General features: G+C 37.2%; 3 protein-coding genes across 16 annotated transcripts; 1 reads left to right on the top strand and 2 right to left on the bottom strand.

Annotated features, from left to right (window-relative positions):
• Positions 1 to 97,145: 97,145 nt before the first annotated feature.
• LOC136793392 (uncharacterized) lies at positions 97,146 to 287,228 on the bottom strand. Its single transcript, XM_067023183.1, has 4 exons — positions 287,061 to 287,228; positions 286,350 to 286,756; positions 278,634 to 278,725; positions 97,146 to 99,588 (listed from the first exon to the last, which is right to left on the bottom strand). Coding segments are annotated over exons 1-4 (669 nt in total). The 3' UTR covers positions 97,146 to 99,586.
• CNKSR2 (connector enhancer of kinase suppressor of Ras 2) lies at positions 286,665 to 545,040 on the top strand. 14 transcript variants are annotated; one of them, XM_067023639.1, is made up of 23 exons: positions 286,691 to 287,290; positions 293,961 to 294,074; positions 340,667 to 340,830; positions 348,897 to 349,099; positions 361,819 to 361,906; positions 384,953 to 384,994; positions 400,540 to 400,659; positions 406,940 to 406,999; positions 410,618 to 410,686; positions 426,140 to 426,286; positions 436,802 to 436,935; positions 441,796 to 442,007; positions 458,358 to 458,447; positions 460,061 to 460,275; positions 485,252 to 485,300; positions 485,721 to 485,893; positions 487,921 to 487,994; positions 488,295 to 488,366; positions 495,175 to 495,242; positions 501,710 to 501,810; positions 504,154 to 504,700; positions 542,746 to 542,942; positions 544,538 to 544,843. In XM_067023639.1, exons 1-23 carry the CDS (start codon positions 287,227 to 287,229, stop codon positions 544,751 to 544,753), a joined length of 3,219 nt encoding a protein of 1,072 aa, XP_066879740.1. In that variant the 5' UTR covers positions 286,691 to 287,226; the 3' UTR covers positions 544,754 to 544,843. The 14 variants fall into 14 exon arrangements, with proteins under 14 accessions (XP_058907123.1, XP_058907131.1, XP_058907125.1 ...); XM_059051140.2 differs by lacking the exon at positions 293,961 to 294,074 and having other exon boundaries at positions 286,665 to 287,290; positions 544,538 to 545,040; XM_067023641.1 differs by lacking the exon at positions 426,140 to 426,286 and having other exon boundaries at positions 286,723 to 287,290.
• Positions 545,041 to 547,026: 1,986 nt separating this feature from the next.
• On the bottom strand, positions 547,027 to 553,192 carry KLHL34 (kelch like family member 34). Its single transcript, XM_059051150.2, has one exon. The coding sequence runs from the start codon at positions 550,081 to 550,083 to the stop codon at positions 548,134 to 548,136; it is 1,950 nt and encodes a 649-aa protein (XP_058907133.1). The 5' UTR covers positions 550,084 to 553,192; the 3' UTR covers positions 547,027 to 548,133.
• Positions 553,193 to 576,716: the final 23,524 nt, after the last annotated feature.

Genomic DNA, 576,716 nt, shown 5'->3' with positions numbered 1-576,716 from the left:
TGACTTGGCTTGGGGTCTCTAAAAAGCAGACCCAAAGACAAGGATTCTGGTGTACATGGCTTATTATTGGAGAGATGTGGGAAATACAGCCAGGGAAGTGGGGAAGTGAGAGAGGAAAAGGAAGCCAACAAAGGGCACCAGAGTAGCTGACCAAATCCCACTGAGGAAATACTAGGAACTGGTATAAAACACATGCTTCAGATAATCCTCTCAGGAATCAAGGCGGCCAGGGCGTTTATACACCCACTTCTGTCAGTCATTGGTTGAGGGCTGCTCCTGGGGTTGAGAATTCCCCAGCACTAAGGGCTTCCTGTGAGAGGGTAGAGTGGTCCTCTGGAGAAAGCCCTCAGGTGGAGATGGAAATACTGGCACATGAAAGCTGTCCAGAGCACACTGATATGTAAAGTCCAATGAGCTTGTGCAGTGTGTGGATAGCAACTGCTGCCGAAGTCCTCACCGACTGTTCATTCCTCTTTTTCCCCAGTGCCTAATACACATTGGTGCACCAAGCTCAATTTCCCTTCCTCTAGATTCTTAATTTTACTTTCTGATCAGAGAGACATTCCTGCCTCACAACCTAAAAGACAACAGTGACGAACATCCATTCACTGAACTTGGGTGTAGAAGCTACCATTATAGAGTCCTTTCCCCTCTTTCCCACTTCCCCAGTCCCAGAACTGTAAGCCAGAGGCAACTGAACTTCCATCTGAAGACTGACACCTATAACTTCCCACAGAGCACTGTTAAGGGAGAGTCCTGAAGAATGTCATTTACCTCGCCCCAAAGCTCCATTTTCAATGCCAAGGCTATGAAGTACACCATGCTTCTTCTACTGTCCACCTTAGCACCCCAATGCAAATCTCTCTGGCCCTCCATTCTCATTGTACTCCCTTAGGCACACTGTCTTCTCTTCCCCTCCTACTCTAGCTGCAACTCTCCTTCCGAATCACTTAGCTGTAGCCTGTAGAGGTGCCCAGTAGCCTCTAACTTGTCACCAGATATTCTCTCTACCTCCTTGTTTTACTAGAAACTTCACTCTTCTTGTCCTATAATTGGGAACATTGCAAAATTCCATTTCTGAATCTCTTCCTCAGAATCCTTTAAGCCTGAACTGCATCACTGAACTTGTCTTGAAACCATGCAGATTGGCACCGCTATAAATTCCCAGTCATCAATATTAAAATATCAAATAGACTCTCAGCTCAGGCCTTCTACCTTGCTGGGCTTTCCTGGTCCATTCTGCTCATACTCCTGACTTTCTCCTGGGCCACCATTCCCGACAAATGATTTTGTTTCCTACTTCACAGAGAAATTAGAGGCCATTAGTCAAGACTTCCTTTTATGCCCTGTCATCAAATCAGTCCTCATCCTTTAATCTTTCCCTGCTGTTACATGGGAGGAGGTTAATGCCTTTGTTTCCTGGTTGTCTGAATCCATCCCTTCCTACCTTCTCAAGAATCTTGCTGCCTTAAGTCTCCACTCTATCTCTAATCTTGAAGCTCTCAATTACTAATCTGCATTTAAACATGCCCAAGCCTAATTCATTCAAGCAAGACTAAATAAATACAAACCCCAAAATCCTTACTCAATTCCACTGTATAGCAAAGACTTTGGTCTTCTCAAAAAGAAGTATGGCCTTCATCCCTGGCTCCTGGGAAGAAAACTCTGAACTCTTGGAATTTCCCAAGTGATAAGAGTGTCTGAGTTATTTGTAATGAGGTGGATAGACCTGGAGTCTGTCATACAGAGTGAAGTCAGTCAGAAGGAGAAAAACAAATACCATATGCTAACACATATATATGGAATCTAAGAAAAAAATGTCATGAAGAGATTAGTGGTAGGACGGGAATAAAACACAGACCTACTAGAGCATGGACTTGAGGATATGGGGAGGGGGAAGGGTAAGCTGTGATGATGTGGGAGAGTGGCAGGGACGTATACACACTACCAAATGTAAATTAGATAGCTAGTGGGAAGCTGCCGCATAGCACAGGGAGATCAGCTCTGTGCTTTGTGACCACCTAGAGGGGTGGGATAGGGAGGGTGGGAGGGAGGGTGACACAAGAGGGAAGAGATATGGGAACATATGTATATGTATAACTGATTCACTTTGTTGTAAAGGAGAAACTAACACACTATTGTAAAACAGTTATACTCAAATAAAGATGTTAAAAAAAAAAAAAAAAAAACAAAGTGGGCCCCTAGGACCATGCGAAATCAGCTCAATATCCTGGGAGTGAGGAGCTGCAGACAGAGTTCAGCCACACGGACAACCAATCAATCAGTCATATCTACGGAGTGAAGCTCCAATAAAAATTCTGGGCACCACTGCTGGGTGAGCTTCACAGGTTGGCAATACTCTGTGCATATTTTTACACATTAATCCTGGGAAGGTAATGCATCCTAAGAACAATGGAAGCTTCACCTTTGACCCTCCCAAACTGTCCTGTATATCACTTACTTTATTTAGCTGGTTCTAATTTGTATCTTTTCCCTGTAATAAACCATAACTGTGAGTATAATAGGTTTCAATGAGTTCTGTGCATCCTTCTGGTAAATTATGGAAACCTAGGGTTATTTAGGGAAACCCCCAAAGTTATAGTTGGTGTCAGAAGTGAGGGTGATCTTGTGTGGACTCTACCCTCTAACTTTGTAGTTGAACCCCAACTCCTTGTAGTTGGGATCAGATGTCTTAGACAGACTTGAGAGTCTAAAGGACTGTGTCCCCCCACCAAAAAAAATGTTAAAAAGGGACTACCCTGGTGGTCCAGTGGTTAAGACTCCACACTTCCACCACAGGGGACGTGGGTTCAATCCCTGGTTGGGGAACTAAGATCCCACATGTCGAGTGGTGTGGCCAAAAAAAAAAGTTAAAGGACTGTGTCCTCAACATTGCAGTTTGCTGAACTCTGGGCACCCACATTCCTCTTCCAACTATTATTGATGTTACTTTCCCCTTTCATAGCCAAAATTTTTGAAAAAATTATCTACAAAGCCCATCTTCATTTCCTTTCCTATTCATTCCTAAATGCACAGCAGTTGGTTTCTGCCCATACCATTCCAATGATATTCCCACATAGCTCATCAATGAGTACCTTGTCACTAAATCCAATGGACAGTGACTTTCTCCTCTGAGCTGTCAGAAACATTCACCAGTCCATCCTTGAATGACTTTTATCTCTGGGCTACTGTGATACCACATTTCCTGATTTCCCTCCTATCTCTGGCTACTACTGCTCAGCTTTCTTTTTGGTAACTCTTCCTCAACCTGCCCCATATATTGACATTTTCTAGAGATTCCCCATATGATTTCATGCACTGGTGATTCCCAATCCTATAACTTAGCTTTAAACTCTGTCCTTAGCTTCATTCAAATATCAACATCTCTACTTGAATTTAAGCTAGACTGTATTAATTGCTCTAGTCCCAGAACAAAGCACAGTGCCTGGCATGTAGTGGGTACTTAGCAAATATTTGTTGATTGAATGAATAAATGAATTAGTGTACTATGCCTCACAGGAACTCAAGCTCAATTTGTCCATAGTTAAACCCATCAATAGAGTCCAAACATACTCATCTCCTGGAGTTTCCTGTCTCAAATAAATGATGCCACCATCCTCTCAGTTGCCTAAGCTAGAAACCTTGGGAGTTATTCTTTAATTTTCTCTCTCCTTCACTTCCACATCCCATCCATCAACAAGCCCTGTCAATTCTTACTTCCTAAAAATCTTTGAAATCCATCTACTTCTCTCCACCTCACAGGCAATACATTAATCCAGTCACTATCAACCATTACTAGGACTACTCCGGCAGCCTCCACATTTTTCTCCCTGTCTTAGGTCTAACCCCTCCTACCCATTCTTCATACTTTAGCCAGAGTGATGCTTCCAAACAAAATGCTTATCATGACGTTCCCTAAGCCCTTACAAATTTCCTTCTATCCTTGAAACAAAGCCGAAAGCCATTAATGTAGCTTACAAGGGACCACCCAGCTACCACCATGGCCTTATTTTTAACCCTTCCTCTTACTTCTCCCCTCAGTTTATGTTCCAGCCCTACTGAAGTTATTCAAACCCATCACACCCTCTCCACCTCTCACTCCAGGTCTTTGAATATAGTGTTCTCTCTCTGGAACACTGTGCATTTTTAGGAATGAACATCTTTATCTTCCTGACCCCACTGACTGGCTTACTTCTGATACATCTTTCCTTCTTCCCATCCAATTTTTGGTGATGAGAGTCTCCCTTTCCATTCCAAGTCAGTGTCTCCATACCTACTCTTGATTTTACTTCTTCTATTTACTTCAATATCTTGTTTAATCAGTTATTTCTTGTGTCCTATATCTTCAATTTCTCCCTCTCTACTAACTCTTTCTCTCCTACCTATATAGAAGCTTGGGTTCCTCCTAACCTAAAATATTCCATTGACCCTAGCTTCCCTCTGACAACAGTGTTAGTTCTTTCTGTCCTTTTGAGCTAAGCTTCTTGAAAGATCATTATACACTCACTGTGTACATTTCTTCACCTTCAACTAACTCCTTAACCTACTGCATCTTCACTGCTTCTCTGAAATGCTCATGCAAAAGCCATCAGTGACACCCATGTTGCCAAAATCAATAGACATTCCTCTACTGTGTTCCCCTGCACCTCTCTTCTACAGTTAACCTGTTGAGTACTGATTCTTTGCAATTCTTATTACCTTGATTTTTACACAGTATTTTCTCTCCGTTAGCCCCCACATTCAATCATTTATCAACTCCTGCTAAATTGACATCCAGCATAATTTTGAGACTTTCCTTTCCCCTCCATTCCTCCATACTGCCACTGCCCTGATTTAAGCTTTTAACATTCCTCAGTTGGATATCACAAAAGCCTCCTAACAGATCTCTTTGCTTCTGGCTTGCCTCATTAAAAATTTATTCATTCTTCCACCACAGTCAGAAATGTTATTTATCATGACATCTGACTGCATCACTCTCTCTAAAACCTCAAACATTTCTCCATTGCTTATAAAATAAAGTTTAAGCTTCTCAGTATGGCATATAAAGCCCTCTGTGACCTAGCTTCTGACTATCCTACAAGCTTACACCATCTCCCACTTAATACTTTATCCTTTAATAAAACTTAATGGCTTGTAGACACACACACACATAGAGCATATAATCCATGTTTTTCACTTCATACCTTTGATAATGGTGTTTCCTTTGTCTACAATGTTTTTACCACCTTTCTTTGCTTAAGGGCCGCTCTTCTGAGATCCCATAATACCCCGGAAATGTCTCAGGTATTATCATTTACCATTATATTGAAATTAACTATTTAATATCTATCACTCCACTACACTATAAGCTCTTTAAGGACAGGGACCGTATCCTTGGCAGCTAGCACTGTGCCTTAAGTGAGCTGAGATTCCAGTGACTCTTGTAGTTGGCAGGTACCTTTTGGGTCATTCAGTCCCATCTCCCCTCATAGGAGACTCCTGTACAATAGGGGTCAAGATAATTCAGTTAAATGTGATAGAGCATTTCAATCTCAGACAGCTCTTATTTCTATAATATGGTCCCTTCTGGTGAAAGTGAAAATTGATAACACTTTTTTAGGAAGCAATTAGTAGCACATATGAATGCTTATATATGTTTATATTTCTGTTATATGTTTGTTTATATTTTTATTCCTTAAATTTTTATATCTTTATTCCTAGTGTTGTCTCTTTCAGAAATCTCTTCTCAGAAAATTGTCCAAAAATATGGAGAAAATTTATCACATAATAATGTTCATCATGGATGAATGAATAAAGAAGATGTGGTTTACACACACACACACACACACACACACACACACACACACACACACACACTAGAATATTACTTGGCCATTAAAACGAATGAAATTTTGCCATTTGCAACAACATGGATGGACCTGGAGGGTATTATGCTAGGTGAAGTAAGTCAGACAGAGAAAGACAAATACTGTATGTTTTCAGTTATATGTAGAATAAAGAAATAAAATAAACAAATGAACATAACAAAAGGCTCACAGATACAGAGAAAAAGCTAGTGGTTACCAGTGGGGAGAGGGGTGGGAGGAGAGGCAAGATTGGGGAAGGGGATTAAGAGGTACAAACTACTAGATATAAAATAAATAAGATACAAGAATGTAATGTACAGCACAGGGAATATAGCCAATATTTTATAATAACTTTAAAGGGAGAATAATCTATAAAAAATATTGAATGCCTATGTTGTACACCTAAACCTAATATAATATTGTAAATCAACTATACTTCAATAAAATAAATAAATAATAACATTCATCATGGAAATACTCATAATAGAGAGAAATTATAAATAGGGGAAAGTGGGGGAATTGTTAAGTAAATTATAGCAGGGGTCCCCAACCCCTGAGCTGTGGACGGGTGCTGGTCCATGGCCTGTTAGGAATCAGGTCGCACAGCAGGAGCTGAGTGGCGGGTGAGCAAGCTAAGCTTCATCTACCACTCCCCATCGCTCTATTACTGCTTGAATTACTCCCTGAACCATCCCCCTGCCACCCCCCGCCCGTGGAAAAACTGTCTTCCACGAAACTGGTCCCTGGTGCCAAAAAGGCTGGAGACTACTGAATTATGGTATATTCATAAAGTAGAATTTAAATCATGTCATTTTAAGTGAAAAGTCAAGATATAAAATTGCTTACTCAATATAATATTAGGTATACAAAAGGATGCTCAGAAAAAAAAAAAACACTGAAAAGAAATAGTTGTTTACTATAGTTGATAGTCTCCTCATTTTACCTCCCAAATTTTCTACAGTACGCATGGATTATTTTTATAATGAGAAAAATTGCATGTTTTGTTTTGTTTTGGTTTTCGTTTTAGGTTTTGTTGTTATTGTTTTAAGGAACTATTACTCGTCTCTTAAGAAACAAGTCTCTGATCTCTAAATTCTCTGACTTCTGCTGACTCACCTCCCTCTTGCTACTGTGTTTCCACAACTTATCTCCTAAACACAGCCCAGCACACCCAAAACAATAGAGTACTTATTTGTGTTCCCTTCCTTATTCCTTTTTTGCTCATGCCCTTGTTGCTCTTGCCTAACAGCAATTCAGAGCACACCAGCCTCATCCCTTCTTCCATAAACACGGCTGTGGTTTTATGCTCTATGTCCCCAAGAGAGTTGAGTAAATTACAGTTCCTGAATGGAAGGGTCTCATATCCCTGGTAAGAGAGCCATGCATGATAAATAGAGAAATAAGGGTGTGCACAAGATTTTTTTAAAAAGGAAGAGATTGGTGCTCTCTGAAGGTATCAGAAAGGCTTCTCTGTTTAAATGGATGCAGGAAGCCTCTGGGATAAGATTTTCTCCCTTAGAATCACAGCTTTCCAGCTAAAACAGAGCTATTGAGAATTTAAGAGAATACTCTCCAGCCCAACATCTTATTTTACAGATGGGAATGCCGATGTACTCTGAATTCAAATTGAAGTGATGTGGTCAAGGTTTCATAATGAATTAGTAACAGACCCAGGACTGGAACTCAGGCCTTATGACTACCGTGACCATGCTTTCCAGTGTTCTACAACTCAGCTTGCTAAAGGGAGGACAGCTGCTTTCTCAAGCTTTTCAGGATAAGAGCCTGTAACCCAAAGCAAAACAAAAAAACAAAACAAACAAAAATAGCAACAAAAACAAAGTAGGATCTATAGAAACTAATGAAAACAGAAACACACTAGTTTCTGTTTTGGGGAAAGATTAGGGACTCTGAGAGCTACTTTGACCCTGAGGTTATTCCCAGAGGGCATATTAGAAAAACAAACAAGACTCAATTACTATTTTGACTCCAATTATCTGGGAAAAAATTTTGAAACTATTGCCTCTTTTCATCTCTTGAATGCTGTTGACTAAAGGAGTTGCTGATTAAAGCTGTTAGTCAGGAATGCTGAGCAGCTCTGGGCAAGGACCCTGCATTCCAGGCGGACCCTGCCCAACCAGGAACAACAGGGTGAAAAGCGGCACTGAGCACACATTCCCAACTCTTTGCTACCCTCTGGCAAACAGACTGTGCTTACTAAGATTGCTATAAAAGGTATTTATCTAATTAGAGAGTGTTTCCCCCCCCCTTTATTAGTAAGCAATTAGACCACACTTTAGTACATTAAGGAGGTTTTGTAAATCCAACTGCAAGCATATAAATTCTGTAATTGTGTAATTGTATATTGGGCACAAAACCACGGATTTTCTTCTATTTTGGCTTGACCATTTTTTTAAAGCAATTTAGGGTTTTCTAAGCTAATGCTTATGTGGTGAGTGTTTTTTAAAGCCTAGGCTAATACATGTAATTTAGCCATTCTTTGGTCTTAAACCCAAACCAGAAAATGACACAAATTCCACACAAACTTATATCAACTATTTGTCTTCCTTCTTCATCTTAAAGCTTGGGGATAATTGTGTCACAATGTTTCAAAGTACAATGGTAGCATAGTATCGTTCTTTAGCAAGGAAACCATAAAATTCTTATAGCCAAATCATTCCATGAATTCTCATTTAAACAACCTCTGTAGCTAATATGTATGTGATTGAATTTATCTTAATTAGATTATGTTTGTAAACCAGGAGTGGGAAAGAAAAGTGAATATCACATCAATCTGAATATTTGCTTTGCTGGTTAAATATATTAGGTTGAACTATATAATATTGCTAATACTTGGCCATTCTTTATTTACAGCAATGGTAATTTTCTATGTTTCAACTTCTATTATATATGTTGTCCCCAGTTTCCACAAGGACATCATAAATACCGAAAGTGAAAACCATCACTGGTTCATACCTTTAATAAACAATTCATCCACTTATGAAAGGTGTCAAAAGACTTTATAAGAAACATAGATAACATATACTACTACCATTTTACTACCAGAGGCCTGTGGGACCTTGGGCAAAATACTAGGCTTTTGGGACCCTCTGTTTCCTTCTCTGACAAATGAATGGATTATACTAGAACTCAAAAAACTTTTTAAAATTTCCATAAAAGGCATATCACTAATCAAAATTAGGACAAGCTGTAGATACGGCTATTATGTTAATCAAGTTGAGATCTATGTCATTATGGAAACAGATCACAGTACTGAATTTTTATATGCTCTAAGAAAACTTGTAGTGCACTGAATTAGACAATAATCAACAGATTCACTGATTGACTGAATGATAACAGTACTAATGAGAAAACTATCATTCATTAAGTACATCTTATGAGCCACATACTTAAGCACCTTTTATATATTATTTCATATTTATTCTTATATCACATACATGAGCAGTGGTGTGCAGGGAAATGCTTAAGAGACAACTATCCCAGGGGACAAGAAGCCTTGATTTGTAGTGTTTGCTGATTTCCATGGTGTAAATATTTCCACCTGGTTGATTTCCAGCTACCAACCTGACTCCACTAAACATGGGCTGGTGCAGAAAGAGATGTGCAGTAGCACACTATTTATACAGTACTTACACTATACTGATACAGTAGACAACTTGAAAAGCACAGATAATGATAAAATGTAGTAAGATAATTAGGAAGTGATGAGTTTTGAGTATTTATTATTTTTGCTTTAATATAACTTTTAAGCATAAATTTATATAATTTAATGTTTTAACGATAACTGGGTTTAACAACCAGCGCACAAAATTCTTGAACATTTAGCAGTTTTTGTGAATCAAGGGCACCACTGTATGTGAGGTTGATTTTACTACCCAATTTCATTGAGAATAGGAAACAGTAATATATAAAGGATTAAGTGCTAAGGTTATCCACTAGTAAGTTCAAATCCTGATTTGCCAGACTATAAACCTTAATTTCTTAATTCTGAGGAAGCTTATACAATGGATTTTAAGAACGTATAGCTTTTATATAATCCAAGAAATGTGGTTTTGGTAACAGATGAAGAGGCACTAAGCAAGGCAAAAGTGAAAGGAGAAAGCAAGATGAGAATTTAAAGGAATGTCTTCTAGAAGAGGGTCTGTTAAGAGAAAAGATGCAGGTTACTGGTGGCAAGTTTCTTTTTCATGACATTCTCTAAGGTTAGTCAGAAAGAACTAGTAATTGAAAAAAGGGAAGTCAGAACAGTGAACAAGCCAATCTATTCTAAGACATCACTAAGGGGTACTGAGGTGTGAAGTCCCCGTGGGAGCGGCTCACCAGTCTGAAATGCTTCAAAGACTGCTGTCTCCTTTATTTGCCTGCACTGCGGTCCCTATTGACTATGACAGACACTGCCACACTTTTCCCCAATTATCTGAGCCTATTTTCTCCAGATAAGAAAAGGAAAACGCTACATTCCTGTTGATAACTTTTCGATCCCTAAGTAATTTCCAGTATAGTTTATCAAATAATTTAAACAAATTGTGTTGCATATAGCATTCCATCTATTTAGAAGTTTTAAGTATTTTGATTAGGCAGTGCTTTGATGGTAGCATTGGCTAAGTACTGTGTGCTAAGTGTGAATGGGCCAAACTTTCATGCCTTTTATGACGACTCAGGCTTATGCTAACACCAGACACTAAGATCAGTGTCTGGCCCATAGTAAGTGCTATATAACCATTAGGTGTTATTATTACTATTTAGAATTGCTAGGTTTTTGGTGGATCCCAGGCTGTGGACAGGGTTTTCTCAGAATGTTGCCACCCAGATTGTAGAATTCTCTCCATAAGCAATATTATTAGCCATAGATTTGCTCTTTCCTAGGGCTGGTGTGGCCAATGTTTTACAGTTGGTCTTTGGTGCACTTGGATGTTTGTTTGGTGCTGGAAACATTTAATTTCATCAGTTTTGGGGGCCTTTTGTAAAAGCAACTTCTTCTCCCAAAAGAGGTTGAGCTCTGGTTGTCTTATGATGTGGGGTCATAAGGTGTTTGGGTTGATGTTGGCTGATATGCGCTGATGTGAAAACTGTGCTCTCGATAGTGCAGCCAGTGTGTCTTTTTGCCAGGGCTGAGATCAAAGTAACTTCTTCATGAGAGCTAGGAAGTGATTTCTTTGAGGACCAACTCCTGCTTTTCAGTGGGTTTCTAAAACTTATTAAAGGGCTATGTGCACTAATTCAAAGTAATACATCTTTTAGTGTTTACAGCAAATTGTAGGTTAAACTTACGGGCTTCATTACAGTCAATAAATGGAAATTGTTTTTTGTATAATGGACAGTGAGAACAGTGAGCAGTCTAAGAAAATTCTCCTTCTTAGCCTTTCTGCCTCAAAGCACGACCCTTCAGATTTATCTTTACTATTATGTCTTACTATTGTTCCCTGTGATAATATTGAATTCATGTTTGTTGCTAAATTTGTAACAGCCTTATCAAAAATGTCAGCCATCTTCATAACTTTATTTCTTTGAACATACATAATTTTTTCACCATCATAGCAGCTATTTCAAATCACATTCTTTGAGAGCTAGTAAAGGGCTTCAGGTTCATTTAGTGTAAACACCTTATTTTACAGTCGAAGAATCAAAGGTCCAGGGAGGTTAAATGCCTTGCCCTAAACCGAGCACATCAGTATCTTACTAGTTTTGAACTTACATTTTTAAAATAAATTATAAGTGATGTGTGGAATACCATCCATTTGTAAGATCAATAAACTTTTCTTTAGCAATTTTAACTTTCTGGAAGGAATTTTTCAAGAGGCCATAATTTGATATCATCAAAATCAATATATGGTTTTGATAGATAATAAAACCTTGGGTGGCGACCATTGAAAACACAGGATGAGAGAGACTGGCGGGGAGGAGGTGCCTAAATTGTGCTGTCCAACTCAGCAGCCACTAGCCACATGTGGATATTTTAAATTTTAAATTCATTAAAACTATGCAAAATTAAAAATTTATTTCCTCATTCCTACTAGTCAAAGTTCAAGTGTTTAAGAGCCACATGCAGCTATGGTATTGGACAGCACAGAATAGAACTTTTCTATCATCCCAGAAAGTCCTGTTGGACAGCACTGGAAGGTTGGTTTGGACCTCCACTGAGCTTTTAATTTTGCTGGGGGCTTCCCAACTGGGAAGGTCCTGCCTTCTTGAGGTAGATGTCAATCCCAGCTCCGGACCAAACTCTCAGGAAGCAGACAAAGGCTTTCTGGAGTGACAATCTACTCAGCCCCTAAACTGCAACACCACTCTCTAACAAAAGAATGAGACTCCATATGCCACACTCCTGGCCCATCTCAGCCTTGCCCTGTGTTGGGAATGAGGGTGCAGGGAAGAGCATGAGGAAGAAAGAGGTGACGTTTAGCATTTTGGAGGGATATCCCAAACTTTCTGAACCTTGTTTAATTTTAAACTTCCCTACCCTCTTTTTACCACTAACACCCAATTCCTCCATCCTCAGTAGATGACAGAAGTGTGGCTTTGATGAGATCCAGCTACTTTCTTCCCCTTCAGGGCTAGAGGAGGTGCTTAGAGAGATTCTGGGGAAAGAGATAAGTGAAGGCAGGAGCATCAATCAATCCCTCACTGAGTTTGCTGAGGCCCTCAGTATGCTCAGCCCAGTCAGCTCCACTGAGGATACAAAGATGGCAAAAATCACTTTATAAGGACTCATTTTCCCAGCTTTTCATTTTCAGCTCCCCCAGCCTGAAGGCCTGAGACTGGGCTTCACTGTCAAGATCCCTCCCTGCCCACCTTGGCAGTGCCTTGGTCCACAACAGACAGTAGATCATTCCCCTACCCTATACCAGAAATACCAGAGTAGTTAACAATAAGGGGTTAAGGACTAATTGGTCTGCCTACTCAGAAGAATTTACATTTCAGAATCTACCTCCACACTCTTCCTCCTCCCCTCCTGGCACTTCCTACATACTGCCCAATAAAATGGGGAGTTAGAACTAATTGATTTCTAAATCCCTTCTAAGCGGGGAAGTTGTCAGAGCTGCTGTTTCTGGGGATTCTCAGCCTTGGCCCAAATAACACTGGCCCCTGGGGCAAGAGATACTTTCTGGCAATGAAAGTGCCTTCTAACCTCCATCCACATTTTTCCTCAAACTGCACTTTTATTTATTCCCTCTTCTTCCATGTTAAGGTAGATTCCTAAGTCAGCAGAGGAAAAAGCCCCCCAAATACTCTCATGTTTTGGGTTGTTAAAACTGGGATCCTTAAAGTATGTGACAGAAGTCATAAAAGATAGAGAGGTTGTCTCCTTGGCCACTGCCACACCCAAAGTAAACCACAGTGTTGAACAATGCAATTCTTCAGAAACCCCCAGCACAGAGCTCCTTGGGGGGAGCAGAGGAGCAACAGTGCAAACTTAAGTGTTTCCCCTAGATAATAACAGTAGCTGCCATTTACTGAGCAACTATTATATGCCAAGCATGCCGACTTAGCTCTTTATAAGTAATATGTTGTTTACCCCAATTCTAGCTTCATCTCCATTCCACAGATGCAAAAAAAGTTCAGAGAGTTCTGGTAATTTGCAATGATTCATACAGCTTATATTTTGGAGCCAGAATTAGAATAAGACTTCATCAATTGCTTCAGTCCATCTGTTTTACACTCTGCCATTAATTTTCAAATTATGTTCCAAGAAATCCTAAGTATCCTCTCAAGATGTTCAAGACTGTCGAGGTGCTTGGTAATTGGTGGGGGAAGAGAAGAGAGAGAGGCCACAAGGTCACCTCTATCCCTGTCCATGTCTTCTCTGTCCCACTCATAACCCCCCTTACTCCCCACTCCCCCTGCCCCCGGCCCGAACATAAGCCCAGCAGACACTCTTAGCTGTTTTAAGTACTGGGATTCCACATACTATTTCTCGGCTTTATAAAAAAAGTTCAAAAACCATTGTGCTAGGGTCTGCTTTTTCCTCTGACACCACTCCAGCAATAGCCTCTGTCCATTTATAACTAATTGACATTTACATGTAATTTATCCCACAACTGAAGAATGATTAATTTAAAAAAAATCATTGTACATCTTTAACTACATTGTCTTACAGATTCAGAAATGCTCTGGCAGAAATGGATTATTTATAGGCATGTGAGGTCGATTCATCAGAAAGTGAAAGAAGGTGTCTGGGCCACTGCTGCTTACTTTCTCACAAAAAATGGATTAGGTTTTGACAAGATGATCATTTGATGATTTGATGATCATTTGATGGCCCTTGGCCAAACAAAATATATTCACTTTCACTTTCTTCCAAAAGGATCATTTTCTTAATCATAGGTAATAGGAATGACTTTAAAAGAAGGGTTTGTTCACTCTTTTTTCTAATTTTTTAACCACCCAGAGGATTTACAGCCTCATATTTTTTCTATTAGGTATAACTGCTTGGAAGCCTGAACAGAGATATGTTTCAATTCATTTTTTACTTCCCATAATGTTCATATATATATGTGGAAAATGTTCCCCCAAAGATTTCTTGTTTTACTCATGGTATTCTTGGAGGTTCACCTTTGTTTGTTTGTTTGTATATGCATTCATACTCACACACAGGCCAAGAGGTTCCTGTGCGTAAGGGAGTCACAGGGATAGTATTCTCCAGGTATCACAGACTGTAATACAGAGGAACAAAGAACAGTGCAAGTCACTTGGTACAAGAGGAAGCTGCCCTTGGACGACATATTAGTTCAGTCAGTCCACTCACCAAACAGCAATCGACAATATTAATCAAATGTCTCTTATGAGTAACCAGAGAAGGGAATAAGAGATGTTCAAATGGGGTTGAATAATCGCTTGGCAAAGAGATTATTGTGACTTATAGATCTGGATTCAAAGGAAAGATGAGGCATTTAGCTCACAGTGTGATTGGATGTCTCTGTTTGCCAGGAATGACTGGTTCTTGTATAGCGGAACGCATCTTTATCTAGAGTAAAAAGTTGCCATAGTGGTTGAGGGGGTCTGTGAGATGCTTGGTCATAAAATGAAACTGAGAAAATACACTCCGGGGGAGACAAGGATATAATTTTACTTTCCTGGAAGAAGTAGCATGTTTGTTCACAGTGAAGTGGGTATATTTTTTCACACTAATGAGGTATCTAGTGGGCACAGCACACAGGTTCTCTCCTTTCACCATGGACAGTCATACTGTCTCATTTGAGCCTTAATACAACCTCATGAGGAAAACGACATTAAGGTTCCTAGGGGTACAGTAACTTGCTCAAGGCCACACAAGTGGTGGTGCTACAACTGAACCCATATATGTCTGGGTTCAAACCTAATCCTCTTCAAATGTTTTCTCATTACCTCTCTGATAGGAAGTTAGGAAGATGTAGGAAAGTTTATGGTGATAACCAAATTCATGGTGGAAATAAAACTATGTTACAGGATTTCCTTCCCTTTGCTATTACAAAGATTTTTTTTCTAAGTTCTAAGAAAGCATTCTCTCATTTAGCCTGGGGAAAGGAAAATAGGTCATGTTCTTTGGTAATTTATTTAATTTATTTAAAAATTTATTTAAAAATAAGATCAATAAGCACAATTTATAATGAATATTTGACTTTCAGATAATTTTCCTTTGCTTAACCCTGAACAAAGAATCAATTTTTTCCCAGAGAAGAGGTGAAAAAAGTCAAATTAATCAAGAACCAACAGCAACTTAATTTAGTGTGGCTCCCTTAGAGTACAAAACAATCAAATTGCCCACATTTAACTTCAAGTGCAGAGAACAGAACATTTTTTCATAAGAACAAATAATATTAAACACTTCAGTTCCTTATGAAGGCTGGACAAGTATATAATGTGAAGGAAAAATATGTAAAGAAGGGCAGAGGTGTCTAAGAGACTGTCTTTGATGAGCTCTCAGTGGGCTGTGCTCTAATCTCAGTTCTGAACTGTTTAGCTGCATGAACCTAGGCAAACTATAGAGAGTTAGAAACCACAGAAAATAGAGGTTTTCTAATCTGAGAGTATCATATTATAGATCAGGACATGACATTTCATCCATAGTAAATGACTTGCCAATGATCAAACAAATAATGGAGAACTAGGACTGTACTGTGCTTCATTCATTTAACTTCTAGGTGTCTCAGTTTCCTACTTGGTAAAATAAAGGAATATGAAGCAACTTGATATCACAGAAGAGACACTTCACTTGGAGATGACAGCCTGGGTTTGAGCTTCCATCTCTAATGCCCACCCATTGATCTCAGGCAAGTTCATATCTCTTGTTCAGTTTTCACAAATTCTAAATTTAAAATTAAAATCCCTGCCCAGGCTATATCACAGAGATGTTGAAAGAAACTAAGATGATAATGTATAGGCAAGTACTTTGAAAACAGTGAAGCACTTCAGAGAAGCAAAGGAATTACAATAATGGTGATGATGATTAAGTCCTCTTGCTCTCAATTCTAGTTGGAAGGGAGAGCCTGCATTTGGAAAGAGTGAATTCTCTCGGTGGAATGGGGGCCAAATTATGGAGACTCATAAATGACAAGATGTGAGTTTAGATGGCTTTTAAAAAACAGAGTGCAATTGGTAGAATTGCCAAATAAAATACAGGATGTCCAGTCAAATTTGAATTTCAGATAAACAACAGATAATTTGTTAGTATAAATATGTCCCAAATACTGCACAAGACATACTTAAACTAACAAATTATCTGTTGTTTATGTGAAATTTAAATTTTATTGGGTATTTTTGATTTTTTTTTTCTTTTACTAAGTCAGGCAACCCTAATAATTGAGGGATTTCTGTGTAGGGTAGCAAGTGATGTCTGAAAGTAATGGTTCAAGACTATTGTGGATATATGGGGATCATGTAGGAGTGGAAGCAAGGAGAACACTCTGGTTTGGGTTCCCCTAAAAAGAGAGCTTAAAAGGAGATTTAGGGCTTCCCTGGTGGTGCAGTGGTTGGGAGTCCGCCTGCCGATGCGGGGGACACAGGTTCGTGCCCCAGTCCGGGAGGATCCCGCATGCCGTGGAGCAGCTGGGCCCGTGGGCCATGGCTGCTGAGCCTGTGCATCCAGAGCCTGTGCTCCGCAACAGGAGAGGCCACGGCAGTGAGAGGCCTATGTACCACACACACACACACACACACAAAGGAGATTTAAGGGCAGTAATTTATATGCGAGGTGAGGCCAGGAAATTTGGTGAGGAATAGAGGAAAGTGAGAGCCACTCTAAGGGTGCATAAGTCATTGTTGTAGGCAGTGGGGTCTGGATTTCACTGGTTTCAATGAAAAGCCTATATAATTCCTCTTAGGACGGAGGCTAGGGTATTTACTCACTAGCTCCCAGTACCCTATTGATTAAGGGTTTCCCCTGGAGGATGAGAGGGATCAGAATATATCACCCCAAAATATTCCACTTTGGCATAAAGATTATTTTGAGTGAAGGCAACTGAAAATCAGCAGACATAGAAAAAAGCTCTCTACCCTAAAAGCAGGGCATAAATTTCCCTTTGTGAAGGAGTTCCCCCCGCTTCTCTCATAACAAGAGGGGCAGAACTACTCTTAATCACTAGAGATGACTCGAGACTCTTATAATCTCAGAAACAACACCAAGAGGAATCTGTATAATAAACCTTACTAAATAACCCTTACCTTCCATTAGTTTCCTCCATATATTTATCTTCCCACAATTTACTACCCCTAGAAGTTCACACCCTCCCCCCTTTTTTTGTCTTACCACTTTTTCAAAAATATATTGCCTTTGTTAAAATGGTATATAAGCCTCCAGGGGCAAGTGCCTCTTTGGGGTTTTCACTTCATTTTCTGTGAGACCCCCATACTATGTTAAAATATTAACATCAAATAAAATTTATGTCTTTTCTCCTATCAATCTGTCTTTTGTCAATTTAGTTTGCAGGCCCCAGACACTAAACTAAGAGGGCAGAGGAAAAAGTTCTTTCTACCCCTACTGAGGTCTTAACTCCCCTACACATCTAGGATGCATACCCCCTTGGGATGAGCAGTTTCCAAAAGCTTCAGAGAAACTTGGATGTAGTAAGGCTTGGAGCAGTTTAGGGCACCTGTGGTGGGATGTGTCGGCAATAGTCTGATCCTACACTAATTGTCTAGAACAGCTGCAGCTGAAATAAGAGGAGAATGGAGGGGATGTGTTGTGGGACACCCAAAACATCTACAGAGACTACAAAGAGGCCACTAATGCAGAAATGATGAAGTCTTGGATGAGTTATACATTTGTTCCAAAAACACTTATTTAGTACCTATTATATGGTATTAGCCAAGAAGAAAAAAGAGCATGTTGTTCACCACCCAATTCTACAAGGATTAAGTCATTAGCCACTGCAGTTATTGACCAACGGGATGAAATTCAGGATGAAAAACAGGATGAGGCACTCTGTGCTTTAGAAGAATAGGCCCCTTAGTGAGTTAGATATATATATATATATCTCAAGAAGAATTTTAATGACCCCAGATTCTTGCATCTTCCAATGCATAGAAAACACTAAAATCATTAACTTGAGATACCTGTTCTTTGTGACTAGCAGTAATCTTTTACTGAGATGTATGCCTGACTGAACATATTCTGTGGCCAAATATCATTTATAAGCAGGTTTTGCCCCTACTTCTTTGGAGGAGTTCTCTCAGAGCAACTGAGAGGCTGTCTTCTAGACTATAGTCCTCAGGCCCCTGAATAAAACCTAAACTCACAGCTCTTATGTTGTGCATTTTTCTTTATATCAACAATGGTAAGCATGTTCTAAACACGGGGAATTCAAAGAATGATACAGTTCCTGCTTTCAAGGAACTTTCAATCTATTAGAGAAAGAAAGTAAAAAATAAATACAGTAATTAAAATGCAGTTTGCTAACTATTATCACAGAGGTAATACTTAGAATGTTATCAAAATAAAAGCAAGCGCCCAGAAAAAGAGAGCAAAAAACAAAAGCGATTTTAAAGACTAACCAATCAAATTAGGTGAATTAATATCTCTCCCATCCCTCACATTCAGCATCCAAATGTGACTCTAAAATTTTGAATGAGGGTGACTGAGAAATGATAGAATTTATAGACCCAGGAAGTTGGGAAGATGAGCTTGTTTCACGATGAATGAAAACTAGTTATTTCTAGATTATATTAAGTTGGAAGTGGTTAGGACCTGCAAAGGTGTCTAGGAGGTCTGTGAAGACAAAGGGCTGGTGTTTGGTCTAAAGACCAGGGCTGGAACTCATCTGAGAATTTGGAAGCCCTGGAGGAGAATGAGAGTCAGGAGCAGGGCAAATTCAATACGTAAAATATTGATGAAAGAATCAGGTTGGTGCCAAGAATGATGCCTCAGAGAGCATCTGAGGAGAAAAAGATGACATAGTAGGAATAAACCTACCTAAGGAGGCAAAAGACCTGTACTCCAAAAACTATAAGATGCTGATGAAAGAAATTAAAGATGACACAAATAGATGGAGAGATACACTGTGTTCTTGGGTTGGAAATATCAATTTTGTCAAAACGATTATACTACTCAAAGCAATCTACAGATTCAGTGCAAACCCTTTCATATTACCAATGGCATTTTTCACAGAACTAGAGCAAAAAATTTTTTAATTTGTATGGAAACACAAAAGACCAAGAATAGCCAAAACAAGCTTGAGAAAGAAAAATGGTGCTGGAGGAATCATGCACCCTGACTTTGGACTATACTACAAAGCTACAGTAATCAAGACAGTATGGTACTGGCAGAAAAACAGAAACATAGGTTAATGGAAAAGGATAGAAAGCCCAGAGATAAAGCCACGCACATATGGTCACCTTATCTTTGATAAAGGAGGTAAGAATATACAATGGAGAAAAGACAATCTCTTCAATAAGTGGTGCTAGGAAAACTGCATAACTACATGTAAAAGAATGAAATTAGAATGCTCTCTAACATCATATACAAAAATAAATTCAAAGTGGATTAAAGACCTAAATGTAAGACCAGATACTACAAAACTCCTAGAGTAAAACATAGGCAGAACACTCTTTGACATAAATTGCAGCAATATCTTTTTGGATCCATCTCCTAGAATAATGGAAACAAAAGTAAAAATAAACAAATGGGACCTAATCAAACTTATAAGCTTTTTCCCAGCAAAGGAACACATAAACAAAATGAAATGGGAGAAGATATTTGAAAATGATGAAAGTGACAAGGGATTAATCTCCAAAACATACAAACAGCTCATACAGCTCAATATCAAATAAACAAACAACCCAATTGAAAAATGGGCAGAAGATTTAAAAAGCCATTTCTCCAAAGAAAATATACAGAAGGCCAACAGGAACATAAAAAGATGCTCAACATTGCTAATTATTAGAGAAATGCAAAGCAAAACTACAATGAGGTACCACCTCACACTGGTCAGAATGGCCAACATTAAAAAGTCTACAAATAAGAAATGATGGAGAGGGTGTGGAGAAAAGGGAACCCTCCTACACTGTTGGTCGGAATGTAAATTGGTACAACCATTATGGAGAACAGTATGGAGGTTCCTTAAAAAACTAAAAATAGACTTACCATATGATCCAGCAATCCCACTCCCAGGCGTATATCTGGGAAAGACGAAAACTCTAATTCGAAAAGATACATGTACCCCAGTGTTCACTGCAGCACTATTTACAGTAGTGAAGCCATAGAAGCAACCTAAACGTCCATTGACAGATGAATGGATAAAGATGTGGCGTGTGTGTATGTGTATATACATATATATATATATATATATATAGAGAGAGAGAGAGACAGAGAGAGACAGAGAGAGACAGAGAGTGAGAGATAGGGAATGTTACTCAGCCAAAAAATAAAGGAATGAAATAATGCCATTTGCAGCAACATGGATGGACCTAGAGATTATCATTCTTCAATGAAGAATTTGTTGCCCCAGATGGTGAGAGTGCAACCCACCTTCAATTACCCCCTCAGGGATTGCCTTAGTTGCTGAGATTAGTTGCTAGGTCCCAGCTCCCAGTCTTCTGAGGAGGGATGCATTTCAATGACTAATGGAGATAGGGGTACAAAGCCTGGCTATCTAAGCCCAAGTAGAACCTCTCGATGAGGTCACCCATGGCTGTCATTGCCTACCTCACAGCTTCACGTTGCCTGACTAGTTCTGCTTTTTTTCACTCCCTTCCATAAGACACTGCTTAAGAAATCTCCTGCAAAGTAAACTCCATCTCAGAATCTGCTTCCAAGGGAAACCACTCTGTGGCATCATGTGATCTATCTTTATCAGTTAAGTGTCTGCAAGTAATAGACAACTCCATCTCAATTGGCTTAAACAATAAGGAAATAATGCTTTCTCACATTACCTGAAGTCCTGAGGTGGCGTTGTTCCAGGGTTAGTTAATCCAGTGGCTCACGAAAACCATCCAGTCCCCTAGGTTTCTTTCTTTCTGCTCTGCCATCCTCAGCATGGTAGCTTGGTACCTCAGCCTTGCATTCTTCACACTTACAAAATGGGTCACATTTTGAAAATGTGTGAAAATGTCCTGCAATAAGAAAAGAACTGCTATTTCCTGGGTGAATCTTTTTTAAGAGCAAGACACCCTTTCCTAGAAGCCCTCTGGCTGACCTCCCTTCAGTCACTGGCCAGAACTGGGGCTCACACCTCCCTCCAAACCAATCACTGGCAGGGGAATGGGAGGGCCTCAATTTGTAGAAAACACTCAAAATTGGCTCATGAATCTTTTCCAGGATGGACATACCCCTGAAAAAAAACAGGGTAACAACATTGCCACACCCTAGAATGAGTTTATTCAGCTTTTTTCTTCCAAGTAACTAATTTTTCATAATTTAAAATCTAGGTTAGGTACCTGGAGGGAACTGTTATTTTTATATAAATCACCTGGATGGGCCTTCTGTGAATCTTCTTGCAAGGACAATGAAATGACTTTTTTTTTTGCCAGGAGGTGAAATATGTGGTGATGTTTTCTAGCCATCAGTGAGCCTTCTATGCATTAGATATACATGTACCTTCACCAGAGTTTGAGTTCAGCGGAAATCAGCAGCACCTGACACCCTGCACCAATTTTACTGAATTTAGAAGGAAAAGTTAAGAAGCACATTTTCAAATAAGCCAGTTACAAAAAGACAAATACTGTATGATTCTACTTATATGAGGTACCTAGAATAGTCAAGCTCATAGAGACAGAAAGGAGAATGGTAGTTGCCAGGGGCTGGTGGAGGGTGATGGGCAGTTACTGCTTAATGGGTACAGAGTTTCTGTTTTGCAAGATGGAAAGAGTTTTTGGATGGATGGTGTTGATGGCTGCAAAACAGGGTGAATGTACTTAATGTCACTGAAGTATACACTTAAAAATGGTAAACTTTATCTTACATATATTTTACCATAATTTTTTTTCACTTTCCATTCTATTTATTTTTAACATCCCTATTGGAGTATAATCGCTTTACAATGGTGTGTTAGTTTCTGCTTTATAACAAAGTGAATCAGTTATACATATACATACACACGTGTCCCCATATGTCTTCCCTCTTGCGTCTCCCTCCCTCCAACCCTCCTTATCTCACCCCTCTAAATGGTAACAGAGAACCAAGCTGATCTCCCTGTGCTATGCGGCTGCTTCGCACTAGGTATCTATTTTACATTTGGTAGTATATGTATGTCCATGCCACTCTCTCACGTTGTCCCAGCTTGCCCTTAGCCCTCCCGTATGCTCAAGTCCATTCTCTAGTAGGTCTGTGTCTTTATTTCCGTATTGCCCCTAGGTTCATCATGACCTTTTTTATTTAGATTCCATATATATGTGTTAACATACGGTATTTGTTTTTCTCTTTCTGACTTACTTCACTCTGTATGACAGACTCTAGGTCCATACACCTCACTACAAGCAACTCAATTTCAGTTCTTTTTATGGCTGAATAACATTCCATTGTATATATGTGCCACATCTTCTTTATGCATTCATCTGTTGATGGACACTTAGGTTGCTTCCATGTCCGGGCTATTGTAAATAGAGCTGCAATGAACATTGTGGTACATGACTCTTATTGAATTATGGTTTTCTCAGGGTATATGTCCAGGAGTGGGATTGCTGAGTCATATGGCAGCTCTATTTGTAGTTTTTTAAGGAACCTCCATACTGTTCTCCATAGTGGTTGTATCAATGTACATTCCCACCAACAGTGCAAGAGGGTTCCCTTTTCACCACACCCCCTCCAGCATTTATTGTTTGTAGATTTTTTGATGATGGCCATTCTAACCAGTGTGAGATGATATTTCATGGTAGTTTTGATTTGCATTTCTCTAATGATTAATGATGTTGAGCATTCTTTCATGTGTTTGTTGGCAACCTGTATATCTTCTTTGCAGAAATGTCTACTTAGGTCTTCTGCCCATTTTTGGATTGGGTTGTTTGGTTTTTTGATATTGAGCTGCATGAGCTGCCTGCAAACTTTGGAGATTAATCCTTTGTCAGTTGCTTCATTTGCAAATATTTTCTCCCATTCTGAGAGTTGCTTTTCATCTTGTTTATGGTTTCCTTCGCTGTGCAAAACGTTTTAAGTTTCATTAGGTCCCGTTTATTTTTGTTTTTATTTCCATTTCTCTAGGAGGTGGGTCAAAAGGATCTTGCTGTGATTTATGTGATAGAGTGTTCTATCTATGTTTTCCTCTAAGAGTTTGATAGTGTCTGGCCTTACATTTAGGTGTTGAAGCCATTTTGAGTTTATTTTTGTGTATGGTGTTAGGGAGTGTTCTAAATTCATTCTTTCACATGTGGCTGTCCAGTTTTCCCAGCACCACTTATTGAAGAGGCTGTCTTTTCTCCACTGTATATTCTTGCCTCCTTTATCAAAGATAAGGTAAACATATGTGCGTGGGTTTATCTCTGGGCTTTCTATCCTGTTCCATTGATCTGTATTTCTGTTTCCGTGCCAGTACCATACTGTCTTGATTACTGTAGGTTTGTAATATAGTCTGAAGACAGGGAGCCTGATTCCTCCAGCTCCGTTTTTCTTTCTCAAAATCCCTTTGGCTATTCGGGGTTTTTTGTGTTTCCATACATATTGTGAAATTATTTGTTCTAGTTCTGTGGAAAATGCCACTGGTAGTTTAATAGGGATTGCAGTGAATCTGTAGATTGCTTTGGGTAGTAGAGTCATTTTCACAATGTTGATTCTTCCAATCCAAGAACATGGTATATCTTTCCATCTATTCGTATCACCTTTAATTTCTTTCATCAGTGTCTTATAATTTTCTGCATACAGGTCTTTGGTCTCCTTAGGTAGGTTTATTCCTAGATATTTTATTCTATTTTTTGCAATGGTAAATGGGAGTGTTTTCTTGATTTCTCTTTCAGATTTTTCATCATTAGTGTATAGGAATGCAAGAGATTTCTGTGCATTAATTTTGTATCCTGCTACTGTACCAAATTCATTGATTAGCTCTAGTAGTTTTCTTGTAGCATCTTTAGGATTCTCTATATATCATATCATGTCATCTGCAAACAGGGACAGCTTTACTTCTTCTTTTCCAATTTGGATTCCTTTTATTTCTTTTTCTTCTCCGATTTCTGTGGCTAAAACTTCCAAAATTATGTTGAATAATACTAGTGCGAGTGGGCAACCCTGCCTTGTTCCTGATCTTAGTGGAAATGGTTTCAGTTTTTCATCATTGATGACGATGTTGGCTGTGGGTTTGTCATATATGGCCTTTATTATGTTGAGGAAAGTTCCCTCTATGCCTATTTTCTGGAGGGTTTTTATCATAAATGGGTTTTGAATTTTTTCGAAAGCTTTCTCTGAACCTATTGAGATGATCATATGGTTTTTCACTTTTAATTTCTTAATATGGTGTATCACATTGATAGATCTGCCTATATTGAAGAATCCTTGCATTCCTGGGATAAACCCCACTTGATCATGGTGAATGATGCTTTTAATGTTCTGTTGGATTATGTTTGCTAATATTTTGTTGAGGATTTTTGCATGTATGTTCATCAGTGATATTGGCCTGTAGTTTTCTTTCTTTGTGACATCTTTGTCTGGTTTTGGTATCAGGGGGATGGTGGCCTCATAGAATGAGTTTGGGAGTGTCCCTCCCTCTGGTATATTTTGGAAGAGTTTGAGAAGGATAGGTGTTAGCTCTTCTCTAAATGTTTGATAGAATTCACCTGTGAAGCCATCTGGTCCTAGGCTTTTGTTTGCTGGAAGATTTTTAATCACAGTTTCAATTTCAATGCCTGTGATTGGTGTGTTTATATTTTCTATTTCTTCCTGGTTCAGTCTCGAAAGGTTGTGTTTTTTAAGAATTTGTCCATTTCTTCCAAGTTGTCCATTTTATTGGCATAGTGTTGCTTGTAGTAATCTCTCATTATCCTTTGTATTTCTGCAGTGTCAGTTGTTACTTCTCCTTTTTCACTTGTAATTGTATTAATTTGAGTCTTCTCCCTTTTTTTCTTGATGAGTCTGGCTAATGGTTTACCAATTTTGTTTATCTTCTCAAAGAACCAACTTTTAGTTTTATTGATCTTTGCTATCATTTCCTTCATTTCTTTTTCATTTATTTCTGATCTGATCTTTATGATTTCTTTCCTTCTGCTAAATTTGGGGGTTTCTTTGTTCTTCTTTCTCTAATTGATTTAGGTGTAAGGTTAGATTCTTTATTTGAGCTGTTTCTTGTTTCTTAAGTTAGGATTGTATTGCTATAAACTTCCCTCTTAGAACTGCTTTTGCTGCACCCCATAATTTTTGAGTGGTTGTGTTTTCATTGTCATTTGTTTCTTGGTATTTTTTTATTTCTTATTTGATTTCTTCAGTGATTTCTTGCTTATTAAGTAGCGTATTGTTTAGCCTCCATGTGTTTGTATTTTAAACAGATTTTTTTTCCTTTAATTGATATGTAGTCTCATAGCATTGTGGTCGGAAAAGATACTTGATACGATTTCAATTTTCTTAAATTTACCAAGGCTTGATTTGTGATGCAGATATGATCGATCTATCCTGGAGAATGTTCCATGAGCACTTGACAAGAAAGTGCATTCTGTTGTTTCTGGATGGAATGTCCTATAAATATCAATTAAGTCCATCCTGTTTAATGTATCATTTAAAGCTTGTGTTTCTTTATTTATTTTCATTTTGGATTATCTGTCCATTGGTGAAAGTGGGGTGTTAAAGTCCCCTACTATGATTGTGTTACTGTCGATTTCCCCTTTTATGGCTGTCAGTATTTGCCTTATGTATTGAGGTGCTCTTCTGTTGGGTGCATAAATATTTACTACTGTTATATCTTCTTCTTGGATTGATCCCTTGATCATTATGTAGTGTCCTTCTTTTCTCTTGTAATAGTCTTTGTTTTAAAGTCTATTTTGTCTGATATGAGAATTACTACTCCAACTTTCTTTTGATTTCCATTTGCATGGACTATCTTTTTCCATCCCCTCACTTTCAGTCTGTATGTGTCCCTAGGTCTGAAGTGGGTCTCCTGTAGACAGCATATATATGGGTCTTGTTTTTGTATCCATTCAGCCAGTCTATGTCTTTTGGTTGGAGCATTGAAACCATTTACATTTCAGGTAGTTATTGATATGTATGTTCCTATTACCATTTACTTAATTGTTTGGGGTTTGTTATTGTAGGTTTTTTCCTTCTCTTGTGTTTCTTCCCTCGAGAAGTTCCTTTAGCATTTGTTGTAAAGCTGGTTTGGTGGTGCTGAATTCTCTTAGCTTCTTCTTGTCTGTAAAGGTTTTAATTTCTCCATCAAATATGAATGACATCCTTGCTGGGTAGAGTGATCTTGGTTGTAGGTTTTTCTCCTTCAACACTTTAAATATGTCCTGCCACTTCCTTCTGGCTTGCAGAGTTTCTGTTGAAAGATCAGCTGTTAACCTTATGGGGATTCCCTTGTGCATTATTTGTTGGTTTTCCCTTGCTGCTTTTAACATTTTTTCTTTGTATTTAATTTTTGATAGTTGGATTAATATGTGTCTTGGTGTGCTTTCCTTGGATTTATCCTGTATGGGATTGCCTGTGCTTCCTGGACTTGATTAACTATTTCCTTTCCCATATTAGGGAGGTTTTCAACTATAATCTCTTCAAATATTTTCTCAGTCCCTTTCTTTTTCTCTTCTTCTACTGGGACCCCTATAATTCGAATGTTGGTGCATTTAATGTTGTCCCAGAGGTCTCTGAGACTGTCCTCAATTCTTTTCATTCTTTTTGCTTTATTCTGCTCTGCAGTAGTTATTTCCACTATTTTACCTTCCAGGTCACTTATTCATTCTTCTGCCTCAGTTACTGTGCTATTGATGCCTTCTAGAGAATTTTAAATTTCATTTAGTGTGTTGTTCATCATTGCCTGTTTTCTCTTTAGTTCTTCTAGGTCCTTGTTAAATGTTTCTTGCATTTTCTCTATTCTATTTCCAAGATTTTGGATCATCTTTACTCTCATTATTCTGAATTCTTTTTCAGGTAGACTGCCTATTACCTCTTCATTTGTCAGGTCTGGTGGGTTTCTGCCTTGCTCCTTCATCTGCTGTGTGTTTCTATGTCTTCTCATTTTTGTTAACTTACTGTGTTTGGGGTCTCCTTTTCACAGGCTGCAGGTTCGTAGTTCCCGTTGTTTTTGGTGTCTGTCCCCAGTGGCTAAGATTGGTTCAGTGGGGTGTGTAGGCTTCCTGGTGGAGGGGATTAGTGCCTGTGTTCTGGTGGATGAGGCTGGATCTTGTCTTTCTGGTGGTCAGGTCCACATCTGGTGGTGTGTTTTGAGGTGCCTGTGGCCTTATTATGATTTTAGGCAGCCTCTCTGCTAATGGATGGGGTTGTGTTCCTGTCTTGCTAGTTGTTTGGCATAGGGTGTCCAACACTGTAGCTTGCTGGTCATTGAGTGGAGCTGGGTCTTGGCGTTGAGATGGAGATCTCTGGGAGATTTTCGCCATTTGATATCACGTGGAGCTGGGAGGTGTCTTGTGGACCAGTGTCCTGAACTTGGTTCTCCCACCTCAGAGGCACAGCCCTGACGCCTGGCTGGAGCACCTAGAGCCTGTCATCCACACGGCTCAGAATAAAAGGGAGGAAGGAAGAAAGAAGAAGATAAAAAAAAGTAAAATAAAATAAAAAGTTATTAAAATAAAAAATAATTGTTAAAAAAATTTTTAAGTAATAAAAAAAAGAGAGCAAGCAAACCAACAAACAAAACCATCAATGATAACAAGTGCTAAAAACTATCCAAAAATTAAAAAACAGTAAACGGACAGATAGAACTCTAGGATAAATGGTAAAAGCTAAGCTATACAGACAAAATCACTCACAGAAGCATACACACACACACTCACAAAAAGAGAAAAAGGGAAAAAATATGTATATTTTTGCTCCCAAAGTCCACTTCCTCAATTTGGGATGATTCTTTGTCTATTCAGGTATTCCACAGATGCAGGGTACATGAAGTTGACTGGAGATTTAATCTGCTGCTCCTGAGGCTGCTGGGAGAGATTTCCCTTTCTCTTCTTTGTTTGCAACAGCTCCCGGGGTTCAGCTTTGGATTTGGCCCCACCTCTGCCTGTAGGTCACCTGAGGGCATCTGTTCTTTGCTCAGACAGGACGGGGTTAAAGGAGCAGCTGCTTCGGGGGCTCTGGCTCACTCAGGCCATGGGGGAGGGAGGGGTACGGAGTGCGGGGCGAGCCTGCAGCAGCAGAGGCCGGCATGACATTGCACCAGGCTGAGGTGCGCCATGTGTTTTCCCGGGGAAGCTGTCCCTGGATCACGGGACCCTTGCAGTGGAGGGCTGCACAGTCTCCCGGAAGGGGAGGTGTGGATAGTGTCCTGTGCTTGCACACAGGCTTCTTGGTGGTAGCAGCAGCAGCCTCAGCATCTCATGCCCATCTCTGCGGTCCGCGCTGATAGCCACGGCTCATGCCCATCTCTGGAGCTCCTTTAAGCAGCGCTCTTAATCCCCTCTCCTCGTGCAACAGGAAACAGAGGCAAGAAAAAGTCCCTTTTCTCTCCGGCAGCTCCAGACCTTTTCCCGGACTCCCTCCCAGCTAGCTGAGGTGCACTAACCCCTTCAGGCTGTGATCATGCCGCCAACCCCAGTCCTCTCCCTGGGATCCGACCGAAGCTCGAGCCTCAGCTCCCAGCCTCCGCCCGCCCCGGCAGGTGAGCAGACAAGCCTCTCGGGCTGGTGAGTGCTGGTCGGCACCGGTTCTCTGTGCGGGAATCTCTCTGTTTTGCCCTCTGCACCCCTGTTGCTGTGCTCTCCTCCGAAGCCCCAAAGTTTCCCTCCTCCGCCACCTGCAGTCTCCACCCGCGAAGGGGTTTCTAGTATGTGGAAACCATGCCTCCTTCAAAGCTCCCTCCCACTGGTGCAGGTCCCATCCCTATTCTTTTGTCTCTGTTTTTTCTTTTTTCTTTTGCCCTACCCAGGTACGTGGGGAGTTTCTTGCCTTTTGGGAGGTCTGAGGTCTTCTGCCAGTGTTCAGTAGGTGTTCTGTAGGAGTTGTTCCACATGTAGATGTATTTCTGATGTATTTGTGGGGAGGAAGGTGATATCCACGTCTTACTCTAGCACCATCTTGAAGCTCCTCTTACCATAATTTTTTTTAAAAGGGGAACCATATTTTCAGTGAACACCTGCGGGAAGAAAACCCAACAGCTGGGATTCAGGAAAATAGTTTTTTTTTTTTTTTCCTTGAAAAGCCTTAATCAGTCACTGGAACTGCTTTTGCTTATAAACACCTACTGCAAGCTTATTTTATTGTGTTATATTGGTAAAATGGCTATGTGTAGTTTAAATGGTTGTAGCTGTTGGCTCATCATGTAGCAAAATTAATTCTAAAAAGAGCTTTGATTTTAAATGGTTAATTATTCCTAAAATTCCATTATTTTAATAATAGATTTCAACCTCCCACTCAGAATACAAGTGGCTACTTATTTAAGTCATATTTATGTCCACATTCATGTCATTTCCTGAATTAGGTGAAAATAATAAACTATGTTGGGGCCAAAAAATGATCAAAATTGGATGAACATATTAATGCTTTTTAATAGCTTGACTTGGAGTTTCATAAATCTCATTCCCAACCAAAGTATGTCACTTGAAATAAATTCCAACTTATCTCCTGCTCAGAGAAGAATACTCCACTGAAATATTTTTAGCTACTTAAAGCCAAAAGGGGATGTCCATCTATTGATGTAAAACAAATTTTTGCACTAGGCAGAGGCTGCACTAGATAATTCCTAAGAGCTTTCTCAACTCCACGATTCTGTGATATGCTGAATTTTTGAAAAGACTCTTAGGGAGAGAGGGAGTGATGAATTTCTAGTGCATATCCCCTCCCAGAAACAACAATTAGAAAAACATCCAGATAGGAAAATACCTTCACAAGAGCTAAGGATTCCAGGTGAGTGTTTACATCACCTGGGTGAAACTAGAAATAAGAAAAGACACACTGAAGAAGAAAGGAGAGATATACTCACATTACCCCATCACCCCTCCCCCAAGCCCAGGCAGTCCAGCATGGAGAGAGACACCCTCCCCATGAGAGAAGGAAAGTCAAGTGAGTGCCCACTTTCACCATAGACGCCAGCACCAGCCTATCTCAGCAACAGGCCAATTCCCATGATGTTAGGTGGCTCCCTGTGAACTCCCAGGAACTTAGGTCCTTGACCCACTCAGGTGCCTGCTGGCTCCAGCAAACCCAGGAAGCTCCTATAATACCAGACTCCCAGAGGTCTCCCACAAACCCAGACTCCCAGTCCACCCTAGCACCAGCCATCTCTTATGGCACCAGGTTCCCAGAGAGCTCCCATGAACCAAGGCTCTGGGCACATCCCAGTGCCAGCTGCCTCCCAAGGCCCAGGTGGCTCCTGTGGCCCCAGACTCCCAATCAACCCCCATAAACACAGGCTCCAGGTGGATATCCACACACTAGGTCTCCCAGCTAGGCTCAGCATCAGGCTGACTACCACAGATCCAGGCTTTCATCCAACCCCAGCACCAGGCTGGACCCTGCACCAGTCCAGACTGTCTCCTGTGAACCCAGGTTCCCGGCTGGCCCCTGTGGTCCCAGCCTCCAGGCCAGCTACTGTGAAACCAGGCTCCAAGACCAATTCAGTATCAGACTGACCACCAGAGGCCAAGATTCTTGGCCTGCCCCAGTGGTCCTCAGTGCCTGGTTGGCCCCTGTAGACCCAGGATCCAGGTTCACCCACATCGACTCAAGTCCCAGGCTCATCCATCAGAGACTTAGGTGTCAGGCCCACACCAGTGAATCCAACTCCAGGCCCCTCTCCCACTGACCCAGGTACCAGGATGGCCTCTATGTATCCAAGCACTAGGTTTTCCCACCCAAGGCACCAGATCTACCCACCCAAGGACTCCAGCAGCAAGCCTGCCCATGGACACTACCAGAGAACCCATATAGAATCTCTGGACTGGCTAATGGGTGAAAGGCTTGCCTGCCGAAGCCAGTCTATAAAGATTGGAAGAAGTGACTACTTCAAATGTGTGGACACCAACACAAGGCCTCAGTGATCATGAATAATCACGGAAACATGACCCCACCAAAGGAAACTAATAAACTCCAATGACTAACCCTAAAAAACTGGAGGTTTATGAACTATCTGACAAAGAACTCAGAAAAATCCTCTTAAAGAAATTCAGTGAACTACAAAAATACACAGGTAAACAACTAAATGAAATTAGGAAAACAATGCATGAACAAAATGAGAAGTTTAACAAAGAAATAGAAATCTTAAAACAAATCAAACAGAAACCCTAGAGTTGAAGAATACAATGACCCCTATCTTATACCACTCACAAAAATTAAGTTGAAATGGAGTAAAGCAAGCATTAAATGTAAGACCTGAAACTGTAAAAGCACTAGAAAAAAACAGGGAAAAAGCTCCTTGACATTGATTGGCAATGATTTTTTTCTATATGACACCAAAAGTACAGGCAACTATAGCAAAAATCAATAAGTGGGACTACATCAAAATAAAAAGCTACTTCACAGTGAAAGAAACAATCAACAAAATGATAAGGCAACCTATGGAATGGGAGAAAATATTTGCAAACCATCTGTCTAATAAGGGGCTAATATCCAAAATATACAAGGAACTCAATAGCAAAAAACAAATAATCTGATTTAAAAATGAGAAGAGGACTTGAATAGACATTTTTCCAAAGAAGACATACAGATGGCTCACAGGTACACAAAAAGGTGTTCAACCTCACTCATCATCAGGGAAATGCAAATCAAAACCACAATGAGATATCACCTTATACCTGTTAGATGGCTATTATCCAAAAGTCAAGAGATAACAAGCACTGGAGAGAAAGAAGAGAAAAGGGAACCCTTGTGCACTCTTGGTAGGAATGTACATTGGTGCAGCCACTATGGAAAACAGTATGGAGGTTCCTCAACAAACTGAAAAAAAGAACTACGATATAATCCAGCAATCCCAATTCTGGGAATATATCTAAAGGAATTGAAAACATTATGTTGAAAAGATATCTGTACCCACATGTTCATAGCAGCGTTATCTACAATAGCCAAGACTTGGAAACAAATTAAGTGCACACTGACGAATGAATGGATAAAGAAGTTGTACTGTGTGTGTGTGTATACACACTACAATGGAATATTATTCAGCCAAAGCAAAAAAGGAAATCCTGCCATCTGCAATAATGTGGATATACCTTGAGGGCATTATGCTAAGTAAAATAAGATAAAGTCAAATACTCTATGATCTTACTTATACATGGAATCTAAAAAATTTTTTTTTAAATTTTTTTCTAACTCACAGAAAAAGAGATCAGATTTGGAGTTACCAGAGACAGAAAGTGGAGGGATGGGGAATTGGATGATGGTGGTGAAAATGTACAATCTTCCAGTTGTGAAATAAATGAGTACTAGGGATGTAACGTACAATATGATGACTATAGTTAATACTGCCACATGGTGTATTTGAAAGTTAAGAGGGTAAATCCCAAGAGTTCTCATCACAAGGAACAAACTTTTTTTTCTTTTTTTCTTCTTTTGTATCTATATGAAATGGTTGACATTAAGTAAATTTATTGTGGTAATCATTTCACAATATATGTAAGTCAAACCATTATGCTGTACACCTTAATTTTATATTGTGTTGCATGTCAGTTATATCTCAATAAAACTGGAAAAAATAGAGCTACCATATGATCCAGCAATCCCACTTTTGGATATATATTCAATGGAAATGAAATTACTATCCTGAAGAAATATCTGCACCTCTATATTCATTGCAGAATTATTCACAATAGATAAGACAGGGAAACAACCTAAGTTTCCACTGATGGATAAACGGATAAAGAAAATGTGGTTATACTGCTATATTTAAAATGGGTAACCAACAAGGACCTACTGTATAGCACAGGGAACTCTCCTCAATATTACATAACAACCTAAATGGGAAAAGAATTTGAAAAAGAATAGATACATGTATATGTATAACTGAATCACTTTGCTCTACACCTGAAACTATCACAACATTGTTAATCAACTATACTCCAATATAAAATAAAAAGGTTAAAAAAAAGAAAATGTGGTTATATGTACATACAATGGAATATTATTCAGCCATAAAAAAGAAGGAAATCCTGCCTTTTGTGACAATGTGTATGGATCTTGAGGGCATTATGCTAAATGAAATAAATCAGATAGAAAAAGACAAATACTGTATGTTCTCACTTATATGTGGAATCTAAAAAAGTGAAACTCTTAAAAACAGAGAGTAGAATGGTGGTTGCTAGGAGCTGGCCAAATGATATAAACTTTCAGCTAAGAGATGAGGAAGTTCTGGGGACCTAATGTGCAGTATGGTAACTACAGTCCACAATTCTTTATTATCTACTTGAATGTTATTAATAGAGTAGATCTTAAATGTTATCACTACAAAAGTGGTAATTATGTGAGATGATGGATGTGTTAACTAAGCTTATTGTGCTAATCATTTCACAATATATATGTGTAGCAAATAATGATATTGTACACCTTAAACTTACATAAGTTATATATGAATAATATCTGAACAAAGCTAGAGAAAAAAAAAGAAAAGGAAAGAGAAAGGAAAACCAGTGGTAGGCTGGTAAATTTTTAACCAGCCATTAGAAAAAAATGATGCCTGACTCATGGTGTTTTTCTAATTCCCATGGTGTAAATGCTCCCACTATGGTCAATTGCATGCTACTAACATGATGTTACTGAACACAGAGTGGGGGGAAGATGTGCAAAATTGGATCTCAAAGCAGTGGCTCCAGCACATTGCCAATAAACTCATGCATAGAGTTAACCATCTCTTGTTATACACCAAGATTTCTTCTAAGCCACGTTGGCAGATAGCAGGGTGGGAAGGTAGGTGGAACATTTCTATATAATAAAGTGTGCTATGGTCCAGTTGATTCTATAACAGTGAATGTTGTATAGAATTCCTGTTAACACTGATGAGGAAACCTGTTATGGTATATGCTAAAGAAAAATGAAAGGCTGAATAAAGGCAGGCCTCAATGATGGAAAAATTTTGCCATCTGACCCCAAGGGTGGAATTTAGTGGTCCAGTGTTAGGTTTGCAGCTTAACTGATCATAATCTGCCACCCCCGTTGTGGATCTAAATCTCCATTTTTTCTTAACATTATTTTAGTTACAAACAATAATGTAATGTAAGGTAGTCCATTTTCTACTATTATTTGTAGACAGATTTCACTGAGTGAGAAAAAACATTCTAGAATAGAATGTTTAAAAAAGAAAGAAAATTATTCTCATCAGCACTGAATAGAGATATATATTTAAAGGATAAACATCACTCTTGTTCATCCTAATAAATCAGTATTTTTCACATATTGTAGAAACTAAGAGGCCACTATTGTGGGGTCAAATATCCCTACAAAGTGATCTGTACTACTTATTTCCGTTATCCCAATTAAACTCATAAAATCTAACAGTATGGCAGATACTGCTCAGTTCCTATTTTGGAAGTACAAGAATAAAATAAATAAATGATTGGAGACTGTCTTTGGCAATTTCTGTAGTGATAAACAGAAACACATTCAGACTACCTGAAACACTGGTACTCAGTGTTCCCATTAATGGTTCTTATTTCAAGCATGTGGGATTATCTGCCTGAGAGTTTCCTCTGGCCACAGGAGCATGCCCAGCCCATGCAACAAGCACGTCAGAAGTGCCAAGGAATTACCATTCCTGGGAGTAGCCATCTACCAATGATGACTGAGTGTGGTGAATAAATATCTTTGCTTCATTTCCCCTTGAGTGAACAACAAATTGTCCTTTATGCTGTCTTCTGGGAGCCCCCAGCATGAATAAGTCCCAGTTGTCTACAGCAGTAATATGCTCGTGAAGATGCCTATATTGGCTTTCTTCCCTTCTCTGTCTCAGTTCTGCATCCCACTACCAGTGCTTCGTGGGACCACATCCCAAATAAATCACCTTCACTGAAATTCTTGTCCTAAGGTCTGCTTCCAGGGGAAACTTAAACTAAGATAATCAGTAAGGAAGAAATGACCTTCTAAGAATCCAAGAACTGGCACTGAAATGAGACTCAGTCTCATGGAAAATGGGTTTGGCATTGGGAACTCATGAGTATTCACTATAAGGTTCCATCATTACATAAAACATGTTGGTTTTCTTTGTGAGTCTCTTCTCCTCTCCCCTCCAAACTAATTTCTCACCCTGCCTTCTGTAGATCTTTCCTCAACTTCAGAGTTCCTACTTATTCATAAATTTGAATTACTCATAATGTTGACTCACTCATGGCCTATCATGACCCTCCCACTTCTCTCTACTTCATGAATTTTCAGTTTCAGGCTTCACTGTTAATCATAGGAATCTAATTTCATTTTTCAGTTCAAATGGTGGAGAGTGAAAATCTATTATACTCAATCTTTGAGCAGAGCTAATTACAATAGATTAGTTATGCACAGTTAGGCATCATCCAATCCAGGACACTTATATGAGAGTGAAAGAGGCATTGTTAATAATTAGGCCAAGACAACAGGTACTGTTCTGGGCAAATTAGGATGTATGGTCACCTTGTCATATGATACTAATCAATTAATACTGGTTGCCCAGTGATTGTTAAATTAGCCATGACTGTTATGTGTGTGCAAGGAGTCGGGGGGGTGGTAGCTGGCACATGACTGTCCCTTAAAGAGACCAATGATTTTCTAAGGAAATAAAAACATGGTCATTGTTAATTTATAGAACATTCATACTATAGGACTACAAGGACCATTATGGATCACCAGTGATCCCAATACCAAATTTGTGTAACTCCAAAACAATCCACTCTTTGATGCATTATCGGAACACATTCTAAGGCTGAAGATAACTTAGTCATGAATTCAACTATGGCCCATGGGAGACAATAAGAAAACCCAGGGAACTTCACCCCTGTGTCTTACTTGCAGCCCCAAGGTCCTTAGGCAGTCTGTCTTCTTTTTTCCACCTTTCAGTCTTCCTAAGCTTGTTTGTTATGTTACGTCCAGGGATTTTTAGGTATAAAAGAGAGGACCTGGGAGGAATGGGACTATTCCATCTTGACCGCAACCAGCAATCTATGATGAGCTTTTGATAAGGGTTCTCATACATGAAAAGTTGGGAGCCATTACTGTAGTATATTGTCAGATATTTTCCTGTATATAGATTTTTGTGTATTTTTCTTTTAAAATGGTTTGATTAGACTACATATATGACTTTTATAAGTCCTTTTCCTCTTAATAATATAACAAGTACTTTTCAATTCTATCATAATTTCCTCATAAGCATCATCTTAATGGTTGATTGAACTATCCTTCTAGTGTTAGTTACATAGGTTGTTTCTAGTTTTTCACCATTACAAATAATGTTATAACGAGTGTATATGAGCATAAAGCTTTTCTTTAGTTCAGGTTATTTTCTTGGTTTATATGCCTATAAATGAAATTATTATGTCAAGACATAAACATTAAAGTCAATTGGCATAATATATCCTAATTTTTATTGTATTATGACAAGGGAGGGCACCTTTTTCACCTAAAACCCAGCCTTATCTAAAGACCAATTGCAATGGTCCTGCTGAACTGAGAAAAAAAGTATTTTATATCAACTACATTGGAAAAGCTGATGTGAAATGTAGAAAATTGCCCTAATCCAAGGGAATCATTACGTAGTTCAAAAAAACCCAGAGTGTGGCTACTTTAAAATCCTCAGGAAATATGCCTGAGATGTTCTTTGAAGTAATCCAGAGCCTACAACATGTAAAATGATAGCTGGCTGTGTTATTCATGGTGGCTGATACCGAGGAAACAGAGGCAATGTCTTGTGAAATCTGTGTTTGCTAGGACAAAGGGGTTGCCTGGTGCCTTTTCAGAGTCTCCCTCTGTGTGTGTGTGTGTGTGTCTGTCTGTCTGTCTCTCTCTCTCTCTCACTCTCTCTAAGGTGGCATGACTTTCTAGAAAATCTTAGGCTTTAAAACCACACAAACCTAAGTTCAAACCCCTCAATTCCAATTCCTCTCAGGAAATTTGCTCATCTGTAAGGTTGTGATAATGATACCCATTTTATAAAGTCACCTTAATGATTTACTTAACTGAAACAGGTATGTAAGTATTACAGCATAGTATCCAGCATGTGTTACAAAGGAATATTTCAGAGCAAACCTCCTACACTGAATGCCAGTGAGAGCAGGTGTAAAACCAGCTAAAACCCAAGGATTGGCTGGATCATTCGACCTAATTATTGTGCTAGTATCTTCCATTTGCCTCTCCAAATCCCTTTTACCCCTTCTCCACCCAGCTCTGTGCCCCAAGGGAACAGAAACTGAAGCAATGCCCTGGAGAACAGCTAAAGACCTCTTGGGTTAGGGGTCATTCTGCCTTCTCTCATTGGTGTCTTCTCTCTTCTCATGCAGTAGAACCCATAACTCTATGGAAGACATCAACACTGAGGAAAAATTCTAGATTGAGATTCAAGGGACAGCTCCCCAAAGCCCCACAGGACTGGGCTACCAAAGGAGCTGCTGCAGAATCAGGAAATCAAAGCTGTCAGTTCCAGAATCCTATAGCCCATGTCACAATCCACAGGGATGCCTTACATGCTGCCTCTTTTCCCACTTAACTCATTTCCCAATTCAGGTTTCACACAAGAGTATTTAATTGGTGGAGCACAAATCACATTCAGAATCCTAGGTGCAAGGGAGTTTTACAGTCTTTGAAGTACAAAAAGGCACACTAGAAAAAGGTTGGAATAGAAGAGTGAGCCACTCCTTAGCATCTGCTACAGTATGCCATCAAGCTCAAGCAGTTGGTGATGGCCTTTCTTTGGCATCTGAAAAGTCTGGGAGAAGCACAACTACAGATTGAAGCTTATAATTAATGAAAGAGTCCATAAACTAAAGGAAAGGGGTAGATTGCAAACCTCAGAAGAAGTCACATGAAAATCAGCTTCTTAAAGATATCAAGTGTAAGGATCTTCATGAATGCAATCTTTCTAAACAGTGTAGTCTCTGCCTCCATTTCTGATGCTAGAAAGGATCCTAAAGCAAAATACCTTAGCACACCCGCTAACAGGGAGACAGTTTCAGGACCTGGATCTGGACTATGCACTCACGCAGGTCTGTGCAGCATAGGAGACAGACTGTTAACTACTTTGCATGAAGATGTCTCCCCCAGTTATGCTACATGTGACCAGCATAGCTCTGATTCTGCTGCTAATACTTTGGAAAAGAAAATAAGCACAATATTTTTTTTTTCAGTTTAAGACTTTTTTGTTCTTGGCTTACAAAAATAAGCGAGGAATTATTGGAGTTACCCCAGGAAAACACTGGCAATTAGTAAAGTAAGATAACTAAATTAAAGAACACTTGTAATTCCAATGAATGAGATCTAGGACCACAATATGATTATAAAATGAAATTAAACAATCACATGTATTGATATGTACTCTCTTGCAGGAATAGCTTTTTTAGGGGGGGAACAGTCACTCAGCCTAGAATGACATTTCCCAAAGTGGGTTTCCCGGAATTCCAGTAGTGTTTTTTGGTGTGGTCAGTTTTTTTAACGGTCACAAAATTCTCCCATTGCAGTATGACTGCCCCTTTGTGATGTGACTTTGCCCTTCCTCCTACACAGAGATTCGGTATATTTATCTACCCTTTTAAATCTGAGCTGGACTTGGGACTTGCTTTGACCAATGGAATGTGGCAGAAGTGATGTTTTTATGAGTTCTAAAGCCTCAGCTTTAAGAGGCCATACAACTTGCACCTTCCCCATCTTGAACACTGCCCTGAGGCTTCCGAAGGAAACCAGTTTAGCCTACTAGAGGATGAGAACCCACATGGACGGTAACAGGCCAGCACCAACTGCCAGGCATATGATTGATGCCATCTCAGACCTTCCTGTCCAGCCAACCTTACAACAGAATGCTACTTCAGAAGTGAGTCCAGCGGAACAGCCCAATCAACCCACAGAATCGTGAGAAATAATAGATCAATATTTTAAGCCAAAAATTTAAAAAAGACTTCCATTATTTGCCCTCTTACTGTTACTTTTAGGATAAGATCCAGTTTCATTAATTTGGTTACTAAGGTCCAGCATAACATGGTTCCTTATAATACAGACCCTGAAAATCTCCACTAAGAGCCTAGATTCTATGTATGATTCTATGTAACAGGAAATGCTCGCCCATTTTCCTTAAGGAAGAACTGGAAAACATGGGAAGCTGTTTGGGCTGCTGTCATCATTTGTATAATTACAAAATTCAACAACACAGCTGCCAATGTGCAGAGTCTGACAAAGGGAGCCTATCACACACAGAGTGTTTTCTGGAGAATTCACAGAGAGCCGTGCTGGGGGGTGTAGGGCAGTCTGCAGAGTTATATGCCACAACCTATTGCCAACAGCTGCCTCTGCTGGAATCTATGCCTGCTATCCCTCTCTCTTTCTCCCTCTCTCTCTGTCACCCACACACACACACACACACCCACACACACACCATGATTGGTAAAAGGTATGCAGGGGGGCTTATTTTAGAAACCATAAAGATGGTTTCTTTATCTTTCCACAGAGAGAGGTCTTCTCTTGAATTGATTTTTGTTTAAAGATTGTCTTACAAAATGTCCCCAAAGTAACTTCTTGAAAATTAGATAACAAGGTAGAAATTCTACAAACGCCACTCTCCACACCCATAAAACTCTGTTAGCACCCATTTGGACAATACATTTCCTTGCTGGGCTTTCCTTTTCTTACTATATAAAAATATGTCCCACCTGAAAAGGAAGAGGAGAGATGTCCCAGAGAACAGCTAAAGAACTCACGGGTTACTGGGTGATACTGCTTTCTCCTACCATTGGTTTCCTCTTCTCACATAGTTAAGCCCATAGCCACTTCTTGCTTTGGGACTATGGGTGGGGATAATTTATCGAATGATGAGGGAGTGGTAAATCCATCATCATAAAACTTGGGGGTTATCAAAAGACTGATTCATATGAAAAGTCTGGGGGATAAATAAAATGTTTTGTCTCCCTTGGAGGTATCTTTATCTCCCCAGCTTTATCTCTAGCCACTCCTTCTTTCCCAAATCACTAAACTTCTAGTCCAACTACTGCATTGCACTCTTGCTTCTTATGTGGCCTTAAGAGAAATAACACGAATTGGACCAGGACAGCTTATAGTCATAGACAAAACCTCAACTTTGGTTTAAATCCATCTTGCTGCCTATAGTGTGCCTGCACTTCAGTTTCTGAACATGACTGGTAAAAGGTATGCAGGGGGGCTCATTTTAGATTTATGACCATGAGCCACACATGGATCTTCAGTGCTTCTGGCAGTCTTATTATACTTACCAAAGGTCAAATCATTCTCCCATTATCTAAGATGCTATGTTATGCTATTGTCTCCTGCCTTAAAACTGCAATAACTTTTCCCCACTCCTCACTTTTAGCTGATGACTTTGTTTCCTGTTTCACTAAAAACTCAATCAGAAAGAGTTCTAACTTCCACATCCTTCACCACCGCATCTTCCAATCTTATTGTGTAAGCGGGCAGGGTAGGGGGTCCTGAGAGAAGAAGAACCAGGCATGGCTTTCTTGACAGGAGAGAAGCCATTTTTGGCTTAAGCCATTTTGGGATCTAAGCCAGGCCACAATGCTTGTCCTTAAACAGGTTTCAGTAATTAACGATCTTAAGGAGAAAAAAGAATGCAGAAACAAATGACAAACAAATGGTTGTAAGGCAAGAGCAGTAACAATAGGAAAGATCATATATCGGTTGTAAAAACCCCCAGTTCTGATTCAATGGTAAAGACTAGCCTGAAGCACTCAACCACCAGATCAACTGGAACCTAAGGGATGATGTTGTTGGCCTTTTCTGACACTCGTGACTTCAATCAACTAAAGCTTGGACTCTGTGAACCACACAAGCCCCTTCACGAATATGCATGTACCCTTAGCTTAAAACTTCCCCAGTTTTGCTGTTTGGGAGACACTGGCTTTGGGAAAGATCTCCAGTGTTCTCCTTACTTGCTGCAAGTAATAAATCCTTCCTCCTCCCACTCTTCGGCTTCGTTGTCTCTTTTGGCTCAACACCCACCAAGAGGCAAACCTAGTTTTCTGGGTAACAATTGCATTTGCACCCATATACTCTGCCTTCTCTCCAGTTATAACAGATGAACTGTCTAGCTCCTATCTTGATGTATTGTCACCCATATCCTTCTCACTACTTCAAGAACAATAGCTCTGTAACTGTCCCTCTTTTCTCCTGCAGCATCTATTCTTCTGTCATTTTCATCAGCATGCAAACATGCTGTAGTAAGTCCAGTCATAAAAATCTCCATTGTTTCACGATTAGGCACCACCTCACACCAGACAGAATGGCCATTATTAAAAAGTCTACAAATAACAAAGGCTGGAGAGGGTGGGGAGAAAAGGGAACCCTCTTACACTGTTGGTGGGAAAGTAAATCAGTGCAGCCACTATGGAGAACAGTATGGAGGTTCCTCAAAAAACTAAAAATAGAGTTGCCATATGATCCTGCAATCCCACTCTTGGGCATAGATCCAGACAAAACTCTAATTCGAAAAGATACATGCACCCCTATGTTCATAGCAGCACTATTTACAATAGCCAAGACATGGAAACAATCTAAATGCCCATCAATAGATGAATAGATAAAGAAGACCTGGTGTGTATATATATATATATAGTCCAATATAATGGACTATTACTCAGCCATTAAAAAGAATGGAATAATGCCATTTGCTGCATCATGAACGGACCTAGAGATTATCATACTAGGTTAATTACGTCAGAAAGAGAAAGACAAATAGCACATGATATCACTTATATGTGGAATCTAAAATATGACACAAATGAACATATCTACAAAGCAAAAACAGACTCACAGACATAGAGAACAGACTTGTGGTTGCCATGGGGTGGGGGGGTGGGTGAGGGAAGGATTGGGAGTTTGGGGTTAGCAGATGCAAACTATTATATATAGAATGGATAAACAACAAGGTCCTACTGTATAGCACAGAGAACTATATTTAATATCCTGTGATAAACCATAATGGAAAAGAATATTGAAAAGAATATATATATATATATATATATATATATGTATAACTGAGTCACTTTGCTATACACAAATGTTGTGTATAGCAACACAACATTGTTGTGTTGTGCTAAACACAACATTGTAAATCAACTATAATAAAATTTAAAAAAATCTCCATTGTTCCAACATTCCCTCACCATTTCATTACTCCATTTTACAGCCAAAATCTTTGAAAATGTTGCCCATACAGCCTTCACTTCTGTCTTCCAACTGTTCCTTGAATCCAGTACAACATGGTTTTTGTTATCAACACTTCAATGAAATCTGTCTCTTTAAGTCCATTCCACATTGCCAAATCCAATGTCAATCCTCAATTATCATGTTCCTTGAGCTCTTAGCATCATTTGTCAAAGTTGATTGTTCTCTCCTTCATGAAACACTTTCTTCACTTGGCTTCCAGAACTGATTTTGCTTCCCTGATGACTGCCTCTTCTGAGTCTCTTTATTATTTTCTTGTTCCATATTTCTATATATCATAATGCCCCAGACTTAACCCTCATAAACCTTGTCTCGATCTATGCACTCTCTCTAAATGATTTCATTGCTTTAAATACCAACTATAAACTGATACCTCCCAAATGTCTCCAGCTCCAACTTTCCCCTGAATTCCGGTCTCATATCTATTGTCTGCTCTTGGATTTCTACTAGAGATCTCAAAATTAACATGTTACAAAATGAACCGTAGATTTCCCCTCCCCCAAATCTGCCCCTTCTCCAGTGTTTCCCATCTCAGCAAAGGTTTCCCATCTCTGTAAATGGCACGGCTATAGGCTGAATATTTGTGTCTCCCCCAACACTCATATATTGAAATTCTAACCTCTAATATGGTGGTATTAGGAGATGGTGCCTTTGGGAGGTGATTAGGTCATGAGAGTGGAACCTTCATAAATGGGATTAGTATACTTATGAAAGAGATCAGGGAGAGGTCCCTCACCCCTTCTGTCATGTGAGGACACAGCAAGAAGACAGCTGTTTATGAACCAGGAAGTGGGCCCTCACCAGATACTGAATCTGCCAACACTTTGATCTTGGACTTCCTAGCCTCCAGAACTGTGAGAAATAAATTTTTGTTGTTTATAAACCACCAGTCTGTGGTATTCTGTTACAGCAGCCCAAACAAACTGAGACAGGCACCATTATTCATGCATTTGCTCAAGTCACAAAAGTTGCAGTCATCTTTGACTCTCTTTCTCTTATACACTACATCTAATCCACTAGCAAATCCTGTGGCTTCTACCACCATTCATCTCACCACTTCCACCAGTATACTCCAGGTCCCGGCCACCATGACTTCTCATCTAGATTACTGCAGTAGCCTTCCACCTTGTACTCTTATCTCTCTACATTTCATTCTCCTATAGTTTCCAGGATGACCCTTATAAAAATATATGTCAGTGTACGTCTTTCTCATGTTCAAAACCTTCCAGTGGTTTTCCAACACACTTAGAGTAAAATCTAAAGTCTTTATTGTAGCCTACAAAGCCTTTCACTTTACGGCCTCTGAATATTTCTCTGTCCTCATTTCCTGACACTAGCTCTCTTTTTCAATAAGCTCAAACCAGACACTGGCCTCCTGTTCTTCTTCTATCACAACAAACATGTTCCCAACTCAGGACCTTGACATTCTCGCCTCTCAGAGATTGTCTTTCTCAATATATTCACATGACTAACTCTCTCACTTCATTCAGGTCTCTGCTCAGATGTCACTCTATCTTAAATGGCATCACCCATAATTCTATTCCCATGCACTGATTAATTTCTTTTTCATAACACTTACCACTAACTAACATTAAACTACACAACTTTTTGTTCACTGCTGTATCTTCAGTGTCTAGAACAATGATTTAACCTAATAGGTCCTCACTAAATACTGTTGTATTGATTAATCAATAACTTCCTGAAAAACCTTGTGAAAGAAGATTGTCTGTTCTTGTCTTAATAGGGTCTGGTCAGTCTGTGGAGGGAGGATAGATGGGAACATCTATTTTCTTTCAGTAGTAGATTCATCTCAAGTCCTAATGGGAAGGTCTAGGCATCAGCAAGGCTTCATGTACAAGGATCTTTGTAAATTAATTAAAATATGTACACAACAAAATCTAGAATGCTTGGGCAGTCCTACTTTAAGGAGCAGTCTTTATGATTCCCACTTGATACAGATCACTATCTGAATGTGCTCTGTGCATATATCATTTCAAACTTAGGTCAGATGATGTGAGTATTTCAAACAGTTTCTGATTTGAATTTTAAAACAGTACTTCTAAATTTAAATGAAGGAATGTCTGACCTAGTATCTGATAATAAAGACTAATAAGCCAGAAACCTTTTAAAGAAAGATTTGTCATGTTGATTAAACTGATAGGAGTCTTTGAAGATGTTTTCATTCTGCTGGGTGGAGCCACTAGGCCTTCCTCTTCAATGTTCTGTTTGCTTTGCATCCCAGGGATTTTTTTCCCATAAGAATAATTAAAGGTTTTTCAACTAAACTCCAATACTGGTGCTCTTTCCTCAATGCATGGGGTGAGGTGGTGGGGGGCAGTTAGACTAACAGATGGGAATTTTTCAATCTTATAATTCCGTCCATAAATTTTCCTCATACTGGCTGCCAGGAGCACTAGCAGATGACAAAATTATTGATGTGGCAGCAAATGCAGACTAGTGCAGTAATTTAGAAACTTTGTATTTACATGTGTGGTTGTGGTCATATACTGCAAACATATGCCACGTTTACTTTGAGTAAAACTTCTCCTACTTCACAAGATTGAGTTATATATGTCAGAATTTCGTGGTGTTTCTCAAAGGGCACTATGATTTCCAGATGCTTCACTTTCTGAACCAGATTGACAATCTCCTCTTATAGAGAAACAAACTAAAATTTACTGAGAGCATAACTTATCTTCTTATTTTAAACTTTTTAGAAATTTTAAATTGCTTATGACAACCACATTTCATAGATGTGGAAAACTGAGGGTTTAGGAGTATCAATTACCTGCTTCAAGTCACATACGAGTAAAACATAGAGAATCCAGTGTGTAAATGCATAGATAGGAATCCATACCAAATTATTGATTATTGGTGTGAGGCTGGCTTATAGACACCAGTGCAATGCCAAAGTTGTGTACTCAGCACCCTTTTCCTAAACTTAACATTTCAAAAATACCAAAAAAAAAAAATGAGAAAAGAACATAATGAATACCTATATATCAACTACCTAGATTAAGAAATATTGTAAAATAATGTCCTTTCTCACATTTCCCCCACCCCCAAATTTGGGTTTATTATTCCCATGAATGTCTTCTGATTGGGATTGCACTGAATTCTCAGATTGATTTTGGGACAATTAACATATTTATGATTATGGAGTCTTCTCCATAAACATGGTATTTCTCACCATTTCCTTGGATTTTTCTTAAAGTCTCATAATAACAGTTTATAATTTTTCTCCATAGAGGTCATGTATATCCTTTGTTAGATCTGTTACTGGTTTTCTTTTTAAACTGCTGTTGAAAATGGCACCTTTTTAAAAAAATCACATTTCTGTCTAACTTTGTTACTAATGGATAGAAATAAAATCAATTTTCACATATTAAGCTTATCTTTAGTGAATTTGCTAAACTTTCTTATCAACTCTAATAATTTTTCTATAGGTTTTCTTGGATCTTCTGTATGGACAATTGCATATTCAATATATAGAGGTAGTTTTATTCCTTTCTTATTCTAATAAATTTTTTTCTCTTTTAAAAAAATTCTTGTCTTAACATGCTGGATAGAATCTCCAGTGAAATGTTGAAATGAAGTAAAGATAATGGTATCCTTGCCTTGATTCTTATTTTAAAAATAAGACTCCTAGCATTAAGCCATTAAGTATGGTGTTTACTATGGAAGTTTTTGATAGATACTCTTAATCAGGTTAAGAAATCCTTTTGGGGAATTCCCTGGTGGTCCAGTGGTTAGGACTCTGTGCTTCCAGTGCAGGGGGCATGGGTTCGATCCCTGGTTCAAGAACCAAGATCCTGCAAGCCACGCAGCCAAAAAAAAAAAAAAATTCTTTTGTATTGCTAGTTTGTAAGAGATTTCTAAGTCATAAATAAATACTAAATTCTATCAAATGATTCTTCTGCTTCTATTGAAATAATAATATATTTTTATCCTTTATTTGTTTATTGTGTTGAATTACATTAATGGATTTTCCTAATGGTATACCAACATTGTGAAACAAGATCTTAAAATGAAACAATTTCAGTCTCAGTTTTGGCTGAGGCCCCAACAATAAACAACACATTCCAATGTGAGGTGTGAGACCACCATGCTGGTCTTGTAAAGGAGGTAGTTGCAAACTGGTTTTGTGACCCTTAGCTGAGTGCCAATCCCCACATGTAAAAGAAGGTGGAGAGGCCAAGGAAGGGCTTGGAAATTAGGAGAGGAATCGGAAGAAAGCTGTAGACATTCTGTGCCTCTAAGGTTCTCCCAGGGGAAGGGTGTGGGAGCCGGGCTCACATTCACCTTAAGCCTAGGGAAAGGAGCTTCAATGGAACTACTTGAAGGTTTGATATATGTCAACCAGATCTGAGAAGATACAGTACACTTGTTATCAACTTCACTTGAGAAATATGAAGGATAGGAAGGTCTCAGAAAAGCCCATAGGAGTACCCCATAAGAAAATACATTGGTTTTAAACACCAGTTAGGCTCTAATAATATTGATCCTGGTTCGTGGCAGAATTAATCAAGAAAGAACTTATTCTTCTTCCTCTTCTCACCTATCTCCTATGGTACAGTTCTAGAAGGGTCACAAACCCACATAAGCAATATAGCAGAGAAAGGTTAGAAGCACTGTATGGAGAAACTAAGAAGGTACTGGCCACATCTCCTTTCTCATTTCAACTACCCAGCCCACAGTACTCCTAGGTGAGAGATGGAAGAAAATACAACTTTAAAGAAATACTGGGCTTCCCTGGTGGCACAGTGGTTGAGAGTCCGCCTGCCGATGCAGGGGACACGGGTTCGTGCCCCGGTCCGGGAAGATCCCACATGCCGCGGAGCGGCTGGGCCCGTGAGCCACGGTCCGGGAAGATCCCACATGCCGCGGAGTGGCTGGGCCCGTGAGCCATGGCCGCTGAGCCTGCGCGTCCGGAGCCTGTGCTCCGCAACGGGAGAGGCCACAACAGTGAGAGGCCCGCGTACCACAAAAAAAAAAAAAAAAAAAAAAAAAACAAGAAATACTAAGATACTAAGGCTTTAATTATAACCAATACATTAATGAAACTGAGACTCTTCTGTGATAAAACATGACCAAAATGCACAAGAATCATGGAACTGTCTTACTTTTGATCCAAGAGAAAAGATCTAATCCCACAGAGTAGACTTACTTTGGCAGTAGGGAAATCAAAGTTATTTTCTGATTATACTCCCATGAGTCCTACTTATTCAATTTACTAGTTACACTTTTATGCCTGAGTTAAACCCAACCTAGTTGTGTCGCATATTTTAAGACATTAAAATGCAAATATCCTAAGCAAGATTTTTTTTTTTTTTGCGGTATGCGGGCCTCTCACTGTTGTGGCCTCTCCCGTGGCTCACGGGCTTAGTTGCTCCGCGGCATGTGGGATCTTCCCGGACCAGGGCACGAACCCGTGTCTCCTGCATCGGCAGGCGGATTCTCAACCACTGCGCCACCAGGGAAGCCCTAATAGTTGTGGCTCGTGGGCTCTAGATCGCAGGCTCAGTAGTTGTGGTGCACGGGCTTAGTTGCTCCGCGGCACGTGGGATCTTCCCGGACCGGGGCACGAACCCGTGTCCCCTGCATTGGCAGGCGGACTCTCAACCACTGTGCCACCAGGGAGGCCCTAGCAAGATATTCTTGATAATATTTTATAATTAGTGAAATAGTATTGATAATATTTTATTTAGGATGTTTGCATTTGTATTAATTAGTGAGACTGGCCAGCAATTTCCCTTTCTTAAAATGCCCAGGTCTGTTTTTTGTATGAAGATTATATTAGCCTAAATAAAATAATTGAGTGTTCCCTCATTTTCTATTGCCTGGGGAGTCTACAGAAGATTGGAATTCTATGTTTCTTGAATGTTTGGTAGAATTCATCCATAAAATCAGTTAGGCCTAGTGTTTTGTGCTTGTGTGAGAGGGACTCTTTAGCTACTGACTCAGATTCTTTAATGACTGTTTATTCAAGTTTTCTGTTTTCTGTTTAGTCAGTTTTAATGCTATATTTCCTCGGGGATTATCTGTTTTATCTAAGTTTTCAAATATATGAGCATAAAGTTGATCATAAAATCTCTTACCATTTTTAATCTCTGATGTGTTTGATCTCTGATGTTTTGTCCCATTTTTGTTTCTAACATTGTTTAATCTACCCAATCTCTTCTTTATTTTTTAACATTTTGTTCAAATAAAGTTATAAGAAATAATATAGAAAGATTCCATATACTCTTCTCCCAGTTTCCCCCAATAGTAATGCCTTGCATAACTATAGTACCATATTACAACCAGGATCTTGATACTCATAGAATCTTTCTGTTTTATTAAGATTTTATTAGTTTTACATGCACTCATTTGTGAGTATATCTATATAGAGAGATATATATGTATATATTTACCTCTATGCAATATCACATGTGTAGAATCATGGGTTCATCACCACAGTCAAGATACATAATAGTTTGATAACCACAAGGATACCCTTTTATAACTGTACCTACTTCCCTCCCATTCTCTGCCCCAGTCTCTAACAGCTGGCAACCACTAATCTGTTCTTTATTCCTTTGTCATTTCAAGAATGTTACATAACTGGAATGATGCAGTATGCATGTAACCTTTTGAGACTGGCTTTTTTTCACTCAGCAGAACTGTCTGGAGATCCATCCAGGACGTATCAGTAGTTCATTCCTTTTTATTGTTGAGTAGTATTCCATGGTATGGGTGTACCACAGTTGGTTTAACCATTCACCCATTGAAGGACATCAAGGTTGTTTTCATTTTGGGGCTATTACAAATAAGGCTATTGTGAACACTTGTGTACAGGTTTTTGTGTAAAAACAAATTTCCATTTCTCTGGGATAAATGCCCAAAAGTACAATTGCTGGATATATGCAATATATATGTTTAGTTTTTCTATAGAACTGCTGAACTGTTTTCCAGATTGGCTGAACAATTTCATATTTCCACCAGCAATTTGTGACTGATCCAGTTTCTACTCATATCTGCCACCATTTGGTGTTGTCACTATTTTTTAATTTTAGCCATTCTAATATGATATAGTAATATCTCATTGTGGTTTTAATTTAAATTTCTCTAATGGCTAATGAAGTTGGACATCTTTCATACATTTATATGCTATCTATATATCTTCTTTGGTGAAATGTCTGTTCATGTCAGTTACTCATTTTCTAATTGGATGGTTTTTTACTATTGTGTTTTTGATAGTTCTTTATACATTCTGGATACAAGTCCTTTTCCAAATGTGTAGTTTTCAAAATTTTTCTCCCACTCCTTAGCATATCTTTTCATCCTCTTCACATGGTTTTTCACAGAGAAAAGTTTTTTATTTTGATTAGGTTCAATTTATCAATTTTTCCTTTCATGGGTCATATTTTTGGTGTCAAGTCTAAGAAGACTTTGCCTAGCCTTAGATGCCAAAGATTTTTTCCTATGTTTACTTCTAAAAGATATCTAGTTTTACATTTTACATTTAAGAAGTCTGTGATCTATTTGGAGTTCATTTCTGTGTAAAGTATGAAGTTTGGGTCAAGGTTCTTTCCCCTCCACCCATGGATGCCCAAATGTTCCAGCACTGTTTGTTGAAAAGGCTATTCTTCCTCCTTTGAATTGCTTTTGAACCTTTGTCAAAAATCCGTAGGGCATATATGTGGTGCTCTATTTCTGGGATCTGTATTCTGTTCCACTGACCTATATGTCTATCCCTCCACCAATACTACACTTCTTTATTACTCTAGCTATATAGTAAACCTTAAATTAGGTAGAGTGATTCTTTCCACTTAATTCTTCTTTTTCAAGACTGTTTTAGCTATTCGATAACTTGTCCTTTCCATATAAATTTTAAAATATGCTTGCTTATTTCTACAAAAATCCTCACTGTGAATTGCATTAAACCTACATATCAATTTAAGGAGAATTGACAGTTGCTGTGGTGAGTCTTTTGATAAATAAACACAGTATGTCTCTCCATTTATTTAGGTCTTCTTTGATTTCTTTCATAAACATTTTATAATTTTTCAGAATACATGTCCTTTACACCTTTTATGTAGTTTATACTTAAGTATTTCATTTTCACTGAGGAATTATAAATGGTATTTTGTTTTTAATTTTGGTTTCTACAAGTTTACTCTTCATCGATAGTAATGTGGTTGATTCTTATATCCTATAACATTACTGAATTAACTTATCAGTTCTCTGAGTGCTTTTGTAGATTCCTTGGGATATCCTACATAGAAAATCATCTGCAAGTAGAGATAGCTGTATTTCTTTCTGTCTAATCAGAATGGCTTTTATTTTTCTTTCTTGCCTAATTGCAGTGGCCAGAAGATCTAGTATTATGTTGAATGAGAATGGTGAGAGTGGTCATCTTTGCCACATTCCTGATGTTAGAGGGAAAGCAGCCATTCACTCACCATAAAGTATGAAGTTAGCTGTAGACTTTTTGTGGATTCTCTTTATCAATTTAAGGTAGTTCCCTTTTATTCCTAACTTGCTGAAAGGTTTCTTTTTCATGTATGGGTATTGGTTTTCTTCAAAAGCGTTTTATATGATAATATTTTTGTTCACTAGCCTTTTGATATGGTGGATTATACTGATTGATTTTCAGGCATTGAACCAGCTTTCCATACCTGGATTATTTTAGATACCTCATATAAGTGGAATTGTGCAGTATTTTTCCTTCTCTGACTGGAGTATTACACTTAGCACAATGTCCTCAAGGTCCATCCATGTTGTCACATATGACAAGATTTCCTTCTTTTTTAAGCCTGAATAATATTTCATTGTATGTATACACCACATTACCCATTCATCTGGTGATGGACATCTAGGTTGCTTCTACATTATGGCTATTGTGAATAATGCTGCAATGAACATAGAAGTCCAAATATCTCTGCAAGATTCTGTTTTCAATTCTTTTGGATAAATACCCAGATATGGGGTAACTGGATCATATGGTATTTCCATTTTTAATTTTTTAAGGAACCTCCATACTGTTTTTCACAGTGGCTGCACCATTTTTACATTCCCACCAACAGCGTACAACTGTTCCCACATTCTCGATGACACTTCTTACTTTTGGTTGTTATTTTATTTTGTTTTGTTTTAGATAATGGCCATCCTAAAAGTTATGAAGTGATATTTCATTGTGATTTTGATTTGCATTTCCCTGATGTTTAGTGATGTTGAGCATCTTTACATATACCTGTTAGCCATTTGTATCTCTTCTTTGGAGAAATGTCTAATCAAGTCCTTTGCTCATTTTTAATCAGGTTATTTGGTATTCTTTGCTATTGAGTTGTAGGAGTTCCTTATATTTTTTGGATATTAACCCTCTATCATATATATTTTGGTTTGCATCATTTTCTTCCATTCCATAGGTTGCCTTTTCACTTTGTTGATTATTTCCTTTGCTGCAAAGAAGCCTTTTAGTTTGATGTAGTCCCACTTGTCTATTTTTGCTTTTGTTGTCTGTGCTTTTGGTGTTGTATTCAAGAAATCATTGCCAATTCCAATTTCATGAAGCTAATTCCCTATGTTTTCTTCTATGGGTTTTACAGTTTCCGTTTCAGGTCTCACATTCAAGTCTTTAATTCATTTTAAGTTGATTTTCATGCATGGTGTAAGATAAGGGTCCAATTTCATTCTTTTCCATGTGGATATCTAGTTCCCCCAACACCATTTGTTGAACAGATGACCTTTTCCCCATTGTGTAGTCTTGGTACCCTTGTCAAAGATCAATTCACCTTATATGCACAGGTTTATTTCTGAGCTTTCTATTTTGTTGCATTGGTCTATATATGTCTGTCTTTATGCCAGTACCATATTGTTTGGATTACTGTAGCTTTATAATATGTTTTGAAATCAGAATGTGTGATGTCTCCAGCTTTGTTCTTTCCCAAGATTGTCTTGGCTATTTGGGATCCTTTGAGGTTCCATATGAATGTAAGGATTGTTTTGTTTGTTTGTTTGTTTTTTTCTATTTCTGTACAAAAATGCCATTGAGTTTTTGAAAAAGGTTGTATTTAATCTGTAGATAAGTTTAGGTGGTATGGACATTTAACAATATTAAGTCTTCCAATCCATGAACATGGGATGTCTTTCCATTTATTTGTGTCTTCTTTAATTTCTTTCAGCAATGTTTTATAGTTTTCATTGTAAAGTCTCTCAACTTATGGTTAAGTTTAATCTTAATTATTTTCTTTTTTTCTTCCATTTTGCTATTGTAAATACAATTGTTCTTTTCATTTCCTTTTCTGATTGTTCACTGTTAATATATAAAAATGCAATTGATTTTTGTATGTTGATTTTGTAAACTGTAACATTACTGAATTAGTTTATTACTTCTAACAGTTTTTGGTAGTGTTTTTAGAGTTTTATACATATAACATCACATCATCTGTGAACAGAGATAATTTTACTTCTTTTTTTCTAATTTGGACACAATTTATTTCTTTTCTTATACATTTGCTCTGGCTAGGACTTCCAGTACTATGTTGAATAGAAGAGGTAAGAGTGCATTGTTCCTTATCTTAGAGGATAACATTTTCAGTTTTCTACCAATGAGCATGATATTAGCTATGGGCTTTTCATATATGGCCTTTATTATGTTGAGGTAATTTCTATTCTTTTTTCTATTTTATTCCTACTTTGTTGGGAGTTTTTTTTTTAATCATGAAAGGGTGTTAAATTTTTCAAATGGTTTTTCTGCATCTATTGAGATATGTTATTTTTATTCTTCATTCTGTTCATGTGGGTTATCACATTGATTGATTTCAAATTTTTGAACTATCATTGAATTCAAGGGATAAAGCCCTCTTGGCGGAATTAATAGGAAAGGGGCGTATTGGGTTTTAATAGATAGGAGGCACATAATGGACTAGAAGAGATGTTTGAGTAAAGGTTTCTAAAAGAATAAAAAATGCTTAGAGATAGAAATAAGTTTTAGAGTTAAGAAAAAGCTGACTAAGTTCTTGTTTTTCCATCCTCACTGTGATGGTTAGTTTTATGTGTCACCTTGGCTAGGTATAGTACCCAGTTATTCAATCAAACACTAGTCTAGGTGCTGCTGTGCAGGTATTTTGTAGATATGGTTAACATCTACAATCCGTTGACTTTAAGTAAAGGAGATTACTTTTGATAATGTGGGTGGGCCTCATCTAACTGGTTAAAGGTCTTAGAGCAAAAACAAGTTTCTCAGAGAAGAAATTCTGTCTCAAGACTGGAGCATCAACCCCTGCCTGAGTTTCCAGCCTGCCAGCCTGCCTTACAGGTTTAGGACTTGCCAGACTCTACAAGCACATGAGACAATCCCCAAAAAAGAAATCTGGAGAACCCTAACTCTCTGTTCCCTCATTTTACAATTCATGTCATCATCTTTCTCCTTTCATAAAACCATCTCTTCCTCATCATCACTGCTAACAAGTGATTTTTTGAGTATAACTTCCCATATATTAAAGACTTTGACATCTGGCTCAGTCTTTCTTTCCCAAATCATATCATCCTCTTGGGTGGCCCCAGAGTCCTTGTGGATGATCCATTTAAAAGCCTATCCTATACACTTCTTGACATCTTCGATACTAGTGACTTCTGTACTTGACACCCACACCCACAGTCACAACCTGAACTATTAGTATCCTAACTTCAGGGAATCTGGGTCACCGTAGTAGCCAACTCCACTGCAGTATTGTCAAGTATGAATAGGGTGGAGATACCTGGCACAATGCCAGAGTCAGTATGGGAGGGAGCAGTAGCCTCCTTTAGCGTTTTGGTACGCTTCAACTAACATCATAGATGTGGATAGATGTTTACACCTGAGGAGGATCCTTTATACCAGGCATCTTGGAGACCCAACATTTTGGGTGGCATAAAACATTTATTTTATCTTCCTTCCCCATCTAAAAGATTTACTCCCTCTGTCACCTCTCTTCTGAAACTAATTCTTTTCATGTACACATTTTTCTCATTCTTTTCTTGTAGAGGCTTTCCCTTTCATCTAATTGTAAATTCCTAAGTGAGACCTCATTTCCTCCTTTCTGCAAGATTTGCAATTTACATGACAAAGTACCCAATTCAACATCATAAAATTACAAATATCACAAAAATTACATTGAAAATGGAAGAAAGTGCATTTTTAACGTAAGAAAATGCAAGGATATCAACCATTCAGGGAGATTATGTTGAAATTAATACTCTCTCTTCTATTATAGTTGACAACTAAGAAAGAAAAGGAGAAAATAATTTGCTTCTTAGAAGGATAGGAAGAAGCAGTGGAGCTTAGGGCTTGTGACAAATCCCAAAGGACAGGAAAAATAAAGAGATAGCACATCACTTCTAAAAAGGGTCTAGGATAGTGTGAGTAGTCGAATGAAACTAGGCAAATTCAAACTCATCTAGTTTTAAGCAGAGACAAATAAAAGTAACTACTTCTTCTCTTTTCCTCTCTGTCCTCAGAAAGTTATAGAATTGGCAAAGATAAACTAATTCCTCCTCTTTGTAAGAAGTGAAGGGGAACATATGGTTCTAGAAATTTCACAATGAGCATTCTTCTCATCACCACTTTCAGAAAGTGCAGTGAAATGGATTATAATTTGGACACCAAGGAATTTACCTCCTGAGATCGATCTATCATTCTCCAAATGTTCTAATCATTCAAAGCATTTTGTAAGAATACCCTGAATAGAAAAACCAGAGTACAGGTCTCTTGTGGCTGTAGACCAGGACATTGTGCATGCCTCCAAAGCGTGTTTACTTTAATGTTAGAATTCAGAAGAATTAAGTTTACTTGTCAATTTCTCCACCCATTAAAAAAACATCAAAATGGTAAGTTAACCTGTTAAGCTGTCACTCCTCAGGGTTGTTTTTGGGGAGAAAGGGGAAATGGAAGGATGGTTCCCCAGGCTCTAAACTTCAAAGCCATCTTTGATACCCTCCTCTCATCAGGCTCTCCCCAACAAGTCTTTTTACTAGTTCTTCCTTCACATTATCTCTTATATCTTGCCCCTCTTTTCCATGTTCACTACCAAGCTAGGAACATTGCAATTATACTTCAGCAGTGGTATTCCTACATTTATTCTCTTGTATCACTTCCGATTTATTGTTCCCACAGAACAGAGACTCACATTTCTAGAACCTATCATGGCAGTCCCATATTTATAAAACTTCAGTGACTGCCCTTTGGATATAAGATGAAGTTCAAAATAATTATAAATAGCTTCTTGGCCATGTAATTTACAGATAGTATCATATTTTAATTCTCCTTAGCCATGCCAGCAGTACTCTTTGATATCAGGTACTAAAAAGAAGGAGGGAGGACTATATATTGGATATGTAGACCAGATGGAAAAAGAGAAATGGCACCAAATACCAGAGCCCTGGTTCCAAGGTTGAAGATTCACTTAGGTTCTGGCATTGTTCCTCTTGGAGATGGATGTGGCTTATAGCTATCATGGTGATAGTAACATATATGCCCCCATCTTTCTCATCCTATGGAGAGCCAGAGGTTAGTTTTAAGACTCAAAGCACGAGCCTAAGTGAAAGGCTACAAAACTCACTATTGCACTCCAGTTTATGATAAGGACTCGGACCTCTTAGTGTACAGAACTGCCAAAACCCTGTTCATTAGTGCAAAGCTAGCTTTTCCCTGGTCCCTTTTCATATTGAAAACTAGGAAGACTCAAGTCTCTTAGCTCAGTTTATACTAAGACCCAGTAAGAGAAATGTGGGAAGAAGGGATCTCAACTGCTTACTCTATCTTACTTGGGGGCTACATTTAAGAAATCAAACATATTTTTCAAACTAAGCACTGATCAAAATTATCTTTGATGCATAACACATTTTTGAGCCAAAGCATATCTACCATCTAAAACATAAACATTAGTATGTCCTTTGCAGTAAATATTGGTATTACCCTTTGGTTGTAAGATAAAGTTCAAACATATTGCAAAATGGCTTCTTGGCTAACCTCAGTAATTTACAGGCAACCTATTATTTCAATTCTCCCTAGCCATACCAGCTACCTTTCAAAAGGAAAATAACTCTGATAACATTCTGCCAAGGAAAATTCTAATTCACACACAGATAATGGCATTATCTGATTTTCCAATTTTAGGAAACTCAGAAAACTGTTTTAAAAAAAATCTGTCTTCAAATATCCCTTTATTAATCTGGCCCTAACACACTTCAATTTTTTTTTTCATCCAGCTTTCCCTCAGTATAGTTTAAATGAGCTAACACATGCACAGAGCTTAGAACTGTGCCTAGCACACAGCAAGCCCTACTCAAATATTTACTATGATTACTATACAATTACTAATGGAAAGTGTGAAATCTCTGGATGAAGACAGACCTAGATCTGGGATTCTGTATCTGGACTAACTAGCTTGGTGATCATGGGTGATCTTCTGAGCCTTGGTTTCTTCTTTCTCAAAATAAGAGATAGCAATAACTACTATGAAGAAGTGTAGAATAAAAAATAATGAAGCCAAAATGCCTAGTACAAGACCTGGTGCATAGCAAGTGTTCCATAAGGGAAAGATTTTACTATTATTATTCATTGATGTACTTTGTTCTCTATGCTCCCCTGACTGCAGTACCCCCCCACCCTTACTTCTCTCTCCTCACTTGAAGCCCATTCATCTTTTACTGAGAAACCAGACAAAGGGAAATTCATCTTTCCTGTTTCCACCTTCTCATTTACCTGTACAGCTCATTTGGCTCATATATGGCAAGTATACTGTATAGTAAGGACTCGATTCCAAATTTGCCAGATATTTTCTCAAACAGTTTTAATGACATATAGTTCACATGCCACATAATTCATCCATTTAAAGTATGCAAGTCAATTGATTTTAACATATTCATAAAGTTGTCCATCCATTGCCACAACCTTTAGAACATTTTCATTTTACCCCTAAAAGAAACCCCACTCCCTAGAGTCATCAACCCCCAGATCACCCTTCCCCCCATAAAGTCCTAGGCAACAACTAACCTACTTTCTATCTGTACAGATTTCCTTATTGTGGACATTTCATGTAAATGAAATCATAATATGTGATCTTCTGTGACTGACTCCTTTCATTTAGCATAAGGTTTATCCAAGTTGTAGCATTATTTGTACATTTCTTTTCATTGCTGAGTAATATTCCAGTGTATGAAAATAACATTGAAGCCTTTTAAATTATGCTTTTCAATCCTGTGTGCTGCCTCTCAGAATACACTCTCCAGACCCAAAAGTTTCAATGTGAATGCCTAACAGCAGGTGGATGTTGAGTACATGCCACGTATATGAAGGTATTCAAATATTGCCACCCAGCAAAACATATCTTCAGGCAAAATTTATCCACAGCCAATTAGTTTGCTGCCTACCCCAATAGGCATGAAAGGTAGTATAAGAATATAATCATTAATTAATTTGAACATTTATTGAACACTTCCTATCTTAGTTTGGGTTCCCCTAGGAATAGCCCTTGAGACAAGAATTTGAGTACAAATAGTTTATTTGGGAGATGATCTTAGGAAACACTAATAGGGGAGTGAGGGATGGGAAGTGAACCATGGAAGGGAAGACAGCTAATACAAGATATGTGTTTCAAGCAAGTGGCACTGTGGGCAACTAGAGCTTAACTGCACTGAGGAACTCTGGGAGTTAGTATAGAACATGCATCTCAGAGTTATACGAACTAAGGGGGGAGCATGCTGGGGTTTTAATTCATCACCTCTGTCAATCAGCCAGTAGTTGAGGGCTACTCATAGAAATTGCTAATTCTCTGCCCTTCTGGCCTATCATGTGCTGCAGAGCAGAACAGGTTTTGATGACCAAAGAAATCCCTTAGGCAAAGAGATGATGCAAGTGCTGGTAGGTGGAGGTCAGGCTGGTGTGCTGGGAGGGGATGGGGGCCGAGGGCATGGGAGATGTGGACAGTGTCTGCTGCACCTCCTACCTGGACTTCCATAGAAAATGAAACAAATACAACAAAAGTGAATTGAATTTTTCCTATGTGCCAGATAGCGTTCCAGTTCCAGGCACTAAGGATAGAGTTGTGAACAAAACAGGAAAATCCCTATCCTCCCGTAATTTATATTCAGGTGAGAGAGAAACAGGAAACAACATAAATAAAGTATAGGGTCTACTGAAAGAGAATGAGTACTAGAGTAGAGCGTGAGAAAAGGAATCTGGGGAGTGCCCTGCTAAATAAAGTGATCACTGGAAAAGTGACATGTGAGCAGAGCTCAAGGGTCTTGTTTTACCCTCCAGTCTTCCCTTAAAGATGCTTTAAGATAATCACCAAGTTTGAAGGTTTTTGAAATCAATTCCAGATCCAACATTCCAGAAGAAGAGGCTTTTGTTAATGCTCAAGGACTCTCAGCAATGTTTCTCATGAATTAAGCTATGAGATGAAGAGAGCTAGGAAAATACTTGAAAGGGAAAAGGGAAGCCAATTGTGGCTGGAGTCGTAAGGCTAGGAAGCAACCCCCCTCCCCAATCCCTGCCATCTTCCTATATAGCTAAAAGTGCATCTTCACTGCAGCCTCCCTACAGATATGGCACTCATTCCAGAGTTTCTCCTGGCACCAGCAGCAGGCACCCACTGAGAAAATAGCAAGCAAGCTCCTCCAAGGAAAGCCTCAGTTAGTGGAGAAATCCTTACCGCGTGTAGAACCCATAGCAAAGCAGCGCCTCTTCCTCTCCAAGAATTCCTGCCAGCTAAGGTCACGTCAGGTTTCAAATGGTGCGTTTGTTCCTGGCCCTGGGAGACACATTCTCACGGTTCTTAAACCTACTGTGCTGCAATGTAGAAATGTGTACAAGGAAACAAACTCCAGGGTCCCCCTCCCGCCTCCAGCACCTAATGCAAATTCCTTAGCACTCTCTTCTGCCTAATTTTTCAGTCTCATCTCTTGCTGCCCCCCAAGCAACTGCTTTATTGGAGATGGGGATGGGGGTGGGGGAATGCTGCTGACAGACTGGACCATCCTCAGATTTTGGAACGTACCGCCTCTGTAAAATCTTCCATTATTATCCTCCCCTCCTCCTCTTGTATCTTCTCACACACTTCTCCAGCAGAATTAGCCTCTTCCATTCTTTGAAAGCAATTTATAATAGCATTTAGCTCATTGTGTTGAAATTAATTTTACACCTCTCCTACAGCAGCTAGGCTGTGAACATTCCCATCCATATTTTGGCAACCAAGGCCTTCTGCAGTCTACCCCTTCCTTCTTATCCCAGCTCATAACTTACTTTTTTCTGCCACAAGCCCTCTGGCTAGCCAGTCTTTTCATTGTCTCCCTCACTTCTATCCACCTTGAACTTGCTATGTTCATTACTGCCTTATACTGTGGTCCACAACTGGTAATTATTCATACTCTATCCTTCTGAATTTTGAACCAATTGATGAATGGATATAGGATTCTAATAGGGATCAAAATACGAGCTTTATTTCTACTAAAGCTGCCTTGGAAAATGAAGCTCAGGTCTGAAGCCCGAATGGACTTGCTACTTCTTTACCCCAAGTCCAGACCTTGCAACCCACACAAAGGGAACTGGATCTGCAGAGGAGACCCTTAGCTAGACACATAGGGGAACCTGGCCTTCCTCACAAATGGGCTAACAGAAAAATGCCAGTGATCTTTAGTCCATCAGTGTAGTACTGTAGATTAGAATGGGCTCAAGGGTGTCATAGTCTAACCATTCCACCACTCAGGTAAATAATTTCTCTTTCCACAGAGAACACTGTGTGACAGGAGTAAACAAGAATTGAAACCTTCTCTTCAACACTCGCAACAGAGTAGATGTTATCATTCTATAGGCTGAGGCAAGCATGTGAAGAGAGAGACAAAATGTTCCCCCCCTCAACTGTATATTTCCTTACCTGTTACTTCCCTTAACCAGAAAACCCCTCTTCTTGCCCCCCATTTTTACAAAACCTCTTCATCCCTCAAGTCCGAGTTCAAGGCCATCTTTTCCCTGAAGCCATCTCTGATCACCTGAGCCTCCATTTCCCTTCTCTTAAATACTGAAAGTGTGTTCACAGTAGGTCACTTAGTTGCATGTGGTTTTATGTGATTTACTATTCATTTCATATGTATGAGCTGGTCTCTCCAATGGGATTCTAAGTTGTTACAAAACCTAATTCACCTTCCATCTCAGAGCACCCAACAATTCTTTGCACAGAGTAGATATTCGTTGGTTGTGGAAAGTAGTGGAATGAAATGGGATTGGATGGAGTGAAAAGGAATAGAATATGATAGGATGGGATAGCATGGCATGAAGTCACACAAAGACTGGGGATGGGAAGCTGGATTAAAACATAGAAAGCCTAGAAGTCAATCAAGTACATATTGAGTGTTTTACTATGGCAATGTAATCACACAGTCATTGAAAACTGTGATTTCACAGAGTCCTTTAGGAGCCCAAACATCACTTCTTCACCAGCATTCATCCAGAGGTTGCAGAAGCAGAATGGCCACTTGAGGTTCACCAAGCCCATTTCCTTACATCTGGAGAAAGCTGTACCCTGTCCTCCTAGGACAAAAATCTCTTCATCCTGATGTCAAAGGTGTTTGGGTATTGAGAATCTCCTTCCTGTCCTATTGTGCTTTCTCTCCAGAGAACTCAAGACATCTCACAAACAATGCATTATTCTCCAAATAAGTTTAAAGGCAAGTTTTTATGTCCTTTCCTCACAATCCCTGAAAATGATTCCAGTCAAAATTGAAAAACTGAAAAATCTTATCTTTCTGGTGTCTCCATTCCTCCAAAAAAGGTTTCTTCCTTTCTCCCAAATACTATCTCCCCTTCAAGAACCCAGTTGATGAGATATTTCGGGTGAATGAGGCTTTTCTTGGTATCCTTCTTATCACACCACAAAGGCCTGAGTTAGAGCTTACAAGAAAATAGAAGTGAGTTGACTTAACTGAAGTAACAAGAGCTAGAGAGACAAGCCTAGAATATGATTCAAAGCATTACGTAAATGCCATCAGCCTCAACCTGACAAAACACACAATTTTGCTCTAAGATTATCATACCCACACAGTTTCTGTTTTTAAAAATACATATTGTTTTCAGGTCAGTAACTATTTTGCAGTTTCCTTCTGTTCTTACAAAATAAGTACAATGCAATTCCAAATAGCAAGTGTATAGCTCTAGATTTTAAAAAAAGTTCAGAACAAATTTATGGCTCAAGTGCTGTATTGGCAACATCAGAGTATCAGCAAAAGCTAGTATGATGTATAAAATAACAGTAATGGGAGACCTCCTAGGGAGAGAGAGGCAAACAACTATATTTATGACCCAGACAAACTCTGCTCTTTGGCTTTTCTGTAAAAGACACTGATTTCCTGAGCACAACATATATATATGGCTCCAATGCTGAATCTCTTTCCCAATTAGGAATTCGATTTTCAAGCTCTTTTCAAACTACATGTAAACAAAGTATGTTATAAAATGTTACCAGGTTAGATTTTTAATAAAGAAACAACCTAACGTTGCAACACTCACTTGAACCCTGTACATAATATTAAGAGGAAGTACCACAGGTAGCTTAGAATCCAAATTTTTGTCTGCAAAACAATGCTGGTCTTCATTGTGTAACTACTGTGAATTAATGGTGTGTGTCCTTCCAGGATTTTTCTCCACCAACAGAGTGGTAGTAAATAAAGAACTATCTTGTCACCTAACATGGACATCTGGATATATAGGCAGTAGCTACTTTTCATTGCCAGCTGTTGTGTGGCTCTGTTAATGTGCTGCTGCTTATTAAATGTCTCTGCTTCACTTCTTACTGCCTTTACCTGCTCATTCAACAGTGTCTACCAAAGCTGACTAAAAAAAAAAAAAATTAAAATGGCAGGAGCTGCATATACCGGCACATGCCCAGTCTACTATAGAGCAATTTTTTCATCATGTTTTCCCAGGAGCCCACTGTCCAATGAAAGTCAGTACTACCAATGTAAATCAAGGAACACCAAATGTATAAATAGTTCAGCAGGAGGAAAAGAACTAGGAAGGGGCTTAGGAATCATTCTTAACTAACTGTAGTGAAACAGAGACGCTGTGACTTGCTATTGGACCTAAAGAAATTATCTCCATTTAAGGTTTTTGCCAGTGTTTTTTCCTGAGTTATCCATGTGAACAGTGCTGCCTCCTCATGGCCAACAGTTGTTTAGTCAGTGGGCTATAGAAACCCAGGCCTGGAGGTATTCACCCCTACAACTTCCTGTCCCTCTACATGCAGTCTCCCTAAAAAATGCTGTAGTCTTCTACTCATTCAACAACATATAAAGTCCAGTTGGGGACAGCCATCCAGGCAGGGTTGTAGTGGGCATTAAAATACCTTTTTTGTTCCCATGGCTATGGTGAGAATTTCTCTTTTCTCTTCCTTACCTTTTACTCTAGACCAGGAATAGGCAAACTTTTTCTGAAAAAGGCTGTATAGTATGTATTTTAGGCTTTGCAGGCCCTAGAAGATCTTTTTGTTGCATATTCTTCTTATTTTTTTAACTACCTTTTAAAAATATAAAAATCATTCTTAGCTCATGAGCCATACAAAAATAGGCCATGGGCCAGAACTGCCCCACTGGCCATAGTTTGCCAACCTCTGCTCTAGACTATCAGCTACCTAGTGTATGAGCCAGTTATTGACACATAATGGTATATAACAAACCACCCCCAAATTCAGTGGTATACAACAAGAAGCATTTCTTTTCCTACTCACAGGTCTGTAGATCAACTAGAGTAGCTTTGCTCACTTCTCAGCCTGACATAATACATGTGCGCCTAATATTACTGTACCCATAGTTTCTGTTTTTAAATGGATTTTGACATGAGACAATATTGCTGTTTTGGAAAAATGTATCCTTATTTACAAAGGAAAGTCACTAAAGTTAAGAGTTTTCTGTATTGCAAAGGAAATACCAGCTAGTTGAATTTCTTCCATACTTGCCATCTGATTTCTTTTAAATGATAAAGTAGCTAAAATTTATTAGTACGTGCCAGACACTATGTATGGTAAGCCCAATAAACATATTAATTTATTTAATCCTCATAACTATTATTCCCAAAGGAGGGCCATTGCCCAAGGTCATACTTCAAGGAAATGTAAGAGTCTATGAATCACCAGATTGTACTGCCTCCCAAGATTTCATTAAGGCCTTTGATAATCTTCATTGCATTTCTGCTGTGTAGAATAATAAGATAAATAAAAACAGGAGTCTATATGCAGATTTTAAGAATTAAAATTCAAATTTTAAAATAAAACTAACCCTCCTGGGATGCAAGATAAAGTGTCCTTATGAATAAGACTTACTGTGTTCATAACATCCACATTGTGAGATCAACTAATAAAGGCTCTGAGCTACTTGAACAAAAGAATGACTGTATAATCACCAGCCATTTTTGTTATGCCAACCAATGAGGCATGCCAAAGGGTGTTATTTTAGACACACACGTGTTGAACATTGAAACATCTGGCCTTAGCCATTTGAATGTAAATAGCTTAAGGAAAATTGCTTCTATGTTTTTGTAACAGTCTATGTTGGAGTTAATTTTCTTTGAGATATAATATATATAGCATAAACTATGTAAATGTTCTAATCTTAAGTGTGCAGCTTGGTAATTTTTACTACATAAGTAAACCCTCCTCCCAACCTTCCTTCTCACCTTCCTGTAACCATCATTCACATAGATATAGAATATTTCCAGTACCTTCCAAAGCTCCCTCCTTCCTCATTCCACTCTGCAGTCCCATCCACACGCACCCTCAGGTAACCAGTATTCGGTCTCCTATCTTCCTCAGCTAGTTTGCCTCTTTTTAAATTTGATATAAATGGAACCATGCATATGTACTCCTTTGTGTCTGGCTTCTTTCACTCAACGTAATACATGTGGGAGGCATGCATGTTGTTATGTGCACCAGTAGCTTGTTCTTTTTATTGCTGTGTAGTTTTCCATTGTATGAGTATACTACCATTTGTTTCTCCATTTTCCTTTTGATAAGCATTTGGCTTATTTGCAGCATTGACTATTATGAATAAAGCTCTTATGAATATTCTTACGTATGTCTTTTTGTGGACGTATGCCCTCATTTTTCCTGGGTATGCTAAAGAGTGGAATTACTAGGTCATAGGATAGGTATGTGTTTAGCTTCAGTAGAGTTTCCCAAAGTGATTTTGTGGAGTTAAATGTTAAAATCCTTAAGCAAGATCTGTAACACTTCTTAATGGTAGTGCTCTGTTTAATGTTTCATTCGTAAATAAAGTTTTTACATTACATACACACACAATCATATTAAAATGCAATTTTTGATGCAATAAAATTTTGAGTTTTGGTGTGATTACTGTTTGGTGAACATGCTTCGTTATTCCATATAACATGTCTTTGTCTTTTAATTACATGCCTAATTTGAAATGAATCTCTCAAAAAATTTTATTGATTGACTGATTCGAGCTATAATTGCATAACAATCAGTTTTCTGAGCCCAAGAGCTAAATTCCACTGGAACTTTTCTATGTGGTCTATCAGTCAGAGAAGGCAAATCTCTGTGCTCTAGAGCCACTGTCGAAATGTAAGAGAGAAGACACCAGGAAGAGGGCGTTCCATTTAGATGGAGAGCAAAATGCCCTGCTCTTGCTGAGTTAGACCTGGAGATCCCCAACTGAGGTAAGTTGTAAGATCTTGGCTTTCGCCCTATTGTTCTTCAGGACAAGCTGTCTGGCTTTATGGCATACTAGCTTAGGAGATAACAAGAGGTGGGCAAAAGTCAAGACCTGGAAGGAGATTCATGCTAGGGAGGGAAGTGAAGGCTGTGGGTGGCAGAGCAACCAGGAAAGCCTAACATGGTATAAAAACTTGTGCCTAACTCAGTGGTAAGGACTGCTGTCATTTAGGCTGTCAGTCTCTACTGGACATCACCTTTACACATAAGTCATTTGGTTCAGCCTTGGTCCTAACTGTTCTCTCATCATCTTTCTGTGACTGAAGTCCCAGCCTGCTTTGGAGTTAATCCCACATAGGTCACTGGAAGCCACACATCAGTTCTTCCTGAGACAACCACATTCTAGGCTCAACTGACAGTCAGGATCCTTCAGAAACAATGTGGAATCCCAGTTCGCTTTCCTCTTTCAGGTCTGGCTTACTAGATGGCTTTAATCCAAGCTCTGTCACTACTATGACTATGACTTCTCCACTTGATGCTATGATTGACACTACCTGTATAACTAAAATTTGCTCAAAAATAGAATGTAATGATTATGGAGTTGCGGGGCACCAGATAATTCACTCTGAGAAGCTTGGGAAGGCTGAAGATGAAGAATAGAACAAATGATAACATTGAGGGTTATAGAGCAAAGGGATATATTCGTGGTCTACAAACTAGGAAAACATGCAGATCAGGTGAGGAAATATTTCAGGAGAGCAGCTATTAGGAGAAAACACCTTAGCTCATGCCAGACTGAAGCTCAATAAATCAGTGACCCTGTCCAGTTAAATGTGTAATAGTGAAAGCGAGGCTGGGAATTTCCACAAACAGTAATGCCTCCAAAAATATATTGTATAATGGCAAAGGGTACTAAAATGTCAATGCCAAAAGAAAGCAAGGCACTGCAGAAGTATCAGTGAAGTTGAAATAAATGTCAAAGCCAAATATTTAGCATGATAAATATTCATAGCAGGGAAGAACAATGACCAGTCTCTCTTGAATGTGTTTGTTTATACTTCCCTATGAATTACCTAAAAGCAATTCATGAAAAACCCAAGCTTCCTAGTGAGAAGTAAAGACTCATGCAAGAGAATACTACTTCCTAAATACAAACATTAAGTTTTTTGCCAAGAAGAAATGTTATTCAAACTAGGTAGAAACTAACACAACATCGTAAAGCAACTATACTCCAATAAAAAGTAATTTAAAAAATAGAGTAGGTAAATAATTAACTCTAGGAAATAGAATGTAAAAGTACACAAAGTTTATATATTTGCTGTTTGTTCTTTTCTTTAATTCAAAGGTGAGATATCTTTATCTGTCATATCTATATATCCTAGATCAGTGACCGTAGATCTCAACCCTGACTGCATATTAGAATTCTGGGTGGGTGAGCTTTCAAAAAATGATGCCTAGGCCCCAGTGTTGACCAAGTGAATCAAACTGGGGATGAAGCCTCATCAGAATCCAATCCAACTATAAGTTTACATATGGTCTGATTTTTTCCTTAAAGTGTTTGAAGTGCTTCACAATCCCTAGGATGGAATTTAGCCTAATATGAATTCACCTTACTTGGCTTAGTTACTATCACTATTTAGGCTATATATGGCAGGTACTAAAGTTGAAGCTTCAAAGTATCGATTGAATACAGTAAGGAATACAAAAATGATTTAGATCTTCTTCCTGTTCTCATGAACCTCATGATCTAGTAGAAGAAGGAGAAAAGTGCATAATAATCATAATATAATAGTGAATACAACCCACTACAGGATTTTAGGTCTACTCTCCTGGCTGCTTTATCAATCAGAGCTCTCTCTTCAGTCAGAGACCCACTTGCCTAGACCCCTGACAGCTGCAGCAAACATAGGCTGGCCAACATGAGTAGAGGTAGTGGCAGGAGCGGCTGCTGCAGGTGCTTTCCAGGAAATCTGACAAAGAATCAAGGTCGACTATTGGGAAAGTTGAAGGGACATTAAAGCATGACTCAGCCAAGGTTATATGTAACATCTGAGTTTTCTGTCTGAGGAAATCTTCTGTGCTAATAAAGTGTGCCTTTCAGAGGCTAAAATTTCAGTAAGAAATTATCAAGTGCAAACAGAACACAAGAGACTATTTGAGGCTTCCTGATTCTTTAAAACTTGTCCTTAGAGGAACAAGTCATTTGGTCAAGAAAGATATACAGTTTAGTAATTCCTTAACCTTAACAGATTTTTTCAATTCAACAAGCCTTCACTGAAAGCCTAGTTTGAGTTCAGCCCTGCGCTAGGCAGTTGGCATGAACGTACAAGAAAGAATAGTTCTCTGCTTTTAAGAAGCTCAAACTTGATCTTGAATCTAGCTAAGAATGACTAAATTGAGGTACAAATAGGATTCTTTGTGAGCAAAAAGGGTAGGGTTATTAATGCTGACTGGGGGACCAGGGGATATGTGACAAAGGAGGTAACATTTGAACTATATCATGTAGGATGAGTAAGATCAGTAGGGAAGAATGGAACCCAGATGGTTTGATTTGAGTGGTGCAAAAAGACATCCCTCGAATGACAACAGAACTGCAATTAGGCTATATGGTTTTTATGACTTCATCTTTGGAAGTTAGATAAACAATGAGACTCATTTCCCCATCTTCCTTTCCCTTGACTTCCCAGCTGTTAGGATTTCTCCCATCTTTGACTATTGTTCAGCTCCTCAGTCTAAGAGTTGCAATTTCAATCTTAATGTCTGCTCTTTTTGTGACAGTTCTTACATAAAATGCATTCTCAGTCCCTTCCACGGTACTTATTTTTGATGCAGGGAACAGTTGGCAAAAGCCAAAGTCATTCCTCTTTATGGACCATTCAAGATGTAAGTGAGGGACATAGATGCTGTGATATATGACCGCTATAGAACTTTTACACTGTTTTTACTTCAATCATTTGATGGTTTTTAAGAAGCACTTGGCCATTTTCCTCATATAGATTTGAAAAAGGAAATAGAAATGACCATCTATTCTCAGTCTTTTCCTAATCAGCTTTTACAGATTTTAAATATGATGGTATGATTGAACTTTTTACTACGTACTTAATGGCTGTACTGTATTGTTCTTTGGCATTTGCCCAGTCCCACCCCCACTTATCCTGGTCTCTTCAACATATAATATATACATTAGGCACTACTATTTGTTTGGCCTAGGAAATGCAAAAATGACTATATGGAGATATAGGCCATTAAACAAATACACCTGAGAAACATCATCATGATGAGCATTGGTCTAGATAAGACATAAGTTTGGGTTCAAATTTGAGATCCACTACTTGATAGCAGTGTGGTCTTGCATAAGTCATTGCAACTCTCTATACCTTAATATCATTATGTTTAAAACAGGGATATCCATACTTAGTTCCTAAAATTACTATACAGATTGCCTAAAATAATATATGTAAAGGACTTAGCACAGTGTGAAGCACATAATAAATGGTTACTATACTCATTATATACAGGGTGCTATGCTGGGAACATGGCCTGGGAAAGTCAAGAAAAGCCTCACAGAAGAGATATTAGCTGCATTCAGACTAGAAGAATAAATAGGGCTGCCTAGAGGACAGAGACATAAAGGGTCTTCTGGACAAAAGGAGCAGCATGTAAAAAGGTATGGGGACAAAAAAAATGACTTCAGGTCGTTTGAGGAACTGAAGGTATTTTGGTATAAACGAAACCCAGGGTGAATGTGAAAGAATAGGAGTCAGGACAGGGGAGTAGGTAGATGAGGCCAAAGAAATAGGTTGAGGCCAAAACACAAAAGCTTTTGTATGCTATTATAAGACATTCATACTTTAACCTGTGGCTGATCAAGACTAATAGAAGAGTTTTAAGTAGGAGAGTGATGTGGATCATATTTTCATTTGGGGTCAAGTTGGTAAATGTGGGTGTGTGGAGGTGATAATCAGAGAGGATGACACTAGAAACAGAGCAGCCATTAAGATCTCTCTCGCTATTGCAATAATCCAGTCAAGAAACTACAAGGGACTGAACTGAGGTAGTCAATGGGATCTACAAGAGGAGGGGGTGGTATCAGCAAGGTGATCAAAGGTAGAATCAGTAGGAGCTTATGACCAATAGCAAAGACCAGGAGTTGATAAGAACAGAGAAACATCTAGGATATCTGTCATCTTTCTAACTTGGAAAACTAGGTGGATTGAGAGGTCATTGACTTACCTTGTAAAAAGAGCTCAGTTTTGAACATGTTGAGCTTGAGGGCTCTGTCAGACATCCAGGTAGAAAGATCAATTTGGCAATTCTATAATTCAGAACAGACAAATGGACTGAAGTTGTGGATTGTGTAGTGGTCAAATCTAAATTAACTATGACTTAATTATGATGGAGATGTATACTAAAGAGTCTAACTCCATTTTTGATTTTTGACTGCTGATAGCTTTCAAGCTCTGCCACTCTGTCTTCCCCTGTATCTGCACAAGCTGATGAAAAGGCCTAGATGCTCCCTACTTTGGTGCCAGGGGGAGGCTCAAACTATGGAAGCCCTAGCCCATGCAAGGGAACCCTCACCCCAGCCCCACAACCTAGCCACAATAAAATCCAAGGCCATGTGCCCCTCCTCGCTCTCTCAATCCATTTTTCAACCTGTTTGGGAACTCACCCTTCTCTCTTCAGAAAGTCTCATTATATGAGTAATAAATCTCATTCCTACCCTCTTGCTGCATATGTGGTATCATCGGTCTCAATATCCAAACCAATTTTGAGGGAGGGTCCATTTCACCTCTTCTGTATGACAGCAATAGGGCCATTATGTAAAAGTCCAATGTTGTGAGTCTTTCTCATGATAATATGTAGCGTTTGAATACTTAAGTGATTAAGATAATAGCTACGGAATCACTGTACAGTATGTATGTATAGTCAAAAGGGAAGTGGTCAGGGTATGTAGAACCCTGAGAGAAAACCATCCTTTAAACATTAGATAGAAGAAGAGGAGTACATGAAGGAACCTGAAAAAGACTTGGCAGAAAACTAAAGAGAGAAGGAATTCAAGCAAGGAGAGCATTTTAAGAAATAAAAATAATTCATTAGGATCCAATGTTTAACAGTGTTCAAATTAGATTTGAAAAATGTTATTAGTTTAATAATTAGGAGGTGACTGGTATAAAGAAAGTACTGTTTAGATTTACAAAGCATCTCCACGTGGGAAGAAAACACTGTCCCTTGCAGTTTTGACCATTATTGCCCTTGGTCCACTTTCCTTCAGAGCATTAGGTAACTTTCACTGAGACTATCATGTGAGCTGCTCTCAGTTTAACACCCTAGATAAACATGGATTAAAAAATCATAGAATAATTGAAAAAGCTCTTTAAATCATATTTCACTTAAAGCTCAAGGATAACAAAGGACAAATAAACACAAAGAATAACTGGCTGAAAATGTATAGCCCATTGACCAGAAATCACAGAATTCTTTCCTGTCCTAAATTCTAGTCTTACTCCCAGTATTCGACACCAGCTTAGGATCCACCTAGATATCTGTACTCCTAAAATCCTAGAATCAATAAAGTCAGCACAGCCTTGCACCAGCATTAAGATTTGCTATATGATCAGAGTCTTATGGCCTATGTGGGTCCATGAGCTCCAGTTTGATATTATCTGCCAAACTCAATTAGTGTCAGTGTTTTAGGTTGAAGAGGATTCTAATGTCACAGTGGGGTTTTGGTGTGTTTCCTAACTTTGATTTTTCCACAGTGAATAGAGATTTGCTCTGTAGTCTGTTGATTGACCATGACCACATCTTACAGTACCTGTTGGCTCATATCTCTGCCTTTAGACCTCAAAAGCTAGTCTGTTCCTCCTCCATTTTCACAGCTACAGGATCTGTCTATCTCAGTTACATCCCAAAGCCAGTATGTGGTTTATGGTTTTTACACAAAGTTCTTTTTTATACATTCTTGAACTACCTAAGAGTAGGCCAAATTAGCAAGCACTCCCCACACTATGGATTAATTGTGATGTGGGTCAAAGTACAGGTTCAAAGTTACTGTCTTTCTTATTGCAACATATAGAGGTTGTTTGGTTTTATAGATTAGAATCATTGTCTATGGAATAAGACAGACTTTTGTTCAAACTGAAGACTGACTACACACAAGCCATGTGACCCTGAGTGAGATATATAACTTATCTGAGCCTCAGTCTCTACATCTATAAAATGGGAATTAAAATAACTATCTCATAGAGTTTTAAGGGTACGGGGTGTGTGTATGTGTGCACACGCACGTGTGTGTTATGTGTAGTGTAGCACATGGCACAGAGAAATACTTTTAAAATGACAAATATTATTACAACATGAAAAACTTAGGTGATAGTAGTTATCATTCTTTAGACACATTTTATATATCAGGAATCTAAGGTTTGGAGAAGATAAGTAAACATCCCAAGACCATACAGCTAGGAAGTAGTAGAATTGAGATTCCCAACTGGATCATTTGATTCCACGGCACTTCTGTGTGCTGCTGGCTCATTGCAACACACTGTTGCCTTCACTGTCTTCACAGACCTAAACTGAGCTAACAGCATTACAGAAATCATACATTCACTTTTTGTGGACATAACTGATCCATTATGAGTGAGGTATTCTGGTTTATTTACCAGATCCACTCATTCTTTCATCAATGTTGAAGGAGTGTTAAAAAAAACCCAAAAAGGTCAAACTCCCTCTTTTAATCATCAGGTTGAAAGAAAGGCCTGTATAGACTTAAGTCTGGCCTTTTATTTCAATTGCTTCAAAAGACATCTTGGCAAATTTTGGGGTTCTTGGGTTTTTTTTTTTTTTTTTTTTGATATTTACACTTTGAAATCCATCTTCTTAGGATGGTTGTGTATTGTCTCTCTTGGAAAGGCAACATTAACATTTCTTTATTTTTAGGTATAGCAACTAGTTTCTGAAATGTGTCCACTGAGAGTTATTCCTTTAGTAATGGGACAAAATAAAAAATATTAAAAATCACCAGTCAGTATAGTATTTTCAGAAATGCGGTATTTATCAAATAAATATTCATTTCTTTAAGAACACTGTGACTCCAATGGCTATATCTTATATCCATATATCATGTATATCAACTATTATATGAAGGTAATATTTGATTAAAGTTGAAATAAGCACCAGAAAATTTTAATAAAGACTGAAACTTTTAGAGGAGTTCCAAATTGTTTTACAAATCATTTCTCTCAATGAAATTGTTACATTCTAAAACCTCATGCTTGGGGTTTCCCAGTTACTTATTATTTTTTTTTTTAGTGATTCCTAATGAGGTTCCACATTCTGATTTTCCATTTTATTCCATATTATATACATGTCATTATTCTGCTTCTTTTCCACTTAGTATGAGAGCATTTATGTCATAAAATTATGTGAATGATGCATACTCTAGACACCAGGATTTATCTTGAGGTTTGCTGATGACCTTATATCATCTTTTAATTATTCACAAACCAATGAGTAGACGGATTGCTAGGAGCTTTGCCACTGGAATAATTTAAAATTCTGACCACCAAACAAACTTTCCTGAAAAGCTCCTCTTACTTTGGATTGGTTACTAAATAAATAAATCTCCAAAGGTGTAGGCCCCTGTGGAATCGTGGCTCAATCTTCAACTGCGGAGATGCTTGAGTGGTATTCACATCTGTGTAAATCAGGGCAATCTTGGTTGCAAATAGCAGAATACCCAAACCAAACTAATTTAGGCAAAAAAAGAATTAAAGGAATTTATTGATTTACATAAATGAAATCCAGAGGCAGCCTGATCCAGAGGCAGGGCTGGCTACAGGCACTGTTGCAGTCAATGCTCAAATGTGTCATCAGACTTTGTTTCTCTATAAATGGACCCACACTTATATGGGCAATTAATCTACATCAAAGGAGGCAATAATATACAATGAGGAAAAGACAGCCTCTTCAATAAGTGGTGCTGGGAAAACTAGACAGCTACATGTGAAAGAATGAAATTAGAACATTCCCTAACACCATACACAAAAATAAACTCAAAATGGATTAAAGACTTAAATGTGAGATGTAAAACCATAAAACTTCCAGGAGAAAACATAGGCAGTACACTCTTTGACACTGGTCTTAGCAATGTTTTTTTGGATATGTCTCCTCAGGCAAGGAAAACAGAAGCAAAAATAAATAAATGGGACTACATCTAACTAAAAAGCTTTTGTATACAGCAATGAAAACCATCAACAAAAAGGCCAGTTACTGAATGGGAGAGGATATTTGCAAACAATATATCCAATAAGGAGTTAATATCCAAAATATACAAAGAACTCGTACAACTCAACATCAAAAAACCCCAAACAACCTGATTTAAAAATGGGCAGAGGACCTGAATAGACATTTTCCCAAAGAAGATATACAGATGGCCAACAGGAACATGAAAAGATGCTCAGCATCACTAACCATCAGGGACTTGCAAATCAAAACCACAATGAGATATCACCTCCTACCTATCAGAATGGCTATTATCAAAATGACAACAAATAGCAAGTGTTGGTGAGGATGTGGAGAAAAGTGAAGCCTCATGCACTATTGCTGGGAATGTAAATTGGTGCAGCCATCATGGAAAATAGTATGGAGGTTCCTAAAAAATTAAAAATAGAACTACCAGGGCTTCCCTTGTGGCACAGTGGTTAAGAACCCGCCTGCCAATGGAGGGGACACGGGTTCGAGCCCTGGTCCGGGAAGATCCCACATGCCGTGGAGCAACTAAGCCTGTGTGCCACAACTACTGAGCGTGCACTCTAGAGCCCACGAGCCACAACTACTGAAGCCCACGTGCCCTAGAGCCCACGCTCCGCAACAAGAGAAGCAACCGCAATAAGAAGCCCGTACACTGCAAGGAAGACCCAATGCAGCCAAAAAAATAATAGAACTACCATAAGATCCAGCAATTCCACTTCTGGATATTTATCCGAAGAAAACCAAAACACTAACTTGAAAAGATATATGCACCCCTATGTTCACTGCAGCATTATTTATAATAGCCATGATATGGAAGCAACCTAAGTATCCATCAATAGATGAATACATATATACACAATGGAATATTACACAGCTATAACAAAGAATGAAATCTCACTATCTGCGACAACATGAATAGACGTAGAGGGTATTATGCTAAGTGAAATAACTCTGACAAAGAAAGACAAATGCTGTATGATTTCACTTATGTGTGGAATCTAAAAAGCAAAGCAAATGAACAAACATAACCAAACACAAACAGAGTCATAGATATAGAGAAAAAACAGGTGGTTGCCAGAGGGAGAAGAGTGGGAGAGTAGAGAAATAGGTGAGGGAGATTAAGAGGTAAAAACTTTCAGTTACAAAACAAATGAGTCATGGGTATGAAATGTACAGTGTGGGGAATATAGTCAATAATTATGTAATATCTTTGGTGACAGATGGTAAATAGACTTATCACGATGATCATTTTGAACTGTATATAAATATCAAATTACTATGTTACATACAAGGAACTAACATAGGATTGTAGGTCAATTATACTTCAAAAACAAACAAACAAACAAACTCATAAAAAAAAGAGATCAGATTGTGGTTACCAGAGGCAGGGGTAAGAGGGAATTGGATGAAGGTGGTTAAAAGGTACAAATTTCCCATTATAAGATAAATATGTACTAGGGGTGTAATGTACAACATGATAAATATAATTAACACTGTTGTATGTTATAACTGAAAGTTGTTAAGAGGGTAAATCCTAAGAGTTCTTATTGCAAGGGAAAACATTTTTTTCTATTTCTTTAATTTTGTACCTATGTGAGATGATGGATGTTCACTAAACTTACTGTGGTCATCATTTCATGTTGTATGTAGGTCAAATCATCATGCTATATGCCTTAAATTTACACAGTGCTGTATGTCAATTATATCTCAATAAAACTGGAAGGAAAAAAGAACGCATTTTCTCTCCATCTCATGATCTCTGACCCCCTCTTTTATTTTCTTCAGTCTCAGGCTCCATGTTGTAGCAGTATGAGAGCAGTAATACAGCCATTACAGCCCCTTATGTTCAAGTAAAGCAGGAAAGAATGTGTCTTTTTCCCAGAAGCCCTAGGAAAGCCTCAGTGTTCATAGACTCTTGTAGGATCATGGGACCATCACTGAACCAACCATTGCATCCTGAGAAATGCAATATGCTGATTGGCATTGTCTTAGTCAGCTCGGGCTGCTACAACAAAATGCCACAGACCGGGTAGCTTATAAACAGAAGACATTTATTTCTCACAGTTCTGGAGGCTGGGAAGTCTACGATCAAGGTACCAGCATGGTTGAGTTCTGGCAGGGGTTGGGGGAGGGGTTTATTCCTGGTTTACAGCCAGTGCCTTCTCACCGTGTCCTCACATGGTAGAAAGGGCAAGGGATCTCTATGGGGTCTCTCTTTAAGAACACTAATCCCACTCATGAGGCCTCCACCCTCATGATCTAAGGACCTTCCAAAGGCCTCACCTCCTAATACCATCACACTGGGCATTAGCACTTTAACACATGAATTTTGAGAGGACACAAACATTCAGACTCTAGAGGCTTAATCTTGGCCATATTTTGCATCCTGGTGTCCCACTCAAATTCATGGCCTATAAAAAGGAGACAAGTGAATCCCCTGGGCATGTATTCATCCTAACCCTGTACAGATAGGATGAATAGATGCCCAGCCACCAAAAAGTAACACCTGTACGCTCACTTCTTTATGCCTTCCCTTGAGTATCTCCAGTGCACCCCTCCCCCTATATGGAGGTCATGAGGTAAAGAATATTATTTCTATATTTAATTTCTGCTAACAGGTACTTTTTACGGGGAAAAAAATGCTAAAGTAGCAGCGCCCAGAATATATATTGTAGGAGTTGGCTAATAAGACTCTTCAGTATTCTTCTGCCACCTGTCATTTGGGATCTCTCACCATTCATTATCTGGTAGCAGGCCTGCAGTGTACAGATGGAAAAGTCACCCCAGAGGGAAGAGAGCTGTTACACTCTACCCCCCTTCTGGTTCCACTTCTGTGCAATGCTAATTTAATCGGGCACATGATTCACTCACTCACCTTAAGCTCAAGCCAGACCTCATTCTATTTTTAATGTTTTAATTTTATTATTCACCCACAAATGTATCCATCCCAGTTTAGGTATATTTTTGAATAGTCAGAAGTACAAGCTGAAAGGAAAGGTCTTCTCACTCCTATTCCAGTCCTCCCCAGATCATTCCAAATACTTTGTTCTAAGCCATATAGAGCATTAGAAGTTACCGTGAAGCCAGTATTGGAGTGAGTGAATAGCATACTGACTGGAAATCCAAGTCAACATCCCAAATGGCCCTTTCTAGCAACTCCACTGGAAACGAGGGCCAAACCAGTGGGGAAACCTGAGCCGATTCACATGGGGCCAGGTTGGCATGTTTGCATTATCATGCAGAAACTGAAAGCCTTTGGTCCCATTATCAGATTCGTTATGATCAATCTCAGAGTTTGCAAAGGGTAATTGTAGGTAGAGAAGAGGGAGGAAGAGAAAGGAAGGTGGTAAAATCCCAAGGAAGCCGTAATCACTACCTTTGGATAATAGAAGTTCCAAAGCAAGAACCTAGGAGAAGAGCTTTGAAAAATAAGAGAGCTGACTTGCAGGTGTATTTGACTAAGGTCTCACACAGCTAATTAAAATTCCTTTAGCCACAATAGTGACTGTGAGTGGGTAGGGGTTATAATGCACTGCTGCTAATTAACCATTAGAACTTGGTCAATAGCTCGTGAGTCACCCCATCTCATTTAATAATATCAAATTATATTTGATTCAGTTACAAAGAAATGCTTAGATGCACCAGTGAAATCCACACTATATAGATAAATGCTTCAATTTGATTTTCAACTTGAAGATAGAGATAATGGAAAAAAACTCATAATTTGCTGTCACATATATGCACGGTAAAATGTGTTCTGATTATCTTTCCAATATTCTGATTTATGGGAGGAAGGGAAGAAGGGAGGTGGTGAAATATACAAGATAATAGTCACATCTAGCAGCAAAATTTACATGAGACACTGCCATGTAAACAACATTCTGAAAAGATCACTCTTGAAGGATAGTCTCCTGCATGATAAATAGTTCTATGCTGAATCAGTAATTATTTGAAACACTAAAAATTATTTTAGACATATTCTAAAGTTCCATCAGAGCCTGTGAAATATCCAATAAATGAAAGTTGTATTTTAAAGTCTTTTAGTGTGTGCATTATAAATTAGCTAATTGAGAAAGTTATTTCAGGAAGAAAAATAGAACATTGTGGATTTTTAAGTAACTAATAATTTTTAAACGTCTCATTGTAAATTTTCACACCTGATAACAGCAGTTTTCAAATCTTGCTATTGGTTGGCAATGAAGATATTAAACTGTCCTTTCTGTGAAGTTTTTAATAGTCATGGAAAATATGACTGAAAAGTTTTAGCGTCTAAAGCTGCTTTCCATATATCTTCAATTTAATGAGAAACATTATCGTACAACATTTTTTTTTCTCATTCAATTACACCAACCGTTATTGAATGCCTACTATTTGGAAAGCAAATTACTAGTGGCTGTGGGAGATACAAGAGCATTTTGGATGCTTAGAAATTAGTGTGAGAAAATAGACAATTGCATAAATAACACTTAAAGCAAGGCAATGCTATAACAGAAATACCATTGTTTTAAAATTAAAGCAGAGCAAATAATATTTTTGTATTTGAAATAAAAATAATTTTAAATGTTTATTTTTCAAGTTGGTCACTAATACTGTCAGACATTTCTCTAGATGATGGATAATATTGATGGCCAACTAGAAAAATACTCTGGAAGCCCTTAAATGAAAGGTAGTACAGTATGGTGCAATGGTTCTCAAACGTGAGTATGAGTCAGCCAGAGAGGGCTTGTGAAAACACATTACCGGGCCCCACCTCAGAGTTTCTGATTTTGTAGGTCTGGGGTGAGGTCAATTAATGTGCATTTCTAACAAGTTCTCAGGTGATGCTGATGCTGCTGGCCTGGGAGCCACACATTAAGAGGCACTGGGAGAGCAGCAGTGCCAGATCACCCAAGTGTGAATCCTGGCTAACTATTTATACTGCATGATCTTTGGAGCATGCCAACCTCACCTCATCCAAAAACTGTGCATAATGAGAGCACTGTGGCAAGAACTGCTAGCCAATGACTAAACCTTTGTTTTCGTCTTCCTGGGCCTACAGCTAGGCAATTGTTGGTGTTAGATGTGGGGACCTCTGACTGAGATCTAGCGAAGGAATATGAGCCGAATTATTCCAGAATATGTGCATCACTTCCAGGCCTGAATCCTAACGACTCCCACACACATCCTTCATGCCCTTTCACTTCTGGCTTGCAGCAAATGAGCATGGGAAACTTGGAAGCATTAAGCTGAACACACCAGAGCCACAAGATGGAAGGAGGCTGGATCCATAAAACAAGACTTGGAAGAGAGCTGCCCGCAGAACAGCAACACCCATTTAGGCTTTACATGACAGAGAAGTTGATTTATTCTTCTTCTTGGTATTCTGACAGCTAGCATGCCACCTGAGACACAGTTGCTCAATAAATGATTGCTTAACTGACAGAGAAAAACTTAAGGAATAGATCAGTCTAAGAGCAGTCCTGATTAGAGATAAGCTCCACAACATTGGAGATACTTAAGCAAAACTAGAGGGATGCCAATGAAGCGTTCTATAGAAGGTAAACCTAGGGTAGGGGGAGAGGGAATAGGATGAAGGCAGTCAAAAGGTACAAACATCCAGTTTTAAGATAAATAAGTATCGGGGTTGGAATATACAACATGTTAAATATAATTAACATTGCTGTATGTTATGTATGAAAGTTGGAAAACATTTTTTTCTGTTTCTTTAATGTTGTAACTATATGAGATGATGGATGTTTACTAAACCTATTATGGTAATAATTTCACAACGTATGTAAGTCAAACCATTATGCTGTACACCTTAAACTTATACAGTGCTGTATGACAATTATATCTCAATAAAACTGGAAGAAAATAAAAGAAGATACTCCTCAGTAGGTAGAAGGTTAGGTAAGATCATCTCCGGGGACCCTTCCAAATATAATATTCTGTGATATTATGCCCTAAATTTAAATGACTAGGATGAAACTTTTGAGAGCAGTGTCTTTCTCCCCAGCTCCGTTATGTTCCACTCCTTTTTCCCCTTCTTTTCCAAAGGTTTTTCAACTTTCCTTGGTAATTATTCAATCAGCATTCACTGAGCACATAAAATATGCCCAGGCCTGTCCACAAGATACTTGGCACCTAGTTGGGGAAAGTGCTTGTGAAACAACAACACATTTGAAACAACTGATAAACAAGACCAAAGAGATCATTAACTGCTACTATAAAATGTGAGCAGGTTGCTTCAAATGTATTACTGTGCATGATAAAGCATATCAGCCCACTGGACAGGCAATCAAAAAGCTCAAATTCAACTTTCTTTTCTGTAGATAAGCTATGCAAATGTGGGTAAATCATTTAACCTCCCTTCTCCTGTCTATAAAATAAAAATAACAATTCTGTCCAATTTACTAAGGAGCAAAACAGGAAAAAAAAATTGATTCACGAGTTAGAGAGCATGATCCTTTGGAACAGACTGCTCTATTTTGGAACCTGTTGTTTCAATTCAGCCTTACTTGCATTGCTTGTTATTCTTTCTACATGTAATCTGAATTTTTGTTGTTAGTGATGGTTCATCTAACAGTCCTTCATTCCACCTGCCTGCAGTACCCAAAAACCTGCCTGTTTGTGATCATGCTGGAAAAGCACAATAGGCCTCTGGTCCTCCACAACAAGGAATGTGATCTCTTCATTTTGCACTTATGCCCCCTTCAGTAGCCAGTTGTCACCACTGCTGCTGACCTGCCACCTGCTTGAGTTCAGGGTGCAGGCAGGAGATTCAAATGTTTCAGCAGGACTGGTTAGGCCAGCAGCTGATGACCAACTTGGTGATTATATTTCGTGAGCATTATTTCATGTTCTGGTAGATATACTAAATGTCCTTTCATATCTAAAGAGACAGCAAAGAAAAGTTACAAAGAGGAACATTTAATGTTTTTCTAAATGAACATAATGTAATAATAGTTGATGTAAAATTGGGCCACTTTGCCCTGACTAGCTGAGCTTCTTCCCTGCCAGCTGTAAATGCTGCCTCCAGCTGTATTCTTTTCAAGGGGAAACAGTTCAAGTTTCTTACATTTTTATCAGAGTCGTTTTAAAACCATTTCGAAAATGTTTTCCTCTGGTTCTGTTTTAAAGATTTTTGCATCTGTAATATATTTCTTAGATATTTTCCCCCAGTTAAACCATTTGAAAAAGAAATGAATGAAAAGCTCTATTGCAGCTTTTTCAAAAGTTTGACTCCATTTCAGATGGCCCCTTGGATCTCTGTGAGCTGTATTTATGAAAGGTCTCTTGTCTGATAATTCTTTTGTATTATTCCAAACTTGTTACAGTGTTATTAAGAACAGTGAACAGAGACTCGGGAAAGAAAATTAAGTATTTCACTGTTCTGTGTTTTTAACTTAGCTATAGAGGAAGGACTTTTCCACAAATGCTGTAAATCAGTGCCTCCTAGGCTTTAACGTGCATAGGATTCACCTTAGGAGCTTGTTAAAATGCAGATTATGACTCAAGAGTTCTGGGGTAGGGCCTGAGAGTCTGCATTTCTAACAAGTTCCCAGATGATGCTGATGCTGCTGGTCCAAAACTCTAAGTCACCTTTCAGCTTCCACCTGTGTCTCAACAGATCTTGGGGTGAGAATCAGCTGAACCAGTTTTTCACAACTCTTTACAAAGGTAAGGAGATTTACTTTAAAATAACTTTTTAAATTCAATAAAAATAAAGTGGGGTAAACACCAAGTAGAAAGATGTCCTGGTAAGAATGGGTCAAAGATACATGAGATTCAATTAAAGAAAGAAAGCAAATTTATTCTGTATGGCATTCAGAAGTGGAGTAAATAAAATACTATTAGAGGCTGTTTTATAAAGACCTATTCTGTTTTGGTTGGTACAACCTCTGGGTGAAATCTTCTCCCTAGGATTCTAAGAAATATTCTTCACTCTAGATGTCTTGCTTCCTATTGAATTTAGTTGCTTGCTCAAGAATGTAAACATAAACAGACAATGGTGTCCTTAATCTCTTTAATCCAAGAAGCTGTCTGACCTCTGTCTTCCAATTTAGGAACCTCTTTCAGCAAAATTCTCAGATTGCTAAGGAGTACTTAGTCTTTCCAAGTTGTTATATCCACACTGAAAGAAGGGATATACTTTTCTCCAATCTCTGCTTCTCACGTCTTTAGATGACCATTTTCACAGTTATCCAGTGCATTAATAACCATTAGTCATTTTACAGGCAGATTTGAACTTATTAATTATGGAAGTTCGTTCCACAAACAATGGAAGAACCTCATGAAGTCTATTAACCCCAGAGAAGGACAGTCACCTAAAAAAGGTAACCAAAAAGACAGAAGGAATGTAATAAAGAATTGATTAAAAAAATGAAGTTGATCGTTGTGTTGCCAAAGTTGCTCCAGGTCTTTGCTCAAAACCCATCAACCTCCCACCACCACCACCTTTAGCAGGACTGCTTTGCTCTAAACCTGCCAACCCCTGAAACCTTTAGCAGGAGTTAATGTAAATCTTTAAGTTAAAGTGTCCAGAGATGAGAAAGGAAGCTACAAACAAACAAACAAACAAAGAAACCAGATGGAACCAGCTGGGACCAAGATGGCTATGAATCTGACCTCCTGCAGACCCTGAGTCTCATTATTCGCTGATTTTACTACATTAGCATATTAAATGACACACCCACCAGAAGCCATGACCAGATATTAAGGACCCAGAGAGAATACAAAGGGGGTGGCATCCCACTCCCTCAGAAAAAACCCTGCCCTTTCCCCCCCGGTAGAATAATGCATATGCCTTCCCATCATTAGCCTCACTCCTCCTCCCTTTGCCTTCACTCTTTAAAATCAAGTCCCTCTCGCCAGGTGGGGAAGAAGATGATCTGTGAACTTAGTTCCCCTTCTCCATTCTTTGGCCACTGAATACAGTGCTGCGCCGATCTCAGCTTTGGTTTCGTTATTTGCCTACTAGAACCTAATCGGAGGCAGAAGCCTTGGCCAGGCTAGGGCCCGAGCTGGGTACACACAACTTAATTTGTTAACGGTTGTTTTTCTCATTTACCCTTACCTGCTGAGACTGCTCATGCCCATCTCTTCTTTACCAAATGGCAGGTAGAAAAGGACAATTGGAAGAAGCAAACGCTTCTCCCTGCCTGTGTTTTCTACCCACCTCTATTCCTCCTGCGAGTTACTCTTTATTATTTCAGAGTTTGTCTGACATAGTTATTCAGTCAGGTTCTATGTTATTACTAATTTTACAGAGCCAATGGCTAGTGTGGTGCTGTGACATACAATGGATGCTCAATAAATATTTGCTAAATGAATGAATGAGTATATTACCCATATGGTAATTCATTATTTAAATCTTCTTGTACCTTTTCCTGACTCACTAAGAGAATGGAAAAAATACACATTGACATTTAAACACATGTACACTGTAAAACTGGAATGAGTAATCTGTTTGGTTTTTATTCAGAATAAGGGATAAAAATGCATTTCTTTTTATTAATTTTCTGAATACCAAGACCAGTGAAATGCCTTTTCATACTTAGGCAGAATCACTTATATATTGGGCTGGCCAAAAAGTTCGTTCGGGTTTTTCCATGTTACAGAAAAATCCGAACTAACTTTTTGGCCAACACAATATTTGCCCCAGGAAGTGGTTTATGACTCAGAAATCTTTTCTTAATTTAAAAGTAAAGATCAAATCTCACTTCTCTGACTTTGGAGCTCTTGGTACTTTGAAATCACTACCATCTGTGGTAGACACTGATGTGCTACCCTGATTTCCCTTCAGTGAAGGGTTTGTTGCCTCAGCTGCTGGCGGTGCTGTTGGCAGGCGGCCTTCAGCTGTCAGCCCCTTCATGGTTGCCTCAGCTGCAAACAGCCATCTGGCCCAATTCCCCTTACCCAATGACCTGCATCCAATGAACAATCAATGCAAGAGTAAAAAGATGTGGCCATCTTGACCCAACTTGGAACAACTCTGAAGAGCCATTCTAGTTTCAGAGCTCTCTGTAAGGTAGGCCATGGCTGTTGTCAGGCCTACCTTGTACCTCAACTTCTCCCTCTTTCCAAGCCCTGCTCCCTTCCCCTATGCCCCAAGGGCACTCCCTAATAAATATTTTGCATGTCAAACTTCATCTCAAAGTCGGCTTCCTGGGGAGCTCTACCTATGATAATATTATTTCCATGCTCTCCTTATACAAAATACTGAAAATGTAAGTATCCAGTGAAGACAAAGTGCTGCATTTTGTGGAGTCTACTCTCTGAGAGAACACTTGTTCTGGGTCAGAGCTGCTTGACAAAAATCCACATTGCCAAGGTTACTGTTCCCTAGTACATTTTGATTTCATCATTATGTTGATGACACAGGGGAGTGGACCAGGAGTCATATTGACATAGTGATTCCCTTGTAGTGGAAAGAGCCTCATTTGAGGTTCTTTCCTTGTACTACAGGGTTAGAGTTGGTACTAGTTTCTAAGTTGACCTTCCTCCAATCATCCCATGCTGACATGAACTAAGCTCTGGAAATTTCTCTTCTTCCCTGAAGAAACTACCTAGCACCCAGAAACACGTGACTATGGAAGACCAACCTTAGGAATTTTCTCTCGATTGTTAATTCACCCCATCACCAGTCCTTCTGGGGCTCTAGTCTGCTTGCTTTGTAGTCTTCCCTCCTAAATTTATTTATGATGTTTATATGATGCTGATAATTGCAGGCAGAGAGGGGTAGGGAGAGATCTCCATGGTGAGAGTTCTTTCGGTTGTCTCCATGGTGATCTCTGCATAGCTAATAAATCTACAACTTAATTTTATTTCTTATCTTGAAATCACCAATGGCTTCAGCTTTGGAATATGTGTGGGTGAAGCCATCAGGGCTCATAGTGCAACTTGCAAAGCAAGTAGTGCCAAGCTTCATTAGAGACTCAGTCTATCTTTTCCATTTCTTTTTTTCCCTTCTTTAGGAGCTGAAGGTCTCATATGTTTTGCACTTTGTTTCCTCCCTACACCTTCACTATAAAAAAGAGACTGAGGTATAAATAAATGATAAAGCAATGTATTACCTTCATCTAGGGGACTGCTTTTTAAACAGAAACAAGGGAATGAATCTCTAAGGAATTTCAGGAATCGAGAAAATATATGAATGGGGAAGAGCAAGAAGAGGCTGGGGAAAACAAAACCTATCCATTGATTACTCTGTACTCCATTTTCCCCATCTGTAAAAGGGGATAGTAATATTATCTACCTCTGAGGGTTGTTGAGTGAATTAAATAAGATATGACATGTAAAGTGCTTAGAACAATATTTGGCTTGTTCAGTTACTGCTATTTTTATATTAATATTTATTTTTATTCATAAGGACAAATTAGGAAAAGTTCCCTTCTTCACCTTTAACCTGAAGTATTAAATTACCAAAAGTCTGGTCTTTCCCTTTTTGGGGAAGTTGTGAAGCCTTGCTATTCAAACAGTGGTCCAAGGACCAGAAGTATCAACCACAGCAGGGCGCTTGTTAGAAGTCCAGAATATCAAGCCCCACTCCAGATGTACTAAAGCAAAATCTGCATTTTAACAAGATTCTCTGGTGATTCTTACACATAATAAAGTTCGAGGAGCCTTGAAGTAGGTATTGATGTCCCAAATTGGGGCTTTGGAATCAAAGAGACCCAAACTCAATTTACGAGCTGTGGGACCTTGGGCAAATTATTTAGTATCTCTTAGTCTTAGGTCCCTCATGTGTAAAATATGGGATAATCACATCTATTTAGTAGGGTTGTTGTGAGGATTAAATGTGAAACTATGTAAAGTACTTACTGATGTGAGTGCTGAGCAAATATCAAGTGCTTTATGAATTGTGGCTATAACTACTCTCAAAAGAATCTCCAGGCTTTTGAAACATGTAGTTTCAAGCTCCCAAGGGCAAAGAACTTGACTTCATCCAACGCAGGACTGTTCATACATTCATATGATTTTAAAGATACACAAGGAATGTTAGGGATCAGCTTAGATAAATCAAAAGAAAAAATGGTTAGGTCTATTTTGTATTGGAAAGCTTGGTTGGTGGGGGAAAGATTTTCCTTTGTATCTCTCTGAGTCTTCCACTGCCCTGCTGGGTAAGATACATTCAGGTTAGACACAGAGGTGATCAGCTGGCCATGACAGGTAGAGGAGTACCAACAGGTATAGCCAAGCATTTGAATCTTTTAGACATGATTCTCCCTGCCAGTGAAGATGACCAGCTTGCTCAGGTCTATGAACCGAAAATATAACACTCCCAGAAACTCTTTGAAGACTGGAACCAGAAGTTGTTGAACTCGGATTGGCAAGCACAGGTTCTACATTCTCAAATGTATTTCACTTTCATCTCATGGTTAAGAGCTGGGGCTCAGGCATCAAATCACTAGGGTTCAAATTTCATTATATGTAAAATAAGGATTGTTATAGCTCCTCTCTCTAAAGATGTCCGTGAGAATTCAGTGAGATCATCTATGTAAAGCTGTTAGCACAGTACCTGGTTTAGAGTGAGCTCTCAATGTTGTTTTAATTATCATACTTGCTGCTTCTGCTTTCTCTAGAATCCTACATTTGGTATGTCTGGGTCCAGCCTATTTTCTTGAACTCAACACTGATTTGGGGGTTACATCCAGACTCTAACTAGATCTGTCACAACAGTTTGGTTAGAAGAATTAGAGTTAAAATTATGACACACCAATGGAAAGGGGAGACTACTTAGGTAGGAGATTTCCACATAATGCTCAGTCATCTAGGAAGTGCCCTTGGGACAACAAATTTCATTGCTGGTAAAGTGCTAGTGCAGCCAGGCTCTCAGAGACTGTTAGCCATTTTCAGGCTTTTAATGAGTTCCCTAAGGAGAAAGAGAAGCTACCACGCCAGCAAGCCTTCCCTCACACCTGAACTGTTTATCATTCAGTTGCTGGTGCTCTGGAGTCTAACATACTGGTACCCTTTGCTACAGAATACTGAAACAACAAACTTGACATATTCTTGATCAACAAATGCTGGCAATGCAGACCCATTTAGAAATGGAATGGAGTGGATAACGTGAAAACTTGGACTATTTTCCATGGGACTTCTGGAAATAGAATATAGTAAGGATTTGGGATACTTCAGTTACCTGAACTAGTCAATCTACACTGGGACAAATGGCAAGGTTTTGAATGTACTTCCACAGCCTGATTGAAATATTACTTTGAGTGTAATCAGTACTAGATATCAAATGAACCTCATCACAGGATCTTCTGTGTTTAAGAAAGAAAGCTCCCCTGTTGCCCACATTGTAATTCATTAACATCCCACCATCTCTCCACAGAATGGTCTGTGTTTTCTACCCAACAAGAGAACCAACCTGCTCTCTGGGGTAGGATTGAGTCACAAAGAGAAGAAAAACAGGGGGTGTTGGGGGAGAAGGCAAAACATGGAGCAGAATTCTAACAAGCTTGCTCAGTCTGACAGGACTGGTTCTAATGAATTCTACAAGATTTTTAAAGTATTCATAAGTTTAATTTAAATAACATTTTTGGTGACAAAAATATATATGTTCCTTGCTGAAAACAGAAGAGTATTAAAAAAAATAAAACCACTCATAATTAAATCACCAGAAGTTAACATTTTGATATAGTAAATTCTGGGCAATTTTCTCTGTTTGTATTAGTTCTAATTAACATAACTGGGATTATTTATAAACATGATTATTAATGGCTATGTAATAATCCATAATGTGTCACAATTTCAACATCTTTGGGCATTTAAGATATTTCCCCAGTTTTTGCTATTATAAATAATATTGTGACAAATCTTTTTTTAAATTGAAGAATAGCTGATTTAAAATAATGTTTTAGTTTCAGATGTACAGCAAAGTAACTTGGTTATACAAGTATATGTATATACCTATATTCTTTTTAAATTCTTTTCCATTATAGTTTATTGCAAGATATTGAATATAGTTCCCAGTGTTATACAATAAATTCTTGTTGTTATCTATTTTATATATGGTATATGCATCTGTTAATCACATGCTCCCAATTTATCCCTCCTCCCCCCCTTCCCCTTTGGTAGCCATAAGTTTGTTTTCTAAGTCTGTAAGTCTGTTTCTGTTTTGTAAATAAATTCATTTGTACTATTTTTTAGATTCCACCTATAAGTGATATCATCTTTGTCTTTGTCTGACTTACTTCACTTAGTATGATAATCTCTAGGTTCATCCATGTTGCTACAAATGGCATTATTTCATTCTTTTTTATGGCTGAGTAATATTCCATTGTATATATACATACCACATCTTCTTTATCCATTCATCTGTTCATGTATACTTAGGTTGCTTCCATGTCTTGGCTATTGTAAATAATGGTTTGAACATTGGGGTGCGTATATCTTTTCAAATTAGAGCTTTCATCTTTTCCAGATATATGCCCAGGAGTGGGATTGCTGGATCATATGGTAACTCTATCTTTAGTTTTTTAAGGAACCTCCATACTGTTTTCCATAGTGGCTGTACCAATTTACATTCCCACCAACAGTGTAAGAGGGTTCCCTTTTCTCTACACCCTTTCCAGCACTTCTTATTTGTAGACTTTTTGATGATGGCCATTCTGACCAATGTGAGGTGATACCTCGTTGTAGTTTTGATTTGCATTTCTCTAATAATTGGTGATGTTCAGCATCTTTTCACATGCCTTTGGCCATCTGTATGTCTTCTTTAAAGAAATATCTACCTAGGTCTTTTGCCCATTTTTTGATTGTTTTTTGTTTGTTTTGTTTTGTTATCGAGTAGTATGAGCTGTTTGTATATTTTGGAAATTAAGCCCTTGTCAGTCACATCATTTGCAAATATTTTCTCCCAGTCCACAGGTTGTCTTTTTGTTGTTTTTTTTAAAAATTAATTAATTAATTAATTTTTGGCTGTGTTGGGTCTTTGTTGCTGCGCGTGGGCTTTCTCTAGTTGCGGCGAGTGGGCGCTATTCTTTGTTGTGGTGTGCAGGCTTCTCATTGCAGTGGCTTCCCTTGTTGCAGAGCACGAGCTCTAGGCACCTGGGCTTCAGTAGTTGTGGTTTGCAGGCTCTAGAGCACAGGCTCAGTAGCTGTGGCGCACGGGCTTATTTGCTCCACAGCATGTCGGAACATCCCAGGCTAGGGCTTGAACCCATGTCCTCTGCATTGCAAGGCGGATTCTTAACCACTGTGCCACCAGGGAAGCCCTGTCTTTTGGTTTTGTTTATGGTTTACTCTACTGTGCAAAAGCCTGTATGTTTGACTAGGTCCCATTTGTTTATTTTTGTTTTCATTTCTATCGCCTTGGGAGACTGACCTTAGAAAACATTGCTATGATTTACATCAGAATATTTTGCCTATGTTCTCTTCTAGGAGTTTTGTGGTGTCATGTCTTATATTTAAGTCTTTAAGCCATTTGGAGTTTATTTTTGTGTATGGTGTGAGGGAGTATTCTAACTTCATTGACTAACACGTGGCTGCCCAACTTTCCCAACACCACTTGCTGAAGAGACTGTCTTTTCTCCATTGTATATTCTTGCCTCCTTTGTTGAAGGAAAAATCTGGATAAATCTTCTTTTGTAAAACTTTGCCTGGCTATCCAATTGTTTCCTTAGGATAGATTCTTAGAAGTTACATGCCTCAATGAAAGGGTAGGAACATATTTAAGATTCTTAGTACAATTGCCAAGTTGTTTCACAAAACAATTGTCCCAATATATCTTCCCACGAGCAATGTATAAACATGCCCTTCCAAGAGCACTAGTGACTACATGGAGTGTTATCTTGGATCATTGTTTTCTAATTTCATGGCCAAAACCATTATCTCATTACCTTACCATTCTTTTTTTAAATGTAATTTATCATTTCACACATAAATATATTGACCATTTGTGGGTTATTTCTTTTTCTTTTGTGATTTGTTCATGACCATAGCCCATATCTTCTACTGGACAGTTAGTTTTTTCTCAATGTTTTATTAGCATCTCTATATATTAAAACATATTAGTTCTTTATTATATTTTTTGCACTTATATTTTACCATTAGTTTTAATTTATGGTGGATTTTCATTGTTATCATTGCACAGAAATTTGGAATTCTCATGCAGTCAAATCTGTTTACCTTTTCCTTTATGATTTTTTCACATTGCTTTTATTCTTGTAAATCTTCCCCCATTTGAAGAACAAGTGAATATTTACCCATACTTTCTTTTAACCAGAAAAACCAGTTTTATTAACTATAAAAATGCTTATTTGAAGGTAGAATATAGTCAGAATGATTTCACTTTACTCACTATAACTAAACTAGTCGTAAAGCACATGAATTTGGTGACACTCGTGAATTGACTATAGATATTACCATCTCAGGACTTCAGTGAAATTACCTTTAAGATGATTGTATAGAGTACTTGAGAAAAAAGGGATCAAAAACATGTCAGATATAAGTGAAAACATACCATATTTGTCTTTCTCTGTCTGACTTATTTCACTAAGTGTGGAATCTAAAATATAAAATGAACAAACATACCGAAACAGCAACAGACTCACAGATACAGAGAACAAACTAGTGGTTACCAGAGGGGTAGGGATAGGGGCAGAAAAGGCAAAGGTGATTAAGGGGTACAAACTACTAGATATTAAAAAAAAAAAGTTACAAGAATGTATTGTACAGCACAAGGAATATAGTCATACCTTGTATGGAGTGTAATCTGTAAAAATATTGAATTACTATGTTGTACATCTGAAACTAATAATATTGTAAGTCAACTTCAATTAAAAAAAAACATGTCAGAAAAGAATAGTAACTGATATAAAAGTGAAATTGAAACTAAACCTTTCAGAGAAGTTCCATACTTCTGATTCATTGAATGGAACAACTTTATATTATCCTTGTCTTCATTCAGTTAGCTTCATTTGCAATAAATATTTAACAAATATCAAGTACTCAGATACCATCATATTATATTACCAAAACTGTATAATCCTGATTGACTTTGCAAAGGCCTTTCTTGCAATGCAACAAACACACTTCAAAATAATTGAAGACACTACAATTGTAAATTTTTTAACAAATTTTAACCCAATAATCCATGTTTCCATAATGAATACACAAACAGAAAAATGTATGAACTCACATAAAGTAAACACACGAAAAGAAGACAGGGATGGAGAGAGGAGGGGTGGTAAAAAGACAGCTGAATTCATTAGTTCCTATAAAAGTCTAAAAATATTTCCACCCAGTCAAATTTATTCTCTGAAAAATGAAAGAGATGTGTAAGACTGTGCCCAAGTCAGAGAAAACAGAATCTACATTGAGAAGGAGGAAGGGAAAGCACTGGTTTTCAGGAAGTCACCACAGTCTCTGCCAACACCATTATCAGTGACAGCTGGTTTCCAAAAGGGTACCTTCAAGGAACCATTAAACAGAGAATAATGGGGACAACAAAAGGCAATGATTCTCAACTATTTAGCATACTGTTAGCAATAGATTCCCATGGCATATATACTATGTGCAAGAGTAGTGTGCTGGACCACATGTTCTCAATAAATATATGGTAGATTGGGGGAGACTGATTGCACTAATAGTCCCAGTTTTGAATGTATCCTTGTATCCATGCCCTTTTATAGTGCCCTCTCACACTGCCTTTGGGCCTGACCATGTGACATGCTTTGACCAAATGAATAGTTACAAACCTGATGCAAGCACAGGATTGAAAAGACACTCCTGTGGTTCTGATTTCAGTAGGCCTGGAATGGGCAGGGTGCAAGCATGTGCATTTTGAAAAAACTCCTTAGGTGATTCAGATATGCACTATTCTTTAAAAATCTCTGACTTAGAATGTTCCACAAGCCCTAAAGACTGTGAACACAGTATCTCAGGACTGTTATACAGTCCGAAGACATTAATACCTGAGAGAAGCTTTCATGGAAATGGATTTTCAGCTTCTGAAACCACTGAAAACACTTGATGTTATCTAGCCTGTAGCACTAAGAAATAATATAAATTGTTTAATAAAGTAATTTTAGAGCTGAAAATGTACTTAGAAATCTAACTCACTTATTTTGCGAAAGAAGAAACTAAGTCCACCTTAAGGAAGGGTGGTAGCACCAGTGCCAAATCCCACGCCTCTTGGTTTTCACTTCATCATAGAAAATCTAAAACGTATACTTTCAAATGTTAGTTTTAGTTTCCTGTACTATTACTTTTTCTCATCAGCCTTACTAATTTCACTAAAATGAATTAATTTAAGATTTATCTCCTTTTATTTTTTCCACTCAGTAGAAGAGATGCTAATAAATGTGAAACAGTAAAAAATAAGCTTCTTCTAGTGTCAGGAAGGAGGAACAACAACAGGAAATGGCAGGTGTAAAAGATCTGGGAGAAGAGGGTTCTAGACAGAAGAAATAGCAAGTATGTATGAGGAAGAATAAGAGGTTCATATGACTTGAGTGAGATAACAGAGGCAGAATATTGTAGGAGATGATGGCAGAAAGATTAGCAGTCCCTGTCCTATACTTACTTGGGTTCATCTCTGTCTCTCACTGCAATTATTTGCAAGATCTTTGACAACTACAATATATTTGAGCGAGATTTCTAATTTCCAGTAGTGGGAGACTCAGTTATTCTGACCAAATCTTCAGAGAAAAACAATTTAAAGTATTGAGGGAAGGACTTATGTTTTTTGTTTTGTTTGTTTGTTTTTCTTTTACAAATCTCTTACAAAGCAAAGGATCTAACAACAAAAGCAAAATAAATCAGGAATCCAAAAAGTGCACAAGGAAGCCACTTTTACCCTGAGGACATTGGATATGGCTTTTTAAAATACCTTTATTGGAGTATAATTGCTTTACAATGTTGTGTTAGTTTCTGCTGTATAACAAAGTGAATTAGCTATACATATACATATATTCCCATAGCCCCTCGCTCTTGTATCTCCCTCCACCCTCCCTATCCCACCCCTCTAGGTGGTCACAAAGCACCAAGCTGATCTCCCTGTGCTATGCGGCTGCTTCCCACTAGCTATCTATGTTACGTTTGGTAGTGTGTATATGTCCATGCCACTCTCTCACTTCATCCCAGCTTACCCTTCTCCCTCCCCATATCCTCAAGTCCATTCTCTAGTAGGTCTGTGTCTTTATTCCCGTCTTACCCCTAGGTTCTTCATGACCTTTTTTTTTTTTATTCCTTAGATTCCATATACATGTGTTAGCATACAGTATTTGTTTTTCTCCTTCTGACTTACTTCACTCTGTATGACAGACTCTAGGTCCATCCACCTCACTACAAATAACTCAATTTTGTTTCTTTTTATGGCTGAGTAATATTCCACTGTATATATGTGCCACATCTTCTTTATCCATTCATCTGTCGATGGACACTTAGGTTGCTACCATGTCCTGGCTATTGTAAATACTGCGGCAATAAACATTGTGGTACATGTCTCTTTTTGAATTATAGTTTTCTCAAGGTATATGCCCAGTAGTGGGATTGCTGGGTCATACAGTAGTTCTATTCTTAGTTTTTTAAGGAACCTCCATACTGTTCTCCGTAGTGGCCATATCAATTTACATTCCCAACAACAGGGCAAGAGGGTTTCCTTTTCTCCACACCCTCTCCAGCATTTATAGTTTGTAGATTTTTTGATGATGGCCATTCTGACCACTATGAGGTGATACCTCATTGTAGTTCTGATTTGCATTTCTCTAATGATTAGTGATACTGAGCATCCTTTCATGTGTTTGTTGGCAATCTGTATATCTTCTTTGGAGAAATGTCTATTTAGGTCTTCTGCCCATTTTTGGATTGGGTTGTTTGTTTTTTTGATATTGAGCTGCATGAGCTGCTTGTATACTTTGGATATTAATCCTTTGTCAGTTGCTTCATTTGCAAATATTTTCTCCCATTCTGAGGGTTGTCTTTTTGTATTGTTTATGGTTTCTTTGCTATACAAAAGCTTTTAAGTTTCATTAGGTCCCATATGTTTATTTTTGTTTTTATTTCCATTTCTCTAGGAGGTGGGTCAAAAAGGATCTTGCTGTGATTTTGGTCAAAGAGTGTTTTTCCTATGTTTGCCTCTAAGAGTTTTATAGTGTCTGGCCTTACATTTAGGTCTTTAATTCATTTTGAGTTTATTTTTGTGTATGGTTAAAGAGTGTTCTAATTTCATTCTTTTACATGTAGCTGTCCAGTTTTCCCAGCACCAGTTACTGAAGAGGCTGTCTTTTCTCCATTGTATTTTCTTCCTCCTTTATCAAAGATGAGGTGAAGATATGTGAGTGGGTTTATCGCTGGGCTTTCTATCCTGTTCCCTTGATCTATATTTCTGTTTTTGTGCCAGTACCATACTGTCTTGATTACTGTAGCTTTGTAGTATAGTCTGAAGTCTGGGAGCCTGATTCCTCCAGCTCTGTTTTTCTTTCTCAAGAAAAACTTTGGCTATTCGGGATCTTTTGTGTTTCCATACAAATTGTGAATTTTTTTGTTCTCGTCTGTGAAAAATGCCAGTGGTAGTTTGATAGGGATTGCATTGAATCTGTAGATTGCTTTGGGTAGTAGAGTCATTTTCACAATGTTGATTCTTCCAATCCAAGAACATGGTATTTCTCTCCATCTTTTTGTATCATCTTTAATTTCTTTCATCAGTGTCTTATAGTTTTCTGCATACAGGTCCTTTGTCTCCTTAGGGAGGTTTATTCGTAGGTATTTTGTTCTTTTTATTGCAGTGGTAAATGGGAGTGTTTTCTTAATTTCTCTTTCAGATTTCTCATCATTAGTGTATAGGAATGCAAGAGATTTCTGTGCATTAATTTTGTATCCTGCTACTGTACCAAATTCATTGATTTAGCTCTAGAGGTTTTCTGGTAGCACCTTAAGGATTCTCTATGTATAGTATCATGTCCTCTGCAAACAGGGACAGCTTTACTTCTTCTTTTCTGATTTGGATTCCTTTTATTTCTTTTTCTTCTCCGATTGCTGTGGCTAAAACTTCCAAAAGCATGTTCAATAATAGCAGTTAGAGAGGGCAACCTTGTCTTGTTCCTGATCTTAGAGGAAATGGTTCCAGCTTTCCACCATTGAGAATGATGTTGTCTGTGGGTTTGTCATATATGGCCTTTATTATGTTGAGGTAGGTTCCCTCTATCCCCACTTTCTGGAGACTTTTTATCATAAATGGGTGTTGAATTTTGTCAAAAGCTTTTTCTGCATCTGTTGAGATTATCATATGGTTTTTATCCTTCAGTTTGTCAATATGGTTTATCACATTGATTGATTTGCATATATTGAAGAATCCTTGCATTCCTGGGATAAACCCCACTTGATCATGGTGTATGATCCTTTTAATGTGCTGTTGGATTCTGCTTGCTAGTATTTTGTTGAGGATTTTTGCATCTATGTTCATCAGTGATATTGGTCTGTAGTATTCTTTTTTTGTGACATCTTTGTCTGGTTTTGGCATCAGGGTGATGGTGGCCTCATAAAATGAGTTTGGGAGTGTTCCTCCCTCTGCTATACTTTAGAAGAGTTTGAGAAGGATAGGTGTTAGCTCTTCTATAAATGTTTGACAGAATTTGCCTGTGAAGCCATCTAGTCCTGGGCTTTTGTTTGTTGGAAGATTTTTAATCACAGTTTCAATTTCAGTTCTTGTGATTGGCCTGTTCATATTTTCTATTTCTTCCTGGCTCAGTCTTGGAAGGCTGGACTTTTCTAAGAACTTGTCCATTTCTTCCAGGTTGTCCATTTTACTGGCATATAATTGCTTGTAGTAGTCTCTCATGATACTTTGTGTTTCTGCAGTGTCAGTTGTTACTTCTTCTTTCATTTCTAATTCTGTTGATTTGAGTCCTCTCCCTTTTTTTCTTGATGAGTCTGGCTAATGGTTTACCAATGTTGTTTATTTTCTCAAAGAACCACGTTTTAGTTTTATTGATCTTTACTATTGCTTCCTTCATTTCTTTTCATTTATTTCTGACCTGATCTTTATGATTTCTTTCCTTCTGCTAACTTTGGGGGATTTTTTGTTCTTCTTTCTCTAATTGCTTTAGGTGTAAGGTTAGGTTGTTTGAGATTTTTCTTATTTCTTGACGCAGGATTGTATAGCTATAAACTTCCCTCTTAGAACTGTTTTTACTGAATCCCATAGGTTTTGGGTCGTCATGTTTTCATTGTCATTTGTTTCTAGGTATTTTTTTATTTCCTCTGATTTCTTCAGTGATCTCTTGGTTATTTAGTAGCGTATTGCTTAGCCTCCATGTGTTTGTATTTTTTACAGTTTTTTCCCTGTAATTGATATCTAGTCTCATAGCATTGTGGTTGGAAAAGATACTTGATATGATTTCAATTTTCTTAAATTTACTGAGGATTGATGTATCCTGGAGAATGTCCCATGAGCACTTGAGAATAAATTTTATTATGTTGTTTTTGGATGGAATGTCCTATAAATATCAATTAAGTCAATCTGGTCTAATGGGTCTCTTAAAGCTTGTGTTTCCTTATTTATTTTCATTTTGGATGATCTGTCCTTTGGTGAAAGTGGGGTGTTAAAATCCCCTACTATTATTGTGTTACTGTCGATTTCCCCTTTGTTTGCTGTTAGCATTTGCCTTATGTATTGAGGTGCTCCTATGTTGGGTGCATAAATATTTAAAATTGTTACATCTTCTTCTTGGATTGATCCCTTGATCATTATGTAGTGTCCTTCCTTGTCTCTTGTAATAGTCTTTAAAGTCTATTTTGTCTGATAAGAGTATTGCTATTCCAGCTTCGTTTTGATTTCCATTAGCATGGAATACCTTTTTCCAACTGCATGGAATATCTTTTCCCATCCTCTCACTTTCAGTCTGTATGAGTCCCTAGGTCTGAAGTGGGACTCTTGTAGACAGCATATATATGGGTCTTGTTTTGCTATCCATTCAGCCAGTCTGTGTCTTTTGGTTGGATCATGTAATCCATTTACATTTAAGGTAATATCGATGTGCATGTTCCTATTACCATTTTCTTAATTGTTTTGGGTTTGTTATTGTAGGTATTTTCCTTCTCTTGTGTTTCCTGCCGATGGAAGTTTCTTTAGCATTTGTTGTAAAGCTGGTTTGGTGGTGCTGAATTCTCTTAGCTTTTGCTTGTCTGTAAAGGTTTTAATTTCTCTGTCGAATCTGAATGAAATTCTTGCTGGGTAGAGTAACCTAGGTTTTATGTTTATCCTTTTCATCACTTTAAATATGTCCTGGCACTCCCTTCTGGCTTGCAAAGTTTCTGCTGAAAGATCAGCTGTTAACCTTATGGGATTTCCCTTGTATGTTATTTGTTGGTTTTCCCTTGCTGGTTTTAATATTTTTTCTTTGTATTTAATTTTTGATAGTTGGATTAATATGTGTCTTGGTATGTTTCTCCTTGGATTTATCCTGTGTGGCACCTCTGCGCTTCCTGGACTTGACTGACTATTTCCTTTCCCATGTTAAGGAAGTTTTCAACTGTAATCTCTTTAACTATTTTCTCAAACCCTTTCTTTTTCTCTTCTTCTTCTGGGACCCCTAGAATTCAAATGTTGGTGCGTTTAATGTTGTCCCAGAGGTCTCTGAGACTGTCGTCAACTCTTTTCACTCTTTTTTCTTTATTCTGCTCTGTGGCTATTATTTCCACTATTTTATCTTTCAGGTCACTTATCTGTTCTTCTGCCTCAGTTATTCTGCTATTGATTCCTTCTAGAGTATTTTAATTTCATTTATTGTGTTGTTCATCATTGTTTGCTCTTTAGTTCTTCTATGTCCTTGTTAAATGTTAATTTTATTTTTTCCATTCTATTTCCAAGATTTTGGATCATCTTTACTATCATTACTCTAAATTCTTTTTCAGGTAGACTGCCTATTTCCTCTTCATTTGCTTGGTCCGGTGGGTTTTTACCTTGCTCTTTCATTTGCTGCATATTTCTCTGTCTTCTCATTCTGTTTAACTTACTATGTTTGGGGTCTTCTTTTCACAGGCTGCAGGTTGGTAGTTCCCATTATTTTTGGTGTCTTCCCCCAGTGGGTGACGTTTGTTCAGTGGCTTGTGTAGGCTTCCTGGTGGAGGGGACTGGTGCCTGTGTTCTGGTGGGTAGGCCTGTATCTTGTCCTTCTGGTGGGCAGTGCTGTGTCCATTGGTGTGTTTTGGAGTGTCTGTGAACTTAGTATGACTTTAGGCAGCCTCTCTGCTAATGGGTGGGGCTGTGTTCCTGTCTTGCTAGTTGCTTGGCATGGGGTGTCCAGCCCTGGAGCTTGCTGGCTGTTGCGTGGAGCTGGGTCTTAGTGTTGGTACGAAGATCTCTGGGAGAGCACTCACCGATTGATATTACATGTGGCTGGGAGGTTTCTGGTGGTCCAATGTCCTGGACTTGGCCCTCCCACCTTGGAGGCTCAGGCCCAACACCTGGCCGGAGTACCAAGACACTGCCAGCCACACGGCTGAGAAGAAAAGGAAGAAAGAAAAAAAAACAGACAGAACCCTAGGACAAATGGTAAAAAGCAAACCTATACAGACAAAATCACACCAAGAAGCATACACATACCCACTCACAAAAATAGAAAAAAGGAGACAAAAGAAAATATATATTTTTTTTAAAAAAGGAAGAGAGCACCCAAACCAATAAACAAATCCACCAGTGATAGTAAGCACTAAATACTAAACTAAGATAAACATAAAACCAGAAACAAACTGGACACAGAAAGCAAACCCCAAGTCTACAGTTGTTCCCAAAGTCCACCGCTTCAATTTTGGGAACATTCATTGTCTACTCAGGTACCTTCAGATGCAGGGTTTATCAAGTCGATTGTGGGGACTTAATCTGCTGCTTCTCGGGTTGCAGGGAGAAATTTCACTTTCTCTTCTTTGTTTGCACAGCTCCTGGGGTTCAGCTTTGGTTTTGGCCCCGCCTCTGTGTGTAGGCCACCCTCAGGCATCTTTTACCCACCCAGATAGGAGGGGCTTAAAACAGTAGCTGATTAGGGCTCTCCTGCTCACTCAGGCTGGGGGGAGGGAGGGGTATGGTAGTCATAACTGGAATGAGGAGTGAGCCTGAGGCGGCAGAGCCTGGCATGACATTGCAACAGCCTGAGGTTTGCCATGTGTTCTCTGGGGGAAGCTGTCCCTGGATCACAGGACCCTGGCAGTGGTGTCATGCACAGGCTCCCAGGTGGGTGTGGATAGTGACCTGTGCTTGCACATAGGATTCTGCGTAGCAGTGGCAGCAGCGTTAGTGGTTCATGCCCATTTCTGGGGTCTGAGCTGATAGCCGCGGCTCACGCCCATCTCTGGAGCTTGTTTAGGCAGTGCTCTGCCTTCTGTGGGCACACTGAGAAGGAAACCCCTCTCCTCAGGCACCCTGAAACAAAGGTCTTTTACCTCTCTGGCAGGTCCAGACTTTTTCCCGGACTCCCTCCCGGCTGGCACACTAGCCCCCTTCACACTGTCTTCATGCAGCCAAACCCAGTTCTGTCCCTGGGGTCTGAGTTCCAAAGCCCGAGCCTCAGCACCCAGCCCCCATTGGGACAGCAGACTAGCCTCTCGGGCTGGTGAGTGCTGGTCGGCACTGATTCTCTGTGCGGGAATCTCTCCGCTTTGCCCTCTGCATCTCTGTTGCTGCACTCTCTTCCATGGCTTTGAAGTTTCCCCCAGTGCCCACCCCCTGTCCCCGCCAGTGAAGGGGCTCCCTAGTGCATGAAATCTTTTCCTCCTTCACAGGTCCCTCCCAGAGGTGCGGGTCCCGTCCCTATTCTTTTGTCTCTGTTTTTTCTTTTTTCTTTTTCCCTACGCAGGTATATGGGGAGTTTCTTGCCTTTTCGGAAGTCTGAGGTCTTCTGCCAGCATTCAGTAGGTGTTCTGTAGGAGTTGTTCCACACGTAGATGCATTTCTGATATATTTGTGGGGAGGAAGTTGATCTCCACGTCTTACTCTTTCACCATCTTCCCTATTATTTCTCAGATATTTCTGTAAAATGAAAATGTTTATTGTGATGGTCTCACAGGATTAGGAGCATGGAGAACAAAGCCCAAGGCCCATAGAAGATGGGAAGTCTATTAGGAGACTGTCTGCATAAAAAGCTATGACCTCAAAGGGCTACACTCACAAGGAAGGGTAAGTGGTCTTTCAGTCTGGAATCATGTCATCTGTGTGGTCCAGGGAACTTAAAAACTGAACTTGGATTAAAGTGAACCTAGACCGGTAGTAACTTCAGGCATTTGGTAGAAACAAATCCAAGTTCTTTCTGAAGGAAGTTATTTTCATCCTATGACTTAAATTATTCTTACAGGTAATTTTCAGATACAATGAACAGCAAATACTCAAAGACAACAAGGAATACAAGGGGAAAAGAAAACATGCAGAATCAATATATGACAGAAATAGAACTATAATGACTTTATATATTGGAATTATTAAATACAGACTATAAATAAACCATACTTACTATAAATAAACCATACTTACTATAAAAATTTATATCGAATTTTTAAAAAGAAAATATTAAAAAAACAATTATTACATTTTACACATAAAAGGCATTAAATAAATATTTGTGGATTTAAGTTAATAAACATCTAGCCTTTTCCATGATGTCAACTACTCCTTCATTCACTCATTTTATCCAACAAACATTTTTGCCTATTCATGGTGTTCTGTGCATTGTTTTCAGTATGAAGGATACAATAGTAAACAATATGCACACAGGGTTCTTGCTCTCAAAAACTCTCACATCTATGGGGAAGACATATAGGTAGACAGCCAAAAATAACCTGGTAGGATTAGTACTCCCTCAAGGACTACAATAGGACCAGATAATTGAACATATTCACAAGACTCCCAAGAGCCTCCCAAGCTCAGCTCACCACGGTCCTTCTTATTCACCCAAGGAGGTGAAAGACTTGTGCAATGAGTCTTTGTTTAGGGAGAGCTCCCTAAAAGGTTCCAGCAGATTCTTCCATGACCTTCTGGTCACATAACCAAGCCGGACTGTTAAACTGGTTATACCAGCTGTAAAGCACCAATAAACTGGCCCTAGATCAGGAATAAGACAAGGGTACCCACTCTCACCATGCCTATGCCAGAGCAATCAAGCAAGAAAAAGCAATAAAAAGTATCAGAATCATAAAGGAAGAAGTAGAATTTTCTCCATTTGCAGATGACATGATTATATATAAATAAAGTCTTAAAGATTCTGCCAAAAAACTGTTAGATCTAATCAACAAATTGAGTAAAATTGCAGGATACAAAATCAACATACAAAAATCATTAGTGCTTCTCTACACTAATAAATGAATTATCTGAAAAAGAAATAAAGAACAATCCCATTTACAATAGCATCAGAAACAATAAAATACTTAGGAATAAATCTAACCAAGTTGGTGAAAGATCTCCACACTGAAAACGATAAGACACTGATGAAAGAAATTGAAGAAAACACAAATGGGATGATATCCTGTCTTCATGGACTGGAAGAATTCATATTGTTAAAGTGTTCATACTATGCAAAGCTATCTATAGATTGAATGCAATCCCTATCAAGAGTCCAATGGCATTTTTTTTTTTTACAGAAATAGAAAAAACAATCCTAAAATTCATTTGGAACAACAAAAGACTCTGAATAGCCAAAGCAATCCTGAGAAAGAAGAACAAAGCTGGAGGCATCACACTTCTTGATTTCAAACTACATTACAATGCTATAATAATCAAAATAGTATACTACTGGCGTAAAAAAAGATATATATCAATGGAACAGAATTGAGAGCCCAGAAATAAACCTTTGCATATGCAGATAACAAATATTTGACAGGGGAGCCAAGAATACTCAATGGAGGAAAGACAGTCTCTTCAATAAATAATGCTGGGAAAATTGGATATTCACATGCAAAAGAATGAACCTAGATCCCTACCTTACACCACTCACAAAAATTAAATGGAAATAGATTAAAGACTTAAATGTAAGACTGGAAACCATAAAACTCCTAGAAGAAAACACAGGGGAAAAGCTCCTTAACACCGGTCATTTCTTAGATATGCACAAGCACGCAAAATAAGAAATAAACAAGTGGGACCACATCAAATTAAAAAGCTTCTGCACAACAAAGGAAACAGTCAACAAAATGAAAAGGCAACTTACAGAATGGGAGAAAATATCTGCAAACCACACATGTGATAATGGGTTACTATCCAAAATATATAAGGAACTCATATAACTCAGTAGCAAAAACAAAATAATTCAATTAGAAATTGAGTGAAGGACCCACATATACATTTTTCCGAAGGAGACATACAGATGGCCAACATGCACAGGAAAACGTGCTCAACATTACTAATCATCAGAGAAATGCAATTTAAAACCACAATGAGATATCACCTCACATACATTAGACTGTCTATTATCAAAAAGATAAGAGATAACAAATGTTGGCAAGGAAGTGGAGGAATGAATGGGAACCCTTCCACACTGTTGGTAGAAATCTAAATTGATGCAGCGCTATGGAAAACAGTATAGAAGTTCCTCAAAAAATTAAAAATAGGACTACCAACATTTTCCAATAACTGACAAGGTGAAAGAAGTGGCACAAAAGAGGCAGACCTTCCATAAGTCCACCTACCTCAGGCATGGACCTCAACCAGCTGCTGGACAAGTCCTACAAGCCGCTCATGCAGTTGTACTGAGCCTGGCAGCAACCGCGGCTGAATCCAGCCTGCAGAGGAAGCAGCACTCGCTGCTTAAGTGCCTGAGCAAGGCCAAGAACAAGGCGCCACCCACGGAGAAGCCTAAGGTTGTTAAGATGCACCTGTGGGACATGATCATCATTCCCAAGATAGTGGGCGGCTACAAGGGCAACATCCTCAACCAGGTGGAAATCAAGCCTGGGATGATTGGCCACTGTATGGGCAAGTTCTCAATCACCTACAAGCCTGTGAAGCATGAGCTGCTCAGACATCAGGGTCACCCACTTCTCCAGCTTCATCCCCTTCATTAAGCCTGCTTGGCCAATAAAGGCACAGACTGCTCTAAAAAATAAATAACTTTTAAAAATAAATAAAAATAGGACTACCTTATGATCCAGCAATTCCACTTCTGGGTATATATCCAAAGGAAATAAAATCACTGTCTCAGAAAGATATCTGCACCCCTGTGTTCACTGCAGCATTATTTATAGGACAAGAAAAGGCCTAAGTGCCCATCCACATGAATGGATAAAGATGTCTTAAGGTATATGTGTATGAATATTATTCAGCCATTAAAGAAGGAAATCTTGCCATTTGGAACAGCAGGGATGAGGGCATTATGCTACGTAAAATAAGTCAAATAGAAAAAGACAAATACTGTATCATCTCACCTATACATAGAATCTAATAAAACCGATCTCATAGAAACAGAGAACAGATTGGTGGTTGCCAGAGGTGGGGAGTTGGGGAGGCGGAAGGGGGCCTGGGTGAAGGTGGTAAAAAGTACAAACTTTCACTTATAAAATAAATTTGTTCTGGGGATGTAATGTACAGCATGGTGATTATAGTTAAAAATACTGTATTGTATATTTTTAAACTGCTAAGAGAATAGATCTTAAAAGTTCTTACTACAAGAAAAAAACTGTAACTATGTGAGGTGATGGATATTAACTAAACTTATTGTGGTAATCATTTCACAATATATACACATATCAAATCATTATGTTATACATCTTAAACTTATACAACACTATATGTCAATTATATCTCAATAAAGCTAGAAGAAAAAAGTTAAAATAAACCAGTCCTAGGTGCTGCCAGGGGAGTTTCAAACTTTAAATAGCATGTTACACATCATTAGTTAACCCACCGCCCTTATCTAGGCCAAGAGTCAGTGTCAGTCAGTGTCCCAGTCCAGCTGTAAAATAATTTTATTCTTCGCAGCGAGAAAATGCTGCTTAAGCCAAGTCTTGAATAAATAGGCATTTATGCTCATTGTGAATTTAGTAGTACCAGATATTTACCTGATAGTCAATAAATATTAAATACTTGTTAGTTGCTATATGAAGAAAGAAAAATAATTTCTGACTAAATTCTATAGTAGTTTAAATTTTTCTTTCTTTAGCATTTGTATTACCTGTAAAGTCTTTTGGCAGCATGTAAGATTTTAATATCTTACTATTTGGGGAATGAGCTCATTTTAGATCTAAGAAGCAAGATTTATTCTTATAATAACAAAAGCTACCTTTTTTAGATCATTCTGTTAAGTGCTTTAAGTGTTATTTTACTGAATTTCGACAATCACCCTGTGTGGTATCTATGTCACCTCTGACTTGTTGATAAGGAATAGATCCAGAGAGGCTACATAAGTTGTCTGAAGTCATACAGCTAATAAGAAAGAGAGGTAAGCACCAAAACAAGATCAGCCTAACGCCATAGCCAATGCTCTACAACTACAGCAGATTCTGTCATACCCCAGTCACATCCCTTTGGCACTTGTCAGCTACTCCATGCTTGCCCACGGCATTCCACGGCAAGGACCCATGATTTTCCACCTGCACAGGGCAGACCAGGAGTACAGGGGATTTAATGTCCCAGAGAGCAGTGCCCAGCCAGGAGGGATGAAAATGGAGGACAGATGCCCCTGCTTACTTACCCCTTAAGTAGGACAATTCTGAAATGTGTTCCAGAAGTCCCCAGTTAGACTCACACCCCTACCCTCCTACTGATACTTCCCGGGATCACCTCCTCAACAAACCACTTGCATTCAAATCCTTCTCTGAGAGTCTACTTCTGGTGCAACCCAGCCTAAGATAATATCACATTCCCTTGTCTTCCCCTCCAGCTTTAGTTCAGAAGTAACCTGAAAGGTCCCCCAGTTCAGTCACCCACCCACTGTGCAGTTTTCTACAATATCACCGACAGACAATCATCAGACTCTGCTTATAGAATTCCAAGAAAATAGAGCTGACTATCAGCACGACAATCTATTCTACTTATTTCTTACTTGGATTGAGTAGAGCTACTCTTTTGTGTAACTTAAAACTTTTCTAGAGCTAGGGCAAAGTATTTCCTCTTCTACTTGCCAGCCTTTTGCATATCTGAAGACAGCTATCCAGTCCTCCCCAAGTCTTCCTTACTCCATTATTTTTCAATGTTTACTTATGTAAAGCACCTGATTAAGAGGGAACCAGAACTCTGGAAACAACTTCTAAGAGTTAACTGACATAGTCCCAGTTCCTGAAGCAAGACTAGATCTAAGTCATTGAAGACAGATGGCAAAACTATGTAAATCTGTGCTCAATATAATTATTTACACTTTTTTCCTGGCCACTGCCCACAATTATGCCCCCCTTCCCCCCATCCTCAGCTCTATTTCCTAATTATAAAGTAGAAAAAGGCTAACTGGAATTCATCTATGGCATGACAATTTGCAGTAAAATATTAAAATTCATTTGTATGGAATTTTCAATTTTAGGGTTTGGCAATGATGAAAAGCACCCAGATCTTGGGAAAAAAAGGAACATGATTGCTGTCTAATTCTGTGATCTTTCTAAGAGTAGAAAGTATGTCTTTTTCCTTTGAAAAAAACTGTCCAAATTTGAAGAACTCAAAATTAACATGAAACTACTTCTTTCATGAGTGCTGGCATTATCAGCTTTCAAAGAAATGAACTACTCTCCATCATTATGTACAAATTTACATCACTATGTAAATGTCATCTATCCATCTCTAAGCCTTTTTACAATGAATTCATCTTTTATTCATCTTGCGGTTGTGCGCTGGGCATTTGTGCCATAACCGAGATAGTCATTTTGGAGAGGGACATCTTAAGAATTTTGCTTTCCTGGCTTTCTGTTAAGGTCTTAGAAAATTGTTGGACTTAACTCACCTAACAGCAAAGTCCTTACTGTTAACGTTTCCATACTAGTATGTGTCCCTTAGGCTTATTCTAACATACCTCTTCTATTCAAAAATAGATAAACTTGGACTTCCCTGGTGGTGCAGTGGTTAAGAATCCGCCTGCCAATACAGGGAACACGGGTTCAAGCCCTGGTCCGGGAAGATCCCACATGCCGCGGAGCAACTAAGCCCATGCGCACAACTACTGAGCCTGCGCTCTAGAGCCCACGAGCCACAACTACTGAAGCCTGCACGCCTGGAGCCCATGCTCCGTAACAAGAGAAGCCACCTCAATGAGAAGCTCATGCACCGCACGAAGAGCAGCCCCTTGCTCGCTGCAATTAGAGAAAGCCTGAGTGCAGCAACAAAGACCCAACGCGGCCATAAACAAACAAACAAACAAACAAACAAATAAAATAATCTAATTTAAAAAATAAAAATAAAAATAAACTATTGGGTTTCACTTAAGCTCAACCCTTACCAAGGCTGTGACGAGTGTACCGAAATCTGCCCATTCCCTCTGTGAGATGATGCCCCCTTTCTCCATCATTGTATGTCAGGTGCCTTCTTACTCTCCCCCTACTCACCTGTTCTTATTAAATTATCTTGTATGAATCATTTACACCTTAGACATGTTAAAAGAAAAAAGAAAGAAATTTCTTTACCCTGATCTGAATTGAAAGGTCTCGTCCACTGCCAAATGCATTTTAAAAATCAACGCAAAGATATGTGAGATATTGGGAGGCAGGAGTGCTCTTCCCCTACTCTTAAAATCACCTATGATTACTCAGCAACCTACACATAAAGCAGGTCCTGTTTTGAAACCTCTAAGGTGTGCACAAAACCAGTGCTGGGCTGATGGCATCAGGATTACAGGAGTGTTTACAAAATCCAAATCCGTGGGATGTACCACTGGACATTCTGAATCTGTAGGTTTGAGGAAGGAATCAAGGGAGGGAGGGAAGAAGAAAGTGAACAAATAATTGTGATAAATGCCAGGTCCAATTTTTAGTAATGATATATGGTCCAAGCTTATGAGACTTCCTCCTCCAAAGCCTGCTCTGAAAGTTCATCTGCCTACATATAAGGCTGTGCAGAAATGCCTGAAGTCTCCTCAATGTAACAAGCATGCCTATTTGGGGGTCAAGGGAGGTAAAGGTAAGTAAGAGGGGATATGATAATCATCCTGCTTCATAGAAAGCAAAGTACAGTATTTCCCCAAGTCAGTTATCATTATGAGTCCAGTGGTTTCATATTTAAAACCTAGAATTCATAAAATTAACATAATATTTAATTAAGACCCTGAGCATAGTTTTTAATCTTCAATTCTCTCCCAAATGGACATTTGTTGAGGTTTCTCTGGAACCTCATATCAAGTGGATTAGTTACCGTACTCTTGTTCTAGTATTTCCCAGACACTCTTGGAAAATGGAGCAATATTTTAGAGGCTTGTCAAAAATTTTTCAATGGGGATCAAGAAAACTCTGCCAGGGCTTCCCTGGTGGCTCAGTGGATAAGAATCTGCCTGCCAATGCAGGGGACACAGGTTCTCTGGGAAAATCCCACATGCCGTGGAGTAACTAAGCCCGTGGGCCACAACTACTGAGCCTGCACTCTAGAGCGCGTGAGCCACAACTACTGAGCCCGTGGGCCACAACTAGTGAAGCCCGCGTGCCTAGAGCCTGTGCTCCATAACAAGAGAAGCCACTGCAATGAGAAGCCCGCGCACCGCCACAAAGAGTAGCCCCCGCTCTCCACAACTAGAGAAAGTCCGTGTGTAGCAATGAAGACCCAACGCAGCCAAAAATAAATAAATAAATGAAAATTTAAAAACCAAACAAACAAGCAAACTCTCCCATAACAGAGCTGAGGCTTCAGGCCTGGTGGTCTTCAGGTCCCTTCAGCTCCTTAGCTCATTCCAGCCCTGCCTGACAGTCCCATCCAGGTGTACATGGAGATATCCAACTAGAGCTTTCTAAGTAGAGACCTGCCGTGATCCAAGGCTTATTTGTGTGTGTGAAGGACATGCTACCTTGTCTCTGACCCCGCAGAGAATGTTCCCCTGTACTGATGATGAAAATGGCTTTATATTCACAACTTTAGTCTGTGGGTAAGTTTCATCATTACCTCCTCCTTCTACTCACCCACCTCTTCCCTTGGTGCTTTCCTCTTCACGCTTCTCTTTTTCTCTTCGCCCACTTGTGACTCCACCGTGTCTTGTTTTCCTGATGTTCCCACAGCCTAATACTGTCTCCTTGTTCTTCATAGACCTTTCATCCCCCACCCCCACAAACATAATCTCACATCTTCATATAACTCATTTTTTCCCCTTGGCCTTCCAAATTATCCAAAAGGAAGCACTTTCGCAGCTGGGTGTCTGGCTGTTCTCTAGTCTCCAGTTTTCTCTGTGAACATCTCACAGAGGAGTCTGTTGTAACAATTTTGTTCTGTGTTATTTAGTCGTACTGCATTTTCTTAGGAAAAAAAGCTCAAAACTACATTATTCTATCGTGTTTCCTTTCTTTTTCTCCCACTTCTTTCATTAAATCATAATGTATTTTAGAGCTTCTTTTCATTTTCTAATAGTACAAACACAGGGGCAAAAAAAAAATGCAGTGAGTTTCTTCCCTTCCTCCAAAAAGAACGCAGAGCTGATAGCATGAGAGATTCAGTCCAATTTAAGCTCTACTGAAAGTACAGTGTAGGCTTGTGGTGTTCTATAAATAACAACCACATTTCCCAAAGCTGTCTGTGGTTTATACAGAGGACCCCAATTAAACTCAAAACAGCTGAAGGAATAAACCTGTCAAAGAAAATGCATTTATAGTGTACCAGGCAGGTTAGACTACAGAATAAGTCAAATTCTAATTTCCTTAAAGTCATTGAGCTTCCATGTTTTGGTGAGATCAAATCCTAAATAATAAACTCATTTGATTTTATACACTCTCACAAACAAGCTTTTTATTTTACAGGTTCTTGGTAGCAATTTTTTGATGAGATCACATTTAGGGCAATCAAATGTAAACAAAACCTCATCTCTCTAACCGTGAAAGTAAGAATCCACCCTTTCTATCACCTCTTCTTTGGTAACTAATACATGGACCTCAACTCTGTAGGTAAACCTTTGTTTCTATGTTTCAAAACATTATATTAGGACCCAGGTCAAACATGGTGTGCTAACCCTAATCCCCTAGTATGTCTATGTTAGGGTGTGGCAAAGAGTGTGGGAGACGACAGTGATGAGCACACAGTGACTCTTGACTTTCATGAGCAGGTTTGTATCCCAATTTACCAAGAGTAGGTGGGCACAAATAATGGAGAAGAAACATGGTGGCAGTGACCAGTTTATCTGTCAATGTAATCCAGCAAAAGCCAACATTTGCCTTAGCAGGCTGGGGTATTTCTACCTGATGAAATGTTTTAATTTGACATGTTGATTTCCAAATTAGTAACCCATCTTTATTAAAATTGTCCCTTTCTCTAGTTCTGGTGTAAAGAGTTAAGAAATTATTTTGCCTCTCAGCAGGGATTGGATAAGAAAACTCTGTTTTCTAATAAACAGGACAAGTTCCCTGAGCAATGCCCTACACAATACACTACTTGAACCATTCTTAGACTTCTGAGTCCAGGCTTTACTATTAAGCATTCACGCAAGAACTTTCCCCTTCCCTTCCAATACAATCACGTCTTCCTCCATTTGCTTCCCCAGGTTTATCACCTAAGAATATTGGCAGTAAAGAGCTGGAAGTAGTAAAATCAAATCATTTTCTTCCCTATGTGTGTTAGCATCATGCCATCCAGACTGCCCCTATTTGTATGCCATCTTTTATTTATTTATTTATTTATTTATTTTTTTGCGGTATGCGGGCCTCTCACTGTTGTGGCCTCTCCCATTGCGGAGCACAGGCTCCGGACGCACAGGCCCAGCGGCCATGGCTCACGGGCTTAGTTGCTCCGCGGCATGTGGGATCTTCCCGGACCAGGGCACGAACCCGTGTCTCCTGCATCGGCAGGCGGATTCTCAACCACTGCGCCACCAGGGAAGCCCTGTATGCCATCTTTTAAACCAACACTATTCTTTCAGGGAAGGACGATGGACAACCTTCTACGTCTGGTCTTGGGTTTAAGAGCAAGTTTTCCAAAATGACCTCAGACATGAGGTTGCCAATTCTTCCTACCCATTAGTATTTGCGTTCAGCATCCTGAAAAAAATGTCCATTTTGCCAATTAGTTCACACTCATTTGGACACATATCAGGTGGGGAGAAAGATGTCTTCTGGTGCACTTGAACTGAAGGACGAAAAAGAAAATGGAGATGCAGTACCAAGTTGTGAATATTTTGGGACTCATTGTGCAAATTATTTCTAAGTATTCGCCATAGCAGTTTTCCCCAACATATTTAGTGGGCGAATAGTACAGTCAGTGACACCTGGCCCTCTACACTCATCCACATGATTTCATTAATTTGTTTCATCTAACTGTGCTTATTTCTTTCATTTTGCTTCTATTAGACTACTGAGGTTTTTCCTGCATTTTACCTAGCTTCCAAACAATCAGCATTAATCCTTCATTCATTCAATTACCTTACTAGGTACTGACACAGTACCTCTGCCTTCAACTTCCTTTTGAAATATTCATTACCTTTCTCGCTGTTTAAAATTGTGAAATATTCTTGATACGCACATTTATCCTGAGGTAGATGAATATAGTTCTATAAAATGAAACAACAGAATGTGACAGTTCTTCGAAAAAAAGAAAGTCCTTTGAAATTAGCTCTCCTAGGAGTCTATTAACCCCTTATTCACATCTTTTGAATATTCTATGTAAAACACACGGCTAATATAATCTCTGGACTATTTTATTCTTTAATGAACAAAAACTAAAACTGAAGGAGAAGAGAGATTATCCCACAGGGGCGATACTTGAGAGCATAGTTAATATTTTAATTTCTTTCTGAGCACTGACAAGTTGCCTGTATATGGGGCATGTGGTTTTTAATTCATTCATTTATTCAGATATTATTACGCCCCAATCCGAGCCAAGTACTGTGCTAGGTACTGAGGTATACAGTTATTAAAGACAACCCTTCACTCAAGTAGTATCTAAGCTACTGCACAGAGAGACAAAAAAATAATTATAAAACCGCATGTTGTTACAAGTTACGAACAAGCTAAGGACCAGGTGCCAGTTTAGGGGTTGAGGAAAGGCTTCCTCAAGACTGAAGGAGCAAGAGTAGGACAGGTTAGAAAGCGAGAGTGGTACTCCAGGCAAGGGGAACAGCATATGCAAAAGCACAGACACTGGAGGATAAACTGTACGTATGTGTGGGAATGTTAAATTTTAGGAAGGCCTCCATCCTCCAGGATGCTCAAAATTGCAACTGGTGTGCTTGCCTCAAGTTTCCCAAATAATTTATTTCTGATTACCTTCTTGTCTATTGAAGGTGAGACAAGAAGGTAAGTAAATTTGAAATTGGCAAGCCAATTTCAAATTATCAGTATGGGTGAGAAAAGATATATTCCTTAGGAAAACTACTCAGCTAAGACCATTGTCCTAGACCAGTAGTTCTCAAAGTTCAGCATTCATAAGAATCCCCTGGAAGCCTTGTTAAAACACAGATGGCCAGGCCCCATCTTCAGAGTTTTGATTCATCAGGTCTGGGTAGGGGTGAGAATTTGCATTTCTAACAAGTTCCCAGGTGATGCTTATGCTGCTGATCTGGGACCATACTTGGAGAAACTGGTCTACTGACTTCTTTCAAGTCATTGCAATCATAGAACTGAAAATATCAAGTCACATGGACTCTTACATGTTAACCATAAATAAGAGTTCAATACTCTCAAAATAACAGACTGCACCCAAGATGTTTTCTAACTGAAGTCTAGAGACCTTAAATCTCATTCACTCCCCAGGCCCCCACTTCCTCAGCTTTGTCCTCTGGGCTTCGAAAAGCAACGTGATTTAAATAATTTATTTTCATACTAAAAGCCTTGTTGTTGTTGGGGTTTTTTTGTTTTTTTTTTTTTAATTTTAACATCTTTATTGGAGTATAATTGGTTTACAATGGTGTGTTAGTTTCTGCTTTACAAGAAATTGAATCAGTTATACATATACATATGCTCCCATATCTCTTCCCTCCTGCATCTCCCTTCCTCCCACCCTCCCTATCCCACCCCTCTAGGTGGTCACAAAGCACCGAGCTGATCTCCTTGTGCTATGTGGCTGCTTCGCACTAGCTATCCACCCTACGTTTGGTAGTGTATATATGTCCATGCCACTCTCTCACTTTGTCACAACTTACCCTCCCCCCCCATATCCTCAGGTCCATGCTCTAGTAGGTCTGTGTTTTATTCCCGTCCTACCCCTAGGCTCTTCATGACTTTTTTTTCCTGAGATTCCATATATATGTGTTAGCATATGGTATTTGTTTTTCTCCTCCTGACTTACTTCACTCTGTATGACAGACTCCAGGTCCATCCACCTCACTACAAATAATTCGGTTTCATTTCTTTTTATGGCTGAGTAATATTCCATCATACATATGTGCCACATCTTCTTTATCCATTCATCTGTGGATGGACACTTAGGTTGTTTCCATGTCCTGGCTATTGTAAATAGAGCTGCAATGAACAATGTGGTACATGAACCTTGTTGAATTATGGTTTTCTCAGGGTATATGCCCAGTAGTGGGATTGCTGGGTCATATGGTAGTTCTATTTGTAGTTTTTTAAGGAACCTCCATACTGTTCTCCATAGTGGCTGTATCCATTTACATTCCCACCAACAGTGCAAGAGGGTTCCCTTTTCTCCTCACCCTCTCCAGCATTTGTTGTTTGTAGATTTTTTTGAAGATTGCCATTCTGACCGGTGTGAGATGATATCTCATTGTAGTTTTTTTTTCTTTTTTTTGAGGTACGCGGGCCTCTCACTGCTGTGGCCTCTCCCATTGCGGAGCACAGGCTGCGGACGCGCAGGCTCAGCGGCCACGGCTCACGGGCCCAGCCGCTCTGCGGCATGTGGGATCTTCCCGGACCGGGGCACAAACCCATGTCCCCTGCATCGGCAGGCGGACTCCCAACCACTGCGCCACCAGGGAAGCCCTCATTGTAGTTTTGATTTGCATCTCTCCAATGACCAATGATGTCGAGCACTCTCCCATGTGCCCGCCGGCAACCTGCACATCCTCCCCGGAGAAACGTCCACCCAGGTCCTCCGCCCATTTCCGGACCGGGCCGTCCGCCCCTTTGTTATCGAGCTGCATGAGCTGCCTACAAACCCCGGAGACCAATCCTCTGTCAGTTGTAAAAGCCTTGTTTTTGACAAGCACACTCTCTCCTGTACTCTGGTGCTTTCTGAAATATTGTTACGTAAGGAACAAATTACTCCCGAATTTAAACAGACTTCAACAGCTATTACCCTTGTGAAAGCTGCTGGTGAAAATGTGGACAGTGATCTTTAATGTTTTCTCTTTCCGGTGAAGGGGAAATCAGGCAAAAAAAAAATGTTAGTCTGAGGGTCCAGATACTTGAAGCTGAATTTAAATAATGAAATAAAATATCATAATTTTCAGGGAACATTTGTCTTTTAAAAAAAAAGGGCTTTCTCTGCTTTCCAAACATATATGGCATTTTGACGAAATGAGCTTTTGCTACTATTTCCACTGAGAACGTTCACAGAAACCTTCAAGCGAACCAAGCCTCAAAGTAGCCTCAGGTTTTTTAAAATGACAAAATGGCTGTGTTTAAACAAAACATAAGCAGGGAACCTTCATTTTCACCCAGAAGAGCTCCGCACTTGCCTTGTTACGGAACTCTGCTGGCTGAGGAAACCTCTGGTACTATGACTCGGCAGTTATTTTAAGTATCGCGTGGGAGGGATGGGGGATGGGATGGACCCAAGGTTGATAAATTCCCTTACCTACCCCTGGAGGAGAGGAACTCTGGGCACGACGCTGTCTTATTTACACAGCGAAAAGTGGAATCCATTAGATTTGGCCTTGGGGTTAGGAGGGAAGGAGGAAAAGGAAAAAGTATATTAAATTTAAAATACTTCCATTTGTCCATAATTTTTCAAGCAAAACCACTCAGCAAGCAGTAGGATATTTTTTTAAAACATTTAAATGAATATATCACCATTCATTCATCTCTTTCCTGTCCCAGTGCTCTTGATAAATTGAGCTGAAATACCTGTGTAGCTCTTATCATCTGTGTGCAATTGGGGCTGTCAGAGGCATGATGGAGAGCAACCTAAGCCAATCCAAGTTAGAAGCAACAGATTTCACTCTGGGCAACGTTTTCTTTTTACCTAAAAAACACTACATATACTCTTTGTGGATCTCTTGGTGAGGTGATTTCTCCTATGAAACTTGCCCACGCCAGAACTTCCCTGTGTCTAGCCACTTGTACAGAGACTCCCCTCCTCATGGCTGCCCACCCCCCATACCAGGTTGGGAGTCATAAGCCCTACGCTTTTCTCCCAAGGCCCTCCCAGAACATCAGATAAGAGAGAGCAAGAAGAAACAAAAACAAGTGAAAAGCCACCTTCTCAAACGTCAGGACTCTGACATCCAAATCATGTAATTTAAATGCAGCCCCATAAGTTTTAGACCCAAGCCATACACCTAAAGAACACCATAATACGGTAAATACCATAATACTTAAAGTAAATATCCCTGACAACAGAGAATACGTTTGTCAAATGCATAAGCATCAAAAATAAATGATGCATAAGTGGATTAGTGTAAGTATCTATGCTATGGGCTTCTGAGAGAGTGTAACCCAAAATATTATTTCTTTTTTTTAGTATACTGCAAATTATCCATAACTAATGGCTTTGTAGAATATATTAAACAACAATAACTACTGTATTTCATAAATTCTAAGGTGCATATTTTTTAACCCCATATTTGTTTATTTATTTATTTTTGGCTGTGTTGGGTCTTCACTCCTGTGTGAGGGCTTTCTCTAGTTGTGGCGAGCGGGGGCCACTCTTCATTGCGGTGCACGGGCCTCTCACTATCGCAGCCTCTCTTGTTGCGGAGCACAGGCTCCAGACGCGCAGGCTCAGTAGTTGTGGCTCACGGGCCTAGTTGCTCCACGGCATGTGGGATCTTCCCAGACCAGGGCTCGAACCCGTGTCCCCTGCATTAGCAGGCAGATTCTCAACCACTGTGCCACCAGGGAAGCACCGGTGCAAATTTTTTATACATTTTTACATCTAAAAATCAGGATGCATCTTACAGTCAATGATGTATCATATTGTGGTTTCACTGACAATTTTTAAAATTTAGTTATTTTATTTAGCAGATAAAACAACAATGTGGCTTACACTCAGTCATGTCTGATTTGGTGACATGCATAATTATCTACAACAAGAAAGAGCTTTAGCATGAAGATTTCAAGTAACAAATCACAATTTGAGTGACTTACTAAGTACAAGGCATTAGGTTTAGGTGATGGGGAGGCAAAGATAAATAGAATGTATCTCTGATTTCAGAGTTAACAGCATAGTAAGGTAGAGTCACATATAAGCAACTAAATAAGTGCAAAATTTAGTGCTGTGGGAACACAAAGGAAGGAGAAAGTCATCCTGATTAAAGGATCAGAGAAGGCCCAGGGAGGAGGTGATTTTTGAGATGAGTCTTAAGAAATGAGAAAGCTTCATCATGCACATTTGGTACAAGTAGATATAAATGTAGAAGGTTGAAGGAGTAGAATCTAACCTGAAGAAGAAGAAAAGCAAATCCACAGATTCTGAAAATTGCTCAAGAAATATCAGAGTTGTGATATCATTGACTGAATAAGAAAACCAATTGTCAAGCCCAGTTTGAGCAAGGGGTGGGAGGAGTGAAGGTGGAGTGGAATACAGATTGGCTGGGGTATGTTAAGTTTGAGGTATTTATAGGGCATTGTAATAGGCATTTGCCATTTTTGAGTGCCCATCCCACACCAAGGAATAACCCCACTGTGTAAGTCTTGTTAGAAGGTAGAGCCCACTTCCCACTACAGAAGTTTAAAAAGCCAAATATTTGCTTTCCAGCTCCTCTTGCAGCTAGGGTACAGCTGAAACTACCTTTCGCTAAACAGACATGCCCGTCTTGGGGTTTGAATGTGGAGTTAGTGATGCAAAAATGTAAGGCTAGGGGAGACTTCTTTTGGAGGTGAGGGCAGTGGCAGGATCCAGTGTCCATTAGAAGCTGCAGTATGCAGCATTCAGCAGTGCTGTCTTTACCACTCTGGCTCTGCTGAGTAATTTTGGCCAGAGTCCCAGGTATGAAACCTCTCTACAATCTTGCCTGTTTTCCACCCTGGTTTTCCAGCTTTCCCAGGGATGCTGGGAGATAGCCAACATCTTTTCAATAAGTTGTTTTTCTGCTTAAATCCATAAGAGTCAATTTCTATGGTTTGCAAAGTGAGAACCCTGGGTGCTAAAGACATATATCAGAAGATGCCTGACAAGGACATGGAAAAGGAGCATACAGCATAGGAGGACAGTTTACCTAGAGAACAAAATAGGGGAATCATTTGATTAGGACTGAAAATTAAAACAAAGAAAGAAAATACAGATAAAGATAAGAGAAAAGAGGGAGGAAGGAAATGGCATTGTTTTGGAGGGAGGATGGAACAAGAACACTCAGCACATCTGAGAGAAGGGAAGGAGGAATCAGAGAGCCACAAAAAGCACATGTCCTGAGGGCCTACGTGTGCCAAGTATCTTGCATAAGCTAACTCAGTTAATTTTTACAAATATTAAGTATTGCTATCCTAACTTTACAGTTGAGAAAAATGAGATGCATAAACATTAATTAAATAACTTTCTGAAAATTACATAAATAATAAGTGGTGTGACCAGGATTCAAAGTCAGATTTGTCTGATTCCAATATCACACTGCCTCCCTGCCACCAGCTTTAGGTAAGGATTTTGACACAGAAGCCAAAGATAAGGCTTGGTGCAGGAGTTCTCGACTCCAGCTGCACATTGGAAACATAAATGAAGATATGGAAACTTCTAATGCCTGGATCCCACCCCTAGAGTTTTCGATGTAATTGGTTTGAGGTGCAGCCTGGGGATCAGCACTTTTCAAAGCTTCCCAGGTGGTTCCAATATGCAGCCAAGGTTGAGAACCACTGCAGTAGGTGCTATTTCAGCAGAGGAGTGAAATGGTTTGAAGAAAGAGAGGAAAATTAGGCTACAGAGGCAGCAAGTGATGAAGTGAGGTATTGATAGGGGAACAGTGCAGTGAGGAGGAGCAGGTTTGAGTGACACGAATTTCAAGTGGGTCGAAAAGTAAACTGGAAGTGGACACAGGGAAAGTGAATGTAGACCATTCTTAACAGTAATAACCATGGAGGTGAAGGGAGGTCGATAGCCACTCTCAACTGTAAGTTGAGAAAGTGCTTTGGAAGGATAAAAACAATGAGAACATCTGTAAGCTGAGAGAAAGGGGGCCCTGACAAGTGAGAATTGCAGATAAACGTGAGAGGGTTGGGATCCTGGAAAAGATGGAGTCTGTATTCAAAAGGAGAGAAAGGTTAACTTTTCTGGTAAAGAAAAGGACATTTTTCCTTTAATAAAGGAAGAAAATATATATATTTTTTTGGTCAGAGAGGCTGAGATAGATAGTGGGAAAGTAATGGAGGGAACTTGAGGAAAGTGAAAGGGTGGGATTGGAAAAATGAATATAAGGAAGGGAATAAAGGCGTCAAAACAAAGGAATTAAATAGCTTTAACCTGATATCATATAAAAGGAATTTCAAGTGTAACTAATCATTAGGGTTACATGACTTTCTTAAACAATACCTGGGAGTTTTGAGAAGGTGAGAAAATGGATGAGGAAGTTTACCCAGAGCTGGGGATTGCCCAGACTGACTGGGTGGTAGGTCAAGGGAGTCAGGAACTTTGGGGTGCTACTGAGATCACATACAGATACACATTTGAAATCTAAGCAAGGCTATTTACTTTGGCATGAAATTTAATATATTAAAATTTACACTAGCCTCCATCCCTGACTTGGCACATAAAATATGTGCAATCCATACATTCATGTTGAAATCCAAATGCATTCAAAGATAGATAATGATGACTCGAATAGAGGAAGAAGTTGTGGTTTCACATCACGAAATGGTTAGAAGAGATTAGAATAGTGACCAGAGCCCTAAATAATTAATTTGGTAATTCATCTTTCCTGCTTTCAGACAGGCCACATTTCAGGTACTGGCTAAAACATATAGATTTAAATATAGATAAGCCCAATAAATACAGAGTGCTACTTCCATCGATTATGCCTTTTCTAATTTAACAGGCAAGGGAGTTTCTGAAATATTGCTCACGCTGATGCATCTGTTCTCTTCTCCTAATTCAGATCTCTGAAGGCTCAAACTTCCCAGTTTCTCAAGCCTCATTCTAGCCACAAACCAGTTCATATAAGTTTTATTTGTGACACAATTTTTAAGAAATGTTCCTCCAGACAACCATGGCATTGTGCTTGGTACTTTCTGTTCTTTGAAATGCTCTCTTTCAATTCTGAAATTTGGCACAAAAGGTCCCCTCTGCTTAGAATGCTCTCCTTCCACACTCATCCCTCACCCCCCACCCTGCCCACTTCCTTTGCTCTTTTGTTTAGACAACTCCTTCAGGACTCCAGTGAAGTATTCCGATAGGCTTTCTCTAGACATATGACCCCATAATACTGTGATCTTGTCCTATTTCATACCGTGCATCCCAGTTTTAATTATTTGTCTAGAGTCTGTCTGTCCTGCTAAACTGTAAGATTCACCAGGCAAGGACCATGCCTGGCACGTCATAAGTATTCAATAAATATTTGTTGAGTATTCAATGACTAAAAATTGTGCCTGGAAAATGGGTTGTATAGAAGAGAAACCAAGGCAGGAAGGCTCACTTGGGAAGCTATCACAGTCAACAGAGCAGACTCCACCTATACCCACTTCACTCTTTTACCATTTTCATGCACACTGGCCCCCAGTGTGCTTTCCCTCCCAACAGCCAGCACCTGCATCTCTCGGTCTGAGGACTGCCCCCAGGCTGCCAGAGCCCTCCTGTTGCCTGCTTCCAGAGCACGCAGGGCCTGGAAACTGATGTCCCTTAGGGGCAGCCCTTAAGTAATGACTGACAAATAGAAAACTATAAATACTACAGCCCATGCCTTTTTCAAAAATACGCAAAACTAAACAATAGATTGTTTAGGGATATATAGGTGGCCAAAAATAGAGAAATGCGAGGGAATGATCAGCAAACAATTCAGGATAGCAGTTATCTCTGTGAGGAGGAGAAGGAGGATGTGATTAGGGAGGAGCTCTAAGATACTACCAATATTTTATTTCTTGAGCTGGGTAATGGGTGTATAATGTTCTTTGTGTTATTTTTTGTTATATATATATATACATGTGAACAACAATAGCAACAACAATGGTCCAGTAGGTTGAAGAGAAAATAGAGTAACGGGAATATTTTTTTTCATACTGGAGGAGCATTGCAGTGATTGTGGACAGAAGGCAAGGAAGAATAAGGAGTATGGAGAGAAAGTGTTGAGAGAAGTGAAGCAGACTGTGCTAGCCTTGGGGAGATGTTGGACTATATGACCCAGCAATCCCATTCCTAGGTGGAACCCAACAGAAATAAATGCATGTGTCCATCAAAAGATGTGTACAAGAATGCTTAGGAATGGATTTCTGACACATTCTACCACATAGATGAACCTTTAAAAAGACCTAAGTGAAAGAACCCAGTCACAAAAGGACAAATATTATATGATTCCACTTATCTGAGGTACCTAGAGTAGGCAAATTCAGAGAGATGGAAAGTAGAGTAAAGGTTATAAGAGGCTGGGAGGAAGAAGGAATGGGGAGTTATTGTTTAATGAGTACAGGCATACCTCAGAGATACTGTGGGTTCATTTCCAATAAAGCAAATATCGTAATAACGTGAATCACATGAATTTTTTGATTTCCCAGTGCATATAAAAGTTATGTTTAAACTATAGTCTATTAAGTGTGCAATAGCATTATGTCTAAAAAAATGTACACACCTTAATTTAAAAATAATGCTGTTGGAAAAATGGCACCAATAGACTTGCCTAGCACAGAGTTGCTACAAACCTTTAATTTATAAAAATTTAAAAAAAGCCAATGTCTGCAAAGTGCAATAAAGTTAAGTGCAATAAAACAATGTATGCCTGTACAGTTTCTGTTTGGGATGATGAGAAATTTCTGGACATGGATAGTGGTGATACTTGTGCAACATTGTGAAGAAAATACATGTAAAAATGGCTAAAATGATAAATTTTATGTCTATTTTACCACAATTAGTTTAAAAAGAGAAAAAGTATGCTTATAACAACACTAGTCTTAATATCCTCAACTAGAAACAACCCTAATGTCCATCATCAGGATAATAGATAAATACATTCACACAGTGGGGTATATTCACACAATGAAATACTATACACAGCCACATGGATGACTCTCAACAACATAATACTGAGTGAAGGAAGCCAGAGGCAAAAGAGGACATACTGTATGATTACATGTATATAGTTTATAGACGGGTAAAACTAATTCATTATAGGTGAGAGGAAAAGGTTTTAACTGGAAGGGAGAAGGGCATTCTGTGGTGCACGTAACGTAATGCCTGTGTTCACCCTGAGAATTCATTCAACTGTACACTTATGGCCTTGTGATTTGTGCACATTTCTGTATGTAATTATACTTTAAAGTTTACTAAAAAATAAAATAAAAGCAACATAGGGATTCTTCTACCTCTGAGAGATATACAAAAGTGTGGGAGAAGTTTGACATCTATATAGCTATTCTTGAATTCCATTTATATTGTACTGTTGCGGAACTGGAAGTCTCTAATTGTTGAAAATATGTTAAAACTATTCTCATTCCTTAGTTCTCCTCAAAATTTTTAGTATTTCCCTCAAGATAATTTATGTGAACCTAAGTTTCCTTGATGTTTCAACTTCATTTTTCACTTTTTATTTTCAGCAATCTAAAAAATATGTTAAAATTTAGCTAATTTCATATTATGTTCTATGGAGATAAATGGATAGTAAAAAATTTAAGTAAAAAGTACAAATCAATCTTTTTGATATTGCTTTGAAAATAGTTTTTAATTGGCAAAAAAATCTATTCATTGTGAATTGGAGGGTGCTATGTGGCATTAAATGATTACAAGTCTCATTATGTAATATAATTAAATTATGATAAAAACTGTTGGAGTTGGAAGGAATCTTAGGGTCATCAAGTCCAACTCTCAAACTAGATGTAAAAGTCTTCTCTCCAACAGCTTGTGGTTCTCTGCCCAAATACTTCCAGAGACCCTCACCCAAGGTTCCCAAATTCACTGCTGAATCACTGTTATTGTTATAAAGTTCTTCCTTAGATGAATTAAAATCAGACTTCCTGTAACTTCCACCATTGATAACAGTTCCATCCTCCAAAATATAGTGGAATAAGTTAGACTGTTTTTCCATATGATGTGATAGTAGAAAATAGCATACAGTGGAACAGCCATGGGTTCAAGTTCTAGCTCTATCTCTTACTAACTAGCTGACCTTATTTTTCTCATACACAAAATGAAGTCAGAAGATCATCTTGCTAAGTTGTTGAGACAATTACACAGATTATACATTAAGCACCAGGAACAGATCCAGTTCCTCATAGTAGAAGACCAATAAATTGTACCTTTTAGAAGTTATATGTGAAGATAATATATTTCCCCTTTGTCATCTTTTCTCTAAAACCTTCCAATTACTTCCAACTATTCTTTATATGACATGCTCTCCAGGCTTTTCATAGTCTTGGATCTTGTCTTTTTGATACATACCACTTAGTTACCATGTCACATGATACAGAATACATTACACCAAATATTATCTTTTTTTAAAAAAACTTTTTTGAAATATAGTTGATTTACAATGCTGTGTTAGTTTCAGGTGTACAGTAAAGTGACTCAGTTATACATATATAAATAAATAAATATATATATTCTTTTTTTTTACATTCTCTTCCATTATAGGTTATTATAAGATACTGAGTATAGTTCCCTATGCTATACAGTACGTCCTTGTTGGTTATCTATTTTATATATAGTAGTGTGTAGGTTAATCTCTAACTTCTAATTTATCCCACTCCCTCTCTCCCCTTTGGTAACCATAAGTTTGTTTTCTATGTCTGTGAATCTATTTCAGTTTTGTAAATAAGTTCATGTGTATCATATCAGAGATTCCACTTATAAGCAATATCATATGATATTTGTCTCTCTCTGTCTGCCTTACTTCACTTAGTATGATAATCCCTAATTTCATCCATGTTGCTACAAATGGCATTATTTCATTCTTTTTTTAAGGCTGAGTAATATTCCATCACATATATATATACCACATCTCCTTTATCCATTCATCTGTTAATGGGTATGTAGGTTGCTTCCATGTCTTGGCTGTTGTAAACAGTGCTGCAATAAACATTGGGGTGCATGTATCTTTTCGAATTATGGTTTTCTCCAGATATATGCCCAGGAGTGGGATTGCTGGATCATATGGTAACTCTATTTTTAGTTTTTTAAGGAACCTCTATACTGTTCTCCATAGTGACTGTAGCAATTTACATTCCCACCAACACTGCAAGAGGGTTCCTTTTTCTCCACAGCCTCTCCAGCATTTCTTATTTGTAGACTTTTTAATGATGGCCATTCTGAGTGGTGTGAGGTGATACCTCATTGTAGTTTTGATTTGCATTTCTCTAATAATTAGCGATGTTGAGCATCTCCTCATGTGCCTTTTGCCCATCTGTATGTCTTCTTTGGAGAAATGTCTTTTTAGATCTTCTGCCCATTTTTTGACTGGGTTGTTTGTGTATTTGATATTGAGCTGTATGAGCTGTTTGTATATTTTGGGGATTAATCCCTTGTCAGCTGCATGGTTTGCAAATATTTTCTCCCATTCTATAGATTGTCTTTTTGTTTTGTTTATGGTTTCCTTTGCTGTGCAAAAGCTTTTAGGTTTAACTAGGTCCAATTTGTTTATTTTTGTTTTTTATTTCCATTACTAGGAGACATCCAAAAAGATATTGCTGTGGTTTATGTCAAAGAGTATTCTGCCTATGTTTTCCTCTAGGAGTTTTATACTATCCTATCTTACATTTAGGTCTTTAATCCATTTTGAGTTTATTTTTGTGTATGGTGTTAGAGAATGTTCTAATTTCATTCTTTTAAATGTAGCACAGCAAATATTATCTGAGTACTCCCTGGACAGTACTTTGATTTAATGCTGTCCAATAGAACTTTCTGTGATGAGAGAAATGTTCTATGCCTGCACTATCTAGTATGGTAGCCACTAGCCACATGTGGTTATTGAGCACTTGAAATGTGGCTGGTGTTTCTGAGGACCTGAAAGTTTAATTTAACTTATATTAATTTATTAGCCACATGAGGTTAGTGGCTACCATTTTTGGACAGTGTAGATCTAGACATTATACTGCCATTAACACAACCTAAACTTGGATAACTATCTTAGAGTCCATTTCATACCGAGAGTCTGTGATTAGCTATTTTAGTTTTTACTTCATAAAAACTAACTTTCACTTCATAACAACTACTCTTGATACTGATCCAGTTTTCCTGCACCCTGTAATTATGGAAACTGTTTTCTGATCTTCTGAATCACATTGGAACCTAACTTTAGGGAACCTCAATTTCCTCATCTGTATAATGATTGCTTGTACTACATACCTCACACAGTTGACTTAGTGTCAGAAAGTTAACGTATGTGAAAAAGTTTGGAATGCCAAAAAGTGCTTTACAAAGTCACAATTTCAGCATCATTACCACTGTTAAATGTTATCTTTCAGGCTATCAAGATATTTATTAATCTGGATGCTATCTTTTAAGATTACCTTTCTCACTCCATGCTTCAGCTACATTGAGCCATATGCCCTCTCTTGCCTCTAGGTCTTCACACATGCTCTCCCTCCCTCTGTGCTCCCTACCCCCTCCTCACCTGGGAGAATGATGTCGTTCTTCTACTCTTGGGGGACTGGCTCAGGGGCTGTATTAGTCTGCTAGGCCTACCATAAAAAAGTACCACAGTCTTTGTGTTTTAACAACAAAAAGTTATTTTTTCACAGTTCTGGAGGCTAGAAGTCTGAGATCAAGGCATCAGCAGGGTTGGTTTCTTCTAAGATCTCTCTCCATGCTTGTAGATGGCCATCTTCTCCCTGTGTCTTCACATGATTTTCTCTGTGTGTGTGTGTGTCCTAATCTCTTTAGGACACACACACACAGGGTACCAGACATGTTGGATTACGGCTCACCCATATCATTTCTTTTTACATTAATTACATCTTTAATAGCCCTACCTCCAAACACAGTTACATTCTGAGGTATTGGAGATGAGAATGCCAGCATATGAATTTGAAGGAGACAGAATTCAGCCCATAACAGGAGATTTTCTATCTACCGCCAAGCAACTAAAAATTTGAGATTACATCTGTACTGGTCAGTTGAGATGTGTGGATAAAATTCAGGGGTTTGGGGCTTCCCTGGTGGCACAGTGGTTGAGAGTCCGCCTGCCGATGCAGGGGACACGGGTTCATGCCCCGGTCCGGGAAGATCCCACATGCCGCGGAGCGGCTGGGCCCGTGAGCCATGGCCGCTGAGCCTGTGCGTCCGGAGCCTGCGCTCTGCAGCGGGAGAGGCTGCAACAGTGAGAGGCCCGCGTACCGCAAAAAAAAAAAAAAAAAAAAGCAGGGGTTTTGTGAACATAAATGGGAAAAAAATCACATCTTTATTTTCACAAACATCTAAATGAAATTTAGGATTTCCTTCAAATATAAGCAATAAACCACACTAGCCTTAGCTGTACCTGTGACTTAATCATCAATAAAAATCACAGATATTTTCATATCATATTACAATTGTTGGAGATGTCTCAAATATTGCTTATGCTCATCACTACATTGAAATTATGACAGTTTGCAGATTCACTACTGGATCTTGGTTTTTAATGGATTAGTAAAGAAATACTATTTCACTATATCACAGACTTGTTTCATAAGTATTTTGATGACAATATTTCAGCATAGTTGGTTTCCTTTGCAAGTCTCCATAATTTATTTTACACATTTAAGAACATTCTGAGAAGGGGGTTCAACTCATAGGTGTCATCATATGTCAAAGGGGCTCATGGCACAAAAAAAGGGTGAGAACTCCTGACTGATGGACCTGACCATAGATGGCAGCCCTGTCAGATGTGAAAACAAGGCAATTCAGCCAAGGCAAGATAGGTAACCCATCATGTTGGGTTTAAAGTCTTTAATACAATGTCTAATTTATTCATAATTTGAGATAACAGGTCCTTGTTCTGTGTATCGTGCCTGCCAAAACTTATAAACAGCAAGATCCATTTTCTTTTACATCAGCTCAATCTGGCCTCAACTGTGCACTCTCTATGAGGTCATCAGCTTAGGAAGTGCCTCCCTTCTACCCGGGTCCTGGGTCCTGATTTGATGCTTTGTATATATCAGCTAAGCTTTGTCCCTGAGAAGGCCAATGACCCAGGATTTTTCTGAAGAAAATGAGTCTGTTGCCTGAGAGAGGGGGTTACTGAGAGAGATGTGTGTGGGGCCCCTTAAAATCAGTTTCACATCCCACACTCTAGAAACAGTTTTCCCTCTCTAGCCCAAACTGGAAGTTTCTAACTACTTTCTCCTACCCCAGAACCCCTGGAAGCTATATTTATGCTCTTAGTGTCCTACTCTCTGTGCAGTAGGGGTGGATCCAGGTTCTGTGGATCCCTGAAGCTTATACACTTTGGGGGCCCTTTTTGAGAAAAAGGCTGCAAAACTACAAATAGAAAATTAAGTGCAGGGCCTTCAAAAGGACCTATGCAACTGAGCAGCCTGGAAGCTTAAGTTCTTTTCAGTACACCTGCCTTTGTAATAGGGACCTTGGTACAACAGAAAGAATAACAGAAAGAATACTATATTTGGAGTTAGATTTTGAGCCCCTAATCTATTTTTTAAATTTTATTGGGGTATAATTGATTTACAATGTTGTGTTAGTTTCAGGTGTACACCAAAGTGGATCTGTTATTCAAATACATATATCCACTCTTTTTAGGATTCTTTTCCCATACAGGCCATTACAGAGTATTGAGTAGACTTCCCTGTGCTATACAGTAGGTCCTTATTAGTTACCTGTTTTATATATATTAATAGTAGTGTGTATGTGTCAATCTCAATCTTCCAGTTTATCCCTCTTCCCATGCTTACCCCCCCATAACCATAAGTTTATTTTCTACATCTGTAACTCTATTTCAGTTTTGTAGATAAGTTCACTTGTAGCCTTTTTTAAGATTCCACATATAAGCGATATCATATGATATTTGTCTTTCTCTGTCTGACTTCACTCAGTATGAGAATCTCTAGGTCCATCCGTGTTGCTGCAAATGGCATTATTTTGTTCTTTTTTATGGCTGAGTAATCCTCCATTGTATATGTGTACCACATCTTCTTTATCCATTCCTCTGTTGATGGACATTTAGGTTGCTTCCATGTCCTGGCTATTGTGAATAGTGCTGCAATGAACATTGGGGTGCATGTGTCTTTTTGACTTATGGTTTTCTCTGGATATATGCCCAGGAGTGGGATTGCTGGATCATATGGTAGCTCTATTTTCAGTTTATTAAGGAACCTCCATACTGTTCTCCATAGTGGCTGTACCAGTTTGCATTCCCACCAACAGTGTAGGATGGTTCCCTTTTCTCACACCCTCTCCAGCATTTATTGTTTGTAGACTTTTTGATGATGGCTATCGAGCCCCTAATCTAATACTTCCAGCCTAGAATACTTCCATGGTCACAGAGGCTAGGAAAAATGGAGGACCCTAGCAACCCCGGAGCATAGGGACCCATGTATCTCCATAAGAACACCATCCTTAGAAGGGCTGTTTGAGAATCTATGACAATTGATGTGAAAGGACAATAAGCTGAAGAGTGTTAATAAAATGTGAATTGTGGTTTTATTACAAGAAGTCTTCCTACAGAAAGGTCTCTCTTTGCAGCTCCTTGGCCGCCAAACAAGAACTCAGAGAAGATGGCAGTGGAAGCCATGGGCACTGTCTTTCACCCATAGTTGGACCATGATAAGAGTCAAAGTCAGCACTCCTTCTACCCTTTTCTTCTTCATTTGCATCCAGAATGGTCTCTATACTAGCCAAGTTTTAATTAAAAGGAAGTGGAATAGTAAGATATAATTTTCCACCTATAAAATTAGCATATAGGTGGGAGTATTACAGCTTTCTTGGAAAGCAATCTGAGAGACTGTTAAGAACTTACTTAAAAGATGAACATGTATACCTATACTAAGGAAGTAATTAGAGACCAATGAATATTTCGATAGGGTTATTTATCATTCTGAATAATTGGAAACCTAAATGTACAATGTCCAATATTATGTGAACGAATAAATAAAATAGCATAATAAAATAATTACAGTGTATTCAGATAATTGGCTAATATGCATTCATTAAAATAATGCTTTGAAATACTCCTTTAAATGAATGTTTATGATATAATGTTATAAAAAATTATGTGCAGAGTAGAATCTCAAGTTTGAAAGAAAACATGTTTAAAGGTTAACACTGGTTATCTGCAGGTATTGGCTTTTGAGTAATGTTATTTCCTTCCCTATTCTCTTATGTATTTTCCAAACTTTCCACAATAGACACATGTCATGATTACAATCAGGTAAAAAATTAATCTAAAAAATGAAAGAATTTGATCTGAAAATGGAGATACCTATTGCTCATACGAAGCTTGGCTTCAGATGCACTTCATTACCAGTATCAGTTAACAAGACTAAGACTTTGCTGGCAAGTACCTGGGATCAGGTTTGCTAGAATTTTAAAAAGGCCTCTGTCTGTGAGCAGTAGACGGGAACAGCTTAGTTTTATAACATGGTAAAAGAATGGGCAAATGGAGCCTGATTCTACCAGCCTGTCTGGCTTTGAAATTGTGTGCTATTTGTGTAACTTCTTATGCTTGGTCGACAGATCAAGGGGCACCCTGCAGATCCTCATATGGCAAGAACTTAGATGGTAATTTCAGGCCACAACAGGCCACTCAAAATATTAGTTGCTTTATCTCTATAGAGCTATGAAGAGAGGGAAGAAGTTACAGACCTGCCATAGATAGTGCATTTGGTTCATTCCAGAACACTCCTATCAGTATGCTTGAAGGGCAGAGCACATACAAGGGCAGAATTTCAATTAAGTCATTCACCAAAGTCCATCGAGAACAAGGGCAGAGAATGGCAGCCTGGCCAAAAGACTGTCAATGACAGCGTGGCCAATAAACATTGAATTAGGGGTTTCCATACACATATAATGTCACAAGGCCCTACAAATACAAAACCTATTTTGGAAAAAAGCATGCTATACTGTTGTTCTACTTAGTAATTCAGAACCTTAAATGATTCAGAATGCAATTTAAATGAAAAAAAGTTTAAAATATTGGTAACATAATACTTAAAGTGGTCAAATTTGCCCCTGAAATGTTCTTTAGAGATGAATTTTCCTTTTTAGGACTGAGATGGTGCCAGTTTTTATAGGCAAAAAGAAAGTGTTTCAGTAGTGGAATTAAAGTATGAAAAATGTTTTTAAGATCTTAATAAGATGATTGAGTCTATGAATGGGATATTTAAAATGAGCAAAAAGTGATGAAGTCATGGGATGTGAATTAAATTTAGAATACATGAAGCCAAGTGGGCTTTGAGGATCATGGTTCATATTTTTTTCCCCTGCCTTTAGCTGGATTTAATGAAGACCTCTGAAATTTTCATACCTCCATCATTCAAAGGGCCTCTCAAAATATGCTTCATTATAGAAGGGTGACACCATCACAGACATATAATTAGATAAAGGAGAATAACAAGTGACATATAGAATTGAGATTTAAAAAGAAGCAAAAATAAACCATTTAAAAGATGCTTGCTTTTAATTTAGAATATATTTGAAGGAGTTATTAAAGAAAAATAGGCAAGCCTTTTATAAGTAAAAATGTTTATTTATTGTATTTTTTGAAACATTATGTCAGATGTCTTGACATCTGCTATTTGATCTTCTAAATGGACTTTTCGTAACTGATTCATAAGCTATTTCTATAATAGGCAAATTGTCAGAAGAGTGAAAACTTTATAGATTGAGAAATGATCAAACTAAATGATTTTATGCTTAAGCAAATGAGACTCTTCTTAAGCCTTAATGCAACTATATAGAAAATCTTGACTGTGGATACACTTTTAGGACTATACTTAACAAAGAATTTGAAAGTTGGAACTTACAAACTATATGGACCACTCCTTTGAAGAAAGTAAATGTAAAGCACTTGTAGACTTGGCATGGACTTTCTTATTCACTCAAGCAGTTTGTGACATTGTTTTGAGTGTGACACCAATGGAGAGGCTCTGTGTACATATGCTGTGAAGTTAGTAAGGAGATGGAGAATTTCTAAATACATTCCTTCTTTTTGAGTGTCTGTTCAATGTAGTAAACATTGGGTTAGGTGATTACCATGTGCTGGGAGACCATGATGAATAAGACAAAGTCTCTACCCAAGTTGTTCTACCCAAGTTGGGGGCCTGCCTCAGCCCCCAACCCACATATGTAAGCAAAATGATGTGTACTTTGCTAATCATTGCCGTACTTCTTAACTTCCTCAACTTAATATGCCCCATGACTCAAACCCCTGGCCACAGATGATTAGACCACAGATGGACACATGGCCAAGGCCAGGCCAACCAGTCAAATTCTCTTCTGGGCATGGGAATTAAGACTCTTGAGTGTTGAATTCAATTAGGGATGGTGGACACTTAAACAGAAAGAACATGTAAAGTCAGAATTAGAGTCAGCAGTTGGTAATTAAGCCTCTAGAATCAAGTCTAAAATTAATGACTTAACATTGCTTCCCACCAAGACATCCTGACTTCTCTAATCTGGCTACCACCAAGAACAGCTATATCCATTTATATCTATGGGTTTTTACTCATTTTTCTACCATTACCTTCTCCTTTCCACCGAAATCAAAATTTTCCCACCTTTCAAGGACAAACTCAAGCTCCACTTCTTTTTTAAAAAAATTTTAAAATTGAAGTATAGTTGATTTACAGTGTTGCCTTCGTTTCTGGCATACAACAAAGTGATTCACTTACACATATATATATATATTCTTTTTCATATTTTTTCCATTATGGTTTATTACAGGATATTGAATATAGTTCCTTGTGCTATACAGTAGGACCTTGTTGTTTACCTATTTTACATATAGTAGTTTGTATCTGCTAACCCCAAATTCCTAATTTATCCCTCTCAACCCCCTTTCCACTTTGGTAACCATATGTTTGTTTTCTTTGTCTGTAAGACTGTTTCCGTTTTGTAAATAAGTTCATTTGTATCATATTTTAGATACCACATATAAGTGATATCATATTATTTGTCTTTCTCTGTTTGAGTTACTTCACTTAGTATGATCATCTCTAGGTCTATCCATGTTGCTGCAAATGGTATTTCATTACTTTTTATGGCTGAGTAATATTCCATTGTATATATAGTACCACATCTTTATCCATTCATCTGTCAATGGACATGTAGTTTGCTTCCATGTCTTGGCTACTGTAAACAATGCTTCTATGAACACTGGGGTGCGTGTATCTTTTTGAATTACGGTTTTCTCTGGATACATGCCCAGGAGTGGGATTGCTAGATCATATTGTAACTCTATTTTTAGTTTTTTAAGTAACCTTCATACTGTTCTCCATAGTGGCTACATCCACTTTCCAACGAAAGTGTAGGAGGGTTTCCTTTTCTCCACACCCTCTCTAGCATTGTTATTCATAGACTTAAAAAAAAATCTTAATTGGAGTATAGTTGATTTACAATGTTGTGTTAGTTTCTGCTGTACAGCAAAGTGAATCAGTTATACATATACATATATCCACTCATTTTTAGATTCTTTTCCCATATAGGTCATTACAGAGTACTGAGTAGAGTTCTCTGTGCTATACAGTAGGTCTTTATTAGATTATTCACCCATTTTTTTTAAATTGGAGTATAGTTGCTTTGAAATGTTGTGTTAGTTTCTGTTGTACAGCAAACTGAATCAGCTGTGTGTGTGTGTGTGTGTGTGTGTGTGTGTGTGTGTATACATATATGGGAAATCCCTCCATTTTGGATTTCCTTCCCATTTAGGTCACCACAGAGCACTGAGTAGAGTTCCTTGTGCTATACAGTACGTTCTCACTAGTTATCTATTTTATACATAGTAGTGTATATATGTCAAGCCCAATCTCCCAATTCAGCCTACCTCCCCCCTTCCTCCCTTGGTGTCCATACGTTTGTTCTCTATGTCTGTGTCTCTATTTCTGCTTTGCAAATAGGTTCATCTGTACCATTCTTCTAGATTCCACATATATGCATTAATATATAATATTTGTTTTTCTCTTTCTGACTTACTTCACTCTGTATGACACATCTCTGCAAATGGCACAATTTCGATCCTTCTTACGGCTGAGTAATATTTCATTGTATGTATGTACCACATCTTCTTTATCTATTCATCTGTTGATGGACATTTAGGTTGCTTCCATGTCTTGGCTATTGTAAATAATGCTGCAATGACCACTTGCATGTATCTTTTGGAATTATGGTTTTCTCTGGGTATATGCCCAGGAGTGGGGTTGCTGGGTCATATGGTAGTTCTATTTTTAGGTTTTTAAGGAACCTCCATACTGTTCTCCATAGTGGCTGTATCAATTTACATTCCCACCAACAGTGCAATAGGGCTCCCTTTTCTCCACACCCTCTCCAGAATTTATTGTCTGTAGATTTTTTGATGATGGCCATTCTGACCAGTGTGAGGTGATACCTCATTATAGTTTTGATTTTCAATCCTTTAATAATTAGTGATGTTGAACATCTTTTCATGTGCCTGTTGGCCATCTGTATGTCTTCTTTGGAAAAATGTCTATTTAGGCCTCCTGCCCATTTTTTGATTGGGTTGGGTTTTGTTGTTGTTGTTGTTTCTGAGTTGTATGAGCTGTTTGTATATTTTGGAAATTAAGCCCTTGTTGGTTGCATCATGTTAAAATATTTTCTCCAATTCTGTAGGTTGTCTTTTTGTTTTGTTTATGGTTTCCTTTGCTGTGCAGAAGCTTGTAAGTTTGACTTGGTACCATTTGTTTATTTTTGCTTTTACTTCTATTGCCTTGGGAGACTGACCTAAGAAAACATTGCTACAATTTATGTCAGAGAATGTTTTGCTTATGTTCGCTTCTAGGAGTTTTATGGTGTCATGTCTTATATTTAAGTCTTTAAGCCATTTGGAGTTTATTATTGTCTATGGCATGAGGCAGTGTTCTAACTTCATTGATTTACATGTATCAAGTCCTACTTATTGATCATTTTGGACAACTTATTTCTCACAAACTCCAGTAGTACTGGTAATAATAATTATAGTAACAATGGCAGTAATTATAGCCAGCCCTTATTGAGCACATACTATGTTTGAGGCACTGTTTTTTTTAAAAAAAATTATTTATTTTATTTATTATTATTATTTATTTATTTATTAGTTTTGGCTGTGTTGGGTCTTCGTTGCTATGCGCGGGCTTTCTCTAGTTGCCGCGAGCAGGGGCTACTCTACTTTGTGGTGCGCGGGTTTCTCACTGTGGTGGCTTCTCTTGTTGCAGAGCACGGGCTCTAGAGTGCGCAGGCTTCAGTAGATGTGGCGCATGAGCTCAGTAGTTGTGGCTCACGGGCTCCAGAGAGCAGGCTCAGTAGTTGTGGCACACGGGCTTAGTTGCTCCACGGTATGTGGGATCTTCCCAGACCAGGGCTTGAACCTGTGTCCCCTGAATTGGCAGGTGGATTCTTAAACACTGCATCATCAGGGAAGCCCTGAGGCACTGTTTTAAGCACTATACATATATTACTTAATTTATAATAACCTTGTGTAGCTGGTACAATTATTATCATCATTTTATAGACAAGGAAACTGAAGCAGAAGAGGTGAAGTAATCTGCCAGCTAAGAGACGAAACAGTACCTAAAGGCCATTTTAGATTTCACATACTGTCTCATCTTTACATACACTACCTCCCTTAATCCTTATACCAACTCTATTAAGAAGGTATTATTATCCCCATGTTGAAGATGAGAAAACTGAAGCCCAGAGAAATAGAGGGCATTGTGCAAGGTTACACAGAGAGTATGTGGCATTTTAAGATTGAAACCTAAATTGTATGCCTACAGTGTCTTGATTCCTAAGCACTAGACTACTTGTAAGGTCCTGAGACACAGGGCTACATCTATCCTTTTGGATAAAAGAAAATAATTCAATAAACAGAAACTACGATACTCTAAAAACATGTGTTCTAATATGGGATATAAAAAGAAATATTGGAATAAGTTAGCCAAAATAATAACTCAATTTTTGCTTATGATGAAAATGAAAATTACACCTTCATCTGAAACCATAAAGCTCCTAAAACTTAATTAGCTTTGTGTTAATATTTTGATGCATCTCTGCACTTCTTAATCTAACTGCAAATTATTATTACATCAGCCATACTGTCTGTGGCAAAATTAGGCAGGATAACACAGCCCCCAAGGTTGCTTATCCTTGAAAGATTTTCAGCTTGATATTTTGCTCTTTGTCTCTTGGCTTATTTCAGCCAGGATAGCAAGAGAGGAATGATTATTGTGTGGGTGTTTCTGCTTCACTTCCTTAGAAGTAGAACCATATTTCATCTACCTATCAAGGGTTGAGAAACCTCAACTTACAAAAGGAAGTAAATACAACCTATTTTCAATAGAAAGGAAACAGATCAAGTTATACTGACATTCAAGGAGCCCAAGGGAGTATATTCTCCACCAATTAGAACAAAATTGAGTCTAGTTCTTTCTGCAGTTATTCTAAAGGAAGGTTTGGGGGTGAAGCTTTCTGAACCTTCTGTTCTGTTGATGAATGATGGAGAAGCCAATCTTGATATCAAGGGATTAGTGGAAATGAGAATAAAGCATTGACTCTCAGAGTTGGAAGAGAACTCGGAGGTCATTTATGTTTAAATATCTTCTGCAATGTTCCCACCAACTGGTCATTGCGTATACTTAAAAGCATTCCAGAGAATGCTTGGATTCCAAATTGATTCATTCCATCTTTGAGTGGCTCGTCATCATATTAGAGCGAAACATTTCTTCCTTTCCAGTCTCTTCATAGTAATAAAGTATTACTCTAAGATTGCCATAACTAGATTTTATCATTATATTTATTACTGTCTTATACAAAATAATACCACAGTGTGTATCTACTGTACTAACAAGATATTTGACAAGTATTTCCCCCACATATAAAATCATGATAATAGATACTGTTTATTGAGCCATTATAATAAGAGTTCATAAACATTAGTTATTTTATTATTATTGAGCACTTAGGGGATCTTTGAGGCATAATATTAAGTACATTACAGATACTTACTCATAAAATCCTCACAATCATATTATGAGGTAGATGTCATGATTTTTGTATTGCAGATCAGAAAACTAAGACTCAAAGAAATCCATAGTCATGTTCAGAGTCATACAGCTAAGTGGTAAAGCCAGGTTTCCCTAGGTCCTAAGTTGGTGCTCAAAAAAACTAGTCTGTACCACTTCCCGAATTAAGATAATAACTCTATGCAAACTCTATGTAAACATTTCCATTCACTGAGTCAGATAGGTCCACTCACAAGGCTTTACGTAGTATTACAAAGATTAGCTATGTGTGTGTTAGCTTTTGTGTGTATGTCTGTTTAAAAGTAGCAAAAAAAAACCAAAACAACAAAACAAAACCTAACTTCACAAAAGCATATATTTTGCCAACGTTACTAGAATCACTAGGGAAGAGTGTCCTCAGTTCTTGCCATATTGGCAGACAAGAAAATGTCACAACTTTTATGGCCCTAGTGACTATCCTTTGTTTAAGGTCAAGTATACCCTGAATCACTCTTTTCCACTTTCTCTGTGCCAGAAGGCAGATAAACATTGATTTGACATGCAGTCAACCCAATATATCCACCCAGGGTGGCATGCACTCTCAGCATGACAAACAGAGTGTAATATCTAAAGGTAAAAGAAAATAAGAGAAAGCTCACGTTCCACCTGATATCACACAAACGTACTTTAAATTATTTTGCTAGATTTTGGAACCCTATTAAATATGTAATGGATCATTTTGATGTTGTTTCAGATATTCTTCCAGGCACTATTATCATAAACTTGTCTCTATAGAAATTGTGTTTTAGGTGCCGATTCCACAAACCTCTAACTAGTGTCTTAAGTCAATTTTTAAAATTTGATTGCTTATTGTGTTACTATACTGGACCTCATCTGTAAAGCTTGTTTAATTGTCTGTTGTGATTGTTTGCCTGCAAATACATGTAACCTACCGAAAACCTTACAAATTAAGGCAACCTCTTGGCAATTAAATTACTCTCCAAGAATCTTGTAAACACAGGAAGACTGTCTTTTTTGTCTAGCGATTATAGTAAAATTATACCAACAGTCCCTTTAGAGCTAAGGATTGCGCACATTATCCAAAAAGTGTGGTCCATCACCATTATCTAGTATCTTGGTCACATATCAGATTCATGAGGAATCCTGGATTAGAAAGCTGCTGCTGAACCACTTCACACCCATGATGATGGCTATGATTTAAAAAAATAAAATAAAATAACAAGTGTGGGAGAAGTGGAGAAATTGGAACACTTGTGCATTGCTGGTAGAAATGTAAAATGATGCAGATGCTAGGAAAACAATTTGGTGGTTCCTCAAAAGCTAAACACAGAATTACCATATGACACAGCAATTATACTCCTAGGTATATATACCCAAAGGAATTGAAAGCAGAGACTCAAAGAGATACTTATATGATGATGTTCATTGCAGCATTATCAACAATAGCCAAAAGGTGAAACAACCTACATGTCCATCAACAGATGAATGAATACACAAAATGTAGTATATCCATACAATGGAATCTTATACAGTCTTTAAAAGGAATAAAGTACTTGGAATTAACAGATACACACTACTATATAAAATAGATAAACAACGAAGTCCTACTGTATAGCACAGGGAACTATATTCAATACCTTGTAATAACCTATAATGGAAAAGAATCTGAAAAAGAATACATATATATGTATAAGTGAATCACTTGGCTGTACACCAGAAACTAACACAACATTGCAAATCAACTATACTGCAATTAACAAAAAAGGAATGAAGTACTGACATACGCTACGACATGGATGAACCTTGAAAACGCTATGCTAAGTGAAATAAGCCAGATACAAAAAGACAAATACCGCATGATTTCACTTACACGAGGCATCTAGAATAGTAAAATTCATAGAGGCAGAGAGTAGATTAAGGTTAACAGGCTATGGGGGAGGGGGAGAACAGAGAGTTATTGCTTAATGGTTTCAGAGTTTCTGTTTGGAGTGATAAAAAAGTTTTGGAAACAGTGGCGAAGGTTGCAAAACATAGTAAATGTAATTAATTATACTGAATTCTGTACACTTAGAAATGAAAATGTAAAATTTTATGTTAAATATATTTTTACCACAGTTTAAAAATATTAATAATGGAAAATACCAAAACCATCGAATGGGTGAATTGTACAGTGTGTGAATTATATCTCAAAAAACCTGTTATAAAAGAAAAAAAGTTGCTGCTGAATTAGCAATGGTAACTGTGATGATGATGATGAAAGATGATAATTCTAACATGAGCAACAACTACCATTTGGCAAGCACCATCCTAGGAGCTTTACACAACTTTACCTCACAATAGTTTCTTAAGTTAAACACAACAGTATTGTCTCACTTTTCCATGAGGTGCAAGGAACTACAATTTGTGTAGGGTCACAGAGCTAATAAGTTGTGAAGCTGGAATTTAATTTGATGTCTGTCTGAATTGAAAACTCCTGCTCAAACTACCTCACCAGACCTACATCCCTTGAAATTTGGAGCATTTGCTGAAATATGGTCCTATAACTCCATTTGGGGAAGGGGAAAAAGAAGGAGTCCTACTCTTTCACTCTAATAAAGGAAGTCTAATGCCTTCATGTGGGCATCTCAAGTTCCAGAACGATGCTGGTCTTGAGCCACATACACCTCTGTGAGATAAAATCTGAGTTGGGATAAAAGATATGGGGATGACTACAAGTATGGCAGCCTGATAGGGACTAATTAGGGAGACAGAATGTTACTGAAGTTAAGAACTTGGGCTCTGTTGACAGATCGACTTGAAGTTCAATCAGCTGTCTGCCACTTTCTCTGTGTCATTTTGTGCAAGTCACTAAACCATTCTAAGACCCACTTATCTCACCTATAAGATGAAACTAATACCTTTACTAAATAAGGCTGATGTGAGGATTAAGGGCAATAATGCTTGTGAAGCATCTGGAACGGCTCCTGGCATAGAATCAACACAACACATGGCACCTCTTATTGCTACAGTGTAGGACAGGATGGTAACTATAGTAAAATGGAGTGAAGAAGCAGAAACTGCATTAGTGAGGTTAACACATAGAAATTACAAGATGAGGCAAGGTCAGTATCAGAGAAAAAAAACAACAACAACTGTGTTTGTCTTGTGTTTTGCTCTAAACAACAGAAAGAAATTAAAGTTCTTCTCCAGAGATATACAGGACTAGATGGATCTGAGGAGACTTGGGGGAGGAGAAAAGGGGCAGAAGCCATAAAAATAAGGGCAACTTTGTGTGGACTCTTAGGACTTTATGGAATCAGTACAAAATTATTTTAGCCCAACCACTATACTCAGTGTATATTGAAGATAATTGTATAACTTTCCCTCTCACTTTCTCTCTTTCATTTTTTATTTTTAGCAATGAACTGTGTGTGCATGCCATCCCAGACATTACACGTAACTAAGAGATAACTAAGGGGTTACAAATATTATTATCATTAATAGTAGGGAGCACCCAGATTCCACAGATGACTCAGAGTCAGAATTGAAGAACATATACTGGGTCCTCCTCAAGTGGTTCCTGTGTCTCCTAATAATCTGAGGATGAGATGAAGGGGTTCAGTAAAGATGCCCATCCTGCCTCACTTTTAAAAATTATAAATATAATATTTACATATGGGAAGAAAAATTTAAGCCATACAGAGGTAAATAAAAGGAAAGCTTAAAATGTTTCTCCTTCCCACCTTTGTGCCACCCCTAATCCGAATTCCAATTGTAACGGGCAGTTTTTATGTTTAATTTTTCTGGTGGTTACTTCCATTACTCTAAATTAGTGGTTCTCAAATTTCTGTGTACACAATAATTACCTGAAAAGCTTGTTGCTTGCTTAAAAAGGAGACTCCTGGGCATCACTCCAAAAGCATGTGGGGTGTAGCCAAGGAATCTGAATTTTTAAAAACTACTGTGGGTAATTTTGATTCAGGTAGTTTATGGGATGAACTCTGAAAAATGCTATTATAAATTATACATTTATATCTCTATATTTTAGCCAATCAACTTATTAGCAGTATTTTATAATGCAACCTTCACTTATTGATACTTTACATGGTATATATTGACTTTCACTGTATGGGGTAAGAAATTTAACCTCTGTTACTGTTGTCTACCTCTCATCCTTTCTCTACCTCCCAGCCCTGTGTCAGCTTTACCTTTACTATAATCAACTTTACTATGAAATGATTCTGCAACCAAAAGCCAATAAACATATCTATATTCTTATGATTAATGTAAATCTTATTTCCTTGTGACTCGAGGTGTATGACTGTACAATAAAGACATTTAAATATATGTCACAATACCTTCGGCACTGTAAGAACCTGTGCCACTGCTCCAATTGCTGAGATTAAATTGGTTTTCTTTTCTTACACTGTATGAATTGCTTAAAATCAAATCATGCATTAGTTTGCTCTATATTTGAGTTGTGACTTCCTTGTACACATTTTTCTTTCTGGAGAATTTATTTTACCTTAATGAGCAAAAAATATGTACCTTTATTACTATGTCACTAAGATCATACAATTTCCTAGTCATACTACTACTTTCTGGGTCTGCTGCATCCTGGGAGCTTCTTTTTAGTATAACCCTATATTATTCTATTGCTTCTTAGAAGCACCCTCTTCTCAACTTCATGTTACTTCAAAGCAAACTCAAATAAGTATTTCCAGAAGGGAAAATTATCTGAACCTTTGCAAATCTGAAAATGTCTTTATTTTGCCTTCATAAATGATTGCTATTTTAGGTGTATATAGAATTCTAGGTTGAAAATAATTTTCCAGGGCTACTTGAAAATTTAAAACTTCTGTGCATCGTAGGATACAATCAGCCAAGTGTAAAGGCAACCTACAGAATGGGAGAAAATACTTTCAAATCATATAATCTGACAGGGAGTTGATATCTAGATATATAAAAAGCTCCTACAACTCAACTACAACAACAAAATAACCCAATTAAAAGATGAGTGGGGAGTTCCCTGGTGGTCCTGTGGTTAGAATTTGGTACTTTCACTGCCGTGGCCCAGGTTCAATCCCTAGTCAGGGAACTGAGATCCCCCAAGTCGTGTGGTGTGGCCAAAATGAAAAAAACAAAAAAAAACAAAAAAGATGAGCAAAGAACTTGAATAGACATTTATCCAAAGAAGATACACAAATGGTCTTCAAGCATATGAAAAGATGTTCAACACCACTAGTCATTAGGGAAATACAAATCAAAACCACAATGAGAAATCACCATGTTCCTGTTAGAATGACTAATATAAAAAACAAGAAAGAAAGGAAATAAAAAGTGTTGGTGAGGATGTAGATAAATTGCAATCTTTGTACACTGTTGGTGGGAATGTAATAAAATGGTGCAACCACCATGGAAAACAGTATGGTGGTTCCTCAAAAAGTTAAAAATAAAACTACCATATGATCTAGTAATTTCATTTCTGGATATATCTCCAAAAGAATTGAAAGCAAGTTCTCAAAAACATATCTGTACACCCATGTTCACAACAGCATTACTCACAATAGCCAAAAGGTGAAAGCAACCCACCTGTTCATCAATGGACAAATGGGTAAACAAAATGGAGAACGTATGTACAATGGAATATTATTCGGCCTTTAAAAGGAAGGACATTCTGACACAGGCTTCAACATGGATGAAACTTGAGGACATTTTATTAAGTGAAATAATCCAGTCATAAAAAGATAAATGCTGTATGATTCCTTTTATATGCAGTGCCCAGATTAGTTGAATTCATAGAGACAGAAAGTAGAACGGTACTTGCCAGGAGCTGGGATAGGGGGAAATGGGGAGTTATTGTTTAATGGGTATAGAGTTTCCGGTTTTCAAGATTAAAAAGTCCCGGAATTTGGTTGGACAATAATGTGGATGTACTTAACATCACTGATCCATACACTTAAAAATGGTTATGATGGTAAATTTTGTATTATGTGCATTTTACACAATTAAAATTTTTTAATGCTAATAATAATAGTAATAATAATTTTCCATTAGAAATCTGAAGGTGTTTCTCTATTGCCTGATGAGTGAAAGCCTGTCTTAGTTTGCGTTCCCTCAGAAACAGAGTCTGAGTGGAGGATCTGAGTGCAGGTAGTTTATTTGAGAAGTGACTCCAGGAAGCTCCAGGGGAGACAGGAAAGGGAAGAAGGCCAATAAGGAGTACATTATTTATTCCCATTCTACCACTAATCTCTTCAAAACACAGACCTACTAGAGCATGGACTTGAGGATATGGGGAGGGGGAAGGGTGGGCTGTGACGAAGTGAGAGAGTGGCAGGGACATATACACACTACCAAATGTAAATTAGATAGCTAGTGGGAAGCTGCCGCATAGCACAGGGAGATCACCTCCGTGCTTTGTGACCACCTAGAGGGGTGGGATAGGGAGGGTGGGAGGGAGGGTGACACAAGAGGGAAGAGATATGGGAACATATGTATATGTGTAACTGATTCACTTTGTTGTAAAGGAGAAACTAACACACTATTGTAAAACAGTTATACTCAAATAAAGATGTTTAAAAAAAAAAAGAGTGCATTATTGAACAAATGACCACGGCGGGTAACTGGGACAGAATCCTGCTGGGAATTTCTGGGAGACCACGTCGGTTATCCTGTAGAGTTATATACTATATACTTTAGAGTGCCCACCCACCGGTTTTCCACTTCTTCATTTTTGATGTCTAAAGGTTTTCCTCACTTGCTCATAAGCTCAGCTATGACTCTAATAATGTTTATAATAGTTTGCCTGTATTTTCTAACTATTATGCTGTAGGAGAGTCTTCAGTTTAATTTACCATATTATCCAGTTCCCCACAAAAAAAATATTAGGATTAAAGGAAGACCAAAAACATCAATAAATATATATTATAAGATGTAAATGTCTTAGAAAAATGCCTAGCAAACTATGAGAGTTCATTAAATGTTGTCAATTGCTAATACTTAGATGGTAGTAATAGAAGCTATAGAGGTAGATGTAGTATCGGAAGAAAAAGAGTGAAAAATTGATGAGGCTGCTCTTGGTGTTCCTGAGAGGAAGAACAAGAGTGTTTGTCCCAAGTGTTCTATTTCTATTACTCCCACTAAAATCCCATTCTCTGAACACGTCTCAGTTTGCAACCTTGAACTTGAACGACATATATGAATTATGTGAGAAAACATTTCATTTTTTTAGCAGGTGGTATAAGAACATTTTGTAGGGAAAGAACTGTTTTATTAAAAGGGGCTTTGATAAGCTCACCATGGGGTAGAAATAATTCTCAGACTGATCAAGTTTCATCAGAAATGAGAGAGGGTCACTGCCTATTAAATAAGAACAAGTTTGGGAATTTCCTGGGGGAAGGATCAAGGAGACGAGGCCCCTGACTGCTAGAGTGCCTGAAGAAAGATTTGGAGCAAGAATCAAAGCATCGAATAAAGACTTATTTCAATGACTGCTGTGTGTTGTGAACTAAAACTTCTCTCCTATAAGTCCCCTTTGAAATACTTGATACAACTTTCATTATTCACTAATCATTTTATGTGAATGGAGTTTCAGTTTGGAGGAGCTCAAAAAGACCTGAGTGACGGAATTCCCTGGAATTCCGGTAGTTAGGACTCTGCTCTTTCACTGCTAAGGATGCAGGTTCAATCCCTGGTTGGGGAACTAAGATCCCACAATGCTCACGACGCAGCCAAATAAAAAAGACCTGAGTGACAATACTCCTCCTCCCTGGAAGTGGAAGCAGTGAGATATTCTATGACCTGCCCCTCCACACCAAAGGACTGAACAGAGAGAAGAAGGGCATTCAGAAGAGAAGGAGAAGAATAAGCATCTTCTTGGAACTGGAAGCAGATAAGTGAAGATAGGTCAAAGGGTACAGGGTGGTAATGAGGCAAGAGGTATGACCAGAAGAGAAGGCAGGGGACAGTGAAGAGCCTTCAGTGCTGAGCCAAGGGCATAGTATTTGTAATATAGATGATGAGGATGATTGAACAGTTTTCAATCTGGGACTGTATTCCCATTTAATAGGCAATTATTGACAGTTTGAGATAACGCTTTGTAGAGAAGTAAGGCCAAAGGCAGGCCAGGAAACTAATTCAGGACTATTGTAGAGTTGCAGTCTAAGGAGGGTGAGAACACAGGTAAAAGAAAGGACAGCTGGACTGGAGGTGATGGGAAGAATTCAAGAGCTATCTACAAGACAGTATTGACGAACTTAGGAATAGCAGCGTATTAGTTAGGAAGCCTAAGTTGCAGTAAAAAATAAATAGACCCAAATATATACAATGGTGCAAACGATATAAAAGTTTATTTCTTGCTAACTCTCTAAGAAAGATGTTCCTTCTCAGCTGGAGGCTCTCCTTCATTTGATGATTCAAGAATCCAGTCTCCTTCCATCTTATAGTTCCAATATCCATTAGAACTTGGTGATAGTCAGCAAAAGGCGAGGGAGAATGTGAAAGGGGCACACTCTCATTTGAAAAGCTTTGGCTAGGAAATGGCTCATAACACTTCCACACATATTCCACTCACAAGTACTTAGCACCATGGCCATATCTTACTGAAGTCTGGGAAATATAGTCTAACTCCATGCCCAGGAAGAAAAAGAAATGGATTTTGGAAAACACCTAGAAGTCTCAGCATAATCAGTGAGGGAAAGAAAAGATCTTAGAGTAATTCCCAATATTCAGATTAGCTAACTGGATGATTGGTGGTAGCATTAAGGAATATAGGTTTGCTTGGAGGGAGGTGGGGTGATGAGTTCAGTTTGAAATATGTTGAGTTAGAGATACTCATGAAATACCTGTGGGGAAATATCCACTATATCAGTCTATGCACATCTTTAAGGATTAGAGATATACAACTTTGGCCATATGCTAATTTACTAAGTCTTATATAAGCTTTAAATGTGTACCCAACTGTAGAAGACTTATGTGAATCAAATCTCTGAAAACTTTTCCATTGAATCCTTCATTGGTCTGTACTCACAGGCACAGATGGGAAAAACACAACTTAATATTATTCTAAAGCAGGAAGCAAACTGATTTCCCATGAAAGCTAAACGATATGTTCTATTCAGGACTGAATTATTACACAGTACACAGCCATCCTCAATGAAAAGAAAAGAGATTGGGAGCATTATCCTGGTATGGCTGTGATTGATTTCAAATCACGGGACTGGCAGGGGTGGGATTCTATGCTTGTTTATTTTTCAGAGGTCTCCTTTTAAAAATATGCTCTATGCACTTAAGGAAGGCGAAAAGGAGGTATTGAAGTATCTGATGCTTTGAGAGTAGGCTCACTTCAGTTCTGTTCTCTCAAAGTAAATAACCTCAACATGAAATCAACTCTCAGATTCTAAGGTACCATCTTCTCGCTGTCTGTAAATCAACCATTAAGACAAATCTGAGTGTTCTTCGGTTCACTTGGTAAATCACCAAGATTTCAGCGTCTTTGATGATTATCTTGTGGTCTGAAAGTGTCCTGTCACCTCTAAACAGAGGTTTTTCACTTAATGATCCAGGTGACTGGATGAATTTAAATATTTCCATCTTTTTTCACTTTTAAGAAAATAATAAAGTATGTATATTATTAATAAACTGGGATAACAATATTTAAATTAAGATTTTCTGTACCTTTTATATGTCAAACTTTGTTTCATTATTAATTGTGTGATAAGGGCACAGGATGGGGGTGAGATGGAGGCATTAAACGCCTCACTTGGTATCATCACAAAACAAGCAGTTTGGTGAGTCTCCATATTTCAACACATTCAGTCAAGGTCAGCTGGAATAATATAATTCAGTAAAACATGCTTAAGAATTGTCCATAATGTTGTCATGTGAAATAGAGAACAATAGGACAAAAAAAACTGAACTATAAAATAAAAAGACTATGGAAACCTGTATATTACAAATACACCCAAGCAGTTCAAGAGAGAGAGAGAAGGAGAGAGAGACAGAGACAGAGAGAATGTGTACACAATACTTTTTGCCCTTGGAGGAAAAAAAAACTCTAGCAGTATAATAGTTTGAGTGTTAGAAAAGACCTCAGAACAAAATGCCAAAATGATATAAACGAAAAAGGCTCTCTTGCTTTTCTTCACAGAACAAATATTTTTCTACTCATACCAATGAAAACCCCAGATACTACAGCCAGCCAATCTGTGTTTACTTCTCCCTGTTATGTAACCTGTCTTTCCCCTAACTCTCATGCTCTACAGGGAAGTCAGAGTTCTACAAACAGCCTGAGATGAAATCATCATTATTATGGCTTTTGCATGCCGAGTTATGGCTTGGTCCCATAATTCAAAGGGCTAAACCCATGGAGACGAAAAAGATTAGCAAAGGCTCTTTGCCACTCTAGCCGTGGGAGTCCACTTGGAGGGCTTCTCCACTGACTAACCCCCATGGAAACCCAGTGCCAGATTCTGTATCACTGCGAAACAAAAGGTTGCATTACATACCTCTTTACGTGGATGTCAAATGGAGCTGCCAGTAGGGTAAAATGACTAGGTCTTGAATCTACTTCTAGGGTTCCAGGAAAAAAGGAAAACCCATCGCATGTCAATTGATAGCATGCTCTCAGTCCTTGTCCTTCTCCCTCAATGGGAGTACATTGCTTCAATTAATTTCCACCTCAGTTAATATTCATCAAGTGTCCACAGTGAACTAGGTCCAGCTGGGGGTAGGGGACCAAATAAGGACAATCACTCTATCTGCCCATACTACTAGTGTGGAATGTATTCATCAATATGGAAATTTCCAGCACCCCCACTGACCTTGAATTGCTGGTCTGCCTGAACTCTTCAGAAGTAATTATTAAGCCATCTGCCTTATGTAGACATATATGACCCTAGAGGAATTCCAGTGCGAATAAGAGGTACATCTGTTTGATAGATCTGCCTTTGCCTGTGCCAAAGACCTTCTTACAGAGCTCTCTGCAATAAGATGTTTAGAGAATGTCAACAAACCACAATCCCCACTATAGAAAAAAATATGCACATTTAATTTTCCTCTGCAAAAAAATGAAGGGTAATAATGTTGACACTTAGAATGTATTCGGCAGTTTCAGATGAATCTGATTACAAAAAGGAAGGCATAAAGAGATAACCCAGTGTCCTCTCAGTTCTCTATGGAACAAAACTGAATTAAAGGATTTCCAAATGCAAAGTGATGACAATTTTCTAAGTTTCCTTTGCTCTGAAATTTATTGCTTAATATTTCTCAGTGGCAGGCACAGTCAGTGGTAGTCCCATGTACACTTTTCAGGATAAAAGAGCAAACCTGAATTAGCACTAGCCTATTAGCTTTAGAGCTACCTATATATGGAAATAAACTCTTACCTATATTTTCTACATTTGAAAACTTGCACATTGATAGGTAGACATGAATATTGCTATATAAGCCACACCAAGTTTGAGGTATTTTTAAGGCTATTCTGAACCATTCTAAATTATTAATTCTGGCTTAAGGGAAGTAATAAAAATTATTCAGTCTCCACAGGAAATTAATTTTGTTGCTTTTCTTAGTAATAAAGGCAAAGCTCTTTGGATCCAGTGTTTTGCTAGTACCTTCCAAAATGTCCATTGTTTATTCTGCTTGTTTCAAATTGAAGGTAAAATGTTTGCATTACTGACAGCTCTTCTTCACAATTAATGGGCACCTCAATGTGTCTTAAATGGCATGCAACAGTATTCTGCACTGCAGTAGTGCCAACCTTTGCATAATATCCCAGCTTTCATGGCTGGGCTTTAACTAATTCATTTACTGATATCTGGGGCTTAGAAAGTGAAATGTCCTTTTCTAGCAATTTAGCTTGTAGAGAGCATAATACAGTAAAAGGTCAATGATTTGACATAATCTTATAGTCCACTATGGTGTGGCGTCGCAGGTTCCTGAAGAAAGAGACAGCACACTCAAACTGGGTAATGGAGGAGAATTTAAGGACTGGACCATTTACAAAGGTGTGAGAATCTGAAGCCTGAAGAAACAAAGGGAGAGAGTCATTACTAGAAGCTGGGGAGAGTATCTATATGGAGACAGCTATGGCCTGCAGTTAGAGGGAAGCAGTGAGCTCCTGGTGACTAGTCAGAGAAGGAGCCAGGGGATAAATACACTCTTTTTTATTCCTCCCACTTTCCTATTTCTTGCAGGTGCCTCCTGTTGGCCAAATGGGAAGCCAAAGGGCAAGGGAGGCAGTCTGCGGAGGTCAGCCTCCCTGCAGGTAGAGTAATACAAGGATATGGGATATAAAAGGGCACAAGTAAGACATTCAGCCGAGAAGCCCTGCCTCACCATTGGATGTTTCTGGACATTACTCTAATGATAATGCCAAGATCTCGTCATGTCATAATGTGAAAGGCAAGATTAATACAGCATGTACTCTACCATGAATATAATAATTTAAGTAAACCGTATAATAAATAGTATACTGTATTGTAAATACGGTAGTCTACAGTTAGGATGCACTGCTAAACTATTATCAGAAAATTCAGCGTCCCAGAACTAAACTGGTTTAATAGATCACAGATATTTACCAACAACATATTAGAGATGCATGAAGTGAAATAATCTGTTTTAGGAGACAAATGTGCAGTTCAGAATCTACATTAACACATTTTGAAAAACTTAAATATATGTGTAACTTAATCTTTAATTTCTTATTATGTTTCCCAAAATGTTACTATGTAAATAGTAATTATAACTTTAATTTAATGCATTGTTCATATTAACACAACTGGTTTAGTCTTGACTACAAAAAGTCGATAATTTGACAAAAATGTTCACTTAACTCCAGATCATGAACTTACCTGAATAATCAAATAAATACTCCATCGGATACTATACATAGAGAATCCTAAAGATGTCACCAGAAAACTACTAGAGCTAATCAATGAATTTCGTAAAGTAGCAGGATACAAAATTAATGCACAGAAATCTCTTTCATTCCTATACACTACTGATGAAAAATCTGAAAGAGAACTTAAGGAAACACTCCCATTTACCATTGAAACAAAAAGAATAAAATACCTAGGAATAAACCTACCTAAGAAGACAAAAGACCTGTATGCAGAAAATGATAAGACACTGATGAAAGAAATTAAAGATGATACCAACAGATGGAGAGATATACCATGTTTTTGGATTGGAAGAATCAACATTGTGAAAATAACTATACTACCCAAAGCAATCTACAGATTCATTGCAATCCCTATCAAACTACCAATGGCATTTTCCACAGACCTAGAACAAAAAATTTCACAATTTGTATGGAAACACAAAAGACACCGAATAGCCAAAGCAATCTTGAGAAAGAAAAACAGAGCTGGTGGAATCAGGCTCCCAGACTTCAGACTATACTACAAAGCTACAGTAATCAAGACAGTATGGTACTGGCACAAAAACAGAAATATTGATCCATGGAACAGGATAGAAAGCCCAGAGATAAACCCCACGCACATACGGTCACCTTATCTTTGATAAAGGAGGCAAGGATATACAACGGAGAAAAGACAGCCTCTTCAATAAGTGCTGCTGGGAAAACTGGACAGCTACATGTAAAAGAATGAAACTAGAACACTCCCTAACACCATACACAAAAATAAACTCAAAATGGATTAAAGACCTAAATGTAAGGCCAGACACTATCAAACTCTTAGAGGAAAACACAGGCAGAACACTCTGTGACATAAATCACAGCAAGATCCTTTTTGACTCACCTCCTAGAGAAATGGAAATAAAAACAAAAATAAACAAATGGGACCTAATGAAACTTAAAAGCTTTTGCACAGCAAAGGAAACCATAAACAAGACGAAAAGACAACCCTAAGAATGGGAGAAAATATATGCAAATGAAGCAACTGACAAAGGATTAATCTCCAAAATTTACAAGCAGCTCATGCAGCTCAATACCAAAAAAAACAAACAGCCCAATCCAAAAATGGGCAGAAGATCAAAATAGACATTTCTCCAAAGAAGATATACAGATTGCCAACAAACACATGAAAGGATGCTCAACATTACTGATCACTAGAGAAATGGAGGTTCCTTAAAAATCTAAAAATAGAACTACCATATGACCCAGCAATCCCACTATTGGGCATATACTCTGAGAAAACCATAATTCAAAAAGAGTCATGTACCACAATGTTCATTGCAGCTCTATTTACAATAACCAGGACATGGAAGCAACCTAAGTGTCCATCGACAGATGAATGGATAAAGAAGATGTGGCACATATATACAATGCAATATTACTCAGCCATAAAAAGAAACGAAATCGAGTGCTTTGTAGTGAGGTGGTTGGACCTAGAGTCTGTCATACAGAGTGAAGTGAGTCAGAAAAAGAAAAACAAATACCATATGCTAACACATATATATGGAATCTAAAAAAAAAAAAAAAGGTTCTGATCAACCTAGGGGCAGGACAGGAATAAAGACACAGATGTACAGAATGGACCTGAGGACATGGGGAGGGAGAAGGGTTAGCTGGGATGATGTAAGAGATTGGCATGGACATATATACACTACCAAATGTAAAATAGATAGCTAGTGGGAAGCAGCCACATAGCACAGGGAGATCAGCTCGGTGCTTTGTGACCACCTAGAGGGCTGGGATAGGGAGGGTAGGAGGGAGACGCAAGAGGGAGGAAGGATTTCTGCTTCCTTCCACCTAGAGGAAGCAGAAACTAACACACCATTGTAAAGCAATTATACTCCAATAAAAATGTTTTAAAATAAAAAAAAAAATTAACTGGTGCATTTACAGAAAACAAAAAAAAGCAAAAAAAAAAAAAAATACGCCATTGGAGACTTTCAGATAGAAATGCTTCCAGACAGTATTCAGATGCATTATTTCTGCTGCATTAATGACTTTTGGACTCAACATATTCAACGAAGTCATGGTGTTTGGGTTAATTTACTTCTAGGCTTTTGTGTCTCTCTTCCATTTCTTGAAGCATCTCTGGATGAATAAAGTTTTCAATAACTCATTTACCAGTTGGCTATTCCACTACTCTAATGCTTCCAGTTGATTCCCATTTCCTCTTGTAGACATGAATTAGGGAACTCCATCTATAAAAGCCCAGCCATCCTTTGAAATCCTGTTCATTGTATTAAATCCTTCAGACTCCTCCAAAGAGTGCTAACTCTTCAAGTACTCCTCAAACAGAACACTTGGCTGCTTGGCTGCTAATGTGTTGCTGCCCAAGGAGTCTTTAATGGTCAGCCAGGGAGCGGGCCCTCCTGACTGACTCACTCTGCCAATCCACCAGTGAAACTCCTCATAGTAATCTGTTTGTGCACTGAGACAAAGCCTAGGTGCTAGGTGGTCAGGACTTTGTAGTGTCCTTAAAAGTGTTCCTCAGCCCTTTTTTGCTTATTACTCCCCACCTAAGGGGACTCTTTTAGACATATTTGCTCAAATAACCTCCCCACACCATGAAATTGTAACACTGGAGTCACTGTGCATCTGTTTATGTACTATGTGGCCTATTGGATGGCCACAAATCATTATAATATCTAAGATTTTTTTTGGCCCTACCAAGAACAAGTTTGTGCCCCCTTGGAGGTGATATCACCTCCATTGAGAAGGCATGGTTTGCTTGGAGGACTTGAAGGACTTGAAGGACTACTTGGAGGCCTCCAGATTAAAAGATACTGGTTCACTTGATTTCCATTTTATCTGGAGAAGGAAGAAGAGTAAGTGGTAATGGCAGAAAGGAGATGAAAATAAAACTACCATACTTTGAACTGAGGACCTAACCAATCAATCAATCAATTGGTCGATCAATCAATCAATCAATCAGTGACTTATTGAGTTCTGATCGTGCTGTGTAGGTATGCAGATACAAAAGATATAGGGTACAGTGCTTAAAATTAAAAAGGTTCTATTCTTTAAATATCCATTCCATATGCACAGGTCCTCTTCTGATGTGCCCCATATATTTGCCATAAATTTCAAACGTAATTACATTAAGACTTCATTCTGTGGAAGGCACTCCTGAAAAATACTTTCCTATGTACAGGTATGCTTACAAAGATGTGAAAAATCACAAAAATGCAGTGGAAACTCAGGCTTAGTCATTTTGCTACAGACTCAGGGGAAGGAATGCATGATCTGCTTTCTAAACAGGACCTTCTAGGTTTGATGCCAGCCCAGGAAAGAGTAATTGCTATGCCAGTGATGCAATTCCCTTCATTTCCAATTTAGTAATATAAATATTCCTATTAACGCCTGCTCTGTCACCATAGTAACAATGAAGTCTTCCTGGACCTGAATTTAAAATGAGTACCTAAGAGCCCTTGGGTACAGAGCTATGTCCTGGGAAAGTGATTCCCAGACACAGGTCAGTTGACCTCTCACATCAGAATCACCTGCGGAGCTTGTCAAAAGTACAAACCCAAAGGTTACAGCCAGACTTCATGGAGAAGAATTACCAGAAGTGAGGCCTAGGGATCAGCAATGTATCGAATATTTTTTCAAAGGCTTTTCAGTGATTCTGATTCACAGCCAGATTTGGAAGGCACTGTGGGATAGTCAAAGGCATTTGTTTGTTACAGAAACAGAAAGAAAAATGGCTAAATAGCATTCTGATTCAGATTTTGCTAGTCACTAAGTTTGTGACCTTGGGCCAAGCACTTAGAATTACATTGACTTCACTCTCTTCTCTGTATGTTTTCTAGTTCCTCCTTATTCCTACCTTCCTCTAATCCATGAGTCCCTCAAAGTCCAAGTTGCCTTGGGACCTCTCTTACCAGCCTTCTCTTTGTATTTCTTCCAGATTCTGCTGCCACTAACAATTTCCCTGTTCTTTCCTTTTGTTTCTTATTCCAAGAAGGAATAAGAAGCTGAGAAGTGGAATCTTCAAATGTAACTGAAGGAGATAAAATTGATTCAATCCATCACCATCATCCCTGATAGACAGTGTTCTCACAGGCCACTGGGACTATTAGCACCTCTAGGCCAGTAAACCACTAGATAGTCTATAGTTTGGCTGCTTTAGAGTTGGATGCTCTCCCCACTCCAGGCAGCTGAGGCCAGGCGTATGGGAATCACATGGTACACAACAAGGTCATCTGAGCATCTGAAACTGCCTAGGCCATTTTCCTTAATAAACCTTATGATGGTCATAGTTGTCTAAAATAGTCCATTTCTTCTTTAAAATTTTATAAATTTATTAATAACTAATATCCCAGCCAAGCAAATGGATAATGACAAGGGTATGCTTGATGCAGTATTACAATCCTAAATAAGTCACCTACTTCTTAAATGAGCTTAAGGAACCATGAGGCAGCCATATTGTTTCTTATTAGCTTAAGGCCGCCCTTGCTGTGTGGTAGTCTTTCTTACTTATTCCTTAATAAATAAGAGGTTATAGTGGTATCATTCATGAATATTTAAAACAATTATATTTCTCTCTTTTTATTTTGCTTCTGAAGAGGGGGATCACCATCCAAACCTAACTCCTACACGTGCGCCATGGATTCCATTGCCTCCTATCAGCTTCAGGACCAGAACTTATCGATTATCCTTAACTGTCTTTATCTTCAACTTTTCTTTTCCCCTAGCTCCTTCCTCTCAGTCTATACCCATGTTCACTTCATTCCCATTTTCAAAAGCAAACTTTCCTCAGACCAAAATCTCAATACAAGTGATGAGCCCATATTTTCTCTCTCCACAGTACTGAAAAAAAAAGTGATTTGCTCTCATATTTCTTCCCAATTTTACACTCACACTTTAATCCACTGCAGTCTGCCTTTTGCCCCAACCATTCATCTGAAATGATTTTGTCCAAAGTGACCACTATCAGCGTACTTTCTGAGCCCTTTCATTTGGGGGTGGGGGGAGGTTCTTACTTGAAATTTGATATTGCTGGACACACTTTCCTTCTTAAAACTATCTTTTACCTTGGCATAATTCTTCTGTGGTTCTCCTCTTCCAGTTCTAATGGATTTCCTTTACAGACCATTCATATACGAGGCACCACCCTTTGACTACCATCTCTACTCATCTCATGGTCTGAACACTGGTGTTTCCCTCAGATATCTCAAACTGTTTCCTCTAATACTTTTTCAACGTATAGCTATATCTTGAGAAGCATTTAAAGATTCCACTTTGAGAGAATGTAGTCAGGGGCAGCAACTGCTTTCCTTGCTTCCCCTTTCCTCCCAAGCACTTGTTCTCAGGCCAAATGCATCAACCACATTTGGCACAAGCCTGAAGATGTGTCCTCGGATTCATTCTGAGTATGGTAGATACTGTGTTGTGCCATCTAGATCCCTCTTCATTCCCTCAGCTTCTGGTAATGCAACCAAGGGACAGTCGTCAGCTGTCAGCCCTCTCCAAAAATTGTAGTTGGAAAGAGCTGCTCCGCTTAAGGTCATGTGTCTTTCCCGGGGCAACCTGCATCCCATGAGCATAATAGGGAAGTATAAACACATAGCCCCTTTATTGTAATGCGGGACAGCCCTTCAGGGTTCAGTACTCCCTGTGGTGTTGGTTGAAGTCTCTTTTAAGACTGTATTAACACCCAAATTCTCCCTCTGCCAGGTACACTTCCTTCCCTTACCCTCCAGGTTTTGATCTGTAGAACACTCCCCAATAAACCTCCTGCAAGCTAATGTCTCTCTTAGAGTCTTCTTCCCAGTGAGCCCAACATGTAACTCTGAGTCACATAGGCAGTCAACCTGATTGTTCACTATGTCCAGCTTATCACCACCACATGTATGCACACACTTTGTATTTCAACATTCTCTATGCTGCCAGGCCTCATAGAAGTCCACCTCTCACTTGGTTCCCAGCAATTAAAAAGGTGGCTAATAATATTCAGTGCAGGGGGTAATGCATGTGGAACACTTTGAACAGGCATAAAAGAAACTTGAAACTGCTCTTTTAAGTGAATCAGGAAAGCAAACACATCAAAGAGAAGAAAGGTATAGTGGCATAAAGCTCTGAATTAAGTGAAGTTTTAGAAAGAAATAGTCCTCTACAATGTCCTAGAATTAGGATAAGCACACAGTGAATTTCCTGAGACAGTTCCCCAGACTGACAAACCATGAGATGGAAAAGTGTGGACAGAAGAATCAACCTGATTACTCATTCTACCTCAAACAAACTTTTCAGTGTGTGAAATCTACCACTGGATGAACTCAAAGAAAGCCTAGCGTGGCTCTGGGAGCCAGGAGATCATGACTTGCCCTTTAAGAATTAATCCCTAGCCTTACAATAGACTTAGTGCAAAATTTAAGGATGAAGAGATGGACAAATGTTCAAGTAGTTTCCAAATTGCCCTTGTTTGTTTTCTCTCTGTAGTCTGTGACCCAACCTTATACACTCTCCAGATCTACTTTCCCAGCTCTCAGTTGTTGCCCTTGATTTCATAGACCCTGAGGCTCCTCCTTAGAGCCTACTGTCACTGAAGACTGGTATTCCTGTGACATACCCTTTGTGACCCAGTTTCCAGAATCTCCCTCATACTTGTATGATCCTTCAAGAACAGTTTTGCCTCATTTTAGTCTGTGATCTTTGTTTAACTGGTTAAAAAGAAAAAGTGTGGATAAAGTTATAAAGAGCACCATCCTACTAATGAAATATGTCTGATGGAATGTTATCATTCAAAGTATTGGTTTGAACTAATGATAGCTGTCTCCTCATGCTCATATGCATGAGCGTTGAAAAAAAATGACCATCATATGGCCAAAATCCAAATGTGAAATGGCTTTGATTTGCAGCTATGACCACTGTTTGCACAGTCACTTGGGTCTCTACCCTGCCTCTCAGAGACACTGCTGTCCTTGAGCTATCGTTCAAACTGGGCTCTCCTTCACCTTTCAGATTTTTGCCAGCCCTGTCCAGCAGCTGCTAGTGTTTTCCAGCCATGCCCAGCAATGTTGTCCTCTCTTGCAGCTGTGATTAACAGTGTTTTTTAAAAGGTCCCTTTGCCTTCTCAGTTTGTGGTTACTTCAGTTCTCCATTCGATAGGGGTTGGAGTGTCTGTTGCCTACCACTGTATAGTAGGACTGGATTAGCACAAGCATTTCATCAATGCAGGCAAACTGATAATGTTTTATAGCCCCCTTTTAAATTTATTTGTTTATGTAAGTTCTGGCTGTCCATTACTGCATAACAACCACTCCACACTTAGTGGTGTAAACCAGCAAGTATCATCTATTATTATTACTATTATCACTTCACATTTCTGAGGTTGACTGGACTCAGCTGGTCACTTCTTGCTCAGAGTTTCTTGTTCAGCTGCATGCAGGTAGTTGGATTCATCTCAAAGTCTTCCTCACTCACATGGCTGGTGGTGATGCTGGCAGTTGACTGGGACCTCAGCTGGAACTGTTGGCCAGAACGTGAACATATGACCCCTCTATATTGCCTAGAGTCCCTCACAGCATGACAGTTAGGTTCCAAGGGCAAGTATCCCAGAGAGAAAGAGCCAGATGAAAGCTCTAACACCTTTTATAACCTAGTCTTGGAAGTAATATGGCTTCACTTCTGCTATATTCTACTAGTCCATATAGCCATAGAAGTTCACCTGGCTTCAGGAGGAGGGAACATAGACTTCACCTCTCAATGAGGGAGTGGCAAAGTACATTTTAAGAAGAGAATGTAGAATGGGAGATATTGCTATGGCCATCATTGGAAAATACAGTCTCTGACAATATATAACTTTTAAAAATTATACAAATAATTATGTATTCATTGTAGAAAAAATTTAGATGCATATAGGTATTAATTACTTTTTAACATTAAACAGGACTTATAATCTGCGAAGGAAAATAGAAGCACAGTCAACTTTGGGCTGTTTCATGCCTATATGAAAATCATATTTTCTAATCCCCATGTTAAAATCCACTGGTGTTTGTGCTGCTTCCAGATGCAAACAGCAGTCTGAGAGATAGTTTGAGTGCTTAAATATTGAGAATTTTGGACATTTGATGGTTAGTGGGTGGTCAACAAGACAGAATATATAAAGCCAAAATCATCTCAGAAAATTCGGCGTATGCTTATTCCACTTACAGGATATTATAGAGAACTATTCCTTTTTAAAACTTCACTTGAGTCAGAGCTTTATTCCACTATGCCTTTCTTACCTTTGATATGTTTACTTTCCTGATTCACTTACAACATTTTCAGAATTGCTTTCATGCCTTTTCAGAGTGTTCCATGTGTATTACCCCCATTTGATCCTCTGTAGTACTGTCAATCATTTGTAATGCCAACTAGAACAATTAAGTAACTGTATTGTCATTTAAAATACTCATTTGCACAGCAGAATCTGAGAAAATAAAACATGGTAAGTCAATGTCAAGGCAAATCACAAGGCCACTAAAATGGTATCTAAGAATATGTATTACATATTAATTTTAAAAATCAAAACTCTATGTATATACAGTGTGATATCTTTTGTTTCAATTACATACATGTATGTAAATAAAATGACAAGAGGATATGGAGGTTATAGATGATTTCATTTGCTTCTTTGTGCTATTCTGTATTTTCCAAGTTTTCTACAGTGAACAGATATTAGAATTTTAACTCAAAAATAAAAGTTTATACATTTAAAAGCCAAGGTCAAAAGAAAATAGTTAAAGAAGAAATCCTCAACACTATCCATGATGAGGCTTGTACACATCCTTAATACGTAATTTTCATTATATTGCTGTGCATCCAACCATTTAACCAATCCTGAAAAGTAGAGCAACTTCCACTTCATATCTTTTTAGGGGTACATTTCAATTGACACAGATATACCACCTGGACAGATCTCATTGAAACATAATGATGTTTACAAGAGAAACACAAAGCGAAGTGTCACCAAAAATAAAAAAAATTCTACTTGTAAAATTATGATGGTGGAAATGTATTACCAGTCCAAACCACTAAGAGTTGTGAATTTACACTTCATTCTGCAGTTATATTTGTCATCAATATAAAAGAGTGGAATGCAGTTCTTTTTGAGATGGCTTAACCTGTTAAGTTCATATTCCCACTTCAAATGACTCATTTGATGAGAGCAACAATGTCACATGCCAATTTGAATGGAGAAGAGAGAGCAAATATAAGAATGGAGGAGATAGAAGCTGTACTTTGTATCAATACAGTATATGAAAGCTTACAATTAGTTTTTATTTTAAAAATAAGTACTGGAAGAATAAGTGGATGCTGTGAATATGTGGTTACTTGTGGCAACAGACAGTATAGGATGGGCACATGGACTGTAATGATGAAGCAACCATTTGAGCTGGGAGTCAAAGTGTAGCACATATACCGCTATGTGTGAGTAGAAAAACAACGCTTGTGTTTCATTCCTGTCTTGCACTGGACTCATTTAATATGTCTACCAAGTATTACAAAGGCAAATATATATATTTTTAACCAAATAAATGCAAATAATTATAAATTCCAGAGGATAATTTCCAAGGATTTATGGGGGACATTTATTCAGTCAACAGATGTATGCATTTGATATAACGCATAGAGAGAGCACCTCTTGGTGCTTCTACTTATCTGGCAACTCTTCAATCTCCTTTACGAGTACCTCCTCCTCTCCCCTCCCCTTTAGTTTTTGCTGTTGCCACAAATCCACACTCTGTCCTCTTCTCTTTTCACTCTGGATAATCTTTTGGGGAGGTTCTACCTTCAGCCATGGCTTCAACCTATACTAATGACTAACAACTATGTCACAAGCCCAGATATCTCTCCTGTGTTTCAGACCCATGAATCCAACAGCCTCTAGACATCTCATCTGAAAGTACCAGAAGGACTTCAAACTCACAGAGTCTAAAACTGATCTCATGATTTCCCAATCAAACATGCTGTTAACTTCAGCTTCAGGCCTTCATTTTTTCTTGCCCCAATTATAGAAAAAAACATCCAAACTACTCTCTCCACTTCCAATCTTTCAACTTTCAAATATTCAATTCAGCATTCGGGAATTTGGAGGGAAGCATTCCTTCATTTAAAATTCTTCATTATCTACCTATTATCTTCAAGATAGTTATTCTAACTGCTTAGGTCTCCAGTCATACGTCTTGCCTCTTATTTCAGCCCCTTACTGAACTACTTGCAATTCCTTGGACTCAGGTGATGTTAGACTCTTTAGATTACAGGAAACAGACACTAATTCTATCCATCTAAGGTATTCAGGGTTTATTGTAAACCTTTATGAGTTAATGTAGCATAAAAGAATCTCACACAAAACTAGGAATAGCTGCCACTCAGGACGTAAGGCATCAAGCCATTTGGTCAACCCTTAAGCAGCAAGATTCTATGGAAATTTACAATAGTGTTCCACCACTATTCTTTTCACTCCCTGCTTTCTTTATCTTTCTATATATCTTTTCTCTCTTTCTACTAGAAACTGTCTGATACCTTCCATTATTCCAGGTCAGATGCCAAAGGTACAGCCTATGACTGACCCACTTAATTGTCATTACTTTTCTAGGTACAGTTTTTGGCCACAAATCTCCTCATATATTACTAGCCAGCAAACCAGGGTTGGCAGCTCTTGAGCCATATGTTCATTTCCAGCCCAAGATGCTCTTCACCAAGATGCCTTCCCTCAGTCTGGAGATTTGAGTCAGGTGATTCTCCTCAAAAAGAGATAATAGGCTTGTCACTGACAACTAGCATGTATAGTGGATAAGATAGTTACAGACTACAAATTGAGGTAGGCTTTTTGACAAATAGAGAAATAACTTCTATTTCTCTATAACTGACTTCTTATTTTGAAACTTTATTCTGCTGATAGCAAAAAGTTAGGCTTTGTTAATTTAAGCTAAGTCACTCAATTCAGGGTTTTCTCAGTCAAATAAGAGTTCTTCCCTTACTGCTTTTCCACACGTCTTAGTTTGGGTGACCCTAAAAGCAGCATCTGAGATGAGGAATCGGATTCTGGTAGTTTATATGAGGTGTATCTTTGGAAACTAACAATGAGAGAGCAAAGAGAGTGAGACATGGGAGAAGAAAAAACAGGAAAGAGTTTGTTATTGAGCTGTTGGCAACTGGGTCTCTATCCCACTGCAACCCCTTAATCATTGGTTAGAATGCAATCCATAATTGCCTCTGAAAAATAGGGTGTTGGAACACTTATCTTTCAACTCTCACTCCACGTTGGTTGAGAATTTCCCCTGGAGGCATTCACTGCCCTGTACTTCTGCACTACCCTGCGTATGCAGGTTGAGAAAACCCCTACATCTTCAGAAAACATCCTAAGACAGTCAAGTGGGGTAGCCTGCTCACTGTATAAGAACCATCCACCGGAACTGCAGTTAATATCTGAGGATAGACAAGAGAATGCGGTATGGGACACCAAAATTTTCTACCCCACTCCAGGAGAAAACCCATAGGTGTACCACTGTGTGGGTGATATTCAGGTGTCATAATCTATCCAAGTTGGAATCTACTGAGACAATTAAGGCTCCACTTATCTAGTCTTTATCTTCTAGCTCTGCTAGTAGATTCTGAGGCATCCTCATTCCCCTCTAGTCTCCAATTGTCAAGGATATGCAGGGAAATCTGTGCCCTCCTTCCCATGACCACACAGCCCCACACATTCTTTACCTTCTCTCCACTCAGCTCCTTCTTCATTCCTCTCAGGGAGAGGCCTGGGATGGGGGTTTGAGGAGCAGTTCTCAGAAATGAGACCCGAGAACCCATTCTCAGGGACACACACCAAAATCTATCTCAATATTGCATCTCCTGATCCTCCACTCCTCTACACCAGTCTGTGAGAAACCTATCTAATTGAAGCAGGTGGGAAAAACTGACTTGACTCACTTTGTATTTTTTCATGTCTTCTATTTACATCATACACTTTTGTCTCCTGAATCCTTTGAGGCTCTGACTTTTGATACTATTCAATTCAAAATTTTTTACTCTCAACATTATCATCTCTTCTGGGAGCTGTTTTGAGCCTAAAAAGCTGAGCACTGACTCTTTCTTTCCCCTTTGTATTTCTTTTGAAGTAACTGTACCCTGATAGCAGTAAGTATAGAATATTCTCTCATGATGGGTTTCCAGAAGCAGACCTTGAGATGAGGATTTGTGTGAAAGTAATTTATTAGGACATGTTCCCCTAAAAAAAACAGTAGAGGAATAAGAAATTAGAATACAGAAAGGAAGGAGGTCAAGTAAGGGTGTGATATTAAGCTAAGTCCTGTAAGAGGGTATCTTTGGCTCTATCCCTGGAGACAATGGAGGTCACTCCTCATAGTCTTCCCCCTCAAGGGAGGGACAAGGGAGTTGGAATATTTATCCTCTCATGCCATCAGTCATTGGTTAAGAGCTGCCTACTGGGAGAGGAGGGAAGAAGGAGAGAATGTGGGGGCTGTGGCATAAAATCCCAGTCACTTCTGCAAATTATATTCTGTCAGCATCTGTTAGGAATACCTTTACCATTATCTGAATGAGTGATCGGTTTGAGCAGCAGGAAATAGTAGAGAAAGAAACACAGGATAATGTTTCAGAATATAATCTTGCCATGCATATCCAGTAGGTTTAACTCCCGTGCCCTCTTGAACCACCATGAATTTCATAGGAGGATATTAAGTTTTGTGTAGTCTCCTTTTCTTCCAGGTCAATTGCTCTTTCTGCAAAGCTCAGTCTCCCCAGTCACAAGCTCTTTTTCTCTCTGCTCTCATAATATCCTCAGAGAATAAGTCTATCAAAGTTGGGCTTCCCCTATTAGAACTGGGAGTCCGTAAGAGCAGAGACCAGCTTGCTCTTTTCAGTATACCCATGCCTAAGTGCTCTGTAATGCTTATGAAGGAATAGTTGCAGGTGTACAGTTCACTCAGGGACTTGGAAATGTGAAGGCAAACCCTGCCTTGTGCCTTCATGCATTTTTTGCTCTGATCAAATCAGTTTACAATGAACATTAAGGGAAATCATTAAGGGGACAACATGTCAAAAATGGTGACAAGTGGTTTCAGGGATGTGTATGAAAGGGGAAAAGCTGGTTTAGCCCACTTTGCTTTGATGATGAAAAGGCTGGCTGATTGAGGGTGGTTTGTTTATGAACACAAGGGTGGTTTTTAGCACTGACCTGGAAGGCCACCGCCTTAAGCTATCTTGACAAATGTAGGATTCACCCTAAAAGGGGCAGGTTGTTCTCCTAGATTTGCTACAGCCTGAGGATAGCTCTCCATGCTCTCTCATGTGCAAAGATTAATAATGATATAAATAGATGAGTTGAGGAGTAAATGGGTGGATGATGTGTAAATACATTTAATTAGACTACCAAACTCTAATAGAAATAAGGCATTATTAACTAGGAAGAGGGTTACTTGTAGGACAGGAACTTAAAATCATGTAAAAATAAGATTTTTAGAGCTTAAAAAGTACTCATAGATTATGATAAGGCACTTATAAGAGGAAAAATGAGAAAGCTGAGCATGAAGTGAGCAATCTGGTTTATTTAATAAATAGAGGGAAATTATTGGGACCAAATGATTTTCAAAGCAAACAAATCCTACAGTTGTCTCTACTAAACCAGACAAGAAGATAATAATATGTTGTTATTCTAGTGGACTGTAAATAAAACTACCTAGCTGGACCCTTCATCTAATACTTAGGATTGATGACATCTATGCCAACTTAATGGAGGAAGACATTCAGTGACTGTTTCCCACACACCAAAATGTAGAACTGATGGATTTTTTAAATATCCTGTAATCCACATAGAATTTTCCTGTCTGGTCAACTTTCTTTGAGGGAATTTACTGACCTGTGTCATATTCTGGACCACACAAAAAGAGATTTTTGTATAGGAATTTTGTTTGTAGACATGAAAGTTGAGATGCACTCCTCTCTACATGCATTCCTCCAGATCAGACTATATCTCTACATCTCAGTCCTTTCATTGCACTCTGTGCCTCTAGAACAGTAGGACTGCATCATATTACAGTTTACATCTATGTCTGTTTCTTTTGTTAGATTAAGACTTTCCCCAAAGTATCTAGAATTGTGTCTAGCACATAGTCTCTGTCTCTTCTTTTCTGTGTAGGGATCCCTTACTGATCTTTAAAGACTTAGCTCAAAAGTCAACCCTCATGCTCCTCCAGAACAGTTAGTTGCTCCCTATGCTGAGCTTCCACCACACTTCATTCATAATGCTGTTAAGGTGCTTATCTCATTATACTATCATTTATATAGATATATGACTCCCCTATTGAACCATGAACCTCCGAAGGGAAAAATGCTGCATTTTCACCATTTTTCCCTTAGTGCCTAACATATTGCCTGTCACGCAGTAGATACTAAATAAATATCTGTTGAATTAAAATGGAGTGAATAGTTTATCTAACAGTACATAACAAACTAAAAACAAAACTCCCTGAAATAGAATTCCAGTTCAAATTAGGAACTGTGAATAAATTCCAAGTCTTAGGATAATGATTAGGGCTGAAGGAGAAATGCTCTTGGGCTTGATAAAAGGTAAAGTAGGCAATTGCACTAGAAAGTTATTGTGTATGCTTTCATTTCTGGTCCTTTGCTAGGAGGTGGTCACTATGTTAGCATCATTTTGTAATATATATGTTGTAGGAATAAATTCTTAATCAGGGGTCTCCAGAAAATTAAATCACTTAGCACATGTAAAAATCTAAAAACTAAATCTAAAAAAAAAATCCATTTTGCTCCTCTTTATTCTCTAAAACTAACATGTCAATGAGAATAATTCAGGTAACCTAGGAGTACTCACTCTTGTTTAATTAGACATCTACAGCAGATTTGGATTTTTATATAATTCAAGAAGGAATTTAGAGGACCCTTTGTTAGAAATATTTCACACATAAAATTAAAAACTTGGAAGAAGAGAATTTAAAAAAGAAAGGAGCTAACTTTAATCTAATCATGATGAGATAGTTGGCAAATTCAAAGTAAGGAATAGTTTACAAACCAATTGACCTCTACTCTTCAAAAAAATCAACACCGTGAAGGTAAAATTCAGTCTGAAAAATTGTTCTTAATTAAAGGAGACTAAAAATACTTGACAAATAAATGCAACAAGTGTCCCTGGATCAGAAAAATAAAATGCATTAAAGGACATCGATAAAACAATTCAAGAAATTTGAACGACTATGGTATATAAGATAATGCTATTGTATCAATGATAAATGTCCCAAATTGGATAATTGTATCATGGTTAGGTGAAAGAATGTATTATTCCTGGGAGACACAGCTGAAGTATTTTTAGGTCAAGAGATATCACATCTATAATTTCTTTGCAAATGATTCTGTAAACAATAGCAATTATGAATATAGATTAATTTATTCTTGCAATTTCCCCATAGGTTTGAAATTTTTCAATGTAAAAAATTAAAAATTATAAAAGTAAATAAAGGGACTAATCTAGGGAAACTCTTGTACATGTGTACCAGGAGACATGTATAAGTTTATAGCAGCAAATGTGCTCTCATATCATCAAGAAGTTAAACAACCCAGAAGTTCTTCACTAATAAAATGGATAAATAAATTATGGTATATGTATACAATGGAATACTACAGAGCAGTAAAAATGAATCAGCTAGAGTTACACATTACAACATGGATGAATTTCTAAAACATAAAAATCACAGAATGAAGGAACTTGGAAAAGACACCATACCATATGATTCCATTTATTTAAAGTTCAGAAACAGGCAAAAGTAAACATAACTATAAGGTAAAACTCTAAGAAAAGCAAGGGTAAAAAGTTCATTCATATAAAACAATTATCTATCATCTGAAAAAAATAATAGCTTCATTTGGACTAAATACCTTGCTGCCCCTTACTAGTTGTTATCTTTCCCCCCCTCCCCTTCCCCTCCTCCTTCTGTTCTGGTTAACTCTTTATGGGACTGTGCTCAGGAAGCTTCAGAAATTATGGTCTCATCATCACCTGTTTTAGCTCAGTTGAGGGTTTTTGCTTATTTGTTTCATATTTACAGTCATTCTAATGAGCGTTATAATTCATGAAAGAGGCTGGTGACAGGAAGAAAAACCATAAACTATCCTGCTGGCATCCCTGCCATATACCTATATCTATATCTATATCTATATCTATATCTATCTATCTCTCTGTATATACACAAATCTAGATAGATACATACATACATAGATACATAGATAGATGTGTGTGTGTGTGTATATATATATATACATATACATATATATATATACATATATATGCATATATATATTTTTTGTGTGTTTGTTTGTTTTCAATCTCAGCACTGGAAATAGGATATACAAGGTTGTATTAGCAATTTGTTCCTAGGTTCCATAATTCTTTCTCCATTCACATTCTCCATTCAGTGCCACGGCCTTTTCTTCTAGCATTGTGAAGTTACACTGTTAAATATCTACATTCACTCTCAAAATAGCACCTCCCTCAGCAAAGGACAGAAATAGCAGCCTACTCACAGCCACAGCTAACACAGCCACTAATAAGTGCTTGGAGACACACTTTGAGCTTGGGGATAGAGATAAACAGACTGGAGGTTAAGATACCCAAAACCATATGACATGGTAAACATTTTAAAGAATTTGGCTGTTGAGCTTTGAAGAACGTGGGGGCAAGGGAAACACATTTGATAACACATATTTAACTGAATTCAAATATCTAAATAAGTGTCACACGGAAGCTGGATTTGACTTGTTCTTTATGACCCCAAGGGACAGAGCTTGGGCCAATGGGTGAAAGCTTCAGGAAGACAGATCTGAATCAACGTAAGGGAGAGCCACACAGAAATATAATAGCATCACTGGGAAGTGAACTGCATATTTCAAGAAGCACTGTAAAACAAGATAGCCAAACAATGGGATGGGACTGAAGGGTAAAATGATTGCTTTCTCAGGGTTCTAAGTGTCTGGATTCTGTGCAGGTTCTAGGTATGAAAGAGGATGCTGAGCTAGCAGTTAGGAGCCCTGAGTCATTGCCCTTGCTCACCGACTACCTAGCTGTATAACCACCATTTGGGGACTTAATTTCTTCTCGTCTAATGAGGTAAGAGTATGAGGAGACACTGATGCCACTGTCTTGAGAGACAACAACCCCATATCAGGTTAGTCTGACACTGATGTCAGCCTTATGACAGGAAATCTGTTTCATTGAGGCCAACCTAATTTACTAACACTGGGAATCTCATGTAGATCAACAAGTTTTAGAGGATTTCCTCTCTGAGGAAACAGGAGTGAAAGCATAATGTTCACATCACCACCATGGAGTTAAAAAACCGATTTAATCAAAGGGAAAGATTACATGGGAGCTATGCTTGATGCTCAAGAAGAATCAATTTGCCTTTCAGAGGAATTACCCTCCCAGAGTAGTTTTATCTTTGGCTTCTTTGAAATATCAGTATATTAACTGGAACAAAGTATTACAAACATTTTCTTTTTTATTACTTTATTGTGTTACTAAGTAGTACATAATGAGCAAAATTAATTGGTCACATATTGCTCACATTATAAATCTTGATAAGAGTATGCATGAATAGCTTACAGCATCCTTGATATCCCAGGAACCAGAAAGTCAGCTGTGTTTGTGTTATATTATAAATTTTACAGAGGAGAGAAAACTCTTTTTCTTGGCATTAAGATTCAGGACTATGGACAGGAAAGAAGCCTGATTTCCTGTCATACTGTTCCCATCCCTATATAAAGAATACAGTTATTCATATCTTTTCAACTGCATGGTAGTTTTAGCTACCATTTCTAATAAAAAAGTTTATCAGTCAGGGTTCTGGCAGGAAATAGAATTCTATTCAGGTGATTCAATGAGGAGATTTTCATAAAGGACTACTTTCAGATATGTGAGTGGAGTTAAGGGAAACACCAAGGAAGGTTGAGGTATCCAGAGATGGGTCACAGATGGAAGCCATTACCAACCCTAGGACTGAAGTGGAAAGGGGAGGAAACAGTATTGCAGAAACCACTGAGAGTTGGAACCATGGAGGAGGAGACACCCAGAAGAAGCTGTAGTCATGTAGAGACTCAACCACAACCAGAACCAAGGCACAAAGCTGGGTGGAACAGGGAAGAGATATCCCAACCTCTCTTACTCTTCATGTTCTGTGGTCTCATGCTGGTGCCTCCCTTTAGCTGAGTCAATGAAGCAAACTCAGAAACTCAGTACATGTTCATAATTGCTTGTTGAATGACTGTCTCCTATCTCCCATTTCAGGTTTCTTCCCATGGTGGCATATTCTCATGGGGACATGGTCTAGAAATATTTGGTGATGATACCCAACCTGTAATTCAGTCCATATGTCACTTGGAGAGAAAAATGATGCATGGGGTCACATTTATTGAAATTTCATCTTCATCTAAAAATTAATTCATTCTCTATTATATGGTGCTAGAGACAGAAATGATTTCAGACCTCATGGATCTTGTGCAAATATAAAAATATCTGGAGACATTCTCAGCAAAATGAAGAGGGGATATAGACACTATATGCAGATATAAAAGTTTGGCTATACAGATGTATGTATCTGGGATATGTGTGTATGGATGTGTGTGTGTGTGCCTTTAGTGAGTATGCATATATATGTACATGTATACTGGGTATCCTCCATTTCCCTTCTCCATATCCCTCCCTAGATCCGCTCTCCACTCTTCTCTACCTGCTTTGTATTATGGGAGACTGAACTATATAAATTATGTCAATAGGTTTCCTCACCCTCTGGCTTCCTGTTCAGGCCACAGAAGGAGCACCAGCAGAAGATCAGAGGGCAGTAAAAAAGAAAGGTCCGAACTCTTAGAGGAAAACATAGACAGAACACTTTATGACATAAATCACAGCAAGATCCTTTTTAACCCACCTCCTACAGAAATGGAAATAAAAACAAAAATAAACAAATGAGACGTTAAAACTTAAAAGCTTTTGCACAGCAAAGGAAACCAAAAACAAGGCAAAAAGACAACCCTCAGAATGGGAGAAAATATTTGCAAATGAAGCAACTGACAAAGGATTAATCTCCAAAATTTACAAGCAGCTCATGCAGCTCAATATTTAAAAAAACAAACAACCCAATCCAAAAATGGGCAGAAGACCTAAACAGACATTTCTCCAAAGAAGATATATAGATTGCCAACAAACACATGAAAGAATGCTCAACACCACTAATCATTAGAGAAATGCAAATCAAAACTACAATGAGATATTATCTCACACCAGTCAGAACGGCCATCATCAGAAAATCTAGAAACAATAAATGCTGGAGAGGGTGTGGAGAAAAGGGAACCCTCTTGCACTGTTGGTGGGAATGCGAACTGATACACCTGCTATGGAGAACAGTATGGAGGTTCCTTAAAAAACTAAAAATAGAACTACAATACAACCCAGCAATCCCACTACTGGGCATATACCCTGAGAAAACCATAATTCAAAATGAGTCATGTACCACAATGTTCAATGCAGCTCTATTTACAATAGCAAGGACATGGAAGCAACCTAAGTGTCCGTCGACAGATGAATGGATAAAGAAGAAGTGGCACATATATACAATGGAATATTACTCAGTCATAAAAAGAAACGAAATTGAGTTATTTGTAGTGAGGTGGTTGGTCTTAGAGTCTGTCATACAGAGTGAAGTGAGTCAGAAAGAGAAAAACAAATACCATATGCTAACACATACATATGGAATCTTAAAAACAACAACAAAAAAAAATTGGTTCTGACAAACCTAGGGGCAGGACAGGAATAAAGATGCAGATGTACAGAATGGACTTGAGGACACGGGGAGGGGGAAGGGTAAGCTGGGATGAAGTGAGAGAGTGGCATGGACATATATACACTACCAAATGTAAAATAGATAGCTAGTGGGAAGCAGCCGCATAGCACAGGGAGACCAGCTCGGCGCTTTGTGACCACCTAGAGGGGTGGGATAGGGAGGGTGGGAGGGAGGATCAAGAGGGAGGGGATGTGGGGATATATGTATACATATGGCTGATTCACTTTGTTATAAAGCAGAAGCTAACACACCATTGTGAACCAATTACACTCCAATAAAGAAGTTAAAACAAAAAATGTCTGGATATTTACTCCTCTGACTCTCCTTATTCTCTCCTTATTCCTCTCTCTTTATAGGGTTACTATGGCTGGCCACCTCCTCAACTGAAAATCACAATTTCTATCATGCAATCTATCTTTCTCTCCAGGTTCCCTTGTCTCTTCTTCCCTTGTCCCTTCAGTGTTGACGGTACCTTGCTGTGACCATCTCCTGTAACTCTGTGGTTTCCCTGTACCCTGCCCACATCTTGTAAATAGTACCTTTATTAAACTCTTCTCAGATTACCCAATTTGTGTGTTCCATCTGTTTTCAGCAGAGACCCTGACTGATACAACATGCTCTGACAACTCACAAGGGTTAATAGTGTTTTTCCAGTCTACTGCAACATTCCATGTTTTAAAAAATCATATTTGCTTGGTAACAATCTGGATTGTTAGACTGTAACATCTTCCAGAGCAGGGATCATATCATACACATGGTTGTAATATCTGCAGGTCTAAATAGCTCCTGCCCCATAGTTGGCACTCAGCAAATATTCTGAGGAATTGAATTGAACTAAAACACAACAGCTATTCCTAGGCTATGATCTTGAATGAACGAGATAAATATTAACTTAATCATGACATAAAAATCATGTGATCCTAAAGAATCTGGGGATGTTAACTTGTTGAACTTAATACCCATTTTAATGTCTTTTTCGTGCAGAAATAAATGGTGTTTAAGGGTATTATAGAGCTTGCTGTGTAATTACATTAATCAGAGAGTGCCTCTTCTGCTGGTTCCTTTGCTGTTGCCATGGTAGCAACTGCATGTTTGCAAGTAGAGAGCACATGTAGAACCCATTCTTAATTACACGTGTAGCACTACATTTCAGAGAACACAATAAATACGGAGGTCATGGAGTGCAAAGAAAAGAGATATGATGAAAAAAAGATTTGTTCTCCAGCTTTTCTATCTCTTGGTTATTCCCAAACCCTTTATGAATATGTTCTGATTCCCTATTACCCTTTTTCTTTCACTGCAGTAAAAAGGCCTCTGCAGCCACCACCAAATTATAGTCCTCAGTTCCTGAAATGATCTAGAACTGTTCCTGGAAAAAAAAAGTGTCAGTAGGAAATTAAGTCCTCTCATAACAAAAATACAGTAGGAAGAAATTGTCCAGTGACAATGTTCTAAGAAAACTGACACTACATTCCATCTTTTCTCATATCATGGCAAAGCATCAAGGCCTTCCTTTCTAAGTAGTCTTTGTATTACTAAGAGTTCTTATTTGTGTTTAAATACGTTGCTTGGTTGTGCAATGTGGGTAATAGCCCTTGCCATTCACAAGGATATCGCCAAGATTAGCTAATTGCTGCAAATTTAAAAAATAAATCAAAAGGCATAATAGCAAGGCTAAAAATAATTTTCCAAACAAAGGTTGTTCATTAAATCAAGGCTAAATAATACTTTTTCCTTCTTTCCCTCTACTTTTCAGATATTATTTAAGGAAGATAACACATTCTTTGGAAAAATCAAGAGATGGTCTTTCCTTAATTCTAATTAAGTTCTCCAAAGAAGAACTACAGGCCAACTCAATCTAGTTGAAAAACTTTCATTTATTTTACATAGTCTCACAGTTTAATCACATAATTTAGCATTCCTTTTTTCCAATAAAAAATAATCTTATATTTGCAATAAATTACTATGCAACAACACATTTGTTTTGCCTCTTTTTGGTCTTCAACTCATAAATGTTGATCATTTGTTTATCATTTCTATTAGCATTCTGCCAACTACTTATGTACCTGACCTTTTCCCAGACTCAGAGGATACTGAAATGAATAGTTCCAACTCTCCAAGAGCTCATATCTACTGATGAGATGGACATGAAGTCAACTTGCAAGCCAGCTAGTTATGGTCTATGAAAGTCTTAGTGGGAACCACTTAACTCTGCTCCCTGTGCTTGCTCATCCTCCAGCAGCCTAGCCCAAGACAGTTCTCATGGAAAGGGGCAGAGAAAAAAGGAAGTGCATAAGGGCTCCTGAGGCCTAAGCTTGAAACTGGACCACTGTCATTCCCACTGTATCCTTTTCACCAAGGACTTTCGCCAAGAAAGTCACAAGGCCAACCCAGATTTATGGGGTAATTATATGGGCTCTTACTCCTGATAGAAGAGGCAGCAAAGTGTCAGCGCAAAAAGAGTGGATGCAGGGAGGAGTGAAGGATTGGGGCCATTTTTGCAATCACTATAGAACCAAATGCATAGTAAGACAAGTCCAACCGAGTGGGAATCAGAAAAAGTGGAATATAGTCTTGAAAGATGAGTAGAATTTTCTATAATGAAATACATTAAAAGAAAAATAAATACTTAGATTGACAGTGTAAAAAAAAGAGTCCAAAACATAATTGAGGGCTTCCCTGGTGGCGCAGTGGTTGAGAATCCGCCTGCCGATGCAGGGGACACGGGTTCGTGCCCCGGTCTGGGAAGATCCCACATGCCGCGGAGCGGCTGGGCCCGTGAGCCATGGCCGCTGAGCCGGTGCGTCCGGAGCCTGCGCTCCGCAATGGGAGAGGCCACAACAGTGAGAGGCCCGCGTACCACCAAAAAAAAAAAAAAAAAACAAAAACATATAATTGAGTAATACCTTTGAGTCAAGCGTTCCCTTGTTACATTTCTCACTTAGCTATACCTCTGAAAAGTACAGTAAGACCTTTTTTTCTGAGCTTTAGCTAACTTTAAACTCTGATTAAATTTAATTAAGATCTTACATTCCCACAACGACTTCAAATGTGGGATTGTAATTCTTAAGAATTCTTACCTGTCAACAACTGGAGAATCACAAAAATTCCAGAGACTAGCCTATAATGAGTGCCCCATAAGTATTTCTTTACTGAATAAATGAATAAATGAATAAATGAAATGATGAGTAAAGTAACTTTAAAAGACTTTATTAGGCCAGCCAGGCAGTACGAAGAGAGACGCTGCCACAAAAAGCAGCCGATCTGGGAAGCCTCTTTATCCCCACAAGCTTGAGATAGAGTCTCCTTTCCCATCAAAAGAAACTGGACATCCCAACCTGGAGAAACTCTTTCCACCTCCTCAGGTACCACCAGATGAGACCAGTGGGAACCCCAGTGGCACCAGATAAACGGAGCAGACCAAATTACTGTAAAAGCTCTGAAAATTGAACTGTCATTGGAACTACAGCCCACAAACGTAGAACAAAGCCTTCTTGATAAACCTAAAGAGGGTGATAGCCTACTAAAATAAAAGATTTAAATAAGACTCTGAGTCTCCTAACATAATAGCAAAATATACAGTACACAATTTAAAAATCACCCATAATTCCAAGAAGCAAGAAAATCACAACTTGATGGAGAAAAAACAATCACCTGATACCAACAACAGGATGAGTCAGATGTTGGAATTATCAGAGAAGGATTTTAAAGCAGCCATCATAAAAAAAAAAATGTTTCAGCAATCAATTACAAATTCTCTTTTAACAAACAAAATAACAGAAAATCTCAGCAAAGAGCCAAAGTTATAACAGAACCAAATGAACCAAATGGAAATACAAAACTAAAAAATACAATAAGAGATTAACAAAATACCTTGCTGGATGGGCTCAATAGTAAAGTTGAGATGATATAAAATAGAATCAGTGAACTTGAGGACAGATCAATAGATTTACCTAATCTGAAAACCAGAGAGAAACACAGACTGAAAAGAAAAACAAACCGAACCTCAGAGACTTGTGAGACAATGGCAAAGGATTCAAGTTTCCTAACATCAAAGTTATAAAAAGGGAGGAAGAAAAGAATGGGGCTGAAAAGTGTAAGAAGAAATAATGGCTGAAAACTTCCCAAATTTGGCAAGACACAAACCTACAGACATCAGAAACTGAGTGATCTCAAGTAGGATAAATCCAAAGATATCCACACAAAGACACATCATATTTAAACTTCTGGAAACCAAAGACAAAGAAAATGTCTCTTGAAAACTCACCAAGGGAAACACCAAATTACCTACAGAGGAACACCAGTTAAAATGATATCTGAAACTATGAAGGCCAGAAGGAAGTGGAAAACTTTTTCAAGCACCAAAAGAAAAGAACTGTGAACTTCAAATTCTATATCTGGTGAAACTATCCTTCAAGAATGAAGGGGAAATAAAAATATTTTCAGATGAAAGAAAACTACAAGGATTTGTCACTAGCAAATATACCATTAAATATTGGTTCCTTTAACCAATCTGAATTTTATCTGAATTTCTTCAGATAAAAAGAAAATGATAAAAGAAGGAATCTCAGAGCATCAGGAAGAAAGAAAGAACAATGGAAAGAAAAACATATTGGTATATAAAATAGATTATCATCTGCATGAGTTTTATAAATAATACTTGATAATCAAAACAAAATTAGAATACTACCTGATACTCAACACAATGATATTTAAAGGGGGAGAGTGTAAATGAAATGATAAATGGAATAATAGTGGTAATAGAAAATGGTAAAGAGAAGTATGCTTTCATATTTCACTAGAAGTGGTAAAATTTTAACAGTAGATATCATATATATATAATGATTTAGATATCATATATAAAATGATACACAGAAAAATTGCTATAAAAACTATTACAGATATACATTCAAAAACACTATAAATAAATCAAGATAGAATCCTAAGAAATAGTCAAGTAGCACACAGGAAGACATAAAAGAGAAACAAATGAATGAGAACCAGTGAAAACAAACAGAAAATGAATAATAAAATGCCATACTTAAGCTCTAAAATATCAATAATTAATTTAAATGTAAGTGGGCTAAATAAAACAATCAAAAGACAGGGATTGGCAGAATCACTCCAAAAGCATGACCCAACTATATGCTGTCTACAAGAAACTTTCTCCAAATTCAACAATATACATGGGTTGAAAGCAAAAAGATGGAAAAAAATATACCATGAAAACATCAAAAACAGGCAGAAGTGGCTATATGAATATAAGACAAAGAAGACTTCAAAGCAAATAAAACCACAAAAGATAAAGAGGGAAATTACATAATGACAAAAGGATCACTATACCAGGGAGACAAAATGATACCAGGTATACATACCAAACCAAAGAGCCTCATAATATATAAAGCAAAAGCTGGTAGAGCTGAATGGAAAAATAAACAAACCCAAAATTATAGTTAGGTACATCAAAACACTCCTCTCACCAACAGATTAAACTAGTAGAGGGAATTCCCTGGCAGTCCAGTGGTTAGGACTCTGAGCTTTCACTGCTGAGGGTCCAGGTTCAATCCCTGGTTGGGGGACTAAGATCCCGCAAGCCAGCATGGCCAAAACAAACAAACAAACAAAAGTAATAGAAAATCAACAAGGATATAGAAAATCTGTACAACACATTCAACCAATAGGTTCTAATTGACATATATGGAACATTCCACCCAGAAACAGCAGAATACACAAATTTTTCAACATTCAACATTCACCAGCTAGACTATATCCTAGGCCATAAAACAACCCTCAACAAATTTAGAAGTGAAATCATACACACTGTGTTCTCCTACCATACCAGAATCAAATTAGGTATCAATAACTGAAAGACAATAGGAAAATACCTAAAGCACGTGGAAATTAAATAATGCACTTTTAAATAATCCATTGGTCCATGAAGAAGTCTAAAAGGAAATTTAAAGATAAACTAAAATACAACATGTAATGAAAAGATGCTTAACATCACTATTAGAGAAATGCAAATCACATCTACAATGATGGGCTTCCCTGGTGGCATAGTGGTTGAGAGTCCACCTGCCAATGCAGGGGACATGGGTTCGTGCCCCGGTCTGGGAAGATCCCATATGCCGCGGAGCGGCTGGGCACGTGAGCCATGGCCGCTGAGCCTGCGCGTCCGGAGACTGTGCTCCGCAAGGGGAGAGGCCACAACAGTGAGAGGCCCGTGTACTGCAAAAAAAAAAAAAAAAAAGTCTATAAATAACAAATGCTGCAGAGGGTGTGGGGAAAAGGGAACCCTCCTGCACTGTTGGTGGGAATGTAAGTTGGTGCAGCCACTATGGAGAACAGTGTGGAGATTCCTCAAAAACCTAAACATAGAGTTATCATATGACCCAGAAATCCCACTCCTGGGCATATACTCAGACAAAACTATAATTTAAAAAGATACATGGACCCCTATGTTCATAGCAGCACTATTCACTATAGCCAAGACATGGAAACAACCTAAATGCCCATTGACAGATGAACTGATAAAGGACATGTAGTACTTATATACAATAGAATACTACTCAGCCATAAAAAAGAATGAAATAATGCCATTTGCTGCAACATGGATGGGCTTAGAGATTATCATACTAAGTGAAGTAAGTCAGAAAGAGAAACACAAATACCATACAATATCACTTATATGTGGAATCTAAAATATGACACAAAAGAACCTATCTATGAAACAGAAACAGACTCACAGACATAGAGAACAGACCTGTGGTTGCTAGGGGGGAGGGGTGGATTGGGAGTTTGGCGTTAGCAGATACAAACCATTATATATAGAATGGATAAACAACAAGGTCCTACTGTATAGCACAGGGAATTATATTCAATAGCCTGTGATAAACCATAAAGCAAAAGAATTTTTAAAAGAATGTATACATAACTGCATCACTTTGCTGTACAGCAGAAATTAACACAACATTGTAAATCAACTATACTTCAATAAAAAAATAAAATACAACATGTCAAAATATGTGGGATACAGCTAAAGGTACTGAGAGGGAAATTTATAGTATGAAATGCTTATATTAGAAATGAGGAAAAGGGGCAAATCAATTAATCTAAGTTCCCACTGCAAGAAACAAGAAAAAGAAGAGCAAAGTAAACCCAATGCAAGCAGAAGAAAATAAATAATAAAGATAAGACCAGAAATTAATGACATTGAAAATTGGAAACAAAAGAAAATCAATGAAACAAAAAGGTGGTTCCTTGAAAAAAGTCAATAAAATTGACAAGCCTCTAGCAAGACTGACAAAAATTTAAGAGAGAGAGGACACAATCACCAATATCAGGAATGAAACAGAGGCTATCATGAGAGCTAATGAGCCACCAGAATGATAATAAGGGAATAATATTGTTATGATTGAATTATGCTCCCTCCCCCAAAAGATATGTTGAAGTCCTAAACCCTAGTACCTCAGAATGGGACCTTTTATGGAAATAGGATCTTCACAGAGGTAATCAAGTTTAAATGGGGTCATTAGGGTGGGCTCTAATCCAACGTCACTGGTATCTTTCTTAAAAGGAGAAATTTGGACACAGAGATAGACGTGTACAGAGGGAGAATGATGTGAAAAGATACAGGGAGAACACCATGGAAAGATGGAAGCAGAGATTGGAATTATGCCCCCACAAGCCAAGGAACAACTGGGATTACTAGATGCTGGAAGAGTCAAAGAAGGATCCTTCCCACACAGGTCTCAGAGGGAGCATGGCCCTGACAACATCTTGAGCCTCCAATAAGAGACAATACATTTCTATTGTTTGTGTTACTTTGTTATGGCAGCCCTTAGGAAATCAATACAAATATGAACAACTTTATGCTTATAAATATGACAACTTAAAAGAAACAGACCAATTCCTACCAAACTCAACCAATATGAAATAGATCATCCGAATTGCCCTATTCAGGAAATTGAATCTATAATTTAGAAGCTACTGAAAAAGAAATCTCCAGATAGTTGCATAAGAGAATTCTGCAAAATACTAAGGAAGAATTAACATCAATTTTACATAAACTCTTTGAGGTAAAAGAAGAGGAGGGAACACTTCCCAACTCATTCTGTGACAAACAGTATTACTCTTATAGCAAAACTGATCAAATATAGTACAGATACAGTTACAGAAAAACTTCTCTTATGAACTTATATACAAAATTCTCAAAAATAAATATTAGCAAACCAAATCCAAAAGTGTGGAAAACATGACCATGAGCAAGTACGATTTATTACAATTATGAAAGCCTGATTTAACATTTGAAAATCAATGTAATCCATCATATAAACAGACTAAAGAAGAAAGGTAATATAAGCATATCAAATGATATAGAAAAATCATTTGACAAAATAGAATATCTATTTATGATAAAAACTCTCAGCAACTTAGGAATAGAGGGGAATTACCTCAACTTGAAAAAGAGTATCTACACAATACCAAAAGCTAACATATTTTATGGAGAAAGATTGAATGTCTTCTCCCTATTATTGGTAACAAGGGAAGGATGACCACTCTCATCACTCTTTCAAAATAGTACTTGAAGTTAGAGCCACTGCAATAATGCAAGAAAAAGAAATAAAAGGGGACAGTTTGGAAAGAAGAAAATAAAACCATCCCTATTTGTGGAGGAAATGATTACCTATGTAGGAAATCCCAATGCATCTCCAAAAAAATCCTAGAACTAATAAGTGAGTGGGCAAGGTCATAAAATACAATATTAAGAAACAAAAATTGGGCTTCCCTGGTAGCGCAGTGGTTAAGAATCTGCCTGCCAATGCAGGGGACATGGGTTCGAGCCCTGGCCCAGGAAGATCCCACATGCTGCAGAGCAGCTAAGCCCACGTGTCACAACTGCTGAGCCTGCGCACTAGAGCCCACGAGCCATAACTACTGAGCCCACATGCTACAACTACTGAAGCCCGCGTGCCTAGAGCCCGTGCTCCACAACAAGAGAAGCCACTGCCAAGAAAAGCCTACGCACTGCAACGAAGAGTAGCCCCTGCTCGCCACAACTAGAGAAAGCATGCGTGCAGCAATGAAGACCCAATGCAGCCAAAAATAAATAAATAAAATAAATTTATTTTAAAAAGAAACAAAAATCAATTGCATTTTAAATACTAACAAATGCAGAATTAAAAACATGATATAATTTACAATCACTCCAAAGAAAAGTAAATAGTTATACATTTACCAAAATGCATACAGGTTTTATATGCTGAAGATTTCAAAATGCTGATGAAAAAAATGTCAAAGATGATCTAAATAAATGGAGAGACATATCATGTTTATGTATGAGAGGAGACAACAAAGATGTCAATTCTCCTAAAACTGATTTATGTATTTAATATAAGTTCTATCAGAATTCCATCAATACTTTTGTAGATATGAGATTATTCTAAAATTGACATGAAAAGGCACAGGCCCTAGAACACTTAAAATAATCTTGAAAAAGAAGAATAAAGTGGGAAGAATCAGTCTACCCAATATTAATACCATGTAGCTATATAATCAAAACTATATGATATCCACATTCAATATTCTGTAATAAACCATAATGGAAAAGAATATGAAAAGAATATATATATATAACTGAATATATTATATAATATATATTTTATATATATAACTGAGTCTATTATATAATATATATATTATATATATATAATTGAATCACTTTGCTGTACACCAGAAACTAACACATCGTAAATCAGCTATACTTCAACAACAACAAAAAACCCTGCACACCCCAAAAAACTGTGGTATGAGCAAAGGGAAAGACAAATAGATCAATGTAATTGAACAGAGAACCTAGAAGACCCAAATCAATATATCCAGTTAATTTTTGACAAAGGTACATAAACAAAGCAATTCAAAGGATAAAAGATAGCCTTTCCAACAAATGGTACTACAGCAACTGGATAGAAATGGGGAAAGAAAAATCTTGATTAACCCTCAGACATTATACAAAAATTAACTCAAAATGGATGATGTACTTAAATGCAAAATATAAAACTGTTAGGAAAAAACAGGAGAAAATCTTCAGGATCTAGAGCTAGGCAAACAGTTCTACACTTGACATCAAAAGCACAATCAATAAAAGAAGAAACTTGATAAATGTATCCCCAAAATCACATCACGTCAAGTACATGAAAAGATGTTCAACATCATAGACCATTAGGGAAATGCAAAATAAAACCATAATGAGATATCAATATATACCCATCAGAATGGCTAAACTAAAAAATAGCAACAATACCAAATGCTAGTGAGGATATGGAGAAAGTGAATTACTCACACATTGCTGGTGGGAATGTAAAATGGTACAACCACTCTGGAAAATAGTTTTGGAAGTTTCTTTAAAAACTAAACGTGATTACAGCACAAGCCAGCAATTTCACTCTTGGGTATTTATCTCAGAGAAATGAAAACTTTTGTTCACACAAAAACCTATACCCGAATGTTCATAGCAGTTTTATTTATAATAGCCAACAACTGGAAACAAGCCAGATGTCTTTCAACAGGTAAGAAACAAACTATTGTATATCCATACAATGGAATACTACTCAGCAATAAAAAGGAACAAACTATTGACACACAAAACAACTTGGATGAATTTTCAGGGAATTATGGTGGATCAAAAAAGCTAATCCTAAAAGGTTACGTGGTGAATAATTTCATTAACATAATATTTTGAAATGACAAAATTATAGAAATGGAGAACAGATTAGGTATCTGGATGCAGGCTGGGTAGGGGGAAATGGCTGCACAATACAAGGGATCCTTGTAGTGACAGAACTATTTTTTTATCCTTGACCATAATAATGAGCACAGGTGATAAAATTATATAGAACTAAATACACACACACACACACACACACACACACACACACACGAATAAAGGTAAAACTGTGGAAATCTGAATTAGATTGGTGGATTATATCAATGTCAATGTCCTCTGTGATACCAAACTATAGTTTTGCAAGATGTTACCATTTGGAGAAATTGGGATTTCTGGATATCCTGTGCTATCTCAAAGTTTTCAATTAAAAAAAAAAGGTTACACAGAATCACTGAGAACAAGTGCGATGTAATCTAGGCATTCTTTTTCTTCCCTTAAACAGAGACATACATTTTTGTTGGGATATGTCCTCAGGACTTTAAAAACCACTCATGTTGCCACCTGTTTTGCCAGCTCCTCCTCTCTGAAATGAAATTTACATAAGGCTTTGAAGTACTAGAATTTCCAAGTAACAGTAGCAGAAAGAAAAATGTCTTCAAATACCTTGTCAGAGTAGAAAGTAAAGCAGCTAAAGGTCTAAACCAATCACCCATACTCTGTCAGCATAATATCAAACCTTCAAGAAACAGATTAGGTAGCAGTTCTAAGAGAATTTTTTTCTTCTTCTCTTCATTTCCTAGGATAATTCGATTCTGTGATTAAAATTTAGAATAAACAAGACAAAGAAGGAAAGATGAAAAGAGGCAGTAGACTCAGGATCCCGGACTCTAGTGCCAAATTTGCTCCTCTCTGTGAGTTTAGGCAGAACTACTCAATTTTTTTGAAGCTCAATTTCCTGGTAAAAATAAAATCATGAGCCCAAACCCCAAGATGCCTTCCAGCTTGAAAATATTCTATGATCCCATGAAATTTAAAATGTTGATGAAAATATAGTTGATGATGTTTTACCCCATTCCATCATTAGACTTAATTTAATAAGGTTCTCCACAGTAACTTCAATTGGCAATCTAAGAATTCCCTTCAGCTGTGTAAATGATGCCCCTCATTCCAGCATAACTGTTCAGGTTTCATTACCAAGTCTCTAAGTGCTAATTAACTCTGAAGCAGCTCTCCAATATGGGCTCCATTACAATTCATACCAAACTGCTTTTCTCTGCTTCAGATTTTTCTGATCAAATTTTTTTCAGACACTTGGAGTGTCATTTTACTGCTATTCCTAACCACTTCCTTTGCAGTTCCTCTTTTTCATTCATTCCAGTGAATGAAATAATTTTAAAGTACGAAGAGGACATCAATTACATAGCAGCTTTGATATTTCTAATGCTTTGGGAGGAATCTTGCCCAATAGGCTTCTAGGACTCAGATATCACCATTCTCAAGATAAGAGCTACCCTTGATACAGTGCAAATTTTTCTTTTTTCATTTGACTATTGCTTTATTAGACCGCCCAGTCTCTCGAGAAAATCTAAGCTAGGAAAACTCTCAGTGGTACTCATCTCTTCTTACTACCTGATCCTCACTCCCTGCCAAAAACTTAAGTACCTTATTGAATCTCCAAGTCAGAGCCTCTTTTTCAAGGAGCAAACCTGGCTGTTGACCACAACAATGTGTGCTGTCTTCCTTCATGAAGTTGTGAGGGGCCTACTATGAAACTAGCCTGCTGTATTACTCAGGTTTTTTACATTAATGCTGCTTAACGAAGACTTCTCCTTACCCTCCCCTCTCCAATTCTCAGTGGCTTACAACCACAAATATGTATTTCTCTAGTACAGTTCTACAGTAAGGTTAGCTGTTAGTCAAATGGACTTGACTGAGCTTACCTGGCTTGGCTCCTGGCTAAGAATGACTGCCTGACTATTTTGCACATCTCTTCATTCTAGAACCAGCAGCTTTTCAAAAGTTCAAGTTCTTTTCATGATAAAGGATAGGTTTGCAAGGGGGCTGACAGAAACTTTCCATGTTTCTTTGAGGCCTGTAACTGAAAACTGTCATACTCTCAATTCTGCCCACATTAAATTGGCTAAAGCAAATCATATGACTAAGCCAAACATTAGTGGATTGAGGAAGTACAATCTATATGTGGAGAATCCATGGCAAGGCAGGGAGGGAAAGAATCATAAACAAATAATACCATCTATCACTTCTGCTTTCTACTATAAAGAGAAAAAAGGACATGCAACTAGCTCTACTCTGATATAAGTTGAAGGCATTTTACTTTTTCACCTTCCTATTTGAGGGTGAGAATCTGGGTTTTGGAAATGTGCTCTCAATTCTAACGATGTCTTCATTATTTCTCCCTGACTACACTCAGAGGGCCTGATCAAAGAGCCTGTGCTGACATCACAGTGCTTCCAAGGTGTAAGGTGGGAAACAGGCTCTGACTTGGAGGTCCAGTAAGAATTCTTAAGGTTTGGGGTAGGGTTTGGGAATCAGGTAGTATGAGGAGAGTACCAGTGAGAGTTTTCCTAGTCTTGATTTTCTCAAAAGACTGGGTGGTCTAATAAAGCAAGAGTCAACAACAACAATGAAAAATTTTAACTATATCAAGGGTAACTTTTATCTTGATAACAGTGAGGTCTAAACCAAAAGAATGTTGCACAAGATACCCCCCAAAGCACTAGCAGTTAAGAATCTTCAAACTGCTATATGGTTGGAGAGAGTCTCTCTCCACCTTAAAATGCAGAATAGCCTTTCTGCACCCCTAGTTTTATTCCCATCCTTTGCCCTGTTCTCTCAACTCACATTCAGAAAGAAGTACTGACTTGCCCAAAGTCTGAGAATGCTAGTGTCAGAGGTAAAACAAACCTTTGGCTGAAGTATATGGCTGATCTGCAACAATCATCAGGGCAAGAACTGCCAATAATGAGCATTTTGGTAACTTGAAGGGGAATTTTTAATTTTCCCAATGATCTGGGGATGGTACTGGCATTCAGTGGGCTAGGGATGATAGATATTGATTATCTTACAATGAGCACGACACTGACATATAACAAACAACTGTTCTAAACCCCACATGAGTTTCTAATGTCTCGTCAGATAGTCGTGTAGATGAAAATTCCATGTATAAGTATTTACACTTAGAACCTAACTCACACAAAGTGTTTTTTGCAAAGTGTTAATTTGCACTGAATTTTCTAGAAATGCAACCACTGCATAAATCAAAGGAAGACTGCATTTTGTTTCATGAGTTTTCTTTGGAACTTTACCAAAAGCTGTTTACATTTCAGAAAAATCATATCCCTAAGGCAATGCTGTGTATGTATTTGAGTTACCAGTACAACACACCTGGATCTGTCTACAGCTGTAGCTGTTGTATTCACACTGATTATAATAATAGATAGATGTAAGCAATGGACATTGTCTTAAAGTGCAGTCATGCCTAAACACATACTGAAATATATTATAAACTACATATTTCTGTGTAATGTATTATGTGTAATAAAATACATTGTTGAAACACATTACACATTATAAAACACATCATTGAAACACATTTATTATAAATTTCTTTTTATTTCTCTTTATATTACAATATGGATATCTTACTGCTTTTTAAAAACTTATTTCTGTGAAGACAGGATTAAGATAGCAGACTAGGAGGACAAGGGGTTCACCTCCTCCCCATGAACACATCAAAAAAATCTATACATGGAGCAATTCTCACTAAAAACAAACTGAATACTAGCTGAAAGACTCTTATGTCAATACAACAAAGGCTGTAGGAAAGATCCACGTAGGAGCAGGTAGGAAGGGAAGAGAAGCAATCAGGGAGAGACCTGTGCCCCCAGGAGGGGACACAGAAGAGGAGAGGGATTACACAGGCATAGAGATCCTCCCTGGGGAGTGAGCCCTGGGGTCTGACATCAGGAAGACATGCCCCCTTAGCTGGTTAGAAAACCACCGAGATTGACAGTGGGGCTGTAAAAAACCTAAACACCACTCATGAAGAGTGTACACATGCTGCTTGCTCCAGAAACCAGGTTGAGGAAGCAAACTAAAACTGCCTGAGACTCTGGCTGGTTTCCTGTGACTTCCCTGGAGCATGCCCCAGCCTGAACTCAGCAACCAACCCCAACTCCAACCTCGCTTGCTATGTTATACAGCTCGACACTAGAGTGAGTGCTGCCGTGGTTGAGGGGAAGGCATGGCTGTGACAGAGCCAGCTTGAACCTGGAACAGCATCCAGGCCTCTGACTATGCTGGGACTGCCACATTCTGCACCTCGATCCATCCTTAGTGCCTGTTCCAGCCCCTCTTGCTCCACCACCGCTCTGGGGTGAGGGTACCTGTGCTGAGAGGGAGGAGAGCACACACTTAGAGGGAATGGAGCCAACTCAGACCTGATCCTCAGGGATTCTGCTCCAGCAACTTGGGACCTGCCCTGACCCCAATAGGGTGGTGTTGGCCACTGAGCAGAGGAGAAGGCTAGGCTCACACTTGGCTGTGGCTCTAGCCCCTATTTCCAGCCCCATCTCCTACCAAGGTAATAGCTGCCAGCACACCCTAAGGGAAGATGTTACTTATGCTCATGTGAGATCCACCTCTCCAACCACAGCCACTGGGCACACGAAGAATGTATAGTAACACTCCTACACAAAGATGCTTTCAAGACCAGAATAGGTAACTGTTTCACCTATCTCACAGAGACAGAGAAAGTTAAGCAAAATGAGAACACGTGGGAATTTATTTCAAATGAAAGAATAAGAGAAAATCCCTTAAACAGCAATTAATGAAACAGAAATAAATAATTAACGAGATAAAGACTTCAAAGCATTAGTAATAAGAATGCTAACTAAATTAGGGAAAAAAATAGATGAACACAGTGAGAATCTTAACAAGGAAATAGAAAATATAAAAAGGAACCAGTCAGAGTAAAGAATACAATAACGGAAATGAAAAATACACTTAGGAGGAATTAACGGCAGACTAGATGATACGAAAAACACATAACTAATCTGGAAGATAGAAAGAATAATGGAAATCAAATGATCAGAACAGCAAACAGAAAAACAAATTTAAAAAAATGAGAACAGTTTAAGGGAACTCTGGGACAACATCAAGTGTACTAACATTTGCATTATAGGGGTCTCAGAAGGAGAGGACAGAGAGAAAGTGGTCAAAAACGTATTTGATGAAATTATGGCTGAAAACTTTCCAAACATGAGGAAGGAAACAGATATCCAAGTATAGGAAACAAAGGGAATCCCAAACAATATGAACCTAAACAGACCCATACCAAGACATATCACAATTAAAATGGCAAAAGTTAAACATAAAGAGAGAATTCTAAAGGCAGCAAGATAAAAACAAAGAGTCACATACAAGTGAACCCCCATAAAGCTATCAGCTGATTTTCCTGCAGAAATTCTGCAGGCAAGAAGGGAGCGGCATGTTATATTTAAAGGACTGAAAAACAAAAGCCTGCAATCTAGGATATGCTACCCAACAAGATCATAGTTTAGAACTGGAGAGATAAAGAACTTCTCAGACAAACAAAAACTAAAAGAGCTCATCAATACTAAACATACCCAGACAGAAATGTTAAAGGTTCTTCTCTAAATTGAAAATAAAAGAGTACAAAAGAAGTAAGAATCTATAAAAAAAGGAAAAATCCCACTAGTAAAGTCTGTGGATCAACCATTTAATTAAGCTAGGATAGAGATTAAAACACAAAAAATTGTAATATCAAGTATAACTATAATAAAAAGTGAAGGGACAAACATGAAAATGTAAAATATAACATCAAAACAAAAAATGACGGGGGGGAGTAAAAAATGTAGATCCTTTAGAATGTGTTTGAACTTAAATGACTACCAGATATAGTAAAGATCAACATATATAAACCCCATGGTAACCACAAATCAAAAACCTACAACAGATACACAAAAAAACTAGACAGAAAGGAACACAAGCATACCACTAAAGAAAATCATTAAACAAGGGAAGAAACTAAAACAAGAAGAAAAATACAGAGAAGTACCAAAAACAATCAAAAACAAGTAACAAAATGGCAATAAGTACATACCTATCAATAATGACTTTAAATGTGAATGAGGAGCTTCCAAGTTGGTGAACGTGTGCAGATGCTGGCCGTGTGGCTGATAGGGTCTTGGTACTCAGGCCGGGAGTAAGGCCTGTGCTTCTGAGGTGGGAGAGAAGAGTTCAGGACATTGGTCAATCAGAGACCTCCCAGCTCCATGTAATATCAAATGACGAAAGCTATCCCAGAGAGATCCATCTCAATGCAAAGACACGGCTCCACTCAAATCAGCAAGCTATAGTGCTGGACACCCTATGCCAAACAAATAGCAGGACAGGAACACAACCCCACTCATTAGCAGAGAGGCTGCCTAAAATCATAATAAGGTCACAGACACCCCAAAACACACCACTGGATGTGGTCCTGCCCACGAGAAAGACAAGATCCAGCCTCATCCACCAGAACACAGGCACCAGTACCCTCCACAAGGAAGCTACACAACCCAATGAACCAACCTCAGCCACTGGGGGCAGACACCAAAAACAATGGGAACTACGAACCTGCAGCCTGCAAAAAGGAGACCCCAAACACAGTAAGTTAAGCAAAATGAGAAGAGAGAGAAACACACAGAAGGTGAGGGGGCAAGGTAAAAACCCACCAGACCAAACAAATGAAGAGAAACAGGCAGTCTACCTGAAAAAGAATTCAGAGTAATGATAGTAAAGATGACCCAAAAGGTGGAAATACAATGGAGAAAATACAAGAAACATTTAATAAGGACCTAGAAAAACTAAAGAGCAAACAAACAATGATAAACAACACAATAAATGAAATTAAAAATTCTCTAGAAGGAATCAATAGCACAATAACTGAGGCAGAAGGACAGAGAAGTGACCTGGAAAATAAAATAGTGGAAATAACTACCACAGAGCAGAATAAAGAAAAAAGAATGAAAAGAATTGAGGACAGACTCAGAGACCTCTGGGAAAACATTAAATGCACCAATATTCGAAATATAGGGGTCCCAGTAGAAGAAGAGAAAAATAAAGGGACTGAGAAAATATTTGAAGAGATTATAGTTAAAAACTTCCCTTATATGGGAAAGGAAATAGTCAATCAAGTCCAGGAAGAACAGATAGTCCCATACAGGATAAATCCAAGGAGAAACACGCCAAGACACATATTAATCAAACTGTCAAAAATTAAATACAAAGAAAAAATATTAAAAGCAGCAAGGGAAAAGCAACAAATAACATACAAGGGAATCCCCATAAGGTTAACAGCTGATCCTTCAGCAGAAATTCTGCAAGCCAGAAGGGAGTGGCAGGACATATTTAAAGTGATGAAAGGGAAAAACCTACAACCAAGATTACTCTACCCAGCAAGGATCTCATTCAGATTCCATGGAGAAATTAAAACCTTAACAGACAAGCAAGCAAAAGCTAAGAGACTTTAGCACCACCAAACCAGCTTTACAAAAAATGATGAAGGAACTTCTCTAGGCAGGAAACACCTGAGAAGGAAAAGACCTACAATAACAAACCCAAAACAATTAAGAAAATGGTAATAGGAACATACATACCGATAACTACCTTAAATGTAAATGATTAAATGCTCTAATCAAAAGACATAGACTGGCTGAATGCATACAAAAACAAGACCCATATATATGCTGTTTCCAAGAGACCCACTTCAGACCTAGGGACACATACAGACTGAAAGTGAGGGGATGGAAAAATATATTCGATGCAGATGGAAAAAGATATTCCATGTTAATGGGAAAAGATATTCCATGCTACTGGAAATCAAAAGAAAGCTGGAGTAGTAATTCTCATATCAGATAAAACAGACTTTAAAACAAAGACAATTACAAGAGACAAAGAAGGACACTACATAATGATCAAGGGATCAATCCAAGAAGAAGATATAACAATTGTAAATATTTATGCACCCAACATAGGAGCACCTCAATACATAAGGCAAATACTAGCAGCCATAAAAGGGGAAACTGACAGTAACACAATCATAGTAGGGGACTTTGACACCTCACTTTCACCAATGGACAGATCATCCAAAATGAAAATAAATAAAGAAACACAAGCTTTAAATGATACCTTAAACAAGATGCACTTAATTGATATTTATAGGACATTCCATCCAAAAACAACAGAAAACACATTCTTCTCAAGTGCTCATGGAACATTCTCCAGGATAGATCATATCTTGCATCACAAATCTAGCCTTGGTAAATTTAATAAAATTGAAATCGTATCAAGTATCTTTTCCGACCACAATGCTATGAGACTACATATCAATTACAGGAAAGAATCTGTAAGAAATACAAACACTTGGAGGCTAAACAACACACTACTTAATAACCAAGATATCTCTGAAGAAATCAAAGAGGAAATCAAAAAATACCTAGAAACAAATGACAATGAAAACACGAGAACCCAAAACTTATGGGATGCAGGAAAAGCAGTTCTAAGAGGGAAGTTTACAGCAAAACAATCCTACCTTACAAAAAGAGAAACATCTCAAATAAACAAGCTACCCTTCCACCTAAAGCAATTAGAGAAAGAAGAACAAAAAACCCCGAATTCAGCAGATGGAAAGAAATCATAAAGATCACATCAGAAATAAATGAAAAAGAAATGAAGGAAAAGATAGCAAAGATCAATAAAAGTAAAAGCTGGTTCTTTGAGAAGATAAACAAAATTAATAAAACATTAGCCAGACGTATCAAGAAAAAAAAGGGAGAAGACTCAAATCAATAGAATTAGAAATGAAAAGGGAGAAGTAACAACTGACACTGCAGAAATACAAAGGATCATGAGAGATTACCACAAGCAACTATATGCCAATAAACGGACAACCTGGAAGAAATGGACAAATTCTTAGAAATACACAACCTTCCGAGACTGACAGGAAAAAATAGAAAATATGAACCGACCAATCACAAGCACTGAAATTGAAACTGTGATTAGAAATCTTCCACCAAACAAAAGCCCAGGACCAGATGGCTTCACAGGCAAATTCTATCAAACATTTAGAGAAGAGCTAACACCTATCCTTCCCAAACTCTTCTAAAATATAGCAGAGGGAGGAACATTCCCAAACTCATTCTACAAGGCCACCATCACTTTGATACCAAAACCAGACAAAGAAGTCACAAAGAGAGAAAACTACAGGCCAATATCACTGATGAACAGAGATGCAAAAATCCTTAACAAAATACTAGCAAACAGAATCCAACAGCACAGTAAAAGGATCATACACTATGATCAGGTGGGGTTTATCCCAGGAATGCAAGGCTTCAATATATGCAAATCAATCAATGTGATACACCATATTAACAAACTGAAGCAGAAAAACTATACGATCATCTCAATAAATGCAGAGAAAGCTTTCGACAAAATTCAACACCCATTTATGATAAAAACCCTGCAGAAAGTAGGCATAGAGGGAACTTCCTAAACATAATAAAGGCTATATATGAAAAACCCACAGCCAACATCGTCCTCAGTGGTGAAAAACTGAAACCATTTCCACTAAGATCAGGAACAAGACAAGGTTGCCCACTCTCACCACTCTTATTCAACATAGTTTTGGAAGTTTTAGTCGCAGCAATCACAGAAGAAAAAGAACTAAAAGGAATCCAAACTGGAAAAGAAGAAGTAAAGCTGTCACTGCTTGCAGAAGACATGATACTATACATAGAGAATCCTAAAGACGCTACCAGAAAACTACTAGAGCTAATCAATGAATTTGGTAAATTAGCAGGATACAAAATTAATGCACAGAAATGTCTTGCATTCCTATACACTAATGATGAAAAATCTAAAAGTGAAATTAAGAAAACACTCCCATTTACCACTGCAACAAAAAGAATAAAATATCTAGGAATAAACCTACCTAAGGAGACCAAAGACCTGTATGCAGAAAATTATAAGACACTGATGAAAGAAATTAAAGATGATACAAATAGATGGAGAGATATACCATGTTCTTGGATTGGAAGAATCAATATTGTGAAAATGACTCTACTACCCAAAGCAATCTACAGATTCAATGCAATCCCTACCAAACTACCACTGGCATTTTTCACAGAACTAGAACAAAAAAGTTTCACAATTTGTATAAAAACACAAAAGACCCCGAATAGCCAAAGCAATCTTGAGAAAGAAAAACGGAGCTGGAGGAATCAGACTCCCTAACTTCAGACTACACTACAAAGATACAGTAATCAAGACAGTATGCTACTGGCACAAAAACAGAAATATTGATCCATGGAACAGGATAGAAAGCCCCGAGATAAACCCATGCACATATGGTCACCTTATCTTTGATAAAGGAGGCAAGAATATACAATGGAGAAAAGACAGCCTCTTCAATAAGTGGTGCTGGGAAAACTGGACAGCTACATGTAAAAGTATGAAATTAGAACACTCCCTAACACCACACACTAGAATAAACTCAAAATGGATTAAAGATCTAAATATAAGGCCAGACACCATCAAACTCTTAGAGGAAAACATAGGCAGAACACTCTATGACATAAATCACAGGAAGATCTTTTTTGACCCACCTCCTAGAGAAATGGAAATAAAAACAAAAATAAATAAATGGGACCTAATGAAACTTAAAAGCTTTTGCACAGCATAGGAAACCACAAACAAGACGAAAAGACAGCCCTCAGAGTGGGAGAAAATATTTGCAAATGAAGCAACTGACAAAGGATTAATCTCCAAACTTTACAAGCAGCTCATGCAACTCAATATCCAAAAAACAAACAACCCAATCCAAAAATGGGCAGAAGACCTAAATAGACATTTCTCCGAAGAAGATACACAGATTGCCAACAAACATATGAAGGGATGCTCAACATCATTAATCATTAGCAAAATGCAAATCAAAACTACAATGAGATATCATCTCACACCAGTCTGAATGGCCATCATCAAAAAATCTACAAACAATAAATGCTGGAGAGGGTGTGGAGAAAAGGGAACCCTCTTGCACTGTCGGTGGGAATGCGAACTGATACACCTGCTGTGGAGAACAGTATGGAGGTTCCTTAAAAAACTAAAAATAGAACTACCATACAACCCAGCTATCCCACTCCTGGGCATATACCCTGAGAAAACCATAATTCAAAAAGAGTCATGTACCACTATGTTCATTGTGGCTGTATTTACAATAGCCAGGACATAGAAGCAACCTAAGTGTCCATCAACAGACGAATGGATAAAGAAGATGTGGCAACATATATACAATGGAATATTACTCAGCCATAAAAAGAAACGAAATTGAGTGTTTTGTAGTGAGGTGGTTGGACCTAGAGTCTGTCATACAGACTGAAGTGAGTCAGAAAGAGAAAAACAAACACCGTATGCTAACACGTATATATGGGATCTAAAAACGATTGGTTCTGAAGAACCTTGGGGCAGGACAGGAATAAAGATGCAGACCTACTAGAGAATGGACTTGAGGATACGTGGAGTGGGAAGGGTAAGCTGGGACAAAGTGAGAGAGTGGCATGGACATATATACACTACCAAACGTAAAATAGATAGCTAGTGGGAAGCAGCTGCATAGCACAGGGAGATCAGCTTGGTACTTTGTGACCACCTACAGGTGTGGGATAGGGAGGGTAGGAGGGAGGGAAATGCAAGAGGGAAGAGATATGGGGACATATGATATATGTATAGCTGATTCACTTTCTTATACAGCAGAAACTAACAGACCATTGTAAAGCAATTGTACTCCAATAAAGATGTTAAAAAACACACAAATAACAAATGTTGGTGAGGATGTGGAGAAAAGAGAACCCTCTTACACTGTTGGTAAGAATGTAAATTGGTGCAGCCACTGTGGATAATAGTATGGAGGTTTCTCAAAAAACTGAAAATAGAGCTACCATATGACCCAGCAATACCACTCCTGGGTATATATCCCTTGTTTCATTGCCCCTTTAAAATCCATGCCTTTAGGTACTCACCATTCACACACAAAGTAGGTTATCAAATTTTCTGTGAAACAAATAACTATCCAACTCCCCAGATAAATTATACCTATACAAGTCCCTTAGAGGCACTACTGTCTTAATTAGTGAAAGTTTTAAATATAAATTATTTTGCATTTTTATACACACATATTCCCCCCTTCCCCTTCCCAAATACTTCCCAGTTGTATCAGAACATCTGTAAGGAATGCTTACAAGCAGTTCATTTTAGTAAACCACTTATCACCTGTGCCAACTTACTCAACTCTAAACTACTGCTGTTCTGGCATTTTTGTAAACCTTCACAGCCTCTTAGCACTGGCCTGTTCTAGGCTGCTTTCTCTCCCCAGGCTTGTCTGCAAGAGAGAATACATTCTCCTTCAGAGTTACTGGTAGTATTTACTCTCAGGATTCATGGACAGTCAATGACATTATAGAGTCTCTGCAGGCAGACTCCTAAATGAACAAGAAAAGGGACAACTCAACCCACTTCACTGGGAGAATACTGAGACCTCAATATACACAGAAGTCACTCTCCTTTCTGATGTAGAATTTATATTCTTAAAAGAATACTTAGCATTACAGACTTAAGTATTTGGGTAACTTCAGTCATATCTCGACGCACCAAAGAAAAACGAGTGACTGCCTAAATGTGTCATTTGGGTTGTCATCCAATATGCTCTTAAGTCTCCACCATAGTAACCTGCCAGCACCTTTTAAATGTAATTTGATTATGAAAGATACCAGGAAAAAAAGTAAGTCACTTGAAGAACTTTAGGAATCATTGTTGGAATTAATAACCCTTTATGTCCAAGTGCTGCATAATCTGGAAAACACAATATAAGTAATATAAATAAACATCATCTTATCCTAGAAGGAGTATGGGCTTTGGAAGTAAATGTATCTCCATCTTAAAGCTACCTTTTTGTTTACTTTCTGTATGACCTTGAGGGGATTACTTAAATTTCTTAAATTTTATTTCATCATATAAAATGGGAAGAAAGATAACTGCTTTATATGGAGTTGTGCAAGGATTAAATGGGATTTGATATGATAAGTACATTGTATAACAAATCTATTTTAGCTTTCTAATGTAAGCTAACAAAATTAATATTTAAAAATTTTATAAAAGAAAAAAGAGATGAATGCATAAAGAAGATGTGGTGTGTGTGTGTATATATATGAAATGTATATATATAGTATTCCATTGTGTGTGTGTATGTATATATATATATATATATACATACACACACACAATGGAATACTCTTTAGCCATAAAAAAGAATGAAATGTTGCCATTTGCAACAACATGGATGGACCTAGAGGGTATTACAATTAGTGAAATAAGTCAGACAGAGAAAGACAAATACTATACGTTATCACTTATATGTGGAATCTAAAAAAATAAAACAAATTAATGAATATAACAAAACAGAAACAGACTCACAGACGTAGAAAACAAACCAATGGTTACTACAGGGGAAAGAAAGGGGGGAGTTCAAATTAGGGATATGGGATTAAGAGATACAAACTACTATGTATAAAAATATAAGCGACAAGGATATACTGTATAGCACAAGGGAATACAGTCAATATTTTATAATTACTTTAATTGGAGTATAATCTATAAAAATATTAAATCACTACGTTGTATACCTGAGACTAATATTATATTGTAGATCAACTATACTTCATTAAAAACAAAAAGAATCATATTCTTTCTCTGTCACAGCTGATTATTTATTGTAGTCTTCTGTCTGAATTAGTGTTAAAATAACTAATATAAACTTTTAATGCTTATAAAAAACTTATCTGCATAAGTGGGTTATACTATATATGAATTTTATCTCAGGGTAATAAAGAGAACCTACAAAACTATTTTATAAAAAGGGAACACTGGCTTTGATAAGTTTGATAGCCCCCTCTCTATGTCATCCTGCTGTTTCTTTTCCCCCTACCTCCTTAATTCTTGATAAATAATTTAGAATCGTGAATTAGTGAAATCAGATTCAATGAAGCAACCCTGATAAATGTCTAGTTTATCCTCAAATTCACAAATGCAAGTGTCAAGAATTTTTTCTTTTAAAAATGTTTTGTTTTTTTGCAGTACTAGGGGCTCTCACCTCTGTGGCCTCTCCCGTTGCACAGGCTCCGGACGCGCAGGCTCAGCGGCCATGGCTCACGGGCCCAGCTGCTCCGTGGCATATGGGATTTTCCCGGACTGGGGCACGAACCCGTGTCCCCTGCATCGGCAGGCAGACTCTCAACCACTGAGCCACCAGGGAAGCCCTAAAAATGTTTTTTACAAATGCTTTTTAGACCCCATTCCTTTCCTCCATGCTTTCCCTTCTCTATTCCATTCCATTATTATCTTACTCTCTTCTTAGCCCTATCATGTGTTAAAAGATCTTTCAGAAAAACCGAGAACTAACCTGTGTTTAAACCAATAAAGAACTCATTCGATAACAATATGAGTGTTTAACAGAGTCAGACTTTCTGAATTCTTATTTCATTCCTTCTTTTCATCTGTTACTGAACATTATATCTGATTTATTTTCCCTATCTCTGAAGAGATCCTATTCCTTTCTTACTAAATGTTTAAGTTTTGTGATCCTCTGAATTAAGATAATTGCTTTGGAAATAAAGCATTCTTATTCTATCTGATTCACCTATATGGGTCTCTTCCCAAATTATGTTCCTCTACACTAGTCAAATTTATGACTATGTGCTAGGTGAAATGGTAAGCCCTGGGTGAGAGGGGTGTGAAAAATTAATAATCTCCATTTGTGCTTTTAGGAGCTTATCCTCCAGGTTATACCAAACTGCTCCTCCATTTCTTAACCAGAAATAAAAAGAAGACAATATATGTACATATAGCAATGTCATTAAAAGTCCACATATCAACACATCAGCTTCTCACACAGTTTTTCAGTTCTTAATACCATGGTATGACATTTTCAGAAACTAAGTAGAACCTTTAAAAAATATATAAGACTAAATACTGTCTATAAGTGTCTAAGCCCAGCACTTATATTTTTATTTTTTTAACATCTTTATTGGAGTATAATTGCTTTACAATGTTGTGTTAGTTTCTGCTGTATAACAAAGTGAATCAGCTATATGTATACATATATCCCCATATCCCCTCCCTCTTGAGTCTCCCTCCCTCCCACCCTCCCTATCCCACCCCTCTAGGTGGACACAAAGCACCGAGCTGATCTCCCCTGTGCTATGTGCAAGCCCAACACTTTTAAATGGAACTACATGCCATAAAGATACTGTCAAATGGAATGAGTTGAACTGCTTTCATATGTCATTCAAATTACAATTGCTTTGTTTTTCTGCTTATTTGCTGTTCTATGATTATATGTGAACCCAGGCCAAAGACATACGGTTCAAATAATAATTATTTCCTAAAGGGCCTCAGTTCTGTCATACAATACACAATGGGTTTATAAAGATTACCCATGTATTTGTATGTCTTTGTCTGGAATTTCTGCCTTAGTCCAATTTTTGAGCAAGAATTATGCCATTTTAACAGATGGTCCTACATGTAAATAACCAAAAGAACAGGAAAAATTGGAGGAGTGTGATAATGGCTTGCTCAGAAAGAGAGAATAAGGAGCAACTAGGTAAATTCAGAGAATGAGAAAAGCAGCACTAGCCTTTCTGTACATTAGAATCACCTGTCTGTGTATTAGAATCATTTAAAAAATCTATACAGTGATTCAAGTTTAGCTAATCTGGGGAATGGCTTGAGTACTGGTATTTTTTGAAAGCTCCCCAGGTGATTCTAAGATATAGCCAAGGTTGAGACATACTGCACTAAACAAAACCTACAACTCAGCTCTATTACCAATTATATTTAATTGGATATTTAAAGTAATTATTTGAAAGAGTTTTCTCAAAGCAAAAAGCAATTCTGTCAGCATAATAAAATATTCTTCACAGCTGTAGATGATAATATATATATTTTCTTCTTGACCATCGATAATAATTCATTTCACCAAGATAATTTAGATCAAAAAACTATGATGTATAATATATTTCTTTCTATCCTGGTTTTCAAAATTTCTGAAATGGACACATTTAATTAAATGCAATAAAAACAGGTACTTAAAATTGTCAGTGAGTTGCTAAAACTCCATTATTATGCAATAACTCTATGCATGTTTCTAACTGCTAAAAATTTTATGGACATATTTCATGCTGAGAGCTTAGGAGAAATTAGACAGGATAGCAGATGGTATCATAGCTTTCCTCAAACTGTTTAGATTACTGACACAATAATAAAGCAATTTTTTGCTTTTCTCTTATTACCCAAATCTGCATCAGTTTAAAGGTTAGTCATGTTAATAGCTAAGCAAAATATTCTTCATACAGGAAATCTTAAACAAAGGTCAGTGCAATTGAGAGAGTGGAATAGGTGTGATGTATGCAATTCTAATTCAGTTCACCCAGTATCAACTCACTGAAGGCTAATTCCCTATAAATCTATGTTACATACAATGTGGTCTGAAGCAAGCAACATAGGCATCACTTGGGTGCTTGCTAGAAATGCAGACTCTCAGGCTCCACCCAGACCTACAAACTCAGAATCTGCTTTTTAAACAAGATCCCCAAATGATTCACACTAAGGTTCACATGACCACTGGCATGATCACCTCGCCGAATTTGCTAAATTTATCAAGTTACCAAAGCAAGTTTTAAGGAATAGGCTTGAATTTATCAGTTAATATATTCAGCAATTATATGCTTCTTAGTAGCATTTTAAGGAATGTTCAGTTGGTCAAAAGCTAAGGGTCATACGGACTTCCCTGGTGGCACAGTGGTTAAGAATCTGCCTGCCAATGCAAGCGACACAGGTTTGAGCCTTGGCCCAGGAAGCTCCCACATGCTGCGGAGCAACTAAGCCTGTGTGCCACAACTACTGAGCCTGTGCTCCAGAGCCCGCATGCCACAACTACTGAAGCCTGCAAGCCTAGAGCCCATGCTCCGCAACAAGAGAAGCCACCACAATAAGAAGCCCGCGCACCGCAACGAAGAGTAGGCCCCACTCGCCGCAACTAGAGAAAGCCCGTGCATAGCAACGAAGACCCAATGGAGCCAAAAAATAAATTAATTTTTTAAAAAAGCTAAGGGTCATAGAATAGCATAGTCTTCAATGAATCTATCCTTTTTAATCAACATATTTATAAGGAAGATAATTGTGAATAATATGGAGTAATTTTTTTAAATTCTCAAATGTAAATATATTAATGAAGGATATATTCGTACACTCATTTAATGTATATTCTTAGTCTGTGAATACAAATCACATTTTTTGTAAGTTTCTAAATTTGGCAAATTGGCCATTTGGGGAAATAGTCATTTAACAAATTAGCTTTTGGTCAAATGGCATTTGGTAAATTGATTCTCAGGGATCAGCCTGCTTCCAATGGGTAATACCCAGCATGGCAAATCTATCCACATTTTGGCTAGACTTCACTTTTTTCACTGTGGTTTTAAAACCTCAAAAGTAGGTTGATTAATATCCAGGCAATATTAAGTAGGATTAAAAGCAGACATGGGTTTGTGTACTAGACCCACTCCCTGTATGATCTTCACTAAATTATTTAACTCTCTAAGACTGTTTCCCTAGGTCACAGGGCTATTGTGATAATAATACACAAGTCCCTAGTACATATTAATTATGCACTAATCCTTGTTTTAGTCATTCTATCATGATTTTTGTTTTCAGATGAAGAAAATAAAATGAGCAAAAGTCATGCTGCTACTCTTCATTTTATTTCCCAACATGGAGAAATGATTTAATCCACTTCTTCAGAAAAAAAAAATACTGGCAAAGATGACTGATGACCTGTGTCTCTTATCTTGTTTTTAATTTCCTTGGTTTGTATCTATGAATCCCTGCTCCAGATACAACATCTTTTCAAGGAGATTGTCAGTCATTCTAGGATGCAGAAGACAGTGCTGTTTGCTTTCAGCACTCTCAGCACCCAATGACAAAATTTTCTACAGAATCTTAGCAAACAGGAGAATGGGCCAAGTGGATAAATGGGTTTAAGGCCAATGGTGTGACTTAGGATTGGAGTACCAAAAAAAATCTCAAAATTTCAAAGTGTCTAACCCTAATGAGGGACAACTTTGCCACCTCTCATGTATTTTAATAAGGAAGAATTCAAGTAGGTAAGACAACTCAAGTTATCCATAACAATCTATACTATAACCAATTCATTATCTGTATTTTCTTAGATGGTGTTGGGCTGCACCCGGAAGGCCTACAAGCCTTGTAACTGCCCAGCCTCAAGACCGAAGAAAGAGCCCACAGACAGTGACAAAGACATCAGTGGTTTATGGGATAGGAAATCTTACAAGTCTGAAACAAAAGGTCCTGGAGCAACACCCCACTGTGTAACACAGAAGGCAAGACATGGCAGCACTCTTTGCTCTGGGGAGAGGGGGGACAGTGAGAATTGATGTCAGGTTGGCTCATTAATTTCCAGGGAAACCAGCAGCTGGGGCAGGGAGCAAGCATGGAGGCAGTTACAGATTAAGCCCTATAATTAAGAGGATTGGATAGTCGTGCGGGTGAAGCAGCGACTAGTTGAGCAGATGTACAGAGAGCAAGAGAACAGCCATCTTGAATGGCCCGACCATACAGATGTGAAAACAGTGAAATGAAATTTTCTATCATGGAAAATAAAATTCTTACCTTCAGATAGCCAATGATGTGGTAAGATCAGCTCTGGTGTTAGTTTTAAATTAAAAGTAAATTATGTAGGCTCAGTGAACTGATACCCTCTGTTCACATAATTCTTTTACAACATGCTACATCGAAGACAGATGAGGGAATTACCAATTCATGTTTACTCTTTGCCAGCAAAGCATACATTACACAAGTCACATCATTTACAATGGCCCTGTGAGACAGATGTCATGACATTGATGAGAAATTAAGGTCAGGTTAAATGACTTGCCAAGGAATACACAGCTGGAAAATGCAAACTGAGCTCCAAACCCAGGTTTCTCTGCCTCTCAAGCCCATGCTCTTTGTAATGCCCTACACAGCTCTCAGGGCCTAAGGTATACGGGAGAAAGCCCATCTGATTTGTCATGGAAAGAAGGGAAATCATTAAGAGTTTTGGACCATCATCAACTAAAATTGTGATCAAGCAAATTATTCTACCTCTATTTCCTCACCTACAAAATTAAGAGCTAGATTATAACTTCTTTACGGTTTTCCGGTACTTCTAAAAGAGTGTTACATTATGTAACCTGGTACACGGAACACAGTTCAATATACGTGCCTTGTTCATTCATTTAATCACTGATTCATTCATTCATTTTAAAAGTCATCATTAATTTATTTAAAAATGAATTTAACAATTGTGTTTATCAAATACCCAGCTTTTTTTCCTTCACTGTGTACATACAGATAACATTTGTGCTCAAAGGATGTTTTTTAAACATTTAGGAAAATGCCAACATAGATGGAATCTGTCCTGACTTAGTCTCTAGCTACCAAGTACACAAAGAGCTAGTTATGGGAAGTTGGGTTGCTTATTAATCCTATGGTACTAATGAAGCTGAGATTTCTGCTCATAATAATAATAGTAATAATAATATCAATAACATTTATTCAAGGTCCCTTTGGGGAAAATGCTTTGTGTTCATCATGTCATTTTAATGGCTTACACATCAAATACTTTTTGTACTATTTCATAGATATTGGTTCAGCACAGGAATTTGAAAAAGGTAATAAGATACAGAAAGTATTAAATATTACAGTCTTAAAATGTGCAGCGAATTCTGTCTTGTTCAGTGCCAAGTCAAGGCAGAAGTATTAGCTGTATTATGATGACAAATGATATATCTATTCAGCAATGCTTTACCTCCATTGACAATTCTCTTCTGATTCAACTGTAAAATTTTCATGCATTTAATATATGCATTTTGCCCGTGATATATAAAAAACATTAATAATTGACTTAATCCCTGTTCAGCTGAACCCCCAAAATCATAGCCTTGAGTAAATTAATTTCTAAGGAACAGACAGCCTTGGAGTCTAGTAAAGAAAGTCACTCTTGGGCTTCCCTGGTGGCACGGTGGTTGAGAGTCCGCCTGCCGATGCAGGAGACACGGGTTCGTGCTCCGGTCCGGGAAGATCCCACATGCCGCGGAGCGGCTGGGCCCGTGAGCCGTGGCCGCTGAGCCTGCGTGTGCGGAGCCTGTGCTCCGCAAAGGGAGAGGCCACAACAGTGAGAGGCCCGCGTACCACAAAAAAAAAAAAAAAAGAAAAGAAAAGAAAAAGAAAAGAAAGAAAGTCACTCTTGTATTATGTCAAAATATTTTAAGCTTGAAGCTGCCACCACATTCCCTTGATGAAACAACAGTTAGCCAGTTCCTGCCAAAAAGGAAAAAAAGTAGTTGCAGACAGCAACCAACATAACATTAAACACCACACATTGTAGGACATAGATTTGCTACTCATGGAGTCTGCAGGATGAGCTGTGTACCTGGATTAAGAAATTTCAGGTTTTCATAGTAATGATTAGAGCTGACTGAGTGTAACAAAAATGGATACTTTGGTTGTGAAACTGAAGGCAGCTGGAACAGATTTTTCCTTTATTTCCATTGTAAAAAACAATTCTTGAAAAGGTAGACATAATGTAGAAAAGTTTCTTTTAACAAAACCATATATTTCTCTTCAACAGAAGATGTCCATAGTGTGCACTTTCGGATCTTAAACATGCTTATCCTTTGTTGTTTACCAAAATAATGGCCATATGTACAGGGCCAGCTTAATACCTAAACCAAGCAGGCAAGCTCTCCATTAAAGACCTTGGCCTCCCTCTCCAAAACATTGCTCCCACCAACCTAGTGAAGCGCTTGAAATTGCACCAGTTCTCCCTTTGAGTTAAAAAATTTCATCCTCCACAGAGTGTCTGTTAACATAACTCCAAGAGGTTAAAATATTAAATCATCAACAGTCTGTAGTCCATAAACTCAAATTAATGTCAAATCGTTACAGTAAGATATAGGACATAAAACAGGTAAATTTTGACAAGAGAATGGCAAACAAGGTATGAGGCTGAGTCTAAAGGCTATAAGCCAAAACAGTATACGTAATTTAATGGGGAGACTCTGGCAGACAAGGGAAAGCACGATGACCTATGTTCCCAATGGCAAAAGAGAGGCATGAAAAGGGAGAAAGAAGGAAGACGGAGATGAACTGTGCCTATATTTCAATTTTGCCTTAGGGAAGTACTGGCAATTCTGTTTGGAAGCAGCTATATCACTATATTCTGCTTTACATATTTTTTAACTTCCTCATTTGAAAACTCTGGCCTTTCAAAATTTTAAGTATGAGATGCAGAATGAATAACCCATCCTTATATTACAATATGGTTATGAAGGTACCTAGGGGAGCTGTTGGTTCAGAAGAGAGATGGCATGTAAAATGGCATATAGCTGTTGTTTTGGAAGAAGAGATGAGAATGTCCTTTGGCAGTAGGAGTCTATTTTCTGCTGTCATTCAAGGGCACAAATGTGAACGTTTCTTGCTCTTGAGAGAGCCTTGGGGCTCTCTGTAAGCAGCTTTTAGGGGTGCACCAATGGAAACCATGAAAGGGACATCAGATTCAGTCCTTGCCCTTAAAACGTTCTTCCTGCAGAGGACTTTGATACATCATTAAAGACAGAGTATTTGTCAGTTGATTACAGCTATTTAAAATTCATATAAAGGGTCATGTTTGATTCTTACAGAAAGCTTTGTTTTGTGTGCTTGGTTTGAGCGGTTTTCTACTATAAGTGAAACATAAATTGACCTGTTTTAGCCATGACTACTTTTACCAGGGCAAACTGGCAAAATAACACAAGAAGTTGTGCTGGGGAAAAGTATGTATTATGGGAAAAAGTATGAAGGGTGACAAGCTAGGGGCAGTCAGAAATGTACTAAGTTTAGATGTGACCCTCTTTTCTCAAAAACAAAAAATCTATAGGTCATGAAAATATGAGTTTTGCAGAATATCTCCTGAATTTGGGAGCAGGTCAACAATCGTTAAAGCATTAATTTAAAAGGCACCCACTGAAAGTGAGTGAGGACCTAGTAGCTCAACAGTCAGTAGCACAGAGCCTCTGGCCTCCAGAACAGAATGTCCTCCACAGTGACCACCTCCCATTTGATTTTCTTTCCAAAAATGTGGGTTTTATCAGGTGTATATGAACTAAGGGTAAAGAATTTGTGAAACATATGGAATTGGTAGCTCTATATTTTTTCTGTTAATTGTTTTTCAATCTTCTTGAACTAAGAATGCCAGTAAGAGATTTTGACCATTTCTTTGTTCCATGTAAAGTAGGAATTCAATATTTGCCTCTAAGGGGGATATTGGCCTAGAGAGCTTTGTGAGAAGGGCATTCCAAGTACACTTTTTACCATATACCATTTTTATCCATGTTTTAATTTAGATACCTTAAATCTTTTCTGGAGCAACCCAGAGAAGGAAGGGAAGGAGGATGGGAGTGAAGGAGGAAAGGAGAAAAAGAGGAAGGGAGGAAAGGGGGAAGGGAGAAAGGGAGGAAGGAAGGGAGGTTTGTTCAAAGGAAGGAGGAAGGCTAGGGTATTACAGGTTAACCATTTTACCTATTTTTCAATCCTATAATTTTAGATGGGAGGAAGAAGTTCCACACAAGGGGATAATTCCAATGATAAACAGCTACCTAAACCAAAAAAGGAAATTAGGATCTTACTCTCTAATGTTAAAAAGAACTGCCCTAGCGGAGTAAGTCACAAAGAGGAAAACAAATATCGTATATTAACCCATATATGTGGAACCTAGAAAAACGGTACAGATGAACCGGTTTGCAGGGCAGAAATAGAGACACAGATGTAGAGAACAAACGTATGGACACCAAGGGCGGAAATGGGGGGGTGACATGAATTGGGAGATTGGGATTGACATATATACACTATTGATACTATGTATAAAATAGATAACTAATGAGAACCTACTGTATAGCTCAGGGAACTCTACTCAGTGCTCTGTGATGACCTAAATGAGAAGGAAATCTAAAAAAGAGGAGATATATGTATAGGTATAGCTGATTCACTTTGCTGTACGGTAGAAACTAACACAACATTGTAAAGCAACTATACTGTAATAAAAATTTTTTTAAAGATGAATTAAAAACTCAATGAAAAGAAAAGAACTGCCCAGTCCCCCATTTGATTTCTAGTTGACCCATGTCTTAGATTACGTTCTCAGAAGCAGAGCCTGATATAGAAATTCTTGTGCAAGTGATTTATAGAGGGAGTGCTCTCAGAAGGATCCTGTAAAGGAGTGAAGGAATCAAGTTAGGACAGGGGAAGAGCTAACCAAAGATGTGGTGTCAGCAGATTAGCTTCATTTTTATCCCCTGGGCAGTTCTAAGGTTTGAATTTCACCTCAAGACAAGAATGGTCAGGCTTTTATACCTCACTTTCAGTCAGTCACTGCCCTCGGGTTGTCCCCTGCCACACAGGGAGGTGTGCTAGTCTCCCAGGCAAGGCAGTTCTCTTCTGCCAAGGTCAATTCCTTCCAGAGAAGGGTACAGCTGTGAGCCTTTAGCAGGCAACATTCACAGCAGCTGGCAAATGGATGCATCAGTTCAGTAAACAGGATCTGAGTGAGGCAGCATCTACTACAACCCCTTTAGCTCTAGAGCTCTAAAAACAGACAGCTGGATGGGGCTAAGGGTTTAGAGCAATAAGGACAGCCTCAGCACAGGAATGCTTTTGGACTAATGCTGTTACCTAATTTCCAGGACTCTTTTTTTTTTTTTTTTTTTGCGTTACGCGGGCCTCTCACTGCTGTGGCCTCTCCCGTTGCGGAGCACAGGCTCCGGACGCGCAGGCCCAGTGGCCGTGGCTCACGGGCCCAGCCGCTCCGCAGCATGTGGGATCTTCCTGGACCGGGGCACGAACCGTGTCCCCTGCATCGTCAGGCAGAGTCTCAACCACTGCGCCACCAGGGAAGCCCTCCAGGACTCTTATTTGAGTCCTTATATGGAAAAATTTCTGACCAAATTATAGGATCTATGGTATAATATGGCATTTTCCTGTTAACCATACCTCTGCAGCTCATGCTATAGAAGAGGTACCTAACTATAATCCCACAGGCGTAATCTTAAAAATTATAATATAGTTTTGAACCACTCTCCATAAGCCCTATCAGAGGAAAGCTCATACGGTTATGATATTATGCTTTGAGATCCCTTTTACACCAAATTGTAAAAGCAAAAGCTTTTTGGCTTTGTTTTTGTTTTTTTCTAACAGACTTTATTTCTGGAATGAGGGCTGTGTATTTACCATCCCTTCTTTGTATTGTTTCTTCAAAGTCTTTTAACAAGATGTTGAAACTAAGATTGTGATTTGATTTCTCACCCTCAGGCCCCATACTCCCAATTTTGTGTCTTTCAATGAGAGACCTATTTCCCCCATTCTTCTCAATGGGCAGCTGTCATTAACCTTGCATCATCTCTACCTTTGCTTTTTCTTATTTGCCATGTAAAATTTTTTTTTAAATTTTTGACCAGGATTTATTTTTTTTAACATCTTTATTTGAGTATAACTGTTTTACAATAGTGTGTTAGTTTCTCCTTTACAACAAAGTGAATCAGTTATACATATACATATGTTCCCATATCTCTTCCCTCTTGTGTCACCCTCCCTCCCACCCTCCCTATCCCACCCCTCTAGGTGGTCACAAAGCACAGAGGTGAACTCCCTGTGCTATGCGGCAGCTTCCCACCAGCTATCTAATTTACATTTGGTAGTGTGTATATGTCCCTGCCACTCTCTCACATCGTCACAGCTTACCCTTCCCCCTCCCCATATCCTCAAGTCCATGCTCTAGTAGGTCTGTGTTTTATTTTCGTCCTACCACTAATCTCTTCATGACATTTTTTTTTCTTAGAAAAAAAAGAAATGAAACTGAGTTATTTGTAATGAGGTGGATAGACCTGGAGTCTGTCATACAGAGTGAAGTAAGTCCGAAGGAGAAAAACAAATACCATATGCTAACACATATATATGGAATCTAAGAAAAAAAATGCCATGTAAAATTTTAAAAAGAAAATTTTACATAACTGTGAAGAAGGCATGAGGAAGACTATCTTTGTTTATTTAGTTGATCCCCCTTCTCAATTGTTAATAGTCTCAGACACGTGTTGCCATGTTTTACTTAATCTTTAATATATTTTAATAAAAAAATGTTAACAGTACATTTTGGCCTAAAGTGGTCTCTCTGCTGAAATGCCAGGTGCTATTCTTCTGGCTTTAAAAACAAAACCTTGAATATTTAATAAATCAAAACTAGAACCAGTTGCCATTCTACTCCAAACCAGCTAGCCTAGGGGAATAAGCCTTTCCATAAAAGAAGTGTAGTACGCAACTTCTAAGATGAGCCCAAATCATCCCTGCCTCCTCATATCCACAACTTTACGTAATTCTCTCCCCCTCTAGAGTGGGCTAGACCCAGTAAATCACTTCTAATGAACAGAATACAGCAAAAGCAATGGTATGTCACTTTTGAGATCAAATTTCATAAAGATTCTTGCTCTCCCTTTCTCATTCTCTCGCTTGCTTTGAAAGAAGACTGCTGCCATATTGTGAAATGCTCTATTGAAAAGCTCATGAGACTAGGAACTGAGGAAAGGCCCTGGCCAACAGCCAGTGAGGGACTAAGCCTTCAATCCAATAGCCAGTGAGAAACTGAATCCTGCCAACAACTAGAGTGAACTTAGAAACAGGTAATTCCCCCAGCTGAGACTTGCGATGACTGCAGCCCCTGCCAACACCTTGATTACAGCCTTATGAGAGGCCCTGAGCCAGAAAACCAAACTAAGTCATGTTTGGATTCCTGACCCATAGAAACTGTGATATAATAAATGGTGTATTAAGGCATCAATTTTTGGAGTAATTTGCTATGAAGCAAAATATAACTAATACTCAAGGCTTTGGTAATTTTTTTTTCTGTTTAAATTTGTCCTAAATCCCTCTTCTATTCTTAAAATGAAGAACATAGATACATCAGAAGTATTTTCGGCAGGTGGTGACAAATGCTGACAGTGATTGACTATCTGGATTTAAATTACCATCACTATTTTCATAGGAAATATAGGAGTTTTATGTAAATGTATGAAGAAAGAGCCTAAATTTGATATAGAAAATTTCTAAAACATGAATTGAAGCTCTTTTGCCTAAAATACAGATAAAAGCAGTGTTCTTTTATGCCACCTTAAATTTCAGTGACTTGTTTGTATTATTACAACTTTAGAGCATCAGTAATGATATATTCATTTTTTCTCAAAGACATCCAGATGAAGCACTAAGCATTTTCACAATGGCAAAGAAAAAAAAAATCAAATATTGCTGAAAAAAAAAGGAAACCAAAAGAAATATAAGGTTCTAAAAAGCAGACTAGTAAGTAGAATATTTGCAAGTCTTACATACCAACTATCTTTATGTTGTCTATCACCATTTGGCAAAAAGATATGAGTTCTTGTGATATTTTGAAAATTCTTTTTTGAAGGACTTTTAAATGCATGGTTCTTGAAAGTTAGCTTGATCCTTAACAATAATGAGAAAAGGCTTGTTGAATAACTTTGGAATTTCTCTAATCCTGGCTTCAGCCACTCAAGAGTCAGATGTGGATATAGTCACTAAAAGCCTCTAGCTACAGAACTCAGACCTGGCTACTAGATTATTTATTCCCATTCCTACACAGTCATTCCAAAATAGAACAAAAGAAAATGGTTAACCTTTAAGAAAAGGATTCCAGGAATGAAAGTGTTCATGCATAGGCTATTTCATCCTGGTTCCTTAGGCAATATATTCACTAGATGTCAACAAAGTAGAGGTAACTTAAAACTGTATGTATAATAGAAAGAAACAAAAGCATGAAAAATTATCCATGCATTCATTCATTCAACAAATACTTCTTGAGCTTTTCTATGTGTCGGCAGTGTATTCAGTGAAGATATAACATACAAAATGTATACACCACGGATTTCAAGATCCCAAGGAATTTACAGTGAGGACTAGGGGTAGGGCAAATAAATGTATAAATAAACATTAAAAAGGCAAAAAAGAGAGGCATATACCATTTTAGTGGTTTTCAAATGGCAAGAAATAAGTTTTATTTAGTAACTTTATGATTATTTCTGAAAAAGTGTTCTACCATAAAATGAAATGATTAAATAGGTCTAGTACCATGTTGGAAATTTTCTACAAATAAGGTGGGTGCATTCTGTTGAACACTATTATTTCTATGTACTAGAATTACAACGATAAAATAGATATTTAAACAGATACATACAATTTAAGTATGGACATGTATGCACAAGTACTTATACAACACTGAAGAGGAAGTCTTATTGAATAAGAAGTAATTATCCACGTAAATGTCTGTGTTGGTTAGGGTGGCAGTGTTGGGAGCCTTCCAGAAAGAGTTGACAGCATAAACAAAGGTTGAAAAGCAATAAGCCGTATGCTACGTTACAGGAATCTATGCCAGATCAAAAAAACACAAAATTCTCTAGTAACCCTGGCAAATGATTTTCACCAGTTAACAAAGAGGAGCTAAAATTTTATACTAAAACTTCCCATTTTAGCCCCATATAGCTGTTAGAGTTTATTGTTTATGTTTATGTTGAAATTTATTATAGTGAAGAACTATACTAAATTTCATGTAATTCTGAGGGGTTCAATCATTTTCAACAACTCTTTTGTTATATCCATAAGGTCTTGAATTACAAAACAACTCCAAAATTATAGATCACTATCTAGATTGGGTCAACCCTGTTTGCATCTTAGAGGAGGCAAACCAGGTAAACACCACCCACTGGAGAATACTTCTTCAGCAAGGGTTTTTAAAATTTCTGGATGTGTTGCAAGTTATCCAGGATTTCTGCAAGCATCTTCCTTATCCTATTCCAAAATATTGTGATTCTACTCTAGTGCTGTGCTTTTCTAAGGCAAAGACTGCCAATTCTACCCAAAATGTATTTCCTTAGCTGCTTGATTATTTCTCTGGCACGATTTATTATATCACGGCCTTTCAACTTTTACGTCACACTTGGCAATGCCGTGATGGGGATTGACTCTCCTTGGGCTTGCATTTGGCCCAGAGAATAATTTCATGCTGAGAAACAGAAGACATCAGTGAAAGATATAAATGGAGTATAATTAAAATCCCCCAAATTTAGTGTTTGTTTATAGAAATTTCCCTTATTGTTTATCTATTTATTTTTGTCACTGCTCAAAAACATTATATCTAACCAATTTAGTGAAAAAATGGTCGAACACATTTTTTTATTATTCATGAGCTTTCTAGTAATTCATTCTTCTGCTGTAGAAAGATTTCTTCGTTAGTTTAAAACATTTTACCTGCAGATGGCAACTCTGTAGTATTTCAAATGTACTTTCATTAAAAGTAGTGTTGTGGGGCTTCCCTGGTGGCGCAGTGGTTGAGAATCCGCCTGCCGATGCAGGGGACAAGGGTTCGTGCCCCGGTCCGGGAAGATCCCACATGCCGTGGAGCGGCTGGGCCCGTGAGCCATGGCTGCTGAGCCTGCGCGTCCGGAGCCTGTGCTCCGCAAAGGGATAGGCCACAGCAGTGAGAGGCCCGCGTACCGCAAAAAAAAAAAAAAAAAATTGTCCACATTTTTAATTAAAAAAAGGTCCATGTGTACTTTAATGAATTATGGCTAATTACTAGTATATTTTATGGAATAAAAAAATGAAATAAAAACAGTGCTGGGTTTCTTTTTCAAGACTCACAATATTTATTTCCCTTTAAACTGAAGGTACCATATGAATATTACTGATCTTTTCATTAATCTATGATGCTTAAGTTTGTAGAAAACAACCATTGCTAGCCCTACTTTTATTTTCCCTTTTGAGTCTCAAGAAATGTGGAATAGAAATTTTATGAAATTTATGGGAGTTCAATTTATGAAAGCTTTGGATCTAACCAGGTGGGAATCAAAGTAATAATAATAAAGGTAATGTATTTTAAATGGGATATATTTTTCCTTCCTGGGATGTAATACTAAAACTAGCATTAAAATGCTACAATAAACTATAGTAATATTTAATCAAGTATTACTCTTAGATTTAATTTTGCATTATAATCTCATTACTATTAGGTGGATGAGAATGAGAAGTAAAATTTTATTCTTTTTTCCATTTAAATTTTGTTTTAAAAGAAGACTTAACAGGGGCTTCCCCAGTGGCGCAGTGGTTGAGAGTCCGCCTGCCGACGCAGGGGACACCGGTTCGTGCCCCGGTCCGGGAGGATCCCACATGCCGTGGAGCAGCTGGGCCCGTGAGCCGTGGCCGCTGAGCCTGCACGTCCGGAGCCTGTGCTCTGCAACGGGAGTGGCCACAACAGTGAGAGGCCCGTGTACGGCAAAAAAAAGAAGACTTACAGATTTACTAGAAATCAGGGCAAAAAAAATGTTAACAAGATAAGAATGTTTTCTATTATATTTAATTGCAACTTATTTTACTATGTATATGACAGAGAGTAAACAGACCAAATATATCTTGGAACTAATTATGGCCTTAACACATAAAAAAGGTAAAACTAGCCCAAGATCTGTCCCCTGATATCAGTTTTATAAGGGGTTTCTACTGTATTTGATGGGGACTTTACTTGGAAGAGAAATTATAGTTCATCCTTAAGACAAGTAGCATTGATCTTATTAGTCTCAGGTGAAGGTTTTAACTTATACTATTTGTTTCTATGACTAAAACTTTCAAAGGAAGCAGAAATGACCATGTATTTCTTGGAAGGTCAACTACACTATTGAATTACTAGGGACTATAGCCAAATGATTGCACATTTGCATAATTCCTATCTCAAAAATCCATATAAAAGAATAAACTGAAAAAGAGAAGAAAATTCCATGCTAAGTAAAGCAATGGAAACCACCCCACGCCCATGCCACAGCACATGACAGATACTTGAAGAGATATCTATCATATACAATAAAATCTGTATCAAACTAAAGAAGAATTCCAAGACTGATGCACAGTGTAGGGTGACATTATCAGGTAATAAGTGAAAAACTATTGAAAAGTCATACCAAAATCCCTAAACCTGGAAATGAAGTTTGAGGAATATTGGCAGGCCATAGTGGAAGCATTCCAGTGGGAGCCAGTTTCTGCACAGCAGTATCACAGGGGAGACAGGGCTAAAGGAAAGTCCACCATGCAGTTACATGACTTTTACTTTTCCATATTCCGCCTTTGAGCCAATCAGAACAGCATGAAGATGAGGTGGGAGAGAAGAAGACTAGGAAATACCAATGTACCAAACAAGTGAAATACGGTTAAGGCAAAGGGAGACAACAATAACCTTGTAGTCAAAATATATAGCTGCTTAATAAAGTTCACTGAGCAGAGGTAAATAACACCAAACAAACAATGACAAAAGAAAGTCTTTGGGCATAAAGTCCTTACATAAAAATCAAGAGAAACAAAATTCTCTTTTCCATCCCTCCCCCTCCCAAATACTGAATAATCATCTGGAGCAGAGAGTAGAAGATTCCAAAAGTATGGTGAGGAGCCATTTAAATTACAGCAGCCAACTTTCTGTTGCCTCAGCTCACCAGCCCTGCTTTTCAAACAACTGAAAGACTATATAAAAAAAACACATACCTCCCAGTACAATTCTAACTGAACGATTCAAGTAGTGCCCAGGAAAAGATGGTAGGATTAAGCAGAATACTCTATATATTATTTAGTGGCTAAAAGAGCTTGGATACTATTGCACCATCATTAGAAACATATTCAAAAGTACTACAAAATACAAATCATACACTTACTAGAGGAAGAATTATTCAAGGAAACTGGGGAAAAAATAGCCAAAAAATAGTTTGAACTGTTATACAAATTTAAAAATTAATCCTTTGAAATAAGAAATCCAAAGGAATGTACAACTTAAGAAATTAAGACAATGAAACTTAATTTTTAAAAAGAAGTTGGTATACTTAAGGGAAAAAAGTGAAGAGAGAAATATAACCTTTAATGAATGAAAATCACATTACAAATAAATAATGTACAAAAAAGATAATGAATCATGGACAAATGAATTTATCACAGAAATGAAAGACTGGCTGACCATTAGAAAATTGATTAGGGGACTGAGAGATTTAAATATACATTTTCATCTTAATTGATGTAGAAAACATGCATGTTAATCCTCAATATCCATTCAGAACAAAATCGCTAAGCCAAAAGTTAAGACTTCTAAAAATAGCAAATTTAATATGATTTTTTTAAAACCCTGCTGCAAATATCATTCTAACTGGTAAAACAGTAAATCACTTCACACATAGGCAGAAAGTGAAGGGATAATATAAAAGAATATCAAAGTGAATTCAGACAAACAACTTTCACACATCAGATGACTCAAAACTAAAAATGTTAATTCTCTTTATATTGATGATCCATAAGCTCAATAAAAGTCTAATCAAAACTAAAATTAGGCAATTTTTTTTGCAGAACTTGACAAGTTCATTCCACAATTAATATGGGGAGACCTTCAAGATGGCGGAGGAGTAAGACGTGGAAATCACCTTCCTCCCCACAAATACATTGGAAATACATCTTCATGTGGAACAACTCCTACAGAACACTTACTGAATGCTAGCAGAAGACCTCAGACTTCCCAAAAGGCAAGAAACTCCCCACGTACCTGAGTAGGGCACAAGAGAAAAGAAAAAAACAGAGACAAAAGAAAAGGGACGGGACCTGCACCAGTGGGAGGGAGCCGTGAAGGAGGAAAGGTTTCCACACACTGGAAGCCCCTTCACGGGCGGAGACTGCGGGTGGCAGAGGGGGGGAAGCTTCGGAGCCACGGAGGAGAGCGCAGTAACAGGGGTGCGGAGGGCAAAGCGGAGAGATTCCCGCACAGACGATCGGTGCCGATCAGCACTCACCAGCCCGAGAGGCTTGTCTGCTCGCCCGCCGGGGTGGGCAGGGGCTGGGAGCTGAGGCTCGGGCTTCAGTGGGATTGCAGGGAGAGGACTGGCAGTGTGAACACAGCCTGAACAGGTTAGTGCACCACGGCAGGCCAGGAGGGAGTCCGGGAAAAAGTTTGGAACTGCCGAAGAGGCAAGAGACAATTGTTTTCAGGTAGCAAGGAGAGGGGATTCAGAGCACCACCTAAACGAGCTCCAGAGATGGGTGCGAGCTGTGGCTGTCAGCCCAGACTCCAGAGACAGGCATGAAATGCTAAGGCTGCTGCTGCAGCCACCAAGAAGCCTGTGTACAAGCACAGGTCACTAACCACCCCTTCCCTCCTGGGAGCCTGTGCAGCCCGCCACTGCCAGGGTCCTGTGATCCAGGGACAACTTACCCAGGAGTACACACAGTGCACCTTGGGCTGTTGCAATGTCATGCTGGCCTCTGCTGCCGCAGGCTCACCCCGCATTCCATACCCCCTCCCTCGCCCCGGCCTGAGTGAGCCAGAGCCCCCTAATCAGCTGCTACTTTAACACGGTCCTGTCTGGGTGGGAACAGATGCCCTCAGGCGACCTACACACAGAGGCAGGTCCAAATCCAAAGCTGAACCCCAGGAGCTGTGCAAACAAAGAAGAGAAAGGGAAATCTCTCCCAGCAGCCTCAGTAGCAGTGGATGAAATCGCCACAATTAACTTAATGTACCCTGCATCTGTGGAATACCTGAATAGACAATGAATCATCCCAAATTGAGGAGGTGGACTTTGGGAGCAACTGTAGACTTGGGGTTTGCTTTCTGCATCTAAGTTGTTTCTGGTTTTATGTTTATCTTAGTTTAGTGTTTAGAGTTTATTATCATTGAGATTTGTTTGATTTGATTGCTCTCTTCCTCCTGTTTTTTAAATATATATATATATTTTTTCCTTTTTCTCTTTTTGTGAGTGTGTATGTCTATGCTTCTTTGTGTGATTTTGTTTGTATAGCTTTGCTTTTACCACTTGTCCTAGGGTTCCATCTGTCTGGGTTTTTTTGTTTTGTTTTTTTGGGGTTTTTTTGTTTATTTTTTTAGTATAGTTTAGTGCTAATTATCACTAGTGGATTTGTTTTTTGGTTTGGTTGTTCTCTTCTTTCTTTTTTAAAATTTTTACTAATTATTTTTTATTTTAATACTTTATTTTATTTATTTATTTATATTTATTTCTTTTCTCTCCCTTTTCTTCTGAGCCATGTGGCTGACAGGGTCTTGGTGCTCCAGCCAGGTGCCAAGACTGTGCCTCTGAGGTGGGAGAGCTCAGTTCATGACACTGGTCCACCAGAGACCTCTCAGCTCCACGTAATATCAAACGGTGAAAGCTCTCCCAGAGATCTCCATCTCAATGGTAAGACCCAGCTCCACTCAACGACCAGCAAGCTACAGTGCTGGACACCCTATGCCAAACAACTAGCAAGACAGGAGCACAACCCCACCCATTAGCAGAGAGGCTGCCTAAAATCATAAGGTCCCAGACACCCCAAAACACACCACAGGACATGGTCCTGTTCACCAGAAAGACAAGATCCAGACTCATCCACCAGAACACAGGCACTAGTCCCCTCCACCAGGAAGCCTACACAACCCACTGAACCAAGCTTAGCCACCTATCCTTCTGAAACTCTTTCAAAATATAGCAGAGGGAGAAACACTCCCAAACTCATTCTATGAGGCCACCATCACCCTGATACCAAAACCAGACAAAGATGTCACAAAGAAAGAAACTTATACGCCAATAGCACTGATGAACATAAATACAAAAATTCTCAACAAAATAATAGCAAAGAGAATCCAACATCACATTAAAAGGATCATACACTGTGATCAAGTGGGGTTTATCCCAGGAATGCAAGGATTTGTCAATATACACAAACCAATCACTGCAATAAACCATACTAACAAATTGAAGGAGAAAGATGATATAATCATCTCAATAGATGCAAAAAAAGCTTCTGACAAAATTCAACACCCATTTATGATAAAACCCCTCCAGAAAGTAGACATAGAGGGAAGTTACCTCAACATAATAAAGGCTATATATGACAAACCCACAGCCAACATGATTCTCAATGGTGAAAAACTGAAACCATTTCCACTAAGATCAGGAATAAGACAAGGTTGTCCACTCTCAAAACTATTATTCAACATAGTTTTGAAAGCTTTAGCCATAGCAATCAGAGAAGAAAAAGAACCAAAAGGAATCCAAATCGGAAAAGAAGTAAAGCTGTCACTGTTTGCAGATGACATGATACTATACATAGAGAATCCTAAAGATGCTAGCAGAAAAGTACTAGAGCTAAACAATGAATTTGGTAAAGTAGCAGGATACAAAAATAATGCACAGAAATCTCTTGCATTCCTATACACTAATGATGAAAAACATGAAAGTGAAATTAAGGAAACACTCCCATTTACCATTGCCACAAAAAGAATAAAATACCTAGAAATAAACCTACCTAAGGAGACAAAAGACCTGTATGCAGAAAACTATAAGACACTGATGAAACAAATTAAAGATGATACAAATAGATGTAGAGATATACCATGTTCTTGGATTAAAAGAATCAACATTGTGAAAATGACTCTACTACCCAAAGAAATCTACAGATTCAATGCAATCCCTATCAAACTACCAATGGCAATTTTCAAAGAACTAAAGCAAAAAATTTCACAATTTGTATGGAAACACAAAAGACCCCAAATAGCCAAAGCAATCTTGAGAACGAAAAATGGAGCTGGAGGAATCAGGCTCCCTGACTTCAGACTATACTACAGCTACAGTAATCAAGACAGTCTGGTACTGGCACAAAAACAGAAATATAAGTCAATGGAACAGGATAGAAAGCCCAGAGATAAACCCACACACATATAGTCACCTTATTTTTGATAAAGGAGGCAAGAATATACAAAAGAGAAAAGACAGCCTCTTCAATAAGTGCTGCTGGGAAAACTGGACAGCTACATGTAAAAGAATTAAATTAGAACACTCCCTAACACCATATAAAAAATAAACTCAAAAATGGATTAAAGACCTAAATATAAGGCCAGACACTATAAAACTCTTAGAGCAAAACATAGGCAGAACACTCTATCACATAAATCACAGCAAGATCCTTTTTGACTCACCTCCTAGAAAAATGGAAATAAAAACAAAAATAAACAAACAGGACCTAATGAAACTTCAAAGCGTTTGCACAGCAAAGGAAACCATAAACAAGACGAAAAGACAACCCTCAGAATGGGAGAAAATATTTGCAAGTGAAGCAACTGACAAAGGATTAATCTCCAAAGTTTGCAGGCAGCTCATGCAGCTCAATATCAGAAAAACAACCCAGACCAATAATGGGTAGAAGACCTAAATAGACATTTATCCAAAGAAGATATACAGATGGCCAACAAACACATGAAAGAATGCTCAACATCACTAATTATTAGAGAAATGCAAATCAAAACTATAATGAGGTATCACCTCACACTGGTCAGAATGGCCGTCATCAAAAAATCTACAAACAATAAATGCTGGAGAGGGTGTGGAGAAAAGGGGACCCTCTTGCACTGTTGTTGGGAATGTAAATTGATACGGCCACTATGGAGAACAGTATAGAGGTTCCCTAAAAAACAAAAATAGAACTACCATACAACCCAGCAATCCCGCTACTGGGCATATACCCTGAGAAAACCATAATTCAAAACAAGTCATGTACCACAATGTTCACTGCAGCTCTATTTACAATAGCCAGAACATGGAAGCAACCTAAGCGTCCACTGACAGATGAATGGATAAAGAAGATGTGGCACATATATACTATGGAATATTACTCAGCCATAAAAAAGAAATGAAACTGAGTTATTTGTAGTGAGGTAGATGGACCTAGAGTCTGTCATACAGAGTGAATGAAGTAAGTCAGAAAGAGAAAAACAAATAACACATGCTAACACATATATATGGAATCTAAAAAAAAAAAGGTTATGAAGAATCTAGGGGCAGGACAGGAATAAAGACACAGCGTAGAGAATGGACTTGAGGATATGGGGAGGGGGAAGGGTAAGCTGGGACGAAGTGAGAGAGTGGCATGGACTTATATACACTACCAAACGTAAAATAGATAGCTTGTGGGAAGCAGCTGCATAGCACAGGGAGATCAGCTCGGTGCTTTCTGACCACCTAGAGGGGTGGGATAGGTAGGGTGGGATAGGGAGGGAGGGAGGGAGACGCAAGAGGGACGAGATATGGGGATATATGTATATGTATAGCTGTTTCACTCTATTATAGAGCAGAAACTAACTTACCATTGTAAAGCAATTATACTCCAATAAAGATGTTAAAATATTAAAAATTAAAAAACAACAACAAAAAAAAAACTCCTTGACATTGGTTTTGGCGATAACTTTTTGGATATGACACAACAGCACAGGCAACAAAAATTAAAATAAACAAGTGAGATTACATCCAACTAAAAATCTTCTGCACAAAAAAGGAAACTATTGGGCCTTCCCTGGTGGCTCAGTGGTTGAGAGTTCGCCTGCCAATGCAGTGGACACGGGTTCGTGCCACGATCCAGGAAGATCCCACATGCTGCAGAGTAGCTGGGCCCCTGAGCTATGGCCGCTGAGCCTGCGCGTCCAGAGCCTGTGCTCCGCAATGGGAGAGGCCACAACAATGAGAGGCCCGCATACCGGAAAAAAAGGGAAAAAAAAGGAAACTATTAACTACATGAAAAGGCAACCTATATAATGGGAGAAAATATTTCAAACTATATATCTGATAAGGGGTTAACATTCAAAATATATAAGGAACTCATACAACTCAATAACAAAATAACAAATAAGCTGATTAACAATGATCAAAGGACCTGAATAGACATTTCTCCAAAAAACACATACAAACAGCAAACAAGTATATTAAAAGGTGTTTAATATCACTAATCATCAGGAAAATGATGCAAATCAAAGCCACAATGAGATATTACCTCACATGTATTAGGATAGCTATTATTACAAAAACAAACAAGTATTGGCAAGAATGTGGAGAGAAGGGGACACTGGTATACTGTTGGTAGGAATGTAAATTGGTACAGCCTTTATGGAAAACAGCATGGAGGTTCCTCAAAATATTAAAAACAGAATTACCATATGATCTAGCAATCCCACCTCTAGGTATTTATCCAAAGGAATTGAAATCAGGTTCTTGTAGAAATAACTGCACTCCCCCATGTTCACTGACACGTTATTTACCATGGCCAAGATATGGAAACAACCTAAATGTCCATCAGCAGGTGAATGAATAAAGAAAATGTGGAATGTACACGCACTGGAATAGAATTCAGCCTTAAAAAATAAGGAAATCCTGCCATTTGTGACAACAAGGATGGACCTGGAGGACATTATGCTGACACAGAAAGACAAATACTGTACAATTTTATGTGGAATCTAAAACAGTCAAACTCATAGAAGCAGAGAGTAGAATGGTGATTGCCAGGGGTTGTGGGGAGGTGATGATTAAAGGGGTACAAAGTTTCAGCTATGTAAGATAAATAAGCTGTGTAGATCTACTAAAATGCGTAGCCCCTATAGCTAACAATACTGTATTGGACACTTCAAATTTGCTAAGAGGGTAGATCTTTTTTTAAAATTAATTAATTATTTTATTTTATTTATTTCGGGCTGCGTGGGGTCTTCGTTGCTGTGCGTGGGCTTTCTTTAGTTGTGGCGAGCAGGGGCTACTAGTCATTGTGGCGCACAGGCTTCTTATTGCAGTGGCTTCTCTTGTTGTGGCGCGCAGGCGCTGGAGTGGGCAGGCTCAGTAGTTGTGGCTCGCTGGCTCTAGAGCACAGGCTCAGTAGTTGTGGCGCACAGGCTTCATTGCTCTGTGGCATGCGGGATTGCCCTGGATCAGGGATCAAACCTGTGTCCCCTGCGTTGGCAGGCGGATTCTTAACCACTGTGCCACAAGGGAAATCCCTAGAGTAGATCTTATGTTAAGTGTTCTTAACAAGCACAAAAATATAATAACAATAATAATATTAATAAATGGAGTGGGAGGAGACTTTGGGAGAAGATGGATATGCCTACAGCCTTGATGGTGACAATGGTTTCACAAGTTTATATTTATCTACAATTTCATCAAGTTACATACATTAAATATGTACAGTTCTTAACACGTCAATTTTACCTCAATAGGTTAAAAAAATAGGCTATAAAAAAATACAGCCCCATCTCGTTTTATTGCGCTTCACTGTGTTGTGCTTTGCAGTTCTTACAAATTTAAGGTTTGTGGCAACCCTGCATCGAGCAAATCAGCACAATTTTTCCAACAGCATGTGCTCACCTTGTGTCTCTGTGTCACATTTCAGTAATTCTTACAATATTTCTAACTTTTTCATTATTATATTTGTTATGGTGACCTGTGATCACTGATCTTTGATGCTACCATTGTAATTGTTTTGGGGCGCCATTAACCTCACCCATATAAGACCACAAACTTAATCGATACATGTTGTGTGTGTTCCGACTGCTCCACTGAACAGCTGTTCCCCATCTCTCTCTCTCCCCTAAGGCCTCTCTATTCCCTGAGACACAATAATATTGAAATTAGGCCAATTAATAATCCTACAAGGCCTCTAAGCATTTAAGTGAAAGAAAGAGCTGTACACCTCTCACTTTAAATCAAAAGCTAGAAATGGTTAAGTTTAGTGAGGAAGGCATGTTGAAAGCTGAGATAAGCCAAAAGGTAGGCCTCTTGAGCCAGTTAGCCAAGTTGTGAATGCAAAGGAAAAGTTCTTGAAGGAAATTACAAGTGCTGTTCCAGTGAACATATGAGTAATAAGAAAGCAAAACCGCCTTACTGCTGATATGGAGAAAGTTGTAGTGGTCTGGTTAGAAGATCAAACCAGCCACAACATTCCTGTATAACGAAGCCTAATCCAGAACAAGTCCCTGATTCTCTTCAGTTCTATGAAGGCTGAGAGAGGTGAGGTGCCTGTAGAGGAAAAGTATGAAGCTAGCAGAGGCTGGTTCATGAGGTTTAAGGAAAAAAGCTGTCTCCATAACATAAAAGTGTAAGATGAAGCAGCAAGTGCTGATGAAGAAGCTGCAGCAAGTTATCCAGAAGGTCTAGCTAAGATAATTCATGAAGGTGGCTATGATAAACAACATATTTTCAATGTAGACAAAACAGTCTTATATTGGAAGCAGATACCATCTAGGACTTTAATAGCTAGAGAGAGGTCACTGCCTGGCTTCAAAGCTTCAAAGGACAGGCTGACTCTTTTCTTAGGGGCTAATGCAGTTGGTGACGTTAAACTGAAGCCAAAGCTCATTTACCATTCTGAAAATCCTAGGGCCCTTAAGAATTATGCTATATCTACTCTGCCTGTGCTCTTTAAATGAAACAACAAAGCCTGGATGACAGCATATCTGTTTACAACTTGGTTTACTAAATATTTTAAGCCCGCTGTTGAGATCTACTGCCCAGAAAAAGATTCCTTTCAAAATACTACTGCTCAGTGACAATGTACCTTGCCACCCAAGAGCTCTGATGGAGATGTACAATGAGATTAATGTTGTTTTCATGCCTGCTAACCCAATATTCATTCTGCCATCCATGGAACAGGAGGAATTTTGACTTTCAAGTCTTATTATTTAAGAAATACATTTCATGAGATTATAGCTGCCATTGATAGCAATGCTTCTGATGGATCTGGGCAAAGTAATGGAAAACATTCTGAAAAAGATCCACCATTCTAGATTCCATCAAGAACACTCGGGATTCATGGAAAGAGCTCAAAATATAAACATTAACAGGAGTTTGGAAGAAGTTGATTCCAGCCCTCATGGATGACTTTGAGGGGTTCAAGACTTTAGTGGAGGAAGTAATTGGAAATGTGGTGGAAATAGCAAAAGGACTAGAATTAGAAGTAGAGCCTTAAGATGTGACTGAATTGCTGCAATCTCATGATAAAACTTTTTTTTTTTTTTTGGTAGTATGCAGGCCTCTCACTGTTGTGGCCTCTCCCGTTGCGGAGCACAGGCTCCGGACGCGCAGGCCCAGCGGCCATGGCTCACGGGCCCAGCCGCTCCGCGGCATGTGGGATCTTCCCGGACCGGGGCACGAACCCGTGTCCCCTGCATCGGCAGGCGGACTCTCAACCACTGCGCCACCAGGGAAGCCCTCATGATAAAGCTTTAATGGTTGAGGAGTTGCTTCCTATGGATGAGTGAAGAAAGTGCTTTCTTGAAACTTAAACTACTCCTGGTGAAGATGCTGTGAAGACTGTTGAAATGACAACAAAGGATTTATAATATTATATAAATTTAGCTGATAGAGAAGTGGCAGGGTTTTACAGGATTGACTCCAATTCCGAAAGTTCTACCATGGGTAAAATGGAATCAAACAGCATTGCATGCTACAGGAAATAGTTCATGAAAGGAAGAGTCAATTGATGCAGCGTACCTCATTGTTGTATTATTTTAAGAAATTGCCATGGCCACCCCAACCTTCAGCAACAACCACTCTGCTCAGTCAGCAGCCATCAACATCAAGGCAAGACACTCCACCAGCAAAAAATTATGACTCGTTGAAGGCTCATATGATGGTTAGCATTTTTAGCAATAAAATATTTTTAAGTTATGTACATTGCTTTCTTAGACATAATGCTATTGCACACTTAACAGACTACAGTAAAGTGTAAACATATCTTTTATATGCACTGGGAAACAAAAAAATTTGCGTTACTCACTTTACTGTGATATTCACTTTATTGCAATGGTCCAGAAACACACCTGCAATATCTCTGAGGTACACCTGTATATCTAAATGACCCTTTAAAAATCAACAACCCAATATAAAAGGCAAAAGTCATAAGGAGACATTTCACCATAAGAATAAATATGAAAAACATGTGAAAAACAACTTCTCCTCAAGAAAATACAAATATAAGCTACATGTCATTGAATGAAGAAACGCAAGATGCAAAAGAACACAGTTATTATTTAATCAAAGTTCCAAAACCAGTAAAAGTAAACATATATTTTTCAGGAGTTCATAAACATATGGTAAAACTATAAAGAAAAGTAGAGGACTTAGAAACTCAAAATTTCTCGTAGTGATTACTTCTGGTTGGGGAGGTGGGGCAGATAGGGGTTGTGTTCAGAACAGGGCACAGATAGGGCTCTAAGTACTGGTAATGCTATTTCTTAAGTTGGGAGGTTAATACATTGGTATTCATTTTATTATAAGTCTTTAGGACATATATAAATTGTACATATTCTTTTATTATTATGTTTTATGATAAAGGTATATTTTTAAAATCTACTGAGTTATTTAGAAATAAATTTAGTAAGGACTGTGAAGGATCTATGTAAGAAAACTATAAAAGTGCAGAGGGACATAAGGACTCAACAAATAGAAAGTCAGACTTTGTCCTAGGTAGAAAGTTTCAATAATAAAAAATATTAATTCTGACCACAAAAATATAAGCATTTAATGAAACCCAGTCCCAAACCCCAAACCATTATAAAGTACATCTAGAAAAAGAAACTTGTGAAAATAACCAGGAATTTTCTAATATTTAAAATAATAATAAAATACATAATGATGCACTTATCCTGTCAAAATGTAAAATGTAATATATACCTTGGTAATTAAAATAGTAAGTTACTGATTTAGGAAGACACCAAGAGATAAAATGAATAAATTGGTGAAGTCTAATATCTATAAGAATTTAGCACGTAAGAATGGTGAAATTTCAAGCCTGGAGGGAAAACATGAATTGTTCAATAAATGGAGTTGGGAAATGGCCAGCCAAGTAGAAAAGAAAAATACATGTTAAAAACAGTGCTTACATTGAAAAAACTTAACATAAATGTCATATTTAGATGTAAAATATAAAACATAAAAATACTAGAAGAAATTATAGGAGAAGAGTTTTTTAATCTTGAGGTGATGCTAATTTGACACAAAAGCCAGAAACACTTTTAAAAAAACACTGATTGTGTGACTACACAAAAATGTGATTATGGATTTAAAAGAGAAATAAGAAACAGAGCAAAATATGTGTAACATGTATAAAGAAGAAGTACTTCTGCAAACAACAACAACAACAAACCAGGAATGACAGCCAATAATAAACTGGGCAAAAGATGTGAACAGGTAATTCACCAGAGAAAAATTGGAAATGGATAATAAAACCACCCCAACGATAAACAACAAACTAAAGTAAGAGTTTTCTTTCATTTACCAGAGTAGCCAAAATTAAAATGTGTAATAACACCCAGTGATGACAGTGTATAGAGAATCGGGCACTCTCAGACACTGTTGTTAGGGCTATAAATTGGTACAAGTGTTTGGGCAGCAATTCAGCATCTTCTATTAAACTATAAAATATGTATTGCTCATGACCCAGTAACTCCACTTTTAGAAATTTATTCTATAAAACTCTTGTGCCAGTGCACAAGAACATGTGTAATACATACTGCAGCACTGTTGTAATAGTGATTAATTATAATGTCCATTAACGGGAAGGAGTAAATAAGTTATGAAACTAATATACAATGAAATATTGTACCACCATTAAAAGAATGAGGGAGAGCATGTACTCTAGAGAGCGAGCTCCTACCTCTCCATTATTTGATCAAAGACTAAAGCTATCCTTACGGGGGGAAAAAGGAATGAGGACAGCTATATGTACTAATATGGAAAGCTGTCCATGAAATATTGCAAATTGCACCTATATATGCATTGTATGCACCAGTAAATGCTATATGCTATATACATGCATATGTATAAGTCATCAGGTTGTTCAGAACTGCAACAGCTATCTTGCCTCCATGGAGGGATGACAGAGAGAATCTCAGGAAAACCAAGTGAGACACAAATATGTCATTGAGCCACTGAAATATGGAAAAATCTCACCTTCAAACTTCTGGTTATGTTGCATAATAAACATCCTAATTGTTTAAGTCCCTTTCAGTTGGGTCTTTTGCTACTTAGCCAGAAAATTTCTAACCATCACAGTTGGGTTATCAGCACAACTTTAAACCAGTGACATGATGATTTAAAATAAATTTATGGGATATTCTGGTGTTACATACACAGCCTCAGAAGTTTTCCAGACCAAGCAACTCTAACGGAGAGAATGGAGAATGAATTTTACTTGCATTTTTCATTGTTTCTTTTCATTGGAATAAGATTAAATCAAGGGCTTCCCTGGTGGCGCAGTGGCTAAGAATTCGCCTGCCAATGCAGGGGACATGGGTTCGAGCCCTGATCCGGGAAGAGCCGACATGCCATGGAGCAACTGAGCCCACGTGCCACAACTACTGAGCCTGTGTTCTAGAGCCCGTGTTCCACAAGAGGAGAAGCCACCACAATGAGAAGCCTGCCGGCACCACAATGAAGAGTAGTCCCTGCTCACCGAAACTAGAGAAAGCCCGCGTGCAGCAACAAACACCCAATGCAGCCAAAAATAAATAAATAAATAATTTTTTAAAAAGAGTAAATCAAGACAAATCTCTGAGATTCAGATATCATGTAACATAATTCATATAAATATAAATTATAAAACGTGAAGTTATTACTTCTAAAATATGAGTAAAAATTACAGTATTATTTGGTAAAAGAGAAAATTTTTAGGAGCTATTTTTCCTTTAAAATTCATTTTGCTTAATACCACACATCAAACTTTATTTACATTAGTGATATTCTGAAAACTGTATATCCTAGCTTGGATTGCTCAAAAAAGCAGAGTCTGACACAGGGCTTATATGCAGGTGGTTTATTTGGGGGATATGGGAAGGCTGAAATATGGAAGGAATAAAAGCAAATCAGAGTGCCTTTTTGAGCAAGGTAGTGCTGTGGGTAATTGGGGCTCAAATCCAATGGGACCCCTGCCAAGAAACATGTAGAAAGCACCTCAGATTTGCATCCCCAGGGCTTTCTTGAGGCTTCACTTCCTTCAACTGAAAAGTAAGAATTTGTTCTTTTCATAAATTCTAAAATCAGATACAGCTCTAATATTTGTATTTATGTATAGGCACAAATGCTGCTTTGATTGACCAAAAACAATACAACAAAATTCATACTGTAAGCATGAGAAATTTAATTCATGTATTTGGAAATATATGCCAAACTCCCAGAATATTGTTGCATATAATAATGTACAATAGGAAATGCAGTAGGAAAAAAAATAACCAACTTACCAGGGGTTTTTTTTCTATTTTATTGTAAAGAATCTACTATGCCCAGGCATTACTGGAAATAAACCCAATGACTACAGTTATGGCTGAGAATAGCTGATCCTTCAGTTGAGAATGTTTGGGATACTTTCACTCTGCCAATAAATATCTCAATATATTTTAGCTATAAATTGATTCAGTCATAATAACTATGTGGAATCAAAAGAAAAGAGAGCACCAATTGCCAGATCATCCAAAATGAAAATAAATAAGGAAACACAAGCTTTAAATGATACATTACACAAGATGGATTTACTTGATATTTATAGGACATTCCATCCAAAAACAACAGAATACACATTTTTCTCAAGTGCTCATGGAACATTCTCCAGGATAGATCATATATTGGGTCACAAATATAGCCTTGGCAAATTTAAGAAAATTGAAATCATATCAAGTATCTTTTCTGACCACAACGCTATGAGACTAGATATCAATTACAGGAAAAGATCTGTAAAAAATACAAACACGGGCTTCCCTGGTGGCGCAGTGGTTGAGAGTCCGCCTGCCGATGCAGGAGACACGGGTTCGTGCCCTGGTCCGGGAAGATCCCACATGCCGCGGAGCAACTAAGCCCGTGAGCCATGGCCGCTGAGCCTGTGCGTCCGGAGCCTGTGCTCCGCAACGGGAGAGGCCACAACAGTGAGAGGCCCGCATACCGCAAAAAAAAAAAAAACAAAAAAAAAAAAAAAAAAAAAAAAAAAATACAAACACATGGAGGCCAAACAATACACTACTTAATAACGAAGTGATCACTGAAGAAATCAAAGAGGAAATCAAAAAGTACTTAGAAACAAATGACAATGGAGACACGATGACCCAAAACCTATGGGATACAGCAAAAGCAGTTCTAAGAGGGAAGTTTATAGCAATACAATCATACCTTAAGAAACAGGAAACATCTCCAATAAACAACCAAACTTTGCACCTAAAGCAATTAGAGAAAGAAGAACAAAAAAAACCCAAATTTAGCAGAAGAAAAGAAATCATAAAGATCAGATCAGAAATAAATGAAAAAGAAATGAAGGAAACAATAGCAAAGATCAATAAAAGTAAAAGCTGGTTCTTTGAGAAGATAAATAAAATTGATAAACCATTAGCCAGACTCATCAAGAAAAAAAGGGAGAAGACTCAAATCAATAGAATTAGAAATTTAAAAGGAGAAGTAACAACTGACACTGCAGAAATACAAAGGATCATGAGAGATTACTACAAGCAACAATATGCCAATAAAATGGACAAACTGGAAAAATGGACAGATTCTTAAAAAGGCACAACCTTCTCTGAGACTGAAACCAGGAAGAAATAGAAAATATAAACAGACAAATCAGAAGCAGTGAAATTGAGACTGTGATTAAGAATCTTCCAACAAACAAAAGCCCAGGACCAGGTGGCTTCACAGGTGAAAATTATCAAAAATTTAGAGAAGAGCTAACACGTAACCTTCTAATACTCTTCCAAAATATAACAGAGGGAGAAACATTACCAAATTAATTCTACGAGGCCACCATCACCTTGATACCAAAGCCAGACAACGATGTCACAAAGAAAACTACAGGCCAATATCACTGATGAACATAGATGCAAAAATCCTCAACAAAATACTAGCAAACAGAATCCAACAGCACATTAAAAGGATCATACACCATGACCAAGTGGGGTTTATTCCAGGAATGCAAGGATTCTTCAATATACGCAAATCAATCAACGTGATACACCATATCAACAAAACTGAAGGAGAAAAACCATATGATCATCTCAATAGATGCAGAGAAAGCTTTTGACAAAATTCAACACCTATTTATGACAAAAACCCTGCAGAAAGTAGGCATAGAGGGACCTTTCCTCAACATAATAAAGGCCATATATGACAAACCCACAGCCAGCATTGTTCTCAATGGTGAAAAACTGAAACCATTTCCACTAAGATCAGGAACAAGACAAGGTTGCCCATGCTCACCACTCTTATTCAACCTAGCTTTGGAAGTTCTAGCCACAGCAATTAGAGAAAATAAAGAAATAAAAGGAATCCAAATAGGAAAAGAAGAAGTAAAGCTGTCACTGTTTGCAGATGACATGATACTATACATAGAGAATCCTAAGGATGCTACCAGAAAACTACTAGAGCTAATCAATGAATTTGGTAAAGTAGCAGGATACAAAATAAATGCACAGAAATCTCTGGCATTCTTATACACTAATGATGAAAAATCTGAGAGTGAAATTAAGAAAACACTCCCATTTACCACTGCAATAAAAAGAATAAAATATCTAGGAATACACCTACCTAAGGAGACAAAAGACTTGTATGCAGAAAACTATAAGACACTGATGAAAGAAATTAAAGATGATACAAATAGGTGGAGAAATATACCATGTTCTTGGATTGGAAGAATCAACATTGTGAAAATGACTCTACTACCCAAAGCAATCTACAGATTCAATGCAATCCCTATCAAATTACCAGTGGCATTTTTTACAGAACTAGAACAAAAATTTCACAATTTGTATGGAAACACAAAAGACCCCGAATAGCCAAAGCAATCTTGAGAACGAAAAATGGAGCTGGAGGAATCAGGCTCCCTGACTTCAGACTATACTACAAGGCTACAGTAATCAAGACAGTACGGTACTGGCACAAAAACAGAAATATAGATCCATGGAACAGGATAGAAAGCCCAGAGATAAACCCACACACATATGGTCACCTTATCTTTTTTTTTTTTTTTTTTTTGCAGTATGTGGGCCTCTCACTGTTGTGGCCTCTCCCGTTGCAGAGCACAGGCTCCCGACGCACAGGCTCAGCGGCCATGGCTCACGGGCTCAGCCGCTCCACGGCATGTGGGATCTTCCCGGACCGGGGCACGAACCCACGTCCCCTGCATCGGCAGGCGGATTCTCAACCACTGCGCCACCAGGGAAGCCCGGTCACCTTATCTTTGATAAAGGAGGCAAGAATATACAATGGAGAAAAGACAGCCTCTTCAATAAGTGGTGCTGGGAAAACTGGACAGCTACATGTAAAAGTATGAAATTAGAACACTCCCTAACACCACACACAACAATAAACTCAAAATGGGTTAAAGACCTAAATGTAAGGCCAGACACTATCAAACTCTTAGAGGAAAACATAGGCAGAACACTCTATGACATAAATCACAGCAAGATCCTTTTTGACCCATCTCCTAGAGAAATGGAAATAAAAACAAAAATAAACAAATGGGATCTAATGAAACTTAAAAGCTTTTGCACAGCAAAGGATACCATAAACAACACCAAAAGACAACCCTCAGAATGGGAGATAATAGTTCAAAATGAAGCAACTGACAAAGGATTAATATCCAAAATTTATAAGCAACTCAGGCAGCTCAATAACAAAAAAACAAGCAACCCAATCCAAAAATGGGCAGAAGACCTAGATAGACATTTCTCCAAAGAAGATATACAGATTGCCAACAAACACATGAAAGAATGCTCAACATCATTAATCATTAGAGAAATGCAAATCAAAACTACAATGAGATATCATCTCACACTGGTCAGATTGGCCATCATCAAAATCTCTAGAAACAATAAATGCTGGAGAGGGTGTGGAGAAAAGGGAACACTCTTGCACTGCTGGTGGGAATGTAAATTGATACAGCCACTATGGAGAACAGTATGGAGGTTCCTTAAAAAACTACAATTAGAACTAACATATGACCCCACAATCCCACTACTAGGCATATACCCTGAGAAAACCATAATTCAAAAAGAGTCATGTACCAAAATGTTTATTGCAGCTCTATTTACGATAGCCAGGACATGGAAGCAACCTAAGTATCCATCAACAGATGAATGGATAAAGAAGATGTGGCACATATATACAATGGAATACTACTCAGCCATAAAAAGAAATGAAACTGAGTTATTTGTAATGAGGTGGATAGACCTGGAGTCTGTCATACAGGGTGAAGTAAGTCAGAAGGAGAAAAACAAATACCATATGCTAACACATATATATGGAATCTAAGAAAAAAATGTCATGAAGAGATTAGTGGTAGGATGGGAATAAAACACGGACCTACTGGAGCATGGACTTGAGGATATGGGGAGGGGGAAGGGTAAGCTGTGATGATGTGGGAGAGTGGCAGGGACGTATACACACTACCAAATGTAAATTAGATAGCTGGTGGGAAGCTGCCGCATAGCACAGGGAGATCACCTCTGTGCTTTGTGACCACCTAGAGGGGTGGGAGAGGGAGGGTGGGAGGGAGGGTGACGCAAGAGGGAAGAGATATGGGAACATATGTATATGTATAACTGATTCACTTTGTTGTAAAGGAGAAACTAACACACTATTGTAAAACAGTTATACTCAAATAAGGATGTTAAAAAAATTCCAGCAGGATATGTTTTTAGAAATCAAAAAGGTAATTATAAAATTTATGTAAAAATACAAAGGATCTAGAATAGCCAGAACTATTTTGAAAATGAAGACAAACATTCCATTTTTTTAATGGGCAATATATTTGAACAGACACTGCCAGAGAAGATATACAAATGTCCAATAAGTACAAAAAAAAAAAGATGTCACATCATTAGTCATCAGGAAAATATACAAATTAGATATGATTTCACATTCACTAGAATGACTAAAGGCAAAAAGACTGATAAAAGACAAAACTAATCCATAGTGCCAGAAAGCAAAATAGCTATTGCTTAGAGCTGGGGGTGAGGGATTGACATGTGTCAAGGGGCATGTGTTTTTAACTTCTTGGGGTGATAAAAATGCTCTGTATCTTTATTACGGTGGTGGTTACATGGCTGTATACATTTATGAAAACTCATCAAAACTATCCACCTAAATGGATGCATTTCATTGTATATAATGCAATAAAGTTGTATTAAAAAATACCAAATTGACTATTTAAAAAAAAGAAAAGAGAGGAAACAGAAACTGCTATATCTAAAACAAGGGTTTTCTAGAGAGATCCGAAAGAGTAGAATAACTTGAAAGAAGCTCTATCAAAACTAACATTAAAGTATCTGGAATTGTTTATTCCAGTTGTTTACAACTGCTTTCTTTATGTATACACACACACACACACGTCACATCATTATTTAATTATTTCAATCCAATGTTACGTGTTCATCTTAACTTATTTTACTACTTACCACAATAAATGGGCACCTATTATAATTTTATAGGTTAGAATAATACTATAATGCCTTCTAATTTATTAATTCTACTCTATATCTAAAAGTAGTAAAGCTTTTATATTAACATGCTTATGGAATTTCCCCTTTCTTAAGAAACATAAAATCATTGATATATTTTCCCTACATTTCAGCAATTACCTTTATAGTCATAATTAACAATGACAAGGGAAAATTTAAGAAACTTTAATTTTATTTTTATATTTGAATAATGGAAGAAACTTCACAATGCATATCATTTTTATAGTCAGAATTTATCATACTGACAGTTCTGAATTTATGTTTATATGTCTATGCTAAAATCTTAAAAAACATATTTCTGGGGAGAATCTTATTTTCTCTAATGATTTCAACTGTTCCTATATTTTAATTATTGAATGAAAATCTATAAGATAATATCTGTAAAACTAGGCAAGCAGGTTTTATGTACTCTATATATACTTACACTGTAACTACTCAACTTATCACTGATTGTAATCAATTCTTTTTCAAATTACCTTTGAACTTTAGTGGACATTTTGTGTATTATAGGTAAGGCCTGAGTTGAATGTCCTAAAAAGTATTTTATTCTAATACCAACAGTCTCTGCAGTGTTCATGGTTTGTTAATATCACATAAAATTCTCTAATGTGAACAGAGAATGTATACTAGTGTCTAGATACTTCAGTTTTGAAGATGGGTGTAAATCTTAAAACAATGGAATGAACAAAAGACTTATCTGTTCACTGTGGTGGGTCTCACAAGATTTTGCCCCTGTTAAAGTCCTTTCCCAGTGTTAATTCCTTTGTAATCCATTAGGCAACACAAAGTAGTCTGTATTTTCGTTACTGTTTAAAGGGCCTGGGCTTCCCTGGTGGCGCAGTGGTTGAGAGTCCGCCTGCCGATGCAGGGTACACGGGTTCGTGCCCCGGTCCGGGAAGATACCACATGCCGCCGAGCGGCTGGGCCCGTGAGCCATGGCTGCTGGGCCTGCGCGTCCGGAGCCTGTGCTCCGCAACGGGAGAGGCCACAACAGTGAGAGTCCCGCGTACCGAAAAAATAAATAAATAAATGAAAATAAATAAATAAAGGGCCTCATAACTGAATTCATAATTCTTTCATTTTTCTGTAGATCTGTCTGTGTTTTGGAGAAGTGTCACCCAGGGAATTTTGAAAAACGACGTTAAGTGTGAAACAAGAGTTTCCATCTCATCAAGAATTTGGGATTTTATATGAATTGTCTCTGACAAATGTTTGGCATACAAACATTTATATGTGAGGGTTAGGAGGGGGGGGTCATAGAAAGAAAACAGCTGTGTTAGAAACCTCTTAGTCACCTAACCACTGGGTAAATATAGACTTATTTAGACTTTTAGCAGCTCACCTCACAGCTTTGTAAAGATCAACACTTGTACAATCTAGGGTCTGAAAAGATAGAGACCCTTCCCCTTTGGAAGTTTCTCTTCTTATCACATAAAATTATCAAACAAAATAAATTTATGCAACCAAAATAAATTTTCTTTTTAATTCCTCTCCCTACCTCAACCAATCCTGAATTATCCAATAAACAAATTAAGTACAGTTGGCCCTTAAATAATATGTGTTTGAAATGTGTAGGTCCACTTATACCTGGATTTTTTTCAGTAAACAGGTACTACAGTACTATATGATCCACAGTTGGTTGAATCCGCAGATGCAGAACCATAGATACAGAGGGCTGACTGTAAAGTTTAAGGGGATTTTTCCACTGCACAGGTGTTAGCACCCCTAACCCCTGAGTTGTTCAAGGTCAACTGTATATGCTAGGAGACCAATACAACAGCAGTATCCAAAAACTCTTTATGTGTAAACATATTCCAATTTTTTTTGGTGAGCCATGTAACAGTAAGTTTAAGTTGTAGATATCATGACCCTCCATATTTCAGCATGTACCTCTTAAGAATAACAATATTCTCTTATATAACCATATTACAATGATCAGTTCAGGAAATGTAACACTGATACTGAAGGGGAGCAAAATATGCCACCCCAAAATATGCCACTTTGGCATATTGATTATTTTGAATTAAAATTACTTAAGAAACAGCTGGTACAAGAAGGACACTCTGATCCTCCTTATTCCCCCTGAAAGCAGAAAATAAATCTCCCATGTGAAAGGTACCCTTCCTGTACCAGGAGGATAGAAGGTACCCATATCACCAGAGATAGGGAATTTAGGGCCGAGAAGGCTGTATGAACAAACCTTGTTACTTCCTCAGACTTACTACTCCAAGCCCAAACTTGTCAATTCTTCACAAATTTATTGTTTCTTTGTCTAAGAGATATAAAAAGTTCTTGCTTTGGTCACTCCTTTGAGTCTCATGTTTTTTATGAGCTCACATACATATGAAATTATATGTTTTCTTCCGGTTAATTTGTTATATGTCAATTTAATTATTAGGCCAGTCAAAAAACTTAGAAGGGAAGAAAGGAAAAGTCTTCCTTCCCTACAATACAATACTACTGTTTAATACCTAGTCCACATTCAAATTTCTCCAGTGGTCCCAACAATGCCCTTTATAGTAAATATTTTCAATCTGGGATCCAATCCAGGATTGCATTTAGTTATCATATATCTTTAATCTCCTTTAATCTGAAATGATTCCTTAGTCTATTTTATTTTTTGTGATATTGACATTTTTGAAAAGTGTAGATCAAGTTGTCTGTGGAATATTCCTCAATTGTCTTAATATAGCCCTGATATCAACCATCTCTACCCCTATTCTGTAGGCCTTTGACTTCTTTTGTGGATGCCACAGAGATAGCTGAAGTTGTCTTCACTTAGAATCTCTCTTTGATTTAAGATAAATTAAATGTATTTGGATTTGTGGGGAAGCAGAAAAGCAATGTGGGGAAGGAAATAGGAGTGAACACTCTTAAGTATAGGTTTAAAGTCATTAAGATTCAAACACTTAATATTTTCTTTTTTTTTGTGTGTGTGTGTGTGTGTGTGTGTGTGTGTGTGTGTTACGCGGACTTCTCACTGTTGTGGTCCTCCCGTTGCGGAGCGCAGGCTCCGGACGCGCAGGCTCAGCGGCCCTGGCTCACGGGCCCAGCCGCTCCGCCGCACGTGGGATCCTCCCGGACCGGGGCACGAACCTGTGTCCCCTGCATTGGCAGGCGGGTTCTCAACCACTGCGCCACCAGGGAAGCCCTTAACATTTCCATTACAAGCTTTTTCAATTGTTTCTTTGTTACTATTTTTATAACTTCTCTTGACAAGTGCTCCAAGTAGAACATCTTAATATGCAAGCATGTGTATCTGATGAGATTTGGTGAGCAAGCTGAGACCGTTGCTGTAACATACTAGTTTGCTTTCTACTTGGCCTAGGCCCTCTCTTGGCCTCTTAAATCCATCCTCCCACTGCAGTCAGAGGAACCTATTTAAAAACACAACTCTGCCTATGCTATTCCCCTGCTGAAAAATCACCAATGAGATAAAGTTCAAGTTCCATAGCATGACACAAAAAGTCTTCCATGATTTGATATATCCGAGCTACTGCTCCAGTTTCTCATATTTCTTTCTGAGCTTCCCAAAGAGGAATATGTATGTGCTCAGAGGTATGGAACAGTATGCTGGGGGGATCAGTATAGTGCAGGTTAGAACTGGCTACGTATTTGCGGGGCCCAAAGCAAAAGGAAAACGTGGAGCCCCTTGTTCGAAAATTATTAGGCATTTTAAGAAAGCAAAAGCAGAGCATTAAACTAAGTGCAGGGTCCTTCTGAGTCCTTGGCCCTGTGCAACTGCACAGATCACATGCTCATGAAGCTGACCCTGCCTCAGGTCATGTATTTTCTCAGAGTTTCCAGGTGTTCTTAGTTCTTTCATATCCCTAGATAATTACTGTGAGGTGCTGAAAATTCCCCATCCTGATTTAGCACGATGATTATAAGTCTTTATAATTATAGTTCCTAAGTAAAGGCTCTGCTCTTTCATTAAGCTGCTAAAACCATATGTTTTCTTGAGTATTCTCTTGAGTCTCTTGTACCATCTCTGAATGGAGCATTCCTGGCCACAGCAGAGGAAGTTTTTACTGTCGCCTCAGAACAGATATATCTCATTCCCTTAGCATTCTTGATACTTGTTTGATTAAATTTGAATTAGAATGTTTTTCATATTGAGTAAGAGACAATGTTTTGATGATAATTATTTCTTCACACAATATAAGGCCTACGTGACCTAATGAATGTTAAAAGAAATGTGGAAGGCTGTCATTGTCGCTATTTCATTAAAATATAAAAAATACTAAGAAATGTGTCTTAATACCCTATGAGCTTTTGATTCAGTTTAAAATATCATTATTTTGCCAGAGAGCTGCTTAAGTATGATAAAAGGAAGGTGCTAATGTTTCTCCTGAATTTAAAAAAGTGAGTTTTTTTTATTAGCAGAATACGAAGAATTGGTCCTAATTAACTTTGGGCAAATAAATCAGAGTACTGATTTCACTACAATAATAAATATTGATCATTTTTGTTCATAAACTGAACTGCAAGAAAAGTATGCCTTCTGAAAGTAGAGGAAGTTTAAAACTATGCCCTTTATTGTGGAATATAATAGCAGCTAGCACATGGGAATAGGCATGGATGATGGAGGTGCAAATGTAGAGAAATGGAATGATTCAAAGATACAATAAGAGGGCACCATTTCACTGAACTGTCAGCTACCATAAATCCCATGACATGATTTCACGCCAATGACAAATAGTTTACTTTTAAATAACTTATGCCCTATACTATGCTTGCATTCATTTTAAACTTAGTTGGGTATGAGCTGAATACAAAATAAAATATAAACTTTTAAATCAAGGGATATAGACATCAAATCTGTGCTTGAAAACCAATAAAATATAGTATTAAACAACTTTCATGAAGCTATCTTGTATTCTTATAATAAGGCATTTATATAGCCAACACAAATTCCTAATATTATGTGTAGTCAATTAGAATATCAAAAGAGCAGAATCTACTTTTATAATGACATGTCACCGGGCAATTCAGTGTCAAAATTTATTTGCTTTGGGTCATCATCTGTCTACCCAAACATACAGAAAATAAATTAGCAGTAAATGCCCAAGCAAATTGTGTCCTTACTTTTATTAACCACTGATTGTCTAAGAACAAGACACTTGTTTCATCTCTTAAAAATAATCATAATGCCTGCCCTCTTAACTCACCAGCTAATGAGATACAAATGAGAGAATAAATATGAAAAAAGTTTAAAATCTACAAATCACTGTGTGACTACATCATATTTGTATATCTTATATTCTCAGGACTGATTTAGTTCTGGGCCTCACCTGGAGTCTCTTCTCAAGCAATTGCTTCTTCCTTGTAGTTTCGGGATTATTTTTTGAACTATGCTGCTCTGTCTTCCAACTGCTACCATAGCTAGATTCCTCACACTGTGAATAAGCATGTGGTGAGTAGGATATCCCTCACAGGCATAACACAAAGCAATTCAAATTATGTGGTGCTTCTTGGTTAACATGACTATTATTTACATAAAGCATTAGAAATAAGATTCATCCGCATATGTTGCCTAAGCAAACAATCCCACCTAGTCACTATAGTTGAACTTCCAACCTAAGGTGAGTTAAGTAAAAGAAGAATGGATCTTAGCAGGCTGCATTTTCTTTGGATAGATGACTCATTTCTCACATGGTGGTTGATTCCTTTGTGACACATGAAAGACAGCGGGTGAATGTGAATGAGAAAGGTCACTTTGTTCAAAGTAGGAAAAATTGCTGTGATGTGATTTTCCTAACAGTCACTCATATTTATCCACATAAATGTAGACAGTGACAAAGCCAATACCAAAATGAAACACTTCCTGTTGGATATCTAGGGGAAAAGGAAAAAGAACTTCTCCCTGAAGATCAATCCAGCCATCTCCAGTGGCCATTTAGTTCTCATTCCAATAAATGGGACATTATCCTTATTTTAGTTACATATTACAAATGTGGTAGTTATGCTTTTGGGGGAAAATCTGCTTATCCAAAGTTGTTCTATCATGATAGGTTGGATATGGTCAAGTAAGCCCTAGCTTGGGCCTGAGCTAATTACAGCACCCAAAGAATTGGTGCCTGCTACTTGTTAAGCACTGTAAAGAATGTGCACACAGTATTGCCTCTAACTTTTTTCTGAATACTCAGTTTCATTCTCAGTCTGACATTACAACTTCTTTTTCCAAAACAGAGTTTCAAGGGACAAATTTTTAAAAGGCAGAGATCACAGTCCACATATTATTACTTGGTCCGTATGATAAAATCACAAAATACTAAGCTAGAAGAGACCATAGTGATCATTTTATTTATTTTATTGTATATATATATATATATATATATATATATATATATATATATATATATATGTATGTATATAGACACTAAGGCCTAAAGATTTGAAATGATTAATAGAGTAAGTCAACAGCAGAGCAGAGCCTAAACTTGGGCTGCTGAGATCCTACATGTTCTTTTTCTATGAATTAAGTTGCTTTTATTACATTTCCAAAAAAAAGTTATTACCCTGTTTCTTTCTAGGATTTTGGTTAAATCGGGTAGAAACTTGATTAAATCCTAAATTCTGGATTTTTTCCAGTATGTTTTCTCCACCTTATACACTTGCACCATTGTAACAACAACAACAAAAAGCTAAGTAACAAAATATTTTATATCATCCAAACCTCACCCTGACTCCTTCTTCCCTGAAATTGCTCTACTCTAGGGTCCATTTCAGTTTAGATTTCCTAATATTATTCTCTCTGGAGCCCATTCTGAGAAGAGGTAAAGAAGAAAGCCCTGGTTAGAGAACAATGGGGACCTGTAAGTGCATGAAGGCACTCTCAGTCTTCTCAGCGGGGCTATCTTCCTGAGAAAAAGCCATCAAAAGTTGCAATTTCTCCTATGGCTTATACCAGAGCTACCCAGGTCATCCATTTAGATTGACTGTTTAGCTGTGTGGTTGTTATAAGTAGACTGCAGGGTTTCATTGACAATTGTAAACTCCACAATATACCATAGGACTTCTTTTGGCCCCTGCTTCTTGGTTCATACATCATTTCTACCCCTATCAGTCTCTTTCCAACAATAAGTATTTGGCAAGTATTTTGTATGCCAGGAACTGTGCTGGCAGTAAAGATACAGGGATAAATAAAATAAACCAGGTACCATCCCCATGGAGCTAATATCCTAATCTGGCATGAGAAGAAACGAAGATAATAACTGGTCTTGTCAAAGAGTCTGAGGGAGATTAAAATGTTAATATGATAATGCCTGAGTAACTTACATGAGGTGGCTTAAGTTAAATAAATGGGTTAAGGAAAATCTTTCTGAAAAGGTAATATTTGAGCTGATTCCCTAAAAGGATAGCAAGTTGATGTGGCCGGCTAATAGTGAGCACATGAGATGGAAGTAAGAAGATGGAGGCAGGGCTGATCATGCAAGGCCTTAGAGACCATGGAAAGAGGTTTTGATTTTATTGTTAGTGTAGTAGAAAGCCATTGAAGGACTGTGGAGGGACTGACCTTTTTATAATCTCAAAATATAAAACTGGAAGAGACCACAGTGATTATTTTGTTTAAATATTTTATTCTATTATAGCGATAAGGGCAGTAATGCCTAGACAGTCAAAGTGACTAAGAGAGTAAGTCAATAGCAAAGCAGAGCCTAAACTTGGGTCTCTGAGTCCTAGAGAAAGACAAAAAGAAGGTAAAGTTCAGGAATGAGTAAAGAGGAGATTTTTTTTAAGATCATTATATAAGAGTAATGAATAACCATGGGATAAATATTATTTGGGTCATTTCTTCTAGATGAAGAAAATGGTCAGGCCAAAATATAGCCAAAGGGCTCAGTTCCAAAGTCCAAAACCCTGTAGCACCTTTCCTCTGGCAGAGGCAACATGGGACATTTGGATGTTTTTAGGTCATCATTCTCAAAATGTAAGAAATATGTTCCCAAATAACCCTAGTTTCCCCCTATTAATCCACTATGATTGTAATTAATAAGCTTTGTGCTATTACATTTTCTGCCATTACCATCTCCTATAATTCCACTTCCAAAGTTTGCTACCTATTATATGTAACTCAAGAGTGATATTAAATAGGATTCTGAAAGTTTTCTTTAATTTCTTAAGCTTTGTTATTCTCAAACATGTTTCCAAATGCCACAACAAATGTATAACAATGACCATCAGTGCTCAATATTTGTTGAAGGCTACAATAACTAAGTAGTGAAGAAAAATATATATTTTAAATAATTGATTGTTTCACACATTTTAAAGAGAACAAAGTTTAATTAGCAGAAATGTATTATTTATTTATAAATTTATTTAGATTTCTATATCCCTTTATGCTATCAGCATTTTGGGCAATCATGTTCATTAGTTATTTCTCAATACCTATAAGTACTTTAATACTTTACACATATTTTAAAAATGGAAAAATAGGTTAGCAGGGACGGGAGTTCCCAGCATGAGTGTAGGATATTGTCTAGCTGAAAAGCACTGAGATAGACTAGGATCCTTTCTGTAATCAAGAACAACCTTTGGTCTGTGAGTGCTGCCTTAACACAATGGAAAAAGCAAACTTCCTACATATCTGCACAGAAATGATCCATAACTTCTGACACATCCTTCCTTGGGAGTAATCTGGGAAATAGGCAATTCCTACTCTCATTCTGTTGCCAAGTCATTATGTCTTATTTCTAGGCTGATGAAGCATCTAAGTGGGGATATGTACACTTCACATATTTGATAATAAAGTTTATGCCATTAGGATAATGAGCCGGTCATGCCATGGCTTATTTGGTCTGTCTTTACCTTTATTTATACACATTCTGCAGATTCTGCAATCGATTCATAACCAATTAAAATGGTAATTATTGTAACTGCTTGTTGTTTAGTAAGAAATCAGGAATAAGTACAATGCTGATTATAGAAAAAAAGGCAATTCTTGTGACACCTTCAATACCAATTAAAGCAGCAAAGTGACAAACTGTTATTAAATGTATGCTATAAACTTAAGAACTTTATCCACTGACCTCAGTTAAGGCAATTCTAGGAAATTATCCCACAGATGCAATCATACAAGTGTACAAAGATATATGTATATGGATTTTCACTGCAGAATTTTTGTATAAGCAAAAAAATTTACAAAAATCTCAAATAACCTTCAATAAAGGAATAGTTAAATAAATAATGGTACATCCATAAAATGGAATATTGTGCAGTCATTTTAAAAAGAGACTATGAAAATGTCCAAGCATATTGTTCTTGAGTTACAAAATAGTATCCATGGTATAACTACACACACATTAAAATTTTCATAGAAAACTACTAAAAGGGTTTCTTACTAAGTAATAGGATTATAGGAGATTCTCAGTTTCTACTATTTGTATACCTGGTATTCTTTGAGCTTTTGTTTTTGTTGTTGCTATTATTTTTAATCTAGCCTGTACTGCTTTTGTAATCAAGAAAGAGTAAAGATTAAAATACAAAGTATCTGATTAAGAGTTGCTATATCTTAACAATAAAATATAAGATTGAATATGTTGAAGGTTAACTTTGGAATTCATGGATAAAAATTCTATTTACTTAAGAAAAAAACATGAATAGAAGAATTAGAAAATAGAGTTGAGAAAATCTATGGGAAAAAGTATTAAAAAATAAAGAGAAAATAGAAAATACAAGAAAATTACACTCCATTCTACACGTCTATTAACTGAGAATTAGGAGATCCAAAAAGAGAGAGGAAAGAAAACAGAGGAGAAAAAAAATATGAAAGAAATAATACAAGAAAATTTGCCACAATTGAAAAACACAAGTTTCAGGACTTCCCTGGTGATCCAGTAGCTAAGATTCTGCACTCCTAATTCAGGGGGCCCGGGTTCCATCCCTGGTCATGGAACTAGATCCCACATGCCGCAAATAAGAGTTTGCATGCTACAACTAAAGATCCCGCATGCTGCAATGAAGATCCTGCAAACGGCAACGAAGGTCCTGCATGCTGCAACTAAGACGTGGTGCAGCTAATTAAATAAATAAATAAACAATTTTTTTAAGAAAAACAAACAAGTTTCTTCACGGACCAAACAAGTGTTCAACACAATGAATATGAAACCCATATCAAAGTGTGTTATAGTGAAACTTTAGAACACTGAGAATAAAAGGATGATTCCAAACCTTCCAGAGAGAAAATACAGTGCACTTATAAAAGATTGGAAATTAGAATGGCATTGCACTTCTTAAAACAATACTGGAAGCTAGAAGAAGACATTGCCTTCAAAATTCTGAGGGAAAGTTATTTCCAATCTAGATTTCTGTATATAGCCAATCTAATGTGACAGTTGTAAGAATTTTTAAAATGTATCTCTCATGTTCCCTTTTTCCAAAAACTACTAGAGGATGTGCACCACCAAAAGAGGAATAAACTAAGAAGAAGTCATGGATACCAAGAGAGAAATTACTTCATACAGGAAAGGGATGAAGGAAATTCCCAGGATGATGAAGGGAAGTTTCAAGAAAGGACTGGGCAGTAAACCTAAAAAGCAACCAATCAGGAAGAGGGGGACAGTGGTTTCCAGGAAGGAGATCTCCAAGGTGGAAAAAAAATGAAGCTGATGGTTATCTGATGTGTTTGAATAAAGAAAGAAGATGAACAGATCTATTAATTTTCTTAAATTTACTTTAGACCAAACTGACTATAAGTTTTGCCTAATAGATGAGTTACCTTGTCAGTCAAATGGAATTCACTTCACTGTCAATTGTATGTTCTTAGAATGTTGTATTCTATGGTGAGTGACCAGGGGATTGGAAATGAAAAGTAGTTTGTGCTTAGAGTTACCTTCTGCTTTGCTGATGTGAAACACTGAATCCTTCACTGCCAGAGTTGAGGATCTTCCTGTGGTACTGCTAATTCAATGCCTAGCACTGAAAAATTCAGAACTGGGTATTTTGTCTTGTCCTTTTAACTGAATGCTGATCATGCTCATTGTTTTCAAGTGTGGGGGGGGCAGTATTTGAAGAGTGGGGAGGGATGCTTGATAAACAGTTCTTTGTCCACCCAATGTCTATAAAGACTGTCCTTAAATTCTCAGCTGTAACAACTGAATTGTAAACATATAAATAAATATATGTATTTACATGTGTGTGTGTACTCAACATAGCAATGTGACAACTAGTGAGCTACAGAAGGAAACAATAGCCAAATGCTCTCCCCTCAAAGACTTTATAGTCTAATGGAAAAAGTGATAATACATTATTATAAGCTTGATGAGTATAGTAAAAGAAGAAGAGCACCTAACAAAAGGATTTAACCTAATCTAGCCACAAATGCAAAATCAATTGCTCTTCACAGCTCTGTCTCCTTAACCAACATGTCTACTTATGCAAAAAGCATGTCATGAATCAGCAAACAGGGCTACACACTTTCTTTACTTTAACTGCTTAGTTTAGCCATCAGTATGCCCCAAAGTAAACATACTGACCCCTCAGAAATACAATATTTGTACTCCTGGGCAATTGCATTTTTCACTGGATGTAGATATAGTCTAAGATCCACTGTTTTTCTTTTGCATATTCAAAATAATCAATTCTGCCTAGAATTCTATACCTAGCCAATCAAACAAGCAAGCAAGCAAGCAAAAACCTTTCTACATGTCTAATTGCTACAACCCAGATTGGTCTGTCTCTGTCAATATCTCGAATTTCACAGCTATGCTGCCTTATTATAATTTGTGACTGCATAGTTTGATATTCTATATGTTCAAATAATATGTAATAGAATAAACCTCAATATAACTGACTTTAGGTGGAACTAAGGTACATTGAGAGATGTGCCAATTTTGTGATGAGTAGTAGGTCATCTTACTTAGTGAAAACCATAAACCAAAAGAGTTTAAATAAACAGTAACTAATACAAAGAAAGATGATGATAGTACTGAGCATCTCTTCTGGCTCAGAAAATTTTCATTTTCTAAATCTTAGTTATGAAAACCAGACAGATGATTTAAGAATAAAGGCTTGGGTGGTCTTCCTAATTCTGAAAACTTAAAACAATAACTGAGATTTTTTTACCTCAAGGTTTTCCATTTCTACCGATGACACTGATACCTAAGCTAGAACTTCAGATAAGAACAATGCTAAGGTAGTTCCCCAACTTAAATAAATATATAGAATAGCTATTTCTCAGAAGAGTTAAAACTTCAATGCTGCAATCGTACTATGACACGTTGTTTTCATCCTAAAGCTATCATCTTGAATGAATCAATGAGTGAGTTTCCAGGATAGTCCGATGGCAGACTGACTATCCTGGAAACTAGTATAACTAGGGTAACTAGTTACCCTGATCCACCTCTCAACTAAAAAATAACATCTTTTTAAATGTATTGATGAGCTGATACAAAAGGAAGAATTCTGTAGAAGTAAAATGAAGTGAAACCTTGGATTTAAGTTAACATCAAAGTCAGCCTTATCCTGAGAGTTTCTACTGGATCCTAGAGACTTTAGCCTTTTGCCTTGACAGTTGCATCGACATGGAAGGAGGTCAGGAGATAAAGTCCAGATGCCAAGAAACCCCTCATAAAAATGGGACCCAAAGGTGTAAGGGTAAATTAAAAAGAAAAATTGATAAAAACTAAACTAAACTAAAAAAACATGCAGAAGGGACAGCAAAAAAAAAAAAAATGCTGGTCTTAACCTTGACATTGGGTGGAATGGAAAAAATATCTCCCTTGAGAACTCATTCATAATGACAAGTTAGTTAACCCAGGAATTTGTAGTCCAAATTCATATTACCTGCATGACCAAAAAATATCTTGAGCAAAGAATATGATATAAAGTATCAACAGTTCAAAGTTGAAACTGCCCCCAGTTTCAACTTCCTCACTATAGGAAGGCAACACCAACCTAGGCTCAAGAATTCTCACAGATTAAGTATCAAGGATAAAACCCACTATCAATCTCATCAATTCCAAAGCACATATTTTTTTTACACTTTACATCTCTGTAATTGAAGTGAATCTCATAATTGAGGTATTTTACAATTACTGTCAGCCAGGCAGCAACTGGAATGTAGCTGTGACTGCCTATTCATGCATGAACACAAAAAGCGTCAGCATCAAGTTTTATAGAAAGAGAGTAAGAGACTTGGAGAAAGTCCTGGAGACAATAGTGAAGCACTCTTTTAATCCCTCCCAAACAAATGGTTGTATGGAGGGGAAGTACTGAATAAGAGTGTTCAACATTCAAAAAGCAGGTATCAAAAGACTAGTTCTTCATGAAGTACTAGAGACCCAGTACTCTAAGGTGCTCTAAGGTACCAGTAATGCTATAGTATTTGCTGGTTAGTTTGTGAGATTCACTCATTTTGGGTGTAATAATAACTGGTTCATTCTTGTCGCTATATAGTATTTCAGTTATAAATGTACCAAAATTTATCTATCCTTTCTACTGTTGATAGACATTTGGAGAGAAATAACCTACTCACACTTAAGGGGGTAAAGACATATAAATATGTATCTTCCTGTTCTTTTGAAGGTTCCCATCACTGAGATTATCTGACAGTTAGAAATGCCTTAAAAATAACTATTGTGTAGAGAAAATAGAAGCAAACTCTGAGCTCTTCTGGGACCTGCATGAATTACAGTGTACTTTTAAGGTTTTTTTAAAGAGTGATTCAGCTCACAGGCATAGCAAAATCACCTCACCAGTGATGCAGAAAAATTTAAGACAAAGTAAAAGAAAATCTGCAAAACCTCAAGAGTACCATTCTTTCACTACTGGATTGGCAAATGGCTTTCCAAGTTTAATGTTCATTAAGTTTGGGAAGTAAATTCTCTCTAAACAAACTTCTTAAACCTTTAGAAGGAAATGCTCAAATCTGAAGAAGAGTGCATAAGAAATGTGGTAACTCTAAAGGAGTAAAAGTCAGCACAAAACTTAGTGCATCCACATAGGAAAAAGAATGCTTCACTTATTCAAGAATATAGTTATTTTGCTTCATAAAAGCACACTAAGGCCAGAGGAATTCATACTATTTTTTAAAGTAAAATTGACTTAATTATATGTCTCTTAAGTCATGCTGGTATAGAACACGAAGTTCTGTGCATTATTTTTTGTACATCTCAGCTGAAGTGTTTAATTTTTTGTCTGCTACCTATTCATTGAGTATGAAAAAAATTGAACTATAAATTATAAGAAAATATACTTTGCTGATGAGAGAAAATAATACTCTAGAAAAAATGCATTATATCTTCTCATATGATATTGGACCTTACCAACTTTTGTTTAGTGGAAATGTAAGTAGTTCAACTTGAAGCAAGTGGACACATGAGTTCTGGAGATAAAGCTGGAAAGGTAATTTGAAGTCAGATTGGAAGTAGCTTGCTGTACAAAAGTATTTGAACTTTACATTAATAGACAGTGGGAACTACTGGAACTTAGGAATAGGTTTATAAAGTGAGATGATTAAAGCTGTGGATTTAGGAGGATAACTTGGCATCAGTATACAGGGAATTTATGAGAGAGGTAGGGGATGGAGAGAAGAATGGAAGAAGGATGGAGAGAAGGTGGCCTGTTAGGATACATTACCAAAAGTAAGGGGTAATAAGGACCTGAAATAGGACAGCAGCAGTGGGAATAGAGACAAGGAAACAGATGCCAATTATGTAGGCAGTCTTGTAACATCATTACATCTACCATGGACTGGGCAAATATCTAGCCACTATCTTAAATAATTTGACCTCCTCGAACACTGGTGGACAATAAGTTGTTTTGTCTAAATTCTCCTAATGTGAGTTGAATAAATATTTCCTATAATGGCAAAAATATATGTTAAGTAACATTAAAGATAGATGAGTAAGGCTACTCCCTGAGGAGCTGATAGTTTAATGGAAGGAATGTTCTAAATGCAATTGAGTAATAGAAGACAGATGAGAAATGATGTTGTAGTATAATACTTATTATTCCTAAGGCTTATCTTTAAAATTCCGTGATGTATTTTTACACCTGTATGCTTGTACATGCATTTCTCTGGAAGGAAACAAATAACTAATAATGGTGATTATCTCAGGAAAAAAACTGACTGGTAGTGAAGGGTTGGAGAGAGACTTGCTTTTCACCATGTACTCTTTAGTACCATTCGAATTTTGTACCATCTGCATATATTATCTATTTTAAAATACTTTCAAAAATATATGATTCTCTAAATTCATTCTTGTCGGATATTATGAGCACTTGGAAAAATATAACACATTCTATAAATGAGAGTGGCTATTACATTTTTCTATTCTTTTAAACATTGAGAGTGTTTTCTTTCCATCTTCGCCATTCATACCTAAATTAATCTTTAGAGGCAGAGAAAGAAAGTCGATTTGCCCAGATTTTGAAGTTATTCTCAAGTCTAAGATACATTTTATCAAAAATTACCAAAGTAAGGAGAGTAGAGAAAAATTCTAATAATCACACTGTCTAAGAGTTAATCTAGGCTCCAACACTTATAGCCTTATGCCCATGGCATAGTCACTTACACACTCTGAGCTTCAGACTGACCTATCTATAAATTATATAAAATAGAGAAAATAACACCTACCCTGTGTATTTTATAATATCATGTGTGGTAATACCCATAATAATCCATAAAGTGTATAAAGTGGCTAAGAAATATACACAATCACAGAAATCAGGTAGGTGAACATGCAACTTAACTTACTTTTCTAAAACTAAACATAACCTAGATTTCTGGTTCTCTAGTTTCACTGATAGCATAAAACTTAATCTTGTTAATTCAATCACTTTCAGATTTTTTTCTTACCCTCTGTGTGTTAATCAGTCAATTCTTCATTCCCCCTCTTCCTCTTCTTCTTACATCTGGTTCCAGGTGATTGGAGAAGCTGGTGAAAGGTGTTGATCTAAGTTCTTAGATAGGGTTAAGGAAGAGTCATAAATATATCTTTGTATCAGGGAGGCATGGGATATCTGATTCCCAAACCATCCCATCTTCACTAGCCTCTGCTGAGGTATAATTCATGTCATTTGGTTTTCTTCAAGGATAGCCTGGCATCTAATGATGTCTGCTAGTTCGCCATGGCCCTTAACCACCAGGTCCATCCATGTATTCTATGTCAATTCTGACCTCAGATTCCTCTCAGTAATTTAGTGTCCCAACCACCCTGAAGTGCAGAGGAATGCTGGGCAGCTTTCCCACACCACACTGGGATGCTTGTGGCTCAGTGAGGCTGCCTATCCCTCCAAACTTAGCCAGTACTACCTTCCCCATCAGCATCAAGCTGGAGATTGATATTCTCCAGAAGAACTGTCAGAGAATCATGATTCAGGTTCCCTCTGTTCTGGGCTCAACCAAACTTATCTGGTGTTTTTATCAATCCTCTCAACTTAGAAGGGGCAGGATATAGCATTCCCACATTCAGGATATGTATCAATGATACACACCAAGGACTAGCTCTTTTATTTTCATCTCCTTATTCTAACTCAATATCAATTTCTCTCAGTGATAACCAGCTCTTATGCTAAAAGTTTCATGCTCTGGGTCCTCCTCAGTCTTTTAGACTTTTGACACTCAATCTCTCCTACTTTTTTTTTTCACAAAAAAACTCATGTACTCGCCTTGGCTTTCAAGATTATTACCGTGAGTCAAAAAAGAAAATATAAGTAATCATTAAGACTGTAAACAAATTACATTTCTCCTTTTAGAAACATGGTAGGATGAACTTTCCCACTTATTTTGAAGTTAGGCTTAGCATAAGATCTGCTTTGGCCAATGAAATGCAAGAGGATGGCACATATATACAATGGAATATAACTCAGCCATAAAAAAGAAGGAAATAATGTCATTTGCAGTGACATGGATGGACCTAAGAGACTGTCATACTAAGTGAAGTAAGTCAGACAGACCAAATATCATATAATCTCGTTTATATGTGGAATCTAAAAAAAGGGTACAAATGAACCTACTTACAAAACACAAATAGAGCCACAGATGTAGAAAACAAACATGTTTACCAAGAAGGAAAGGGAGGGGATGGATAAATTGGGAGATTGGGATTGACATATACACACTACTATATATAAAACAAATAACTAATAAGAACCTACTGTATAGCACAGGGAACTCTACTCAATACTCTGTAATGACCTATATGGGAGTAGATAAATGTATATGTATAACTGATTCACTTTGCTGTACAGCAGCAACGAACACAACATTGTAAATCAACTATACTCCAATAAAAATTAATTTTAAGAGAAAAGAAATGTAAGAGGAAGTAACATGTCACTTCTGGGCAGAAGTAAAAGCCAATGTGCATTTTACTGCAACCCATTTCAACAGCCTTTAATATAGAAGCATGTGTTGAAATGGAGCCTCCATCAACCTGGGTCGCTGATCGCAATAAACAGAGCTCCTTCTCCCCACCTGTTCATGTTTGACATCGAGCATGAACAAGAACTAAAGTTTTTCTGGATTAAGCCACTGAGATTTGAGGGGTTTTTTTTGCTACTGTACCATAATCTAGACTACCCTGAATGATAAATAAATCAATCTGGAACTTTAATTCAGCTGTATAAAAACCTCTACAGACAGTATAGAAATATCACTGATTTTATTTGGAGAGCCATGGAGCAAAAAGATATCTAGGGAAAAAAATCTTGAGTTATTTGGAAATATCACCCATTTGTATGTATGTATCACCCATTTGAATGTTGAATTATTTGGAAATATCACTCATTTGTAGTCACATCATTTTTTAGGTATGAATGCCACCTTATAGGAAGAAGGTGATCATTTATAAAGGAAAGGTGAAAACTGTTTACCAGGTTGAAGCCTTAGGGAGTAATTAGAGGAAAGTAGCAGAGGAGAATTTAAGCTGAGCCAGGAAGAAAGAATAAGAGCAGAAGCTTCAAAATAAAGTAACCTAGTAGATGGTATACAATGGTTGAGTGACGCTGGAGGGACATTATGCTGCATTATAAATCCTTGCTAGAAAATATGGAGAAGAATCTATGCTTTTGTTCCCTTATTAACAGGAGACATCCATATTCATGATGGCCATTTAACTATTGTCTTTCAGTCCCAAATTTATTCTTTTATACTTTGTTTTGTGATGGTGGGGCATGGAATCTGCAAACTACATTTCCCAGATTCACCATGCCAGCCGAGAACTAGCTCTGGGGCACCTGCCACCAGAAGTCCAAACACAATCCATAGGTTACCCCAACCAGAAGTCTGAACAACGGAAACTCCCAACATGGCACCAGTCCTCAGCTGGACCACCAAGCAGGTTGATTATATGATACACTTTCCATCATGAAAACAGCAACAATTTTCTCACTGGAATAGACATTCTGGATATGGATTTGCTTCTGTGGTAGGTAGAATTCTAGGATGAGCCCCAATATCTTCCAACTCCTGGTACATATACCCTGTATAATCTCCAGGATTGTGAATTTAGTGAATTTTACTCCTCTGATTAGGTTATGTTATATGGCACAGTTGGTTTTAAGAAAAAGAGACTATCAGAGTGGGCCTGACCTAATTACAAGAGCCCTTTAAAACACAGGATTTTCGGGACTTCCCTGGCAGTCCAGTGGTTAAGACTCCGAGCTTCCATTGCGGGGGCACAGGTTCGATCCTGGTGAGGAAACTAAGATCCCGCATGCTGCGCAGTGCGGCCAAAAAATAAAATAAATAAGAGGGTCTTCTACCACTGGTCACAAGACAGGAAGTCAGTCAGAGAGTCAAAGCATGAGAAGAATGCAACATGCTTGCTGACCTGAAGATGCAGGGAACCACGTCATAAGGAATGCAGGTGGCCTCTAGGAGCTGAGAACAGCCTCTGACTGATAGCCAGCAAGGAAACAGGGGTCTCCATCCTATAGCTGAAAATAAGTGAATTCTGCCAACAAGAATGGACTTGGAAGCTGAATTTCCCCCAGAGCCTCCAGATGAGAACTCAGTCCAGCAACACCTTGACTTCAGCTTGTGACACTATTAGCAGAGAACTCAGCCACATCATCCCAGCTTTCTGACCTACAAAACTGTGAGCTAACAGATGGGTGCTGTTTTAAGCCAGTAAGTATGTAATCATTTGTTATGCAGCAAAAGAAAACTAATAAACCTTACCTGTCGGCAAAGGCCAACTGAAGACTACAGCAGCAGTTGGAAGTTATAGTTGTAGTTAACAAAAAATACCTGGTGAGGTTACTATAGTATTCTACAGGATGTGGAATATGCTTTGAACCAACCACAAATACATGACACTCTTTCTCCCATAGATTCAGAATACAGGAATCCTGGAATTACAAGAGGGGGCAATGAGAGTGGTTCCTGATTCTCTTATGTCTAATAACACAATTTGGGGTTCTACGGTCTACCTGAGAGGACAATGTTTCCATTTAATTGGAAGCTGAGACCATCGCCTGGTCATTTGGGGCTCCTCATACCACTGAACCAGTAGGCAAATAAGGGCTAGGGGGATCAATCCGTATTACTAAAGGACATTTCTACAAAACATGGAACAATGTCTACAATTCAAGGATTCTCTGGGGTACCACTTTATATTTCCGTGTCCAATAGTAAAAGTTAATGGAGAACTAGAGCAATCTAATTAAGAAAGGACTAATAAGGACTCAGACCCTTCAGGAATGAAGTTTGGGATTACCTTACCATGTAAAGACCCAATTAACTGATTTTCTGTCTCACAGTAAAGCAAACATGGAAAGAGTAGTGGAACAAAGAAGTTATAAATACCAACTATGACCTTCTGACTAGTCACAGAAATAAAAATGTAGTAGCTATGCATATTACTTCCTTGGTTGTTATGAATATATTAACTATATTGTTTTTCTTTCCCCTATTATTTTAATTAAAAGAGTTACTATTATCTGAATGGTTATTTCAACTTCCCCTTGTGCTCTTTCAGCCTTCCAACATCTAGGTTACCATTTCACTATATTAAATCCCTCATTCAAACACCTAGCATGGTTTCTGTTTTCCCCATAGGACTCTGACTAACACATCATCCTCGCCTATCTTTCTCGGGCCTCAGTTGTTCTGACCATAGCTTTGCATTGTACTTTCCCCTCCTTCCAAGTTATGTATCAATTCTGTTAATTTCTTTAATAAACAATTCACTATACATATTGTATGTCAACCTTCATGTGGTAATGCCCAGAACTGAATCCTTCAAGAACTGTGAATGATGGTAGAAAGGTGGTAGATGAGTGGTGAGGAAACACAGTTGATTTGGAAGGTAGGTAAGGGGAAAATATGTCACACTCTGATATACTGGCATTGGTATTTGGACTTGGGCATCAATCAGGGATTTAAATGCTAACCTTTACACATAGGAGGTAGGGTTAGGGTTAGGGTGGTTACCGGAACTAAACTTTCTTCTTTTTCCTAAAAATACCCTTTTAAAAAGAGATTTCATAAAAATTTTATTATGCACAGCATATATAGAAAAGGGGTAGGTTTTTTAAAGAATCCTGGTAGTTTAATTTGGGACTAACTAAGGAGAAAGTCCAAGTTGGTTGCCTGACGTAAAAAAATAAAATCACATAGCAAATCAAGTTGCTTGTTTGATGAAGCCAGATTGCTTGACTTTGCATAAATGATATTGTTTAAAGAAATACTTTAAAATAGAAAACAACTGTCTGGTATATAATAATTTTGTTTTCTTCAAATTAAAACAAAGGAAAAGAAAATGAAAAGTTATGCAACCATTCTGCAAGCTTAGTGCCAAAATGAATAAACGTGTGTTTTGGCTGCTCTGCAGAGACGACTTGACCTAATTGAAAGAGAAATGTGATGTCTTGTGACAGAGCTGAATAATTGTCTTTCAGAAAAAGAGAGTGGAATAATTATCCATCTTTTGTATTTCTTTCACATAGAGTTTATGATGACTATTTCAACTCTGTGAAATAACTCATACCACAAAAAGTCCAAAGCAGAGACTCTAATATTAGTAGTTTAATTCAGGGCCTTTACTAGTAAAACAAGTGCTTCTTCACCACTACAATCACTGATGAATCAGGAACCGTCCTTCATCTAGAAAGGTGATGTAACTGACTCACTATCTGTAAGACATGAACTTTAAGATTGTTTGGGGGTTTGGTTATTTGTTTTTATTTTTGTCTGTGTTTTTGTTTTGCATTTTTTTTAGTGTGTTTGCTTTTGTTTTCCCAGTAGTGGTTTAAAGTTTTTTCTTACCCATGCACAATCCCTGGCAGTTTCCCTCTTGACCAATGCACTGATTTGTTATGGGGAGTCTGTAACTAGAAACAGATTAATGTGAAACAGACATACAGAAGGAAAAAAATCCATCAACTCTGCCTCCCTACGCCATAACCAAAATAAGCTGCTCCTCCCACTTATTTGCTCATTTCTCTTTAGTTCCCAGGAAAGTGTGAGCTCCTTTGGGAATTAATCTTGTTTATCTTTTTATTCTCAGTTCCTAGATAATGCACTCAATAAATTCTGGTGTTTATAGGGGATCGCCTACCCTTCAGAAGAGTGCCATTACCAATGAAACAATATCAGTTATTTGACCAGGCTGCTAAATGAAGTTCATGGAAAAATGTAGAAGGTGAAAATACATTCTTAATTTGCATTCTTGCCCTTATTGCCATTTGGAATGCTAGTTTTTCACAAGCTTAATTTCAAAACCAGAACTCCATGCTTTATGCTCCTTAATGTCCAAAAAATGAGAGCTTTTATAAATAATTAAAGTTGTTAAGGGGTCGGTTTCTTTGATGAGCTTGGCTGCACAAAAGTAAAATCAACAACCACTCATTCAATTCATCTGATAAACATTTATTGAATAGCAGGTTGTGTGCTAAACGTCATGGATACAAAGATGAACAAAAGATAAATCCAAGTGTTTAAATACTACACAATCTTGTTGACCAAATAGATTTCTACAATGAAAGATAGAGTTATACTACAGGATATTATGGAACAGCAGGGTGAGGGCACCTATTCCAGCCCAGAGGGTTCAGGGAAGGTTTCCTAAACTGTGCCTTAAAGAATGAGTAGGAAACGGTCAGGCAGAAAGGATGGTTTGAGCAAAGACATAAAGAATAGAAAGAACATGGCATGTCGGAGGAAATGTAAACATTTAGATGTCACTGAAGCACAGTGAAGAAAGGAGTGGCAGAAGATGGCAGAAAAGGCAAGCAGTATCTAGATAACAGAGGGCCAACTTTTCCATATTATGGAATTTGGAAGTAAAGGGAGTCCTTGAGGTGTTTTAAGAAAAGCAATGACAGGGCTAGATTTGCATTTTAGAAAGATGATCTGAATTGGAATGAAGATGGATTTGAGGAGCACACTATTGAAGACAGGGAAAACAGTATTACAATAACCTAGGTGAAAGACTGTGAGGCCTTGAACTTGGAAAATAGGGGATGAGTTCCAAAAATATTTAGCAGGGTTTCGTGATTGACAGAATGTGAGCTGTGAGGAAGAGACTCCCAGGTTCCTAACTGGGACAGATAAGTGATTGTACTGCTTGCAAAGGAGTTACAGAATGAAAAAAAGGGGGAGGTGGTTTGGAGAAAGGATAAGAAGAATGTAAACAGACATGCTGAATCTGAGATAATGCTGGGGTAAATGACTGGAATTGTATATCAGAGAGTTAGATATGTAAGTATCCCTCCATCACATTATGGCAGTTGAAACCATGAGAGTAGACCTGAGGGGAGAACAGAGAAACTGCTAAGAGGAATAGTATCAACAATAAGAAATGAATTTCAAGGAGGGAATTATCAACATATCAAATACAGCAAAGAAGCCCAATTGGATAAGAACTGAAAATGTCCACTCATGTTTGATAATTAGTAGGTTTTGTAGAACACAATGAGAGAATTTTCAGTAGGGAATAAAGGCAGAAAGATGACTGCATTCGTTTCACTGATAAATGATAGATGAAGAAGTAAAGACGAGTTCAGACTTTTTAGGAGTTTATATGACAAGAGAGAGATGATGGTGGCTCAATTTGTTCTTTTATGAATTGCTCTTTTGGTGTCATATCTAAGTACTCTTTGTTTAATCCAAAGTCACAAAGACATTTTTCTTATGTTTTCTTCTAGAGATTGATTGTATAGCTCTAAGTTTCACCTTCAGGCTTATGATCCAGTTTGAGTTACTTTTTCCATATGGTGTGAGGATTAGGTAAAGGTTTATTTTTTAGCTTATTGATGTCGAATTGTTCCAACACCATTGGCTGAAAGAACTGTCTATCCTCAATTGAATGCTTTTGCAACTTTGCAAAAATCAGTTGGTTGCACCTGTGAGGGTCAATTTCTGGACTCTGTTCTATTGATTTTTTTAAGATTTATTTTATATTGGAGTATAGTTGATTTACAATGTTGTGTTAGTTTCAGGTGCACAGCAAAGTGATTTAGTTATACATATACATATATCTATCCTTTTTCAGATTCTTTTCCTGTATAGATTATTACAGAGTATTGAGTAGAGTTCCCTGTGCTATACAGTAGGTCCTTGTTGATTATCTATTTTATATATAGTAGTGTGTATATGTTAATCCCAACCTCCTAATTTATCCCTCCCCGCTATCCTTCCCCTTTGGTAACCATAAGTTTGTTTTCTAAGTCTGTGAATCTGTTTCTGTTTTGTAAATAAGTTCATTTGTATTTTTTTTTCAGATTCCACATATAAGTGATATATTTGTTTTTCTCTGTCTGACTTACTGCACTTAGTATGATTATCTCTAGATCCATCCATGTTGCTGCAAATGGCAATATTTCATTCTTTTTAATGGAATATTAATTCCATTGTATGTATGTACCACATTTTCTTTATCCATCCATTGATGGACATTTAGGTTGCTTTTCTGTCTTGGCTATTTTAGTGCTGCAATGAACACTGGGGTACATTTATCTTTTTGAAGTATGGTTTTCTCCAGATATATGCCCAGGAGTGGGATTGCTGGATCATATGGTAGATTTATTTATAGTTTTTTAAGGAACCTCCATACTGTTCTCCACAGTGGTTGCACCAATTTACATTCCCACCAACAGTGTAGGAGGGTTCCCTTTTCTCCACACCCTCTCCAGCATTTATCATTTGTAGACTGTGTCTAATCTTTCACCAATACCATACTATCTTGATTAGTTTTTATATTAAATCTTGAAATCAGGTAGTAGAGTCCTCTAACATTGTTGGGGATTTTTTTCCCCAAAACTGTTTTGGCTATTCTAGTTAATTTGCCTTTCAGTATAAATTTTAGAACCAGCTTGTTGATGTCTACAAAATAACTGCTGGTGTTTTGATTGGAATTTTGTTGAATTTTTAGATGAAATGGGAGAGAACTGACATTTAACACTATCAAATCTTCCAATTCGTAAACATGGTGAACATCTCCATTTATTTAGGTGTGATATTTTGATTTACCATAAAAAAATATATACTTGGTCTTCATCCCCCATTTCTGGCACAGAGCTCCTAAAACCCTTGTAATTTCTTAAATAATGAGAGTGATAAAGGAGTTTCTTTTCAGGTTAAGGAGGTGACTTTTGGAATGCCCCTAGGTCACATAAGGATGAGGGCTGGTCACCAGAGGGACCAACCATGTGATGGAAGCTTTCAGTTCCACCCTCCCCTCACCCCACCCCCAACTCCAGGGTGGGGAGACGGGCTGGAAATTGAGTTCAATCACCAATGGCCAACAATCCTGCCTATGTAATGAAGCCTCCATAAGATCGCAAAAGTACAGAGTTCAGAGAGCTTCTGGGTTGGTGAACATGTGGAGATTTTGGGAAAGTGGCATGCTCAGAAAGGGCATGGAAGTTCCACAGTCCCTCTCCATACCCTGCCTTATGCATCTCTCCATCTGGTTGTTCCTGAATTATATTCTTTTCATAATAAACTGGTAATCTAGTAAGTAAAATGGGTTCTGTGAAATGCTCTAGCAAATTAACTGAACCCATGCAGGAGGTTGTTGGAACCGAAGATCTATAGCTGGTTGGTCAGAAGCACAGGTGACAGACTGGCATCTTAACTGGGGGAGGGGGGAGGGCAAACTTATGGGACCAAACCCTTAACCTGTGGGATCTGATGCTATCTCTGGGTAGGTAGTGTCAGGATTGAGTTGAATTGTAGGACAATCAGCTGGTGTCCCAAGAATTGTTTGATGGTGGGAAGGTAACCCCCCTCTACGCATTGGAATTGGGTTCAGACCTTAGTTATTAGGTGTTCTTGATTTCTTTCATCAGTGTTTTAATTTTCACCATACAGATTCTGCACACATTTTGTTAGATTTGAAGCTAAGTATTTCAACATTGTGGTACCATTTCATCAATTTTGTTCTCTAATTGTTCATTGCTAGTATACAGAAATACAAGTGACTTTTTATATTGACTTTGTACCCTGCAACCTTGGTAAACTCACTTATTAGGTCTAAGAGCTTCTTTGTAAAGTCCCTGAGGCTTTCTATATAGACACCGTATCATTTGAGCACAGAGATAGTTTTTTTTTCTTTCCTTATAATCTGGGGATCTTTTATTTCTTTTTCTCGATTTACTACACTTAATAGTAAATTTCCAGTATGCTGAATTTCCAGAATTTCCAGTATGCTGTTGAATAAGAGTAGAAAGAACAAATACCCTTGTCTTGATCCATCTGATGGAGAAGCATTAGTCTTTCATCACTAAGTATTATATAATGCTGGCTGTAGTGTGGGTAACTCCCTCAAATAAAGGGAGTTGCCTTTTATTCCCTGTGTGCTGAGAAAATTTTTTTAATCATTAATACAGTAGTCCCCCCTTATCTGTGGTTTCGCTTTCTGAGGTTTCAGTTACTCTTGGTCTACCACAGTCTAAAAATAATAAATGGAAAATTCCAGAAATAAACAATTCATAAGTTTTAAACTGCATGCCATTCTGAGTAGCATGATGAAATCTTGGACCATCCAGCTCCATCCCTTTGGTACATGAATCATCCCTTTGTCCAGCATATTCATGTTGTATATGCTACCCACCCATTAGTACAGGAAAAATATAGAATATACAGGGTTTGGTACTGTCTGTGGTTTCAGTCATCCACTGGGGGTCTTGGAATATATCCCTTGTAGATGTTAAATTTTGTCAAATGCTTCTGGATCTATTGAGATGATATGTTATTTTTCTTCTTTAGTCTATTAATATGGTTAATTACATTGATTTTTTTCCAGCTTTATTGAGATATAATTGACATATAACATTGTGTAAGTTTAAGGTGTATAGCATGATGATTTGATACTCGTGTATATTGTATATTGTGAAATGATTACCACAATAAGGTTACTTAACATTCCATCACCTCACGTAATTACCATTTTGTTGTGGTGGTGGTAGTGGTGAGAACATTTAAAATTTAACGTTAACCACAGTTGCCATGCTGTACATTAGATTCCCAGAACTTATTCATTTTATAACTGGAAGTTTGTAGTTTTTGACGTATATCTCCTCCCCATCACTCCCACCCTAGCCCCTGGCTTCCACCAATATACTGTTTCTGAGTTTGGCTTTTTAAAATTCCACGTGAGATCATACAGTATTTGTCTTTCTCTGACATTTCGCTTAGCATAATGGCCTCAAGTTTCATATATGTTGTCACAAATGGCAGGATTTCCTTCTTTACTATGGCTGAATAATATTCCACTATAAATATATACCACATTTAAATATACACACACATATAAATCCATTCATCCATTGATGGACACTTAGGCTATTTCCATGTCTTGGCTATTGTGAATAATGCTGCAAAGAACATGGGGGTACAGATATCTCTTTGAGGTAGTGATTTCATTTTCTTTGGCCCAGAAGTGGGATTGCTGGATCATATGGTAGCTCTAATTTTAATTTTTTGAGGAACCTGCATACTGTCTTCCACAGTGGGTGTACCAATTTGCATTCTCACCAAAGTGCAAAAGCAAAGCTTCCTGAATGTTGAACCAGTCTTACATTCCTGGGTAAACCCCATTTGGCCATGATAGATTATCCTTTTTATATATTGCTAACATTTAGAAGAGGATTTTTGCATCTATTTTCATAAGGGATATTGGTATGTGGTTTTCTTTTCCTGTAATACCTTTGTGTTTGATATCAGGATAACGCTGGCTTCATAAAGTGAATTGGAATGTGTAACCTCCTCTTCTATTTTCTGGAATAATTGTAGCATTGGTGTTATTACTTTCTCAAATATTTGGTAAAATTCAACAGTGAAACCATTTAAGCTTGGAGTTTTCTTCAGTGGAACATTGATACCTATAAATTCAATTTTTAAAAACAGATATAGAGCTGTAACAGGTTACCCATTTTGTATTTTATGAATGAGTTTTGTGTCTTTCTAGGAATTTGTTCATTAAATCTAATTTGTCAAATTTATGGACATAAAGTTTTTTGTAGTATTCCCTTATTATCCTTTTAATGTCTGTAAGGTCTGTAATCATGCTCCTTCTTTTATTCCTGATGGTAATTCCTGATTGCCTTTCCTTTCTTGTTCAGTCTGGCTGGAGGATTATCAATTTTATTGATCTTTTCAATGAGTCAGTATTGCTTTCATTGTGTTTTTTCTATTATTTTGATATTTCAATTTCATTCATTTTTTCTCTTTATTCTTTTCTGCTGTCTGCTGGCTTTGGGCTTAATTTTCTGATTTTTTGTGTTTTTTATTTTGGAAGCTTAAATTTTTTGAGACCTTTCATTTAATGCCAAACATCTCTTTCTATGCACTATTACCCACAAACTTTGAAGTGTTATATTTTCATTCAGTTGAAAATAATTTCTTGATTTACATTGAAAATTACTCTTGAATCCATGGGTTATTTAGAAGTCTATTTTAAATTTTTTAGTTCTTTCTTTAAATTAATTTTTATTGGAGTATAGTTGATTTACAATGTTGTGTTAGTTTCTGCTGTATAGCAAAGTGAATCAGTTATACATATACATATATCCACCCATTTTTAAGATTCTATTCCCATATAGGTCATTACAGAGGACTGAATAGAGCTCCCTGTGCTATACAGTAGGTTCTTATTAGTTATCTATTTTATACATAGTAGTGTGTATATGTCAATCCTAATCTCCAAATTTATCCCTCCCCCACTTCCCCCTTGGTAACCATAAATTTGTTTTCTATTTGTTTTCTATTTCTGTGACTCTATTTCTGTTTTGTAAATAGGTTCATTTGTTTACCATTTTTAATTTTTAGAGAGTTTGATTCTTTAGAGAGTTATTGATGCCTAGTTTAATTTCATTATGGTTAGAGAATATATTTTGTACATTTTTTTAAACACCTTTATTGAAGTATAATTGCTGTATCTTTTTTTTTCCTTTTTTTTTTTTTTTTTTTTTTTTTTTTTTTTGTGGTACGCGGGCCTCTCACTGTTGTGGGCTCTCCCGTTGCGGAGCACAGGCTCTGGACGCACAGGCTCAGTGGTCATGGCTTACAGGCCCAGCTGCTCCGCGGCATGTGGGATCTTCCCGGACCAGGGCACAAACCCGTGTCCCCTGCATCGGCAGGTGGATTCTCAACCACTGCACCACCAGGGAAGCCCTGCTGTAACATTTTTAATCTTTTAAATTGGTTAAGGTGTTTTTATTGTCCAGAATAATGTCTATCTGAATGAATGTTCATGTACATTTATAAAGAATTTCTATTCTGCTGTTGTATATAGTAATGTATAAATGTAAATTAGGTGAAGTTCATTGATACTGTCATTCAAATCTTCTATATCTTTGCTGATTTCCTCTCTACTTGTTCTACTGATCACTGAGAGAGGTATATTGAAGACCTCAAGTATAATTGTAGATTTTTCTGTTTCTCCTTTCTCTCATTTTTTGCTTCATGTATTTTTAAGTTCTGTGGTTAGCTGCATACATGTTTAGGATTGTTATGACTTTGGGGTAACTAAAGCCTTTCATTATTAAATAATGTCCCTCTTTTGTGCCTGGTAATTTTCCTTTTTCTAAAGTCTATTTTGTCAGATATTAATATAACCACTCCAGTATTCTTTTTACTAATGTTTACATGGTATACCTTTTTCCATCCTTTCACCTTTCTTTTGTAGATTTTTTTACATATAGTATATTTATATTTGGTATCTGATATATTTATATTTTTTTCCAGTAGAAATAGTGTATTTATATTTGGCGTTTTTTCCAGCTTTTGCTATCATAAAAATGTTGCTATGAACATTCATGTACGGAATTCTGTGTGAACGTTAAGTTTTTATTTTTCTGGGATAAATGCCCAAGAGGACAATTGCTGAGTTACATGGTAGTTTCATGTTTAATTTTGTAAGAAACTGCAAAGCAGTTTTACAGAGTGGCTGTACCATTTTACATTCCCACCAGTAATCTGTGAATAATCCAGTTTCTCCACATCCTTGCCAGCATTTGGTGTCATTCTTAATTTTAGCAATTCTGATAGGTGTGCAATATCTCGTTGTGGTTTTAATTTGCATTTCCCTAATGGTTAAGGATTTTGAACACCTTCTCATGTGTTTTTTGCTATCTGTATATCCTCTTCAGTGAAATGTCTGTTTCTGCCTTTTGCCCTTTCTCTAATTTTTTATTGTTGATTTTTGAGAGTTCTTAATATATTCTGTATACTAGTTCTTTGTCAGATATGTGGTTTGCAATGTTTTCTCCTAGTTAGTAGCCTGTATTTTCATCTGTTTTTTTAAACATCTTTATTGGAGTATAATTGCTTTACAATATTGTATTAGTTTCTACTGTATAACAAAGTGAATCAGCTATATGTATACATATATCCCCATATCCCCTCCCTCTTGTGTCTCCCTCCCACCCTCCCTATCCTGCCCCTTTAGGTAGTGACAAAGCACCGAGCTGATCTCCCTGTGCTATGCGGCAGCTTCCCACTAGCTATCTATTTTACATTTGGTAGTGTATGTATGTCCATGCCACTCTCTCACTTCATCCCAGCTTCCATCTTAATATAGTGTTTCACAGAGCAAATGATTTTAATGAGGTAAATTTTTCCTTTCATGAGCCTATTGGGATCATGTCTAAGAAATCTTTGCCTCAGCTTAGATTCTGAAGATTTTCCCTTATTTCTTCCTGAAAATTTTATAGTTTTACATTTAAGTCTTTCATTCTTTTTGAGTTGAATTTTGTATAAAGTGTGTGGTTTAGGTCAAGTTTCATTTTGGGGTGGGGTCTACATATGTCCATTTGCTCTAGGCACTATGTGTTATTTTATTAGTGCATTCCTAAGTATTTAATTTTCTTTGGAGTGATTATAAATGATATCATGTTTTTAAGTGAATTTTTTATTAAGATAATTGTAGATTCACATAGAGTTGTATGAAGTAATACAGAGAGCTCCCGTGTACTCTTTAGTTTCATGCAATGGCAACATTTTACATAACTATAGTACAATATTACAACCAGTACGTTGACCTTAATATAACACACTGATATTATTAAGATTTAGAGTTTTATGTGTACTTATCTGTATGCATGTGTATTTAGGGGTATGCAGTTTTATCACATGCATAAGTTTATGTATCCACCACCACAATCAAGACACTGAACAGTCTGATTAACAGAAGGACTGTTGTGTTGCCCTTTTATAAATATACCCATCTACCCTCACTGTCCCCTAACACCTGGCAAACACTAATCCATTCTCCATTTCTAATATTGTCACTTCAAAAATGTTATATAAATGGAATCATACAGTATGTAAACTTTTAGAACTGGATTTTTTCACTCAGTATAATCACCTGGAAATTCATCCAGTTGTCACATGTATTAATAATTCTTTCTTTTTTATTGCTGCCTAGTACTCTGTGGCATGTATGTACCACAGTTTGTTCAATCATTCAGTTATGAAAAACAACTGGGCTGTTTCCAATTTCTGGCTATTATAAATGAAGCTGCTATGAATATTTAAGTACAGGTTTTTGTGTGAACACAAGTTTTAATATCTCTAGGGTAAATGACCAAGAGGGAATTTGCTGGATTGTAAGGTAATTGAATGTTTAGTTTTATGAGCGACTGAAAAACTGTTTTCCGGAGTGGCCATACTATTTTATACTCCCACCATCAATAGATGTAAGTGATCAGTTTCTCTGTAACCTCTCCAGCACTTGGTGCTGTCACTATTTTTTATTGTAGCCATTCTGATAAGTGTGTAGTGGTATGTCATTGTGGTTTAACTTGCCCTTCTCTGATGACTAATGATATTGAGCATCCTTTTATTCCTTGTCTTCTGTGTATTTTCCTTGGTCTCTTCATGTCTTTGCTCATATTCTAATTCTATTGTTTTTTTTTCTTACTTTTGACTTTTGCGAATTCTTTCTACATTCTAGATATTAGTCCTTTGTTGGATATGTGCTTTACAGATACATTCTCAGTCTGTAGCTTTGTCTTTTCATCCTTTTCACATCGTCTTTCACAGATGAAAAGTTTTGAATATTGATGAGGTCCAACTTATCAATTTTACCTTTTATGTATCATGCTTTTGGTATCTAGTCCAAGAGCTCCTTGCTCACCCTAGATTCCAAAGATTTTCTTTCAAGATTTTTCTTAAAAGATTAATACTTATAAAACTTATATTTAAGTTCATCACATATTTTGAGTTCACTTTTGCATAGGTGTGAACTTAAGATTGAGGGTTTTTTTCCTCTTGGTGTATGGATTTCCAATTGCTCCAGCACCATTTGTTGAAAGACTATCTTTCCTCCATTGGATTGCTTTTGGATCTTTGTCAAAAATCAGTAGGGCTTATTAGTGTGGGTCTATTTGTTGGTTCTCTATTCTGTTCCATTGTCCTATTTGCCTACCCCTCCATCAATACCATGTTGTCTTTATTACTGCAGCTATATGGTGAGTTTTAATATTGAGTAGAGTGATTCCTCCCAATTTATTTTTTCTTGTCAAGATTGTTTTAGGTATTCCAGGGTCTATTCCTATCCATATCAATTTTAGAGTAAGCTTGTCTATATCTACATATAAATTTGCAGGAATTTGATAGGAGTCACACTAAATCGATATATAAATTCAGGGAGAACTGAAATCCTTATTATGTTGAGTTTTCCAATACATGTATATGGTATATCCCTCCATTTATTTTGGTCTTTTTTTAATTTCTGGCAGCAGCATTTTATAATTATCAGTACACAGATCCTGTACATGTTTTGTCAAGTGTATTCCTAAGTATTTCATTTTCTTTGGAGCAATTTCAAATGGTACATTTTTAATGTTGTTTTCCACATGTTAATATAGAGAAATGAGATTGATTATTTATCTAGATCTTGTGGCCTGTGAACTTATACCTTGCTGAACTTACTTATTAGCCCTAAGAGATGTTTTGTAGATTCCTTGGGATTGCCTTTTATTTCTTGATTTTATGCCTGCCAAATCTGTCCATTTCTGATAGAGGAGTGTTGAAATATCCAACTATAATAGTGGATTCATCTATTTCTCCTTGCAGTTCTATCAGTTTTTGCCACACATTTTTTTTTGTGTGTGTGTGTGTGTATATGTGGTACGCGGGCGTCTCACTGTTGTGGCCTCTCCCGTTGCAGAGCACAGGCTCGGGACGCGCAGGCTCATTGGCCATGGCTCACGGGCCCAGCCGTTCCGCGGCATGTGGGGTCTTCCCAGACCGGGACACGAACCCGTGTCCCCTGCATCGGCAGGCGGACTCTCAACCACTGTGCCACCAGGGAAGCCCTGCCACATATTTTGATACTCTACTGTTAGAGAGAGTTAGGCGCATACAAGTTAAGGATCATTGTGTCTTCTTGGAAATTGGACCCTTTTATCATTATGTAATGTCCCTCTTTATCCCGGATACCTTTCCTTACTCTGAAGTCTACTCTGAAATTAATGTCTACTCCTGCTTTCTTTAGATTAGTATTAGCATGGTACATCTTTGTACACCCACTTACTTAGATTAATCTATATGTGTCTTTATATTTCAAGTGGGTTTTTTATAGACAACATATAGTTTGGTCTTGTTTTTTGATCCACTCTGACAATCTTTGTCATTTAATTGATGCATTTAGACGGTTGATGTTCAAAGTGATTACTGAGATAGTTGGAGTAATAGCTAGCATATTTGTTACTGTTTTCTATTTGTTGCCCTTGTTCTTTCTTTCTACTTTCATCTTCCACTCTTTTTCTGCCTTTTGTGCTATAGCTAGGTCTTACTATTTTAACCACTTTGACAGTCTCAGCCTTTAAGTGTTAGTGGTTGTCTTAGAGTTTGAAATATACATTTACAATTAATCCAAGTACACTTTCAAATAACACTATACACTTCTTAGGTAGTGTGGGTACCTTATATTACCAATTCCTCCCTCTTGTCCCTTATGACATCCCTTATCACATCACTTATCCATAAGCTATAATCACCCATTATATTCATTTGGGAAGTTTCTATTAACATATGTTCAAGCTCACTAATTCTTTTCTCAGCTATGTCTAGTCTACTGATGAATCCACGAAAGGCATTCTTCATTTTTGGTACAGTGTTTGTGATTTCTAGCATTTCCTTCTGAGTCTTAGAGTTTCCATCTCTCTGCTTACATTACCTATTTGTTTCTGCATTTATCCAATCTTCTATTATAGTCCTTAGGATGTTAATGATCATTATTTTAAATTATCACTGTGATAATTCCAAAATCTCTGCCATATGTGAGTCTGGTTCTGATGCTCGGACTGATTCTTCAGATGGCTTTTTTGTTTTGGTTTGGTTTGGCTTTTGTTTTGTTTTGCCTTTTAGTATGCCTTGTAATTTTCTTGTTGTTGTTGAAAGCCAGACATGATGCATCAGGAAAGGAAATGAGATAAACAGGCCTTTAGTGTGAGGTTTTATATTTATCTGGCTAGGAGTTAGGCTGTGTTTATTGTTTGCTATAACTATAGGTATGGGAAGCTAAGATTTCTTCTAGTGTCCTTGTCTTTGTCTTCTGTTATCTCTGGGTTTCCCTAGAAGCTCTTTCTTAACTTCAGCCTGAGACTTGCAGTTCTTTCAGCTGTAATTCCCTATTATTATACAGAAGCCCTGTTGATATTGTGGAAAGACGTGGAAGAAGGAGAAGCATTACATATTCTTATCAAGGGAGCTTCATCTTTCACTTGTCCTGGGCCCCTGGGCTGTAACCTTTGTGAGTGCTTCTCAGCTTTTTTCCTTTCCTTAGATGAGACAGGAAGGCTAAAGGAGGATGGAGATGGGTATTTCCCTTCTTCCACATTGGTTAGTCTCTGGTAAAATCCATGTGGGTTAGTATCTGGTAAAATAGTTTCTCTTGAGAACAGGTCTTTGTTAATAAGAACAGAATGCCCTGGGCATATTTCAAAATAATTACTTCTCCCCTTCCCCTGCCAAAAGCAAGAGGGGATTTTTCTCCAACCTTCACACTGAGAATCTGGTGGTGCTCCTGGAGATTTAACTCAGAAGTATGGGTGTCCCCCTAAGGCCGAGTCTCTAGGAGTTTTTAATCTCTCAGGCTAGTCCATGCTCAGTCTCCAGCAATGTGTTCCTACCAGGCTCCAGCTACAGCTTCTGATCCTGGTAAGGTGCAAGTCTCTGTACTCAATTGTCTCTCCAGTTTAGGGAGCTGTGATTTTCCCAATGACTTCAATTTGCTGACAGATCTAAGAAGAGTTGTTAATTTTCAGTTTCTTCAGCTTTTTTCTTGTAAGGATGAGAATGACAACTTCCAAGCTCTTTACATGTTGGACCAGAAACTGTAAGTGAATTGTGGGGATTATTTTTAGCCATCCTGCCAATCTCTTTTTTAATTGGTATATATAGACAATTTACATTTGTTATTTATTGATATGTTTTGGCTTAACTTGGCCATTTGATTATTTGTTTTCTGTTTATTTTCTCTGTTTCTCATTCTGCTTCTTATCTTTTCTTATTTCTCAGTGGCGTATTTGAACATTTTTAAGAATTCTCTCCTGTTAAATGTATAGTGTTTTTGAGTACATTTCTTTGTGTAGTTTTCTTAGCAGTGTTCTACATATACACAATATACACATATATGTATATAACATAACAATGAACTGGTTTCAACATTTTACCACTTTGAGTTAAGTATAGAAAAATGACTTCCATTTAGGTCCCTTTATGCTCACCATTTAAAAAGCATATTTTTAAAAAGTGTGTCCTCTACTTATGTTAAGCACCGAGCAGCTGGTGTTATAATTTTTGCTTTGGCCTTCAAATATGCTTTAAGAAACTCATGAGAAGTAGGATAATCTGTTACATGTACCCCTATATTTACACATTCCAATTTCCTTTCCTTTCTGAAATTCCACGCCTCCTTCTGTTATCACTACTTTTCTGATTAGACAAGTTACTTCAGCCATTCTTTAATGGGAGGTTTGCTAGAAAATAGTTATCTTAGTTTTCCTTTGTCCCAGATGTCTTTATTGACCCTTCATTGCAGAAGGATGTTTTTGTCAGATATAGAACTTGCTGTTGACAATTCTGTTTAGTTCAGTGCTTGAAAAATGTTCTGCCACTTACTCCTGATCTCCATATTTTCAGATGAGAAATCTGCTGTCATACCAATTGGTGTTTCCCTGTAAGTAATGCAGCATTTCTCTCTGGCTGCTTTCAAGATTTATTTTTTTGTCTTTAGTGTTCAGAAGTTTAATTATGATGTGTCATGGCAAGGACTTCTTTGGGTTTATCTTATTTGGGACTTGTTCAGCTTCTTGGACTTGTAGGTTTATTTCTTTTTCCAAATTTGCATCATTTTCAGCCATTATTCCTTGGAATAATATTTCAGTCCCACTGTCTCTCTCCTTTCCTTTTGGAAGTCTGATGATACAAATGTTCTTTTTTGCTATTGTCCCATAGGTCCCTGAGACTCTGTTCAATTTTTTTCCAATCTATTTTCTCTTTGATTTTCAGATTGGGTAAATTCTACTGATTTGTACCCTGGTTCATTTATTCTATCTCTATTTTCTCTACTCTATATTGAGCCACTGAGTGAGTTTTTCATTTTGATTATTGTGTTTTTAGTTCTGTCCTCACCATTTATTCTTTGTTATAGATTCTTTTCCTTTGGTGAGATTTTTACTTTTTCAAGAAAATTCATAATTTTTCATTAAGTCATCTTTGTGATAGCTGCTTTTAAAATTTTGTCAGATAATTCCAACATCTGAGTCCTCTTGATGTTGACATCTATTAATTGTCTTTTCTCATTCATGTTTGATGTTTCTGGTTCTTACTGTGCTGAGTGACTTTTTATTATATCCTCAACATTTTAGAAATGTATTATGAGACTATGGATCCTATTTAATCTTTATTTGATCAGGCAGTCCACCTGTTGAGGTGTAGCTCCCACATCAGGTGGAGTGTGTGTTATGTTTCCTGCTGGTTCCTGCCAACACTACCTCGGCAAAAGCGGGGAAATGACTCACACTGTCTCATTGCAGATAGGTGGGGTGGAAGGTCAGCTCTTCCTTCAGTCCTACTGATCCCTTCTTGGTGAAACTAGGATGCTGTCACGTGGGTGTAGAGGCTCAGCTTCCTACTAGGTCCCTTTGACAACATCAGTGAGGGGACAGAAGTGTTGTCTAGACTTGCTTAGCACCACATCATTCAGTCTCATTGTTACTGGGTGAGTTTGGAAGTTCAACTTGGCACTGGCCTTGTTGACACCAGAGGTAGTTGGAAAGCAGGGTGCTTACTAGGCTTCACTTGCACCACTTATTTAGTCTCATTGATCCCAGAAGAGGTGGAGGCTTAGTTTCCCACTGAGTCCTTTGACATTGGAGAGGGGGTATAGCCCCATCTCCCACCACCTCGTTAAACCTTACTGCTGCTAGCTACAACTGAAGCCTCAGCTCACCTCTGAACCCCACTGAAACTACCCTGTTGGAGGAGTCTGAACACTGCCTGATTCTGCCAGGTGGAGAATGAAAGATCTACTCCCTGCTCAGCCCCACTAATAGTACCTTGGTAGGGGAATCAGAGCACCATCTGCTTCCATCAGGCAGGGGATGGACAATCAACTGCCCATGTGGTCCAATCATTACTACCTCTACAGGAGAATCAGATAATTGTTGTCTGCTTCAGATCCCCACTTAGCTTGCTAACACCACCTAGTGGAGAAATCAGAGTGCCACTTACTTGCGCCAAGAGGACTATCACTGAGACATACTTTTCCCCATGTTGTTTCTCTGGTATAGCATGGGTCTTGCCAAGGTTTTCTGTTATTAGGCCACGCTTTTCCTGGTACTTTGGCTAGAGAGTGGGAATTGGTTTTTTTGCAACTTTGTTTTGTCTTTGCCTCTTGGTAGTTCTGGGTGGGAGGCTTCTGCCATACCCTGTCTCAGCCTGGATGGGAGGGGAGTTTGGGGGAGAATGGATACACGTATATGTATAGCTGAGTCGCTTTGCTGTACACCTGAAAATATCACAACATTGTTATTTGGCCATACCCCAATATAAAATTAAAAGTTAAAAAAAAAAAGAATATCTGGGAGACAACAAGGAAACCCAGGGAACTCATCACTGTGTCTTTCCTCAAGTCAAAAGTTACCTAGACTGGGGCTTCCTTGGTGGTGCAGTGGTTAGGAATCGACTTGCCAATGCATGTTACATGGGTTCAAGCCCTGGTCCAGGAAGACCCCACATGCCGCAAAGCAACTAAGCCCATGTGCCACAACTACTGAGCCTGCACTCTAGAGCCCACGTGCCACAACTACTGAAGCCTGCGTGCCTAGAGCCCGTGCTCCGCAACAAGAGAAGCCACCACAATGAGATGCCCGTGCACTGCAATGAAGAGTAGCCCCTGCTCACCACAACTATGTTCCTGCGTGCAGCAACAAAGACCCAACGCAGCCAAAAATAAAATAATTTTTTTTAAAAAAGCTACCTAGACTGTCAGCCTTCTTTTTACCTTTCAGAGTCTATGATTGTTTGTTATGTTATGTCCAGGATTTTTTACTTGTAAGAGGGAGAACCTGGAAGGAATGGGGCTAGAACCAGAGGTCTCCCCAATGGTTATTTAAAGAAGATAATGTTTTCTGTTTGTACCTTACTAGAACTTTTTTTTAAATAGGGATTGAATATTTAATTTTACCAAAATTTTTTCCCATATATATCTGGAGGTTGATTTGTGTTTTGACCTTTAATCTACTAATTAGGGTTAGGATGGACATTTAGGAAAACTTCACATAATGGCCTGAACTTTTTTTTTCTATGAAGGAGGCAAGACAGTTTATTGACCATCAATTTTTAAAATTTAAAAATAGGCTTTAAAATTCGCCAGTTTTGTGAAGAACCTGAAATGTATACTAAAGGCTTTGATATTTAATGTTATTAGGATACATAAGTGAAGGCTAGAAGGTACCAAAGAATCTAGTAAACCTAGAGTCTTCCAGTGAAGCTGCAATCTTCTCAAATAGAAGTATGTAAAACTTTACTGGTAACCATGTTAATACTTATATGTGGGATTTATTAGTATGAGAGCAGCTGCTCAGCCAAGTGGCTCCCAATATTTTGCTTCAGCTGACATCAACATGCTACTCCTGTATATGTCATCTGACAACTGCTTAAAGCCTTCTTAATTTCTCAATGTTCCAGAAATATGTAAAGGTTATGATGAAGGCAATATTCAGTCTTTAATTGGTTCCTAGACAATGGTCACATGTTGAACCATCAGAAGTCCATCCTAATTTCCTGTATGTACAAAATTACAGGGTAGAATTTAATTCTTAGATTTAAATTACTTACCACAAACAGACCAAAATTGACCAGCTAAATACATAGGGTAAAACTATGCCTTTAAAATCATGTATTAAGTGATTAAAATTAAACAGAATGTATAAAAACTTGACTCCTAATATTTCTTTTCAGGGATTTTTCGGAAACAAAAAAGAATGAACTATAGATCCATGTGTCAATATGGATGAATCTCAAAAACATTACACTGAGTAAAAAGAAGCAAGACACAAAATGTATACATTGCATAATTTCATTTACATGAAATTCTAGAATGGACAAAACTAATAACCTATGATGACAGAAATCAGATTATGGTTGTTGTGGGGGACATTCACTGAGGTGGGGCATAAGGGAACTGTGATGAGAATGTTCTGGGTCTTAGTAATGGTATGGGTTATAAAGTTTATGCATTTGTCAAAACTGAACAGTACACACAGAGTATTTAGCTGTATTTAAATTGTACTTCAAAAAAACTCAAGATCTATATATAAGACTAAAAGACTTAGGAAGTGTACTGGCTAAATAAGTTTTCCACTCCCCCAGATTAAATAAAAGCCTTAGCGATGTAGGGCAAAGCAGGGAGGAAAATCTGAAGAGAGAAAACAAGAGAGCCAGATGTAGTGGAGGAAGGGAGGGCTGCTCTAAGTGTGAGTATGTGAGACGGTATAAAAAATCCTGGGTAAAGACCAAGGAGATGGTAAACCTTTAAGAAAAGTCCTTCAAACTATTAAAAGTGCAATAGCTATTGTTTGCCCATATTGGAAAGGGCCAGTGGAAACCCAATGAATTTCCAGTGGGGTGGCATCTGAAAGTCCTGGAGTTAGAGTAGCTATGAAGGGAAATAGTTAATGAGCCTATGAGAGATATACAGGTGTTACTAATGACCACTAAACTAGAAGAATGTACAGCTGGCATCAAGACAGGTATATAGTTTGACTATAGCAGATGTCAGCATGCCAGGGATAGGCCCAAGGATTAGATAGGAGAAGTCACATTACAGAGGACGTCAGTTTAGGACACAACCAAATCAAACATAACAAGTACATGTGCCTACTTTATGGAAACTTTTAAATATTTGTTTAAGCTTCCTTCCAGCTTTACATCTACCTTGGGGAAGGGGAGAAGGCAAAACCCATGAATTTCTTTAAGAAAAATGTTAAAGGTGACCAACTTTACCTGGTTGTGACCAAATAAAACTTTCTGAGACATAGATAATTTTTCTGTCACTAGATGAAATTTTCTGGGCACTTGAGTTAGAGATTACATTTAGTTACATAAAAAGTAAAGCTTCTCTTTCTGTATGTGCCTGTGTTAAACTTACAGAAAAGTTGCAAAAGTAGTACAGGGAGAGTTCTCTTATATTCCTTATCCCTCACCCTGCTTCCCCTAATGTTATAACCATAGTTTGATTATCAAGAACAGGAAATTAACATTGATACAATATTATTAACTAAACTACAGACTTTATTCTAAATTCACCAATTTTTTTCCACTAATGTCTTTTTTCTGTTCCAGGATCCTATTCAGGATCCCACATTGCCATCACAACTGAATTTGCAGTCTGAGAAATATATACTCATTAGATAACTGCAGACATTCTTCATTTCTCCAACACCTTTAAACTGAATTGAAAATTTGGGTTGGCTGTTATGAACATTTTCACTGATCATTATATGTGTACAAACGCCTCCCCAAAAGTCTATTTGTGATAAATACTGGGGGAGGAGCAGATTGCATGGTGATTTCTTCTATTTTAATGAAACCTTGCATTTGGTTTCATCGTAGCAAACAACTTTCTAGGAGGCTTGCCTTCTACTTCAATGATTTTGCTTACTTTCTCTTGAAAAGTCTTCTATGTATCTCTATAGGTGGTTACAAATTTTTCTTGAATGCTGATGCTATGGCAATAAGTTTTTCTTCTGAAACAATCAAACCTTCTTTTGCTCATGATTCTGATATGTCACTATACTAACTCATTTCTCTTGAACAGCAAAATGTTTTGGCCACATATGCTGCTTAGATCTGAGGCATGAGAATTCACCGCATTTGATCACAAATCTATGCAACCAAAAGTGTTTTGACGTGCTAAATCAGCCCATTCCTATTCAAATTACCACTGATCATATTGGTCCTCCTTCCAAACTATTTGATGATAGAGCTTAGCCGATGTCTATGTCTTAGGAAGTCATTAGGTACTGGTGAATTTTGGAAACAGGTTTTGACTACACTCATTTGGGAAAAGAAAGATCATTAAAGTAGAACATCAAAGTCAAATTGTCATAAATTTCCTTGCTTGAGAAAATTTTTCTAACAGTTTATGGAGAAAGTGACACAAGTTCCACTTACCTTTAGCTTTTGATTCTCTCTACCAATCTTAATATATTTCTTCCAGGCCTTGACTGTAGGATAATACGTAAGGTAATGAAAGGTAGAAAAATATGCCACCCCAAAATATGCTGCTTGGTATATTGATTATTTTGAGCTTAAGTCACTTGAAAACAGCAAATGCAGGGAGAGGCTTTCTCTGAACTCCCCTTATCTGCCTAAAGATAAATCCTCCTAAAGGAATTCAGTTATCATAAATCCCCTCCCTAGGAGCTTCATCAACCAAAGAGGGTTGACTCCTATCACAGGAGAGTCTAGAAGTACACATCACACCCAGACGAACTTTGTCACAAACTATCATACCTCCCATCTCTTCTTTTAAAGCCCCCATTCATCTTCCCTAAAAATCATTTTATCTCCCCTAAGAGACCTACTACCCACCTCCCCTTTCCCTATTAAGGTGGTGTTTAATCCTGAATTCTAAAGCCACCTCTCTTGTTAACCCATCTTTGATTATTGAGGTCTTAGCTAAGAACTCAGAAGGGTAGAGGGAAAATTATTTTGTCTCCCCTACAGTGATAATGGCAGATATGTTAATCTGCAGAAACTGATTTCTAAGAAGCACAACCAAAGTGTTAGCAAATTATTTAATTCTTTGATCTATTCAAAGTGAATACAAAATACAATTGTATAAGTGGCAGGTATCAGTTGGAGTCATCTTTATCAAATGCATACAGGAAATCTTTGTATCAATGGTTGCTTTAGGTTGCTTCTTTTGTGTGATTTACTAAAACAGGTAAATTAGTATTAACAGATTTTTCATTTTTACATGGCTGTCGAATCAAACCTCCATAAGATCCCATCAGACCCCAGGTATATTTTTCATACTAAAAATGAGGTACACTGCATGTTAACAGAACACTTCTGATTATACTAACAGTTTTTGAAAAAGACTTAATAGCCTGCTATTTTTACACATTTATGTTCTAATGGACCAAGAAAAATTGAGTAATCAATACAATATTAAAAAGCCATGATACAAGAGAAACTCACTGCATATAGGAAAATAACATCCCTACCCCCAAAGCAAGATCACATTGGGTACCTAATATAATTTCTGAATAGTGTTTTTAAACTAAATGTTGGATTTAGTTATTAATTCCGTCATCTTTCTAATCTCCCTCCCAGTTAGCTACAACTTCATCTTCCTGATCAGGTATAAATTTTGCACGTTATCAGTCTTTCTTTTTCTATGAGATTATGCATACCTGAAGTTGTGCCATTAAGGAAATGAGGTTCTATATTTTCTAAGCATGGCACAGTTTTTGTTTTTGTTTTGTTTTGTTGTTTGTTTGTTTTGGCTGTATTGAGAGGCTTGCGGGATCTTAGTTCCCTGAAGAGGGATGGAACCCATGCCCTCTGCAGTGGAAGCGTGGAGTCCTAACCACTGGACTGCCAGGAAATTCCCCATGGCACAGTATTTTTTTTTGAGAAAAATACATATAATAATTCTATGACCTTTGCTTCCCCCTGCCATGTGAGGATTCTGACAATGCTATGTAGGAACTACAGGTACCTAGGTTGGGAGGGAGAACACTGAACCACAGTTTACCTTCATCTAGCCTGCAGAAAGGGTATTTCCACAAATGGAAAACAAAGGCAAGGTTTAATTTTTTAAGCCAATTTTGTTTTATTCAGGTATCAATAATTATGTTGATAGTGAAGTGGTACTTTGGTAGTGCAAACATTTTTCTCCCTACTCCCCTCCCTTCCCCTTCTTATCTTTACTCACAATCCTGACAAAAGGAATAGTTTATAGGAGCTAACCTTTTATTTACCTTTCCATAGCCACACAAGAATAACTGAATATTTCATGTCTCATTTTACAAACATAAATTTACTTAATTATCTTGTGCTCTACTTTAAACTTTTGTAGAGTAGTATCTTAAACCAAACATGTAGACTTAAGATAGAATAACCTAGGAGCTTATATGGAAACAGTATTAGAAAGCAGATAAACATATTCTTTTAAGAAACATAACCAAAGAAATGCAATCAATTAGTGTTAAGGCTTCAAACTAGTCATCTTTGGGATGTTGATGAAATTCAAAACATTTTGGGAACTTTTAAAACATTACTTTCAGTAATTTTATGTGACTGCTTTTAAAAATATCTATTTTATAGCTCTTTTTTTTTCTTAACCAAAAACAGTATTAGCTACTTGGAGCATCAAATTTACTGACCAGACATGGCTTCAGATGAATTTTGACTATCAAAGTTATCCCTAAAGAAAAAAAGGTTGCCAGTTTTGAAGATATTTAGAAGACTGTACTACAAATTCTTTGCAATTTGAATAATAACACTATCTTATATTTGTAAGTTTACAGTGATTATGAATACATTTTTTTCATTTGAGCCTCATGACAAATCTAAGAATGGGAATTCCCATATTGCAGATGAAAATACTGAGGATTAGTGGGGTTATATGATTTGCCCAATATTGCAGAGCCTTGAATTTGAAGTTTAGACAGGAGGCCCAACTCTTCTCACTCCTAATTTAGCTCTCTTTCTAAGTACACCATATCACTTTGCAATTCTACATGTTCTGGCAAGTTTATTTTTCTTATAATTTTTTTAAACATCTTTATTGGAGTATAATTGCTTCACAATGGTGTGTTAGTTTCTGCTTTATAACAAAGTGAATCAGTTATACATATACATATGTTCCCATATCTCTTTCCTCTTGCATCTCCTTCCCTCCCACCCTCCCTATCCCACCCCTCTAGGTGGTCACAAAGCACCGAGCTGATCTCCCTGTGCTATGTGGCTGCTTCCCACTAGCTATCTATTTTACGTTTGGTAGTGTGTATATGTCCACGCCACTCTCTCACTTTGTCACAGCTTACCCTTCTCCCTCCCCATATCCTCAAGTCCATTCTCTAGTAGGTCTGTGTCTTTATTCCCATCTTACCCCTAGGTTCTTCATGACCTTTTTTCTTTTTCCTTAGATTCCATATATATGTGTTAGCATACGGTATTTGTTTTTCTCTTTCTGACTTACTTCACTCTGTATGACAGACTCTAGGTCCATCCACCTCACTACAAATAACTCAATTTCCTTTCTTTTTATGGATGAGTAATTTTATATGAAATATATTTTCATATAAGTTGTAATAATATAATTATGTAGTTGCTCTATAATTTTGATGAGGACATATACTTCAGTGAAAACTAAGGTTTGCTACTGAAAACATCCTTAACTTTGTCTTTTGAATTTACACATTCAGATTAATAACTAAGCATATGTAAATCCTCAAATCATTGTTTCAAAATTTCCGGACATATGGTACCATAAGAGCCATTGCATCAGAACAACCAGTCCTTGGTAACAATTTTAAAATCTGGACACATTCAAAGGAAAATAAATAATAATGTACCCTTTCACTGAATGGCCATAATCTGCCATGAAAAAAACACAAAATAAGACTGTTTTCATAGAATATTAGAAGTAGCCACAGGCCATTGGAAAAAAGCTTCGTAATTATGCCTTCAAACAGGACTTTTGCAGAAAGTTATTTGCTTGGGAAGCAAGCAAATGCTGTCAGATTCTCATTATCAACTGATTCCTGTTTCTTCTATCACATTCCAAATCCCATTAAAATTGGGTTAACATAATTATTTGACATTGGAAACAGTATATCTCCTCTAAGTAGAAAAGATGTGTGGCTTGAAGTCAAGCTTAGAAATAATATATTGCTCTAAAAATAAGGTTTCTGACTTACAAGACATATGGTGAATCTTCATGAAGTCAGGGAGAGAAGAGGAGTTGTCATGAAATGTGCTCCATTAGAATTGCCAGGGGGACAGACTGTACTTTCCCACTAACAAATGTTCCTTTTTTAATGTGGTTGCCCCTATATTTTCTTATTACATGCACAATCCTTTCACTTTTTCCCTGTGAATATGTGAAATACTTCCTATTTTGAATTTCCAGAATTTATGTTTCTGTTTACTCATTAGAACTCAAAAGGTATATTGTATACTCATTGCATATAAAAATGGAATTAAAAACAAACATGCTGGAAAGGAGAAAATAATTCTACCCTTGGGGGTGGAGCCTGCTTGGATTTGAGAAAGGCTCCACAGAGGAATTTACATTTCCGTAGGGTCTTGATGAGTGAGAAGTGTACTTGAAGAGCTAACAAGAGAATTAAGACTTTGTTTTCTGATGTGGCTAAAGCAAAGTGTTCTAGGGAATGGATAGAAATAGAGGTAAAACTAGGCTGGGGTCAGCCTGTAAATGATTTCAAACACAATGCAAGGGATTTCAGTCATTATGCTCCTGTCAGTCACAGTAGACACTTCTGGTTTTAACTAAAATATTTTTAAATGTTTACTAGAGTAATACACGCACAAGACTTAATAATCTAATGGTATAGAAGAATTTATATGAGCAAACCATAGTCATTTTCCCCAATCTTAAGAACTCCCATTTTAACTCATTTAAGCCGATTGTCACTATTAATAAATTTGTTAATTTAGGACACTATCCATGGACTTTCTGCCAAGGCAGAAAAGGATTTAGCTAATTCATACCAAATCTACTGCTTCATTAATTCTCCCCAATGTGATTATTTTCAGCTCCTATATTTCTTACCATTGTAACTTTAAGGAATATATTTACTGTTTATTTCCTTTTCAACAACTCTATAAAGTAACTCTTGACTCTTTGCCATGCAAAAGGAGTGTCCCAGCACTTCTATTTCTCCCCCTTAGTTTTCTTCCCTCCTTGAAGTCTACTTTATCTGACATTAATATAGGTACTTCTGCTTATTTTTAATTAATATTTGCTCAATATATCTTTTTCCATCCTTTTACTTTCAACTTGCCTATATTGTCATATTTGGAGTTTCTTGTAGACAGCATATAGTTGCATCGTGATTTTTTTCCCACAAATTTTTATTTCTTCAACAGGAGTATGTAGAATATTAGGTAGAATAATATGCTTTATGACATTAATTGAGAATCAGGTTGTGATATATCTTATTTTATCGTGCTAATGAGGGTTCAGTGGAAAGGATAATGAATAGGATTTTTTAATTGAAGTATAGTTGAATTACAACGTGTTAATTACTGCTGTCCAGCAAAGTGACCCAGTTATACATATATATATATACACATACTTTTTCATATTCTCTTCCATTTTGGTTTATCACAGGATATTGAATATAGTTCCCTGTGCTATACCATAGGACCTTCTTGTTAGCTGCAGCATGTTTTTTCAAATTCACTCTGCTAATCTGTCTTTTAATTGGTGAACTTAGATCCTTTACATTTAAGGTAATTATCATTATTTTGGAGCTTAAGTTCTGCCATTTTAATTCTTGTTTTCTGTTTGTTCTCTGTTTTTCACTTCTTTTTTCTTGTTCCTATCTTCCTGTAGGTTACTTGAATATTTTTAGAATTTCATTTTATAGATAGTTTTTGAGTGTAACTCATATAGCTTTTTAGTGATCGTTCTAGGTATTACATTATATATACAGAACTTATTACAGTCTAGTGGTGTCATCATTTTACCAGTTCAGTTGAAGTTTAGAAACCTTACCTTTCTTTATATGACTTTACTTTCCCTCATTTGTACTATAATAGTCTTATATATATCCTCTATGCCCTATATCAGACAGTGTTAAAATTTTTGCTTCAATCATCAGCCATAATTTAGAAAACCCAAAGGAAAGTCTATATTATACTGTATTTACCCATATTTTTGCATACCATGTTCTTTCTTCCTTCTGGATGTTCTATTGTTCCTTCTTTTATCATTTCCTTTCTGTTTAGAGAACTTCTTTTAGCCATTCTTTTAAGGTAGATCTGCTGGCAAAATTTCTTAGTTTTCTTACATCTGAGAATATCTTGATTTACCCTTCATTCTTGGAGGATAATTTTGCTGAATATAAAATTCTGGGTTGACAGTTCTTTTCTTTCAATGCTTGAAAGATGCTGTGCCACTTCTTTCTGGACTCTATGGTTTTCCTCTTTTTTTTAGTATTTTTTTATTGTGATAAAATACATGTAACATAAAATTTACCATTTAAGCATTTTAACTGTAAAATTCAGTGGCATTAAGTACATTCACAATGTTGTATAACCAACACCACTATCCATTTCCAAAACTTACCAATTAGAGAATAACTCCCCATTCTCCCCTGCCCCAGCCCCTAGTAATCACTACTCTCCTTTCTGTCTCTGTGAATCTGCATATTCTAGGTACTTCATATAAGTGGAATTATACAATAGTCATCCTTTTGTGTCTGGTTTATTTCACTTAGCATAGTGTTTTCAAGGTTCATCCATGTGGTAGCAGGTATCAGAGCTCCAATCCTTTTTAAGGATAAATAACATTTCGTTGTATGTATATACCACATTTGTTTATAAATTCATCTGTTGATCAACATTTGGGGTATTTACACCTCTTAGCTATTGTGAATAATGTTGCTATGAACATTGCTGTACAAGTATCTGATTGAGTCGCTGCTTTTAAATTCATTTGGATATATACCTAGAAGTAGAATTGCTAAATCATATGGTGATTCTTTTCAATTTTTTGAGGAACTGCCAAACCATTTTCCACAGTAGCTACACCATTTTACATTCCCAGAAGCAATGTACAAGAGTTCCAATTTCTCCATATCCTCCCCAACACTTATTATTTTCTGGTTTTTTTATAGTAGCCAACTAAATGAGTGTGAAGTACTACCTCACTGTAGTTTTCATTTGCATTTCCTTAATGATTAGTGATGGTGAATGTTTTTTTCATGTCCTTTTTGGCCATTTGTATATCTTCTTGGGAGAAATGTCTATTCAAGTCCTTTGCCCATTTTTTTAGATGGCTTGCTTATTTTTTTGTTCTTAGGTTGTAGGAACTCTTTAATACTCTGGATGTTAATTCTTGATTGGATATATGCTTTGTAAATATTTTCTTCCATTCTGTGGGTTGTCTTTTTACTTTCTTGATAATCTCCTTTAACACAAAAAATTTTTAATTTTGACTGAGCTCAATTTAACTATTTTTTCTCTCATTGCCTGTGCATTTTTGGTCATATATAAGAAATCATTGCCAGATTCAATGTCATGGAGATTGTCTCCAGTGTTTTCTTCAAAGAGTTTTATAGTTTTAGCTCTTACATTTATGTCTTGGATCCATTTGAGTTAGTTTTTGTGTATGGTGTAAGGCAAGGGCCCAAATTCATTTTCTTGCATGTAAATTTGTTTTTGTTTTTGTTTTTTTGCTTCTTTTTTAATGTTTCTGTTGGGGAACAAGAACTTGAAGCTTCCTAGTTTGCAATCTTGCTGACGTGCTTCTGGATTCCATGGTTTCTGATGAGAAATAAACTGTCATTCAAATTATTTTTCCCTGTAGGTAAGGTCTTGTTTTTGTCTGACTGCTTTCAAGATTTTTGTTTTCTTTTGTTTTGCTTTAGTTTTCAGAAATTTGAGCATGACATGCCTTGGTTTGAATGTTTGGTTATCTTGTTTGGAATTCATTCACCCTCTTGAATCTGTAGGTTTATGTCTTTTGTCACTTTGGGGAAGTTTTCAGCCATTATTTCTCTGAGTCCTTTTTCAGTACTGCCCTTTTTCTCCTTTCCTACAGGACTCCAATGACATGAATGTTAGATCTTTTGGTTTTGTGCCACAGGTCCCTGAGGCTCTGTTCTTTATTTGTTTTAAGTCTATTTCCTCTTTGTTGTTCAGATTTGGTAATTTCTATTATACTATCTTTCTTTTTATTTTGATTATTATTTTTGCCTGTGTTGGATCTTTGTTGTTCCATGCAGGCTTTCTCTAGTTGTGGTGAGCAGGGGCTACTCTTCGTTGTGGTGCGTGGGCTTCTCATTGTGGTGGCTTCTCTTGTTTCGGAGCACAGGCTCTAGGTGCACGGGCTTCAGTAGTTGCAGTGCATGGGCTCAGTAGTTGTGGCTCACGGGCTCTGGAGCGCAGGCTCAGTAGTTGTGGTGCACAGGTTTAGTTGCTCTGCGGCATGTGGGATCTTCCCAGACCAGGAACCAAACCCATGTCCCCTGCATTGGCAGGCAAATTCTTAACCACTGCGCCACCAGGGAAGTCCCTATACTATCTTTCAATTCATTGATTTTTCCTGAGTCACCTCCATTCTGCTGTTTCACCTCTACATTGAATTTTTATTCCAGTTATTGTATTCTTGAGTTCTTAAATTTCATTTGCTTCTTTTTTGTCTTCTATTTCTTTGCTGAGCTGCTCTATTTTTTCATATATTTCAAGTGTGTTTTTAATTGTTTATTGAAGCTTTTTAATGATGGCTGCTTTAAAATCTTTGTCAGATAACTCTAACATTTCTGTTATCTTGTTGTTGCCATTTATTGATTGTCTTTTTCCATTCACTTGGAGATTTTAATGGGTCTTAGTACGACAGGTGAATTTCAATTGAAATCTGGACATTTTGGGTATTATGTTATGGGCCTCTGGATCTTATATAAACCTTTGTTTTTAGTTGTGACACCACTCCAAAAGAGGAAACAGGGGTGTGGCCCTCTTTCAGCCAGGTGTCGTAGAAGTCCAGGTTCCCAACTCAGCCTTCATTGACACCTGAAAGTGGGGCTTCTCATTACTGTTGGGCCATGGTTGGAGTTCTGACTTTCCTACAGACTTCCACGAATACCTCCCAGGCTGGGAGGGGTAGAAGTGTCTCATTACTTAAGCTCACCATTTGGACTCTGCTGACATCATGGGATGCGAGGTGGTATCATTACTGCTGGGCAGTGATCAAAGTCTTTACTCTGTACAAGAACTCCTCCAGCAGCACTACAGCAGAGAAGGGGATACTCTGATACTGCTGGGTGGAAGAAGCAATTCATGTTCCTCTGACACTGCAAGTGGGGTGGGGGAGATCATTACTGCCTGGCAAGGACAAAAGACCCAGTTCCACTTTGGCATTCTCTGAAACCACCATGGCAGGGGTGTTGGAGTGCCTTGCTATACCCTGGCAAATTTAAAGAAGTCTAGGTGCCCTACTTTGCCTTTGCGGGCAAAGGTGGGGGTGGGGTTCAGTTTTCCGTGTGGCGTTTGGCTGGAGTAGAGTGGTTACTGTCTCAGTGTTTTCTGCCTTCCTAGGCTGCCCCTTTCCTGGTCATTTAACTAGAGAACTCAGGCTTTTCTTGGGACTCTTTTGTCTGTGCCTTTGGTGTTTCCAGGTTGCTAGCTTCTTCAGCTCTAAGTCTGTGATGAACAAAAAATAAACAACCTGGGGAACTCACCACTGAGTCATTCCTTGGGTCTGAGTTCCCTTGCTTGTCTTCTTTCTTCTCTTTACATTTCAAAGTCTTCTTATGTTTGTTTTATATATACTGTCCAGGGTTTTTAGTTGTATTTAGTGGGAAGACTAGGGAAATGTACCTCTCCTTGGTCTTTCTGTAAGTGGAAGTGCCCCTCCTTAAATTATAAACATAAATCAGATCATATTACTGACCTGCTTACAAGTCTTAAAGGTTTTTCACTGCACTCCAAGCTAGTTACCACATGGACTTAGAAGACCCTGGTTTTTCCAACTCCAGCCTATTTCTCTAGCCTCTTTCATGCCCTATCCCATTCACTTTGATTCATGCTGACTTCCTTTCTGTTCCTCAATCACATCAAACTCTCTATTGTCCCAGGGACTTTACAAATGCTTTTACTTCTCTGTTGAATGAGTTATTTCTGATCTTGGCCTGACTGTATTTTTTGTATATCTCAACACTGTGCCTAAAAGTCACCTACTCAGAGAAGTCTTCTCTGATCACTGTAAGGAGTTTCCTCTCTCCCTCACTGCAGTTGTTCTCTATCACTACACTTTGTACATTTCATGCCAGTATTTTTCATGATTTGCATTTATATATACATATTTTGTTTGCTTACTAGTGTATTGTATGTTTTCCACTATATTGTAAACTTCACAGGCTCAGCAGCCATATTCATTATATTCACTAGTTTATCCATGGTGCTTAGCGAAGTCCCTGGTACACAGTAACCATTTAATAAATGTCTGCTGAATGAATGAATGGAGACAAAACATTATACAATGTACAAATTACATTGCCATTTTATAATCTAGAAAGATGCTTATTTATTTATTTGGTATGCATTCATAATTTCATATTGTGAAATACACTAAAAATACTTTTGTTTGTCTCTATCATTTTGCTTGCTACTTACGTCAAAACTATCTATTTGTATGCTTTCTTTTGTTTATAGGATTCGAGGACAGCTACCATGTTTTACTCATTTTTGTATCTATATTCCTTAGCACATGGCCTATACCGAGTAGATGCTCATGATGAAGAATCAATAAATGATAGCTTCTGCAATGTGCTACAAAGTTATGTGAAATAGTTCCTAAGAGACACTAAACAAACCAAAATATTTTCATTACTTAGATGACCCAAATAACTAAGTTTCCTTTCAAAATCAAGAAAATGTCAAAAGCAGTGACAAACTTACATGCCTCTCTCTCTTTCTGGATACAGTTCTTGGTCAGTGGGAATAAATGATTTTTTCCACTTGGTATGAGCATCCTTAATTTTCCAATCTTCCTAGAAGTAAATAAGACCCATTTGAGAAAAAATGACAGTATCTATGGAGAAAGAAAGAAATCTTCTTTTCCCACTCCCCATCTTTATTCCTCTGTAGTCTGTCAATTATTACTAGCCAAGGATCAAACAATTTGTCTCCTACCTTAAGTACTTTTTATGTTTAAAATTGTTGATTTATAGATCTGTATTAATTTATAAATAGAACCTCTGAACTTATCTAGCACCAATTTTGCCAGTTCACATTTGCAACTACAAATAAGACTGCTAAACGTTCAGATGAAAATGGACCTAACATCTTGAATATGAGGGAATTCCCTAAGAGCTACATGTTTTGTAAATAAATAATGTTAGGGCTTCCCTGGTGGCGCAGTGGTTGAGAGTCCACCTGCCGGTGCAGGGGACACGGGTTCGTGCCCCAGTCTGGGAAGATTCCACGTGCCGCGGAGCGGCTGGGCCCGTGAGCCATGGCCGCTGAGCCTGCGCATCCGGAGCCTGTGCTCCGCAACAGGAGAGGCCTCAACAGTGAGGCCCGCATACCACACACAAAAAACAATAAATAATGTTAAAGCTCAGAAGACAGAGTTTAGATCAGGGTTTTGTTTTTATCCTGCAATATTAACACAGGGTTTTTCTTTCATTAGTTATGGGGTTATCTTAGGGAGCCCCAATGATTGAAGCAAATGCAGTCTTTTCAAATTTGAAATCCAGCTCCTGCTATTGCTGTTGCTGCTGATTTACTAGGCCAGGGCTGGACTGGCCTAGTTTATCCAGGCAGAGGTTCAGCAGAACTCACTCCTTTTGGGAGTATTTATGGACTTCCGAGATCAGATCTGTGCCAAGTGGTCAAGCAGTACCTAAGCAGCAGCGTGGTGGCAGCTGCTAGATTGGTTTATCACACCTCCATAGATTCAACCTGTAAGGCAAAAATGACCCCAAATGAATTTGGAAAGTTTATTATTTACACAGACAGCAACACAATATCAGCATGGTGTCAACTCCCCATGTCCCTAGTCCCACAGGATGATACCAAACTGAAGGGGCCAGATGATAGATGATACAAGTGGTGGGTCACTCTGTCACTGAGGAGCCAACTCTAAACTACAGCTGAACGGTTCTTTAGTCTGAAGCCACTGTGAGATGGCAAGTCCGACGCCTCACTGGAACCAGGGTGGCAGATAAGAAATGGACCTGGGATAGCTTCTCACAGCATCATCTTGCCATGTTCCAGGAAAGATCACAGGGCATTTTGCCATGACAGACTGTGGTTGAGCCTTGCATACACAGCATATGCAGAGATGTGCAAGATGACCAGAGTGCCATGGTAAAGCTGTTCTCCTATAATCTGATGAGGAGGTGAGGATTTCAAAGTCAGTCTAGTTAAAAGGGCCATCATTCTGTAAGCAGTGAAAGTATAATCAGATAAGAGTAGGGATCATCAATAGCTCCTGGGATTTCATCAGAAAATAGTATTGCAAGTGGTAGTGGTAAACTGAAGAATTGTTACCATTCATCATGGAGCCATCTGAATAAGATATACACCTAGCTGGGTTATGAGGAAGAAGAAAAACCAACTTGTGAAAAAGTTGATGGCGTATATACCAAGCCTTCCCATTTTGACATCCAGTTCTTCCACAGATATCAATAAGGCCACAAAGGATATCTAAACTGACAAAAACACCAGATTTTTCTTCTCAGTTCTTACTGGAACATCATTTTTGCATTTCACACAATTTTGCACTCTTTTCTATCTGAAACTCTTTTTTTCATTGGGTTTCCACAACATTGCATTCTCTTGGTTCTCCTTATAATTTTTTTAATTTTCTCTTTCTCTTCTGTGGGCTTCCTCCGTGGGCGTCTCACGCTCTCCTGGTCCTCATTCATATTCTTGTTTTAGTAGTGACTTTCAAGTCTGTATCTTCAGCCCTTATATGTGAATGCAGAAACTGCCTACTGGTAAATCCTTCTCAGCTGTCCCATGGGTATCTCATGTTTAGAGTGTCCACAACAGAATATCTCAGATCACTTCCCTCTTCCAAATCCACCTTATTTTTTATTTTAGATGGAGAAGAAATAATTTACCCATTCATCAAAGCTAGAATCATGCAAATCATTCTTGATATTGCTCTTTTCCTAATCTTTCATATCCAATCAGCCACCAAGTTCTCCTGAATATTTATTAAATTCATCCCCTTCTCTCCATCCTCACCTCCACTTATCTATTTCTGACCCAGGCCATCTCTTCATTGGTCTATTGCCACATCCTTCAAACTGTCTTCTCCCTCCATCCTGTCCCTCTCAAATCTATGCTCTCCATGGCTGCCAGTCAATATAAAACATAAATATATAAATATGACCAAGTCACCTTATTGCTTAAAACCCTTATAGGGCTCTTTTAAGGTTACCTTTTAGTTTGAATTTTTCCCCCTGATCTGGCTATTGCCCACCCCTCCCACCTCATCTCCCATTACCTCTTGCTTTGCTTTTCAACTCCAGCCATCCAGGCACCTCTACATAGTGCTCTATTAACTGCTCACACATACAGTCTTCCTCCCAGTTAGGTACCCTTCTGTGCATAGTATGGGGCACATCTATCATTGCACTTATCACATTATCCAATTAAATTAATTGTGATTGTTTCTGTTTCCCCTACCAGTCTATGAGCATCTTGGTCATCTTTGCAGTCACAAAATCAAGCTCATTTTTCTGATTAAAGGATACAACTTGGGCCACCACATTGGTAGTGTTCAAAAAATGTTTATTTAACAATAAGTTTATATGCTTTTCATTAATGGCTGCTAAGTGCACCAGAAACTTCCCTGATGGGCTAGGGCTAGTTAAGAAAACTAGGTTTCTTAATCTTAGGTGGGCTCTGGGATTTTTATTAGATTGTGATTAATAAAAATCTAACAGCAGGGAATACCTGGAAAGAGCCCTAAAAAAAAACCCTATTGAGATAAGTTCAACTTCAGTCAATTTTTCTTCACTCAGAGATGACTGCTGTGAATCTTGGTCTGGAAAGGACATGGCTTGATTTAATACAATTTACCCTTGAGGCAGAACAGCAAAGAAAGGATTCTACTAATTTAATTATAGTCTCAGGGTGCTTCTCCCTGATAATCTAAAGGGAGATTTGGCCCAGAGAAGCACACTTGAAGGCCCATTTACATTTAAAGATCTCTTCCTACTTGCTTCTCTGACTACTGGAGGCATAGACAGATTGCTATTAGGCTTTAGTTCTTTACTCATAGCTATTAGTTGAATTATACTACAAGAAAATAAAAACATTGTTCCAGAAATTTTGCTTAACTTTCCCTGGAGCAAGTTTTATATATTGTTCCTGAGAATAACTTGTATCCTGTTTAATCACTACTAGTCTTATCAGAATTGCCTAGCTAATTTTTCTGATCAAGGCATACAACTGGGCCAGCACAGAACACCTGCTTTTAGAGTTATATGAAAGGTTTGGGCAAAACTAAGTGGAAAAAAGAGGGCTCCCATCCCTTCCTCTCTTTTAGGACAGGGACGACCCACACAGCTGTTCTGTGTTGTCACTTCTCACTAATCATTCAAAAATGAAAGATAAAAGAGAAAAAAATTTCTGATAATATATTAACCATTAAAAAAGCAAGAAATTTAAACATTAAACAGAGAGCTATAGCACAAACACAATCTAAGCAAACTGGGAAAATCGCCAGAAAGGGCTCTGCAAGACATTTTGTCTAAATGTTAAATAACTAAAAAACATTGAAATATGTCTTGCCTGGCAAGTCTGAGGTCTGATGCAGAGCAAGCTTCTTAGCAGGAGAAATAGGAAGTGAAGATTAAGGCCCCTATAAAAATAACCTAAGTTAGAAATGTGGAGGTTAGAAATCTTTAACTTGCAGCTCCAGAAGAAACATTCACACTATTTACTCCTGTCTTTGGCCCCAAAGAGACAAAGGCTTTAGGCTCCTCCCCCATCTGCCCTCATCCCTAAGAGTCAGATCCATTGAGCACCTAGATTCTAGTCAGAGAACCTTTGTAAATTTCATATCTCAAGTACTTAGACTCATTACATATACTACAAAATCTTAACTGAAAATATTTTGGTCAAGATATTTTAATTTTTTATTGAACTCTAGAGGGTCTAAAAGACAAAAAAGACAAAACTATAACAATTGGATTAAACGATGATTTACAGTGGTTTATTTTTTTTTAATTAATTAATTTATTTATTTATTGGCTGCGTTGGGTCTTCTTTGCTGCGGGTGGGCTTTCTCTAGCTGCAGCGAGCGTGGGCTACTCTTCGTCGCGGTACACAGGCTTCTCATTGCTGTGGCTTCTCTTGCTACGGAGCACGGGCTCTAGGCACGTGGGCTTCAGTAGTTGTGGCATGCAGGCTCAGTAGTTGTGGCTCATTAAAGTGGTTTATTTTGATATGGTTGCAAACATCTCACAAGTTCTATGTCTCCAATTAATTTAATCAGTTTAATATTTCTCCTTTGCCTGCTTCCAAAAAGAATCCAAGTCTCCTTCCAAAGAATCAGTTTGGCATTTATATCTAGACTGTTGAAGTATGTGTCACATATCAATTAGTGCAATGTTTTGATATGTAGTTTATGATAACATACCTTTTCCTCTAATCTTTGAGAACTGTTCATTAAGAGAAGGCAAAACTAAGAGGTTGACGTTTGTATGTAATAATGTTATACTAACAAAAATGGGGCATTAACACTGTGAATAATAGGCAAAAAAATATAAAAGCTAGTTTATTTGAAAAGTTGTGGTAAGAAAAATGCAGGAAAGATTTAGCTGAGTCATTTGGAGTTAAGAATAAAAGAGTGAAGGCAAAGATGATTTAATCATTTTATTTTTCTTCTCCCCAAATCAAGACTATCTGAGTGAAGTCAGTTGTGTTCTTAACATACTAAGTGAAATAATTAATGCCTATTATACTGTCAAAATCTAAGGCAAATTTTTGATGTTTTGTAGGGGAAACCTCAGGGAGGAGGACTTGGGAAAAATACCTAAGGCCTTGGTGAACACTATTAGATAGTATAACCCCACACTCACATTTTGGCTCAGTCATTCCTAGTTTTTACAATTACTTTTCTAATAGTTATCTCAGGTGATTATATTAAATAATTTCCTTACTGTAACATATATAGGAGAAGAACATGTACAACTTAATTCTGTGACATAATTCTCAAAATCCTCTTTCTCTAGGACCTTTTATTCCATCTTCTTCGGTACTGGTCTTTCATGAAATACGTATCTTTTATTTTTACTGCATCCTGGTGTTTGGCATTTGTTTTGATACTCCATTCATTATGCAAACAATATCTCACTTTAAGCTTGCTTGCAATATGATGTAGTCTGGTTGCTTGTCATACAAGCACAGTCAGGATATACTGTTTGGTGTTTCAGCCAAATTTCTTCACTTCCTATATTCTCACAGTTGGTACCACGCAGGAACACTCATGGTGACTCTTAGCCTCCTTTGTAGTTAACTTTCTGATGAGACATATTCAGTAAACATTCAACAGACCTTCCCCTTCCAAAGTACTGTTCATTTTGGGACACTGATACAAACCGTTTTACTAGTTTTAAAAGTCATATTCTGGAATCACCTTAACTTGGTACTACAATCATGCATAATAACCTCAGACAAATTACTTAACCTCTTTAATCTTTATTCATTAATTTATTCAACATTTATTGAACTATGTGTAATAGGCTCTGGGGATAGGAAGTGAATGTGATAGCCAAGAGTTTCTCATCTGTAAAACGTGGCTAATGATAGAGCTGTTTTGAGGATAAAATATATGTAAAGTACTTAGCACAGTGCTCAATAAATGTTCGTTATTATTAGCAGTATTATTTTGTTTGTTTTTTTGTTTGTTTTGCAGTACGCGGGCCTCTCACTGCTGTGGCCCCTCCCGTTGCGGAGCACAGGCTCTGGACGCGCAGGCTCAGTGGCCATGGCTCACGGGCCCAGCCGCTCCGCGGCATGTGGGATCTTCCCGGACCCGGGCACGAACCCGTGTCGGCTGCATTGGTAGGCGGACTCTCAACCACTGCGCCACCAGGGAACCCCAGCAGTATTATTTTGATCAAATTACTTTTAACATCTCCCTGTGACTGTAACCTCTAATGATTCACAATGCATCCATTCCATTACGTTTCTGAACATAAAGCTACTCCATAAAGTACTGATGCTGGAAATGATCTTTTCTAGAAATACTGATGCAGTGTTCCGAGAACAGTGGAATGTAGGCACTCCAAAATACAATACCTTTCACACCTGGTCAGCCAAGAAAATAACTAAATCACAACCACGATCTGGATTATGAAAGGAAAGTGCTATACCTGTACCGTCTGAGTGTAGACTTGTCTAGATAATCTTCTACAATTCTTTCCAAAATCTCTCATATACTTTTAAGTTTGTATTCTTAGAAAAATAAATAACAAGCCTACAGACAGGCCATCTTAAGTTTTACTTGTTGTGTATCACTAGCCTGAAAAGATCAAAAATATTTTTACTGTGGTTTCAGCTCTTTGTTGGGGAGGCAGGGGCAGGTGGAGGTGATGTCAACTCATGTTAGTTGAGAAAAGTGGCAGTTCTGCATCTCATGCAATTGAACTAGAGAAAATGGGTTACTGCAAGAACTGGCAAAACCTATTGCCAATATTGCAATGGTTACAGAAATAAAATGAGTTTCTCTTTTACTCAGTGGAGCTATTTAAGAATGACAAAGGGCTTCCCTGGTGGCACAGTGGTTGAGAGTCCACCTGCCAGTGCAGGGGACACGGGTTCGTGCCCCGGTCCGGGAAGATCCCACAGGCCGCGGCGCGGCTGGGCCCGTGAGCCATGGCCGCTGAGCCTGCGCGTCCGGAGCCTGTGCTCCGCAACGGGAGGGGCCACAACAGTGAGAGGCCCAAGTACCGCAAAAAAATTTTTTTTTAATTAAAAAAAAAAGAATGACAAAGAGAAAACATCTACAACGGTGGCAGAGACTTTGTGTCCAAACATTATAGGATGAATTATTTGTCGTTTAAATGGAGCCTCATTAGGCAAACTGTCTGTTTTACTAAGGACTGCACAGGAGTCTGTGTAAGACTTCGGAAGAACAGGAGTTTTGAAGAACCATGTTGTTTACACTTTGTCACTCATTTTCAAGCCCAGTGTTACCGTTCAGTTCTTATACAAGAATATCTGAAAACAAAAGGACATCCATCCTCTAAAATGGACACTGGGTGCTCTGAGCGTCGGAGGAGTTGGCCGAAAACCCGACACCAAGCCCTTCAAAAGGCACGTGGGGCCGAACCTCCCTCGGAATCGCCACGGCCGGCGCTCGAAGGCTCCAGGCTCCGCGCCTGACTTCCCAGGGCCGGTGCAGCACCAGGGGCGGTCCGACAGCACCGGCCCTCCTGCCTCGTCATCGCTGCGTTTCTGGCTGGCGGAGCCCGGTCCCCGTCCGCGGCATTCCACGCCTCCGTCTCCGCGGGCGTACGCGGGGCTCGGGAATCACCTCGGGAGCCCACTCAGCAGCGGGGAGGGCGGGAGCGAGGAAAGCCCGGGCTCCCGCTGTAACCCCCGCACTCAGCGGCGTCCCCCACCCCTCGGCGGCGGGGCCGCAGGTACCTCCTCAGCCGCCTCAGCAGTCGGCGCTCAACTGGTGGGCAGCCCGTCCCGCCGCCGCCACGTCCGCTCAGAGGCCCTTCGGAGCCGCGCTCCCGCCGCTGGCACCTGACTTGACTGACTGGCTGACCGACCGACTCGAGGCTGGAACCCGCGTCGCCGCCGCGACCGCCGCCGCCGCCGCGCACGCGCTCCTCGTTCGCCTCCGTTCCAGGGCGGCCCGCGGGGCGGGAACGCGACGCTACGAGCCGCCCGCACCTGCCTGACTGACAGGCGGACCCCGGGATCGGGCCTCGTGCCGGCGCGCGCACGCGCACGCGCCTGGCGCGGCTGCCGTCGGCCCCGGGGGTGGGACCGCGCGGCAGCGAGCGGGCGGGGGGCTCGTGGTGCGCGCGCCCCGCACCCGAGGGCTGCGGAGAGATATTTTGGGTGGCAGGAGGCCCCTCGTCATTTCCGCCGGGCTGCTGGTCGTGCCGGGGGCTTCACTCTCGCGCACGAGGCGAACGGGCAAGTTGGCTGCGGGCGTGTGGCGGCAGCTCCTTCCCTTAGCGCTGGGACCCTCGGCAGTGCAAGCCATGAACTGAAGCCCCGGAGGGACGGAGACCCGAGCGGAGTTGCGGAGCCACGGCAGCAGCCGCCGCCTCAGCGGGGAGTGAGCAGACCCGGCGCGGACCCGCGACCCCGGAGCCTTTCCCTCCCAGTCGCCGCTCCCACCGCTGCAGCCGCGAGACTCGACACACAAAAGCCGCCTTCTCCGCGCCGCCCGCCCAGCGAGGCAGCGGCCAGCGAGGGACCCCACCTGAGGGCGGCTCGGGCTGTTGAGTTCGTTTTGTGTCTGAGCTCCGAGCTCCGCGCCCCGCGCGGAACCGACCCTGTGCTCATGGCTCTGATCATGGAACCGGTGAGCAAATGGTCTCCGAGTCAAGTAGTGGACTGGATGAAAGGTAATGACCGCTGTGCGGAGGGCGAGGCGGCCCTGGGGCTCGGGGTCCCGGCGCGCGGGAGGGAAGGGGCGCCCGCCCCGGCCGAGCCCGCCATCGGGGCTGCAACCGGCTGATCGTGGGGCGCCGAGGGCGGCGGGGGACCTCCAGGGCTGACTGGGGCTCGGGATCCCGGTCTCCTATTGTCTCCAGCCAGTGGCTTCCCAGCCGGAGAGGGGCGCGGAGAGCGCGAGGGTGGCCGGGGCGACCCGATGGAAGGCTGGGAGCCGGACGGCGGAATCCCTGTCAGTCTTTCCGGCTCCTAGCTCCCCTTGGTGCCCCCAGGCCGGGAGGACGTGTCGACCCTGCCTTCTCCCCTCAGGGAGGAGCCCCCAGGGACGGTCGCCCGTTCCCCGGCCCCTTTGTTCCTGGGAATCCTGACGCCCCCTTGGCGGCCGCCCCTGCCAAGTGCCTTTTCTTGCGCCAACTCTCCCTGCAACTTTTAAGCCCACATAATGGTGTCAGGACGCGGCCGCCGGGGTTTGGATCCGGAGAGCTCCCCCTCTTCCCCACGTTGGGCTGAGGATGCTCGGGGGATGAGCCGCTTTGGGGGAGAGGAAAACATGCTTCCCCTGGGACAGCATCTGCGCTGGTATCAGTGGCTCCCTCCTGTGCATCTCCCCCGCGTCCTTTGCATCCTCCTCTTCTGGCCGCTTGAGGCTTTGAATCTTAAGGCTTTTTACTGGGGGCTCGACCCCAGGTGTAAAGTGATGCACATTCAAGTGCCCCCTCATTTATTCCATCTTGAAGACTCTCCCCTTTTTTCCCCTGGGCAATTTCTAATAACCATACTTAAAGACATTCGCCCTCTTAATCTCAAATGTGGGCTTTTTCTCTGTCCCTGGGCTTTCCTGCCTCACTATCTCCCTCTGTTGTCTGTTGTCTGAGTTAGAGGACCCTCTCCTCACGACCACTGCGCCCCCTCCCATCCCCAAGATTCCTAAGATTTGGGGAATGCTGACAGGGGATGGACAAAAAAAGGATTCCTCGCCACACTTGGGAGATGTTAAGAGTTTTGCTCGTGGCTATTCCTAGTCACAAACTCTGGGTAGATTAGTCAGGGACCGAAGGCTTATTTGCAAATGCCGTTCCAAAGATGAGGGAGCCCCTTCTTAGGGCTTGCTTAGCAGTCAGACTTTCTAAGCTCCAGGTACTTTAGAACGAAAGTAGGGTGATTGGAAGTGATTGAGAACGACAGAGGGAAGCTCAATTTTTTTTTTCTTTTTCCCCCGAGCCTTTTCAGCCTCTTGCTTGTCTTGTGGATTTTCCTTTATCCATTTGCTTTCCGTTTATTCCCTTACTTGCCCCTTTATTCTTCATTTATTTCGTTTTTTTCCTAATATGTGGAAAGTGCTTTGTAACTGCAAAGCGCAGTACAAATGAGAGTGTACTGAATTAAATCGAATTCATTATTTATCGACTGCCCCCCTGTGTGCGGTGCATTGTGCTAAGGTGCCATGGGTGCCATGACTAAGACAAAGTCCTGCGGTGGCTCTTTTTTTTTTTTCTGTTTTCATATTGCTATTGAAATTCCGCTCTCCTAGATTCCCACCAATTTCCCCCCCCTTCGGATTGTCAGATGCAGGCAAACATCTAACTTCTGTGTTTCTCAGTCATGGAAGAAAGAGCCAGAGCACATGCGAAAAGCAAGAATGCTTAATTAAAACCCTTTCTTTGAATTTGCCTAAAAGATTACTTCAATTTGAGTCTTGTTACTGAAATACTCAAAGAAAAGCTATCTTGGCTCCATGGGAGTCAGATTACCTTCAGAGACTACCTCTCACAAATTCCCATGATGCTTGTAGTGAGTGCTGCATACTCCATCTTCTTCACCTCCCACCCTCCCAGTACATTCTTGCACTTTCCCCACTCTCTACACTTTAGGTCCACTGAAGCACGTAGAACATATGATGTACATATTCTGACACACATTTTTAGTTTCTCAGTACACTAATCCTCTAAAAATCTCTCCAGCCTAAAATGCAGCTTCTTTGGAGTTGGGCTAACATCATTAGCTGTGATTTTAAGTGATTGTTATATTTAAGTTGAATAACTTATTTTCATACCTGTTGGTGATGCATCTTAGAGCTATTTGAAAAGACAGAATTTGTGTATCTTTGTATACATTAGACTGGAAGAGAATAACTCATGTCATTTTCTGTATATTTCCCAAACTGCTTACTGCTGAAATTTCCATAATCTTCATATAAATTTGATTTAACATATGATCAGAAAATAAGGTTTAAAAAAATACTAAGATGAAACAAACATTTCCTCAAATTAATTAACTTAATTAAGGTAAGTACACTATTAGCTTAATTAATCCCCCCATCCTTTTCCCCAAATAAACTTTACAAAATACACTTAAAAAATACTTTTCACCCTTTTTTCAGAGGCACTAATGTTTAAAAGTCAATTAATTTAGGCTGTAGCTTTGGAATGGCCAAACCTCATTTAGCGTTGTATAATGTATAGTGTTATAAAGGCAGTACCAAAGGATGAACAGGACTTTTGAACAACTGCAGCATTGTGGGAGTTCTTTAAAACATGCTCCTAATGAGACAGTTTCATCATCCTTAACATTTAAAGCATATACATGGCATATGCTTTCACCTAGTCATAATCGTAGATGGTTATAACTGTCTTTAGTAAGGTATATACTTTATGCTCTTTCTAGGGTATTTTTTTCTTCACTAAACAGAAAAGGAACCATTAAGCATATAAGAATAGCATGGCCATATGTTTAATGCTTCCAGACAATTTATAGAAGTGCAATAGAAACTCAGTCAGCAGAGAGGGAAATGAAGGGGAAAACCCCTGGCTGACAAGATTATTAAGCTTTGGTAAACTATATTCAAGATTAATTATGAAGGACCATATATACACTGCAATTCACTTTAATTTATTACTTTTTATTAAAATGTATTTGAGGGACACATAAGTATTAAATTTATGTTATTATTATTTTAAAATCACTATGAGGAAATACTTCCTTTTTTTTTTTTGCTCACCCCCAACTCCACTATTTGTGAAATCCAGTACTCATTGAATTTTCTCCTGACAATAAAAATTTGATGTGACACAGTGTCAATGTTAGTTCTAGTAAATATATGAACTCCTCCTGAGTCAGTAGAATAAGCATTTATACCCCACATTATCCTGATAGTACTTCAGGCTATTTGGAAATGTCTCGTAGCCTTCAAAATTAATTTTAAAAATTAATTTTATAAAAATATTTTTGACAAAATCAAATACTCATCATTTAGTGCTTGGAACTAACCTTTTTCAGTTGGAAATTACATTCAGTCCTCCTATAGTTTTGACAAAATTTTAAAACATAAACCTTTTTACAGTGAATAAAAGCAAAGCAGGTATTGTGAAAAGCTATAGGTAGAAAAGTAGGCCAATAACTGTTTCTAATTTTTGCTCAGTCTGTTACTCTAAAATACATTATTTCTCAGCTCCTGTCTGTTCACTTGCAGGGCCTGGAAATATTTCATAACCTGCAGTGCTTGAGTCTACATTTTTTGCCTTCTGAAATATAACAAAAACCTTTGAACACGTTTGGGCCCCTATTATTAATTTTATCATTAATTTTCCTTGTCCATGTCAGAGCCAATAATTCCAGGTTTTTTTCTCACACCTTTTCTGCCTTTTGAAATTCTTTCAAAATATCCATATGACTAAGATAAAGTTATTTTCCGGGGCCAGCTCCCTTTCTGACATTTTTTCCAGTGATCTTTAATCCCTTTCTGGATCACATAAAATGGATTATTGTTTTCAGAGTCAACTGACAGGCCCCGCTTTGCTGATCTTCTCTTATGGTCTCTGTGACTTAGCTCCATGCACTCGTATGTTATTATGATTCCTAAAATCATCTAAATTTTTAAGATAGCTTCTGAAGCCATCCCACAATTAACTGCTCTGGTTTTTCCTGTTTACTATAAACCATTTTCTTTAAGAAGCATTCGCTGACTTCTAATTTCTGTCCTGATGACTCAGCCTTCTTGAGGACAGAAAATGAAATACGTTATTTTAGGTATTAAAAAATAAAGATAAGGCCAGCGTTTTGCATACAACCCTAAAAAGAGGAAAATGCAGTGATGAAATAAGGTCTATTTAGTTTAACAGTTTACATGCTCTAAAGGAAAATGTGTCCGATAATGGAAAGCAGTTTTGACAGGCACAATGCCCTTTAGTAATTTTTTTCCCCCTCATAGGACGCAGAGCTGAAGTTGAAATTTATCTTAATCAGTTGAAGGAAAATGTCAAAATTTTGAGTTAAACTGTTTTGAGAGACAGATCAGAAATAATTTTGTGGCAGGAACTTGAGAAGTATACACCATAAGGGGAAAAAATATATGCTAAATGTTTAAATTGGTGCTATTACGTCTTTTTGAAAAATTAGGTTTTTTCTCAATTGCAGCATGACTAGATAGTAACCAACAATCACCTGCTTTGGATTTGACATTTTTGGAACATGAATTCTTGTCATTTTATACAAAGAGGAAATTTACCTTTTTGATATGTAGAGTTTAGTTCACAAGAAACGTTTTGTTTGTAGTGTCATTAACATTTGCTCCTTAAGGTAACACGCATGATGTAGTGCATAGTAGGAAAAAAAAAAGAGTATATTTATGTAGATGTATTCTAGTTCTTAGATATTTACTTAGTACTTCAGCATGGAAGGTGCTTTGATGGATGAATTTAAATAATTCCCTGCTGGAGAAATTAGTCTCTGTAAGGGATGGCAGTGACATTGGCAAACCTATGCCAAGACAGAGACAGGTACCAACTAGTACATTTGGTAAATTTTAAGAGTTTGCATATGTATACAAGCACCAATGGAAAGAGAAGATGATGATTTTAGTAAGTCAGGAAGGAATCCATGGGGAAGGTTTGAGCAACTGTTTAAGCAATTTATTTAATTAAAGTATATTCTAAGAGGGATGTATTCTAAATGTAGAAGCACAGCAAGAGACTCTAGAGTTGAGATGGGGTGATTAACCAGAGGGGTTGAGTCTACGTTTGTCTGGTTGAAAGAGAAAGGTGGGCAGTACAGGGAAAGTGAGGGAGGAGCATGAGTAGGTGGCCCAAAGTACAAGAACAAAGACAATAAAACCCTCATCATGTCCTGAGTTTAAATAAATACCACATTATAAAACTTTGGCTGCCAAAAATAAGCCCATTTCTGTTTCTCAGGAATAATTTGGAAATAATGTTAAAATGAGTTATTTTGAAGATTAATTACATCATTAACATTATGTTGTTGGGTATTTAGAATTTTACTGATCCAAATTCTTACATGAAGAATGCAGATTGGCTTTTAAATGTTGATGTTGTTCTTAAAGCAATGATAAATTATCATTTTCATTCATAGCAGAGTGACCTCAGATTAGGACCTAACATTTTCTTCATGATTTTTAGCTTTCTATGTGACTTCCCTCACACACAAGGCTTATTGTGAAAGTTGAAGCATTAGCTTCTATAAAGAGTCCTAGAAGGATGGATCATCAGTACTAATTTAAAGATGGGAGAAAGGGAGGGTAAGTAATTTGAAAAACAAAATGGAGTCTAAAACTTTATATTTATGAGTTTGTCATGGATTAGTGTCTAGCTGAAGAATAGGCTCATTGTTTTGAATAGCATTCAGTGAGTGAATTCAGTTTTCATGCATAGCATAGGCCTGTGCTACCCAAAGTGGTACATTTCTGTCGTTGTGAGCCAAATGATCAAAAGCCAAAAAGTTGATTTCTGCTAAGTATTTTAAAATATTATTTTTATATTAAAATAAACATAGATATTATATTCATGGTATAGAAAGCAAAATTGGCATGATTTTAAAGATGAGACCGGAGGCTTAACAGGAATTTTAGACTTGCAGCAGGCTGTTTAAAGCTGCATTTCCCAGACCTCCCAGGGTTATGAGTACACTCTGTTCAGCAATTATGGATACATCAGTGGAAAAGTTTGAGAAGTGATGGTTGGGTTTAGAAAAGGTAAAATTTATGTACTCTGCTTCCTCTTTTTCTCTTCTTGCAAAGGATAAAATATCTTTTCAGTCAAGGTCATGATAATTACAGCATCCTACTTTGTTTGATCCATAAACCTGTAGTCAGGATGAACTTCTTGAGAACGATTCCTATCTAATCCTATCTTCCCCATCAGCTTAAAAAATTTACTGGTTTCTCACTGTTTTTAGGATAAAGTCCTGAAAATGGCCTATAAGACCCTGGAAGGTTTGGCTGTTGCCTGTGAGGTAAACCTCATTGCTAGCACTAGCTACTCGGGCCTTCTTTCAGTCCTGTTTACCCAGCCCTTGAGCCTTTGCACTTTTTCTTCACCCAGTTAAATCCTGCTCATCCTTCAGATCTCAAGCCTTCCCTCCTCTGCCTCAGAAAAGCCTTCCTGAATCCCCAAATCGCATCAAATCCTCAGTTATGCACTCTCTTGGTACCATGTATATCTTCTTTGTTCCATCTGCCAGTTTTATTTTTTACCTTAATTTGTATGATTATTTGATGAGGGCAGGGAACCCATCTTTTTGCATAACAGTGCATAAGAAAGTATCTGGTGAAAAGTAGGCACTTAGGAAATATTTGTTGAGTAAAGGAATAAATAAATTTATTCACAGATTACTGGTCTGTCGACAAATCTGCTTTCCTAAATGACGATGCACGTAAAGTCCCTTATAATGCCCTAATGGATACTTCAGAGACAAGTTGTATACTGTGTGCCAGAATACAGTGTAAGTAGGGTTGCTTTGTCCATTTTTCATAGTTGTGTTGCTGTCTAGCCAATTCAATGATCTAAATCATGGTGTAGATTAATTTCGTTAAGAAATGTTAATAATTTCACTGAATCTATAACACTTCTGTGTTTATGCTATAAATATTATTTGCTGATGTCATTTCATAGGCCAACACAATAGGCAAACTTCTACTTAAAAAATTAAAACATACCCCTTTTCTTAAGTATTTTCTTTCATACAAATTTTCTAATTGTTTCTTCATTTTGGTGTTTTTAAAAGAACACCATATATTTTGGAATGCATGGTAGAATGAAATTGAAAAAAAATGCCTTACGTTTTTCCTCTTAAAAAAGTAAAGAAAATAAAGTTCATATAAGAAATTTAAATGTATTTTTCTGTTGTGAGAAGAAAATGCCCTTTATTTGTTCATATAGAGGATAAAATGAAAAAAAAAACCTGTTAGCTTAATGAGAACCATTATCTTAATGAGAACCAATATCTTCTCATATTTAATGTTGAATTTACATTTTTGTTAATAGGAATAAAATTAAGATATTTAAAGATGCATCTTAAATCAGCATTTCTTATATAACTTCATCTCACTCTGATTTTGAAAAATAAATTTTAATTTTTTAAACCAAATATAAATTTATTTGGACTAATTTTTGAAGAGCACTCATTAAGAACCTATGTAGAGAGTTACTGTAAAGCATAACTTGTTGAATACAGGTGCCTCGTGTGGATTTTTTGTGAATTACATGCTACTGGATAATCACTAGTAGGCACGTTATAGAGATTTTTCTAATAAAGTGTGCCACTCCCCCTATATTTAGAATTGTTAAAACATAAATCAGAATAAGTGAAAATTTTTAAGACTTTAACATAACTTTGCCTGTCTGTTAACTCTTAATAAAACAACACCTTCAGGCTTAAATGTTCTAGCTAGTACTGCAAATCAGTAGATTGCAATTGTGCCCTGGTTTGAATTACAAATAACCATTAAACATGCTAGTATTTTTTTAACTTGAAAGATGTATTTAGTTTCTTATTCAATTTCAATTTAAATTACAATCATTAATTCTATTAGAAGTTTTCATTATCTTAATCTTATTCTTGCAATTTCAGAAAAGAAAGGGTTGTGGATATTTGCATAAATTCATTGAATTTTAAATTTTACTAAAGTACAGTAACTGCTGTTTTAGTTTTTTGTGTTCATCTATTGAATATTTTGTCACAACATAAAATTGTTTTAAAAACAAAGATTCATTAAATAAACCAAAACTTGCAATGGCATTAATGTATTCTAGTTTGCCACAGTAAAAACACTGTTACTTACATAACTAATATCAAATGTAGCATACTTGTCTGTTTTATATTTACTTGACATTAACGTTCTTGGAAATTAGTCTTATTAGGTCGGTTGGATAGTCTTCTGATAAGATGATAGTTAGGAAGAAACTGCGTTGTTACTTGCTTTTAGTGTTACCTGATATCCTCACATTTGTTTGTTTAACTTTTTATTTTGTTTCAGCCATATCTGCTATTTTTTAAAAAAATTTATTTATTTATTTATTTATTTTTGGCTGTGTTGGGTCTTCGTTTCTGTGCGAGGGCTTTCTCTAGTTGTGGCGAGCAGGGGCCACTCTTCATCGCGGTGCGCGGGCCTCTCACTGTCGCAGCCTCTCTTGTTGCGGAGCACAGGCTCCAGACATGCAGGCTCAGTAGTTGTGGCTCACGGGCCTAGTTGCTCCGCGGCATGTGGGATCTTCCCAGACCAGGGCTCGAACCCGTGTCCCCTGCATTGGCAGGCAGATTCTCAACCACTGTGCCACCAGGGAAGCCCCATATCTGCTATTTTTTAAATGGGCTTGCAATATGGTTTCTGAAGTAATATCTACAAGAAATCAATGGAAGGCTGACTTAGATCCTGGATTTTGCTTTTTCCAACTTGTTTACACAAAGATTACGAAAGAATCTATTTTTTAGCAAGATGTTAGACTTCTAAGTAATTTATTAATAAAAAACCTTTGAAATACTGGTTTTAAGTAATTATGCTGAATGAGTAATTTCAACAGCATTAGTTGAATTCTTGTTATAATTTTGGTATGTTTTATATGTGTATGTGGGAATTTATTTCAGCTATGCATATTATTTTCAAAATGTTTGATTGTCCTGGCAACTTGTGATTTTTTTTCACCTGGCTGAGCAGAAAATTCATATTTTAATTTTGTGTAATTCACTTATATTTTGGCTGTGTAAACAAGGTACTGGGCTATTAAAAATATATATAAGAGAGAAAGAGTTGTAGACTTGTTGCTACTGGTGCTCAAAATAGACATTATAGTCCAGTTGCTAGTTTTCCTCCCTGCCTGCCAGAGCCTGTGTGGAAACCAAGTTCAGTGTGGTGGGAGCCAGCATATGGATGGCAAGGCAGGTGCTCCTTCCCCATTTCCCTCTGCATTGGTGACATGGTGAGTTTTGCGACAGTCTCTGTTGGCACCAACGTTGCATTAAATTAATGACAGGTTTGCTTATCTAGAAGGCTGCTACCTTGCCTTCCAGCTGTCAGACCAGAGGCTTTCAATTTGATGTTGAATTGTGACAAGCAGAGAGCAGCTCATTGTATGGAATGTTTAGATCTAGATAATTTTTCTTTCTAATCTGTCCCTAGACATAATGTTTTAAGTCTATTTATGGTAAAAACATGCTAATTCAGATTCTGTTTATTTGGGATTTGTGATAATTTGAGTAGGTTCCTATTGAACTTTTGATATGTGAAGAAAGGGCTTGCTGATCAATCTAATAATGTAATTAAGATTGGAAAGAAATTGTTTGACCCTGGAGGATGCGGTGTTTTCAAGTATCGTACTTTGCCAGGAGCCATTTCCATAGTGAAAATATGCAAGCTAGAAATGAGTTATATTTTTAGTTAGAATTTCTGCATACTTGGTTGGAATCAGTTTTTTGACTTTTTGGAATATTTTTGCAAACATCCTATAGTACAGCTTGGTTCTTCCCTGCATTGGCCCATGTTATAAAGGTCTCATGCATTTCACATCTATTATTAGTAGTAGTACTTAAAAGTGAAATAAGGGACAGATGTTAACACCCTTTAACAGGTAAGTTACAGAAGTTAGGCAGCTCAACAGAGATGTACACCTGTTCAGTGATAGAATTAGGTTGAATATTAACTCTTTTTCTTTTCTGCCTACTGGATTGGATTTACACTTTCGTGGATGAAGAACATAGTTCAAGTTTATACGTAATTATCTTCAGACTTGACTTTTTAAAAGTTTCTGAATTCTCTACCTTTTAAAAATTGGCACCATTTAGTATATAATAAAGAATACTTTGAAATCAGATGCCTGTGTTAGTTATATCCAGGCTCCATTACTTCCTAGCTGTGTGATCTTAGTGAGGGAGAGTTGAAATAACTTGCCAGGTTTTCTCATTTTTGTAAAATAGGGGTGATAATATTACCTACCTCATAGGGTTATGGTATGCTTAAAACGATGCCTAGCACACAGTAAGTGCATGATAAATGTCAGCTTTTTTTTAATTAAGGAAGAAGTTTCATTCTATTGGTAATCTTCAGAGGCAGAACTGTCAATAGATAATATTTATTGACTGCTTACTATATACCATGTACTGTGCTAGGTGCTTTCCCTGCATCATCTTATACTTATCCTAGCCCTGAAAGGTTGGAATTATCCCTGTTTTACAGATGAAGAAACTTTTTCTTAGAAACATTGAATCATTTGTCCTGTATACCCAAATATTTATCAAGCAGGTGTTCAATAAATATTTTGAAGAATGAATAAATATTAAGTGGAAGAAGCAGAATTTGAATGAATTTCTAACTGGTTCTAAAACATAATATGCTTACCTTGCCTTTCTACCAGAGGTAGATGTGACATGAGAGGAATCCTGGGGACATTTGCAAAGATGTTGATGTCCTCTCCGTCAGACCTACTTTCTTTAGTGTGTGGTACGGTGGGGTGTGGTCATTGGGTTCTTTTGACCTCTATAGGGGTGTGGGTGTGTGTGTGTGTGTGTGTGTGTGTGTGTGTGTGTGTGTGTGTGTGTGTGGTGTGGTGTTTGTTGGTGGTAAAGCGTTTCCCCTCAAAATAGGACTTTGGCCAGTGACAAAAATGCCACATACAACTATAGTATTGGTGACATTTTTTTTTTTACCATGCTGCATGGCATGGGGATCTTAGTTCCCCGACCAGGGGTCGAACCCGTGCTCTCTGCAGTGGAAGCATGGGCCCCCAGGGAAGCCCCTCATCTTTCTTATTTTGAAGTGAACTCCAGGAGTTTGACGCTCTCCTCTTCTGAGTCTAGACCTAGGCAAAAGATCTGCTTTAGGCTACTACTACTACCAGCCCAGTTCTGAGATGTTTTGTTCTCAAAGGATTGCTAATAAAAGTACATGGTGCCTCATGAAAAGATGCTCAACATCACTAAGCTTCAGGGAAATGCAAATCAAAACCCCAATGAGATATCACCTCACACTGTCAGAATGGCTGTCATCAAAAAATACCACAAATAATAAATGTTGGCAAGGATGTGGAGAAAAGGCAACCTTAGTTAATTCGTGATGGGAATGTAAATTGGCACAGGCACTATGTAAAACAGTATGGAGATTCCTCAAAAAATTAAATAGATAGAACTCCCATATGATCCAGCAATTCCATTCTTGGGTATATATCTGAAGAAAATGAAAACACTAATTAGAAAAGACACATGCACCCCAGCATCCATAGCAGCATTGTTTACAGTAGCCAAGATATGGAAGCATGCTAAGGGTCTGTCAACAGATGAATAGATAAAGAAGATGTGATGTGTACACACACACACACACACACACACACACACACACACACACACACACACAGAGAAATGGAATATTACTCAGCCATAAAAAAGAATGAAATTTTCCCATTTGCAACAGTATGAATGGAACTAGAGGGTATTATGCTTAGTGAAGTAAGTCAGACAGAGAACGACTTACTTGAAAGTGTATGTTTTCACTTATATGTGGAATTTAAAAACTACATGAATGAGAATAACAAAACAGAAACAATCTCATAGATACAGAGAACAAACTAGTGGTTACCAGTGGGGAGAGGGGTGGGGGAAGGTACCGATAGGGAAGGGGAAGGGGATTAAGAAATACAAACTACTATGTATAAGTTAAAATAAGCTACAAGGATGTAATGTACAGCACAGAGAACATAACCATTATTTTATAATTCCTCTTAATGGAGTATAATCTGTAAAAATATTGAATCACTGTGTTGTACACCTGAAACTAATATAGCATTGTAAATCAACTATACTTCAATAAAAATAATTTAAAAATTTGTAAAAAAGAACTGATACTTCCAGTAAGTATGAATAAACACCTAGAGTATTTTAAAATATATTTAATATGTACTTATACATTTAAAAATCCCCTCCCCTTAAAAAGTAATGGTGCCTGATAAAGAGATGTTCCTAAGGAGCGTTACATTTTACTACAAATACAGGCATACCTTGGAGATATTGTGGGTTTTGTTCCAGGCCACGGGAGTAAAGCAAATATTGCAATAAAGTGAGTCACATGAATTTTTTGGTTTCCCAGTGCATATAAAAGTTGCGTTTACACTCTAGTCTATTAAGTATACGATACCATTGTGTCTAAAAAAGTGTGTATATCTTAATTTAAAAATACTTTATTGCTAAAAATTGCGAACTATCATCTAAGCCTTCAGCAAGCTGCAGTAGTAACATCAGAGATCACTGATCACAGATTATATTGCAAATATAATAATGAAAAGGTTTGAAATACTACGGAAGTTACCAAAAAGTGACACAGAGACATGAAGTGAACAAACGCTTTTGGAAAAATGTCACGATAGACTTGCTCAATGCAGGGTTACCACACACCTTCTATTTGTACAAAACAAAATGTGTGCGAAGCATAGTAAAGTGAAGTGCAATTAAACGAGGCCTTGGTTCTATTCTGTTATTTACATTTACCTTGTAGTGGTTAGCATTGCTATCTATTGCAATACATTTCATTAGTGTTTCTTTGAACAGCAGACTTTATTCAGTACATTTCTGTAGCTTGGAAACCCTTACCTACCTAGTAAATGGTAATTGTTCTCCCCAAGTTATTTTGTTTTGTTTGGAAATTATTTTATCGTAGACCAAATTGTGATATGAAATGATAGCATAGTGAATCACACAAAAAAACATATATGCTGGAGAAAATTTAATCATGATCTGTCAAAAAACTATTGTGAAATCATAAGATACAGAGTGGTCAAGTTGAGCTAGAGATGTTTGATCAGTTGAGTACTTGTAAAATGGTAATGATAGGTACAGTTACATCCACATTATGTTTTAAAATGATACACGTTTTTTTCTGTGTATGTAAAATATATATTCTGGCATGTATTTTTGAAACTTAAAGTAAGATTTGTTCAGAGTAAAAACACAGGTGATATTTTCTGTTTCTCCTTATTTTCCTTTAATAGACTTGAAGTGAGTTTGCTTTAGGCTGGAAGTTTTAAAATAAGTGAAAACAACTTAATTGTTCTTTCGTTGTGGAGAGAATGATTTGAAATCTCTCACTTTTTATGAAAGCTACAATAGCCAGGACAATAGACATTTAAAAAATAACATCAGCTGTGAGCTGTGGTAATTACCAACTATTTTGAAGTTGCCTTAGCATTGTCCATTTGATTCTGTAAAGCACTTTTCTCTCCTAATGTGCTCATTATCTTTCAAAATCCATACAAATTAAAATTAATTTTGTTTGGGCATGTTTTTGAGAATTTCGTCACTTTTTTAGAAAAAGTTGTTGACATCCTGTGTTGATAAGTAAGTGGTCTGGTAAGAGATAGACTTTTAAATATGGTAACATAATGAATCTCCATCTACATTAATTTTAAGATGTGTCTAATTTAATATTTAAACAAAATGGTTTCTAATTTTGAGGGTTTTTTTTTTCAGATGAGACTGTTCTGCCAGCTTGTTTTTACAGTTGTGACCAACACACACAGAGAAAATAAATACCGGTTTGTAGGGCAAAAATAGAGACACAGATGTAGAGAAAAAAATGTATGGACACCAAGGGGGGAAAGTGGCAGGGGTGGTGGGATGAACTGGGAGATTGGGAGTGACATGTATACACTAACATGTATAAAATAGACAACTAATAAGAACCTGCTATGGAAAAAATAAATTTTTTTAAAAAAGAAAAGAAATACAGCAAAATAACACCTAGGGATCTACTAACATTTTTCTTCCTACTGATGTACCAGTAATGAGATCACAAAAAATTGAGGCTGGTCATGTGTCTCTAAAAAATAAGAACTTAAAAATATATACATCATACATACTCACCGCTACAACACTATTATTACACCAAAATTCATTTCTTAATATTAAATATCTAGTTAAAATTTTTAGTTTCATAAATGTCATAAACATTTTTACAGTTTCTTTTTTCCTTAAATCAGGATCCAAATAAAGCCCACACATTGTAGTCTACCTTATTTTTTTTCCTGCATCAATCCTTTTGGACTCAGTACTCGCTTTACATGACAGACATTATTTAATGTCTCTTGAAATAAAATTCATAGATAATAAAACCTACCTCATATTATTAAAAAATTCACTGTAATGCCTTTATTGTAATAAAAAGGGAAAATAATTTAAAAATAAGATAGGTTTTTATTGTATGTAGGTGCTTAAAATGACTATACTATAAAAAACTATAATTGATATGTTTGCCTACTTCTAATGAGCATACCTGGATTTAAGACAAGCAAGCAGTAAGTTCAGAAGTCATTCTGTAAGTACAAGAAAATGGAAGAGCAGATGAATTGACGGACACTGGAATAAAAATGAGTATTAGAACAGGTAACAGGCTAGACTCATTTGATATGTCACTCTAATAATTCCTGTTGAACATTTAAAAGTCATATTAAAAGGAACCTCAGCTTTTTGGAGAAATGGCAGATTCTAGAGCTGAGAAGGGAAAATTTAAGATGAGTCTGGAGCATCTTGTGCCAGAAAGTAAGGAAGTGCTCAGAAAACACAATGATGAGGGCACGTCACAGACTTAGAAGCCATTCTGAAAGAGCTCTCAATGGCTGAAGCTGGAACAATTTGAGCAACAAAAATAGTATTGGATTTTAATTCAGTGCATAAAATAAATATCTGTGAGTCCATACTGATGTAAATAAATGTCTGAATAAAGAAAGAAATGAGGGAGGAGAGAAAAATCTCCCATAAAGATAATTCCAAATAATTTATGTAGATACTCTCCTCTCAAGGAAGTGTCACTTAACTCCCCACTTTTTGATTGTGGGCTGCACTTAGTGACCTGTTTCCAAAGAGTAGAGTGTGGGAAGGGGAAATATAACTTCTTTGGAGGAACCTAGTGAACACTACGTTGGCCAGGTGATCAAGGTTTGCATCATCAGTGATAAGTCATGTTGATCGCATGTACCCTTGATATGATGTGGTGAGAATGGCACTTCACCTCTGTGGTCTTCCTCCCCCAAACCCATAATTCCAATCTAACCAGGAGAAAAACATACAAATCCAAGTTCATGGACATTTTACTAAATACCTGACCAGTACTCCTTCCAAACTGTCAAGGTCATCAGAAACAAGGAAAATGTGAGAAACACAGACCATAGGAGGCTAAGGAGACATGAGGATTATTTGTATTATGGTGTCCTGGATAGGATTCTGGGACAGAAAAAGCCTGATAGGAAAAAACTAGTGAAATCAAAATGAGGTGTGGAGTTTAGTTAATAGTGATATACCAGTGCTATTCCTTAGGTGTGACAAATGTGTCGCAGTAATGTGAGCTGTTAATAATAGAATATGGATGACAGGTATGCAAGAACTTTGTACTATTTTTGCAACTTTTCTGTAGACCTAAAACTATTCTGAAATAGTTTATTTAAATAAAATAGAGTTAAATTTATTTTCAAATTTAGTTATACCAAAATGTAAGCAATATCTCATGTGAAATAACTTAGGTTTGCCCTTTTGTAAGTGTTAATAATAAACTCTTTCAAATGTAAACAAAAAAAGTTATGTGGGATACAGGCAGTTCTTAAGTGTGAGACTGTTGCATTCATTGGTATAGCAATCATTCAGTAACCCGCTCATAGTGATAACCTGAAACTCCTCACAATACTCAAAATGCCCCCAAGGGACAACATTGGCCCTGGCCTGGCAGCAAGAACCTCTGCCTTACCTCTTCGCTCCTGTGTAAACCTCATGCTCTTCCACATGTGAAAAAATAATTTTTTGAAATAATGTCATACCTGGTTTCCCTTCAACTGAAATTAATCTTTAACTTGATTAGCTTTTGTTTTTTAACTTTTTGCTAATCAGGAAATGTGTTTAAGAAAAGGAAACTGAATGTACATGGGATAGGGTGGAGACCACCAAAATTTAGCTCCATCTCCTTATGTATTTTACTTCACTGCTAACAGAATTTGCAGTTAAACTCTTGGACAGAAGAGTGTGCTATTCTAAACCTTGTTAACAAAGCCTGATTCCCAGCACTTTTTCTAATTGTAGTTTCTGTTTCCTGCAGACACTGTGTAGGAATGTTAAACAAGGCATGAACATTTTTGAGCAAATAAATGTGGTTTATAATAATTGATTTTAGGCTGAACATATAAACGTGTATATAAATATGCATGCCTATTTACATAGGCAAGATATTTGCCTAGGGCAGATATGTTGAAATGGAATATAACCAAATGAACTTTTCTCATTGCTTTTCTACGAGAAAGTCAGCGTTTTTCTTTCTGTCACTAAATGTAACACCTTATTTTCATTGTATTATGGGATCATGTAGTGTGTTTAATAGTTGAGTTCTGGGTATGAGAGTGGCTGTAACTTAACACCACCTTTGGTCACTTCTCTAAGAAATTATATTTGATTTCAAAACAGAACTACTTTAATATTTGCACTTTATTCCTGTGTCTTTTTTATTATTATCTTCCTTGTTTTCTAGTTTACTGGCATGAAAATTCTAAAAGGAACAGACTCTGGTAATAAGCAGATAAAGTTGTGACGGGGAATTTAAAGCATTAACCTGGTACCAGGGTTTTTTTCTTGCCACAATAAACTGAAATGTTATATGGATCACAATTTCATCTTATTTTATTCTTTGTTATTAATCCACTTCTATGAAAGTGTGAAATTCTGCTGATATTGATGTGAATGTCTTAGAATTGCCTCCCTGGCTTGTCCTGACTTCATGCTCTGCATATCAGCCTGGATATGCATTAACGTGTTCTCTGTGAAATACTTCTGTTTTTTGTACAAGGCATTTCTTAAGGTATGCTCACAAGAATGAAGGAGAGTTTATTTTGTTTTTTTCTGCTTTGATTTGTTTTAGTAAGGTAAGAATGTTTTACATTTAAAGAAATCTCTAAAAAAAAGTCTGTGTAGATTGTACATTAAATGTCAAGGATTTGAAGCTGTCTTTGAATATATGACTGGAAAAGATGGGTTGACTTTCCAAGAGTCTCTCATATCTATCCCAGGATAGAATCTATCCCAGGGTAGGTGGGCAACATTTAGATTGAAATTGTTTTCACAACTTTCCAATGATACTTTTCATAACAGGAGTACACAGATTTAGGATGACTAGCTATTATGGTAATACAGTCTCATAATAATTAAAAACAGAATGTTAGAAGCAAATTGTGTGATTTGCATGACTTATGAAATACAGATGGCAAGAAGTAGACTTGGAAGCTTTTTCAGAGTGCAGATGGACATGAGTTCTTCAGAGAAGTTAATTAAGAGTAATCGTTGTATAGTAACCACTGTCTTGTAGGCTGCCATGAATTTAATATTCTACTTTCCCCAATAAAAATGCCAAATGATGCCTTTCAAGGCTGCTGAAAACATCTTTATTACCTGTAGTCATGCCAAAGGACTCACTCCCCTACTGTACCCCTCTCTTCCCGCATCTCTACATTTCATACAGATGAATTTAAAAAAAAGATTAAAGGGACAAATATCTAGTAGGAAGCACTGTATGTAGAAGACAATACAAATTATTTGTAGTACTGAGTTGGAACTGGAAATCTCTGTAGTTGTGACCCAACCTAAATTCTGTCCCGTCGTGTGTGTTTAACTCGCCTCTTCATTTCTCAAGCCCTCCATTTCTTTGTCTGAAAATGAGGGTAAGGAAAATATGCTTTATAGGGAATTCTGAAGAATAGTCAACATGTAGTCCGAGTAGAAATGGAGTAACTTTTTTTTTTTTTTTTTTTTGCGGTACGCGGGCCTCTCACTGTTGTGACCTCTCCCGTTGCGGAGCACAGGCTCCGGACGCGCAGGCTCAGCGGCCACGGCTCACGGGCCCAGCCGCTCCGCGGCACGTGGGATCTTCCCGGACCGGGGCACGAACCCCTGCATCGGCAGGCGGGCTCTCAACCACTGCGCCACCAGGGAAACCCTGGAGTAACATTTTGACACTGGCAAAAATAGTTTATTAATTACTGAACAGGATTTTTTTTTTTTTTTTTTTTTTTTTTTTTTGTGGTATGCGGGCCTCTCACTGCTGTGGCCTCTCCCGTTGCGGAGCACAGGCTCCGGACGCGCAGGCTCAGCAGCCATGGCTCACGGGCTTAGTTGCTCCGCGGCATGTGGGATCTTCCCGGACCAGGGCACGAACCCGTGACCCCTGCATCGGCAGGCGGATTCTCAACCACTGCGCCACCAGGGAAGCCCTGAACAGGATTTTTAAATGATGTTTATGGAAAAGAATTTTTAAGTATTCCAATTTAGAAATAAATTGCTGGATATAGCTCACATATGTTTGCCTTAAGACAAAGATTATACTGATTTTAAAATATATTTGGAGTATGGATTTCAGGTGGCTGGCTCTCTCTTGGAAACGCTTTTCCTCTTACTAGCTTCTTTGTCTTGTGTGTAGCCACTTCTCTAACAGCTTTACTAGAGCCTTTCTCTCCAATTTTTTCCTTATGTGAGTCAAATGATCACTTAAGTAATTCAGCCTAATTATTAGAATGGTATATCTCACTCTTCCTGGCAGGAAACCCAATACAAAAGTCCTAAAGGCATTGTTGTTGATGCTCCACCATCCCTGGCTAAGTCTCAACCAGTATGAGCCTCATCTCAGTAGTAGACCTTGCATATCATGGTTCCTCATACTTCTCATCTTTATTTTACCAAAAGGTTCATGACTATTGAAATTTCATTTTTCAGCCATTGTCAGAAGATAGGAATATAAGAGTTTTATCAACACAGGCATATACAAGGTGATCAAAATTATTAAATACTGAATCTGTGCAATGAAAATAACAGGCACTTATGAGCACTAGAGCTCCATTTAAGTGGTAAGAATGTATTGACTTTTCATAGGAGAAACAATCAGTTGTAAGAAACAAATGAACCAATTCATTTGAGCTTGGATCACTGAAAACAAGGGGGAATCACTGGCAAAACAATGCCTTTTCTCATTCTTGTGTCACAAGTGGTATTTGGTTTGAGGACAATTGAGAAGCATTAAGACTACAAATTAGTTCCTGTATTTTATATTATGGAATGGTTGTTGGAAAGTGTACTTTCCCAGTGCTAGTATGCTAGATTTTTTTTTTAATTACAAGCAGTTTTGTTTTTCTCCTTATGTTTCACATCTGCACTTGTGTTTTCCTTGGAAAAATGCTCCATATATCTAGCATTGGTGCACTCATGTAAATGATGTCAACTCACATATAAAATTTGATTTAGAAGAATTTTTAAAATACAGAAGTTGATTAAGAGCCTCCTTTTAATCAGTGTAATAACAATGTAACAATGTTGATGTTAAAGCTTTTGAGAAATATTTTTCTCCATGATTTTATTACTACTTTTCCTCCATCTTTTTGATTTTGTATGATAAATGACAGAGGACAATAATATGCCATATTTTATTCTTTCATTCAAACTTTGAAGATAATTTGGATTTTTTTTTGGTCACCCCTGAGCCATTTATAACTCATTTTATAAAACCATGTAAATTTTAAATTAAATGAATGTCTTTTTAAAAATGAGATCATGTGGTTGAGACAGCTAAACTTCTATCAGAGTTATCTAGGGTAAATAATTTGGACTTCCGGTTTTCTTTAAAAAAAATTGGGTGACACGTTCTCCTTTAAAACTCTAAGATTCTCTGATTCTAAATTTTTAATTCCTTCTCATATTTGGTTTAGAAGCAATGTATGACGAGCATTCTTGATTTTCTTTGTATCTACTTTAGTGACAGTTGGAACTTATGAATTTTTAGAAGGTTTAATTTTTTTCTATTCTATAAATTGAATGTCATGCGTAAAACTTCATGTACTTTACATAAAGACTTGTTATGTAACAAAAGCAGAAGGTGTATTTTTGATGTTGTAGGTGGATCTGAATCCTTCAAGTCTGCCATCAGTGCCAGATTACTTTGACAAATTCTGGTTAGCAAATTCCTAAGATACTAGGTAACAAATCTCTCTCCTTTTTCCCCTTTTCTGTAAAACTGAAAACTGTAACTCACAAGTTTAGCAAGGAGCAGATACCTCCTGGTCCCTTGGATAGTCTAACTCCTCACATTCTTTCTCTGCCTACTTGGTAATATTAAAAAAATTTAAAGGTAGCTGACAAGTCCTATTATATAAAAATAAAAGTATGAATTACAAATGCACTCACAAGACCAAGGAAAAAATAAATTAGAATATGTGGTATGTGCAAGTTGACATGGAATATCTGGAAAAAACAACAATGCTTTTTGTTCTTGGTGTTCATTTTTAAATCACCCCCTTTAAAATCAGGGTCTGTGTAATGTTCTATTAAGTTATTTCTAGATATGTGCAAATGCATCAAACAGATTTGTATTAATGAATGTAGTACAAGTACGTCCCTTAAATTCTTAGCAAAATTTACAGGTAGTTTTATAAACCTTTAACATTTATGGTTTTAATTATATCTGATAGGCAAATTCAAAATAAACTCAAATACAGTACTTATGTCCCTTTATTGAAACACATCATTAGTTAAAACAGTTTGTAACATTATTTTTATAAAAGAACATGCTTAGTTTGTGTACACTGACACTCTTGTTCTCTGTGAGATGAGCTGATAGATGAACTGATAAGAAGGAACTTACAGAAATCTCTTGGTTCTCTGCCATCATCATGTTACATGTAACCAACTGAGCTTAGGTTGGTTAAAGGACTTGTCTAGATTCACATATCTTTCTAGTACCAAAATTACAAAAAGACAGCTCAGAAAGAGTATGACGCATAGATCTTTTCATTGTTATAAGGACATCTCTGTTAGGAACAAAAGAGAATGAATTCTTTTGATCACTGCTGTCAAAGCTAGAACACGTCTTGATTAACACATGCAACAAGCCTACTTCATAGAATAATCCCCTCATTAAGAATGTTTAGTTTAGATTTCATTTTATCATAATCGAATGTAAGATTCATAGAATGCCAAACCCCATTTACAGGGAGTTAAAATGCTATTAACTGCTAGAAAAACTTCTCCTGATGGTCTTCTAATCTCTGTGTGCTATGACTCAGTGATTTTAAATGTCATTTTCTAAGGCTTTACAGTTTGTTAGTATAGTCAAGTGCAACAGGATTAAATCCAAATCTGGACACAGTAGATTTTGTGGTCTGTTTAGAGCTGTAAATGGTTTGCTATGCTGAATAGTCTATTACAGTTCACTGTGTGTTTTTAATAATTTTCCATTTTAATTATGAACGGTATACATGTACCTAAAACTCTAAATGTGGAATAATTTTTGTCCCTGTATTTTTTAACTATATAACTTAAGTAACCTCATTCATACTACTAGAATTAGTGTATTAAAATAAATTGGTCCCAGCCAAATACAAATAGCTGTCTTTGATATATCAAAAAAGTATATTTGAATGATCAAGGCCACTGAGTTATTTTAAGATTTGTTCATAGTTTATTTATTGTGATGTCCTCCTTGATGCCTATTTTAAACATTGCTTCCTTCTTCTATGTAGTAGATATTGCATCATTTATACTGTTCTCATTCCTCCTTTCTCCTTCCAACATTCCTATATCTGTGTTAAAGCCTCCACAAGTTGGAGTCCCTGATTTCAAATAATATTTACTTAGTTAAAATCTAGAGTAACTTCACAGTGTGACATCTGTATTTATCAGTGGTTTGATAAGGTAAGTAAATTTCATGACCATAGTGAGATTTCGGTAATTATTTTTTAATAAATATATGAATGCCAAGTAGGGAGAAGTGACTAAAAGTATTTAACAAAATGGAAACAAACATATTAATGGATTTTTTTCAAGTTTAAAATGTGTGTAGGTCTCTTGTATTAGGTGTGCTGTTGCATATTCAATAACTAGATGAAAATGTAAGGTACTTTTTCTTTCACCACTGAAATGCCATTGTGTTTTCTCTTCTAAGTTTCTAGTGGTGTTTACTGTCCTTTAGGAATTACTTTCTTTTACATGTTAATTTTTAAGTATTCTATTTTTTTCAAGCTTTGTCATCTTTTTAAGAAAGGCAAAATTATGTAACTTAATCACTTGAGAATGAACTGTGGCGTTATGCACATTTTCTGATAACTGCTGTCAAAGATGGGATAATAACACTTTTCCTGCCACTGTAAGAAGTGTGGTCACCTCAGGACAAGCACTGAGTCATACTTCTGGGGCCAGTCGGAAAAGTTCGCATCATTGGCAGCCACCTGGGTTCTTCATGTTCCATGACAAATGGCAAACTGGCACATGGTGTAACTGAAATGTTTCTCAAATGTCTAAGTCCTAGGAAAAATTAATGTTAAGGAGTGTAAAAGCTGAAGTCTGTGACTTATTTTGAACCAACAGCTTTGAATTCTTAATTTAGTTATGCTTGTTCAACAAATTTGTAATTGTGTTTTAACAAAATTTATATTATAACTTGAAATGGTAAAACCAAAGCACCTTGTATAGTGAAGAGCTAAAGAATTGGGTCTTGTTCCTATATATTTTTTTTAGTGTGTTAACCCATCTCAACAGCCCAGATAACACTGGAATATGACCTTAATGTTTTTTCCTATATGTCTGTCATAGATACACAGCTGTTAATTTAGCCTAGACATTTGCTGGACTTCTAATTTATATGTATATCTAAAGTATTTATGCAATTATGCAGAACAGTAATACAATAGTAGAAAACTTGGTTGATTACCTTCATAAATACCAATAAAGTTTGGAACCATAACCTGCTCACTTCCACCTACTCAAATAGACAACCTTAAAGCATAAATGCTATTTTAGAGTATTTTACTAATAGCATTATCAGTGTCAGCATGACTAAAATAAGTACCTTATAAAAACAAACAAAACCTTTAACTGAATGCCTTCTTTCTTTTTTAATGTACATCCTCAAGTTGCACCTTATATTTTTTATATGGAAGTTAATTGTACGTATATCCTTCAAATAAAAGGAAATTTCTTTTAGAGACATTTTTCTCTCTCTCTTTTTTGTTTTGTTTGTTTGTTTGTTTTGTGGTACACAGGCCTCTCACTGTTGTGGCCTCTCCCGTTGCGGAGCACAGGCTCAGCGGCCATGGCTCACGAGCCCAGCCGCTCCGGGGCATGTGGGATCTTCCCGGACTGGGGCACGAACCCGTGTCCCCTGCATCGGCAGGCGGATTCTCAATCACTGCGCCACCAGGGAAGCCCCTCTCTCTCTTTTTGTAGTCTTACTTGAAACATGTAATTTGCTAATTATATCAGAACTAATTCTGTGGTTTGGGTAATATTTTTATTTATATGTGGGTTGTTGAGTTTTTTAATAGTAAAATATAACATGTGTTGCTACATAATTACGTATTTTTAAAAGTTGCTCTGAACATTGGAGTCTAACATGAAAACCTTTTGGGATAGTTGTTATTTTTTTCCTTACGTGATCAGAATGCCCCCATTCTAATTTTAAGTGTTGTTAGAATGTTTTTTACTCCCATCAGGCCTGTCCACCATCACCATCGTATAACCACCTCCAGTAATCTGCTCCAGTGGTCACTGTATTATACAGTCTACTCTGGTAGTCACTATATTACAGTGGCAAAAATGTAGGCTTTGAGGCTAAATATACCTAGATTCAAATCCTAGTTTTGCTACTTATCGGTTGTATGGATCTGGGCACATAATAACCTCTTTCTCGTTTTTAAAATGAGGAAATAACACCACCTACCTTAAAGAGCATTGAGATTTAAATGAAGTAATCTATGCAAATGATATACCCCAGTCATTGGTACTTAGTAAGTTCTAAATAAACATTGGCTATTATTATTTCCACCACTAACACCACCTATAAAAAAGGGTTGTAGTCAGGGGGTGTTAATGTATGCAAAGATCATAGTAGAAGCTGGAAAAGGATTGGTTATTATTGTTACCACTAGCAATACAAAGTCATGACGCTAGCCTACAAATAATTAATTACTGTAATTGATGCTGAACGTAAATAGGTATTTTTTGAGCCACTCCAGTTTAACTCTACTGAAATTATAAATGAATTATAAGTATAATGAAACTGGAGAAAAAGTAAAGATTACTGAGAAAATAAAAATAGACTTAAGGATTCCATAAGCACTTAGTTTACATTGGAGTCAGAATCAAGACGCTTTGCCAGGAATGGACCATTCAACTCAACATGGCCTATTCATACAAAAATTTCTGATTATGTGGCTCATGCCTTAATATAGTTGAATAATCCTGTTCTAACCATGAAAAACATCATACTTCTGAAATGTAGAACTCTACATATTTTCATTTGGTTATATATAATATTTTAATCAGACTTAGCAATGTCTGAGTTTCAGAAGACTTTAAGAGTTGTATCTGGCACATTCGTACAATAAGTATTTGTGAATGAACTAATGAGTAAAATCACCCAAGCTATTAAAACCTGATCTAAGATAACTACTGCTCTTAAACTTCTGTTTAATATTTAAATTTAGCTACAGAGCCAGGAATATTTTTCTTCCTCTTCTTTTAAGACTTAAGAAAGATAAATTTTATTTAATTTCAGGAGCAGAGACTTTCTTTTTATCTGTTTGTATAAATTAAACATTTTATTGAAAGCCTTCCTTTTATGAACTGAAAGTTCAAAGGTTGTTGCCTGAATAAAAACCCAGATCAAGGGACTTCCCTGATGGCGCAGTGGTTAAGAATCCACCTGCCAGTGCAGGGGACACGGGTTCGAGTCCCGGTCCGGGAAGATTCCACATGCCACAGAGCAGCTAAGCTCGTGAGCCACAACTACTGAGCCCACATGCCACAACTACTGAAGCCTGCGCACCTGGAGCCCATGCTCTGCAACAAGAGAAGCCACTGCAATGAGAAGCCCGCGAACCACAACAAAGAGTAGCCGCTGCTCGCCGCAACTAGAGAAAACTCGCACGTAGCAACAAAGACCCAATGCAGCCCAAAATAAATACATTTATTTAAAAAAAACATCAAAATATATAAAGAAAATACTTTAACATGAATACATTTTCTTAATTATTTTGGGGCAAACTAGCCTGGATTTGAAGGATTCATTATGAATGAGAAGAAAGAGTGGATGAAAGAACATTTAAAAACTTTTATGTGTTTTAGTCACTCCTTTCTTCCTTAGTTCTTTACAAGTGTTTTGCAGTGGTAGAAGTATGCAAATACATTTTAAAATCTTTTAGTCCTTCTTTTTAAGAACACTCTGGTATTTAATCGTACAGCTATACCTTGTTCAAGCTTGTTCCTTTTGGCCAAGTTGTATCTTTTCTGAGCAGTGATTTGCTAAATTAGGAGTTCTATTATAAGTGAGGATGTTTGCGATACTAATAGTATTAGAATGAATGAGCTTAAAAAACTGGGTTAAGAAATGATCAGGAAAAAGTAAGAAGGTTGGATAGTCCACTAAAAGGTTAGTCCAATAAAATTTTAAGTATAGACAGCGACCTTTTGACTTCCTACATTATGTGGTTAAAAATAGAGGGTTTTAAAATTGGAAATAATATATGTTCCTATTTTTTGATATTTATCTGACTCTGCAAACACTTAACCAAAATGGTGATGGCATGAACTACTAAGATCTGGCTCAGAGATAATTCATTTTGGCCTTTTTCAAAGCCAGAAAAATATTGCTTGTGGGTTCAGAGAGTGTGATATATAATAAGAAATATATATTTCCTCTTCCTTAGTTTCTGTCCCAGAGCTCCTAAAAGTCTTGGAATTTCCTAAGTGAAGAGATTAATAAAGGTGTCTTATGTTAATGAGGTGGCTTTTGGACTACAACTAAGGATGTGGGCTCCTTGCCAGTGGAGCCAACCTTATGTAGAGGGTTGGAATTTTCAGTCCTACCCTGCAACCCCTGGGGAAGATAAAGGGTTTTGAGAGTTCAGTCATCAATGGCCAGTGTTTTAATCAGTCATGCTATGTAGTGAAGCCTCTGTAAAACCCCAAAAGTACAGGGTTCAGAGAACTTTCAGGTTGGTGAATACTTGGAGATCTGGGGAGAATGGCCTACCCAGAGAAAGCTTGGAAGCTCCTCGCCCTTCCCCCATATCTTGCTCTATGCATCTCTTCAATTTGGCTGTTCTTGAGTTATATCCTTTTATAGTAATGGTAGTCTGGTAGGTGAAATGTTTCTCTGAGTTATGTGAGCTGTTCTAGCGAATTAATGGAACCTGAGGAGGGGGTTATGGGAACTTTTGATTCATAGCCATTTGATCAGAAGTAGAGGTAATGTTACCAAAAGGAACCTGGGTCCACTCTCCCACCACACAGCAAAGCCAATCTACTGACACTGAGTTGTGGTGAAGGAAAGTACAGCATTTATTGAAAGGGCGCTAAGCAAGAAGAATGAACAGCTCATGCTCAGAAGACCTGAACTCCCTGATGGCTTTCAGGGAAGGGTTTTTAAAGGCAACATTTAGGTTGAGGGTTGTAGGGTGTATGACTTTCTTCTGATGGGTTAGTGGTGAGGTAACAGGGTGATGTTTCAGGAATCTTAATCATCAACCTTCTAGTTCCAACCAGTCTGAGGCCTATGTGTTTGTGGTTAGCATGTAGTCACCATCTTCTACCTGGTGTGGGGTGGGGGTGGGAGAGTGTCTTAGTTTCTGCAAAACAACTCAAAGATTTGTGTCTGATTTTTATGTATATCCCTTGAGGAGGAACTAGGACCCTGTTATATCTCTGAACTATTGTTTAAGCTATTATTATCTTATTGCTTGACAGCTTTTTCTGTGTTTCTGCATTCCCTCACGTCCTTAATTAGTAACTTTTTGAGCCTGCTCTTTGGAATTCAGGGAAGGTCCATGAGACTAAAGCCTTTTTCTACAAGCAAGAAACGGGAGACAAAGAGGGGCTTTTGTGCCTAGGAGGGCCCTGCAGGGTCTTACTCTATTTCAGTAACAATCTGGACTTGTGGTTGGCATCCTGAGTTAGAGGGGATTGTTCAACACTCCTAATTTGTAGCTGGTCGGCCAGAAGCACAAGTAACAACCTGGGCTTGCTATTAGCCTCTAATAGCAAGTCAGAATTGAGTTGAATTGAATTCTCAGATACCCTGCTGATTTTGAAGGAGTGATTTTCTACTCTGATAGCAATAAGCACAAAAACAGTGCTGCCAGATTCACTTGTGTAGCTTTTTACTATTATATATATGGTTGTGCAAGCATACAGTGCACAACCTGCACAACTGTATGTGGTGTCCTTGGATAAGTAAGGACATGCAGTTGAAACCTAGAGCAAGTAAGGGGAAGCTTCATAAAATTCCTGGTTTTGCTTATCTTAAAAAAATGAGAATATTAGAATAAATCATTAATATTTTAGAATGATTTAGTTTATGTTCATTTTTGGTTTAGGTAATGTAAATGCTTATGCCAACAGCTATGTTTGGATTTATGATGATACATAACAGGTTTAATAATTTTAAAGAAATTTAGGTTTATGATTTTTCCATTTCTAATCTAGCAACTAATCTGAAATTTAAATGGAAAATTATTATATAGATTATACTACATCTTACAAATGAAAATACATTTTTTAGTATTCTGGAACATGAAAATAGTTGACATTTAGTTAGCTCTTTAATATTTATGCAAAATAAAAGATCATGTTAAAATAGTAGGCAGTGAGATTTTTATATTTATTAGACATAATTTAATTTTTTGTGCTTGGTTTACCATCCTAATTATGTTTAGGGCATAATTCTTAAACTAATCTGTTGACTCCTTCAGCTCATGATTGAGTATATCAATCATCAAACCTATAAACGTATTAAAAAAAAGAAGAGCTGGGAAAACGCAGAAAAAGCAAAACTATAAAGTGGGATTAGCTTTACGAGATATTAAAACATTACAAAGCTTCTATAATAAAAACAGCATGGTGCTGGCCCATAGACAGGCAAATATACCAGTGGAATAGAATGGAAAGCTCAGAATTAGACCCCAGCACATACAGAAATTTATTATGTGATAAAGGTAAAATTAGAGCCATAACTTCTACCATACACAAAATATCCTCCAAATGGTTTACAGAGCTAAATGTAAAAAATGAAACTACAAGAGTACTAGAAAAACCGGATTTTAACCATGGCCTACGTTTTTAAAGAAAATTTCCATACAGTAGAAAAATTTCCTTTTAAAATGGAACATTCTTTCCCTCATTTTGCAAATATGGTCATTTGCAGATAACAGGCATAGGGGAAATCAGTTTTCCTGTACTCTCAATCTTACCTCCCAGTATATGTATTCTCTTTTTAAAAACATCACTGTCAAAACTATGAATTCATACTGGTATTATTTAAGAATAGATTCACTCCCAATGACCATGATATGTTTATATACATTAGCAATTCTGCCCTCAATTTTTTTACCATGAACTTTCGTATGAACTTATCTAACTATAAAATATCAGTGACAACTCAGATTCCAAGACGGTGAGACAGGGAAAGAATGTTAAATTCTACTTGTGACTATGACTGATGAGTGTAAAGTTCAGTTATAGAGAAAAATAAGTTAACTGGTGATAGTTCACTAAATAAAGATTTTAGAAGGAGTAAATCTCATAAAAGTTTAAAAAAACCTCACAAAACTAACTTTAAATCTGTTGAATTTTAAAATAAAGGAAAAGATATTTATTATGCAAACATATATTAAATACCTTCTGTTCTGGAAATACGAAAATAGCATATAGTCCCATAGCTGGTCTTACTAAGTATGCGGAGTTATATGTATAATCTTAATCCTACATAAGGATTATTATATTGACTCCAGTATAAAAGTTTCCATTCTTTATACAGCTGCTATATATTTCACTTACTTAGACCACATGCTACTTGTCAGAACAAAGGGTAAACTGGAGCATTTTTTAAAAAACCTGCTTCCAGAAAATAGCATTATGTAACATACTATTCCACATTGGATCTTCCATTGCAACTTCTATATTCATAAATAGAAACATGCAGCAATATGTACATAAAGTAAACTAGATTTCAAGAATAGCTTAATTAGTTGAAAGAAACAATTGGTAAACCTCAATCATGTAAACTGAAATTCACATGGATAGGTTTGTTTCTGGATTCTCCTTTTGGGGTTCATTTATCTATTTTCTATTCAGTGCAGTTTTGAGTTAATGTTGCTTTACAGAATGTTTACTATCTGAATGACAAGGCCTCCCCCCACCACCATGTTATGCTGTTTCAAATATTTCTTGGTTATTGCTGATTTTTCTTTTTATATGAAAATTTGGGTTCAGTTTGTCAAGTCAAACAAAAAAAAACATCGCATTAGGATTTTGATTGAGATTGCATTGAATTTATAAGTTAATTTGCAGAAAATTGATATCCATCCACTATTGGGTCTTTTTATCCAGGAATGTGTGTGTGTCTTCTTTATTTACTTGAATCTTCTTTTATATCCTTCAGTGAAATTTGAAAGCTTTTTAAAAAATAAGTGTCTGCCACATTTTTTGTTAGTTTTTTTCGTGGTAGTTTGTTTTTATTCCTATTGTGAATGGAATTTCTTTCATTACATTTTCTAATTGGTTTTGCTGTGTATAGGGAAGTTATTATATACTGCTCTTGTTTTTGGCCACTTTAATCAACTTGCTTATTCTAATAGTTTTTCAGTTGATTTTCGTGAATTTTCTAAGTAGACAATCATATTATGCATATGTATGTTGATAGTTTTTTCTCATAATATCCGTAACTTCTACTTTTTCTTACCTTTTTGTGTTGGCTGGAGTTACTGCTCAGTGTTGAATATTCTTGACCTTGCTGAGAATGCTTCTTAAGTTTAACTTATATTAATCATATGATTCTGAATTGTTTAAATGTGTCTCTGCATTTAGTAAGGTCTGGTAAATTGATATATTAACCTTTAAATTTATAATTAAAATTTGTCATTAAAAATAAATATCCCATATTTATATAAGTCATAGCAATTGGTTTAGAAAAGTTAGTTTAAGGAAATGATCATTACTGGTCTCTGAGGCTTAAGGACTTAGCTTCCTATCTTCTAAGAAGCAAATTTATGTTGAGGATGATTTTTACATATTTTCACTTAGTAACTTAGTTTATCAAGTAACTTGTTTTCATATGTTATAAAAATATGGTTTTAGCTGTAAAAATTAATTCTCTTTTGAGTTTATTTCAGTTTATTTATATGTACTGATGATACCATTGACATTTTAATTATTGAACCATTAGGGCCTCTGCACCCATTATTATGTAGACATTTCCTGAAAACTTTTTTGTATTCCTCTGGAAATGCATAAAGCAAGCCTCTGAGAATAAAGTGGAGAGGTGAGACTATTGGACCACTCCCTGTTGGGCCAAAGAGTATTACATTGTTTCTGATTTTCACCTTCATTCCTTCCTGTCAAAACTAGAAGAAATGGGAGTAGGAGAGTCAGTGTCATGTCTCTCTTCAGTTTGTAGAGATAGCGATTTGAAATACAAGTGTACAGTCTTCTTGAGGTCTTCCACATATGCAAGGAATATTAATCTGTTGCTAATGTAAGGCCTATTTTTTAAAAACAGAAGGTAAGTGTTGTTTGTGTTCTGCTCTTTTTCTTTCTTAAAGATCAAAACGTATAAGAACCATAAATTGAAAAGTTTCATTGGTTCTGCTCCTCATTGTAATACTTTTGATTTTGTGGCTTTATTAGGTCTTAGTCGCAGAGTAACACTACTGTTCCTATTTGACATACTCTGCCAGAGCTTTTAATTGTGGAACATTGTTAGAACTTTATTATTTTTATTTTATTTATTTATTTATTTTTTTCGGTACGCGGGCCTCTCACTGCTGTGGTCTCTCCCGTTGCGGAGCACAGGCTCCGGACGCGCAGGCTCAGCGGCCATGGCTCACGGGCCCAGCCGCTCTGCGGCATGTGGGATCCTCCCAGACCGGGGCACGAACCCGTGACCCCTGCATCGGCAGGCGGACTCTCAACCACTGCGCCACCAGGGAAGCCCAGAACTTTATTATTTTTAAAATAAACCTAAGAGCTGTAAGATATTTTGAAGCAAATGTAAACCTGTAGTTAATGTTGTACTCTTAAAATTATTTAAAGGTGGAAGTGAAGGATAAAGAAATAAATCTTATTCCAGGGGCTTTCCCTGGTGGCACAGTGGTTGAGAATCCGCCTGCCAATGCAGGGGACATGGGTTCGAGCCCTGCTCCGGGAAGATCCCACATGCTGCGGAGCAACTAGGCCCGTGCGCCACAATTACTGAGCCCGTGCACCACAACTACTGAGCCTGCGCTCTAGAGCTCGCGTGCCACAACTACTGAGCCTGTGTGCCACAACTACTGAAGCCCGTGCACCTAGAGCCTGTGCTCCGCAACAAGAGAAGCCACTGCAATGAGAAGCCCGCACACTGCAACGAAGAGTAGCCCCCACTCACCACAACCAGAGGAAGCCCGTGCACAGCAACGAAGACCTAATGCAGCCAAAAATTAAAAAAATAAATTTATAATTTAAAAAATGAAATAAATCTTATTCCAGAAGAAATGCCCCTAATTTAGGTATTCATTAGTTGCCCAAGGTTAAACTAGTTAAAGTTAACCTCGAGGCTGGAATGCACTGTATGTGTCGAAGAGAAGATGTCATACATAGTAAAGCACCTGGGCCGTGTTTCCTTCCAGAGCGGACCAGTTTCTCCAGATTAGCTCTATTCTGTTTCCTATGGTAGTCTTTTTTTCCTTTTTCTTGTTGTATCCTTACAAGATAATCACCAACTGCATGTCTCTCCTATTCAAGCAGAAATAATTTTGGTTGTTTTTCTCCTCCTGTTTGACAAGGTTTGGGATTGCTATGAAAAGTAATGAAATCAGCTTTTGACATGACTCAGTTTGGGATAGAAGTGCAAGGTTTTATTTTGAATTCTTTACCTTTTTTTGGTTTAATAACACTGGGAGGTCAGGATCAGAGGGCTTTGTTCATAACTAGAAGCGTCCAAAACTTTAACAAGAACTTAAAGTTGCCTTTATCATTATCGAATGAATCACACTTTTTCTAAATGACTTTTAATCTCTGATGCTATAACCAAAGAACATGTTTCCTGGGCGGCTGCTGACAATAAAAAGTAATTGTAGCTTTTCATGCATTGTTACGTATTTTAGTACAACTCGTATTTTCTTTCTTGAAATGAAAAATTCATATTCACCCTAGGATCCTTCCAATTTTTTTCCATTTCTGGAAAAATACCTTGAATTCCACAGTCTGCCGTTACAAGTTTTGAGTAGTGAACTATTGCCTTCAAGAAAGGAGCAGTTTTGACTCAACTATAAAATTAAAATAAAGACAATATTAATTTTTCTCATATACATTTAGAAATGTCTGCCAGTATTTCTGTAGCTTTCACCGGGGTTGTTTGTAATGCTTATCACAGTTGGTTTTACTTTTTATATTTATAGCATTTGCAAAAGAGTGCAGGAAAATAGCTTAGTTTGTGGCTGCTCAAGATGATTCTTGGTAAGCACTTGGTTCATTTCACAGGTTGATTTATAGCTGTCTTGAGTATAGGCCTGTGCTGCAGTCAATGGTAGCATATTTATATGTATGCAAAGCTTGCATCCCTCAGGGTCTTTTTATTGAAATTAACTAATGTAGAGATTTGGGATTGAATTGAAATAAAAGCTTGCTAAAAGATTGTTTGCACAGCTGCTTTCAGGCAGTGACCGAAGTCTCATAGGAGAGTGTGAATACGCTCTTGTTGGACCAAGCTCAGAAGTTTTTGGGTAGTGCTTTGCATAATATAAAGTCATTACATGCGGTGGGTCTTTGACCTTGCCCTAACCTCTCCCAGCCCTCACATTCGTTTTTTTTCCCCTTCTTCCTTAGTCTCCTTTCCCTGGAAGAGCTGATTGGTTATTCTTTGTATCTTGTGGAGGTAATTTTTAAAAAATTATGTTCTCATATGACATCAGTATCTAGTGATCTTAAGTTAAATTTCTTGTTAGACAGCTTTTAAATTGTGAGAACTGAGTGAAATGATGTCCATGTATCTTTCTCTTATAAACTGCTGTCTATGAAACTAGGCTTGTGAGCAGTAATTTTAATCAAAAGAATCATGAGACCATTAAGCTCCATTAACTGTTGGGTTGCCAACAATATGAATCTAGGATTAAATTTTGACTCGGAACTTTGCAAATGTCATCTAAAAGTTAATTCTTAAATTCCTGGCAAGTACTTGCCATCTCCATCTGCTAAGAAACAGATGTGATGGAGGTTAATTTGTGACTAGAGAAGCAGTGTTGTCTCTGCGGTAAGGAATGTGGGCAAGATTAAGCCAAAAAAATAGCGGGTCTATCAAATCGTTTCTTTGACACAGTATTTAGCCAAGTCTCTGATGTCCTCCCTCTGTCTCTCCCTCCTCCCCTGTCTCCCAGCTCTCTTCTCTGCCTTCCTCTCTCCTTGCTCCCCTCTCTCCTTTCATTCATATACATCTCTGTAGAACTTTTTCCTCCTTCCTTTCTAATTTCTTGGTATTTCTGACTCTGGTCCCTGGGTAGGAATTTGGCATCTGGAAGGAACGAAGTGCTCACTGACACCGTTTTCCAGTTTGGAGAAAGGAGGAAGCCCACTTGCCTAACTGATGGTGATTGCAGTAGAATGCTATCATGGTGAAAGAGAATTTTACTGAGCAAAGAGGAATTATGAGAAATATTACAAGATTCTCATATTCTAGGAGCTCTTTGAGAAATGCTTAATGATAATGAAACCCAGCAGGACCCTGTGGGGCCCTCCCAAGTACAAATCCTTTCCATGTCCCTCATTTCTTGTTTGTAGGAAATAGGCTTCATTCAGCCTCCTAAGACCTTCCCTGAGTTCCAAAGGGCAGATTCAAATGTTTGTTAATCAGGGAAGTGAGGGAATGCAGAAACAAAGGAGGAGCAGTCAAGAAACTATAGTGCAGCAATGAAAGCTGGGTCCTGGTTCCTCCTCAAGGGATACACATAGCCAGCCATATATCTCTGAGTTCTCCAGGAACTAAGGCCCCCACCCAGGTGGAGGATGGTAAATTCGGGCTGAGCACAAGATTCTTGGAGCACCGCCCTGTTAACTTCAACACCAACCAATCAGAAGAAAGTTACACACCCTACAGCCCTCACCCCAAATTTTGCCTATAAATACTTCTCCCTGAAAACCATCTGGGAGTTTGGGTTTTTGAGCACAAGCCGCCTGTTCTCCTTGCTCGGCCCTGCAATAAACCTTTCTCTGCTCCAAACTCCGACACACAAATTTGGGTTTGGTAGCAATAAGGAACATAAGTTTGTATTGTTTGTGGTTTCTTTTCGTCTTTTTGAAGAACTTCCACTTCACTCTTTTATGATCGATGATAGTATTATGAAGGATGAGACTAATGTGCTCATTTAGGCTGTGAGTTTCTCCATAGACTTCATGTTTTGGAAAATTAGGACATTTTCTAAATACCTATCCTTCAAACATGCAATTAGGGATCTATTCAAATAAGCATAATTACAATTAGTTTTGAATAGCCTTTTTTCTTTCCACTTGGTTAAAATAATTTGCGTAAGTTACAGTATGAGAAATGTGTTCCCTTGTGGTTTATAAATTTATGGAAAATATTTGTTGATCCCTGGGTATCATTATAAATATATTTCCTAATTAGGACTGGTAAACCTGTAAATGACATGGCTAGATATTTAGCAACATAAGCCTACTTGTGTCTGTTTATGTGTGTTACCGGTCATTGTTATTGTCCTATTTGATAATACCTCATCACTTGTTGAAAAAAATCATCTCTTTTTGCCACTGACAAGCTTTGCTGTAGTAATGGCCATTGTTACTTGGGAGCTAGTTAGAAATACAAAATCTCAGGCCCCATCCTATACGAACTGAATCAGAATCTATAGTTTAATCAGATATCTAGATCTTCTGTGTGCACATGAAGCTTGAGAAGCAATGGAAAACTGACATTGTTTTGAGTTATAATTATTAGAATTATTTTGAGGAGGTCTTATGAATTTTAGGGAAAAAAATCAGCCCCTCCAAATAGCCCGTTTTCCTAGGCAAAGTAAAAGTTACATCATAGGCTAATAAAAATAATTTGGCTTTTAATATAATTGTATGATATTATGTATTGATTCTGATACATGAAGGAAAACAAATATAAAATTCAGTATCAGCACTTAACGTTTTTATTAGATACCCCAGAAATGACTGTGAGATAAATGTAGGATTCTTTTTATCTTGAAAATAAATCCTTATGAATACACTTTAACTTTGTGTTAAAAGACCAAAGGTCATAGCTTTATTTTCATTTTAATAGTCAGTAAAACTAAGTGATATAAGCATTAGATGGAAGGTAAAGGTTGACTGAAAATTAAACTGGGTCTAATACTTTAGAACTTGTTTTAGGAGTCATAAAAATTTTAAAACACCCAAGGTTTCATTTTGGCTTGGCCTTGTCAAATTATTGAATAGTTAATAATGCTGACATTAGTTTATCGTGGAGAAACGTGTGTGTGTGTGTGTGTGTGTGTGTGTGTGTGTGTGTGTGTGTGTGTTTACCAGAGGATGAGGCTCCAAACAGTGGATTTGGAATGCTGAATAAGATTTGTTTTGTAATTAGGGAAGGATCATAGGAGATGTATTGAGATTAGGTTTACCAGTGGATGGTACCTTTTGCTTCTGCAGTAACTTTTATTCTAGAGTTTTCTTTTGTGGAAGTTATTTCAGTCAGAATTAATGAGCTGCATATTTCTGGATTAAAATGATCAGCTGTAACTTCTAAAGGCAGTTTTTTACTTCCCTGTTACCATACTGTTTTTCTCGAATCACCAGTTTAAAAGATGTTTCTACCTTTTATCTTATTTTTTTCCATTGATTTTGATTTGTTATTCAGGAGACCATAGATATAAATAACATGGAATAGGTTCTACTTGTAGGCTTTTTCCTCACCTTCTGTTACCAGGAGACTAGGTGGTAGTGGGGGGATGTAGATAGCACGGAGGAATAAAACAGCCAAAGAAAGGACATGTTTGGGAAAGCTGTATTAGACGCATCGCTGGAATAACCAATGAAGTGAAGGTACTGAGCAGGAAAATGAGTTCCTGCCAAAGGTGATCTTTTCTTGGCAAAAGGCGAACTGGCCACAAGTCACTGTGCTACACGTTGAAGCCAGAGGGAGCTTTTGAGAACAGAAGTCTGAATGCAACTTTTAGTCATGCTGGCCTTCTTTCAGTGCTTCATACTCTCCATCCTGTCTCCCACCCCTGGGTCTTTGCTGTTTCCAGAGTCTAATGCTCTTCCCTCGCCCTTTGCCTAACTGACTCACACTCCTCTAGACCTCACTTCTTGCCACACTTCTCCCAGAAAGCCTACCTTGAGTGTCAAATTTGGTCATATCCCCCTATTACAGGCTTTTGGAGCACCATGCAGATACCTTTCCTTCCCTTTGATTTACTTGTCAAGGTTGCTGTGTGATTCTTTACATAATGTGCTTCCTTCCCATTAAACGGTTAGCTCCATGAAGGAAGAGACCATGTCTGTTTCTGCTTACCTTTTATTCATGCTCCCTAGAATAATAGCTAGATCATAACTAGGCATTTGATAAATATTCAATAAATATTGTTCAATAAATAAATGAAAGTTGGTATCAGGAATTGGAAAAGCACTTGGGAAGGATCCTGATATTGGGGACAGGAAGGGAGATACTCCTAGTTCAGCAAGCTATTTGGTCAGAGGAAGATCATATAGAGGTCTGTGCTATGGTGGAAGTATAAGGAACAGTTACTGATTTAGGAACCTGATTTAAATCTGAAGAAGTCAAGAGTATTAAGGGAAGCCTGGGGCTGAGAGAAACCAAGATTAGATGTCTCTCCAGAAGTAAAGTTGTATCAACAAGATTTGCCCTTTTCAATGGCATGACTCAGGGTTGTCCCCACCTCAACACTGAGCAACCCCTCCAACACACACACACACACACACACACACACACACACACACACACCTGCCCATGGACATGTCCTCCCTGGAGAAGGAAGTCTCTCCCAGCACTCAAAGATGACTGATTAATCCTTTGTGCTACCATTCCTTCAACATTTATCTGGATGGCATTTGGATACAAAATTCATTTCCCCCCTTGGTAGCTAACATACAGTTTTTTATAAAGTTCAAAATCCACACATTGCTGAAACTTTGTGGCATGTCTTCACATTCAACAATATTGTTTAGACATTAAATGAAAATAGTAAAAAAATGATAGCAGCTATAGTAAATCCCATTGTGATTAGGCTAAATATTTTTTCACGATTAATTAGCTTGGTTGAGATATATTGAGGACTTCCATGTAAGATTCACTGAATTTAGTAAATCATTGCCTTTGATGGTTTCTTTGTAGTCAACGAAAAGAAAAATTGTGTTTCTGTTAGAGAAATCTGATTACACAGGGATATACCATTAGTAATCAGATATAAAATAGTAACTTACAGGTGTGGCTTTCATAAACCCATATGCCTCCCCAAATGCTTAGGTCTAATTAAAATTTGAAACTAGCAAATTTAAGCTAAGATTAATTTGTTAGTTGACTTGTACTTTTTTATATATATATAATGTAAAATTTACCATTTTTATCATTAAAATTTTTTAAATTATAGAATACATATGGCATCAAATTTACTACCTTAGCCATATTTAAATGTACATTTCGGTGATGTTATTATGTTCATTCACGTTGTTGTGCTACCATCACTACTGTCTATCCACAGAACTCTTCATCTTGCAAAACTGAAAATCTGTACCCATTAAACACTAACTCCTTCTCTCAGCCCCTGGCAACCATCATTCTACTTTCTGTCTTTATGAATTCCACTACTCTAGGTACCTCATATAAGTGGAATTATATAGTATTTGTCCTTTTGTGACTGGTTTATTTCACGTAGCATAATGTCCTCAGTGGTCATCCATGTTGTAGCATGTGTCAGTATTTCCTCCCTTTTTTAAAATTAATTTTTAAATTTTTTTTGGCCATGCCAAAAAAAAGATCCCGCAGCATGCAGGATCTTAGTTCCCCGACCAGGGATTGAACCTGCGCCCCCTGCATTGGAAGTATGGAGTCTTCACCACTGCACTGCCAGGGAAGTCCTATTTTCCTTCCTTTTTTTTAAAGACTGAAAAATATTCTGTAGTTTGTCTGTTCATCTCTTGATGGACACTTGTGGTGCTTCCACCTTTCGACTATTATGAATAATGCTGCTATGAATATGAGTATACAGATATCTCTTTGAGACCTTGCTTTCAATTCTTTTGGATATATATCCAGAAGTGGAATTGTTGGATCATATGGTAGTTCTTTTTTTCATTTTTTGAGTAACTATTGTACTGTTTTCCATAGTGGTTGCACCATTTTACATTCCCATCAACGGTGTAGAAGGGTTCCAGTTTATCCACATCCTTGCCAACACTTGTTATTTTGTATTTTTTTGTTTTGGTTTGGTTTTTTGGATCATAGCCATCCTAATGGGTGTGAGGTGGTATCTCATTATGATTTTGACTCGCATTTCCCTAGTGATTAGTGATTTTGAACATCTCTTAGTGTGCTTATTGGACATCTATGTATATATCTTCTTGGGAGAAATGTCTTTTAAGCCTTTTGCCGTTCTTTAATCAAGTTGTTCTTTTGTTGCTGAGTTACAGGGGCATTCTTTTTCTATTCTGGATATTAATCCATTGTCAGATTTGTGATTTGCAAATATTTTCTCCCATTCCGTGGTTGCCTTTTCACTCTTGTTTATAGTGTCCTTTAATGGACAAAAGTTTTTAATTTTGATGAAGTCCAATTTATTTGTTTTTTCTTTTGTTGCCTGTGACTTGTACTTTTTTAAGTCAAAATCTGTAAACATGCTTTTCAAGATAAGAAGTCTGACAGTAGGAGTTTTTCCTTTTCAGTTGTCATTAAAAGAATATATAGTATGTATCCCAAAACATTTTAGGCACCTGTGGACAAACTATCAATTTTCTTAAGTTGATTCAACTCCAACTCACCTATTCATTTTTTACCATTTTAAAAGAGAAACCCTGCTAGCTATTTTCTCCTTAGAATTAGAAGTTCTGTTGAGAAGTTGTAACATCTTTAAAGCCAGTAAATATAAATATTTTTCTGTCTTCATGATAATCAGTTACTGTTGAGTGTACAATACAATATAATTTTTGGAAAAATGTATTTCAACATTGCTGTAAGAGACTCCAGTTGGAACCTGTAGTTGTATTTATTTATTTATTTATTTATTATTATTATTTTTTTTTTGCAGTACGCGGGCCTCTCATGTTGTGGCCTCTCCCTTTGCGGAGCACAGGCTCCAGACGCGCAGGCTCAGCGGCCATGGCTCACAGGCCCAGCCGCTCCGCTGCATGTGGGATCTTCCCAGACCGGGGCACGAACCCGTGTCCCCTGCATCGGCAGGCGGACTCTCAACCACTGCGCCACCAGGGAAGCCCCATGTAGTTGTATTTATTGAAGGGGTTTATTGAAGGGGGTATTCATTACATCACACAAGGATTTCTTCCAGTGGGAAATCTTTTTATGGCTTTAGTATCAGGAATAGACGTACTTCCCTGAGAAATTGGCTTGCTTTTATCTAATGAATATTTTTATTCATTAGATAGTGTACCTGATCCTGTTTTCCTCTTTATTAGCTTCTAGACAATATACAGGCAGTGTTCTAGCTCCTCCCACACTTTAGCAAGTCTAATATTTTTCATTGGTATGAAGTTTTTATATTACCATTATTTCTGGCTTCCATTTTGTGACTAATCATATTTTCCCTCGACCATATTTTTCTCATCTACTTTTATTTTTTAACATCTTTATTGGAGTATAATTGCTTAACAATGGTGTGTTAGTTTCTGCTTTATAACAAAGTGAATCAGTTATACATATACATATGTTCCCATATCTCTTCCCTCTTGATTCTCCCTCCCTCCCACCCTCCCTATCCCACCCCTCTAGGTGGTCACAAAGCATCAAGCTGATCTCCCTGTGCTATGCGGCTGCTTCCCACTAGCTGTCTATTTTACGTTTGGTAGCATATATATGTCCATGCCACTCTCTCACTTTGTCACAGCTTACCCTTCCCCCAACCCCATATCCTCAAGTCCATGCTCTAGTAGGTCTGTGTCTTTATTCCCGTCTTACCCCTAGGTTCTTCGTGACCTTTTTTTTTTTTTCCTTAGATTCCATATATATGTGTTAGCATACGGTATTTGTTTTTCTCCTTCTGACTCACTTCACTCTGTAGGACAGACTCTAGGTCCATCCACCTCACTACAAATAACTCAGTTTCATTTCTTTTATGGCTGAGTAATATTCCATCGTATATATGTGCCACATCTTCTTTATCCATTCGTCTGTTGATGGACACTTAGGTTGCTTCCATGTCCTTGCTGTTGTAAATAGAGCTGCAGTGAACATGTTGGTACATGACTCTTTTTGAATTATGGTTTTCTCAGGGTATGTGCCCAGTAGTGGGATTGCTGGGTCATATGGTAGTTCTATTTTTAGTTTTTTAAGGAACCTCCATACTGTTCTCCATAGTGGCTGTATCAATTTACATTCCCACCAACAGTGCAAGAGTGTTCCCTTTTCTCCACACCCTCTCCAGCATTTATTGTTTGTAGATTTTTTGATGATGGCCATTCTGACCAGTGTGAGATGATATCTCATTGTAGTTTTGATTTGCATTTCTCTAATGATTAATGATGTTGAGCATTCTTTCATGTGTTTGTTGGCAATCTGTATATTATCTTCTTTGGAGAAACGTCTATCATCTACTTTTAACTTGTGTTATCCTGCTGTATTTTGTGCGTGCGTGTGTGTGTGTGTGTGTGTGTGTGTGTGTAAACGACATACTTAAACCCCTTTTAATACAAAGTAAAATTTAAATAAATGAATTTTAAAACAATGTCTTTAAAGTTTTAAATGGAAAATGGAAAAAATATTTTTGGCATAATGTCTTTCTGGTATGGTACAGACGATCACTTTGAGAACAATCCCAATTTCTTCTAATTTAGCATAGGCTTTAAAGGTAGAGATTTGGTGTCAGATGGACTTGGTTTTAGACTTAACCTTACTGTTTATTAAGCTGTGGGATCCAGGGCATGATCTCTAAATCTCAGTTTTCTTATCTGTAAAATCAAGATAATGATATGTAATTCATAATATTGTCCTACAGATTAAATGAGAAAATGTTTGTGAAGTCCTTAAAACAGTGCTTGGCACACAGCACAGAAAATAAATGGAAGGTATTACTGTTAATCAGCATCAACTCTTCCATTTGGAAATAATGGAAAACTATTGCCAGCTTAGCATTTTCTAAAAGAAATTAGGACAGAGTAAATGAGAACAGACCCAGAAGAAAATTGACCTTCCTTTTTCTATTTTATTTGGTTTTCCTGGGAATCCTTGTGAAAAGAAATCATATACTATTTGTAGTAGAGGAACTGCTTGTTTGTAGAAGGGGGGTGACTGAAGGATGACATTGCAGAATATAAGGAAGAGGAATTCTCAAGTCAGCATGTATTGTATTGGTTTCAGTGATATCTAAAAACTTGGCAGTGTTTCTCCTTTCATTCATTTGAATGCAGCTTCAGATCAAGTGGTAACCAGGTACCCTACGCTGTTCAATTCATCAGAGTATACTTACATGGAATTCATTCCTTGGTAGTTTTAAATAATTTTTTCATGTACTTCTGGAAGAGTATATTTTATTAGCCACTGTCCTGTGTTATCCTTTCTTCATTTTAATAACTGTATGTTTCTGTCTAGCTCCATTTACCTCTTTCTTTGTGCAAGCATACGGATTATTGTTGAGCTCTGTTTTTCTCAATCTTGAAATGGTCTGATGTAGTCAAAACAGACTGGACTTCAGAATTCTCTGGGACTAGGTTTTAATCCTTGCTTTGCTGGTCAGTTACTGTGTATACTTAGGGAGTTACCTAATCTTCCAAATGGATAAATGGTAACATTATTCACCTTTAGGTCCTTTCACCATATATCCTTTAGTTCTTTCATGACTAAACTTGTTATAACAATAGCCCCTTTGCCCGACATGGTACCTCCTTATCAACTCTCCATCCTCACCAGTACCATATACTCTCCTAAAGGAATATTCTATATGCAAGGCCTCTACTTTCTCACCCCTCAACTCTGTGCTCTGTCTGGTTTCTGTTTTTACTATTTTGATATTCTGGTTAAAGTCCCTGATAATCTCCTTATTGTCAAATTCAGAGTGGGCTTTGAATTCTGGCCACCTGACCCAGAGTTTTCTTTTTTTTTTTCTTTTTTTTTTTTTTTTTTTTTTTGTGGTACGTGGGCCTCTCACTGTTGTGGCCTCTCCCATTGCGGAGCACAGGCTCCGGACGCGCAGGCTCAGCGGCCATGGCTCATAGGCCCAGCCGCTCCGCGGCATATGGGATCTTCCTGGACCTGGGCACGAACCCGTGTCCCCTGCATCGGCAGGCGGATTCTCAATCACTGCGCCACCAGGGAAGCCCCAGAGTTTTCTTTTTTATTAATATATTTCTTTATTTTTGGCTGCGTTGGGTCTTCGTTACTGTGCGCTGGCTTTCTCTAGTTGCGGCAAGCGTGGGCTACTCTTCGTTGTGGTGTGCGGGCTTCTCATCGCAGTGGCTTCTCTCGTTGTGGAGCACGGGCTCTAGGCGCCTGGGCTTCAGTAGTTGTGGCACATGTGACCCAGAGTTTTCTGTTACCACAGTCCTGTAACTGCTAGTCTTGAAACATTTTTTTTCTTCCGTTTGCCTTCATGACACCACTGTACTTCTGGCTGTACTTCTTCAGGTTTTTTTTTTTGCCTTTACATTTAGTTTTGTTCTAAATCTTCATTTCACTCTATTCATTTTCCCTAGTTAGCCGATTTTCTACCTATATACCAATGACTTTCAAATATATATCTCCAGATATATATCTCCAGAGCAGACCTTTATTTCTGACTGACTACTCAGCATCGCTACCTGGCTGTCTCAAAGGAGCTGTAATCCCAACACATCCAGAGGAGAGCCAGCTACTCTAAATGGCTTCTCCTTTGGTGTTTCTATTGTCTGTGAATAATGTCACCATTTATCCATTTCTGTAATCCAGAAATGTAGACATCATCTTACTTCTTGTGGCCTGCTCTACCTCACACATCCAATCCAGCACCAAGTCCTGAACATTTTATCTTCTTTCCAATCTGTCTCTTCCTTTCTTGCCATCATCCTAGGACAAATTACTAGCATTTCATACTTAGATTATTTCAAATGTCACCCAACCTGCCTCCCTCTTGGCAGCCTCCAATTTGTTTATCATACTACAGCTGCAGTAATGTTCACAAAACACAAAACACTTTTAATGCTACCTATTTCAGACCCTTCAGTACCTTCTCATTGCTCTTAGAGTCATGATCAGGATTCTGAATGTGGCCCACAGGACCCTGCATTGTCTTGCTCTGGCCCATCTCTTCAACCCCATGCTGCTGCGTTCTCCTCCTTGTCTCTGAATTTTAGTCACACAAACCTCTTCCAGTTTTTTTAATATACGTGTTCCTTTTGTAGCACAGAGTCTTTGCATATGTCTTTCTTTTGCCTACACCATCCCCTCTCTTCCTCCCCTTTGCCTAGTTAACAGTGTTTAAGCTTATAGATTATAGTACAGTCATTGATTCCTCAAGGAAGCCATTCCTGATTTCCACCTCAGCCTAGGGTAAGTCTCCATTTTTGTTTCTCACAGTACGGTGTATTTTTTCTCTCATAATAGTTATCACAGCTTGTATTTATACATCTATTTTGGCAATTAAATGATTAATGTTTGTCTTCAGTATTATACTATAAACTTCATAAAGTCAATAGCCGTGTCGGTTTTTGCCTGGCATTGATTTCCCAGTGCCTAGCACATAGTAATCGCTTTGGTAAATATTGATTAAATGAAGGAATGACTGAATATATATCAGTTGCCCACTGTGCTCAATGTTGTGTGAAGTCGGTGATGCTGCCCTTCAGGGCTCTATAATCTATTGGGAGAATAAGACACTAATAAGGAGGTTATAAAAAAACAGCATGGCTAATAAGTACCATACTGTAAAATCCAAAGATATTAAGAGAAGAGGGATCCAATCTGATTCGATGATCAAGACCTGACAGGATCTCAGCAACTAAATATGTAGAAGAGGATATTCTGGGTAACCGGGATCCCGTGAAGGAAGCAGTTGAGTTGTTCAAGTTGTCTGCAATGTAGGATATATGAATGTATGAGAGATAATGTTAGAAAGATAGGCTGGGGCCTGAATTTGGAGGTCATTGAATGCCAGAATAAAAGATGAAAGGCTTAGATGTCCTTAAGCTTCCTTAAATAAGCAACAAATGTTTACCTATAAGGTTATAAAATGAAAGACGTTACTAATCCCTAGGTTTGCAACTAATTTTGTATGCTGTGTCTTCCTGTGATTCATATTAAAGTTGTTTTCTGTTAATAAAATATTTTTAGTAAGGACTATGAAGACTTGAAAAGAGAAAAACAGTTTCAGTTTTAGCTAAAACTGTCTCTGAAACTGCCTATTAATTTGGGGGACTAAGTGTGATCCTTGAAAAATATTGTATATGAATTCCTAAGTATGTAATAGCTTTAAGCTCCATGACAGTAGCAGGCAGTCTTTGTTTATTGAACATGTCTTTAAAATCATTTTAGACTTTGTTTTAAAAATTAAAACATGGAAGTGCAGAATAATTGTATAATACTCTAACAGTTTATTTCATCTTTACTTAAGAGCATTTAAAAGTTTGTGTAAGCTGTCTTAAAGATCACTTTGAGAAAAACTGCTTGTCCAGCTGATTTACCACGTTCTGAATCAAAAACTTTAAAAATTACAAAATTATGAAACCATTCAAACATTGCTTTGTGTAATGTGCATTTTAAGGTTGCTATCTCAGATTACCATATCTCAGTATTTTAAAATTGAGCAGTTTTAAGCAACTTGATAACATGTCTGTGGCTTTCTTTGCCCTCTTTAGTTGGCCTTGATGTAATAGATCACTGGAGATATTTTAAGTACTTCTTTTGTGAATGTTCTGGTTTGATATGTCATAACAAAAACCTAATTTTTGTATACTCATATCTATGTCATGTTCTTTACTGTTTCTGGCTTTGGTCTGATACAGAACCCAGTTTTCTTCTAGTACCTAGTTTTTACTTTTTTAATATTAAATCTTTATTCTGTCTATTATATTTGGCACTGTCTCCTAGTTTCAGTGCTGACGAAGTTTTCTTTCTTACTTTTGCTTTCTTTTGGTCGTTTTCTAGGAGAGGGGAGTTTTTTTGTTTTCTGGTTTTTTTTTTTTTTTTTTTTTTTGCTGCGTTGGGTCTTCATCACTGCACACGGACTTTCTCTAGTTGCGGCGAGTAGGGGCTACTCTTCGTTGCGGTGTGCGGCTTCTCATTGCGGTGGCTTCTCTTGTTATGGAGCACAGGCTCTAGGAGCGCAGGCTTCAGTAGTTGCAGCGTGGGGGCTCAATAGTTGCGGCATGCGGGCTTAGTTGCTCCGTGGCATGTGGCATCTTCCCAGACCAGGGATCAAACTCCTGTCCCCTGCATTGGCAGGCGGATTTTTAACCACTGCGCCACCAGGGAAGTCCCTAGAGGGGAGTTTTAAAGTAGATATTTCTCTGAAATTCCTTTTAAAGTTGCCTGGCATTTAAAACCTTCTCTGGTTTAAAATGAAGAACCAGAAACAGATTGTAAAAAGGCTGAATTGTTTTGCAAAATGGAACAATTGACATATTACCACCCAGTCACCCAGTCAAGTTTTGTTTTTTAGTCTCTGTCTTAAAGACAGCATTAAGTTTTTCGAGAAAAATGTTAGGTTTGAGGAGAAGAGTAGAAATGGTGATGATCAGTATAGTGGGGCTTGGTCATCTAAGAAGTCTTCTAAAGATCACAGGCACTGATTGATTTTCTACTGCATCAGTCTGCACACCCTACATCATATACAGCTTCTTAGAGAGAATTCTGTTTATAGTTTCTCAGCTCTGCCAATTAGCAGTGTGAGGGAGTCTTTTCAAAGGCAGTTAAATACATGAATGCACACTGCCCCAAAGTTAGTAGCAGGTGCTTAATAAATAGTTGCTGAATGGATTGCTGGAAACATTATTCTCTGGTCTGGGTCTTTTATATCAGACACTACGATAAAACAATATTAGAAGGGAAATTTATTCAACTAAAATTTTAGTTTAATAGTGTTCTCCAAATGTTATATAGCCTGTAGTTCATTTATAATTTTTTTAATTTTTATTTTTTTAATTAGCAGAGTAAAATTGACTTTTGGAGCATTACAGTTGTATGAGTGTTAATATGTGTATATTTACGTTACCAACATCATAGTTGAGACACAAAGCTGTTTCTTCACCCCAGAAAACTCCCTCCTTGCTGCTTTATAGTCACAACCTCTTCATATTCCCAATCCCTGGCAACTACTGATCTGTTTTCTGCTGAAATTGTTTTGTCTTTTTCACTGTGTAATATAAATTGGATCATTCAGTAACCTCTTTCAGATTGGTCATTTTCACTCAGCATAATACTCTGAGCTCCATCCAAATTATTGTGTATGTCAATAGTTCCTTTTTAATTGCTAAGCGGTATTCCATGGTATGGTTGCTCCACAGTTTGTTATTCTTGTTCACATTATTTCCCATTTGTTAAAGCAGATATTGCATAATTTTTGTTGGAATTTAGAATTATCTAGTGTCATAAGTGCTTTTGAAGAAAAGTTTTTCTTTTTTTTTTTTGGTTGAACAAAATATAAATTTGAATATAGTAAAAAGCAGAGCAAAGAGTAAATACACTTTTACTTACTAAGTAGGAGTGATGGCCAGCTTATTGCTGAATTAGATCAAGAATTTACATGGCTATATCATCCCAGAACTATATGGGAATTGTTAAAACAAATTTTAACTGCATGGGTTCTAGAGCAACATCTCATGTTTCTAGAATGCTCCGGGAATTTGATTTATTAGATATGCTAGGTATCTGTTAAGTAGCCTATATATTGTTGTAGTTTGGTCAGTTTTCCACTAATTAGAATACAGTAAAATTCTCTTAGTGCTCAAATACTACTGAATGTAATTTCATCCTTTTTAGATGATTTAGGAGGTACCACAAGATCTTAAATGTGAATTATCTTTTGCTAGATCATTTATCATTTTATACTATCCTATGTATAGAAGAAAAAGATGATCATATGAGCTTTCTGGCTGTTTATATTATAAAAAATGCTTGTATTGTCTATAGTAGATGTAGCAATTAACAAAATAACATTCAGGACCAAAAAAAAAGTTTTAATAATTAAAAATTTTTTAAAGATTGAATTTTAACCTTTTGGCAGGGGGAGTTCTTGAAGTTTTTGAATCGGGAAATGGCTTGATCGAAGAGTGTTTTTAGAGATCTGACTGTGATAGGCTGGACAGACTGATGCCGGGGGAGCAACTGGGAATCCGGGCAGGCTATATACAGCATGAGTAAGCTGATGACCGTGTGATCAGAAATGAAAGGACAGAGCAAGAGCTATTTTGAATGAATAAATTATGTTTCTCACTAAATGACAAGTTAAGAGATTAAACTGGGAAGTCATCATAAATGGCTCTGAGACTGGAAAAATGGTGGTAGAAATAAAGAACTAAGTTGCTTATAGGAAGATTGAGATTGGAAATGGGGCAATTGAATCAGGTGTTACCCATCATTGTCGATCTTAGCAAAAAGCAGTGTCAGTGAAACGAGGGGACCGAAAACTAGATTAAAAGTAAGATATTCTGCCTTGAATTATCATTCATGTGTTAGAGTAAGCAGAAGGATATTGGACTGATGCATGTTTGTTTCAATAACTTCCTAACCTTATTTTGCAGAAGTGGGACGAAGGTCCTCACAAACCTTCATATGTCAATCTTTGGTCTTCACAGTGAATCATGAGTGGCAATAGAACTCAAAAGAATTTACCTTTCTTTTTTTTTTTGCTATAAACATCAGAGAGTGTTGTGTTTTTAGATGAGAGCACGTGTTGTGTATAAAATGATGTAGAAAGTAAAATTTCCTGGAGTAGGGATAGAGTCATCCTCTAACATCAATTTTAAGTGGGTTTTTAAGATTTTGAATATTAAATATAATAATTTTAATATTCTACTCTACTTCCACATTATAATGGATTTATGTATTTATTTTACTCCATCTTCTGTAATATCATTGATTTACTGAAAATTTATACATCTTTAGGATATCTCTCAGATATCATCATCATTTTGTAAATGTTTCATTATTTTTGGAACCTCTTTCTAGAGCTTTGATTATGTTCATTCCTTTCCCTGCAGATGGCAGAAAGCAGTCTAATTTACTGAGAAAGTCAGAGACATGTCATAGCAATGATTCCAAGCCTTCGTTTTGATTGTTTTAGTGTATAGTTTGTTTCATATTTCAATTGACAAAAGTGCATGATTGTCTTCAAGGTAAATTTGTGTGGTTTAAAGTATGGATCAACACATTTTCTGTATGTTTTCTTAAGAACAATAGGTAGGAATTTGTATGTGGATGTTATAAATTTTACTTATAATTATTTAGAACATCAACAAGAGAGGGTAAAATTTGGTGGTACCTAAGGAAAGAATTCATGCAACATTAAAGCTTAAAATCTTAGGAAAATGGGATGGATATTAATATTTTTAAAATCTGGTTTATATTAGTTCTCATTTTATCTACTTAATAAATGTTAGTGTTGCGGACTAGACACATAATCACTAAAGAACTTCTCCTTCTTGAAAATGGTATAGTTCTACTTTAAATAAAACAGTGTATGAGTGAGGGGAGTTTAAATGATCACATATGTGCTGCATAGATCCTAGAATCATGAGGTTCAGACCTTTAGCCCAATTTTGTAATGTATTCATTTTTGTGATTTTTGTAGGTAACTCCTTCTGGACCATATTTTCTCCATACACAGATGTGAGGTGTTGCTTTCGACCTTTCAGTTAAAACAACAACTCTAAAATATTATAAGGTCATTGATTACTTATAATTCAGTTGAGAATAAAATATATATATGGTTCAGATGGTTCATAAATACATATATTGACATAAAGTGGCATTATTGTGATTGTATTATAATACCCTAGCTGCATATTTACCATATATTTTACATTTTAAATAGAGGAGCCAAGATACTTCCTATATTATGGGCTAATATTCCTTGATAATTAAATTAGGCAGCAATTAATGTGATACAGGATAAGTCTCTCTTCCTTATTTCTACCTGGCCAGTTAGTATGTGACTTGGTCTGTAACCTTAATAATGATGGTGTCTTTGATGCTCTAGGAAATCCTTTATCATTCCTTTACATAGAGGAATTCTAAGAAAAATCAACTCAAAATAATAACAGTCTATCTCATATTATTCTGCAGTGTATCAAGACATGAGTGCTTCAAAATGCCATGTACCAAACGTTTTTTTTGTCCCTCTTAATTTTAGATTTAGTTCTTATTTAAAATGTTCCTTTTTTTCTGAAACTAGCACAGCATTGTAAATCAACTATACTCCAATAAAATTTTCTAAAAAAAGAAAAAAAGTTCCCTTTTTGCTCTGACCAGGTTATATAGCATAAAATTAAATGTCTATTAATTTATTCAGTTTACACTTATTGAGCATTAGTCTGTGTCATCACTGTGCTATAAGCCCTGGGTCTCCAAATTTAGAAGACATGGTGCCCAACTTCAAGGAATTTCCAGTCTATTTATTGGGCACACAGACATGGGAACAAAGAATTAAAATGTGGGCATTGTTGTGATGGAGGTCTGTAGATTGGTAGATTGGGAAGTGTGGAGGGTGTCTGAGATGAGTCTGTATAGGAAGGCAAGATCCAGGTCAGGAAGGGCCTTGAACACTATATAAAGTAGTTCAAATTTTGTTCTGTCATAAATATGAGGAAACAATGAACATTTTTTAACATCTTTATTGGCGTATAATTGCTTTACAATGGTTAGTTTCTGCTTTATAACAAAGTGAATCAGCTATACATATACATATATCCCCATATCTCCTCCCTCTTGGGTCTCCCTCCCACCCTATCCCACCCCTTTGGGTGGTTACAAAGCACCGAGCTGATCTCCCTGTGCTATGTGGCTGCTTCTCACTAGCTATCTATTTTACATTTGGTAGTGTGTATATGTCCATGCCACTCTCTCACTTTGCCCCAGCTTACCCTTTCCCCTCCCCGTATCCTCAAGTCCATTCTCTAGTAGGTCTGTGTCTTTATTCCTGTCCTGCCCCTAGGTTCTTCAGAACCATTTTTTTTTAGATTCCATATATATGTGTTAGCATACTGTATTTGTTTTTCTCTTTCTGACTTACTTCACTCTGTATGACAGACTCTAGGTCCATCCACCTCAGTACAAATAACTCAATTTCGTTTCTTTTTATGGCTGAGTAATATTCCATTGTATATATGTGCCACATCTTCTTTATCCATTCATCTGTCGATGGACACTTAGGTTGCTTCCATGTCCTGGCTATCATAAATAGAGCTGCAATAAACATTTTGGTACATGACTCTTTTTGAATTATGGTTTTCTCAGGGTATATGCCCAGTAGTGGGATTGCTGGATCATATGATAGTTCTGTTTGTAGTTTTTTAAGGAACCTCCATACTGTTCTCCATAGTGGTTGTACCAATTTACATTCCCACCAACAGTGCAAGAGGGTTCCCTTTTCTCCACACCCTCTCCAGCATTTATTGTTTGTAGATTTTTTGATGATGGCCATTCTGACCAGTGTGACATGATATCTCATTGTAGTTTTGATTTGCATTTCTCTAATAATGACGTTGAGCATCCTTTCATGTGTTCGTTGGCAATATGTATATCTTCTTTGGACGAATGTCTATTTAGGTCTTCTGCCCATTTTTGGATTGGGTTGTTTGTTTTTTTGATATTGAGCTGCATCAGCTGCTTGTAAATTTTGAAGATTAATCCTTTGTCAGTTGCTTCATTTGCAAATATTTTCTCCCATTCTGAGGCTTGTCTTTTGGTCTTGTTTATGGTTTCCTTTGCTGTGCAAAAGCTTTTAAGTTTCATTAGGTCCCATTTGTTTATTTTTGTTTTTATTTCTATTTCTCTAGGAGGTGGGTCAAAAAGGATCTTGCTGTGTGAACATTTTTGAGATAGAGAATGATATCAGAATTTTTATGTTGGGGAAGATGGAGAGGACAATGACTAGCAGCAGGAAAACTGTAAAACTGTTTTAGGCCAACTGTTTGTGGCCTGATTTAGAAAGATGGAAGTGGAGAACGAGAGGAAAGGATATATATATATATATATATATATATATATATATATATATATATATATATATATAAATGATGTTTCGGAGGACCAATTGTTCGGACATGGAGATTGGTTGGATGCAGGGATATAAGGAAGGTAGATAAATCTAAGATGGCTCCCATGTATTTAATCTTTATACTGGGATAGATGGTAGTGCCATTCATTGAGACAGTGAATGCAGCAGAGACTCCTCTGGAGGGGAAAATGTGTTGTGTTGTGGCATGTTACGATGTGTAGATTTGTAGGTCTGGCATTCATGAGAGAGATCTGACATGGAGGTATGAGGTATTCGATCGCAGTTGAAGACATGGGCATGGGTGAGACTGATCAGTTAGAATGTAAAGAGGAGAGGTAAGGGGGCCATGAATGGGTCCCTGGAGTGGAGAGCAACAGTATTTTAGGGACAGTTGGAGAAAACATCCTGAAAGGGTACAGAGAACGAATGGACAGAGAGAACCAGGAAAGAGTGATGTGCATATACCAATGGAAGGTGAAAGAAAGGTAGTATAGAGAGACTGCAGGGTAATTCAAGTTACTTCACGAAAGTTTGAAAAGACAATAAGGACATGTGTGGCCTGGTACTAAACTATCCTATCAGTAACCAGGTGGCTTTTAGGAGTGTCTCTTTTCTTCTCTCAGTGGCGACATAATTTCTGTTATGGGACTTTGCTTCCCTTTGCACAATTGTTGTAACCTCGTCTCTGCTTTCTCTACTTGCTTATAATTTCTGCTCTGTCATAATTTCAACTGGGTTGTTGCCCATTATGGCCTTTCGTCTCCCTCCTTGACATATAATCAAGACCTTTTAGATTTCGTGATTGCCTCATTTTCTTGGTATTCCTTACTTAAAAATCTGGAGAAGAGTAGTCTTGTTAGTCCAGTTCATAATTTATATCAGGTCATTTCATAGGTGATTGAAGCCATCCAATCTGTAGCCTGGCCAATCACTTAAAAAGTGCCCTAAGTAATCTTGAAAAACGTATCCACTGTGGATTTCCATTTTTGGATCTGGGTAAATTCCAAATGATGGTGGATTAAGGAGTGCATTATAGGTGAGGAAATAAAGGTGTAAGGGGTTTGGCTCTGAAGGGAGTAACAGACTGGTGGCGAACACAGGATCAAGGAAATCAAGGAAAGGTTTTGGTTTTGTTTTATTTTGTTTTTTAAGATGGCAGAGGTTTGAACAAAGGAGTCAATAAAAAAGAAATGGTTGAAATAGAGCATTTAATTTTTTAATTGTTGAAGTAGTGTTAAGGTGGCAGAAGATTCCAGAGCAGAGGAAGATTGATTAGCCTTGTATAGAAAGAAGGATACCTCTCCCTCTGAAAGAAGAAAGGAGGAGTGGGGTGCAGATAAATTTGGAAGTAGGGGAACCTGCCCATTAGCACATATTGAGAAACAGGCAACAAAGAAAACTGAGAAGAGAGGTAAAGACTTCCAGTAGTTGCTGAGGAAAATTCAAATAGGAACCTAACAGCTGGGATATGAGGAAGTGATTTTTTTTTCCCCAGTGAAGCCCATATATAGGTTGAGGAAAGGTGGATGATTGAACTAGTCCAGAACTGAAATGGACTTAACTTGTGACTGGGTTATTTTTTAAAATTTGTCTGGTTCAACTCTCTTTTTTTCCTTCATTCTGGTCTTCCGTATTTTTCTTTTGCAGGTCTTGATGACTGTTTGCAGCAGTATATTAAGAACTTTGAGAGGGAGAAGATCAGTGGAGACCAGCTGCTGCGCATTACACATCAGGAGCTAGAGGATCTGGGGGTCAGCCGCATCGGCCATCAGGAACTGATCTTGGAAGCGGTTGACCTTCTGTGTGCACTGGTAAGCACATCATAAAACTGGTGGAAAGGGAAACTTTGCTTTTCTTTCCTGTTTTCTTTCCTTTAACATTTTTTTCCTTAAAATTTTTTTGTTCTCCTTCAAGCAGAAAAAAAATCCCCTAATTATCAGCCAACTGGATGTGGTGATATTTTCCTCCTTCACTGAATTTGGTGTACTATGCAGTACCAAATTACAAATTAAAGGGGCTTATTAACTCAATTGGTGACATTTTATTTAGCTACTTGAAAATTCACCAAGGGAGTTTTCACAGAAGCATTTGGGATGTATGATTGCATACAATCAGTTATAAAGTTCATTTCCTTCTAAAAGTTTTGCTTTAGTATCCCGAATATTAAGTAATCCTATTTTAGAAAAACCATCCTTAAAATAATTAAATTATTTTAGTGTTCTTGTGTATACATCAATGAAAATTGAATATTGTACATTATATGTCTACTTTTGTGTGTTAAAAGAGCAGTGCCTAGTCAGACGAGAGAAATCAATGTGAAAAGAATCCTGCAAGATTCTGATAATACATTAGATATTCTGAGAGGAACATAGACTTTTTTTCCCCACATTAGGTAAGATGACACTAACATGACTGGGGCTAGAGCTACAGTGAAAAAGAACATGAGTCTTATAATAATATAGGATTGAAATTTGACTCAGTCAGTTACTGACATTTGTGTGCAAGTCATTTCACCATAGCCTTAGTTCTTTTTTAAAAAATAGAGATAATATCAACTACCTCTTGGTATTGGTGTGAAAAGCAAAGGAGATAGTGTTTGAATAGCACCTAATTCTGTGCCTGGCACACAGTAGGCATTCACTAAGTAGTCACTATTATTAAGATGATGATGATTAATAATAAATGTGTAGATAATTAAACGTAATTCAGGAATCAGTACAGCCAGCACTGTATGTGTCAGATGTAAGATCTAGTTCCTGCCATCTTGAAAAGCCTAGTGGGGGGAGAGTGACATATAAATAATCACAGTATTATAGTATAATTACTAAAATAAAAGTATGAGCTGAGTATTAGGGGCACAGAAGTTTTGACTAAGATAAATGGGTTCATATTGCAAAAGAGGTTATCTTTAACAGCCTAGTGGAGGACAAGCATGTGTTCTAAGAGGTAGAGGAACAGAGGGAAGGAATTTCCAGGTAGATAAAACAGCACATACACAGGCACACAGAATAAGGAGCATGCCTGGTGTGTATGAAAAATGATAAGCTATTTTCCCACCAAAAATAAGTGGGAAATAGTGGCCTAAAATTAGGCTTTGAAAGATAGAATAGGGCCAGACTGTAAAGTACCTTAATATCCTGATAAGAGATTAGTACTTCTTCATCTGGGCACTGGAGGACTATGCAAGAATGATCAAACACTTGCTTTAAAAAGGTAACTGAAAAAAAAAAAAGGTAACTGATGGTAGTGAAAAGGGTGGAGTGGACTGGACATAGAGTGAAGACAGGGGAACACTTAGGAGATGTTTAAAATAATCTACTTAAGCTATGAGTAGGGCTCAAACTAAGGATGTGCAACAGGAATACAGAAGATCTGGTGACTAGGAGTGGTGAGTGAGATAAAGGAAGTTGAGGAAGATTCCATCTTACTAGCTGCAGAAATAGAGTAGATCTTCCATTAATGAAGATAAGCAAGAGCAGCAAGAATAGATTTAGGTGGGAATATAAATTGAGTTTTGGATTTGTTGAATTTGAGGCATCTCTGGGTTATCCAGAAAGAAATACTCCTCAGGCAATTGAATTTATGAATTTAGAGCTGAGAAGTGGCTGAAGATAGAGATTTGGCAGTCTCAAGTATATAGGGATTGAATCCATAGATAGAGAGATCACCCAGGAAGGGCCTGTAGAATATAAAGAACAAAGGACACAACTTGACACTCCAGCTGGGAAGGAAGAAGGGTAGCATGCAGAGGAGACTTATGGAGTAGTCAGAGAAGCATGAAGACAACTATGAAAGAGTTGTCACAAAAGCAATGGGAACTGTTATTTTCATTAAGGAACACCAATAATGTCATCAAATTTCACTAAAAGCCAATAGAATAAGCAAGGGGAAAAGAACTGATTGAAAATAGTTTTTTAAAGAATCTGAAACCAGATTGGTTGAATAGTACCTCCCACTTACACATTTCAGTCTTACCTTAATTGTCCTTTCCTCAGAGATATTCCCTGATCACTCCCTCCCTCACCCTGGCCTGGTCTAAAATTGGCCCCCCACTCTTCCTTTCTTTCTTAACCCTCATCTCATTTCGTAATTATATACTTATGTCTGTATTTATTAGTTTAATGTCTGTTTCTTCTGCTAGACTACAAGCTATGTGGGAAAAGTGACATTGCTTATTGAACACCTAGTGTGTAGCACAAATGCCTGGCAATAGTAGATGCTGAGTAAACATTTTTTGAAAGTGGTGGTGAAAGAGACTTGACATATTTTTCACATGATAATTTGGGGATCTTCTTGTTTCCTTATTCCTGAGATAAAAGAAATTAATTCAGACCAGAGCATGCACTTGCACTCTCCCTTATCTGAATCAGATTGCAGAAATCCTGCCTGAAATAAAAGCTAGTACTCAGGGTAAGGTAAGAATCCACAGTGTTTTTGCATACTGGTCTCCAAATCTGAGTTAGAATGGCTATGAAGGTACAGTATAAGTGGCTTGGAGATGGGTATCTGACCTAGCAGTCCCCTATTTGCCACATCTTCTATTATAGTAAAGTTGAGTGTGTCACAGCTTGAAGTCTAGAGTGTATGTGTCATAAGCAGGGCTTCTCTTAGATGAACCACTCACATGCTGAGCTCCACTCTGCCACTTTGAAGAAAGAAATAAGATTGGTGATTACGGTACTACCTACAGATAGTCTAGACCTGTAGGCTTTGGAGTTTGGCTTGGGATAAGCTCTGCTGACCTAGACTTACTTTAAAGGATGGTATCAGAGATACAGACCACTGCCATGCAGTTCTGGGTTTAAACAGCATAGTGTTGCATAATTTTCTTGGGAAAAAAAATAAATCAAACCATTAAATTCATTCTTTCTATGTTTATTCCCCAAGGAGGTCACATATTAAACTTCCTTTTCACTTCTTCCTAATGGCTATACATCAACATGTTAAAAGTGCACATATCTTACAGTTTATGCATCAGATATTTTCCAGTGAATGTAAAGCAAATTTCTGAGCAGTGAATTCTGATTTACTTCTACATGCCATTATGAAATCAGGAGGAGACATCCCTCTTCAGCAAACTGAGTTGACTGCATCAGGAGTTGTGCTGTTGGCAATGGGGAACTATGTTTGGTCTCTTCAAAACTGTAATGTCTCTACTGACTCTTCTACTTTTTCCTACATCTACTGTATTTATTTCTTCTTTTAAAAATTATATATTCATGCTCATACAGTGCTACCACAGGGAATACAAAGATTAAAAAGGCATAGTCTGTGCTCTTAAGATGTATACAGTCCAGTAAAGACAACAGTCATTAAAAGGTAATATAGATTTTTTTTTTAAAATCCCAGGGGAGTGCAGAAGGAGATGAAGAACACTACTGAGGGATCCAGGAACTGTAAGTGGGAAAAGTTGGAGAAAAGTTATCTAGGCAGAAAAAAATATGTGTAAAGACAGAATTGTGAGAGAGTATGCAGTGATCAGAGAAAAATAAGAATTTTGATTTAGCTGCTGCAGAGTGGGAAGTGATGGGAAGAACGTCACCTTACACTTTGTATCACATTATAATTCTTTGCTTAGGTTTTTTGGTCCTTGATATGCTTTCTGCCTAGTGATTAGCAAGTAGAGGATATTAAATTAATGTTATCTTACTGAATGAAGTTCTCTGCCTTTCTCCAGAGAACTGTAATTTTTTTCTCTTGCTGACACAGCCTCAGACTCTGAAGTTTCTGTTCCTAAAATAAGGAAGACACAGAAAAATTACCAAATTCCTTTGTTTTTTTTGAGCAATGGAATATTTTCGTCTGCCTTGTCTTGAAATTAGTCCTGATGGGGAATAAATGTTATGGCAGCTGTTGAAAATCAAAGGTTTATTTAGTAACTTGTTCATTCATGCAACATATACTTATTCAGCACCAACTATACTGTGTGTACCATGTTATCCTAGAAACAAATAAGCTTTTCATGATTTGGAGTTATATTAACTCTTTCAAGCTATTATGCTATCATTTGGTGTGCTTCAATAGAGAGCACCTTGTATTAACTAAAATAGTAAAGCATAAATAAAATGCATATAGTTTAATGTATAGCCCTTAATTTATGTTTTGACAATGCACCTTTTATTGAGAAGTACAAGTGAATCATTTATGACAGGATAAGAACAGTTTTCATTTCATTCTTCATATACTTTTCATGTAATAGGTATTTTGCAGGAAAAATTTGATGCCTGCCATTGCTAGGATTTGTTTCTTTGCAGCATAATTGCTTGGTTCATTCATCTCAAAATAATTCATTTCTAAAAAAAATTCATTAAAGCAGTCTTTTTAGGACTCACATATTTATTAAGTAAAGTATTATAAAACCTAAACACCTGCTACATGATGCATTCAAATTAAGAGCTCTGAATAAAATAACATTGACATTGTAAAATACATGGTGCCAATATTTCCAGTTAAGTGTTTAGTGAGAATTTGCCACTAGTGAGGGAGCCAGCTCGATTTTCTAAAATGTTGTTTCTTTCTTTCGTGTGCTTTTGCATGTGTATAACTGAGAGAAGAACAGTAGGAACTTAGCATCAGTTCCTTAAGATTAGACTGGCTATGTTGAATCAGTGTGGAGTCGCACCTGGTTCCTGGCATGAATGTTACTGGCCACGTAGGTAACATATAGGATAAAGAAAATCGCTAAGTACATTTCATGTCCAAGCTTTTGTTTACTTGATGTAGTCTTTTCTGTACCAATAGTAATGCCTAGTTGTCCCATGCATATCCAGTAAAAAGCAAGTCTGTAGTGAATAAACCTGCATTTTTTAAAAGTTGAGACAGTACTTCTCATCTGCATACCTTTGGCCAAAAGAAAAGGGGCGCTTCATATACTTGTTGCTTCTTTACATGGTAGGCAGGGGAGTGTGATTTACTGATGACTTAGTGAGTCACAACAAAGCGTCCACTCTCATGAAGGAAAAAGCAAAAAGATATCTGTGTTGTCAGTAATTGATTTTGAGCTACTTAGAACTGAGAACTGTGATGATGAAAATTAACTTGAGAGATCAACTAATCCATCTCTTTTGTTCATATAGTATCACACAGACACTGTTACATACAGAGAAGCTTCTAACCTATTTTTGTACTCTTCTAAAAATTTTAAATGCTTTTGAATTATTGATTTAACTAGTTGTATTTGTTAACTAGAATAAGTTTTAAGAATTTCCTTCTCCATCCTCTACTATGCATTTTTTGTCTCTTCTAGCTATTGGATTCCTCTGTGGCCTGTATTTTTTTACCTCAAATTGCTCCATATAGGATATTTCTTTAGTAAGCTTCCAAGTTAGGAGACCTCAGGGTATCTTACCAGGTTTTGTCCGGAAGATTTTTCTATTCTCTAATTCTTTTTTTTTTTTTTTTTTTTTTTTAACGTTATGCGGGCTTCTCACTGTTGTGGTCTCTCCCGTTGCGGAGCGCAGGCTCAGCGGCCCTGGCTCATAGGCCCATCCGCTCGGTGGCATGTGGGATCTTCCCGGACCGGGGCACGAACCCGTGTCCCCTGCATCGGCAGGCGGGTTCTCAACCACTGCGCCACCAGGGAAGCCCTCTCTAATTCTTGAGTTGTATTTTTTTTAATGTAATGCTATCTTAAATTTTGGACTCTTCAAAGTATTTTTACTTTGCCTTCAGATTTTTATTTATGAGAAGATCTGTATTCTTTTAAAATCATTTTTACCTTTTCTATAAAATATTTGAGATGGTAATATAAGAAGAGATAATTTAAATGAATCTTTTGTCAGGGCTAATGGCTACAGAGTGCAAGTTATGTTACCAGGTTGATTGATTAGGTTCCTCACTAATAAACTATTTAAATTTGAGTTTCTCTGAGAAATTTTTATAATTTGTTTGTAAACAAATATTTTCTCATCAAAATCATTAATACACAAAAATGAAAAAGGCAGACATTGTTATACTTAAGGGAAAATGCTTTAACACAGGGAAAAACTTCTGAAAATACTTTCAAGTACTTCAGAAGTATCATTTTCAGTTTAGTTGATATAAGTTATCTAGTCATTATCTAGTCATTAGAGAATATCTCTTATAAAAGGATACATGCTGGATAAAGTCTCCCAAATGTTTCACAAATAATTCATGTTCAGATGCAATAGAATTTGAATAGAATGTTGTTTTATTTGTGTAAACCAAACCTTTTAACTTGAGAGACTATTGTAATTCAAATTTAGCGGTGAATATATAATATACTATGTTTTTTAAAAAACAAATCCATGGCTCCAAAACAGTGTTCTTTTAGTAAAAATGTAAATTCTCAGCAAAGAACAATCAGATTTTTATCACTATTAAATCTTTAGTGGTAACATACATAACTTGCTATTAATGTTTATGCATCCAAATCTTCCTCTACGCCCTCCTTTTTTCTCCTCTAAGTTATTTCTTTTCTTAAATGGAAAAAATAAACCTAAATTTCGTATAAACTAGCTACCCAGTGTTTGTTGACTTGATATAATAGCTAAATTCATTGTGCCATTTTCTTCCCTTTTTCATTTCCCCCAGTATTTTCTTCCATTTTGTTTCACTTGTTTCTACTACCCTGCTTGAACGGCAATAGATTATTGGTGCTAAGGAGTGGGGGTAGAGGTATTTCCTCACAGGTGGCCTGGGGACTTACAGTTCCATTCTGATTGCTGTCTACTCTAAGCTCTGAGCTCTAAGCAAATCAAAAAATCTCCCTGTGTGTCTCACTTTACTTAACTGTAAAACGAGGGGATAAATCAAACTTAGAATTTATTTGGGCCTCAGAGGCTATCTAACATTCTTTGGGTTTTATGATTTTCTGTAAGTTAATAATACTTTTAATTTTACACATGACAGTAACGTACATGCTGCTAAGTACTTTGATCAAGGTAATTCTCTGATCAGGTTAACAACTCACAATTATCTGTCTTAAAATTAATTGTGACTTGTGAAATCTTTCCCTAAAGTTTATTTGAGGGGATCCAACAATATTTTCCTATTGAATATGGTTTTTAAAAGTTGATTTGTATTTATTCATATAAATCCTTTTTGCAATAATTTATAGACAAAACATTTAGGGTGAAATTATATATATTAATAGAAATTGAAAAGTGAGACCGAGGAAAAGAAGAACAATTATACTTACCAAAAAGTCATTGTGATTTCTTTAGATGTGCTTCATATTTGACTGTGAGCTAATGCAATCATTAACAAAATTATAAATAAGTTTAGTTTTATAATTTGTATTATAAAAAGGAGAAAGCGTATTGGTTTCCCTGAGGATGCAGAGGTTTTCCTGGTATACCATATCATAAAAGAAACTTCTTATGTGAGTCATTATGAAGAGGACACAGAAGGAAAGTTATATTGTATATGATTTATTTTTTGCTATTTCATTTTATTGTTGGATTGTACTTACTTTCTCATTTTGGGGAAGCAGAATTTTTCCTAGTGCCTACATTCATGACTACGCATATGCTAATAGAATAGATACTCAAAAATAATTGTTGATAGTAATGAATTTCACAAGTAAATGAACTTAGGTTTGGGTTAAAAAAGAAACTGCTTTTGAGTCCTTATAATCTTTCTGTCTTGGGTGGCATAATTCCAAGATATAATGCCCTCATCTTTCCATGTTCATATTAGCACTTACACATTTTCTTGTAATTTGTTTATCTGACGTTTCCCCAAATCCTCATTTGACTATGGGTTCTGCTAGGCCAGGAGTCCTATCTTATTTATGTGTAACTCTTAATACTTGTTCCACTGCCTGTACATATAGTAAAGTACTCAGTAAATGTTTTAACGAATGAATAAAATATTGACTTTAAGTATATTTGTTCTCTGTCTTTTTATAATTCAGAATTATGGCTTGGAAACAGAAAATCTAAAAACCCTTTCTCACAAGTTGAATGCATCTGCCAAAAATCTACAGAATTTTATAACAGGGAGGAGAAGGAGTGGCCATTATGATGGGAGAACCAGCCGAAAATTGCCAAATGATTTTCTGACTTCGGTTGTGGATCTGATTGGAGCAGCCAAGAGTCTGCTTGCCTGGTTGGACAGGTAAAATCTTTCACATGTTTCATAAGTTATCCTCCTCAGGCATCAGTGTGAATATAACGTTATTTCATTCTTTTCTTTTGAAAGGATTAGTTAAGTACGAGGAATATTAACAAATGCCTAATTATGATTTACCACAATATAAGCATATCATCAAAGAGATACTGTTTGCAAAATTTTATATCCAAGTAGCTAATCAATAATTAGTCCCTGACAGTTTCAAAATACATTTGCTGCTCTATAAGGAAAATCATTTTTAACTGTCATAACAAGATTTATAATACTGCCTTGTCTCCTGATTTTCTGTATTTTTTTCATTCATTGGTCATATTTAAGGCAGTGACCATCAGTATTCTATTTATTGTTTTAAATGGGTAATTAGACACTGACACTTTCATAGCATGCATTGTATGTCTCATTACCTTTGCTTTATTCATTCTTTATTTTAATTCACATTGCACAGTCAATTTTGGATATTATGAAAACAGTTTTGGTCCTTTTTTGCTAATTTAGTTAAGTTTCATTTGTCTTGGTACACATAAAAGTTTTCATAATATAAAATGAAAAAGTTAGATTAAAATTGTATATGTGATTAAACATTTTAATGGTAAACCATTACAGCTATTTTTAAAAAACTAAATAAGCTCTTTCATTTTTGAAAATTTTTTTGTAGGGGACATGTACTGCATTATGATGGTTAAATAATCAAATCTTAAAAAACATTTCGTCTCTTATAAGAAATTCTGATATGTAGAATTTTACTAGAATTCTTTCTTGAATAAATGTCAGTAGAATTTACATACATATACATATATATACACAGTGACCCTTGAACAACATGGGTTTGAACTGCATGGGTCCGCTTATATACAGAGTATTTTCAATAAATATACACTACATTACTATATGAACATAATCATCCATTGGTTGAATCTCTGGATATGGAGGGCTGACTATAAAGTTACACATTAATTTTTGACTGTGTGGGGTTGGCACCCCTAACCCTCTCTTTGTTTGAAGTTCAACTGTATTATATATTAGCTTTTTAAAAATATGAGACTTTATATTAAAAACAAAGTATTTGTATGTCTAAGGTAAAAGTTAAGGTAATTTTACTTAATTCTATATTGTCTAAATTTATATATATTACTAATAACATATAACATGACAATACTAAATCCAAATCGGAACACTAAGCTGTAATTATTAGCTTTTTGATAATTAATCGGTGGACAGCATATTTCTCTTATATTATGACATCATGAAAATTCTCATAATTGTTTAAACCACATTTATCCATTGTATGAAGTAATTGCCATTTAAACATGTAAATTGTACAAGTTGTATAATGGTCAATAAGTAAATATATTTAAAATATGGCTTATCCTTAAGTAACGTAATATACTTGTTTCAGGAGGCTTCTCAGTAATCAAGAAACTTATAGAAAATATATTTGATTTTAGTTATATCTTCTTATAACTATCACCTGTCCTATAATTGTAAATTAGCTCAGCCTTGATATTTATATTTGGTCAATTTCATTATTTTCTTTTTACACTAGTACTTGTTAAATAAATAAATAAATAGAATGATTAGAGAATGTTTTTACTTCTTAATGGCAGGTATGGCTGTTTATAAAATCACATAATGGTTTCTAGAACACTATATAGTAGTTTCTGAGATTTTATTGTATTATATAATTTTTTATGGTGGCATTATTTTTATCATCTAATAAGATGTCCTTAGTAAATGCCAGTTCATCTACAAACATACATGAGCGTACACACACATACATAGTAATCCATTAAGTCAATCAATGGTATTTTGTGTTTGTTTCATAGAGAAAATGTGACAAAAAGTCTGAAGGAAAGAATTTAAATCATCCGTTTGGCTTCCATTGCTGCAAAGGTTCTCACAATGCTTATTTTGTATGATATCATACTACCTATGGTGATCATTAAATCAAAGGCCATTTAACATTTTGATCATAAAAATAAAATGTATACTTAGAAGGAAAAGAGACAACTTTGTGATAACTTTAAAATCTTCTGCTGAGACTGTAAGTTTAAAAAAGAAACTGAAGTTTATATTTTGAAGATTTTTCTCAGGAAAGTTCAGCTCCAGGCTGGCTTGTCTATAATGATTATGCTTTAACAGCTTTAGTTTTAAAAAGGAAAGAAGAAGGAGAAAAAGAATTCTTTGTCATTTTAAGGCATTTGGACTTTATGCTGAAGGCAATGGGGAGCTGTTTAGGGTCACTGCTGTGTTCAGACCTTTGAATTTTGAAGATTACTTGGGCTATAATGTTGGGAAAGATTAGGGAAAGAATAAGGCTGGAAGAAGGGAAGCCAGTTAAGAGGTTGTTTCAGGAATATTTGTCCCTTGTTACCTGTCCAGGACCCCCTCAGATACCAGAACCTGAGGATTCTCAAGTCCCTTATATAAAATGACGGTATTTGCATGTAACCTACGCACATCCTCCTTTATATTTTAAATCGTCTGTAGATTACTTATAATACCTAATACAGTGTAAATGCTATGTAAATAATTGCCTTGTACAACAAGTTCAAATTTTGCTGTTCTGAACTCTCTGGAATTTTTTTTCAAATATTTCGATTCGAGGTTGGTTGAATCCATGGATATGGAACCTGCCAGTATGGCGTGCCAGCTGTTATCATGCTGCTGCTACTATTGGTGATTCTGATGCTGCCAGCCACACTCAAAGCAAACCTAGGAGAGTTGTCTTCATTTTACAGATGATAGGAAAACTAGCACATACAGAGGCAGAAGTTAAGTTCAAAACCAAATAGGAAGTAAGTGGTGGAGCCAGGATTCATTCCAGGCACCTGACTACAGAGTTGATTCTCTCCATTGCTATTTACTGAGATCTTTAATTAGAGAAGCAGCAGTGAGGGTAGAAGACTGTTAAACAGAGAGGCTAAGGAAAAGGAGACACCTAGGGTGAATAAGAGGTATCTGACTTGGCCGACCCAATGGATGGTGATGCCATTACCAAAACAGGAGGAACGGGTTATGGTGGAGGACAGGTGTTGAGTGTTGGCCATGATAGATTGTGAAAAGGTCTTTAGAGTGTTGCTGCTCAGAAAAGATATATGGTGGATAGAGATTTGGGAATAGTTAAAATATAGGTGGTAGTTGGAGTCCTGAATACATTAATATGGTGGTGTAAGGAGATTTTTAGAATGGATTCCTCTTATCCTGCTCTATTTGTTTTCCCTAACACAAACCCTTCTAACACAGTACGTAATTTACTTATGTGTTATTATTGTTTTTGTCTGACTGCTCTGTGTATAATGTATGCTTCTGGAGAGCATGGATTTTCATCTGCTTTGTTCACTGCTATCACAATTATCTAGAAGAGTTCCTGTCCTATAGTGGGTGCTCAATAAATTTTTTTGAGTGAATGAAGAGAACTGAGAAAAGGAATGACCTCTGCAGACCACCACGAACCGAAGGATGATTAGAAGTTCAGCTTATGGAAAAAAATAAGAAAACATAACCAGACTCCATAGGATAGAACTAGTTGAGAGTGGTGTCATGGTAGCAAAGGGAGTAAAGAGTTTTTTGGTGGGTGGGGGGTGGGGTGGGGAGGGGAGTGTTGATATTTTAGTATTATTTTATTTTTTCTAACTTTATTGAGATATGAGTGATATATAACACTGTGTAAGTTTAAAGTGTACAATGTGATGATTTGATACACATATACATTACAAAATGATTGCCATGATAAGGTTAGTTAATGTAATCTATCACTTCGCATAATTACCTTTTTTGTGTATGTGATGAGAACGTTTAAGATGGGAATAAGGAATTTTAGGGAAAAAAAGGAGGTGGTCAGTAGAGTCAAATGCTGCTGACAGATTAGGCAGGGTAAGGCTGAAAGTGTGTGGTAAATTAGGGGATCAGGATATATGTGATCTTACCAACAACAGTTTATAGTGTTTTTACTTAGAATTAATGAAAACTGGAATTCTTGGGTTGGTTGTGAGTTAAAGGTAAGTGATAACTCCTCTTTGAAGAAATTTTTCTGTGAAATGGTTTGTAGTTCAGGATTGTTTTGTATAATATTAACTTCTGCTTTTCATAGACTCCATCTTTTAGAGGTGTTGGAAAAGAGGAAAGGCAAATGATGAGGGCTACTTCTATATCTGGGAAGTTACTTTGCTTCCTTCTCTTCCATGGATTGTATGAATATCTGAAGTGCTCCTTGGCTAATATAAATTTCAAAAGGTCCCCAAATCAATTTAAATGTAATAGGATTTTATCTGTAACTGTGCCAAGTGAAATGTTTACGCTGTTTGTTTTCCTAACAAGTACCCCAGACTTTTATTAGAGATTGTTAGTGGCTGTGTATTTAAGTTATATTTTTATTCCTTTCAAAGAAAAAATGTTTTCTAGGTAGCAGCAAGAGCACAAGACAGCATTCCACATGCCCTCTTGTTTCAGTGTGTTCTGCAAACTACACAGGAAGCAAAACACATTAATCAATGCTAGAAAAGCCAAAAGAGCAGTGTTCTCCATGACCGCTCTTGTGAATCCCTGCCGAAATACATCGTGAAATAGTATAAAAGAACAAAGGGCTAAGTAAGAGAGTTTCAGCTCTGCCTCTGGCCCTGGGTAACCTTGAACCTTAACCTCTGTTTTTATTTTCTTTTTAGAATAAGGATGTAAGACCTGCAGAATTTGAAGTTCTCTTCTAAGCACTAATATTCTATAAATCATTGACCTTGTTCACCAAAGACATACGAGGAATATATTCGTCTTATTTCCCTTTACATAATTTCAAAGAAAATAAACACTAACAAAGTTCGTTGGTGACTTGTAGAATCATGATTTAGCTCCCTACCTCATCTCTGACTAAATTTAGTTAATGTTAAGTTCTAGACCAAAACTAATCTGTTTTTGTGCTTTATATACGGTAAGAATGTATCTTGTCTTTTTTATTTTTGTTTTGAAGAACTGAGAACTTAAGTACTCAATTATAAAAGTTCCATCGAAATTATGTTGACCATAATTTTTTAATATCTTGATTTGTCATGGTAGATTGCCTTTAATTTGGAGGGTTTAAAATGGTCACTGCAATCGAATATTGCCAGGCATTGGATCTTTAACCTTAGTTTATTCCTTTAGTGTACAATATAGTATAATTCTTTAGTTGAAAAATGAAAAATTCTGTCAGTTAACTATGGTTATTTTGATGCCAAACAACTGGCTTAACTTTTTAAAAATCTGACTTTTTTGGCATTAAATTTTTTTTACATTTTGGGGAGAACTTGCATGCACAACAATATGATGAGTTTATTGCAATTTTTATTTTATGTCACTTGAAGGGGGAGAAAGGAAAAGGGAGAATAGGAAAAAATCTTTAATTAGTTCCATACTGAACTAGATACTTTACATGTATTGACCCATTGAATTCTCACGAAGCAGGTATCATCATCCCCATTTTACATATGAAACATGAAGTAATTTGCCTGAAGTTATTCACTAGTGTGAAAATTATAATTTGAATATGTTTTTGTTGTGATACCAAAGCCCTTCTTGTTTCTCTTTTATCATGTTCCTTTGTCATACTACATCTCGTTTTGAATGTGGACTAGTTCTTAAGGATTTTGAGGAAGCGATTCTTAGGAATGCGGCATATATAAACATTTATTTGTACTTTGGTGTTTCTCCTCAAATGCTAAACAAGAATACCACTTTGCTTTTTCTGGCCTTGATACTTCAAATTGCTATATAGAATTTTTTTATAGAAAGTTTATTTCTCATTTTACTTTGAAAACATCAATGAGATATCTCTTAATATCATTGAAAACCTTTTGAATGTTTAAGGCAAAAGCATTAGGGTGCTAGGGAAAATGTTTACAAATCACAAAAACTGCAATTTCAGTGGAGCTTCCATTTAAGTAACATTTATTTTCAAAAATTAGCTCCTTACATTTCTTAAATAAAATAAAATCTAAGGCTAACAGAAATCCCCTTTTTCTTCTTATTTTAAATATTGACTTGAGTGCAACAACAGACTTTCCCAGAGGAAAAGCCTCAGAGGTGAATCACAGTTGGTAGCTTTACTGTTTATTTTCAATTCATGGTTTACTTGTCTATTTTTAACCTACATCCTGCTGTTTTTCACACCTCATCTTTCTTGCAGTTTTATATGGCTTTGCCAAATCAACCTATACTTGGAGGTTTCCAGATCGCTGTATGTACCATGTTGTACAGTAACATCATTAAAAAATATTCGAAAGTATTATATATAGAAAAAGTTTATTTTGCTATTTATAATGAAAATTTATTCTTTTCTCTCATTTTTAGCATTAATACCTATTTCTAATTGTTTCTGAAGTACATTTTAAGATCATTCTGTTTTAAAAGGATCAATGAGATGTCTTTTTATATCACTGAAAACCTTTTAAATGTTTAAGGCATAAGGGTTAGAATGTCAAGGGAAAACATGTATTCTTTGAAATCTTTTGCTTTATCTACGAAAGTGGTTGAACTAATTTCTTCTTCCATGATATGAAACTATAGGAGAAAAAATATTTCTATACCAGGGGAAAATTACAGAGACAAAGAAAACTATCCCAAACACTACCAAATGCTGTGGCTTGTTGCTGTTTGGTCTTATTTCCTCTTGTGTGCTCAGTGCTCCCACTTGGCACCTCTTGTTCCAGAAATGAGCAGTGATGTTAGCAAGGCTGTTGTTCATAGAATGCCCCTCAGGCTCAGCAGTACCAACCTGAGAAACAGTAAAGCCTTCCAGATTTCCTAATTAACTCCTTAGCTTTTCTTGTTAGCTTCTAATTTTTTTAGGATTTCTGAACCATTAATAACCTTTCCATAAATGCTTTTGTTTGAAAAGAGTGTACAACAGATAATTTTTATAGGGTCAGTTACTTTTGCACTAGAAAGAAGTATAAGGATTTTATTATCCACATGATGATTTGAGGATAGTTGTGTAACTTTTAAGATCTAAGTAGGATGGTTCCTGTAATGGCCATTTATTAATGAGCCAAGGATTTTATCTTTTTTTTTAACTTTCTGGCATCAAAAAGTTTTCCTGCCATGAATTTTCTTTACCTTGAGTCAGCCACGTGTTTTTTTCTAAGTAGCCTGAGCTCTAACTTGGGGTTACTTTAGACTGAGGAACAAATTCCTCTCTTAATTTTGTTTTGTTTTCAATTTGATCATATTCAGCTATTCTATAGAGATCCATTTCTTTATCTCATTAAGTCATGATTGAGTGTTCCTCTTTGGTAACTGACAAAGATTGGAACCTGTCAGCCTTCTTTTATTTATGTATGTGTATAGCCAAAATCATCATTCCAAGCATTAATATTTGCTGGCTAAGAATGGTTCTTAGTGTGGTTGTATGTGATTTGCCTTTAAAATGAAAACTTTAGGGGAATTCACTACAAGATAAAATGCATGTTTTCCTAGGTATATCTTAGATTTTTTTTCCAGTTTTTTTTGACATTTAATCTTGAGCGAGAAGCTTGTCCCACTTGAAATATGAGTGCTCAGGAAAGTGGAAAACACGCCTTAGAATTCATTTTGCTACAGGCATTCAGTTATCAAATAGATTTTTCTTGTGGTACATTTTCAAGATCAAATGAGTCTTTTTTTAAGATTTTATGGGGAAAATCATGCTGTACTTCATCTTATCACTTTTGAATGAAGCTTTTAGATTTTATTAACAGACTTTGACCTTTGCAAGGCTAGGAACCCAAGCTCTTTCTAATCATGCCAGAAGCATTTTTGAATTCTTAATTAAAATGCCAATTTTTATGCTTCAATGCAGCAAAAATGGTCTTGGGGTGGTTTTTTTAAATGATGTTTTCCTAGAAGTGCTTATATCTTAACATCTTTTTAAAAATAGTTTTATTGAAGCCTAATTTACATTGTATAAAATTTATCCATTTTAAGTTTAATGAGTTTTAATAAATTTAGATAAAGCTATGCAAAGACTTCAGATTAATTAATTACATACATTTTGTTCTAATTATCATTATTTGAATTCTTAATGACTCCTTCTGTTTTAGTAAACTATGTTGAAAAATATACCATTTCGGAATAGGAATAAACAGTAGTGGAAGACAGTGCATAATAGACTGCGGTATATAGAATCATTTAGAAAACAGTATGTTCAAACCCCTGGAAAAAGAAAGGGTCATTTAATAAGTGCAATTGGGGCACTTGATGAAGCCTTTGGAGAATAAATAATGATAGAACACTACCTGTTCACTAAAGTAATTTTAGGCATATCATTTATTTAAGAGGGAAAAATAAATCCATAAGAAAACTGGAGAAAATATAGACAAAAAATGATTTTTAGATGTAGAGTTATTATTAAGTATTTTAAAACATGGAATAAAATGCAAAGGAATATGCTGTTTGACTTTGACTACATAAAATTGAAAAACATGACTAAGTATAAGACAGATGACAAACTGGGGAAAATACTTGCAACAAACAGTTATGAGAAGCAGAGGGTTAATGTGTACTATGTGAATATTACGTTTAAATTAAAAACAAAGAACGCCAAGATGCAATAGATGAGCCTATAAATAGACAATTCAAAAAACAAGAAACAAACTGCTAAGATGTATATACCACACAATAATTTCAAAGTACTTGAAGCAAAAAATGACAGAACTAAAAGAAGAAATAGACAGATCCACAATTACAATTGGATACCTCATCTCCTCTCTCAAGACAGAAAGTAAGGATTAGAAGAGCTGAACAACACCAGATAACAAGATATAATTGACATTTTGAGAGCATTTCATCCAACAATAGTAGAATACAAATTCTTTTCAAGTGCCCATGGAACGTTCATGAAGGTACTCCATATCTGCATCATAAAACAAGCTTCAACACATTTAAAATAATTTAAATCAGTTAGAATCTCTTCTTTAACCATAATGGAGTCAAACTAGAAATCAAACAACACACTTATAACTAATCCATGGATAAAAGAGGAAATCTCAAGGGAAATGAAAAGAAATACATTGAACAGAATGAAAATTAGAACAAGTCATAATTTTTGAGGCACGCAGGTAAAGCAATTCTGTAAGGAAAATTTGTAAGCACTGAATGCTTATATCAGAAAAAAAGAAAGATCTCAAATCAGTTTTCTAAGTTCTCATCTCAAGAAAATAGAAAAATAATTGCTAATCAACAAGCATGGGTGTAAAGTTTTAGTTAAGCAAGATGAAAAAGTTCTAGAGATCTGCTGTAGAACAGTGTACCTATAATTAATAGTATTGTCTTCTACAGTTAAATTTTTGTTAAGAGGTTAGATCTCATGCTAAGTATTATTAAAAAAATAAAGTTAAAGAAAAAAGAAAGTGGAAAATAAGCCCAAAGCAGCAAAAGGGAGCAAATAATAATGATAAATGAATGGAAATCAATGAAACTGAAAATGGAACCACACTATGTTGAGAAGTCAATCACAATTAAACAGATAATAAAGGAATACTATAAATAACTCTTTATACATACATTTGACAGCTTAGATGAAATGAACCAATTCCTTCAAAAACACAAAAACTACCAAAACTTACCCAAGATGAAATAGATTATCTGAATGATCCTGTAACTATTAAAGAAATTGAATTGTACTTAGAAACTCTTTGGAGTAGGGGAAAAAAGGTCCAGGCCTAGATGATGTCACTGGTGAATTCTATGTTTAAAGAAAAAATAATACCAATTCTACACAGTCTATTTCAGAAAATAGACATAGAGGTAATCCATCCCGTCTCATTTTATGGTACAGTCATTATCCTGATTCCAATACCCAGCAAAGATAGTACAAACTTACATGTTATAATCCTCCACAAAATATTGGCAATCCAACCGAGTCCAACCACATATAAATAGAACTGTGCAACTTGACTAAGTGGGATTCATTCTAGGTAAGGAAGGCTGCTTCAGTACTTGAAAATAAATCAGTGTAGTCTACCATGTTAATGTGCTATAGAATAAAAGTCATATAATTATATCAGTTAATGTTAGAAAAAAAGCATTCAGTAGAATCCTATACCCGTTCATGAGAAAAATTATCAGCAAAGCAGGAATAGAGTAGTAATATCTCAACTTGATATAAAGCATATATAAAAAGCAACAGCTGACCTTATACTGTGAAAGACAATGCTTTCCTCCTAAGATTGGGAATAAGGCAAGGCTGTCCACTCTCATCCCTCCTGTTATATCCAGTACAGTAGGCCAGAAGAGGAAGTAAAAGGCTTAGAGATTAGAAAGGAAAAAATAAAACTTTTCCTATTTGCAGATAATATATGTCTGTGTATAGAATATTCCAAGATAGCTACAAAACATCTTTTTGAACTAGTAAGTGAATTTGGCAAGGTTGTAGAATATGAAGTCTACACAGAAAACTTTATCACATTCTTGTATACTAGCAATGTACAGTTGGAAACAAAAAGTAAAAACATGGTATAATTTACAGATGCTCTAGAATTAATGAGATGCCTACATATAAATTTAGCAAAATATCTACAGGATTTGTATGTGAAAACTATAAAACACTGATGTATAAAATCAAACAAGACCTAAATAAATGGAGAGATACTGTGTTCATGGATTGGAAGACTCAACTTAGTAAAGATGTCAATTCTCAAATCTTCCTGTAGGTTTAATAAAATTCACATAAAAATTAAAGCAGGATTTTTTTTTACAGCTACAGACAGTGTGATTCTAAAATTGTATTAAAAAGTAAAGGGACCATAATACTTCATCAATTTTGAAGTTTTTTAATACTATTTTAAATATTATATAACTTCAATACTCAAAACTGGTATTGGTGGCAAGATAGACACAGAGAGTCCAGAACTTTATGCATATGGTTAGCCAGTTTTTGACAAAGGAGCAAAAGCAATTCAGTGGAGAATGGTTAGTTTTTCAACAAATGGTGTTGGAACACTTGCATAGGCAGAGGGAAAAAAGTGAACCTCGACCCAAACCTCACACCTTATACAAAAATTGACTTAACAATGGGTCATAGATCTAAAAGTAAAATAAAAAACTTTTAGAAGAAAACTTGAGTTAGAGTCAGGTGAAGATTTCTTAGATATAATGCTAAAGGTACAATCCAGAAAAGAAATTATCGATAAGTTTGACCTCATTAAAATAAAAAACTTTTGACCTGCTAAAGATCCTGTTAAAGGATGGAAATAGAAGCCATAGACTGAGAAGAAATTTTACAGGTTACCTATTCAACAAAGCACTTGCATACAGAAAATACTGAGAAGTCTCTAAACTCAATAGTAATACCAAAAATCTAAATAAAGAATGGGCAAAGGGCTTGAGCAGACATTTCACTAAAGAGTATATATGGATAGCAAATATATGCACAAGTCAGCATAACCAGTTAGAAAATTATTAGGGAAATATAGTTAACGATTAAATATAGATAATATATAAATAGAGCAAATACATATAACTTTGGGGAAATGCAAGTTAAATCTGTGATAAGCCTCTACATAGCTATTAGAATGGCCAAAATACATAAGTGAAAAATACATTTTTAAAAAATGTAACCAATAAAGGGCCTCTCATATGGACCCCTGTGACAATGGGAGGTGCTTGAGTTGTAGAGTTTTCTAGAAGAGAGACAAATTCAGTTTGTAACCAGGAAGCAGTATTATATAATCATTTATAGTAAATTGCCTTAAGAGTTATCAGTAGAGAGATCCAAAGCACTAAAGTTCTAGTAATCTAACTAAAATTTTACCCCCATACCTTCTTTTCTATTTGTGATTTTGTTTTCTTTAAACTGGGCCTCCCAAATCTCATAAGCTTTGGCCCCACAAAAACCTGATTGGCATTCATAGACAAGAGAGAGGATAAGGACTAATGGAAAGCCACTGAATTCATTTGGTGGCAAAACACTTACTTGGGAAGACTGCTGCTGTCTATAACATTCTTGAAAATATAAACCCCGTACCAATATGTATTATTTACATGCCAAGTTGTTTGAAGACGGATGTGAAGTGATGTAAGTAATTGGCTTAGTACAAATGAAAACCTACTTAAGTTCATAGAGGTGGTATATTAGTGTTTAACTCTGGGCTGTGGAGTCTGGAGTCAGACTTCCTGGGTTTGAATACTAGCTCCACCACTTACTAGTTTTCACTTAACCTTTCTCTACCTCACATTTCTTATATGTAAAATGGGAATAATAATAGTGCCTATCTTGTAAGAGTTGTGAAAATTATTTGGTACGTGTAAAGCATTTAGAAAAGTAACTGGCATATAGTAAGTCCTCAGTAGGTGATAGCTGTCAGACTAGCTCTGAATTGTGACTATTTCAAGAAGATACTGGACTCAAAAACTTACCTTCATTTGAAAAGAAAACTAAAATGTCTTTGCTAAAGCATGCCTTTTTGGTGTTGTTTTATTTTAGATGTAGTGAAGAGACCTCGTAAGAAGTACAAAAGAACCTTTAAATATTAAGCACTAAAAAAAGAGAAATTTGATGGAAAGCAAACATTTTTCTTGAATTCTCTTCCAAGCATTTCCCTCGATTTTCTTCCTTAAATATGTTCCGAATATTGTCTATCCCTATGTAAACTTCAGAACAATTCATTTCATATTATTCAAAATCTTATTTTAGGCTCTTGTATTTGGGGAACTTTCAATAGCTGTTCCTATTAATCACAGTTTTCCTTTTTCCTTTATAGATCACCATTTGCTGCTGTCACAGACTATTCAGTTACAAGGAATAATGTCATACAGCTCTGCTTGGAATTAACAACAATCGTGCAACAGGTATTAGCTGGAAAATTTTTCTTCAGTTAATTTATTAGCTATCTCATATTCTAACAATGAGAAGTACTTGTATTTACCAAGAGTTTATAAAATACTGGTTTGGGATTTTTCTCTTTCAAAGACAAATGGTTCAAAAGAAACCAAATACATAATTCATTGGAGAACTATGCATATAGCCCAGTAAACAAGAGTTTTATTTATCAGCAGATGTAAAAGAAATCTGAACCTCCAGAGACAGCTTTATAATAAATAAGTCAGTTACTGTCACACTTTTAGTGGGGATGACTAAACTGTATGGCCTTTCACATACAGACCTTTCACATTTAATTTTAAATTAAATTTAAATTAACCCATTTGAATAACAATCTGAGACTTTTGCTCTAAGACACCATTAGTTCCTTATTAGTACGACTCTACTTTCATTTATATAGGTATACATACAAACAAATACACATAATAGCCTTTAATTATCACCTTAATCATTTAAACGATCTATTTACATGACCCAGTTTTTTTACTTTGAATAGTATTTAAGCCAGGGACTCCAAATCAAACGTGTTCAGTAGTGCAGCAGCTGATATAAATGTCCTGGCATAACATATGGAGAAATGGTAGAGGAGTGAATTGACTAGTACATATCCTGCAAAAATGTGTTTAAATGTAATAACAAAACACATCTGAGAGGTGGGAGGCTAGCGACCACCACTCTGTGTAAGCCTCAGGTCAACCTGTTGCTGCTACTGCTGCTACTTTCTCAGGGTGCCATTTCTTGTTAAACTATCCAGTGATGCAGAAATAGGGAAAGCAGAGGATAAAATGTGATGATACAGAAGATTATTGGGGAAATTCATGATTTAATTTATCCTTCTACTCCCTGTCCTTTATGACGAGGGGTAATTAAGTTTCTTATATTGCCTGTATTTTCGCAAATAATAATTTTTTAATACAGACTTAAATGTTTCAATATATTCAATATATTCAATATATTTTCTGCTGTAAGTAAGTTTGTGACTTTTAATTGTGGAATACAGCAGACATTCATCAGGATTATATCATAGCAGTAAGAAAGTCAGTAACTCACTGCTGTTAGTCACAAACATGGATGAAGATGATAAGCATTTTATCAGCCTTGAAATGCTGTTGTCTCACTACATGTTTTCATATCTGTTATCAGTAAATTTTATTTCTGAATGTCAAAGATTTCAACGATATTAGGGAGAAGAGTGGCATTTTAGGGCAAAGGTCAGTCAGCAAACGTTTTCTGTGAAAGGCCACATTTTAAGTATGTAAGGTTTTGTAGGCTTTAATGATATAGGCTATATGGTGTTTGATCCAACTATTCAACTGCAAAAGCAGCCGCAGACAATGTGTAAGTAAAATGAATAGACATGGTGATGTGCCAGTAAAACTTGGTTTGCAAAAACAAACAGCAGGTTGAATTTAGCCCTGGGCCACAGTTTGCTGATTCATGTTCTAGGGCTATGCTAGTCCAGTGTGGTTCTTGGGCCAGTAGCATTATTATCACACAGAAACTTGTTAGAAATTCAGATTTTTGGCACACACTCCAAATGTACTATGGGGAATGCCCAGGAATCTGCATGTTTCCTGGTTTTCCAGGTGATTCTGGTTCTCATACACTGTTCTAGGGCATAGGAATGAAAGAACAATAATATAATCTATGGGTAATTTTTCTTGTAGATCTGTATTGTCAGTGACATTTCTTCAAAAATATGTTTTTTAAAGCTGTTTTTTTTTAAGCCATTAAACTTGACCAGAGATTTGAGATGTGGATAATAGACTATTAGTTCTTTCCCTTTTACCATGAGAGAAAGAAATTTTCTCTGCTTTAAGGGTACCTACTGCACAGTATTTGTATGATAATCATTCATAGTATGTTGGATATGTGTTCAGTAGCAATCTATATGCCAACAGTCATAATAATACAATAATTATTATTATCCGCTACATGACAAGATCTGTGATAACTATTATATGTATTACTTAAGATTTTCATTTATACATGAGACCCAAGATAATTGAAATACTGTGGAATTAAATGGGAGAATTGAGTTTATTTTTCAACTTTTTAAACATGAGAAACTCATACGTAATGTCCATTCTATGAGAATACAATCCATCTGATGTCACTTTCTAAAATAAGGTCATTTCCATGCATAATTATGACAGAAAGTGGGTGTTTTTAACTTCTTGTGTCTCCTTTAAACATCTGCATCTGCATGGCCAGTTTAAGGTTAACTTTTGAGTAATTGGCCCACTCTTTGTTGCCTTGTAAACAAAGACTGCAATTCTAAATGGCAACTCTGATAAGTTTTCTTGAAAATCTTGAAGGAGAATCAGGTGTATTCATTTTCACTGAATTCATTCATACTTAATGTTTTCCCATATCAAAAGTAGATAAACAAAGAGATCTTTTTAAAGAAAAAAAACCTTTCTTTTAACTTTTACCATAGAGTGAAGTCAAAAATGGAAAGCTTTCTATGTTTAGAACTCACAGGTTCCAGAACATACCTCTGTCACGCTAACCTTCAAATGTTACATTATGAATGGCTGAAGTGATTTTCAGTGACTTAAAATTTCCTGTAGAGGCATGTGCAGGGGTGGAAGTGCAGTTTGCGTAAGATAGGACTAACCCACCCATTCTGCTATTTTAAGAACCTACCATCTAAGTAACAAGTGATGCAGTTTTTGTTTCCAGAATGTATGAACACCTGCTATAGACATCTACTTCATAGAAAACATATGCCATTCTGATATTGCCCTCAGAGGCTTGTTCATGCTCACAACAGGACCTTTTAACAGCTGCACTGTTTGGCTCAACATTCTCTTTAGGAATCTTACGTCAAGGCATAATGGGTTTACGTTTTGCTATTTGCAGATCAGGAAACATTAGGTAGAATAGAGAGAGAGATACTTTTACAGATTGAACTCTAAGTACATTCTGTCTTGACCAAATAATTGAAATACTCCAAGTATACTGAGGACGTAGAAGGACTTTCTGTACCCTCGACAACTGTACACTCTGTTTTGAAGAGGATGCCTTGCCCTTCTTCTTGCCCTTCTTTTGAAGAGAATGCCTTGCCCTTCTTGGGTAACAGAAACATTACCCATTTCTGTTTTTTTAAAGTTCAGTAGCTCATAACATTTCTCACAGTTCCTTCTACCTCACTTTCATTTTCCCATCACACGTCCTGTTCCATGTGTCACCTTTAAGACGCTTCCAAACAGAAACTTCTCTGTATATGGGTGTTCTTGGTTCTTGCCTTGCCTACCCCCTCCCAACATGTTACCTGACTTGATATCTTAATTCACTTACTTTAACCAGGTCTTTTATGTGGTACCTTAAAGGAAATATTAGATGTAAATGTCTCTCAATAAAATACATCTTCATGACATTCTGATTTAATCTACTTGTAAGTATAGAATGGATCACTTTCAGACTAGTCATCCCAAAGCCCAGCTCCAATTCTGTCGCTTTCAGCAGTTTTCCCCTAATTTCCAAATTGATTACAAATTCCTCTCTTTGGAATTCAAGGGACTCCAAGTAAGGTTCTAACATAATTTAAATTTTATCTTCTAGTACTCCTTTGTATCTTAATTGTACTCCAGTTCATATGGATGAGTTATTGTTGGTAAAATAGATCTTGCAGTTTCATCTTTTTATGTTGTGAGGCCTCCTCAGAACACGTCCCATATATCTTTTTATCGCTGCCTGTCAAAATTATGTCCCATCCTTTAAGGCCTCTAGGAAATGCCACCCCACTCATGAAACTTTTACTATTTCTCATAATTGTTTGTATACCCCCTACTTTGACCATTTACATTTAATCAACCATGGTTGATGTTGTTGGGATTAAATTAAATATACCACCTTGTTCTTTGTCTTCTATGTCTCCAATCTGGTCTTTGTTCTTTTTTCTGTATTAATTATTTTTGATGATTCCAGTTTGTCCCCTTTGTTGACTTATCAGCTACAATTGTCTGTTGTATGAGCAAAGGTAGAAATCCCTAAAACTTACTTTATATGCGTTTTACATCTTGTCAGTTATATTCTGCTGTGAATCATAATTATCTGACTTCCATTAGACTGTTATCTCCTTGAAAACAGGAACAATGTTGTGCTCATTACTTGTTAAAATAAGTTGACCTGAGCCCCAGTTATCCCATGTGGTTAGCACATACTCATTTTATACTCTTCCAGAAAAATCTAGAATTAAATGCTTAAATCGTTATTTTTATTTCAACTCCTGTGTAAAAGCTGCAGTTCTGTCTCTGCTACTCATATAAAGAACCCCAGAGATATCCAGATACCCATCACTTTACATCTCAGTTTATTCATCAATTAAAATAAAAATATTGATCCTCATAACCATTTTCCAGTGCTAGAATGAAAGTGAACAAAACTTCTGAAACACTATGCTGTTATATAACACTAACAAAATATATTTTTTAGAGGAAACTTAATTGTAGGCATGATATGAATGTTTGTAAATCATCTCTTAAATAATCTATTATTTTTTACTGTTGTGTGATGTCATATCTTTGATACCAAGTCTTTCTGGGCTCTGTGGTCTGTTGCTACCTATCTTGGCAATAGGAATGAGGATGGTAATTAAAATGATGAAATGAAACAGTTAAGTGTTTGCTTCTTGATGATGAAACTACAGGTGATTTTAGTTTATTTAGACTCTACGTTTCTGTATTTTTCAGATGTTCTAAAATGAATTTGAGTTATCAGAAAAACATAAAATGAACGCTATGTACATTGAAGAAATACTACTTTCAGTTGGATGAAAGAGCACAGCATAGATGAATACTTATTATATTTTAAAATAAATTACGTAGTTTACAAACAGTCAGTGTCCATCTAATGGTCTCATTCAGCCATTAAATACACACTAATCATCTCATTCACTTGGAATTGTATGCAGTATCTAAAGACAGAATTAAACTGAAGCTGCCAGTAAAAGAGGCCAACTTGAATAAGCAAAGTGTAGATTTTAAAAAAAATATCTAGGGCATGCATTTATTACCAGGCTTTCAAGAAATCTCATCTGAACAGTTATGATGGTAGTTATGCTTTGAAATATGCTGTACTTCAAATTATTTTCACTCAACTTTAATTATTTTTATTCCCTTTGAGCAAGATGAGATGATCAATATCTAAAAATAAACTGTCACAAATAGCTTTTTTTCCCTTCTTAACACAAAGGAGTGGTACTATGAAGTAAGTGGAAAGTGCTTCTTGATATTGGCTACTTATATTTAAAGTAATGCAAACGTTAGAGGAGAAAGAGAAATTTCTTTTTAACAAGCTCTGTTTGGAAGAATTTATTTAATCTTACTGTATCTGTTTTTCTTATTTCCAGATGTGATGGGTTTAGACAGTTATAGTTGAAGTCTTTTAAACAGGTTCTTTCCCCCCAACACTTCTTCCCCACGTAAGATATAGTAACACATTTGAGAAAACAGGGAAACTGGTTTTAAAATCTTAAATGGGAAGAATTCTCACAAAGAACTGAAGCTTCAGATATTTAGAACACTGTCAGCACCTGAAACAGAAAAATGAGACAGGTACCCACGCACTTCTTGTCAGCATTGAAATAATTGCCATGATGCCTATCCTAATGAGTATCAGCTTAACCTAAAATTATTCTACTGCACCCTTTAAAATGTTTTCCAGTTCAAACACAAAAAATGATTAATTAGATTGTCACTCGTTAAGAAATGGGTGCAAAAGTATCGGTTTTCAAGGTAAAACTTTGGTGGAACTTAGAATACTTGGGGCAAGGGACAGAGGGTGGGGATAGTGAGTATTGGGAGATTTGAGGCTTAGCCCTGTTGTTTCATGAGCATTTCACCTTGGACAAACCATCTATAAACAGAAATAATTCTATTATTGTGAGAATCAAATTAGATGTATTAAAAATGGTTCACAAATGTGAAGTGAAAAACAAAAGTAAAGTAATATTAATTATAAAATGGATGAGAAAAAGACTCGATACAAAGAACTAGAATAACAAGTTTGTTTTAAATAATAAATGTACACAGATTTTTTTCTCCGTTTGGTGTGTTAGTTTTCTTCAGCTGCATATACAGTGAAGGAGATAACTGAGAGAAAAATGTCAACATGTGAAACATTTTAAATCAGATTTTGAACTGTTAAATGCAGAGTGAAAACTTCCTTTTTTGTTTATTTAAAAATTTTTAAAATTTAATTTGTAAGTAAACTTTTTATTTTGAGATAGTTGTAGATTCACATGCAATTGTAAAATGAAGACTTCCTTTTAAAATTCGTTCTGCTGATATACTCTTACATGAAATGATCCCTTCTAAATTATATGTTATAAAATGTTTTCTCATGGGCTTGCTCGTTTTTCATCCTTTTAAGACTCATTTTTCCATATCCTTGAATATCACTGATTTTCTGGATAGTGTTCGAAACATAGTTCTTTCCCTTACCATTCCAAGCTGAAAGTTAGAAAAAAAAAAAGATCAATAGTCTTTCACCTAAGATGGTTATAAATAATTTTTGAGAAGAAAAAATACAAAGAAAAGAGAAATTTTAGAAACCTTTCTAAAAACATCAATCTATTTTAAATACGTGATTTTTACCTACTGCATGGTCTGTAGTTTCCTTTTCCACCCTCTAAAATTTGAAGAAACAGCATGTACTGTTCAAAAACTCTTAACTGAGAGAATCTTCACTGAGAACTGGAAGTTTTTTTAGATGTTGAAAGAGAGCTTTTATGGTCCTAGCTTGTATTCGTTCCGTTGATCTTATATGCCATCTGTGTAAAGGTTTGTATGTAGCACACTCTATACTCCTCTAATTACTTTCTATATTTTTTAAAATTATAAAAGCAGTGTAATATGCTTTATAGAAAAATTTAGAGTAATGAAAAGAAGAAAAACATTGCTTGTAATCTTTCCACCCAAAGAAAACGCCTGTTATCATTTTGCTTGTTTTACTTGCCATTTTGCCTGTTTTCATCTACATACACATATATATTTTCAAAATGGTCTTTTTCATTTATTATTGTGCCATAATTTTTAAAAAATTTTACCACATAGTTATTAGGTCTTTTGTCCTTTAAAAAAGTTTATAAAATAATAATACTTGTTAATTTTAAAAATACAGAAAACCATAAAGAAGAATAGTTACTGTCATCCCAACTTAAGCACCAGAAACAACTGTGCCACTGCTTGGTCTTTCCTCTAATAAATGTCTTTACTTCAGTTGTTATTCTGACTTTATGACAGTTCATTTCTTTGATTTTTTTTCCATATTTACCTGTCTGATGTATTTTGTTCCTTTCTAACTCTGTTCAAGAAAATGGAAAAAATAGTCTTCAAAGGTCAATAGTGGAAGTGTTTCTTTTTGATGGACATCTTCCTCTAAATTATGTGTGTGTGTGCTTTCTAATCACTTTTGTTACCTTTACACCATTTTAAATACATATCAGTAAAAGTAAACTATGTATGAGTTATTCTTTAAATATACATTTTTAGATAAAAATGTAAGTGAACGTATTGAGTATATAACCCTTTTTAAAAAATATTCCTGCTTGAATTTAATCTAACCTGTTTTATCTTAATCGGGTTGTTATTTACTCAAGGTAAATACCCAAGAGAAAATAAGAGCTTTTTTAGGACTTAATTGAACTGGTATTTGTGGTTTAAATTGTTAGGGCATGTATTTATAAATAGTAAAAAATTAAAAGATTACAGAATTTTGTAAAAATAGCCTTAGAAATGAGTTTTTAGGTTTTATTAAGGATTTAAGCAAGAAAATTTGGCCTATGAGTTTATTGACAATAGCTATCATATTTTACTTTATTATATTTTATCTGTATGAATATTACATCCTTTACCTTTCTAGTTGACACTTTATATTATTTACTCTTAAATTTTATGGCAAAATAGGTTAGTGGGCTTTGACATAAAGTAGATCTGAATTCATTATGGCTCTGCTTTTTACAAACTGTATGAACTTGGACAGATTACTTCATATATCTGATAACTCTGTTTTTATTTGTAAAGTGGATTACCAACCACCTTGTTGGATTACTGTAGGTGAATTTATGTGAATATTGGAAATTGATCTAGTTCGTGATCTGGCATTTTAGTGGGAGCTTAATAAATGGCAATTTTAGTTACCTTGTATAGCAAAAGAGCCTTGGAAACTCTAAGCTCAGTTAGTTTGTTCTTTCACACAAAATTTAAAGGAGTGATTCTCTGCTTACTTTTGGTGCTGAGTGGCAATGAAGAAAGACCTGTTTCTACAATGAGTGATTTTTTAAAAAAGAATTTTGGTTTAATTTTGGATTTTTTAGAATTTATGGCAAATTGGTAACTATATATGCTTCATATTCTGGATGATATTTTGAAATGTCCATGTTCAAATGGAATTCAAAAATTAATTTTGGTTACTTGTGAATTTGCCGTCCCTATCCACATATTCAAGCAACCTAGAGTTGAAATGGAAAACTCAAAACGTGTAAAGGTAAAAGCCTAGTGTATAATAAAGAGTCCGTCATACAGAATGTGTGTTGTAAAAGGGATATTAAGATTCAAGTAGTAGTGAAGTGCATGTAAAGTTCTAAAATGGGGATATAAATTATCCTGGGGTAGGCAGGCTATATTCTGTGGTTCATGTAGTAAGTATTAAACCATATGAAAGCTCAGCCAGGATAGTCTATCATTCATCTCAAACACAGCTTTAAATATTATTTTTGCTATATTTTCAGGGTTAGTGTTTAAGCCTTCCTGAATTAGACATTCTAGGTGACCTGAAAAATGGACTTGGGCTTTTGGGATTTGAAACTGGTACATTTCAGACCAAAAACGAGGACAAACTTTATATGTAATTTTTAAACAATACGAATTACATTACTTACCATACCTGTTGAATGCAATATGAAAGATACTGGTTTTCTTATTTTATATTTAAGCAATATATTTTAGTTCAATACTCAGTCCTTAAAGTTTTCTTCAGTTGTTTCGGTTGATGATGAATAAGCAAAGCCATTATCTTTTTAAACTTTTCTTTATAATCCTAATGTAATGAATCAGGAGTTAGATATAGAACTATTAGGCAGAGTACCCAGATAGCTTGAGGACTTTTTTTCTGAAGACAAATATAAAACTAAAAACATAGAATTTGCAAAGCTGAGATTATGCTGTGTATATATGCCTGTATCCCTTTGAAGGCCTAGAATATACCATTATAATCAGAATAGATATAAATACACAAACAGAGAGAAAGAGAAATCCTTATTCTTGATGTTAAAAAAGATACATGATTATTGGTAGCTGCAAATTTTCTGAAGGCTCAGACTGAAAGGTAAAAAAGTGATGAAATTATTACATGATGATAAGACCTTAGGAAAGCATCTTTCTGACACTTTTTTTTGAAAAAAAAAATTTTAAACTTACTATATATTATACGAAAATGAAATAGGCTGTTTTTATAGGTTTATTCTTTTACAAACCTAAACTATATTACTGCATGTTATCTGAGCATCTTACCAAAACACTTTTAAAGATATAGATAGTATCACCATTAATAATAACAGAACTAGATGTGTGGTTTAATATACTAATCAAATTCTTTTAGATAGCAAATGACAGGATACTGTTTCTCAGACATCTGTTTTCTCACTATTACATTTCTAAATTTATGTAGTATTATATATACACACAAAAGAATTCATGTCATATATATGTTATGAAGCATAAGAATAATCAGATACTCATAAATTGGCCATTTAATTTAATAACTAGAACATTACCAACATTGTCTTAGTTACAACTGTGCTCCTCCCCATCTCATTACCCTGCCTCTTCTCAGGGTGGTTTTTTTTTTTTTTTTTTTTTCGTAAAATAGTTTGAAAACATCTCATTTAGTTGTGCTTGTCTTTGAGCTTTATAAAAATAGTATCACTCTGCACATTACTTTCTTCCCTTGATGTATTTCTGAATTCATTCATGTTTTGTTTAGTCACTGTAGTTCATTCACTTTCACTTCATATAATACTTAATTGTGTGTATATACTCCAATGTGTATCCATTCTCCTGACCATGAATATTTGGATGTATACTTACATTTAATTATGTATGTAGGAGGGTAATTGCTGGCTTATACAGTATACACATGCTCATCTTTACAAAGGTACCACATCCTGTTCTCAAAGTTTTATTGCTTATTTATGTAATGTACTTTCATTGTCTTCCTACCTTCTGAATTACTATATTTTATCTTATTATGCAGTTCATCTTTTGAGCGGCTTTTAAAATTTTCTCACAAAGACTCCAAGAAGATAGAACTTTTACTATTATTGCTATATTATATATAAGGAAACAGATGTAGAAAGATGGATTAGGTGATTCTTAACCCTTGTAGGTGGTCAGTTTTTCAGAAGAGAATCCCTGATATGCTCCCATTTGTAATGTACTGTGATGATTCTTTTTAAAGAATCAAGCCAAAAGTAATACTAATCCATTTAAGAAAAGATTTGCAGTGGTGAATGCAAGTTGTCTGCCTTTTGCACCTCTGTGTCTCCAGTGCCTGGCAAATAAATGTCTGTTGAAAGAATGAAAGGATTAATTTTCCCCTTAAAATTTCACCTAAAAAAGGGTTATAGGATTTTAAATGTAGCTGCTGTAACTCATTCTGATGCTGATGAAAACCTGAGAGAGAACTAAACAGAAAATACTGTTTTTTCAAAGTTGATAAAATCCAGGTATATCATGATTATTACAGGTACAAAATTAGTCCTTAAAATTTTAAGGCTGCTTTTTCCTATTTCTTCTCCTTTTAATGCTTGTAACTCCAGGAAGATGAGTTGGGAGAGACAGTGGTGATGGCACCAGTCTCCTTGTGAAACTGGTAATGAGCTAGTGAATTGGGGAGGGGAGGGGAAAGGAATTATTGTGGAGAGGATCAGAAGCTTGGAGGGGAGGGCTGGTTTTGGAGCTAAAAAAGGTTCCTATGACTGTCCAGTCTGCTTCCCACCCTCCCCAAATAAATCCATGTGTGCGTTTCCGAGTATCATTTAGAATGCTTTTGTAGCTCAAAAATTCCAATTTTGATCTGATAGCAAATTTAGAAACCTGAGCCCTAAAGGAATATAGAACATGATGTTACTGGACTATGCAATGCCATAGCAGGAGTTATCACAGTACCTAAAGAGAAAAATCAAAAGGTTTGATTAGGTAACTTTATTGGTTCTGGTTCTGCAAATATTTTCTTGTGTATCTTGCTCTTATTTAAGTGCTGTCTGCAAAGTTTTTAATGCCTTTTGACATGTCTACCCTAGCACTATTCAGCAGTTATTAATACCATAACTATTAATTTCCTTCTCAATGTCTCACTGTTTTCCACAGCCCTCCTCACGCCACTAAATATCTCACTAGGCCTCCTGTTTCCTCCCATTTAAACTGTCTGCACAAATGTTCTCCTGCCCTGTCTCCCCACAAAGATTCTGAACTGCCTTTTAAAATTGAAATGTATTCGGCCCTTGGCTCTTCTGTTCATCTCTTTAACCCCTCCCTAAAACCATACCATCTGGATAAATCCTATTCCTTATGACATTCAAAAAGTATTAGCAAGAAAAAAAGGGTTATATAAAGTGTAATAGGCAGGCAATGGTATCATTACTATTTTGAGGTTGGCAAAGTGCTTTTACAACATGTTATCAGATTTGTTCCTCCCAATAATCAGGTGAAGTAGGTAGACCAGATGTCATCCCAATTTTGTAAATGAGTAAATGGAATTTTAGAGAGAGACAGTGACATAGTCAGTTAGTGACATGGCCAGGACTTAGATCCAGGTGCTTTGTAATACTTCTTGCTCACTGTTTCTCAAGTTTGGCCTCATCTTAGAATCAAGTAAAGAACTCTTTATTTAAAAACACTGATATCTGGGTCCCATCCAAGGCCTATTAAATCAGACTCTCTGTGGTGGGGTTGTAATCAGTATTTTTTAAATGATACCTCAGTTGATTCTAATGTGGAGCCAAATTTGATAACCACTGTGATATAGTCACACTTTACTGGTTTACTCTAAGATGAACGTGAGGTGGGAAGAAAATGTATGGGATCAAGAACAGTGTTTACCAATGGTTGGTCCATGGACCATGATTCACCCAGGGAAGCTTGCTAAACATGCACATTCCCTGGACTTCACCACAGCACAGTATGAATGACTGGGAACTATGGATCAGGAGGTTCAACTATTAATAGGTGATATCAGCCCAGAGCCCACACTTTTATAAAAGAGACTAGTTAAAGTTTTGAATTTACTACTGTGGTTATCAATTCATAGTCTATCTGTGCCATACATGCATATCCAAAAGGATTAGACTTGTCCTTTGAAACATCAAATATAAGTTACTAACAAAAATGGTCATTGTGCATTTGTAATAAGGGGAGAACCAGTTCTAGAAACTAATGTGGTGTCAACAGACAGAGGCAGGAACTAGAGTTACTAAAACAAGAAGGAATAATAATAACATTTTTAGCATTTATTATGAATCATATTATGCCTTACATGGATTATATCATTGAATCATTACACAAAATATATGACATAGATTTTCATTCTTACATAAGATGAACGCAGCAAATCAAAGAAAATATAGAGCTACTCTACTAGTTATAGGCACTGATTTTCTGAGGCATTTTGCCCTTCTGCCGAAGTAGTTTTTAATAACCCAGGCCTCTTGGGTTGGGTCAGAATAACCACCAATATCAGATAGGTAATTCAGATGAAATTAGGCCCTAACACAAGCGAAATAATGGATTGAAATTGTAATTGATATTGGCAGGTTGAAGAACTGGTCAGAATTAAGTAATTAGGACAAGTGAGCATGAATCAAACTTAAAAAAATGAGGCAAAAATTCTCTAAAATACAAGATGGGAAAAGACTAGATTTGCATGAAGGTAGCAGAATGTAATCTGAGGTTAATTGTGAATTACATTGTGTGAGGAGTGATATAGCACCTCATATTTCCTGAAACGAAGAGGTACAGTATGTAAAATTCATAGAATAGTTACTGCATTAAACTCTGCGTTGGTTAGATCTTTATTTGCCTGAGTGTTCTATTTTTCCCTCTTTTCTTTTATGGAGGATTGTATCAGTCAAAGTAAGCTAGATTATGCTGTACTAACAACCTAAAAATGTTAGTGGCTTTTAATAATACTCATGTCCAGTGCTCATGTTCCATGTCTATCCTGGGTTGCTATAGCTGTTCTCCACATCCTCTTCACTTCACAGCTCAGAGCAGCCCCTTCTTGAACACTGCTGGCAGAGGGAAAAAAGAGCATGGTGAACTATGTACTGGTTCTTAAAGTTTCTGCATGGAAATAAGACATAGCACTTTGGCTCACATTTTGTTGAACAAAGTAAGTCATAGATCCATGGCCAACATCAGTGGCTCCAGGAAAGTTTACTTTTCCCTTAGAAAAAGAAAGTATATATTTAGAAATCGTAATACAAATCTGCTACAGTAATGAATCTCTAAACAATTCCAGTATAGCATTATACTAGAATTTTAAGGACAACAATGTTCATTTGAATATAAGGAAAGAGACAATAAAATTAGGTGCTGACATTTTAAATATCAAGAAAACAGCTTGGTAAAGGATGAATTTGAAGAATTTCTTCTTTTCCCTCAATGGTGTGTTTGTATGCATGTGTGTGTCTCTTGGTATTTTAATTATAATCTATTGGAATATGGGGTGGGAGGTTTGGTGGGAGGGGGGACTTCTCGAATTTTTTCAAAGCCTAAAATTCTGCCTTATAATCATGCAGTGTTATGACTAGGAAACACTAAATGGATACTGATTCTGTGTAATATCTATTTTGAAGGTGTACCACATTAAGCCTAGATTTGAGCTAGTAGTATTACTCAGACAATTTAGTATTTGCTAGGATTTAAATATCTTATCATCATCAGTGATCTATAAATATTTATTGAGTGCCCAGGTAAGTGGCACTTTTTCATATGTTGGAAACAGTTACTGAAAAGAAATGGTTTCATTTTGTCCAAGAAAGTGCATTCTAAGTAGATAAAAAGGACAAAGATACATGACCTTAAGGAATTTTTTAAACTAATACTTAGAATTTGTTTCACATATACTATAACTTCCATTTATTTTCTGGCAACCAAGTGTATGATCTTGAATTGAAGAATTAATGTTTAATTTATATGTTTATTTGTAATGGGGTGTGGTATTTATCTTTGCTTGAACTCTTTAGTTGAATTTGTCACAAGGGAAAAATTGTCTCCCAATTTTAGATCCTATAGATTTTCTTTTCATTGTGATATATTAGATGCTCATTACAGTAAGTAACTTGAACGTGTGGAAGCTAGAGAGACTTACAAAGAAATTTTAGCTTCATTGAATGAATATAAAATTCTTGATATCTTTTGCATAATATGAATCTTCATGCAGAAAATGGCCCAATTATTTTTGTTGAAAATATCTGCTGAGATCATGCAGATTAAAATTTAAAACGAAACTCATGTTGAAAGTTATTTTAAAACTGTGAAATTCTATTTTTGTACAAAATAGGAGTATGAAGAGACTAAGTGTACTGTACTAGTTTGTATAGCAGTTAGTTTTGTTTTAAAACTATGGCTTTAAAAGTTTCATTTTTTTACACCTCACCTGTAAAACCAGTGTTAAATATTTACCGTGGAATATGGAAATAGAGAATCAATGGAAAAAAATAATCATAACTGATAAATTCATATTTTATTTATAGAGTGTACAGAGCACCTTGAGAAATTAAAGAGACAGTGCAGTTGAATATAAGATTCCTTCTTTGAAAATATTGACAATCTAATGGGAAAGACTAAGACCAACAAAGAGATTACTGATGGAAACATAAAAATATGTACAGTTAGTAGTTATCTGATTGGCCATTCAAAATCATTCAGGTCTTGACTCAAGACATGCAGAATAAACAAACTTGGTTCATAATGGGGATTAGCTCATTCACTGCCCCTTCAAGTTGTCAAAATAAAGCTATTAAAGTTACAGGATCACAATCTCACTCTAATGAGTTTTCTAGTCAATGGTACATTGACTTGACATTTTTACTTTGTATGCCTTTTGACAGTTCAATCTTGAAAAGCCTCAGTGGTTTTTGGATTTGTTGGAGAGCCATTTAGATGCTGAAAAAACAATCAGACTCACTTCTGCTTGTACCCCCAAGTGTATATGCTAAAAGATTAGTTTCCACACCCATTCAACTGTTGGAACATTAGTCTTTCATTGTCAAGTGGAAGGCGAGAGTGATTAGAGTCAAATGGGGTTTCATTTTAGATGACCTCCTTGGGGAGAACTGGAGCAGAATTTTGAAGAGGACTATGATCCAAGATGCAGAAGAATATGGTTAATGTTCACCAACAGAAAGACTAAGATGGCCTCTAAGGTCGTGCACACCCACACATTCTCCTCCCATTCTTTGTTAATTGCACTTTTTATGTTACAACTTGTAACCTTATTTAACCTAATGAAAATCTTAGCCAATTATTTTAAAAACTGGTCATTTTAAAATTTCAACAGATACCATCCTTCAGGAACATTCTTCTTCTCATTCCAAAATAACATCAGAAAGACTAACAATATGTGGTCATTGAGTCAGTCACAATGGTGAAGGGATTGCCAAGGAGGTAATTGTGGAGTTATTGTACCTCTGCCTTGTTTGCCAAGAACATTTATCTGAAATTAGAATTAAACTATGGCGTTTTGATAATATGTTCAGGAAGGATGTCGATGCCCGTCTATTCACCGTGGACATTCTTCTTTGCACTCGGGACACTCAGTCAGCTTTCTGTCTCTGATGAATCTTAATTTAGTTTGGACTTTTATCTTTCATCCATTGCCAATCTTTTATCACTGGCCCTGCTTTCTCTGTGCCCACAAAGCTATGTGATGGGTACTTTGGATTCATTTTCATGCTCTTCCATATATTATCTTACAGAGAGAATTGGTGTCATTGTACTGTGTGGCTACTGTAGATGTCATAGTAGACTGGAATCTGCCCTTTGCTGAAGGAAAAAAAACCCTGAAGGATCTGGTTAATGACTGGGAATTAAATCCCTTTATGTTTTCTTCCCAGATATTGCTTTTACTGTTATTTGTTTCTTGGTAAATGGCTTCTCCAACTGTTGGATGGACTATAGTATATCTCTCTAGACCCTGCACTGCTGTCTAACATGGTAACCATTAGCTGCATGTGGCAATTTTGGGGTTTTTTGTGGCCGCACCTCGCGTCTTGCCGGGTCTTAGTTCCCTGACCAGGGATTGAACCTGGGCCACGGCAGTGAAAGTGCAGAGTCCTAACCACTGTACTGCCTGGGAATTCCCTGCATGTAGCAGTTGAAATGTAAATTTAATTAAAATTAAGTAGAATTATAAATTCAGTTCCTCATTTGCACTAGCCACATTTCAAGTGCTTAATAGCCACACATGTCTAATGACTATTGAATTAGATAGCACAGATATAGAATATATTATTATAACTCTATTATCACTGGAATTTGTATTAGATATGTCTCTGTAACACCACTTTCTCCATTTACTCCTGGCCACATAACTAACTCTTCCTCCATCTGGCTCTTAAACATAAGCATTGTCTGATCTTGTCCTTAGCTATCTTCTCACTACACATATTCTTTTTTGATGAATTCATTGTTGTTTGTTTTTCTTGTACCTTTAATTGTCTCTTTAATGTAAATATTTCCCAGATCTGGTTGTATTCTAGATCCACTTCCACTTTTTCAGCTACTTGCTGGACAGCTTTGTATATGTCCTCTCAGCAACTTCTAATTTTATATGCCCAAAATAGAATTATTTTATTCTCCCTAAATTCTCTCCTCCTATCATCTCTACAGTGTTATTCATCCATTAGCCCTGGGGTAATGTTTAACTTTCCTCTCCCCATTATTCTCTGTATCTAATGAATCAGTCGCCCAATTCACTCATTCCTGGCTACATGTATGTCATCCACCTCTTCTCATCTCCCCTTCCACCATCATAACCTCAGTTCAAGTCCTAATTACATATCACATTTTCTATTGAAAAAGTATTCCGACTGACCTGCCTGCCTCCAGCTTTTCTCCCTTCCAAATCCATGCCTTCTTCCTCATCATTTTCGTAAAACATACGTTTGATCACTCACTTCCCATACTCACACATCTGTGAGCACTCCCTTGTAGCAGAGTAAAGAGCATACTTATCCTCCCTAGAGCTGAAATGTCTACTTGGTATGTCTAGAAAGGTACACAACTTTCCAGGTCTCTTCCATCTGAGACCAGGCACCAAAGTTACTCCTGTAACTAAAGGAAAGGAACAAGAGGAAAGGAACTATGAGAAAAGGAACAAGAGATGTCTATTTGAGTTGTTAAGCTAGACCAGAGAGTTTGAACTCAGCTCCCACCCCACCCCACCTCACCCCTGTAACCCCCCAGCACACACACACACACGCACACGCACACGCACACACACACGCTTATCATTCACATTGCTGTTTAACACCAACCATGGCACTGGTAAGCTACCCTGACTTCAACCTCGCCCAAATGAAAGTAACAAGAAGTTGTCAATCGACTGAGTTAAGTCTTTGCTACCCTAATAGAATGGGTCTTCAAAATACATTGTTATACAAAACTAAAGCTTTTATTCCCTTTAAAACAACAAAATTCTTCCAGCCTATCATTAGTAGCTCTCCACAATATGACATTTTTTTCTAAACTTTCTTTCTTACTGCACTCACCCCACATACCTTACACTTCAGCCAAATTGGTTTGCTTACTCCTCATTGTGCCTTTGTTCAGTGTGTTCACATAATTTGGAACGATCTTTCCTCATGAACCCCCAATTTCCAGATTTAAAAGCTATTTAAGGCCAGCTAAAATATCTTCTCCTGCAGAAGGTCAGTCCAGAGTTAACAAGTAAGGGTTTATCTCCTTTTTTATGGGATCTTCTGCTAGCATTTATCTTGTTTACCTTGTATTATTATTTGAATAGTTTCACCTACTTCTCTACTAAATAATGAAATAATGGCCAAGGACCAAGTTTAATTTATCTTTGATCACCCAATAGTCCCTGACAGTGAATTGCATTTAGAAGATGCAAAAAAAAAAAAAAAAAAAAAACAAACAAACACCTTTTTGGTGAATAGTATTGTTGTGACTTGAGTGAATGAATGAATGAATAAGAGTATAACACTAACTCATTACATGAATTAATCACTGAAGCAGCATACGAAGAAATTTTGATACCTTAATAATAGAATATGTGAAGTATTCATTATGCAAGTACCATTATCAAAGGATTGCATAGATGAATTATTTAAATATTACTTGTAAGCAAAGCAATATTTTTATATTATTTGTATAAATCTACTATAATATATGTACTAAAAAGATACAGATGAAAATTTATAGAATTTATAGTTATAAAGTTCCATGGAATGGTATATAACATTAGAGACATACACTATTTCTCTTCACTCTCTTTATGTATTCAATATTAATAACTTATGTACTGTTCTTGTGACTATCTATAATACACGGTTGATGAGAAATATTACTTGTACTGAGCATCCTAATCCCTAGGTGACAAAGTATTCAACATTTATGGTAAAATATATAATGGAATTTTTTAATGTATTCTGCTCAGTATAGCAACTGGATCATTGTTTCACAGAAAAGGTAACTGATTATGATCCTGTGTGGGTGATCTTATTTTGCTAAGAAAAAAAGGGATCAAAATTGAAGACACACTCCTCTTTTTTATAAATATTGTCATATTAGGAATTTGGGGCATTTAAATGTGCATCACATGGTTTGTATAAGCATTATATGTAAAAAGGATAAAGAAGAAATGCAAGTGTTATTTTGCATGTACAGTAAAAGACAGCATGAGCTACTGAAGAAAATTCCTGGGAGTATATAGTGGCATAGCTCTAAATCCAATTTTAAAAATCTAAATTTAATCCTAACCTAAAAATAACTAGAACGTCAGAGGTGTGCCTTTCCATAGTATGAATAAGTTCATAAAACGGAAATTTCTCCATATGCAGTGCAATTTTATTTTTAAAACTTGGGGGTATGACCTTTTGGGAAAAGAGTTGGCCCTAAGTGGTAACAAAACCCACACTTCAGAAGCAAATACTTTAAAATCACAATTTGATGGAAATAAAATTACTTACTGATAAGATGACTCCCTCAAAGTACCTAGGGCTGTTTAAATATTTAGCACAATAAAATGAACTCCAAGAAATTATAGCTTAACTAAGTAGAATATAGTCATTTAGTTTCTATTCTTCTCCCTAATATAAAGCAGCAGGTTAATATGTGCTTTTTGTGTTGTTCTGCTTTATTGTTTTGTTTTTATTATGCTGTGTCTCAACCTTTGTGAAAGCCTTTGGTTTTCAATGATGAAGAGGCATTCTGGCTGAAAGAAGGTAGAGATACAGACAAGTAGAAGCAGTATTCAAAGTAGTAAGCTATTTAAAGAGAAGTAAGTTTACTAGCAGGAAAGAAAAAACAATCAATAAATTGGGGGAACGTGTAACCAAAACACAAAGCTCTGAGAAGCTGAGAACTGTTTAGAGTGAGCTAGCAGATACTGTTTTTAAAGCAGTTTACTGTTTTATGGATTCTGTATATTTGATCAGTTTTGGTTTGATTTGGTTTGGTATTCTTCTAACACATGATATCCTATAAAATAGAATACGTGTTTCTCAAAATATTATCTTTATCAAAATCATCTTGAGGACCCGTACTCCGGATCTACTGAATCTCTATTTCTGGGGATGGACCTCAGGATCAGCATTTTAACCCACTCCCCAAGTGATTCTCACATATATACAGAAGTAAAATCTGAAAAATCACTGCAGTAGCTTAACTGTGTTTGGGTGTAGTTTCATTGCTTTTGCAGTAATGCCTTTATTTTCTTTGCCTAAAAGACCTACTTTTTCTAAGACCCAATTAAAAGCCACCTTTCCTGATATTTTTTTTAAGGCAAAGTTAAAGTTGTTTCCTCCTCTGCTTCCCCAGCCCCATGATCCTGCCTTTATTATAGTAATTATTGGTGTCCCAAAAGTCTTAGTGCATATTTAAGCTTTAATAACTTCACATGTATAAATATGGTATAAACATCTTTTGAATTTTAATTATTTCAATTTCTTTTACAATCATTTAGTTTTATTTCAAATGGTAAGTTTTTAATTTTAATATTTGTGTGACAGTTTTTTAGACCCATGGAAATACTCGGCCACCTTAGTCACCTGATGTAGCTCCCTTAGACTTTATCTTGTGGGGTCATCTCAAAATTGTCAAGTATGCATCAGTACTTCATTCTTTGAATAATACTAAGGCCAGGATCACAAATGTAATCCTTTTAGTCACTGAGGAGGAGCAGCTGATGAAAGTTTTTACAAAGTTTGAAATTTGACTTGCACAATGTATAGCCCAACACAGTGGTTCCGTTGAATTTTAATAAGAAATATATTAATATTTTTAAATTTTAAATAATTGACCTTTCATATGTTGATTTGTGTAACTTCATGGCATTTATACTTCTAAAGTTATTGAAATTTAAAACCACATGAAGACTGTAGAATTCTACATATTTTAACTTCTTTGTGTGAATGCCTATCTCCTTAAACTGCACTTCTCTAAGCCATGTTTTACTCATCCTTACATCCTTAACACAGATGATTAATATTTGCTGAATCAAGAGGAAAAGTACATCTATTATACATTATCCAATTGGTTTAGTATAGTCAATATTATTAAACTGTTACTAAATATATTTAGATACATTTAGTATATTTAAAATTTGGCTTCAAACATTAATATACTTAATATTTAGTAATATTTACTGTTTCCATCCATTACAGTTATCCTTTTAGATGCTCAAATTGCTTCATCTCTGACCAGTGAGAATCTCTTCATGTTGGCTTCTGAGTCCTACTGACACAATACTCATAGTCTTTAATAGCTTCTTTCTATCCTGTGTCACAATATAATCCATGCTCCTCTTGTACAGTTCCTATCCCAGATCTGGTATTAGCCTTTTTTCCAAGAAGGTTTGGAAAATGGTATTTGAAGACCACCAATTGTGGGGAGTTCATTTATTACTAAATTGGTCATTGTTTCTATGCTTTTTCAGTGGACAGAGCTAAGAGAAGCATACATACATACATACATAATACAGCAAGAGACTCTAAGGTTTTTACTTCATTTCTTATATATGTATCTGCTTCCTCCCATGCTAAAATTGCTTACCAATGTCACCAAGAGTGATAGAATGATACTGTCATATAACTGTTCAATTGCTTCATCCTATAAAACACACACAACAGTTTCAACAAAACAGTAACAGAATAACAACACTACTACCAACAATATGGTTACTGAAAATAGTATAAGATTTTGGTTAACAGTTCTTTTTCTTATATCATACTAGGGATGTACAAGTAGAGTATATTTTAAAGAGACTTGAAATAGTTACTCTGTGTGATTATTCTATCAGTAGCAGAATATTCATTTAGATCATATTTACTTTTTTCCTTGAGAAGAATCCCTCTGAAGTTTGAACATTTAATCATATCCTCTGATTCTAGGAAGGTAGGTAATTAATGAAACTTGCATCCATTACAGCTGAAGCTAGCTGTAGAGGCAGCATGGGGAAACTGGGCAACTTCCCAGCTTTTTCCAAATCGTCTTCCCAGTGTAATTGTGTTTGAAGTTAATTCTGTAAAATTGGACTCTTCCAAATTCAGATGTAAGTACAAATGCACTTTCCAAATATAAATGTTTTATCTACACCTTAGCTCCTCTGTACACATAATTCATAGTTAATTATTAGGAGTTGACTTTATATGAGTATATAGACACAGATATGATGGTGTTTGTAACAAACTTCTCCTTTGGCACAGAATGGCAAGGCCCAATCCTTAAGTATTTCTATTAGTTTGTGAAATGAATTAGGCCAAATTTAACTTTAAAAATTTTGGCCTGATAAGAATATGTACTTCTTCTGACAAGGTATTGTGGTGAAGTGGCATTACCAAAAGCTATGTTGAGTAAGATTCCTTTGTGTCAAAATTAAATTAAGGGGAAAAAATGACGTGGATTCTCATTCCTCAAAATATGCAGTATTGTGGAATATGGATTTTTTTTTCAAAGTTAGATAGCCAAATAATAATTAGTTAACTTTATATTTTAACATAAAAGTAATTAGTTTAAAATTTTTAAATGATACAGAGCAACAATAATTCATAGTTAAAATTATTTGTCATTTACTGTATGCTAGATTGTGCTAAGCCATTTATTTCATTTGCTTATTTGATTCTCACACATCCTTATTGGTTTACTTAAAATATCGTGCCCATTTTATAAATTCCTTGAGTAAACTGAACCATAGAAACACGAAGTTTCTAAGCAAAGATCATTTTGCTATATTACTGCTTATTGTAAGTCTAGCAATTGCAGATAAAAAGACAATGGTGAATTTTTTTTAATAATTTTTTTGTAATTTCAGGAACTCAAATTTAGGCAAGAACTATAAACTTGATATTCATTAGTAGCATATATCAATGTTAAGTGCATAATAAAAGTGTATTTAATATCTTGCAATAAAGTATTTTTGAGATTTTTGATATGACTATTGAAATAAGTACTAGTGTTTATCTTAATGTTCCAATCTATAGTAGATCAGTATTTGAAATGTTGGAAATATTTCAACAAAATACATTTATCACATGTAAAAGTTTAGACAGGAAATGATTATAGTAATTTTTCCAATATTTGTTTTTATATCTATTCAATGTATATTATCCTCTATTATGTATGTTTAAAATTAGTAGAATTAGAAAACACAGTTAAGCAAAAATTAAAATATCCCTGTAACTGACCATCAGAGCTAACCAATGTGAATATATTAGTTAGAAGGAATGCTTGATTTTTTAAATTAATGTATATGTTTCTTATTTTTAGGATTGTACTGTATATGAAACAGAGAATAAAATTCTTCATGTGGTAAGTATACTTGGATTTATTTTCACCTTCATTACAAAATATGTATTCCTTTGTTTAACTAGCTATTAAAAAGCTACAGCCTATAAAAAAGTGAGCCCTGTATATTTTATAGGAAAAGTACCAAAAAATCAAAACATAACAGGTTATATTGGTTATAACCATTCTATTGTAACTTAATAGAAAAATATGACACAGTACTTTAAGATTGTAGTATGTGGCAAGGTTAAAGTGCAATAAAAATAAAGAATCTAAAGAAAAGGAAATTTGAAATAAGAATTTTTCACTCTTGACCTGTGACAAAAAGAGATCAGAGAAAAGTATTTGGTTGTATAACAGAGATAATTTACCTCTGTTGTCATTTGGATGAAGTACTTCATAAAATAATCAAACTGCCTTTACTCTGATTCTGTGTTCACCAAACGTCTAAATTTTAACTTGGCCATATGTATTGAATCAATTCATGACTTTGCATGTATTTTATTTTATTACTAGAACTACTGAGTATGAGTACATTATACTTTGTAGAAAGGCATCTTCTTTCTTCTTAATGAAGTTTGCTGGTTTTCTTTTTTTTAATAAATTTATTTATTGTATTTATTTACTTTTGGCTGCACTGGGTCTTCATTGCTGCGCACGGGCTTTCTCTAGTTGTGATGAGCAGGGGCTACTCTTCGTTGAGGTACACGGGCTTCTCGTTGCAGTGTCTTCTCTTGTTGCGGAGCACGGGCTCTAGGCGCACGGGCTTCAGTAGTTGTGGCATGTGGGCTCAATAGTTGTGGCTCACAGGCCCTAGAGCACAGGCTCAGTAGTGGCACACAGGCTTAGTTGCTCCGCAGCATATGGGATCTTTCCGGACCAGGGCTCAAACCCGTATCCCCTGCATTGGCAGGCAGATTCTTAACCACTGCGCCACTAGGGAAGCCCTTGCTGCTGCTTTTCTTTGTTAATCCATTTCTTGGTTGATGCTCATCTGCCCTAATAACTTCACCTCTATTAGAGATGAGTGACAACATAAATAACATTGAAGATGTTTCAAAATAAATGCAATATATTTACTTCGGCAATTTTGCATGTCAGCTAGTGAGAATTTAAAGATCTTGTCTAATAATGATTGAGACAGTGGATGGCATTAACCAATCAATTCAGCTCAGAAAGCACGTGTATTTTCATGTTATTACTCCACTGCCCTTCCTGGCCTTTTTATGCAAGGATGGCCCAGCCTTCACTAGAAGATTGTATACTTGTGTATTACTTTTCTCACAGTAAGAATTATTTTTTTAAAATAATAAAATAGTATAGTATTCCACTTGGTATGTAATGCTGGGATACTTTATTTTTATTTATTTATCTGTTTATTTTTGAAGCATAGTTTACAATGGAATACTTTCTTTAAAACAAAATTTTCAGAAACGTCTCTTTGTAGGTTTCCTGTAATATAGAAGAAATCACTTGGAGTCTAAAAATCTGTGTCTGAAACCTAGTTCTATCACTTTCTGTCTCAGTGACCTTAGTCAAGTGATTTAACATTTTTTGAGCTTTTGCTCTTTTTTAAAGTAAATTTTAACAATTAAAAAAATTTACTGAGATAAAATTATGTTAGTTCCAGGTATACAACATAATGATTCAATATTTGTAAGAGACTTTGTTCTTAATATGTAAGGTGAGTATGTGTACTCATATAACCTAGTAGAGATTACAGTAGCTTGAGATATGCACTAGAACATAAACCGCCTCAGACCAGACCCAATATCTTTATTTTGTCTGGAGGGTAGGGAGGCATTTGTCAAGAGGAAGGAGAACTTATCACGTATGAAAACCTGCTCTATCCTAGGAATTCCAGAGGCAATACAAGCATCAGAGTGTTCTTCAATACCTGGGCAAACAGAGATAGCTCAGGAACGTTGTGAGGTGTGTCTTTTCCTGACATAGATCTCTATTTAAAGATGAGTAAAGAAAAAGAATGGGAAAGAGAAGAGGAGGTATCCTCTCATATATTAGAAGAAAATCTTTCCCCATGAAGTAAGTTTATTAAGAACATCTTTTTAATGTTCTCAATAAGAACTAAAAGAACATTGTTTTATTAAAATAGAATACCATACTATAAAGAAGGTAAGGCCACTATAAACTGAGCATAATATGGACTAAGAAAACAGTCTCTAAAACTCAGAGCATGGAAAAAGAAATTAAACCATGCTGAAAGCAGCAAAAAGCAGACTGGGTATTGAAGAAAATTGAAACAGTGAGACACAAGATAAACTTTAATGATGCTCAGATATTTAGTAAATTAATGAAAACACCAAAAATGAGAGAAGATAATAGCTATAGAGTATAGATTATGGTTAACCCACCTTCAATTAATTGTTAGTTTCTAAGAAAGAAAGTAATAGGAAACAAAGATATAATAGAATAATTTATAAATAGAAATAGGGAAATTTGGATTACTCAACAAAGTCAGAAAATGTGTTGGAAAGATAACAGTTTCAACACAAATGAACTTATATACAAAACAGAAATAGAACCACAGACATAGAAAACAAACTTACGGTTACCAGAGGGGAAAGGTGGGGGGAAGGATAAATTAGGAGTTTGGGATGAACAGATACACACTACTGTATATAAAATGGATAACCAACAAGGACCTCCTGCATAGCACAGGGAACTATAATAACCTATAAGGGAAAAGAATCTGAAAAAATAGATATAAATGTGTGTATAGCTGAATCACTTTGCTGTACACCTGAAACTAACACATCATTGTAAATCAACTATACTTCAATTTATAAAAAGAGCAATTTCAAGATATCTTCTGTAACATTTTACAATTTCTATGGCAAGAAGCAACTTTACATTCATTCAACCAGTGGCAAGAGAGACATGTGAGGTTTTGACTTCAGAGAAACAAATTTTAGAGTGTATTCACATATTTACTCTGAAACCCTAACTGCCAGAAGACAATGGAACAAAATCCATAAGCCTTTGAAGCAAAACTGTTTATATGTAACGAAATTATCATTCATAAGTGAAAGCAATAAAAAGATATTTTTAAATCAGCAAGATCACTAAAGGACCATTTTGAAAAGTATACTTGAATATGTTTACCAAATAAATGAAACAAAAGTTGAATTCCAGGATAGGAAGGTTATGGTAGCAAAGGCTTGAAGGTGAACAACAAAACCAGATGAGATGGTGTCTTAGTTTGTTGCCTCTGCTTAAACAAAAATACAATAGACTGGGTGGCTTAAACAACAAACGTTTTTCACTCTTCTGGAGGCTAGGCAGTCCAAGATCAGGGCACCAGTAGATTTGGTGTCTAGTGAGGGCCTGTTCCCTGATTCATAGAGGTTCTTCACATGGTGGAAGAGGCAAGGGGAGCTCTGTGGGGTTTCTTTTATAACGACTCTAATCCCATTCAAGAAGGCTCCAAACTCATGACCCAATTACCTCTCAAAGGCTCCACTTCCAGATACCATCACACTGGGGATTAGGTTTCAGCATATGAATTTGTGGGGGGGATACAAACTTTGAGTCTATAACAGATGGAGAGGAATAAAAAAGTATATGAGTTCTAACTACTGTTTTTTAGATGAGGGTTTTTAATGATAAATCAATAATATATTGCAAATATCATTGAATTTATATATTTTTTAAAGAGACAAGCTCTGTATTTCTAAATTAAACCACGAAGACTACCATTACTTTCCAGTGGCAGTTATCCTCAGAAAACAAGGATTTCCTATAAAACTAATGAAATGCAAATTTTCACCTATTGATTCATAAATGCAAATACACACACACTAACACACACTAAAAATATCCAAATGCTGGTGAGAATCTGTTGAAATTAGAATGGACACACCGTATTGCTAGGCACATACGTTCATAAAACCTTTTTAAGTTTTAGTCAATTTCAAGGCTCAAAAACATTAATACTGTACTAACATTTATGTAGTGTTTAACATATGCCTTAGGCACTATTTTAAATGCTCGGTATCAACTAACTCATTTGGTCCTCATAACAACCTTATGAGGTAGGTATTATTACTATCATCTCCATTTTACAGATGAGGAAACCGAAGCATAAAGAGGTTAGATGACTTTTGCCAAGTGACACAGTTTGTCTGGCCCCAGAGTCCATATTCCTGTACTATCTTGGGAATCTAGTCTAAAAATAAATTCTAAAACGCAGTAACATTTTCTGTAGAAAGAGTTTATAGCAGAATTATATGTAATAATCAAAAATAGGCAATAACAGGTTAATGCTTCAGTAAACTATGGTGCATTCACAGGATTAAATATTCATACTATTTGAAGTTGTATTTGTGAATATATGATTTATGAATAAATTATCCATAAATAAATTTATGAATATACCAAAAATATTTTGTGACAATATTAATGGAAACATTCTAAATGATAATGTTAAGTGAAAACCAGATTCAAAGCATTATAAACATAGAATAAATCACCACTGAAAATTGAAAAAGAAAATATTCTATATTAATATTTACTGTGTTTATTTGGTAAGATGATAGCTGATTTTTTTTGTTTGTTCATTTCAAATGTCCTCCCAAGTTTCTTCAGTTAGTTTATGTTACTTTTATAATTTTTCATTATAAAAGTAAATATTTATTATGTTTATAATCCTGATGGCCTTGAATGGATAGTTTTATTTTCTACATAGTGAAATAGTCAAAAGAAACTTGGACAATCCATAGGTTACATTTCCTGTTCAGCTTTTTTATCTTTAAAATTGGAGAGAGTTGTTTATGAGAAAGTAGTAGACTCTGAGGACCAAAAAGCTGGGTAGAAAAGAGAGTTGGTTGGTTTCAGTGGTAGACAGAGATGTCTACTAATATGAAACGTGAGAATGAATAAAAGGAGACTGGGCAGCTTGGGTTTCCTTGGAATTTGCCATTAAATATAATAGAACAGATGGCAGAGAGTGACCGTGAAGGACAAAAGGAAATGCAGATATCAATGTACTATATATCTGAGTGCTTGTCACCTGATGATAAAGAGGAATATATATTCACCTCTCTTGATTTGATATTTCCCTCTCACTTAGGCTTTGTCGCTAATTACATACATGTTCCCTGGCATGCTGGAGCCCATCTGTTTTTGCTCTACACACATCCCTGTTTTATACAGGAAATCAGATGCAGGGAATCTGGAGTTCTCTTCAGTTCTGTACCCTACTTTCCCCTTACTCCCACCTTTCACTACGATCTTTGAATCTGGAGAGAGAAACATTCCTGAGAAGCCATTTCAGACCTTGTGCTTTAGCAGACTTTTTCTGCTTGTCACAGCTCTGGTGCTTTCGCTGGTGAACCGCGAACACTTGTCAGCTTTGATAAGCTCATGGAAATCCCAGGCCAGGCATTGATCATTAAAGTCGCATTGTTTTAATCAGATTGTACTGAACTCAAATACACCTTTTACATTAACCAACAGTATGATCTTGTATATGGTACTTGCTTTGTGCTAGCATTTTACCCTTATCGTTTTTATAAAGATAATGAGAGGAATAAATAAAGTAAATGCCTATTGTATTATTTTAATGTTAACACTATCTTTTCGTTGTATAGTACTTTACAGTTTACAGGGTATTTTCATGAATGCTCTCTCTTCTCTCCCCTCTCTTTCCTCTCCAAGCTATTTTTTTTCATTACTTATTTAGGTTTGATCATGAATTAGGCTTATTTTGGCTTGTCAACTATTTGTTTTATTTCATGAAAGTTTTGTGTATACTTTTTTCCTTCCTTTAAGTGTATGCGTTCTTTACTCCTAAGCTCCATTTGGGCTGAGATTATTGTTCCTTCTCTGCTATCTAGACTAGAAATGGCTAAAACCACATACAACCAACAGTTAGGTTAAGAGAAGAGCCTGGAGGAGAAAATTAAAAGGCCATTTTAGACTTTGCCCCACCATCTATATCGTATCATTCATGTAAGCATAGTTTCCCTCTTCTAATCTCCCAAAACCTTGCGGATGTACGTACTAGGACAGCAGCATGCCCATAATAAAATAAAAGTCATCATATTAATATTTTATCTTCAGAGATTGCTTGAAAACAGTGGTGGTCTAATTACTTTATTAAAATAATCTTATATTGGTCCCTGAAGCTGTGAAATGGCAGCTTTGCCAATTATAGACTCTTCTCTTAAAGCTGTGATCTTGGGCCATTGCAAACTGAATGTTTTTGTATGGTTGACATTTTCGTTGTAAACTGTAGCATTTGAACATACAAATTATGGTCAGTCTCATTAAAACATGAAGTCTAATACTGAGTTTTATAGATAGAAAGCATTAGGATGCTTCTTTATTTTGAAAGTTAATGTGACCCTTCTATTTTGGCCCCCTTCACTGTCTATGTGGTCAATCTAAAGAAGCACGCTAACTCTATTACTGAAATAGGCATTGATTTCTTGAGTGTCGTATTAGATTATCTTCAGGTTTTGGCAGTTTGGTGCTTTATTGCTTTATAAATTTTTTAACTGTAAATTAAGTTCTCCACAACTGATGTCTTGTGCAGGAATGAAGACATCCAGATAGAATATGATGGAGTTAGAAGATGTTTGTCTTTTATGGGACAAAAAAAAATGTGCATATACTAATGGGAATGTAAACACACATAAAAAAAATCAAAATAATCTGTTTTCACTGTGTCTTTTTAGTGTGTCTTTATGATTTGGATAGACAGTATGTAAGTTGGTATATTATGGATGTTTTTGCTAATATCACATTTGCTGAAAACATTATGCATTGTAAAATGCTTTCATATTCCGATTGACTCTGAGTATACAATCCTCGCTCTCAGAGTATTCATTTTAGTTGTTGAGTCAAGTGAGGCTGAGTAATGTAATAGAAAGAGCAGCAATTTGAGTGTTAAAAAGGTTTTGTGTCCTGACCCCATTCTGGCACTTAACTAGCTGTGAACAAACTAAATTAGCCTTTCTGATTACTCTGGGGGATTGGAGTGTCTGTGATTTCAAAGGTCTAAATGCCATAAATCTTTGGTGACTAACTCACAAGATCAGTAGAAAACAGTATGATCACATAAAAGAGAGAAATTGAAGGACTATCTTAATCTAAGACCATTCTTTATGTGATCGAAGACACTATGGATTTTTTAAAACTATAGTTATTGTCACTGTAAATGTAAAGATTTCTTCAGAAAGGTAATTGAATCATTCTGGAGGTGGATATCACATGGTAACTTAAGCAAGGGAAGTTTAATCTAAATAATTACTAAACTGTGATAGAAGAGTACCGATACAGATGCAAAGAGACTCTAAAGCATGCCCTAGGACTGGGGGAGAGTACCCAAGGAAGGACAGCTTGAGGTGGACACCTTACCCCACACTGAGAGTCAGAAATCATTAGAACAGTCAGGTTGCAGCTTCACTGAGTTGCCTAAACCAGAGCTGGTCCAGATAAGAAGGAAACAACCTTCCAGGACACAGGCAAGTGATGCTGGTAGGAGAGCTCACAGAGAGAGTGGGGTGCTGCCGTGGGTATGAGGCTGAGAGGGCCACAGGATGGTGGCCACTGAGCCCAGACTGAGGCTGTGAGGTCACTGAGGGACTGTATAGTCTGGGCATCATGGATATCCCCACACACATGTGTTCACTGATGGGCGTTGTAGCAGATGCAAGAAAAAGCAAAACACTGCCCAAAGGGAAGAGAAGCCTCCTTCTCCCTGCAGTATCCCTCCAACACCCTCTACTGGCACAAACTTAACATTGTCCGTACTGTGAAGTAGAAATATTTGAAGTGACCTGCCTGTCATCATAGAGCAAACACTGAAGGGTGAATTTGGAGCTGAGAACCAGTAAACTAAGAACTGGTACAATGCAATGAGCTCTTTTCTCCATAAAATCATATATGTGAACTTTGAATTTCTCTACTATATGTAAAGACATTGCTCCCAGGTCTCTGCTCTTTGTTCCCTATTTGCCCATAAGCTGTATATATAGTGCCTGGATTTTCCAGAAGCTCATCCAATCATAATGAACAGCTTCACTCTTGCTGTTTGAATCTAAAGTAAAATTAAATTCTCTCCATAATAACCTACATCTTATTCGAGCCACTAATATGTCCAGGCCCTTGTTAATCTTGAGCCTGGAAACTAGTGTGCCCACAAATGAGTACTCCTCTCATCTGTCTGGGGACTCCCTGCAAGCCTGCCTGGCTCTGCTTCCTGCCCCTGAGAGAGAAGGCAAGTGGGGTGGAGATTTTCCCAGATCCAGTTCTGGTTTCCAGCTGACTGTTTGCCTATCAGAAATCAGAGAAGCAATGGAGGCTCTTGACCCAGCTTTAATTCAGACCAGGATGTCTCAGGAAAGTAGTTGTAAGTTGCAAGTGTCATGGGTCCACTTCTTGCTCATCAATGTAGGTGCACATTTGGGACTGAGTTCTCTCACTGTTTGGTACTGACTTCATCATTCTTAGATGATTATTATTTTAAAGGTGTTATTGCTTCTTTTCCGTGATCAGGAACACAAGGACAGCATGGTTAATGTAAGTGATGTTAAGGACAAAGCCAAATACATCAGCGGAAACACTGTCCCAGGTTGAGAAATCCTTGAGCATAGCAGTGGCGTTTGAATCATGGAGCAGATACTCAGTGATTGGTGAATGAATGAATGGCCTAATGAAGCAGTGGTGGTGGTGATTTCTTTCCATTTTGCTAATTGTTTTGTTGTGTTTTTTCCCCACCATCAGAGTTTGAAACCTAAAGGGATTGCAGAGTTTTCCAGGCCTTGTTGGAACAAAGTTCATATGACCTTTATTATTTATTTGCAAATACAGTTGCTTTCTGAAGCTATTTGAAACTCTTTAATCTTTGCTGTATACAAATATAATTTTTACATGGGTTTAAAGTTGAAATTTTATTCTGTTGTATTAGTTTTTTAAGTTTAAAAAATTGTTTCTATTTAATTTTCTTTACTCATATGAGCAAGAAATTCTTCCTGTGTTGGGGAATATGTATGCAGATTAATACTTTTTAATATCAATTTAAATTCTCTTTATCAATTTTACTCTTTCAAATTTACCTGTGATTGTTCACTCCTGTGTCTTTTTTGTAATTTTTATTTTATGTTGCAGTACAGTTGATTTACAATGTTGCGTTAGTTTCAGATGTACAGCAAAGTGATTCAGTTATACATTTATCTATTCTTTTTCCCATTTAGGTCATAATAGAACATTGAGTGGAGCTCCCTGTGCTATACAGTAGGTTTAGGGTACCATTATAATTAGAAATGCAAAATTGCTAGCTCAACAGAGATCTGGCAAGTACTTCAAATACTGTATTTCTGAATGAGGCTTATATAATTTAGAGTTCTCACTATTTAATATGGAATAGATTTGCGCTATTTTATAAAAACAAAGCCTCTCTTGTTCACCAAATATGATGCAAATATCATGCTCAGTTGGCACAGAGTTGTATGATTTATAATACTGAATTATACTAATATATAAACCAAACAATAAAATAAAAATATGCTCTGTCCTCTAGACTATTTTAATTGAACTATTATTTATATCAATAACTATTTTAATATGTATACACTATTTATCAAAATTAAACTTTTGTTACTGTTTTCCATGTTACTGATCAGAAACCTGGATTATTTAAGCTATACTTAAATTGTAGCTTTCACATCATTCTTGCCATCTTAAAATGCATATTCATCTGTTTATTGTTTCCTCAGTTCATCTTGGTTTTATACTCTTGTCCCTTTTATGTATGTGTATATCTGAAAGTAGAAATTTCCTTTTGTAAAACCTTTTGTTAAGCTTATGAACCTGAGGTTCTTTCCTACGTCACATGAATGTCTGATTTTTAAATCTAAAGATATTTCCATTCATTTCCTCCAATATACTCAGAAGAATAGCCAGTACTCTACTTATTTAGAAAAACATAACTAAAAATACTTTAAGTAACTCACTCATGTCTGGCTGAGTGTCCTCTGAGGCTAAGAGGCTAACTTAAGACTTCTTACCTACTCCTTAGCTTTTCACTATTGTTTGTTCTTAGAATGCTTTCTACATTTCCCTTTTAAAATACAAAAGCTAAAACTTTACATATTAATCTAAAAAGTGTCTGATAAATTCAGTGATAATGAAAGAATGCTGTTCAGAGATAATGAAATAATGCTATCTGCTAATTGGCTAGTATATTAATGTAAGGTTGCTGTTTTTCGAATCTTCACAGTGACTAAAATGTTGCTTTTACGACTTTTTAAAAACTGCTGTTTATACTAAACGTGCTATGTTCAGATCTATTTTCCCTTAAAGAACTTTTAGATTTGGGTGAACCAGCCACACACTATATGCAAACCTATATGAAATATAGTATGTATACAGAACAGAGTATGAAAACGTCCCATTTCTTCCTGAGAATATGCTCTGTAATTATATTAATTCGTATTTGAAATTAATATAAACAACTGGAGATAAAAAAAGAACAATACCATTAAATCCAGCCCATGACACTCTTCTGTTTTAAAAGTTTCTTAAGTCACAGCTAGCCCTCTCTGTTAACTGCTATTCAGTCACAAATCCTTTGTCACCATTTTGGGTAGTATAAACAGAATCCAGAGGATCAGTTATAATACTCATTGCCACTTTATGTTCCCTTTAACTTTACTAAAGACATATTATTTACTAGGCTTTAATTTAAAATTTAAAAGTTTCCTTCTGCTTTTAGAACTAAAGATAAATAGAATTTAACATCCTTTGGTATTTATATTGCAAAAATAGCAGAAGAATCCCCTTTATACAAGTGGTTACCAGTTATCTTCTCGCTAGAAAAGAGTTGTCCTTTTGCTGCTAAAATTTCAAGTTTTCCCAGACAGCTGTGTCTTTCATAGTCTCAGATCTACTAGTCCTTATCTAAACTGCATTTTAAATTGCAAGAACCCTTGCAGGCTCACCTTATATTTCATTATACTGTGTAGTTTAAACATGTTATACAACATTCATTTAATACTGACATAGCTTTTAAACAATACAAAAATGAAATTAATCAGAAACAAATGGAGATTTAAGGATTGAAGTAAGAGATGGTAAGCATAATGATTAAGGATTCAAGTTGTTGTTTGTTTTTTTTTTTTTTTTTTTACCAAGGCAGTGACCTTTGTCTATTTATTTAGCCTTGCTTTCTCATCTGCTAAACTGGCTATAATACTGCCTACCTCAGGAAGTTGTTAAAAGGATACATGAAATAATGAAGTATTTAGCGTTGTGCGGGACACATGGTAGGTGCTCTATATTTTTCTTGCTATATTACAGTTAATTTCTTTTTCTGGACTATTAGGTAGCAATAGATAATACTGTGTTTTAAAACAACATAATATCACAAATTTACTGAAGGAAAATATTGACTTTTTACAAGGATGTGGAAGGCATTGTGCTGAATGAAATAAGTTGGACAGAGAAAGACAAATACTGTACGATGTCACTTATATGTGGAATCTAAAAAATACAACAAACTAGTGTCAGCTGAAAAAAAATGCACAATCTAAAAGCTGAGAATTACGTTTTATTTGGCGGACTTTCTGAGGACTCAAGCCCTAGAGGCAGCCTCTCATATCTCTGAGGGACTGCTCCGAAGAGGTAAGGGAGGGGCCAGGATATGCATGGGTTTTTGCAACAAAGACCAGGTAGTGGGAACATCAAAGTATCATGTTCACTAAGAAAACCAGACATCTCAAGTTAATGAATTTAGTACTTTTCTATGTACGGGAAGATGCAAGAGCCTGGGCTCATTGAAATCATTCCTTTGATATGCACCTTAGCTCTCTAAGGCGAGTTATCCTGTTCTTTCCTATCCCAAGTCACCTCAGGGTGCACCTTTGAGGACAGCTGCAGTGGCTGAGGGCTTGATAGTGGGCAGCCCATTTGTCTCCATTCTGAGTTCCCTCAGGGGTCACTCTTGGGGGGCAGCAGTAGTGGCTGTTAGCTTGGTGGCCTCAGTATCCTTTTTTTGCTGATATGGCAGGCAACATTTTTTATTCACTAGTGAATATAACAAAAAAGAAGCCAACTCACAGATATATAGAACAAAGTAGTGGTTACCAGTGGAGGAGGGAGGGGCAGTATAGGGGTAGGGGAGTGGGAGGTACAAACTACTGGGTGTAAGATAGACTTAAGGATGTATTGTACAGCAAGGGGAATATAGCCATTGTTCTATAATAACTGTAAGTGGAAAGTAACCCTTAAAAATTGTATAAAAAAAGAAAAAGTTCTAAACCCTACTTCAAGTTCAATAAATAAGTAAATAAATAAATAAAAATAAATAACTTCCCTGGAACTTTGCTGTAGTACCCTTAGTGTGGTTTCCTGCAGTGGCTTGATGTATGATACAGTAATGAGTATAGAATTAGCATTTAAAGCCAGGCCATTTTATACCCCTTCTAATGGGCTTATTTAGCCAAGTGCCAAATTGCTACAGTATAAAGGTTCTAGTACATTATCTCTAAAACAGGCAGCAAGGTTCTAATGGAGTTTCTTTTCTAAGTCTTTCTATTATTTTTTCCAAAATCTTTAATCTATTAAATCCTGATAGCTTTGCTGGTAAAGTCAGTGTTTTGCTCATCTTTCGTATTCCTGGCAGACTTAGAACATAGCAGGTATTTGGCAAACAAAATTACTCAAGAAGAGAAATCTGGAAAAATGATTTGCAACTTAATACAGTAGATTTAATTGGTTTTTTTTTGTAAAGACACCTACAATGTAGTATTTCTGCCTTTCTTCCTTCTACTCCACTTTTAAGTGCTTCCAGTGCTTAAATAGGAGAGCTAGTATTGCTCATTACCAGCGTGTTATATGAGGCCCTGAATGTTGCAATGGACACATGTTCAGCCATTTTTATATATCCATTACCTTCCTATTTATTTATATGTTGGACTCTTTTGAAATATGCTTCAGTTTGTAGAAACCACAAAGTGTTCTTTTTAGCATACTAATTTTCAGATTATCATGCAATGTAAGTACCCTATATAGAAACCCTTCACATTAGCATTGTTTTCTACACCCTTGAGATAAAGAGAAAATAAGAATGAAAATGAAACCACATATGGAAGGAAAGGAATAGTTAAAAGATTTAAATCTGCCCCAAATTGTTTTTCTTCCTGCCAAACAGTAGCAATTTGAACTGTAGCCAGTTTTTGTAAAGTGCTGCCATTCTGTCTTTTCCCCTGTGGCTGCTGATGAATATTTTCAAGAGAAATAACACACACACACACACACACACACACACACACACACACACACACACACAGACTGGGGTCCCAGGATGGGCTATATAATATGGGAGTGCAAAATGAAAATATGGAGCCTCTTGTTCAAAAACAATTAAGAATTCCAAAATGGCACCAGCAAATCATAATGCTAAATGCAGGCCCTTGTGCACAGGTCACATGCCCATGAGGCTGGCCCTGTAAGATTCCCTATTTCTGAGAGGTGGTCTTCCTGTTGGCACTTTGGTTAGCAGCTCTTCAGGGTAAATACCTTCATTGTATCTCTTGAGAGCACTGAAACTTGAATATCAAAGAGAGTAAAGAGATGTGAACTCTCCATCATGACCGTGCAGTGTGATTACTGTTCATTGTAAGATGGTCAGCAAGGCCACGGCATTAAGAATATGACATAATTCATCCCATGAGTAAGAGCTGAGCCCTTTGAGCTTATGGAAAGCAACAGGGGAGAATAAGCATTTATTTGGTGTCTTCTTTGGATAGGAGCCATATCAGACTTTTTTTTAATATACATTATCCTGATGAGTCATGTAAACCATATAAAGTAATCTTTATTACCCCATTTTCTACATGTGTGAACTGAACCTCAAGGATATAAAATAACTTGCTCACAGACACACAGCAAGTAACTGGCAGTGTGGTGATTGCCTACATCTCTTCATACCAAGCCTGTATGCTTTGCATGCTGTCCACTGTACTTCCTTAGGAGCTGATAGCCACAATAAAAGTGCAGCCGTGAGGGGCAAAGAGCAGGACTGCAAGAAGGGGGAGAAATTTAGCCTGGCAGTTTCTGTGGGGTGAGGAAGCTGAGCCCAGCAAAGACTGAGGCCACGGATCATGTACAGAATGCAGCAAATAAAGAGTCCTGACCAGAAGGAGGGGACTGTCTCCCTTACAGTAGAGTAATGCAGTGGTCAAAGAACAAATGTAACATGGCGAAGATGAATACAAGGTGACACCTTGAGTGCTGCAAAATTGTAGCTCCTCCTACAGTAAAGGCAAGAAAACAAAAACAAAATAAAACAACCTCCAATGTTGGACAACCAGGCTTCAGTAAGTAAATGAGAGTCTGTGAAGCATCCGAGGGCCAGAACATTTTAGAACAGTATATTCCAAGCTTCATTCACTTATGTTCTACTTTCTTCATGATTTTACCATGTCTCAGCCTTAACCATACAATTATGGATGTAACATACATTAAATCTATTACTCTCTATCAGCATATGAATAGATTTATACTAACTAAAGCACTAGCTTTCTGTCCTCAATCAAGCGAGTCTACTAATTGTTAAAGCACCTTTGCTCTTCAGTTTATTCAACTCATATTAATTGCCTTATATGTTCTAGGATCTGTCTACCAGGGCTAGGGGAGGAAGAGAAGTCAGAGATGAGTAGGACATGGTCCCTGCCTTAGAGAGCTTCAGAATGAAGTTATCATACAATTTCAGACTGTTCATAGAACATTGAGAAAAACAGGATTGAGGGAGTACCAAACTTTGTCTAGAGTAAGGGGGAGCTTGGAAAGATAACCTTGAGCCGGAGAGTCTAGACAAATGAGTGGGAGGAGTTCACCAAGCGGGTTTGAAAGATTCATCTTCCGTGGATTTTGGCTGGATTTTTTTCTAAACTTTTCTGATCATGAAGTAAAAACCATCAACATTTTTTTTTTTTTTTTTTTTTTTTTTTTTTTGCGGTTCGCAGGCCTCTCACTGTTGTGGCCTCTCCCGCTGCGGAGCACAGGCCCTGGATGCGCAGGCCCAGTGGCCATGGCTCACGGGCCCAGCCGCTCCGCGGCACGCGGGATCCTCCCGGACCGGGGCACGAACCCGCGTCCCCCGCATCGGCAGGCGGACTCCCAACCACTGCGCCGCCAGGGAAGCCCCCATCAACATTTCTGAACTTATTGAATTCATTTCCATCTAACGGTTGGCATCAAGAAGTTTTCAGATTATTAAGATTGTTTAGAAATAATCATTTTATTTTAGGTCTGATGAATCAAATAATAGAAACAAAACATAACCATAGCTTTCTTGAATATTTTGATGTATAGTTCTTATATCCATAATTTAGAATATAGGTGTGTTTTATGTGTGGGTATTTCTTAACCTGATTACCTTTTTCATACAGACTTTATAGAATAAAATGCAAACTACTTTCTTCTACTGTTTTTTATTTTTCGTTGTAAAAAATGTTATAATAAAAAGTGATTTATATGTTACTTACAACATGTATTTACCGTAATGTTTTTTTGCTTTTTGTTTTTTGTTTTTTTGCTTTCAGTGTAAAACTCTTTCTGGAGTCTGTGACCACATCATATCCCTGTCATCAGATCCTCTAGTTTCGCAGTCTGCCCACCTTGAAGTGATTCAGCTGGCAAACATCAAGCCAAGTGAAGGGCTGGTAAGAGATACCATGTTTATCAAAGCCACCACCCATCAACAGACAGCTAATGGTATGGGCAGAGCAGCCCCCAAACATGAGAATCCATGAATTTTAACAAACTTTGAGTGGTTTGGGGTTTTTTTTCCCTAGAGGAACTGAGGTAGTGAGAGTCAGTCATGATAAAAAGTTTTATAAAGGTAAATGAAAATGAAAGAATTTTAAATGGTGATTTCTGAATTATCCTGTTTACTTTGCTAAATAAATTAGCTTTAGTTACATTTTCACCCCCTACCAAAGTTCCTTAGGTTTAAAGGAAGTTTAAGTTAAGCGTTTTAAAATAAGAACCACAGTGTTACCTGCCCATGCAAATGAGTGTTTTGTTTATTTTGCTTTTGTTTGTACCAGTTTTAATAGGTCTCTCTTCCCTTAGGTTGTGTAAGCTAAACAAACCCGATATTCTTAATAATTCTACTCTTTCTTTTAAGGGTGAGTAAGCAGGTGGATATTGCTAAAACTAGGCTAACATCTATGAGATGTATTTTTTATTATGTCATAATAAAGATAATCATCTTCTATATTTTGTTCACCTGATTAAAAATTGTATTGGTTCTAAATTTAACCCAAGGGAGAGCTTTTCCTTTAATGAGCCTCTAGAAAGAAAGCATATAATATTAATATTAATGAGGGAGAGACAAAAAACAAGAAACTGGCTATAGAATATCTTACCTACTACACAACTATTACATGTTAGTTTGGTGCTACAGCGTTTCTACTTTCTCCCTAGAGGTGAATTTTCCAAGGATACTATTAATGATGTTTTAGAAAGTAGACATCTTGAAAACTAGTGTTAACACCTTAATTCAGACAATATATTCTTAAAGATCTCTATGCAGGTTTAACTTTTTACATGGCCTTTCTTCTTCAGCCCTGTGTGTGTGTGTGTGTGTGTGTGTGTGTGTGTGTGTGCAAAGCCTTCGTTGGTCACCAGTCAGTTTTGGGTTTGAAGCCCTCTATTCTATAGAGTGACTTTTCTCCTGTTACTTAACAAATTACTTTTGGGTAACTGTAGCTCCTTGTCTTTTTGTGGCTTTTATCTGTATTTTCCTGGAAAGATGGAACTCAGCATCTCAGACATAGCCAAAGTATGTCATCATTGTAACCTATAAGTGTTATATCTATGTTATATCTTTGATTAGTTTAAAATTTTTATTTTAATGTTTATAAACTTATTTGAAGTAATATTTATGATTTAAATTCTTACTATTCTTTTTGGTCACATTTACAACATCCAGTTTTGTTTAAAGCATCTTTCCACCCACAGGATTAAAGACTTTCCTTTCACTACCTCCCCTTTCAGTAGTTTTGAAGGAAAGAAAGCTCTCTAAGCATGATTTGCAGAGTAGGAAATTATGAACTAATTAGATTAGGAGACAGAAAACCTGGATACAAATCACTTACATAAAATAGAGCTGTGAGTGTGATCTGGGGCAGGTGAGGGAGTAAATTTAACTTCCTTGGCCTTGATATTTCCATCTGTAGAATGTTGGGGGTAGGAAGGGATGGACTAGATCCTCTTTAAAGCTCCCTCTAGCTCTGTGAGTTTGCAGTTCTGAGGATGGTATTGTTCTAAGAAAAGAGCCTGGTTTTTTCCCTCTAATTAGCCCTGAAATAATGTGGGGAAAATAACCATGTGAGGTGAGTCAACACATTGCTCATTAATGGACTTGATGAAATCTTGATTTCCATTTTCAATGAAGGTATAGCCCTGGACAGGTCTTTTATTTTTTTAATTTCAAGTACATAGAGCTGGGCCTGCTCTTTGAAATAGTCATGAATGTAAAATGCTAAGAACCAGATTCAGTTAGTCTGGAAGACAGCTGGTAGAGAAAAGAGAACAAGTGAGTGCCTACCATTTTCCAGGTATCATCCTCACAACTGTATAGAGTAGGTATCCTTACCTACTCACAGATCCTTACCAGTTTGCCGTGTACGACATAGAGGTAATATACAGTAGAGGCAGGGTTTAAATCCAGGTAAATCTAAATGAGGTACGGCTTAACAAAGTTTGTTCCATTATCCCACATTTAAACTTGGGATTGCTGAAGAGAGGTATGAGACGTTTAGGAGGATGACTTTAAAACTAGAACTACTCAGAGAAATCCATTTTAAAGGACAATCAGCAACACTTCATTGGGAAAATAATTACAAGGGAGGAAAAGAAAAAGCTAACATGTTGACTATTAATAAAAAGAGTTAAGTGTAAAACCATTTCTTGTGATTCATGTTAAAGGGGAGATGACTAAATGGAAATTTTATATGAGTTACTCAAGGCATCATTTTAAAAATCAGCCACCTTCGCAGTGGTTGAGAGTCCGCTTGCCGATGCAGGGGACACGGGTTCGTGCCCCGGTCCGGGAGGATCCCACATGCCACGGAGCGGCTGGGCCCGTGAGCCATGACCGCTGAGCCTGCGCGTCCGGAGCCTGTGCTCCGCAGCGGGAGAGGCCACAGCAGTGAGAGGCCCGCGTACCACAAAAAAAAAAAAAAAAAAAAAAATCAGCCACCTTTAAGTAAGTTTAGTCAGTCACATTTGAAATAGATTTGAGGATTTTGGTAGTATTTAGCATGTGCTTAGCCATAGGAAGTGTTTAAATGAAGGAAAGAAATAGACGTGGGAGAATACCAAGCTTTAATGAAGTTTAATCAGCTTAAAACATCTGCAGATGGTCTTCTGGCTCTTTCAAAACAGAACATCTCGCATAGGTAGAAGGTAACTGCTTTGTTCTTGCACTGATAAACTGGATAGATTGTTCATCAGCTTTCTACCTAATTAGTCAAATCTCCTAGGGTTTCTTAGTTTTGAGAGTCCTGAGCATTATAAGGAATGGTGGGAAATGTGCTTATACTGTTTAAAATATATCAAACTAGCTTTTAAAAATGCTTTTAAACAACAATAATTAGCAGAAAGTTAAAGGAAGGAAAATGAGAGCTATTGAAACATATCAAAACTAGATCAGAGCCAAGAGATAGGTTGAATAGAGAGGAAAGGGCTTGGGGAGCATCCTTGGGGAAGCCTCTTTGCCTCAGAGAGTTCTTTTGCTGTTTAGGCACTTGGACTATCTCCAAATATGCCTTCTTCCATTGACTTGACTGTGAGGTGGCTTTGGCTCCCGTTGGTTAACCGACATTTGGAGACGGTGAAGCAAATGTCATTTTGGCAAGCTGAACAGAAGAGAGGGAGCTGTTGGAGTCAGCTCCAGAATTAATTAATTGGTTAAAAAAATGCAAGAAGGAAGAATGAAGATTTTGATGAAATGGAAGACCAGATTTATCTCAGTTCCAGAAAAAGAGCCATTTGAATTACATGTCCTCCTGCTGTTTGACCCTTTCTCAGAGGTGACCAAGTGATCAGATGTATTTCTGTGGACTCTTCATTATTCAGAAGATGATTAGTTTGAAACTCATCTAAGCAACTTGTTTCTTCTCTTACTTTCTTTTGGTTCCTGACTTTTGGCCATTTTTCTCATTAGAGGGAGATAAAAAAGCTGAAGAAGTCAGTCTTGATTATTAAAAGCAGTTACAACTAATGGTTTATTGAGGTTAGAAATGAAAATACTGCGTAAAACAAAATATCTTCATTCTTTGTGGCATTTTTAAAATGTGCTTTATTTCTATTTTATTGCTCATAACTATGAAGTTGCTATAATTGAACTCTGTATACATAGCTCTATCCTTTATTTAAGCATTTAAAAAAATTTTTGTTCATCTGAAAAAAATAGCTTTAATATAAATTACATAACATTTAGTTATATATAAATAATGATGAAATCCTCTTTCTATAACTAATAGATACTTGCTTTATCTTACAATTGCCATTTTAAAAGTTCCTGGTATGTGCAGTAATTACATAGGAATTTTATTTCATTAGTCATAACTAGATTATCTCCATGAGTTCTTATGATCCCAATGAATATAATGACTTTTCTAAACATTTATCTTAGGAGACTAGACTTTCTCTATGACCGAATCATTTAAGAAATTATATAGCGCTCTTGTCCAACACCTTAATTCATAATCAATAATGCACAGTGTTGAAAGAAGTGTGGAGAAAAATATAGTAAGCTTTTGCTTATAATTGTCAGAAGAGATGGGTGATTTTAATAAATTTGTAAAATGTCAAACCCAGTTAACTCTTTATAACCACTTTGCACGTAGTATATGTGTGCTAGAGAGGTCTTAGTCTTTTTAGAATAGGTGTTAAACAGTGAGTGTTTGACTCAATATCTAGTTTCCAAATATTACGTTCTAATAAGAAAAGTGAAGGTGTACAACTCTCTTGTTAATAAATCTGTAAATTAGGTGGAGAGTGCGGTTTAGGAGTCAGATTGCCTGGGCTTGAAACCTGGCTTCACCTCCTTTGGCAGACTCCTCAGTTTCCTTATTTCTGAAACAGAGATAATGACAGTTTGTACCACACACGCTATTGTGAAATAAATGTCAAACACTTAAAACAGTCCTTAGCACAATAGAATTCACAGATAAATTAACATCTTTTAAAATTACATTCATTTTGTTTCACATCAGACATCCAGGCTTCAGCCATTTTTCTAATTGGCACCAACATCTTAGACATATGACATTACTGAAATGACTTATCAGAATTAAAACCTACTCAATGACTTCTTAGTAGTTCCATATCATGAACTTACTACTTCTTGTTTTTATTTGTTACTTATTTTCAGTGAAAACACATGTATATTCAGGTATAGATATATATAATTGACATAAAGTTATAGGAAATTAACATAGTAATTGTCTACTTAACATAATTGTTAATATATATGCTTTTTCTGAAATGATTGCTGTTAGTTATTAAGTCCCTTACGTTTCAGACTTCAACTTTATTAAAATTAGTACTTTTTAATTTTTGAAGTCAATATTTTGAGATGCAAAGCACTTTTGACATAAAACTCAGTTAATTTTTACCCAAAGAGAATTTAAAGTAAGAGAATCGTCCTTAGACAGGAAAAAAAGCCATTCACAGAATCACCTATTTTTTTTCTGATTTACTTAAGTGAAAATATTTCAATATTTAAAATGTGAACACTTTCTTGTGATATTTTTTCTTTTAAGGTCCTGTCACTGTGCATAATTTAAAGCTTTCATTTGCTCTTAATGCTTGCCCAATTTGAAGGTTTCTGGATAATCTTTAAACTTTAATGAAGCTTTTTCTAAAATTGCTTTATTGAAATGGAAATGGAATCTCACCCTCTTTGTTGGGAGGAGGGGTTGCCACACATTACCTCCGAATTATTTTTTTTAATTTTTGTTTAGAATTTAAAAAATTTTGTGGGGGCCACACTGTGAGGCTTTTGGGATCTTAGTTCCCCGACCAGGGATCAAGCCTGGGCCCTCAGCAGTGAGAGCACAGAGCCCTAACCACTGGACCACCAAGGAATTCCACCTCTTAATGATTGATATAGAGATGATTGGATGTAATTATTAAAACTTCATCAAGGGCTTCCCTGGTGGCGCAGTGGTTGAGAGTCCGCCTGCCGATGCAGGAGACACGGGTTCATGCCCCGGTCCGGGGGGATCCCACGTGCCGCGGAGCGGCTGGGCCCGTGAGCCATGGCCGCTGAGCCTGCGCGTCCGGAGCCTGTGCTCTGCAACAGGAGAGGCCACAGCAGTGAGAGTCCCGCATACCGAAAAAAAAGAAAAGAAAAAAAAAAAAAAACTTCATCAATAAGAAATTAAGGCAGAAAATGTAGGATACCACAAAAGAGGAACGGAAAAAAATTTTATATAAACAATATTTTATAATTCTTCTGTCTCCAGTAGTTCTGTAGTGGCTTTGGAGAAACCTACTTTTTATTGTGTAATATGAATCAAGTATAATAAGCTAATAACATCCCAATATTTGAGTTTCCCATTGTAACTTTTATTTTGCCACAGAACATGTTAGTATGGATTTTGAGGGGAGTGAGGTGTGTTCTTCCTTCAGGATATTGAATTATCATGCTGCGTTTCGTAAGTTTCATAGGTAATTCACTTTTCAAGAAATCATTTGATTAAGCTGAGTACAGGCTTCTTCGGGCAAACTTTAGAAGCCAGAACATTCAGAGAGGAATTTCTTACCAGTTTAAAGACAACCTTATTGGATCATGGATTCATCCCAGGGACAATGGCATTTCTAATTTGACAGGGCTTTTTTTTTTTTTTTGTAAATGAGGTTATATAATATACTTGAAAATATTTCAGTTGCTTCACTTATTTTTCTGTGCTGTCTTTTTCTTAGGGTATGTATATTAAATCAACATATGATGGCCTCCATGTAATTACTGGAACTACAGAAAATGTAAGTATTCTAACATTTCATATTTTGGTGTGTGTTTTTCCTTTTATTGTTAAACAACTTATATAACTCACATAATTGAGGTTGACTTCTGAGCACATGAACAGATGAGGATATAAAATTAAAAAGACATATTGAGTTAGTAAGTGCTTTTTTGGGGAGAATTTCAGTCATTTTAGTTCGTTTAGAAAAGCTGTTTACCTGAAGTAAATCGGATGTTTTTTGTTCACAGCCAGAGATTTGTCTTTGTTAAGTATTTTCTGATTCGTGACAAGTTATTGTGACATCTGAAAGAATCCACTTCCATCTGTCAGACAGTTTAGTTTTATTAGGAAACTTAACTCATGTAAGAAAGAAACATCAGATAAGTCAGGCTTTCTGAATACTTGAAGTGTAATTGAACTTAATTCAGTGGAGGGGCAGCATGGTATCGATCTGTGTGTTTTCACAGTGAGGTCTGTCCCTGGACCAGAAGCATCAGCTTCCCTTGGGAATGCCCCACCCCAAACCCACTGAATTAGTTCTGAAGACCAGCCTGTTTCTTAATAAGAGATTCTGTTTTAACAGGTGGTTCTGAGACATGCTCCAGTTTGAGAACCACTGCAAGCAGTGGGTCAGAGTCCCTAGGCCTAGGCCCTACACCCAATTCTGCATTTTAATGGCAGTGTAATATTTGGCAAGTCATTTACCCTATCATTGCTTTAATTTCCTCAACTGTAAATTGGAAATAATATATCAAATAATATATCCTCTGCACTACATACCTCACTAGGTTGTTGTGAAAATCAAATAAGCTAATAAATATGAAATAGTATGCTATAAAGAAAGAGCTACAGAAATGTGAGGTGATTGTGTTGGACATTAACACGATCAGTGTAATAGATTTGAATTGCATAGTAAGTCATTTTTCCTGCATTTGGTTGTCCCAGATTTCCATCCCACTCTCTTAAGCAGGTTCTGAGCTTTGAAATTTTTTCTTTTAGAAATTCTGACAAGTTGCATGTTTATACCATGTTCCTTCAAAGAAGACTGAGGTGGAATTAGTTAATCTCAAGTTATTATTGTTCTCAACATTTTACCAGCATTTTCTGTTAAAAAAGACAACATTCTTTTCACCTGATTCACCTATTACTTTAATCGTTTATTGATTTTTCCCTCTCCACTTCACTTAGTTTCTTGTGAATGGTGAAACATAATATACATTGCAGTTGGGTTGTTTTACTGGCTTCACATTGATATTAAATATGAGAGTTATATGGGATCAAGAATATCAGTTATATGCATATTGTCAACTATTTAAAATTTTTAAATGCAGTGAGATGCTGTATAAAGTATGCTCTTGTCACTGATTGATCATTCTCATTGGTGTGTACTTTGTTTATTCATTTGTTCATTTAACAAACCTCTGCCTCATGTCTGCTGTGTTCCAGGCTTAGGACTAGGTATTGAAACAATTTTTAAGTTAAAGTAGCTTGCTGCCCCTAAGTAGTAAAAGTAGGGGTTTATCTGTGTAAACAGGTAGTGCAATTTGCATAGATAGACAAAAGAAAAAATAGTAAATGTTGCCACGTGAAATCAGGGAAGAAATCACAGAAATGGTCATTTTGAACTAACTGTATCTTGAATAATTGATCGGAACATATCTCTCTATATCGTATGGAGTCTGTAAAAAAAAACTTGAGCGCTATATGCATTGCTTATATTACTTAGTAATATTTGATAAATGGATGAGTGACCAAAGAAAGATTGATTCTATGAGTAGTTCAGAAATAAACCATATATTAAGAGTTACCATTTAATTCTTTTTTCTTGAAAATATTTTATTATTTTTGGTACCCTCAGTCATTTATCATTAGATCTGTCCTGAGTCTTAGTAGAGCTGCTCACTAAGTGGGTAAGTTATTTTGCTTTGCTGTGCCCTAGTTTCTTAGTTTTCTCCTATGTAAAATGAGGGGTTTGAATAAAATAGCTCTTTTAACACTGAAAGTCTATAGTTTGTATGAATTATTTCCTTTTTCACTCATCTGTGCAAAAAGTTGTTTCAGTTTCTTTGAAGTTTATGTACCAACTATCATTTTCTTTTACATCATGACTTAGAGCCATTAGCTTGATTTTTTTTTTCATACTCTCCTTTTAAAAGATCAATTGTGAGCCAAAACCACAGAAACTGACTCTATAGTTACAGCTCGGTTTATGAACTTTTCAGAAATGTTATATGGTATTTGTTTGATTTGGTAGGTGCTGTAAAATAAATACTTGTTTTTTCTTGTTATGACACTACTCTTAGGGTTGGGTTCACATCCTAGATGAACTACCCTCTTAATCGTATGGTTGTGTTATTACTTCAGTAACTGGAATTCCCTGAGATACCATCTAATCTCGGTTTCCAGCCTCTGGCAAATAATTTTATTGTGAATTTTTGAATTCGTTACATTGATTGTTTTAAGACTTATTTATTTTGGAAATAATTGGAAATTGGAAATGAATAAAAACTAAAGGAACTGGAAATCACTTTTAAAGAAAATCCTATTCCAGTGTCTCAAAAGTAGCATTTTACTTTGCAGATTGCATCACCGTATCATTCTTCTTTAGCTTTCAGTAGATACAAATGAGTAATATTACAGTATTTATAGTTGTGTTTGATTACACACTTATGAATACACAAATATATTTTTTCATAAAAACACATTTTCTGTATATTCAAAATTCCATATGCATATTATCATTAAAATGTCTAATAATATGCATAATCAATAATCGATAGTCACTAGAGGGAAAATAAAGAATAGAATTTTAAATTCATTATCCATACCTACAATATTACAAAATTTGTCTTAAATCTCATTTTAATTTCCTAAAGACTTCATAAAACTTGTCAACATTAGCTTACCAAAGTTGTTTTTTGCTTGTTTTTGTTTTTAATGTCTTTGGGGAGTAAAGGAAAAAAATGCTGGCATTTTAGTTTATTTAATGTGATTTTATTTGCCTATATGTTACACTGTATGAAACATAAGAAATAGGATTCTCTTGTAGTGAGATACTTAGAGAGAGAATTTTATATAATGTAACTTTGAACAAATAGCAATCCATCTTTTAATTTGCTTTTCTCATTTATTCAGGATTGATGGTATTAATGATGAAATAAATTAGCAATGTCATCATTAGTTGACAAAGCTTTGATGCTGATCATAAGCATGTACTTGAAAATATTTGTTTGCTGACGTTAGTGTGAATTATTTGTATTAAATGAAAAAGATCAACGTTTAAAAAATAAAGTTTTGACATATATATTTTTGAACCATTTGCCCAATAGAGCCTCAAAGGGTTGTCTGTTTAAAGCGTGCAGTTATCATTTTCCATTAATGCTGTCAGAAACATATTGGTCTTTCACAACATAAATACCTGTATATTGTTTTATATTCCTGCTTTCTGTCATTAGTTATATGTAGAATACAAATGGTATATCAAATATTAGTAACTATTTTTGCTAGTTTATTTTCTTGAAGATTATAATTAACTCTTGATCTAATTTAAAAGGGTGAACTTAGTGTAGTGTTTCCATAGAGAAGAAATGACTGATAAAATTTATGCTCTTTATCATTTCCTTTATGTTAAATTTAGTCACCTGCAGATCGGTGCAAGAAAATCCATGCTGGTGATGAAGTGATTCAAGTTAATCATCAGACTGTGGTATGTATAATTACCTTACAAGTCAGTGGGAGGAGCTAATATAAAGATTGCCTAAAGCTTTGAAAGAATACCAGTGGAATGAAAGGCCTGTTTGTGTACAAAATAATTGAATAGCCTTTTAAAAAATAACTGACTATTTTTCTCAATTATCTGAAGAAATGTAAGGCATAGTTTTAAATGAACATGAGGAAATATTGGTGGTGGCTGAGTGTAGATGTACATTTCTATATGGACAGGTGCAGGATAATATTACCCTATGAACTGGGGTGATCATTTTGGAATAGAAATTAAAGTGACAGTGCATACAAATTCAACCTTTTCTTGATATAACTTTTAAGTTTCATTTTATAAATTATCAAATTACCTAGTAGATATGTTTTGTAACAGCATACGTTCATTCATCTCCTTTAACATTGATTTGTTCATTAAAGTGTCTGGCAGATTGGTTTATTTTAATGTCAGTTTTTAAATTTTAAATTGGAATAGCTGAATTGGCTTTTCATTTCCCAAAAGAGGACTCTAGTTTAAGTTTTAAAACTATTGCACTTAACTAAATAAGTTCATAAAATTTTTTTGCTCTGTGAACCTCACGACTCCCTTTCTAGCTAAGAATGACAGTGGCATTCTGTGCCTATGGTAGATTTTCAAGGGCAGTTTTTCTTAATCTTAGATTTAGAAAAGGAATATCATCTGATTTTCATTTTGGACTGTTTTCTGTCTCAGTTGATCTATCTCTGCCAAAATAAAGTATAAAGTTTTGTTTAAAATGAAGTTAAAATTAAAATAATCTGATTATTGATTAATAATCCTCACTTTAAAAGAAAGTGGTTTTTTTCCTGGTAAATATTCTACTTATGGCTCACTAACTGTTCAGAGTGAGTAATTATTTCCTGTTGTACCTTTTAACTAAATTTGGTTTTGCATGTTCTAGTCATAGAAGAAAGGCTGTATTTTGGGGGTAAGAAGACTCATGTGAAAAGTCTGATCTTTCTCAGTGATCCTGATATTAAGGCAGACGCTATTTCGATTTTGGTTTTGGATAAACTGAGAAGTTTGTGATATTTTGGAGAGGCTCCTGAACACTGATAATTAAAGTTATGATGTTTCTTCAATGAGTTCATTGTCTAAGTGAATAAAAGTTAATGAAAGTTTGAAAAATTAAATGTGTGGGTGTAAAGTTAATACTAATTATTGTTAGTTAATACTAATTAATAGCGAATATTGGTAATCAACAGAGCCTATCTACACTTTGACAGTTTTGATGATAAGTTCTCATTACTAGAAACTCTACAAAGTGATTGTCTTGAGTAAAGTTTCTTGTCCCCTAGGATGAGGATTTGGGGCAGTGGGGTAAAGCAGCTGCTTCTCCTCTAATGTTCATGCCGCCTCCATTTCTACAATGTGACCTTAACAAATATGACACTTGTTGGATAGTTGGGCCTATTTCCAGTTGGTCAATTCTAAGAGGATAGAGATTAGTCTCTAATGAAAAATAAAATTGTTAAAATGATACTCTTTGTGGAGCAAAGATTCTCATGTCTATTGTATATGAAAGTCTTTAAAAGACTTCAAGTGAAGTAATAAAATCTCTGTGGATTGGTGATATTTATATACTGTGAGAATGTGTCAACACATCTTTGTATCACAGGAATATTCTAAAATATTAAAAACTACACAGAATGATGGTTGGGGGAACTTGCTTTCAGTTTTTGCTCTGAAACTGACTTACAGTTTTAAGTGAGTCATGGTAACTATTTAACTTTATCTTCTTAATAATAATAACCATAGCCAACACTTACTGTGTTCTTACAGTGTGCCAAGCATCATGTTAAGTAGTTTACATATTTTATGTCATTTACTCCTCACAATAATCCTGTGAAGAAGGTGTAAGTGGAGATGAATGATTATTTAACCCACCCACAGCTCAAAGCTCACTGACTACAAGGCCCATGCTCTTACTTCAGTTTTATTATACTCCCTCCCCAAAGTCAAATTATAAAATTATCAAACCAAAGGGGAGGAATTCTAATAATCCTGTAAGTAAACCCCAGGATTCAGGGAGAGATTACATGGAGCCAAGGGTAGAGAAGAAGAGAGGAAGTGAGAATTTACATAACTGGGGGAATGGTTCAGCTGAACTGAAATTAGAAATGGGGTTGAAATTTAACTTGACTGCCACTTCTTCACTCACTCCTTTCCTTCAGATAGACAAGATATGTAAAACACAATGCCAGGCACACATTAGGAATTCAACAGAAACTAACTTTCCAACCTCCCTTCCTCCCTTTTACCTACTACAACAGTTGGGCCAATTGGAGCCCAGTTCCTTGACAGACTACTACTACAACCTACAAATTGATTTTGGATGGTAATAGAGACATTCTCTGTCAGGAAATTATGTTGAATTCCATGAAAGTAGCCTTCCTTAATAATGTGATCAATTACCAGATTGTCTTCTTTGTGTTCAAGTAGAGACATAGTTGTGTAAGAATGGTACCTTTCATTAAATGCACCCTACTGTGTCCTCTCTTTCTTGCTATTGCCTGCATTGTGGTCTGTGCAGTGCTTTTAACTTCTTACCAGACAATATACAGAGGTGGGGAAATGGACATTATCTGAGTTTTATTACTACGAAAGGTTTGATAGGTTGTTAAATTAGTTGAAACAAGTGTAAGTTATTTGCAATCTGCAATTACCCCTTCTGTCCCTGCATTCATAACCAGGGACATTAGGGGTTGGTTATGATATAATAATTACATTAAAGTATGGCCTAATACATTTGAAGTACATATTTAATGATGTTTTAATCCAGTAATTAACTGACCAAAATAGAGAGATTTTGCCAATATTATTCTATACCAATTTAGATTCAATAATGAAAAGAGTAATGTTCAATTTTATATTTTGAATGTTATTAGCCCAGTTAGTAGTTTTCTGTAATTCTAAAATTTCCTACTGCTACAGGTAGTAATGTACAATATAAAATTTGATAACGTTTCTTATTATAAAATACCTAGAAAAGCAATGTGCAATTTTTCCCTAAGAGTCTGAGAAAGTTAAATAATCACAGATGAATTCAAATACTATTTTTTGAAATTGCTAGTATGGTATATCTTCAAGATGTCCAAGTAGATGTGTGTGTTTGTGTGTTTCTAGTTTGCTCTTTTTTTAAAAAAGTACTTTTTCTTATTTGAAATGAAACTGGAAGTTTTATGTCCTTTTTCACGTTGCTATATTCTTTATTATAAGTGGCTTTTAAGCTTTTCTAATCAACATACTTCTGTGGCTGAGAAACTGTGGCTGCCAGGTAGGAAGAAGAAAAAATCATGAACATCCAAGCAAAGCAGATGAGTCCTATTGCATGTCTTCCCTGCCAGTGAAGATCCAACTCCTCAAAGGCTGCTGGAATCTCCCAAGATTTTTTCCACTTCATCTGCCACTACATTCCTCTCTGGGAGATACCTCGGCATAGTTTGAAACAACAACTCTGCCCTCATGATGCACTTTTAACATTTTTTTTTAAGCTGATGAGACTACTTATAGTTATTAAATCTATCTGGGCATATTCCTAATGAATCTGTTAAAATTTCATGTCAATGCTGTTTTTGGTGTGTAAGTGTTATAAAGATTCTATCCATACTAAAAACAGATATTTTCTTCTTAGGAATATCAGTTGCAAAGAGTGGGGTATGTGATGGTTGAATCCAGCATTTGGAAAATTTTCCTTTTATTTTGTGTATATACTAAAACATATTCACTATTATTTTGGAAGGTCTTCTGGAACCTGGTGACTACATTATGGCAAGAAATGGTTCGATAGATGGGGCTATAAATCCTACTGGGAAATAACTGGGTTGGGATAGTCAAGAAGAATATAGACTACAACAAATAGGGTGTTAGGCATTGATCAGTGAGAGATGGAAGATGAACACTGTAAACTAGTGTGTTTTGTTGCCCCCACATGGTAAACGTTGCTGAACAAGAGTGCAGGTGATGGCAGAGGGAGTGGGGAGAAGGGAACAAGTTAAAGGACTATTGAGTTATCTCGAAAGGTCATTGTAACTTCATTTATGTAACTCTCAATGGTGTCTCCCTTATTCTCTCTTATTCTCACTCTAGTCTCTCATTTTTTACTCTTTTTTCACCCTCTTGTTCCTTCAACCCTAGAGCAACAGGCAAGTATTGTTTGAAAGGGAAACCAACATAATCAGAATGGATGGAGAGTGTGGTGACCTATTAAAACCCAGCTCTCCCTCCTTTTCCCTCCCTCTCACCCTACCGCCCTGCCCCTGGACTTCAGCAGGAAGGAAGGAGTGGCTCATTGAGTGCAATCAGTACCACAGTATTGCCTAACACTGATGTGCTTTTTCTCTCTCTTTTTTAGTTTGTTTAATTGTTGTCTTTATTTTTTTAGGTTTTTCTTCTAATTCAGTTTTCTTCTCCTTTCCTTTAACATCCTCATCTCTTCTCACTTGACTATTTCTCCTCCATTCTTCACCTCTTTCAGGTTTTTTTAAAGTTCTTGCCTATTTTCTTCTGTTCTCCTTTCTCAAAAGAGAAAGTATTTATCTTATAATTCCTTATAACCAAAATATTGAAAACTGAGACCTCAAGTGGCAGTATTTGCGGTGCACCTCCTTTCTTATTCCTGTAAACACAAGATGTTGCTGGAATACAGAGATTAAATATGTTAGCATGGTGTTTAACATATTGCTTAATAAATGGTTATGATAATACCCTAAAATAACTCCGTTAGGATTCTAAGAAATTGCACGTAAATTGTTCTCTTTTGGAAGGGAAAAATATCATGAAGAGACACTTAGCAAAAATTGAAAGAAATAATGCATCATAGTTTTCAGTTACTCATAGTAATATTTTATTTCAGGTTCTACATTATATAATATGTCATTTATGAGATGGTGGTAGATTTTTTTTCTTTTATTTTACCTTGAGTATCGTGGATTTGATGAGATGTGTGGAAACTGGTTTTGAATTGCCACATATTGATATAAGTTATATATTTTATTTTCCCTAGAGAAATCAATTCATTACTTTATTATCCAATATAATATTTTATTATTTTTCTGTTATCAAACTAAAATTATCTTAAGTCTTAAAATAAAAGAGTTAAGTTGTATGATACCTTAATATTGGTAACTTCCTGTGAACCAATTTATTTTTTCTGCAGATCTCTGTATCCTGATTTCTTTCTTATTTATGCAGTTCTTACTAGCTTCACCAGGAAAAGACTAATTGGTTTTAAACATGATTAACGCTAATTTATTTTTATCATTAGAAACATCTTTCAGTGTCAACATATAGTTAATATGGTTTAGTTATTTTACATGGAATTTTAGAAGGTTTCCATATTAAGTGATTATTTTGTATGTTTCAAATGTATCTGTTGGCTGATGTTCTTACCTACTCTGGCTTATTAAGTGTGCAACTCATTTGCAAATCAGTGTCAATAACTATATCCCTTTTCCTACATCTATAAGAAAGGCAAAAGTTGGCCAGTCACAATTCCCTGATTTACTTTACGTCTGTAGTAGGGGTGGGCAATTAGTAGATAACAGTTAACTGCCTAATGAAGATAAAAAATTATTGCATGAAAGGGAAACACATTAGAACATCATAAAATAGGAAATTCAAGAGATAATTATAAAAGTCTCACATTCTTTTCAGGTTATTTAGCCCTAGGATTTAAATATAGGTTTCATCCACTAAATTAATATTCTGATCAGCTTGGTGGCTGAAATTTTAGGTAATGTAACCACTGATCACTTTCACATTCCCTCTCATCTTATTACTCTAATACTGGGCAATAAGGGGAATTTAAAATTGAGACAGATGGCAGAGAGAGTTCACTGTGGTCCCATTTAGAGCTGACACTGAGTTACCTTTTTTGTCTGAGTCGTTGCATTTCTGATAAAATGATTTCTAAAGATAACTTCTACAGTGAAAGTATTTATAACCATTATGGAAGTTCTTAAACTAAAACTTTTTATTAATAAAGATGTAGAATGCTGTTTATTTAGCTATATAAATGCATATATACACATTCTTTGGTTTTGTTTTGTTAAATATAGTCATCTATTGCAATATTTGCTAGTATTTTCAAATACACATATCTGTTAAATGTCTACCAGTAAATGACATTATAAAAATTATTCATAGAAAAACTGTAGATTTTTAAACATGTTACTTTTTGAATACTAGGGCTTTGGTTCTTTTTAATTATGTTTTTCGTTTGGATTCCTAAATTAAAATTAAGCTGAATTTTTTCATAGGTATAGACTTTTTGTTATTCTTTCTCAGAATTCTTATAAATAGAATCTATAGATTTTTAGATAACAATGCTTTGTTTCATCCCTTAGCTTTGGTGACTAAGACTCTTTATTTTAAAATACACATATTTCCAATGTCTTTGCAAGAAGAACAGAAATGAAACATAGGAAGGAATGGCTGAAATGTAATAATTTCCATATATATGCAAGTACAAAATGGTGTTAAAATTTAACCTATGCAAATATCTTTATAAAAATTTTATTGAAAAACCTGTATTATTGTGGTTCTTTTAAATAGCTTACTGATTTGGGGGGGAATGAGGTTCTGTGATATGACCAACGATGCATCCCCACAGTCTTTCACTGTGATGTGATTGTCTTCCTTCTCCACGTCTCCCTAGCAGAGTCTCTCAGACTCACTCAATTTTATGTTTTGGAGAAGTTAAAGAATACCATGAATGATAATGAAATAAAAATAAAATGGGCTTCAATTTAGTTTTCTATAGCATATACGAATGGAAACCATGAAGCCCCCAAAATAAACTTTTGGCCTTCAGAGGCCAAAATATTACCAAATAGTGTATTGAGCTGGAAGAAGGGGGAGAGAGCAGTAGGTTCAAGATGCTAAAGTATACCCATAGTTTTTAAATCAGCTTGCCACAGAAGCAGAGATACCAGCGATACAAAGGCTGCAGTTAGTTAAGTAACAGGAGATAATGCAAGTACTAGGATATGGAAATGTATCACCTTTGGTGAAAACATTGTGGGTGATTTGTAGAACTTAACGGAAAAAATTATGATTATTATTTTCTTCCTCCCATGAGCTTCCTCATGAGCCAATTAAGAAATTCTGATTTAACCCTCAGAACTTCTTGGTTGCAGAGAAAGACTCCAGGAAGGTGGTTGTACAATAGGTGAGAAACAAAGTACTAGCTTCTTGTAGTCGCCAAGTTGGCTTTCTCTCTTGGACTCCCTGTCCATCTTCAGAAGTGAGAAACTGTGTTCTCTATGCTTTCTCTTTAAATATAACACACACATACACACACACACACACACACATTATATATGTGACTGTCTGTGAAATGCACATGAAAATATTAACTACCAGAACATATGTGTAAATTCAAATTGTAAGCAGCTTAACACGGTTCAACTTTTACAGTAAATAGCCACATAAAAAAACAAATGCTTTGATGTATGCAGTCTTATTTCACTGGATAAGTGCCTTTTAAAGTTAAGGAGACTGTGAGGTGAAGATTGGCTCAGTGAATAAAGACATAAAATTGTGGAGTTTTTCCCTCTAATGAAAATAAAACTTTTTAATTCCCATATTCCTTCTTTTCAAATGTTTGTTCCTTTGATGTTGTCCCAAGATTATCTCTTCTAATCATGTTTGTAAAAATATCAGTATTAAGGTTTTATGACCTTGGGTCATTTCTGAATACTCTGAATTACCTATTTAAATTACTCCATGTTGGAATTTAAGGTCACTTTTTTTTTGCATTTAGTTACTTAACCAAATGCATACCTTTCAGCTTATATTTCTTTATATTTGAACCGTAGGTAATTCTGTGTTTCTTTCTATTCAGTAAATGAACGATTGTGGAAGAGCAAAATTAGGATATCTCCAAATATACTATAGTTTAATACTGTAAGACTTTATCATCAGTATTATGTGAAAAAAATAAATTCAGGTGAAGGTGAAGTTTGTAGATTGGTACTCAAATTTAGTAGTTCTAGGATCTTGAAAGATATTGTGTATCAAAATTCATTACTTCGGAAATGTTTTTAAATGTTTTAGTAATGCAGGGGAACAGAGCACTATAATAAATATCTCAGCACCAAAAAATTTGGCAAAAACAGTGTCATTAGCCTCAGGGTGATGGGTTGTATATGGAATTAAGTCTCTTCAGTGCTTTTAAAAAGAGCAGAAGAACGTTTGGGTATAGTGCGACATATCATCAGACATTCATATAGGCACACTTCACGTCTCTGAAATTTCCTTTATGAAGAGGTATCATTTATACATTACAAACTGTTAGTAAGAGCCAGTGTATACACAGGAGCGTGTGTAATTGTTAATGAATGAATCTGTTACTTTGTCTTCTGAAGGATAATAACTTTGAAAATCTTTTAAGAATGTCCTATCTTCCTGCTTGTATGTGTAGAGATGTTTTCTTGTAACTCCAAATACAGTTGTGACAAAGGTAAAGAAGGTCTAATTTGATAGGCTTACATTCTTACCTTTATGTTTATTTTTTAACTTTGCCTACTTGGGACCATAGAGTAGAGATTCTTTTCATATGTTGGTCAAATAATTCACCAGCTATTGTTTCGAAATCAGATAGGCTAGACAAAGTCCTAAAGGGGTCAGAGACAACTTCTTCCCTCTATGTACAAAGAGGAAAGGAAGAGTGTCACCTCTTCAGCACCAACCCCGAAGTCTTTTGTGCATCTAATCTGGGCAACCCATTATCCAAGGGCCTGCCCACTTATGTTGTGTTAACCCAAGAACCCCTGGTATCCTCTTCAGCCTGATCAAAGCAATTACAAGCCCCATCTACAAGAAAGCAGAGCCTCTGGCTTTTAACTCTTGGGATACCTTAAAAACTTTCTTGGACAATTTTAATCCTGTTTGTCTTGGACAGTTTTAATCCTGTTTGTGTTGTATATAAAATGCATTTCAGTGTCCAAGTTGGGGATTACATTTAACTAGTAAGACTTGCCATTGCTTAGGGACACTGACTTTTGCTACCTGGACAATCAGGAAGGTTATATTAGTAGTTCAGCATATGTGAAAAGCAGATTATCTTTAATAATAAGGCATATTTTGTGTAAGATGTATAAGTGGGTTTTTAAAGGTTCATTCCAATCCATGAGCTTAATGTGAATGAAATATTCTATTAAAATATTGAGAAAGAGAAACTTGGACTATGTACAACCACTACAAAATATTTTTCTAGAAGAAAACTTTCCCAACAGTGTTTATATAATAATAAAGCAGAATCTTTCTATGACAAATAGCAACTATATCCACCGTTATATTCCTTGTCATAAATCACTGTGACTTTAGGTCTTAAGTATCCAGTATATAAATACTGGTTTTTTTTCAAATATTCATTTATAAGAAAGTTTATTTGGTAATTTGAGGGAAACAATGTCTATTATAGCTTTAGTATCAAGTATATTACATTTACAGAAAAATTTAAAACTACATCTTGGTTTTACATACAAAAGTAAACTCCCTTTGGAGTTTTAAGGCACTTTTTTGTTTCTGAAACATTTACATTTTCATGTCACCATATCGTTTCACTAGTTGAGTTATCAACAAATACTGATTAAGTCTCTGCCATTTGTAAGGTATTGATTGCAGGTATATCCAGTCAAATAAGACTCAGTTTTTATCCTTAAAAAAAAAAAACCCTCAAAAAGTTTTGTGAGGGTAGATGAAGGGGGGGGTGAGGAAAAATATATAACTTTAATAAGAGGCAGTGCATGAAAAAAATGCCACTGGAGAGATACAAACAGTGTATCATGAGATCACATGAGGAAAATAAGGTTCTAGCTGTAAGAGGCTTTATGATGGTGCTGCATTTAATAAGTGCCATTATGGATACATAAGATTTTGTAGGTGGGAGAAAAATTGCAAGTAGAAGGAAGAACGCTTTTGCAAGGATATAGCTGAGGAGAAAAGCACAGTGTTCGAGGGGAACATGATGCTAACTTCACCAACTCTTCCACCCATACTGAGCTACCGAAAGTTGCTCAAACTGGTTTTACCTTGTCTCACGGCTTCCTTCACTCCCTCAATCTCCACATCACCTTCACGTATCCAATTCCTAAGAAATTCAGCTTAGACTAATAGGAAACCTTCCCTGAACCCTCAAGAATGGGTTAGATGCCCCTTTGGGAGGCTCCCATTTCACCCTGTATCCATTCTATTGACGCACTTATCTTAATTTATTGTAAATGTTCATTGACCTGCTCATCTCTTGCCTGTTCATTATGCTTTTTAATGAGTCACAGGTTGCACTGCAAGTACCATTGTATCCATAATACATAGAAGGCACACAATAAATACTTAGTGATTCTATAAGTTATAATATCTAATCTTAAAAACATATTAAAATATTCTAGACATGAGCAAGTCACTGCCTTCAAGACAGTCATTGTCTTGTACAGCTGTTCTTAAAATGTGGTTCCCAGACCTGTAGCATCAGCATCATTTGGGAACTTGTGAAAAAAAAATGTAAATTCTAGGGCCCCACCTCAGACCTACTGGATCAAAAACTCTGGGGTTTCCAGGAGATTCTAACACATTCTGAAGTTTAAGAACCACATTAAAGAAAAATAATATGAGACAGCTATGGCCATATTGGCAAAGGACCTATTTGAGGAACTGATTGTTTAGTTAGGCCTTTGGAGAGCTTTTCAAAGGTTTTGAGGGGAAGAACACTTCTATACTGTAGCAGTATTTTGGAGCTGCAAAAGATCAGAGTAGAAAGAGCCGTTGGGACTCTGTTTTAAGTCTAACAGTCGGGTATCCAAGCCAGAAGTGAGGCAGTGAGAGGAAGTATTAATTGCTAGAATCTATTCTTTAGGATACATGTGGATTAAAAAGAGGGGGAACTGTCAAAGGTGACTCCATACTCAAAACTTGAGAGGATGATAGGGGACTTTTTGTTATTGCTGTTGAATGAGAACAGGGAGCTAAGTTTGGTTTTTAAAGTGTTGCATTCATTTGAACTACCACTACTACAATGTTTGTAATCTTGGCCAAGAAAACTTAATCTCTTTTTGCTTCAGTTTCTTCACATGTAAAATGGGTTTAATAGTTTACTTCCTAGGGCTGTCCTAAGAATGAAAATATAAGTAAAAGGAATGTAATACAGATCGGAAGAATCTAGCATAGTGAATTACTGGTGCTTGATTATTCAGTAGCTATTAGTATGGATGAACTGAACTGTTGGAAATATGTCACGAGTTCTTGATAGGGAGCAGGGATGGTTAGAAAGATTTGGGATTCATGCAGCAAGTTGTTAGTGGAAGCTCTGGGAAGAGAAGAAATTATTGTAAGAAGACAGCATGAAATATTAGGGGTAGAACACTTAGCCTAGAGGAAATACCTGCATTTATTGGTTGTAAGGAGGAAGAAAAGATGGAGGACAAGTAATCAGAGATGTACCAGGACCACATCCTTTTACTAAAGCTCATCTGTTGTCGTCTATTTGCAATTTCCTACCCATTCTGCGTATTAGAGTTGTAATGTATTGTGATTTTGGAAGTCTAATCTAATCCTTTAGCCTGTGCAAGAATATTTAAATGTCTCTTTTGGTGTTGAGTTCACTTTTTCACAAGTCAGCCAATTCCTTTCTGGATGTCTTTGATTATTAAAATGTTTTTCTTCATATGTATCCCAAACCCATTATCTCTTAAAGTTTTGTACCTTATTTAATTCCTTCCTATGTTAGGATCCCATTAGGCTCCCTTCTTCCTTCTTTCAAAGCTCCCTGTATCTCCTTGTACAGGAAGACTTTCATTGCACCCAATGTAAAGAATACTTTACAGTCATTTTTCATATTACTGTTGTATCTTCACATGGCTTTTAATTCAGGTCTATCACACTTAATACTTTAAAATCATAGCCAGAAACTCAAATGAGGAAATGGAAAACTAATCTTGAAAATGGTTAACATGCATTGATATATTTTAACCTATTTTGACGTGTATGTACCGTTACATTTAGCTCCGAACACGGGGCTCCCAAATTTCTTGAAGTTGTAACCCGTGTACTTGCCTCGTTTCATCATACCATCTACTCATGTCCCCCTATAATCTGTCAACCATAAATATCTCAATAACAGTTAAAGAGAAATAAATTTATTTCAATAATTCATTACACTTAATTATATGTTCGAAGATATGTGAAGGTATCACAGAACCAGAGCTGAGAATTATTTTTCCTGGATCTCTAAGACCATGCCATGTTTGCCCTTGAATAGAACGTGGTACAACCCAATAAATGGGGACAGTTGTTAAGAATAATATGCAGTAGAAAAGATAGAAAGTAATGAAGAAATGATCCAAGTCAGGCAGCTTGAGAAAGGACTAAGGAAAAAAGGATTATTCGCATGAGAGGCATGTTGTCTGGTTTCTGTTTATATGTATACAAGTACTGGGATGAGACTGATATAGCTAAAACCTACCTGTTATTAAGGAAAATGTTAGACATAGGCTCGGATTACTCAGCCAGATTCATTCCTATTCAATAATTTCCACATGAACCTGAGTTAACACTTAAGTGAGGTATCTACTGAAATCATTCATTGAATAAAAAAAACAACAGATAATGTAGTTCTTGACTTATTGTGCACAGTTGAATAATAATTTTGTTTTTCTTTTGATAATTATATAAAAGTATAATGCACAGAGCAGATGTCATTTCCCCCTCACCACCTTTTACTGTTTTAAATAGTGTTATCTTTCTGGTTCTGTTCTTTTTTGTGGGAATTTTCCATCCATAACAAACAGTCCTACCTAGATACTTCATAAAATTCATGATTTTCTAACTGGAATATTACTATTCATACACTAGGTCCATTTATTTTATTGATTTTATTGTTTATAAAAATAACATGTTTATTGCCAAAAGTTCAGGAAATAAAATAAAGAAGAATATATATTGTAGTCTGTACTCCCCTTTAATGTAACCATTGTTAATGGTGTTGTATAGCTTTCTGTGTTTTCTATATTTATATAAAATTTTTTACAAAAGTAGAATTGAAGTACATTAGCTATTTTTAAACTTTTTTCTACACAATTTTTATACCCCATGCTAATGGGCATTTATATAATGTACAGTTTTTCATTGGTTTAAACAGTACTGCAACACACATGTTGCACATTTATCTCTGTGCTCTTATCCAATCATTTTCTTTTGGCAGTGAAAGTAGAATTTGGGAGTCAAAGATAAATACTTCATATGGGTCACTTTTTTAAAGACATTGCTAATCTTATGTTAGTGAGTGTGGGAAGGCTGATTAAAAAGTAGTAAAGTTATATAATTTTCTGCCATTAAGTAACATTCAGCTATAAAATTTAAGAGTAACCAAATTATTACTTTCTCTTCAAAAAACAATTTCACTTTCTCATGGAGAAACAATTCTGGTTTTTGGAATTGTGTATTCAAAAAGAGCATAGAGAAACTGTGAAAAAGCAGGATGAATCAAATTACACCGCACGTTACACTAGAAAACACCATCTAGCCCTAAAATTTTCAACTAGTCACAATGATTATGTCATACAAGAAAATGGAAAGAAATTGGTGGGTAGAAATCAATGTGTAATTCGTTGTCAAGAGTAGAAGGGCTAAAAGAAGGGTACAGTCATCATATTGACTGCTTTAGTATAGTTAGCAATTATTTGAATAAATAAAGTAAATGATAAAAAGTGGTTATACTCTTTGTATAAACAGTATGTTTTCTCCCTCCAAACCTGGAACTCAGAAATCTGCTCGCATATTTTTTGGCGAGCAAAATGAATACTTGGATGTGAACTACCTTTGCTTTGACTCTTGGCTCTTAGAAATGGCTGTAGGGACACTACTTAGCTATCAGAAGAATCAGAATCAAAGTCATGTACCTTTGGGGACATAATAATCTCCACTTACATAGAATGGGAGACATTTGACCAGTTCCATTACTGTAGCTGATCCACATTAATGTGATTTTTCAAAAAACTGGCAGCCTCTTATTCGTGGTAGGCAAGTATCATAATGATCATTTTGATTCATATCTGAGACCCCTGAGGTTTTAAGTATTATAAAGTCTTGCTTCTTTTTTGTCCTAACTCTTTCTCTTCACCATCACTCAATTCAGCTATAGTAGAGGTTATAGTTTACATGAATGGTCACTCATATAAACTAAAGTCTCCCATTATCCTACAGTGGCTGTAGTCCAGAGTACCTCTGCATCATAGTCTCTGGGTTCTGTGCTGCTTTTGATGGAAGTGCTCATTCTTTACAGTTTGAGCATTATTTTCCAGGCAAAAACATGAATAATAGGCAAAGGCACCCATTCCCTTTCATTTAGGTACCTAGGAAGAAACTAGATCACTGTTCAGACCATTTGCTAAGTCCTGCTTGCAATCCAGGATAAATTTTGACCCAATGTATTTATATAAAACACCCTGGAAAATTCTAATCCATTAGTGTTGGAATAAAAGGTTATTCTCTCTTTTAAATGTGAAGTGTATTTTTTAAACCTTGGAATAATAGATATTTTTATGTGTTTCTTTAAAGCATACTTCTAGGATTTCAGATAACTGCATAACCAGCATGTCTTAAAAGCGAAGTAACAAAAATTATTCTGCGTTCAAAAATTTAAAAGGATGATAAGTAATTTAACATGGATAACAGTAGAGCCAGGTTTCAGGACATTTATCAAGTATTTCTGTTTAATTATACAATATGTTTTGAGGTGATATTCAAATAGAATGGCTTCATTAAATTTAGCACATTATATTTTAAGTTTATAGGGTCTTTTGGAACACATTTCCAATAGCTGCTGCATTAGAGTAGCATTACCTTGTCGTTTCTTAATCTATCTTTATATCGTGGTTAAAGGTTTATTTTATTGATGCTGTCTTCCCCACTCAGAATGTTTCCTTGGTGTGTCACTACCAGCTACTGGTAGTATAATGTCAGTCTAACTTAGGGACACTTATCTCTAAAAGATGGTGATGAGAAAGCATGTGGTGTAGTTCTTAAGCTCAGGACATTGCCAAATCCTTGTTTCAGGCATGCAGTTTTTTAAATTGTACTTGTGAACAAAGCTTGGATCTAGACCTTGTGCAGCATTAATGATGACATAATTTCTTTAAATTCTAAATTACTCCATTGGTAGGATACCATTTTAGTCTCTGCTTTGACTGGTAAATGTCCATTATGTTATCTCATAATGATATGGACTCTAAATGCAATAACATGGTTAATCAACTCAAAAGTAAAATTTCTTTCTTGAGTTTATATCTCCTGAAAATTGATAGGATGGTACACCAATTATGTGATTTTCTCTTTTTTTTCTTACTAATCTTATTAAAGGGGGAGAACATTAAATCTTTGAATACTGTACCTCAATTTTATTGTAATGATTTTGCTGGTTACCAGGTGGGGTGGCAGTTGAAAAATTTGGTGAATGCACTACGAGAGGACCCGAGTGGTGTTATCTTAACTTTGAAAAAGCGACCTCAGAGCATGCTTACCTCAGCACCAGCTTTACTGAAAAATATGAGATGGAAGCCCCTTGCTCTGCAGGTAATGAAGCTTAATCATAAGTCATACACCATCATTTTAGCCATAGATTATCTCAGTAATGCTTCTTTATTGTGCCTCATCTCAGCAGCATATGGATAAATCTTGTATGCTTTTGAAAATTTGTTCATGAAATGATCTCTTCACAGCTTATCCTAATAGGCTTAATTGTGATGTAATCTCAAAGTTACTATAATTAAAACCCAAATGATAAAGAACTCTGCCTTAATTTGTAAACATTTAAAGCATAATTCCAAAAAACCACAAGTTCTTTGAAGCCAAAATGTGGATAGAAATGAAAGTGAGAGGTTTCACTTTGTGATACAATCTTCTATTTAAAAGTTTTACCCGCATATAATTCTTGAGGAAACTAGATGATAGTTTATAGAATTTTTTTAAAACAGGTCATGAGATAAAAATAGTTGTTTATAAACAGTAGGTAAAGGAACTTTTAGATAGTAATTAAAATGTATCTATTACATTCTTCCTGACAGATCATTTTTCTCTTTTCTACCACGTACAGAGGCAAAAATAGGGAAATTGATGCATTAGAATTTCTGCATTTTTCTTCAATGTGAAACATCACTCCAAAACATTACTCTGGATGTCAGTAAATTACATTCATTAAGAACCAGAGGTATCTAGGAAGTTATAAAAATATTATTCTGATTGATAAAGACAAGGAAGTAAGACATTTTCTTCCATTTCAGTCAGGCTATACTCTTTAAACGTATCATAGAAGAAATTCTTGTTCTTCACAAGACCTGCACTTTTAAAATAGAAGACCATCACCTTCCATAGAAGGTTAATTTTTAAAAATTAAATTTGCCCATTGAAATAGAACATTGCCTGTTGTTCAGATTAAAAAGAAAAGCAATAAATGAAAATGCCATTGTTATCACTGCTATGTAAATTGTTGTTCTGTATTAGTACCTACACCATTCTTAGACTTTTTTCCCTAAAATCCTAAATTCTTCATTACATATGAATGGCCTTATAGATTATAATGATTTCTCATTGTTTAAAACTTTCCTACTTCTTGGCCTCAAAGTTACATTATACTTAAATAACATAAAAACATATAAAATATACTGACATTAAGGTCTTTAAATTTTTAATGTGAATCTTTCTATTTTTCAAATATACGTAAAACTATATTTTAAAACTATATTAATATGTCCAAATGCATTTGACTTGCAGTATATGTGTATTATCAAAGATTTTTGATGATCATTAAAGTTGAGAGATCAGTGTTTGACTCATTAATTCGTAGATTAGCAGATCAGACCTTCCCATCACATCATTTTATTTTCTCGCTGCATTATAAGTTGCTTTGTTGTTCCACTCTGTAGTTTTCTATTGACATGTCTTCCCCAAAGATCCTTCTTCAGAGTCCGAGAGGTGGGAACCCTGAAGAAGAGACCCCTTTCAGCCATTAGGTTTCCTTCTCTATATGTGTGGTTAAATTTAACAACTTCTCTCTAGTACCTTCTGTTTCATGGTGAACACCCAAAAGACACTAGTTTCTTTTTGATCCGTGAACTCTATTTGAGGGAATATCTCTAGAAAATAAATTGGTGATTTGGTCCTCTTTTAGATTCCCTTCCACAAGCACAAACTGGAGAATTAAGGTAATGACAATATCTAGTTAAGAATCACTTTTATAGAAAATGCTGAAATAATTGAAAGACCTACATTTTTTTTGGCTACACCTACATTTGGTGTGTGTATTCAAAGCTAGAGAACAAAGACTTTAATTTTTTAAATTACTCTACATCATTCCTTAATTATAATTATAATAGATGTTTAAGGCACTGTTTCTAGTTTCATTCCTAAATGCCAAGAAATGTGCCTCATCAGATCACTAATTATATTTATTCCTCATTGCCTATTCAGTTACTCTGAGTATATTTGTAAATTTACTTTTTCGGAATGCTGAAATCAGAAAAAAAGAAAATCAGCATTTACGTAAGTGCTTATATGTATTGACATTTTTGTAAATTTGTTATTTCAACTGAATTTAGTTCACCTAAACTGTATTGTCCAAGTTCAACGCCTTATAGATAAACAATACTATTAGTGGGGGTAGGGGAGGACCCTGCTTTCAACTTCTTTGAAAATTGACTTTTTACAGAGCAGAAGGAAGAGTATTAGTTTTAATTAAATACTTTCAAGTGGTGGTAAAACAAAGTCTTAGGAGTAAAGACAATAGATAAGTGCTCTAGCATACCACACCACCAGCACCAAATCTCCCTGGAATCTATTTTGAAGACCTGAAATTGTACCATTACAGAGTTTGTTTTTTATCTTAAGCCTTGGCTTGTGCTAAAATGCAAAAAGGAACCAGAAGCATAATGGAAACTATGTGGTCAGAATTTTTAGAGGATGTATACAACCAAAGATGGACAAAACTTGAGGGTTCGCTTCCAGAAAATCAAAAAATAGAAATAGTGGGATGAGAAGGTCTTGCAGGCAATTCTGGATTCTTTGTGACCTTGCCTGAAGCCACATATTTTTCCTAGTGGCTAAGAAAGGACCTGGGAGGTGAAACATGAGTGCTTAATGTAGCAACAGTCCTCTGTGCAGACATAAGTACCATTCTTACTGTATTCCTGCTTCTGGTATGTGTATGAATACGTTGGAGCTAAAATGCCCATTAACTCACCTAAATATGAATTTTCAGTGTTCGAACCTGAAGAATTGGACATTAGAATATTCCTTTTTTCATAGGCTATACCAATAGTCTACTAAGAATTATTTAAAATAGAGTTTACAAAAAGAAACAATCTGTGGCATTTATTTAACCTCAATATGTCTATTTTATCTTTTTCTTATACAATACCAGGCTTAGCATTTTCAGATAAAATATGGCAAAGTTTGTATAATGGGGAGGTAGATGCTAACACATGCCGCTAAAAAAAAAGAACAACTTCATTCTAACAAAGGAATAATTATTTTTTAAATTAATAAGGAAATAATTTGTACCTATACAACTAAAACATAACCTTATCTACCCTAAGGTAGAAGATTTTTGAGGAATATCACATGTTTTAATGGAAGTTCTAGAGTGAATAGTAGCTTCTATTATTAACTGCAATGGTAAATTTTAATTTGGATTTTCTTTTGAAAATCATTCATGGAATTATAGCCAAATAAGCAAAAGCATACAATTCAACTTCACGCTCACAGAGCAATTTCATTAGTACATTTCATGAAATTTAGCAGCTCTTTTGTTTAATTCCTGACTTCTCAGACATTTTGCAATAGAACTGAAAGTCTTAAAGCTACTTTAGTCAAATACTACAAGCAGATTTAATCTGGATTTGAATTCTGTTGTCATCGGCACCCATTCATATATAGTAGAGATGTTTTACCTGAGGTAGAATCTTTATTCTAAGAAAGCAAACTAGCAATTCCTTGCTTTCTGAGAACTGTTTTTAAAACACGTCCGTAGTAGCACCCTCTACTAATGTCCTGGATTTTGGTAAGCATGGTGATTGCTTATGGTCAAGTTCTTCCAATTCGATGACACAAATCCCGGGGAATTATGGATAGACCTCAATGTATATTTTTTTGATGTTTGTGGTTTTAAATTAGTGTGCATAGGTCACCAGCTTGCACAGGTGGTGTCATTTTCTTCTTACAAGAGATGTATGGGAGAATTAGCTGGACACTGGCAAGAATGTTGATTGAAATCATCACTGGAAATCAACAATTTTTAAAAACATTTAGGAACCCAGCTTTTTTTTTTTTTTGGTGAGAATGCATCTCAAAAATAATCACTAAAATCAATGCTGGAATTCGATATACTGATATAGGCTTCATTAAACACATTTTTAACATAAAATGATATAAAGCTGTATCACTAGAATTGCTCCTAAACTGTTCTAATCCATAAGTCTCTTAAATCGATGTGATAGTTTCTTGTGTGGTTTTTGTTCTTTTCACTTTAAATTTTATTGCTTAGCATTACTTTGATGCCATTTTTACAGGATATTTAAATTAAATAAATTTGAGCAGAAAAAGAAATGGAAAGCAAATAGTCATAGGAGTCAATTTTGTCTTTCAACTGGTGTAACGACTGAAGAACATTAATTGATTGTTACATTTCAACTACATACAGATATGAATGGTTAAAGTCATTCTGTAAAAATAAAAATGTAAGCAATAATAAAATTTATTTTAATATCAAAGTTATAGGTTGGGGTGACTGAAAAAAACATTGGTAGCAAAGTTTATATGTTTCTGAGAGTTTTGTTTTAAAAGCATGTTTTGAAGAGGAAGACAACTAATATTAGATATGACACGAGAAGAAAATAAGTTTTAACTAAAAATGTAACGTGCTGACTGGGAGGCAGAAACAATTATATGTTTTACATGCTCAAATTAGTAAATAGCTGCAAGCAATTGTCACATAACATTTTTGTTCACCAGTGTTTAAGCAAATTAATTGAAGGATCTAAATCACATTTGTGTTTTTCAACCAAATGCTTTCAAAATGTTAACACTGAAAAAAAAAATGTTAACACTGACTACAAATAATCACCTAAAATGAAAAATTATTTTTAGTTTCTTTATTCTTTTTTTTTTTTTTTTTTTTTTTTTTTTTTTTTTTTTTTTTTTTTTTTTTTTTTTTGCGGTATGCGGGCCTCTCACTGCTGTGGCCTCTCCCGCCGCGGAGCACAGGCTCCGGACGCGCAGGCCTAGCGGCCATGGCTCACGGGCTTAGTTGCTCCGCGGCATGTGGGATCTTCCCGGACCAGGGCACGAACCCGTGACCCCTGCATCGGCAGGCGGACTCTCAACCACTGCGCCACCAGGGAAGCCCAGTTTCTTTATTCTTTAGCTCCCTATTCTTTCTTTAGTTAATTTCCTAAAAATGATGCTTACTGTAAATTGAAAAAATTGCAAGTCCAGTTTTAATGTTGCAGTATCAACTATGCCAATAAGAGTGGACAGCAATAAATATACTAGTGGTAGTTTCAGTACAATGTGCAAATTTTGATGATTAATTGGAAAAAGCCATTTTGTAGTGTGACTCTAAAGTCTATATTAGTTGTACATTGTGTAACTACATACTTACTTTTAGGCCCATATATCTATTTTTAGCTTATATAGATATAGCTTCCTGATCAAATATATGCTTGGAAAAAATGTTTATTTTCTTTGTAGTCTGATAGGAAAGGGAAGATTACATGCTTAAAAAAGAAGACTCAAATCTTTTGTATGTATAACTTTGGATTCTAGAAAAAGCTGTGAAAAAACTGAGTGGGAGAATTTTGAATACAAGTGTTTCTCTTGCTTAAGCTCTTTTCAAATAATTTACTACTTAAGAAAAGCTTGCCCAGGAAAAATTATGCCCAATAATTTTCCAAATTAGATCTAACATTCTTTACATGATCAAGAAATTTACAAGATTATATGCAACTTCTTGCCTCCCAAAATCCAGAATACATTTTCTCTGGAGCATTTGTTTAGATGACTCAGAGTTGCTAACATAAAACAATATTTTGGTACTTGTATTGGGAATTATAATAAAAACGTGTTTGAACTGAATAAGGACTTGTGTGAATGTTCTGTGCTAGAATAATGGGATATTGTGATCCATTTGAGTCTGTGCTTATTCCCAAGAGTGAATAAAATAAATGGCCAGGTTTTATACTTGATGTAATCATTCATATTTCAATGAGTATTTTCCCCCTGGAGGACAAAGCAAACTCTTTGTGATATTTGCATTAGTGAATTTTAGAGATAACTACATAATGTGTAATGCACTGTTTTAATCTTCAACATGGGGGCTGTCTTTATGTCATTGGTTTCATTCAAGACTTTATATAGCTCTATGAAAGCTGGGTCACTTACCAGATAGAGGGACAACTAAATTAAGATACACTTGCCAAGAGTTGTTAAAATGCAAAATGTTTAAAATAAAACCTTTAACATCAGATGTAGTTTTTAAAGTATAGACGTTCTTTTCTCATAGTCTTTAAAACCGTAGTGTTTTCAGAGGTACATTAATACCTTCCAGGTGTGCTCAGTTACCTTAAAGATGTTAGAATCGGGGACACAAGGAAAAGACCTGAGCCATCAGAGGATTTAACGTGAGATTTCAGTGATCCCTTTCCAAAGCTGAAAATTTTATTTTATAATAATCACCGTCTCCCAATGATGTTTAAACTGGATGAGTAGGATATTATCACTATAGTGAGTCATCACTCATGATTCAGAGGAAGGTTTGTGCCTTACCATATTGTGGGATATAATTTGAAGGTATTTATATAGTTTAAACGGACAATATGAAAAATGTATGTGTACGTAACCTAATAAATTTCTGAGTCCTGTTCACAGTAGTAAGTTATCATTAATTGACGTAAGGTTATAAATGTATATTTGAAGAGATGCATATGATCATTTTATTTAGGATTTGGATATTTTAAGAGATGCATGCCAGTGCCCCTAAAATCTATCATAGATTTATTTTAGAAGAGTAACAACATATGTGCAAAACATGTCCTCCCTTTTGGAGCCTCATTGAATCTGAAAGGAAAACTTTATGTCAGTAGGACCATTTAGATATGAAAAATAAATTTTATGGCAAGGTCTTTCCAGGAAATAAATCCTCTTGGGTAGAATCCCAAATGGATCCATATCATACTTGATTGCATACCGTAGTGGATCAAGTTATACTGAAGCTTCATGCTTACTTGAGTAAGAAGATGCAGTCTTAAAATACCCTTGTATTTTATCCATAAGTGATGATAGCTCTTAATTCTCTTCCTGTGCAGATTTTACCAGTTAAGAGAAAGAATCAAAAGGCAAAGTGGTAAAATAAAAAAATATTACCCTTTAATTCTATTTTTTGTCCTTATATTGGAACTTCTTTATAGTACAACAGTAACTACTTTTTTTATACTATGTTATGAAGAAATGCTTAAAACTAAATGTTACCAAGGTAGGAAGAACTATTCTTCTGCACTATTATACTTACATATTTAGGTATTTTTTCCGAAACGAAGGCATATGTCTATTAAATTTTGAATTAAACGCTGAGAGAACTTTTTTGATTTGAGGGAGGCTGTATTTGTCACTTTTTGTGTATTTTCACATACTTGTTGGTTATCGGTAATAGGTGTAATTTTAATGGCACTTGTTACAACTAGGAATTTCTCACTGATAATTTCAGCTAATAACATCATTTATTCTGTGCTTGATTTAGTCACAGTTTGCCTGTCTTTCTAATATTCTTTAATGCCTTCTTCATTCTTGTAGTCATTTAATTTTGTACCCTTTCAATTCTTGTCCAAAGTTAGAACATTTTTAAGACATTATAATTTTAAATTATCACAAATTTCCTTTGGGGTTAAATAGCTATTTCCATTTTCCCATGAAGCTTCTATTTAACCATATTTTATTTTTCCATTGCTTAATGTCTTTTTTTAGATGAGATTCTCAAGAATAATGTTTACTTTTTAGCTTGGATTAGCTTGACAAAAATAGTACAATTAGTAGACAAAAATACAATGAATATTAGTATTTACCGTGTGTTTTACTTAGTACAAGGCATACTTGATTAGCCAGATGATATCTGCATGATAAACCAGTTTAAATGTTTTCTATGATTTACCAGTTAATAAAATAACTAGCCAGTAAGAATTAAACAACAGGATTGACTAATTTCTTCTTTCTCTGAAAGAAGTTGTTTTTTTCAACCGCTTCAATTAATTGAACCAGCTGGCACAATCAAACCTGTTATCTGTTTAAGCCTAAGAGTCTTTTTCTTCTACGTTTTTGCTAATTTAACTAACTGTGTTAACTGAGGACATTAATAGCAGCTCCGTGTTGAAAACAGAAACCTAGAGAAAATATCAATTTGAAGGAAGTTGACAAAGCTAATATTTAAATTTCCTGGAAGGGGAAGGAACAAGTACCCTAAATAGACAATCCTGGTAATAGTCTAGGCAGAATAAAATATTTTGTTGGTCCTTACCTCACACTTCAGAGGTATTTAAAATATACTTGTAATCATTGACTACTACTTCTCCTTTTTTCCTTTTTTCCTTCCTTCCTTCCTTCCTTCCTTCCTTCCTTCCTTCCTTCCTTCCTTCCTTCCTCTTTGTTTGGGGAGGACAGGGATAGGTACTAACCAGGAGAAATTACCTGTAGTCCTCCAGGTGGTAAAATAAAAGGAGAGAAGTCTTCAAAACAGAAATAGTGACCTTAGAAAAGAAGAAAGAGAATAAAAATTTGTTAGATTATTTTTTTTAATGCTTGTGTTTTTAGAACTTGTTTTTAAGTTCACTTGTAATGTTAGGATATTTTAAAATAAGTGCATATTAGAACATTTTAAAAGCATACTGAGTATAAGGTTTTCTCTCACAGTGCATCTGTTATAGAAAGTTTTGGCAAGTAATGTACTGTGTAATGAATGTTTTCTTTACATTTCTATAATGATTAAATTTTGGTTAGACTTGTTCTTTAATGTCATTTGTATTTAATACCAAGATGTCCTGACAGAGAGGAAACAATGATAAACAGAGTCACATCACAGATCACACTTGATCTAAAGGTCCTATCAAACCTCATAAATACACTACCATGTGTAAAATAGATAGCTAGTGGGAACCTGCTGTATAGTACAGGGAGCTCAGCTCGGTGCTCCGTGACGACCTAGATGGGTGAGATGGAGGGGGAGTGGGAGGGAGGCCCAAGAGGGAGGAGATATAGGTATACATATAGCTGATTGACTTCAATGTACAACAGAAACTAACACAACATTGTAAAGCAATTTTACTCCAGTTAAAAAAAAAAGGTCCTATCATTCAAAGATCTGTTGTAGAGGCATGAAATACATCCTTAGAAAGCATATAATTCTTTATTTCCTCAGGCTTCATGGTGTTCATCTGTACAGGTAACTCCCGATTACCTATATAAATTTCAGGATTTCCCATTGCCAAACTTTTTGTTTCTAAAAGACACGCATGGTTTAACTGGATGCTATTCCAAATCAGCATAGTTAAACATAATAGTCCTTACTGTGTACTTTCAAAATATATCAAAATTCCTCAACATGTAGACTTCCTGACTATTTTTTTTACATCATAGAAGATAAAATATTGTAGAGTCCCAAAATAAATTATCAATTATTTTTCCCTTCTCTCTCTCTTTCTTTAATTTCTATTTCACATAGATTAAAACTTAACCGTCATTTTGGCAGGATGTGTGATTTCAAGCTATTAAGGTGAGCTGTGTAAAAAGGAAGGTCAAAAACCATGAACTGAGTCATAAACTATGTAGCCTACCCCAGTGACCTACATTGTACATTGTATTTATGCTTGGATTTTTGAACAAATTTTGTTTATCTGTACAAAAGTATTGTCACAATATATAATAGTTGTACTATGCCATTTTTTGAGTGTCCAGCAATACGTGTTAAAGTAATAGAACTATGGGTCTATATAGATATGATAAAAAGTGTTTTCATACTGGCTAAAATGGCAGCATCTTGTCATGTGAAGATACAGTTCATTTTGTGATCGTTATTTTTGTTTGCGATTGCATTAAAGTTCTTATTTTTTAATATGTTATTGTATATGTAGCTAAGCAGTAAGATCTGTAAGATAAACATGAAAATTTGTGAATTTTAGTTTCACTTTAGAATAATTTCTTGAACCACAATATCATTTCCAAATGCTGTGACGTTTAGAATTGGCAGTGCTCGTAAGTTAATGCATCCTGATGTATTGCTTAATTCAGTATATAGAGAATCTTAATTTTTTAAAAAACTTATTTAATACATAAATACAGGCATGAAAATGAGATCTATAGGTATGCAACTAAAAATTATTTTAAACAATGGTAAATGTGTGTGCCTCTGAAAAATGAAATGATTGTGTCACACTAATCACCATACTTTTGAAGATGTACCATAAAATGACTTTGAGAAGACAGTATTGTTTATATTTATGAAAAAAGTACATTTTCCTAGAAAATATTCTCTCGTATTGGCCTTTCATATTCCATTTTTGTAAACTTTTTTGAGAATCTGTCACATTTTACTGACTTAGGAGTGTAATGTATCTTTTTTGGGAAACGATCTGAATTATCTTTCTTGTATACCAGTCAGGATGTGAGTGAACTAATTTTTTTGGAAGTTACTCTTTATTATCTCTCTTTCAAAAGTGGGATTCTAACAAAGCAAATTTAAATACGTTTCTGACTGTGAGATAAATCTCCCCATTATGAAACACTGCATGATAGATTTACCTTATAAATAGCTTTTACGCGGTTATGCCGTACAATAAGGTGAGTTAGGAACTAAGTGAAAACCTCTAAAGCGATAAATTTTTTGTTTTTGGAGACTCAGAGGAATATCCATGTGCTAAATAACATGCTTCTTGATTGCAGCCAAGTTCAAACACTTTGTAGAAATAGATCATTTAAAAATGATAACTATGTGTCGTTGTTGTTGTTTTGTGTGTTGTTTGTGTGCGTATGTATTTTCTTTTTCATTTTAACCAGCCTCTTATACCTAGAAGTCCCACAAGCAGCGTTGCCACGCCTTCCAGCACCATCAGTACACCCACCAAAAGAGACAGTTCCGCCCTCCAGGATCTCTACATTCCCCCTCCTCCTGCAGAACCGTATATTCCCAGGTATAAAACTAACCATCATGTTGTTCTGCGTAGCTTCTAGCTAAAAACTAACAAGTGCATGTAAACTGTGAAGTAAATTCTCACGAAACACCTTGAATATTTTCTCAGTTAAGAATCCTGAGCACATTCTGGAAAATGATTGCCTTATAGAGACTGTACTCTAGTTAATAATAACAATAACAATAACTAATTTGTATTAAACACTCTACATTAAATATCTTATAAGCATTATCTCACATAATAGGAAACTAATATAAAATAACAGCTAGGATTATTTTAGTAAGTAAAAAATAAGTGAGGCTCTTTGGTAAGAAGCCACAGGAAATCTCAAGTTACTTTGAAGCATTTCATACTTTATTTCTAAAAGAGAAAGTTAGAGATAACTTCTATGCTTTCTTAAATGTATGTAATGAGGAAGAATTTTTTTTCTTAGATGATGATGAGGGAGAGTGTTTCTTCCCCCAATACCTCTCTATCTACAGTTTCCACTTGGTTAGTTCATTAGTGTTTCTTTCAGAAAGTAGAGAGAGTTTGCAAGAGAATGAGTTGCCTTTAAAGTCTATTTTCAGATTTCTGGAGGCTGTATCTCCATTTCATGTTCCAAATTCCTATTTGAAATTCTTGGCAGGTGGAAGACTATAACTTTGTGCCATCATGCATTTTGTCCAAAAGCATTATGATTTCCAGCCTTGTGGAATACAAAAATTATGGAAAAGGGCCAGCACTAAATGGGGATAATTAATACCAATCACAAAGTATTTGATTCCGTTTTTAAATTAGTTGTGCAGTCATTCAAAAACAATAATTTAAGGTCTCTTGTTTTCAAGCTATACTTAATATTAAAATTCTTTAATAAATAAAAGTACTGAAATTCCTTGTTTTAATTAATTTGCACTATTCTTTACTTTAGTACACCTAATGTTTCATTCTGTTGGATATGATGGTACTGACGTTTTACCATCTAAATGCTTCATGACAACATGGCATGTCTGCAAATACTGTGTTGTCATCTAGTAATAAAGCTGCAGTCAATTTTATTGACATTTTAGGTCTTATTTTTGAGAATTAAATGGGGTTGTGAGAAGATACAATTTACTAAGCTGGCGTTTCAAAAATCGTTCTAATATATAATTTGCAGTCTTATGTTAAATTTACAATCAGATGTACAAATTCATCTGATATCCTAGTCAAATTCAAGTTGAATTTTAATTCTATTAAGATAGTGTCAGACTTTTTGAATACTCTTGTAAGAGGAGCAATAAAAGCATGTGTGTTTCAAATAGGAAATGACTCTTTGGGATTGTTTTTCATTTTAATGGGAAAGATTTTTATTTCAGTGCAAATGATTATTTAAAAGACCTTATTCTTCAGAGGGCTACATGTACAGATAATAATCAGAAAATTATTTTTAGCAAGTCTCTGCGGTTTTTTGATGTTCTTTCCTTGTCTCTTGGATAGGGAGGAACTTGTAATAGAGTGTTTCCTAGACAGAATGCATTTAAAATGTACTTCAGAAGACAAAGGAGTTAAAGAATCCAGTTCTGTCCTCTTAAGTGTGGTGCAGATACGATGAAGGCAATATACTGAAGTCAATAAAAAGCTTTAGGGCTTCCCTGGTGGCGCAGTGGTTGAGTCCGCCTGCCGATGCAGGGGACACGGGTTCGTGCCCCGGTCCGGGAGGATCCCACAGGCCGCGGAGCGGCTGGGCCCGTGAGCCGTGGCCGCTGAGCCTGCGCGTCCGGAGCCTGTGCTCCGCAATGAGAGAGGCCACAACAGTGAGAGGCCCGCGTACCACAAAAAAAAAAAAAAAAAAAAAAGCCTTAAACATGCTGTTTACAAAAACAGGAGAATGCAAGAGATTGAACTATCAGCATAGTGGTACTTGTTTTGGTAGTGTTGCTTGAATGTTCCATACTTTTCAGTAAAATTCATAATTCGGGTATTATCTGTCGCCTTAATTGATTCTTAGTCTAGTGTGTAATTTAACAGAATGTTCTAAATGTTTTTGAGTCAAATTATTAGTTACCTAGTCACACAATCGTTTGATATAGCCCAGTTAGAAAATATGTGCATGAGACTCCCTTTGTACCACAGCCTCATGTAAATTATCTGCATTTTCTGGTTTGACTTGAAGTTATAATAGTCATAAAACTTTTTGCATTTGTCATTCTTTTATAGATACAGCTGTGGCTTTTTTTTCTCATTTTGAGGATGAATGAGGCTCACCTAATTTAACTCATCTGAATGTTTATTTTTTCCTGCATTAAAAACTTTTGTTTATGTAGGATAGGCATTTTGGTGATAATTTGAATTGTAAATAATAAAAGCTTTCTCATCTTAAAACCAAAAAACTTAAAAATGGTAGGACTAGTTGTCAAGTTAGGTAGACTTTTTTTCATGTGATTATAATTCTTTGAACACATTTATTCCAGAAAAAAAATGTGATTGCAAAAGTGACTTTTTCTCTAAAAGAGAAAACACTCATGTATGTGAAGTGAGTGAAATTTGGTCAGTTTTTTATTTTATGACTGTATACACTTTCATTATCATAGTATACAGTGAACTTTTATACCTAACCAAATTTCTTTTTCTATCATGAAAACCAAGAATTTGTAGGTCTTGCACAACTATGAAGTTTAAATACTAATTTCTCTTATTAATTTTACTGTGAGCCATTAAATATAAAGATAGTCCAGTGAAGGAGTGCTCTAACTTTCCATATGTTCCCTTGAATCCTTTTTAGAGCAAAAGTGTAGATTTATTATATATATGTATAGATGTATAACATTAAGAAAATTTTTATAGCAGTACAAATTAATATGTTGAGTTATTCAGGGTCTCATAATGTGAGTACATATACACAGGCACACCCACTTATATACGCAATACATGTATCAATTCATTCTACTGCAAAGTTTGATTTTGACCTGCACTTTTCTTAATTCAACTTTATTGAATGCATTCCATACAGACAGGTCTAATAAATCTTCTTTGCTGGTAGAAGGCCTCTCTTTCATATCATTATAGAGTAAGGAATACCAGCCCGTCCCATTTTCTACCACAGGGTATGTCCTTATAAGTAGAGCACGGTGAATTAACTAGGGCTGAATCACCCTCTGATCTCAGCTGCATTAACATTCATGTCACAGGCCTGACAGAAACGTCTGCCCATTTATGGATAGGCATAACCTTCCCCAGTGCCCCAAGTTCACTAGGGCTGTTTCTAAGCTAATTGCAGTGTCAGTTTATTTTTGCTAGAGGACTGACTAACAAAAAGCGCCAGGCAATTTGTTCAGGAAAAGTTTTTAGCTAGCCGAAAATAAAATTGTGTCTGGATTTTATATTTATTTTCTTTGTGTTGCCTAAGAACTAGCTTTCATAGTTACAATTTGGTAATAAGCAATACTTTTATTTAAAAAAATAAAAGAGTGACAGCTTGCTGATTCAGTCCGTCTTGAGAATATTATTTACTACTTTCTACATAGTTCAAATAATAGGAATATAGTTCTCTTAATTTGGACAAACCCAACCTAGACATTTGTATACTGAGAGAGATGTATAGCATACTGTAGTATAAACGTATAATATTTTTGGTGAACTGAAACTCATATTTTAGAATTGACATTAGATTTATAAGCTCATCACCATGTCGTAAGACTTAATAGGTCACTTAAAAATTTGGTTTTTTTATCCGTCTTGTTATAATTCAGTTTATTTTGTGGATTTAAGATTTCCGTCTTGGCACTTACAATTAAATTTTATCTGGTTTGATAGTATTCATGGCATTGTTTGGGGTAGAACTGGAAACAATTAAGAACTAGGAAGAAATAAAATTAGTGATCAACAAGGAAAGAAACATTGCATTTACATCCATAGTCATGTGCTAGAATATGAGCTTTTCTAACAGAAATTTTATAGCTAGTCAGTGAAATTATCATAAAATAAGCAGGGTTCATTTTAACTAATCCTAAATGGAATATTTCTACCAAAATACCACTCATTATTGTCCCAATCACCTGGGCTGTGTGATTAATATTTACTATGTGTGAGTAACAGTTTTAGGGATCCCATAAATTTAAATTAGAGATCTTTCACTTCAGAATCCTATAGAAAAAAAAAAAATCAACTTGCCATCATCTTAAGTCCCATTCTTAAACTCTATATATGGTGAGGTTTCTCCACCCTCTCTCCACAAGAAATGTTGCTGATGTGTAATTAAATTTTGATATATCCATTTAGAATGAGTTCCATGAACATATCTTTTTTTACTATTAAATGAGATAATATAGTTTAAATACAGAGAATAATTCTTTTCATTAACATTTATTTTAAATTAATAACAAGCTGTTTGAAATTCTTACAACACCAGTTTATATAGTGCTAACTTAGTTCTTAAGGTCACAGTACCCTCACAGAAGTGGCAGTTCTTAAATACATCTTTGTTTTAATTTTTAAGCAGTGCAAATATTACCATGAATCAATTAGATAAACTGGCAGAAGAAAGCTACATTGTTGGCATTGTTAACATTATATCTATTTTCTTAAGCACTAAAAGCAATTTATGAGCTAAGATGATTTCTTTTATGTGCCATAGTATTGAACATGGACTAGAGCAGGAGTTGGAAGATCCATGGCCTATGTCTAGCTGTGTAACCTTTAGGCTAGTCATTTAACCTCTCTGAGCCTTGGCATTTTTTTTCCTGCAAAACAGGAATAATTTAAAGTTTCCCTATAAACCTCAAAGAAAGTTTGGAAAGATCAGAAAATATATAGGAAGGATATTATTACTACTTTAGACTGTCTCTGTCATTTTACCACTGTAACACTTTTCTACGTCCTTCTCCTTTACCCTTTCTTTAGGGATGAAAAAGGAAACCTTCCTTGTGAAGACCTCAGAGGACACATGGTGGGCAAGCCAGTGCACAAGGGATCTGAATCACCAAATTCATTTCTGGATCAGGAATATCGAAAGAGGTTTAATATTGTGGAGGAAGATACTGTCTTGTATTGTTATGAATATGAAAAGGGAAGATCAAGTAGTCAAGGAAGACGAGAAAGCACCCCAACTTATGGTAAGAGTTCTTCTCTTACATTGATGAAAGAGCTTATGTCTGGTATGGAAATCTCAATTTCTTTTCCTAGGCTTTTGGGTTGTGAAAATTACTTGATAGCTTTTGAATATTTATAATTGATCTGTGTCTGTCATGTGCTTCCAAGTGGAATCTCAACAATATGAGGCATGACATTAAAAATTATTCTAAGTTTTCCAAAAATAAGTAAGTATAGTAGGTAGCATTTTAACTCATTAATGATTTATGGAAACCTTTTTGACTCACATGTAATTTTTGTAGATCAGGTGTTGCCAAATTGGACTACTTCAGGGGGTTTTTTCCCCTTTTTTAAATGAATATTTACTGTTAACATGACTTATTTAAAATAAAATTTCCTTATTTCTCAGGTATTAAAAAATCTTTAGATGGACTTTTCTGGGTAAAATTTCATCTCAATTTTTGTTTTTTATAAGAAGCTGTAAATTTTGAGTGGATTTTAAATAGGAAGGACATAATGTATTTAAAGCAAAGATGGGCCTAGAGTTACCATGTCCCAGGATTTTTTATCTGACTCCTGTTTTCCATGCATGACCAAGAAAGTAACCCAGTCAAAAATACTTAAAACTGATATAGTGTAGCTGAAAGACTTGCAGATAAAGTTGCCTAAAGTTACAGTAGTAACACCTGTGGTCCTATTGCAAGAATGAGTGTATTGAACTGGAATTCTGTGCTCCTTCCTTTTCAGTTTTGGGGGAAGGGCAGGATCCTTCTTACTTTTTCACTATGGCCATATACCTCCCTCCTGTGGTTCCGAAAGATTAAATACCTTATTACCCACGCCCTATTTCCTTACAGCTCTTTGGTAATAATTATGTATGAAAAGTTTTGGCCAAAACGATCCTAAATAATAGGAACCATACCTATCTTGCTTTGTGTTATTTTCTGTACATGTGCTGTTTTATCATGTGCTCCTCATCAGTTATACTACTGTGGTGGCACTTATTTTGAACTGTCATAAATTGAAGGTATGTGCACCTTTGCTTTTCTCCACTATTATATTGTAAGCCTCTGCAGTATAGAGGCCTGCCATCTTTTTACCCCTGCCCCTGCCCCATCACATGAGATTTTTATTTTTGTTCATTTGTTCCACAAGTACTTATTGACTACCTATTATTGGATAGGCATTAATGTATATCAACTCTTCTTTTGTTATGTCCCAGAATTTTCTGGCTGTTTTCTACTTGTGTTGAAGTAGATACGAATGTTTAATTTAAGGGGAACTTATAGTCACCAGATGAAGTTGATTATTGACAGCTTTATTAAAAAAATAGCTTACTAAGTTCTTACTTAAATGGCTATGAATCGTTAGTTCCTTCAGACTATGGTTTAAAGCACCTAGTGCTATCATGTTCCACAGATCATATCTCTTCCAATAAAATAGAATACCATTTAAATTTTAGAAAAAGTAGATATCCTAGAGATACTTGATATACTTTTATAAACCGCTTAGGAGAAAAGAAATGTATATATGCTTAAAAGAGGGATAAGGAAGTAAAAGCAAAAGTTCTTTTACTTTTGGTCATATAGTCTGAACTTTCACTAGAGATACTTATAGATACTTCAGTAGAGATTCCCTGGCACAACTTGAAAGTTGTTCCAGGTAATTAGCAGTTTAATGTATATTTACCTTTTTAAAATCAGCTCTTAAATAGTAAAACTTACCTTTCACATATGTGAATTTTGGGCCATAGTATTCCCAAAGATTAATTCATTGGGATGAATTAACTCATTAATTAACTCATTCAGCTAATATTAGTTGTGTACATCAGGTCAGCCAGGCACTTGGGATGCACAGATGAATAAAACATAAACCTTCCCTGGAAGGCAGTCACAATGCAGAGGGAAAAAACAAAAAGATGCAGTGCAGCCACTTTAGGTAAGTAGGAAGGTGTGAACAGAGTTCTGCAGTAGCCTGGGAGCTGAAGCCCCAGAGTCTTCCTGGGAAGTCACATAAATAAAAGTGACATTTATGCTGAGTTTTAAATGATGAATAGTCGTCATCCAGGGTTTCTAAATGCTAGTAATCCCCACTAAATACCTGACACCTTCTCAAACCTAGATCTGAGATCTGAGGGTTTATATAAATCTCCCAGCCCAGACCCTAAAGGCCCCAAGTAACTTCAAACCTTAATAAGCAATAATTGATGACAACTTCTTTATTTAACCTATAAAATGGTCCCATTACATGGACCCCCCAAGTGTGACAATATTCTCTTGGATTTAAAAACAGTGATAATGAAATACTTGATCCTGCTGAAGTATATTAAAAAAAAAAAACTGAAGTTACAAAAAAAAGTCCACATTTTATATTTTCTGAAAATGACAGTAATTTAACCTGTTAGCACTTGTGTAATACCTTAAAAGGCATTGTATAAGTCCTTTAGCCTCACAGTGTTCAACTTAGTTCTTAGTTACAAATACCCTTATCTTCAAGTATGTGGACTTAGTCACCATGATTGCCTATTTACTTGCCAGCTTATCTGTTTACTCAAAGAGGTTTAGAGTTATAAGAGTCTAAATAGGATTTTGAGAAGCAAAGGAGAAACATGATACAGTTTTTAATGTGTGCTTTTGGTTTCATTCACATGATAGATAAATAAGACAAAAAATATTTAAGGAAGTTCTGTTATTAGACACTGTGACAAAGAAACAGATGGAAAGAAAAATACTTGAAAATATCCTAATTGTGAGCTTTAAAATGTATTGATTAAGCAAGGTTCTCATTTTATATCATGAACCCACTCTTTGTGGCTAAGAGTGAATTAAAAGATCAGTTATTTGCCCTAAGCTGTAAGATAAATACAGTATGGATAGACAGTGGATGGCCTGTCTAGAAAATAAGTAAATAATACATGTTGAGATTTATGTATGCCAGGCACTCTTCTAAGCATTTAAAAGTCATTAACCCATTTAATCCTCACAACAACCCTGTGGGGTAGATACTAATAGAATCCTCACTTTACAGATGGGTTAAATAACTTACCCAACTAGTAAGTGGTAGAGCTGGGATTAAATACCCATGGATATTTGTTGACTCTACCAGTGGTACCAGATAACTAACTATTATGAAAATAATTTGCAAAAGTGTAGGAAAATAATTTCCAAAAATTTCTTTACCCCTTCCAAATTCAAGCATTTGATTTCAGGCAAGCAGAACTAGATCTGATTGTGTATGTTTTTCTATATGTTTTGTATTTCCTGACACTATAATAAACATGCATTTACATAGACATGGCCTTAACAAACCTTAGGAAAAGATAGCTAAATTGAGGGGTACATTTAGCAACAATGTGTATGCCCTTTTTAAATGAGAGAGCATATAATAGGTTTTACTTTCTAAAACAATAAACAAGAATGATTTCTGGGGCTTCCCTGGTGGCGCAGTGGTTGAGAATCCGCCTGCAGATGCAGGGGACGCGGGTTCGTGCCCTGGTCCGGGAGGATCCCACATGCCGCGGAGCGGCTGGGCCCATGAGCCATGGCCGCTGAGCCTGCGCGTCCGGAGCCTGTGCTCCGCAATGAGAGAGGCCACAACAGTGAGAGGCCCGCGTACCACAAAAAAAAAAAAAAAAAAAAAAAAAGAATGATTTCTGGAAATACAGATATAGTAGGTGAGGCAGCCTAGGTGATTGCTTGCATTGGCTTTATCATCAGCCATACTTGGTAATCCTGACTGCCATCTAATTCCTCCAGTGTGACCTTAGGAATGTTACTCAAGGCCTCAGTTTTCTCATTTGTTAAATGAAGATGATAATATCTGCCTCATAGACTTTTTGTGAGAATTTAATGACAACACACTGTAAATTGCCTAGAAAGTGCCCAGTATGTGCTAGATATTTCTTTTCACTGTTGTCATTATTACATAGAGACTTTAATGTTGCTGAGAAAATAGATCTTGAGTGTTTCTACCACAAAAAAAGGATAACTATTTGAGATGAGAGATGTGTTAAGTAGTTTGATTGTGGTAATCATTTCACAGTGTTTACATATGATATCAAATCATCATGTTAATATATGCAATTTTTATTTGTCAATTATACCTCAATAAACCAAGGGAAAAAAAACAGCTGCTGAAATATCTCAACAGGTAAATAATAATAATATGAGCCATTTAAAAGTCTTTGAAGAATAAGATGGAGTGAAAAAAGAGAAAGTTCAGGGAAAAAAAAAGAAACTTTAATGTGAAAGTAAAAGGGTGAAAAAGGATAGCATTAAATCACTTTAACTATTTGGTCTCATCTGCTCATGCTTCAAAGACAAAGGTTCAAATTTGATGAGATCAGTTGCTTGGCAACTTTTCAGAATGGTGATATTTCCCATCAGCTTTCCCTTTTCACTGTTCACAGACTCCTTGCCCTTGCTGTTCCATCACAGCACATTTCTGTGCATAGAAACCTGCTAAAAGGTAGACACAGTTGGCTGAGTCCCTTTGTGGTTGTGAGTGGTCATATTTTATAAGAATAGGATAAAAACATATTTTTTACAATAATATTATAGAATAGTATTGGTTTGAAGGAATTCAGACCTTTTCTGATTTATTGAAAATCCAGGACCTCACAAAAAGCACATGAACGAATGCAAGGTTGGTATTTTACAAGTGCTCCTCAGAAATGTTATTTGTACACACTGTGCATTGAGGAAAATTAATTTCTATAATATTATACCTGAACATTTTCCACCAGAGTAGTTGGGACAAGAGAAAACCGAATACCATGTCCCTTTTATCCACATGAATAGCAAATGGCTTGAAGTGATTTAACAGTAGCATGGTGAAGGACTTATGGGCAGTGATACTGTGAACTGAGTTTTATCAGTGTGAGGTAGGGATATGGTCTGAAGGTTCCAGGGTCTCTCATACTTCACAATCACCTTTCTCTGTCTTACAACTTCATTCTATCTTTTGGGCAGTTAAATTATAATTAATAGCATTATTTCAAACATTTCTTAAAGGTACACATAATACATTCACATTTCTTTATTTCCAAATAAAAGCTTGTTCCCTTTCCTGTGATTTTTGAATATAAATTATCTTCCTTATCAAATAAAAGTTCAGCTGTCATTCATCAGCTTTGCTAGAGAGAAAAGAAAATGGGATTCTAACCACAAGAAATTTCTGTGCTCAAGTAAAACGCACTACTTCCAAAGCAGAACTAAACACAGAAATAGAAATTAGTGAATCAAAAATTCAGAAATATGAGATATGTACTATACTCACAGGAATTCTTATTCCTTTGGACTTATTTAATACACTTCACAAAGACTGCATGTTAGTTAGCTTCACAAAATAACTTTGAATAACAAGCTGATGGTGATAAGGGACCATGTAACTGATGGAAATGTAGTTCAGCAATATTTTGGCATAGAAATAGAAAATAGTCTGTTCCTAATGTAAAAATTAGAGTAATCACGTAGGGAAGGCACTCTTCTTTAATTTGTATAATTTTACTGATAGAAATAGAGCATGAGTTTTGAGGTCAGATAGACCTGAATTTGGTGCCAAGGCTTGGCCTTTAATAACAGATTGACCTTGTAGTTGAGCCTTAGCCTCACTGTGTTTTTGTTTCCTTATCTGTAAAATGGGATAGCAATACTACTTTTAGTGTTTTTATGAGCATTAAATGAGATACTGTATCTCAAGTACTTAGCACTGGTCTTGCCTCATAGAAACTACTCAAGAAGTGGTGCCTAGGGACTTCCCTGGTGGTCCAGTGGTTAAGATTTTGCCTTCCAATGCAGGGGGTATGGGTTCGATCCCTGGATCCGGGAGCTAAGATCCCACGTGCCTTGCGGCCAAAAAACCATAAAACAGAAGCAATATTGTAACAAATTCAATAAAGACTTTTAAAAAAAAGAAACCATGCTTACAAGAAATGGTGCCTAAATGGCATAATAAATTACTGCTGCTCATAAATAAAAGTGTCTCAAAGCTTCTGAAGTGCTCATGGATCAAATTAACACTTCCTCCTTTCCTGTGGAGGGACTTAATAAAGAACAAAAGGAATGGAAGTATTCCCTCGGTTTGGTCCCTCTAGCTACCCAATAAATAACCAGCCGTTTAAATCATACCAATTAAAAGAAATATAGAGTTTGCTTGTTTCTTTTGGTTTGGTTTTGAAAAGTAGAAGGGAGAGCATCAGGTAGCTCATAACACTAGAAACCTTCGTGATCCAAGTCTTCTTTTAAGTTCTGTTATTGAAATCACTACTTCATATGCTAGGCAGAAGGGCCTAGTTATAACCTCTCAGCATCAAAATTTTGAAAACAATTCAAACCCCACACCTTTTTAACGTTTAAGATTAGTTGCTTTTAAAAAAGGAAAGTGAAAATACTATGTGAAATAAGTTAAATAGTTGGAGACTTTCAAAGAAATGAAACCTGGCAAGATCAGAGTGCCCTGAAATAATTGAAGGTACTAGGTAATAGATAAAACAGTAAGCTTAAGGAAAAAAAAAAAACTTTTAATAAAGTTCCAGAATATTAATATGTGGATAAAAAGGAAGGATTAGCAAACCAAATCAACAAAGCTGATGCAACTATGAAAGGAAAAGAAAAACTCTTCAAATGAATTAACACAAAGATATTAGTGCTTCCCTTAAAGACAAAATGGGAAAGCCAAGAATAGAAAACAGTCCAACTCAGAGATTCTCAACTGGGGTCAGTATTGCCCCCTAGGGGCATTTGGCAGTTTCTGGGGACATTGGTAGTTGTCATAAATGGGAGTGGAGGTGCTACTGGTATCTAGTGAATAGAGGCCCAAGATGCTACTAAACATCCTACAATGAATAGGACAGCCCCCAACAATAAAGAATGATCCAGTCCAAAACATCAAGAGTGCTGCTGTTGAGAAACCCTAGCTAAATTAAGAAGAATCAGTTGCAGACAAATTGAATACAGAAGCAGATGTATATGACTAGAAAATCAAAGAGCCCTTGTATGACATAGGGCCAATTGCCTTTTTTTAATTCAAAGAATCTGGGAACTTATTGCTCTGGAAAGATAGACCTGCATCTACTCAAACTTAGCATATTCTCTGAGCAGAAGTAGTATAAGGTTGTGAGTATCTGAGATGACTTACCCCGCTCTAAAGTAGAAAACCTAATCATGACATCCCCTGGAACAGGAGGGAGGGAACTCACTGTCGGAATGCATTTTCCCTCAGTGGGAAAAAACATAATAAATGGCAGCAAGGTGAAATTTAAATAGAGTGGTTAGTGTCTGCTTTCAGATCACCATGTGGCTTAAGTAATCCAGCATTTTCCCATGTATGTTCTTCAGATCACTAGTTCTGAAAGAGAATCTTTGTAAATGAAAGAGGTTACATGGTTAAATAAGATTGGGAAGCTCTGCATATTTTAATCCCCCTCTTGGAGATTAATAATTGCACATTAGCATACTAAAGGCTTTGAAAATCTTGTTGAGTTGGGGTTAGCTTATTGTTTCCCACATGTATTTGTACATTGCATCTTTTTTGGTTTTGGTCACAAAATACTTATTAACCTCCCAATGGAACTAATGTTTGATGGAATATATTTTGGAAAGGCCGAAATAGTGTTGCAGCTCCTCTTAAAGACCAACATACCAATGATAAAATTTCTTTGTTTTAAGTTGCAAACAGCTGACCTAACAGATAAGCATTTGGAAAAGCCTCTATTCTTAACTTGAAGTCTGCCCCAGCAGACAGCTTGTTGAATGTCATCTTCATTTTTATTGTGCAGAAAAGCCATTTTCTAAAGTAAATCTTATTTGTGATGAAAGTCCAAACTAAAGTAATAAATATTAACTTGAAAGTTCAGTGCATGGCTCCTCAGAATCACTGGTATCACTGCAAAACAATTTGCTAGAATCATGATGGAAATAGAACCCTGGGGATAGAAAATGTCAAGTGTTATATCCAATCTTGTTAAAAAGAGAGATGACTAAAAATTATACACTGATTATCTTAATGACTGGAGACATTAGAGGAAATAATTAAAACAATATACAGCCATTTAAAAGTATGACAATCTAGCATCACTTTATAAATAACACATCATGTCAAACCAGTCTATTTTCCATCATTGGTAAGTGATAGACAACAAATACAGTTACATCTACAGTTTATGTTCTAATCCTCCATTAGTTCTTTACCTAGCCTTTAAGAACTTTTTGCAAGAGTTGCAAACTGGCTGGGAGTATACTTTTTTAAAAAGCAGTAATCATACATGTCAGTGAATTATTTTTGAAGAAAAATGAATTGGATTTTTGTGTAATGCAATGGTCTTGAATTCATCACCGGGGCAATTTAATGCAGTGAAAAGAGTACTGAAATAGAAGTTCAAAATCTACATTCACGAGCTGACTCCAAAACTAATTATCGATGAAATCCTAAGAAATTAACTGTGGTGTGTGTGAAGTTTTTTCATCTCTACCTTTCTTGCTAACTTCACTGACTAATATGATCCCAAAGAGAAAAATATGTGAAAGGAATTATAAAGTTATTGTGTCGTTTGTTTATTTCAAATGAGGGTCTTCAATTGACCGTCTTAATCATTGTCCTTTTCGCTTTTCCTGAGAAGGGGTGACTGTCTTCTATATGTTGGTAAGATTTTCAAGATACTGCTTTACTAAGATCTTTAAAAGTAGTTTGCTTTAATTGTAGTGTTTAACTTGAAAATGGGATATTTTTAACCAAATACTATTTACCCCACATCATCTTTCTTTCCCACAATTGTATTGCTGAGCACAGCAGGGGACAAAAGTATTTAGCAGAGCTCATTGTTTTTTTACCCACCAGAGCCTTCAAAAGAGAACCCAGAACTCTTGTCACTTAGACAGTATTTAAACCATCTGAATCCTTCCCCCTCTCTATGCACAGTGGCAACATTTGGACTAAAATAACCTTTCTGAACTCCAGTATGTACAACACACTTGCTCTCTTGGTAGAATGTAGTTTGATTCAAAATGTCATTAGCCTTGGAATCAAGTGTTAAAAGTTCCCTATAATTTTTGATGCAATTCACAATTTTCTCCTTCAACAATTTTTACGTGACTCCCCATTTAAAGTCTAGATCTCTTTTAGGAAGCGATAGGAAAATTCACAAACAAGATGTAGCTTATTCTTTGAAATGAGATTTTAATTGTTTTTGTTCTCCATTAACGCAACTGAAACGATTTCAAATTAATAATCATTGGGTTTGTATTTGATTTATATTATAAGGCATTAAATCCAGTACTTAAATAATCATCACATTGTGATGTTTACAAGCCACTTTTTCCCCCAAGCTCTTTTATCCAGAAATGAAATTTTAAAAATATGGCCCTAGGGATCAAAGTGCCCATTTTTACTTATTTTACTAGATCCAGATATGTTGCCTTTATCCTTAAAAAATTACTGACTTTCCATTTAATTCAATTTTACTCCTCTTTAAATGTGTGATTCTCTGCCTTAAATAATCTCGGGATGTTTTCCTACAAATGCAGTCAACCATCTGAAAGCAATTTTTCTGTCTGGTATGTGGGGAGTTTGATGGGTGTATGTGGCATGCTTATAGCTTAACATTCCTTAATACACTCATTTTCATCAAAATATTGGCTAAAATATTCAGAACAGATGTGTATATGTGTGTATGTATATATTTTTTCTCCTTAGCCTCTAGAGAAAGCTTCTTTTGTGAGCATTAAAGGGTATATCAGACGCAAGGAGAAATTTCTCTGCAGTCTTTTTTTTCAACTCTTTGGCAACTGTAATTGAGAAGATTACTTCTCAGATGCTGTATATCACCCTGAAATGTAATGATTTTAGCATGTTGGGGACAGAGTTTTTAAAAGGTAGGGGAGGGATACAATTGAAAAAGACAGCAATTCACTAGTATTTCAGCATACATCACGGGTAGCTTAATATGGGAATGTTTCTAGATAAGAAATCAGGAGGCAGGATCTTCTAGTTCTGGCTTGATTACCAAACAGCTCCGTTAGGCTCAATTTGTGAGAATAATGAAAGTGGTTGGTCATGTTCTTTAGAAGGAAGTGAGGGAGGGAAAGTGAAAAGGAGGGGAATGGAAAGTTGACAGGAAGGAAGGGGAAGGAAACTTTGAAAATAGAAACTAACGGTATAGCTTGGACCTTTTTAGTCCAATGTATGAGGAAGGTCCCCTGTTTACTTTCTTAAAAAGTAATCAGTTAACAGATATTGAGCTGTTACTATGTTTAAGGCACTGTGCTAAGTGCTGGGAATACCACTGGTAGAAAGAGAAATTTTTGTTCCTTTGTGAAACTTACATTCTAGAATAGGGACAGAATTGAAGCAACTAACTTAATAAATACTTACCTGACTGTAACTGGCATGCTATTTTTAAAAAACTACAAAAGAAAATAAAAACAAACATAGAGGAACCCAACCTAGAACAAGGTCAAGGAGAGTATCCCTGAGGAAATGACATTTTTGCTTAGCTCTGAAGGATGCATGTGAGTTTAGGAAGAGAAGAGGAGACAAAAACCAGAGGAAGACAGAATCCTGGGTGCCAGGTAAAGAAAGTGTTTCAAGAAGGGAATAATCCTCTGTGTCAAATGTTGCAGACAGATCAGAAAAGTCAAGGGTTCTGAGAATTGTCTATTGGATTTAGCAACATGGAAGCACTAGTGACCCTGACAATAGTAGTTTTAGTGGAGTTCAGGGGGCAAGAGCTTAATTGGAGAAGGTTCAAGAGAGAGGAGGAAATTCCACATATAAGTGAGATCATGCAGTATTTGTCTTTTTGTGTCTGGCTTATTTCACTAAGCATAATGTCCTTCAGTTTCATCCATGTCATCACAGATGGCAAGATTTTCCTTCTTTTTATGGCAGAGTAATATTCCATTGTATACATATACCACATTTTCTTTATTTATTCATCTACTTACTGATGGACACTTGTATTGTGTCCATATCTTAGCTATTGTGAACAATGTTACAATGAACGTGAGAGTGCAGATATCTCTTAGACTGTTTTCATTTCTTTTGGATATATACCCAGAAGTAGGGTTTCTGGGTGCTATGGAAGTTCTATATTTAATTTTTTGAGGAACCACTATAGTGTTTCCCATTGTATACTTGAATTTTGCTAAGAAAGTAGATTTTAAGTGTTCTCACCACACATACACATGCACACACATGCAGATGGTAACTATATGAGGTGAAGGATGTGGTAACTTGATTGTGGTGATCATTTCGCAGTGTGTGTGTGTGTGTGTGTGTGTGTAATCACATTGCATACCTTAAAAAGTCATGCTGTACAGCCTTAATGTATAACGTTTGAATTTGTCAATCATACCTCAGTAAAGCTAGGAAGAAAAAGAGGAGGAGAGAAATTGGAGACTGAGAATAGAAGTGAGACTTCAGGAGTTTTTCTCTAAAGGGGACCGGAGAAATAAAGTGGTAGCAGGGTGGCTGTTTATTGTCGAAGAAAGGTTGTTTTTTTTTTAAGGTTGGAGAAATTACAGCATGTTTGTATGCTAGTGGGAATCATTGGGTCGAAAGGGGAAAACTGATGCTACAGGAGAAGGTAAGGTCGAATTGCTCAAGAGATGCCCTTGAGTAAGAAAGAGGGAGTAGAATCCAGTGAACAGTCCAGTAATTTGGGATCTCCCTAATGTCTAGCATCCTTTCATTCAAGCATTCAAAAGAAATTGAATGAATACTTGCTCTGGGTCAGAATCTTTGCCAGGAACTTCCATAACAAAGATATATAAGTTCCTGCCAAAAAGTAGAAAAACCCATAAACAGACAGGTACAATACAGTATAATTAAGGATCATATATACCAAAGGAACTAGGAAAGAGCTAAGGGAGTCCAAGAGAGTGGGCAATTAACTCTGCCAAAGAGCACTGTAGCATTTGTAATAGCATTGAAAATGCTTTACTGTCTAAGGAAAAAGTTGGTTTATTTTCAAGCAATTCTGTACACTAGTATTAAAACATAGCAATTCCATATTAAAACAGAGTACTAGATCATTATAACGCATTCCATCACATCAGTATTCTTTTTTTTTTCTTAGTAGATTACCAGTTTATTATAAAAGGATATAACTCAGGAAGAGCCAGATGGGAGAGATGTATAAGGCAAGGCGGGGCAAGGGCTTGGAGCTTCCATGCCCTCCCTAGGTGCGCCACTCTCCTAGCATCTCCACCTGTTCACCAGCCTGGAAGCTCTCCAAACCCTGTCCTTTTTTGTTTTTTATGGAGGCTTCATTGCATAGGCACAATTGATTAAATAATTGGTCCTTGGTGATTGAATTCAGTCTCCAGCCCCCTCCCATCTCTGGAGGTTGTCGGGGGCTGGCGGATAGGACTGAAAGTTGCAACCCTCTAATCACATGGTTGGTCCTTCTGGCAACCTGCCAATAATTGGAATATTAACCATTCTCTTTGCTTCCAACAGTGGATCCCTGTCCGACCCTATCTCGTTAATATCACTAGTCTGCTGAATTATCTATTTATCGTTTCTCTGCTTTTTTACAATAGTTTTTATCAATTTATATATGTCCCTTATAATATGCTGTTTAGTTTGGCTTGTTCCTGGACTCTTGAAAACTCCTGCTTTTTTTTTTAGATACAATATATCTTTATTTTATTTTTTAACCATTTTTAAATTGAAGTGTAGTTAATATACAATGTTGTGTTAGTTTCAGGTGTACAGCAAAGTGATTCAGTTGTGTGTGCGTGTGTGTATATATATATATATATATATATATATATATATATATATGTATGTATATGTATATATATGTATAGATTCTTTTTTGAATTCTTTTCCATTATAGATTATTACAAGATATTGAATTATAGTTCCCTGTGCTAAATATTCTTTAAATTATATTTAGGGTTCTGTTTGTGTTTAATTGCAGCTAAATATGGTTCATTATTTTTAAAAAGCTACTTGCCGTTAATTTCAGAATAAAATTCAAACAAAATCCAAAAGTGTTTATCTTTGACCTCTTGTGCATTTATTAGACTACAATAAGAAATACAGTGCACAATTCCCGCCTCTATAGAGATCTCAGTTAGAATGCTCCAGATGTGCAACAGATATGAAAAGCCAAGTAACAGAATAATAATTTAACTATGACATACTAGCACAGATTTATCTCAGGGTTTATAATGGTGTGTCAGATGAACTCTATAATTAATAAATGTTTCATGCTTAGAGGAATAAAACATTTCTGTAAGAGGAAGTGGTCAGCAAAATTTTTAAATGGGCTTTTATCTTCATGTTTTTACTATATTCTTGACTATTACTAATTTTCATTATGAATTAGTAAATAGCATTATTACATAAAGAGATACCTTTCAATTTTCCAAATTATTTTTCAGAGATTTATTACTAATTTATGTACAATTACGTCGGAATGAGTCAGAAGTGTTTAATTTAATAAGCCTTAAAAGGTCATACGAGCATAAAAATACTTTGCCTGTATTAATAGTAGTGTACATTTGATTTAAATCTAGCAACAATGCATGTAGAACTCTTTTTCTTAGCATCACTATAGCATCAAACCATAAAGTTTTTTTTCCATTTGAACTTTGCTGTTATGAAATTAAAACACTGATATAAATACACAGTGGCAAACATTTCCAAGCTGCAATCAAAGATCTGTATATTTAGATTTGGAAATAATTTAAGCCATTGTCTATTTTTTAATTTGCCAAAGACTGTTGTTTATATAAGAATGCTACCTTATGTTATTACTTTAACTGTTTTATTAAATCTGTTTCAATACTTTAGCACAATAAAAAATTTATAAAAGCATTGTTTATAAGCAACATTATTTGTTATAACTAAACAAATAACATACTTTACTTTTAAAAATACTTATTTTGACTTGCATTGCTAAAATTCATAGCTTTCTAACTAGTAAAGGCAAAAGCTTGATGTCCTATAAAAGTAAATTTTAATTAAGACTTTTTATCTCAGTTTTTTGTCTGGTTCAATATATTTTCCTCAATTTTGTATCAGTAATATACAGTATACGTCTGTTTAAAAAAAATCACTCCATAAAAAGTCAGTGTTTAAACCTTCTGCAAATTTTTTTCCTACGGTGAATGATATAACCAGACATAGCAAAGGCTTAATTACATTCTTTCATGGCTTAGTTCCATGAAAATCTCAGAGAATATGATGTAAAATACAATGAATACAATTATATATTTTGTATTCTATGTGAGAAGTTTCTTCTTGTTTTTGTGCACATATATTTGACTCCAAACAACCAATCATTTCTTCAAAAATTATCAGACTCTTTTCTTTTTTAGCGAGAGAAAGTTAAAACAACACTTATTTGTTGGATTTTTCACTTTTCAAAAGATTTTCTTGGTGACATGTAGAAACAGTGTTAGAGCTGTTAACTCTTTCAGTTTCAGTGCCCATGATGAAATGGAGTTTATCCTTAAAACCAGATTCTAAAGAAATGAGTTGTAAGAACTTTGAAAATATAGCACTCATAACATTGAAAAGCTGGAGGACTGATTTTGGAAAGCAGTTGAATAGACATGACAAAATGAGACCTTTCCTAAAACCTTTACACCACCCTGGATGGGCAGAATATATTGACGTGCATCAGCTTACCCAAATTCCCTCTGTAAAATTGCAGAAATCTACCCCATGAAAATTTGGAAACTGAGATGATCATTTATAAAGTGGTTTGCACATGTTGAAAGGAAGCCATTAAATAAATACTTCGTTGGGGGGGGCTCATTAATAATTTTATCATGTCTAGTTCATCCTCAGACTTTCAAAGAGCTTAGGAAAATATACTAAGTAAGCTGTATCAGCATACATAATAAAATGCCATAAGGTTGGCACATTTTCCTTAAGAACGTAATGAGAAAGAAGTATCTTGATGGATTTTTTTAACTCCATGAAGTGTTCATAGCAATTTGCTTGTGAAATGTATCTGGGCAAGGAGGGAAGTGAAGAGGACATACAGTGACCAGGAGGTGTCGAAAGGTGGGAAGATTGGTAGATTAAAGGAGGAAGAATTGTTGGAGTGCTGTAGGGGACGTGCTAAAAATACAGAAGGTGGTAGGAAATTGGGGTACTGGGAAGAATTACAGCCTTTTCAGGTGACAAGATTAAGCATATGACCACAAGAATGGGTGGAGGAGAGAACCTCAAGAAACTGAGAGGCCAAAATATTGGAGGGTGAATATTGAAGTCACCAAAAATTACTACAGAAGTAGTGTTTGAGTGCCGGGGTTTGAACCACACTTACCAACTGTGTGTCCTTGGGTAAATTATATAACCTGTCCCAGGCTCTTCATCTGGTAGAATGAGGTTTAATACTTATAAAACTCTTAGATAATATGTGGCATATGGTAAATGATATATACATGTTAGTACTATTATCATGATCATCATAATCATCATTATTATTATGACCCAGTCCCACATTAGTCTTTAATTTTCATTCATTCAGAATTTATTAACCTTCACAAAGGCCAACTATAATGTCGGTTAGTAAATTTATATGCCAGACATTGTGCTAGGTATCCTTTTTAAACTTTGGTATGATTTTCTTTTGGCTGTTTTGTGCTTCAAGAATTTCAAGTTGATCAGAAATAATACACTGCAGCCTCACCGAAAAGCTATCCTTAAAGTCTGTGCCATGAGTTCTGCTTGCTAAAGTAAAATTAAAATGCTTTTTATTAAGGACACAGACCCAGAGGGAAATGGGACAGGCCAAAACAGTGATTACTTGGAACTAGAAACTAGAGTTCACAATAGCAAGAGATGCTTGGGGCAGACCCAGCTTTAGGCCATAAAAGAGAGTATAGCCATATTGCTGAAGAATGGTGGTATCCAAAAAGCAGATAGGAGTTAGGAGGCAGTGAAGATGGGAAGTTAGTATTGTGGTGTTCCAACATGAAACGACGGGTTAATGTTCTGGCAGGCAGGTTAAACACATGGAGCTGCTATCTTGGAGATTGGCTATCAAGATAAAGACACTTGGGTATTGGGGAATAAGACAGATCCAGTTATTGAAAATGAAGTCACTAAAATGATGATCCTCTTTGTAAAGGGCCACATTCTTAAAGCCTGGGGCTCCTAAGAGAGCAGACCTAGGCTGTTCTTTATTATTTATGAAAAGTGCCTTAAGTTTGCATTATCACCTGGCCAATTGCCACAGGCAGTTTCACCTTCTGGCTCAAAACACACATATTTTTCACCTTCACAAATGCCAACCATAATGTTGCATATGAGTGAGTGTGTTTTGCAGACTGTAGCTAAAAGTCCGTTTAAGTTTGAGCGGACGTGGGGAAGAAAAACAATGTGATGTGAATTTTGTTCTCTGTGTTTAGGCAAGCTACGACCTATATCTATGCCAGTGGAATATAATTGGGTGGGGGACTATGAAGATCCAAATAAGATGAAGAGAGATAGTAGAAGAGGTAAGTGTTCTAGAATTTCAGTGTAGGCTGGGTTGTTGAAACAAAAAGCAAATTTAAATGTTTTTTAAATAGGATGTTGTGGCTTCAGTGGAAAACTTTTCATTCTCTCATTGACTTTATGATACACCCAAACCAACTCAGACTAACCTTTTAACTATCTTGATCTGTTATTAAGTAGATATCTTCTCTGAATGCCTCCTAAGGGATTCAGGGTAGATAAGTACAATGTAAAAAATTAGTATCTGAGTGTTATTTGAAAGTTAATACTTGGAAAACAAGGTCAGAAGTGTGAAACTGCATAAAAGAATTAAGTTCAACAAATAGAAAGAGTTTGTGATCAGTCCCCATTGATCCGCAATGCCAACCTCACTACTTTTGTATTAATATAACGTTAAATTGAGCTTTGAAGCACATGGGTAAAAACTAATAGAAACTGGGCCAGTGACTCTAATGAAAACCATATAGAAATGGAAAAAAAAAACTGCTTTGCTTTTTTTTCTCTTCTGTTTGCTGTTCAGGGTTATCTTCTTACTTGGGGGTGGGCTACACTTGAAGTATCTACCAAAAGTAAGTTTTTATGTTCACTTATCCTGCCATTGAGGTGAGCAGTAAAGAGAGCAACTGGAAGTTTTGCTACTAAACGGGATTCGACCAAGTGTGGATATGGTGGGCCCAGTGGGTCATGCTGCTACTTCCATTTTCTGAAATGAGATCCCTAAGGTTATAGATGAAAAATAAAATTATTCAGAACAAAGCAAAAAACTTTTCATAGAACCTAAAGTCACTAAGCTTCCTTTATAACATGTTTAACCCACTTGCCTGTTATTTCTAGCCAGTGTGCAGAATTTATTTCATTAATACACAGATCCACAGACTACACAGGGATAAGCAAGCATGACTATCTGCTTCATTAGACTTCTTAACACTTGTTTCACGGAGCGAGAATTTCTGAAAGTGTTGGTAGATATAGGAACATTGACAGATTCCTTTACATCTATGTATTCATTCCATCTTCCAAACATCAGCTTCTAACCTCATTTGTTTTATAGAATTAATCAAGAACAATATAAAAGGGGAAACACTGATACGCCTTCTCTGAGTTACTCTTTTGGGAGTTGATATGATAGTGACATCTTGGGGGGAAAAGGCCTTATGAAGCACTGTACTAAGTTCTGGCTATCAATTTCAGCATAGGTTTTATGAACTAAGTTTCCTCACTATTGGTCCATAGTGTGGGTTTTAACTTCTCCAAGGATGCTCCCTAGCCTGCCATAGGTCAGTGTTTGTCATCAAATTTTTGCAGAATCTCCCTGGGGGAGCTTGTTAAAAATTTTATGAGCTGCACACCCAGAACTTCTGATTCAAGTTCCGCAGGTGATTCTGATATAGTTTGTTCAGACCTAAAACTTGGAGAAATAATCTATAGGCTATCTATTTCCTGTTTCCCTATGATCCCAAATAATTAAGATCCTCTATATTTTCACTACAAAGGTATTTCACAAATGAAGTCAAGTCACATTTCTGAAACAAAATCTCATAGTACAATTAAGGAAGAATAGAAAGTTTGGAATATTTGCATATTTACATTGGTGTATTTATCTTCTTTTATATAGAAAACTCTCTACTCCGATATATGAGCAATGAAAAAATTGCTCAAGAAGAATACATGTTTCAGAGAAACAGCAAAAAAGACACAGGGAAGAAGTCTAAAAAGAAGGGTGATAAGAGTAGTAGCCCGACTCACTATTCATTGCTACCTAGTTTGCAAATGGATGCACTGAGACAAGATATCATGGGCACACCTGTGCCGGAGGCCACACTATACCATGTAAGTAAAATTTAAAAGACTCTATGATAATACTTTCATTGGCAGACGGACAAACGACTCTTTTTGTTAATTCCAGATTATTTATTGTTATCCTCTTGTCAGATTTTCACAAAAGATCCTAAATTTAGATGTTATGTATGCCCTGAAAAAAAACGTTTAAAAAAAAATGATGGCTTATTGATTTGTTCTTCAGTTCATATGTTCAATGAGTTCATGTGTTGTAGCAGGTTATATTTTTAATGAAATAACTTAATATGCACAGAATTTATGGAGACTAATAATTAATTCGCTGATTAATCATTAGTGTGATAATACACAGTAAATGAATAGCTGTGAAGTTCAACGTTAAAGATAAGATTTTTAATATATTTATGATTTCATTTAAAAATGAACATCTACTATGCAGTAGACTTGGAGCATGGTTCTCGAGGTAAAAATGAGAAGACATAGCACACCGTAATATGGAAAGAAAGACCCACCGAGAGTCCCAGTACAGTTCGTAATGGGTGGGTGCAAGAAGTGTAGGGGAAGAACGGCCTTTGCCTTCTTGGGAAGTGAGAAGAGGCTTCAGAATGGGGAGCATTTGGGTGACGAGTGAAAAGCAGTATTTTTGTGGGAAGGCGTATGAAGGTGTGCCACAAATGTGTGCGAATACGGCATGTTCCAGGGACTTCGTGTGGCTCAAAATTACTGGTTCATTAAAAGTTGAAGGAAAGGGCTTCCCTGGTGGCGCAGTGGTTGAGAATCCGCCTGCCGATGCAGGGGACACGGGTTCGTGCCCTGGTCCGGGAAGATCCCACATGCCGCGGAGCAACTAAGCCCGTGAGCCATGGCCGCTAGGCCTGCGCGTCCGGAGCCTGTGCTCCGCAACGGGAGAGGCCACAACAGTGAGAGGCCCGCATACCGCAAAAAAAAAAAAAAAAGTTGAAGGAAAGCATGTGAGAAGGAGCAGTAGATGGGCCCTAGAGAGGTAGGTGGGGCTTAGATCAGGAATTTTGTGATAAAGTACTTAGGCTCTTTCCTGTAGTAATAAAGAGCTACTGAAGAATTTTGACCTGGGGACTTGCATGATGAGATTGGCCTATAGGATCTCTCTGGTGCAGAGCATCAGTCAAGAGATGTGAGGCCAAAGGCAGGGCCATTAAGTCCAGGTGGATGATGAGAAACTAAGACAATGGCAGTGTGGAGGGTGAGAATCTCGTTAGCCAAAACATGCAAATCACAAAATCAACCCATTTTATGACATTTTAGTTAAAAGTGAGTTTGTTGTGCTTCTTATTAGAAGCCCTCGAAAAACATGGACTACAGGTTTTGTTTGTTTGCTTTTGTTTTTTAACATCTTTATTGGAGTATAATTGCTTTACAGTGGTGTGTTAGTTTTCCACTTTACAACAAAGTGAATTCGTTATACATATACGTATGTTCCCCTATCTCTTCCCTCTTGCGTCTCCCTCCCTCCCACCCTCCCTATCCCACCCCTCTAGGTGGTCACAAAGCACCGAGCTGATCTCCCTGTGCTATGTGGCTGCCTCCCCCTAGCTATCTATTTTACATTTGGTAGTGTATATATGTCCATGCCACTCTCTCACTTTGTCACAGCTTACCCTTCCCTCTCCCCATATCCTCAAGTCCATGGTCTAGTAGGTCTGTGTCTTTATTCCCATCTTAACCCTAGGTTCTTCATGACCTTTTTTTTTTCTTAGATTCCATATATATGTGTTAGCATATGGTATTTATTTTTCTCTTTCTGAGTTACTTCACTCCGTATGACAGACTCTAGGTCCATCCATCTCACTACAAATAACTCAATTTTGTTTCTTTTTATGGCTGAGTAATATTCCATTGTATATATGTGCCACATCTTCTTTATCTATTCATCCGATGATGGACACTTAGGTTGCTTCCATCTCCTGGCTATTGTAAGTAGAGCTGCAATGAACATTTTGCTGGACTACAGGTTTTTAAGTGAGTTGAACAACTGTGCTTAGTGTACACAGCATCAAAAAAATTTAATCTGTCACTGCTGTGGAAGACAGACCATCTAGATATACAAGATGTGAAGATTTAACAACTCATAGTTGAGTTGCTTTCCTGAGTATATCTTTTAAATCATCTAATTACTTATTTGCTAGGTCTCTCTTAAAACGAAAATGAAGAAAAATGGTTTCATATTTGGGTTGACATAGGAGTGCAGTTAGCACTCTTGGGTGCTCATTCTGTATCCTCTCCTGTCCCCAGTTACATACCACCAGCCTCTTCCTCTCCAGGAGAATAATGCCCATATCAAAACCTGCTACTTTGAATAAGTGGCAAATCAGGTTATTATTTTTTCCACAGACATTTGCAGTCATTCTGAAGTCAATACTCCTAGCTGTATGGCGGGGGCCACTTTTGCTATCACTAGTCAGAAATGCTATCTTCACACTGAGAAGCTGGTGTTCTAGTCAGAAGTAATAGTCTGAACAAAGATCTAAACATAAGAGGCAGCTGGCCTATTCGAGAGGGAAGTTGGTAGTGAGAGATAAAGCTAGAGAGGGAAGAAGAGGCCACTTCACCCAGAGCGTGTAAACTATTAAAGTGTTTGGATTTGTCGTAAGAGGAGCGGTAAGCCATTGAAGGCTCATTTAAACACTCAGCCTGTGCCATCCTGTCGTGTACATCCAGACAGGAATACACTGTGTGAGGAAGGAAAATAGCTGAGTCTTGTGGATTTTGAGTAATTAAATTACGGAAGATAGTAAAAGGTAAAACTGCTAATCAGGAATATTGTGAGTATTGTTTAGTATTGTCTATAAATTGTTACCACCTTTCTGAAAGGCATTATTTAGTTAAGTGTGCAAAGAACCTGGTCTAGTAACTTCACTTCTAGAAGTTTATTACAAGAAAGAAAGCAGAGCCTACTTTTGCCTCCTATTTTTATTCCATATCCTGAGTCTGTAACAGTGTATTTCCTAGATAGATGATATTTATCCCAACTAATTTTTAACAGGGAGACAGCACAGGGTATGGAATATTGTTAATCATGTAGGAGGTCCTCCCATGTAACACTAACCCACTAATTTCAGAGTGAAAAGCTGGACATTTTCTAACGATTCTCTGGTTTAAAAGAAGCTAAATAATTGTTGGCCCCAAAGTGTATGTTCAATGTCTATAATCGGTGTTCAAAAAGAAAGAACATTCATTGGTGAGTTTTTTATTAGACTCTTAAGTTCCTTAGAGGACTTCACTTGCATTTATTTAGTACTTTTACAGTTATCAAGGGAGTTTCCACATTTGTTACGTCTTTTAAACCTCACAACAATCGTGTTTGCAAATGGCAAAACTCAAACTCAAAACAGTTAAGTGATTTACCCAAAGCTGTGTTGCAAAAAAGTGAAACAGTAAGGACTAGAACCCAAACCACCTACTGCAGGGATCTTTCCACACTCTGCCCTGGTCCTTCATGCATGGTAGGCATCGCATACACAAATGAATTTGTGCTTTAATAACTAAATGAGTGAATTTTGAAAAAGTTTCACTTGAAGAAACGTGTGCGCTCATATGTTGATTTTAATAACATTTCCGGTAGCTGGATTGATTTCTACCCAGGTTTCTCTTTTGCTCTATGTTACTATTTTTTTATTAAGTTCATAGAAACATACAGAGCTACTGCTGTTATAAAACACAAGTAGTTATTCAGCATGATATATTACTGAGACTACAGGGTACTATAGTTAAAATTGCCTGGACCTGGGAGGCACAATAAAATATATTTAAATGATTGCCTTTTATATTTCACAGGAATTTTTGTTTTATTTCTTAATGTGTGTATATGTACTTATTTAAAATAAAAGGTTGTTTACTTATGTTAATTTTTTTAAAAACACAAGATCAGTATCAATACGTAATCCAATCACCTTCATGATGAACCATTCATCTTCATTCCTACCAATTATTCCTTTGGGTAGCACAACTATTTTTAATGAAATAGGACTTAAGTAGAAGAGGATTATAAAGATGGAATAATGAGTTTCGTAAGGCTGCTATCTCTGCTATAATACTAGCTCCATGTGGTCTGGGTTGAAATTTAGAGAAAGTTTAGTTGAATTTAATAGCAGGATCATATCAGCATTAAATACCCTTAAACAATTTACTAAAGGTGTGTGTGTGCGTGTGCAGGGTGTTCCTTTTTAAACTCCCAGATTATAATCTCCATTAGTCTATTCTGGAAAGCAGCCTAATAAAAATACACAAAGCCAGGCAAATACAGTTTGACTTCAGCATGATTCATTCCTCTTAGCAATTATAGCAGAAATGTTTATATAATAATAAAGAAGATTTAGAAGTTTATGGTCTTGTAACATACATAATTTTAATACGTAATTTTATTTTTTATTAATTCCATATATTTGTTATTCCAATTTATGTATTTTTCTTAAACGTATTTGAAAAGAAATCATTCACTATGCTCTAACTCCCCTAATTATCACCTGTCTTTGCCACCTCTTTCCTTTTTGACATGTCCCTCCCTCTACTGAGAATGCTTCTACCCCATCTTTCCCCCTGGCTGACTCCTATCTAAACCTGAATTTGCAGAGAGACTTTCCCTGACCACTACACCCTAAACGAAATCAGTTTCTCCTATTATAGTCTCTTAGCACCCTGTATATTTTCTTCGAAAACTTTCCTATGATTCATAATTACATATTTATTTGTGTGATTATCTGCTTAGTATCTTTCTTCACTATATATGGTAGGGAGGGCATGTCCGTGTCCATGACAGGAAAGGACAGTTTCTCCATTTTGTTCTGCACTATATTTTAGTACCTAATCTAGGTCTAGTACCTTACAGGTGCTCAATAAAAATGTGATGAATAAATGAATGAATGAGTGAGTGAATGTGACAGGAACTTCAGTGCCTTTCTCAGTATCTCTCAGCTGATGTCCTCAGCCTGCAAAAACAAGAGCCACCTCCATGACCAGCCCTGCCCAGCACAAGCTGACCTTCAGTTGGGGTGTGTTCCTAGTGGGAACCACCAGGAACCTATTACCATAGGCTCAGTGTCCCATGTGCCTGGGGAGAGGCATAGGGCTCTGAATGTCTTCTATCATGTTTGTCTAGTCCACATGACTAAATTCTACTTTGTTTTATCGATTAGGTTTCCATTTCACTACAAAGATGGGAACTCTGCCCTTATTGGCACCTCCTCCAACGAGGGTTTGGCTGGTTTACTGATACAGATGACAGACCATGTGGAACCTAACTCTGACCACCCACCCATTTAAAAGAGTATTGGAAGCACCTAGTAATTTACACTCACCATGTTGGGTTCCCTATCAAAGCAGGTCCCAGTTTGTACCTTTAATCAGGGTGATTTACAAGACTTCTCTGCTCTACAGGTGCCACCAGGGCAACAGGATTAGCCCCCCGTCAGCCTGGCCTCATCTCCTCCACTCCAGCTAGTTCTTGCTCTCTTCCTGTCACTGCCCTCTCATTATGGAGGTCGCAATATGCCTGTCAGCCAAGCATGTGATGGTATTTTTCAAAAGAGTATAACTTTATTTTACCTACTCACTGATTCTCTGTCTGAAAATGGAGTTGTTAGCTGCCAAATCGTCTGACCTGAGAGCACATGAAGCAAAGGCAGACAGTAGTGTCTGGTGTGTGTGTGTGTGTGTGTGTGTGTGTGTGTGTGTGTGTGTGTGTGTGAAATCCAAATGTAGTGATGAAAGCCTTTAGATAAAGGATGATTAGATTCAGAACTTTTTTTTGCTTAATATGATATACATATGACACCTTGCTCTCACATTAAAGCTGCTGAACTAAATCCATAAACAAAATAATAATTTATTTTAAATCTACATGCTGAGAAGCCAGAAAAGTAAAATTTGATAATGGATCTAGGCAACATGCAGGTACACTTTCATAAACTGCATAATGTGATTTTAGGTGGCTTATTTAAAACAGATTTTGAGTTGGTGTTAAAAAATCTGGATGATTTGTTTCATAACATTCCAACATTTGCGTGGCTTGTCTTAGTTATTTAGTATATAACTGCAAACACTCAGTTACTATTTCACTTCTGATAAGTACTCTTAGCCATTTCCCTCAAATTGTGAATGGATTTTTGGTGGAGCTTCTGGAGGAAGGAGGTGGAGAGCTGTTAAAAGACATCTTATTTTTAAAAATTTAGCAAGTAAATAAACATTATGAAACAGACACTATTCTAACTAATTTGCAAATTTTAACTCACTTAATCCTCGTAAAAAACCTATGAGAGGGCTTCCCTGGTGGCACAGTGGTTGAGAGTCCGCCTTCTTATGCAGGGGACACAGGTTTGTGCCCTGGTCCGGGAAGATCCCACATGCCATGGAGCGGCTGGGCCCGTGAGCCATGGCCGCTGAGCCTGCACGTCCGGAGCCTGGGCTCCGCAACGGGAGAGGCCACAACAGTGAGAGGCCCGCATACCGCAAAAAAAAAAAAAAAAAAAAAAAAAAAAAAAAAAAAAAAAAAAAAAAACCTATGAGGAAACGTGCTGGTATTATCCCCATTTCACAGATTAGGAAGCTGAGGCACTAACAATAAGTAGTGAGGTGGTGGAGCTGGGATTTGAACATTGGCAGAGGTTCTCTCTCGTACACCAGATGGTCAAGACTACCATCAACAATAAACTTGTTCAATTCTATGCTGTTATTTCATGTAAATGGAAGATTTCTTGATTTAATATTTACTCCCATTACCATCTTACCCCACTTACTCATGTTTACACTTTTTCTCTGCCTACACACAATAATGAGAAAGTAAGGTAAAGTACTTTTCTTTGTGAAATATTTAAATCTCAAAGTCTTTTGTTTATTTTAAAAATTAAATATGTAGAAGTATTTACCATTTATCCCAAGTGTTTCAAATTGCCCCTCAAAATATAACATAATTTAGCAGAAACTCAACAGCAATTCTAGTGGTGCCAACTATCTTTAAGGCCCGCCCCTCACAGGGAGATCACCTCTGTGCTGTGTGACCGCCTGGGGGGGTGGGATAGGGAGGGTGGGAGAGAGGGTGATGCAAGAGGGAGGAGATGTGGGAGCATGTGTGTATGTATAACTGATTTAGTTTGTTGTAGAGGGAAAACTAACACACTATTGTAAAACAATTATACTCCAATAAAGATGTTAAAAAAAAATAAAATAAAATAAAATAAAATAAAATAAAAAAAAAAATAAATAAGGCCCGCCCAATAAGTGCTGTGGAATATGTATAAATAATAATAATATTGCCACTGCTACTACTAATAATAGCTAACATTTACCTATTGCTTACTAAGTTCCTATGCTAAGAACTTATATATGTTATCTCATTGAACCTTCAAATTGACCTTCTGAGGTTGCTACTATTATTATATCTATTTTGAAGAACTGAAACACAGAGTTTACCTTGCTCATGGTCACACAGCCAGAAAGTAGCAGACTTGAAATATGAGTACAAGCAGTCTGACTCCAAAACTCATATTTTTAGATGCATAAAGCCATGTCTACTCATAAGGATTTTACCATCTATTAGAGAAGCCAGAGCTATTATTATCACAAAGATGAAAAATATGCTATATTGTCAGCCTATAAACATTTATAATTAAATTTATCTACAGTTACAAAGATTGTTTTGTCTAATATAGGCCTGTCTTAGCTGCATTGTTTCAGGATCAATGTAGCTAAAATAAGAGGGCAGTTAGATTCAGTGGCTAGATAACCATCTCTGAGCTAACAATTGTTTATAATAACCACTTTCTCCACGCTTTGACTTTACTCACCTAGATGACAGCCATGGTACAGTGTGACATGATGTTTCTCCTCACCGGGGTGCATGCAGATATCCATTCTAAATATTATTGTATTCATATCATATGTATTCTCTGGTTTCCGTGGATGACTTTACAATTTCTAGAGTGTTAATGCCAAATTCATAGTAGCACTGGCAAAGCCTACATGGGAACAGCCTGGACTGTGACAAGTGTTTCCCATTGGAGCACTTCACTAGAGTAGTGATTCTCAAACTATTGGGCTGTCGTTAGCAAACGGCTCCTGGTGACTGAGGCTTTATGCAGAAATGGCTGTCCTTCCTTTGATTCTTATGGGCAAATAACACATAATTTCACAGACTTTAATTTTCACTTGTGACTAGATATTGCTTATTAGTAACCTACTAAATGATTTTAAAAGGTTATAAATTGACTAATCATAAAATGATGCATTAGTAGAGTTTACTGAGTGTTCTAATTCACTATTTTTCCAAGATGCCTAGTATCCATGCAACCAACAGTACAGTTGTGCTCTTATTGCACAAGCCCAAGTGTAGATGGTTCTGGTTCCCACAGTTTTCAGGAGGAATGCTATATTGGTACATCATCAGGATTTTTTTAAGTTACCTATAGTTTTCAGTTGCTTTTTTTATTATAAATTATCATTAGACTATTGACTTTAGTTTGCTTTAGGTTGCTTGCTTTACCTTCTAGCATGTTGTAATTCACGTTACCCAGATTTTCTACAAATGATACTATGAATTATCCATACCCTACAGTACTTACAGTCATATTCTATTGGTATCAGCTAGTTAATTTTCCATTGGAAAGTAGGGACAAATGGACCACAGGGCCTACTGGCCTAAGAGGGTCACAGTCAAAAATTGTTGAGACCCACTGCCTTAAATACAGTTATGTGGTTTTAAAAAGTAGAAGGAATGAAATCTTGGCTTTTCTTGTCTATAAATATGAAACAGTTTTATAGAATGCAAGTCCATGAGGAAGTCTAGGAGGAAAATTCACTTGTGTTTCCTGACCCATTTATACTAATAGTTATTTTACTGAAAACCATTTTAAAAAATCATGCTCGGGCTTCCCTGGTGGCGCAGTGGTTGAGAGTCCGCCTGCCCATGCAGAGGACGCGGGTTCGTGCCCCGGTCCGGGAAGATCCCACGTGCCGCGGAGCGGCTGGGCCCGTGAGCCGTGGCCGCTGAGCCTGCGCGTCCGGATCCTGCGCTCCGCAACGGGAGAGGCCACAACAGTGAGAGGCCCGCGTACCGCAAAAAAAAAACAACAAAAAAATCATGCTCCTCCTCCACTACAACAGGTGCAAAAAGCATCTATTCACTAAGAAGGCATAAAAATGTTAAATTTTTTATGCATCTTAAATGTATATGCATTAAGAGATTCAAAATACTAGAAGCAAAGTCCAACAGAACTGAAAAGAGAAATTGACAAATCTATAATTATAGTTGAAATCTTGAACACCCCTCTCAGTAATTCATAGAGCCACTAAACAAAAACTCAGCAAGGGTATGGAGTGCTGAACGACTACCCACCAATGGTATCTGACTCCCAAGAACATAAGAATACACATTCTTTTCAAGTGTGCATGGAACAGTCATCAGGATAGACCATATCTTGGGTCATAAGATAAACCTTATTTTTAAAAGAACTGAAATCATGCAAAGTATGTTATCTAACCATAATGGAATCCAACTGGAGATCAATAACGATTAACAAGTAAGTCTCCAACCTCTTGGAAATTAAAGAACACATTTTAAATTAATCCATAGATAAAAGAGGAAATCTCAAGGAAAATTGACCTGAATGAAGATGAAAACACAACATATGCTTAGGGGAAAATTTATAGCACTAAATACTTAACTCAGCAAAGGAGAGGGACTTCCCTGTTGGTCCAATGGTTAGGACTCGGCACTTTCACTGCCACGGCCCGGGTTCAATCCATGGTCAGGGAACTAAGATCCCACAAGCTATGTGGCATGGCCAAAAAAATAAAGAAAAGGAGAAAGTTTTCACCTCAAGAAATTAGAAAAAGAACAACAAGAAATAAGCAAGCATAAGGAAGACAATAGAGAGAAGAAATGAAATTTAAAAACAGAAAACATAGTAGAGAAAATCAAAAGCTGTAAATTTTTTTGAAAAATCAAAAAAGAAATTGATAAATGTCTAGCAAGACTGACAAAGGGAAAAAGGAGAGAAGGCTAAAGTTACCAGTATAAGGGAATGAAAGAGGGGTTATCGCTACAAACCTCATAGACATTTAAAGAATAATAAGGAAATACTGTGAACAACTCTCTGCACTTCACTTTAACAGTTTAGATGAAATGGACCAATTCCTCAAAACCCATTAGCTACATAACTCTCCCAGGATGGAGTAGATGATCTGAATAGTCCTATAACTATTAAAGGAAATTAATTAATCATTAAAAGACTTCCAAAAAATAAGTACAGAAATACTGAAAAAAGAACCAAACATATTGCACTTTTATATTGCTTAAGTGCAAGAGTAATCCATTTGACTTTTATTATTATGTTCTGTGGTGCCTTTAAAGTGTTGGTAGCACGTAAAATATTTAATGTATAGGGCTTGTGACTTAATGGAATTCCTAGGAGACTGATTAAAATTTGTTACGTAAATTTTTTTAAGTTTAATAAATTAAGCATTATACATACAAACAAACAAAAAGGTTCACTAATACGCCCTCCCTCTTGAGAGAGGTTTCTGTTTACACTGTATAAAACAGATTATGTAAAGCCAGTCCTTTTCAGTTTCATGTTTGAACCAATGGGGGCCTCATTCTGCTAGTTCCTGGTTAGATAATGGCTGCCAGGAAGGAAAACACAAAATCTGGCTTAATTAGTGAGGAATCAAGCAAAACAGGGCACAGAAGAATTGAATTTGGAATTTATTAAGTTGTAATTTATTAAATTCAAATGTTATTACAAATTCCTTGTTGCCTTCTAAAAAATAAAATAAAACCTAAATTCTGATGAGAGGCCCTTGATCAGAGAGGTTAAAGAAACCCCATTCTTTTATGTTGTAGGCCTGTCTCTCCCAGTTACATAACCTCAGAAAATTTCCTCAAGTTTTGTTGGCAGTAGACCTTTTTTGCTCCCAGAATCACTTCTACCCATATTACCTCACCACCATAACTCATTTCATCAAGCATCTCAGGTTTAATGAAATTCTAGGTAAAATTATTTTACCCCGAGAACTGTTTAAAACCTCTTCTGATTGAAGGGCCATAACCTATATCAAATTATCTTCTTCACTCAACTCCTAAAATGCATTACTTCCTGGATGGTTTCAGCACCATCCAATTCTACAAAACTATAGGCCTAATGATTTGCTGTATATACCCAAATCTCATCCAAAGATTCCTCTTAATACACTACATGTCTGAGTCTCTTGGCCCAGATCTCATGTGAGAATGAAGTTCAAGGCACAATTATTGACTACTGTTACATTCTCGTTTCTTGAAGATAACTCCCAAGAACAATGTTAAATTGTTTGCAGCCTTCAGGGATTCTTCTTTGGCTTTTGGCTCAGACAGCAACTGGCAGCAGGCCAAGTGCATGAGCTCAACCTAGAGTCTCAGTTCTAAATAATACTGCTAAATCTGTTTCTTAGCATCTCTACAAGTATCAGGTTAAGCCAAAACAGTATCCTAATAGACGTGAACCCAAAACGATCTGCAGTGTTGAGAAATAGATGTGTTTCAATCCCTGTTCTTTATATGCAAATAATTTTAGATTACCTAGATGCAAGCTTTCCTGAAATTCAAAATAGGAGAGTAATTTACCTTCTTGTGTTTTCTTTTATTATCATGAATTCAGAGTGGCCTCAAGAGACAATGGCTGTTGTATCTAACCACCTCCAAGTAAAAGGGCCCAACATTAAAGAAAAGAATTGTCTTTTCTAAGATTCAGATGGCCAAGAATAATGCTGTAGTTAATAGAACATGAGCTGTTTGAACTTAGAGACATTTCTGAACCTCATTTTCTCATCAGTACAAAGAGGATAATAATACTTAATTCACTCAGCTATTTCAGAAGTAAATCATACACTGTATATAAAGTTTGTTCCACTGTGCTGGTCACATAGTAACTATTCTTAACGCCATACAGAAAGGAAATGGATTCATTTACATGGATGGGGATTTGCTTCCTGATGAGCACATCAGAAAGGCTTCTAGGACTAGAACATCTGTCCTCTTTGGGCATTAATGAACGTATCGGCTAGGGTTCAGTCAGGGAAGCAGAAGCACTAAGTGGCATGGAATAAAGGACTAGATCTTACTCAGTTGAGGAGCTCGTGAGGAACCTCAGCAGAGCCAGTGGTCATGAAGAAAATCTAGATGTGAAGCCAGGGAGAGCAAGACAAACTAGAATCCATGAGCACAGACTGGAAGCCTGCCTCCAACTTCAAAACGAAGCCGGTGCCCTTTGCCATGGAGATTTACAGGCTCCTGGTCTAGGACTCAGAGGAGCTGAAGGAGTTGCACGCCTGGCCATTGACCCATCTCAGCAAGGTGAGCCGGCAGAAAAGTGGCAGTATGTGTGCGCGGCTGCAGTGACCAGCACCCTACGCTGACCTTCAGGGCAGAAAGGCTGCTGCTTCGCTTGTATTCTCCAAAATTCACACAAATTTACATTGGCCAGCCCTAACTAGCACCAGACAGGGAGAGGGATTCTGAAATAAATAGTTACAGCTTTGCTAAGTTGACATAGTAGGTAACCACCACACTGAGGTTTCCTTTTCTGTTGGCACCATAGGTACCTACCAGGTAAAACCTGCTTTGAAAATTCTAGTGACAGTCTGTTTGAGGATCAGTTGTAAAGTGAAAACTTCTAAATGATCATAAATTTGGAGTGGACTCGAGGTGCAGCCTACTTCTATGGAGGTATCATCCCCACAGCCTACTTACTAAATTCCCCAGAGCATATGGGAAAATATAACTTCAAATTGTCTTTTATCTATCTTAAATCAAAAGAATGACTAGTATAAGTAATAATTAGGATAAAATGTCTAATTTACCTAAAGACGTTTCTACTTGCTGAAACACGTAAGGCAATTCTTTAAAGAATTTCTTTGCATACTCTTTTTAAGGAAGAGTACCAGAAAGCTATGTACCTAGACCATCTTATCTTAGCCAGTTGTTGAATCTCCTTCACTTAGTTGCGTTTTAGCATCATGTCCTCAATTTTTATCAGATGGCTGGTACAAGAAACAGCCATATGAAATTCACTTCTTTGTTTGCTAGTAAAATATTTTTGAGGAGGTTGTATTTTTCCCTTGTGCCCCCATATATATTTTTATAATTGGGTAAAGAGCTTTGACTCCCTGTGATTATGATGTATATAAAGTATCTGATACAGCGTCTGGCACTATGGTAGTGCACAAATATTCTTAGTATCCTTCCTCCAACCATATTACCAAAATGTCCTCACCAGTGGACTGAGAACAAGCCAAACCCTAATCTAGGTGCATTTGAGGCAACGAGTTCTGGAGAAGTGGCAGCAAACATCAGGCCCTGCAGAAATCTAATTTTTCATATCTGAGCTTGCATAAACTGCTTGCTTTCTCTTACTCAGTTTTCTCATTTACAAAATGAGCATGGCACTGCAAAGAGGACTATGGAAAATGCCATCTAAATTGACAGCATCATAATGATTTGATTCCTGTTGCAAACACAATTTTTTTTAAAAAAATCTCCCCATCAAGTTCTTTTTTCCCTTCTGTTAGATAAAACCAACTTTGCTTTTTTAGTCTTAAAATCATGTCATACTAGATGGTTCAGTATGGAAGAGAAGGAAGAGTATGATTTATCTCTCACTTATTTTACTATAAAATGACTTGCATATAGTGACTTTTGAAACTTTCTAAACTTAACTTTGATTTTTATCCAATATTATCTTTGAGAGATTTTCTGTTAAGGAAAAACAATCTCTGGATCAAGAAAACTGCAGCTAAACTAGCAGATGTAGAAACATTTGAAGTGGTTGTCTGGGAGAGCTTATCTATTCTATAAGAGCAAAGATCTCAGAATAAGAGCCTGATGAACATACTCTTAGCCATAAAGGTATTTCGAGAAAAACTGGCATTCTTGGAACGAATTACAATGCCATGGCAAGAATTCCATGATGAGAAAATATGTACAATCTATCAGAGCAACAAACCTAGAAATAAATGAAGGTGACCCAAAACTCTTTAGTTTCAGATTCTTTAAAATGAAGCCATACTTCCCTGGTGGCGCAGTGGTTGAGAATCCGCCTGCCGATGCAGGGGACACGGGTTCGTGCCCCGGTCCGGGAAGATCCCACATGCCGCGGAGCAGCTGGGCCCGTGAGCCATGGCCGCTGAGCCTGCGCATCCGGAGCCTGTGCTCCGCAACGGGAGAGGCCACAACAGTGAGAGGCCCGCGTACCACAAAAAAAAAATAAAAATAAAAAAAATAAAATGAAGCCATAAAGTCAGTAGCCAGAAATTTTTCCAGTAATTTTGATTGTCATAAAACTGCTGACAAAATTATCATGCCATGTATATTGACTTTATTTGAGATTCTTAGGTTTTGTACATTCTTCATTAGATGTGATTCTTTTGTATTATTTTTTCTCTCATTTCTTTTACATATAATTTATTTCCTTGTCATTTAGTAGCCTTCAGGAGGCAAATCCGGTTCTCTCAATTGTTTCTGGTCATAAACGTTTCTTTGTCATAAAAGATGGGCAAGCCTACCCTGATTTCTCTGACACCTAGATGTCGACAGTTTGTCAAACAGAAGTGTCAGGAGCAGGCACTGTCCTGGTTCTGCTTTTCACCTATTTGAACTTTCTGCCGCTGTCTCATGTTGTACACATTAATCAAGCATCCCAAAATAGCTGTATCTAATACGGCTGGTGATAAGTACTTTCCATACATGGTGGAGCTTAGGCATAAACTAAGTGCCTTTCAGTGAAGAATCCAGCATTGTGTTAAGATTGACACTGATTGCAGGTATACAGAATTCCTAAAACATCAGTAATTGGGTGTACATTGGTAACTAGCCATTTTTCCCTTTAAGTCAGGATCATGTACAGTTAGTGCTCTGTGAGATATTCTAAGAGCATCTGGTCCAAGTCTCTGGTCTTGCAGATGAGGAAATTGAGGTCAAGATTAGTTTCAGTGACTTGTCCATAGTCATATCGCTGGAATATGGAGAACTAGAAGTCAGGTCTCCAGGTCACCACCACAGTATTGTTCCCCTGGTACTGTGCATTCCATTCTTGCTGAAACATAAACATTCAAAGTGTATCACTCCAGCTGGTGTGTTGAGAATAGGCTGGAGGTGGCTGGGGGTAGTGTGGAAGCAGGAAGACAAGACAGGATCTGGCCAATTCAGGTGAGAGATGATAGGGGCTTAGCCCTGGGTGCTAAAGTGGAAGAGGTGAGAAGGGCGTGGACTCTGGATATGTTTTGAAGGGAGAGTGGACAGGATGTGCTGACAGATTGCATATGAGATGCCATAGCTCATAGCCTCACTGTCCTCACACATAGGTGGTCAGTTAACTGTTTGAGTCATGCTTTCAATAGAAAATTATATGTCAGGTCCAGTGTTAGGAGTCGAGCAGAGAGTGGTGAGCTAAGCAGATGGTTTCTGCCTTTGTAGAAACTAAAGCAGTAGTTAAAAACCACATGTTGAGAAAGTGAACCAAGTAATTTTAAGGCATTGCATAATAATCAGCAGTGTATCAAGTGAAAAATTGCATAACACAATGAATCAGCTCCAAGAGATTTCTCCTGTGTAAAGAATTAGTGGAGAGGCGGGCTTGCCTTATTTGGATCACTGCTTTCCTCATCAGTATTGACGTAGGATTTTATGATTGTGCTGAGTTCGATTAACACTGTTAATAGGTTTGGAATAAAATATGATTGCAGCCCCATCCTTGTCTAACTTGGCTGAGCCTTATTACCTTTCTGTACCTTAGTTTCTAACTCATTTGCAAAATTAAAATGTTAACATGAGCCTTCCTCTCAAGAAGATATGATTAATGGTTGCCAAAAAACAAAACCGCAAATCTTTTTTTTTAAACCCACAGAGCAGTATAAGTTGCTAATTAAAATCGACAAAAGCATGAAAATTAGAGATTGATGTTACTGGTTTGAATTATCTGCATTAATATAAAAGTGTCATCCTAATATCTTTTTATTTTATAGAATCTTTCCACATAGCAGTGTACTTATATCACATGGGAGGTTTTCATAAATGGATGTCTTCATGTCAGAAGCAGTTTTTCTTTTCTCTCACATGGTTACCATGGCTACAGAATATTTGCCTGAGAGGCAGTATTACACAGAGTGGTTAGAACGGGTTTTGGGATTGATAGACCTGGGTTTGAACTTTGACTCTGCCACTACCTGTGAGCTCCTGAGCAAGTTGTTTACTCTCAGTTTTCTCCTCTTTGAAATGGCATTAATGATCACCACGGGACAAATTTATTGTAAGGATTAAGATTGATAACTGATACAAAGTCCCTAATACTGCGCCTCACACATAAGCCCTCAGTAAATGATAATTATTACAATCCAAGAATGACAGTTCCTGTTTCCCAAGGGTGGTGACTTTTGTAACCCTTCCTAACCATTCACCACTATAATCGCTCTTCTTCCCACCTTACCACTTACTGTCCAATAGGAAAGAGGAATCGCCTTATGGAATCTGTGTAAGATTCACTTACCTCCCTCCTTCAGAGTCTGATATGCATGATTTTTTTTTTTTTAATTGCGGTACGCGGTCCTCTCACTGCTGTGGCCTCTCCCGTTGCGGAGCGCAGGCTCCAGACACACAGGCTCAGCGGCCATGGCTCACGGGCCCAGCCGCTCCGCGGCACGTGGGATCCTCCTGGACCGGGGCACGAACCCGTGTCCCCTGCATCGGCAGGCGGACTCCCAACCACTGCGCCGCCAGGGAAGCCCTGCATGATATTCTTTTGATGAAACATTGACCCTGCCCAACCTGAGTTTGACCTTCTCTAAATTCCCCCCAATTACTGCCTTTTTGTTCTTGTTTGACTCATAATTTATTAGCATGCTTGTTATTTTTAAAAGCATGCTTATTTTTGAGTGTGTGTAGAGCCATTTTCAGTCAATATAAAGTCAGGTTAACTTTATTGACAGAATCCAGAGCAAGCTCACCCACTGCCCTCAAAGACCCAGCGTGCATGCAGTGCCTCATCCCCACCCTGTTCAGTGCAGTTTCTCTCTCATGCACCAGAATGGCAAGACCACCATCAACAGTAAACTTGTTCAGTTCTACGCTGTTATTTCATGTATATGGAAGATTTCTTGATATGCTATTTACTCCCATTACCATCTTACCCCACTTGCTCATATTTAGACTTTTTCTGCTGACACACAATAATGAGAAAGTAAGGGAAAATACATTTCTTTGTGAAATATTTAAATCTCAAAGGCTGTTTATTTGTTTATTAAAAAGATTAAATATGTGGGGCTTCCCTGGTGGCGCAATGGTTGACAGTCCGCCTGCCGATGCAGGGTACACGGATTCGTGCCCCAGTCCAGGAGGATCCCACGTGCCGCGGAGCGGCTGGGCCCGTGAGCCATGGCCGCTGCGCCTGCGCGTCCGGAGCCTGCGCTCCGCAACGGGAGAGGCCACAACAGTGAGAGGCCCGAGTACTGCAAAAAAAAAAAAAAAAAAAAAAAAGTTTAAATATGTGGAAATAGTTGTCGTTTGTCCCAAGAGTTTCAAATTGCTAAGCACCTTTTCTTAGGTATAAGAAATAAGCTATTGGTTTGACTAGTCACTGAAGAAATCTTGGAACTTTGCAGAAAATTACAGTAAGAGGAAGTTGCTATATTGCAACAAGAGAGTATTTTGATTGCAAATTTTTCTATAAGTGTGGCAATTTGCAACTTGAGAAGAATTTAATAGTAGCTGAGCTTTCAAAATGTAACACAGAAACTGTCATTTTCTTCCACAATTAAAATAAGTGCTTCTGAAAGTTTCAGGATAAGAATGACCCAAATTACCCTCCCCCTCACTTCCTCATCCAGAAGAGGGGGGAATAGAGTTTGAACAGAACATCTGTGGACAAAATGAAAGACAAATGCTCTTTTCAGGCAACTGTCTGAAAAAGGAATCTTTTATAGCCAAACAGAATACTGTTGCATGCATCGCCATGGTTAAGAAGAGGATCAACAATGCTTTCATAATGGCCTTTTATTTTAGCACATTCTATTTTTATGGATTGAATTGTGATTTCAACACATCCATTCATAAATGCATAAATATCTTTTGACACATTTAATGCGCTTTTGCCCGCCACATCTTGAATTCAAATTTAAACTGTTAAGTGCACTAAGACAATCTCATTACAAGTAATGTTAAAGGAGATTGGATAAAAAGGAATTTTTTCTTATCTACCAAAAGCAACAGTCTACTAAAGAGCAGAACATCGGTAATATGCTGTACATGGATTACTGGAGAAAAGACACCTGGCTTGTTTATTTCCCGCTGCAAGCCTTCAGGTTAAAACAATCAGTTAATTAAGACTACATCCTGTGTTCTTTGCTGGTGGTTTGTTCAACTTTTATGTGCTCAGCCAGTATTTATTTAGTACTTCCTCTGTCTTACACAGAGGAAGTACTAAAATCCCTGTTCTAGTCAAAGGATGAAACTGCATAAAACAGTCAGGATTCCTCTTCTTTCATATAGTTTCTATTTGGAGGGAAGACTGAGTAATAAACAAGAAATATAAGTACTTTTGGTAATGTTGAGTTCTAAGGAGAGAAATAAAGCAGGGAAGGAAAACAGGAAGTGTTGAGGATGATGAGGATAACAATTTTAGATAGGGAAGCCTGGGAAGCATTTACTAAAAAGGAAGCATTTGACTAATGATCTGAAGGAGGTAAGGGAGTAAGTCGCAAGAGTATTGCTACCAAACCCAGGTTCGGCTGGGTGCTGCTCATAAGCCAGTAATTCGAGAGGCAGGTGTCAGTAGAAAGGAAAGGTGCTTTAATCAGAAAAGCTGGCAATCTGGGGGGAAGGTGGACACGTGTTCAGAAACCAACTCTGAAGACTCTGGTCAGCCATGACAGTTTTTAAAGGGAAAAATGGGGGTGAAGAATCTCAGTGAATCATCAAGGCAGGAGGTTGCATTCTGCATCATTCTCCATTGGGTGCAGACTGGCTGACTCTTTCTTCACATGTTGTCTTGCCTGCATGATCTGCCTGCAGGATTGCTAAGGGAGCTTTTGGGGGTAGAGAGCTAGTCATTTTTTAACTGCTTAATTCCTCATTCTTCCTTTTATCTAGGAAAAGAATCAACACGTTGAACAAGGTGTGGTGTGCATTCAGGAGAACATAGGTCAGGAGTTAGTTTCAATTGCTTAGTCATCTCATTCTTATAATTAGGTTATTTTAAGGTTAGAGGGGAACAGAAATGGGCAAACAGGGAAGGGGGAAAAGAGCTGCTTTCAGTATGTGAGCAAACATTTCAGACAGAGGGAACAGCAAGGGTGTAGGCCCTAAGGTGGGACTCCACCCAGCCTAATCTAGGAACAGCACGTGTGGCTGGAGCAAAGTTAGTAAGGGTAGGCGCAGGAAGCAAAGGTAACAGGGGCCAGGTCATACAGGGTCTTCAGGGTCAGTGGAAGGATTTGGGCATTTATTCAGAGTGAGATGAGAAGCCATTGGAGAGTTTTCATGATCAAATCGTATTTTAACAGGATCACTCTGGCTCTTATGTTAAAAATAGAAGATGTGAGAGCAGAGGAAGGGAGAACAGTGAGGAGATATTTTAGTGATGCAGGTGAGGGATGATGGTGGCTTAGACCAAGGTGATAGTAGTAGTAGAGATGGTAAGAAAAAGTCATATTGTAAACGTATTTTGAATACAGAGCTGATACAGCTTGCTGGTGGATTGACTATGGGCTATAAAAGAAAGCAAAGAGTCAAGATTGACACTAGTATTCTGGGTGTGAACCACTGTGGGGAGAAATGGAATTGCCGTTTACTAAGGTATAGAAGACTAGGAGAGGAGCAGATTCGGTTGATGGGTGGTGCATATCATGAGCTCACTTTTGTACACATTAAATCTGTTGAGTTAGGCAGCCTGCAGCTCAGTCAAGAAATCCCGATTGACTATATAAATTCATAAGTAGCTAAAGCTCAGAGTTTGTAAACATTCTTAGGGAGAAAGTTCAAAGAACTTTCACCCAGATGCTCACTACAATAAACAGAAAGCGCTAGTGATGGTGTGAGAAAGATTTTATTGAATGATGATTCAGGAAAAAAGATAAAAATATGTTTTTTAAGAGAACGGACCTTCACAAATGTTTACAAAAGGAGTCTATTTTGGTGGTCAGTAAGCCTTATGAGCTTATACTTTGAATTCTTTCTCTCTCTCTCTCTCTCTCTCTCTCTCTCTCTCTCCCTGTCTCATACACACACACACATACACACCGTACCCCAAACACAAAAAGATACAGTCATGGTCAAAAATAAGATCTAGTCTCCAAGGACTAGAAAAAAGAACAAAATTGCACACAACAATAAATGGGAACTAAAGCCATATACCTGGTAGGCTCTGAGTCCAGAAAGAGCTAGAAATGACTGGGAGTCTACTTTTAATGGGGATCAGAGAACAAATGGACCACAGCTATGTCAGGAAACTGAAGATTGACTCACTGGGTGAAACCAGCTGGGAAGGCAAGCAGAACTTCCTCACCCATGAGTGTAAGGAGGTTGAATAAAGATACAGCAATTGACCAAAGTGCTGACTCGTATAAAGGGGATTCTTTCCTTAGTAAATGGAAATTATGGGAAATCCAGAAAACCCCTTAAAATAAAATTTGAAATAATAACAAAATGATTAAGAACACTGAATATTCAGAAGCACTAATACCAACTAGACATCCTGGATGTGTAAAATATAGTCAGTGAAATAAACACTCTATAGGTAAGATATACTTTAGACTGTATAAAATCAGAGAGAGAATTAGGAAATTGGAAAACAGCAGAATGAATTCACCTAAAAAGCATTGCAGAAATATGAAAGATACATAGATGATAAATTGAGAGGTACCAACGTAAGTCTAGAGACAAAAAGAGAGAGACTAGTAAAGAAGGCCCTTTGAAGAGATAATGCCTGAGAATTTTCAGAATTGAAGAAATAACACCTTCAAGTACAACACAATGAATGTGAAATGGGATTAGTTAAAATCAGTTATAACCTAGACACATCAAAGAGCAATTGCAGAATATCAGGGATAAAGAGGAAAATATTTTAAAAGCTGCAGAGAGACTAAAGACAAATTATAACTAATGACAGAGTAGCTACAGATTTTTTAAAATTTATTTATTTATCTTTTTTTTTTTTTTTTTGGCTGTGTTAGGTCTTTGTTGCTGCACGTGGGCTTTCTCTAGTTGCGGCGAGTGGGGGCTACTCTTCGTCGCGGTGCCCCGGCTTCTCAGTGCAGTGGCTTCTCTTGTTGCAGAGCATGGGCTCTAAGCATGCAGGCTTCAGTAGTTGTGGCACGCAGGCTCAGTAGCTGTGGCTCGTGGGCTCTGGAGTGCAGGCTCAGTAGCTTTGGCGCACAGGCTTAGTTGCTCCACGGCATGTGGGATCTTCCCAGACCAGAGTGTGAACCCGTGTCCCCCGCATTGGCAGGCAGAGTCTTAACCAGTGCACCACCAGGGAAGTCCCTAGCTACAGTTGTTTTAAGGGCAATGATAGATGCTAAAAGAAAATAAAGTGATATATTCAGAATGTAGAGGGAAAATTATTTTCAACTCAGAATTCTATACCCAGCTAAGGTATTATTTTATTTAAGAGTAAAGAGTTTCTGTATTTTCAAACATAAAAATCTAGACGTGTTTGCTACTCACAGACTGCTATGAAAGAACTTCTAAAGGACATACTTACTTGAGCATGAACCTGGAAGAAGGGTGATCTGAAACTAAGAAGAAAAATACAGAAATAAAATACATTACAAATTTTCTGTCTCATGAGAAAAACATTCATCATCATTAAAGCAAAGATCCCAGGCCTCTTTCTTTTTTAAGTTGGTCATAATACCTTATATGATCTGCTATGTTATCCATTATAGTCATGTATCTATTCTTAATGTCTTGCTCTTATTAAATATTTCATGATATCACTAGAAACTGGGAAAATGATAACAATTAAATATCTGTCACTCAGAATGAATAATTCCATCAGTTCTACTAGAAAAGACTACACAAGATTGTAAATCTGCACCTCAAGGTATTTAATCATACTTGCTGATAACACGAGGAAACCTTCACTGTCAGGATTTATTTATGTGTATGAATAATGAGCAATTTCTGATACAAGTTTTTAAGGAATCTTTGAAAATGAATCTGTTTCAGTGGTCCCCAAATCACCCACATGTCCAGTGATTCACTAGGACTCAGAAGCCTCAACATATAGTTGTACCCACAGCTAAGATTTTATTACAGTGATGCAGCAAGAGTATACAGCCAGATCAGTAAGGAAAAAAAGATACCCATGAAATCTGGAGAAATCCATGTGCAGGTTTCCTATGCTCTCTCCTTCTCATGACAGATCATGCAGAGTGCACACTTCCCCAGCAGCAAAAATACAGTCACATGTGTGTAGTGTCTCTGCCCCGGGGGAGCCCATTGAAGACTCAGTACCCAAGGATTTTAATGGGTTGGTTACACAGGCATCCTCTGCCTAGCAACTACTTTTCCTTTCCTGAAATGAAAGCAAGTGTTTAGTCCCCAGGTGGGCAAAATCATCTTATTGCTTAGGGAAGCTTCATGTCACTACAGGGAACTGTTTACCAGCCAAGTTCCCATATGTCAGCCGAGGGCCAACCTTGCAAGCAGGCCTTTCTCAGATAGCAGCCTCAGGCCTGCTATATTACTCTTTTCTACACAGAGACCTATTTCCTTAACGGTAGTTTTCATTGTTTTTTCTATTACTTTTAAAAGCATATAATTCAATTAACTCTTTCATTTTAGAAAATGTCACATCACTTGGAAAAATAATGATGTCTCTCTTAAGAGAATTTCATTGTAATATTTACAATATTTAAAAAAAAACAGCTAAAGCTTTGCTTCTTTGAATGATGGTTAAATCTGTATTGTGTGCCTAGGAGTTCTTAGGTTCCAATAATATGTATACTGATTATACTCTGCAATCATGATCAGTATGAGAATATATTTTTATAGGGAAAGAAAAGATAATCTTGTTAAAAAAGAAAACCTGGAGAGCATAAAATATGTTTTTGTGTAGATTTTAAAGTAGACCTTCAGGTTCTAAGAAGTAATGTGCAAAAAGCATAGGAAGTACATTATATAACTCAATTCTTTCGAGCTGTCTGTTATCCATGTAGCTTCCTAAAAACAAACCACCCCCATCTTTGTCATTTTTTTAAATAATGAGCTGTAAAATTATAATGATTACTTGTGGAAACACAAAAGGAAAAAAACCCAATCAGTAATTTTACAGCCAAACAATTTAGGGAAAATAACTATATGTAAAATTAACTATACTTAAGCACACTAGCCTTAGTTATTATTTGAGTTATTATTTTGAAGCAAAGTACACTCAAGAAAATTAACATAGCATGATGGGTTTTATCTTTTATGCTCTCTCTCCAAAATTGATTGTGAATTTCTGTAGCCATGGATCCTGCAAAGTTTTATACACATACACACACACACACACACACACACCCCGCATATATATGTATTTATATTGCTTTGACAATTGGGTGATTATTTCTGCATTACACTGAATGTCAGCGAATTATCTGACCCTTATCTTTAGGACTAATATCCACCCATAATATTATATTCCTAAGAATTATGTAAACCATATATAAATCATGAAAATTATTATGTAAGTAGAATGTTATTTTACAAGCAAAGATACTAAATAAGGAAGTATGTCACAGAATACGAATTTACTTTATAAAACCAAGGCCAGCAAATTTTATGTAGACAAAAATCCAATTGCCCCTTACAGATATGAAGAAGAATCTATTACCTAAACTTCATTTTGAAGGATTATCTGTGAGTTAAAATTACACATGCTGTCTCTCTACCCTGTTAGCTAGCTAATCATATGAACATAATTAACCTTATTTAGACAATCTAGTTTAGTAGACTGTCTGCCTGGAACCAGTGATTTATAGTCATTAATTGAAAGCTAGACCAGTCATACAGTTGTGGGGTTTTCTATTAAGACATTACACTATTCTGGTCCTTAGCGTGGAATAGACTGATAGGTGGGTTTAACTGGGTTGGTAGTTAGCTAGGCAAGTATGATGCAGGAAGTATATAGCTCAAGGAAATGGTTATAACAATGTCCCATGGAAAGCAAGTGGAAGAAGAGAAATAAAGGCACAAAAGGTGGTAAAGTCAATAAATTGGATGCCTCAATGAAGATTTTCTGAAAATTGCTGGGTTGGAGGTATTATACTATGTAAAACAGAGATAATGGAGGCAGTTGTTGGAGTATGCTTAAGAGTAACAAACATAGGGTCATGGGGTGGGTAGCTGAAGAGTGGAGAAGTAAAGAACATTGGAGATGAGGGACTGAGGAGCCGACACACTGACATCACCTACATGAAGGTTAGTTCCCTATAATAGAGACAGAAGTAGGTGTGAGAAGAAAATAGTGATTCAAGTGCTGAAATATTTAGCAGCTGAGGGAGAGGGCTTAGGAGATCAGTAGCTGATGGTGGCTTATGGAATATAATGAAATTCAAAGGAACAAGTGATAGTCATATTTGCTTGACAACTTCATAAGATTTTGTGAGAATCAAATGAGATATTGCCTGAGAAAGCACTATAAACCCCTAAGAAAGGTAGTGCTCTGCATATATGAGCCCTCAGTTTCAGCCCTGCTTTGTGTCCCTATTTCTCTGCCTACAAAATAAAGACCAAGATAATTACAAAATAAAGACCAAGATAATATTATTCTCTCCTGCTTCATGAGAAATTAGAAAGTTTAGCGGCATGATATATATGAATTTGTTTTGAGTCTTTGGAAAAAGAAGTTACTTTCGCTGACCGGGATTCAGAGTCACCGTTCGTTCAGCTTTTGAGTGTTTTCCGCAGCTTTTTGGCACTCCGATCGCACCCTGCATATCAAATAACATTCTTCCCTATCTTTGATTTCAGACATTTCAGCAGTCTTCTCTGCAGCACAAATCAAAGAAGAAAAACAAAGGTAAGAAAGGGAAATGAAACATTTAGCTGCTTAGTTTGCACTGGGATAATCACCAGCACATTTCACCCATCCTCTCTTGCCTGAACCCAGTGTGGTTTGGAAGAGAACAACCCCCTAGCACAAGAGCTACCAAGACCGGCTTCTCCTTCAGGTCAATTATGATACAAGGTACCTTTTGCAACACATGGTCTCAATAGGTTTTCAGACTGGGATCACGCACTTTGGATTAAATTGTGTGTCACTCATGTGGGCGAAAAGGTATTAAAATTTTCCATAGTTATTTATTCTGATACAATGAGAAAATAAGAATTTTTAAGGGTGTTAAGTATCCAGACTTGTTTTTATAATCTATAGATTAATCTTCTACCTTCACACCTATACAAAATTTAAAGAGCATTTTTTACCCACTATTATCTTTAGGTCCTATTGCCGGCAAGAGCAAAAGACGAATTTCTTGCAAAGATCTTGGCCGTGGTGACTGTGAGGGCTGGCTTTGGAAAAAGAAAGATGCGAAGAGTTATTTTTCACAGAAATGGAAGAAATACTGGTTTGTCCTAAAGGATGCATCCCTATATTGGTATATTAATGAGGAGGTAAGACAAAGCACATTTTGTTTTCTCATTCATTTTATCTTTAACCAGAAGAATCATCGTTTTGAGACTTAGATTTTAAAATCATATAATCACCTTAAGGCTCATTCAGGAGACTTCTGCTGGTTATTTTTCAGTCTGCCTTCTTAAAATGGTTGCATTGTGGGGTTCTGGGAAGGCAGTTGTCTCAATTATTCTAATGCAGCAACATATTTGAAATATAGATAATGTATAGTAAAATTCTGTATATCTAATTAAAAATACCAAACTAATTCAAGCAGTAGCTTACTCAAAAGGATTACACATGGAAATTTGATAAAGATTTTTAAGTGTCTTGCTTTTGTTCAAAGTTTTAAATTTTTTTCTGTTTGCTTTTTTGGGAGGAAGTCCTTTAGTAAGTTAAGTAAATTAAATTAATACCACCTGCATTTGTTTCAGTTTTTCTTAAGGAATAAATGAACTAGTAGACTAGTTTCAAAAATCTTCAAGTATTCATTTCATTTGGCCCAATAGGGACAGCAGGGGGAGGGGTATATAATACATGCAAATTGTTCTTATGATTTCCTGTTTCATTTCCAGTAAACAGATTTATATCCAGAGTAATTATATAACCGGTCACATATCACAACAGATATACAGTATACCTTATTTTTTGATACTCCCTTAACTCTACATTTGCTTCCTTTGCCATAGCCATCTATCAGTTCACCTTAAGTTTTTTAAACAAAAATTTCTATTGTTAGCTTGTTTTTTTCATAAAAATATATGTGGTTTAATGTAGTGTGCTGGCTAAAAACTTTTTGTATGCCAATCAAGTAGTATAAAAACATAATGCCTTTATGTTTCTCTTTATTTTAGATCACTTGTAGATTGTCTGCTGAATGCTATTCTGTCTTTCAAAGTTTAATGGGGAGATCATAACTACCCCAAAAGTATTTTAAATTGTTCAAAATTTTTAATTTTAACATTAAAGACATCAAGGGTAACATAACACATATCAAAGTTAAGAGATTTGAGACTATTGTATTTACCCTAAGATTGGAAGAAAAAAATGCTCAAATATTGAAAAATATTGGAAGTTATACTGCTCTTGCATATAACACACACATTTTAGTCACTATCATTAGCATCAAATTTTATTAAGTTTTACATATAAACATACACACACTAAAAGAATTGAGAACCCCTGGTCTTTTTCTTTGAGATGGCAGATGGGAGTATGATGTCTCTTGAACTTGATATATAAGGAGCCATGAACTGGTGCAGCACAGATCAAAGTTTGGGAGTAAAAGTCTGAGGAGTTGGCTCATGAACATGAAAGGGACAACAACATTTAAAGGGTTTAGCCAAAAATAATCTTAGCCTAGTAGTAATAACTTGCATCTGACGTAAGATTTTAGATAATTCTCCTGTCTTGTATTCCCATCCCACATTAGCGGGAGGGGGCACTTTATGGATTTCATTCAGTTTTCCAAGTGAAACATGACTTTTATGTATATATAGCATGTAAACCAAGTCATATATTTGAAAATCAAATTAATCTCTTGTAAAATCTTGAGTACACAAAATAATTATTTTAATTCAGGTTTGAGAGATTTTTTTGGAGACAGAAAAGGAATTGAATTAGTAAATGTCCCTACATTTTATATCTGAACATTTAAAATGGTAGAAAATTGAATTGTAAATGTGGACTACAGTTATTTTATATGTTATAAGTGTATATATACATTCTGAGGGAAAAATTACTTATAAAACAGGTTTCACTTTGAGAATTAAGATTTTTCTATCTTTATTCTAATATAAAAAGGATTTTTAAACATTTCTGTATGTATTTTAATTTGTACTATTCTAAATGTTCAAAATATACCTTCAATTTAATGGACTATAACAGGTAAGACTGAAATTCTGATCTCTAAAATGTCTAATTTAAAGGATTAAATGAACTGATTTATTAGTATAGATATTTAAGGTATAGTTATAGTTTCAAACCTTTGTATATAATACCCTAAACAAGAGTGTTGCCTCTTTAGGATGAAAAAGCAGAAGGATTCATCAGTCTGCCTGAATTTAAAATTGATAGAGCCAGTGAATGCCGCAAGAAATAGTAAGTTGATTTTTATTTGGGGCGAGGGAGAGAAAGGAAGGGTAGTTTTTTGGTTTTTTTTTTTTTAATTTCTAGCTTTTAAATTATAGGTTGCTTGTCTAATGCTTTCAAATTGAGGTAATAAGAAAGCAGTTTTGTGGGCAGAAAATTGAATTTTTCACTCATTTCTGTCATCACGGCAGAAACATTATATATGTGAACTCAGATTAGATCTGAGGTAATTTTTATCCATAAAAATTGTTTGGTTCTAACTTATTTCCCAATTTGAAATAAATAAATGTACTCTGTTTCCTTTTGCAGTGCATTCAAAGCCTGTCATCCTAAAATCAAAAGCTTTTATTTTGCTGCTGAGCATCTTGATGATATGAACAGGTAAAGTCACTTAAATTTCAAAATACTTAGAAAGTCAGTTAGGCTTAGAATTCTGTTTTCCACATCAATGCCTAGAGAGTAATGTCACTGAAGTTTCTAGATCAGTTTAAAATAAAATGGACCCAGCCATAGCTCCATGTAGCCATACCTAATTTTAAAGATTGGCATTTTAAAAAGTCAAAATAAACTCATTGACTTTTCGTCAAGTTTACCAAAAATGTGCCAGAATCCATATATAGGCCAAAAAAAAAAATCCACTGTAGAAAAAAAAATTGTTTTTAGTCCATTTCAAGAATATGTCTTCAAATTTATTCCCAAGTGAGGAAAAAAGGATACCCACTAAAAAAGCTGACTTTTCCAAGTGCTGAGTATTTATGACAGAATGTCCATCTCAATAATTCAGGCATAGGCATAGTTGGTGTATCTCTCTGTCACCTTTCTTCTATCACTGTACAGGATTGTGCAGCCAAGTGATTAGATGGCACATGGTTATTTGGTGGCTCTGGGAAAATCTGGATATATATTTTTTCATTATCTACAACATAGTGCTTTTTGTTTCCATTTTGGCTCTTATGAATTTGATCCTTTCTTCCTTTTTCTTTCCTTTCTCCTTTCCCTTTTCTAGATTTGTAGAAATTGGATGTAAGATTCAAAATTTTCCCCTTCACAGGTCTTCAGTAGGCAGTGCCTGTTACATATATGATGTGCCAACAGTTAGGAAGATGCAGAATAGCATAGTGGTTAAGAGTATGAACTTTGGAACCAGGCTGTCCAAATTCCAGCCATCCCACTTAGTAGCTGTGTGACCTTGGATATAGAACTTAACCTCTCTATGTCAGGTATTAACTCTTTTTTAAAAATGGAGATAATAACCATCTCCATCCATAGAACTTTTATGAGGAGCAAATAAGAATACATAAAGGGCTTAGAACAGTACCTGCTAAATTGTAAGTGCTATATAAGTGTTTGCTTTCAATAGGTATTCCTTTTATATACTTTGGGTTCTCACGCCATATAACTTTCTTTGTATATCTCTAAAGAGTTAGTGTTCAGATATTTCTAAGCACAAAATTTTGGAGCTTCATAAATGTGCTTGAACACGCTAAATGGACACTTAATATGCTTTTATAAATAATCTTGTTCTTTGACACTTCAGAGTATAGACGTGATTTTTCGAAACCAAGGATATGAATACAAGGAGAGGGCAAAGAAAGGGGTTGAGAAAACTTGATAAAATCTTTTATAATTAATAGGAGAACTGAGCCTTTCTTTTATTGAAATATAACTGATTAACAATGTTGTGTTAGTTTCTGGTGTACAGCAAAGTGATTGTTTTATATATTTTCTTTTCTTTTCTTTTCCATTATGGTTTATTACAAGATATTGAATATAGTTCTGTATGCTATAGAGTAGATCCTTATTGTTTATCTATTTTATATATAGTAGTGTGTACCTGCTAATCCCAAACTCCTGGTTTATCCGTCCCCCGCCCTTCCCCTTTGGTAACCGTAAGTTTGTTTTCTATGTCTGTGAGTCTGTTTCTGTCTTATAAATAAGTACATTTGTATCATATTTTAGATTCCACATATAAGTGATATCATATGGTATTTGTCTTTGTCTGGCTTACTTCACTTAGTATGGTAATCTCTAGGTCCATCCAAGTTGCTGCAAATGGCATTATTTCATTCTTTTTTAAACTGAGTAATATTCCATTGTATATATATACCACATCTTTTTTATCCATTCATCTGTTGATGGACATTTAGGTTGCTCCCATGTCTTGGCTATTGTAAATAGTGCTGCTGTGAACATTGGGGTGCATGTATCTTTTCGAATTATGGTTTTCTCCAGATATATTCCCAGGAGTGGGATTTCTGGATCATATGGTAGCTATATTTTTAGTTTTTTAAGGAACTTCCATACTGTTTTCTATTGTGGCTGCACCAATCTGCATTTCCACCAACAGTGTAGGAGGGTTCCCTTTTCTCCACACCCTCTCTAGCATTTATTGCTTGTAGATGTTTTGATGATGGCCATTCTTACTGCTGTGAGGTGATACCTCATTGTAGTTTTGATTTGCATTTCTCTAATAATTAGCGATGTTGAGCATCTTTTCATGTACCTATTGGCCATCTGTATGTCTTCTATGGAGAAATGTCTACTTAGGTCTTCTGCCTATTTTTTGACTAGGTTGTGGGGGGTTTTTTTGTTGTTACTGAGCTGTATGAGCTGTTTGTATATTTTGGAAATTAAGCCCTTGTCAGTCACATCCTTTGCAAATATTTTCTCCCATTCCTTAGGTTGTCATTTTGTTTTGTTTATGGTTTCCTTTGCTGTGCAAAAGTTTGTAAGTTTGATTAGGTCCCATTTGTTTATTTTTGCTTTTATTTCTATTGCCTTAGGAGACTGACCTAAGAAAACATTGCTGGGATTTATGTCAGATAATGTTTTGCCTGTGCTCTCTTCTAGGAGTTTTATGCTGTCATATTATATTTAAGTCTTTAAGCCATTTTGAGTTTATTTTTGTGTTAGGTGTGAGGGAGTGTTCTAACTTCTTTGATTTACATACAGCTGTCCAGCTTTCCCAGCACCACTTGCTGAAGGGAGTGTCTTTTCTCCATTGTGTATTCTTGCCTCCTTTGTCAAAGGTTAATTGAGCATAGGTGTGTGGGTTTATTTCTGGACTCTCTATTCTGTTCCATTGATCCATATGTCTGTTTTTGTGCCTATACCATGCTGTTTTGATTACTGTCACTTTGTAGTATTGTCTGAAGTCTGGGAGTGTTATGCCTCCAGCTTTGTTCTTTTTCCTCAAGAATGCTTTGGCAATTCTGGCTCTTTTATGGTTCCATATAAATTTTAGGATTACTTGTTCTAGTTCTGTGAACTGAGCCTTGTATTTGGTTTCCATAATCTTCTCTTGATTTGCTTGTTACCATTCTTGAAATTTCACACTAGCCAATCAGAATTTGGAGAGCTTATTCTCAAAATGAAAATGTTTATGTACTTGTTGGGGAGGGGTGGTACTCTATTTTGTGTTTTAACTATTTTATAATTCTACTGTTGTAGTTATTCACTATCCATTTTACCACAATTGAGCTCAATGCCCTTAGGATAAATATGAAGGAGTCACATCATAACCAAACAGAAAATAAGTGGTATATATAATCATGTCCTCTCCTACAAGATAGATCCACTAGAACACAGTTACTTCCATCCAGGAATTAACATAATTTAATCATTTGTGACACTTGCTAATCAGGGTCTTTTTAGGTTTAGAAAATAGCCTGTTCAAAAATGCATTTTTTTGAACTATAAAACCATTCTTGATCTCCATTCTCTACCCTGTGTTAGCAATAACTCAGAAGTGTATGATGTCACTAACTCTTCCCTAATAGTCCTGTGGATGTATCTGGTTCAGGATATTAGAGAAGAAGCTAAGCCAAACCCATATGTTTCATTTTGTTGCCTTTTCTAAGCAATGGGTCAAAGAAAAAAATAAATAAATCTGATCAAATATGTCATCTCCACATGGTACAGTTAAGAGTGCTGTTTTATGTAAGCCTTGCCATGGTGCACTACAACCTTCAGAATTAAATTGTCCTGAAATACTGAATCTTTTTTTAAAATTTAAGTATAGTGGACTTTTATTGTTTTGCCTTGCTTTTTATTTTTTGAATAAACATATTCCTAATGTCTACTTTCAATAGGCAAGTTTATTAAAAATGACTTGTCAGTAGGACGGAGGAGAGTCAGTGCTGGCAATATTCACAGAGGATTGGTAATGGGGGAGACAGCGTCCAACAACTTTATTTAATAAGCTGATTGTTACATAACAACAAGATGATCTGGGTGTTGGTTCATTCTATATGTAGTCCTTTGAAGGCATGTACCTAAGCCTTCAAGAGATGATATAGTTATAAATAATTATAATTATATTATAATAATTATAAATAAATGCCTTACCTGGTTATTTCATAATTTCTAAAGTATTATCATATGTATTTTTAAAATGTAGTGCTAGTTTTGACAGGACCTAATAACTGGAGTGAAAAAGCAATCCTTAGATTTAATTTTCTTCTGTAAAATCCGCATGTGTGTATACACATACATATACACACACATACATATACATATTCCCAAATATAATTACATATACATATACCCAAATATATATAACTTAGAATATTAAAATCTCACCATCTATTTTTTGAGTAGCTTTAATTTTGATTGTGAGGTAATCTGCAAAAACACTTTTGAGCACCCTACCACCAATCCATCTGTTCCATCCTCAGAAATGAGCATTGAAACATTCAAAAAACTTTTTTGCCAGCCTGTGTGAAATCTGTGGGAAGAAAACAAAACATCATGTTTCTCAAGTATTCTGAGACTTATTTACTGAATTCACTTGGCCTATGTATTCCTTTTCACATCAGCACATATGTCCTTATAATTGTCAGGACTCACCAGTTTCTGTTTAGTGTGATTATCTTACATTTCTTCCCTAGTTCTTACTCTTGTTTCCCTCTCAGTACGTTATTCTGTGTCAGCTGTTGACAGCTTCATTGGAACATTCACCATAGGCCCAATCCTCTTATCCTTAAATATTGTCTGTCTCCCTCACTGAAGATACAGGTATCATGAAGACAGATACTTTGTTTCATTTATCTTTCTCTCTCTATCCTCAGTGCCTAGAACCGTACCTGGCACACATTAATATTTCTTAACTCAATTAATGCATATATATCTGCTGTTCATAATAGCATATAAACACCAAACCATAACTGCAGCAAGTGTTTGGATAAGCATCTTCTAACTGAGGCCTAAGGACAACTTTATCCAAGACAGCAACAACAGTTGTGTAGCATTCAGCCTTTTGTGTCTATACATACAAGTTTATGCATACACTTTGTAAAGAGTTTTCACTGTGGACAGAATTTTTCTTCCTAAAAGTAGTTAAATTTTTAAATTGTCTTTTGGAATTTAGGAATCCTGGAGCTCATCGAAGGCAGAAATTATGTCTTGTTCATTTTTGGACCCCCAAAACGTAGCTCATTGTTCAGCATACAACAGGCATTTAATAAATTTTGTTGAGCTGAAAAATTAAGAAGCCTCTTTTTAGTTTCCTTATTCATCTCATGAAGACCTCACTGCTCTTTAGACTTCTGATAAAATGAAATTTCAGTGATATATTAAAAAGTAGTAAATATGAAGTACTGAATTAAAATTCAATAACAAATATTCCTCTAGTGGTATCAACATCATTTCCACCCAAAAAACACCAAGCCAGTCTTTCCTAAGAGTGCTAAGATTCACCTTTCTTACTACAAATGACATATAGACTAGATTTTAATTTTGACCTTTTACTAATGATTAGAGTCATTTTTAAACGGTTATTTGTCATGAAGTTAACTTCTTGACTTACAGTTTATAATTTTCTGGATCGTGTGTATATGTCATGCTACTGAATTCATTCGATCCATTTTTTTTCCATTTCTGCTCCAGTCCCTTCTTTACTTCCCATAGTTGAGGTGATCATTACATTGTCGGCTTTGTCAAAATAAAGTTGTGCTTTAGGTGACTTATTCTTAAAATTAAAGCTTAAATTTCCATGGATGTGATTTTGTCCATTAGAGAAACAACTTTCCTCCCTCCCTTTTCAAGATATTCTAAGTATCTGATGCACAGTTAACACCACTTGGCATAAATGATGAAATGTATGAGTCACTTCAAAGAAAGTCATCTTCCACTTGACAAGGAAGATAATCTCCTAGGAGAAAAACTTCTCAAACACAGTTTTTTCCTAAAAAACATGTTTCAATCAGATTATTCCACAATTTAATGATGTTAACTATACTAGTGATTCCAAACTTACTCAGGCTAGTTTGGAAGGTTGATCCTTCCTTACTTTCTTATTTGGGAAGATATATGGATCATAGCTCAGGAGTGACCAGTGCGAAACTGTCAGGTTAGTTTAAAGATTTTGTGATTTGATAATCTGATGCAGTGTAGACAGTTATCCAGAGTAATGAACACGAAGAGACCTGGTGGGACAAAAGACAGAGATTGAAATAGTGCTTTGCTTCAGGCAGTTCCCTACAATGGCAATAGCAACTCTTCTGGAAGAGGAAAGAACTAAGATTTATTTTTAAATTACTATTGTTCATGGAAATAAATGTTCAAGATCTAAACAGAGGTTAAAATTGCATATGCTCAAAAAAAAATTGCATATGCTCGTTTTGTCTTTGGAAAAACCTAATACCCTTGTATTTAGAGACAAATTTCCAAAGTATACTACTACTGAGATGTGTTTCCCTTTGGATCATTAAACTTAAATGAGATTCATTAAACTAATATTTCATAGTAAAACATATTTTGACAGGCAAGGTCTATAATTTTTTCCCTTCTCAGGACAAACTATGCCTGATATTGTTTAAATATCTCTAAAGGAGCATTTGTTCTGAAGAAACAGAACAGCAAAAATATTTGGAGTGCTTTTACATTTAGAGCAACAGAATTAATAGGGCTTTGGTCATCTCAAAACCCTTTATGTTACAGATGTTAACAGGTTTGCCCAAGATTTTTCTAGTGAAATAGCATCTTTAGTGTGGGAACAGTTTGTACTACAGCAAATTATAGCTCACTGAAGACTCCATGTGTTAAGAGTAGCAAAAAAACACACCCTTTATCTGGGATTATTCCACATATTCTTATACATTTTAAAATAACTATTCCCAAGAAAATAGTTAAGTATAAAGTATAAAAAATTCAGTTGCAGTGTTACTGATTTTAATATTTGTTTTTTCAGGTGGCTTAACAGAATTAATATGCTGACTGCGGGATATGCAGAAAGAGAGAGGATTAAGCAAGAACAAGGTAAAGGAATACTTTTTTTTTTTTTACTATTGGGTTACACTTCTTTTTTCTTGCTGTTTTCCTATACAGTGATTCACTGCTATCATTTGAGAGAAAATGCGTATGTCAGTCTGTGGTTATTTCTCTTCTGTGCACTTTGAATCCAAACCATAGCATCTTATGGGTAAGGTTTGGTAAATTAAACAGGAAATAAACTCAAATTTTTGGAGCAGCTAATGTGGAGTTCATTCCTGTTCGTTGCCATCTTCTTTAGTCTACTTCCTATGGAGGAAAAAAAATCTTAAAAAATAAAAAGCCTAGGGTGGAAGGGAGGGAGATGCAAGAGGGAAGAGATGGAGGGATATATGTATATGTATAGCTGATTCACTTTGTTATAAAGCAGAAACTAACACACCACTGTAAAGCAATTATACTCCAATAAAGATGTTAAAAACAAATTTAAAAGCCTAGAATTGGTCCTTTATATTGACCCAAGTCAAGGTCCTTGGTGGTGAGTTGTTTTTTCTATTTAGTGCTTTCACAGACTTTTAAGTGCTCTTTTATGCAAAGAGCTCAGATGAATGATCCCTTCTTCCATAGATTATCTCACTTGCTTGTGTTCTTCAGTTTTGTTACTATGTTAGCTCTGTGATCTTATGGAACTTGCCTTAATACTGACCTCACATTTATGAAATACAGTATCCTGATGCAAAATTGAAATCTTAACAGAAGTTGTGGTCACCGTTCTAAAAGTAGCTTCAGGGCTTCCCTGGTGGCACAGAGGTTAAGAATCCACCTGCCAATGCAGGAGACACAGGTTCGAGCCCTGGTCCAGGAAGATCCCACATGCCGCAGAGCAACTAAGCCCGTGCGCCACAACTACTGAGCCTGTGCTCTAGAGCCTTTGAGCCACAGCTACTGAAGCCCGCGTGCCTACAACCCGGTGCTCCACAACAAGAGAAGCCACCACAATGAGAAGCCCGCGCACTGCAACAAAGAGTAGCCCCCGCTCGCCGCAACTAGAGAAAGCCCACGCGCAGCAATGAAGACCCAGCGCAGCCATAAATAAATAAATAAATTTATTTTAAAATAAAAGTAGCTTCACATTTCCCAAAGAATGTTTGCTATGCATCCCTTGGGAGCATAAATAGTTCTTTGAATACTTTTGAGACATCCTGAAGTTAAAAGGATTCCGCACATTGATACACATGTTTCTAGTTGTGTCTCCAGTGGACATAGCCTGTTGGTCGACATGAAGATTCTGAAAACCTACTGTTTGCTCACGGAGAAAACTTTTTAAAACATCTCAGACCTAACGGTTAGAGAGATATAGAGAAGATAACCAGATCCCAAAACCAATCTTTCAGCAAATATTTAGGTCAGGGGTCAGCAAACTTTCTGTAAAGATCCAAATAGTAAATATTTTAGACTTTTCAGGCCTTAAGGTTTCTGTTGAAACTATTCAACTCTGCTATAGACACATGAAGGGAAGTGGCTGTACTTCAATAAAGCCTTATTTGTGGACACTGAGATTGAATTTCATAACATTTTTCACATTTTGAAAATGTGAAATCTTTTGATTTTTTTTATCCACTTAAAATGTAAAAACCATTCTTGATCCACAGGCTGTATAAAAACAGGCAAAGAGCCTCATTTGGCCTGCAGGCCACAGTTTATCAACCCCTGGCTTAGAGCCATGGGGTGAGAGAATGGGGGTGACTAGAGCATTGAAGGGTGAGGAGATAGGGCAGGAAGATTTCCAAGAAATAGCAAAATATGGTTACCGCCAATGGGAATTCAGCATCCTATTGAGACTCTAAAAAATTCACACTTGAAATTGCCTAAGAAAAATTAAAGAGCAACATAAAGTAAATGAGTACTAATTTTTGCACCACATGCAACTGATTTAAAAAATTGCTAAGTGGCTGCAAAATTTTTTTTTAAACCTGAGAAGGAGGCAGGATTAATGAGGAAATACTTGGAGAAAGTAATCAGTGAGCCTGATATAAAGTTAGCGGTGAAGAGGCAGAGAAGATATTTTATTAAATATTAAAGTGTTTCTGCATAAGGCCTTCAGCTAACCCTCTAATTGTATTAAGGTGAAATAAGCACCCATCCTGCCTGAAATTACATTGAATTCTAGTAGAAAAGATACTCTTAGTACAATATGGAAAGTGAAACATGGGAAAGTACAAACCAAATTCCATGGGAATGAGGCTATAGAGATTCCTTCTAGGAGGGAAATGGGAAAAAAACATTATGTGGACTCATCGTCTGAACTGGTTCTCGCAGGATGAGAAGTAATAAAATAAAACATTCCTGGGAGTGGAAGCAGCATGAGTACTTCCACAAATAACATGGAATCCATCTCTATCAAATCACTGTGCACAGGCAAATCCCAGCCAGGACTATGAAGTGTCAGGCCAGTTATTGTCACATTTCTTCATTGTTAAAAGTTTATTCCCCACTTTCATACTTCTACTTAATTTATAGGCCTACAGTTATAGTAAGAGAGCGAAATACACAAACACACATATACACACACACACACACCAGCCTTCCTTTTCAAATTACTTTAAAAAGCATGAAAACTGTTCTTTAAAAGTGCATATAGATTTCTTCCTCAGTTTTTTAAGATGCAAGAATTAGAAGTGTGGGCAGTGTGCCAACAGGAGAATGAATCTTGAAAAAAGTCAATTTGCATGAATAAGGAACCTTGGATTTTCAGGCTTCTGTATTTTATCACTCAGCATTGCTTTGAAGCTGAACATGGCCTTGATTTTAGTGGATTTCCTTTGTACTTGGCATTATATAACCAAATTTCATTATGGATGAAAGAACTGGTAAGTCATATTGCACATGCACATTCCAAAAAATACTCATTCCATGGATTCATGCTTCCGTAGTCTGTCATGTGAGTATTTATTTTAGTGCCTACTGGAATGTGGTAGACAATCATAGGTAGAAGCTAATAGTTACAGTTCAGGTCTCTACAACCAGAATCTCTGAAATAATTTAGATTTCCACCTAGAGTATACATTCATCAGATACTCTAACGTAGGTCAGAAACATATTAGACTTCCTACCTTATGCAGGATTAGGTCTTACATATTCTTTATAGACAACTACTGGATGCACGTGTCTATTCCACACTTCTGTAGAATTGTTTGACATCTAAGTACCATTCTTGGTAGGAAAGTTTAAACTTGATACAAAATATAGCTCTTTGAGAATTGGGAATATTTCAGAAAGATGCAAAGGCATAACTGCCAAACACTGTTTCTATTTAAATACTCAGTACAGCTTGGAAGTGACTCTTTCATTGACTTAAATAAAAGTTTAGTGAATTGCTGTCTTTAACTACAGACATATAAAGGATATGGGGTTCTTTTTCATTATGCATTGTTTTACTTAGAGAAAACAGGGTTACACTAAATTCTGCCAAGATCATAACTTAGCTAATTGTCTGCTAATCTTTTTTCTATATTTTTCCAGATTCAAATCAGACATTCATGACACATTATTTTCAATCACACAGGAGGTCTTTGTAAAGCTTTAATTACATAAAAGTGAATGAAATACATTGTATTTCTTTGATAGTTCTAGATGAAAAAGTCAAATTTCTTTCAAATTATCCTTTTGTATCAACATGAGAAGTAAAATGGAAATTTTCCTCTTCTATTGATGGCACTGTTTATTCATGATTAGTTACTTGTAAAATTGAATATCACTGCAAGAGACAAAAGTATCCATTTATTTTGTGCTAAATAGAGAGCTTAGAAACATAAATTAATTTGCTCTTAGAATGAAAATCAGACTGGTTTCAGCCTCTGGGTAAGCAGTGTGCCTGTAATTTTCCACACAAACCCAAAATGCCTAAATTTTCTGTGTAGCCTCTTCCCTGGCATTGCTCTCTCAAAGACACACAGCTTAGTGTGTGAAATGAAGTTAATTTGCAAAGTGGTATTTCAGCCTTTTCCTAGGCAACCCGAGAAAACTTTGGTTTGATGGTGTTTTTTCTTTAATAAACCAAGAATTACATCAAATAAAGGATTAGAATTCTTCCTAATTTAGCGGGGGTTGCGGGGGTGGGGGAAGGAGAGAGAGAATCTCCTAAATCTGTCACTTGTAATAATAGCTATAGAGATCTTGATTAAATGGTGATCATCTCCTTCTCAGTGTGCTGATAGGACCCCTTGAGGAGCTAACTCCTTGAGACCCAAGGTCTCAGTGCCAAGGTGAAGGGGGAACTCAGCACAGGTGCCATAGTTTCTGGAAACAGTGGGAAGGGTAAGAGCAGAGTGATCTTCACAAGCCTACTGCTTGGGAGCAGGGTGAGGGGGTGCTTAGTACCTCCACCTCCAGCAGTAATTTCCCAGTAGTACTCCAAGCTCCCACAAAACTACCCAACTTAGGCCTCAGAGCTCCAGAATTCACTTTTCATTGCTGGAACTTGCTACAAGAAAAAACTAATGTCTGAGGAGATGAACACTAGGCATTTATCCCCTGTGTGGTCTGGGTCAGACTGTCCTGGCATGCTACCTACAAATCCACCCAATATTAGGGATCTTAATATTTATTGAGTGCTTTCAAGATGCTAGCCCACTCACACAACTCTGAAAGGTGGTTATTTTTAGCCCCCTTTTACAGATGACAAAACAGACTCAAAGCGATTAAGTAACCATCACAAGAGCACAGAAATGGTCATTGGTACAGCCAAGCACTGAACCTACATCTGCGCGAGTATATAGTTCATGCTTTTCCCACCAGTGTTTACTGGACCCGTTTCTGGGCAACTACATCAATTCATATTTGAGGGGAGACTTAGTTTGCTGCCCACCACTGGTGTGACCCAATGTAAAAACCAGATCTCAAATTTAGGTTAACTAGTGTTTGCTTATCCTTTACTCAAAGGGAATAATTAAAGTAGGAATTGGATTTTCAGAGACCTTGTATTCTGAGGCCTGAATATAATAATCTCCATTGCTAAAGAATTTTGAGCAGCAGGAGGAGGGGGCCTTGAAGGATCATGAATATATGTCACATTAAATTCTCCCGCTAAGTCGTACAAAGAGTCCCAGTGACTTGGCCCTTCGAGGCTTAGAGCAAGGCAATTTCTTAGTTCAAACCGCAGTTCTCCTACTTTCCATTTGCCATATTATAGTAAGTACTCAGTAAATATTAGCTGTACTTATTAATCAGCACCACAAGGAAAATATATAAAAATATTACAATATGGGAATTCCTGGGTGGATAAGGGTACCTGTAAAAATAGGTGCCATGATTTTTCACCTACATCTGAATATTAGTTAAGGTTCTTTTGTAATTTAGATTTTCATAAGAATAAGGAAACTTTTGTTTTAATACCTTTTCTCTTCTTTTATCATTTGAAATTCATATGGATAATAAATACCTCTAGGTTTTTCCTTGTAAATCACATAAAGAATTAACCCAGCAGTTACAGGGTGGTCGAGATATTGGTAGAACAGATTCTGATGATTGGCCTTTGTGCTGTATTTTACTTACTTGACTAATGTATCTCTCGCAGTTTTTCCCCTTCCCTCTTGCCTGAGGTCTGCCAAGTCACTTTGTCTAGCGGCTTACATTTTCTACCCTTTTAAGTAGTTCTAGAAGTTTGGAACTTACAGCCCACATCAGCAGATTTGCCCTTTTGTGTTTGGCAAGAATCAGGGTTTGCCATGTGTTTCCGAGTAGAGGTGGGAGTATGGTGTTATAGAGATTCATGTCAGCATGACTCTGGAAACAGCAACTGTTAGATAACCAGTGAACTGAAGCCACAGAAGAGGATTGAGAAAATTATTTTTGAAGCTGTTTATACCTGTAGAGATCTACAGCAACCTATGTATTTCTTCTTTGAGTGTTCATCTTTAGGATAAAATGATACACCTTTAAGAGGCATCCTGTGACATCATTCATTAATTGAAGCTTTAAGTAATTTTGGTCTGGAATCTAAAATACCCTAAACCTTATTTGACTTATGCAGTGTCTTTGTCTTAACTCCTTCTTTTTTTTTTTTTTTTTTTTTGACGATGACAACAACAGAGCAAAATTTAATTTGTAGTGTTTGCCAATTTCCATGGTATAAATACTCCCACCACGGCTGATTCTGAACTCCCAATTCAATATCAGCCGTTGGCAAAATTCCCAAAAATTTAATAATCAGCCTTCTCAAGCTGTGACAAGTCAGCTCCGGCACCCCACTGGAGGCGTATTGCCCTACGTAAAATTGTGGCTATGTGTAATTGCTTGCTTTAAATGGAGGTTGGAATGAGGTGATTGTACTCTTCCTTCCTCCTCAAAACCCAGCTGAAAATAAAAGTTGGTGGGCCTGGAGTAGCAAGTGCTGGGGAGCAGGGTGTCAGAATGGAATTTAAACTTCCTTTTGTTAGCTGGTAGTGTGTGTTCCTGAAAATATGGCTAGAAACTTTTAATGGAATGTTGATGTATCCATGTGTGTGAATTTTCAGATTACTGGAGTGAGAGTGACAAGGAAGAAGCAGATACTCCATCAACACCCAAACAGGACAGCCCTCCACCCCCCTACGATACATATCCACGGCCTCCCTCCGTAAGTTGCCAGGAGGAATATACTCAATATAGCATCAGATTCTTTGACCTGAGACATCCCCTCTGTATGTTAAAAAACATTTTGTAGCGAATTACATGTCAGACCTCGGGGTTTTTAGGGGAAAAGAAAACAGGGTGTCTAAAAGCAATAAGAGAAAAAAATTTTAAGTATACAAAGACTATTTAATCAGGAGAAGCAGTCACCACAGATTCCACACTAGTAAATATCTTACCAGTTTTATTAAGAAAACATACCATTTGTGTCAGAGTAGCCTTCATGAAAATGTCAACAACAAAAAAAAGTTTTCTTAGAAAAAGATATATAAATTGACCTTATCTATTCTACATTAACAAAGTTAATTCCTATGTCCTTTGGAAGCAATTGTAAAAATTTATATTATATCTGTATTGAACATGTTTTGGCATGTAGCTTTTCAGGCAGCCATGGGGTCTGGTTTAATGTATAGGTGTTTGTGTGTTTATGTGGTGCTCTTCTTCTTAAGACTTCTTAAACCTGTGTAAATTATTCCATGTATAGACTGTACCTGGATCTTTACAATTGTCCTGGTTTGTTTTATGCCCGTTTCCCATCAGAATTACCAAAAGAGTCTCAGTGCTGTCCCATTTTAGGCAATACATTGCATGGTCACGGTACCATAAGAGTCAATTCTGCCTGTCTTGAGACTGAGTCTTCCAAATAGGAAATGGAAGCTGGATTTAAGTGACAATAGTAGCCACCTAATTCTACCTCCATATCACTCCAGGGGATTTTTAAGAAGAAGGGTGCTATGCAAGATGTTCATATAATTCTAGGCCACTTCTCAACCTTGGCTGTGCATGAGAATCACCTCTGGAATGTTTTAGACATGCAGGTGCTCAGGCCTCATCCAGAGATATTAAATCAGAATATTTGGGACTGCAAACAGCTCACTGGACTGGACTGTGAACTTTTTGAGAACAGGGACCCCGTTCTATTCATCTGTACATCCCTGTGGCCTAGCACAGCACTGGTACTTATTTATTAAGTGCTCAATAAACATTTCTGAAATGAATGAATGAATACTTTTGGCTAAGGACTAAAAGGGAAGTCACATTTTTAATTGAAATGTTTGATGACAGTATCTCTTACCTAAGGGAAAAAGGAGAAAAGTAGACAGAAATGCAGAATTGTTCCTCTCCGTATACACATTTCCTTAATAAATGTTGCAGTATACCAAGTGCAACAGACAAATGAAATAATGAAGTCAGCAACGAGATTTAGTTTATATCATATTTTCCCTCTTTCCCTAAAACATCAGGGTCTAAATAGTTCCTTTAAAATATTTGTAAACGTGGGAGAAAGGGAAACTGCAGCTTGACCAAACCGCTCTTTAATCATAGCAACTTGTGAATGTCAAGAAGGAAACTACTCACATTGTGATTAACATGTGGGAAGATAAACTGGCTGCCCACAGAAGATGCCACTTAACTTCTCCTTTACTCAGAGGGGAAGGTGTACTTTCACCTTAGTCGGGCTTTTCCTGGCCACAACCTCAGCCTCAATCGTAAGGATCACATCTAACAAATCTGGCTCCTCCTGCCAGGAAGGGACCTGGGCTGGTCTGCTAGCCCCCCAGAGCTAGAGTAAGGCTTGTCCCGGTAGGGGTGCCTGCAAGTCTTTTATAGCATTCACTTGATGCCCGCCCTTTTTCTTGGTTGTGCTTTGTGCTGTAACATACGTTCCCAAACTTTAAATTCCAAGGATAAGAATATTCCATTTTTCTTTTGTGTTTATGTGCTCTGAAGTGGCTATGCTCAAGGCGAATGCTAATTCCCATCAGGGTGTAATCTCATCCTTCCTACATTTTTCACTCTCTAGAAAGTGCCACAGAACTGACAAGGCTATAAGAAAGCTTATCCTTGACACTCGGGGAGCAGACATTCACCGATGAAGAAGAGGAAGGCTTGTGTCCGATTAGAGGCACCTTGTTTCCACATCCAAAATCCTGTCTCCTCGCTCTCATCCCCAGACTCCATAAAATCCGGAAATATGAATTTGGCAACAATCCTTCAGGATTTTGAATGCATAGATGTTTCAAACCTTAGGATCTTTTTTTCTTTGTAGTTGCTAAATATTTCTTACATAGGCACTCACATTGCGTTATACTTCGCTGTAAAAGTTTGCAGTAGTATGTGACATTTTTCACCAGAGCCCAGCGTAGCTGTATTTCAATACATCCACGTTTCAGTCTCTTAAAATGTCAGCCGGGGCCTAACTTTGAGATGGTGGAAATCAAATGCGTTCCTTGGTGATAGGCATGGTCTGTTGTTTCTACGGAGACTGATCAGAGGCTCCTTTCCACAGATGAGTTGTGCCAGCCCTTACGTGGAAGCGAAACACAGCCGGCTCTCCTCGACAGAGACCTCTCAGTCGCAATCCTCCCATGAGGAGTTTCGCCAGGAACTGACTGGGAGCAGTGTGGTGTCCCCCATTCGCAAGACAGCCAGTCAGCGCCGCTCCTGGCAGGATTTAATCGAGACGCCCCTGACGAGCTCAGGGTTACACTATCTTCAGACTCTGCCCCTGGAGGATTCCGTCTTCTCTGACTCCGCGGCCATCTCCCCAGAGCACAGGCGGCAGTCCACCCTGCCAACTCAGAAGTGCCACCTGCAGGATCACTATGGGCCGTACCCCTTAGCTGAGAGCGAGAGGATGCAAGTGTTAAACGGCAACGGGGGCAAGCCTCGAAGTTTTACTCTGCCTCGAGATAGCGGGTTCAACCACTGCTGTCTGAACGCGCCGGTTAGTGCCTGTGACCCGCAGGATGACGTGCAGCCCACAGAGGTGGAGGAAGAGGAGGAGGAGGAGGAGGAGGAAGGGGAGGCAGCAGGGGAAAACATAGGAGACAAAAGTAAGTATGCTGATGGAGATTCTCAGCCTGTATACACACATTCCTAACCTTTCCAAACTTCTTATTTTAAGAAAATAGAATTTTGTTTCCCTTTTTTCTTAAAATAATGGTTTTGCTGCATAGGAAGTCAGGTATCCCTTGGTGTCCCACTTTCAGAACTTGGGGGGAAAAAAGATGAGTAATGAAGCCTACATCCCAGGACACCCACAGCTAAAGCAAATACTTTTTTTTTTTTTTGGCCCATCTGCCTTTTAAGGTTGATGGCATTCATTTGTTTTTCTTCCTCCTCTTTTCCACTTTCTTTTCACTTGCATGCATCATCCCTTTGGTCCACAGTTGTTGCCCCCTGAGTTTGGGTTAAGAAGCTATAAATGCTTCAAGCAGGGTGTTAGCAGAACCTTGGTTGAATAAGTGAGTGACTACACATACACACACTCACACATACATACATATATAACTTCCCTTTTCGCCACGAGAAGATTGAAAGGAAAAATCCAAAAGAATTTTTCGAAGAAGAAATTTTACAGAGCATTTCTATCAACTTCAAAGAGCAGAATCTGTTTCTAGAAACCGATTTGCCAAAAGAATCCATTTACTTTCTTGGTATGTATGTTGATTTCAAAGCTCAATTTATGTGAATCAGCTCTTGAGAGAGACAAGTCATTAAGTAACCCTCTGATTGGCATTAGAATATGTTTACTGGTTATCAAGGTATTTATCCAACATGCCATACCAAGCTTCTGTTTATAACTAATGTGATATACCAGTCCAGAAACCCAGGCTAGTTTAAGAGAAAGGCTATAACTCAGTTATTTTACTTAGAAAGAAAATCTAGTTCTGGCTATAAGACTTGAATATAAAGTACCCCCAAAAATAGTATAGAAGAAATAGTATGAAATCTCTTTATTCAAAATGAAGTATGGGCCAGTTAGTGCAGATGACCCAAGCCAGTGCTGCCGAAACCCCAGTTACTGCTTTGGTCCCACTAGGGCATTAGACTTCTCTTTTTAAAGGATACAAACAGACTGTATCCTTCGGCCCATTTCACACAGTATGGAGGCTTTTATTACAGGATATATTAGTGTAAGTTCTTCATCACAACTGGAAAAACAACTCAAAGCTCACAGGTCACCAGCAGGTCAGGAGCCTCATGTCAGTTTGAAGCTTGGCTCATTTAAAATGAGGGTTACTTTGGAGATAATCGACAAGAAAATATAGTGAACCTTTACTACCATCAAAATATGACTTGCTTATATAATAAAATTCATATGTTAAAGCAGTTTCCATGTAAAGTGTATTTTAGCCATAATCTCCACGAGGAGCCTTATAAAAGGTATACTGTTGGTTCAGGAAAGGTGATTACCTGCCACGCCCTCACAACATTCACATCTATTAGAAATAATAGAAGAGTCTTGCGGAGGAAAGATCTAGGAACCATGTTAGGCCTCCGTAGGAGTTCTGGCAAGCATGATAATAAATTTTTAATATTAAGATGATTAGTATAAGTTGTTTTCTAAAACTTAACTAAGGATGAGTTAGAAAGCTCCTTTCAACTGTTGTCCAGGTGCTGCACAACTGCTACAACTAAGTAAGTGAGGTTTATTCGGCATTCTACAAACACATTGGGGAAAATACTTCATCTCTGCCATTTTAAAATAAATCGTGTTGAAATTAGACACAACCCTCTGAAATAGAGAATCCTGTTCATGACACATTCCATCATTGCCACGGGTACGAGTCTTCGAGGCTGTCTTTTTCAACTGGCTATAGATACTTAGAAGTTCCTCCTGGGCATTGTATAGGGAGGACTAGAATGGAGAATACGTGTCCTAGGACCTGAAAGGCAAGCCTATCCCTGGGCTCGCCCTTCCTTCAGGCTCCACTAGCCCACAGAGCATGCCTAGTTAGATGGCGTTCGATGATTTTTTTCTTCTAGTGTCTGTTTTTTGCTGTTTTGTTGATTGGATGTATTTTTAGCCATACAGATGTACTCCCAAGTTGGTGGGTTTTTCCTTTAGGTTCCCGAATGAGTCAAGTGGGCAGTTATTCAATACTTTCCATCTTTTTCAGCAGGCTCTCTCTTTGTGGAATGATTGCGATAAGGCAGAACCACCCTAGAAGTGTGTCGGTAAACTTGGTATTATTGCACATTCTGTCGTTGCGGTTCGATATCGTGGGGTAGTTCGCGTTATTTCAGTCGGATCTGTTTCACTAAAGGTGGCCGTGCACTATCTTGCAGGGCCCCGTTTCTTTCTGGGTATTTTTCTATAATCTTGCCACTTGATGTCTCAGTGTCCTTTAAACCATTCTCGACAGGGCAGCACGTTTTATGCTTGCCTGGAAGATGCTTCTTAACTTAATGGAGTACATGTTCGCCTTCCCAACGATGGTTTTTCTGCATTACTGTTTCTAATATTTAGGAGTGTGCAATTTGATGAGCGCCTCCTTTGGGAAATATCAGCTCTAAAATCAGTGTTTTCAAAAGAATCTTCAAGGTCTAGTTAAGGAGTGTCTTGTTCGTGACTGCCCTGAGTCAGCCATTAGGAGTAAGTATTCCAGGCTGCTTATTCAAATCAAGCTGTTTGGGGTTCTGTCAGGAGAGTCAAAATCATACATGGGGAAGAAGCTGTGGCCATCCCCTCAGCCTCACACTTACAGCGTGCCCTCCGCCCGGAGCTCTCACTACGCTACCGCTCCGGTCAGCAGGCTGCCGTGCTTGTTAGAATCAAAGACCAGCAGCGGTGTGTTACTAACTGTCCTGCTCGAGGCCAGCATGCACTGTGACCTGCTGAAGTGAGTTTGCACTAATCAAGTACAGACCTGCAGAGCAAATAAGTTTCACGACCCTAGCTCCAAACATTTTTCTCGGTTTGCCAAGAAATTAAAAACAGGAAGCACCAGGCAAGTGAGCAGGAGCCATGGGGGGAAAATATGAAAATGTGGCTTATCTTCAGCTTTAAGGGCTAAGGATTATGTCACCAACCCAACCCCTCTCGTGCTCTATATTATATAGTGCTTATGAGTTTACAGAGCAACCCAAGAAGCAAGATGTACCTAAACCTGTGACCGAGATGTTTTTTCATTTTCTTCGTACAGGTGGAATTTGGCCCTGCTTATGAGGTGTAAATTTAGTCTTCTTTAGGGCATACTTCAATCTACGTTCTCATGGTTGAACTACCTTTTGTCTTATTTCGGAAATTCGATTCTTTAACTGAGTCATACTGTGATTTTTCTGAGGCTGAACTCATTTTAGCCTAAAGTGGATGGTACTAAAAGTACACAGATGAGACCTGTTGTGTTTTCCTTTGACAGAAAAGTCAGCTTGAATATTAATTATCCTGACCTACTTCACTGGCATTTGGGAGAAGACAACTAATTTCCTATTATCCCAATTAGCAGTTTCGAAGCTGGCTGAGGTATAGGCCTTATAATACCTCAGTTAAATTAAATTATAAATTATGTCAGCCTACGCAGCTTTCAAGAAGTATAAATCATAAAAGTGTGGGACAAAATATAAAGATATTATGTTATTCTTTATTCAGAAATCATCTGCCGTAACACTAAAATACGGTTTTGGTTAATGCAGCTTGAAGTCTGCTGCTAATAGTTCTCTTTCCTTTGCCATACTAGGCAGTTTAGATGAGGTTTTTGAAAGCTTTATCCCTTAATCCTGCTGATTTCCCTCTTGGCAGTTAAAAGAGTACTCTTTACTAGCCATGCATTCTTGGTGCCACCATGTACTCAATGAAGTTATAATGTGCTCTTTTTCATTGCCTTAGGGATGACCTATCAGCATTCTTACTTAATTTACACATTTATTAGCTTGGTCTTAGAAATCTAAAGCAAAGCCTAGGGTTTGGCTTTTTTTAGGGGGCTGAGGGTGGGGAAGATAAAATGTCACCTAGTAGCTACAGTACATATCAGGTTATCTGGCTAAGATATTTACTGATGCTTTCAAAATGAAATCTGCCAAGAAATGTATTTTAAATTTTTTTTTAATCTAACATCCATTGCACACCATTGGCAACTTAAGAGCTGTACAAAATGTGCAGCTCAGTGCCCTAATATCTTAAATTATATAGGCAGAGAGGCTAGATAATGACTACCAGTATTGTGTAGAAGAAGATAGATTAATCTTATTCAGTCATTTTAAGGATCTTAGAGTAATTTCCTGAAGAGTTTCTAAAAGCCATGAGTTTTATTTTTAAGAACATTCATGTAGGAAGTATGTGGGCAAGGGGAAGATATTCGCAGGATATGAAATTGTGTTAAAGGGAAAAAAAGAGAAAGCTGAAAATAAAGAAAAATGTTGCAGCACTTTTTACTGTTTTATTTATTGTCTAGATAAATTATGTTCAAGCACGAAGAATGTGGAAGAGCATAATCATCAATAATATCTTAAATTATAGTTCAGGTCTAAAGGGAATAGATGGAAAAGTTATACAAGCAATGTGAATAAAAAGACATGCACCAAAAAGTCAGAGAAAGAATAGTAGAGAACCTTAAATATGTCACTTTCGTGAAGTTTAAGGGCACCATTCTTGGCTGGTTATGTAACAAGTATATATTTTTTTAAAAAAAACGGAAAAATCTAGAAAGCAGTAAACAAATATTCTCTTAATGCTCTATTGTCTGATTTTGAAGAAAGATTGTTAGGGAGACAGAAAACACTAAAGACCGGATATAAAGTAGAATGTAGCTATAATTTCAATATTGGTTACAGGTTGGATTTTTAATCACACCTCCCTCGCTTTCTGGCTTAAATAATGAGGAAAAGCGAATTATCTAACTTACTGAAAGTTTAGAGGTGGGGTTGTTCTGGAGTAAATGTCATGGCTCTGCAGTGTCAGGACTCCGTTAACTTTTCTGTAATGCCAGCAGCTCTGAGCATCACTTCTCATAAGATAGCATCCAAAAGAGCCAAAGACCAGGCCCTATTCTTAGTCCTTTTTGTAAAATCAAAACTTCCTGGATCCTTCTGGCAGACTTGGCCCTAGATTTCATTGGCCAAGGCTGCATCATATGCCCCTGCCTAAACATCAAGGGGAATGGAATGATTATGAGTTCAGACTCACCTTGATTTGTTATTAAGATCATGAAGAAAAGGAGTATACCAGACTGCCTATCATTACTATCTACATGAGCCTCTCTACTATTACGTATGTTATATCCTCAAATATATTTGTTCCAGTAGTGTTTCACTCTTTCAGTGTGTATATGCAAACACACACCCCAGGTCACATCATTTAAAAGTCTTGGCCCTAACGAAATGTTAGATAACAAAAGGGAGGTATATATTATATAACCCTGAAAATATAGCAAGTTAGATATAATTCTTGTTGACCTTTGAAATAAATAAGCATGTTTTCCTATAAATACTAAGTGATCAGAGGTTAGAATACAGTCTCTGGAGACATTCCTCAGTTCACATCCTTGCTTTCTCACTCTACCACTTCCAAGTGGTATGCCTGATCAAATTATTTAACACCTCTAGACCTCAATTGCTTTGTTGTTAAATGATGTGGTAACAGTACCTACCTTTTGAGGTTGTATGAGGATCAAATGAGGTAATGCCAGAAAGCACTTAAGTTTCCGTTTCTGACACACTGTAAGTCTATCCAATAAATGTTTTATAATTATGTAATTTATGTAGATTTCCTACAGATTTGGATTTAAGCAAAAAGGGCAATTACAGTACTTAATTAGTGAATTAGTCCTGGCAAACCTCACTAAATAACATTTACCTGACTACATGACCTAACTTTGTTCAGCTCCAGCTACTGAGTTGAACCATATAAATTGATATTTTTGTAGCTCAAAATGATGAAATATCAGCAATTTTGTATATTTCAACACAATATATTAGCTGTGCTCTAGGAGCTAAAATAGAAATGTACCTCATTTCACATTATTATCACTCACTCTTCCTTTCCTTTTTGACTTTGGACATTTGGGAACTCAAAAGAAACTTTGTATTCCAAATAGTAATAACCTTCTCATATATATTTACTGACATATGTATTTATAGACCTTGCCATTCAGGTTCAGATATTTTCCCCTTGGAGAGTTCTACCCTAACAACCTGGTCTGACCTAGATGCCCCTTCTCCCGCCCTACCCCACCACTATTCATCCTTGAGTATGTTGCCCTGCTTTACCATCTTCACAGCCTTACAATTTGTGTATAATATCAAATATTGTTTGCTGATTTATTTTCCATTTCCACTCACCAGAGTATAAGTTTCTTAAGAACAGGGATTTTATTCCTGTCTTGTATACCCAGTGCCTAAAACATTATATGGCCCATAGTAGGCCAGGCACTATTGGATGAATGAGTCAGTGAGTGAATGAATGGTAGCTAAACCCTTTTATCACTTATTCTTTTCCATTTTATTATATAGTAGTTAAAGCTAAAGTTATTTTTTATTCATTGTGTGACATAAAGTCGAAACATGGCAAAATTCTTTATTTGGGGTATTTTGTAAAGGGAAGGACAGGACTGCATGTGTTCAGCATATCCTCTTCAAGCTGGGTGCCACAGAGCTAGGATACTAATAACTAGAATCACTGCTCTTTGTATTATGGCTCATTTATAGTCACTTTCTCTATGCTGAAACCATTCTCTTACTGTTTTATTCCCCTTTCAAAGATGAAGGCCACAGAATATGCCATGTGAGATAAGCAATTCATTGTTAGAAACTGGATCTTCCAACACCCCTAGGCAGTTGATTTTCCTACCAAAATCTGCTGCCTATCGAAGGAAGTCTGGCTCCCTCAGAAGTAACTCATCACCTAGCCTCATCCTGATTCATTTGTAAAACGTGTTGAAATTGCAACTTGTACTTTAACGAATAACCAATAGCCCGCATCAGCCAGGAAAATATTCTCAGAAGCTTTAGAATAAGTAATGAATCCAGATTCAGTTGGCAAAAGAATGAATTCTAGATGCTACAGAATCATACCAGCAGAAGATGTGGACAGATAAGAGGTAAAGCTCACATAAAAGGATGACAACCCCTCACCAGTATAGGTAAGACAAGTTATGATTTACAGTTTGTTTTACCAAGAAAGAGTATTCGATTCAGCCATACTGCTACTTGTTACTGTTTTCACGCATCAAAAAGGCAAACCACTTCCTTCAGATCAGTGGTAGCATATAGTCAGTTTCTCAGCAGAGTTTGTTCTAGCTCATTTTATGAGAACCTGTTCTAAGTTTAGACTCCTTTTACCTTGCTCACCCTTGCCAGAGAAAGCTGAAGGTCACAAATGCCTCCTTTTTTCTCCTCTACATATGAAGTCTACCGCCTGTGGTTACTAACTACTGGAAGATAGTAGGTGAAAACATAATAGGAATGCACCATAAAACATGCCTTGGAAGTTTTTTAACTTCCCTACATGTTTTTCTTTTATTGTTTAATTGAAAAGTAGTAACTTGCTTGTTGCTAAATAAACAAATTAATTAATTAAAAAACAGTGAGGAAAGTGAAAAGCAACCCTCCTTCTTATTCTCCAGAGGTAACTTCTGTTAAAAGTTAAAGCTTTAAAAATTCTTGTATGAATTTGTTTTTCTCATATGTCTTTTTCCTGTAACTCAATGTGAGTAGCGAGGTGAGGTATGGTTTAGTTGGTTTCAAGTTAGTGTATTTCCTCAGAAATTTTTTTAACATCTTTATTGGAATATAATTGCTTTACATTGTTGTGTTCGTTTCTGCTGTGTAACATTTTTTGATGTGACCTTAGTTTATAATATAGGCAGCAGTCTTGTGAGATTATTTACATACCACCTCAAAACCCAGCCCCAATCCCAGCATACATCACTCTAGAAAATGCATCAGTTACCTGTTGACTATTTCAAAGACGATGGAAGGAGAAATGTGGGAAGGAAGAAATGACAATGGCTGTATATGCACGCTTACACCCTGCACACACACACTCAAAGTCATGTGTCAGAAGCTTCTTGCCTACCTGCCTAATGCCTTAGTGCTCTATGACTTTTGCCCACCCTCCTTTATGTGGGTCTTCCAGTAATGTCAACTTATCCCAAAGCTCTGTGATGAAAACAGCTAAGCCAGAGCCAACTAGCTAAAAAACATAGCAAGTCTAGCCTTCAAAAGCCAGAATGTAGAATTCAGAGATGGGCTTCAGAACCACTGTGTCCGGTGGTCAGAGTTTTTTCACATGTGTCTTCGGCTTTAAACCTTTTACTAAACCATCTCCCTTACTTCTTTTTTCCAGCGTTCTCACTAGTTCCATTCTTCTGGCCTCCCAGACTTTGTTATGTTTAGCCATGGGCACCTTAGACCTAATATTTGGTCTTAATGGCTCAATCTATTACACTCTGAAGTTTTTCCTTTAATGCAAAAATATTCTCATTAATATAACATCCAATAAGGGGAAAGTACCTATTACTGTGTTTTTTAAATGCAAAAGTGACAGTTGGTCATTAGAAATATTTTAAATATTTAAACCTCATCTCTGAGAACTTCTAGAAGGTTCTTGTCTCAGGTATGTACTATGACAATTTCATATATACTTGTTTCTATTACAAACACAGAGTATACCAATAAAATCAACTTTCTAGGCTATTTCACAGAAACCATAGAGTACCTGAAAATAAGAGTGACAGTTATAAAACTCATGGATTCATTTCACAGCTATAAATTCTTTAACATTCTTAGTCATGGATTCCCTAATATTTCAATATCTACATTTAGCCTACTAAAATGTAAACTAAACCTCCATTTTGTACTTTTAGTTTGCTGTTATCAATATATACTCCAATTAGTTCTAAGCATGGATTTATTCATTCATTCAAGAGACATTTACTTTTATTTACTACGTGCCAGGTACTATGCTAAGAGCATATCTAGCTCTTCCATAAGTCTACTTACAACAAAATTTTTCAAATAATCTTTGAAAAATAAGAAAAATCTTTCTGATAACATAAAACAGAGCAAATAATTCAAAGTATGCAGCCTCTGTGTTACCTTGTGCCAATAATTTCCCCTAATAACCAATTGATAATATTATAAAAATGATTCTTTGAGAGATAGCACAAGGTATTCTATGTTCACTTTAAGGTACTTATCACCTATACAAAATTTATAAAACTGGTTAGAATTGGATGAGATCACTTTTAGAGCTACTTCTGATTTGGCTCATTCCTTAAACATTATGGTTGGGGCAGATGCATCCTGGTTACTCAGATATGCTGATTAACTCAGATCAGATATCTAAAAATCCCCATTGATTTCTATAAAATTAGGAAGTATTTTCTCAATCATCAAAGAAATATCAATCTATGATCAGTATAACATTATATATAGGCCATGATATTATACTGACTTAATACTATACTGACCACAAGATAAATATTTCTTTGATGATTGAGAAGATGCTTCCCAGTTTTATAGTACAACTAATATGGAATTTGATTATCAGAAAAACCTATTATTCACCAAATACAGAAAATTATACTGTACTTTGAATGTCTATTTTAGGGAAATTGGAACCTTAACATTTTAAACAGAGTTTTTTCACTTTCTTCCACATTTATAATACCATATCTTCCATGATTTTGAATCTGATATATTTATTGCGCTACTTCTCTTTTGCTAAATTACCTGTAGCGTTTATTGACTTAATACCCAAGATCTATTCATTTAAGACCTCTGAATTTTCTCACCCATGACTTTATTGGTTCCTTTCTCTTAATATTTTCCTTAAATTGTTGTTGTTGTTGCCCTGATTTTGAGTCTATTCTGTAACCTTATGAAATGGGTATTTTAAAGCAGTCATTCACTGTAGGATTCTTGGTGAGAAAAAATAGCCCATAACTTCAATACCACTAAACTTAAACTTTACTCTTTTTCCTCTAGCATCTCTGCTGTTCTCTCCTTGTTCTTTAACAATGCCAACCAACAGGGGTTTTCATGCCTTTTCTAAAAAGAACAGGGAGGAGGGACAGCTTGGAATCAGTGTGGCTGCAATATGACTCACTGCCAACTCTGACAGTAAGCCCCACCCCTCACTTTGTAGTCTATTGTCTTATACCCTATGTGGTTGCTGGGCAGCCATCTCTTGATTTTAGCATCCTGGCTTCTAAGACTCATGATAATCTTTTATTAACCTAATTAGAAGGATTGTGCCTCAGCACTGGAGGTAGGAAAGATGTTTACCATTTCAAAAATAATTCTGTACAAATGTTGAATATCTTTGCTGAATCATTAAGTGAAAAGTTAGCCTTAACTTTGAAATCTTCTTTAAATGTGTAACACCTTTTTTTGTTTGTTTGTGTTACTGTGAGTAGTGTCTCTCTGGTAAATGCTATAAAACCCATTTTAAATGCTTTCTATTAAGGGAAAGATTCATTTAATAATAGATAAATTGTTTTTTATTGGAGTAAGCATATAACATGTGCCACACTGTGTGTCAATATCATAATAATTAGCTATCACACCATAAAAATTAAGAGTTTAAAATAATCCGTCCTCCCACCCAATACGGAAATACCTTTTACTCACTTGAAGAATTGTTATTGAGACTCTGCTTGAATGTTTTAGGGACTTAGAGCTTAGTGCCCCCAAAGACAGGGCATTCCATGTGGGACAGCTCTAGTTTAAAAGGTGTTCCTTGTAGTAATATAAAAGCTGACATAAATTTTCTACTCGGTTGCCAATCTTGACATTGAAAATTGGAAAAATACAGAGCAAGGATTTGAAAGGCTGACATGTGGAACAGGGATGAGATAGTCTTTGAAGTTCCAGAGGACGTAACGGGTACAGGGAGGCTGATTTTAGATTGATATGAGGGAGAACATTCCAATGGTTGCATTTACCCATGACTGTAATAACTTCTCTTTGTCAGTTTAGAAGGCTCCCCGTTACTCAGTGTTTAAGAAGGGGCTGAAAACCAGCTCCCAATCAGGGCTTCCTGAGCCAGCAGGACAGTTAAACCTGATGGCTTCTTCTAACTCTACGGTTTTTATGGTTCTCTTCAGCATAACGGCCTCACCTTTGCTCTCTTGCGTGCTCTGCACATTGTACATGTTCAAAACTATACAATGGAATTGGGTTATCAAACATAATTTATGTTGCCTCATCTCTGAGCTGAATGCATATAATCACCTTAACTTTATAACCTGTGGCATAAGTTCTAGATAACTCATGATCCTGGTTACCCACCTCTGTACACCTTGTTTCTCTTTAGTGTCTCTGGGCCAAGTGTACTGGAACTGTTACAGTGATCTAGACAACGTATTTTTCTGGGCATGATTACCTTAGATTTAACCTACTCACTGTTGATTCATATAATGCTTTTATAGTTACCAATATGTTACCAAGTTGTAACTTAGCATCCCACACTTATTTATTTTTTAACCTAAATGCAGCTATTTATATTTCTTTCTGTTAAAGTTTTAACTTCTCAACTTTTCACCCAGCAATATTCAATCCTGTTCAGAAAGTTTGGACTCTCAGTTTTATTACCCATGATACTAATCATTCCTCCTGTTGTTGAATAACCCTCCAAAGTTCTAAGTATCCTTTCTATGTTTTTAACTGCTTCACTGAATAAGGAAAGAACATTTGTAACAAAACATTTTAAAGAAGAAAGGAGCAAGGACAGAGCTGTGAAGCATTCAATCTGAAATTTTACATACGTTAATTTCATTCAGTCATTCAACATCCTTATCTGGATCCAGCTAATAGTAATATCACTAAGTCCACCTTACAGCACTTTATTCATAAAGATATTATGCAAAATTTCATCATATGCAAAGCATACTGCCCTTGGCTTTCCGCTTGTCTCCCAACCTAGAGATACTGTCCAGGAAAAAAAGCCAGTTTAAAATGCTTCATTTTTATTGAATCCATGTTGGTCCTTCAAATGAAATTTTAAAATGAAACTCCTCCCAATAATAATCTATTCTAAAACTTTACTATGTATTTATGTCAGGTTTATCATTGTGTGCTCTGAAGAACCGATACAGGGTTTTCTTTGGATAGGAGAATTCTCTCTTTAAACAATGAGTCTCAAGGCATTCTGACGGTGGCCCTGAGATAATTTCCAAAACGTTCATTCAGTTCCTAAGATTATTCTACTAGTGCAAAGAGACCACAAAATGGGTCTTTTGATAAGATAGTCCCTTATCTCAAGAAGCATGTCTTTTAAATTTCCTAGTGTAAAGACTTTTCTCCTTGCAGGAAACACCGAAAATATCATTGAAGTCATATACTTCCACTTTCCTTTGTCATTCGTTTTTCTTTAAAAAAACTTTTTTTAAGCTCTGTCTTCAGCTTTTTCACAGTCTTCAGCTGAACATTTACCTTCCTGGCACTCTTCTTACAAGCAATTGATATTATTTTCCACTCGTTCATTTATAGTAGCCTCTTCCATCTTTTATAGAAATCCTCCTTAAAGCTTTTTCTAAGGAATATCCTTGTAACTGTCTTGACTGGAGCTGCATCTCCTTTCCTTCTCTCATTGGGACAGTTTATGTTGGTATTACTAGAATTGCATTTTTTAAAACTACCGATCATTCAACATTTATATTTGCCTGTCTGAAGTTTTAAAATCATATTTCTTATCATCTAGGGTCCATATCCGACTGTGTGTTTTCTCTCCTCACCACTAGAAAAAACAAAAACAATTAAGCTTCTTCTAGTCCCCTTCATGTCTAGAGTACCACTTAGTTCTTCCCTGTTGTTCAGTGTTAGATTCCAAATAGATTTTACTCATTTCTTTACATTTTTGAGACATGAAATTACCAGGGCTTTAATGCACTCAGCAATTACAAGTGTTAATCTCGTTTTTAATGAATTAAATCCTATAGTCAGTAAACTGGTGACAGGCAAAAATTATTGGAGCTCAGGTTATATTGTTTCATATTTTTTCCTCTTCAGAAGGTTTCATAGAAGCTGATCACCAGTTTTTTTATTCTGCAAATAATTGGAAAACCGGAGGTATAAAAATTAGGTTACTTCATTAGGACAGTTTGCAAGATTTTTAATCTTTTGTTCTTACATCATTCAGTCAATACCAGAATGTGCCAGGATAGAGTATTAGAACCACGCAGACCTTGGCCATTTATAGAATCCTAGGAAGAGTAAGTAAATACGAATACCGGAGATTTCTAGTAACTTATTTTTTTAGCCCAGAGTCCTATCCCCTGATCAGCCATATTCCTTGGTCAGCTGCAATCAGCTGTTCCTGAGAATTAGCATTTCTACACTGTAACTAACTCACATCTATTAACTGTAGCTTCAAATTACAGAAACAAGCTGCATTCAAACCTCTCCATGTTAAGCCCTTTTATAAAAAATAATAATATCTTGGTAGTAAAAAACTGCACTACCAATTTCTGCTCTAAACAGTTTATGGGGTGACACTTTCATACTTCTGTTTGTTGGATAATCTTGCTATAATGTATCCAGTGCTAGATATGTGCTGCCTGTCTATAAAAGGCAAGGATATTTCTTGAAGATGATCTCTTTCATTTTGATTTTTAGAGACTACATGGTAAGATTTCATGGGTGGTTTAATGCAAAGTAGTGTTGAGCTGCATTGTCCATGTTCCTTGATATTTTCACACATAGTGATATATCTCGCCTATCTGAATAATTAACACAATAGTTAACGAACAAAGATTTAGCCCTTAAAAAATTACTTTGCTAATAGTTCACTGAACATATGTGTATTAAACAAGGTTTATAGCATATACTTCATTGTCATAGAACCAAGGCTACAAAGATACTGAATAAAACTATTTGGAGGATTTATAGCTTACAAAACACTGCATGCTGTGGGAAGAAGAAAGACACGGGTATCCAAAAATTAATTGCTGATGAATTATAATGTGGAGAATAAAAAAGGGAATGGAATAACTATTCTATAATTCCAGCTAAAATTTAGCAATTCCACCTATTATTTTGAGCAGTGATCTTATTAATAACTTTCGGGCTTTTAGAGTTTAATACATACACCCCAACAATAGTAATGAGATAGCCAAACTATATGAATGACTCACTGTTTAAGCATCGGTAATATTTCCACTGGTGACTTCAAATCACTCTTCAGTTTCTGAAATATATAGAGAAGTCCTATGCATTGCTGACATTCAGAACGATCTTTTTAGTATATTGAGATGATTGACATCAAACTAGGGGCTTTCAGCTAGTTAAACTATTTTCACAAAATGCAGAGCTATTCTATTTCACACTATATCTTAAGCTTAAAAAAGAAAAAGAAGGAAAAGGGATGTAATGCAGTTTGTTTTACTTGACAGTCATCAAAAGCCTGCTATGCAGGGGTTGGTTATCATCCCAAAGGTAAATCATAAAAGCAAGAAACTGGATGTTTTTAACAGGTCATATATCTGACCAATGACTAAGAACTCAAGAACATTTTATTGTATCTGCAATTGAGTTTAGTGGAGTTTAAATGATGAGAATTGTGCCTATGAAATTATCATTCTTAGAGCTAAAGAAGAAGAGCAATCTGGAATCCTTTCATAGTTTTCTATCATGACTTGTTCCATTGGTTTACAAGTTAAGTAGAATTATGATGTATTAATTTGTCTGCCTAACCAAACTTTTATTCTATTCATTGCTCAATCTCTAAAATCAGAGCTTGTCTTAGATTTCAGATATCTGACAAGCTTGTGTATTATACCCAGTAGCTCATAATTCAGGTGGTTATTGCCCAATTAAATGGAAGTATGAGTGATACAAGCCATTAGGTTTCAGAAAAGTAGAATACTAATTTCTGTGTTATCATTGTCTCTAATAAGATGACTGAATCTTTAGAAAAGCCATTTAATTGATCCAGTGATACTATAATAAATCAAATATTTTTAGTGATTGGAGAATGCTTTTTATTCATTTAATTCTAAGTGGATTAAAACAATCTCAATTAGATTTTCCAAAAAGATTATTAAAATAAAAGTATGTTATATTCTAAAAGTTTAAAAAAAAAGGAATAAACAGGTAAGTCATTGAAATATTTGGGGAAATTTTGGCTACTCTTTATCTGTGAATTTTTTAATATTTTACAGAAATATAGAGATGAATCAGTATATAATGTGGCATTTTTAACTGTTAAAACAGTAACTAGTGGTTGTGTTTTAATGGTATCTATTTTGCCTGATCCATGTGGTATAGAAACCTAGCCATTCAAAATCTTCTTAAAGGACTAAGTTTTGGACATAGCAGTAAACCCATATCAAGTAATTTGGCTGCAACACCTTCCAACATCTCTCCCAAGTTAGCAAGGTGATAAGATTTTTTTGCAGTAGTTCCTTCTCATCAGCCTCTGTGAACAGAAGACCTTTTGAGAATGTAGTTATAGGCTACATTTATCTTTAAAAGCTAGGTCATACTGAATCTTAGTAAAATTTTGACTCACCTCATCTACTCTGAATATGAATGACATGTGAATAACTTGACAATCTAGGTCATTCAAAGAAAACACCCTTTAGCAGTGGTTAGGCTATCACTTCATGTAAGGTCTAGATCATTCTTCTTTGACATAACAGTGCCATAAATGGCATTCTTTGACCTCAGTGACCTATCTTCCTAAGGTTTCCCCCTCTGCCACATAATTCACATCAAAGACTTGAAGTAGAGACATACATACACTAATATGTATAAAATAGATAACTAATAAGAGCCTGCTGTATAAAAAATAAGTAAATAAATAAAAAGATGAAGTAGCTCTTCTTACTAAAGTGGAAGATCAAGTGAAGTAAAGCATTTTATCCAGTTGTTTAACAGAATACTTGATTCAGTTTGCACCTCATATACTTAGACATTAAATTAAAATTATTTTAGTAACAATTCAATTTAAGTAATATTTATGGAACGACCACAATGTCCTGAGAATGCACTCTGCTAAGTCAGGAAAAACAAAGATTTTTAAAATCAAAGAATCAGTAAGTTTGCCATCTAATGGGAGAGAAAAGCATCCACGTGTAAATGTACAGTATATTAAATGTTTTTAAAGATGGAACATGCTAAGTTCCACGAAAGCAATTAAGAGGTCTTCATTATTTCTACCTTGTGAAATTAGACGAGGTGTCAGAGAGGGTGTGACTTTTAAGCTTAATGAAAGATTTCACCAGGAGGAAAAGAAAAAAAGTGTTACATTCTATGTGGTTAAAAAATATGTAGCATCAGCAAGGGCAGAAATGAAGAAAAACAAAGCACAGTTTAGAGAAATACAGCATATAGTATAGATGAGTAGAGATGAGACAAAAATTAAGCAAGAACTAAATTATAAAAGTCCTGGTATTCCATGCCCAGAAGTTTGGATTGTATCCAAAAAAAACATAATGGAGAGCCTTTGGAGATCTCAGTAGGAAAGTGCTGTAATCAAACGTCAGTTTCAGAAAGGTCACTGTCATGGCAGTACAGAAGATGTATTGGTGTGAGGGAATACAAGTGATGGGGAGACCAGTTAGAAAACTATTTGAGCAGTCCAGATGAAAGCTATTATATCCCCTCTACAAATGTGGAGGCAAATAGTTATCTGTTCAAAGGAAGATCCACAGGTAGAGAGTAGAGCTTGAAGAATCTAATGGAAGCGTGGAGCACCCCAGTGGGGAATTGGAAATTGAGCTAACCAAGCACCAATAAGAGGTCTGCCAAGTGGTCCTGAATAACCAAAAGTCAGAAAACCCAAATTGGGAACGGTGCCAGTCGGCATGGATAGGCAATTTTTTCTAGCAATGCTCAATGGCCAGGTAGGAATAAGAAAGCGGGAGTTGAATGCTGGAAAGTGTATGGGTAGTACCTATCCAAGAGGGTGAGGAGATTGAGGGTTCTAGTCAGAGTGGTTCAGGTTGGATAAGGAAGTGAATGCAGGAGGGAGGACTGTGTTCTTGATTAGATCAAAGATTAGACACAGTGGAAGAGATAGAAGAAGAGAAAGCTGTAATCAGGGAGAGCTGTAATACTTCAGAGGTGACATGGTTCCCCATGATGACAAGCTGAAATATGTGTTTTTGGATTTGACAGTAAGAATGCAATACAGAGGGCACTTATTTCAAAATAACTCATCAATATCCCTCTTTTATGTTTGTATCTTGAAGAAAAAAATAAATTTTGGAACACTTTGCCACATTAGTGTGTAAAGTAAGCTGTCTAATGGTAAGAGGGAAACATCCACTGATATGGGAAATCAGTCCCATTTGTATTAATCTGGTTTAGTATATCTTTCAATTATTTGGTAAAATATATTTAATGAACATAACTTGAATTATAAGGAAGTGAAAATTGAAGATGTTTTAACTTGCTACCTCCATTCTAAGTAAATCTCAATTCATTTTAGTCAAGTTTACAACATGATTAACTGGCCAGTCTTTGAATAAAATAATTTTAAATATGATATCAAGGCCATTCTGAACAGAATGATTGGATTATATGTACTTGTCCTTTTGCTTTCACTGTTGTCTTAGGAAAACTCTTTTCATCTTTCCTGTGGACTGTACAAGTCTGTTGAATGAAAGACATTTCGGTGATTTACCTTTTCTATAAAGGTATGCTACATAGTCTGGACCTGAAATGCAATCTGCAAAGCTAGGCATGCCCATAAGTCTGAATCTTTCATTCTTTTCTCACGTAGAGAGAAAAGGTGTTTTTCGACATGGAAAAAATACTATAATGGAATTGCCTTCCCTAAGGTAAAGCCAACACATCTATAATATGGTGCATTTAGTTTAAATCTTGTAGGTTTATTGAACATATTAATCTGTCACAAATAATAGGTATCATTTTTTAATGCATGCTAACTATTCTAAGGCATTATTCTAAGGTCCTTGCCTGATATAACCCATTTAATCTTCACAACAACCCTAAGAGGTAAATACTATTATTACCCTCATCTCCTAGATGAGGAAACTGAGTTTAAATAACATGATCCAGGACTCCTTGATAGTTAATAGCAGTTCTGAGATTCAGACTTAGACATTCTGACAGCAGAGTGAATGCTCTCAACCACATATTGCCTCTCAGATCTATAATTTTAATTCAGGCTAAAATTTAGCAAAATGTTTCCTTTTTCTGTATATATATTAGACCTATATAAAAGAAACTAAAATGTTGAAGTTGTATTACAGCAAGTCAACATCACCATTAATATGCTCTTTCAAGTAAATCAAACCCTTCCCACCACTTTACCCTTTATTACTAAAAATTGTAATTAGTGTACTTGCCAATTTTAACTAATCAGTATCCAAAAATCGTGTACCTTGATTTGTATAAATAGTGAAACAATGCCACCACTTGAGTCAAAACTCTTAGTATTTTAAACTTTGACATGATTCCTTTTATAGCTAGTTTGTGTCAAGATAATACTGGGATATTTAAAAAAAAAACTAATTCCAAAGAATTAAGTCTTGAGTCCAATTTGAAAAGTATTTCATGTGGGGCTTCCCTGGTGGTGCAGTGGTTGAGAATCCGCCTGCCGATGCAGGGGACACGGGTTCGTGCCCCCGATCCGGGAAGATCCCACATGCCGCGGAGCGGCTGGGCCCGTGAGCCATGGCCTCTGAGCCTGCGCGTCCGGAGCCTGTGCTCCGCAATGGGAGAGGCCACAACAGTGAGAGGCCCGCGTACCACAAAAAAAAAAAAAAAAAAAAGTATTTCATGTGGTAGACAAAGTTACTTCAGTTTTTTCTTCCAAGTTCCACTTTATCCATCTTCTTTGAAACAATCCAAATCCTTCTGCCTTTTTTTTTCTGGTATCAGCTAAAGGATCTTTCTGTTTATTAACTTTTTAAATTTTTTGGTGGAGGTGGGGAGTAGAGAAGCGTCAGATTTAGGAGTAAAATTGGAAGATGCCACTGATCTTTCCAGTTCCTACTCATAGGTACCAAATCTGATGTATTGTGGATTACTATGTTTTTCTCTCATGATAAAACATTGCTTCCTATCACCTCTTACAAATCTGAAAAGTTGATTCATGTGCCCTGAAAGGAATTATTAAAGAATGCACCATTCATACTTTCATCTGTTTCCAACTTCTAATTTCTCATTTGTACTCTGCAGTATGTAGTATGAGATGAAAATTCACTACCAAAGTGATCTCTAGTGAAATTCTCATATTTTCCACATCTTCTTTGGAGATATTGCATATAAAAGCACTTTATAAAGTGGAAAGCAAAACACAAATGTTAGTATCATAATTGATTTGCCTTCAGAATATTTATACTAAATTGAGGAAGAGTAACAGTTGTTCAGGGCTACTTCCTAGAATTTTTTAAAATACTAATTAGATTTTATGAATTTTGTAAAAACAATGCCAGTATTAAACTCCTAAATCCTATTTAAGAAAACCAAATTCAGAACCAGTTTTAACCCATATGTTCTGGCTTTTGATTTGATGTCTTAGTAGTAAATGATGTGGGTATCTGAAACCCGCCTTTCTTAGCAGATTGCCATGGTAACTCCTGAGGTAAGTTACCATTTCACTGGAGCTTCAGGCTTTGTCAGTGCTAGATACAGAAGCTGCATTTGATTTCAGCTTGTCTGTTTCTACGGGGAGCAATGTACTACAGTTCTTTCCACTTCCCAGGCTGACTTTTTCATCACCATGGAGACCAGATCTTCCCACACAAGTAAGATCTGCAACCATTCCTAGTATGGCTAAAACTAAGGCCTTGGAAACCAAGGCCTTCTATAATTAAAGTGTATTGTTTTGTTAAAGAAAAGTTCCTGCTTCTGCTTTTGCAGTATTTATTGATTTTCTACAAAGAGAAAACAGGCTTTCTAGTGCTGTGCTGAAGATTTACAATAAGGAGAAAGAAAGTGTCATCATGACATTTTCCTTGGTCAAGTTCTGGTTTTGTGTGTATTCATGGTGTATACTGCACTTAGTTACTATGGAGGAATGTTTCCTTTCAAATTATGTGACGGGTTTCCTAAATAGTAGTAAACATATTTAATCTGTACTTCATGGTGGTCTTAAAATGCTGCTTTTAATTTTGGTTTTGGATTGTCTAACTTTGTTTCTAAATCCAGTATTGGAGTCTTTTAGATTAGTTCTGCACTTGGTCACAATAAAATCGGTATGAGAAAACTTACTCTAGGACCTTGATCATAACTCTACATGGATTTAACAAGAAAGGATTGGTATAATGTATCACTGTAAATCCAGTTATAGTACATCCAGATAGAGCAGCTCAACTATCTATAAAAGATCATATACACCAGTACAACTTATTGTAATGTGTTCTTTTTTAATTTTTATTTTATTAGAGTAATAATGTATTCTTTTATATATATAAATTAGTATCAAACAAAAGGGGCCAAAGTTCTGCAGAGTTCTTTGATGGTCACATTTGTTAAGGAGATACTAATTACACCATAGCTGCTATCATTGTTTCCTCACCTCTCCCACAAATGGCACCAGTCAAAAGAGATGGTAAGGAAGTCTTAAGTGGAACTTGAGAATTCCAAATTCACCCCTTGATTTGCACATCCTTACAAATTCACATGTCTAGTTTGATGGTTGTTTTTTCACCTGAGAGAAGACAGCATGGTCCTTGTTTAATATAAATACACTAAATAGGAATTACAAAAAAGCCTGACTTCAATTAAATGTGGAATTGTCCATAATTTTTAAAAGATATTATGAATAAACTGGCACCATAAAGTTGCTGTAAATTAATAAATTTACAAATAGAAAACAAATTTGTTAATATAATTGGATTTTTTGTTTTGTTCACTAGCGGGAAGTTAGCAATTCATGGCTATATTTGAATACAAATTAAGTTTTACAATATGGAGAACCTTCTGACATTTCAAACATTTGAATTTTGCAAAACGAGCTCTCACCCTAATGAAGTCCCTGTATGATTCTAGTTTTCTGTAATTACACTGGGGAGTGTGAAATTCAACATGTGATGCTAAATGTTAAACACAAATATAGCTGGAAACCTTTTGCAAGAGCTATAAAGTCATTTGTATTTTTCCATAAGAACACTGAGAGTCAGCATATATTCCAACTCTTCAGTAAAACTTACTTTCTTTAAAAGGGCAATGCTGTACAATTTTGTCAGGAGTGGAAAAAATGAAACGCATATATAATAGGGTATTTTATTAAAAATATGTTCTTAGATCCCATAGTTTTCCATCCTAAAAGTAAAATGAGTTTGTTGGTGCAAAATATAATAACCAATCATTTCAAGACAACTAAGGCTGAGTATGAATATTCATTATTCTAACCTCTGAGTTTTTTGTTAAGATGGATGTTTGTGCTAATTTGCTTACATCCATGCTGTATTTCTAATGAACATGATTTTATAGTGGTTTTTACCAAAATAATTTTTTCTTCTTATCGTGTACACAATACATTTTAAATACGTAAAAATGTAATAATTTAAATATCACAGTATGCAGATGACTCTAACAGTGGGGATTTGTGAGAATAATCTCTGATGTAATTATTATAGATTGAACAATAAGAGAGAATATGAAAATATTATTGATTAATGGGAGGGGTTAGATTTGTAACAGATTTGAGGTAGAGAAAAATATGAATTCTGATAAGTAACTGTTGAGATAAAATTTTAGATTATTACAAACACCTTTTGAATTTTCTTTTAACCTTTCTTGTCACTTGCTTTTCTGGGGAAGGTATTTTTGGTTGTCTTTACTGCTAAGAAATTCAGTTGTCAGAACCCCCAAAGTAGCTCCTTCTTGCCAGAACTGTTAATGAGCAAATGATCCCAAATGTCAGGCTGGTGTGCCAAGGAGGTGAGTAATAAGGCATTAATATTTAGAAGTTATCGAAGGGGGAAAATCAATATTGCAATTTTTTGTAATATTATAAGTTCTGCCAGGAGAAGTAAGCAGAAGTCCATTTCAAGCTTCTATAATCATAAACAATGTTATAACATGAGAGGAAGTAGTGTCTTTAAACTTTTAGCGTAAGAATCACTCCTTTCATTACTCTAGTCCCAACCCACACACATGCGCTCATACACCCATTGTTGTACTCTTGTTGAAAAGAATTTATTATTCCACTCATTTCTGCAGATCAGTACCTCTTTTTCCCCCTCATTTAGTCTGGTGGGATATCTTGATACTGGAGCTGATACTGAATGATATATTTTTTTAAGTTATCTCACCAAAATCAAGACAGCAGTACTTAGAGGATAGTGTATGAATCTAGTATATGAATAAGAATAGGATGGAACTCTATAGAGCAAAAGTTCTCAAAGATCTATGTTACTGTTAATTTGAAAAACATATATGTAAGTATTTATTTTAGATCAAGTTTTCAAGAACTAAGAAGTTATGCCATTGACTGTCTACTTTTAGTCTACCTTAGTAGCAAGCTGGGCAGTAAATGCACAATTTGTATAGCATCAGAACTTACCGATCCTAGATCATGTTTGCTGATCAGCAACTTAGAAGAGGACATAGGACAAAGTCCTTTGTTTACTTTGAGTAGGTTCTGATGGACTCAACAGACTAAATGTATCTTCACAACTCCAACCCCCCAGGTACAGATACCCTTACCTGTTATTCCATCAGAATGTCCAGTTTGGAGAATTCAAGTCAAGTGCAATAGGCAAATGAAATAGTTTGTGTCGTGGAAGTAGAATCAGCGTTCTGAAGACATTTTTACCACCCAGTCGCATAAGTGGTTCAAGGTTCAGATGACATTGGAACTGTTTTTTAGAGTGCCTATCAGCTAGGTAAGAGAATGCCCTAATAGGGTTGGAAGGACCAAAGAGGAATCTATTGAAAGAAATAGGCAAGAAAACAACTGAAATGTAGTTGGTCCCAATTTACCTTTGCATTTTGGCAGACCAGACATAGTCACAGACGAAGTGTTGTGACACATACACATAGGACTTACATATTCACCCCACTGGCACTTCTCATCACTGAGTTACTTCACACTGATTATCATCCAGACTGAATATCATCTATTGAATTTCATCCTTTTAATATAACCATGTAAGGTGGTGGTAGAGGTTGAAAATTCTCATAAATTAAAAATATGCATTGTTCATCTCTACATTATTGAGAGTAAAAAAAGTCTCCAGCTATGTTGCCTCTGTAGCTATTTCATTTAGAAATGAGGATTTTAAAGAGATTATTTTAAAATAAGTAATTAATCATAAAATAGGTTTGTTTTTTTGCGTGTGGTACGCGGGCCTGTCACTGCTGTGGCCCCTCCCACTGCGGAGCACAGGCTCCGGACGCGCAGGCTCAGCGGCCATGGCTCGTGGGCCTAACCGCTCCGCGGCACGTGGGATCTTCCCGGACCGGGGCACGAACCCGCGTCCCCTGACTGGGCAGGCGGACTCTCAACCACCGCGCCACCAGGGAAGCCCCATAAAATAGGTTGCAACAGCAACCCATTCTGCCAATAAGCTGCCATCTATCCACGTTAATGAAAGTTACTTCAAAATAACTTTATCTATGAAATACATTACTTCATATTTAAATATTTTGAATATAAATATTTTAAAATATGGATGACTTAGGATGAAATGGTTTAAGACTTGATTTAAATGTTCTATAGGGAAAGAAAGAAACCTTTCCTCTGCTCTGTTAGGTTCTTTACCTGGAGCCTGTGAACTAAACTGACAAATGACAGATTAACAGGAGAAAAGGCATATAAATTTTATTGTGTTAATTTAATTTTTATGTGCACAGAGGCCTTCATAGGAAAGAAATGAAGACCCAAAGAAGCACTTAGACCTGAGTTTTATACACCATTTTAACAAAGCATGATAAATTATGGAGAAGTGACAAGATAACCGGAAAGGGGGTTTGGGCTTCTAGAGCGGTAAATTTTGGAAAAGTTTATATATGGGGAAACTAACAGAAGATAGGGGCTATTTTAGTAAGATTTGTTTGTGCAGACCCATCTTAATGCCAGCTTCCTGTCTTCAAATGTTAAGGCTTGTTCTCCTGGTATGTAAGAGGAGAGGAGGAACACCTTCACAGTGGGAAATTTATGTCCTGCTTTAAGGCCAATAGGGGGATGGCCAAAGATCTTTCTATGTCTACTGCTTCTTAATTACCTTCAGCTAATCCTTAAGCCAAAATGGCATATTTTGAGGTGGCGTATTATGATCCCCTTCAAGGTTTTTTTTTTGAAGTTGGTTTTGTTTTTCTATTGATGTATAGTTGATGTACAATATTATATAAGTTACAGATGTACATAGTATAGTGATTCACAATTTTTAAAGGTTATACTCCGTTTATAGTTATTATAAAATATTGGCTATATTCCCTGTGTTGTACAGTATATCCTCATAGCTTATTTCTTTTATACATAGTAGTTTGTACCTCTTCATGCCTACCTCTATATTGCCCCTCGCTCCTTCCCTCTCGCCACTGGTAACCACTAGTTTGTTCTCTATATCTGTGAGTCTGTTTCTCTTTTGTTATATTCGCTAGTTTGTTGTATTTTTTAGATTCCACATATAAGTGATATTATACAGTATGTTTTACTCTGTCTGACTTATTTGACTTAGCATAATGCCTCCAAGTCCATTCATGTTGCTACAAATGAAAATTCTTATTCTTTTCTATGACTGAGTAGTATTCCGTTGTATGTATATATACCACATCTTCATATCTATTCATATGTTGATGGACACTTAGATTGCTTCCATATCTTGGCAATTGTAGATAATGCTGCTATGAGCATTGGGGTGCATGATCTTTTCGAATTAGTGTTTGGGGTTTTATTCGGATATATGCCCAGGAGTGGAATTGCTGGGTCACATCGTAGTTCTAATTTTAGTTTTTTGAGAAACCTCCCTACTGTTTTCCACAGTGGCTGTTTCAATTTACATTCCCACCAAGTGTACGAGGCTTCCCTTTTCTGCACATCCTCACCAACATTTGTTATTTGTGTTCTTTTTGATGATAGCCATTCTGTCAGGTGTGTGAGGTGATATTTTATTGTGGTATTGATTTGTATTTCCCTGATGCTTAGCAGCGTTGAGCATCTTTTCATGTGCCTGTTGGCCATCTGCATGTCCTCTTTGGAGAAATGTCTATTCAGGTCTTTTGCCCATTTTTTAATCGGGTTGCTTGTCTTTTTGATGTTGAGTTATATGAGCTGTTTATGTATTTTGGATATTAACCCCTTTTGGGTCATATCATTTGCAAATATTTTCTACCATTCAGCAGGTTGTCTTTTCATTTTGTCATTGGTTTCCCTTGCTATGCAAATGATTTTAAGTTTAATTAGGTCCCATTTTTTATTTTTGCTTCTGTTTCATTTGCTTTAGGAGACGGATCAAAAAAAAATTGCTATGATTTATGTCCAAGAGTGTTCTGCCTGTTTTGTTCTAGGAGTTTTATGGCTTCCAGTCTTACATTTAGGTCTTTAATCGTTTTGAGTTTATTTTTGTATATGATGTTCTAATTTCATTAGAAATGTTCTAATTTCATTCTTTTACATGTAGCTGTCCAGTTTTCCCAGCACCACTTATTGAAGAGACTATCTTTTCTCCATTGTATGTTCTTGCCTCCTTTGTCATAGATAATTGACCATAAGTGCATGGGTTTATTTCTGGGCTCTCTATTCTGCTCCAGTCCTCTTCAGTTTTAAAGTCTATTGTAAGCATGAAAACTCAGCTGTTTTATATCATATATATATGTATATACACACATACATTCATATTTTAATGATCTTCTTTAAATTTGCCCTAAAGTTCAAATATAATTTATTTTCTGTGTATTCCAAATATACTATGAATTTAAATTAACATATCCATGTAATATATATCATTAATGTAATTATATGTCGTATAATTACATATAATATACATTGTTAGGGTAATGGTATAATTACATTACAGTCGTATAATAGAATCTGTATGTATGTATGTGTGTGTATATATATATATATATATACTAATAAAGTAGAGCTTTATTTTACTGATAATCTATATAAACTATAAAATTATGAGACAGAAATGGGGAAGGTACAACTATACCGTGAACTCTTTGAGGTCAGACTGTCATCTTCGTATATTTATCCCTAACATTTGATATAGTATATATACCCATAGGCACCCATTAAATACTTATTGAACCATGCATGTCTATAAAAATGAATTCCTCCCATTTTCTGTTTTAAAATCTGAAAGATGACATTTGGGATGACAATATAATCTGGCAGAATTCCACAGTACATTTTTCTGATATATCTATAGATGCTTCATTGAAAATAAACTCGGGGTAAATTGAATTAACATATTGAGTACTTCTGTGACTATTAAATATAAAAGACCTTTTCAATTTTTGCTAATATATAAGCTTCAGTTAAAGGGTATTTTAGGTGTACCTTTATTTCAGATAGTGGTTTTAATGCAGGCAGAAAAAGCCAGAGTGTGTGGTATACTCATAAGTCCTAAGTGCTCTCTAAGGTCATAATATAGCAGTAAGTAGTTTAAGATGAGATACTACTTTCATAAGGAAATACTCTGTCTCCCGTGAATCATACACAGAGAATGGAATTGTTATTTGGCAATTTAGAGGAACATTCTATCTGGAAACAGTATTTCCTTCTCTGTTTTGCCTGTAGCTAGGTTCACCAAATATTTTTATTTTACCTGGAATTTCTAATTAAGTATCTCCATAAGTGTTATAAGTATAATCACAAACTATATTACTTTTTGCTATTTATTTTGAAAAATAATACTTTATTATTCATAAAAGACTTTCTAATTCCTTCCCCCATGGTATTAAAAATAAGCAAACAAACAAATTTTTTTAAATCTGATATCCTGTCTATTTGAACTCCACCTTTACAAGAAAATAGGCCCTCAAAATTTGGACAGCTACCACTCAAGCCACAATTAAGTCTCTCTCTTGGTCCGAACATTCTGAACCTAGGTTTCAGCCCACTTTTTCCAAGACTTTTCACTGAGAAAAGTAATTATCACTGACAGTTAACTCCTGGTGTTAGATATTCCTGTTTTACAAAAAGAAAAACTTAAATCTGAACAGATACATTTAGAAGAAGGGGGAGATCCAGATAATTGTGATAAATTAGATTTTTTTTCAAAAGCACACAAAACAGTTCTACTCTCCCAGGAGCTCCACGTGCGTTACTATTGATAGGCTTGCATGTCTGCCTTGTTATCTGCAAGCAGCTTAAGACCAGTTGTCAGTGGCTTTGCCCTTAAATTTGCCCTCAGGCTCACTGATAATGGAAGTGGAGTATATGGATCCAATTTTCTCTTAGAACTCAGAAGTAGGAATCTTTGAAAATGCTGTTCTGGCTTAAGCACTTCTTATTTCCATTTTCATCATTAAGGAAAACTTTTTTTTTTCTTTTTTATTTTTGCGGTACGCGGGCCTCTCACTGTCGTGGCCTCTCCCGTTGCGGGGCACAGGCTCCGGACGCGCAGGCTCAGCGGCCATAGCTCACGGGCCCAGCCGCTCCGCGGCGTGTGGGATCTTCCCGGACCGGGGCTCGAACCCGCGTCCCCTGCATCAGCAGGCGGACTCTCCACCACTGCACCATGAGGGAAGCTGCAAGGAAAGCATTTTTTTTAACCTATTTTGTATTCAAACTTAATCATTCTCTTGCAAATGTTTGTGCCTCCATCCTTACCCTATAATCTAATCATCAGGATTTGATTGAAGGATCATCAGCTCTTCCTAGCAGGTACACTATTAGAAGCCTGATTACCTTTCTAAAACTTATGTTTCTAGAATTTCTATTTCTGCTTATTATTTGAGTAGAAAGAGTTTTAAATGCATAAAACAAAGAGGGAAAAAACATTCTTCTCAACATATCCTACATAGATTCAGTTTCTTGCATGAGAAGTGGATCAACACTGGAAGAAGTCATCCTATACGTGACTCGACATGGCATTACATCTGGGTGCACCATTCAGATCTCGAGGGGTTTAGTAACAGGGAAACAGGATCTTTTTCTTTCCATCTGGCCTGGTGGCCTCACAATTGGGGGTTTCAGTGATGAATGGAAGCTCAATAAATATTTAAGTAATATGCCAAACAGAAACATTACTGATTTTCTTGGGGTAGCATAGATATGTTGCTGTTGTTTCAAAATGTACTTGGTTAAAAGCTTGGTAAATGGTGAGGTATATTTTAATAGCAGGAAGTAGGAAATATTTTTTATAGTCAGGATATTGGCCAAAAGAAAACAAAACAATCAAGAGCCATATAATTTAATTTTTAGAGTCTTTAAGAAACATGCAATTTCCACTGATCCTTTAAAAAAACAGGCATAAAATTAGTCTGTCACTATAATAAGTAATTTTAACTGGTTTGAATGTTTTGACTATTTGAGTAGGGATAAATGAAGTTGTCAGCTACAAGGGAGAAGAGTAGAAATAGGGAGAGAGAATGCCCAATGAAAACACAAAGGGAGAGAAAAGGAGAGTGTTGAGAACCAGAAAGGAACTTGCAAAAATTTAAAGACACATAAATATAAGATTCACAGAAGTCAGAGATAGACTTTCATCAAACAGTATCTTTATGAAGTGGGTTTTTGTGTTTTAGAGATTTCATGCAGATTAGCCATACAGCAGTCCATCATATCTGACCCTCCTGGCCTGCCCATGCTGTTCATACTTGGGATTCAGAATGCACACACCAAGACAGAGTTGATTCAACGGGCTTGAGTCTGGAAGTATCTGTATATTTGTTCTGTTTGCCTCAAAAGTAAAGAGGAACTATTTAATGCTACCTAAAAGTGTAGCTTGAAAGAATTTATTCTAGCAGTTTACCGCGGCCTCTTTCATTTTGCTGTGTTCTCAGTAGACACGGATATTTCCATCAGATTCCTCAGCAAAAACCTTGAAATCATTTGAGTTACATAATACAGTGTTATACCGGTGACAAGACTAAAAATAAAGCCCTATGTGACTTGCCCAACTACAAAGGCTTCTGACTTACAAACTACTTACATGTGTAATCCAAAAAATTGGCATCACTCCACTCAGCCCTCACAATGTGACTGGCCTAAAGCAGGAGGTCTCAAACTGCAGTGGGCACAAGAGTCACCTGGGTTGCTTGCTTAAAATGCAAATTCCTGAGTTCCACACCCAGAAATCCTGATTGAGTAGATTAAGTATAGGGCCCAGGAATCTGTATTTGACAAGCCAGCCTCTGCCTCTGAGATTTGGTAGCCAGTGGTCCTGACCACGGCTAGTTGAAGAGACACCTTGCTGAAGAGAACTGTCTTCTCTTATGTTAGTACATACAGCCTAGGAAATAGCTGTAGTCACTTTGAAATAGCATTCCACCCCCCAGCATCCTGCACTTTGGCAAGGCCTCAACTGAGGAGGTGTTTCCAGTCTCTTGAAGTAGAATTTACCAATCCTACACAGTGTCTTTAAATGTAACTAAATGTGACTTAGTTACCAAGGCTCTAGTTCAGGTTTAGTGTGGGTTAAGTGCACTAGAAATTAAACCATTCATGTGACATTGTTTCTAAGGGGGTAATGTTTGAATTGCATAGATAAATTAGAAACAGCTTAAGTATAGGAATGACCTTGTGCCCAGCATTAGTTTGCCTCTGATTTTGCAGTTTGAAGTTCCATAACCTTATGAAACAAAGTAGTAAAATCCAGAGCTAGCGTTCCAGTATTATAATTTTCTAAAAAATGAGGTGTTATCTTTTGTTTCATTTGACCTACCTATGAAGATTGCTTAGTTCCCAGCCCCTTTTCTGCAAAAGAAGGTTATGATATGATAAACAAAAATTAGTTCTGCTGATTTCTGGACCAAGCTGCATCCTATTTTCTAAATACTGTGCTATGGCCAGCACACTCCCTTCGCATTTTCTGAGGGAGCTAGTAATGAACAACATGCTGTCTCTGTTCCCTCTCCCATTTTGTTCTGTCTTCTTGATATAACTCAAAAGGTACTACAGGATGTAGCAGATAAAGATTTGCCCTAGGCTAGAAACTAAAAATATCACTGCTTTGTGCCTGGTGACAATATTTGCATTCCTCAAAATCCAAAATAAAATGAACTAAAAGAGACTAGTTTGTTTTAGCCCAATAGTTCTTAGTGTCCCAGGTCATTCAGAAATTTTATTCTCCTCTAGTTTCTTAATTCCTTGGAATGTGGCTTGTGCGCAGGTGTCAAGTCACCCTTTCATCACGTTGACCCTGTGAAGCTTTTCGCTTCTCTTCATTTTGTGTTGGTCAGCATTCGGCCACTTCCTTGGAGCCACACTAGCTGGGCTTTTCTATCTCACCATTTAGCACCTGGTAGCATGTGAATCAGGGTAGTTAGATAGAAGGTAGAGCAGAAAACTTTTCCTCATACTTCTTGATTGGATGAATTTGAGGAAACATCTTGTATAGAACTACAGTTTAATTTTCTTGAAAGACTGATCATTTTACATGTGTGTGGAGAATACTATTAACATAAACTTTTCTGATTAAAATTACAGATATGCGTATACAGGTATAGAGGCAGGAAAAGATGTATCTGCACTGTGTATTATTTTGTAAACCTAAGATTGGCGTTTCCAGATAACCAAGCTTAAAACAAAAAGTGTCCCATTTTCGGCCAAGTAGACTTGCATGCCAACAGAAAGACATTATGGTATTAAAACCATATGCAATTCTAGCCATATTTTTCTCTTTTCTCTTCATGGGTATTGCATGATGGTATTTCTAATACAAATACTAATATGCTTTGGAAATAATGGCACTCGCAGGTCTTTCATCATATTGTATCACTGCTTTATCATATTAGGCTAATACACTGCGAGAGTTGGTAGAACCTCTCCATGCCAAATCGGATCCACTTCTGTTGGCACTCAACCCATTGGACTCACAGATTGATAAGCTAATGTTTAGAGAATTTAGATCGGAGAGAGTCGGCACGACGCAGACTCAACATCAACCTCTTGCAAGCAACTAAAATGGCCTCGTCCTTGCTGTTTATAACAGAAAACAGACTTTTAAAAGCTTAGAGCATCAAGTGTTTTGGATTGGGGGCCTCCCTAAAGGGATATTAAGAGGGGCAGGCCACTCTTAAGAAGAATGCGAGCTTTCTCCACTGGGACTAGCATAAGATCAAAGCCAATCAAGATGGAGCACAGTGACAGAAAACTGCTGTTTCTGTGGGAGAACAGAGGGGAAGGGTATTGTTGACTGGGGAAGGGCTCAGTTGTGTTCTCCTGACACAGGAAAGGAGAGGGATCAGCTCCAATAACTAGAAAACCCTGGCTGTTTAATGGACTCTTCGGTGGCCTCTTTAAGGCAAAGCAGAGAAAGCAAATTCTGTGTATTAAGTGTATTTTGCATTTTTAAAACTTGACGTGCTGTATTGTACTAAATTAAGTGTAATCGATTAAGGCAAGGTATACACAACCTGCTCTGAAACTTACTATGTTTATTCTATTATAAAGTGTATTCAGGTGCAACACAGAGACTGCTTTCGGTGACACTAATGAAGAAAATCCCACATGCCAGGCTTTATTAGATTCCTCAGCTAAAATCCTAACTTCCTCCTTATTTCTTGGCACTTGTATACAAATGGTGTTGCCTCATAGGACAGGCATGAGCTATTCTTTTCTGTAAAATTTTCCAAATCTATAGGCTGTGGTTTTCACTTTTGAAAAAGTATTTTGTCTGGTTGTCTTTCAAACTAGCTTCAGATATTATTTAATACTATGTAACTGGGCCACTTATGGCTCAGTATTGCTTATTTTTCTTCTGTAGTGGATGTGAAATTTCCTTTAGTTGGATAAGATACTCTGTAATAATTTCAATGCTAATTAATGGATATTTCATACTGTGCAATGAACAGATAATTTAACATTGTATTTGAAAATGTTTTTTTCTTCCTGTCGCCACAGTGTGTAGTATTGCATAATGTGAATACTTGTAAAAATATAAATTACGTAAAAATAAAAATATGGCCAGTTGGTATCAGATCTTTTTAGATAGCTAAATAATTTGCTAAGTATGCTTGATAGTAAATATCTTTCTAAAGAGAAGTAATCTATGCTTCTTTCTCACAAATGGAATTTGTGTTGTGAATAAAATCACATTGATCTGCCTTACAGTTGCCTCTGTGCTCTAACCATTTTAATGTGTTTTTTTAAGTATATATAAAAATGATGGTTCTGGTATATAGAAATGCATCAAAAAGCATTTTGTTGGCATTTAATATTAGTGGGATTGTCTTGGGTCGTCCTCCCTGTTTAAGTCATAGTAAAATTTTATGATATGAAGAATTTTAGTTTTTTCTCATTAAGGAATGTGGGGACTCCACATTAATTTTTAAATATGATCATCTCTTAGCTTTGTTTTTAAACTGTCCCCTTTATGAATTCCTGCCTAAGAACCAGGTACCTTGACCTTCATGTCTCTATTAGTTACATTTTCTAAATTCTGTGGGCAAATATAGAATCCGTCATTTATGTTTGAGATTGTCCTTCAAAGAACCTTCCCTTTGGGACAATAAATCAATGCCAAGGACACCAAGATTTTGCCGTCTGAACTATTTGTCATAAAAACTACCGTAATACCCTGAAAATGCAATCACTGTCATATATTTGTGGCATTAAACAACATAATTCGGCAGAAATTACATGCTTAGAGAATGAAGTGTAGAATAAGCTTCAGCTCTGTCTCTTTTGTTAACTCTTTATGGAAGTAAGCTTTCCTGTTGTGCAGAAGGAATCGACAGACACTGGTATGGGCTGTACTTAATTTTGGTGAAGCACAAGGTCATTCGTACAGGGATGGGTTTCACATGTTCTTCTGTAAAAATCCACTTAGCAATATTGGTGGACTCACTCAAGCTGTCCTTTCAAAAGAAGGGTTTTTTCCTCAATGTTTTTCATCAGAGAAGTTATTGTTATTTGGCCTAAAAGAAAATAAACCAATTACTTCTAATTATGAAAAGGGTAGTTGATTACAGAGTGACAAGTAAAAGCCAGGTTTTAAAATCGTATGCTTTTTTTCTGAGATAACAAACTGCCCTCCCCCAGTTTTACAATGCAAGGTGTAGCTAGTTATATAAAAACATGAATTAAAGAGAGCGAATCTTTCATTATAAAACAATTCAAATTAGTGTAAACTCCTGAATACAGAATCATCTTTAGCATAAAACCTACAAACAGTAAACCTCTCTACATTAAACCCATTAAAACTTTGTCACCTTACATATAAAGAAGTTGTTCATCATGGCGCACTGGTAAATTAGTATTCACAGAAAATAGTCCCATGTCTCAATGCAAATGTTAATTGCCTTTCATGGTGAGAATAGTGCCCCGCATACATGATGCCATTCGCCTGGAAGCCTTGGAGCACTCTGTGGCCGTAGAAGACCGAATGCCTCTCACACTTGACTGGTGACTAATGCTACTATGTCCAGCCTTCTCTCCACTTGTGACTTAGCCTTTCCCAACCTTCTGTGCTCATTACCCAGTTGTGTTGTGGAAGGAACAACTGTTTTCACGAGGACATCATTGTCCAATTTTAAAAGAGCACAGTTCCCTTCCAAACCATGTACCAGAACTGATTATTCATTGTTGGCTTGGTTCTTCAAGAGCCCAGTTGGTATACTCGTTTTGGTTTGTTTTGTTTTCATTTTTTCTCTCCTTCCACATTATCATTGCAGAGGCAGGGAAACAGCAAGGACACCAGAATGACATTTTAGGTCGCCACGTTTGTATTCTGCTCTTCTTAATTTTCACCAAAGAAACGTGAATGAAATTACACAAGAGACTAGCGTACAATTTACACAGTCACCTGATAGGGAGCCCTCTTTGGAGTACTTAGTGTCTAAAGTAGAGAAAACCATCACTCAGTTTAAACGTTGGGTGCATGAGACACCATGCCAGGTAGAAGATTGGGAAATGCAAAGGAGAGCGAGGCATATACGCTCAGGGAAAGTCACAGTCTAAGTCTCTGAAGGAGGGTACACATGGGGTGAGGTACAGGAAGAAAAAAAATTGGGATTTCTCCTCAGGTTTCATATCTCATTTTCTCGAATTTCTTTTCTGTGTCTATCTTACAATAGGCATATCTATTAATACAGAGTAATAAGTATATATAAGTTATCAACAGAAGTGTTTTAACTCGTGAGGGTGTAGAATCAAAAAAGTTTAATAACCACTGGGCATGAATGTAAGGAAATACATCAACCAAACACCTCACAGTATTTGAAGAAATGCATTATCATCTGCTAATAAGCCATTTGCAAGAAAGTTCCAACCAACTGTTATTTTGCATTGGCTAATCTTTTCTTTGAGCTTTTCTTTATCTCTATGTGGAGGTCATATGCAACCTGAAAGAACCAGACAACGAACTGTTGTGATGCTCAGCGTATTTCTAGCCTCACAGTGTTTCATGGTGTAGCTAGAGTATAAATGAAACAAGAAAGAGGATCTTCTTCCAGCCCTGCCACTTATGACACAGCCAGAAATGACCCTCCCTTGGCTCAGAGTACAAGTTACCAATAACTTCATTGTGATCCTCAAATCTATCGATGAAATTTTATATAGGAAAGAGAACCTTATATGTTCTCTTCGCTTTAATAAAATTGGAATAGAAAAGCGTGTCGTCTGACGCAGGACTAATTTACATGTTGTAAACGTAAATATAATTTGAGAAGGAATTTACTCTTTCATAGGCCCAGAATTCCTGAATAAGTTAGATACAAAGTAAAATTTCATTGTAGCAGTGATACACTTCCTCATTAGGAATCACAGAAGGTTCCCCTATATGTCCTGTGGTTTGCATGTGGTCTTCTACACTTTGCCAACTTGCAGAAAACATTCATTCAAATTACAAACGAGCTGGGCTTGGGCCAGTGCTCCAAGGGCTGAACTGGCACGTTGAAAGAAAGTCAATCAGGAAGCAGACCTGACCGAGTGCTTGCCTCCTCTTCCAAAGCAAGCCTCTTCTAGAAGAAGAAAAGCAAGGGTTTAAAAGAGAGAGAAACCAGAAGAGAAGTAAGAAGGAGACGAAGAAGAAGAGGGCAAAAAGAGAAGATAAAGGTGCTTTCACATTTTCAGTTGCAGCGGTAGCCCCAATTGACTTAATTGGTATTCATCTGAGAAAAAAAAAAGAGAAGGAAACCAATTGAAAATTATAAAAGAAAATAAAGGTCTGTTTTCGTCTTGAATGTTGAGTTCTGTGTTGTTTTGACTGTTGAGCACAGTGAATCAGACTTATAATGTGACTCTGCCCCTCACTCCCCCTCCTTTGGAAAGAAAAGGACTCTTTGTCTAGTCTTAAAATGTTAAGTAATTGGTGGCATTTTGTGGTAGCCTGGCATCTCAATCCTTCATCCTTCCTCACCCCACTACTGTGTCTTGTGTTGCATATGTGTATGATGTGTACGGGTGGGGGAAGGGGGCCTGACTTATCTCTAATATCTCTATTCCATTACTCTACTTGGAAATGTTTCTGTGTTCCGTCTCATTGTGATGCCCTGTTCAAATGTGCTGCCCAGAGATAAATCCATACTCATTTCTTCTTATAGCTGTCAAACCAGGTTCTTTGTAGAATTATGTTGTCCTTTGGTTGAACGCTTTTTCCCCCCTTAATGGCAAGAAGGAAAAAAAAAAACTTAGTTTTTAGCTATGTTTGTCACTTTTTATATTAAAGCTTTACTTCCACTTCTAGAAGTAAAACTACATTGAAATTTTATTTTAAAAATCCAAGCATCTGGCTCAGTATTCCACAAACTTTAAGAACTGAGGAGAAAGAAAAATGGGTAAGAATGTTTTTTCAACAAAATATATACTCCCTACAGTGTTAGGTAATATGGAAGAAGGTTATCTTAAAATAAAAGTTTACTATGTGCAAATGCTTCCGCCTCCTTTAAATCCTAATAATAATAATAATCTGAATCCCTTTTTTCTTTACCTTCCTTCAAGAACTGAAAAACTAATAATACATTAGGCTACCTGATACCTAGACTACTATAATTCACATCTGTTAGGCCTGCCATTTCTCTCCCACCCTCTGCTCTATGAAATTACATCTGGCTTAAGATGCAGTCTTGCCTTGAGGCAGAAAGAATGATAACTACTAAATAATTCCTCAGGATTCTTTCCTGGCCTATGATTTTATGAAATGGAATTATGCTGTTCAAAAGTATCCTTGTTTTTACAACTCCATTTAGTTGCTCTGAATGACGTTATAATTTCGTGCCTTTCTGGCTCCAAACCATTCTCGGTTAAAATTCCTTATCTCATTTCAATCTTCTTAGCCCACAAGGCAGTTCCTCCTTTTTACAGTCCTCTGTCCCCCGACCCCTCAAAATCCTCTAGGCGTTGCAAACATTGAAGGATGAGCCAACAGAGAATTAAAATGCTGCTTAAAGGGATTTTTGTATTTTTAGATTATAGTTCCAACTTAGATATATGATTAGGAAGTTAAAATTTGTTATAGAGGAATTAGTTATAGCAGGTGCTGATAACAAAGAGCTGTCTAATAGAAGGATTCAACAATCATACTTACCGATAGTTGCCAACCTCAGCAGCAGAGCCAAAAATTGAATATGAAACTTAAATGAAGTTACTTTTTCATCCTAAAGATGATCCCCTCAAGTTAAGGTACTGTGTTGGTGGGCTTTGGGGGCAGCTTTAGGTATACTCTTTTAAAAAGTTTTTTTTAGAATGCTGCATTTTAAGCAAGTATCACAAATTCGTTAACACGTACTGTTAAATACACAGCTCAAATGATTCCTGACAAAATTGGCAGTGTAGAATTCTTGTTAAAATCATGGATTCTGGAGCCAGAGTGCCCAGTCGGAATTCTAGCTCTACCACTTACTAAATGTGACCTTGAGCAAGGTACTTCCCTGCTATAAAATGAAAATCAAATAGATCTAGTCCTAGTACTGCTGTGAGGATTCAATGAGATCATGAATGTTAAGCATTTACCCTACTGCCCGGCACTTAAAAATGTTAACTACATTATTACCAATTAGGGCGTCTTTTTTTTTTTTTTAACTATGACAGAAAGCCTAAAATATTTACATGGACCACGGTGGAATGAACAACATTCCATGTTTACTTCTTGGGCCAATGTAATTAGTATTCCTCAAATAGGACTCTTAAGCTCTCTATTAAAGGAAATGTGATATAACCCTAATCCTATCTCCCAATCCAAGCAAAATCCAAGTTCATCTTTGTTTATCATTGAGAAAGATATGACATCAGTATATTCAGACAATTCAAGAATAATATGGGAGTTTTGATTTGTTCAAATAGATCTAAGATCCTTTCCTGAACCAGTCTCTAATTTTTTTTTCTCAAAAATATTTAATTGGAGTGTTTTCTTCCCAGGTCTTTCAAATGTTAAGTAGCTTCTTTTAGTACATGCCAGATTTTCGCTTACATCTGCATATAAACATTCCCATATCTCATTCTAATTAAAGCATTATTATTGATGATAATTTATGATCATTTACTATATTTACAATGTGGCAGGCATTACTGTGGCAGTCACATGAAACCTAATAATGCTCTACGGCACACTATTAGAAGATTTTTACAATGATATATACTCCAGTGAATGCCATTCCATCTTATGAAGTCTGGAAAAATGTAAAAATCAGTTCATTCAGTATTGCTAAACCACGAGAGCTCTGTTACTTAGCACTTCTATGCTTATCAGTATAATGATAAGGGATATTCACTAATGTTTTAAAATATTAAATTACATGCAGGATTGTTTCTGTGTTGTGTACCTTTTGTACTCTTAATTCTTTGAACTTAATGGACTCAAGATATGTACAGTGATTTGCTACTAAGAGAATATTTTGTTAATCAAAGCATCCTGTTAATTGATCATTCTAAAACAATTGGCTGCCTGTAGCTAGTCTTACCCAGTATAACTAGCAACTGTGGGTTTGGTGGGGTTTGTTGTTGGTTTTTTTGTTTTTTTTTTTTTTAATGTAAGAGAGTGTTTTCCCAATCGTTCATTATCCTGTTTTTCAGATTTTTTTTTTAGTAGATTTTTGGAGTGTCAAATAACTGTTTTATTACACTGGATTTATTTCTCTCTCTCTTATTTTTTTTTTTTTTTTTTTTTGGACATTGCAGGTGAAAGTAGGGAAGAAAAGTTAGGAGACTCTTTGCAAGATTTATATAGGGCATTGGAGCAAGCCAGTCTGTCACCACTGGGAGAACATCGCATTTCAACCAAGATGGAATACAAGCTATCATTTATAAAGAGATGTAATGATCCTGTGATGAATGAAAAACTACACAGGCTAAGAATTCTCAAAAGCACTTTAAAGGTAAGATATGAAATGGAAGGAGAAATTCCTTTTAAGAGATTCGTTCCTGAACTCAAAGTGGATTATCAGGTACTCCAGGGGACAAAATACAAAATGGTGGGGGGTGCGGGGAGCAGAGGATAAACATACCGAATGCGAAGCCGAAGCCGAGCTGTTTCTTTACCATAATAAGTGTATTTGGCCAAAAGGAAATGACGTTAACTTTTTATTAACATCTCAAAGCACTGACTAAATGTTATATGACTTAGTTCTAGGAGAAAACTGGACGTAATTAATTTTTTTTCCAAAAATGCAGGGCTGGTGTTATTCCTCAGTCTTTCGTTTTCCTAAGATAAATTTGCCATGTCGTGGAATTAATATAGTTACTAAAAGAACACAGCATGCATGCAGAATGCAATAGTGGGTGCTAAAATTGTTTGAGATATTTTGTGAATATCTCCTGTAGCATATTTGGAGTAAAGCCACAGTGATTCATGTTCCATGTAGAAATTTTATAATTGTTCTGTATACACCATCAGTTCCCAACTGACATGTTACTTTCTTATTATACATTTCCATAAGTGTTTACATAGTCTCCAGTCTTATGCCACCCCCAGATTGGGAAGGAGGTGGTGAGGAAAGGGAAACAGAGGCAGGAAGTTGAAGGAGCCAGAACAGTCAGCCCCCTCACTGTGTGTGTATCAGGGGAGAGGGCGTGCCATACACACTCTCCCTAAGCAGACCCTGCACCCTGGAAAACTAAAAAACAGAAAAGAAATGTCATACAGAGTTTGTGACGCAGTAATTTCAGGAAACAAAAGGTCAAAGAGCTCCTTTGGGAAATATTGCAGATCTGTAGTATGCTGCTGAGGTTTTGTGATTTTTGAAACAGAGGTGAATACCAAAGAGATAAAATAGGAAATGCATGATTTGAAAACATTTCTGGTAGCAGGCAGCCAAGTTTTCAGTCAATTAGCTTTCAGTTGGTATTCATGCGAGTACTATTGCAAATGCATGGGATACTTTAATGGCCTATTGGTAACTAAGACCAGAATTTTTAAAAGAGCTATAATATTCATAAGAATAATTCCGGTGCCCATTTCTAGTCCAAAGATATCCTAACCCTCCCTTCTCCCAGAGCCACACACCCCACCCCCATTCAGGTCCAAACCACCAAGTGACCATCTAGCAGAAGGAAAAAGGACAGTGCAAAATTAACTCAAGACATAGAATGTGGTAAGTCCACTCAACAGCAGTGACCAAGTGTTACAGGGACTTATCTAAATGAAGGAGAAAACATTTTTTCCAGTTGTCAAAGGAAGGCTTCAAGAAATGAGAGGCATATGAACTGGCTGTTAAAGAATGAGGAAGGTTTCCGTAGGCAGAGATGGGAAACAGGACAGGCCAGAAGAAAAAATAAACCATACAGAGTGGGCAGTACGAGGCATGCCTGCGTGTAGAGAAAAGTACACTAGTATTTGAGTCTAAATAGCTGAGTTTGAGTATACCAGAGCTGTTTCTTGTGGGCTTCTTAATAGTTTGCCTATTAACTTTTTATTTTAAATTTGAAGAACAGTCTGTCCCTATTGTAACTGTTGAATCCTTTTGCTTTTCAGGCCAGAGAAGGGGAAGTAGCCATTATTGATAAAGTCCTAGACAATCCAGACTTGACATCAAAAGAATTCCAACAATGGAAGCAGATGTACCTCGATCTTTTCTTGGATATCTGTCAGAACACCACCTCAAATGACCCATTAAGTATTTCTTCTGAAGTAGATGTAATCACTTCCTCCCTAACACACACTCATTCATACATTGAAACGCATGTGTAAGTGTATGCTGCCCTCTGGCCATGTGGTACCTTCTGGTACTTTGAACAAGTATATAAGGTAGTTTTTATATCAACGTGTGGGACACTTGACAAGCTATACTTCAATGTTACCAAAACTATATGAAACAAACCCTATATGGTCATAATACCACTGTCTTTAATGAGCATTTGTATATTTTATATGCAGTTAGTGCTCAGCTTATGTTTACCATGTGCAAAATCAACTGTCTTCAATGACTTAAAATTAACTTTTGCAGACAACTCTGAAGACAGGTGGTCTTCAAGTAGAAAAAAACACAAAAAGGCGGTTTTCTATCTAAGGTCATCTTTTCTCCCTTTAAGTTAATTTTATATAAACAAGACTTCAAAACTGAATCACATTTTTTCAGGTGCAGACATCCTTGTGGGTGGGAGAGAATTTAAACCTTTTTTATATTTATTAAAATGTTCTAAGAATTTTCTTAAACATTGCACAAAGTTTAATGCTGTAGTTTTATTTTTGTGAAATGTAGATGCGCATACAAAAGTTAAGCAAAACAGAAGAGCATCAACATAAGAAAAGTTCAGGTATCTAATATTCGTCTTAATAGTCTATTAACTTGTGAAAGCTGGTTAATGGAAATAGTATTCCAAATCCATGGGGACACTTAATGGTGTATCAGGGCAAAGCTTTGTAAGATGTTTTTGTAACTGAGACCAAAATTGAAGATAGAGCTGCTTTATTTTCTTGGTTTAAATCTTCCTTTATTTTTGTAGTGATGAAATGCTGATTGTGTATAGAGGACTTTGAGAGTGGATTTTTTAAAACACACTTAACTCACCCAGAAAGGCAGCTAACATATATATATATATATATATATATATGTGTGTGTGTATATGTATATATATATGTGTGTGTGTATATATATATATATATATATATATATATATATATATATATATAATTTCAGCCCAAACTCATGTTTTTAAACTCCAACTTCTAAAAAGCTACAAGGTATAAACATAAATGAATCAACTTCCCAGTTAGGGTCAATTTTCCCCCTAGTCTATTAGTTAAACTTTATATATAATTATACTTCAGGCAGGGAAGTAAAATATGTTTACTTACAGGCTGATGTATGTTCTAATATAGAAAACAATGTTGAAAAAGAAAAATGTACCTCTCTCCTGAGGAGCAAGAGGATGATGGTCATTCAGAGATATATTACATTGAATTATACGAGAGAAACAATTTTTAGAGGTTTTTCCTAGTTTCATGATTTGTTCTATAGAGTGGATGAAGTCTATGAAAAAATCCTCTTCATATATTTCCATTTATAAGCATCTCGTTTTTGAAAGTGATCACAGCATGATAATGACTGTGCTGCTTTTTAGTGTCTGGCTGCATAACGTATAAGTCACAATTTGCTGGTTTTGGGTTTTGTTTTTTTAGGAGGAGGAAGAGACCCTCCTTTACTAGTCTATATCCTAAAATCTACTTCTAATCAGCTTTATACTGTTGCCTGTACAGCTCAGTGAATGAATGTACTTTCATCTCTAAGAGTTCAGATATCTGCCAGTGAATATTTTTGCTGTAGAGGAGAAAGTAAAAACTCCACAGCGGGGATCTTTTCCTTTGCTTTTGAAACCACCATTGAATCACTATCGTTTTGCAGACTTTGCACAACTGTACAGGAGAGTGGCCTTTCTACAGCACATTTTCAGTAATCCTATATTTAGTCAAAATGGATGAGAAATCATGTATTAATGTTTGTATGGAATTTTGGGTCCGGTGTAATATTTTTATCATTTAAAAAAACTATTTGTAAAAACATTTATTTACTGCATGGGTATTGACGCACATTAAATTTGTGGGATTTTGTATATGTAAAAAAACAAAAAGCAAAAAAACAAAAACCTCTTGTCCTAAAATGAAGTGTGCTTGTTACAGTTGTTTAGACTTGTTAATGTTTACTAGACCAAATGTGTACACTTACTTAAAAATATCTGTACCTGATGGATGTGTCGTGGATACAGTGGCCAGGTTGTGCCCTGGAAACAGTGAGCAGTTGATGGAAAGACTAGCTGTGTTGCTACTAAGTGGCTTTTACTTTGGTAAAGTTGGCTCTTGTTTTAAATGGTAAAAATTAAACTAATGAATTTTAAAAGACTCGTGGCTAGCCTAGCATGAAAGAGACCTTTTAACACTATATATCTGTACATTTTATTGCATTAGTTTCAAATCTAGGAGAGAGGCAGCACTGTAAACTGAAGTCAAATAAATTCAGCTCTTAATGAATCCTTATAAAGCACCTATTTTATTCATGCAGTCCTCATCGCATTTCTTTGTGACCTAATCACACAGCCGCCACCACCCCGCCACCCCACCCCCGGTTACAAGTTTTAACTTTGTCACTCCATTGGTGGTACAAGCCAGAAGCAGCACCTGTCCAGTGTATACAAGAATCTTCTCTGAGAGCCTGCAAAATCAAGCTGGTTTCCCATTTACCTGACAGGAACTTTAAAATTTCACCTACTCCTCTTTCGTTTCTCTGTGATTCTTTTGGGAAGTTGGGGCAGAGGGTGGGGGGGGTACCACTAAAAATAAACTTTAAAAATTTTTTTTATAAATATTACCTACAGCATGTCTGCAGAATGAACATTTAAAGAGGGTGAACGAAATAGGGTTTTGATTTGTTTTTGTTAGGTGTTCCACTAAACCAAAGAAGCCTGATTATTATGGCTAAGGGCTGCAGAAATAAAACTTAAAGCCAATGAGCTGCCAAAAGCCAGGGCAAAAGCAGACTAGGGTAAGTAAGGATGAAGTACAGAAAAACTTAACCTAGATTATTTTCTCCAAAAAAAATGGTGCTTTCTTAGAGATTTTTTTCCTCTCAGTTCCAAATCTATATTAAACCATCAGAGCAGATCTATAACCATGATTCTGGATCATAAAATCATAGTTCTCCCTACAATGATTGCATGTGTTTAACCAAGGCACTTTCCCTTCACTATTTATTCAGATAAATATTTATTTATTCAGATAATGCCATCTTCTAGAACCATTTATTACAGTCTTTATAGCTAACAGTTTTCTGGTCTTGTACATAACTTCTTACGGTACGTTTTTTGGCTGTTTGGCACAAAAGTAATCACTGTTTAGCGCCTGGGAAACACTAACTACCAGAGGGAAAATAGGGTCATGTTTTATTTTCAAAGTCCATCTCTAGCCCAGCATGAGAATTTCTAGAAATCCCCAGTTCACTGAAGATGATTCATATAGCCTTCTAAATTTGACCCGTCCTGTCTCTCATTCTCAGAGTAAGGGGAAATGTTCCTCTTTGGCCAAGCCTAAGGAAAAGCCCACGGGTTGCTCTGTAAGCCTGGTCAGGTGTGACTTACTCACTGACCCATTAAGCCCAGCACTAAATCTGGCGCCTCACCGGGCTCTCCCTCCCTCTCCTCGTCCCCACCCTCGGCCAGCTGCAGCACCGCGCACTGCAGGCCGCTCCAGGCCCAAGGCAGCGCGCAGCCAGTGTCCTCCCAGCGGTCCAGGTCGAGGTCATAACCCACCACGTTGCGGGTAGGCACCTGGCGTGAGTCCCGCCACTTCAGGCCGCCCAGCAGCAACACCGTCTCCTCCACCACGGCCAGCCCATAGCAGAAGCGGTCGTACGGTAGCGGCCGCAGCCGAGTCCACTGGTCGGTGCCGGGGTCGTAGCGCTCGATTTCGGAGAAGGGCTCGTAGCGCCCCAGAAAGGCGAACAGCGCGCCGCGCAGTGCGGCCATGTGGTGCCCGAAGCGGGCCGTGCCCATGGGCGCCCTCTTGCTCCACGCCTGCTCCCCGGGGCCCAGGGAGAACACGTCCCGGAGGCTGCTCGCGCCGCCCTCGCCTCTCCCCGCCTTGCCCCCGGAGATGTACGCGACGCCGCCGTTCCCGACGGCCCCCGCGTGGCCGTGCAGGGCCCGCGGCAGCGTCCCGGCCGCCGTCCAGCGGTCCCGGCGCAGGTCGTACATCTCCACTGAAGCCAGCGCTTCGCCGCCCGCGCCCAGGCCCCCGACGGCCAGGAGCCCCTCGCCCACGGCGCCGCACCAGAAATAGGCCCGCGCTTCCCGCATAGCGGGCACAGTCGTCCAAGCGTGGAAGCGCGGGTCATAACGGTGCACTTGGGCCGTGACCGCCCGCAGGCCATTTTCTGTGGGGGAGGAGCCGCCGCCCGACGGGCTCTCCCCGCCGAGGACGAACAGGAAGTTGCCCGCGGCGCACACGCTGTGCCCCAGTAGCGGAGCGGGCAGCCGCGTGAGTCTGCGCCAGCGGTGGTTGTACACGTCAAAGGCCACCACGTCCTGGGTAAGCTCCCACTCCTCCTCCTCCTCCACCTGCTCCTCTTCCTCCTCCTCCTCCTCCTCGGGCTCCGCCGCGGCGCCCCTCCCCATGGCCGCCCGCCGGGGGGCCACGACCTCCTCTGTCACCACCTCCCGCCCCCTGCACCCCCCGACCAACAAGATGCGGGTTTGGGGGCTCCGGACGCTGGTCTGCTCGCCCTGCATGAGCGGCTGGCGGGAGGGCGACATGTGGTAGTTGAGGGCCTGGATGATGAGGCCCTTGACCCGGGAGGGCAGGGTGAGGCCGGAGCCCGAGTACACGCGCCGCAGCACGTCGGTGGGCACCAGGCCGAAGCGAACGCGCTCGAGCAGCGCGGCGCAGTGGGCCAGCCGTTCGGCCTCGGGCTCCTGCCGCAGCCAGGCCAGGGCCAGGCCCAGCAGCTGGGCCTCGGGCACGCGCGCCACGTCAGGGGCACCCAGCACGGCCCTCAGCGACGCGGGGTTGAGCTCCAGCAGCCCGGCGGGGCCCGCCCCCCGCACCAGCAGCTCCCGCAGGTGGCTCACAATGCAGCGCTCGGCCGCGCCCAGCGTGTGCACCAGGCCGAAGCGCGCCGCCACGTTGGCGGCGAAGCAGCAGTTCTCAGGGGCTAGCTGGCGCTCCAGGTAGCGGCCGCACAGCCCCAGGGCCTCGGTGACCTGCAGGTAGCTGGCGGCCTCCAGCGTGTCCTCCACGGTGTCCATAGAGAGCGGCAGCCAGGCAGTGTAGATGAAGTCCAGCAGGCGCTGCAGGCCGGCCGCCGACGGCACATGCAGGTGGATCACGGGCGCCCGGGATTCCCGGGTGTGGCTCTTGAACAGGGCCCTGAAGTAGTCGCTGGAACACGCGAGGAGCGACCTGTGCGCGGGGAACTCGCTGCCCTCGGCCTCCAGAGTCACGTCGCACAGGAAGCCCTCAGCGCGCAGGGCCTGGTAGCCGGTAAGCAGCGCGCCGCCATGAGCTTTGCAGTAAGACAGGAAGTAACTCATGATGCCCAGGGCGGGAAGTGGCCGGGCTGGGGCTGGGGCCAGCCGGGCGCGGCCGGAGACATTCCGGGACACGGCGCCGCCGGGTCCCCCGTGCGAGCCGAAGAGCCCCTAGCAGGGGCCCATTTTTGCCTGCTCAGCTTAAATTCCAGGCCTCCTTCAACCAGGTCCGCAGATCTCCCCGTCCCCCTCTCAGAGCAAATCCGGTCGGGAAACGGTTTCCAGAAGCCCCTAGTAGCGAAGGACACGGAGTTTGGAGTTTTCCGGGAGGTGCAGGGCTCGGTTTCGGTGGCTGCCGAGGCTGCCAGAGCGTTGCCCAACGCCCCTTCCCCGGCCCAGTTTGGGGAGCCCACACCTGCGCGCCAGGGGCCGCAGTGGCCGCGCACCATCACCTGGAAGGGCGGAGCTGCAGGTAGACTGACTCCAGGGGGGTGCTGGATCTCCGACGGCCCAGATGCGCAGATGTAGCCCGACTCGGGCCGTCCGAGGAGCGCGGGGCGAGAGCTCTGACCTCCCGGGGGTGGACAAGGAGGGTTCTGCGGGCACCCGCGAGGGTCAGGGATAACTAGCTACGGGGCAAGGGAGGTGAGCTTGTTCCGCGCGGAGGATCAAATCAAAGCCTAGGGGATTAGGGAGGGGGGGCTCGGGTCAGCGCGGAGGGTCGGAGGCGTGATTGGGCGCCGCACATAACATGCCGGTAGCTCACAGCGACAGGAATAGCGCGCGTCCTCGGCCTTCCCGGCGCGCCCCGCCCCGCGCCCCGGCTGCTGGCTGAGAACGGAGGACCGGGACGCGGGAGTAAGCGGCCCGGGCGTGGGACATGACTCCGGCGACCCCACAAGCCGCCGGTCACGAGGGGATCCCGGGAACCCGGCTGGGTTGCGGGAGGCGCTCACTGGAGAGGCGCGAGTCGCGGGGACCCTGTGCCTGTTGGTTTCTGGGGAGGGGCGCCCGACTGGTCCGGAGGAGTGTCGCCCCCCGCGCCCGGTGTCTCTGCGCCTGGGAAAGAAGCCCCTGGCTCGCAACTTTCTGCTTTGAGGAGGCCCGAATTAATCCAGCGAGAGCGGGGATTAAGCGGCGATTTTGCGCCCTGACAGCCAGGAGGCCACTGCGCTCAGAGGAGCCACTGGCGGGAATCACGCCGGGGCGAACCGACGCTCCTCGCCAGCGGCGCTCCGAAGCACGCCCCTCACCTGGACTCACCCTTGCGAGATGCTGGGCCTACTCTGCGCCCTTCCCGAGGTCTCCCTGGCTTGTCTCACATTCCGGTTTTAGGAATTTGCTCCCACCCAGCTCCCCGACCCCGGCTGAGTCCCCCCTTCCTGTTCTTAGACCCCACCTGGCCCATCCCTTGACAAAGTGGACAAGGAGATTGTAGGTGACTTGCGTTTTCTGCCTTTGAATGACCACTTCATTTAAGAAAATAATTCTTTCCAGTTTGTCTCCCTGACTTTACAGGCTCTGATGTAATTACTGAGGGCTCCATTCTCAATGCCGTGACGTGATAATGGGCAGTAAGGTTGCAAAGCTCGGTAGAGACTGGAGTTTTGAAGGGCCCATCCTCATGAAGTTATTTTTATAAGATGCACCCAGCACGGAAATGATGACTAAAACCACCCCAATCTTGAGACATCAGGAAAGCATTTCTCATCTCTGACACCCTGTTCTTAAATAATTAAATGATTAATATAGCTGTGCTTTCTTGCCAGTTTGGAGGGTTCTGTGTGTTTTGCTTTCATCTAGAATTGATTTTTCTATTTTCTAATGCAACCCTTCTGGTAATCTGTTTTAAGTGCACCTTTTGAAGGCATCTGAAATAACTTGCATTTCTGAGAGTTAGGGTTGTATTTCATTTTTTTAAAAAAATCCAAGGAAGGATAAAATTCATCATTTTCTGCCTGGTATGCCATCGGTACTTACAGGGTCTCCAGTTAGAAGCAATTTTTGAAGTGCGTAAAAATAATAGTAAAATGATTTTGCTTTGTTGTCAAAGATGAAACTGATTTATGACTTAAATTAGTCAAATTATAAAATGCAGGCAGGGGCTCGGGTTAAGGGCTTACTTAAACTCCAGAGACTAAAAATACTGCAATTTGAATTCCTAATGTTAGAGCTACAGATGGGGGTGGGGGGGCAGTGCTAGTTGGTTTGGGTTTTTCTTTCTTTTTTTTTTTAAAGCACTAAAATTCTTAGTTCAAAAATAAAATACCAGTTTGGTTTGCTGTGCACAGATCTGTATGGTGAAATTAAATGGCCTTTACTCAACCTGATAGAATTTTGCTAGAAGGGATATTTGAGATCATTTAGCCAAACCCTCTCCTTTCCTCCCCAATTTCTTGTTTTTCTTTTTAAAAATGTGGCAAATGAGCCCCAGAGAGAGTACAGTTTGTCTGGGTGACTTGGATATTGAGTTACAGAGTCTGTACTAGAATCCAGGCCTCCCTCCCCACTATATTATGTGACCTCATGTATGATAAAAATAAAATAGTGCAACACACAGTCAGTTTATTTAAACCAAACTTCAGAGCGATAAAGTTTAAATACAGTTTTTTAAACAGCATATTTCTCACCCTGAAATTGGACCACAGCCCATCAGATCTGTCCATCACCATGCATTCAGTCTGAATCCAAAATGTCACACTTACTTGAGAATAGAGATGCTGCAGAAGATTTTAAACTCTTGACATCAAAAATCCAATTTTATACAACAAGTACCTGTTCATTGCCAGCCCAACATGCCACCTCAACATGTTTTGCCATTGAGGATATGATGAAATGTGTTAAGTGAAGCAATGCTCATATTAGATGTGTCTACAAGGTCTTGTTTAGAAAATGTAACTGTCAGTCCATCCAAGAACATTCTTGTCCTTTGAGTAATGTTTATGGAAAGTATCGATATTTGAATTTCTGGGCAATATTAACTAGGATGTGATTGTTCTGTTGAAAATGATCTGCTTCTAAGTTGTCCTCCCTCTTTAGACTATGAACTCCTTGAGGCTGGGGACTGTTTCTTGGTCTTTGTATATCCAGCCCCTGTCACAGTCTTTGGCATAAATAATGTTGAGTTGAACAGATAGCGGGAATGAGACTGTTGGAGGAGTAAAGGGCTGTTACGAGCAACTTGACTGAGACAGTTACTTCTCTCTCTCTGCTTCTCTTTCTTCCCTTCACACAGCTGCGGTTGCAGACACACCCTGGTATGGCCATGAGCTAACATCCCTAGGAATCAAGTGGGTCACCATGGGCGGCCTGCAACTGAGAGAAGGCCCTACCACTTCACCTAGCCCCCTGCCCTACAACTCTAGTCCTTTACCAAGGCCAGCCCCACATGGCTCTTGGCATCCAGTCAGACGCACTGCTACTACTCCTCCCCGGACACAGGGCCCCCGGCGCCCCAGCAGCCCCTCCACACCCCACTTTGTATGGCCAGGCTTCTGCCGAAGGCCCAGCTACACACTCCAGCATGACTGTTGGGACCCTGCAATCTATCCTGAACCCCCCCACCCCTTTCTCAAGACTGTGACCTGCTGTCAATGATCCCTTCCATACATCTGCACCTCCTGTGACAGAGCCTAGAACTAAAGTCCTCCAAGCACCCGCCTCACTTCCCACATCAAAGTGGCAGTGCTGGTCAGCCGTGGCACTCCACTTTCCCTGACTTGGCCCTACCTAGCTAAACGTACACTCCATAGCTCTCACCTCTAAAATAATTGTATGTGTCAAAAAAATTTGAAAACTACAAACGTCCATGTATAATAGGCACTTAAAATTTTTGTTGCAAATGTAATGTGCTTTTTTTGGTAACAGCTTTGTTGAGATATAATCCACATACCATACGATTCACTCATTCAAAGTGTACAGTAGTTCAGTGGCTCTTAGCATATTTCCAGAGTTATGCAAACATCTCCAGAGTGTCATTTGGGAACATTTTCATAATCTCAAATAGAAACCCCGTGCCCTTTAACTCTCACTTCCCTGTACCACCTGTCCCGCAAGCCCTAAGCAACCACTAATCTATTTTCTATTTCTATAGATTCTGGATATTTCACGTAAATGGAATTATGTAATACATGGTCTCCTGTGACTGACTTCTTTGACTTAGCATAATGTCTTCAAGGTTCATCCATTGTAATGCACTTCTGCGGAAGAAAACGATGTGTATAATAATAGCATTGGGAACCTTTTCTCAAAACCACAACATTCTAAAAAATATGCCCTGTGATATTTAGGATACAGTTCTTGGCAGGTTAACTCTTTATCATCTATCATTACTGACTCCTTTCAATACCAGTATACTTCCAACACACGGCTTCTGGCATCCTCCATGGAGAGCTTATTATTCGAAATTGACACTTTAACTAAACTAATTGTGAAAACTTGATTACAAACAATAACAGACATGCAGTAGAGAAAAAAAATCCCATGTTAACTTCACCCAGGTTAACAAGACCATTTTTGGGGTATGTGAGATATTATTTTATCTTTGTGACATGCAGTTCAAGTGAAAGGATTTCAAGGGGTGGAGTGTGTGTGTGTGTGTGTTTAAATCCTGAGTGGTTTTGGCTCTCTGGCCCAGCTGACAGCTAAAGAAGCAGTGTGGTAGGTGGGGAAGGACTGGGCTTTGGGCTCAGACAGACCTGGGCTCCAATTCCAGATCTGCCCCATTAGACTTTAAACAAGTGACTTAAGTTCTGTGAGTGTCATTTTGTTATTTTTAAAAGGAGGATACCGCTTCTACATTCATAGCACTGTTAAAATAAAATTAAGTTGTGTATCTATGACCATTCCTGGCCCGAGTATACACAATAGATGTCAGTTTCTCTTCCTTCTCCCTCCCTTAAAGCCTCTGAAAACTCATAATACCAGAGGCTAAGCAGCCAGGAAATGTAATAAAGCAGTGGTTTTCAGTGGTCCTCCTGCAGCATCACCTGGGAACCTGTTAAGAAGTGTAAATCCTCGGCCCCACCTCAAATCTACTGCATCAGAAACCCCAGGAATGGGCCCAGCAATTTGCTTTGCAACAAGCCCTCCCAGTGATTCTGATGCACATGAACGTGTGAGAACCACTGTCATAGAGAATTGTTCATAATTTCTGCTACATCTCGAATTCACTAATCTCAGTAATAACTTGTTCTGGACGTAATGTCAACATTTTCCCCCAAAAAAAGAGAGGAAGCCCACTAGCTCCGAAAGGTCAGAGGTTGGAGACTTAGACGGGAAAATTCAGTGGCTGTGCCCCACATCATATGACTTTAAAATAGATTGTTGGACTTGTTTGCCCTTCCCTACCCCAGAGAAGCTGACAATATTAACAGCGATCTCTGTGGCATGAGATGATTTGGTAACGGAAGCGTTTTCTCAACACTTGATTGAATACTCAAATCAGAATGTAAGTGTAGCCAGTTTTCCTATCTGGATGCCACATGTTAAGAGACCCTTTGATGAATCAGGGAATGCCCAAGGAGAGCAGCCAGAAAGAGGGTGTGTCTGGAAATGTTCTTTCTCATGGAGAGAGCAGGTGAAGGAGCTGGAGATTTTAGACTAAGAGGGAAGAACCCTCTGGTGAGTTAAATGATGGCTATTTTCAACTTTCTGAAGGGCAGGAGGCACAGAAGGCAGACCCAGGACCAGTAAGTGGAAGTTACAAAGAAAAATTTTGCCACAGCATAAATAAGAACCTTCTAGCAATAGAGAACCTTGAAAGAAAACATATAAGTAGAACATGCCAGGCCATAAGAAGAGTTACCTGAGGCTCGGGGAAGACAGGAAACTTGTCCAAGGAGAAGTGATTTAGCAAACCTTGTCAGAGCCCCACCCATATCCCCTCGACCCCTTTACCATTTTTGTGCACATCAATCCCAGTGGCTTTTGCTCCCAGCAACCAGCACCTGTGTCCCTTTGTGGGCAGGCACCCCTGGGCTGCTGGAGCCCACCTTCCCTGTGCACATGAACAGAAGCAGAAGTGCCCGCAAATTTACATCTCCCAGGGGCTACCCTTGACCACCGACTGACTGACAGGTGGAGGGCAGCTCCCTTTCCAAGTGTGGCTCACACTGTTTCCAGAGCTCCCCTGTCCGATTGAGCTACAGCTACCTCTTGTGGGACCCTGTTTGGTGTCACACACTTGCCTGACCTTCCCTTCCCTGTCTCACATTGCCAGCCCCCTGCCTGTCTTTTCTAGAACTACTTCCCAACAAATGACTTTCACAGGAATCCTTGTCTCAGGAGGAATCCCTGCCTCTGGGCACAATGAAGTGGGTTTACTCTTAGTATCTGACCCCAGAGGGCCAGCTGTCAGCACATTCAGGTGTGTACAGGCAACCAAACCTATGACTTCCCACGGTCAAACCTTCTTCAGAAAGATGAAACAACAGTCTGACATCAACCTCAGAGTCTCTTATACATCTTTCCACATGAGTGCCTAGTACAAACCAAGTCATACAACCAGAACTAAAATCGTAGAACACCCTCGGGGTGTTAGTAAATTTCTCCAGTCACCAGCACCTGTTTAAGGAGTTGTTGAGCCTGGGACTTTAAATGCGCTTTTTTTTTAAACCAGTACTCTTCTATAGAGATATTATACCCTCTCCTGAATTTTTCTGTGTCTGACCCATGGCCAGCATGTCCACTGTGCCAATTACTTCTGCTATTTTCAGAATCTCTCTAATGATGCTGGTGAGTGACTAACAGGGAAAAATTCTACCCAAGATCTTGCCAGCACCAGGGAGCTTACAGGGTAGTTTTGTTCTCAACTTCTTATAATTTGTCATCTTAGCAGCCTGAAAATCTTGTGGCATTTGTCCATTTGTTAAGAAACATTCTGCAAAAGTATCTACTAAAACTTACCTATAGAATCATGGACAAGAAACCGTCATTAAACAAGTGGCTGTTCTCTGAGTAACGTTTAATGTCGTCACTCAGGATGTTTCAGTTTCAACCCTAAGCAGGAGACATTTCCCAGTAAGCAGTTGGATCTGCCCTGCCCTGTCACCCTGCAAAGAGCACAATGCCATCAGAATATGAGGACACAGGGGCAAGAGCAGTGTTTCCAGAGCCTGCCCACTGTAGGAGGGCCACTCACAACCATTCAAGATACAACAAGCATAACCCCCACCTCAGCCACCTGGCTGGCCCGAAATCTTCCCGCTTCCTTTAACAGTTTAGTAAGAAACGGCGCCAGCCGCCTTCCCATGGATGGTGGGAAAAGCCAGCATTGCTCCAATAACTTTGAGGAAATTCCAGGGGCTTACAACTCTCCTAGTAACTAACTCCTTGTTTCAATTCGTGCTTCTGTTGATGCCCCATTTCACTCATGTTTTGCTTCTTGGGGTTGTTCCATGCTCTCTACTCTGCACTTACCCACCCAAGGAACGCGGCCCCTAAGCCTTTTTTCTCTCCCTTGACTTCCCATACAACCTGTGATGGATTAAAAAATAAAATGTTTACTGAAGACTTGGGTAGGACAGGCACAGAGAAGCAACAAGCATAAAATAGCAGATAGAATTTATAGCTATTCTTGTTTTTTAAAGTGCCCACCTGTCAGCTTTTCCTCCCTAGGGGCCGCTGTGCCATGTTGCTGGCCCTGTCTCTTTGCCCTCTCCTCTTTTACCCTCCCCCCACCACCACCCTCTCTCCCAGATTGTTCCCAGAAACCCCAAACATATACCATTTCATTGTTTAAAACATTTTAGTTTTCTCTTTCTCTGGGCAGTTTTGCCTGGCTAGACCTGCCCATGTTGTTGGCATGGGGTGGGGGGGGGCGGAATTCTTCAGGCTTTCTACATAGAAGATCACTGTATCTGTGAACAGAGATAACTTTTCTTCTTCCTTTCCAATGTGGATGCCTTTTATTTCTTTTTCTTGCCTAATTGCTCTGGCTAGAACTTCCAATTCTATGTTGAATAGAAGCAGAGAATGTGGGCATGCTTGTCTTGTTCCCTGACCGTGTCTTGGGTCTCCCTTTTCAGACCCAGAGGAGCCTTCAAGGAACTTTTGTACACATATCCCTGACAGAGCCTGCACTGTGCAAAGGGGATGTAGGAGTCTGGCAGAAACTAAACACCAGGGCAGACTTGGAAGCAATCTGAACTTTGAATGCACTCCTGGTGCATGGAAGTGATTTTGTAGGAAGCGTTCCCAAGAAAAACACTAATGTAGAGGTGAAGGGCCCAGGAAGGAAGGAGGCCAAGCAATGGTGCAGCAGCCACCAAAGCCCACGGAGGGTAACTTGGTCTCAGTCCTGAGGGAGCTCTGAGGACAGTGGAGGTCACACCTCAGTTGTCCCCATCAGGAGCACAGAGGCCGGAGTTGCTACTCCTGGACTATCAGTCATCCGGTTCTCTCTTTGCACAGCCAAAGCAGGGACCAGCAGCTGGGGGTGGTCCTCCAGAAGGGAGATAGAGGTGTTTGTTGTTGGGAATGAAGGCACCTCCACCAGAAGCACGTGGGCACAAAAATGGTAAAGGGGGCCAAGGGATATGGGTGGGCACTGACCGCACCTGCCATGCCACATTGAATTAACAGAAAGTCAGCGACAGATACATACATCTAGGGAGGTTCTGAGACCCCAGCATTCCCACTCCAGGAGAAGACTGGATGGGTATATCTGTGGTCCCAGGAGCGTCAGCTATTGATGGTATCATGAGGATCAGACACATCTTGCCAAGGTAATGCTTGACATGAAATGCTGAGTAGACCTGTTTCCCATTAAGCCTTGAACAGACTTGTCCTCAGGGGCTGTGTAACTAAAGACTGGTGATGCCAAAGATGCTGCTCAATGCCCAAAGATCAGTAAATAGACAAATCACAGGGCCAAGTTAACAGGTGCTGCGAGGGAGGTTGGAACGTACTCACTTTCATTCTTATGCTGTCCACCACTAGGGCAACAGTCATCTAGCATCTCCCAACCCTCACCCTCCAGGTGGACATTGTGGACCACTGAAGGATGGCAAGCTCTGGGCACATTCTTATCCGAATAAGACTCCTGAGGGTGACTACGTGGACGTGCCCTGCTCTTTCTCTCTCATCCCAATCTGTCCCTGTCTCCCTCCTTGATATTTCTTATTCCCCTGAGCCTAGCAACCAGTTGCGACTCCTCACTAACTCATCGCTTTGTGCTTTTACCTACAGGAAGAAATCCATTTAGTACAGTGTGAAAAGGGTGGGCTCTGAGACCAGCACGTTCAGTTTCAAATCCTGGTTCTACCATGCTCAAGCCGTTTAATGTGGGACAATTCATGTGACTCCCCAGTTTCAGCTTTCTCATCCTAGAAATACATAGGACAAGAGTGAGCGGTATGTTAATAGCACTGGGTACAATGTAGATAATAAACATAGATGGACATTCTCCCTAAATACATTAGGGAAATATACGTAGTCCTGGAAAAAATGACTTTCAGTGAAGAGTCTGCCTATATTGTTCATTCTTCCTCAGGCCAAATATTCAAGCACCTTACAGAAAAGCATAGAGTAACGCTTGAACTATGGTGTTTAATAGCAATGTGCTGGGAAGTACACAACATGAAAAGTAGCAGCAAGTGAGAGTATCCTTGCAATCGTGTTCTCGGATTAAAATAAACAGCAGAAAGGGATTTTGCGAAGCATTTCTTTCAGCCACAAATCCATGAGGAATGAGTTTGTGTAGTACAGATGTTTAATAGACAGTAAACATTGAATAGTTTTACAAATTGGCATTGTAAGGAGAGCACATCATATAAGCCTGTGACTGTTAATTGGAGGGTGCGCCTGACACCATGGTGGCCTGGTAATGACGTTCTGTGTCAGTGTTCAGACTAAGGATTATGCAGGAGATCAGCCGTCTTCCTGTCTTTATGGGCATGGAACCACATATCTTACAATTGACTCATTGCATAATAATAGATAATAAATACTGTTTGCATTTTTCTAACATACACACATTTTCCCCTTAAGTAAACTATGTTGTTAATTTTCCCCATCTCTCTTCAAAGATATAGGAATTTCAAAATCTTGAATGAAACACAAAGGAATAACAAAGAAAGCAAAAATGCCAGAAGTCTTTCCATTTAGTAACCACTAACTGGTGGGATCATGCCACATGTACTATTTTAAAGTCAAAAGTTTTACTTAACTATATGTTTTGAGGCTATTCCCCCGTAAATGTTTATGGCTATAAATACCCTTTCTAATATTTGTATACTGTTACTTAGATGAATATAGCAAAGTTTAACAAATCTTCTAATAGATATTCAGATTACTTCCAGGTTTTCACTCTTTTTTTAAGTTTTTATTGGCATATAGTTGATTTACAATGTTGTGTCAGTTTCAGGTGTACAGCAAAGTGATTCAGTTATATGTATACATATATCCACTCTTTTTTAAGATTATTTTCACATATAGGTTATTACAGAATATTGAGTAGAATTCTCTGTGCTGTACAGTAGATCCTTGTTGGTTATTATCTATCTTATATTTAGTAGTGTGTGTGTGTGTGTGTGTGTGTGTGTGTGTGTTTTCATCCCAAGCTCCTGATTTATCCCTCCCCCCAGTGTTTCCCTTTTGGTAACCTTAAGTTTGTTCTTGATATCTGTAAGTCTATTTCTGTTTTGTAAATAAGTTCATTTGTATCTTTTTCTCAAATTAGATTCCACATATGAGTGATATCATATGATATTTGTCTTTCTCTATCTGACTGACTTCACTCAGTATGACAATCTCTAGGTCCATCCATGTTGCTGCAAATGGCATTATTTTGTTCTTTTTTATGGCTGAGTAATAGTCCAGTGTGTGTGTGTGTGTGTGTGTGTGTGTGTGTGTGTGTGTGTGTGTATACACACCACATCTTCTTCAACCACTCCTCTGTCAGTGGACATTTAGGTTGCTTAAACATGCCTTTGCTATTGTAAATAGTGCTGCAGTGAACACTGGAGTGTATGTATCTTTCCAAATTACGGTTTTCTCTGGATATATGCCCAGGAGTAGGATTGCTGGATCACGTGGTAGCTCTGTATTTAGTTTTTTAAGGAACCTCCATATTGTTCTCCATAATGGTTGTACCCAGGTTTTCACTCTTATACACTAAGCTGCTGAGAACATCCTTATACAGACATCTTTGCGTTCCTGTGTGATTATTTCCTTAGGATAAAGTCCATGAGTGGAATTCCTAGATTAGGAAGAATGTATTTTTTAAAGTTAGGCATATATATAAGCACTTGAATATGCAAATAAAAGTCTGGAAGGGCAGGAGCCAGAATATTATCAGTAATCCTAACTGGGTGAACTGTAGGTAATTTTTTCCTCATCCATATTTTTAATTTTCATATATTTTATCATGTATTTTAATATTCATAGAGCTATTAGCTAAAACCTAATTATGGCTATAGAGAAATACTTAGGATAATCATTGGAATATAGATGAAAATATTAGAGATGAAGACAATTAAAAAGAAGTGAATATATGTGTAAGACAGGTAATGATGATCCAATATAAGGATAACTGACATCCCTGAAATAGAGAAGCTCACTAATGAAAGAAAGTATATTCATGAGTATTATACAAGAAAATATCCCTGAAATAAAGAAATAAATGAATTTGCTGATTGAAAGGTTACACTTCATTCCAGGTAAATATGATGCAGAACATCCAACACTGAGATATAGTCTCTTTTTAAGCTTTTGAACTTTGAAATGAAGACAAAATTCAAGTATCCGGGAAGACAATGACAAGCATCTACAAGGGGGAAATAATTGGGCTGCCTCATACTTACTCATACCCATTACCCAATAATTCGATATCTAGGAATTGAATCTAAAGAAATAATCAGATGAGTATACAAGATTTACATACAAGGATATTGATTATCATATTATTTATAAACATTTTTTCAAATATGTGAAATTCAAGAAGGATCCAAATGGCAGAGCATTAGGTCACCTTTAAGATTCTTTTTAGAAAAATGTTTAATGACATGGGAATATGCCCAGAATATATTATTGTCAAGTGAAAGAATAAGGTTACAAAAAAGTAACTGCAGTATTAGTCTGACTAAATCTGCACACATATATAGAGAAAAACAAAGACTGGGAGGATATACATTTAAATGAAGAGTAGTTATATCCAGGGGAGTATTACAGGGGATATTTTTTCTCTTTGTGCTTTTCTACATATACCAAATTCTCTACCATGACAAGTATTACTTTTACATCGGGGAGAAAATGATCAATTTTATTAAAAATGTTATCAATAATAACAAAGACTTTTGCCTTGATACTGCTATAACAAATCAGAAAGATTTAAAATATAGAGTTCTGAGATTTGGGGACAATTTCTTTGACTGGACTTTTGGAAAACTCAGCTGATCATATTTGTGAGCAACTCGCCTAGAGATGTGCTGATAAAACAAAGAAAGCTTTGAAAGCTTCAAGTTCTGCACCTGCTCTGGGTCATCATTAGCCAGCTTTATTTGGATTATGCATCAGACGAAACTTCAGTCTGGCTGTAAGTTTAAGCAAGCTGTTAGATGGGAACATGGAACATCACTGTACATTGAGATAAGCACCATTTTCTTCATGGTATGAAGACATATATCTATAAGGTGAACTTCTTTTTAAAAATCAAGTTTCTGACCATCAGGACACACACCATTAGTGACACATGGTGCGAGTAAAAAAAATAGCATTTATTGAGGGAAAATGTATAAAAGAGGAGAAGGAAAGCATGTGCAATCCCTCCAAACTCACGTTGTCGCATTGCTTACCATGGCCAGTGTTCCACTAGAGGACCCTTCCCTCCCCAAGATGCTCCACATACTGTAGTTCTAGGGTCAAGAGGCCAGGAGACATTGATGCAACTAGTTAGCATAGTGGAAGCCTCCTGGGTGGACGAGTGGCCTTATTAGAAAGGGGAAGCCTCCAGACCCAGTAACTGCTATCAGCCTGTCCTTTTCTTAACTAGACCTACTGAGACAGTCTGTCCCTAAGCTCCCGAAAATAGGGAGGACATCAGCCTTCAGAGCCATTCAGATGGGTCTTGTATCATTGACCTTGGTGGCCTCTCCTGGCGATATTTTATTTATTTTTTCAACATCTTTATTGGAGTATAAACGCTTTACAATGGTGTGTTAGTTTCTGCTGTATAACAAAGTGAATCAGCTATACATATACAGATATCCCCATATCACCTCCCTTCCACCCTCCCTATCCCACCCCTCTAGGGGGACACAAAGCACCGAGCTGATCTCCCTGTGCTATGCGGCTGCTTCCCACTAGCTATCTATTTTTGCATTTGGTAGTGTATATATGTCAGTACTACTCTCTCACTTTGTCCCAGCTTACCTTTCCCCCTCCCCCTGTCCTCAAGTCCATTCTCTAGGTCTGCATCTTTATTCCTGTCCTGCCCCTAGGTCCTTCAGAACCTTTTTTTTTCTTCAATTCCATATATATGTGTTAGCATACGGTATTTGTTTTTCTCTTTCTGACTTACTTCATTCCGTATGACAGTCTCTAGGTCCATCCACCTCACTGCAAATAACTCAATTTCATTTCTTTTTATGGCTGAGTAATATTCCATTGTATATATGTCTGGTGATATTTTAAATTTCCAAACCATTTCAGTCATTTAATCAGTCCTTGATCTGCTGTCATGAATCTGCTGTTTGTTTGATTTGAGTCTTGGGATTTTATGAAATAATTTTCTATTTGTTTATTGCCTTTTGGATACTTCTTTAACTGATTTATTCTTCCATAGTGAAGCGATGTACTAAACTTGAACTGTTGCAGAAGGGCTTCTTTGTTACGATTGTTATGCCCTAAAAATCTACTGAAGACAAAAGCCCCCTCACAGCTCTCAGTGGCCTTCCAAAGACAGTACAGAGTTGGGTATTTTCTTCTCACAAGAATTCCTTTTATGATAAGCTTAACATTTCTCCAAAGAAAATGTTACAATACCAGAAACTTCTAAGTTGACATTTACTTAGTTTTTACAAGAGGGATATTTAAAATTTACACAAGTATTACATCTGAACATCTTCAGGTTTTGTAGGTATAAACCTCAAAGGGTAACTCTAAAAACAAAACTTAAGGCCACAGCATTTTCACAGGTAAATAGAAGCCTGTCCATATGACTAGTTCTAAGTCAATATGCTCAAATCCTTGGAGCTTCGTTGTGTTATCACCCCAAGTGGCCACCTGCTTGCCAGGGGAAGCATACTGAGTGAGCCATGTATCCAGTGTGTGATTCACCCACGAGAAACAACACATGGGAGCAGTGAATTATTTATATCCCTGTCCCATCAAACTTACCCATAGACTCCCTCAGGAATTTTGCATGAGTGGTTTAAAGGAGGCTGGGCAATGGACTCACTCCCAGCCTTTCATTGTGAGGCTCGTACTGCAAAGTAAAACCTTTTACAACCCCTCACTTAATAGTGGTCCTACTCTTCAAGTTGTCCTTTGGGAGAAAAGAGACCGAAAGCTCCCATATCCTCAGTAACACAAAAAACAGTTTTTGAAAATCTAACGAAACAAGAAAGGACAAAGGAGAAACTAAAAATTGTCCATATTTATACATCCAGAATAAACCTCTGTTAATATCTTGGCCTGTTTGTTTATATGGTTTCTCTTTCTCTCTCTCCCTCCTTCTCTCCTTTTTCTTCCTCCTCTCTCTTCCTTTCTTCGTTTCTTTTTTTGTTCACTTTTTTTTGGTGGGGGGTTGTTTTTTTGTTTTAATTTTATTGGAGTATAGTTGATTTACAAAGTTGTGTTAGCTTCAGGTGTACAGCAAAGTGATTCAGTTATACATATACATATATTCATTCTTTTTCAGATTCTTTTCTCATATAGGTTATCACAGAATATTGAGTAGAGTTCCCTGTGCTATACAGTAGGTCCTTGTTGATTATCTGTCTTATATATAGTAGTGTGTATATGTTCATCCCAAGCTCCTGATTTATCCCTCCCCCACATGTTTCCCCTTTGGTAACCATAAGTTTGTTTTTGATACCTGTAGGTCTGTTTCTGTGTTGTAAATAAGTTCATTTGTATCATTTTTTTAAAAATTAGATTCCACATATGAGTGATATCATATGATATTTGTCTTTCTCTGTCTGACTTACTTCACTTAGTATGATAATCTCTAGGTCCATCCATGTTGCTGCAAATGGCATTATTTCATTCTTTTTTATGGCTGAGTAATATTCCATTTTATATATGCATATATATATATATATATATATATATATATATATATATATATGTCACATCTTCTTTATCCATTCCTCTGTTGATGGACATTTAGGTTGCTTCCATGTCTTGGCTATTGTAAATAGTGCTGCAATGAACATTGGGGTTCTTCATGTACATTTTCAAATTATGGTTTTCTCTGGATATATGCCCAGGAGTGGGATTGCTGGACCATATGGTAGCTCTATTTTCAGTTTTTTATGGAACTTCCATACTGTTCTCCATAGTGGTTGTACCAGCTTACGTTCCCACCAACAGTGTAGGAGGGTTCCCTTTTCTCCACACCCTCTCCAGCATTTATTGTTTGTAGACTTTTTGATGATGGCCATTCTGACCAGTGGGTTTTCTTCCTTTCTTTCTGATTTTTTTTTTATTTTTAAAGAAAAATTAGTCTTCTTTTGTCAACATAAAACATGCTTATTTTCAAGAATTCAAATAGTTTAGAAAAGTACAAAGTTAAGGAAGTTGACAGTAACCCCCAAAACACCATCCAGAAGCAATTATCACTGATATTAGGAGAGTTCCATTCAACTACCTAGGCTCATGCAAAAAGATAGATTAGTAGAGAGATGGACAGATACAGAGAGGGAAGCTTTTTTAAAATATACTGTTTCTTAATTAAAGTAAGAATAAAATAGCTAAGTGCTATTTTAATTAAAATGTTACTTTTAATTTTACTTGAATATCATAGAAAAAAAGAAATTGAAGTGAAACTGAAGAACTCCTAATTGATATTTCTTCACCACGAGATAGTATTTTCTAAGACATTCCTGAGTTTAAGAAAAAAAAGATTCAGAAATATTGTTAAGTGGTTGGAGTTAGAATGTTTAAACTACCTGTTTAGACAGTATTGACTCCCTGCTACAAACAATGAGGAGGCTCCTACTTTTACACCACCTTACACTTCTCCTTCTCCACTTTCCAGTGTTTGATGGTCGTATTATTCTTTTCTCAATGGCGGTTTAGAGCCTTCTCATCCTGCCCTGTGATGGCTGAATAGGTGAGAAGTCTTGCTATTGACCCTTCGTGAACTCCTTTAAGGAGAGGTTTTTGATGTTCCTGTTGCTCCTGTCCTGGGTCCCCGGCTTCCCACCCGCTCCACTGTGTCACCGAAGCCCCAGCTTCCGGCCGCCTCAGCACCGCTACCACTAGCCGCTCATGTGCTGATGGGACAACTTTAAGATGAGGGAAACTTACTTCCCTGCCATTCTTTCCCCGTCTCTTTGTTTCTCAACCAACTGCATAAAGCATCCTTCAAGACTTTGGAGGCCAGGGACTTCCCCGGTGGCGCAGTGGTTAAGAATCCGCCCGCCAATGCAGGGGACACGGGTTCGAGCCCTGGTCCAGGAAGATCCCACAAGCCGCGGAACACCTAAGCCCGTGTGCCACAACTACTGAGCCTGCGCTCTAGAGCTCACGAGCCACAATTACTGAGCCCACGTGCCACAACTACTGAAGCCCGCGCACCTAGAGCCCGTGCTCTGCAGCAGGAGGAGCCACTGCAATGAGAAGCCCGCGCACTGCGACGAAGAGTAACCCCCGCTCGCTGCAACTGGAAAAAGCCCGCGAGCAGCAGCGAAGACCCAACACAGCCGAATAATTAGTTATTTATTTATTTTTAAAAAGACTTTGGAGGCCAAAGCCTCCTTTCCTTCTGGCACTTTCCATAACTCACTGCTTTGGGGCTTGTGTGTAAAGAAAAATAGGATCATAAGAAAAACATGGCTTAGGTAAAGTATGTGGACTATTTCAAAGGGTAAACACAAGCAATTTACCTAATAAAGGAGATTCCTGATGAGGTTCAAAGCCCTTCATCAGGGGAAATTATAGGTGAGTGCTAGGTAACAGGAAAATACATAAATAAAAAACACAGCAGGGGAAAGGAATCTCAAGAGCATCAATGACAATACTTTTAAGCTATTGAACATTTTATATTTACATGAAGCAACAACTAATACAGGACATCCTTCCCCCTACCTCCCTGCACATGTGGTCCTGGGATGAATAAAATTTAGTCCCTAATGTCTTTTTAAAATGATGATTGACTTATTAAAATGTATGTTTTAAAAAATATCTGCCCTCAAAAATAAACGACAAAAATGTCCAGCAATCACAATTTCCTCAAAGCACTCACTTTTTAGAAAGTCAAGAAAGAATGACTCAGAGATACTATGGATCACAGTAAGCCCAAAGTTTGTCTTCCATCTCACTGAGAACAGCCCGTTTTTGAAGGACTGTGGCACTCCATTCAGAACCGTGTCCTTGATGTGGTAGGCTGCTTTCTAAGATGGCCCTCAGTGATCCCCACCTCCTGGTCTTTATACTTTAGTGCAGTCCTCTCCCCTGGAGTGTGGGTGGGACCTCTGAGTTGCTTCTAACCAAAAATATATGGCAAAGTGATGGGATGTCACTTTCATGATTAGGTGACAAATGATTGTGACTTCTGTCTTGCTAACAGACTCTATTGACTTCTCAGTTTGCAGGTTTTGAAGGAGCATGTGGCCACGTGCAAGAAACTGAGAGCAGCCCCAGCCAACAGCCAGCAGTGAACAGAATGCTTCCAACAACCAGAGTGAGCTTGTAAACAGGTCCTTCCCTGCTGAACATTCAGATGAGACTGAGACCTTAGACCACCAACACCTCGACTGCAGCCTCGTGAAAATCCATGAAGCAGAGGACCCAGCTACACCATAACTAGATGCCTGACCTACAGAAACTGTAAGACCTTAAGCGTGTGTTGTTTTAAGCCACTAAGACATGGGGTGGGGTAATTCGCTACACAGCAAATATAACTAATACACTCGGATTCACGTATACCAATACACACCACATCCAGGCAATTCACCCTGATGGAGAATTACTGAGCCAAGACAAAGCATGTAAGAATGTCAAGAGTAGTTATGGGGAGTTTGCAAAAAGAGAGTGAAGTTAATGTGGATCACATTTTTAGTTCAATTGGCTATGACAGACCACTGACATTTAAAATTAACGTTCTATCTCAGTAATTTATGCCGTTTCTTTTCACTCCTGACTCTTCTTACTGTATTTTCAGTACAACCCTTTTATTACTGGAGTTTCTTCATGAATTCAGTGTAAAACTCTCTACAGGTAAATGACCAGTCCAGGACAATTTAAGATAGTTGTAGCTTTAGCTAGTAACATTTGGATGCTCTTGTTGATTTGACTTCTTGAAGTGACTTCCAAAACAATTTATTTGGGTATATTTTTCTATTTTTTTAACTTGAGTTTTCAGTACATCTTTTATCTTCAGACAGTTCAGTTCTAATACACTTTCTTATAACATTTACTTCAAATTCCCATCTTTCAAATGAGGAAAATAATACATCTTTCAAACATGTCAAGTGTATTAAAGATGATGCTTAAAGTACCATGGAACTGAAAAGTGCTGTTAAATTCATTTTTATCAAGTCTGCTCTTATGAGCCATTATCACATCACACTTTTACACAGGCTCTGGATTATCTATTGCCACCCAGAGAACAGGGAGTTCAGGCTTATTATGTGAATCATTTGGTGCTTGTATCCATCAGGGTTCTTGGCTGCAAGCAACAGACACTCTGGCTCACTTAAATGCACAAGGAGTGATTAACTGGTGTCGGGTGGCTCATAAAATCCTCAGTAGGGCTAGAAAATAAGGCTTGGGAGGCTATGCAGCTAGGAAAATGCCTCAAATCACACCCCAGAGCTGGAACCACATAGACACTGTTAGTACTTCCCCTGGGCTTTGATACCCTGTGCACTGCTGACTTCTGGACACCACCATGAAGACCACTGTCTTCCTTGGAGAAATGGCTGATTCCAGGCATGGGGCAGGTACAAAGTGAGCCTGGAGCATCCTCTGGTGCAGAAAGCAGGGAAGTGCTCAAACAATGGGGACACATCCGAAGGACAATGGGCTGGCTGGAAGGGACTCCCACTGGTTAAATTTGGGATAACTTGAGGATCACAATGAGTAATGATAGTAATGGATTATAACAAAAGGAAATCATTGAGTCCACAGTAATACTGTACAGAAAAGATAAAGGTGGGAGGAGGGAAAGTTCTTTACAAAAGGATGTCCATTGAGACATATAGAAGGAATGATAGAATTTGAAAATCACCATTTCACAGCCAACAGTGTAATGTTTGATTCAGGCAAAAATCATCAATGAATACTAAAACCAATGAGTGAGAGGTTATTGGGGAGCAAGATATTCATATAATCTCAAAGTATCACCTCCCAGATTACTTATTAATTTCAAAGGGAAAAGTTATCTTCATACTAGAGAGATATGGTGGACGCCACCCTAAACAAATGATCAAACTTAGCACGTCCAGTAATGGGACAAACTGATACCATGTTCCTCCTGATATGATGCAGTGGAAGGACACAGTAGAATTATGTAGAATTCTTGTCAAAAATGTTTAACCAATATCTAATAGTGAGGAAATATTTAGACAAATCCAAAATTTCAGTAGTCATGAAAGATGAGTAAAGATGGAGAGACTGTTCTCAATTAAAGAAGACTACACATGATAGCCATGTGTAATTTGTGATCCTAGACCTGACCCTAGATTTTTTTAAAAGATACAAATGATATTTCAGGGAAAATTGGAGAAGTTTGAATGTGAAGTGGATATTAGATAATATTATTGTAGCAACGTTAAAGTTCTTGGTTGTGGCAGTGGTCTTGTGGATATGTAAGAGAATGTCTATTTTTACGAGATGCATGCTGAAGCATTTAGAGGTAATGTGCCATGATATCGACAACTTACTTCATAGTCTGCAAAAAGAAAACAAAAAAAGACATTTGTGTGTTGAGGGGGGAGGGGTAAAGATTAAGCAAATGTGGCAAGATGTTAAACAATCAGTGATTATAGGCATAGGATATATGGAAATTTAGACTCACTTACATTGCCCCACATTTCACTTATTCTCTGTTCCTTTTTTTATTCCATTTAATAAAATTCCAAAGAGGGAAGGACCATTCCTAAGTAATCAGAGATCAGCAACTGCTTTCCTCCCAGAGGGCATTTGCCAAGTGTGGGCAAGGACTGAGGATCAAGCCTGCTGTATGCAGAAAGACATTGTAGGGGTAAAAATAAATGAGGGAACCTTCTAACAGTTGTGTGGGCTGGCATGACTGACTGGAATCAAAAGGAGCCCTAAACATAAAGCTAGTTTTCTCCAACAGGCCTTTTGCTGAGTTCTGGGGCAGTGAGGGAGGCTGGGGAATAGAGTCAACATGGTAGACTTAAACCCAACTGATTCATAATTACATTAAATGTAAATGGACTAAACACTACAATGAAAAGACAAAGAAAGACAGCCCAGATGAAAAATTCAACACCCAATTATATGCTGTTTATAAAAGACAAACTTTAAATATCAGGGCACAGCAAAATTAAAAGTAAAAGGATGAGAAAAATACACTGAAAAGAAAATTCTCTGGCTATGTTAATGCCAGGCAAAGTAGACTTTAAGGAAAGAAGTATTACTAGAGATAAAGAGGATGATCCATAATGATAAGAGTTGACTCAACAGGAAGGCATAACCTTAAATCTGAATGAAGCTCTAATAACATAGCTCCAATATATAAAAAGGAAAACTTGACAGAACTAAAAGTAGAGATAGATCAACAATCTTAGTTGCACAGATTTAAACTTCTGTCTCATTAATTGCTAGAACAAGTAGGGGAAAAAAATCAGTGGAGATTTAAACAATTTAAATATACCATTAACCAACATGACCCAATTGACATTTGCAGAACACCTGTGGAAATCTCATGGAACATTAACCAAAATAAACCTATATTCTAGGGCATAAGCTAGTCTTAATAAATCAAGGGTGGAAATCATACACAGTAAGCTCTCTGACTACAGTGGATTAAACCAGAAATCAATAGCAGAAATATACCTAGGGGAAAAAATAAGCAAAAACTTTAAAGTTGATGAAAAGCATTTGGGTCCTTCACGCTTCTGCCACGGACCAGAAGAGGGGAAGCTGGTTGAATGATGCATGTGGGTCATCATTTTTCCTGCCTGCAAGTAGAGTAGAGTTCCTGAAATGGGATACATGGGTAGCGTGACAAGATATGTGCCTTCGGAGCAGCCTGCAAAGAGGAGACTCCCTAAATAACACCACCAGGTAACTTTCTGTTGTCACCGTCTGAGAGAATTGAGAGGAAGGGTGGTGAATTTCGTATCCAATGATAAGAGACCTCTACATTCTGAAAATTTATAAAGGAAGTGGAATTTACTTCAGATTCTTCTGGGAGGGGAGATCTGAATGGGTATATAGATGAAACAAGATCAGCCACAAGTTGGTAATGGTAAACTAAGTGGCTGGGTACATGGGAGTTTGTTATACTATTCTGTCTGGTACATGTTTTAAATGTTTCCATAATAAAAAAGTTTTTAAAAAAGAAAAGAAAAAAATCACAAAGAATTGGTATGGATAACTGGTTTGAACCATGGGGGTGATAAGTGTCTCTTAAAAACTGTCCTGGGCAGAAGGCAAATGAGAAAGGCCAGTTCCCTTCTTCCTTTTTCCACATCCAGAAATATAATCCACAGGAGGATGATGGGAGAACAATGGAAAGATACCAGCTGGTTCTGGATGAGAATGTATGGGTTGCACTCTGGGATAAGACTGGTTTCCAGTTGATTTAGAAATTGATCCCAGGGTCAGGAGTTTTAGAGGGAGCACCATAAATAACTTGCATAGTGGAACTTTGTGTAATAATCACTCTTTTGACATTTTCTCCTTTCCAGTTTTTATTTTTAAATGTATATAAAATTTCTCAGCCGTGGGCCTAATGTTTTTTCCCTTCTTGCATCTGGTGCTCATGGTACTTAAAAGGCCAATTCTCTATTTTTAGCTTCTGTGGGTTTCAGCAATGCTTCCAGGTTCAAGGGATAAAGATTGCTCATTAATATTTGTTTAGAGGATGAGGTAATTTCACAAACCAGGCTGCGAAGATCAACAGTGTATTGAATCTGATGAACTTATGAATATCAGGTCTAGTGAGGAGAAGAAATTCAGTAGAATTATGCAAACTTATGGTGGCATTGATATGATATATTTTATTAATCTCTTACAAACTGCATGAATTATTGGAGCATGTATATAGCCATGTGGGCCATGCTTTAATAAGCACAGAGTTGGAGGCATAAATCAAAATCAAAATAATGGCGATTTCTCCACTCATGTTTGTGAAACCAAGAGATGCATGCGGCTTAGTGGCTCTATTAAAACAGCCTTCTATTTATTCATGCTTTTGTTCACTTGATAAATGTTTATGAAGTCTCTGTTAGTAAGCCAGCCACTTTATTTTTCAAATTAATGTCCAATTTGCAAAGATCTCGGATACCCTTCTTTGAACCCTAAAAAAATTAGTAAGGGGAGTAGCATTTCACCCATGAAAAAACTGAATGTTAGGATTCAGTTTGGTGGCAAAGCCACCTCTAACACTTGCTACCTGCTTGTCCCACACCTAACTCTACAATGGACTCATTGGGAAGGATAAATTATACCTTGGCCCTTACAGAAATCATGATCTAAAAATTGCCCAAACTCTTAAATACGGTTGACAGGGTCCTTCGTGATCCGGTTCCTGGTGCCTCATCAATGATAGCAAACCAACCATCCCCACCATCAGTTAGCTTTCTGTACTTCCCTCGGGTCACAGAATATTCCATTCTCTTGCTTGCCTCCTAGACTTCACACATACTGCTCCTACTTGCAACACTTCCCACATCCTCCTTCCAATGGCTAACCTTTGGCTCTCAGTTAACTTGTGTGTCAGCCAGGATAAGCTAAGTCGTGCCGCAGTGACAAAGTCCCAATCTCTGTAGCTTAAAACAACGGGGGTTTGTTTCTCTTTCACACAAAGTCCTTTGCCGGCCTAGCCCACCCTTTAGGTCAGCTTTCCTCCTTGGGCTGACCCAGCACTGCACCTCCATATCAGCTTGGGCCTCCACAGTCACTGTTGCAGGGGAAAGGGAGAGCTGGGTCCCCTACCAACCAGTGATTGCTCTGGCCTAGAAGTGACACATGTCACTTGCATTCACAACCCATTAGCAGAATAGTCACAAGCCCAAGGCCCTGCCTAACATCCAGTGGACAGAAGCATAAAATCTTTCTAGGTGCCAAGAGTGACAAAACCCAGAATTATCAATAAGATGCACTAACACTTATTACAAGGTACCACTTCCCACGAGAAGCCTTCCCTTGCCCTCTAAACAGATGGAACTGGTTTATTGAGGAGTCTCAATTTGTTTGTTTGGGTTTTGTTCAATTACTGCTTCACCCTTCTCTTCTCGGTAGCAGGTCCCTTAAAATATCTTGACCAGTCACTTTTGATTATCAGAACAGTTTCCATTCAGCTTAACTACTCAGTCCTCTTCACTCTCAAATTTCAGTCTCAACGTCAATTTAAAACTCATCTGATTCCTCTACCCCCAGGTCAGGCTTGGAATAGAGAGAGGATTGTGCAGTCTCTTTAGACACATTCCCTTCCTCCCTGCTGTAGAGACTAACTTCTCCATGTGCTCATTAAGTATTTTTTTTCTCTCTTTTTTTTTTTTTTTTTTGCGGTACGCGGGCCTCTCACTGTTGCGGCCTCTCCCGTTGCGGAGCACAGGCTCCGGACGCGCAGGCCCAGCGGCCATGGCTCACGGGCCCAGTTGCTCCGCGGCATGTGGGATCTTCCCGGACCAGGGCACGAACCCGTGTCTCCTGCATCGGCAGGCGGATTCTCAACCACTGCGCCACCAGGGAAGCCTCATTAAGTATTTTTTGACAAGACCAGGCCAGCTGACTTCAGTGTGGGAAGGTTTTAAGGAAAAGTTTTAAAGGGGTTTGAAAGATAAGATGTACCTGTTTTCAGAAAGAAAATGGGAGATATTCCAAATAAGGGAAATAATTTGAGGGGTAAGTGTGCAGATAGAAAAATACTGTGCTGATGAATAGAGTTAGGTCTGTTTAAATAGAACAAAATGCTGATTACATACTGTATCAAGAAAGGACAAGTGCTTTTTAGAATATATAGTTTCATATTAATTTTGTAGAATCAACTGCCTCCATTGTCTATATCTGGTGGAAATATAGTAAGCTTTCAATATCAAGACATATGGTCTCAATTGTTATGGCAGGACTAACCTCGACCCACTTCCAGAATTCCTGAAACAGGTAGACTTTCCAGGTAGAAATAAACAAACAGTATTGCAGTTCATTCCTTACAGCTATTGATGCAATCAAGGTTTGCTGACCAGTATAATTTCCACTTTAAAGTTACTGTTGGTTCCCTCCAATAACTCAGTATATGTTGAGTGAATTCTGAAATCATTTAGGGCCACACATTTGGTCATGAAATAAATTCCCTGACCATGGTTTATAACTGCCTAATTAAAAGCATTATTCTTGCTGAAAGTCTCTGTATACCTCTGTTCGGTGTTGCCTATCCGGGGTCCTTTTGTGAGTATTCCAGACCAGATGTAATTTACCTGGACTGGATAGGCATTTGTAAGTTATTCTTACAGAGATTTTCCCAGAGTTAAGGGAAATGTGTGTATGTGTTGAACTATGTATATTTGAAACAGAATGGTAAAGCTGATTTTCTGGATCACCTGTCTCCACAAGAAATTCTCTTCTTGGATCAGCCTATGCTGTTTGACTCCTTTGGAACTTTACATGATCAGTAGACTGCTTCATGTCTGTGGGGAGAAATGGCAAGATTTGAGTGTAGACTTAGTTAACGGCATCTGCCCTTGGAAAGTTGCCAGGTGGTGCTCCACTAGGAACAGAGTTTTCTCTTAGACGCGTCCTTGACTGGCTGTGGTTGATAGAGACCTGCAGAAATAAGTTATTTGAAGAATCTGGTTCACATCATTTCTAGTTGCGAACTGCCATTCTCTCTCCATCATTACTTTTTGGAGTGAGAATTTGAGCTGACATTTCGTGCAGCCTTGAGTTTTCCCTTGGTGTTTCCTTGAACTCTTTTTTCTTAAAATCCTAAAAAGTCATCACGTATTTCCCCAAGTATTTCATACTACTGCCCCATGATTTTCCCTCTTTGGCCCACGTATACGTTCTATCATGAGGCAGTTACAGATGAGGCAAGAAAGGGTCAGCCTTTCAACGAGACAGGCTCTTAATGCTGTGAAGGAATTCTTAGCTTATGCCTCTCAAACTTCCAACATTCCTTTTATGAATGCAGACCTCCCTTGCTATCTAAATCTAATCCATTCCTGAAAGCATGTTGGATAGCAAATTTTCAGATAAAGGAAACTTATAGTCTGTCTATTATTTTAAATGGCAATAATAATAATAATAATAATAATGTATTCCCAGCCCATCCAAAATCCACAACCAATTTTCTTAACTGTCACTAAAATATTCTTCAAGCCCTCTAAAACCATCCACCAAGGATTTCTACATAATGTAAAAACATTTAAAACATCAACTATCTGATTTTTTGTGTATAATACTCCATTATATAGCAGGGCTTTTCAAACTTTGGCGTACATCAGGATCATCTGGGGAGTTTGTTGAAGCATGGAATCCTGGGACCCAGAGTTTCAGATTCAGTAGGTCTGGGTTGGGACCCAAGAATTAGCATTTCTAGTAAGCTCCCTGGTGATACTGACACAGCTGGTCCGGTCCAGGACAACACTGAGAGGAGGAATGTTGTGGAATAGATGAAGTTCATCTTTCTTCCAACTCAGTGAATATTACTGAAACATAAATAACTATAGTGGAAATAAAATGTTCAAGATACTTTAAATAATGAGTGAAAATTTCACTTAGAAAAATAAAATGAAATAATATGGTAATTTTCAAATTCTCGTTATTGACCAATGGAAGAGTTGCCTGAGCAGAGTGTGGTGGCCAGAGGAAGGAGATGGAAGCTTCAGTCGCAGTTGGGGTTTGGGGTTAAGTGAAAGACTGAGTAGAACGGTAGATGCATCACATCCTACAAGTCCAAACACAAGGAACTGGGGACAGCTATCTCTGATTGGTATGCAAGACTCCGGAAGTGGTTGTGGCTCTGAACTGTCGTCTGGAGCTGTAGATGAAACAGTGTGTAGGGGGGAAACTCTCAAATGAACATCTGTTCATATTCTCTTTGCTGAAGGTTATACAGTTCCCGATAGCATAAGACAGGGCTTGTCATTGCATTTCTGGAGTGTGGTGCTTTCTTTGATATCACGATCGCGTTCACTTGGCTGCAGCAATGGTTGTGTGCGTGTGATCCGCAGTTTCTTTTGAAAATTCCGCGCTTGGATCCTCTTCTTCCCTTTCCTCCAAATGATGATGAACGTGAAGCTGAATGAGTACTACTTTCTGAGAAGACATTTTCACTTAATAAATGGGAACACTGGGGCTTCCCTGGTGGCGCAGTGGTTGGGAGTCCGCCT

Source organism: Kogia breviceps, chromosome X (assembly GCF_026419965.1).
Source record: "Kogia breviceps isolate mKogBre1 chromosome X, mKogBre1 haplotype 1, whole genome shotgun sequence".
Taxonomy (NCBI): Eukaryota; Metazoa; Chordata; class Mammalia; order Artiodactyla; family Physeteridae; genus Kogia; species Kogia breviceps.
The sequence above is the reverse complement of the archived record's forward strand: the minus strand, read 5'-3'. Positions and strand labels throughout refer to the sequence as shown.

What these genes read in the sequence shown, in the direction of transcription:
- KLHL34 (XM_059051150.2), bottom strand. Translation starts at nt 550,083, where the DNA reads ATGAGTTACTTCCTGTCTTACTGCAAAGCTCATGGCGGCGCGCTGCTT.
- LOC136793392 (XM_067023183.1), bottom strand. Translation starts at nt 287,228, where the DNA reads ATGAGCACAGGGTCGGTTCCGCGCGGGGCGCGGAGCTCGGAGCTCAGA. An exon ending in CGAGTCTCGCGGCTGCAGCG is followed by an intron (nt 286,757 to 287,060) that starts GTGGGAGCGGCG and finishes ATCTCTCCGCAG; the next exon opens with CCCTCGGGTGCGGGGCGCGC. An exon ending in CTGCTGAGGCGGCTGAGGAG is followed by an intron (nt 278,726 to 286,349) that starts GTACCTGCGGCC and finishes ATTTACTTCTAG; the next exon opens with GAAGATTGGAAAATTAAGGA.
- CNKSR2 (XM_067023639.1), top strand. Translation starts at nt 287,227, where the DNA reads ATGGCTCTGATCATGGAACCGGTGAGCAAATGGTCTCCGAGTCAAGTA. An exon ending in TTACTGGAACTACAGAAAAT is followed by an intron (nt 407,000 to 410,617) that starts GTAAGTATTCTA and finishes TGTTAAATTTAG; the next exon opens with TCACCTGCAGATCGGTGCAA. An exon ending in ATCAAAGAAGAAAAACAAAG is followed by an intron (nt 485,301 to 485,720) that starts GTAAGAAAGGGA and finishes TATTATCTTTAG; the next exon opens with GTCCTATTGCCGGCAAGAGC.